A 576,716-nucleotide genomic window follows, 5' to 3' on the forward strand; every position below is an offset into this window, starting at 1 on the left:
ATTCTTTTCTCTTTTATTACAATTTTAGCTTTTAAGTGACTCGGCTGCCTTCTCTAATATTTTGGTCATGAATTTCTTTTTTTCTTCTCAACAAGGATTGTTCTGGGGACCCAAGTGCTGTCAGCTTTTATAAGGAATGTTGATTACTTTATATGAAATAGGATGGAAGGAGGTTGATTAAACCCTGTGAAATGAGAGACAGTTGAGGAATTCTGGGAAAGATGGCCGTGGACAAGGATTTGTGGGATCATAATGAACTTCTACAATATTTGTGAAAGGGATGTGTGAGATAAGGATCAGATTTTTTTTAAATAGCATCAGGTAACAAAACCAGCACTAATGAGTGAAAGCAAAAGGGAGGCAGCTTGAAAGTCATCACAAGAAAGAATTTTTGTTCATAACTAGGACTTCACAAATAATGACTCTCCCAGGATTCTCTGAATTTCCCCTCTGAGAGTGGACCATTTGAGTAGAACCAGAGTATCAAAGAAGAAATTTTAAAGTCTAGTAAAAGTTTATATGTGGATTTTTCAAAATGCTACAAATAGTTGATTCTTTGCTGTCTTTAAACAATATACAGTAATCACAAGAAAAGTTCCTTCTGTTCTTTGTGTCATTAGTTCTTGGCCTCACTCAAACCTAAATGATGATGTGGAGGAAGAGAGCACACAAAATAACATGGTTATTAGCTTCTAGTTTAGAGGCTTGACCTGGCGAACATTTCTTCCCTTTTCATGAGGTATAAAAATATAAACAAAACCCATGAGGACAGATTTTATATGGCTAAAAATTCATGCTCTCATGAAAATAGGGAAGAGCTTTTCTGATTTTTCTAAAGTTCTCAAACACATCTAAATAGCAGATAGAAAAGACAGTGGAATGAGATTTCCATCATTACCCTAAGTACACATATAAAGACACAACTAGGGGCTGGGGATGTGGCTGAAGCAGTAGCGCGCTCACCTGGCATGCTCAGGGGTTCCATGCTCAGCACCACATACAAAAAAAAAAAAAAAGATGCTGTGCCCGCCGAACTAAAAAATAAATATTTAAAAATTCTCTCTCTCTCTCTCTCTCTCTCTCTCTCTCTCTCTCTCTCTCTCTCTCTCTTCTCTCTTAAAAAAAGACACAACTGATGTGACTATACTTTGTGTACAACCAGAGATATGAAAAATTGTGTTCCATATGTGTAATATGAATTGTAATGCATTCTCCTGTCATATATAACAAATTAGAATTAAAAAAATAAATTTTTAAAAAAGGTAAAAAAATGAGAAAATCAGAAACTAATATCGTTCCATGCTGTACATATCACTTCCCTTTCTCAAGTACAATCTGGCACAAAATGTGTTGAGAAGAGATTCCCCTCCAAAAAAAAAAAAAAATCCACTGGGGCTGGGGATATAGCTCAGTTGGAAGAGTACTTGCCTCACATGCACAAGGCTCTGGATTCAATCCCCAGCACCACCCCCCAAATATATATATATATATATATATATATATATATATATATATATTACATCCAATGGCATGAACAAGATTTAAAAAGCCACATAACCATAATGAGAACACAAAGCACACAAAGGCTTTCTAGATTCCAATCTAGAAAAAAAAAAACATATCCCAAGGGAGGAGAACAATGTTCTTGCAATTACTTTTCTCTAAGGAGTATCTTAGTATGGTGATGAATGACCTTTTTTCCCCCCAGCACTGCTCTACCACTGAGCTACATCTGCAGTCATTTAATGTTTGTTTGTTTTTGTTTTTTTTGAGACAGAGTCTCACCAAGTTGCCCAGGCTCTCCTCAAACTTACCATTCTCTTACCTCAACCTCCTGAGTAACTAGGATTATAGGCATTCACTATTGTACTGGCTACAAATTATATGTTTTTAAATCAGGAAATTGTCATTTAGATAATATTATTCCCATGAGTCCTATCTGTATAAATTATTATAGAGCAAGCTTCACACAACCAATTGAAGAGACATTATCATTAATAGATTATCCTATATTGTAGTTAATTGTATGGGAAAGAAACAATATAGCAAAAATGAAATCATAAAAACAAAGACATTTCACATTGTGATGTAGATTAAAATGTCATCCAACTATAAATTCCCCCAAAATGCATGGACCAAGATCCTACCCAAGATTGAGACTTGAGGAAGGACTGACTGTATCCTTTAAAGGCACAAACTCATTTTTTCTTCTCTTTGGTACCCTGTGCCACACTGTAAAGAAGCCCAGGCTATCTTGCTGGAGGGAGAGTCCATATGAAGAAAGCCCCTGACATATGAAAGACCACATGGAAAGGGAGAATACATGAAGCCAACAGTCAGCACCTTAGTTCCGGACATACAAAGCCATCTCAGACCTTGTAGTCTAAATCAGGTGTTTGCTGTATGAGTGAGCCTAGGTGACACTAGAGCTGAACCTTGGTTAAAGTCTTGACTTAAAAAATTATGAGAAATAAAATGGTTGTTTGTTTGGTAGTGGGGATTGAATTCAGAGGCTCTCGACTACTGAGCCATATCCCTAGCCCTATTTTGTATTTTATTTAGAGACAGGGTGTCACTGAGTTGCTTAGTGCTTCGCCATTACTCAGGCTGGCTTTTAAATCATGATCCTCCTACCTCAGCCTCCGGAGCCACTGGAATTATAGGTGCGTGCCACCACTCCCAGCAAATGGTTATTTTTTAAAGCCACTGAATTTTGGAATTTTTTAAAATATAGCAATAGATAACTAAAACACTGTTTATTGATGATTTGCAGGGCTTTCATTTAATGACCATTTTTATTAAAGAATACCCCAGTTTTTCTACTGTGATCAGGAAACAAACTGTGAAATTCAATATTTAAATTTTTTTTGAAACTGATTATTTTGCCAAGAATAATCTTGCAAATTTCCATGAGGACTAGAAAAGAATATATATTCTGGAGTTGTTGGGCATTGTCTGTCAATGTCAATAAGGTTAAGGTGGTTGATAGTTTTTATCATTAGTGATTTTTTATAGTGTTACTATCAGTTATTAAAAGGGTGTTAAAAATTCAAAGTATGGATTTGTCTCTTCAGTTTTGTCAGCTTTTTTATATTTGGAGCATATAAATGTTTGGTTGTATGATGTTATGGTTCTGTGTTCTTAAAAAAAAACACATTATGGTATTATGAGATGTCTTTCTTATCTCTTATAAAACTCTTTATCTTGAATTTAAATTCATCTGATGTTAGTATAGCCTCTGCATTCTTCTTGGCTTACTATTCATGATGTATTTTTATCTATTATCTATTTCTTGTTTTCGTTCTATTCATATTTTTATTTAGTGTAATTAAATAAAATTCCATTAAATAAAAATTAAATTTTATTTAATTTATCATTAACTTTTAGCTGTATTGCTATACATTATTGTTTTAGCAATGTTTCCAGGAATTATGAAATGCATTCTTTAATTTATCACAGTTTTAATAGTTTAAATTGTGATACTTTCTCACATCTCCCCAAGTCTTTTGTGCTTTGTTTTCATACATATTACAGCTGTATACATTATGTTTTTTACCTTAGTCATGTTTCCAAGAAATTAAAAGAATAAATATGTATACATATTGCCTTTTATATTTACCTACATTTTACTATTTCTAGTACTTTTTATTTCTGTTTATGGTGCATTGTCTTTAAAAATATCTAGCCCAAATTCTTCACATTCCTGTATCATGTTGCTTCTCATTATGGAGTAATATCTATTTTCCCACCCTCTGAGTCCGGGCTGGTCTTTTGCCTTGTTTTAATGAACAAAATATATTTTCAGTGAAAGTGATGCCATGCCAATCCTAACCTAACACCTTGGGAAGGTGTATACCTTCTACTTTTATCCTCTAGTTATCTAATCAACAAATAAAAAATTTTAGAATGACTGAATGACTAAAAGCATTTGAGGAGATAAGGCTGACCCAACCAGTTGAGCTAGCAGACATGTAAAGGAAGCTATTTTGTCAGTTCTACCTTTGGTTAAACAATCCCTGCTAAAGGAAACCACATAAGCAGTAATAAATACCTAGAGCAAAGGACCCATCAGGTTATGTAAAACCAAATCATAGAATAAGGAGAAATAACAAAGAATTTTTATTTTAAACCATTAAGTTTATTACACAGTGAACTAAAACACACAGTGCATCTGTTTCTACCTGGTGGATCATCTCCTTTTATCCTGAAGAGGTTCTTTTAGCATTCTTCATAGTAGAGATCTATTGGTATTGAATTTTCTTACTTTTTATTTATTTGAAAATGTCTATTCTGCTTTCAGTTTTGAAGAGTATTTATCCTGGATTAGCGGTGTTTGTCTTCTAGCACCTTAAACCTTTCCGTTAACTTTAACCTCTCATTTCTGATAAGAAGTCAGCTATCATTTTAGTCATTTTTACCAATGCATAGCACACCACTTTTTTCTAATTGCCTTCAAGACCTTTTTCCTCCTAATTGATTATTTACAGTTGACTCTGATGCATCTAGATGTGATTTGCTTTGTAACTAACCTTAGTATTCATTGAGTTTCCTAAATCTGTTAACATCTTTTTTGTTAATTTGGGATAATTTTAGCCATCATTGTCTTAAATATTTTTTTCTGTACAATTTATGCCTCTATTCTTCTAGAAATCTAATTATATGTATGTTAGGTCACTTTGTACTGATAGTAACCAAGTCTCTATTTTTTTCTTTCTGATTTTTAGACCAGATAATTTTTATTGGTCTATCTCCAAGTTAACTTTTTGCTGTTTTTGCACTATACAATCTGATGATAGATTTGTTTCATGAATTTTTTATTTCAAATACTATACTTTTTATTTCTTTTAAAAGAAATTTTTCATTTATATGTTGACACCCATATCTACTTATTCATTATGATTAAGCTTTTCTTTAACTCCTTGAAATTAGTTATAAAAACTATTTAATTTTTTTTCTGCTAATCCTAACATCTGGGTCAGCTCACGGAACTTTTTTTATATGTGATATTTTCTTTTGTGGTTCTCATTTTTCTATCTGCTTTGCATTCTGGCAAAATTTAATGATATTCTACATGCCTATAATCCCAGCAACTCAGGAGGCTAAGGCAGGAGGATCAAGAGTTCAAAGCTAGCCTCTGCAACTAAGGGATGCACTTAGCAACTCAATGAGACCCTGTATCTAAATAAAATGCAAAAAAGGGCTGAGATTCTGGCTCAATGGTTAAGTACCCCTGGGTTCAATCCCTGATAGCAAAAAAAAAATTTAATTATATTCTGGTCATTTATAGATGATACATCATAGGAAGTCTGGATTATGTTGTCTTCCTATAAAGGATATTCTGTTTTATGTGTCATGCAGGCTAATTACTGGTGAATTGTTTTGATCATATTAGATTTGGTATTATTATTATTATTATTATTATTATTATTATTATTATTATTATTATTATTATTTGGTACCAGAGATTGAACTCAGGGTACTCAATTACTGAGCCATATCCCCAGACCTATTTTGTATTTTGAGAGACAGGGTCTTGCTGAGCTGCTTTAGCACCTCGATTTACTAAGGCTGGCTTTGAGCTCATGATCCTCTTGCTTCAACCACCTGAGTCACTGGGATTATAGGCATATTCCACCGCGCCTGGCTAGGTTTGGTATTTTTCTTTTTTTCCTTATTTCATGGTGCATTATACTTGTACATAATGGTGGGATTTGTTGTTATGTTTTAATACATATGTACAATATAGTGATAAAACTTAGCCAATATCATTCTCAAGTATTTCTCTTTTACCTGCTTTCCTCTCTCCCCTGATCCCTCTCCTCTATTCTACTGATCTCCCTTTGATTGTTGTGAGATTCCTTTCACACACACACACCTTTCTTTTCCTTTTTCCTTTCTGGCTGCCACATACATTTTTAGCATGAATCAATTTTGGTTTCAAATGTAGGTCTACCATTTTCCCTTTACTCTTTTGTGTGTGGTTCTTTTTGCTAAGGCTTATTTCTGAACTCTTAATTAATTACCTGATATATTAGTGAAGCTGCTGCAACCTGACTCTGCTGGAAACCTAATTTCTTCCAACATTGCCATTTAGCATCATCTTCAGTCTTTATAGCAGTCAAACTCTGCTAAGCCTTAAAGAGTCTCATCTGGTACATTCCTATCAAAAATGCATTTCCTCCAGGCTTTTAGTGTTCTCTCTCTAACACACACACATAATCACATTGCACCCACCATACATAACTCAGACATTCTTGTCCACAAAATTCCAACCACTATGATAATCTTGCACTTTGATAATTTTCTCCTTAACTCAGTATGACCACCATCTTACTTGAGCTTCTTCTCCCTGTATAAGTGTGTTTTGTGCACCAGGCCTACAGTCATGTCTGAAATTAATACCTGAAAATGTTTAGTTTTTTTAGTTTTATACTCTTTTTTGTCAGGAAAACAACTCCAGTACAGTAGATCCATAACAGTTTCAAGTAAAAGTACTAAATTACTTATATCCTTGCCCATCAATAGTGGTAGAGGCACTTAGGTGAACTTACATAGAAACTGCAACATCTTACATACTCCACAACAATTTCATTGCCCATGGAACCCAAAATTAATTGAAAGAGTAAACCCCAAAATGGATATCTGAAAAATAAACTGGTCAAAATTAGTAAGGCAGTCAGACTTAAGTAATCATATATTTTACCAACAGCACTAGCTTAAAAGTATGGGTCTACATTAACTAGAAAAATACAAGTTAATGTCTAGAGTCATAAAAGTTTCTATTACAATCCAAAAGGTAGTCTCCTATGATGCTTTAATATTATATGATAGTTGTGAAATGATTACAAACTAATAATGAACATAATCTATTTGCAGATTAAAATGTTCTTCCCTGTATTATCTACAAAGTTTAGATACACCTCAAAATGTCCTGGAAAAGAAATTTCTTAACTCTCATCAAAATGAACTGCCAGGTTTTTTCCTACATTTGACATGACACAGTGTCAAGATTTCTAGTCCTGAATACACACTTTCTATAAGGAAGAGGCATTTATCTTGGCAATTAACAGATCATTTATCTCATTTCATACAGCCAATTTTCTTCATAAGAAAAGAAATGTTTATGTATTTATTCTGCTGACTTTAATTTATAATCTAATCAGGGATCAACAAACTTTTCCTGAAAAGAGACTGATAATAAATATATTAGACTTTGTAGGCAAGTCTTCATTGCTACTCAAGTGCCAGTGTAGCACAAAAACAGCCTAGACTGTGGGTAAATAATATAAGCTAATGTGTTCTAATAAAACTTTGTTTACAAAAGCAAGTGTTATTGTTGGACACCGTGGTGTGCTCCAACAGTCGCAACTACTCAGAAACCTGAGGCAGGAAGATTACTTGAGCCTAGGAGTTCAGGCCAGCCTGGGAAATATGAAAGAAAGAGAGAGAGAGGGAGGGAGGGAGGGAGGGTGAGAGAGAAGAATAAAAAAAAAGAAAGAGAAAAAAGGAAAAAAGAGGACAATTTAAAAAAACAGTGTCAGGCTGACAGCTATGATTTGCTCATCACTGTTCCAGAGTATTAATTAATGTTTATGCTCACAACAAATGTTTGGCTAAGCTGTGTATATACATACATACATACATGAAAGCAATTTTGTTCTTTTTGTTTGCTTTCTTTTATTTTTTCCATTTTTTTGGTGATACATTATAGTCGTAAATCATGGCAGTATTTGTTGTTACATATTTCCACATGCACAATATAACACTACAGTTTGGCCAATATCATTCCCCAGTATTTTCCCTTCACTCCTCCCTCTCCTGGTCCCTTTCCTACACTCTACTGATCTCCTTTTGATTTTCACTTTCTTTTCCTTTTTCCTCTCTTGCTTTTACATACGAGAGAAAACATATGCTCCCTTGACCTTATGAGTTTAGCTTATTTTGTGTAACAGAATGTTCTCAAGTTTCATCCGTTTTCCAGCAAATGACATAATTCACCTTCATGGCTGAATAAAGCTCCATTGTGTGTATATGCCACATTTTCTTTATTTATTCATCCTTGATAAGCACCTAGTTTGGTTCCATAGTGAACTGTGCTGCTATAAACATGGGTATGCATGTACTACTCTAGTATTATGACTTTAATTCTTTAGGATAAACATTGAGTAGTTGTATAGCTGGGTTATATGGTGGTTTCCTGACTAGTCTTTTGAGGAACCTCCATACTGATTTCAATAGTGGTTATATTCATTTACAATCCTATCAACAGAGAAAAAAGTGTCCCTTCTTCTCCACATTCTCTCTAGCATTTATTATTGTTCATATTCTTTTTTTTAAGTAGTTGGACACAATACCTTTATTTTTATTTATTTATTTTTAATGTGGTGCTGAGGATCGAACCCAGAGCCTCGCACGTGCTAGACAAGCGATCTGCTGCTGAGCCACAACCCCAGCCCCATATCTTTTGCATTCTTGATGGCTGCTATTCTGACTAGAGTGAGATGAAAGCTCACTGTAGTTTTGATTTGCATTTCCCTAATTGCTAATGATGTTGAACATTTTTATAGATTTGTTGCCCATTTTTATTTCTTCTTTTGAGAAGTATCTGTTTAATTCATTTGCCCAATTAAGCTAGGTTATTTGAGGTTTTGATGTTAAGTTTTTTAAAGTTTTTTATATAGTCTGGATATTAATCCTGTGTCAAAAGAGTAGTTAGCAGGGCTGGGGATGTGACTCAAGTGGTAGCGCGCTTGCCTGGCATGCATGCAGTCCAGGTTCGATCCTCAGCACCACATACAAACAAAGATGTTGTGTCTGCCAAAAACTAAAAAATAAATACTAAAAAATTCTCTCTCTCTTTAAAAAAAAAGAGTAGTTAGCAAATATTTTCTCCCATTCTGTAGGTTCTTTCTTCATGTTACTAATTGTTTCCTTTGCTGTGCAGAAGCTTTTTAATTTGATGCCATTCTGTTTATTAACTTTTGACATTATTTTCTGAGCTTTAGGAGTTCTAATAAGAAAGTCATTGCCTGTACCTATATGCTGGAGTCTCAAACCTATATTTTCTTCCAAGGATTTGCATAGTTTCTGGTCTAATTCCTGGGCTTTTGATCTCTTTCAAGTTTGTACAGGGTCTAGTCTTATTTGTCTACATATGGATAACCAATTTTCCTGGCACCATTTGTTTAAAAGCCTGTCTTTTCTCCCAATATGTTTTGGCACCTTTGTCAAGGATCAGATGACTATGGACTGTGTTGGATCTTTTTCTTTGTCTTCTCTTCTCTCCCATTGGTCTATGTATCTGGTTTATGTCGGAGCCATGCAATGGTTATTTCAATAGCTTTGTAGTATAATTTGAAGTCAGGTGTTGTGATGATGCCTCCAGCTTGCTTTATTGACTTAGAATCATTTTGGCTATTCTGAATATTTTATTCTTCCAAATGGATTTCAGGACTTTTTTTTCTAGTTCTGGAAAAATGACATTTATTATTATTATTATTATTATTATTATTATTATTATTATTATTTTAAATATATATATGACAACACCAGAATGCATTACAATTCATATTACATATATAGAGCACAGTTTTCATATCTCTGGTTGTATACAAAGTATGTTCACACCAATTTGTGGGTATTTTGATGGGAATTGCATCAAATCTGTATGTTGCTCATAAAACCAATTTCAAACATATACAATCATATTAGTAGTGATTTTAGTGTCCAAAAAGAGATCTACTAAACAATAATTACTGGGCTGGTTTGGTGACTTGTAGTCCTAACTAGTCAGAAGGCCAAGCCAGGAGGATTGCTTGAGTCCAGGAGTCGAAGATCAGGTTAGGCAACATAGCAAGACTCCCATCTTAAAAATAATAATAATTACTGATGTCAAAACACATCTCAATCATTATGATAGTCACTAACTCTTCAGTGTTTTCCTTGAAACTCTAATATACAATTAGTGAATGTCAATTTAGGACTAATTGTGCTGTTTTATAGAGGATAAAGTTGATTATAATGGTAAATGAAATCAGCTATCATGAACTGATTTGTGTTTATTTAATTACAATTATCATGCTGATGACTCTACATATTAAGTCTCCACCTATAGTCCCCTAGGTGCTAATTTTAAAAACATGAGTTTTCATTAAAAATAAGAAAATAAACCCCTCCATATGCATTTCAATAATTCAAATTGTATCATAATTTGACTATTAACACAAAGGAAAATCAATGCAACTAATTCAGATTTAAATTTAAGATTACACAGTGCAAAAGAGGGAATAGTCTTGGAAAGGGAAGTAGAAAAATGTAAGATCCCTCTTAGATGTCAGAAAAAATAAATTCAAAAATGTGATTTTTTTAAAGGTAGTGTTAACTTGAAGTGGAAAACAAAAAGCAAAAAACCTTTGAAGCAAAGTCAGTTATGTTTACAAGGGCCTTTGGGTTTCTTTGATGTTTTAGTGCTTCTGGTTTTTAAAATGTTGATTTGTGGAGGATGGGCACAGGGGATTGAATCTAGGTGCTTAACCACTGATCCACATCATCAGCCCTTTTTTACATTTTTTTTTTATTTTGAGATAGGGAATCCATAGTTACTAAAGGCCTTGCTAAATTGCTGAGGGTGACTTTGAACTCAAGATCCTCCTGCCTCAGCCTCCAGAGCCACTGGGATTACAGTGTGCATCATGAAGCCCGGCCTTAAATGTTGATTTTTATAATCCTTTCTTTTTAGCTGATAAGAGAAATTACAAAACACAGAATACTTGCAAACTACAAAATAAAGGATACTTACAACTAAAGGTGCTTTGTTAAATGATCAGAGTTTAACTTAAGTTTCAAGCAGTGACTCTCAAACTGGGAGAGTGATACTATCTTATCAAGAGAAGTTTAGAAATGCCTGGGGGCATTTTGTTGTTGTTTCACCATGACTGAGGAAATTAGTAACATTTTTTGGCCAGGCCCATAGATAGTATATAACCTTCAGCTAGAAGGAAGAGTCCAAACCAAAGTACCAATAGAGTTCTGTCAAGAAACCCTGGTGCAAAGAAGTAATCTACCAAGGTCTCTTCCTTAACTGCAAGGAAAACACAGTTGCAGTTAAGTAGGAGAACTGAGCAGGTGCCCGGTGCAGTACTGCATGCCTGTAATCCCAGTGGCTCTGGAGGCTGAGGCAGGAGGATCCTGAGTTCAAAGCTAGCCTCAGCAAAAGTAAGGCCCTAAACAATTCAGTGAGACCCTATCTCTAAATAAAATACAAAATAGGGCTGGAGATGTGGCTCAGTGGTCTAGAGCCCTTGAGTTCAATCCCTGTTACCAAAGAAAAATAGACCACCCAGGTGACTTGTTTGTACCAGTAGGTCTACCTAAAATGAAAAGGGATTATATGCAGTCAAATTGTTTTATTATCCATTTAAATATAATTCTTTATTTCTTTATGTTTGTCAAGAAGTAAATATATTTAAGATAAAAATGAAAAATAATAAAAGAATGACAAGTGTAGGAACCTAATGATGACTTACACTTTTTGATTACAGACTTGAGATTCATCTGAAATGACAATGCAATCCCTAGCTATTGCAACAGAAATCTTAACCTCTGAGTGAAAAAAAAAGAAAAAGAGGGATGTTGAGATACCTTCAATCATCTTTTCTCACTTCTACGTAAGTATCAAGAGAGGTTGGCCAAAAATATTTTAAAACCTAAAACATACGTTTAAACTTGGCTTTTCTCTAAAATAAGTGCAAATGTATGATATGGCCTAGTGTTAATTTACAATCCCTACTTTCTTATGCTGCGACTGTCTTTAAATGTGCCCAGTTTGAACTGAGATGTGCCATAAGTCAGATATCAAAGACTTATTATGAAGAGTGTAAAATAACAGTTATATTTTTATTTTGATTACAAGTTAAAAGGATGACATTTTGAATATATTGAATTATGTAAAATGTATTATTAAATGAAGCTCATCTGTCTTGCTTTTTAAAATATGACTTCTAGAAAATTTAATTTACATGTAGAGTTAATATTATATTTCTATTGGTGGTTCTAAGGGATCAGTGAGAAATAAGAGAAAGATCATGTTCAGATTCTCTATTTCATCATTTGGGTTTGATGTTATTCACTGATCCTCTTATGTATTCCAAACCATTTAAAATTCCATGTGGATTTGGGTAAGACTGAGCTTTCATACTAATCACAGAGAACTTACTTTCCCATATATGTTTGATCAGTGTCCCCCACTGAGTATAGTCTTCATAATAGTGTTTATGATCCTGTTTCTAATTTTATACTGCATGCATCAGTTAAAATGCTGAAGATTCAGGAGGGCTTGCTTTGCTTCAATGTATGCTCTGGTAGACTATATGTTATCCCAAAGAACATATTTTCTCCTCCACTCTCCCTGTCTCCTCCAAGAGGTGCTTGTGATCATCCAAGCACACTTTGGGAGGATGTTATCAGCCTTACTTATTTCAGTGAGAAGAGAACAGTTTCCAGAGTAGGCACTATCTAAAAATGGCTCCTTAGTGATGAAAGCATTTATTGCCAAGACTTTTGTTGCTTTGTCAATTGTCTATATTGGCTGTAACAGCCAGGATTTTGCTGTTTAATTATTTAAACCACATAAATGGGCAATCTTTCATATATTATCTCATTTTCTTCTTAAAAAATGAACTATACAATTTTAACTTTGACCCATATTTGTATAGATGAAATATCTGAGACTCAGAAAAGTTAATGATTTGCCTATAGTCACACAATTAGACTTCTGACTCTTACTACAATCCTTTTGGCTATATTCCTTACCTCTGCTATTGTTCTGGAAAGGAAGTAATTTATATTTCTGAAAACTAAATGGATCAAGCCAAACAGTGCAGGGCTGGGGATGTGACTCAAGTGGTAGCGTGCTCGCCTGGCATGCGTGTGGCCCGGGTTCGATCCTCGGCACCACATACAAACAAAGATGTTGTGTCTGCTGAAAACTAAAAAATAAATATTAAAAAAAAGCCAAACAGTGCACTGTGGAAATTGAGATGTATAGGCCACATGTCCCCATTATCTGTTCTGCATTTATTTCAACACACCAAATATTTGACCTCCATGAAAAGAATGCCAAGGTAAATTAGGCAGAACCAGAAACAGGAACTCATATACATGCCATATATTAGTGGCAATTTCAGATGTTTGAGTTTCTTTCTTTGTACAGTTGAAAGTGGAATAATATTTGTCAGGGCTAGACAAACAGTAGATGCTGGCATAAGACCTTGCCTTGTATATGACTCACTCCCATTAGTACAGTACACTTCGACGTGACTTTTTAATTGTGGGTAATGCCTCAGCCCTACTGGTCATGCCCAGCCTAAAACTCCATCTTCCCTGGATTTAAGGACAAGATACTTGTTTAAACTCCACTTAAGTTATATGATCCCTTTACTTAAAGTCTAATATTTTCTGCATTTTTATTCTATTAAGTCTAAATCCTTATGCTTGATTTTCAAGGAATTTCATAATCTGACCTAAGCACACAAATATGTCTTCCTTTATAGAATCCTTTCCTCTTAGCAAAATGAGGTGTCTTTACTGTCCTTTAAACATATTTCTTTCTGCTGAGTCTTTCTTATGCTGTTTAATTCACTTGCCTTTTATTCTCTTTTTAGAATCTGAATCCTATGTACTTATCCAGGTCTAACTCAAATCCCAAGACTCATCTCTTACTTTTAACTCTTTAGTGTTTACAATTTGTACCAAAATACATTTTAGCATTTATTTTGTGGCAGGGTAGGGCCCTTGCCACCCTCCCACTACACTAACTCTTACCAAAGAGGAAACTGGTGTTACCAAGAAAGACCTGTTTATTTTTTAGGAGTTCCCACTCTTGAGATTATAATGAGGATCTAGAGTCACCTCCACTCTTGGAGATAGATCCAAGATTGGGGTCCTTAGGCACAGGTGTAAAGGTTGATTCATTGCCTAAACCTCTTACACTGGCACAGAAGATGATGTACACACACACACACACACACGCCAAAACTCAGAAAGGAAGGAAGGGAGGGAGGGAGGGAGGGAGGGCAAGGAAAGAAGGAAGGAGACCCTTTGAAATCCATTGAGAAATGATATTGTTCTGGTCAACCTGAAAGAAAATGGATATTTGTTGTCATTTTCTGACTTACCATATTGTGACTAAGCATAGTGCTCTTATTTTTATTAATTTTTTACTAAGACCTTTACTAGGATTCACCTGGTTTATAACTTTCTACCTTTAAATATAACTGAATCTGCTGGGAGGTGGTGGCAGAGTCTGTAATCCCAGATATTTAGGAGGCTGAGGCTGGAGGATCGCAAGTTTGAGGTAAACTTGGGGAACTGAGCCAGACTCTGTTTCAAAATAAAAACTAAACTGGGCATGGTGGCACACACCTGTAATCCCAGTGGCTCAGAATGGTGAAACAGGAGAATTGGGAGTTCAAAGCCAACCTTAGCAACTTAACGAGGCCCTGAGTAACTCAGTGGGACCTATCTCTAAATAAAATACAAAAGAGGGCTGGGCATGTGGCTCAGTGGTTAAATTCCCAAGAGTTCCATCTCTGATAGCAAAAAATAATAATAGTAATAATAATAATAATAATAATAATAATAATAATAATAATAATAATAATAATAAATGAATAAATAAAATAAAAAAAGGGCTGGGGATGTAGCTCAGCAGTAGAGCACACTTGGATATTTGTACTAGGGAGTACAAAAAAAACAAATTTTTCAATGCATATTACTTTTTTTCTAGTTTATTTCATTCAGAATCTCCCTGTTTTTGCTATTATCAATAGTTCTTTATTCTTGCTAAGTATGTTTCCAAAATTTATTATCTATTTTCCTATTGATATACATTGGGGATTTTTTTAAAGGAAACCATGTTATATTTATACAGTGGAAAATTATTAAGCAATGAAAATAAGAAGCACATTCACATTCAACAACTTGGATAAATCTTATAAAAATACATATGGAGCTAAAAAAGCCACACACCAAAGAACACATGTGTATGATTACACTGAATAAAGTAACAAAACAGGCAAAACTAATCCTTGTTATTAGAAGTTAAAATAGTGCCTAACTCTGGGGGAGCGGAGGGAATAATTAGGGGAGCAATGAGAGAGGGCTCATGAAGGTGCATTTGATGTCCAATTTCTTGACCTGGGTTAGGGTTTAGTGGATATGTTTACATTGTGATAATTCATTGTGCTATATGTGATTTTCTTTTGGCTGTTATATTTAATAAAAGAGAAGTTCTATTAACAGTAAAAAAAATCAATCTCTACATCCATGGAATAGTTAGTAATCAAATGTCTACTATATGGTTAATATGAGTATAAGGGTTCTGAGGCATGACATGTTCCCACAGTCCAACATTGGGGATTTTTTGACTATTACAAATAAAACCACCATGAATAGTTGTGCACAAGTCTCAGTGTGGATGTATGCTTTTATTTCTCTGGAGTAAATATCTCGACAGATGTGATTTAATTTTTAAAGCAACTGCCAAACAGTTTTCTAACAGTTTGTGCCATTGTTTGTACTACATGTTATAGTCTGCAGTTCTAAGAGAGATACCATAGTCTTCATCTTTGTCAACATTTGTTATGATCAGTCTTAAATTTTGTCCATCCTACTGTATGTGTAATAACACTGCAGTTTTGATTTACATTTCAAATTATGTTGGATATCCTTTCATGTGCACATTCACCATATTTATATCTACTTTGGTGAAGAAAAAAATCTTCTGCCCATCCTTTCAAATTGGGTCATTTTTCTTATTAGTAAGTTGCAAGAATCATTTGTGTATCCTAGATATCATTCTCTTGAGAGATATATGTTTTGCCAATACTTTGTCCTAGTCTGTCAGCTTACCTTTGCATTTCCATAACAATGAATATAGAATAGACAGTTTGTTGTTGTTGTTGTTTTTAGTGCTGGGGATTGAACTCAGGGGCATACCACCACTGAGCCACATCCCCAGTCCAATTTTGTATTTTATTTAGAGACAGGGTCTCACTGAGTTGCTTAGTGCCTCACTTTTGCTGAGGCTGGCTTTGAATTTGCAATCCCCCTGCCTCAGCCTCTTGAGCCACTGGTATTATAGGTATGTACCACCACGCCCAGCATGAGACAAAGTTTTTAAGTCTGATCTATTTCTGAGAGGAGAGAGAGAAAAAAGAGAGCATGAGGCTGAGAGAGTCTCTGCCAAGCAGCTTTTTATATTTTCTTCCAGAAGTTGTAGAGGTTTAGCTGCTACATTTAGGTCTGTAGTCTATCCCTACCAGTAGTGTGTGAGGGCTCCCATTGATCCACATCCTTGCCAACTTATTATTACCTTTTTGATTATAACCATCTTAATAGATGTGAAGTAGTATCTCACTGAGGTTGTACATTTCCCTAATGGTGCTGGGTATCCTTTCATTTGCTTATTGGCTTTTGCTTATTTTCTTGGGAGAAATGTCTATTCTAATTTCTTGCCATTTGTCTTTTCATATTGAACAATAAGAATTGCTTATATATTCTAGGTAGTTATATTCTAACTACATGAATTGTAAATATTTTCTTCTATGATTGTATTTTCACTTTCTTCGATGGTAGCCTTTAAAAGTTTTAAATTTGATGAAGTTTATTACTTTATTATTTTTTCTTTTGTTGCTTGGGCCTTTGGTGTCTTAACTACGAAGTCATTGTCTACTCCAAGATTTACTTATGCTTTCTTACATTTGGTTTTGGTTCTTACATATATATGTGTTGTCCATTTTGAGTTCTTACATTTATGTCTGTGGTCCATTTTGAGGTAATTTTTATGTGGGGTAGGGTTCAACTTAATTCTTTTGCATTAAAGACTACATCATTTTGAAATATATTTTCATTTGGAATGCAATTCTAGGATGTCAGTGTTTTTTTCTTTCAGCACTTGAAAATATTGATGTACTGTTTTCTGGTTTGCATGGTTCATGAATGAATTTTGAGATTTTACTCTCACTCCTTTGTACATAATGGTATCTGTTTTCTGTAGATGCTTTTCAATTTTTTTTCTTAGCACTGGTTTTAAGCATTTAGTGTATATTTGTGTCATCTTTATCATTTTTCTTGTTCATTGAGCTTTGTGAATCTGAGTGTTCATCAGATATGAAACATTTTTATTTATTATTTCTTCAAATGTGTTTTTCTCACCTCTTTTAGGAACTACCATAACACATATATTGGACTGGTTGAAGCTGTGCATACTGATGCTCTGTTCAGTTCAGTCTCTTTCTCCGTGTTTCATTTTGGAGAGTCTTTATCACTGCATATTCAGTTTGCTGATATTGACTTCTTCAATGTAGAATTTGCTGTTAATCTCATTCAGTGTAATTTTCACCTTAGCCATTGTTTTATCTGAGTTTGAATTAGATCACTTTTATATCTTCTTTTTTCTCTTTTACATGCTTATGCTTTTCCATAGCATCTGGAACATATGGTATACAACTGTATTAATGTCCTTGTATAATAACTCTATCACAATGTAATTAATGATCATTTCTATTAATTTTCTTTTCAACATGGGTTATATTTTCCTACCTCTTTGCATGCCTCATACATTTTTATTGGATTCCAAACATTGTGAATTTACCTTGTTGAGTATTGGATATTTTGTATTCTTTTAAATATTCTTGAGCTGTGTACAGCTTTTTGCTGAACTATCTTGGAAACATATTTTGTATTCTTTTAAATATTCTTGAGCTGTGTACAGCTTTTTTCTGAACTATCTTGGAAACATTTTTATCTTTTTAAGATTCTGCTAGACAGGAATTACCTTCAATTTTGGGCTAATTTTTGCCTTTTACTGACTGTGTTACTTGATGCCCTTTTATTATAGATTTTTCATTCCAGCTGGTGATTACAAAAATTGATCTCCATGCCAACAATCACCACCACCTTCTATCCTGTTCCTTTCTGAAGATTCTTTCTCTGGCCTTACATGTGTGCCCATTGTTGCTTAGCCACAGACTTCAGGGGAACTCTCCATAGATGTCTAGAGAGCTAGTACATGTACACACTCTCTCTCCCTCTGCAGTTCTCTACTCTCTCCTTTACTCTGATCTGTGACTTCTAGCTGCATCGGTCTCTTCAGACTTTAAAATCCATCTCTTCAACTCAGGAGATTTTCTATTTGAGTTTCCCTTCTCTGAATGTGGCCTGAAAAATTCTTTCCAGGGAGTAAATTGGGATAATCCTAGCACTCATCTCTCATGCTTAACTTTATCTTAGAGGTCACTCTTATGCTGCTTATTATCTAATATCTGAGAACTGTTGTTGTTTGTATTTTGTCCACTTTTTTCCAATGTTTCATATGCGAGGATAAATCTGTTGCCCCTCTTGGAGAGATTTAGTCCTCCATAATGTTTAACACTATTCTCTGGCACATCATTTACAATAGATGAGGTTCTTCCTGGTAATGGCAGTGTTAGGCCTTCTGAATGCTCCTAGGCAAGTGCCTTCACAAGTTTCCAATGGTATATGTTATTATGCTGCCAATTAATTGTTTCAGATATGTTTTTCTTGTCTCATTTAGATTGTACTCTGACATTAGGAACCCTTTATACTTACAATTTTATGTCCCCTCCACCCAAACTGGATACATTTACCTTTAACAATTACTCAACCCTTACCCCGTAAGAATTCCCTTTGAGGTATTAAAGAATAATGCACTTGAGATTATTTATCTCCATGCCAAGAATCACCACCACATTCTATCCTGTTACTTTTCTGAAGGTTTTTAACATAACCTTATATTAAACATCAATGCCACATATTTAAATGCTATGAGTAAAAGTGAATGCTGATTCATCCACTAATTGTATGTATCCTGGTAGAAAGAACTCCCACTACCTTATTGTGGCCAGTTGAGAAATTTTCTTCTCATTATCCACCAGACTAGTTAATATGTCTTTAAAGCAATAAGTTTAAAAAAATGATACTGATAAATCAAAATATTGAAAACTCTACAAACTAAGCAGCTAGTTATTCAGTTACTGGAAGCACTAACTGTGCATATAAAATTATATCTGATTATGAGTCAAAGTAAATATCAAGAAGATAATATGCAATTAGATCATTTTGCTATTCCGATTTTTCCACCAATGAATTATCATTAATCTCTATTTTATAATAAGAAAAATTCTACAACATACCATATTCTATAATAAGAAAAATAAGAAAAAATTAAAACTAGTTTTTAAAGATCTGCTTAAATATTCCAGTATCATGTAACCAAACAACTACTCTCCACAACAACTATGTTTTTATTCAACACAAACATTCAGGGGTACATTCCTGGAGTTGAGGATGCATGCTGCTGAGAGGTGGACCTTAAATGCCTTGTTCCCAATGCTTATGTCCTCTCAGTACTATTTATATATGGGGGCTTAATAGTTAATATATGTGTTTAGGTTAATAGTGTAGTATATTTATAATATCATTGAAACCATTAGTTTATCCAACAAATCATTTGTTAACTCTCTCATACATTCTAGGCATTTCCCTAGTCACTGATGTAACAGTAGTGAACAAAACAACTAATTTCCTGCTCGTGTTGGAAATTGTGTTTGAGGTTGGGTTGGAGCAGTCAAGTAGATAAACAAATGTAAGGAAAGTAGTAAGAGAAGTCTAAAGTGGTAAGGCAAGTCTGAAGAGAAAGAAAGGCAGGGTGATGGGCTTGGTAGTCATGGCAAGAGGCTCTATTTTGTGTAGGGTGGCCAGGGAAGGCCTTTATCACATGAAATGCCACTGTTACAAAGACATGATAAAGTGAGGGGGTAGTTAGCTAGTCAGATGATTTGGGGAGTTAAGGTTGAGGCAAAGTTGCAAGTGTAAATGCTCTGAAGCAGGGGTGGGCTTGGTGTATTTAAATGGAACTAACAGAGCAAGAGAAGAATGTTAGGAAATGGGGAGAAAAGGATGAGGGGAGTCACATTGATTAAGAGCAGTCCATAATAAGGCAGGGCAGTCCATAATAAAGTCATGGATTTTTTTCCTTTTTTTTCCTGATACCAGAGATTGAACCCCCAGAGGCACTTAAACACTGAGCAACACCCACAGTCTTTTTTAAAATATTTTATTTAGAGATAGGGTCTCACTGAGTTGCTTAGGGAATCACTACATTTCTGAGGCTGGCTTTGAACTCAGGATCCTCCTGACAGCCTCCTGAGCTTCTGGGATTACAGATGAGTACGACCAGGCCTGGCTAAATTCATTGCCTTTTATTTGGAAATGGGAAGCTACAGGAAGATTTTGAAGAGAGAGAGAGACAATCAAATTTATATTTAAAAATATCACTCTAGTTGCCATCAGGACAATAGATATTGGGGGAAAATGAGGGCAGAAGCAAGGACAGAAGAAGGCTATGGAAATCATTCAGGTAACTTATGATGTGGGTTTAGCCTGTATATTGGCTTAGCAGATGCAGAGGAGTGGTCAGATTCTGGGCCTGTTTCAAATGCTTATTTGGAAAGAAGGAAGTCAGAAAAATAAATAAATAAAATGCTGTATAATTTATATCAAATTCTAGAAAATGCAAAACAATCTATAATGACAGGAGATGTTTGGAGACAGCCATAAAAGGAGAGGGGAGGGATTACAAAGAAGGATGAAAGACTCTTTTGATTTTGGTGATAGTCTCATGGGTATATTCATGTCAAAACTTATCAAATTGTACACCTTAAAAATTTGCAATTTACTGTAGGTCAACTATATCTCAATAAAATTATAAAAATAAAGACATAATATTGTCTAATGGACTGGAGTTGGAATGTGAGAGAAAAGAGATCAAAGATGGTTTGTAAGTTTTGGGCTTTGAGCACCTGGATAATGGGAATTAAATTGTCATTCTTATTTCTGAGATAGGGAAGACTGAAAGGAGCAGATTTTGAGAGAAAAATGAGTTCAGTTTTCAACATGTTTTTAGAGATGCCTACTAGATAACATTTTATAACATAATAAATACATGGTAGAAAAGAAATGAAGAATGACTCAGTTCCTCTCTATGATCCACTGGTTCTCCAGAAAGCACAGAAGTACACTGGACCAACGGGGACTTCTCATGGCCCCTGTAGACAAATGTTTGTGCACACCTTTTTTCCATTGTTTTCTTTATTTAACATTATGAACATGGTGGACTACATTCTTTTCTCTAAGTTTTAAAGATTCAGTTAATTTGGGGAAACAACTGATGGGTTCATTGCTGCAGGTTGATGAATAACTTTAGCAGAGACTATAGTAACAAGCCCTTGGTCACAGACAAATGAGAATGGCTCCACCAAGGATGGGAGCATTGCAGACACTCTTCCTTGGGCTGGCTAGCTTGTGCCTTTCCCCCTCTTAACTGTACATATCAGTAATTCAGCTATATTATGATTTAAATCAGATTTTGCTCCTTTTGTCAGAAAGTACAACATTTGCTTGTTAGTTGATGGGTTGTGATGAAATGGAGTCTACTCCTTGGGTTTGAAACTTAGCTCCATTACTCACTGGATGTGTGACTGCCTCAATTTACTCTAAAATAAGGATTGGAATAGGACCTACTACTACTGTAAGGTACTATTGTTATGAAGATTAAATGAATTGATATGTATAAAACCTTCAGAATAACAACTGGAGATAAAGAAAGTGTTCAAGAAATGTTAGCTAATAGCTTTCTTCTCTGACACTCGGTTTTGACAGTTGGTTCCCACTAAGTTGTGGACTTTTTCGGACCAGGACCAGATATCTTGTCTTTTGATTTTCATCCACTCCCACACCATGCTAGGGCTTTGTCCAGCATCTGGCAAGAATGGTAGCACAAAATGAAAGTTAAAAATATGCTGTTGAATTAAATGATTTCTTCCCTTATGGATAAAGATAAGAATCTCAAGATCTTAGCCCGAAGACTACTGTCCATCTCTCTGCCCTCACTTGTCCCCGCCTTAAAAAAAGCAGGCCATAGTCTCCAGTTTACACCCTCACTCACAGTTCCATTCACTTTCCCACTTTCCCCTTTCCTAATCAGAGGGATCTTGGGGTGGGGATTCAAGGAACCTCTAGGAGTTTGAAGGGGAGGGAGCTTGGAACCATAGACTAGCTCTCACAAGTCATGGGTGGGATTTGGTAGTTCAGAAAAGGAGGTACCAGACCTGGAATGGGGGATGGGAGTGATGGTGAAGTGGAGTAGGCTAGTTCAGGATGGACCAGAAATGAGACGTTGAGGAAAGCCAGAAAGGACCAGTTGGCGGAGTGGTGGGGGATGGGTGGGTGACAAATGGAATCACACAGAGGGTGGCTTCTGAGGACACAGAAGCAAAGGCAGGTGATTGGACGAGAAAGAGAGTCCTAGTTGCCATGGCAGCGACTAGAGGAGAAGGTCTTCAGTTGAGGAGAAGGTCTCCACTAGAGAAGGACGGGGAGCTCTGGCTCCGTGCGTTCCCCAGTAGAGCCAGTGCATCCACCCCCATATATCCCTGCTGACGTGTCAACCGGGAAAGGCTGAGGCCTTCCCGGGCACCGCCCCTCCGCGCCTCGCTACCCACCCGCCCCCTGAGCCCCGACGCCCGCAGCAGCCTACTCCACAGCGTCACCGGCTCCCCGATGTGACCACAACATGGCTGCAGCACCGGGGCTGCTCTTCTGGCTGTTCGTGCTCTGTCCGACCTGGCGAGTGCTGGGCCAACTGGACCCGAGCACCGGCCAGCGCTTCTGGAAGCACAAATTCTGTGCAGACGACGAATGCAGCAGTGAGTGCGCAGGCGGGCGGCCCGGGGTCTCTGCCTCTTCGGGGCTGCATGGGGCTCCGATCCCCCCCAGTCCCCAACCCCGCAGGCTGGGCTAGGGGGTCGCAGGACGATGGGTGGGGCGCAGGAGTGACAAGAGCCTCGGGACCCTGAGTGTGTCCCCTCCGGCTCTGCCGGCACCCTGGCCAGCCCGCTCGGGTTGCGGGGGTTTGGACTCCCACTTGTTGCCAGCGTTTTATTTTTCTCTACAGACTGAGGCGGGGTTGGGAAACAGGATTCCCCAGGGACAGCTCTCAGTTTATTGCCTTCCAGGATTCGCCTAGGATCTCAGTGGGTGACGGGGTTGCGCGCCACGCGCCTGGGGCTCCCCACGCTGTAGCAGAGTGCTTTTCTGCCCCCGCCACAGGGACCTGGGCCCGTGCAGTATCAGGGCAGATGCTCTCCAGGGCTCGGTGCCCTAATCCCAGCGGCAGGTTGATGGTGGGGCTCCTTGGGAAAGGCTCACTGGCCCCTTTGTTCTTTTGCTGCACTGGGGATTGGGCTGGTTTTGCCTTTTAACAGGGACTAGAGTTTAGGCTTGGGAAGAGCACTGAGTCCAGGCACGCATTGTGTTCCGAGGTCTCAGCCCCGACTCTGCTTCAATCCTGTCATTTCTGTGCATAGAAGCCTCCCTTCATATTTGAGGTAGGGTAGCAGGTGGGCCAGTAATCTTTTGCTTTTGAAAGAGGCCAAGGATCTGCACTGGCCACCTGGGAACTGCAGCCTTTTCTGTGCGCAGGAAGCGGACAGAATTGCTTCCCAGTCCTGGAGTGGAGGTGGGCGGTGGGGAGGATGTAGCCATTCAGATTCAGATGAAGAGGTTTGTTGCAATAACAATAATAAATACTCCAAGATTTTTATAAGCCAATTCAGTTTTAGACTCAGTCGCTAGTATTGTTGGAACCTCTTTCCTCTATATATTTACTGGCCCAGAATACTTCTTATGGCCTCCCGCTTGGTTTCTAGTAACCTTGTAACTTGATGACCGTGTTGTCCATAAATTGTAAGCAGTACATATTTTAAAATATTCATGCTAAAAAGGCCAAGAAGTTTACCATTGAGCTCTTTATGCCTAAATTGGTGTTACCAAAAACAAATTTTATAATTTGAATTGTTTGTTCCACTCCAATAAAGAAAAAAGATGTCTCCAATATATGTTAAGCAGTTCCTAGAGGTAACCCTAAGGCTGGAGTAAATAAACACTCAGAAAAGCAAAGCAGCTGCCATGATATTTCCTTTCAGTTTTGGGTGAACAAAATCAGGCTTCCAGCATGGTAGAATGTTTGCTATTCTTGGCTATCAAGCGCTATCCTACGTGGGCTACCTGGACAATCTCATCACTGATGCTTCCTCAGTACTAAGACATGGTGTTGGTAAGGTTCAGTGGGGTAACATAACTTGAGAAATGGCCTGTGTCCAAACAGATGTGACCAAACACAACAGGTGGGTCTGTGTTGTGTTGTAGGAAGTAGTGAGGTGTGTATGTCAGGTGTCCTTGTGTGCCTTCCAAATAAGTGCTCCAAAAAAAAAAAAATAACTAAATAGGTGCTCCATAGTATGCATTATGTTGTCACCTAATATATTACTGATTTGTAAATCCTCTATGACCTAAGGAGGAACAAGAGAAACATTGCCATTTCCACTTGTGATGAGAATTCCCCACCTTAAAGTGTCTCTCACCTTCAAGTTGGCCTCTTAATTATATATGAATTAGGATGCTGACAGTTTTGAAAATAGTCCTATTTTAGCTTCAAAATAACAAGTTACCCTCTCCAAATCTGTGTTTGTTCCTCAGACATATATTTTTATAAAACACACATTCTTGTGTATTTTACTGCTAATTGGCCTTTAGAAAAAGTGTTATTTCCATTTCTTCTTTGTGCTTTGTACATACATCTATTGTCCATTTCATCTTAAATCAGAAACTGTGTATTTGGTCAACCAAAAGAAAAATGTTGCTTCTACCAGTTTCTAGATCAATTGTGATTCTAGTCCTGCATTTTAAGCATGAAGGTATTGCCTGACCTTTTCTCATGGTTAAACTTGTTCCTTGTCAGATAGGATACCCACTTTTGATTTTGTTTATTAAAAAAAAAAATACGAATGAGGATGTTTTGAAACAATCTTAATGTTTTATATAGTCAACAATATTTGCTCAGAGAAAATACATTTCCTGGTAATTTACCCAGATCCTGAACACAGAGACAGCAACTCTGCTGCAAATGAAATTGACAGTGTTTATGGCTGCATGGTAGCACTTGCAGCCACTTAAAGGTAATGTCTTTTAGCGGTTAGTTCAAGTTAATTAACCCCTTGGGGGTTCCTGGATATTCTTCCCTCTTCCCTCCCTATTACCTCTGCATGAAGCCATACTTAAGCCTGTCCGTGTCTACACTTGGATTTACATATTTGCAAAATGAAGCTTTTTATGATTGTGAATCAGAAAAAAATTGAGGCCTGCAAGAACCAAGAGTTTCACTGAAACCAGCCGTGATTGGTGGTAGCCACATTGCTTTTTATTTCTCAGCACAGAGAAAAATAGAGAAGGTTCCTTTTCCCTTGTCTAATTGCAGGGAATATTGTATTTTATAGCAATAAAAATCTCGAAGAATTTTAGATACTTTGAGCAGGTGAATTAAAAGTGATTCCAGTACTGGAAAAATTTGATTTTTGTTCATAGTGGGATTCATATTTCCTGATGGGTCAATGTGGATTGTGAAAAATCAAATTCTAATGTTTGTTTTTCTTTTTTCAATGTTCATATACAGTGTTAATGTACCGAGGTGAAGCTCTTGAAGATTTCAGAGGCCCAGATTGTCGTTTTGTGAATTTTGAAAAAGGTGACCCTGTATATGTCTACTATAAACTGGCAGAGGTATCACCAGAACTTTGGGCCAGAAGTGTAAGTAAAAGTTTGACAGGTGTTATATTCTTACTTTTGATGGGTTTTTCAGCAGTGTAGATTTAAATGACTGATTTCTTGGGGTCTTTGTAGAGTTAACCTAACCTCTCTGCCAGGCCCTGTGCTCCTAACATGCCTTAGGCCTGGCACAGCATAGTAAGTCAGTAGACTTTCTGAAACAGAACTGAACTGGTTGTGGTTGCTACCCCTCACATCAAGTTCCAGAAGGCTCTACACATCATAAAGGTTGTCATGGTGAAAACCTGACAATTCTTAGCTTTGTTGCTTCAAAAAGGAAGGATTCAAGGACATTAGAGTTAATCCTGTAAATTAAGTCTGAGATAGTAACTCAGGCATGCATATTTAAAGTTGATTTTTTGTGTATTTTACCTAATCATTTGTGCTGTTTTTACTCTAAAAAAGCAGAATATTATGTTCATTATGTGCTTTTTTTTTCTTTTATGCAACTTCTGGGTCATCCATTTCCTGCTTTTCCTATAATCTATGCCTGAAGGTTCCCCCAGCGGTTCTACTTCTAGCCAGTTGTATGGATCTTCTGATGAAAGACATGACATTGTTTATATCATGCTTTGATATTTTAAATGGGGAGATTCACTAGGAGTGACCTCATTGAGAGACTTATGAGTATTGTCCTTTTCATTTAAATGTGATATGTGGATTGTTTACTTAAAATAGTAGCAAGGGTCTTTGATGACTGTAGGAATGTTCCAGTTTAGAGACATTCCGGGTTGCATCCCTGAAAGTTCTCACCCTAAATAAAATACCACACAGCAGAAAATAAGAGTAATCCCTATGGGAAAACTAGTTTCATTTTGTTGCCATTTCTGATTCTTAGGGAATGATCTTGAAACTTGGTGCCTTTAGGTACAAACTTTATATTTAGACAGAGTCCCAGTTGCAGTACTCCATATAAAGAACCATCTATTGTTTCTTTCAAGTATACCAAATAGGATTCGTAATCTTTAAACTTGGAACTGTTTTTCCATGTACCCAAGTGGCATTTTTCATACAGTAGTCGTCTTTCTCCCCTTCTTTGAACTTTTGGATAAATGGGCTTGATTTACATTTTCTCCTGTCACATTGTAGCCTGTTAACTATGTTCATCCCTAGGACTCTTGCCATTCTGGGTGGCAGCACTCATCCTGTCTTCCTGAGGAGCCCTGCTTTCAGCACCTGACCAGAAAGGATCTTTGCCGACTGATGAGTGTTTGGGTGGCACTTTCTTTGCATTGCTCCTGTGGCATTCATTTGTCTTCTTTGCCTTCAGTTAGGTTGTGTTTTATCTTAGCTCCCTATAAAGTGAAAAACTCCGTTAGGAAAGGACCCCTGTCTAATCCATCTTCCTTTTGAATATTTCCTTTCAGGGCAGTGGCACTTAAGTACATTTGTTCTGATAGTAGCTTATGCAGAATTTGTTCTCTTCTGGCAGTTCTTTGCTCCCCACCCACAAATCAAATCAGCAGCACCTCGGCAGGGATGATGTATGGAAGCAAAATTAGGTATAAAAATTATTTCCAGTCATGAGCCTCCATGATTCTGCATGATTTTTTTTTCATATCACAAGAAATGGGATACCACCCAGTGTGTAATTATGGAGCTTTATATAATCTATGGTCTCAATTGACACAGATTAAGAAGAGATAAATGTGTTTCCTTTCTCCATACATCTCTGGTTTTTTTTTTCCTTTTCCAAATTTAACCTTAATAGAATTTTCATCAGAAGGGAAAAGTGTATTTCCCCTCAGACTCGCCTCTCATGTCATGAATGTTATACTTAGGAAATTAAAAACTCTTTAGTTTTCAAAATGATTCTCCTTTTGAGTTTTTAGTTTTCATTCTGCAATGTTGTTGATTTTCTAGAGTCTCAGACTTTATCTGCCAGTGATGAAGCTTTTAATTGCTCCGTCTTATCTAATCTTCATGGCAGTATTCTACCACTAATACTGGCTCTCAGATGGTTTCTAGATATAACAAGAACATTCATGAATGGGGATATTTTAGAGTTAGTGATAAGATGCCTTTTTTAATTTTCTTTTTTGGGCGTTTGATTTGCCTATCAGTTTCCTTTAATTATTGGCAAGAATCTTCTGTTCCTTTTAGTCAGTAGTTAGTAATAAGAGTGTCTTTCTCAAGGGGAACTTTATATACCTTTTGTACACTTTATGTAACTTCATATAATTTAGCTGTTGGTGCTGAAAATAAATGGGGTTCTTTTCTGCAGAGGATTTATTTTGGGTGAAACTGAAGCTTGATATGTGGTTTAGTATGCATTATATTGTAATTTTATTTTCTCCCCAAGTACTTGTAAAAGTAGATTTGGAAAAAGCTAGGAAAGCATATACTATCAATACATTTGCTATAGTGGTAATACATTTTAGAGATTTTGTATTGTTTTTACTTATTAATTTTCATGACTGTTGTGTATTGGTTAAGAAAGACATAAATATTGGTTTATGAGCAATGCTACAAAATGTACAGGTAAATTCTTGCTAGAGGTTATTTGGAATTGCATTTATAACCAGCTTTGATTTATATAGTTTTAACCATATAATATGCAATAATCTCCTATGCAGATCTTTTATTTACTTCAGAAGTCTTAACTTTATATGATCTGTGTTGAGAATTAAGCTAAATGTAAAAAAGAAAACTTCAGTGGTTGGAAATGTTGTTTTAACAGTTCTGTACTTAATTTTTATTTGGAATAATAATCTCAGTGTAATTGTTATAGCAACTTTCTTTCTTGGTTATACCATATACCTATCTATTATGTGTATATTTCCTGCCACTTCTGAGAATCTCTTATTTATATTCCTTGTACAGAATTTATTTTATATTTGTCTCCTTTGCACTATAGGTTGGCCATATTTTTCGATATTTTCCGAAAGATTTCATCAAGGTAGTTCGTGAATATACTAAAGAAGAGCTACAAATTTCAACAGTTGTAAGTTATGGATTTCTTTTTTGTTCTCAATTGTAAACTGGCTTATAAATCCACCCATTATATTCAGTTAACTGCTTCTGAAAGTTTTATAATGTGTTTATAACATTTGTGTATCAGATTTTCATTTGAAATCAGACTACCTATAAAAAAAAGTTTGAAAGGCATTCAAGGGTGATTATATTATAATCTGAGAGTTTTCTAATATATTGAAACAGATATTCTTATAGAAGGCTGTTTACTCAACTATAGGGCTTTTCTCTTCTGTTTTATATGTGAAAAATAAATAATGTAATATATTTGTACTTGGCTATTAAATTTAAGAGGTAAATAATTTCATTTTACAGGCAAAAGGAGGTATTCCAACTTGAAAACTACTCATTGGATAGTTATTAGACATTTTAAGTATATTTATGTTAAATTAATAAACTCTAACTTTTATACTAGGCTAGAAATACGTACTTACAAAGGTTTTCTTATTCTTAGTCATATATGGGATCGTAGTCATGTTATAGATTTGGAAAAGGGGACCTGAGCGTTTCAGGTGATGTTCAGTCTCAGATCTTTTAAGGCCCCAACTGCTTCCTTTATACAGCATTCCTGTATTGTGCTCTGACTTAAATTGATTTTGTGACTGAAAGGATTTCGTGTTCTAGAATTCTCACTTCAGCTGATTATTTTCTAGAGTTTTAAATTGTGTAGTAATTGATGCCCACCAACATTGAAACATCTTTGGGCAGCTCTTTGTAGTGGCTGTAGAATATGCAAGCTGCTAGGCTAGGATAGTTCTTAGATTAGATGGGGTGAATGGATAAAGTCATCCTGTTTGTTGTTGCTGTTCCTAAAATTTCTTCATAATCTCAGGGGCCATAAAATCACTTCTGTTGCTTGTTGGACTTCATTGTTGGTAAAGAGAGTTAGTTCTTGGGATTTAAGCTGTGACAGCAGTTCACTGATTACAGAGAACTCATTTGTTTTGAACTCTGCCTTTTCATTATGTTTCCCATTACATGCATCCCTCATGGCTTAGAAATGCATGTGATGGGGAGAGGAAATCACTCATCCCTACTACATCGAACTGCCTCCCCCACCCCCAGAACCCCCACAGAATATTATGAAGATTTAATTAGGAGATGGAAATTTTTTAAAAAAATTCCATTCATACTATGGCTCCATTTATATGTCAATTTGCTTACTAGTGGCAAGAAGGAAGACTAAATAAATATATAGATAGTCCTGAGAGAGGTCTTAGTGACTGTGAAACCCTGATGAAGAGGAAGGTGTATAACTTGTTGAATCTTGTTTTCAGTTTGTTCTTGTGGTAATAATAATGTGAGGAGCCTCCTTAATATCATTCTTTATTCCATCAAATGTACTTGTATCTCAGTAAGATACTTTAAAACTGATTCATCTTTCTCAATGCTGCAGGATCTTCCAGCTTCTCCTGAGCAAATGATTAAGAATTAAATTCCTGAAACATAGGTGTAGATTTTAGAGCTGGAGGATCCTACAAGTGATACCTTGCCTTTCCCTACTTATGCTCAGAGCAAATTGAGAGAGACCCAAGAGTCAGGCTATTGGAGACCAAATTGTTACCATTTTTACTCATTATGCTTTTTAAAGAATATGACCCATGTTAAAAAAAGAAAGAAAGAAAGAATAGACTTTCTAACACTGTAGTCTAGAAAAAGACAGATTTACTCAGCCTTAGAAGGAGTTAGCCATTGGGGGTTGGAGGAGGGTAATCTGGTTGACCCCAAAGATTCTTTAGAACCAATCCTGAATTTGGGAGCATGGATGAGTTTGCTTTTGTGACACTTTGTTATTGACACACTAATGTTTTCCTTTTCCTTACAGGAGACAGATTTTGTCTGTTTTGATGGTGGAAGACATGATTTTGATAATTATAGTGTAGAAGAACTTCTAGGATTTTTGGAATTGTATGATTCTGCAGATGAAGATTCTGAGAAAGCTATAGAAAAAGTGGAACAATTTCCTGAAGTCTCCCAGGATGTTGAAACTGAACCTAAACCAGTAGTAGCAAACTCAGAGCAAATTGAAAGTGCATTCTCAGAAAACACTATGGATCTTGAGGAACAATTTCTGGCTCAGAAGAACCATCCTCATGCAGATAGTCAAACAGATAATGCTCAAGGTGAACAAACTTCATTTGAACCCTTTGAAGAAATACTACAAGATGAATTGAAAGTGCAAGAAAGTGAAAACAACAAAACCAGCAACAGTTCTCAGGTCTCAAACGAACAGAAGACTAATGCTTATACAATTTTGAAAAAAGAAATGACATTAGACTTGAAAACCAAATTTGGCTATACTGCTGATGCACTTGTGTCTGATTATGAGATGACCAGACTGGTGACTTCATTAGACGAAGATTTTGATGATGAGGAATTGGATGCTGATTATTATGCATTTGATAAGGAAGAAGAGGAGAATGAGGAAAGCTTTGGGGAGCTCCCATTACTAACCTTTATAAGTGAAGAAGGCATGAAATTCTCAGTGGAGTTTGGAGTGGAGAAATATTCAATAGGTGAAGAGCAAAATTCAAATGAAGAAGATAAGGTTGAGGTAACTCTGCCCCCAGGCATCAAGGATGATAAAAATATACTGACAACCTTGGAGGATACTTTATATATTGGCACAGGTGGTGACGAGAAAACAGATATGATGGATTTGCGGAATTCTTATTCAGAAGAAGAAAAAGAAGATGAGGAAGCTTTAGTTCCAGACAGAAAACAGAAGAAACCACAAGCAGCAACAGATTATATTTATCCTGAAAGTGCAAAATATGGTCTTTTTGTGGAAACCTCTAAGACAGATAATGATGAAGAGCCAAAAGTGGACATCGAACTTCATATTAAAGGAAAAGAGACAGATGTTCAGGAGCCTAAGAAGCACCTGATGCAAGATGTTTCAGAATTAGAGGATGAGAAGATAGAAGGGATGATTGCATATACTTCTCCCCAAAGCAATAAGCTCAGCTCATTGCCAGCTGTTGAAAAGGGCAAGGACACATTAAAATCAGCCTTTGAAAACAACGAGAATGACCTAAAAGAAGCAGTTATCCATATCTCAAAAGAAGTGAATGAAGAACTCTCTTCACCTGGAGAGAAGATTTTGGAAGATAGCTTAGAGAATAAATCTCTACATAAAGCTGTAGGGAGTCTGATGACCCAAGAACAGAGTAAACCACCAGAATCCTTGGGTATTGCAACATTCCTGGGAGATAATCAAAATGATGCATCCAAAGATGGAATGGAGGAGCCAGGTTCAGTAAGTACACCAACCCTGCACATAGACTCAGTGGAGCATCAACCTCAGGAAATTAAAGAGGGACTAGTTCTGAAAACTGAAAATCAATCTGGATTCTCCTCTCCAGATGGAATTGGTTTGTTAAGAGAACCGGAAGAAGAGGTCCCCAGTCCCGGAAAAAATCTTTCTTGGCAACAAGAAAGAGATGTGATTGTTACAGTTAGTCATGTAAATGAGAAGATAGGGCTTTCCAAGGACGAGGGTAAAGAGCAGTCCTCGGCTGAAGAATTGATTCAGCATAAGGCAACACAGGGGACACAGGAAATTAAAAAAACAGAGCAAACTGACGAGGTAGAAGTACCGGGTCTCCATACCAAAAGGCCAGCAGCAGTAGAGGAGGATTATTATCCCCCTGAAGAGCTACTGGAGGATGAAAATGCTGTAAGTGCAAAACAGTCAAAAGAAAAACATTCTGGGATTCAGAATGTTAACCAGCACGTTCTTGAGAAAGCAATTTTAGAGACTATCAATCCTGATCTAGAAACCAAAGAAAACAAACAAGAAACGAGTATAATTTGGGAGATTTTTAAGAAAAGTGAAACCACAGCCAAAAGGGTAGACATGATGGACAAGGAACGAGGTGATATGGAAATGGGAAAGGAGGAAAGTCCTCTGGCAGATGAGGAAGCCCAGGGAATCTTTGATGGAAGTGATGAGGAAAACACTCAGACTTCAGGGATAAGTGAAGTATTTCAGGATAAAGATTCTGACGATCTTGAAAAAGACAACCCTAAGGAACATCTGAACACTTCAGGGTCTACAGAAAAGGCTACTGGAAAAGAAATCTCAAAAGAGGACCTTGAGGACATAGGGCATATCACAGACACAGAAAGCCAGGGTCCTGCTTCTGCAGACCTTGAAGATGATATACTTCCACAGAGTCCACATATAGCCCTAAAGCCAGAGCTTAGTGATCAGGAGGAAGACTTGCCCATAATCCGCAGCTTCTTTACAGAACAAAAGTCCTTGCAACGCTTCCTGAAGTACTTTGATGGCCAAGAACTGGAAGCCATGTTGCAGGAAATGTCATTAAAGCTGAAGTCGGCACAGCAGGAGAGCCTGCCCTATAATGTGGAAAAAGTTCTAGATAAGGTCTTCCGTGCCTCTGAGTCACACATTTTGAGCATAGCAGAGCAAATGCTTGATAATGATGTGAATGATATTAGAGACATAGGAATAAAGGAAAGTAACATATTTGAAGAGGCTGCCGTGCTGGATGATATCCAATACTTGATCTATTTTGTGAGGTACAAGCACTCCACAGTGGAGGAGACTGCTTCATTGATAACAGCGCCTCCTCTAGAGGAAATCTGGGCTAAAGCTGAAGGTAAATAACTGCCTGCGGCTTGAGCTGGAGAAAAGGAGTTGTTCCATCCAGGTGTTTTTGTGTATTATTTGTAAAGTTCTGTTCAGTTTCCATGTGCCTAAAGGAGAAAGAAGGCTGACTCAGGAGCCCCATATGTTCCTTTATTCATTCTTTGGGGCTAGAGCATGAAAGGACATTGCTTATTCTTTTTTTCCTTTAGGACAGTTGGGATTGGTTAGCATGTTCAAAGAGAAATTTTATAAAAAGCTAAAGAGAAAGATATAAATGAGAAACTAATGCACAAAAGTAGACCTGTTAACAGTACAGATTTTATGTTAAAATTATAAAAGGGCTTTATTAAACATAATTTCTTAATCATAAAATATCTGTACTAGATCATGTGGGTGTGGAGTGACTAGCATAACTTTTTTTTTTTTTTAGAATTTAATCTCTTTTTATGTGGTGCTGAGGATCGAACCCAGTGCCTCACCTGCACTAGGCAAGTGCTCTGTCACTCAACCCTAGCCCTAGAATAACTTTTAATGGATAGCTTGCCTGAATTCCCCTCCCCAGCATTTATTTTTGTGGATACCGTGCTATTTCCAGTCTCTTGGGGGAGAGGTCACTTATTCTGGTTTTACTCCACTGGATTCTAAGGTCCTTGCATGCATATTAATCAAGGATGGAACCAGGATGACAAGCCTTATAATGTAGTGCTTGACACATAGAAGCCTTTCAATTAAATATTCGTCAAACTGACAATGAGCCAATATCCTGATGAAAGCTTTCTGTTTCCTGGTTTCATATTTGATCATCTCTATCTATTGTTTTTCAAAATGAAATATTTCAACTGAGAGTATATGATAAGAATTTCAGAAGGACATAAAGCCATTGGAAAAATTTACTTCCCAAGAATGCTATTTTTACCTGATAATTTGGGGAAGAAAACAGTTGTACATTTAATCAAAGCAGATATATTTTGGATAAGAATGCAAAGTACAAGTGAATGTTCAGGGTAGAATATGAAGCTGTAAAGAGATAATCTTTGCTCTGGATCCTATTGGTCTATGTCCTGAGCTCAGGAAGGAGATAGGTTCACCATTTGGCTCCTAGGTTACTTTGAACATATTTGAAAGGCACATTAGCAAGCTAGACTTACGGAATTCCCTTCTCTATACTGGCTCGGTGAGACCAGCACACTTGTAGATGAAAGAGTTCCTGTTATTTCTTAGCAGAATAGACATTTCACATTTTTGTTCTGGACCAGAATTCTCTTCTGCACATTTATTCATGTGGGTGTATGTTGGTTTGCCATAAATGTATTTGTTTATAAAATACTTTGGATTAAAGGCTTCTTTATAAATTTGACTGTATACTTCAGTCATCCTTTAAATGGGATGAAAACAATTAACCCTCCCATATCCTTGCCCAGTTGTTCTCATGGGCGCATGCCAGGACATGGAGGGCAGTGTTGAGGTTTCTGGAGCTGTGTGCTGAGGGGGAGTGCTGATCATTGGGCTTAAGTGGGGGTAGATAGTGTCATACAGCTGGCTCAATGCATTCTTCTCCCCTGTAGAGATGCAGCCACCCCATGAAGATGATTTTCCTAAAGAGAACACAAATAATCTTAATAGAAATCTTCATGAAGAGCCTCGCCTCCTGAGTCATCATTTAAATATGAACCATCCTGAAGAGCCCAGCCTCTTGAGTCAAACTGTGACTGAGGACATGGGTATCTTAGAAGTGTCTCAGATCCCAAATACTGAGAAAGTAGACCCAGGTAAAGCTTGTCAATTTTTCTCTACAAAGTAGAGGCATTATCATAATGAAGGCTTTCAAGGATATTTGTTGCCAAAGGTACAAAATAGAGCAGAGAGTGATATAGGTACATGTGAGTTCAAAAAAAAAATCTCTTAAGTGAGAGAAAATAAAGAATAAAGATGACTAGAAATCAAAAATAGGCCAGAGACTGTAACTCACCTAAAAGCAAATGTTTAGCTATGACTAGCTTGTGTAAACCATTTACAACTAAAATATTATTCTTCAAAGGCCTTATGCTCTAAAACTAATTTTCAACCAGACCAACAGCACCAGAAACTCTGGGGGTGGGACCCACATTCTGTGTTTAGCAGGCCTTCCAGGAAAGTCTGGCCTGGTACAAGTTAGCTTGAGAATCACTGTTCATAGTCTCATAAATTCTGTGTTTTTTCCCTTTTCTTCTAAATGGAATGTAATATACCTCAAGTCCTGTTTTGACTTGCTTCCTGGACATGGTAATTAAACTTTTTCAAATGCAGTCAATGGTCCAGATCTTTATACTATATACTTACAGGAAACAGTACAGAACTGCAATCCATTTTAGACTGACACTTATGAATACTTCATCATAGTGCACAGTATCCAGTGGGAGATGAGAAACAATTTTTTTAAAAAATCCCCAATAATGGCATCAACAGCATTCTACTTTTGTGTTGCTCACTCTCATTTTATCAGTAAATTAGATGACTAATTGTTTTATTTTATCCATCCAGTATGGTGCTATGAAGCCATAATTACTGTATTTTGTGTTTTTAAAGGTTCTGGTCTGTAAGCATAGCTATAGCATCATCCTGCACCAGTGCAGGGCTTAGCAGCACTGATCCTGACCCCGCCCCCATCTGCACACACAGAGTGTAGGAGAACTCATAGCAGGGGGGATTCAGTTAATTTGAGAAGGAATAACATATCAGTTCTCCCATTTTCCAGAAGACATTGCATCCATATATGAACACTACTGACTTATGAACTGTGTTTAACTCCATAAGGTTCTGAAAATGAATAACACATCATTAAGATTTGTTATTTTCATGCTCCAAAACTTTCAAGATTAGGGAAAACTTGGTTTACAAAATTAAGCATGAATTATTTCCCTGGCCTTTTAGGTTCCACCACAAAATGATGTCAATCACCTTTATAGGTAAAATCTTCCCAAATGTCATTTAATGTGTCTCAGGTGCTGAGATGCTGAGCCAATGGGCAGACTTCACCAGCAGTCAAATTCATAGACCAATAGTGAATGGAGGGCCTGGGGTTTTAGCTCAGTGGTAGAGTGCTTGTCTAACATGTGAGGCACTGGGTTTGATTCTCAGCACTGCATACAAATAAATAAAATAAAGGTCCATCAAAAACTAAAAAAAAATTTTAAAAAGTAGGCAAAAGCTTAAAAAAATAGTGGTGAATGGAATCGGCGGACACAACATCTTTTTTTTTTTTTTTTTTTGGTATGTGGTGCTGAGGATCGAACCCTGGCCGCACGGCCAGACGAGCGCATTACCGCTTGAGCCACATCCCCAGCCCAACTGGTCCAACTTCTTAATAACTGCATGTTGGACTCCTAGCTGTTTAATCAAACATACTCCAGGCTCATGTAACTCATACTGAAATTCCACCCCTACAAGCTCTCAGGTCTAACTGGAATTCTACCTCATTCACAGAGCCTCAATGCAGGTCTGTACCCAATTCTCTTTAGTCTCTCTTGGTATTACTGTGTTCTTTTTAAATAGCTGTCATCTGTCCACTCAATAAATAGTTGTTGAGTATCTCTGCCAGGTGCCAGATGCTGTGTTAAGCCTTGGCTCATTCCACCTGTAAATCTGCAAACCAAGACTCCCTCTCTTTCAGCTTTCCTAAAATTTTTAACACAAAGTTTCACCAGCACTAAATCCATGTTTGTTGAATGTGACCCTGTCTATATATCTCTGGTTTTAAAAATTTTCCTTTAGTAAATATTGTTCTGGTAGCAGTTGTATGGCCATGGAAGTAGTGGAGAGTAGACTGGAGATTGTTCATTTTATAATTGAAGGGTCTGACAGCTCTAATTAGGATTTTGAAGTTTTTTTCTCTGTGTTAATTGTCTTTAGGAGAGCCACATATTCCAGGCACTGTGACTCATATATTTAGTGAAACACTCGATGAATATTGAAACTGAAGAGAGACAATTCTTATTCTATAGCATAAAATAAAATAGCCATTTCCCCTTTCAATTTTAGAACTACTTATAACAGAAGGTACTCCTGTTGATGATGCTGATACAGAAGAAAAACTAAAGGAGATAAAGGTGGAAGAGCCACCAGATGCCACCCTTTTGGACAACATGCTTTCCTTGTTATATTCATACTTGCTTTATTTCACTAAGATGGTAAGTTTGACATAGTTTCTTCAATTAGAATGTTGATTATTTATTAGTTTTTAAGTGGCTTCTGGTCATGAAGTGAAGAACTTAAAATGTCTTTATGAAAATGATTCCTGACCCTTTGAGTAGATAGCTCCTAAAACAAAAGCCATAGGGGTGTGACTTAATGGCTACTTAGTTTAGCATATGAGGAAGATTTGCTGTCTACCAAGGCTGGACATTTGTACCCCTGTAAAAACTTGGTTCTTCCCCTCAGAACCTTTCGTTCTTGAAACACAGTAAGATAATGGCAGAAAGAGAGGTATTTATTTGATGGTAGAACATTATTGTCCATAAATGCATTTATTATGGTTGGAAGGGTGATCAATAAGGTCAGAAAGTAGTTGAGATGTGTTTGAAGCACAGGCAAAGGGCAAACAGGAGTGTGACATGTGGTTTGTTGTTGATTAGACAGGCTGGGGTGGAGGATGGTGGGGGAAGCTGGCAGTCAGAAGAAATGTGTTCAGAGAAATGGAAACATGAAGAAAAGGATATTTGGGGAGGCCAGGAGAAGGTGAATAGTTGGTGTTGTATAAAGTGTGAAGTTGGAGGGGAATGGTCTGTTGGAGAGGCCAGCAAATCTTAAAGGAAGTCATGAGCCAAAGTAGCATTAGACCATTAATAGTGGGGATCCTTAGAAAGTTTTAAGAATGAAAGGAATTAGGTTAGATCTGTTTCTTAGAAAGAGTCACTTAAGGCTGACCTTTCTAAAGAAAATCATGATCCAAACAAGACATTTAATCTGCCTAGAAGCTTATCTAAGCATTTTAGGACTTACCTCCCCCTCATGGTATTTGTTGATGTTGGACTTTTAGAGTTTAATTATAGGAATGAGAAAGCTTTTAGAGCTTGGAGGTGAAGATGGTCCTAGGGCCATTGTGACAGTAATCCTTCTCAACTGAAATTGTTCCCTGTAGGTTGTGTTATTTCAAGACTTGTGTAAGAAAAGTGATGTTGTTGTTTTCCTTGTAAAATGTATAGATTTTGTAGCCAGGTAGATCTGGTTTCAAATCCCAAGGTTATCATTTAGAAGTTTGGGCAAATAACTAAACTTTTGAATATCAGATTCCCCATCTGAAAAATGTAGATAATGCTTACTCCAATCATAAGAATTAAATGATTTGACAAGGTAAAGTGTCTGGTGAGGTGTCTGGCTTTTTGTAGGGTTTTACCCCCACACACCCCCTAATTCTCATGTAGGCAGTCAGAGGTGGTATAAAGACAATGAATACCTGGGGAGGAAAGACCACCAGGGTGGAAAAGATGTGATGGGGAGAAATGAATCATTTTTCAGTTGGCTCCATGTTTGTTCATGGTGGTGGCAGCCACCTGGGTAAGGAGTATGTACAAGCCAGGCAGTTAGAATAATGATATTTCCAGTGATTAAAGCCCAGTCTTCCACAGTCATAATTTGATTATCAGAATGAATCAACATCACTTGGAAAGTTTACAGCCTCACGATATGGGAAGGATTTCTTTATTCATATTTTTAGGTATGCACAGAGCCCTCCTCTAGGTCTAGGTCGGGGTACACGAATGTGGTGCAGGTATGCTCAGTGATTTTGCAGTGATAGGTAAGATATTGACGTGAGTGGCAAAGAAGAGGCACAATGTTATGAGACTGATTTGAAAGGAGCCTTCAAAAAGGCATTTTGATGTCCCAGTATGTACAGGACATTGTGCGAGGACTAAAAGAGTCTAACAGGTGTAAGGCATGATTGTGATTTTTGAAAGTCTTAAGAAAAGGACTTAACAAATATATGCAAAAATTATGAACAAGTCAATGTAAAATCTTAAACAAGTAGTATGATATCTGATAGGACTGGAGAGTAATAGGCTCTGATGTGTTTGGGAGATGTGCACCAATCAGATTCATTGATCAATGGAATCTTAGTAGAATCTTAGTGTTAGAAGAAACCTTGGAAGGCTGTTAGTCTAGTTTCTCACTCATTGGTGTAATTTTCTTTACTGTGGCCCTGACGAGTAGTTATGAGGCCTCTACACCAGTATTTCCTAGCATGAGTCACTCTCTTACAAGGCTATATGTTCTTCTGTTGTCTAGTTCATCCTTGTATTGACTCCAAATTTTCCTCCACATGATTTCCTCTATAAAATTGAATTCTTTTCTACATAGAAATCCTTTAAATATTTGAAGTTATATCTTAATTTAAAAATTATTTTTAGTATTTTTATCATGGAAACCTTCAAATAAGAGCAGAGAGAATAGTAGGGAACTATAGGTAACCATAACATACTGTACATTTCAGAATACTAGAAGAAAAGATTGTGAAAGTTTTACCATAAATGATGTTTGAGGAGGTAGATACATTTAAACTGATTTAAACTTTACATAGTGTATACATGCATCAAAATGTCATGTTACCTACTTCAATAATTATAATGTTTATTTCTATGTACTAATTAAAAAATAAATGTAATTAGAAAAGCTTTAAAGAAAAGCATAGAGAATAGTATAATGAACCCACGGGCCATCACCCAACTTAACAGTAATTCCTTGATAGCCAATATCAGTGAGTTTTTTTTAATTTGTTCTAATTGGTTATACATGATAGCAGAATGCATTTCGATTCATTGTACATAAATGGAACAAAACTTTTCCTAGTTGTACACAACACGTGTAGTAGTCCTACATGTACCTCGGGTAATGAAGTTCATCTCATTCCACCATCTTTCCTATCCCTATGCCCTCTCGCCTGTCCTACCTCCCCTTTGCCCAATCAAAGTTCCTCCATTCTTTCCATGCCCCTTGCTACCCACCTCACCCCCATTATGGGTCAGCATCCACTTTCAGAGAGAACATACAGTTTTTGGTTTTTGGGATTGGCTTACTTCCCTTAGCCTGATATTCCCATTCACCCGCAGATGCCATAATTTTTTTCTCTTTTAATGCTATAAGTAACATTTCATTTTGTATATGTACCACAGTTTCTTTATCCATTCATCTGTTGAAGAGTTGTTTCCACAAAACTATGGAATGCTTCACAAATGTGGGTGTCATCCTTGCTCAGGAACCATGCTAATTTTTTCTGTATTGTCCCAATTTTAGTATATGTGCTGCCAAAGCAATCACACTCTGAGTTTTAACAAATGTAGATACCTATGTAAAAACTACCATAATCAAGATATAGAACAGTTTTTTCACTAGAAAAGGGGTTTCCTTGGGATCCTTCCCAGTGAGTTCCTTCACCACCTGTTCCAGGCAACCACTGATAACTTTTTTTTAAACTATAGATTCATTTTTCCTACAGTACTATTTCATATGTATGCCCCTGTAAGTGGACTCATATCTAGGAGTGCAATTGCCTCCTACGTCTAATGTATGTTTTTATCTTATGTGATACTGTCAAGCCATGCTAATAAATGACCACAATCATTTTATACTTCCACCAGCAATTTAGGAGACTTCCACTTGACTTCATCTTCACTAGCACTTGGGCCATTCTAGTGGGTATGTCTTTGTGAGTTTATTTCCTGATAATTAATGATATTGAGTGAACTTTTTTTTTTGAGATAGGGTCTCACTAACTTGCTTATTCTCTTGATAAGTTGCCAGCCTCAAACTTGGGATCCTCCTACCTCAACCTTCTGAGCTGCTGGGATTAGAGACATGTGCCATTATGCCAGGATCAAATACTTCTTCATGAGCTTGTTGACCATACTGTTTTTGTATGTCAACTCTCTCTGGCTAGCTGGAATCCAGACTTCTCCCAGCTCAGTGCCAACTGTGGGATTGGTTAGCTTATAGTTGTTCTTGGCCCTCGCAGGTACTGCTTAGAATGTAGCCCCAAACTCAAGACCACCTCCATGCAGATTTCTGGAACTCTCTTTCTTTGTGGCTCCCATCTTTCTGGTAGTTTTCTCTACATATTTTTGGCTGCTTAATCTCCTGGAACTCTGGTCTCTTTCTCCTCAGTGAGACTGTTAGGCCCCATTTGGGTTCCCCTTCCCAAACTGAGGTCTAGAGGGTGCCTCAAGGTAGAATGCTCACCTATTTGTTCTCCTTCTCTTAGGGGTGACAGTTGCATGTCCCTTGTGGCTTTCTATCTGAAAAATAGCTCTTTAAAAATATATTTTGACTGTGCATGGTGGCACATGCCTTAATATCCTAGTGGCTCAGGAAGCTGAGAGAGAATCATGAGTTCAAAGCCAGCCTTAGCAAAAGTGAGGTTCTAAGTAACTCAGTGAGACCCTGTCTCTAAATAAAATACAAAATGGGGCTGAGACTGGGGATGTGGCTCAGTGATCAAGTGCTCCTGAGTTCAATCCCTGGTACCAAAAATATATATATATATATATATTATATTATATATATATTATAATATATATATATTATATATATATAAATAAATATATATATATATATATATATATATATATATATATATATATATATATATATATATATATATTCCAACTTTCTGGTTGCTTTCAGTGGGAGAACAAGTCTCATATAAGTTAATTGATTTCTCCTTTTGTTGTAACTTTTTGCAATAATTGAAAAAAATATGTTTGTGGGACTTCTAGGATATATTGTAGTTTTGGTGAATAAATGACATCCCCCTGGTACAACAATTTAACCTGTTTTCTCTATTGCCTTTTTTTTTTTTTTTTTTTTTTTTTTTTTTTTGGTGGTGCTGGGATTGAACCTCGGGCTCCATGCATTCTAGGCAAGTGCAGAGCTAACAACCTCAGCTTCTCTCTGTTGCTTTATATTTCTTGGAAATTCATAGTCAGGTTTAGGTTCAATTCTTTTTCTAATGAAAACTTAATAGGAAATATTGCATTGACATATGCATATCCTCTCCTTTGATGTTGACTACTAGTCAACAGTGACGTTGGTGAGATTTGCTAATATATTATAGGTTGCAAAATAGCAATTGTCTGAGTTGCTGGATTTTTCTTTCTTCATTTAAAGGATGGGATGCCTACACAAATAAAAATTTAATTATTCTTTTTTTGGGGGGGGGATATTGGGAATTAAACTCAGGGGCATTTGGCTAGTGAGCCATATCTCCAGCCCTATTTTGTATTTTATTTATATACAGTATTTCACTGAGTTGCTTAGCAATTCCCTTTTGCTGAGGCTGACTTTGAACTTGCTATCCTCCCTCCTCAGCCTCCCTAGCTACTGGGATTACAAGTGTGTGCCACGGCACCTGGCTATGATTGATTATTCTTTACACAGTTATTTGGTTTGTATAGTTAAGGCAGGAGATAAATATTTGATTCCTTTTCTTTATTTAAACACTTTTCAGAATAGTAAGGTATTCTTCTAGCTTATCAAATGATACCCAAAGGGGCTTGAAATCTTTTTATTGTTTCATTGTTTTTATTTGTTGCCATAAAATTAATTAGTTCTTTCATATATTTAAGTTTTTGTCTTAAATAAATTTCTTAAATTATAAAAACCAGGTTATCTAAAAGAAAAGAATGATCCAGAGGGATTCTAGCCAGGTGTTAGACAATGTGATGATACAGGGCCTGTTACAAACTGGAAAATTTAAAGTATGCTCAATTTAAAGTATTTAGATTCAGGCTGGGGTTGTGGTTCAGTGGTAGAGCGCTTGCCTAGCATGCATGAGGCACAGGGTTAGGGTTAGGGTTAGGGTTAGGGTTAGATGGTTAGGGTTAGGGGTTCGATCCTTAGCACCATATAAAAACAAAATAATGTGTCCACCTGAAACTAAAGATACATAAATAAATTTTTTAAAAAAGTATTTAGATTCATTATACTTGAAAACACTGCAAGTGAACAAAAAATATGAGACTGTCAGTATCCTTTCTCTTGAAGAAACTATTGGAAAATATTGAGGAGGTGGATTTCTGACGAGGAGGTTGGTTTAGAATTGCCATGATTCTTTGTGACTGTTTTGTTATAAATTTAAGGTTTCCCATTTCTTCTAATTTGTCTGTTTCAGCTGTTTACTACATTGCCTGATGAGTATCAACCTGGGCCTGATTTTTATGGACTACCATGGGAGCCTGTAGTTTTCACTGTTTTCTTTGGATTGGTATCCTTTGTCATTTTCTTTTGGAGAACTGTTCTTGTTGTGAGTAAATTAACTTACTTATACCTTAGCACATAAGCACAAGGATTATCTTATATAGTCACTGCCCCCCGACTTTTTTTCCTTTTCAGTTGCTAAAACACAAATTAGTGGCTTAAGTCAAACTAACCTTATAAAATAATTTAGTGTGGGTGCAGTTGGTAGAACTGGTAATTCTTACAGCCATCCTGACCAGTAGTTTCATTCGTATCATAAGTCTTAAAAGTGGGATAAAAGATGGGATAGGTTAGATAAATATCCTTTATGTAGCATATATGTCTAGTAATCTATATTAAAGAAATAACTATGCTTTGAAGATTTTGGTAATGTTTTTCAGTGGAACAGTGTATTAGATTGAAGACTTAGCACAACATAATTAATTTAGGGGATATTGTATGTTCGCTTAATGGAATAGTAGGCAGATTTATCTATTTCAAAGCTTTGAGGTACAGAAAATGCTCACAATTAAATGTGAAGTGGAAAAAAAAGCAGAAACTAAGATTTAAATGTTGATGAACTGTATGTTAATATAAACACATATAAACAGGGGGAAATGCTACAAAGAAATACAGTAATATGAGAAAAAGGAGATAAGATAATTTTTCCAGTCTTTTATATATATTTTTCCCAGATTTTATGATTTGATCATATGTTCAGAAAATACCTTTTTATTTGGAAGTATAGATTATGTGTTGTCCAAAAATCCATTAAATGTTTTGTTCATTAAGTCTTTTTTTTCTGAGCAGAATTAGTCTATCTCTGTGTATGTGTGTACATATATGTATAAGGTATATATATAAGCTTATACATACATATGTTTGTACTGTAGGTCATTCTGTTTCATAGTTATTTAACATAATTGGAAGAAAATTATTTTAGGTAAATGGACTTTGCATATGAAAAGCCTAACAGTTAAAGAGGCCAAAAGCATTGGATACAAATCTTTTCAAATCTGAGTGTTCTTTTTCTGATTTCTTAATTATATCAGACATATCATTGTTAAGATAAGTTTCCTCTCCTTGTACAATTGAGTGTAAGATCTCTTAAAAAGCATTCCCTTCTTAAATAGAAGAATCGTTTGCCTGGATTCCTGTGAGGAATTTTCACAGTTCAATCTCATTGAACTTTTTCTCAGCTAAAAGGAAAAAGGAAATAGAAGGATAAAGAGAAGGGAAAAACATGAAAACACTTTATATTTCTCTCTTGTTTCTTTCATTTCAAGAAAGAAACAATACCTGTTTCTCTTTTCACTAGGTTATGTGGGATCTGGTTCCTAGCTGTTGCTCCTCAGTTTCAGCATTTGACTTTGGAGCTTTAGTCTCTTCCTTAGATGACCACTTTTATGCTACTTCCCATTTTCTTCTGTTGTCATTTTGAGTAAAAGGTTAGCAAGGCTATGACATTAAAGAAATGCCATTTCTTTCTGTGTTGGAGTTTTCTGAATGCAATTTCCTATTACGAAGATCCCATGGATGATCCATGGACACATCTGAGTATTCCATCACCATTTATAACATTTGAAAGGACAAGTATATGCTAAGTTACAAAGAAATTTAGTGATGTTTTTAAAAAAATTTCTGCTTAGGTTTTATTATCAGGCAGTTTATTGCTGTCTTTAGGAAATGATTGTTTTTGTCCTTTCCAGAATATGTTAATTGTCATTTCTCTTGTTGCTTGTGCATTTTCTTCCTAGCAGTCTTCCCTTTCAGATTTCTTGCTATATATTTAGTGGTTTGTAGAAACAAGATGATGTACCCTATTAGTTTCTAAATTCAGCCAATAGCCAAATTTAAATTGGAGTTCTAAGATGTTTTCTGGTGAGTGAAAGTGGCATATCTTAGTACAAAGATTATGCCTTTAATATTGTTTCCTCAAATTCCTTTTGAATAGTCATTGTTTCTAGACTTTATCCTGGTTATTTAGAATTCTCAAGTAAATGATTTTGAGTACACACACACACACACACACACACACACACACACACACATACACACACATCTTTACTGTGAAATAAGGTACATATCTTAGTGTTTTTATGTCAGAGCCTATTTATGAAATATAACTACCAATTAAATTTAAAATGCTTGTTAACCTTTACTTATTTTTAATCCTATAAATTTATTATTCTGAACCAGAATGTTATTAAATTCTCACTTGGTTATGATTCTGACTGTTGTTTTAGGAATGCTGTTTCTATTGAGCAGATGTTTGACATCAAATTTAATCTTTTTTCTCTCTTCTAGGTAAAAGATAGAGTATATCAAGGTAAATTTTTAGGTTTCTTAAACTTGTATTGTATTGGTGTTTGATGTGTGTTTTATGTATGTTAAAAGTAGATACAGTGACTTTTAATGTCTATTACTTTTTTTACCTCCTGAAAATTTTACTATTCCTAGGTTGCTAGCATGGATAACTGAGTAGATGATGATGGTTCCAACTCTGAGATAGGAGATAAAGAGGAGGAACAAATTGTGGATAGGGAGATGATAAGTTTTAATTTGGGGCAGATTAACTTTGAATATTGATGTAATGCAGATGTATTACATTTGAAGAGTATTTCTATGCTAATGATTTAATCATGCATTAAGTAATTGAATAGATAATTTAAAGAATGGTAATGTGAATCAGTATGCTTTCATTTCTGTTTTTCTTTGCAAAGAATTAAATGATTCCATTTTCTGAAAAGAAAGTGTTTTGAGAAGGGAGGAATATCAAGCTACAACACTTTACTGTATTTCCCATCTGTGAAATAAGCTTAAATTGAAATATCATTTTGGATGGGAAGGGTACCTGGGATTGAACTCTGGGGCACTCTACTGAGCCACATCCCAAACCCCCTATATTTAGAGACCAAGTCTCACTTAGTTGCTTAGTGTCTCGCTCTTGCTGAGGCTGGCTTTGAACTTGGGATCCTTCTAGCTCAGCCTCCTGAGCCACTGGGATTACAGGTGTGCACCACCGCGCCCAGCAAAATATCATTGTTCTTATATTTTTCTTAAATTTTAATAATTTTATACTCTAATTGCTAATAAGCATAGATTGCTTTTTAAAAGCATAATAGTTATGCTAAGAAGTATTTCCTCATAGTACCATATAACATGTCTTTGCTTTTAGTAGATTGAGTAATTGGATTTCATTTAGTGATTGTAATAATCTTGTGTATTTCCCCCTTTTAGTCACTGAACAGCAAATTGCCCAAAAGATAATCAATTTCATGAAAGAAGATGAAGAACTGTTACAGAAATTTTCAAAGTATGAAGAGAAGGTATAATTATTTTTTTGTTTCTTTCTCCCTTGGTTCTAGCTTGAATCATTTCTACCTGTTTTAATTTAAAAATCATATTTTAAAGTTTTTACTTCATTATTTCCTACAAATCATCCAAATTCTAAGCAGTCATATGTATTAAGTACTGCTTTCTTCTGGAAAGGGTCACTTGTCTGGAAGTAACTTGTATAGTAGCACTATAATTTGTGTATCTTAATTCTGAATGCTTTATTTACATAGATAAATGAATCAGAGAAACAGATCCAAGAAACCATGAAACAAAATATGATTCTTTCTGATGAAGCAACTGAATATAAGGTAAAAATCCCTTCTTTGGGGGGAATTACATTCTAAACTCAAAAGTAAATGTAATGAGTGAGTAATCTTGACACCTTTTTTCCCAGGATAAAATAAAGCTTCTTGAAAAAGCTAAAGAATTTCTGGATGAGAGAGCTAAAAGTCTTCATGTTATGTTAGAATCTGAAAGAGAACAGAATGCTAAGAATCACGACTTGGTAAGAGTTTTGCTGCTAAGTGTTGCTTTAATTTGGCTTTTGAAATATTTTGTAAAATTGGCTAAGTTGAACTTAGTCCAGCTGTTAACTAAAGTAAGATTAGGAGTCAAGGAAGTTGAACCCACATCTGTGCCCATTTTGTGGAACTTTTAAGTACTGATACAACAAATTATTTTTATGGGCCTAGGAAATATTTTTATTCTCAACCTTGGATAATTTTCATATTGCTTTGCTCTGCCCTTGGAAACATGCAGATCAACTAAAAAACTATTGTCCAATTGAACAGTATTGTTTACTTTTTACTTGAAAGAGTAATGAATTAATCAATTTTCTGTACTTAAAAAAAATTTTACTTACATATTTCATTTTCAATTTCTATAAGTTTCTGTAATTACATAAAAGTTGCAAAAGATAGTAGAGAGTGTGTTCTGAAATATCCTACCCCCAAGTAAGCTTGATCACCTAGCTGAGGTAGTATTTATCAGATTTCTTCACTGTAAAAATTCTTTCCAATCCTTTTCATATTATATTCTTTGGAAGTTACCATGCACAGCCCACAGTTAAAGTATGAAGAGTTACGAGCTCAGGATGCAGCTCATGGTAGAGTACTTGCCTAGCATGCATGAGGCCCAGGATTCAATCCCAGGCATTGCAAACAAAGATTGGGGAGTTATGTCCACTTCCTTAAGGAGCGAATATCTTTATAAATTTTTGGGAATTCTTCTGTATGTGAGATTAGTCTATTCTCCCTTAAATTTTATCATTTTTTACTTCAGATAAGAAAATTTTTAAAATGATCTTGGGAAATTTTTTTCTCTATCACTAGAAAAAAAATTACTAATTTGAACTGGTTTATTTGAAACAGTAATTAATTAATTTTCTATGCTTTAAAACATTTTATTATTGCATTATGATTTTCTATACTTTGACCTTTTTTTTCTGGTTATCTCATAAACAGTAAGGTTGTGGATGCCATGAAATATTTATGACTTCATTTTCCCTCATCTCTTTCAGTTCTTGATTTTTTGCTTAGTTCAAAGCTGGATCCCCTGCATTACTGAAATGTAATGGGATGGCTTGACAAATATTTTGTTGTGTTTATCTTTTTTAGTATATATATGTGTGTACACACACACACACCTACACACACACGCACACACGCACACACACACACACACACACATATCACTATTTCTACTGAAATCCTAATGCATATTTTGTGTTCTGTTTTCACCTGGCAGATAATTGAAAATAAGAAATCTATAGAGAAGCTTGAAGATGTCATTTCAGTGAATACTTCTGAATTTTCAGAGGTAAAGCTGCCAACTCTTGCTAATGGGATAGTTGGCATAATGGGATATTAATACTACATCTTAGTTTTGTTGCGGACCAAAAATTTGAAGTGTGCTAAAATGTGCAAAAAATGAGAACTATATGATGTCTGGTTTGGGAAAGTATAACTTTGTTTTTTCTTTGGAATTAATTCACTAACTCTAGTGTTTTGCATTAGCTTCAAATTGTCTTTAATGAAGCTAAGCTTCGTGAAGAGAAGGTGAAGTTGGAATGCTGTCAGCTTCAGAAAGAAAATACCATACTTAAGACGACGAAAGAGCAGGTAAAGAAAATTTGATGTCATACATAATGTAAACAAGAGAAGTGAATATCATTATCTTGTATCTTTCTTGGATCTGTTTCTGAGGTAAGGAATATTCATGTAGGACCTTTTCTAGATATGCAAAGTTTAAACATGCTCCCTAAATTGAGTGCATATATATGTTCTCCATCTGTTTTGGATTTTTGGATTATTGCTTTTCTTATCAAATGTCAATCAGTTATTAACTTGCATAGCCTCAAAGAAACTTTTTAAACCAGAAAATTAAGTATTTTATGATCCTCTTTTGAGTAGTTACTGATTCACTGGCCAAGGGAAGATTACATGATAAGGAGTCTAAATTTAGGAGACAGTCATATGTGCCCAGCCATTCCTGCTGGAGGTAAATTATTTGAATTGGCAGCAATTTTCTGGGGAATGCAATAAACAGGGTCAACTTCCTGAGAACTCTGATGTTCTTACTGCAGCTGTGAGAGTTGGGGCCACTCTGCCCTCTTCCTTAACCAAGGTCTCAACCACCTCAATTGAGGCAGGCCACCGAGGAGTATGGTTCTCTATTTCTTTGTCTAAGTCTTGTAGTCCTGATGTATCCAGTGCAGAAACCCCTCCCTAACCCACAGGAATTCATGTGTTTTGACTTTTCAGTTGCAGCAGGAAGTCAAAGACTGGTGTACATCACACGCTGAGCTCAGTGAACACATCAAATCATTTGAGAAGTCCCAGAAAGATTTACTTGTATTTCTTAATCACAAAGATGATACTATTAATGTAAGTTTATACTCCAAATACAATCTCATGATTTCTCCTGAAATCTTCTGAATTAAAATCGAGAGTCTTCCAACCTTTTGCTTCTTTTCTAGGCTTTGACCAATTATATAACACAGTTGAATCGGTTACAATGTGAATCTGAATCTGAGGATCAAAATAGAGAAGATGAGTCAGATGAATTAACCAACGGAGAGGTAGCAGGTAAGATCAGTCTCAGGGAGGTTGAATCCTTTTTTCACTTTCCTGTCTTTAATTAAATATTTATACAGATGCCACTTTTCAGCTGGCTGATTTTCTTCTTAAGCTTCAGGGTTGTAGACACATATCATTGGATCTATAGATATGTCTGTTGCATTGGCAGAGGTGGGTTGCTGGGGTATAATGTAGCAATAGGCATGTGAAGAACACTGACCTTTTCTATCCCATTGAAAACTAGTAAGTACACTGCAGCTACAATAGTCACATCCTGTACAATACTTAGAGTATTGAACATTGTACAGTAAGAGAAATTTATTTCTTATGCAGATGATAGTTGATTTTGATACTCATCATCTCTATGGCTCTGTGGTTTTAAGGTCCACAGTCAGTCTTAAGAGTCCAGAGGTAGTTGGAACCATAAACTAAGGCTGTGAGAACAGAGGCTAGAGACTATCAGAAAGCTAGAGAGAGGGAGTGTAACAGTGTTTACTGATAAGGAAAATATTTCCAGATGTTTTCTCCCAGGTTGGATATTGCTTACATAGCAAGTATTTCAAACCACACCTGGTAGTAGATTCAGGGAGAAAATAGAGGATTGAATCTTTCTAAATAAGACACTTACTTGCCCAGGTGAAGATAGATCTGAGAGAGAAGAATAGCTTTTATCTTACAAGAATAGCATAGATAACATTTTAGTTGTGCAAACTAGAAATTCACCTTTTTTTGTTTTGTTTTTAAGACAGACACAGTACTTTTATTTATTTTTATGCTGAGGATCAAACTCAGTGCCTCACACATGCTAGGTGAGCACTCTACCACTGAGCCACAACCCCAGCCTGAAATTCACCTCTCTCTCTCCTTTTTTTTTTTAATCTAAGCTTGCAATTCTCTTAAAAGTCATTAGTCTAATCAGTTTAGTTATTTAATTGATTTTTTTTCTTCTGGTGTTTGAACACAATCATTATTTAGTTTGGGGAAGTTAGGAGAATATAGAGTTAAAAGTAAGGAAAGAAAAAGCTAAAGTCTTTTGTTTTTTAGGTGATCGGAATGAGAAGATCAAAGATCAAATTAAGCAGATGATGGATGTCTCTCGGGTATAGTTCTTTGTAAGAGTCCCATAGTGCCTGTCAATTCTTCCTGTGCCTCACTTTTAAGAATACCTCTCTTTTCTGCAATTTTTAGACACAAACTACAATATCAGTAGTTGAAGAGGATCTAAAACTTTTACAACTTATGCTAAGAGCCTCGATGTCCACAAAATGTAATCTAGAAGGTGGGTTCTTTTTGAGAAGAAATTGCCATGTTGGAAAGACATAAAATTTTATTGGAAAGATAAAGAATGGCTTCTTGATTTCATGCTTCTTACTTTTCTTGGCACTACTTCCTCAAACAAGTTCTTAAGTCCTTGTACACATATAGAGATAAGCTGTTTTATCCTTTACAGACCAAATAAAGAAATTAGAAGGTGACTGCAATTCACTACAGTCTTCTAAAGTTGGACTGGAAGAGGAATGCAAAACTCTAAGGCAGAAAGTGGAGATTTTAAATGAACTCTACCAGAAAAATGAGATGGCACTACAAAAGTAAGATTTTCATTGTTTGTTATTGTTATCACTGTGTGAACTAATAGATAATTTTATGTTTTCTTAAGATTATTTACAATTTCTTCTAGTTGTAATAAGTAGAGTTTTGTCTTTTTTCCTTTGTGTTTTGTTTCCTATAAGTTGCATTTTTCTTTCCATTGTCAGTCTTAAGAGTCCTGAGGTAGTTGGAACCATAAACTAAGGCTGTGAGGACATCGTAATCAATTGTCAAATTCATATGAAGGCAGGAAGTGGTAAAATGGTATTAACAGTCACTGATGTGGAAATACCTCTCAAAGTTCTAGACCCTTTCTATTTATTTTAATTTAATTACCTTTCATTGTGATCAGTTATGTAATTCTAATGTTTTGAACTTGTATCTCTAACTCTGGACCTTTAAAAATACTGAGTGATTTGGAATGACATGTTTTAGTAGAATAAAAACTTCAAAAAGGGATAATATTTACTTATTGATGGTACAAGTTTTGGACTTGAATATCTCAGATGTTCACACAAAATTGAACTGTGGCAAGGACCTTAGGAGTTATGATTACAGAAGTACTTGTTTGTAGAATATATTTATATATTAATCTTCTTAGTGTGGAGCTAGTTATTTTTTGAAAGTTTATTTGAAGTTTTTTATCCACAAAAATACTTGGATTCTCTAAAAATAGGTTGTGTCAGATTTTATTTGTTTGCACCTGATTTTACTCTTCGGTATATATATATATATATATCTTGTAAAGCAAAGACAGACCTTCTTACAGACCTAACTATTTTTAGGTATTTGACTTCTGTTGCCTAATTAATGCATTAAATATTGAAACCTTTCCATTAACTTTTCTAAAATTCTGTGATCTCCAAGCGACCTTTTTAGAATCTCAAATTTTTGTTCAGGCCAGTTCTAAATTCCTGGCCTGTTTCAAAGAAACATTTCTCATTTTATCACTTTTTTTTTAAAAAAACACTTGTTTTCTCTGTCCCTACTAGTAATCTGAATGACCTAAATGGCAATTAATTTTTTTGTAATGCAGTTAAATTGTAGCACTATTTTTCCCAACTCCTCCAAAATTCATTCAGTCATCATCGGTGGTTTTTACTCTTTTTACTCATCCCCAGGTACTATGTTAGTTCATGCCTGTGTCATCTTTTCTGTTTCTAACCTAGATCATCTGTCTTCATTCTCCATTTTTTATATTTGTATATAACTTATTTCAAATTCTTAGTAGTTTTCTCTATAGCCGCTTGAGTGGACTTTCTAAAATATAAGTCTGTCCATGTCAATATGTGCGTGTGGTTTATGAAGAATTTGCTTTCTATTTGTTGACCTGTTCTTTTTTTCTTCCTTGTATCTTTTTAATAGTTTAAATATTTTTAATTATTTTCCTCATCCCCTGTATAAGCTTGATGTAATCATAAATTATAATGGAATTATAATTATATAATTATAATTTTATTCATCTTCTCATAATTTAAAGGCCATGCTATATATTCTGGATTTAATAAAAACCTGACATAGATTAATAGGTTTATTATTTTTTTTATGGGCTTTAAGTAGCTCCTGAATCAGATAACTGTTGTGGCATTGTATGTTAGTACTTCATATACTGTGAACTCCACAAGACATTCATTCAATTTATACACATATTTAAAGTTTCTGTAGTTCTGCATTCTACACTGTTGGTTTCTTATTTGAAATTATTTTCACTCTATTTGAACATTGTCCTTTATTGATTGATTTGATTAGTGTATCAAAGGTAGTACAAGGATAAACAGAGAATAGTATTTTATTCACTAAATATTGCTACCTTTATAATCTGTATTAGGTTGACATGAACTTCATGATTAGAGTTAAAACCAGTTTCCATTTTTAAAGGATCTTTCTTTTGGCTACTGAATTTTGACTGTTACTTAGTTTTAGCAATTTAAAAATAAATATCCAATTAATTACCATCTGTTTTAAATTTTTTCTTTAAGGAGTCCATTATCATTGTTGTTTGGTCTTATCCCTCTTCTAGTTTCTGTAGTCCTTTCTCTTTTTTTTTAATAGTTGTATTGGGAAGTGCCTAGGTGTAGTTTTCCCCACCCCACCCACTTTTCCTCTTGCAGTTATGTTGCTTGGGATGAATTTTCGAGTCTTTTTCTAGATGTTGATTTTGCCTCATTCTCTCTTCTGATTATAATAATGCATATTAGAATTTGATTTCCCCTGCCTCCTACATTCTGGATTTACTTCTTCTGGATATTTTCTTCTGACCTGTCTTAAAAGTGCTAGGATTTATTTTACTTCCCAAATCTGCTGCTAAAATCATTCATTGAGTTTAGGATTTTAAAAAATTCAGGGTTTAAAATATTATTTTAGTTGTAGATGGACACAATATATTATTTTTTATAGGATTTTTTTAAGAGAGAGAGAAAGAGAATTTTAATATTTATTTTTTAGTTTTTGGCAGACACAACATCTTTGTTTGCATGGGGTGCTGAGGATTGAACCCGGGCCGCATGCATGCCAGGCGAGCACGCTACCGCTTGAGCCACATCCCCAGCCCGACACAATATTTTATTTATTTTATGTGGTGTTGAGGACTGATCCCAGTGCCCCACACATGTGGGGCCTGTGCTTCACCACTGAGCCACAACCCCAGTCCTATTTCAGTACTACAGCTCAAACCCAGGACCTTGAGCCATGTGCTCTACTATTGAGCTACCTCCCCAGACTCCTTGCTCTTTCTCATAAGGGACTAGGGTCTTACTGCTTTCCAAGCTATCTTTAATCTCATAATTCTGCCTCTGCCTCCTGAGTATCTTCGACTGTAGGTAGGTCACCACACCCAACTATTTATTGGTTTTATAGTTTCTAATCCTTTGACAAAATTCATAATCTTTTTTTTTCCTCTTTTGTGGTGCTGGGGTTTGAACCCAGAGCCTTGTGCATGCAAGGCAGCACTCTACCAACTAAACTATATTCCCAGCCCTGAAATTCATATTCTTGACTTTACTTTTTTGACTATATAAAGCGCAGGGATTTTAAAACATGTGCGGATAACCCCATTAGCTGGTTTCCTTTTCTGTGGCATTTTTTCTCACAGAATTTTGTCTTATGGAGTGCCTGGTCAGTTTTGAATGGCCAACATTGTTGTGATAATTATAGATGAAATTTGAGGACTAAGACGAAGTTATCTTCTTATAGAAAAGTGTTGAGGTTACTTGAGTAAGTTTGTCACTTTAAACTTAGTCAGCAATTAAGATAATTCAAAAATGACTTGTCTTTTCAATGTTTCAGTATTGTTCCTTTTGGATTTTTTGCCTGTTCATCACTTAAGTGTGCAGTACTTTCTAATCTAAACTCAAAGACTAGGGCTTTTATTAAGGGTCCCTTTATTGGTAGCCTCTTTTTTCCTCTAAGCCCAGGAATTTAATGAAGGCTTGGTTCAGACTCATATCTTTGTGTTATCTTTAATAGGAGAAAAGTACCTTAAAGTGCCAGCCTTACTTGTAATTCTGAGTTTCCTTTTTCTAATGGATCTTGGCCACATACGTATATCTTCACTGACTTTTTAGCTTGGATCCCTTCAAACACAATTTTATATTCTTATAAAGATGTTTTGATTGTTCTTAGTGCTCTCAGACTAACTCTTTGATAATTGGAAACAAAATTCTCTCTGTCCTTCAAGATTCAGTTTTCTCCATATTCTTTCTTAAGCCAGTGGGGAAAATTATTATATTCCTTTAGGCATCATTTATACCTGAAACAGTGAGCTCTTTTATTCTTTAGCATCTTACAAGGTAACTAGTATATTGTAGCCACTCATAAAATACTTGCTGAAGAATTAAATGAGAAGCTATATAAGAATATATAATCCCCTTTTTCTATTTGGTATCAGTAATCCTTTTTTACTGTAGTTCTGATTTATGGAAAATTAAGTTTCAAGTTAATTATCTTTTGAATTGGAACTATGGCTAAAGTAGTACAAGGAGAGCAGAAAATAGTATTTTTTAAATCCTTAAATGTGGCTACCTTTGTGTCAGTAGATGAACATCTTGAGTTTCATGATCAGAGTTAAAACTTGTCAGTAGATAATACTCTGATAGTGGGTCAGTTTAGCTTCTTTTTCTGGTTGATAGACATTATCAAAACTCAGATTTGTCTTTTTGCTTAATTTACAATTCTTTTGAAATAGATATCTAAAGTGTGAAAAATGTTCTGTGGTTAATTGCATAGCTAAAAGATATATTCTAGATTTTTTCTTTGACTGACTATATGTTTATTATGGTACCAGTCTTGGATTGAGAAAAGAGTTCCTCCATGACAAAGATATACTTAGTGTCCTATCCATGGCAGAAACGAGAAAAGAATTATCCCCTGCTTTATCCTAATATGTTTAATTATGTTAGGTTGATCAGTCCTGATCTTCCACATTGAAGTAAAGTGAGTTTTTATTATCTTACACACAGGAGACTTGCCCTTGGGGCACATGTTGTTTTCACATTTATTTTATTTACTGGTAAGTAGAGAATTAAGAGGAGAAGTTAGAAAATGTAAGTGATTTGCCAGAGTTTGATTTATGAAATTGCAGGTTTGAATTCCTATTTTATGTGCCTAAGCATTTTATAGAATTGTGGGAAGTGATATTCACAAAGAGAAACTTTTGATTTGATAACTGGTTTTATTTTAGGAAACAGAGTCAAGAAGAATGTGAGAGACTAGAAAAAGAGCAGCAGCTGTCAGCTGCAGATGAAAAGGTGGTTTCCGCTGTACAGGAAGTTAAAAATTACAAGTGAGTTCAGTTTCTAAAGGAGGGTGTCAGTGTCTAATGAATTAGTGTTAGCTTTCTTTTTAATCTTTTTTTTTTTACATTATGAAGATAGAAGAAAATAGCATGGAAGTATAAATAACAAGAGGATATGAACACATTCAATTCACACAGGAGAAAAAATAAATTTCAACTTAACAAATGAAAAATGTTAACAAAAATTTACTTGTACCCAGTGGGCAAGACCATAGGGAACTTGGTCAATGCAAACAGTTCTGGGGGTTTTGTATGTTGTAGTAATTCTTTAAGAAATCAGTTTGCTGTGTGTTATATCAAGACCCACAAAAGTGTGGCATTTGATAGACCTTGGAAATCTTCTATGGATATAATTTGAAAAAAAGAAAAAGTTTTAAGGAGGAAGATATTTCTAGCAGAATTACTTGAGAACACACTGATGAACAGTTAAGGAAATTATAATTTATCAATTCAGAATCTCTAGCAATTAAATGATAAAGAAGTTATTAGTATTAGGTTTTTATTTTATTTATTTATTTTTGGTGCTTTACTACTAAGCTACATCCTTAGACCTTTTTTTTACTTTGAGACACAGGGTCTCAGTTGCATAGGTTCCCACTTAATTGCTGAGACTGACCTCGAACTTGTGATCCTCCTGCCTCAGCTTCCCAATCATTGGGACTACTGGCATGTGGCATTGCACCTGGCCTGTAGTATTAGTTTTGATCACACTGGATTCATATAACTATAGAAATGTTTTTCTTATGTATGATAAAAGTCTTTAAAAGTATAGCTGATGGAATAAAGGGAAAATGGTCAGAATGTTTCAAATTTTATTCAATTGTTGTAATTCTTAGGCAGAGAATTGAAGAGATGGAAGAAGAATTACAGAAAACCGAGCGCTCATTTAAAAACCAGGTAGTAATTAATACTGTCCTGTAGTTGCAGAATTCTTTGATATCTAATACAGACAATTATAGGCTATAATAATGAATTCCTAAAAACATTTTTTTAATGTGTTGTCTTTTTCAGATTGCTATGCATGAGAAGAAAGCTCATGATAATTGGGTAAGATTTTTTTCCCCTTTTCTTTATTTTTTGCATAGTCTACCGCAACTGAATTTGAATATTTTCTCTTTAATAGCTCAAAGCTCGTTCTGCAGAAAGAGCTATAGCTGAAGAGAAAAGGGAAGCTGCTAATTTGAGACAGAAGTATGTGATTTTTGGTATCTTACTGTATGTTTTATAGTGTTTTAAGGTTATGCTAGATATTATCTATGATTGCTGTTTCATAATTCAGCCCATTCTTTCTCAATATTCAAGACTACTGGAAATGACCCAAAAGATGGCAATGCGGCAAGATGAACCTGTGATTGTAAAACCAATGCCAGGGAGACCAAATTTACAAAATCCTCCTCGGAGAGGTAGGGGGCACTTTGTAAAAGGAGCTATTTTATTTCTTGGTGCAGAATGTATGTAAATTACTTTTTATTTCTGTGTGTAATGGTTATGAAATAATCTGAATGATTTGCTAAAGCGGGAGGTGTGGGGGTTGGTGTCAGGGAGAAGGCTGCCTTAAAGTAGTAACACGGCATTGTTGTCTTTAGGTCCACTGAACCATAATGGCTCTTTTGGTCCATCCCCCGTGAGTGGTGGAGACTGTTCCCCTTCACTGACAGCAGAGCCAGCTGGGAGACCTCCTTCTGCTACTATTAATCAAAGAGATATGCCTAGAAATGGTTTTGGTGAGCATTTATATGTTGCTTTATACTAAACTACTTCAAGGTTTTGTTTTTTTTTCCCTTTTGAATATTCTAATGAAAACATAGAATTTGGGCCTGTACAATATATAGAAGATAATTTCTTACTTTATCTTAATGAATGTTTTCTGTAAAATCTGTTCTAGAATAGAAAACATTTTTTTTTCCTCGAGGTCCCTGTATTGTTTTTTTCTTTTAAATTTTACACTGTGAAGTGTAAACCTTTATCTTTAAATTAAATCTCTATGGTGTTCCTTTTCCAAATATTATAAAAGTAGCCTTAAACTTTATGTAGCATACATATTTCCAATATGAAATACTGAGTCTTATTTCCAATTCTAAATAGGACTGTAGTCTTGGTAAGATTGGAAGTCAGGTTATACAGACTAAAGAAAAGCCAACTTACACATACTTCAAGTCTGTAGCTTAAAGTTTAGGACCAGTACGTATTAATTTGCTGTTCTATCAACCCAAGGCAGTTCTTTATTTTACTTAAGTCTCTTCATAAATTGTGATTTATGTATTGGGCAACCCATTTTTTTTAATATTTTTAATTGTAGATGGTGTGGTGCTGAGAATCAAACCCAGTGCCTCACACATGCTAGGCAAACACTCTGCAACTGAGCTACAACCCCAACCCCTGAGCAACCCATTTTTAATGTTGCTTTCTAGTTATTGTTGAACCCTGACCTGTCCACCAGTGGTTTATTTCTTCTGAAAAATACATACAAGGGCTCTGATCTTTTTTCCCAAGGGTCAATGGATGGACCTTTACCTCGTACTCAATGGTCTTCTGAGGCATCTGGGAAACCCGTTGCCTCTGGTAAAGAGACCAAGTAATTTCAAAGAATCTGTAATTGTGGATGCAGGATTTTTATTCTCTTCATGTTAGAATAAGTCTGAATCCATTCTTTGATCTCTAACAGACCCAGGATGTGGTCCAGCTCACATGAACAGCAGCTCCAAAAGTTCTTCTCCAGCTAAGGTGACGGATGAGGGCAAGGTAAGTTCTGTAGTTACTGTGAATCACGTGGTCGTGCAGGAACATGTTGCTTTCCTACAGTACTTGCTCTTTGCTTTATCCTTCTTTGTGTTCTATTTGTACTATCCCATTTGTTTTTTAAATAGCAAACTGTTCCCCAAGAACCTGAGACCCCCTCAGTTTCTACCATTACTTCTTTAACTGAGCATCCAGTTGGAGTAAGTACTTAGAGGTTGAGAACTGAATTGGGTTTTATTCTGTGCATTTCTGGGAAGGATATTCAGAGCATGACACTGATCTTGTTTGCTTTAAACTGCATGCAATATTGAGCTTACTTTTCTCCTTGAAAATGTGGCTTAAGTGTGTACAACTATAATGAACTACAGAATGTGAAAAGTTATCACTCTAACTTTATATGGTGTTTTGTGTTGAATGTTCTAAGGCAAAGTAAATTCATTATAAATTATATAATTCATCATTTTTATTTTTGTTTGGAAGAATGCTATTTAAGAATTTCTCCATTTGTGCAAACCCTATTTTGAGTGATTTGAATTAGATTGGTATCAGATTTTCTGAAAGTGAAATACTCTTTCAGTGCAACAATGATAATCTGAAATGACCTCTTGAGCCAGTCCCAAGCAATGGTCTCATTTGTTCACATAAGTGCATTCTCTTGTAACTGTGTTGCTATTATATCTGGTAGGTCTTCTGCAGCTCTATAATAAAATAAATTTTTAATTGTTTAGTTTCAAACTCACTACTCATAGGAAATGATAAATCAATATTTCAAATGGTGTACAGTAAAATGAAAGTAAATATTAAAGCCTTGTCTTCCTAATTTGTGTATATAGCATTGTGTTGGAAAATACTTCTCAAGTTCCAGTGTATACATATTCCAGGAATATACATTTCTGGAGAAATCTAAGGGCAGCTTAGATAAGACCCCCAAACCCCTTTGTAGTAGAAGATTTAAAAGAGAGCAAACACCCGTTGTTATAGAGGAGTAGAGGTGGGAAAAGCATGGCTTGGAGGCAAACCTGGGATTGAGACCCTTTAATATGCAGTGTGGCCTTCAACAAATTATCATAATCCATTTGCTTTTGTTCCCTCTTATTTAAAACAAGACAGTCTACTTAAAGATCTCAGAGGTTGAATAATTATGAAAGACTTACTGAAGATACTCTGAATAGTAGCTATTATTACATGGGTACAGAATGTATTTTTCATTTTATTCTGTTCATTCTTAATATGGAAGTAATGAGCTACTGTGATGAAAGGGAAGTGATGGGGGGAGGGGGGGGACTCCCTTTGAAATAGGTTGTAGTGAATACAGCATGACATACTGGTCAGAAATCACCTCTGTTAATAACCTCTGCCAGTCCTCTTGCCTTTCCCTTTCCTGTGCAGATATAATCACTAACAAACTGCTCCCTCTTGTGGAATCCTTCTAACTTCTGTAAGCTGTCAGTGGGAATACACAGGAGGGGTGGGTAGAGTTTTGTTGCACTGATGGTATTCTCTGGACAGGTGCCTGTTTTGGGTTTTAGCTTTTATCGGTGTTGGTACTTTGTCTTAATACATAGGAATTTTAAAACTTTTAACTGCTTTCAAATCTTAAATTGCAGGTTAATATGGCTATGAAAGGGCCCCCTCCTTTCTCAGGGGTACCCTTCATGGGCCCCCCTATGGAACCCCCAATGGGACGGCCTCCACCACCTCCCTTTTGGTATGGACCGCCATTTCAGCTCGGTGGGCCTTTTGGACCTCGGCCAATTCCTCCACCATTTGGTATGATGATCTGAACAGTAGTGATTGACTTATAAATCACATTCATCTTTCATTTCTATTGCTTGCTAAAACAGTTGGTTGCTATCTCAGGTCTTAACAATGAAAGGATACAGCTGAGTACATTTTAACTTTTCCTCCAGTTTTCTGGGATATATGGGACACTACATAATCTTATACTGAGATAGGCAATAGCTATCTCATAGACAAGGATAAGGGGCTATATAGAGAAAAGCCACAAATATTACTTCTGCAGATGTTTGTTGAAAATATGTTGATATGCACTGCAATAGATGGAAAGGTGGATGAGACACATGCCATAACTTAAAATTTTGTCACAGATATGAAAATCCTATAACATAAAGTTTGTAATCACCCATAATGGAAGCATAAGCAGTAGGTTATAGAATATGGAAAAGGAAAAGTCAAACCCTCCTTACCTTGAGAAAAGTCAGAGGGAAGTGTTAAAGAGGAGGATTTAACAGTGACCTAATAAATGTTGCTGATTTAATTAGGTGGCTGTGGAAGGCCTTTTCCAGGGGGGCATGCACCTTGATTCTGATGGCATGTGTAAAGTCCATGCTGAAATACTTCATGAATTTTTAATGGATACAATAATAAATAGTGGGATTTCCTTTTATCAAAATTTCTTTGATGTAGTAAAGTTCTTATTTCATAATCTATCATCTTGTCATGGTAATACAGTACTTCCAAATATAAATGGAGCTCTTTTGAGATAGAAATAATTCTGCAATTATATAGTAGGGAAAGAAAAAAGATAAGCCTGGAGTTAGGTAGAGCCATGTTTAAATCCTTAATATGTTGCTTCATGGCTGGTTGGCCAGGCTATAACCTAAACTTGTTCTATTTCAGTTTGCCTCATCTGGCAAGTCAGGATGTTCACCAGTTGATGAAATCACCCAAGTTCAGAAATTTCTGGGTATTTACATCACTTCCTTTTTATTTTCCAGGTCCTTGTATGCGTCCACCAATAGGCTTCAGAGAATATGCACCAGGTGTTCCACCTGGACAATGGGATTTGCCTTTTGACCCTCGTGATTTTTTTCCAGGACCTGCACCATTTAGACCTTTAGGCTCATTTGGCCCAAGAGAGTACTTCATTCCTGGTGCCCCATTACCACCTCCAACTCATGGTCCCCAAGACTATGGGCCACCACCTGCTGCAAAAGACTTAATGTCTTCAGGCTTTAAAGATGAACCTCCACCTACACCCGATTCTCAGAGTAGTGAGGGCTGTTCACAGGCCTTAAAACAGGGCCCAAAAAATTAACCTCTGACACTTAGTCAGAAAGTGGACTATGAACTATTCATTGTGTTGAAGGATTATTGGCTTGAAAATATAAAAGTTTATTTTAAATGCCTTATGTTTTTAGAATGAAGCTGCCTTGGCGCAGTATACATTTGGAGCCAAAATATTTTCCCCCTAAATATCCCCCACTTAAACTAGAGTATCCTTCCAACTTTAAAACGTGCAATAAGGAATACCTTTGTTTTAGTTAATGTAGCATATACAATTGCTAAATGATTTAGAATGTCATAATTATGTACATTTCCTGTGGAAATGCTTTAAGAACATGTATTTCCATTATCCTATTTTTAGTGTATTCCAGTTGATAACAGAGAAATGGTGTTTTATAACCTTGATTTTTCTCTTTAAATATCTGGTCACAGAGACTGTTATGCTAAAAATGTTTACTCAAAGATCATAAACTTCATTTTCCTTCTTGCTGAAGTTCTTTGTTGTAATAGTTCATAAAAAATTGTTTATTAATATTTCCCAAGTGTCTGTTGATTCATTGGATCGTCATGAGACTTTGTGCCTTTGGGGAAGCATGTAAACTCACTCTCAGAACTGAAGATGGTGACTTGGCAGCATATTTCCTGTTGCTCACTGTTAAGGAGGCTGGACCTTGGTCAACTGTGGACTTATACAGAGGAATTTCTTTTACTTGTGAGAAGTCTTGTGGCTCTATTTTTGTAGCACATTCATGTACTTTTTTCTAACCACTGTTCATGTGAGAATGGTTTTCTGAAAATGAGTTTACATTAGTAGCAAGAGTTGTTTGACCTGAAGTTCTACTGCTTTTGCCATTATTGCATTATAACAGTAAAATATAGGGTGGTATGTTGTGTCTATAAAAAGTAAGGAAATTAACCAACAATAAAAATTAATTTAAAAAAAAATAATAAGGAAATTTCTTTAAAAAAAATGTACACACACACTCTTCTCTTTCCCATACCTTGCCACTGATTTTCAAGGAATATGATAAAAAAATTAGAAAAGTATAATCCTCTGAGAAAGAATGAATGAAACTCTAAGGCTTATAATGTCTTTAATCAGCAACTATGGGCTGAATTAAATTCTTTTTTTTTAACAGATACTCAAATATATTTTATTTAAAAATCAATTAAAGCAAGTCCTGAATCTGTAACTACTGTCTTTAAAACAATGTTCCTAACAACTAGCTCTCCAGAGCTGTAATTTTAATTACAGCAATTTTAACAGTACATTTTAAGAGGTTTAAGATTTAAATAAAATTATAAAAGCCTGGTACTTATGTTTACTGCTAGACCACATTCTTCTATTCTTTACTAGAAAGTAATAGGATTGTTGAAACCTAGAACATATCATTGTTCTTTTTATGTCCCCTAAGTATTCTCAAAATAGGGGCAAAAGCTTCAGTGTGAAACAAAATCTCTGTGAAACAAAATCTCTAAACTTCTGAAGATGACTCAGAATCAAAAAGAATGAGTCCGTTAGGAAGAATTCAATCTACATAGCCTCCATTTAATATCAGAAGCAGCAGCTGTGTGTAAGAGGAAAACCATATAATAGCTTATGCCATTTTTAACCATGTAAAATAAAATTTAAGTCACAAACACCAATTTTGAATGTATCTTTCAACCTCTACAGGACACAAGGCAATGCTGAAGTTACTATAACTTCTAATTTTAAAATAGCATTTAAATAAAGGTGATGTCAGCTAGGAAGATAGATTTTCAAGGAAAGCCAGATTTATTTTTTTATTCAAAGCAACAGTAGTTTTCCCTCTAAAGCCTTTTTTGTATTTATTCTATTAGTAAGCTATAATGCATTCTACGTAGTTTATCTGAGCAGTTCTGAACCCACCCATAGTTGCCTCTCCTTACATCCATCTGATTGTACCACTTCTGTAGCAAAGCCCAAGGTAGCTGCCCATATACCAGTTGTGAGAGAATACTGTCCCTTGATTCAATTATACTTTTGTATCTCAAAAGTTTTAGAAGTCCTCTCCAGCAAATTGTGTTTGAGTTTAGTTACTAAAATCATTTCATTTGTGAAGCAGTAGTGTTTCAACCTGAAAGTATTACTGCTATAGTTGTAATTATTGTCCAGTGACTCATACCCTCCCACACTAGAAAGTAAATTTAAACAACTAATTTGTGAGATACAGATTGTTTTGTGTTAATTGCTTCAAGATAAAACCACCTTTTTTGGCAGGGGAGGTTTGGTCATTCAGGTCTGAATTAAAGCTAAGCTAATGACAATGTTCAATTTAAGTTTGTTTAATGCTGATGAAAGACATTCATACAAAGCATCCTTTTTTTTTTCATATAACCCCATTCTTTGGTGGCAGCTGGGGTTGTGGCTCAGTGGTAGAGTACTTGCCTAGCACAGGCAAGGCCCTGGGTTTAATCTTCAGCATCACATAAATAAATAGAGGTTAAAAAAAGCATTCTTATGTGAAGGATGCTAAATGTTTCTTCATATAAATTATCACTTTGAGGGGCTGGGGTTGCCTGTGAGGCACTGGGTTTGATCCTCAGCACCACATATAAATATAAAGGTACTGTGTCCATCTACAACCAAAAAAAAGGTTTTTTTTAAATTATCACTTTGATATACATGTTTTATAGTCTATGAAAAAACAGAAAGAACAATGTATCAGTTTTGCTACATTTTAATAGTAGATTTTAAGGGAGCAACTTCAACATCAGTAACATCAAACAAAAAGGTACTGAGTACTCCACAGGGTACAGATTGCTGCCAAGCACCTTGGAAAGCATGACATGGAGAAGATGAGGCCCTTCTCTTGAGAAGTTTACAGTCTAGAAATTTTGACTACTCAGAGTTTCAGTTGAGTGAACATTTTATTAAGGCAAATTCTTCATTTCCTAGAACTACTGTAAACTGAACTATTTTTGCACTTGTGAAATTAACCCAATTCAGATGAAAGAAAAGACTAAATTTGGTTGAGAATTCTTTCAGCCTCATATAGTTTTATTAACATTCATCTAGTAAACAAAATTGACCTAACAGACAACTGAAAAATTAAAGACTAGATGTCTTGAAGTGCAAGGGCTAAAATAACTGTTATTCGTTTTAAAAAGCAAACAGATGGTATGATTAGGGTTTACACTAGTTTAAAAATAGGCCAAGTATTGCATTCCCTTCATGCATTGTTCATTTAAAATTGTGAATATTAAAATACATGGGTTCTACATGTAACCCACAAAAAAGCTCCTCACAAAACTTTTATGTTCTGTGTATCAAATATCCACCTTGTGTACTATGAAAGATTTATTTATGTCTCATCATTAAGTTAAAAGTAATGTAAATGGTGAAATTACAATAGGCTAATGATCTGCATATTTTCATATGAATGTCAATATATCTAAATAGGAAATAAATGGCAGTTGTATCTACCTATATTTAAAAAAATAGAATATCTTTCCAGATTTTGCATACCCATCACTTTATAAAGACAAGGTATGCAGGTTTTAAGGTTTCACTATCAGTTGTCAGAAAAACAGCAGTTGTTCCTGCAGTATCTCATTAGCATCTGACTCAATTATATTTAGATGACATGATTTAAACCCACCCAAAAATTTGTAATTATTCTGAGAGAGATGGTTTTAATGTTAACCCTAGAATCATTAATGTTAACCCTAGAAACAATAGCAATGTGATGTAGAACAACTAATCAACATGACTAAAAATATGCTTACTTTCAGAAAAACAATCTGGTCATCTGGAAAAAAATCACAGCTACAATCTGGGGGGCACTCCCCTATAAGATATTGATCTGGTCAAGGCACACTATTTCTAAGTAGAACTATCAGATAAGGGTGAATTTAGTCCAGCTCTAAGGAACAGCCTATAAGACAGACCATAACTGATCCAATTTCCTTTCAAAGCAATCTGGAACTATCCTACCCAATTCAATTCAAAAGTTTGAAGTTAATTCAAATCAAAAGACCATATTGGAGCAAAAGTGAGCAAATGTGTAAACTCTAGCACATTCTTATTGCTGTATTTTAAAGTTTGAAGATGAGCATACCTACTACAGCAGTATTGTTCCAGGAAGCAGGGTAGGAACAGTGGTAAATTAGGAAAAAGACTATTAATTGCAGAATTAATAGAAAAGTAAAAACATGTTTCAAAATCTACAATAAACCTTGTATCCAAAGGAGTCATAACAATGAGGTGCTGGACTTTAGTTCTGTGGTACAGCTTTGCAATGGACTCACTGGCCTATAGGTACGGCTCACTTCCTGCCTCCTGAAGGATGAATATGCTACCCAGAGCTATGATGGTTTCTACTGAGTGGTATAATTCACAGAAATTCCACATTACTCATGTCAGAATCATTCCTTGTGCAAAGTTTGATGTAGATGAAGATAAAGTGGTTTCTTGGTCAATAACTGCAATTTCTTTCTTTTAAAGTCAGTGGGTTTCTTGTATCTGTAACCACAATAGAAAGATGATTGTTTAAAATACTTTGATGATTGATTTACTCCAATGTTACATTCTAGATAAGAGGGACTAAGAAGAAACATGAACTAGTAACCATTAGTACAGTATGAATCCTATATGTATGTCACTTACAGTTCTATTACAATTGGCCCAGGTTTAATCTCATCCATCTCCATGAAAGCAAAACACTTGGTGCTGGTAAACCTTTTTTTAGGCTTGTAGTGTTTGAATTCAAAGAAGATAGCTGCACCTAAGGAATTAAAACAAACCACATAAGCCAGAGACTACACATTTCTTATGTGTCACCAGAAGCCTATGATTTTACAAAGTAACATGTGTCAAACAGTCTGATGACACAACTGTTGATAACTCACTGTGGCTGTCACTCCAAACTCTTCTACCATGTCTGAGTGACATTTCTCCATATCATTTAATTCTACAAAGTACAACAAAATTGTATAGCAAGAATGTAAGTTATGTACACAGGTAGAATCATAAACTACCAAAGAATATAAAATATTAAATACCACAAGAAAAACAGAAGTTACTTAAGTATCAGCAGTACCTATAGAAATGGTTTCAATAAGCACCTATATTACAATAGAAATTTAAAAGATTTCCTTTGATATTTTATTTCTCTCCCTCCTGAAACCACCATGCCCAGATTGTCCTTTCCATATTCTTACAAACTAACTGCCAGTTATAGTATCTTTTTACCCAATGCATCTTATTGAAAGAAAAAAAATAATTCCTGAACTGTTAGAAAGTAATCATTAGGTTCCTAAAAGGACTTAAGGTAATTATTAGAGAACCTGCTTTCCTTAACTCTGTATTATGAGAAATACTTCCCTGTCAAATAATATTTAACCACATTATTACACAACTAGATAATGCAACTGCTAATTCTCATATTTTAAAAAAATTGTTGATTTGACTTTAAGTCAATATTCATAACTATGTGAAATAAGATCTTGTTTTAAGTACACTATCAACACAAACCCAGATAAGTACTTTCCTTAAGAAGTCCTTAAGAAGTCAGTAACTGATAATTACAAACCTTTGGTTAATTTTTCAATATGCTTCTGGAGCTCAATGTCCACATTAAAATGAACATATTTATCTTATCTTCTTGAAGCCACAGGAGTATCTTGCACAGGAGTTAAATCTATGCCATTCAGATCTGGAGAAACAAATAAGTTTCTGCTTATGAGCATTCACATATGCAGACGGAAAATCTAGAAACTGCAAAGGTTACAGTTCCTAAAGAGGCATGGAAAGAGCTGAGAGGAGATTCTCAGGCTAAGAAATTCCTATTTGGTGTGAGCAAGTATGTGAGAGTTGTTGAAGTTCATGGGGTATGTGGAGAGAAATGAATATAGACTGGATAGGAGTCCTCATGAAGGGGACAAGGAAGCCTTTACATGGCCAAGTGGACAAAACTTGATCTTCATAGTGAAGTGGTAAAAAGAACAAACATGTTTTCCTTAGGGAATAGCCCATTATATTTTTCTATGCAAAAAAAAAAAATCTGGAGTATATAATTTGCCACAATGGAGCTCTGCCACCAATTTCTAACTTTGATCAAGTATATGGCTTATTTAGAAAAGCCTTTAAACCTAACCTTATCATAATTTCCCTGTTAAGAACCAAAAATGGATGAGAACAGCCAACAAAAACCCTTTTGTTAATGAATAATTTTTCATATATATTATCTAAATTCTGGTTATACTGTTTACAACATACCCTGAATTTACAACAACCAGATGGTACGTTATATATAGTTTTAATTTTCTGGGTTTTAAAATCTCAGTTTAATGAAATTCAACATGGACTCATTTAATAACTCCTCAGTGTTTATGTGTTATTCATTTATGTGTCTCAAAAAGCTCAAAAACAATTTAGTACATTTAATAGTTAAAAAATATTTACATAAAAATATTTCAGTTTAACATATGCAAAGGTAACTTAACATTTACAACATCATTAAATATTTTTGTGTTTTAAGTATACTTTCTGAATGAGTATGCAGTTTTACAAATGGTCTATCAAACAATGTAAATATTTTCCAGTATACTATATATTTGATAAGTGGTAACATCGGAATTTAAAAGTGTACCAGTATTAGTGCTGTGGATTATGTTCTTTAAATAAATCTTTTTCTTTGTGATCATATTTTTCTTTTAATTAGCACTAATTAACCCATGGATCTGACTTTATTTCTGCAATTGATAAAAGTTCCTCCATTTAATTTCAGCACCGATCTGTTCCTTTGGTGCAAAACTACAGATTAAAATAAGCCATTTGTACTAATTATAGTTATTTCTGTAAAATGGTATAATTTATTCCTTAATCATATCATCATTCCACGGGATTGCTTTCAGGGCATGGATGTTATGGATGCACCCTACTTCCCTGTCCCCTGATTTTCATCTGCCTCTGTAGGACTCACCTATGTAGATACCTCAGTAGCAGAGGAAGAAGAGGGGCTGAAGCAGGAGAGATGGGAAAACAGGACATGGGGCTTTGTGTAGAAAACTACACACCCATGGAAGGTGAGAAGTGCTATTGTTAATCTACATCCTGAAGGCTGTAGCTGCTGTTAAGGACAATGTGTATGTTTAGTCCGCACATTAGCTGTAATCTGAAGAGCAAAAATCTATACAAACTCAAAAGCAAGTAGGAAATACATTTTGTAAGTCTTTCAGAACTATGTTCTGTTATGATCTCTTCTAGGATTTTGCCTCATTATAGAATGCATTAAAGTAAGTTGTCACATATAAAACACCATCCCCTGTCAAAAACTTTGTCCCATATGAGAAAAAGCATAATGCAATTTGCCAGTTATTTACCCTTTACACTAACTGTAATATAGGGATCAATGCACTGTCCAGCGTCTTTCAGACCAATTTTCTCAATCCTGATAGTGAGTAATGTCATTCCCGGTTCTGATGGCAACCTTGGTAATAAAGTACCTGGCAACAGAGAAACCTCAATAAAAGTTAGCTCCACCAATAATTCAGAGTAAATACTTTGACAAACAGAAGATATAGCCTACCTCTTAAGAGCTACCTAGGCATTATGTATTTTTATTTCCAAAATTCATGAACATCTGATTTATACTTTTTTAGAAAAATATTTAATTTTACACATAATATATCTGCATTTCCCAACCATACAATCACCTTTAAGCAGAAATAATAATTTCTATAATAATAGTGTATAGTATGTATAATAAAAGTTTGTTAAAAACATCACTTGAGGAAGCCCAACTATACATAATAGTATAATATGCTCACATAATATTTATATTCCATATGTACTTCTATATTATACTCAGCATCTTAATATGAAGTGGTAGAACAAAGACAAGAAAAGCTTTTAAAATACTTGTTATTCTGTTCTAAAGTCTGAGACATTTAATATCAGAGTTGATCAATACATTCTTTCCTTTAGTTACTCCTAATAAAGAATAATTTACAATTTGATATTTATGTTTTAATTTAACTATATAGTCTAACTTCTATTCTTTATTCTATTTTGTATGATTTATTCTCAGAAATTAGTACTATACAGACTGCCATATAAAAGGGCCATTTGTATAACTGAACATTTTCCCCAAAACCAACTAAAATTTTTAAAACTAAAAACCCACCCAGAACAACATGACAACATTCACCCACCAAGAACATATGAAGAAAGAAATCAACTGTTCAGTATGTTCCCTTTTTCGAAACTACCAATAGAGGACAGATGCAAATAAGCTGATTTTAATCAAGTATGTATACAGAACCTCAAAATACATTTAACAAAAGATTTTGGTTAATGTTTTTCAAGTTTCTATTCATCAATGTGTTATGCTACTTTTAATGATGAGTTATTTGAAATAAATGAAGCAATCAACACACTATATTTGAAAATACACATTTGATTGATGGCAAATGTGGCTTGAGGAAATTTTGGGAGGTGATGGGAATGTTCTGAACTTGTATAGTGATGACAGATGCAAAACTCTATAGAGGTGTCAAAAATCAATGAATTTTATTCTTAAAGAAGGGAAATGTTATGATATACAAATTATACCTCAACAATGCTGTTAAAAATGTATTACTTTCTAATTTAAACAAATATGAAGACAATACAGACAAATGCAAGAATGGGAAGGCTTGGAGGCTGCATTCCACTGTTGCATTAACAAACCTAAATGGGCTCAGGCTGATATCATTAAATATATATATAATACCTTTTATGCATCTTCTTTGATTGACAAATGAGGGTACTTTTCCAAGAGGGGCTTGTACCTGGACATCTGGGATGAACTTCAGAGAGCTAAGAAACACCTCTGAAATTTTATGAAAAATGTGAATATGTATACATTTATATTTATATACATACATATTCACATGTATGTATATTATATATGAATTTTTCTGCAGAAAAGTTCATTCTATTATGTAGTACATGGCTGTATAAATATGCTACAGTTTATGTACAAATTCTTGTGTTGATAGATATTTGAATTACTTCAACTGTTTGGATATAGTTAACAAGGCTATTATAAATACTCTTCTGAACATCTTCTGGTGCCCATAAGCACCCATTTCTGAAACAGAGGAATCACTAAGTCACCTGGCATGTTACCTCCATACCTACTATGTAACAACAATCCATTTCCCAAGGTGGTTGTGCCAATTTTTATTCCTAGCCCAAGTGCAGTAGTGTTCCCATTGCTCCACTTCCTCATTAGGTACTGTTTTCTCAGATTCTTCATGTTAGCCAATTTTGGTATAAAGGGATCAATCATTTTAATTTGCATTCCTCTGAAGATTAATAAGGTTGAGCACCTTTTTGAATAAATCAAATAAATGATTTCCTCTTTTCTGAAGTGTGTTCAAATATTTTGCTCGATTTTTTATTGAGATGTCTATCTTATTCAGCTGTAGGAGGTCTCTATTTTTTGCTAGACAAATGTTTTACAAATAGCTTTTTAGTAGTTTACTTTTATAAAGACTTTTTGTTGAAGTAGAGCATATACATTTTAAAATGTACAAATTGTCAGCACAGTTTGCTGAACTTTCACAAAGTGAATACACCTGTATAACTAGCATCAGATCTAGGAAAGATATGATCAGCCTCCTGGGAGTGTCCTTCCCCACACCCTATCCAATTCACTCTTCCAAAAGATAGCAACGGTTGCTAACTTCTAACACCAAGTATTAGTTTTGAATGTTAAGAATGACTTTTGTCTGCCATGGTGTCTTCTGATTATGATAAATACTTACTGCTAGTAATATCAAATTTCTTAATATCTTCCTTTACAATCAGTGCTTTTTATGTTATATTTAAGAAAACTTACCCCACTCCAAAATCATAAAGGTATTATCTTGAAAGCATTTTATTGTTTTGCCATTCACACTTAATTCTATATGTCACACAGAATTATTGTCTATGGTGTATAGTAGGAGCTTTAATTTCATTCAATTTCACATAAATACTCAATTGTCTCAGCACTACTTATTAAAAAGACTGACATTTTCCACCACTGATCTGCAGTCCCACCTCAATCATAAATCATGTGGCAATCACTTTCTGAGTTTTCTGTCTTACCAAACTGTTTATCCTGTTATCACTAATACAGTATCTTAATTCTATAGCTGTATAAAAGGTCCAGGAACTGCAATAAAAATTCAGATGAGTTTCAGAAAGAGTCTATCTTTATAAATTACTTCTTCTAATTTATGAGCTAGTATATGTCTTTACATTTTAAAAATCATAACATTTATTTAATAGAAGTTTATTTGACCTAAAAGCCTTCAGAAATAAAGCCCTACAGATCCAGGGAAAACTCCTGTTTTTATGTTTATGTTCCATGAAGAATGGATGGCCATGTAGAAATGACTGGAAAGGGGGTGTGAGCTAATGGTAAAAGGCTGCCAGGGTCCTAACAAGCCCTGTCTGGTCAGATTCTTCTTGGCCTCTCTGTATAGCCTTCTTTCCTTCTGGACCTAAGGCAGGTCCTGTCTGGAATGAGGGTTTTTAAGGGAGGGGGGAAGGGAGGGTAAGGGGACAGGAAGGGAATAGCAGGGAGGGTAGAGGAGAGAGAGAGAGAGAGAGAGAGCTTTCTAGGTTTTATGAGAGAAGGCTTTGGGAGAGAAGGGTGAAGGACAGGAGAGCAGGAGGAGGGCAGAGGCTTTGCTTCTGAGGTTGCTTTTGGGATTCCAATCTCCTTCAGTTAGAAGTTCTCAGCAAGCCAAAACCCCACCCTTTGGGCTATCATATTTTTCCCCCTCTCCCTCCCTCCTCCTCCCTTTCTCCTTTTAAGAAGGGAATGTGTAGATCTTTCCATCTTCTAAGATCTTCTTTGATTTCTCTGTTTAGGGTTTTGTAGTTTTCATTGTATAGATCTTTGACTTCTTTCGTTGATTCTCAAGTATCTTATTTTTTTTTTTGAGGTTACTGTAAATGGGGCAGTTTTCCTAATTTCCTTCTCAGAGGCTTTGTCACTGATATACAGAAATGTCTTTGATTTATGGGTGTTGATTTATATCCTGCTCCTTTGCTGAATTCATTTACTATTTCTGGAAAGATCTACCTTGCTCTTGGGATAGGCAGAATTAATATTATCAAAATGACCACACTACCAAAAACACTATAAAGATTTAATGCAATTCCAATCAAAATCTCAATGGCATTCCTCATAAAAATAGAAAAAGCAATCATGAAATTCATCTAAAAAAATAAGAGACCATGAATAGCTAAATAAATCCTTAGCAAGAAGAATGAAGCAGGGAGTATAGCTATATGAGACCTTAAACTATACTACAGAGCAATAGTAACAAAAACAGCATGGTATTGGCACTAAAACAGACTGGTAGACCAATGGAACAGAATAGAGGACACAGAGACTAACCCACAAAATTACAATCATCTTATTTTAGACAAAGGTGCCAAAAACATGCACTGGAGAAAAGATAGCATTTTCAACAAATGGTGCTGGGAAAACTGGAAATCCATATGCATCAAAATTAAATAAAACTCATAACTCTCATCATGTACAAAACTTAACTTAAAATGGATCAAATACCTAGGAATTAAGCCAGAGACTCTGTGTCTAACAGAAGAAAAAGGTAGGCCCTAATCTTCATCATATGGGTTAGGCCCCAACTTCCTTAATAAGACTCCTATGGCACAAGAATTAAAACCAGGAATCAATAAATGGGATGGATTCAAACTAAAAAGTTTTTTCTCAGCAAAAGAAACAATCCGTGAGGTGAACAGAGAGCCTACATCCTGGGAGAAAATCTTTACCCTTCACACATCAGATAGAGCACTAATCTCTAGGGTATATAAAGAACTCAAAAAGCTAAGCACTGAAAAAACAAGTAACCCAATCAAAAAATGGGCCAAGGACTTGAACAAAACACTTCTCAGAAGAGGATATACAATCAATCAACAAATATATGAAAAAAATTTTCAACATCTCTAGCAATCAGAGAAATGCAAATCAAAACTAAGATACAACTCTAATCAGAATGGCAGCTATTATGAAGACAAACAACAATAAGTGTTGGCAAGGATGTGGGGAAAATGGCATACTCATACGTTGCTGGTGGAACTGCAAATTGGTGTAGCCAATCTGGAAAGCAGTATGGAGATTCTTTGGAAATCTGGGAATGGAACCACCATTTGACCGAGCTATTGCTCTCCTTGGACTATACTCAAAGGACTTAAAAAAACATACTACAGGGATACAGCCACATCAATGTTTATAGCAGCACAATTCACAATAGCTAAACTGTGGAGCCAACCTACATGCCCTTCAGTGGATGAATGGATTTTTAAAAATGTGGCATATATACACAATGAACTTTTTAAAAAGAGAATAAAATCATGGCATTTGCAGGTAAATGGATGGCATTGGAGAAGATAATGCTAAGTGAAGTTAGCCAATCCCCAAAAAACAAATGCCAAATGTTTTCTCTGATATAAGGAGGCTGACTCATAATAGGGTAGGGAGGAGGAACATTGGATGAATAGATGGATTCTAGATAGGGAAGAGGGGAGTGAGGGAAAGGGAGGAGGCAGGGGATTAGCCTCCTAATGAATGTGGAATGAATGTGATGGACATCATTATCCAAAGTACATGTCTGAAGACACAAATTGGCTGTCAACCTACTTTATATACAAACAGAGATATGAAAAATTGTGGTATATATGTGTAATAAGAATTGTAATGCAAAAAAAAAAACCAAGTACACGTATAACGTGAATTGGCATGAATGTGATTTATACAAAGATATAAAAAATTGTGCTCTATATGTGTTATAAGAATTGTAATACACTCCATTGTCATGTATTTAAAAAAAATAAAATCAATAAAAGAAAAAGAAGGGAATGGGGAGTGGGTAGGGAAAAACTGTGAAATGAACCCAAACTAACTTTCCAAAGCACATATGTGAATATACTATAATGAAACTCATCATTTTGAATATCTATAAGATGCTAATTTTAAAAAATGTAAATAAATAGATCAGTAAAGTGGATCAAAGGGAACAGTGGGAGGGAGGATGGGGAGGGTGAAGGGACTGAATTGGAGCAAATTATATTCCATGCATTTATAATTAGTCCAAATGAATCTAATGTCAAGAATAACTATTATGAACAAATGAAAAAAAGAATAATGACTTCACTGTTTTTATAAAATGCATTCTCATAAACAATTCAATCAAGAGAAATGAAAAAAGTAAAAGAGAACATACAACTCAACATCTCACCAACCATAACAATTATCAAGTCACTCTTCCATCTTTTTCCCTAATTTCAAGATTACTCCAGTTTCCTTTTCCTTTTGATATTCTTTTCCTTCTTTCAACAAAGCTTTATTTTCTACATAAAATTCTTATATTTCTTTTGTTGAATTTATAATAAGGTCCTTGATATTATTTAATACTACTATAAATATTATAATAGTTCATTTTCTAAGCAACTATTACTTGTTTGAGATAGAATTGATTTGTCTGTACAAATTTTATATCCAGAAACTGCATTATCTTATTAATGAGTTATGAATAGGTTTTTTGCATATTCTCTATATATTCATAAATATGCAAATAAAGAACATCCCCCCTTTTATATTTCATTTTTCTTATCCTAGTGCAGTAGCTAGGGCTTCCAAAACAATTCTGATGAAAAGAAGTAATAGACACTCTTGTTTTGTTCAAATTCATCATTAAATGATTTTGGGCTGTAAATGTCATGTAGTCATGTTTTATCAAGTTAAGGATGTTTTTCTGTTCTTTGCCAAGAATTGTTTAAAATCAAGGCTGTATTTCAAACTTAACTGAGAACTTTTTCTGCATTGTTGACAACATTATGAAATCTTTCCCCTTAATCTGCTAATGTGAACTACCTTGATAAATTCTGCTAATAATATATTTTGAAAAATCACTCATTAGTTCATGGAGATTTTCTGAATTATTTTCTACACCATCCTATGTATCATAGTTTATTCAGTCAATCTTCATATAGCAGTTACATTATCTCTAACTTTTTATCATTATAAAAAACACCTCAACAGAGAATCTGGTATATATGCAAGTGTTTCCCCCTCTTTTTCCTGTATTTTGTGGGTGCATCTTCAGAGTAAATTCTCAGGAATGGGATTGCTAAGGAAAAAATATGTACTTATATGTTGTTAGAGAATGCTCAAGTTCCCTCCAAAGGAACTGTACCATTTTTCTATTCCCACCAGTGATTAATAAGTACCTATTTCCCCTAAGACTCACCAACAGTAGCTTTAATTTATGTTTTTTATTAAAAATAAAGTTGAGTATCTTTTTATATGTTTAATGGGTATTTTTAAATGTGTGTGTGTGTGTGTGTGTATGTGTGTGTCTGTGTGTGTGTGTGTGCACACGCGCACACTTGCTCTTGTTGTCTGTTCCTCTCATGTATTCTGCTTTGGTTATTACAATTAAAATTTTTCTTTATATATTAAGAATGTTGGGTTGGGATGTAGCTCAGTGGCAAAGTGTCTGCCCTGCATTTGCAAAATCCTGGATTCGACCCCTAGTTCCAAAAAAGACAAAAAAAAGAACCCACCCTACCCCACCCCCCCAAACCCCCAAGAATGTTACCTCTTTTATGTCTTACCTCTTTACTACCCTTTTTTTGACAGTCAAAAAAATTGCTTTACAACTTTCAAAGTCTTTTTGATGTTAAGATAATTTTTTTCCAAGTTGATATTAAACTTGTTGTTACTTTGGGGTGAGTCAATTTTATAACCTGTCATCATCTAGATCTTTCAGTTGAAATGGTAGGGCTGATGCTACATTCCTTATCAACAATCTTTTTGCCTGATACTACACAGTAAGGTTTAATGTAATCATTATGCTTCGAATAATTTAATATGGAGGCAGTGATTGCAAGTCTGAATTTCTTGTTTAATTCAAGTTAGAATGTCAAACATTGTGCTCCATGATGAAGGAAGCTGACTGTAATTAAGATCATAGATTACATAGAAAGGTGCCTATTTAAGGTGTTTCAGAATGGTCTATGATGTTCTCTCTCTCTGTGCATGGTCAACTCCTACATACTCAGTGAGTCCTAAATCTGGCTAGATTTATTGAACTCCCTCAGCCCTTCTTTTTGCCAACCTATGACATTGGTGCACATCTCTAATCATAATCATGTGCTTTTGGCTCTGTCTTGCTGACTACACAATAAGCATCCTGAAAGGTGTGGGAACTGTTCCTTTTGTAGTATGCACAAGGAATAAACAGATCTTTGTTGAAGAAATATTTTATTGAATGAATGACTGAATTTCCAGTTCTAGAGGTTATCATGCTCTAGTAAACAAATGACTAGAGAATCTATATCAATGAGTGAAGAAATAATAAACATAAAAGAAGATCAAATACTAAAATAACACCATACCATCTATAGCTCTTAGGTTAGATGAAAAAGGGTGCATGTTTTTGAATCAAAGATAAAACCATGATAGTTGTAAATTGAGCCAATGCATTAAAAGGAAGATTTCAAAGTGAAGAATTAATATATCCAATTTCATAGTGTAATATGAGAACAAGTCAAGTGCATTCATAAAATCTGAAGACTAACAAGGATAAGAAAGAAATCACTACACACAATCCAGTGTAAACTGTGCTATTCCAGCTAGATCATCTGCTCTCATATCTAGAGCATAGATCAGAAGAAATGTTCTTCCACATGGAATTGCTATGTAAATAAGAAATAGCTAACACTTGTGAGTATTTGTGATGTGCCACATACTGTCCTAATATCATTTTCGAAGCAAAACTCAAACACAGTTTGTTGTAATTAGTAACCCCAATATTACCACTAGATGTATGACTACTTGGATTGAATGTTTGTATGTGAATACCAGATTTCATGTATTTTTTAAAATCTCATTTCAATCCATTATTTAAAATAGTAAACTATTTTACTTTTTATTCACTGTATGGTCTATTCATGCATCATCTCTATATACGTAGACCCAGGATACACCTATTTTTATCCACAAACTCTAAATGATAGGGTTTCAAAACATGCTCCCAGAAATGGTGGAAGAAATACACATGTCACCTGCTCCATGTATTCTTTTCATCACATCATCTTCTGGACACAAAATGCAAAACTCACACTTATCTTATTCTTCTCCCAAAGCCTCATTTTAAAGAGAGCGTGGATTACTAAAATCATCTGCGTCTGCATTGCCTATTTTCAAATTTTAATCCTATGGTGAGTATACACTTGTTTCTTCCTAGAATAGTGTATTCAACCATCCCCCTGTTGAAAATATCCCTGACCTATCACTCATTTTATACCTTGCCCGATCTCCTAATATCCCTATTGATATCTATTTCCCCAAGTGCCTTGTTGTGACTGACTCTTCTTGTGTGCTGACATTCCTATTTACACTCTAATAGAAATACATTGGATTGCAAAAAGGGCCTTTGGTCCAAATCCTAAACTCACTCTTCTTCCTTACCCTAGTCTGGAAACCTGCCTACTCTCTGTATTTCACTGGAAGTTCTCTTTTACATTCAGTAGTGCCAGGTACAAGATCTCATGCCATTGTATATGGATTTAGAGGATTCATCTCTGCAGAACATAATTCAAAACTATGTATCCAAATCAAGGGCCCAACACCTTGTGTGCTTCAGATCTTACCTAGTTTTCTATTTTCATACTCACATTTCACCTTACATTCTTATAAATATCCCAGTTGCCCAATACCCGTATTCATCCAGCAGAATGACTCCTAACCCAAATCGAACATGATATGACCCTTAACCATACTCTGTTCCCTCAATCTATTTTCACATAACAGCAGGTCCTGATTTGATCTTGCCATACAGGTATGTAGGGAATCCTACAGCTGCTGAGAAGCTCAAAGGTAGATGCAGAAATGATCCCTGGAGGAAATGTAGGCAGCTAGGTAGGACCTGTGAGGTCTAAAGTCATCTTTCATGGCCAACAACCCAGTCAGGATGAAGGGATGTTGCTGAATCAGCCTCTCTCTTCTCAATGCAGGGAAGATGAACACAATCAGGCCTATGTGGATTGCTGATCCCAGGCTCCTAGGGTATATAGAGCTTTATGTCTTGTGAAAATGTCACAGGAAGGTGGGGCAGCCTCCATCTCATGGGACCCTTGGAAACAATTGTTAGGACAAAGTGGTTGCCAAGGCAGTGACCTCATTCACTTCCCTGAAGGAAGTGACCTCACGTCACTTCCTTGGTGATGGAACTCTCTGAACTTGGGATCCAGGAGGCAAGGCACCCAGAGGCAGCTCCAGTCTCAGTGGGCTCACTTGTTTGTACCAAGGCCAGAGTCATCCTTTCTTGGCACCTAATGATGTGTGGAGAGCCAAATGCCTTAAATGGTCTGAACAGGGACCTTTTCTGAGAAAGAAGTGTTGGCTCATTGCTGGCTCCTGACAACTACACAGAGATGGCCAAGGAGACCAGAGCTGAGACAGGGCAGGCCACAGCTGGGGAACATATTTTCATCCACCACTCAGAGGACAGAGTGGATAGATGCAGACCAAATACAGGGGCGGTTTGTGTGTCTTAGTGGGTGTGTGTTGCAATTTGTCATTTTGTGTCATGTTCTGAGAACATGAAGGAAAAAAGTTTTTCTGTTGTTGTTGTTGTTGGTTTGAAATGGACTGTAGACTAGTGAGTCTTTCTATGTCAGTGGATCCCACTGGGTTTGTGTTTACAGAGAGTAGAGAGAAGAATGCAGCCGTGGAATTCTTTGCAGGACTTCTCATGGCCAATTTATGAATGGACTGCTGCTTGCCTTGCAGATGGGCAACACCTACCAAGATCCTAAGTTCCTGTATTCTTCCTGAATTTTGGCCACTCTCTGAAGGGGTTCGTGGTTTTGTGTCCAAGATATGTACCACCTTCAAGCTGTGTGACATGCCCATGGACTGGATTGCTGAAGGGCATGCCAAGCATCTCAGAAAACTCAAAAATTAGCATGACTGGTAAGGATCTCTCTGGAGAATCCCTGCTTGGATAGATGGCAACCCAAGTTGCATGATTAGGAGATGTCAATGCCACAGTGTTCAATTAAAGCCAAGTTTTTCTCCAGGCTTCTTTCTTCCCTATTGTTCTGTTCCCCTGAATGTCAGGGAGGTGATTGCCTTGGGGCACTCCTTTGGGAATCCTCAAGAAAACAGTTTCAAATGGAAATGAAGAGGCCTAATCTGTGCCTTTGAGGTAAAGTGCTTTGTAAAAGCTGTGTCTGAATCAGACTCTTGGCCCTGTGTGTGGCTGTGAATTACATTCTCAGCACCCCAGGCAACTCAAGAAAAATCCCATGTGTCCATCCTAATCTAAAAGGGTGAAAAAGAAGTGTAATATTGGATGAAGTCTCTTGCCTTCCTCTGGTCAGGCTCCTGACCCGTATGAAGTAAGAACAGGGATCCTCTGGGTCAAATGAGTTGTTGCAAGGCCTCCAGTAACTAGCACACAGGTGTTTGGGTTTTTTCATGAGTCCAGTACACATAAAGAATCTACCCATGGCAGGCAGGAGGCCTCTAATTTGAGAAGCAGAGCAGTATTAACTACAGGCCCATTTTCTCTCTCCTATTCTTAAGGTCTGTAAACAAGTCAGATTGGCACCTGTTATTTTGCCAGAGAAATGTTAGCGTCTGTAAACAAGTCTGCAGGGTGTCTGGCAATATGCCAGAGGGAGTGGTTTGTGAAGTAACAAAAGCGAGCCATTAAGTGTGGAGATTCCTTATTGGTTGACTGCTGTATCTATTATATGCTAATTAGATAGGCTGTGTAAAATGTATAAATACCGCTCTTATTCTACATTAAAGGGCTTCCACTCCTGCTGTATCAATGTACACAAGTTATTCGTCACCCCCCGGTTATTTTGCTGCAGCCAGACTGCGGCAGATGGTGGCCCATTATGGGGAGCCCCGGTACACTCAGGGGTAAGTGACAAAAAAAGCTGCTCATCCATAGATAGGATGGGAGCAATCTGCTCATCCCTAGGCAGATAGGGCGAGAGGAAAAATGGCCATTTCGAGAAAATGGAGAAGATTGATACAGTATGTTTGCATCTTGTTTTTGTCTTAAAATGTTGTATTGTCTTTGTGATGAAAATATGGAAGGGGTGAGAAGTAAATTGATAAGGGAAAAAGGCACCCCAGTGGAACCAAGAATAGTTAGGGCATGTGTTGATAAAAGCCCAGAAACTCTAGTCAGAAAGAAAGAGAAAGTTCAGAAGAAGAAGGATTATCAGGAAAAAAGTTACAGCAAAAGGCTATTACTGAATACTTTTCGATACCGGAGAGTGCATGAATCAACAAGGCGGCTGCCACCTGCCCAAGCTGATCATGGCGCAGCAAGAATTTTCCAAGGGGCAGTGGCCGGCTCTTCCTCGCCCCCCTGCCCGGGGGAGCAGAACGCCACTGCGAGCCCAAATCTAGACCTGACCTGGAGGCACAGTCTCGCAGGCTCTTGCTCCCTGTGCCCAGAAGCAGTTTGAGTCTGGGACTCTCCCCAGGGCCATCTGGGGCTGCCAGGAATGCTACAGCTGGCAGAAGATGCTACTGGCATCCCTGACGTTTGGTCATTTCCAATGCCAGTAACTACATTGGTTCTCCCACACCTGGAAGCTGATGAATAATGAACACTATTAAGGCTTGTTTCAAATGTTAAAAACCTTGAAATAATGTACTAAATTGTTCAGAAGGTTGTTTTCTTAGTGAAATGCTACAGGATATTCTTTAGCCATCCAGAGTTCCTGCCTTCGTCCCAGTGCCGGTGAAAACAAAGGTGAAATAATTTACAGTGTTGCTGAGAACCAGAGGAAACTTCGGCTGAGAACCCAAAGAGACTTCGGAGCTGTTGCTGTTTCTACTGCTACAACTTAAGCTAGCTTCCTGCAGAACTTACCTGGACTGTGATTTACCTGGACTGTGAGTTAATCTATTGAGACACTGCTTTATCTGGACTGAGACAACAAACCATAATTTACAACAAATTGTAACTCGATATCTTTACAAATGGTGTCATTGCTGGTATAATTTTTCCAAAGGCTTCTTGCATGGAGACATCAATTGGCTTGGTATTGTGACATTTTGTATCCTCCCTTTCTGTTTCTAGCAGATTATTTATGGTGTTTCTGTAAAAAGCACTATGGTCATTATTTAAATTAAACAAAAGGGGGAAATGTTAAGGTCTGTAAACAAGTCGATTGGCACCTGTTATTTTGCCAGAGAAATGTTAGAGTCTGTAAACAAGTCTGCATGGTGCCTGGAAAAATGCCAGAGGGAGTGGTTTGTGAAGTAACAAAAGCGAGCCATTAAGTGTGGAGATTCCTTATTGGTTGACTGCTGTATCTATTTTATGCTAATTAGATAGGCTGTGTAAAATGTATAAATACCGCTCTTATTCTACAATAAATGGCTTCCACTCCTGCTGTATCAACGTACACAAGTTATTCGTCACCCCCCGGTTATTTTGCTGCAGCCAGACTGCGGCATCCTATTTCTCAGGAAGGGTGTCCAGGCTACCAAGACATTTGGCATATGATGGGCATGAGAGCTTACTTTGCACACCATCTTAGACTGCTCCCCCTATGCAAACCCCCAGCCAGAATGTTATGATGAGTGTCTGTATGGAAGAAGATGAGGGCCATGTGGGAGTGTTTTTGTTAGAATAGTGGTCTTTTGTGTGGTGGTTGGAAAAGATGACTGGGTCCACCTCAGCTTGAACTCTGGTGTGATGCCATTAGAGACTGAGTACTGGAACTGATCTCAGAGAACTATTGCCAGGAATTGTGTTGGGATTTTACAAGGCCAGGCATTAGAGGAGCCTTTGGAAACTGGGATCTAGGTCGAGGGTGGCTTTCTCCACAGCACTGGGAATCTCAGCCAGGATTTCACATGATTTTGCTGTTAAAGCCTTTTCAGCTATAGTTGAGAGTCAAAACTCACAGGAACCTCATATTTTAGACCCCAATGGGCCTGGATTCCTGTGACCTTTCGCCACTCCTTGAGAAGCCTTGCCTGCTTGGGATCTCCAGAGCTTTTACTGAAAGCAGATTCCTCAACACCTAATGGCTCCTGAATGAATCAAAACCCACAGTGTCAACTTCTTCATTCTTGAAAAATGGCTAGGCCAATACCATGAAGTTTTTGAGAATCCCATGACCAGAAATCCCTGGAGAACCTTTAGATCTCTGGTTGCTCATCATGACTGAACCAGCGAGTGCCATTTTTGACTGAGTGGAATTCATGACCATGGTGAAGAACAGAGATGCCAGTGAGTAGGAGCCAGCAGGGAACTGGGCCTGGAGCAATGGAGTGCAGGTGTGTGATCCAACATCTGTGGTGGGCCCCTGTGGTTCTGTCATTGGCTTCCAAATGACATGTGACTGACAAGGTGCAGCCAGCAGACCCTAAAATATAAAGGCATGTTGTTGTGGGGAGAGGATTTGGTGTGATGCTCAGAATCAAGTTGCTACACTCAAGTGGGAAAGATATATGGGATAGCAGCCCAGTTTGTGTGTTTTCCTTCAGACCCTGACTCACCCCACGTGACAGAGCTCCCTCCAGCACTGTGTCCTGGTTGACCTCTTTGTATTTCAAAAACAAACACCAAATTTCCAGGGAAGCTGCAAGAAATGCCATTAAAACTGGAGGGTTAGCCAAAGGCTTCACAATGCACCCAGGGAGAAATTCATACCCCAACGGCCACGGTTACCTACAAAGAGAGGATTCAGCTCTGCTGCTTCCTGTTCCTATTGGAAAATATGAACCCATGTCCTCCTGTTCACATAGACTCAGACCAAGCTTTGATGGTCTCACTACAAAGGAAGCTAAAGCACAAAGCTATATTTTTAGTGCACAAATGTCAGAGGCAGATAGTCAAGAAGTCATTAGGCCAGCAAAGCTCCCATGTTTGGGGAATGTTTACCATGTCCCCTACTTTTGGGATCTCTTCTGCCACACCCAAGTTTGTGAGCTCCTCAGAATTTCCAATTCCAGATATGTATTCATAGTTTTTTTTTTCTCTTCTTCTCTCATTGTGTCTTATTTGGGGTGATAGTAATGTCCAGGCATTGTGGTGGATGACAGTGGAAGATTTTTATGTGCCTCGTGTTCCCATATGTATTAGACTCATTTTCCATTTTGCCATTTGAAATATTGAATCTCTGACACTAACCCATAACCTACTAGACTCTGACTACTTATCCTAACATCGATAAAAATAATCCTAAAGGACTAGAAGTAGAAACGTTTGATAGGAGGCATGGTGTATACTTGGATTTGCCTTTTTCTTCATCAGAGATACATATTATAAAACCTGTTACACATTTTTCTCGTTTTACTTCTCCATGAATTTTCAAAATTAACAAATATGTAACTTCCTGACTCCCTGTCTCTGTCACCTGGGTCACAATGTATATTTCTATATAAATATATAATCCTACTGCTACCACAGGTATATTCTTGAGAGTACTCTCACTTTGAAAAATACAAATTTCATGAAGAGACCACTGCCCCCCAATACACTGAGGTAACTGATAATTCAAGCTGTGGTGTGCTTTATACTTCATCAAGATTATACATGAAACAATGTAGAGGAAAATAAATATTTTGGGTACATATGTGAAGGATATATATCCCATTATGAATTTCAATTGGCATACATACTATTATATTTTAATGTATATATATATATATATATATATATATATATATATATATATATATATATGTAGTTTGGATTTGCAAACATGAAATATATGTGTCATATACTTATACTACCTTGATTCTTTTATGTCCATCTTTGTGGATTTATAATCAACTTTTCACAAGATATTTCTCAGAAATATTCATTTTCTTGACATAGATATTCATTTCTGAATACTCAAAATGAACTTCAGAGAATATTGAGTACTAACCCTAATATTTCTATAGTAAGTGACTCAGTTTAACATCTATGAAAGTATATTGATATGGGACATGATGTGTATTTTGAAGTAAATTTTCATTCAAAATTTTTATATTCCTCTTTCTTCAGAAATGATACATCATATGATGTATCTTTTTATCCACAATTCACAAATTGATATGCATATGATTTACTTTCATTCACTCCCTGTATCAGAACCCATTTATATTTCCATGATGCTTTACTTACTTTTTCATGAGATTTCTTTTATAACACATTACTTTTGAATTCCATCATCATTTTTGAAGCAAAACACAAACACAGTTTGTTGTAATTAGTAACCCTAATATTACCACTAGATGTATGACTACTTGATTATTATAATAGCCATTCCAAAAGCACTGTACAGGCTGCAGGAAATTTACTTGATTTATGCATTAAATCCCTGAGACAAGTTTATGCAAAGTAGCCAGCGTAAGAGTGTTGTGTAAAGATATCTTGGGAATAAATAGGAATTTTATTTTCTGACTTCTTTTGTGAATGACTGTTAGAAACCATAGTCCATAAAAGTCATAGAAAAAGAATGCAAATTTATTTGTTTGCAATTTACAGATATTTGCACATGCTCAGTTACCTTTGCATCTAAAATTGGAAACTTCAGAAATAATAACTTGAAAAAAATTTGTTAAAGTTGAAAAACTCAATGCACAAACAAATTTATTTTAGAAGCATTTGGTAGTTGTGGAGTTATTACTGTGTTCAGCAGAGTTGGGACAGGGCTCTGGAAGGTCTAAAATCTCACTCAGGGTATTGGTGATTCACTTTATTTTACACTACTACACCCACAATACAATACTGCCAGCAAGAACAGTTGAGAAAATATGCTGATAATGTCTTGAGATGAACTGGCACCTTTGACATTTGGCTACTTCTTTTCATTTATCCCAGCTCATGAAACTGTTGGGAATATATTCATGATACCTAGAAAATCAGACATTTTCTATGCCTTAGATACATGTGGACCACTTCTCCCACATTTTTCTTTACTGAGGGTTATTCTGGCCTTTGGAAATTTGGTCCCAAATGTGGTACTTTGCTCAACATAGATCTAATGCCCAGTGTAATCTAGCATTTTGTACTGATTAAAGGTAGATATTTTCTAAATTGTGCAATGTTTCTTAGTCAGTCTACTCATTTTTTTACTTTAAAAGAAGACACTTATAACATTAGTAGTTTTTTGTTAAGTGTATTTATAGGTGGAAAATGATCCATAATTTTAAAATTCTTCTTTATTTTCAGCATAATTTTCTCCTTAACATCATCTTTTTTTTTTGTGTTGCTAAGGTTGTAACCCAGTACCCTGCACATTATGCACACATGAATTGTGCCATCAGTCCCAATTTCTAAGTTTAAATTGGTGAGTTTCATCCATTCACGTCTAATGTTATTTTTCACATGATTGAATTTAGATAGACCTTTCTGTTGCTCTTAGCAATACCAAAATGAACATAAATATGAATTCAGATTTTGTTCATGTTATGATTCTTTGGTCTATATTATTGCAATATAGTTTATAATATACATTAGTGTCACATAACAATCACTATTTTATTTGTTCTCCTGAATTAAAGGTTTGTGAGTATTTTGCATATTTTACTTCCCATATAAATTTCAGAAAAATAAAGTTCGGTTTTCTCTCTGCTTTTATTAAAACAAAATCATGCTAAAAACGAAACACCATAAATGCAAATGCATCCTCATGCAGAGGAGGGGTGCTGCACTGTGTCCAAGTACTGTGAGTTTTGCACCTTGAGGTTGTACCTTGCTCTTGTCATAGGATGGGCATTCCAGGTCTTCCAGCTGGTGGATCTTGCCCAGCAAAGACTGACCTTCTCTTGGGGAAGCCTTGTTCCCAGTCTCCCCACCTAGCAGTTACTTGGCCTCCTGTCCACTTAGGACACCTCAATCCCCAGATCACCTTCTGCCACCTGTGTGGCCCACCCTGTGTGTTCTCCATTGACCAAGTCCTAGGCAGATCCCAAAGAAGCCAGGGTACCCTCTAGACATAGGGATGCTTACTCTTCACTGCTAACGTGACTCTCAGGTAGAGGATGCCCTCACCACTTTCACCTTCAGGTAAGAAAATAATACCACTCTATTTACTGAACCTCTACAGCTAGAGAGGAGCCTGCCTCCCCTATGTATAGTATAAAAATGTGCTTGGCAGAGCTCCTCCTGGTCAGAGTGAAAGGTCAGAGAGGGTCTGTGTGGTGATGTGTGAATAGGCTGCCTGATATGGCAGGTTTAAGGGAGGGATGGGGTTTGATGTCCCCCAGGGCTCACCTTTGAGGAACCATCTGGGAATAATCTTGGACCATGTGAGGCGGGGTCTTTCTCTCTGAGGGCACTTAATCTGAGATAGTCCAAGCTTAGCCTCAGTAATCCCAAAGGGCTAGACAAGAGAAACTGGCCCTACTGCAGGTTTCTGTGCCTCTTTCAGCTTTCTGAAGCCCGCTATAGTGAAGCGTCCAGGACCCACAGTGGGCTGGGGCCAGAGCCCAATCATAGAGCATGTGCTGAGTATGCATGAGGCCCTGGGTTTAATCTCAAGCAGTGTAAACAAACAAAAATATGAAGAAGCCCCTGATAATCCTGATGTACAGTTAGCTCACTCAGGACCTTCTGGGCTCACTGCTGATCTCTCAGGTGTCTCCCAAGACTTGGCAGAGCCAGCAGACTCTGGCCCTTAGCAGCAGCGGTGCACAGCTTAAAAGGAATTCCAGATGCCAGCTCTCTGCATTTTCAATAGCTGTTGTGCCACCGGAGCACCTGTCTCATCTGCAGTAGCCAGAGATGACACTTTTGTTCCCAAATAAATGCTTGATTTAATCAAGCCACCTGCCTCCTTTACAATAGGAAAAACCACACACATGTTTATGTATTATGCTTCAAGGCATGGGCTACAGACCTTGCACACCCTCAGCGATTTCTGGGTGTATGGTCTGTTGCCCAGTGAGAACAGCTTCTATTTGTTTTCAATCATTTCATGTTGTAAGTTAAATATCACTGATGTGGGTTGAGGCTGCAGTTTTTTGTCATAAGACAGAAAGGCAAGTGGAAAGAAATTAAAGTCTTTCTATGGTCTTATGTTCTTGGCTCAAAAAGAAATCAAGGGAAAACAAAGTTTAAACAAGGCAGTAAACAGGCATCACTGCAGCTGGAGTAAGAACCAAAACTTTACTGTAGTGTACACACTTTCCCACCTAGCATCAATACATTCATCTGGGCAGGAACACCAAGGCACTACAGACCATATGAAAATATCCCTCTCTGTTAGCTTCTACCAGTGTCTAGACGGCATCTACACAGACTGCATGTGGATGGGCAGCCACACAACAGCACAGCCATCCTTAAGACTGGCAGTGAGGACACAGGGGCAGTGTGCAGGATGACCCCCAGGTTTACAGTCTAGCATCTGACATGTACATGAAGATTAAAGTTCTTTGTGGCTATAGCCCCAACTTCTTTCTCCCCTTGACCTTTCCATGGATCAAAGCAGCAGGACTCCTGGCTACTGAAGTGAGGATCTGACCCCAATGCAGGGGCATTCTGCAGGAGTAACCCACAGGGGCTGGGGTGGGGTAGATGCGTACTGTTTTGGAACATTGTAGCACTCTGCCTTCCTCCATTTTGAGTGCAGATCCCTGGGGAAACAAGTGCTATCTCCCAAACCAAGTGGTCAAGTGATCTGCACCACACCTTTCAGTTTCAATGAACCACAGAGAACTTCACCAGCAGGAAAATATACATTTATGAAGCCTCAGTACAGGAACACAAATCCTGGGTGACAGAAAAGGAAGCTTCTGGTCCTGAGAGGAGTGCATGAGAAGCCAGGGACCCCAAAGCTCCCATCCCCAACATGACGCTAGAAGTGTGCAGAAACCCAAAGACGAAGACCCATTTCCAATCTTCAAACACAAACCACTACTCTGGTCCCAAACAGCACACCAAAATCCTACATAACCTTATACCTAGACCACAGTGAGTAGGCCTCCCCTCCGAGTTTCCCAAGGGAGAAGGAACAGAAACAGTCATTGCACTTGGCATCCTAGTCCTGAGTACACTAGCACAAACGACACAGAGAATTACAATGTATTTACAAAGCATTAAAAAGTCAGTTGATCACCTACATATTAACCCCATTCTACCACTTGTAAAAGCACTAGTTTGGAAAAAATAAATAAAGACCTTCAAAAAGAAAAAGAAAAAATGATTACCAAGTTTTACTTTTTGTCAGCTAGTCTGGTCACTGCAACTTTTCTGGAGGTGCAAGAGGTGGGCAACTCACTGGATGGCAGGAGCCTGGAGTGCTGCAGCCCCTGAGCTGGCAGGACATGGCATTGAGGTAGAGTCAGCTCCTGGCTTTTGGGAAAAAGAGATCCAGCAGGTATGGGCAAGTGGTGGGAGCCTACAGTCCCACACACTGGGAATGGAAGGATAATCAGCAATGGGAGTCTTCAGACCTGCTGGCTAAAGAGATTTTGTACATGGAGGACCTGCTGGCTGGGAGATGGGTAGCAGACATTCTGAGGTGGGGATGCAAGAGTCCAGATTGCACTCAGTAGCTGAGTGTGGAGCTTTCCCACTTCAGCTGCTGATGCTGGTTGAAGTTGTGGCTCTCCCCACAGCCACCCTCCTTCTCCTCACAGCTCTCCCACTGGACGATAATGATGTCTTCCTCCTCCTCCTCTCCAGCCTCACACTGCTCTTCCTCTTCCTCCTCCTCCTCCTCACCACTGTTCTAGTACTGGTAGGTCTGCGAGTCCAGCTCACGGCCAAGTCACTGAATGTCCACCTTCCAGGAGCAGCAGCAGAAGGGAGATGTCCCCCTGAGAGGGAGACTCTCCAGGGACAGGGGCCTAAGCCTTGTTGGAAGTGGCCTCTCCATGGAGTCCAGGCATGCAGAGAGCTCCTGGATGGGGATGCTCAGTTCCTTTTTTGGAGCACTGTCTCTGCATAGAGTGGGAGGAGCATCAGCCTGAAGCCAGCTCATCTCTGTACTTACATGTACTAGGTTATATGAACTTCAGTAAGGCCTCACTGAGCCTCAGATTACCCTCTGGATTTGAGGATCTTTGCTCACCAAGTTGTGTGGTTATAAGGTGGAGGCACATGGACATGGAGGAGCCTGGTCTACACTGCTCTGCAGCCTGGGGCCTTGTCTGCTTTTATCTCCTTTTGGAGTTCATGGTGATGGTCAAGGCAGAGTCATTGCCATCCACCTCATTCTCCTTCCCCATGTCCTGGTCCCATGAGGTTCACTGATGTGCAGCCCAGATATGAAACACCCCCAAGATGATCATAAACACCAGGAAGTAAATGCAAACAATAAGCACCATGGTGGCAGGATTCAGGATGACTGTCAAGGGAGAAAAAAGGACAAACAGGGCTGCAGAGAGGTCACCCAGACTGAGGATTCCCACCTGTCATTCATGAAGACACACTCCCCCTGACCCTCAGAGACTAGAAAGCGCCAGGAAGAGCTTTGTGTGGTCAGAAATTGCTCGGTCACTGTGGCTGTGGGCAGGCAATCATTTCCTTGTGTGTGATGGGGAGCCAGAATGGTGCTTCCGTTCTCCCATCCAGGTGGGACAGGGATATCTGCCTAAGCTCTGTGTGATGCTTAGTGTTTGCACCTAGGTGCCTCCCAAGTCCTTCCTGTGAATGATTGAGGACTGAGCAGGTTGTGGCCTGACAGGTACACAAAGAAAGCATTGCTTAGGGTGAACAAACTGTGGTTGGGCAGCCATGTGGCTGGCATGTTCCACAGGATTGACAGCAGAGATCATGTTACCTGCAGTGGACAGGAAGAAAGGATCACTAGGGATGAGCATCCTGACTGTTTCCAAGAGGAGAAAAGGGGCAGCGGCAGCTGTGAACAATGCTAGTCTGAGTAGCCCCTGGGCCCTCCTGTAAGAAAATGGTGCATGTGTCAGTGACCAGAAAAAAACTAACAAACAAAAACAAAACAAAAAACACTTGTAAGAAGTTAGAAACCACTGTAAATGTGATGTTGTTCCATGTCCAAGAAACAGCCCTTTTCTATTTTTTTATTTTTAATTTTTTTTAAAGAGAGAGTGAGACAGAGAGAGAGAGAATTTTTTTAATATTTATTTTTTAGTTTTTGGCGGACACAACATCTTTGTATGTGGTGCTGTGGATCAAACCCGGGCTGCATGCATGCCAGGTGAGTGCACTACCACTTGAGCCACATCCCCAGCCCAGCACTCTTCTAATAACAACAAACAAACAAAAACAAAACAAAAACGCTTGTAAGCACTTAGAAACCACTATAAATCTGATGTTGTTCCATGTCCAAGAAACAGCACTTTTCTAATAATTCCTTTATAGTTAACTTTATAAAATAATCCATCCATGAGAGCAGAGTGGCAAAGCAACTTCAGGTCCTAGTCACTTGGGAAATGGATGGTTTAGACATTTCCCCTGCCTTACCCCAAAACCAAGAAACTGGAAAGATGACACTATTCAAAATCTTTTATTTCCTTTCATGGTAAAGATGGTCAGTTGCTAATAAAAACCCTGGATCCAATTCCCCAGACCACAGAGCCCTTGAGCAACAAGAAAGCCACAGAAGATGTTGATGAAGGCTTCAGAGCAGGGAACTGCTCTCCCTGCTGTGGTCTGACAGTGACCACTGCAAACTGGGGCAGGGTTAGCCCTAGAGAGCGTTGGGGCCCTGCATCATTCCAAGGACCCACCTTCACTGCCAACAGAGCCAGTGACATGACACCACTACAAGGATCCTTTAGTTAACCAGCTGCTGTTCTTTATAGAAGAGCATCCTTTTGTCTCATGTGTGAAAACTTTAGCAACAACCTTGTCTCTTCCTGTGGTATTCCATAACACTTGCTCTCTATCACCTCCCTCCAGGGTCCCTCAGGCTCTCACTCAGATGCAGCAGATGGTGGAATGGAGCAGCTGCCCAATCTGTCAGTCCAGACTGCACAGGTCTAACCACAGCAGGCCAGGCTGAAGAAGGCCACCACTCCTGGGGTAAGCCTCATTTGCCATGATGAGTGTGCTAAGGTGTGTCTACAAATATCAGGGCCAAGAGACAGGGCCCTCTGTCACCACCACAGCTGGCTGTTCTGGGTAGAAGCCCTACACATACCTCCTCCTTAAGTTCATTGCTGAGGTAGCAGCCATTTAGCTCAGAGAAGATGAGAATGAACTACCAGTTGGTCAGTTGAACTACCAGTTGGTCAATGAACTACCAGGTATGCCAGTTCCAGTAGCACAGGAGTTACAAAACCTTTTGGTAGCTGGGCATGGTACCACACCTGCAGGGTTAAGAAGAGTACCAGGTGTCTCAAGTTAGGAAGCTGGGTGGGGCCAGAGCCAGGACCCCAGTGGCTAAAGGTAGGCACCTGGGTTGCTGAGCCAGCAGGCCAAATGCATGTGGTTTTCCAATTGAGGAAACAAACAGCATGCTTGGCGTTTTAGGGGCATATGCTAGTCCTTTGTAAGTTAGTGCCACATGTACTCTTCTTGTTCAGAAGGTGGACACTGTGCAACAATGCTGGCTCTCCACAAGTTTGCAGATGGTGGGAGCCAGGTGGCCTCCAGCTGGCTCTGGCCTCTCACCTGTGAAAACCATGCCCAGATCTTAGGGGTTCACTTCAATGCCCTTCTGCTGCAGGTGGGCTTTGTCCACCTCCAGGCTCTCCTACTCTGGGTTTGGTTCCTCTCACTCTTCCATATGCAACCACCTCAGATAGCAGGGACTCTTGAACTGCAGAAATGGCCCAACCAGATGTCACTGAGCCTGTGGGGCCCACCAAAGCTGGTCATACCTAATGGACACCCAACTCAGGCTCAAGCTCACAAACCCCTTTTCAGGAAAGCAAGAGAGGTAAGGAAGAGTCAAATTCAAGATTTGGGGGCTACTGAGGGTGTGGCTCAGTGGTAGAGCATGTCCTTAGCACACACATGGCCCTGGGTTTGATCCCAGTGTGAAATAAACAAAGCAAACAAACAAATGAGAGCACTGCACAAATCCTGGGCAACAAGAACAGGAATACTCCTATGGAGTGAGCTGAAAGACATATCTCAGAGCCACATATCAGTCAGAGAAAGGTGGAAAGACCCTGAATTGGTTTCCAAAGAGCATGATGACACCAGGCAAGTAAGAAGCCCTCTCAGGAACAGGATCTCCCAAAACCTCAGAGGGAAAGAAGGTGGGTACATCATCAGCAGTAAGGAGTGTCCAGGAAGGTAAGGAGGCCTCCCCAAGCACAGCGTCTGTTACCCTGGGGTCTTCAGATTCATCCCCCAGGAGCTACACTTCTCATGGGATTGTGCTGATGATTCCAAGCTCAGGGAACAGGAAAACCCCTAAGAGCTCTGAAATTTAGAAGCAGTTCAGGCAAAGCAGTGGACTCCACTCTGGTTGATCCTGGGCCCTTCCAGCTACAAAATCATGATGTAGCTTTGGACTGGGGGGACTACAATGCAGGCCACCATATTAAAACACCTGCCACCAAGAATGAGGCTATCAGGGCTCTGAAAACCACCTGGGAACCCACAGGTGCAAATGATGGTCGAGGGGGACCACACAGGTTCTCACTATCTTGGGCAGAAAACTGTGGCCCCTCCAGGAAACACAGCCATCAGCACAGCTCCCACCCCCACCATGTGGAGTGTGGAGCTGGCCAACTTGGAAAAATATCATAATTATCATGCAAAGTTAAAGAAGTTACACACAATGTCTGCATGCTGTAGGCTTTCCTTTAGGTAAAGCACTAGAATATAGAAATAATGTATGGCAACAAAGAAGAGACCAGTGGTTGCTTTGGGGTGGGTGGCTGGGGAGTGGCAGGTTAGCAAGGCATTAGGAAATGGGAGAGAAATGTTTGGGATAATAAGAGAGGGGTTTAGTATGATTGTGGCAAAATAAATCATGGGTATATACATATATCAAATTTACCAAACTGCACACTCCTAAATATGTGAAGTCTATTATACGTCAATGATAGTTCAACAAACACATATTTAGAAAATACAGGGGGAAGAAAAGTTTCCCCCTCTGGAACCTGTGTCTGTCCAGCAGAGTGAATTCCTCACATCCATGAACTCCCCAGCCCACATAGGGCCAAAAGCCTCACCTGTAGATGTCCCTTCAGAGGCCACTGCCAACCATGGGGAGGAGCTCCAGATCTGCCCCAGAGTCTGGATCAGGACTTCAGAAGAAGGCTGAGGAGGGGCCTCCCTCTCAGCTCTGGGCCAGTCCCACCTGCCCAGCCTGAGTCGCCCTGACTCCCACTACCAAGCATGAAGGGAGCCACTTCCCAGCATGAGCCTCAGCCTGAAGCTCTGCCTGCAGGAGGAAGATGGGAAAGCCCTGTGGGACTCGCAGGCTACAACCAGCAGCAACCCAGCACCTTTCCGTCCCTCCCGCGGGAGCTGAGGAACATGGTCCAGGAAGGCTCCAAGCACCCTGCAGCCTCTTTTGTGCTGTGGCTTCTATGGCTCCCCTGACACTTGCTGCTGCCACGCCCAGCCTGCCATCCTCAGGCCCAGGGACAGCACAGTACCTGAGAGGATGGCCCATCTTGGTTGACTGCCTTCCAGGCCCTAATTCCTCTGCAGTGCCCTCAGACCTGGGTGTCTGGGTGAAGGGGGGAGCTCCCCCCCACACCCAGGGGAGAGGGCACTCTCTCTTCTGGCAGAGTCCCTTGGAACCTGGGTGTCAGTTTGGCAGCAAGAACTCCACCACTCCTCGCACTCAGGGAAGAGGGCACTCCCCCTTTCCGGGGGGAGGCCCCTGGGACCTGGGTGTTAGGGTGGGGAGAAGCTCCACCCCCCACCCCATACCCAAGGGAGAAGGCGCTCCCCCTTCTAGGGGGGAGGCCACTGGGACCTGGATATTGGGGTGGGGGGAGCTCCCTCCTCATCCTTCCCGCACCCAGCCCCTCTTAACTGGGTTTGTAGAGGGAGCTCACTCCTGCACCCAGGGGAGAGGGCACTCTGGACTCCAGGTGGGAGGCCCCTCTAACCTGGGTGTGTGTGGGAGGGAACTCCCCCCCTACGCACCCAGGGGAGAGGGCACTCCCCACTTCAGGGGGGAGGCCCCTCTAACCTGGGTGACAAGGGGGAGGAGCTCCCTGGCACTGCACCCAGGGGAGAAGGTACTCCCCCTTCCAGGGCGGAGACCCTTCTAACGTGGGTGTGGTGGGGGAGCTCGCCCTCTCCACACCCAGGGAAGAGGGCACTCCGCTGTCCAGGAGGGAGGCCCCTCTAACCTAGCTGTCAGGGGAGCTCCCCAGTGCACCAGGCAGAGGTGCACTCCCTCCTCTAACCCTAACCCTAACCCTCCTGGGGGAGGCCCCTAGAAACTGGATGTCAGATTGGGGAGGTGAGCTCCCCCCACACCGTGCACCCAGGATAGAAGGCACTCACCCTCCGCAGGGGAGGCCCCAACAATCTTGGTGTCAGGGTGGGGTGGAGCTCCTGCCCCTCACCCCTCACCCCTCACCTAGGGGAGAGGGCACTCCCCCCTCTAGGTGGGAGGCCCCTCCGACCTGGGTGTGTTGGGGGGTGGGAGCTCCACCTCCGCACCCAGTGGAGAGGGCATTCCCCCCCTGGGGTGATGCCCCACTAACCTGGGTGTGGGTGTGTGGGGGAGCTCCCCCTCCATACCCTGGCAAGAGGGCTCTCTGGACTCCAGTGGGGAGGCCCCTCTAACCCGGGTGTGAGTTGGGGAGCTCCCCCCTCCGCACCCAGGGGAGAGGGCACCACCTCCTCCAGAGGCAAGGCCCCTCTAACCTGGTTGTGGGGGAGGGAGATCCACCCCTCCACACCTGGGGGAGAGGGCACTCCCCCCCTCCATCCTGGGTGTTGGGGTGGTGGGAGGAGCTCCCACCCCCCACCCCTCACCTAGGGAAGAGGGCACTCCCCAGTCTGGGGAGGAGGCCCCTCCGAACTGGGGTGTCGTGGGGGTGGGAGCTCCACCCCCACACGCAGGTAGAGGGCATTTCTCCCTCTGGGGAGGATGACCCACTAACCTGGGTGTGTGTAGGGGAGCTCCCCCTCCGCAACCAGGGGAGAGGGCTCTCCGTACTCCAGGGGAAGGCCCCTCTAACCTGTGTGTTGGGGAGGAGCTCCCCCCCTCCACATCCAGGGGAGAGGGCACTCTCCCCTCCAGGGGCAAGGCCAATCTAACTTAGGTGTGTGGGGGGAAGATCCCCCCTCTGCACCCAGGATAGAGGGCACTCCCCCCTCCAGGGGCTAGGCCCCTCTAACCTGGGTTTCCAGGGGATCTCCCCAGTGCACCCAGCATAGAGAGCACTGCCCCCTCCAGGGATGCGTCTTCTCTAACCTGGGTGTCAGGAATAGCTCTCCAGCATACCCAGGGTGAGGGGCACACCAACCTCTATTGGAGAGGCCCCCTAACCTGGGTGTCAGGGGGAGTTCCCCAGCGCACCCAGGGCACAGGGGCACTCCCCTTTCCAGGGAAGAGGCGCCTCTAACCTGGGTGTCAGGGGGAGCTCGCTTGTGCACCCAGGGCAGAGGGGCACTCCGCACTCTAACCCTAAACTTAACCCTCCTGGGGGAAGTCCCCTGGAATCTGGGTGTTGGATTAGGGGGGTAAGCTCGCCCTCCACCCCTCACCCAGGGCAGAGGGCTCTCCCCCCTTCCCCAGGGGAGGCTTCACCAACCTGGGTGTAGGGGTGGGGGGGAGCTCCCAACCCCACTCCGCACATAGGGGAGAGGGCACTCCCCCCTCGGGTGGGGGAGGCCCCTCCGACCTGTGTGTGAGGGAGGTGGGAGCTCCACCTTAGCACCCAGGAGAGAGGGCATTCCCTCCTGGGGGGGAGGCCCCTCTAACCTTGGTTGGGGGGGCTTCCCCCACACCCAGGGGAGAGGGCTCTAACCCCTCTGGGGGGATTCCCCACTAACCTGGGTGTGTGGGGGGAGCTCCCTTCCACACCCACGGAAGAGGGCTCTCCCAACTCAAGGGGGAGGCCTCTGTAGCCTGGATGTGTGGGGGTGAAGCTCCCCCTCCGCACCCTGGGGAGGGGGCACTCCCCCCCTCCAGGGGGGAGGCCCCTCTAACCCGAGTGTGGGGGGGGAGCTCCCCCCTCTTCACCCAGTGGAGAGGGCACTCCCCCCTCCAGATATGAGGCCCCTCTAACCTGTGTGTTGGGGGTCAGATCCCCACCTCCACACCCAGGGGAGAGGGCACTCCCCCCTTTGGGGGAGGCCCCTCCAAGCTGGATGTCCAGGTGGAGGTAGCTCCTGCCACCCACCCTGCACCTAGGGGATAGGGCACTCCCCCTTCCAGGAGGGAGGCCCCTCTGTCCTTGGTGTCCTGGTGGTGGGAGCTCCACCTCCACACCCAAGTAGAGGGTATTCCCGCCTCCGAAGGGAATGCCCCACTTACCTGGGTGTGGGCGGGGGAGATCCCCCTCCACCCCCACTGGAGAGGGCTCTCCTCTAACCTGGTTGTTGTGGGGGTAGCTCACACCCCTCTGCACCCAGGGGACAGGGCTCTACCCCCTCCAGGGGGGAGGTCCCTCTAATCTGAATGTGTGTGTTGGGGAGATCCCGTCTCCGCACCCAGGATAGATGGCACTCCCTCTTCCAGGGGTGAGGCCCCTCCAACTGGGTGTCCTGGGAGCTCCCCATCGCATCCAGTGCAGAGGGGCACTGCCCCCTCCAGGGGGGAGGTTCCTCTAACCTGAGTGTTGGGGGGAGCTCCGCAGCGCACCCAGGGCAGAGGGGCACTCCCTTCTCCAGGGGGGATGCCCCTATAACCTGAGTGTAGAGGCGAGCTCCCCAGTGCACCCAGGCCAGAGGGGCACCCCCCCTCCAGGGATGTGGCCTCTCTAACCTGGGTGTCAGGGGGAGCTCCCCAGCATACCCAGAGCATTTCCAAACTCATGAGAGTAGCATTATCTTGATATTAATGAGGCAAGAGCAATATGGAAATTATAGAGCTCTCTCTCCTGATCAAAAGAGACTTATTCCAGATACACAACATGGCTTAATATTTGGAAATCATTCAATGTAACACAATTCAATGTTTTATATATTTATACATATTTTAGTTTTGAATAAAAGAGAAAATCTTTTTTTTGTTTTTTTAAATTTTTTTATTATTATTAGTTGTTCAAAACACTACAAAGCTCTTGACATATCATATTTCATACATTTGATTCAAGCATCAACAAATTTCTACAAACCATGATTTCTACAAACATAACTGAATCAGGTGGACATATGCAATTAAAATATATCAATCTTTAAAATTTTTTTTGTAGATGGACACAATGCCTTTATTTTATTTATTTACTTATGTGATGCTAAGCATCAAACCCAGTGCCTCACATGTGCAGGTGAGCACTGTACCACTGAGCCACAACCTCAGCCCTTAAATAGATGAATTTTAGGCAAGGAAATAGAAGACGCCATCAAAAGCATATCAACCAAGAAAAGCCCCAAAGTAGATAGATTCTCAGCTGAGTTCCACCAGACCTTGCAAGAAGAACTAATACCAATATTCCTCAAATTATTCTATGAAATAGAAAAGGAGGGAACCCTTCTGAACTCATTCTATGAGGCTGTTATCACTCTGACACCAATTCCAGACAAAGACACATCAAGGAAGAAACTTAAGACCAATACCCCTGATGAACATAGACACAAAAATTCTCAATAAATTCCTGACAAATTGTATACAAAAAACACACTAAAATACAGTGCACCATGACCACGTGGTATTCATCCCAGGGATGAAAGTTTGGTTCAACATATGGAAATCAATAAATCTAATACATCACATCAATAGACTTAAAGACAAGAATCATACAATTTTCTCTATAGATGCTGAAAAATATAGACTCATTTCATGTTCAAAACAATAGAAAAACTAGGAATACTAGGATCATACTTCAACATTGTAAAAGCTGTCTACACTAAGCCCAATGCCAGCATCACTATAAATGAAGAAAAATTGGAAGCATTCCTCTAAAAACTGGAACTAGTCAGGAATGCCCTCTTTCACCACTTCTATTCAACATAATCATTGAAATTGTAGCCAGAGAAATCAGGTAAGCAAAACAATTAAATGGACTCACAAGGAAAAGAAGAATTCAAACTATCACTTTTTGCTGATGACATTTATAAGACCCAAAAAAATTCCACCAGAAAACTTCTAGAACTAATAAATGAATTCAGCAAAGTATCAGGATACAAAATCAACACCCATGAATCAAATGCATTCCTATATATCAGCGATGGATCCACTGAAAAAGAAATTATGTAAACAATTCCATTCACAATAGCCTCAAAAATTAAATGTCTGGAAAAAATCTAATAAAAAGGAAAAAAAAAAACAACTCCACAATAAAAAGTACAGAACCTAAATAAAGATATTGAAGAAAATCTCTGAAGATGGAAAGATGCTCCTCAATAGGCAAAAATGTACCCAAAAGAAAGAAATCACCAGTATATGATTTATCAACATTATATATCCTCTGATATAATTCATTGAGAAGGGCACCATAATCACTATTATGTTATTTTCAGCAGAAACAATTATACTCAATGTAGTCACAATAAAAAAAAAACATAGAAACAAAAATGAGTGACACAGTCCAAAATATCTGAGCAGGACAATTTAACATAGCAAGGTCATAAAAGAAAAGGAAAGGAGCCGTAGTTGTGGCTCAGTTGTAGAATGCTTGACTAGTATGCATGAGGCACTGGGTTTGATCCCTGGCACCACAGAAAAAAATATAAACAAACAAAATAAGAATATTGTGTCCATCTACAACTAAAAAATTTTTTTAAAAAGGAAAAACTTTTAGTCCTTCAACTAAAAGACTTTCATTGTTTCAAATTTTCACAGATTGGAGGAGGCTACAGACACATGACTATTAAATGTAATGTGGAATTTTGAAACATAAATTGGACATTAGATAAAAAAGCCAAGTGCAATAAAACAAGTCATTAAGTTAAAATGATTGTAACAGTATTAATTTCTTGATTTTTACATTATTTGTTAATATTAGGGCAAGTTCAGTGCAGGATATATGCAAAACTTCTACTGGTTTTACAATTTTGCTGTAAATCTAAAATTCACTCAAAATGAAAAATAGATTAAAGATATTAGTGATACATTAGAATTACTTTTGACATGATTACAATTGCATGGGGTATGATTTGCTCCAGTTCCGTACTAAATTCTTACCCTCATCCTCTCCTCCTCCTGCTTGTTTTCCTTTAATGATTTTTCTGCTAGTTACTTACATTTATTTTTCTTAATTACTGTCTTGTGGATACACATATGGATATACACTGTATTATTGTGGATATACACTGTACTATATTAATATTAGACTTTTGAATGAAAATGTAAGAACTTTCAAAATAAAAAATATATATTTTCCTATGGCATTGCTGTTTCACAAAGCTCTAATATGACAACCTTTAGTGATACATTAAGTAAAAAGTGACATGAATTTAAAGTCTTCAGATAAAAAAAGAAAGTCAGAAAATGGGCAAGTAGAGCCATAATATATCTATTATAAATAGTTAGATGCTTTAAAAACAAATTACAACTTAAAATTAGTCAAACATTTTCAAATTCATTTTCTCCAATGAAAATCATAGCAGATTCAGTTTTTGATAAATATCTAATTACATCTACATTCTATCTTATTTTTAAGCCTATAAAATAATCTCAAGTAATGTAGCATTAAGTGAATCACAGGGGAAAAGAGAACTTATAAAAAAGTAAAAAGAATTTTTGTTCAAGATTTTTTTACACCATAACTTTAATTAATTAATTCATTTATATAGGGCACTGAGTATTGAACCCAGGGCCTCATGTATACTAGCCAAGCATTCTATCATTAAGCCATAACCCCAACCCATATTAGGAATTTCCTGATATGGAAAAGCACTCAAAAATTATTAATCATAACACATATTAAAATCAAAACCAATAATTCAAATCCTCTTACCAATTTCAGCAGGTCTGATTTTGTTCCCTCAAATGCTAACTTTTCTGAGTCTTGACAGTTTCTTATGTCCTCTTCTACATTAGTTATATGATTAAAGTGAAGATAGAGAGTGGTGAGAGAATCTAACCTATACACCATTGAAGGAATTTCTCTCAGTTTATTATGCTGTAAATCAAGCAACTGCAGCTTCTTCGTGTTATCAAGAGAGTCAGGAAGACTGGTAAGTTAATTTTTACTTAGAGACAGTATGATGAGATTTACTAGACAGCCCACTACTTCTGGGAGGGACTGGAGTTTGTTATTGTATGTGTAAAGTTCTGTTAATTGAGTCAAGTGTTTGATTGATGCTGGCAATATGTGCATAGACCTCTTGGATAAGTCCAAACACATTGAATTCTCTTCCAGGCATATATTGCTCTTTAGTCACTTCTGCATTACTGGATTTTTTCCTAGTCCCATGTGCAGGACTTGGCCACTTGATCATATTGTCAACTGAAAAAGCCATCCCTAGTTGGGCAACATTGGAGACTTTTTGTCTGTCTTTATCATCTTTCCCTTTGGTTTTAGATTCTTTTTCATGGCTTTCTGTCCCCAAATCTCCAAAGGCCTTTGCCACATTTTCTCTTTCCTTGACTGATGGTATTTTGGGCTCTTTCTTTTTAGAGTGTTTTATTTCCCTAAACTACTAACTCATGGTGACTTAAACTTGGAAAAAAACCCCACAAACTTTTACATTATTTGCTAGAAATCAAATTCAAAGATGAACAGACACCTTACACAACACCTGTCTGTCACATGTTGGATCTAAAAGCACTATTACCATTTCTGACAACTCATTCCAACTGGTAAAATGGTGCTGGTCAATCAATGATTCATTAGAATTTCTGAAATATAACAGAGAATATTAAATTACCTTCTGTTAAAATTTACATTAAGTAAATAGACTCAGAAAAACAATCTTAAAGTGAAGGTTGCTGTGGAGAGCAGTGACAGAGAATGGGAGAGCTCTCTCTGAGATTGGGGTCTCTGATGACCTCATGGCTGTGGCATACCTGTTACCTGGGAATGTTTCTGTGAAAAGGTGCCAGAGTCCCAGTGGCTATACACTGCATGAGGAGACTCTTTCCTAGAGGCTTACCAGCCTCAATCTTGATCTCAGACACACAGCTACTGGGAACAGAGGAACTCTCTTGCTAGAAAACCACAATGTTTCACCAGTCTGCTGCACCTGGACCTGTGAAGCTAACAGTAACTTCAGACAATGGACTTTCATGAGAACTACACAAAGCTCCTAACATTGCACACTGCAATTCTGGAATGCAACTGTGAATAGCTGCATTATATTGCTAGCCATATAAAGAAATGAGTACAAAGAAAGATGCTGATGAGGCATATATAAATAAAGATTGCTGGAAGATTTCTTTAGACCTGCTTCTCCATCAGAGAGCAGCATTCCACCTGACCCCAGAGTTATCTTCAAAAACATTTGTCTGTGTGTGAGTTTTATTTTTCTTATCCTTCTTTGCCCCTTGCTGAAACCTGCTACTTTGGACACAATGGTCACGGAATTTTGCCACCATCCTATTACTTGATACACTATTCACCGAACCCTTTATTATGTAAAATCCAATAAAAATTAATAGATCAGGCCCTCCCTTCAAGAAATTTGGAATCTAATAGAAGATTTGTAAATTAATATGCATATTAATTTTTTATGGATATATATAAAAACAGCACTATGAGATATATATATATATATATAACATTACTATGACAAAGAAGCACAGAAGTATTTTTAGGTAACTAGTTTTTTTTTATCTTGTAAAAGAAAAAAAAAACATTTAAAAAATTTTAAAATGAACAGCACATATCCACAGCCTATATTCTTAACTAGCACCCTAAAATTGCTCTATCTGCAACTAACTATAGCTTTAGAAAACAGGAAGGAGAGGGTCATTATAATACAAAATACTTGTATGAAGATGAGAATTTGGTGTTAACATACCTTATATACAAACAGAGATTTGATAAATGGTGGTATAAAGGTGAATTAAGAATTGTATGCAAAAAAAAATAAGAGAAAATAGGAAGGGTTTCAAAGTTGATAAAAGAATGAACCAGCAGTGTGACAAAAGAACAAAAGGAACAACATGATATGAATGGAAAAAAATAAATAGTTCAGGTAAAAGAGTATTAAAGTATGCACCCTAATAAGCACTCTAATTGATTCTCATACAGGTATATTGGAGGGCTCACTCCTGACCAACCATGACAGAGCAATCTCCAATGATGTCTGTATTCTAGGAAACAGGAGAAACACCAATAACAGGAAAATTACAAAGAGTTTACCGGTGAATAAAAGGTAAGTAAAACCTTTGTGAAGTGCATCAGTCCTCCCTAAGCATTTTTAAATTTAAAATAAATTATTCTTATTTTTAACTTTTTAACTCTAACTGATAAAACCGCTTTGTTGGCATGCATCAAGACTCTGGATTTGATCACAGCAATGGGGGCAAAAATATTGTAGGCTATGGCCCCTCTCCCACACAAGACTGCAGGTCAGACTGTCAGAACAATCATGACAACTAACTAGGTAACATAGTATATTAATTCCTCTTAGGGTGAAACAAGCTATAGAACTTTTGAGACAATCATTATCAGTGGAAACAGCTGAGAGGATCTTAGGCTAACTGGTTCTTTATTAATGGTGTAGAGTTCAAACAAGGAGAGGTGGGTGGTACACCATGAAGGGGAACACTACGGGACTACAGATCATATGAGGTCTGGGAAGGAACACCAAGGCACTACAGACCATATGAGGACATCTGTGGATATATGCTGTTCATTTTAAATTTTTCAGAATTTTTTTTACAAGATAAAAAAAACTATTTATCTAATTATACTTCTGTGCTTCATTGTCATAGTACTGTTTATACTGTTAATACAAGCAAAGTCATCAAACTTCCCTTCCCTCATCTTGTTATGAAAGCCTTGGATGAAAAGAACTTACTGGACCTTGTAGTCCCCTTGTAGTCATGGTATTAGTCCAAAAGATAATCTATGGTACTTATTATTGTAAGTTTTTCTTCAGGATGGCTTTATAAAATTTATTGATAGCCTGAAATAATCAAAATTTACAGATATATAACAGGTAAGAGGAGAAAGAATAAGTAGATTATATCTTCAAAGGCAATATTTCTGTCATTATGTAGAGAAAATATTTGGGTATCATTAAAATTTTAAATCTGTAACTAGCATGCAGTTATTGATATGCAAGCATGTTAACCATTAATATAACCTATTAATATATGTAGCTATTTAAAACACGAATTAGTGCCTCATTTTGCTGAGGCTGACTTTGAATCTGTGATCCTCCTACCTCAGCCTCCTGAGCTCCTGGGATTATAGGCCTGCAACCCTGTTCCTGGCTGCGATTCTAACCATTTTGAATCACTTTCTAGTTCATTGCTTATATTTTCCTAGTCTGTAAAATGAGACAAGTAATAGCTGCTGCGTCAATTTCTCAGAAATGCTGATGTAAAGACACACTGATCACATAGCATACTCACCTTGAAATATATGGTCTGTGACCTCACATCTGATGTCACTGTGTTGGGAGCATTCATAAAGAAAATGTTTGTTTCATCCTCTACAGAGAGAAATGGAGGATTGTTTGAGTGGCAGGGGTTCTACTGAGCAGGAGTCAGGATATTGACTTCCACCGGTTTAGTCTAGTATTCAAAGTGTTTTTCATCAGTCAGTAGTAATCCTATTTCAACCTTATTATTTGGGAAGCTGCTTGGTTATGTATAGAATCCTTCTGTGAAGTTCTAGTGAGATGACAATATTCTCAAATTCATTGAGCTTCTGTTTCTTCATCTGTCATATGAGGGTAAAATCTACCTTGTCTACTTGACAGGATTCTTTTGAGGATTCAGCGAGGTCTTTCCATTCATTTTATTCATTCAGTAAATATTCATGGTGTGCTTATCACTTATGCTGGAGAATGGGAATGTAATGTTCATCAAAGCAGACAGGTTCCACACCTTCCTATAGACTCCAGTTAAGTGGCATAGACAATGTATGTGAGGCACCTAAGATGGTGCCTGGCATGTTTTGTAAATGCCAGTAAACATTAGCTTTCTACCTGTGATGTTTAATTGTATGTGTCAACTTGACTGGGCTATGAAATACCCAGACATTTGGCTAAACATTATTTCTAGGAATGTTTGTGAGGGTGCTGCTGGATGAGATTAGCATTTGAAGCTGTGGGTTCAGTAAAGCAAAATGCCTTCCTCAGTGAGGTGGGCCTGCTTCAATCTACTAAGGACGTGTATGGAAAGGCAGAAAAAGGAGGAATTCTCTTTCTTGACCTGCCTGCTTGAGATGGGAAATGGCCTTCTCCTGCCTTCAGACTAAAACTCACACCATATATGCTCTTGGCTCTAAGGCTCTTAGATTTGGACTTGAGTCTCCAGTTTACAGACAGCAGACTGTGGCACTAATACACTAACCCTTGAGGTAAGCATCCTCAGAATGACTCGTGGGTATCCAACTCAGTGCCATGGAATCAGAAAGCTGGATCTCAGTTGCAAACTGATTGCCTTACTCATCGGGTCATGTTGTTCATATTCTCAATCCTAAGCTATTGCTACCCATACTGTAAAGAGTCATTCTTCTCCATATAATATGAAATGAGGTGAGGGGCGGGAGAGGGAGAGAGCGCTCTCATAGGTCATTCATTTTATCTTCCCTCAAGAGCTGGTAAATGTGATTTTATGACCAGAGAATAGAGGATTCAAAAGTTCACCAAATTCCTGGGAACTTAAATTGAAGGCAGGGATAATATTGCTATTCATCACTGTCTACTTATTTTCTATTTTAAGAGTTCTATCTTCCTAGTAGAAGGGGTTGGTTTAATACAGTGTCCAGTGAATGTATTGATTGAATGTATGATGATAAATGTGGCCAACTTACCTCCTAATCTTCCTCTAAGTTTGCCTAGCTGAGGGTGAATGAAATTATTATTTATTATTTTTTTAGTTGTAGATGGGCACATTACCTTTATTTTATTTATTATTATGTGGTGCTGAGGATCGAACCCAGTGCCTCAAATGTGTGAGGCAAGCGCTCTTCCACTGAGCCACACTCACCACCCAAAATAATTTTTAGTACAGCCATGAAGGTCTTTTTTCTTTGCCTTGGGACTGTGACACCATATATTATTATTATTATTTTCATTTTATATATATATATATATATATATATATATATATATATATATATATGTATATATAGTTGTCAATGGACCTTTGTTCATATGCAGTGCTGAGAATTGAACCCAGTGCCTCACACATGGTAGGCAAGTGCTCTACTACCATGCTACAATCCCAGCCCAATATTATTATTATTTTTCTTTTCAAAGAGTAAGAATTTGGGACCTGGGGATGTGGCTCAATATGGTAGTGTGCTTGCCTAGCATGCCTGAGGAACTGGGTTTGATTCTCAGCACCACATAAAAATTAAAAAAAGATATTGTGTCCACCTTAAAAAAAACTAAAAAAAATAAATATTAAAAAAGAGTAAGAATTTGGAGATTGGCATCAGGTGTAAGATATTTTCATATGTGGCACTATATGCCTGAATATAAAGTTTTAACATTTCAGCTAGGAACAATTAATTTAGGCCAGGATAATACATAAGGAAGGAAATGAAGAATACATACAGTGTTCACATGTCAAAAATGTGTCCACATTTTACCAGGGAAGATGGCTATAATACCTGATCTAGAAAAGGGAAGGACATTTATTAGCAAGGGAGAGAAAAAGGTTTCTAAGGGACTTTACATATTGCATGCAAAACCAAAGCGACCTGGGTGCATAGAAAGAATGAGTCTGTTTAACAAAGCAAGATAATTTTATTTTTAAGACTCTATTCTCTAATATGCAATATTACTAAAAAAATAGTTGTATTGAATGTAGCATCTTTGTTGTACATCTCTCTTTGGCTTGCTCAAGACAAATGAAATGCTGAAAAGTTTTTTTTTTTTTTTTCTGATGATCTAACAAAAAGTGTACTTCTGTCACATCCAGAGTGACTGATAGTGCTCAGGCCTATCCATTACTCCATTCAAATAATAGAGTTTGATTTCTTTTAAGGTCACTTGGGCTATAATGATGTTATTGTCTTTCCTGCTGTGCTGTAGTCTCATTTTCATGGAGGACTGGTAGAAGAGGTATTGGGCAGCACTCTTCATAGATATAATGCCACTGTCAGACCTCTTTGCCTGCAGTCCTGGATTTCCTTGCATACAACAGGGATTTTAGTGGCATAAGAAACTTGAGTTTCACTATGGATTCAATAATTCAGCAACAGAAATCATTCTTGAATATTATTTGTCTTCAAGTTAGAAAATAGGATGAAAATATTTAACAGTTTGCATCTCAAGAATGCTTTGTGGTGCTTGAAATAACCAAATCATATATTTGAGGCTGGAGGTATAGCTCAGTGATAGAGATTTGCCTAGTATGTGCAAGACACTTGATTAGATAAACAGCAGAATAAATAAATAAAATCGTATACTAAGCAGAGTGGTAGGAGGAAAAGGCTTTTAGGTCAGAAGTTAACTAATTTTCTGATCATTTGAAGTTCCATTAAATAGCAATTCCACATCTTAAACATTATAGTCAAAAACATTCATTTGCATTTTAAATGAGGTCTCATTTTTCTGTAGTGGATATAGACTAATCTGAATTTCTGTCTTGTTGTTTTTATAAAAGGATATACATAACCTCATACTTTTCTCTCTATTTATGTAATTTCCTATTATAGGCTTGACTTTATTAACTTCCAAAAGTCTTACATGATTCAGGTTTTGCTTTGTAGTCTCATTTTCATAGAGGATTAGTAGAAAAAGAGAGAGGAATTGGTAGCACTCGTTCATGCAAAAAGTCTAAACTTTTTATTAAACTGAAATAGCTCAGGAAATTTTAGATTGTTTTTCTTTTGTAGAAATAATTATACATGAGGAAGCCTCAAATGTTAATAGAACATAGGACTCCTGGTTTTGAAATCCAGCTCTATTGTTATGTTGTGTGACATGGGGTGAGGCATATTTCTATGAGTCTCTGTTTGTACTATAGCATCTCTGATGTCATATTTCACTACATAAATATATGCAATCTTTCCTATGTCTGCAAGGAATTGGTTCCAGGACTTCCTATAGATACCAGAATCTGAGGATGCTCAGGTTCATTATGTAAAACAGCATAGTGTTTGCATGGAACCTTCACACATCCTCCTGTATGCTTTAAATTCTTTCCAGACCACTTATATCTAATACAATGTAAATGTCTTGTAAATAATTTTATACTGGATTTTTTAAGGAATAATGACAAGAAGAAATCTGTACATGTTCAGTAAACACAATTCTTTTTTTTTTGGGGGGGTTACTATTTTTGATCTGAGATTCAATGTGGCTGGAGAGATATAACCTGTCTTGAAATTTGGAGTCTACTTAGCAATGTCTGTTGTATACCTGATGCTGACCATCCTCCCTTTGCTCCACAACCTTGTAGACCTCTGTGTTTTCTCAAAGCAAAGCATGTTGGCTTAATGTAAGTAATTAAACCCAGGACTTCTTTCCCTAAGAAATTCTGGATTTGGGTTTAATAGGTTTTCCCAAGCTTTTTTGTTTTGCAACATTTCAAATCTTCAGAAAAGTTTGCAGGCAAAGTATAATGGGGAGTTTGTATCTACCAATTGCTGACTTTTCGCCACATTTGTTCTCTGTTTCTGTACTCCTTCCCTTGGTGTATATGTTTTGTTGAACCATTGGATAATTTATTGCAGGCATCCTGACACTTCATCCCTAAATACTGTAGCATATATTTCTTAAGAAAAAGGATATTCTTCTACATAGCCACAATACAACTACTCTGGAAATTTAACATTGATCCAATATTATTATCTGAAAATAAACTCTATATTAAAATTTTCACAATGGTTCCAATACAGTTCTTGTAGTTTTATTTATTTTTTGTTTTCATTCCATGATATAACCAAGATTATCTGTTACATTCATTTTTCCTATTTTTTACCCTCCCTTGAGTTACAATTTTCTAGTCTTTTTTTATTTGTTCACTTTTATAGCATTAGCATTTTTTTAAGAATTTGTGCCAGTTTTCAGTATGTCCCTCAAGTTGAATTTGCCTGGCTGTCTCTTAATGATTAGATTCAGGATAAATATTTTTGGAAGGAATGGGTCAGGGGCAGAACACATGCTTAACATGCAAAATGCCTGGGGTACCATCTCCAGCATCATAAAATTTTTTGAAGGAATATCATATAGGTATTAATGTGTACTCAATGCATCATATCCAAATTTATGTGCTGTTGTAATTGGTACAATATATTGGGTCATTTGATTAAGGGAGAACTCACCAAATGTCTGCAATGTTAAAGTGCTATTTCTCCTAATAATTCATAAGAGATGTGAAGAGTGACACTTTGAGACTTTATTTGTCAAAGGTTCTGACATCCATTATCAATGGTGATTGTAAGATTGCTATAGTTTGATTGCTTTCTACAAAAGTAATTGAGATAATCATTAGATCTCTTGCAAATATGGGCTGGACCACAGACAGACCTTGGAGTGTGTTTGTGTAATGGAGGTGCTAAAGCAAAGTGAGAAGATAAACTGACATGCTCTTTGTATTTTGAACAGTGTTAAATGGAGGGCTTGGGGTACCTAATGGGAAGAATCTAAGAAAAGTAAACATTTGTTATGTGTTGAACAGAACAAACACATTATACTGTTTTCTGTCTTTGCAGATAAACCCAGAGCTTGAAAACAATGTGTTTATGCAATGCAAATAATGTATTAAAGTCTTTCTTTTTTAAATGGTGAGTTATAGTTTCCCTTCTTTATTTCAGTTCCCCTCCTCCATTGTATTTTTGGTTGTAATTTCACTGTAATTCCAGTTGTAATTTCACAAAAATCAAATATTATTGATAGTAAACACAATTAGTAACCAATACTTTATCAGAAAGAAAAGTTTTCAAGAGACATTACTGATAGTGAATATTTTAAGTGATAAGGAACAGCAACAAATAATCCAAGTATACGTCTATTTTTATCTTGAATAATTTGTTTTCTTTGTGTTTCTCTGATTTATCAGAGTTAATTTACAATAAAAGCAAATTCTACCCCAATGGGTGAACCAGTTTTTAAACAATAGGGAGAACTTACCAAGTGTTGCAGTAAAGAGAAAACTTTCTGCAGAGAAGAGTAAAAGTAAATAATAATAGCAATAATCATGATGATGATAAAGAATGCTAATGAGCTTTGATAAAAGATCTTGTAAAGCTGAGGTAGTCTAATAATAGCACAGTAATGAGAACAGAGTGCATGGAAAGTGGATTGTGCAAATTACATTTTAATTGGTGAGAATAACCTGGCATAGGAAACAAGGAAGAGAGATGTGAAATGATAGATGGCATGTAATCAATAAAGAAGTCTTGGCAAAGGCATTTTTGCCTTGCAGAATTGCACTAACATATGTATTCTTTTTGCTATCTTCATGTTCCTCTGGTTTATCAGATTACTTGAACCCAAAGCAGGGAGAACAGTGTTTTACTATGATGTCAGTATTTTAGGAAAAAGAGGCAGGAATTTGAGATGTAAGCTTTTTACAAATACAACGGTGTCATTGTTGCTGCTGTTGTGCTTTGAGGATAACTGTATGATTGTTAATTATTAAAACACAAATGGTAGATACTATTTTTTATTAGAACAGGAGTGATATGCCACTAAAACATGTATAATGGGGATTACAAGATCAACAAAGTGCAGGATTTAATAAAGACTGAATTTTAAATGCAATATAGCCAAAACACACTGAGAAACCAGAATTGTCTCATGAATGAATATTATTATAGCCGTGTTTTATTAGCTTTATTTAAAACTATCTACAAGTTGAACAACCTTTTTGAGCCCTTTTTAGAAAACACTTTTGCAATTTGCTGGAACAATGGATTCTTTTCTATTTTTCTTTGAGCTACAGTGGCTAATATGATTTTGATGTTTTGGTGATTATGTCAATTAATGTGTGCTGAGACTAACTTCATTTGTTGAAATGGCTACCAGGTGAATATGTAATTAGAAGGCTGTCTCTTTAAGACCTTGCATGCAATTTTCTAAGAGTAGCTGTAACATGGAAGAGGTTAAAATGTAAATAATTTCTGATTGGTGACCAAACTAGTGTCTAGTTTATTTCTTAACAATTGAAATTAAGTTATAATTTCTTGCTGGGCATGGTGGCATACATCTATTATTCTAGCTATTTGGGAGGCCGAGACAGTAGGATCACAAGTTGGAGGCCAGCCTTGGCAATTTAGCAAGAGCCTGTCTCAATATAAGAGTAAAAGTGTGCCAACTTAACTCTGAGTTCAATCCCCATGGTCTCAAGAAAAAATAAATATTTTTTTAATCATTTCTCCTACCAATTAAAGATTCATTATAGGGTGACTCATCATTCCCACTCACCCAGGATGATTTTGATTTTAGTTATGAAATGTTCAGCATTCTGGGAAAACCATCAGTTATAAGCACATGGGGACACTTGTTTACTACAATATACACACTTTACTCTTTAAAATGAAACATGATGCTGTATCTTATAACATTAAATTTAGTATAAGAAGGAGCAATTTAAAAATAAATTTCTGGTGCTGGAGTTGTGGCTCAGCAGAAATGTGCTTGCCTAGCAAGTGTGAGGCACTGTGTTCAATCCTCAACACAACATAAAAATAAATAAAGAAAGATATTGTATCCAACTACAACTAAAAAATAAATATTTAAAAAATAGATAGATTTCCATTTATATTACCACTAAAACAAACCAAATTTACACATTCAGTTTTATTTCTTCTACACTTTGTTATGACAAATAATATACAATTTAACAACTGTAAAAATAATTGTAACCTGAAATCCCAGTGACTCCTGAGTCTGAAAAAGTAGGATTAGAAGTTCGAGAGCAGCCTCAGCAACATGAGGTTTAAATATAAATAGTGAGACTCGGTCTCAAAATAAAAATTTTAAAAAAGGGCTGGGGATGTAATTCAGTGGTAAAGCACCCTGGGTTCAATCCCCAGTACCAAAAAAACTCCCAAACAAACAAAAAACAGAACAATTGTAATCAGAGGTATTTACAATTCTATTTATTAGTTAACAAATACATAGTTTCACAAAATCAAAGCTTCAATAAATTCATTAAATTCTAACATATTTTCATGTTATAAGTTACTTATTCTTCATTTTAGGGCATTTATGTTATTTCTTCAAGATTTTCCCCAAAATATAATGTTACAAATGTTTTTGTGTGCATAAATATTCATTTTGTATACATAAAATTCCTCCTTCAAATTTGAACTTTCAGGAAAAATACAACATAGGATAGAACTGTGCTGATAACATATAAACATTTTTCTTTTCATTTAAAAAAGAAATACTTTAATACATTTATTTGCATTGCATAAATGAGGGTACAGCATGTGATTTCAAGCAGTGTTAGGATGCTCTGAGAAACCAGAAGAGTGAGTGCAAGCTATTTTTTGTTCTCAGAGCGAGGCTGTGTAATATAAATGAGTAGTTTACCTTCCCTAAATCTTCCCCCTACTGTACCCATTTTATTCAGTTGTAATGTGTGTAAATAGTGGCTAAGCTGTTGTGTAAATAGTGGCTAAGCTTTTTTACAGCTGAATAAAACTCTTTTGTGTATGTATATCACATTTTCTTTTATCCAGTCATTCACTGGTTGCTGGTTCCAATGTAAATTGTGCTGCTACAAATGTGGGTATGCATGTATAGCTATAGTATGATGACTTTAATTCTTTAGGGTAGATACTGAGGAGTGGCATAGCTGGGCTATGCGGTGATTCCATTCCTAGTATTCCTCTATACTGACTTTCATAGTGATTGTACTAATTTACAATCCCATCTATAGTGTAAAATAGTTCCTTTCCCCTACATTCTCACCAGCATTTATTATTATTTGTATTTTTGATGACTGCCATTGTAAATGGAGTGAGATGAAATCTTAATGTAGTTTTAATTTGCATTTTCTTAATTGCTAAAAATGTCGAACATTTTTTTCATATATTTGTTGTTAATTTGTATTTCTTCTTTTGAGAAGTGTCTGATCAGTTCATTTGCCCATTAATTGACTGGGCTCTTTGTTTTGTTGTTGATGTTTTTTTTTTATTTTTTGCATTAAGTATTTTGAGTTCTTTATATATTCTGAATATTAATCCTGTGTAGGAGAGTAATTAGCAAAGATTTTCTCCCATTCTGTAGATTCTCTCTGTACATTCCTTTGCTGTGCAGGAGCTTTTTAATTTGATGCCATCTTACTTATTAATTTTGGTGTTGTTTCCTAAGTTTTGGTGTTGTTTCTAAGTGTTAGAAGTCCTATTGAGAAATTTGTTACCTGTGCCTATTTTTTGGAGTGTTGATCCTATATTTTCTTCTAGGAATTGCATAATTTCTGGTTTGACTCCTAGATCTTTGATCCATTTTGAGTTGACTTTTGTGAAGGGTAAGAGATAAGGATTCAGTCTTACTCTTTTGCATATGGATAACTAGTCTCCCCACTCCCCACACCATTTTTTAAAAAGGCTGTCTTTTTATGTTTTTGGCACCTTTGTCAAGGATTAGACGACTGGGATCTGTGTGAGTCTGTGTTATGGTTTGGAAATGAGGTTTCCTCCAAAAGCACTTCTTAGTACAGGTTTATTTAGAAGTGAACTGATCAGATTGTGAGAACTGTAACCTATCAATCCATCCTAGTTTGAATGGACTAACTGGGAGGTAACTGTAGGCAAGTGGAGGGGAGCACTGGGGGCATGCCCTGGAAGTATACATATTCCCTATGGCCCCTTCCCCACTCTATTTCTGCTTCCTGAACCTGCTTTGAGCTGAGTGGCTTTCCTCCTCTGGACCTTTCCCCCATGATGTGCTGCTTTATCTTGAACCCAGAGCAATGGAGTCAGACATATATGAACTGAGACCTCATAAGCCACAAATAAACTTTCCTTTTTCCCCTTGATATGTCCTTTCTGGTTTTGGTGTCAGTGTGATACTGGCTTCGGAGAACAAAATTGAAAGTGTTTCAATTTATTTCATTGAATAATTTGAGAAGCATTTGACATTAGTTCTGCTTCAAGGTCTGGTAGAACTCACCTGAGAAACTATCTGGTCCTGGGCTTTTCTTTCATGGAAGGCTTTTTTATGACTGCTTCTGTCCATTGTTACTTACTGATCTGTTTAAGTTTCCTGTGCCCTCTTGATTTACTTTTGGCAGGTCATATGTGTCTAGAAATATATCAATTTCTTTCAGGTTTACCAATGAATTGGAGTATATCTTTTCAAAATAGTCCCTAATAATTCTCTAGATTTCTGTGATGTCTGTGGTAATTTTACCTTTTTCAACTCTAATTTTACTAATTAGAGTCTTCTCTCATTTTCTTTTGGTTAGTTTGGCTAAAGGTTTATCAATCTCTTTACCTTATTAAACAACCAACTCTGTTTCCTTTGTATTTTTTATTCTCTGTTTCATTGATTTCAGCTCTGATCTTAGTTATTTCCTTCCTTTTGCTGGTTTTGGAATTGGTTTGTTCTTTTTCAAGGGCTTTGAGGTGCAACACTAGGTTTTTATTGGGATCTTTCTGATTTTCTTATAAAGACACATTATAATTAGAACAGCTAACATATAAGGTAGATTTTAAAAGGTAGAATTTTAAAAGCATATGGAGCCTACAAATGAGCAGGAGTAGCTATGCATATAGCCAACAAAGCAGAATTTAAGCCAAAAATAATCAGAAAAGACAAAGAAGTTCACTTCATACTGGAAAAGGGAATAATCCAAGAAGAAGATATAAAGATAGTAAATATTTATACCCCAAACATTGGTGCACCTAATTACATAAAACAGATAGTACTAAATTTAAAGACCCAGTTAGACCCCATTACAATAATACTGGATGATTTCAACACCCCTCTCTTACCATTAGATAGGTTATCCAGACATAAACTCAGTCAAGACTTTTTAAACCAAAAGAAATTATAAGTCAAATAGGTTTAATAGATATCTATATAATATTTTATTTGGATAAAAAATAGCTATAAAATAATCCTGCTTGTTTGTGGACTCCATATGCTTTTAAAATTCCACCTTTTGTTCTGTATGTTAGCTGTTCTAATTATAATGTGTCATGGGAGGTTCTTTTTTTAACTTTTTGATCTACTTGGGTTTCTAAATGATTCCTATGTCTTAATGTCCATCTCATTCTCAAGATTTGGAAAACTTATTATAATTTCCCTGAAGAGTTTATACATGTCATTAGTCTGCATCTCTCAATCCTACTTGATTTTCATCCTTTCACTTTCATCCTGTAAATGTCTTTGCTTGTAAGGTGCATCTTTTGCAAACAGTATATAGTTGTTTTCAATTCATCTGTAAGCCTATGTCTTTAAATTGGAGTGTTGAGACCATTTATGTTTAATATTATTATAAAGAGATGTAATTATTGCCATTTTGATTTATTTCTAATGTTTAATTGGGTCCTGTTTCTCTTCAGAGAGTTGCTCACTTATAAGCGCTGGATTTTGTTTTTCATTTCTTCTGTGTGTAGTAGCCAACAAAGCAGTGTCAGCTTAGTAGTCATGAATCCCTTTAGTTTTTGTTTATCTCAGAAGGTTTTTATTTCTTCTTCCAGTCTGAAGGATAGCTTTGCTGGACTACAATCATGTTTGACAGTTATTATTTTTTAGGGCTTGGAACACACAATTCTAACCCTTCCTGGATTTTAGAATTTTTGCTGAGAAATCAGAAGTAATTCTGATTGCCTTACCTCTAAATGTGACCTGATATTCATCTAATGGGGCTTTTAAAATTCTACTCTTGTTCTGTATGTTAGCTTTTCTAATTATAATTTGTCATGGGGAGATTCTTTTTTTTTGATCTTTTTGATCCAATTGTGTTTCTAAATGATTCCTGGATCTTAATGTTCATCTCATTCTCAAGATTTAGGAGACTTTCTATTATAATTTTCCTGAAGAGTTTATCCATGCCATCAATATGCATCTCTCAATCCTCCTTGGTTTCAATGATTCTTTAAATTTGGTCTCTTAATATTGTCCCAGAGTTCTTATAAATTCTGGCCATGGTTATTTTTTTTCTTTAATAATGTCTAAATGTTCAAGGCCAACACTTTGTCTTCCAGTTATAAAATTCTGTCTTCAGCATAGGCTACTCTATTAGAGAGACTTTCAACTCAACATTTTATTTTATTTATTGTGTCTTTCATTTCCAAGATGTTTTTGTAGTTCTTTTTCAATATCTTTATTTCCTCATTGAATTTCTCATTCATATCCTGTACTGACTTGCTTAATTCATTCAATTATTTTTCTGTGTTCTCTTGGAATTCATTCATCATTTTTAAAATCATTCTTTTGAATTATTTATCTGGTATTTCATTCACTTCAATATCTTTGGAGTCCCTTGCTTGTGAGTTGTAAACTTTAGAATGTGATATGTTACCATAATTTTTTCATATTTCTTGTATTCCTGTGTTGGATTGTATTCAGCTGTTGGGAGTGATTTCTCTTCCACTCATATGTGTTGGCTTTTTTAGGTCACAGCATTTTCTTGACAAAGTGTTCTGGGATATCAAATTGTAGTGAAATTTTCAATTTTATTTCTAAGTGAGTTTTAGTATAGTTTCCCTGCTCAAACTTTGCATGTGGAGCAAAATTAGTGTATTTGGACATAGTGTACATTGTGTCAAAAGCTTGAGGATCTCACTTTCCTGGTAGGTCTCAAAAGAATGGGGTCCTTTTTGTAGATTTGGTTATTGTGTTGTGTATAACAGGGTATGTGTATATCAACCTCTGTGATAGCTCTTCTTAACAATTCTGTATATTGTAAAGAGGCATGGGAGAGATCTAGATTGAGACCCCATCATTGGTGTGGTGTACAAAGTCATTGTGTTAATTGTCTTTGTTTTTGCTGTAGGAGTGAATGTCCATGAGTGGGTCCTGAGGAGTGCCCTCTCACCATTCCTTCTTGAGGACTGGTTATTAGTTTGTGTTTTTGTCTCTTCTATTTTTTGTATTAAAGTATCACTGAAGTTTGAGCATGGTTGGTTTGCATGTAGAGCAAAGTGTGCTGTTTCTTAACAGCCAAGTCTCTAACCTGTGAACTCATAGTGTCACAGTAGATTCTCAGCACCTCACAGAAAAGAGACAAACAACAACTATAGTAATGAACAATATATAGTATTAAAATAAATACACAGTGCCTAATATAACATTTGCAGGACTAATAACCACAAAAACAGGAATATTCAAGAGCAAAATGAATAAATAGCTGTGAACTAGATTTGGCATTAAGTTAAACAGCAGGTGTCAACTACATAATCCACAGTACTAATAACCACAACAACATGAAGGGTGAGGGCAGGAGTTATAGAAATAAAATAATGAAAAAACAGTTCATTAAGAGAAAAGGAAATATGATAGAAAGGTAAAAGAAACTTTAGAATGTTCAAAACAAGAACAGAGAGAAAGCAGAAGAGATGTAGCAAGTGATGGCTATAAAGAAGGAGAAAATAAAATAAGTACAGAGAAAGAGATAGAATAAGAGAATATGGCTATGAGAGGGAGAATAAAGCAGAGAAAAAGGGAAAATCAGATTTTAAAAAGAAAAGAACCACAAACCCGAATGCTTAAAAGATAAGAGCATGTCATCATTATCTCTTGTAGCCAAGTTACCAGGACCATGCCTTATTAGAACTATGTGACAATCCTCAAATCACCCCAATAGCCAAAATATAAAGACCTTCACAAAGAAAACTTGATGGTCCTATTCAAACTATAGAATAAACCAATTAAGAAGATGGAAAATTAGATAAAACAGGGGACTCAGTTTTCTTAAAGATTCCAAAATTGTGAGCACCATATAATTCTCTCTTTAGGTGGTCTATGTAGTTTCTATGCTGTAAGCTACACTCACATCTTAGTCTATTAAAATTTTGCTTACTATTCTGTGTTTCACTCAAATTCTTTTCTGTGGAGTCACAAGAATCAGCAAGGACAAGAGTGCCACTCTTGTCCTTGTGTTATAAGGCTGGGCCACTCTGTAGAGTAGGCCCAGCCTTATAACACAATGACCTCCTAATGTGTGTTTTTTTTTAAATTTTTTTCTTCACAATCTAATCATTTAATTTCTAGGAGACATGATGTGTTTTGAAGTTCATGGTCTTGCTTTCATTTTTAAGTACTTTTCAAATAACTTAATAATCATGACAGCAGTAAAAGGTATATATTGTTATCACTATATAGAGTGCAACTGAGATTAAGAGAGACTAAGTAATTCACCCAACTTTACCTACCTGATAAGTACCAAGATTCACTCTCAGATAACCTAGCTGTGAAAGGAAGTGCACTTGCTATATACACTATGCTAAGTCTTTGCTAAACAAGTGAAAGAAGTCCTCAAGGAAATAACAGAAGAGGCTTGAGAAGAGATTTTTCTATAGCTGAACTAGGGAAACCTGATTAAGATTCCACATTTCACCTTTCTTTGGAGGTTCTTTATCTTGATCCCTGATGACAATTTAGGAGGCAGCATATGCCACTCCAAAATATGCCTCTTTGGCATAAAATTTTTTTGTTTGGCTGTGAGCTGATTATTTTGAGAAATTGCAGGTATAGGAAAATCTCTGAAAACAGAGTTACTCTTTCCTAAGGAAAATGTACATTCATATGGAAAACCTCCATTTTAAGGGTGTCTCTTTTGGGGAAGATAAGGGTGACTAAACCATCAGACACTCTTACCTAAGGAAAACTGTGACCTAAACCTACACTACAGACTTGGCTTCTGATGCTTTTCTGAGCACCTGCCCCATATTGACCCCTTCTAATACCCTGCATTCTTGTTTCAGTTAAAAACGGCATTTTAGCCTGAATCAATTCCACTTGTTTAACCTTTGCTTTTCTCTTGTTAATCTATCTTATGTTACAGGGGTCTGTCATTGCTGAAATCCATGAGAGAGAGAGAGAGAGAGAGAGAGAGAGAGAGAGAGAGAGAGAGAGAGAGAGAAGCAAGAAAATTGTTTTTCTCTCCCCAATAGCAAAAATGGCACACTATTCCCTATATCAAACTCTGCCCAAAGATGACAGAATCATAAATTTCTCTGCTTCCTCTTAGTCTGACAAAGGCAGGATAGCATTTTTAAACTGTAATTTATACTATCAAGCATTAAAAAAGGAAATAAAGAAATGATAAGCTGATAAATACAACTATATGATTCAACAACGAATTGAATAACTTTCCAGATTCATGTACATAGTTTGACCCTATATTTATATCCTTAGCTAGTCTCTCCACACGATAGCCTTCCCATCTACCTACTCTACTATACCTTGGAAGGATTCTATGAATGGCAGCCAATTGATGCCTTCAATTTATGGTCAATAAATAAATAAATAGAGAAGATTCTCCTCTGTCACTCAGGAGACTTTGCTCAATGTCCTACATAGGTTTTGAGGGATGCTCATCTCACAGGAATACAGCTGTTCGAAATAGTTCCTTTTAGCTAAGCTGGAGTGTGTTGTCCACAGTATAATATAATAATATTCAGCAAATATAAAAGAGGGATTACACATCTTTTCTAAAAAAATGTTTTTCTTTTAAAAACTATCTTCACAATTAAATGAGAACCAACAATATTCAGAATCTTTATTTTCTTTCTTATAAATTTAAAATATCTTATCTGAAAAAAAATCTAAGTGGTTATTTTTCAGGTTGTAATTTTCTGAAGAAACAAGTCTTTCAGTATTTACAATCAGAAAGTAAAAAATTATCGCTAATGAATGTGTTGAATTTTTATTAAATATATCTGCAAAAACTTTTTGGGGGGCAGGTAATGGGGATTGGGCTCAGGGGTATGCAGCCACTGAGCCACATACCCAGTCCTGCTTTATATGTTATTTAGAGACAAGGCCTCACTGGGTTGCTTAGTGCCTTGCTATTTCTGAGGCTGGCTTTGACCTTGCAATCCTCCTGCCTCAGCCTCCTAAGCTGCTGGGATCACAGGCATGCATCACTGCACCTGGCTGCAAAAACATTTTGCAATGAAATCTATAGTAATGCAAACAAATCTATAAATGGCATCAGTCAAGTTCAAAAATGTCTCTAAAGAAAATGTGACATTACATGATTCTCAATCTATTTTTGCTCCTGTGGAATTACATAAAAGAAGCAACATTTTGGTATAAATTTATCACTACGAAAGCCAAGTTTTACTAAAATATCTTGTTTATGATTTTAATAAGTTTTTTATAACTAAGGGGTGACATTTTCCTTTTACCTCACCTAGAAATTCATTAATACAACCATTTCTAGTTTATAAATTAATGCTCAAATATTCCACAATACTTGAATACTAGAAGTCAACAAATAATTTTAAATTTCAGACACAAGCATTAAAATGACCTCACATTTAGATTTAATATTCTATTGTCTCTAACCAAAAAACTGAAGAGGAAGTGTATAGTGAAATATGGACAAACTTAAAAGTACATTCTTTTAAAGAAAATTCCAAGGAAAAGAGCTTTTATGCATAATAATTACAAAGATTTTAAAAGTTTCCTCTGGATTCTCCCTCACACAAAAAACTTCATAGTCCTACATTGGTGTGCCTTAAAAAGGTCAAAGCAAAGAACAGAGGTTTTATTTATAATTTCTCATGTAGTCTTAAACTGCCTAAATTTCTTAAAGACAGATTTTTGGTTAGGGAAGGTCTGCAGGGCCTCATGCCAATTCTGGTATTTGTATATTGAGGATCAGTATAAATTTTGAGGAGTAAACACTTTCTTTACAAGTGTTTGAAAGCAACCATGCTGAAAAGAACAGCTTTTTCCTTGACTATTATCAAAGACAAATGGCATTGATGGTACAGGATTGTGTACATTCACTTATTTTTAAAATTTCAGATAAAGAAATCCAAAGGGTTGGAAACAGGATGTGCAAATCCAAAATGTAGAGACTTACTGGTACATGCCATAGAAGGTGGATCTTTTACAGCTCAGAAGTAACCCTTTTCACACTGACAAACAGATGTTGCTTCCATGTAGGTTAAACTATGCGGAGGGCATTTAGAACACTTTCTGTTACCAGCAAAGGCTTTATAGAATCCTGGTCTGCAAGCTGTAAAAGCAGAAGAAACAATTTCTTTTTAGTTATTATGCTAGAGTTCTTCTGTACAACATATTTTAATTTACACATATTTTAGACATCAGAGTTCAGCATCATAGATACACAGAAAGGTCAATATATATGTTACTAATATGTGTAATTAGCTATTCACTATTAGTATCACAACCATGACATATTTTAGCTGAGGTTGCTTGCTAATTTTTAAAAGTGTACGTAAGGCATTTGTATATTGAGAATCAGTATAATATATTGCTTAGTGCCTTGCTATTGCATACAAATATGCACTTACACACAAAACATCAGTGCTTATATAAGTGAGAAGATGCCCATTATTGGCAGTAAAAAAGATGATTTTGTAGAGTTTGGGGAGATGGCATTAAATAACTAAATCATATGGTTCAAGTGTACTTAGATTTTCATTCCCCCTCATTCTTTCTAAGTATGCAAGGAGAAAGCCTCAGTTTGGCTTGATGTGTCTTTAACACCTCTGTTAGTAGTTAGATTTTCTTTTCTGGTGGCTTGGCTCTGAATCAGGTAGAGCACTTGCCTGGCATGTGTGAGGCACTGGGTTCAACTCTCAGCACCACATAAAAATAAAATAAATGTATTGTGTCCACCTACAACTAAAAAAATACACATTAATTTTTTTTCGTTTTTGTATGGTAGAACTATGTTATTTTTGATAGTTTATGTTTACTTTTTATAAAATATTTTAAATGATCTATTAATTTAAGATAACTATAAATTATTAATTTTACATAGTAAGAAGTTATTCAGTATTAGTATCAATAATCAGTGGTGGCATATGAACACCAACATCAGTCTCTTCTCTAACTTGATGACAAGGTAGTGCTAAAAAGTTAATAAGAAAGAGGACTGTGTCACCAAAATATTTCTCTAAACCTGTGGAAATTCAGAGTATATAAATAATAGATAACCCTGCTCACATTTTCATAATTAAAATATTCCTTAAAAGCCTGCAATTTCTAAGTTTGAATTTATTATAAAGGATTATTAAGAAAACATATCATAAAATTTTCAATAAAACATACTTATTTATATTTTTTCATTAAATAAATATTATCTACTTAATTATGCAATTTACCATTCCAAATGTTTGGGGTTTTATTAATTTTCAAATAATTTCAAAAGTGGAACATCTTGAGAAACTTAAATAATATCTTTAAGCTATTACAATATTAAAATCTAATAAACCAATTTAAAGAGATGTGCATATCTAAATGGAGAGCTTGAATTCAGAGCATTCCAATGGTATTTTTAATATCACTTAAATATTATTTTAAAGACAGATAAGAAATATTTCCTTCTTTTGTCAGCTCTTCAAATTTTAGCCATAAACACTGTTTATTATATAAAGTAGTATGCTCTTAGCTTAATTTTTATGCCAACAAAAATTGTATTTATTTATTTGCAATAACTAATACAAGATTTTAAACATATACATCTTATATGAAAGGTTTTAAGGTAATATGCTATTTCCTCTTAGAATTTTCTTCTGTGCTTAGAGAAAAGCTTGCTTCTGTCACAGAGAGATATTAGAAAGCTTGCCTTTACCAACTGCTCTTATCCAACTATGCATAAGGCTTGCTCCCTCCTTATATCCGGTCTTCTTTTTAAACAACATAGTATCAGTGAAGCTTCCTTGCATGATCCCCTTTTTAAACTGCAACTCCTGCTACACCATACCACAATATTCCATATTACCCTTCGCTTGTTTTTCTTGCTTCCAAATGACTTAGCAATAGCTGACACATGACATATTTAATTTTAGAAACCATCCCTCATGAGGATGTGAGCTCTATTAAACAGAGATTTGTGTCTGTTTTACTTACTGAAGTGCTTCTCCAGGGCTTAGAAGAGTGCCAGGCATTTGAAGCCCTCTGTGAGTATTGGGCAATAAATGAATGAGTTGCTGAGGGGCTCCCTTAATTTCCATAAATTCACCATGCTCTTTCTTTTGCTTTCAGCCTTTTCTTCTGTTGAAAAACCTCTTCTCTATCACCATCTTTTGACCCACCTGTTTTGCTAACTCCACATCAGGAGTTAGGTCTCACTTCTTTAACAAAGCTATATTTCCTAAAAAAAATTAGTTTCTCAATAAATCTCAATAAATCTCAGCCATTTCCATCCACATTAGTTATTCTTTGGCAAATACTTATTGGATGGCTGTAAGCTGTGGGAGAACAGGTTGGCAAAGTGCTTAGTGCACGTCATATAGTAGGTGATCAATATATAATTGTTTAATTGAACTGGACAGTGTATGATTACTTTGTTAACTAAATTTCTGTAGAGAATCATACATGTGTATTCAGTGCACACTGTGATCATGGTACCATTATCTTAACTATAAATTTATAATTTTTTCCTTGCTGAATCTTTGCATAATAAGTAAGAGATAAAAGTAGTTAGTATCTTGAAAGTGATTTAACTATGACAGAAAAAGAATAAATATTGCAAGGTGACCTAGCTATTTAAAAATCAGATTTCCGTTTCAAATTATTATCTATGTATATTTGGATTATCTTGCTACTGCACACATATACATATATGTATACACACAAATAATTCTGCTGACAAAATCTTAAAATACCATTGTCCTAGGCATTTATATTTTCTTTATATAGCATACATTAATAGTACATAACCTAAACCTCATCAGCTCATACCATAATAGGTCATAACTGTTTCATTGCATCTGTAACCTTAAGTTCCTGTGACTGCCACAAAGCAGAAATGGGCATTACCATTCTAGTATCTACAATACATAGTAGATTGCAAGTATATATTTAGTTTTTATAAATGCTTGAAAAATTGAATGAGTGAAAAGAATAAATTCTGAATTTACTAACACTGTGAGATCACAAGAACTTTATTTGGAATGAGCATTCTGTGTATCCATTTGGTTTGGTTTTGCTTGTATTTCTGCTAAAAATGGGATATCAGTACTTTATGTTCTGAACATTTTCACTGCACTTTTATATACCTTTTATTCTTTCTGTTACTCCATTGCTTCTGTTTATAAGGTATGTAAGCTTCTGCTTCCAGAAAGCAAAATAAACAAAGCACTTCTTGGTTGATTGCTTGCAACCAAGATAAGAAAAGTTCCCAACATGTGTCAGTAGTGTACAGAATACTGTTGGAAAGTTAAAAGTTACCTGATGTGGCACTATTTGCTTCTTTTAGAAAAAGCTATATACAGATATAGATATTCAGCTCAGTCCTTCATTGCCTACAATGATTCTAGTTATTATAGCTTCTCTCTACAGTAATATGAATCTATAACTTAAATTCACATCTCTAGGACTACTACATTCATTTAAGGTCTAACTGTCTCTATTTTGTCCCTGTTCAAGTCCACTCCACAGTTAACACAGATTACATTTCTAAATATGAAGAAGGACCATTTTGCTCTATTTTCTAAAGCAGGAATTGCAAATCATTGTTATTTGGCTAAATGTGACTCAGTACCTGATTTTGTACAGCAAATATGTATAATTTCAAGATAAATTTGATTTTTGGCTCTTGATATACATAGCCTAAAGTATAGGCTATGTACTCCTTTATAAACAATACCAATACTTGGTCTCTAGAATAGAGTCTAAACTCTAATGTTTAATTAAATTTCTTCAAAGTTAGACTCACATCTATTTTTCTAAACTAACCTTCCAATGCTGTAAAATTTTAGTCTTGCCACTTCTCATATTTACCATACTTTTTTGTAAGATTTTTCTTAGTCATCTATGGGCCTTTATTGTGTTTATTTATTTATATTCAGTGCTGAGAATTGAACCCAGTGCCTCATCATACCAAACAAGCATTCTATCACTGAGTTACAATTTCATAATATTTAACAGCTTTATTTAGATATAATTGTTATTCAAAAACTATAAAGTGTAAAATTTGGTAAATGTTGACATATGTACACAACTGTGAGACATTACCATAATCAATAATCCAACAATTCCAGGTTTCCTTGATTCCCTTAACTCTTAACCTATTTAAATTTTCAGATTAAAAGTAAGTTCCATGTAGGTAGTACACTCCTGGGTCTGAGGTTTTTCTAATTTTTTTTTTACTATTTTTATATTTTGTTTTATTTTTTAAAAATTATTTTTATTTTATTTATTTGACCTACTTAATTGTACATGACAGCAGAATGCATTTCAATTCATCATACACAAATGGAGTGCAACATTTCAATTCTCTTGATGTACGTGGTGTAGAGATGCAGCATTCATGCAATCAGATGTATACCTAGGGTAATGATGTCCATCTCATTCCACCATCTTTCCTACCCCCATAACCTTTCCTCTGCCCAATATAAAGTTCCTCCATTTATCCCATGCCCAACCTCCAATCACAGATCAGCATCCACTAATAAGAGAAAATATCCAGCCTTCAATTTTTTAGGATTGGCTTATTTGTCTTAGCAAAATATTCTCCAACTCCATCCATTTACCTGCAAATGCCATATTTTTATTCTTTTAACACTAATATTCCATTGTGTATATATACCACTGTTTCTTTATCCATTCATTTATTGATGGGCATCTAGTTTGCTTCCACAGTTTAACTATAGTGAATTCAGCTGCTATAAACATTGGTGTGGCTATGTCACTTAGTATGCTTATTTTAAATCTTTTGTGTATAGACCAAGGAGTAGGATAGCTGGGTCAAATGATGGTTCCATTCCAAGTTTTCTGAGGAATATCCACACTGCTTTCCAAAATAGTTGCACAAATTTGCAGTCACACCAGAAAAGTATGAGTGTAACTTTCTCCACAACCTCTCCAATACTTTTTCTTGATAACTGCCATTCTGAATGGCATGGGATGAAATCTTAGTTTTTATTTGCATTTCTCTAATTATTAAAGATGTTGAAAACTTTTCCATATATTTGTTAATCACTTGTATATCTTCTTCTGAGAAGTGTCTGTTCAGTTCCTTAGCCCATTTGATTTTTTTTTGGTATTAAGTTTTTTGAGTTCATTATATATTCTGGAGATTAGTGCTCTATCTGATGTGCATGTAGTAAAAATTTGCTCCCATACTGTAGACTCTCTTTTCATCTCACTTTTTTTTTTTCCTGAGAAAAAGCTTTTTATTTTGAATTCATCCCATTTATTGATTTTGTTTCTGGTGCTTTAGGAGTCTTGTTAAGGAAGCTGGGGCCTTACCCAATGTGATGAAGATTTTGGCCTACGTTTTCTTCTATTAGGTAGGTATACAGTCTCTCATCTAATTGCTAGGTCCTTGGTCCACTTTGAGTTTGTGCATGGTGAGAGACAGAGGTTTAATTTCATTTTGCTGCATATGGTTTCCAGTTTTCCCAGTACCATCTGTTTCCTTGATTCCTTTTACTTTTACCTATATATATTTTCAGATTAAAGGTAAGTTTCATGTAGGTAGCATATACCTGGGTCTCAGGTTTTTCTATATTTGTTTTTAATCCAATATGTTAATCTCTGTCCATTAATTGAAATCTTTGTACTTAGTGCGATTACTGACCCAGGTATGCATTAAATCTATCTTGCTATCCCTTTTCCAATTGTTCCATTTGTTTAGTATTCGATTTGCCTCTTTCTTCCTTCTTTTAGGATCCTTGCATACATTTTATGACCACTTTTATCTCCTTTGTTGGTGTGTTCATTAGCAAAGTTTGGGTGAATACACACAGAGAACCCAGCAGCTCTCTGAAACTCACTTTCAGAACAGCATTGTGTTATCTCGATACTCCATCTTGTGAGATCTAGGTTCCTTCCTTTTCTCCTTAGAGTATCAGATCTGTTCTCTCAATCCACAATACAAGGAGAGAACCTACCAGTGTTTGTCAGGGTCCTCCCTCCCTGTGCTACATCCTGAAAATCTTTTCAAGATAGTAAGGTGAAACAATTATGGAGCTCTCTCTTTTTTTTTAATCTTCTTTCAGCTATCTGATTTCTCACATCTTAAAGTGACTTTTTCATATAGTTTTGCATTGGTTTTCTTTCAGATGTTTCTTTCAGGTGTTGTATATTAGTCCATTCTGGTGACAAAAAATCAGATAACTGAGTTAATCTAAATTATTATTCTTCCATGTCTCTTTTTCTTCCATAAGTCAGTCTTTCTCCTATCTACTACACTTAGTTTCTCAAAGACAAAATCTAAAACTTATTTTGAGGTACAGTGCAATACTAGGACCATCAACGAGAATGCCCAAGATGAAAGAAAAATAGAATAACAATGGTTGGTGAGGGTATGGATCAATGTGAACTCTCATATAGCTGTGGAAGTTTAAGTTGGTACAACTACTTGGATAATTGGCAGTATCTCTTGTAGATGAACACAGACATATGGTTAGATAGACTGATTCCACACCTCATTATATTCCCAAAGAAAAGCTAGCTCAAAGTGAAAGTGGCATTTCTAGTATAACTAATTAGAACAAATTAAAAAATGAATGCACTTAGTCATACTAAGTTCCACTGCTTAGTAAACTATCATTTCCCCACTTGATTTTCATCTTATGAAAATTAACAACTTATATTGACAGATAGACCTTCCTCACCTGGTGTGTTGTTCCTTTCCTTTAATAATAACCAACCATATTGAAAATAAGCTTATACCTTAGTTTCTTCACATGCAATCTGGAATGAGTATATTCAATTCAGAACAATTAAATTACAAGCAAATCATTATTTATAATATATTCGTGAAATGATTTGATTTTATATTTCATTATACCTACTGATAAATGTAGCAAGAATACCAGAAGAATAAATTCTATGCACTTTATAAATGGTGAATCTATAATATCCAACAAATAAATATTCTCACAAACTTGTTTTATTCATACTTTATTTTAAAAATCAAATGACTGGGCTATACATTACTAGTAGCTTTCTATTCCTATCCCCATTATCAGAGACCTGGAAGACAAAAGACCATAAGAAATCCCAGGTGGCATATCAGGCTGTGCAGTTCTTACCATTTGATGAAATATTAAATTGCACCTGTGTGGCAGGAACTGATATTAATATAATCGAACACCTTTCCTTCATTGGTATTCTATAGGCTATAACTTTTGATAAACCTGAATGACTTATCAGATAAGTATGTGAACTGCATCACTTTGTACTAGAATTCATGGAAGAAATTTAACAAATAGTCAAAGGCAGTTTCTTGTTGTTTTCCTAGATGCTGCTGCATAATTGTGGAAGTTAAATTTCATTGTCATGTTAAGTAGAGAAGACAGAAAACAGATTAAGGAATTGAAAGATAAAAAGAAAATATCTCCAAAACTTGAGGGTAAACAAGCATAAATATTTTGTTTTCTCACAATATTCTACAAACAACAATAGAAAGAAAATCTTAAAGTCACAAAATACAAGTCTATAAATAATAAGCATGTGTACTGTGCTTTAAAATATTCAACCTAACCTTCCTGGAATGGGTGGGTGGAACACTATAAAGACAACATGAGAAAATGTATACATAAGTATCCTGTTATTAATTTCAGTTTCCTGTTGCTGCCACGAAACAAATATTTAAGGTGAACTTTCTCTTGAATAGAAAAGCCATTAGACCTACAGAAATATACTGTAGTCATATATGACATTCATAATTAAGAATTAAAGAAAGAAGCTCTGGTTTTGGGTCACACATACTATACTCTCTTTTTCCTATTTAACGATAAAATCTAGGAATGATATACCAATCAGCTATTTGAGGATTCTGAAAAGTTACTACACATTGACATATTGAAGATGAAATTGTGAAGTCCTGCTGAGCTGGTGATGAGTTTACTGTTCCTCTCTCCCTTCATCCCCACTCTCCTTTACATACCCCTTACCATAGCCTGAATAAACTGAGGTCACAGAGATCCAGGACAAGCAAGCTGATTTTGCTTCAGAGTGGAAATCAGAAGTTCTAACGCTCAGAATGTGAAAATCTCTACTCCCCCTTTATCTTTTCTCCCTAGCTACTGCCTAGCCCTAAAGCAATCAGAGTAGTGGCGATGGCCAATAATGGAAACCCATGGGAGGCAAAATTCCAAAGGATGGAAACCTTCTCTGTTCACTGAAACTGTGGTTACAAGAGGGCTGAGTCAACCTCCATCACATTTAGTTTTTCTCTCTGTATTGCTCTACCTTGGTCCTGGATTTGTAGTAGCAGAAGGGCACAATCAAGTAAATGAAGCGTCAGCCTTCTAGCCAAGGGATTTTAAAGAGAAAATATGGAAAAGCAGAAATATTCAGGAGAACATGAAGAGAAAGCATGTTGGGAAAGCAATCCCTGAAACTACCAATTCCTGAACTTACTTCTAAACTGCATCTATGTCAATCTGATTCTATTTAACATACCAAATAATAAAGAAATTAACCAAAAAAAATGGAACCTAGATAGATTTCAGACTAACATTGAGGATTTAAACATTTATTTTGTAAAGAAGAGGATACCAACCTAGAAACCATACACTGTTTCTTCTTATTACTATTTAACACATTAACTTATAAAATAATCAGGGACATTATACACACAAATATTGGCAAATCTAGGTAAGTTGTTACTAATAAGAGCTTTGTATGCAGTGTTTTAATTACACTTATAAAAACTGACTTCAAAGAAAAATAATGTGGACTTTGAGAATAGATTACACTGTTTTTATTTCTGTTTCTGTATTTTATTTACTCTCACTTCTAGGAACTTATTTTTCTGTGCATCAGTTTTCTCATTTGTAAAATAGGTGTTGTGGTCTGAATGTTTGTGTTTCCCTTCAAAACTCTATGTTGAAGCCAAAATCCCCAACAGGAAGGGAGGGAGAAGATCAAGGAACTCCTAGCTTCCACGTGAGGACAGAATGAGAAGATGGCTAATGCAACTAGGAGGGATACTCTGAACAGACAGGTCTGCTGGCACCTGAATCTTGTACTTCTCAGACTCTACAACAGAAATACACCCAATCTACAATAAGTGGACTGACACTGGTATAAATGATAGAACCCAACTCACAGCTTTTTGGGAGGACTTAATAAATGTAATATAAAAAAGGATCAGAAATGTATCCATTTTGCTACTTAAGATCAAGAGATCTTAAGTATTGTACTATGAAAGACTGTGCTTTCCAAAAATGGCCTCAACAATATCATCTTAACTATATACCTGCTTTTCTGATAATGTCTCCCAGACATTCTTTTCACAAAGAAATAATACCTATCTCTGTTGCTTCCTCTTGAATCTGGTACACATGTGACTAGAGTGAAATGACTCTATATGACATCCTATGTGATTCTTTGGGATGCTTACTATGAAAAACAGGCCACCATTCCAGGATAAGGGTCAAGCAGCCAGGGAGAGGATCAGGTGGAGAAGAACTTAGTTTCTGGGCTCTCAGCTCTGGCTGAGTTCCCAGTTGACACAAACATTAATTTTCAGCCAGGTAAAGTGAGCTATATGAAGTGTGGTACTCTAGGTTTTCTAGACCAAATACTCGAGCAGATTCTCCACGGGGAAGAAATGAGTTACTCTTGTTGTACTTTGGTCAATTTATAGATTTGTAAGCAAAATAAATGGCTGGTGTTATTTTAGGCGATTAGGTTTGGGGATGGTTTCTTTTGTGGCACTAGGTAACCAGGAAACCTGTTCAAGGCCATATGGTAAGAGAGCCAAAATTAAAGCTGACCACTATTATAATCCATAATCTGAATTGTCACCATAAGGTGCATTAGTGTTCAGAACAGCATGCATATTTTGTAATCTAGGGCAGGAATGAAGTGAATCACATTTTTAAAAGGACAACTGATGGTGGTATTTAGATTATAAATAACTGTTAAAATGAAAGCAGATTTCTGGGATTTGATAAATATGGTTTTAACTAATGATTTTACTTTCTGCTAGTCACATTTGTTGACAAGTAAAAGTTACAAAAGTAAGCAAGACATGCTATACAACTTTGAATTAAAGAATAAATTCATTATAAAGTGAATTGTATGCATAATAGGAACATTTTAACCAAACTCACTCAATACTGTCAAAGTCTCAAGTGCTCAGTCTTTTCAGTAAAGTTTGACATACTATCTTTTGCTGGTTTAGTAACAAACTTTCAATCCATACTTCAATTTGACAATTGTGAATGTCACACTGTCAAATATTTTTGGAATTTCTATAGCTGATTTATACATTATAAATTTTATTGAATAAGCAAAGCCTACATTTTGTTTCATTTTAAAAATTAATTTATATGTTACTGGTTCATTATTCATAAACATGGAGTTCATGTTCTTAGACTCACCAACATTTTGGTCATAAATATTGCTTATTGTTAGATCTTCTTCTTCGATTGTTTCCTTTACCAGTGTGAAATAAATGTTTTTTCTCTTCTGATTAATTTTTTTATTAAAATGTGCATTGTTGGATATGAGTCCACATACTCTGGCTTGCTTTTAAACTCCATTTGAACAAAATATTCTTTCCTATCTTCCACTTTTAGCCTATGGGTGTCTTTGTCTATGAAATGAATCTCTTCCAAACAACACACAGTTGGGTTTTTTTTTTTTCAATCCATTTTTCCAGTCTATGCTTTTTATTTGAAAAGTGGAGCCCATTTATATTCAGTGTATTACAGACAGAAAATTAATATTTTCTAATGATTTGATTTATGTTTAAATTCAGTCCTAATTCTCATTTGCTTAACTACTCTTCATTGAGAATTTTCCTTTTGGGAGCTCTGCAGTTTGTTCTTATGGTCTCATTTGTGTAGTATCTTTTATTTTCTTTAATTCTGGATTAGTAGGCATGAATATTTTTAGTTTATTCTTATTTGGGGGGTTTTGATTTCTTCTGCAAATCTGAAAGATAGCCCTGCTAGATACAACAATCTTGGTTAGGTGGTGTGTTTTTTTGTTTGTTTTGTTTTGTTTTGTTTTGTTTTTTTTTTTTTGTACCTGGAATACCTTGTTTCTATCCCTCCTGGATTTTAGAGTTTATGCTGAGAAATCAGACATTATTTTTATTGATTTACCTCTAATTGTAACCTGACATTTTTTTTCTTGAGGTGCTTTAATTTCTATTATTGTTCTATATGTCAGGTATTTGTTATGTGTCATGGAGAAATTCCATTTTGATCTTGTCTATTTGGGTTCTACATGCCCCTGTATCTGGAGGTCCATTTTATTACAAGGTTTTGAAAATTTTCTACTATTATTTCACTGAAAGTTTATTGATTCCATTAGGCTATATTTCAATCATTCCAATTATTCTTGTTTGTTCAGTTAATATTGCCCCAGATTCATATACCTTGTGTTCAAGGCCTGAAACTCTGCCTTCAAGGTGGTCCAATGTATTGGTGACTTCCAACTGAATTTAGTTTTTGATTTGTTGATTATGTTTTTTTTTTTCTTTCTAGGGTTTCTCTTTGGTTCTTTTTTTCTCAAATTCCCATCTCTTTATTGTAATTCCTTTTTGCAACCTGTATTTTCTCTTTTAGTTCATTCTTTAGATATTCTTTTAGTTTGCTAATCATTTTAACACAACTATGTTCAGGTATTTCTCTGGGACTTCATCCACATCAATACTTATGAATTTAGATATTGAGAGGCTGTAAAGTTTTTGGAGATATCTTCCTAGCCTTTTCTCTCACGATTTAAAATGTCCTAGATTTACATATCTGTTGAGATTAATTCCTTATTTTTAAAGTTGAAGTCCTTTGGTGAGTAGTTATCATTTTATAATAAGTCCTAAGTTGGTTGTATATCTTAGCTCCAATGCATCCAATCAGCATAAGCAAAGTTTTAGTTTCAACCACAAATGCCTCTTTAAAAGGAGATATTTCATTAAAATAACAATGGTAATTTAAGAGTCAACTGGATATCAACATGTACTATAAATGCTATTACTAATTATCTCAACAAGTTTATTAACAAAGGAAAACTGTGGATGAGAAGTAACACAGAATAGGCTGAAGAGATCAGCCATTAATGATAGTGCACTAAATTGAAATAGAAGATGGATTACAAAAATAAATAGAAAAAACAGAAACAAAAAAGGGAAAGAAGTAGACAGAAGTTAACATTGGGAGAATAAAATAAATACAGAAGAGGGAATTAGAATGGAAATAGAAAAGAAAGGATGAGGTGTCTAGGGCGGACCTAATTAATTGACAAACTCCATAAAAATTAGAACCCTGGCAAAACACAAACTGTGGGGAAACATTACGAATCAGTTAATGAAATAACTAACATGTGGTAGATTTTCCTTCTTGCTGAGGTTTTGTAATATAGATCTTTCTTTCTAGGATTTTGATTGTGGAAATCCTTAACTATGCGGCAGTTTCTATGATGACAACATCAAGCTATTGGTTTTCAGTTTTGACTCAAGTAGTCAAACTTGTTTGGGGATCCTGGAGGCTGAGTTCAGCCCTCGTCTTCCTGGTGGCCTCTGCTAGGGGGATTGGAAGGGCTCATTTTCGGCTACAGAGTAGACTTCACTCTCAAAATGGCTTTGTTATTTTGCCCAGGGCTTGGGACTACAAGTCTCTCATGGCAGCTGCCCAGCTCCTTCACCTGCTGTCAGTAGACAGACTGATCTGTGTTGCATCACCTCCCTTGTTCTGATAACTCTTGGCGATGTGCTGGGGAGAGGTGTATGTGGTGCATCCATTTATCCTCCAGCCCCTTCTGGGCTTCAGATGGTGCCATAAGCATTCTCTGCTTTTGTCTGACCCTGATCTGACCCAGTTATCCCCCCATCAGCCATGCTACTTATTCCAGAAATTATACCACAAAATTGAAATGATAGTTCCCTTTATTCTTTACCATTCTGCAAACTGATCAACCAACCACTTGGAGTTTCTTGCTAGATTTAGTCCCAATCTTAGTGGATGTTTAGTCTTGGGTATTCAAAAAAAAAAAAAAAAGGAGCTAAAAGTGAATATACACTGTAGGGATTCCTAGCTGACAAGCTAGGAAACTTCAGGAAAAAAGTCTCATCAAGTTGTCAGTGCTTCCCTGCTTCTTTACTGGTAAATGCCAGTCTCTTTCTAGCCAAAGAGCTGTAGTACTTGAACATAGTTCAAGTTTTCTGAACTTACTTTCTGTTCAGATTGTGGATATGTTGGTCAGTATTTGTTTTTCTTAAATTCAGTGGGAGAATGTCTTTCAGCTCATTGGAGAGGAGCTTTTCCTCCCCCACTGAGCCAAAGCACACCCAAAACTGCCTGTCTGTTGCCTTATTAATTAGTTTTCTATTCTAGAAACCAGTACTTTTGTTTTTCACTTAGTTGCGAGCTCCCCAATTTGCTTGCCAGCTGTTTCCCACTCTCTTCATATTTCAGTTTGCTGTTGTAGAACTGCTGTTTTAATTCATTCTCAGGAAGGTGCTAAAACACTGTGAATTCCTCTGATCTGCCATTTTGATACTTCAAAATTTTTTTTAGTTGGAGTTATTAAGCATATTGGCAGTCAGTATAATAATCATATTTTTTGTTCACTTGGTGGGCAAAATCTATGTTTTACCTATTTTATTCTCTTTAAGTCTTACAAATATTCAACATTTTGGGTATTAAAATTCTCATTTCACAAATGAAAAGACATAGGCCATAACAGTTGCTTAATGTCACAGACATGATATATGTACAAGCCAAGCAGTTACTAAATAATATTTTATATTCCACTTTCTATTAACATTTTAAAATAGCTCACCAAAACCTTTGCTCTATATTTTACTGGAATGTTCCATAAATATTGAATTGAAGCAAACTTAAATAGCATCTTTTATGTAGTAGAAGTAGAATACCTATATTTGTCCAGCATCGTTTGGATATGATAGATTCTCATACATTACAAGGGCACAGTCAAGGGTAAAATGCTGTATTCAGCAAGAGCAGACACTCAAGATTCAGAACCTCCAATGCATTGCTTGGAATAGCTTTATGTGGCTTTGTAATCAGCAGAAACTAGGACACGAAGGTTTTACAAATGTATGTGTCTGATCAGAATACAGTCTCTTGATTTGGCTTATATCTAGTTCCACACACACATAAAGCCATTCTATTATTAATGCTGTTGACCTGAAACTGAATTTCTCAATCACTATTTTATACCCAGGCAGATCATCTATAAGTTGGTATTTGGATAATCCAATCTTCAAGGCAAGCAGGATCTCTTCTGTAAAAATAAGTCACAACATTTTATGAACCTGTAACAACTGATTGTACTGGAAAACTGGGAACTGTAGACATAATTTTGTATTATAGAGCTATAAATCCATGCCATTAATTGGAAGCTGTATACTTATAAAATTTTGTGTAAATCTTTTTTATATCTATCATTACATGTGTAAACATTTTAAATATAGCAAAGGAATTCTTAGCAGATTTTCTTTCATGCAACTCTAAACCCTTTCATATTCTATACATTTGCAATATCAGATTTCCTTAAATTGGGACATACTCTAGTCACCAAGGCAAGACAAGCTACTGGACCCAAGTGATTTCACTGTCAACATACAAAAATATGTCTCTTCCTTCTCTTCCAGCTGCATGTTGAATATTTCAATGCCTGCATTATACAGGTGTTTGACTTCCTGGTTTCAATAATGAAACCATCTCAGCACCAGACTGTGGGTACTCCTGAGGAAAAATAATCTTTCCACAAAAACTCTCATCCTCTAAGACAGTGATTAGCATATATTAGGAGCTCAGTAAATATTTGATAAATGAATGAATAGATGAATTACTAGTTTTTGTTGTACCATAACTTATAAAAACAAATTTTTTTCTGGGTGCAGGGGCACATGCTGATAATCCCAGCTGTACAGGAGGCTGAGGCAGGAGGATTGCAAGTTCAAAGCCAGCCTCAGCAACTTAGTGAGACCCTAAACAACACAGTGAGACCCTATATCAAAATAAAAAAAAAAATAAAAATGGACTGGTGATATTGCTCAGTGGTTAGGCACCCCTGGGCAGTACACTTAGTTTCCCAAAACATCAAAATAAAAACAAAATTTTTATATTCAATCAATATTGCTAAATTACATTCTGATACATTTTCTTTAGGGGGAAAAAGCTCTTGCAAAAGACACCTAGAATTAATATGATCTTGTACTATACCCACTATCAAAAACATCATAATCAAGTACTGAGAATTTTAAAAGGTATAAATCAAATTACACACTTTCACATTGAAGCCTGCAATTTTACAACCTTTGTCTCAAATTGTCACATTGATGAACACATTGAGCTATCATGGTTGACTGCATATTTTAATTTGAATGCATATGTAATTTTCTTTTTCTGTATCTTTACAGACTGGATACTGAATATAACATTAATGGTGCCATTGCAAAGAACTGTTTATAGCTAATTCTTACTTTTGATATTTTCAAATGGAATACTTTTAATATATGTATAATTATTAACAGCATATTATATAAAATAAGGCTAGAGATTGTGCAAGAATAATTTTTGAGCAGGTAATGAGTATAAACCTTTCGTTAAGTGAGACTATTAGACGCTATGTGATCAAATACCTGGATGGTATATAAAGTAAATGCATGAAGTTTCAAGAAGGAATACATTAATAGTAGTAGAGTAGCTGAAATTGGCTTTTTCACCTGAAGATATGACACTTTAACAGGCACTTTAGATGGAAAGTAAGAATGAAAAGAATGAGTAACAAATATGTGGATATGGAAATGAGTATCACAAGTTCCTCTAGTGAGAGAGGAAACCAACTTTAATGAAATGAGGAATTAACAGAGAAAAGAAGGGATATATATGGTAGTTAATGGGAGCACAGTTATCAAGAGCTTCATATGACAGCCTGAAGAACTTTATATTTATAAATAAACAGCACAGAAGCTTTCAGACAAGGGAGAACAAATTTATATAAAGTAGACTCTCATGACAACATACCAAACTTATTAAACAGAAGTAACACAAAAAGCCAGAAAAAGAGGTAGAAGAACAAATACCAATGTAAATAGAAATGATTTTTTAAATAGCATTTAACTAGACACAGGGCAAAGAACAAGGTGAACTTTAAGTGCAGTTTAAACATAATTATTAAAAATACTTAATACTACTAATGATATTGACCAAATCATCATGGAAAGCATATAGGGATTTTGATGCAGAAATTTTAGATGCAAATAATCAGGTATTTTCTAAGGTGATTTATTTAACCCTTGTATGTCTCAATTTACTCTTTTTAAAAATGGAAATGAAAATAATACCTGCTTGTCAGGATGATATGTAATATAATTTATGTATTTATAATTGCACATACCTTATCACACACAATGGGTAAAGGTTAACTCTCTATGTCTTTATGTTAATGAGCTCACAAAAATTCACAATATCAGGAAAGAAACTCTGTATCTAACTCAGTCAAGAAAATAGTTATAAACGCTAGCCAAAATTTTTGTCATGTGTATTATAAATGAATTTCCATTTTCTAATAATTGAATTTAAGAGGGGGAGCATGGGAGTAATAAATGAATTCTAGTTAGGGAAGAGTGGTGGGAGGGAAAAGGAGGGGGCAGAAGATTAGGAAGGATGGTAGAATTTGATGGACATCATTATCCAAAGTACATGTATGAAGACATGAATTGGGTGTCAACATACTTTATATACAGAGATACGAAAAAATTTGGTATATATGTGTAATAAGAATTGTAATACATTCTGCTGTCATATATTTAAAAAATAAAATCATTTAAATAAAAAACACTATATTAATAAAATACATTCTATCTTATATAATACAAAAGTATTTTAATGTTTAACCAAGTTATATTTAAGATTTGACATTTCAAAACTTTTCTATTGTATAACCCCTAATAGTTCATCAGATCAAAAAAAATCTAATCAAAATATTGGGTTTGGTTTTGTTATGGGCCAGGCTATATGGGCAAAGACAAAACAGATTCCATTTTACCCTGAGATTCCATATCATATAAGAAATGCTTCTCTCATAGGAAAGTCCCACCTCTGTACCCATTAACAATTCCCTAGCATTGTATATTTGGCAACATAAACTAGCAATTCTTATACAATATAAAATTGTTCTCTTTGGTTTCCATTTTTCTTGGGCAATGTACCTTGTCAGAGATTGATTATCTAGATGTTAGTAACCAACTTGAACTGAACTTGGGCCATTTTGACCCACTTCCCTTCTGCTTGCTTGCTGCTATGCCAACCTGGAAAGTCCCAGGGAAAATACCAATGTACCCATTGTATTGTTTCACTAACTGCTCTATTCAGTTTCTATACCCCTGCTTGCTTGCATCTATGTGGTTTTTGCCTTTAAATATCCTAAAATATCGAGGCTCGAGTCTGTTCCTTGCAGAGATAGTTATGGGTTCTGCGGGGAGCAGTCACTGGCCAGTGGGCTAAATACTCTTCAATTTGGACAAAACTAGGACTTGGTGTGTTTTCTGAGTGACCTGCCCCACAACAGACTGTTTATGGCAGAAAGGATCTGGAAGAAAAAAGCCTTTATATATCTTTCAGTTCAATGAAATAAAGTACTTATTTGAGACAAGCATATTCATTTTTGTTGTAAACCAATTTGTTGATTAAAGTAAGTCAGAGATTTATAACACATATAACAGAGATTTGCACACATATAACTGCCCAAGTTTTATGTGTACTTTCCATGAAAAATACAGGCCTAGTGGATTATTTGAGAACATATCCAGAAGACACTTCTCCCTTTCTCCCTTTAACTTTTAGGAAGGTTGTATTTTCTAAACCACTCTATGGTTAGTGAGTAAAAATGTCTGTTTTAAATGAATCCTCTTAAAACCTAACCTAATGTGGATTCAGTTGACAAATCCGCATTGTGTGCCCAGCCAGTTTAGTCAATCAACTGCTGAGTGCAAACTCTTTGATTTATAAATTTTCTTATTTATTTCTCTATAATTCCTTTCTATGGACTTGAGTGTTTATTATTTTCTCATGCTCACAGAGAGTAAGATATCATAAAATCCAGGAACTGTTTTTCCCTGCTGAATTCCCACAGAAAGAATACAGAACTTCCTTTATCAACTTCACATATAATACAGCATTTATGGTAGAACACCTAGAGTCAGATACCCTAGATTCAAAATTTAGCTCACCCACTTATAAAAGAGGTGCCCTTAGGCAATTTAGTTAATTTATATCTCATTTTCTCATCTGGGAAATGGATGTAAAAACATTATTTATCTGGTAGGGATATCTTGGGAAATTATGTGTACTTCCAAAGCACTTAGGAACTACCTAGCATATGGTGTTATGTAATGATTTACGTATACAACATTTCATCTAACAATGTAACAATATTTTCATTTTTGGAGCCTAGTATTTAGAAAATTAACTCCCATTTGGAGAATAGATAGCCATGTCAATACTTTATAACTTCACTATTCTGTAAATAAAACAGTATTCTGTTTCATGAGTAAAAATTACTCTTCAAAATTCCAGATTTTTGTGTATTAGGTGAAAAAATTATTTATAACATGTAATTGTATAACCTTTTATCATGTATGATTATTCCAAGCAAAAGATTAATAGGGATGGTAAAGATTTTTAAGCTCTTAGTGGTGATCTTTCATAACAGTCCTCTTTTACAAATGAAAAGACAGAACTTTGGAAAGATAAAGTTCGTTTCTCAGAATTATACACTGGGTTAGTGATACAATTGGATCTAGAACTCAAGAGTCTTGACTTTCTTTTATGTCTCCATACAACAATCATTTCACAGATTTCTATTCATTAAGTATTTCATAAGCTTTTTGTTTCTATGGTCTCTTTTCTTCTCCTAGAAGTATCCTAACTGGAACTACTTATAATATTTCTGGAGAACAGAAACAGGGTTTTGTTTGTTGTTTGTATTTTTAAATTGGACAAGACACTTTGATTTGGGGATTTTTTCACTTTTTGAAACCTTCTGTATTAATATCAAAAGTCTACATAGTGTCTAACTTTGCCCCTAGCAGGTGCTTGCTATGTGCCTCTAACTCCACAACCAATGCCCAAGTGCACATTAGCCTTATTTATTGACTAAATTATTACACAAGTGAACTTTTAAAAGGGCCAGAGACTATGAAGTACCTCTATTTTACTGCTTAAATTCTCTAATTTCTAGAATTACATTTGGAATAGGATCCAAATTCCTTATATAGTCTAAGGGTCAGTTATATGAGATCAGGTTCTTGCCTCATCTACACTCCATTTTATGACCATGTCCTTCTCGTTTCTTTTGGATTACCTGAGATATTTGTAACTTAGTAATGGTCCATTAACCAGTCTCTTATTATATCATATCATTTTAATATTATTACAGTTTGAATTTATTTTGCACACTTATTTTATTTTTGATCACTATTGTTTTTTAATATTTTATAGTAGATGGACACAATACCTTTATTTTATTTTTTGAGGTTCAAACCCATTGCCTCACATATGCTAGGCAAGGACTTTACCAACTGAGCTACAGTTCCATCCCATGATCACTACTCTTGAGAATAACAACTATTCTTGTTTATGACTTACCCATAGTGCCTAGATTAGTGATTGGCAATAGAATTTTGTCTCAGTACTAAATAAGTGAACATGAGTTTTAATAAGTCTAGGTATCTTCTAGTTATTTGCCAGTAAATTTTGATTACTATTCACTAACAAAAACATATGCCTTAATACAATTTTGTTCAGACTATTAATTTTAATAGTTCCCTCTTAGTTTTACCATACACTCAATTTTCTTTTCAGAGACTATTTTTGAGTACCATAATTATGTTTCTTGAATAAAAAGTATATGTAAGATTTCTGAGGGACAATTTTCATTTATATCTCAAGACTTTCAGTAATTTTCCTGACTTCACAGAAAGTTATTCTTGCCATTACTCTATCATCTCTTCAGGATTTCTTTTGCTTGAATGGAACCCTCAGATGTAGAAAGCAATATCAACAACATGTTTGGTTATGTGCATATTCACTAGAGTGTTAGTTAGAGCACCTTGACAAACATGAGCAATCAAACATTATGAGCCAGTGATGAGGATTCTGGTCCTTAAGTGCCTGTGTGCTGGTATTAATTCAGGCAGTGAAGAATTTATGTCTTCAGTGGGCTCTGGGAATGTAAGGCCTACGTGTTGCTGCATATAACAGCACTTTCTTAATTAAGGTTGGAAGCCAGATTTAGCTTTACTCAATACATATTACTGCATTACAGATGAGAACATTGAGGCAATGTAGTATGTGAGAAGATGCTAGCAGTTTAATTACAATACCTTGGTGTTATATAAATGGGATATAGTTATTTTCCTTTAACTTAACAAAATATTATTATATAATTGAATTTTTTGTTTTTGAAGTTTTTCTTTCAAGTAAATTTCCCAATCAATAATAATATTTTGTAGACATGTTTACTTTTCTTTCATCAATAAAGGCTGTGTGTTTCAGGGTTATTTTATTTATTTTACTTTTTTGGAGGGAATAAGATATTGTGAATCAGGTAACTTGTGTAAATTGCACAGAGGATAAGAGCACCTCAATAAAGAAGTCAAATTTTAGTAAAAATAGTTACTCGATTTTAGGCTTCTGAAACTTTCAACTTTCCCACATTAACTGTAACTGTGAAAAGGAATAACAATAGTTAATTATTTAAAATTGAACAAACAGAAAAAATGCTCATCAAAAAACGGAGATGATTTTTCAGTGTTGTCATTTTTATAGATATGTTTAATGAGTAAACCTCTTCAGTGATTTAAGAGATATTAAAGCAACTGACAAGGGTTATGGCTTGGTAATTTATTGGAAGAAATGAAAACTTCTATAAAATATATTTTGATATGTAGGATACACTTGTGTTGAAATGTAGTGCAAATACATGACTGATAAATTACCTTTTGTTTTGCATTGTTATTGAAAGATAAAATTCACAAACTGCAGAGGTATTTTTCTCTATTTCCTAAGATGTAATTTGGTCATAATTTATTTGCCATTTCTAAATCATAGTAGTTTATACTCATGGTCAAATACTTACAAACTTAAACCAACCATTATTCTAAGTCTAATTATAAAAACAAAACAAGACAAAAAAACTGCATCAGACTCACATCTACCTTGTTCTCTTCCTCCAAGACTACGACCACACTGGCCTTGTACTAGATGCTTGTGAACATATGTAGTCCCCTTTATTGGACTGCAAGCTCCTAGAATATGGGTGTGTGTGTGTGTGTGTGTGTGTGTGTGTGTGTGTGTGTGTGTGTAATATAAAATAAAGAATACACATTTTTTTATTATCCCCTTTCACCTAATATAAGGCCCCTACATGGTGTGTTGAGCTCTGGGAAGATTTCAGTAAATATATATTGAATTCAATTGCGTGAGTTAGCTGAGAAATTACACTAAGAATTTGAACAAAGAAGACTGTCAATCAAGATGTAAATAAGCACTACAGTTAAAAATGCTAATTCTGCAAGTCAGCATTGCTGGAGGGAACATAGGCACGGAGGCTTCCAGATTAAAAAGCACCACAGGAAATAAATTCGTAATTTACTGAGTACTTAGTATGTATCAAGTATGCAGTGAAACATCATATGTGCACCATCTCATTCAATCAATCACAGTAAATTTATAAGGTGGAAAGGATTGCTTATTACAACATATATGAAAAGCCTGAGGCAGTATACTGTGAGGGTGTAGAAAGACCTCATGAATTCTGCATTCAGACTTGAGTTTGATTCCTGGTTTTACCAATTAAAAGCTCCCTGGGGTACTGACCCAAGAAGGAGCTCCAAGGGCATGTAGGGAATATTTCTCAAAATGTAAAATAAAACTGCAATTGTCAAACATCTATTATTCCTTATAATAAAATGAGTTTCAGGTATTTAAAACCCATCACAATCTGGTCCTGGAAGTCTTTGTAATTTTCTGTTCATTGTATTAATTAATTTGATCACCCTAAACTATTTTTTGTTCTTCCATCAGGCTGTGCACTCCAGAGCCTTTGCAAATACTGCTTCTTAACCTTGAACTGGGCCATGAGGCTGATCACAAATCAGTTTCTTTCTGAGGTTGTGATATTTCTATTTATTAGGCAATTGCTTATAGCCATTTTTTTCCCTGTGATCTACTAGCATCAATCAAACTCTTTATTAAAATTAACTTGTAGACATTTCCAACCTTCCACACTAGCTAATGAATTCCTTGAAGTCAGAGACAACATCAGATTCATATGTATATTATATATTTTTTATATTTTCTATTTGTTCTTTTTAGTTATATATGAAAGTAGAATGTATTTTGATATATCATACATATATGGAATATATTGTATTTTAAAGTATATATAAATGTCTGGAATTAAAAATTAGTTTCTTTGGGGGAAGGAGATAATTAGAGTCTTAGATTCTTAGGGCAGAAACAATCTGAGTTTAGTTATAACAATAACCATATTCTATTAAGAACTGATACAATTCTATAGAAGTTAAGTGGCAGAGCCAGGATTAGGACTCAGATTCTATTGCTCCAATTTCAGTACTCTATCCTTTAATAAATATTGCCTTCTTCTAGCAGGTGGTTGCCATCCCAGGGGCAGACAAGAATCCCCTAAGAACTACATAAACTACGGATGTACAGGCCAATTAAATCATCTCCAGAAAAGGTAGGGAGGGTTTTCCAATGTTACCCAGGTAATTCTCATGTACAATCAGGCATAAAAAAGAACCATAACAATCTATTCATGTTACCTATAAGCCCATTCTTACATTTATGAATGAAATTAGAAAAAATGGTTACCAGGTCATTGGCACGTGTAATTTCCTTCCCCCTACGTCCCATTCTTGAAAAAGGCAGTCATAACTTCTAGGTCTGGATAATCATATATTTAATAATATTAATCAAAACCAAATTTACTAGTATATTATCTTTCCCAAATAAGATATTAATTATTGACTAAAGAGAAAAGAAAACTAGGAGAATTCTCTTTCTCCTTGCCTCACAGATAACTGTCAACACTGGTACCTTCAGGACGCTGGGCATCTAACTCTGCCAGTGCAGTCTGATGAACTGTAAATAAACATGAAACTTACTCAAAAAACAAGAGCCCCATACTTGTTCATCAAATTTATTTATAATTTAAAAATTTGACAAAGGGAAAAAAATAAACATTTTTCACTATAATTTTTAATGAAAAATATTTTGATATTTTAAATGGATCATTAGGCAAAGGAAAAAAAATCAGTAATAGAATGCCTATTCTATTAATGTTGTGTTTAACGCCTTGGCCAAATGAAAGTTTCAAGAATTAAAGGGACAGATCCAAATGCTCACCAGTATCTCATTAGTTCCATAGGTCCCCTTATTTACAATGCTGCTGAGAAGACCAAATTTGCACTGATGTCAAATCCTGTGTGGACTTGGCGTAAGTCACATCAGGGGGAAGGGGGTTCTGTATTTCCGGTGGTAGAATTCAGAATAAAGAAATTGGAATATACCAACCTTGTGAGAACTAGAAGTCAAGCTGAATCCAGAATCAAAGGTACACCACATATAGCTGAGAGCACCATGGGATTAGTAACAATAATAGGTTATTGTTTCTAGATACTAGGATACTGTGAAGGTATATTTTAACTTCAGTTCCCTGTCCCACTTTGAACTGCATTCAAATACTTTATAAACTGTTTTGAGAAGGTGAATTAGAAGAAAGAGGCAATATTGTTATTTTAATTTCGATTTCTCCAGATGTTGATCCTAAAACAAAAATCCAGTATAAGTTTCTGATTTGGAAAAGGAAAGGAACATTATGGAGTGTGGGGGAAAATGAGATGAAGAAACAAAGCTCACCTATAAAGGAGATATTTTTTAAACCATTTACCTTATGAGTGACTGGATTTTCATCCACTTGGCAGATTATGAGAATAAAAGCTGAACACACACCTCAGAATTATCCACCTAAAGAGTGAAAAAGTTGGTGTCTTTATATTCTAATTTCCTATTAATCATTTGTTGATGGCAGCTCCTGGAGAACATTTTGGTTGGTCATAAAGTAGAATCCAGCAATAAGAAAAAAAAATCTTCACACAAAACATCAAGGTATGGGCAGTTGGATGGGTCAAGGACTCTGAAATGGGAATGAAAGACTGGGAAATGATGGCATCTGCTGCAAGTGGACACATGCTAACGCCAATGTAGGAGTCAATCACTCTTACCATGATAGTGTGAGGTCTCGTGAGGTTATCCTAGAGCTGAAAAATAATTCCTATTGCCATGATACATGACTCGCATGCCTGTGGTGGTGATATAAACAAACCTTTTGTGCTGCTGGTCATATAAAAGCACAGCATATGCGGTTATGTATAGTAGTACAATACTTGATATGAACATAGGACCAAGTTACTGGCTTATGTATTTACTATGCTATATTTACTATACTATATTTTTAATCATTATTTAGAATGTACTCCTTCTACTTATAAAAAAATTTTACTGAAGAACAGTATGACATGTTAATAATAATAAGGCAACAGCCTTATTCAGCTCACGTTTGCCATGTCTCCTGACTGCATCAAGAGGAGAGGCCTAAAGACCAATACTATCATGTATGCATAACAAAGAAATTGCTCCAAGACATAGCTCTCAGAATATGTCTGTCATTAAGTGACACATGACTATATAGGCTTGTTGTAGTATACTGTTTCTTTCAGAAATGTAATAATGTTCTCATTTATACTCTGTAAAGATTCCGATTCTGTAGGCTCTCCTAGGGGGTCTCTACTGACTCTGCTCATGACTTTCCTCAAGTATCTACTGCTTCTAGGTAAAGCTTGTCAACTTAGGAAGGACTTGGTATTTCCAATCAGGGTAATAAGATCGTCTCACACATACACACTTTCACCAAACAGTAAGGGAGCTTGGCTAAAGTGTAATACTCTGAACTCTTAGAATAGCACATGAAATTTTCAGAGAATCTGAATGCATTTTTAAAAATGGTCCTTTTTTTGTACTCTGGAAGGATAAATGCTTTATGTGGTATGAGCTACATTTTTTGAACTAAGTAGAAGACACATAGTGACCTAAAATTTGAAAGGGAGAATAGTAGACCTAAGATATATCTAAGCTTTCCTTAGATCAAAACCTAATAACGTCTAATCTTTAAAGTGGAGAGCATAAAAAGGATACAATGAAAGGACTTTGTTGTAAAAAGTAGGGGGAGAGACACAGAACAGTGATGAGGCTAAAGAGCTATATAACTAGGATAGTATTCAACTCCACTTTACTCATTCCTAGCCTAATGTCACATGGAAATACCCAAAATATTTTAAAAAGCATTATCATTTTAGAGAAAATTACTTTAAAATTATAGTAGGCTTATTTTTAATCATACTGCTTGCTGTCTCATGTAAGTAACAATGTTATTTTAGGCACAATTCCCACCTGACCTAATTTTCCCAGGACATGAATGATTGTAGTTCTCCAAGTTTTGTTTCTTTGGCAATTTGAAACAAGTATTTGAAGGACCAGTATTATCTTCATTCATATTTGCTGGTATCACATAGTATTGAAAAAATTTGAAAATGCATCTAATATTATTTATATTTTACAGATATAATTCATCATTGATATTATAGTCATGTTTCCAAACTGTATAGACACCCTTTCGAACTACTCCCAACATCACCCTATATATTTCTGATAACCAACTCTTAATTCTTACTATAAAAGTAATTAAAACAATTGTAATATAAAAACAGTATATTACAATAAATAATATTTTAAAAATGTGTCCAATGTAGCTAAAAGAAAATTCACTTGCCTTCTTTACTAAATCCAATTTCATTATCTTCAGCTGTTCATCTTATTATATATATATTCTTAAATACTTCCAGATATTTTCTATGTATTTATATATATAGGAGAACAACTGGAAATATGTAACTTTATGTTGTGTGCTTGCAGATATGAATATATAACTCCTTGTACATTTTCCTCCACTTTGTTGCTTTATTTACAGGAGATGTTTATTTCATTGCCATTATATAGATTAGACTCTGCAGGAATTTATCATTGTTTATATAACTTATTCTCAGTATCGACTTTTTATTTAAGAACTACTTTAAACATATGAGTTTGACAGATGTAATGAGTGTAGTAAGTGGATATATTTCTCCTGTTCACAACATGCCTTTTTTTTATTTCTTTCTAAAGCAAATAAAATATTAGGGATACTATTGGCGCTCTTTACCCTGCTCCTTTTCCTCTTCTGCTAATTCTCCCCAGATTCTTGTCCTTGTTCTTAAAACTGGCAATATATAAACATATAAGTAACTTATTTGCTTCTGTGTAAAACTTGATATACATTTTACATGTTTTTTTAAATTTTCTTTTCCATTACAATTCTTACAAGCTATCCATGCTAAAAAAATATAGCTTTATTATTACAACTTATGTTTAGCATTCACCTATATAAATATACCATAATTTATCCATTTCAATTTGCTGATCATTCAAGTTCCTTACCAATCTGATTTTAAAAATCATGCTGTGATGAACCTCCTTTTACCTGCCCTGAGGTGTATATGTAGGAACACTTTACTATAAAAAAATGTGGAATTTCTGGATTAAGACTACAGAAGACATACACTCTTCAGCTTTACTAGCTACTACCAAATTTTTCTCTAAACTGATTATACAAATTAATAGTTTCAAGGGCCACGAGTGAAAGTTTCTATTTTCTCACATCTTGAAACATTTGATGTAATCAACATTTTGGATTTTTGCCAATCAAAAATGTGTGAAATGTGGGCTGGGGTTGTGGCTCAGTGGCACAGTGCTTGCCTAGCATGTGTTAGGCACTGGGTTCAATTCTCATGTATCAATTAATAAAATAAAGGTCCATTGACAACTAAAAAATATTTTAAAAAAGAATGTGTGAAATTGTATCTTATTTTTGTTTTAATTACCACTCTCCTCATTTCTAGGGAAAGTGTAGAAGACTGTGTTATTATTTCCAGTCATTCACTGACCAAACTAGAGGAGGACTGCAACTGCCCTGCCCTTTGTCCCCACTGCCATGGTAGGCTTAAGCCTGTGTCTTGCATGTGTAATAGACACTGAAATCACACACAGCATTTTTAAGTAGGAGCTTTAAAAACCATCATATCATTCCACCAATTCTCTTCAACTTTTGCTTCAGAGATCAACAGATCCCAGAAAAATAATGATCTTTCCAACTGTATTTATAGAACGAAGAAGAGACATATGGCTAAGCCCCTTAGCTAGCATATGATGTAAACAAAAGGTAAACTGCTGTTGTAAGCCACTACTCATATTTTGGATTATTTGTTACCATAATGTAAACCAATTAAGGTAGAAGACATTATAGAAATGGCTAGCTTGAGTTTTAGGTGGAAAGATTGCAAAACAGATTGCTAATATTGTGTCTTGGTGTTATTTGACAACGTTATGAGATGAACTTACAAAAAAACCTCATTTGCAATTTTGCTGTTTTGCTCAGAGGAATGGATATAAATGTGGAGATCCCCAAAGATTCCTGTCTTGTGGGCTGAAACAATCCACTGTTTTTCATTTGCATCTATCAAGATATCTTTTAAGTAGTAAAGCCACCCAGACTTAATTCAAGCACTAGGTTACCAGAGACTTTATTAAAACCTTTGAATTGATTAATTTGGCATCCATAAGTCCTCTTACTTGGACAAAATACTTAAGGAAAAAGATTCTAAAGGCATGAATCTTTCAAGAAGACTGATAAAAACCAAGGTATCAGCAATTAAGCTAAGCGAGGCATATCTCAACATGATTTATGAGTTTGAATACTGATACATCTAACAGAACAAAACTAACAGATGAAAAGACAAGCAACTATTTGAGAGTTGTGAGCTGTGCTGCTATGAAAGCAATTAGTCTGGATTAGATGAGTTAAAACTTTTACAATTTTGGGGCCCCAGATTTGAGTTAAGCCCTGAAGCTGACACATAATGTACATAAAATGTAAAACTACTGTTGTAAGCCACCATTTATAATCACTAGTCAAATGGCCTGCTTAGGTTCTGAAGAAGACACATTTAAAAGCATTTGCTCAGTCGTGTTCCATTTGTGTATAATGAATTGAAATGCATTATGCTATCATGTATAACTAATTAGAATAAAAGTTGATTTAGACTTATTAAAAAGATTCATTCCCTCAACAAAAATAAAAATAAAAATAAATAAAAGCATGTGCTCTTAGCTATGTCTAAGAGGCATCTTTGGGAGGGAGGAAAGGCTTTCCTAGAAGATGAAATCATGGCCATGGAAATCATACCAAGGGAGGAGTTATTTTCAGGGCACAGAATCTAAGAATAAGGGGAAATAACATACCTCTGTAAACATACCACATTTAATAATTGCTTTTGCCTTTAAAAAAATCTTGATAATCTCTTATTTTTCTAAAAATGGTGCTCTTAATCTCAAGATATTAAAACGGATGAAAGAAAGAAAACTAATGAATTGTTTGGAAAATATGGCAAGTAAATATGTCAAAGGGACCTCTTTACTATTCCAAAATAAAGCTGTAGAAAGTTATTACATATATAGGTATATATACATTTCTACACATAAAATTATATACTATATATCCTATTTTTAAAATTATAATTTAAAATCTTTGAATAAACAGTGAAACCACCTTCTTGTTTTGTGAAGACAGGATGACTCACTTTGAACTGAGCCATTCCTACTAAAGGCCTATATGTCAGCTGCTGAGAAGCCACTGATCATGTTAGACTCTATCTGGTTAATTTAACTAAAAACAAAAATAAATGTTTTAAGTCTGAGCAAATTTACAATGCTGCCATGACAAGATCTCATCTCAAGTTGTGGCCAGGAAAGTACACAGGTCTGTGTGTGTGCACATACCACACACACCACTTCACACTGCCAAAACCACTAACACCTTTCAGATTATCAAGTGAAACCATTACTTTTGGTGTAATCAAAAGAAACAAAAGGGGCTGGGGCTGGGGCTCAGCCCTACAGCACTTGCCTAACACTGGTGAGGCCCTGGGTTTGATCCTCAGCACCACATAAAACAACAACAACAAAATAAAGGTTAAATCCTTTTTTTAAAAAAAAAGAAGAGATAAAAGATATTGACAAAGTAAAACTGTGCAGAAAACTCTACCTATTTTTACACAAGTCAGTAAAAGCATATAAATAATTCTTTAAAATTTTTTATTTTAGCCTCAAAATGAACATCTGAAAAGCTTTGAATTAGAGTTCTAATATTATCCCTTTTCAAATGATAAAATGTAGTCAGGCCAGAAAATATAGCTGGATAATCACATAATGTAGTGAATCATCTTCTTGTCCTAACTATTACAATTATCTAATAGTAAGTGAAGTTATACTAATTACTGATGAACATTGACTCCAGTTTAAGATTCAGCAACCCCTCCTTATTTTCAAGGGATATATTTGAGGATGTCCATTAGATTCCGGAAAACATGAATATTTCTGAACGCTGCACATACAACATGTTTTCCTATGCATATGCATCTACAATAAAGTTTAATTTATAAGTCAGGCACACTGAGAGGTTAACAAAAACTCAAAATGAAATAAAACAATTACAACAATATACTGTAATACATTATGTAAACATGGTCTCTTTCTCTCACACACGCTGGGTCAGGTAGTATGTACAGCATGGATATGGTGGACAAAAATTACATCCTGGGCTGGCTGGAGTATGACAGTGCAAAATATCTTCATTATGCACAAAATAGTGAACAATTTAAAGTATATGACTAGGCCTGTGGATCTGGTTCAGTGGTAGAGTATTCTCCTACTGTGGGTACAATCCTCAGCACCACAAATCAAAACAAAATGCCATCATGGGCTGTTTATTTCAGAAATATTCTAATTGTATTTTTGAACCAAAGGGCTCTCAGGTAACTTTAACATCTTAAAGTAAGTACTGATGTATTAAAAAGTGTTCTGTAGTCATAAACTTAATCACTGTCACAGCATTTAAATAAAAACAGTAAATAGGAACATTCAAGTTGAAAATAAGTTAATACTTAAATGTTATAGGTATAATAACAAATGAAATTCATGTTCACCAAAGAAAGAAAAGCAAAAAAATGTTATAAAGCAGAATGAAACATCTTCTGCCATGATGATGATGTATGTCCTTGAAATATTTTTATATCTATAAAAATTTTGTTTACAAACATATATGTACATTATATTATAAATTAGTAATTTATAATATTTGAGCATTTATATTTTAAGTAAATATCTCTATAATCATTTTAATAGTTTTACTACCTAAAATAGATGATTATAGTAATTTTATTAGGTCATATCCCTTAATTACAATTAAATATTTTCCTATATGGTTTTAACAAAAGATGAATTATTTTGTTGGAAATTTATGCTCATTCAAGATTTTTTTTGGGGGGAGGGGGATACTTAACTAATGGTACTGTTGAATAATGATAAGCAATCATATTTTTTCTATCAACTGCTAAATTTGTAGCAGAAAGTTTGTACAGATTCTAATAGCTTATATGAACATATATGTACATTCTATTATTCTAATAGCTTATATGAAAGAAAAATTTTTCCTTCCACTTACTATTCCTGAGTAATAATATATTTGCATTATTACTAATTTGTATTTTAAAAGGTTTATCATTTTCTTAATTTATATTTAGCTAATTTCCTATGATAATTAACATTTTTTTTCAGGGCTACAAAATAGTACTTAATTTTTACTTTAGACCTGAGTCAGACAGTATTACAATATTTGGAAAATTACATCAACTGTTTGGTTTTAACTCCTTATCTGAAAATGGAGAAAACATATTTACTACTCAGTTCACATGAAAGGTAGAGCTATATATGTGAATGCTATTTGTGAACTGTAACTACAAAGGATTATTAAATGAAGTCAATCTAGGTAACTAAATGATAAAACATTATTATTTCATTTGAGCTTTAAAAAGAAACAGCATTGTGAAATAACATTGAAAACAATGTAAAACTCAAGTTTAAAAAAGTAGACTCAAAATGTTTGTTTTCTTCTTCAATCAAAACACAAAGAAGAAATCATTCAGGTTTAAACATTTTCTGTCTTTTTTATTGGTTCTTTTTGGTTATACATAACAATAGGATTCATTTTTACATAATTATAGAAGCACTGAATATAATTTGTTCTAATTCATTCCCTAATACCTTTTCTTCTCCCTTTCCCTTTCCCTGCTCCCTTCCCCCCTACTCCACTGATCTTTCTGTTTGTTTAATTAGTGTCTTGTGGATGTACATGATGTTGAGATTCACTGTGGTACATGAACATATGTACATAGGAAAGTTAGCTAAGATTCATTCCCTTGTCTTTCCTTGAATCATCCATCCTCCCTTGTCTTCATTTCCCCTTTGTCTATTCTACTGCAGAAAGAAGAAGGTTTAAACATTTCCATTGTAAACTTTCATCCTCATTCCTTCTGGCTTTAAAATCTCAGGCAGCTGTGCACTTTTCAGCAAAATAAATAAATAATTGTGGATTTATGTTTTTCATTCACAAGATTCAAATTTTCTTATTTTAAACAAACTGGACGAAGTCTAGGCTTTCCTCGGCTTTCCTCTTAGGAAACCATATGTGGGGACAATTGTTTTCTTTCTTTTTTCTTTAATTTCAAAAAAAGAAATGTTGACTCTCTTAAAGGTATTTTCTTCTGGACCAAACTTCCTGGTACCACTTTATTTTGCATAAAATCATTAGGGAGAGCTATTAAAACTAGACTCATTTTTGATGTTTTCCACAAGACAAAGATAAGTTCTATCACCTTGATTTACTTTCCAAAAAAAGTGAATTATTTCTATGTTCCAGTAGGAAAGTGACTAGATTAAAGAATACCTAGAGATCTGGTAAAGCATTATTTCAGGAGTGGCTATGAAAATATTTCCAGAGGAGACTGGCATATGAGTCTCAGTGGACTAAATGGGAAGGCATCATTCAATTCCCTAGAGACCTGGAGATAATTAAAAACAGAGGGAAAGTGAATTCTTCTGCAGATGTCTCTCTCTCACCTGGACCTACAGAACAAACTTTTTCTCCCAGCATCAGAACCTCAGGCTCTCTGGCCATTGCACACTAGTGCATAAACCAGCAGGCTCCTAGGTTCTCAGTTCTTCATCTCAAACTTAGCCATGCTGCTGATATCCCAAGGTCTCTAGCTTGCAGATGGCCTGTTATGGGACTTCCCAGACCTCCATAATCACATGAGCCAATTCCCCTAATAAATCCTAGCTTTCATATCTCTATATTTATCTGTCTGTCTCTCTACTATTGGTCTCTCTCGCTGAAGAATCAGACTAAAACAACATTTAATGGTGAGAATACTTCAAAAGAATTTTGTGAACCTGGACACTGGTCATCATTAAGAGTTTATTTAAATTATTCAAATGTAAGTCTGTCTCCAATTAGAAACTTTATGTCATCTCTAAACTTGTTTAATATATTCATGTAATATATGGCATGAGAAATAATCAAAAAGGACAAAATATAGCAAGTTAGATTAGAGTATAAAATTATAACCTGTGAGATCTAGAAACTCATGAAATGATTTTGTTGTGGCTGGCTATGAATCACATTTCAGATCATCAGTGACCCCAGGTCACAGCCATGAAGCATTATGTTTCCTCAATAAAAATGTAAATATTTTTGATTCCCTTAAACTACAGTAGTTTGTTGTACAATGTAACTGGTCATTTGAAAGCAGATTGATGATGCCATTATTTAAAGCAATCCAGTTGAGATATTGATAAATAATTCAATAGTAAGTACATCTCTAAGCTTTAGAGCACCTTCTTTTATTTTAGAATACACACTTTGGTAAAAGCATATGTACACAAACCTATAGAAAAATATATGTGGGTTTAAGCATCACTTGAAATTGAGTCTAATTTACCACCTCATCCCAAAGATCCATTATTTAGCATTGCTTCTAATTGCATCATTGATTTACATTTGCTTAAAATTGTGTCTCAGCATTTCTAGTTTCCTCTATGTAAAGTACCAGTCAGGGGTTTTAGAATGTGGAAGAAACATAGTGCAATGAGTTAGTTCTGCATAATCTATCATAATACATCTATTTCTGAAACAGTTACACAGAAGAGTATTTTAGGATTCTGGATACAAATGTACATAGTTTCCCAGCTGGTCTTCTACCTCATTTATACATTAATTCAATACATATTTCTTAAGAGACTATGTGTGCCAGGAACTATGCAAAACTCCACAGGAAGTAGGAAATAGATAAGATATAGTTAGTACTCACATACATCATAGGTCTTGACCCTCATTCCATATAGCTCAGGACACACTCTATCAAACCTGTTTTACTTTGAACTTTCAAAAGTACAGTTTATATGTACTATGTTCATGCTAGCACCAACCATCTCCTTAGCCTATTACAACCTTTCTGTCATGCTTACTTTTCATGAAAACTACATTCTAAAAGGTTACTGGTAAAGAAAATATACTTGGTCCCCTTTTCTGCAGGTTCTACAATTATGGAGTCAGTCATTCACCATATAAAAATAGTCAACAGCAACAACAACAAAATTGTGCCTGGGGCTGCTGGGAATGTAGCTCAGAGGTATAAGTTTGTCTAGCATGCACCAGGTCCTGTATTCCAGTATAGCAAAAACAAAGAAAAGACTATGTCAGTACCAAACACAGTCTATTTCTCATCATAATTCCCTAAAAATTACAGTATGAGAATTATTTACATAGAATTTAAATTGCATAAAGTATTATAAATACCCTTGATATGATTTAAGGTATTCAGGAATATCTACATAGGTAATGTGCAAATGTTACACCATTGTATATAAGGGACTTGAGCATCTCCTTATATGTGTGGGGTTGCTGGAACAATCCCCTGTAGTCACCAAATGCCTTTCTTAGTTCTCTACCTCAGTGTTGCATTGGGCAATGTGTTGAATGTGCTTCCGTCTTGATATTTCTGTTTTGACTCATCTGATGGTACAGGCTTCTTCTTCTTTTTTAATTTAATATACGGTTTCCCAAAGTTTTTTATTTACTATACTCTTTCTATTCCTGTTTTTCTCAGTGATTTCCATTGTCTCAGCCTCTCACAAATTACATATTATTCTTATTTCAAATTGCCTTCTGATGTCTTTCCCCAGAAGTATTTAAACCAAACAAGTAAGTCATTATGTCTTGATCTGAAATAAGCATTTCCCTCTCCTCACTACTGCCCTAAATCTGCTCCTCCTCTAGTTTGCTGTCATTCTGATAATGGCACTATTATTCTCTTGAGAACTCACACTTGGATCTGGCAGCCATCTCTGACTCCAAAGTCATCCAGGTACCATATTTAAGTGGTTTCAAAATCTGGTAGTTCTGTCTTTGTAATATTGCTTGCATGTTTATCTTCTTCTAATTTCACATTCATTATTTCCAGCTTCTTATAAATATAGCTGGCTGGATTCCTAGTCATCTTTCTTTCTTCCCAATTTTCCTCACCAATTTTAAACTTCAATAGATTAATCTTTATACTTATCTTCTGTGACTGAAGAAGAAAATCAAGCTTTATCTTCTCTTTTGTTTTATTCATTAGATGGTAGATAGAATCTCCTTTATGCCTTCAGAATAACTGTCTTCCTGTAGTTACTTTTTCATTAATGAATTAATTTATTGATTTATTCAATAAAAACCAATTTAACATATTCTGTCTGCACATCATGTGAAATCAATATCTTTCATCTCTCATAAGACTGTAGCTGATACTACCCTTCTTGTTTTAGTTAATGTCTTTTTCTCTAAGACAATTCTTTTCCTTATTAGTTCCTACACTTATTTGTGAGTTTGTTATTCCTCTTTCCATTATTCTCAAAAAAAAAGTCAGTCTTTCCAACCAATAATATACAGGTTGCCTATGTGTAATTCATTGAAATTTATTTCTCGTACCTTCTCTTAGACCTTATTTCTTTTCTCCTACACTCTTTTTAGATAAGCCTTAAAGTTACCAAACTTGATCGTGATTATACCTTTATACAATACCATTATGCAGATTATATCTGAAGTATTAAAAGGATTTTCACACCAGTGGTATATCCATTTATGTAGCATGAAATTTACTGTTGACAAATACATACAGGTTTAAACTCTCTACAAATTATACTGTTCTTCAGTAAAAGTCAACTCACTTACTGAAAGGAAAGGATTAAAGTGAGATAAATTGAGGAAAAGAGTGAAGAAGAGCTTAACTATATAAGTGATGCTTTACTATGAAGCAATAGTGTATGAATAAAAATTATAAATTTGTATTAGTTTGACCATGATCATATATATGGTCATGGTCAGAGATATCAGAGAATGAGCCTGTAAAGAAAGGCTAATAAGCATCTAAAGAAGTATACAGAGTAACTACATTATGTACACTATCACCAGTGATATTCCAATTAGATATTGGAAGGAAGCAGAAAAGGGAGGGAGGGAGGAAGTAGAAGACAGGAAAGAGAAGTGATAAGTTATTTTCAACACTGAAGGTACTTCTGTTGGCCACTGAATAGAACGAGGAGTATCCTAGATGGAAAATGAAATAGGAGAAAAGAGCTGGCACTTTTTTTTTGCACCATGCGTCTGAGCTGAGCTACTGCTTGCCTCTCACATACCCAGCTTTAGCAATGGCACAGGTGATTTTGCACTGAATAACATAAATGCTTAAAAATGCACATTTCACCCAACTGAACCCTGAACTAGTGGAGCAGCCATCCAACACATCAAGCAAATTTACCTGCAATGCAAATTAAGAAACCATTTTTTCAATACTGAAGGAAAACTGTATTGGACACTTTTTAGAGAGAAAACAGTTTCCAATATGGTATGTGAATGTTTCTATGCATAATAAACCTACGCCAATGTAAAAGCCCACTCCACAATACTAGAAGTAAGTGTTTTTACAAAAAAGAACCATGGCATTAGAATTTTTGGTGACAATAAAAAGTGGGTACCAGAATTTACATATGATATTTTGAATCATAATGAAAAGAATATAATTATTTGTAATAGCTTTATACCAACGTATATTTCCAATTGTCAGTGAAACTATAATCATTTTAGGAATGTATATGTCATCTTATAAAAAGGATAGAACGATTGACTGTATTTAAGAATGAAATCTACAGTGAATTCTCCATACTGAATCCTCTCAAGGATTGGAGGATGGGGCTCAGTGGTAGAGGTCTTGCCTGGCATGCATGAGGTCCTGGGTTCCATCCCCAGAACTGAGAAAAAAAGGGAAAAAAACCTCTAAATCCATTCAAAATGGAATTATATTAAAGCCTCTAAATTATTTTTAAATATTGCTAATTATGAAGTCAAGGAGAAAGATAAAGCCTAAAATCTTAATTTGTGTAATCTTTAAATAAGTAATTAAACTTCATAGCATTAAAATTAATGCTATAAAACTAATAATGAAAGTGGTGAGTTATCTCTTTTAAGAAGCTTATGACCTCAAAATATGACAGTTTTCAAAACCTATTATCTGTTAGAATAAATTATTAAGAAATTGTACTGTTGATTTTAAATAGATTTCACATTAGTAGGACTTGAATAATTAGGCGTCTTCATGAAAAGCATCTCAATGAACACCATTTATTTTTTAAAGTCTGATACAAACTAATCACTTTTGACAACTTATTTCTTAAATCACAGACTTATCAGCAGGCTAGATTTTTAATACCCAAAGTTTTAACTTGAACATAAATGGCATGCCTAAGCCAAAGTCTAGTTAATAAATAGGAATTATTTTTAAACAAAAGATTTAAAATCTGAATATATATATTTCAACATACAGTGATGTTAAAATAAACTACAACAAAAATAAATATATATGGAGACCCAATCATAACTTCTCAGAGTCTAAATGAAATGGAAAACATGGAGGTTTCATTGTGAGGATGCTGAGCCCAAAGTAGTAGATTTCAGAGGAAGAATTAGAATGAATGGACACAATCTGTGTTAGTTTCCCCTGTGGATTTTACTTTAAGATGGTGGCATGTAAAAAGATCAAGGATCCTCAGTGGCATAAAGGAAAGGATCCATGCTTTAATCTTTTTTTCACCACCTGGATTTTTTTTTAACACAAACAGACTACAGTGCACTGCTTTAACACAAATAAATAACGTGTATTACCATACCCCAGGACAACCACATTACACAACTGAAGGATGCTGCGATTTGCCTCTCAAACAGTCATGTGTTGGAGGCTTGGTTTTCTGTGTGGCAATACTGAGGTGGTAGAACCTTTAGTGGAACCAAGTGAGAGATGATTAGGTCTTTGGGGACATCACCCTTGGAAGGTATTTAGGTAGTTCTTGAGGCACTCTGGTTAGGTCTCAAGAGAATGTTGTCATTAAAAATCAAGACTGATCCCTGTCTACTTTCTGATTTCCTGGTTCAAATATGATACCTCCCTTTTACACTAGCTCCCTCCATAATACCAAGTACCATGTGACACAGCCAGAGTCCCTCACCAAGGCTGGGCAGATATCAGTGCCATGCTCCTGAAGCTGTACAACCATGAGCGAAATACACTTGTTTAAAAAATAAAGTGCCCAAACTAAGGTATTTGGTGAGCAGCTATTTATAGTTTACTTTGTAGGAATGGTGCCTCTAGTAGATTACGTTATTGTTTTCCAAAATTCCCTGGCCTATCTCGTGGGAGAATTGTATACCTACCCCCACCTGGGTGAATTCTGAGCATCTGAATTATCTTTGTCCAAAAATATATAAGCAGAAGTTCCAGCATGATTTCTGGATGTGAGCTTTAGGAGTCTCAGTGAGTTTCACTGTGTTTCATGTTCTCCTTTATCATTACTAGAAATCCATAATAGAAACCATTACTTTAGCCTCAGACCTGGCATGAAGGTGACATTAAGTAGAGAAACAGATGATCAGATTTAGTAATATAGCATGAAAAACATGTTATTATGATAATTCACTCTCATTTGAAGGCTATTTGTTACTGCAGACTTACTTTTTCCCTCATGAGGAACAAGAGCCCTTCAAATTATGCAGTCTGCAGCCTGAACAACTATGCACAGCAGCCCTGACGCTACATTCTATTTCAGCATTCTTCTAAAAATGCTTTGAAAACCAGGTCCTGAAAATAATTGCTGAATCTGAGTAAGTATACATTTTGTTAATCTTAGAAGAACATTTTTTTAATTTATAATGTAATTTGATCTTCCAACCTAAATTTCATAAACTATATACTCAGGATACATATGATTACAGGCAGAATTACTTTCAGTCCCGATCATAGAAACCAATACCCATATGGTTTTCACCTTGCTAAAGGAAAAAAAGAACATGCTTCCAAATTTTCCATCCTACCTACAAAGAGTGAAGTCACAGATATCCTACTAATTATTATAATTTTTAATCAATAAAGATGTTTTTAAGTAAAACTGACTGCTTAGAGTATGTAAATATTCAGAAGTAAGAACTGTGTTTCTTGCCCTTCACAGCAACACTTATATATTTGCACATAATAACAACAGATGGTATTACCAAATGCTTGTTCCATTAAATTTAAAACTTCCTTTGGGAGCGTAATTGCTTTCTACAATAAAACAATTGCCCAAATCCAATATTAAAGAAACACAGAGGTCCCTTAAAAGGCAAACCTATTTTAAATGGAAGAGACAATTTCTCATATTTTACAGGTGTGCAAAAATCTAGTCATGTACTTGTTTTTTAAATTGAAACTAACAGTATCTGTATTGTCAGACAGCATTTAAAATTGTGCTGTATAGACAAGACACATGCATTTTGTAGTGAATACTTGAAAATATATTTTGAAAGAAACCATTAATCACCCAAAGATAATCACATTTCAACTTCCAATATAAAGCTCTTTCAACTACTGCTTTCTCCATAATTTGTCTCACACAATGGGGCTCATTGATGTTAATGGAAGCTTCATTACCTTCTGTAGAAAACTTAGTTGGCAGAGTCATCCTGATTCCAAGCAGTGACAATCACTTCTAGTCCTCTCACTGCAGTCTCTACACCCTGACTCTTCTCTGCTCATTATATAGGCTCATACATTTTTCATTTCTCTTTAGAGCAAGACACCGCAGATATAGTTTCTCTGATTTCCCTTGCCACATGATCGTAGGTAACCTGAAATTTACCAAATATTTACATCAATTAATTAAACTTAAGAAATGCTTAATTTATACCTTGTAAATGTAAGGCAATATGTATATCCTGCAGAATATACACTCTTGGTAATAACATATTCATTCTGATGTTGGAAACACTGTTACATCCTATAAATCTCTGAAGTGCAATTTAGACAAACTTTTCTGAGACTAGGAACAACATACTTTGTTGGGGAGTCAGGAGACTTTTGAGGAAATCTTTGTGTATAGTTCGCATTTCTAAGGAAGAGATTACAGTTCAGGATTACAGCACAAGCAAGATGAAAATGGAAAAATAAAACATCATACCATTAATGATAAAGTGGTCAGCCTTGCTCTTCCTCTGTATTTGTGGGAAAGCAGTGACAACCATGTTGTAACAGTGGGGCGAGGTCCTAGAGTGGAGGATTTTACTTGTTGAACTATAGGTTTGGGATATTCAACTAGCTGGTGAAAAAAAAAAAAACTGCTGACAAAGTTATATCAATTTATTCTGATAGACTAAGATTACAGAACTTTATGAACACCCTAAACTTAATTCTTTCTCTATTAATTGTAAGATAACATCATAGATACTGAAAAATTCATGTCCACTGAAGCAGAGCTAAGACTTTTCACATTTCTAAAAAAAATCTCTACTCTTCCTCAATATGACACTGTATTTATAAAACAAGAAATGTGTTAGCTCTAAAAGTTGGTAGGCTAAATATTAAGCACATATTCAGTATTTGGTTTCCTTCTTTAATTACATTATGCATTTTTTCACTTAATATAACTATTCACTTTTTTTAAAAAATGTGTACTTCAAATGGTCCCACTTAAGCCCTTCTCCAAACACAACAATATTAAACTGGAGCTAGAAGCATGTAAATATAAAACCAAAAATATTCTTAAATGGTAAGACATAGAGATAACCTTTTCTCTATCCTGTAACTTAAAGTATCAAGTGACAATGCTAATGCCAGAGCAGCTAAAAACTATGTGGAATCAAATTTTCCCATATCATAAGTGCATAAATGCATTTTCAGCATGACACACTGTACTAACAAAAATTTATTCACATTTTTATTTCATTGTATCTCTGATATTTAGTTGTAATACCTTTTCCTTCAGGTTATTTTAAATTGGGTCAATATAAACTATAACAGACAATACATGTTCATAGTAATCTAGTTAATTAACATTAGATTCATTAAATTACATTTTAGGGAACATTTTGTTAAGTATATTCAGAAATACCTTTAGGTATTTTAGTTTCAGGATTTAATATCTAACAGAGCATCTGTCTCAGCCATGGCCATCTACATCACAAGTCCCCTTTCTTTCCAGCATTCTGATCAGAATTTAGATCAAACCCAAGTCTAATTAAAGACAGCTTAATCACTCCAGTCTTAAAATTTAAAAAAAGAAAAAACTTGACTTTAACCAGTATTATTTAAATTTTCCACCATTGTCTTCCTCTAAATTTTAGAGACCTAATAAAATAACTTCATCTTTGTATTATAGTATGAGATTGGCACAATAATGGCATCCTAAGTTGTCAATGCTCTAACCTGGGAACCTGTGGAAATGTTACCTTACACTACAAGAGGGACTAAGCAGATAGAATTAATATCATGGAACTTGAGGACATTTTCCCAAATTGTCTGGGCAAGTGCCTCAAACCTACTCACATAAGGCCTTAAAAGGACAAAACTTTCTATACTTAAAAGATGAAGAAAGAGGCTGGGGTTGTGGCTCAGTGGTAGAGCACTGGCTTAGCATGTGTGAGGCACTGGGTTCGATTCTCCCACCACATATAAATATATAAAATAAAGGTCTATTGGCAACTAAAAAATAATTTAAAGAAAAGATAAAGAAAGTGTGAAAGAGACAAAAGAGGTGGGGGTGGGGGTGGGAGAGGGAGAGAGACAGAAGGGGCAGATTCTTAGTGTGAGAAAGAAGTGACATGCTCCTGCTGGTTGGGAGATGCATGGACCCTAGAGTCTTCCAGGAGCTATATGTGGATTCCAGGTGACAGCTAGTATATTAAGAGGACCTCAGTACTACACCCACAAGAAACTGGATTCTGTCAACAACCTGAAAGTGCTTGAAAGCAGATTTTTCTCCAGAACTCACCAGTAAGACTTAAATCATTTAACACTTTGGTTTCAGCCTGATGAAATAAATAGCAGAGAAATCAGTTTTGCCAACCTGGACTTCTAAGGTCAAAAGACTATGGAATAGTAAATGTGTATTGTTTTAAGCAACTAAATTGCTTTGATTTGTGAAAGTAGTAATGAAAAACTAATATATAGTATTACAATATATATATTTTTTTAATTCCAGCAATTCTTATGTTTGTTTTGAGGTTTATTTATATCATTCAGGCACATGATGGGTCTCAGAAACACTGAATAATTTCAAGAAGATTATGTACAGCATACTGCAGAAGATCAGAACACAGGTGTTTGACTTTTTGGTTTAAGATTTTTCCATTATAACATAAAGAGAACTGATTTAGTATTATAAGTGCAGAAAATATTAAAAATTGGAATTTTCTTTCCTTAATACTGCTTTTCTTGACATTTAAAAGAATCTTAACGTTTACTTATTCTCAGATTTGAAAAAAAAATTGCCTTCTAACTTTTCTTTAGGTATTGTAGAAACCTAACAGTAACACAGAAGGCTTGAAGTGTTGAAATTCCCTAGAAAACATATAGAACTGTGTAATATATAATCTATTTCATCTATATCATACACAGAAGTTTCCCAGACTATGATGGTTCAACCTACAGTTCATGTTTAATTTCATGATGGTGCAAAAGGGACACACCTTCAGCAGAAACCTTACTTGATAGTCTGAATTTTTATCTTTTCCCAGGCTACTGGTGTGTGGATACTCACTGGCAACACTGGGCAGTGGCAGGTAACCTCAGTTCCCAGTCAGCCTCTGATCAAGGAACAAGTGATACTCTTCAGTGCACTGTGTTGCTAAGCCATGATGTTTGGTAGGTTTGGAGTATTAAATGCATTTTCAACTTACCATATTTTCAACTTAGCATGAAATTATCAACATATAAACCCACTGTAAGACAAGGAGCATATTTATAGAGCTCAGTTGTTTTTTTTAATATTACCATTTAAATTACATATTCAGATATGGTCTAAAAATGTGAATAAAATAAGCATATTTTACTTCAATTGCCTCAACTGATTTAGAGGGCTATTTCATTTTTCATACAATGTGATCTCATGACTAGGTATCTTGAACTGACAGTCTAGAAGGGTTTTCAATGGGACTTCTTCAGTCTTTTCAAAAAGATATAGTCAGTCTTTAAAAAAATAGAACAGATAAAATGTTCATAAAATTTTATTAAAAGATGCATAATATTAAAAATGTCATAAATGTTATTAGTGTGTTACACATGCAATAAAAAGAAAATTCAAGATTGGGATTGGTCAAACAGTACAAAGTTAAAATTAGGAGAAATAAGTTTATGAGGTCTCTTGTACAGCATGGTAGCTCCAATAATAATGTAATAATGTAAACTGTACTTCAAATTTGTTAAGTCAGTAGATTTTAAATATTCATACAAAGAAAAAGATAAGAAATGATGGCTGTTAATTAGCTTGGTTAAATAATTTCATAATGTATTTATCAAAATATCACAATGTACTCAATACAAAATTTTTATTTGCCAACTAAAAATAAAATTAAAAAATTATAACAGAGTTCAAAGGATTAAAAATATAGTTATATAAATAATGTTTTAAATTTAAAATTGGTATTCTTCCTAGTGGTATTTGCTTATTTATAGCTAATATTTATACTGAATGTTTTTTATTTATAGATAATGTTTAATTAATTGTGCTCTAAGCATTTCTCAGATTGTGTTGACTCTTCCAAGTATGAGAAATTTTAAAAGGTACATAAATACACATAAGCCTTGGTACAGTTATGTATGTCAACAGTCCCAGAAACTGAGGAGGCAAAGATAAGAGGATCGCTTCAGCCCAGGAGTTTGAATAATTCTTATATCTTGGTTTAATACATTGTAACTACAGCTTGATGATTAATATCAAAATCCACAGCTATATCCTGTTTTAAATGTGTATTGTTCTAAAAATAAAAGATTTTTATAAGACAACAGAGTTATTATGCTTTAAAAGTTTTCACAAAAAATAATACAATTACAATTTTTGTATGTATGATATTAAGTTTAAATCATGGCTTTATATCATTTCTCATTCCATGTTGAAATTCATTTGTAATTTCTATTGATATTATTGCTATCAGAAAGAAAAGCAATAATATAACTCCCAGATATACCGTTTGATATTCATAATCATTTTTAGGGGTCATCAGCATCCACATAATTGACCCTATTTGACTTTCTGATCAGAGGTAGATATTTAATCTTGACAATGTGTAGCACAGTATCCAGGATTAGAGCTGCTCTCAAAGTTGGAAGAGTTCATGAAATCTGAGAAATTCTGTATAGCATAATTAATGGATTATTACCTATAAATAAATACCAATAGTATTGTAGTAGACATCAATTCTTCCAAGGGGTTTTACATTTTAAGAAATGCTTTAAGTAACTATGTATTTTTACCCTTTTGAATGCTGTTACCAAGAACTGTATTCAGCAAATGTTCATCAAATACCAGTTATGTTTGAAAGTCTGGTCCTATCTAGGTTACTTATTGAAAAGGGCATTTTACAATTTTTTAAAAAGTAATTCCTGTTGTGCTGAAAAATACTATTGAAAGACACCATTTTGCTTCATATTAATAATAACTAGTAAGATATAAGTTTAAATGAAGACAAAGAGTAATTTAGTTACTTTGAGTCAAAAGGAAGGAATGGTTATTATTATTTGTCTGATTGATTGCTCTTATCAGTTTTGGTTAAACTACTCATAATTCAATTGTCCAGAATTATATTTCCCAACAGTTATTTAATGCCCATCAAATACTTTGAAGAAAAACTATATATGAAAATTGAATGATGATTCTGGTCATATCAGAAATTACATGTATTGACTGCTATCAAACTGGCAAGGCTATAATGTACACATTGTGTTAATTGGACATCTTTATTTTTATATCAAAGCATTCATTAGTTGAAAATTTTACTAGGTATGTACCAGGGGCATTTGGCTTCTCTTCAGTACCTGTGCCTGTTTAGATTCTTACAATGAACAGAATGTGATAAAGATTTTTTTTTATTAGTACAGTCTCTAAAGCCACTAGCAAAACATCTTGATAGCATCATGAAATACAAAACAGATGAAGTAATAACACAAGAAAATTCATAAAGCATAGGGAACAAAATGCTACCCAAGCTTTACTTTGGCTCTCAATTTTAGCATGCTCTAACTTCTAACCTGAAGAGAGAAGGGCATTGGGCTTTCTTTTTTCCCCTCTTATTGTAGAGGGATAGAAATGGACAATGAAGTAATTAATTATACACTTAGAAAAGAAGCAATCATTAAAACCATTCTCTTTGTAGGCTTTGAGAATCTATCAGTTGCACAGTCAAACTGAAATAGAGGATAACGATTACAGAGTAAATGTTGAATGCATTTAGTCTATAAATGGTCGAAAGGCAGTATAAAAGGAATAGCCTTACATATTATCCATCACACATAGTCTTTCCTTAGTCAAAACTAGAGATGACAAGATTTCAATTTTACTCTTCTACACATTTAAATGTTAGTTCTGCAATATTTCTCATTTTCTGTTTAAGTATTCAAAATTACTCATATACAATATTGTACATATACTATTCTTTGAGAATAGGATAACTAACATTAGTTTGTGATTCAGAGATGGTTTTACTATAATCAAATTTTCACATAAATTGTTTATTATAAAAAACAAAAAGGACTGAGCCATTGAAGTACTGACTTTTATTATGTCTTCTAATACAAACTCAATTTTTATTTTCCTTTACTGATTTCAAAAACTTGGAAAATCAACTGCAATATGTTAATACAGTTCTTCTATGTTTCTCTTTTTGGGTTTACATTTAGTGAAACAATCATTATAAAGGAATACAATCCCAAATAAAATCTGGTTCTTAATATTCTGCTTCTCAAACATTATGGTAATTAAACTCTAAGGTAATTTATTTCCCCAGGTAAGCTATTTAGAATCTCTGGACTTTAATTTATCTTCCCAAATTATACATGAAATAATAACATCTACCTCTTGGAGTTATTGTTCTAAAGCATAATGTCTGACACTAGCATTTAATACATTTTATTTATCAACAATAAAAATACTAAATATTATATAATGTAAAAGTGTTACATACTTATATTATGCAAACAATATTAAAACTAGATTTTAAATATAGATTTTTACATAAACCACCATAATTGTAATGATACCATGTAGTTTCATTTATTATGTGCATTAAAAAGTAATAAAATAATTATTTCATTTTTAGAATAAAAATTTTCATGCAAAAATAATTTATCTAGATTTGAATTTCAAGTTCTTTATTACTTGTTAGGAGCACTGAAGCTTCTCAATGAGGGACAAAAATCTAAGTATAATATTTCTCTAGTTTTTAGAAAATGAGGCTACTAAGGTTCAGCCAGTGCTAAATTTAGACCAGCAGTTCTATGTTGATTGTGTGTGCTGATGCTCAAAAGGCCAGTTCTAAGAGAAGAAAGACCTATTAATTGCATCTGGCTGACAGATGAAGACAGTTAGGGAAACATTTTTTACTTACTTTATGAGGCTTGTACTTCTTGTAACAGTATTTAATCTCTTATTTATTCCAATTTTATCAAGCACCTTTTTAGTAAGGGGAAATTTGTAGAGAAATTATTATTTAAATAGGGGTTCTATAGGATGGACTTTTTTTTTGTAGAAAGAGATCCAGAAACACAGTATTTTAGGGAAAAGAATGAACAAAAACAGAGTTGGAAAATAATAGGACCTACATCTATGTAATGACTGAATCCAGGCTGCTGGAACCACCCCCCCTTTTTTTTGAAGGGACTAGTGCAAATTAAGACAAGAAAAGTAAGTTAAACCAGTACTGGAACATTCCAGCTTAAGTGTTGCATTTGATCTTAAGTTAATGGGGACTGTTTTCATATTTAATTTGTATGCCATTTATCAAGTGCCTAAAAACACAGATAGTATATGCTTCAAAATTTAATAAATGAGGGCTGGGAATGTGGCTCAAGAGGTAGCACACTCGACTGGCATGCGGTGGCTCTGGGTTCGATCCTCAGCACCACATACAAATAAAGATGTTGTATCTGCCGAAAACTAAAAAATAAATATTAAAAAATTCTGTCTCTCTCTCTCTCTCAAAAAAAAATTAATAAATTAATAAGTTGATGAATTAAAACCTACACTCTTATCAAAGAAAAATGGGTAGTAGCTGTGAAATTTTGGTCAGAGTTAGATATTAGAAAAATATACCCAAGACAATGGCACATTATAATGAATCAAATGACTTGGAAATTAAAAGAGAGACTAAATTTAAATGTTTTATATGATTGAAGGATAAAGAAGTGAACATAAAGGTCTGTCAAAGAGCAGAAAATTATACCACTTTCAAATAGCCTGTTAAAATTTCCTGGTTGTTGTCAGAAGATAAAAGACTCCTGGATTACAGACAAAAGATTTCATTACTCACAGCTATAATGGTATCCAGATTATCAGCATCTGTGTTGGTTCCTCAAGTCCCAAACCCTGTATAGATAAGTGTTGTTTGCATAATTAGGTAGAAGAAACTGGATAGTTTAAAACAGGTAGTAAGGTTGCCTAGAATCTGCGCCTGGGGGAAAACTTAATTTCTTAATACTATGCAGTTCACAAACCTACCTTTGCTCCATAGGGAAATACTAAATAAAAACACAGAAATCTGCCATGAATAGAATGATTCTTTGAATGGAATTTTCATTACCACTTTCTAAATCAGGACTTCACTACTGAGAGACAAGGCAGGTTTGCTTGCTTTTATTTAGTCTGCATATCAAATATTTAACTTCATCAGGAGGCTATTTCTTGTCATATTACATTTTATCAGCACTAGTAGAAAGAATAATTACTTTACTGAATCTATACCAAAGTTCATCTTATGCTAGGAGGATAATGTTAAATTCTTACAAGAATAAATTACAAGTCATAATTTAACACTTCTGGACTTTTCTCAAAATTGGAGTTCAGTTCACAAAACTCAGTATGTTAAATTCATAGAACTCAATATCTTTCTAAGCAGTTCTGTCATCTAGACAAAATCAGCTTTATAAGTGATTTTTAATTCTAGCTCATATAGTCAAAATACTTCAGAAATTCTCATTCTATGAGCTATAATTTAAAACACTTATATAGTAATAAAATGATTATTCAATTCTACAGTTAAATTAAAATACCAGAAATATGGTGTTTTGTTGTTTTTCTTATTAGCTTATGATAGTGAAGTCCTTATACATGGTTTCATCAGGTGGTAGAATTTCTTTATGTTTATGTTATAGATATTAGAGATACAATTACCTTTTTTAATTGGAAAAATGTAAAGCAGAATAAATCTCACTACACACTTTTTAGATTCTATGCAGCAAAGAGTTTAACCTTAACCAAAATAAGACTGGCCTTTACTCCTAGTTTACTGAAACATAATCTCTAAGCTCTTGAAAAGCCATGACTGACTGGACTAGCTTTGCTTGGAAGCCTTTGGTCTGTTAAATAGTTAACAATATAATTTAGGGTTAGGAGAGCTCTGAGCCACACCAATTGATTTAGGGTGGGCTTTGGGTCATCAATATGGAGGTACTGGAGAATGAGATAAGCTCTGTGGGAAATCAGTGATCTTAATTTGCTGAACAAAACTTTACAGACTAAATAAATCATAAACTATAGAAATGTATTTCTCACAGTTTTGGGTGCTTGGAAATCCAAGATCTAGGCACTGGTAGGTCCAGTGTCTGATGAGAATCAGTTTCTGTGCTTTCCAGGCAAGGCCATGTTGCTGTATCCTAACATGGTGGAAGGTAGAAGGATAAGAAAAACAACTGCTCTCTGAAGCCTATAACATAAGGGCATTAACCTATTCATGAGGGTTTTGCATATGCATAATGAGATGTCTTGGGGATGGAACCAGTCTTAAAATGAAATTCATTTATGCTTTATATATTCTTTATAAATACAGACTTAATAATTACCAGAAGCCCTGTCCCCCCTTTAATAACACCATGATGGGGATGGAGTTTCAACATGAACTTTGAAAGGAATACAAACTATCACATAATCCATATGTGATAGAGCCTTAATACAAACTCTCTTGAATGGAACCCCACCAAAGCTGAAACTTGGGTATGCTTTTCTGATTGGCAATATTCTCTATTTTGACATGTTGATTGGAAGTTCTGTCCTGATTCCCTGTGAAGAGGAAAAGTGGAAGCTGTTCATTTGGAATCCTCCTGGGTTTGTCTGCATTTGTTCAGATTGCTATGAGAGGATATCACAGCAGTAGCTAAAGTAATAACCTGGGTAAAAATTGAGTGACTAAAACAATAAACACTTATTTCTCATATTTCTTGAGGCTGGGAAGTCCAAGACCCCAAGACCAAGATGCTGACAGATTCAGTGACTGGTGAGGACATTCTGCTTGGCTTTCAGATGGATATCTGGTCACAGTATCTTCACATGGCAGAAAGAGGGAGAGAGCTCTCTAGAATCTCTTTAATCAGTCTCTCTGATCCCACTTATGAGGGGTCTAACCACATGCACTAATTACTTTATAAGGGCCACATGCCCTAATATCATGCAAATATTAGGTATAGGCCTTCAGTGTGTGAGTTTGTGGGGTTTGCCATTTTTCAGGGATAGGACTTCTACACAATTTTGGGGAACACAAATATTCATAATACTGCCTCTCTTATTTTTTGTTTGATTTGAATCTGTATCCTTTGACTGTATAAACTGTGACTTTGAGTATAATAGCTTTCAACAAATTCTGTCAATACTACTACAGTTAGAATATTCTTTATCTGAAATGCATAAGTGTTTCAGATTTTATATATTTATTCGTGGTGGGGTTTTTGAAATATTTGCATTTACAAAATGAGATATCTCAGAGATGGGACAAAAGTCTTAAAATAAATTTATTCATGTTTTATATACACATCACCTGAGGTATTTTTTTAAATTGTGTATTGACCAGGAACCATTGGATAAGTTTAAATGTAGGATCTTCAGATTTTGAAGATGATTTTAGATTTTCACACTCAGGATACTTGATCTGTAGTGAATTTGTGTTGTTTGGGGAATTTCTAACTTGCAACCAATACCATAAGCAAGAGTGATTTTGTGTGCATGGGGGTCCCTCTAATATTACCCAATTTACTAATAGCCATAAAAAGCATATTCAGGAGATATTTCCTGATTTTTGTAGATCATATTTTATACTTTCAGAATTACAATTTTTTTTTATTTGTATATGATAATACATAATGAACAGCATTCCATTTTCATTTTTATAATATACATTTAAATAGAATGTGTGCATACAATTACATGAAATTCTACATTTTTTTCAAATATATGTTTAAATGTTTTTTTAAACAAAATTGACCAGATTGACTGCATGTCAGTTGAAAGCCTATTAATCTTAACTACCTTATATTATTATGTACCACTTTAAAAATAAAGTATACCTTACCAAAAATAAGTATACATTTAAATATCTAATCGGACTCTTAAAATCACTAATAGCTAATTCTTCCTCATTTCTACTCTGACTTTTATTCTTACATGTTTCTCAATATTCTTGTAAACTTCAGGAACATATTATGAAGTCTTTTCGAAGTGATTCTTGAGTTTACCAAATAGTAGTTCTTTGGATTAGACAAAGGGGAATGAAGGAAAGGACTGGGGATAGGAATAGGAATGATATTAGAATTAATTTGATATAACTTTCCTCTATTCATATATGAATAGACCATAGTGAATCTTACCATCATGTACATGCACAAGATTAGGATCCTAATTAGAATAAGTCATACTCCAATGTATAATATGTCAAAATACACTCTATTGTCATGCATATCTAAAAAAAAGCAAATTGAAGAAATATTATCTATTGCACAACCTCAAGGATCCACATAAAAGAAAATGCAGTCCACTGTTTCCTAACAAAGAGCTGGAGATCTCTTTCTAACAAAAAATAAGGTCAAATTCACCAGTGATTTTATCATTTCTTTTTAGAGATAATATTAGGTACAATTAAGACAGACCAAATGACGGACTTATATACTCCTTACAATGGTGTGAAAGGCAATTTACATGAAATTATCAGGATCAAACACTTATTATATGGCTACTGTGTGAAAACTCTACACAGGGTATTGCCAAGGCTCATTCCCAACCATGAGATTTTGGATTTAGCCATAGCAATTTTTAGCCCCAGAGTTTCAGATTGACTTGGGCGGGCCACATGCATCAAAGTCCTCTAGGTAGCCTGCATGAGAAAATATGTTCTCATTACTCCCCCTTAGCACTGTAACCTGGTGACAGTTCTTCTTTTAGTCATGGGCCAGAGGAAGCAAGCCAAAAACCCCTGTCATCTTCTAAATTCACAGCATGAAGCTATAACATTTCTTTAAGCCTTCTTCTTTTATTTCTGTCTCCTACTGCCAGTCTGTCAAAGTCACAGCAGGAGATAAAAATGAAAAGAACCATCAAAGAAACCCATGTGCAGAATTTCCCTACAGGAGATTTCAGCAAGAGGGGTAAAAAAATGAAAGTGGCTACATTGACATTTGCCCTCCAACAAAACATTAATAAAAAGGAAAAACAAATATATGCTTGCCCATCCCTCAAATATGTCCCCTGACATCAGGAAATAGAATGTTGCATTCTTGTTACACATGAAAAAAATCAATTGCTAAAACATTTTGCTATGAGGGATTCTGAAATATAAAAATTGAAAATGGTCCATAATATTCAGGTAGACAAAAATCAGTGTAAATTTCTGTTCTCTTCAAAGTCAGAGTTTTACGTAAAATTTTTGACAAAATTGTGTTACTAGTAGTTTCTTCAAATTTGATATAAAAATAAACCACTAACACAGTAGCATGTGATCATGAAAGTATTCAGCTCTTAATTTAAAATAAACTTATAACAAGTAGCATAAACTAGAACATTTGAATTCAGTAGTTATTCTAACTTCATGAAATTTATTAAAAAGATTAATTTTTAAAATTTGAAAAGCACTTAAATTTTCTCTGAACTGCCTATGCCATTATAAAAATTGTTACATTGTACTATATTAATAATGAAAGAATTTGTTAAGTCCTAATTTCCTTTCTGCAAATAAGCTTTCTATTTTGGGGCAATTTTAGAATTATAGAAAAATTGCAAAAGATGGCACAGAGTTCTTTCATACCACTCATCTGGTTTCCAACAATCTTACCATTTTATATTACCATAGTACATTTGCCAAAACTAAGAAACTGACATTACTACAGTATTAGTAACTAAATTCTAGTTTGTGTGTAGATTTTATTAGTTTTCCAGTTCCTTTCAAGGATAAAACTAAGGTACCACATTGCATTTAATTATATGCAATGCCACCCCTTGCCTGTGACAATATCTCATTTTTTCCCATATTTTTATGACCTTGACAGTACGGAAGGGAACTCACCAGATATCTTAGGCAATGTCTTGCAATTTGAGCTTTCCTGATTGCTTTTAATCTATCAATTTTGAGCATAATTCTCTAGTTTTGCCTATGTAGAATTATTGTATAACACATCATTCAATTAAAAAAATATTTGTTATGAAAAGTAAGAAGCTGTACTTCTGGAAGTGCTTGCTAGTAGATTCACTACTAAAAAGCTTTATATCCAAATAAAGTTAATCAGGATGAGATTTCTTTATTTAATCGATAAGCACTAATTGAATTCTAGCATTGATCCTGGCATTGTGCTTTATAGAGGAAACAGAGAAATACAAAATAAAGTTTCTTTTCTCAAAAGGGCATAACTGAGACGAAGGAAAAGTCAAGGAAACGTGCAATTATCTAGAGCATATGATGGACTGGGTTTAGTATTAGAGATATACCTAGACCACAAGGTTACCAGGGGCAGAAAACTATGACTGTAAAATAATTTATCTCATTACCTTTATACATGTTTCCTGCACTTCACTCTGTCAAAAAGCAAGGAAGAGACATCTTCTTAGATAGAAGACCTAACATCTAAGACAAATTTTGTAGAATGAGCTGTGTTTCATCAGGAGTTGTCAGGAGATTTAATCAAAGGAAGCAAATGTGTAAGTGTGGCTGAAGTAAATATAGGATGCCAGAAGGCTGTGCCAATGTCTTTGGATTTTATTGAAATGTGGAGGGGAAGTTAAGGGGAAATTATCTTTTCTCTATTGATTTTTAGTAAGAGCATGACAAAGAAGATTTACATTTTTAAGTTTATTGAATTTTTCAATTAAAAGAGAAACTGACATCATTCCACATATTGCAAGTGTTTTCTCTTTTCATTTCATTTTAAAATGTCTTTGCAACTCAGAAGGAATATTTCTTAGTAGTAGGAGAATGAACTGAAGGTAGAAGAAATTAGGAGGAGGAAATATTTAGAAAAAAATGTTAGTAAAATCAAGACAAAATAATGAAGTTAAGACTAAGTAGTGGGGGCAGAGTTTCTAAAGAGAGGTGGAATCTACAGGACATGTGCAAAGTTGATTGTGAAAAAGAGTAAAGGGAGGGCAGAGGATGTATCACTTCTGAATTTCTGCATAGTTAATAAGGTGACTACATCTCTGTGACTTGCCTAAGACAAGCAATACAAGAGGAAAGGATCAAGTGGGTGGTTAGATGTGAAAATATTTCAGTTTTGAACAGTTTGGGATGGAGATGTCTGAGTTTGAAGATATAACGTAGAGATGAATACTACGTTGGTGATTATTGGAAATGGATCTGAAAAGAGAGATGGTTAGAAGTATGGTTTTGAAGATATTATCATATAGATGGTATTGGAAATAATAAAACTAGATGATATCTTCTAGCAGCATAGAGAATGAGAAAAGAAGGCTGTTATGGAAATGATGGGAAAACATCCACATTTCATTGATGGGTAGAGGTAGCCTACAAAGCAAAGAATACTCACAATGAATGACAGACAAGTAAAAGTAGAGTAAAACAAGAACATTTTTATCAGAGTAACCAAGATGGAGGTTACTGTATTCCAAAGCAGAAATTAAAAAAGGAGAGCAAGGTCAACAGTGCCAAAGCTGGAAAGATCAGTTAAAAGAAGTACATAGCTCTAAAATAATTTCCACAGGATGTCTATGTTGGTTAATACGAAGGGAGCAATTTGAAAATACGTTTTGTTTCATATGCAAATATTTCAGTGTGTATGTCACTATCAGTGTGGTACATATTTGCTAATAGATCAGAATGAAACAACTTGAAAGTATTTAAGAAGCATAAATTCATGGGAAAAATATTATATCATTTTTTTAGATAAGAACTTTATAACCAAAACTTTGCTGGGATTGCTGGAAAGTGTTCAGGTCTTTATATAATATATTTTTGCTATTATCCCTTAAACTATCATTTGCACCCAAAATATTGCTCTGTAAAAATAAAAACTCACTTTGTTCGACATATTTCAGATAACAAAAAGCAATCTTTCCATTTAAAAATGAATTCTTCAATAAACATGGTTTGACACAAAATGAAAGACATATGTTGTGGAGTTCTAAGACTGATTGAGAATTGCCAAATTCTTTGAATGAAGAATGATTAAAATTGTTTTCTTTTTTGTAAAAATAAGAACAAGTGGTAATACATTCAGGAAGCTGGAAATTAGCACAGTTCATTGAAATGTTTCCTAAAGCTAAATAAGCTATCTTAAAATTAGTACCAGAAAAGACTTGAAAGTAGATAAGAAAAAGCCATACAAAAGGAAGTAACCAAGAAAAAGTTCTAAAAAACATTTTGGATATTAAAAACATTTTTTAAAAAGCAGGAAAATACTCATCTGGATCAAGAAGAAAATTGAATATAAAAGTAAAGAATATCCAGAAAGTTTTAATTGACCATGACAATTTTTTACAGGTTTTTCTATTATTATTTTTATTTGTTCTCCTTCGTTGCACATGAGAGAATGCACTTCAATTAATCACACACAAGTGGAGTGCAACATTTCAATTCTCTTGTACACGGTGTAGAGATGCATCATTTGTGCAATCATACAGGTACCTAGGTTAGTGATATCCTCATTCCACCGTCTTTCCTACCTCCATAACTCCTCCCAACCGTCCATTTTGCCCAAACCAAAGTTCCTCCATTATTCACGTGCCCTTCCGTGCCCCCATCATGGATCAGCATCCACTAATCAGAGAAAACATTCAGCCTTTATTTTTTGGGGATCGGCTTACTTTGCTTAGCATAATATTCTTCAACTCCACCCATTTACCCATAAATCAAATGCATTTCTATCCATAGGTGATGAATCCACTGAAAGAGAAATTAGAAAAGCTACCCCATTCAAAATAGCCTCAAAAATATAAAATATTGGTATTCAATCTAACAAGAGATGAAAGACCTCTACAATAAAAACTACAGAAACTAAAAAGGAAATTGAAGAAGACCTTAGAAGATGGAAAGATCTCCCATGCTCTTGAATAGGAAGAGTTAATTGACCATGACAACTTTGTTAAAACTATTGGACAATTGAAGAGTAAAAAGATATACTAAAATGTAGGCTGTATCTTGTATACTGATAAAGATCTAGAAGGTAATTAGAAAAGATCCCCATGTGTTAAAAACTGAGAGTGTTAGAGCTATATTTCAGTATATATCTGTCTCATTTTTTAAATTTTATTTACTAAGTGTGATTAATGCACTTTCAGTGTAAAATAAATTTTAAAAATAAGTAAAATAATAAAATGCGATGGAGTTGAGGATACATTTTTTGTACTATTTAGTTCCAAATAGAGACTTAGAGATAGGCAAAGACTGAACATTTTTGTTCCACACTTTTCTCAGGAGCTCAAGAAATGTTGAGAAAATGCAGTGCCTAAGACAGTGTTAACACTGGGAAATGAACACTTGAGTACTAGAAATAGGAATCAGCAGAAAACAAAGACAGTGGAATTCTAAGGAGCAAAGGAAAGTCTCAAGACAATAAAAATTGGGTTAGTCAGCTTTCTGTCACTATCACAAAATGTCTGCTGTGATCAGATAATATGGAGGAATGGTTTATTTGGGCTCATGGTTTCAGCCAAAGATTGCTTGTCCTGGTTGTCTTCAGTCTTGTGGCCAAGACAGAACACCATAGTGGAGTTTTGCAGCAGCAGAAGTTGCTCACCACATGATGGCGGAGACAGGAAAGAGAAAGGTTGCAATAATCCCTACAAGAGCATATCCCAAATGACCTAACTTCTTTTTTATTAGGCTCTAACTCCTAAGGGTTCCACCCTATCCCCAAAGCACTGAGATGAGGACCAGGCCTTTAGCACACAGGCCTTTGATGGAAACTGTCTTCAAACCTCAGGAAATGTATAGTAGACATTAAAACAAAACAAAAAAAAAAACAAAGATGGGAGACACAGGAGACAGATCTAAAAGAGATGTAAAAAAAACAAAGGAAGAAAACAGATGAAATATTTAGCATTAAGAACATTTTTATTAAAATATAAATCATAAAATCCATGGGAAAACCTGTTTTTTTTAAAATCAAGCATACTAAAAAAGGCATCAGGAGCATTATTAATTCCAGGTTAAGTTAGTCATAGAACATTTTTTTTCTAATTTTCTTGTGTATTATATGGCTAGCAGTGGACATATTTATAACATTGTACTAACAGAAATATTCAATAAGGAATCAGCAACACTAGAGCAGTGGAAAGGAGGTCAGCCGAAATTGCTAATCTATCATAATACACAATGTGTACTAAGATTGTAATGTGTGCACTTTGTTGAGGTATATATGCTGGCTATTAAACTGAAAAAAAAAATAAAAAAGAGAAAACTGCCTCTAAGGAACAGGGAAAAGAATGAAGTGAGGTAAGGGGGTGTTGGTTGTATGGTATAAGTTCTATAGAATCATGTCTTAAGGATTCTGGAAGATGGCGCTGAAGGGAGTGTAGCACCCCCGTGTACCGCGTCACTGAGCAGGAAAAAGACAAGGTAGAATGGCTAAAAGCTAGCTTGTTAGGAATTTCCAGCAAAATTGGGGTGCTCCGAAATCTAGAGGAAGGATTTCCATCGCATAAGGATCAGCTACTGGGGCTCAAACGCGAGAGATTTGTCCGCACGGAGGGTCACACTGCTCTATTCAGCAAACCGCCCCATGGCCAGAGTCTGCGGCGCTCGCTGGGAAACGATGACGAGATAACAAAGATACAGAGCTACGGATTCTGCAGGCTCCCACCAGCGGTGCAAATACTGTACTCAGAGCTGAATTCTGGGCTTGAGACGGGGAAGGAAGCCATCCAATTCGGTTCTCCACATCGGACAGACCACAGAGCAAGCCAGCGGCCACCATCTTGGAGAGCTGACGTCATCATCTCTGTTTTTGACTGATCGCAGCTCTTTCAGCTATAGAACAGCGGGGAAAACTTAAGGGCCCCTCCCAGCTCTCCTGTGAGCATGATAGCCAGACCAAGGGAATCAGGAGTGGCGCGGGAGCCGGGGCGTGGGACTCCCATCTACCGCTCCCACCAGTGCTGACAACTGAGGTCTCTTGCACCAGAAACCGGGGGCGTGGCTACCAGAAGGTAAGCAAATTCCCTGGGGGTTCTCAGCCCCAAGCTCTACAATCTTAGGATCTGAGGGAGGCAAACACAGAGAGTGTGCCCAGGCGCTAGTGAAAACAAGGCTCCCAGGAGCAGCAGACCTGGTGTGTAGCCAGTATTGTGGTGAGCATCACAGGTGAGCAGGGCCTGGCTCGAGGAAACACAAGAGAAGGCCCTAAACACTCAGGATTGGAGACCCGCCCAGTCTGGGAGGAAGAGCTGCTGCACAGTGACTGGTTCCTACCTATTGAGAGGAGAAGCTTGACCCAGTGGGCACAGCACCACCTACTGGAAGAGAAGTAAATCGAACTCTATGACTGCATTTATTATTACTATTATTATTATTATTATTGTTATTTTTTTTAATTTGGGTTTTTTTTTCTCTTTTCTTTCATTTTCATTTTCTTTTTTTGTGGTTGCTGTTCTTTAATTTTTTATGTTTTTAATTTTTTTAACCTTTTTAAATTTTTATTGTTATTATTTTTTTTAATTTTAACTTTCTTTTTTATTATCATTATTATCTTTTAAAAAAATTTTCTCTCTTCCCCTATTTTCTATTTTTTTGTCTTTTCATCTCTTTACAATTTTCTTATTCCCCCTTTCTTGAGTTCTACTTGCCTACCCTCATTCTCTTTAGTGACTTCTTCCATTCCCTTCTAATATTTTTCCTCCCAAGCATCAAATGAATTTATAAGAGTCAACAATAACTCAGCAATCAAACAGAACAAGAAATAATATGAGCAGTATAAAAAAGCAAGGAAGAAAGGGGGTACAAACAATGAAGGACAGCCTAAATATTTAGGAGGACCTAGAGTCACCAGAAAAATAGTCATATAAAGAACTCAAGGAACACCTTAGACAGATGGAATGGAACCTTAAAGAGGATACGAGACAGCAAATTCAAACAGTGAAAGAACACATTGAAAATGAACTACATAAACAGATAAAAGAAGAAGTAAAGCATCTTTATCAGGAGATAGAGATTATTAAAAAAAATCAAACAATAATTCTAGAAATGAAGGAAATGATAAACCAAATTAGAAACTCAATTGAGAGTATTACTAACAGAGTGGAGCAAGTAGAAGCCAGAATGTCAGATAATGAAGACAAAATATATCATCTTGAAAAGAGTCTTGCCAACTCAGAAAGGCTGGTAGAAAATCACGAGAAAAACATCCAAGAGATATGGGATAACATTAAAAAACCAAACATACGAGTCATTGGGATAGAGGAAGGTACAGAGAATCGAACCAAGGGAATGAATAACCTTCTGAATGAAATAATAACAGAAAATTTCCAGAAATAAAAAAGGAAACGGATATACAAATTGTAGATGCATACAGAACTCCGAGCACACAGAATCACAGTAGACCAACGCCAAGACACATTGTTATGAAGATAGCCAATATACAGAACAAAGAGAAAATATTAAAAGCTACAAGAGAAAGAAGACAGATTACATTCAGGGGTAAACCAATAAGGTTAACAATGGATTTTTCATCACAGATGCTGAAAGCGAGAAGATCCTGGAATAACATATTTCAAACACTGAAAGACAATGGATGCCAACCAAGAATTCTGTATCCAGCAAAATTAAGCTTTAGGTATGACAACGAAATAAAAATCTTTCATGATAAACAAAAGCTAAAAGAAATTGCAACCAGAAAACCAGCATTGCAAAGCATCTTGAGCAAAACACTACAAGAGGAAGAAATGAAAAACAACAACCTAAACCATCAGTGGGAAGAGCCTCGGTAATGACAGAGGACAGCGGGGAAAGCTAATCATGGAGAAATAAACTAAATTTAAAAAAAAAGAGAGATAAATAATCAAACATGGCTGGCAGTACAAAACATATATCAATAGTAACTCTAAACGTTAATGGCTTAAACTCACCAATAAAGCGACATAAGCTGGTAACATGGATTAAAAAAAACAAATCCAACAATATGCTGCCTCCAGGAGACACATCTGATCAGAAAAGACATACACAGGCTGAAGATGAAAGGGTGGGAAAAAATATACCACGCACACGATCCTCAGAAGCAAGCAGGGGTGGCCATCCTCATATCGAATAAAATCAACTTCAAGACTAAGTTAATCCAAAGGGATAAGGAAGGACATTATATACTGTTAAAAGGAACCATTCACCAACAAGACATAACAATTATCAATATTTATGCACCAAATAATGGTGCTGCAACGTTCATAAAACAAATTATCCTCAAGTTCAAGAATCAAAAAGACCACAACACAATAATTATGGGTGACTTCAACACACCTCTCTCACCATTGGACAAATCCTCCAAACAAAAGTTGAATAAAGAGACTATAGAGCTCAATATCACAATCAATGACCTAGACTTAACTGACATATATAGAATATATCAACCATCATCAAGTGGATATACTTTTTTCTCAGCAGCACATGGATCCTTCTCAAAAATAGACCATATATTATGCCATAGGGCAACCCTCAGTAAATATAATGGGGTGGAGATAATACCATGTATTTTATCTGATCATAATGGAATGAAACTGGAAATCAATGATAAAAGAAGGAAGGGAAAATCCTACATCACATGGAAAATGAACAATATGTTACTGAATAATCAATGGGTTACAGAAGACAAAAAGGAGGAAATCAAAAAATTCTTAGAGATAAATGAAAATTCAGACACAACATATTGGAATCTATGGGACACAATGAAAGCAGTTTTAAGAGGGAAATTCATTGCCTGGAGGTCATTCCTCAAAAAAAAGGAAAAACCAACAAATAAATGAGCTCACACTTCATCTCAAAGCCCTAGAAAAGGAAGAGCAAAACAACAGCAAATGTAGCAGAAGGCAAGAAATAATTAAAATCAGAGCAGAAATCAACGAAATTGAAACAAAAGAAACTATTGAAAAAATTAACAAAACTAAAAGTTGGTTCTTTGAAAAAATAAATAAGATCGACAGACCCTTAGCCATGCTAACGAAGAGAAGAAGAGAGAGAACTCAAATTACTAACATACGGGATGAAAAAGGCACGATCACAACAGATGCTACAGAAATACAGAAGACAATTAGAAATTATTTTGAAAATCTATATTCCAATAAAATAGAAGAGAATGAAGACATCAATAAATTTCTTAAATCCTATGATTTGCCCAGACTGAGTCAGGAGGATACACACAATTTTAACAGACCAATATCAATGGATGAGATTGAAGAAGCAATCAAAAGACTACCAACCAAGAAAAGTCCAGGACCGGATGGGGATAGAGCGGAATTTTACAAAACCTTTAAAGAAGAATTAATACCAATACTTTTCAAGTTATTTCAGGAAATAGAAAAAGAGGGAGCTTTGCCAAATTCATTCTATGAGGCCAACATCACCCTGATTCTGAAACCAGATAAAGACACCTCAAAGAAAGAAAACTACACACCAATATCTCTGATGAACCTAGATGCAAAATCCTCAATAAAATTCTGGTGAATCGGATACAAAGGCACATCAAAAAAATTGTGCACCATGATCAAGTAGGATTCATCCCTGGGATGCAAGGATGGTTCAATATACGGAAATCAATAAATGTTATTCACCACATAAATAGACTTAAAGATAAGAACCATATGATCATCTTGATAGACGCAGAAAAAGCATTCGACAAAGTACAGCATCCCTTTATGTTCAAAACATTAGAAAAACTAGGGATAACAGGAACTTTCCTCGACATTGTAAAAGCTATCTATGCTAAGCCTCAGGCTAGCATCATTCTGAATGGAGAAAAATTGAAGGCATTCCCTTTAAAATCAGGAACAAGACAGGGATGCCCTCTATCACCACTTCTATTCAATATAGTTCTCGAAACACTGGCCAGAGCAATTAGACAGATGAAAGAAATTAAAGGCATAAAAATAGGAAAAGAAGAACTTAAATTATCACTGTTTGCGGATGACATGATTCTATACCTAGAAGACCCAAAAGGGTCTACAAAAAAACTACTAGAACTAATAAATGAATTCAGCAAAGTGGCAGGATATAAAATCAACACGCATAAATCAAAGGCATTTCTGTATATCAGCGACAAAACTTCCGAATCGGAAATGAGGAAAAACACCCCATTCACAATATCCTCAAAAAAAAAAAAAAAAAAAAAAAGATACTTGGGAATTAACCTAACAAAAGAGGTGAAAGATTTATACAATGAAAACTACAGAACCCTAAAGAGAGAAATAGAAGATCTTAGACGATGGAAAAATATACCCTGTTCATGGATAGGCAGAACTAATATCATCAAAATGGCGATATTACCAAAAGTTCTCTATAGATTTAATGCAATGCCAATCAAAATCCCAATGGCATTTCTTGTAGAAATAGAGAAAGCAATCATGAAATTCATATGGAAAAATAAAAGACCCAGAATAGCAAAAGCAATTCTAAGCAGGAAGTGTGAATCAGGTGGTATAGCGATACCAGACTTCAAACTATATTACAGAGCAATTGTAACAAAAACAGCATGGTACTGGTACCAAAACAGGCGGGTGGACCAATGGTACAGAATAGAGGACACAGAGACTAATCCACAAAGCTACAATTATCTTATATTTGACAAAGGAGCTAAAAGCATGCAATGGAGGAAGGATAGCCTCTTCAACAAATGGTGTTGGGAAAACTTGAAATCCATATGCAACAAAATGAAACTGAATCCCTTCCTCTCACCATGCATAAAAGTTAACTCAAAGTGGATCAAGGAATTAGATATCGAATCAGAGACCCTGCATCTGATAGAGGAAAAAGTTGGCTCTGATCTACATATTGTGGGGTCGGGCTCTAAATTCCTTAATAGGACACCCATAGCACAAGGGTTAATAACAAGAATCAACAAATGGGACATACTTAAACTGAAAAGTTTTTTCTCAGCAAGAGAAACAATAAGAGAGGTAAATAGGGAGCCTACATTATGGGAACAAATTTTTACTCCTCACACTTCAGATAAAGCTCTAATATCCAGAGTATACAAAGAACTCAAAAAATTAGACAATAATATAACAAATAACCCAATCAACAAATGGGCCAAGGACCTGAACAGACACTTCTCAGAGGAGGACATACAATCAATCAACAAGTACATGAAAAAATGCTCACCGTCTTTAGCAGTCAGAGAAATGCAAATCAAAACCACCCTAAGATACCATCTCACTCCAGTAAGATTGGCAGCCATTATGAAGTCAAACAACAACAAGTGCTGGGGAGGATGTGGGAAAAAGGGTACTCTGGTACATTGCTGGTGGGACTGCAAACTGGTGCTGCCAATTTGGAAAGCAGTATGGAGATTCCTGGGAAAGCTGGGAATGGAACCACCATTTGACCCAGCCATTGCCCTTCTCGGTCTATTCCCTAAAAACCTTAAAAGAGCATACTACAGAGATACTGCCACAACGATGTTCATAGCAGCACAATTCATAATTGCTAGACTGTGGAACCAACCCAGAGGCCCATCAATAGATGAATGGATAAAAAAAATGTGGCATTTATACACCATGGAGTATTACACAGCGCTAAAAAATGACAAAATCATAGAATTTGCAGGGAAATGGATGGCATTAGAGCAGATTATGCTTAGTGAAGTTAGCCAATCCCTAAAAAACAAATACCAAATGTCTTCTTTGATATAATGAGAGCAACTAAGAACAGAGCAGGGAGGAATAGTAGGAAGAAAAGATTAACATTAATCAGAGACATGAGGTGGGAAGGAAATGGAGAGAAAAGGGAAATTGCATGGAAATAGAGGGAGACCCTCAATGTTATACAAAATTACATATAAGAAGTTGTTAGGGGAAGGGGAAAATAAACAAGGAGGGAAATGTATTAAAGTAGATGGGGTAGAGAGAGAAGATGGGAGGGGAGGGGAGGGGAGGGAGGATAGTAGAGGATAGGAAAGGTAGCAGAATACAACAGTTACGAATAGGGCATTAAGTAAAAATGTGGATGTGTAACCGATGTGATTCTGCAATCTGTATTTGGGGTAAACATGGGAGTTCATAATCCACTTGAATCTAATTTATGTAATATGAGATGTCAAGAGCTTTGTAATATTTTGAACAACCAATTAAAAAAAAGAATCATGTTTTTAAAAATGTGTGTATACAGAATTTTAAATATATAAAGCATACTAGTAGAAAATAGTAGAGAAAAATAATTACAAGAAGGAAAAAATAAATTATTGTAGGTAGAGAAATTTCTGTTAAAACAAAAGATCACTTATACTCACATTGGTGGTAAAAATGGAAAGTTATATAATAGTCACTGGTGATAGAAATACAAGAAAAAGACACTGAAATAATGAAAACCATTGACTTAGCCATGTTAAATAACAATAATATTACATTTACAATTTAATACACCTTTATATTGATATTTTTTTGGTGAGCTCATGTTGTTCAAAGAATAATGTTGCAATCTAATGTTTAGCAAGGTTTTGAGAGAGAAACATTTATTCCAGTATTCACTCCAGAAGATAAATTCTACCAAAAAAATATTGAAAAAATGATAACCTCTGGTTATCACCATAAGATAGTATAGTTGTGTTGCAATCTGCACCATAGTATTTTAAAATTGACTTGGTAAAGTTTTCATGTCTTTAAGTAAGCTATTACTTGATTAATATTGTTAAAACATAAGAATGCAAGGAGTTTTTTTATTACTTATAAAGGTATAGATGAAGTAAGATAAATAGTAAAATCAGTCTGTAGACCTATTCTACTGTGGGAACCTGGCAAATGTTTTAACTCCTTTTTAGCAATAAATACTAATAAAATTATATAAATATTTTTCCTAAATTATGATGCCTTAATGAAAATACTATCATTTACCATATTCCAGTACTGTTCTAAGTATTGTTCTAAGTACTACTACCTCAATCTTCAAAAAAGAACTTTATTTTTGTATACCTGATTTCTATATTTTTTACAGATGTGTAAACTGAGATAAAGGGAAAAAATTGTCCAAGTACACAGCTTATATTCTGATTTGAATCCATGCTGACTCTTACCTATGTCCTGGCAAGTAGAATTAAAGTAAGCAACCTAGGGATGAGACGGCTGCTAAATGGCGGAATACAAGGATCAAAGAGGAGAACAAGATGCAAAAATGGTGTGAAAACATATAAAAGGAACTAATTTTAAATGGTAGCCCTACAGATCATTTGAGAAGTGGCATGTTTCTACCACCAAGCCACACGGTGAATTTCTTGATGGAATTCATATAATATATATGGAATTTAATTACTCTTCTGTATTGATAATTTTATGTTCTTAGATTTTGTTTTTGAAAATACTAAAGCATTTTACACTCTGGCGGTGATTCTCTTCATGTGATATGGGAATTCCTCTGATGTTATTTTGCCACTCATACCATGTGTGAGATTGAAATTTGGGTATTTCTATGCCACACTCTTTCAGCGTATCCTTTCTGACATGATTGGCCATCTTCTTAAAGAACACTTCCACAATTTCTACTTGTGAAGAAATACTGTTGTTAAATTTATCACTTTTTTTTCACATGAAAATATCTTTATTTAACTATCATCATTTAAAGATAGTTTCACTTACTAATTAAGTCTGATTAACAGTTTTTTTTTCTTTGAATTTTGAAGGTATTATTCTATGCATTTCTGACTTGCATTAAAATTTCAGCAGTTTCCTGTCTGATGATAGTCATTCTTTTATAGGTGATATATCCCTTTCTCTCTGGATTCTTTTTAAGATCTTCTCTTTTTTATGAATTTATTCTGAATGTGTATATGTATTTTGCTTAATTCATATTGAACTTCCTGAATGCATTAATTTGTTGCCTTTATCAATTTATAAAAGAAATTTAGTCATTATACTTTAAAATATTCCCACTTCTCCAATTTCTCTATTCTGTACTTCTGAGACACTGCATATTTAGATTTTAGAATTCCTTATTATGCTCTATTTGGCTTTATATTTTTTCTCCTTATCTGTGTTGCAATTGAGAAATTTATTCAGATTTATCCTCTCTTTCACTTCTGTTTTCAGCTTTTTGCTACATGCTATTTAGCCTTTCAGCTGCATGTTTATTTTGAAAACTTTTTATACTGTTTTACTTTAATAGTCTTTTTCTCTGTCTTTTAAAAATCCATCTCTTAATTCTCTAGAAATTTTATATCATATTGAGGCCATTTGTACATATAATCTTGTTGGTTTTTGTTCTTGCTGACTCATGATAGCTTGGTTCCATGAATACTGAACAGTTTTATGTCCAAAGCTCGCTTTTTATTGAATATTAACTATAGGCATCTTAAAGGCATAATTGGGGATGCTTACCTAGAAAGAGAATGTGCAAATGATTTTTCAAGGGGGCCTCTGAAAACTACCAATCTGAGATCACTTTTTAAAGTACAAATGTCAGGTCCAGATGCACTACTTTTCTAGGGGTTGAATTTTTTGTTTATGTGATACAGCACTGAAGTCAGCTTTGGCCTCAGGACAACCTCATTTTATTTTTACTTCTTACAACTTCCTGTTGTAGTTTCACTTTGCTGGTGCATATGTGAACAGCTTTTCCAGGTTTCTTTTACTTTCTAGCAAACACAGCAACACACTGACACTTATTGTATTTAATTAGGATCTAGCTGAATTTTATCCAGAAGTCTCATTAGAGTGTCTACATACCTATACTAAAAGTGTGAGTCCTTTTACTTCTTGTCACTCCAGATAAGGTACAAAAATCAGCATATTGGCATGCCTGGGAGTTTGTTAACAATGTAAAATCTCAGGTCACAGTTGAGATACTCTGAATCAAAATGTGTTTTTTTAACAACATTTTTTAACAAGATTCATGGGTGACTTGAATATACTTTGAAGTTTGAGAGACAGGGTTCTAATGGACTCTTAACATGCTTATTGAATGTTTTAAGAATGAATGAATAAAACTTGACATTTGGATGGACATTCTCTAACATATTTTTAGAAATTAGTATCTTCTTTCAATATAGTATTTTTTTAGCAGAATTCTTTGAAGCAGAAATGTTGTTTTGATTTTCCAGGGGGAAGTCTACCAAAGTGAAATGGCAGGAGTTGAGCACTCAGACAAGTCAGTAAGGTTTGAGGCTCTAGGATCAGAAATGTCCAACTGGATCTGAAATGTACAGGCTTCCTCAGATTCATGACTTTCTCACGTTCATATGAGATTTACTGGAAAAGTCAAGTTTTGTGCCATCATGTCATCTCTTCAGAACAATATCTGAATAAAGCAAATACAAATATTTTCAAGTTTTTATTAATCATCTGGGCATCACCTTGGAAGGAAACCAATATATGGCACCCCAAATATACCACTTTGGTACACTGGTTATTTTGAACTGAAGGCATTTGAAATCAGCAGAGGCACATCTGCACACCCCTTATCTGCCTAAAGACAGACCCTCCAGAATGAACACAAATGTCATAAATCCCTTCCCTGGGAGTTTCATCAACCAGGGAAGATTATTGCCTATCACAGGAGAGGACACCAGGAATTAATATTAAGACCAAACTTTGTCACAAACTGTCACTTCTCCCATCCATTCTTCTAAGGGCCCATTCATCATCATCATTTTTTTAATAATTTACTTTCTCCAATATGGTCTGCTTTTCCCTAATAGTCAACAGTTATTTCCCCATGTTTTTCAATTTGTTGTATGCAGTTTAAAATGCATTTTTTGAGGGCTGGTCATGTGGCTCAAGTGGTAGCGCGCTCCCCTGGCATGCGTGCGGCCAGGGTTCGATCCTCAGCACCACATACAAACAAAGATGTGTCCGCCGAAAACTAAAAAAAAAAAATATTAAAATTCTCTCTCTCTCTCTCTCTCTCTCTCTCTCTCTCTCTCTCTCTCTTTAAAAAAATGCATTTTTTGATAAACTAAATATAGTGCATTTGGCATTAAAATGCATTTGTCACTTGTATTTTGTAACATAGTTAAAAGCCATAAGGATGAATATATTTATCTCAAACACAATGCTATAATGCTAAGCAATTGGAAAAGTCCGTAAACATAATGCCATTCAAATGTTATTTTTCTCTTAAATGTCTGTGTAAGCATGTTTAATTGGCATTTTATAAAATAACAAATCTGAATATTTTAAATTTTTTATATATGCTCAGTTTTGTTGAAAACTCCAAATTCAAATGATTGGACTTACAAAAGCATTTATTCAGTGCTATTGCTTAACATTTTTATTTTTGTCTATTATAATTACGTTTTACTTCTTGGTTTATTTTTAACTAAATGTGAAAAAATCAACAAATTTGATATTATTGCTTTAAATATTCAAAATATGAATTCATCTTACTTACAATGAAATTTTTTTCTTAATTTGAAACATATTTACTGATTTGTATTTTTAATCATAAAAATAAGCAAAATAGTATCATTGAAAGGAATAATCTTTTAAGATTATTTTACTGGGTTAATTGTTTTAAAACCAAATCCCAAATTAATATCTTGGATTTATTTTCTCATATTTCAGAATGATGATACTTGATATTTCTCAATTGTCTTCAACTGTGTCTAAACTTAGGAACAAACTGCGTACAAAAGTAAAAATATTAGTGCCCAAAACATTCTCAAAATCAATTACCTCAGAATTTCTTGAGTGTAGGGCATAGATATCAGTACTTTATAAAATGCTCCTTGGATCATTCTAACATTTCTACAAAGAATGAACCACAGACCTATCTTACTAAAGTTTCAAAACAATTCTATCCAAAATAATAGCAAAGAAGTAGTCTAAATATTTGGTTTCAGAAACAGTGTATTGGCAAGAGTATCTGTTTTTATGTTGCTTAAAACACCTTATCCAGTTACTGAATGCTGAACATAATGTATACGAAATATAAACCTTACGTTAAATCATTCTTTATTCATTTTAAGTGATAACTCCATATTAATTATCTGAATTGTTAGATTTATGTATTTTTTTTAATTTCATGAAAGCAAATAAAGGCAAAATCAATTTTCCCTAGTTCATATATTAGTTTTATGAAATCACCCTTACCTGCTAACAGAATTTTACATACCATACTCAGTATCATGAATCTAATATGAAATCAACAGCTTGAATTATGTTGATGTATTCAAAAGAATAAAATTTAGAATTTACTCTTGAACAAATTAAATTGATTAGTTGGGAAGACTTTTTTTTTTCTTTTGTGGTGCTGGATTTGAACCCAAGGACTTGGGCATGGAGAGGCAAGCACTATACCCACTAAGCTATATCCCAAACCTGGAAAGACTCTTTTGACTACTTTGATCACCATTATATGGTATTCTTATCATTTATTTTACTATTAAAATATCAATTATTAACACTAAAATTTTAATACTAATTTCAAAAAAATACCACTATGCTATTCCAAGAATAGATATCATCAAGAATGAAATTTCCAATTTCCTACTCTGCATATTCATATTTTACTAGCCACATTATGATTACATATTTGTATATTAACCTTAGTTGCAGAGAAGTTAATAATTATAACTCTATCTCTGAAAACTCAAATGTAAGCATTTATAGCCTGCAGAGTTATTTTAAATGATTTGTTATTTGTATTATTTATCCAATAAATGTTTAATTAAGATCATGATATAGCTTTTCTGGGAAGACACAAGACACCATAGATATGAACAAATTACATTTGAAAAATCTAGTCATAATAATCTTAAACCAATTTACGTTCTGTGCTTTTAAAAGTTTAAATATATGAAAGAAACTTGTCACTTAGTGTTGACCAACATTTTTTTAATTAAACACTGATGCCATGAAATATACATGGCTTGATTCAGTATTACAGGAACAACATAAACACCTTTCCTATTTTATCAACTTCTCTATGTTAGTCATAGTAATCAGACTATTCCCACTAGATATCAGGAGTCTAATACCTATGCCTGCTGTATATTAAAAGATAACTCAACCCTTACCAATCAATGAAAGTGTTACACATAGCAGTTATCTTCTTGTTTATGGACTCTTCTAATATTCTATTTTTTAATTTTGTACAAACACATACACATGTGCATGCACACACACAACATGACATTTTATCATGTTGTTTTGCTAAAAAAAAGTTGTACTGAGTGGCTAGAGAATAATATACTGAAGGAAAAATAATATTTTTTCTATTTTATTAGTTTATTCAATTTAGCAGCAATCTTAGCCCTAGAAGATTGTGCACATTTATTTCTATTGGTAAATTTACTCTGAGTATCTACCTGCTTCCTTCTGAAATGGTAACATTGCACTCAGATTCATACTCTCCAGATGATATTCTGAATCCAATAATTGTCTCTTTGCTATGCTTTGTATTCTCAATTGGCTAAGAGTAGAGTTATCTGATAAACTGTCATTTTAGGGGCTGTAGAATAAAATTGATAATACTTTACTGTGCTTAGCCTTGTAAGGTGAGCTGTTATTTTAAAGAATGCCATGCCGAGGAGTAAAATTAGAAGGTATAGTTTTGAACAAGAAAATATGTCAGTAACTCCATAAATCATCATGCAAGGAACCATCTACCTGAATAATGCAGAATTTATTAATAAAGAGGTAGAGAGTATAATATTAAGAAACCATTGATTGAATGAATGACTTAACAATTTTCTATTGCTCATAATTTGGGTTTCCCCAAATTAAGTAATCAGAGTAGAAAAAGAAATTTGCATTCAGCCTTTCATATGTTATATTTAACACATACATTGATTTCAAAATAGATAATTGTTACAGTCTGTAAACAAGTCTGGATGGCGCCTGGCAAAATGCTAGAGGGAGTGGTTTGTGAAGTAACACCAGCGAGCCATTAAGTGTGGAGATTTCTTATTGGTTGACTGCTGTATCTAGTTTATGTTAATTAGATAATCTGTGTGGAATGTATAAATACCTCTGTTGTCCTACAATAAACGACTCCCACTCATGCTGTATCAATCTACACAAGTTGTTCGTCACACACACCCCCCCTCCCGTTATTCTGCTGCAGCGGGACTGTGGCAGATAATGAATAATGCTCTGCAAAGAAAAACCTCTAAACACCACAATGTATGTATATGTGTTTACTCATATGTGTTTATAAATACATACATATGTGTGTGTATGTACACACACATAATTTTTACATTTCCATTCATTATTATCAATTTATTTGAGGACCAATTTCTTTTAATAGCACAATGACAGTCACAGATTTTTTTCACACATGGAAAATATTACATTATTCAATGCCATGCAATTTACAGATTTTATTCACTTTAAAGTTCTATAATCTTTTATTTATTATTAACTATTTCAAATATTTGGTGGAAAATTGCCAGTTTTCTTTTCACCTGGAAGGTCATATAGATTATGTTTCCAACCACCAGAGACTATTTACCTGCTCTGACTGACTTGTTACCACATAGGCTATATACTAATGTATAAGCAGACAGGTACACTCTTTCATGAAGAGAGCTTGTTCTCTTATTATTTTTAGCAATAACAGTACAGCAAGAGAAGAATATTCATTATTCCACATGCCCTGACTGAGGAACATTTCTGATCCTCCCTTTTTGCTACCAATATCTTGGCTAGTTCCCTAGAGAATACCCCAGGAATCTTGTTGGGTCATTTTTAGCCTTCAATTTGCAAACAAGGTCATGTGTATATAACTATTCTGTTTTAGAGGAATGAAGGGACTAAATTTCTCTACATTTTCTTGCAGTATTTTCTTCATTTGTTTATCATTTTACTAAGGAATCTGGTACCAAAACAGCATCACAATTATTTTACATTTATTACTGCTATAGTTCAGTTTAATTACTCTATAATGAAGAAATATTCTAAGTATCCACGAATCTATTTTTTTTCAGATAGTACTTTGGGGACTAGAAAGATAATATGTACACTCACATATTATTTTCTATCATTTATCCATTCATTTCTATATAAGTCATTATATATAATAAATTCTATTTACTTATATTTCTGAAATTTCAATGCATAACATTGCATACATTCATATAATATATATATATAATATGAGTACACAATATATATATATATTTGTACATATCCAAAAATCCAGCAAAGTGCACACTGGGGAATTAATTAACATAGTACTCCTTTTTAAAATACTAGTTGTTTTCATTCTCTGTTATGATCATTTTAATCTGCCTTTGTAGTGTTAGGGTTTTTACAGGTATAAATCAACTTCATTATTGAATGCTCATATACAATTAACTTCTGAGTGATTAAAGATTATTTTGTGTAAATTAAGTAGCACATGAATAGCTGCAATAATTATAACTAAAAAACTTTTGCAGCAACATATCCTTTCAGAATCAAATTTAGGCTTTCTTGTGAAGAAAGCAACACATAGTATGGCTATATCAAGAGTAAACTTTGGAAGAATAGAGTAAATATTTTTAACTTTTAAGAATTAGATCTAGGGCTGGGGATGTGGCTCAAGTGGTAGCGCGCTTGCCTGGCATGCATGCGGCCCGGGTTTGATCCTCAGCACCACATACAAAGATGTTGTGTCCGCCGATAACTAAAAAATAAATATTAAAAAATTCTCTCTCTCTCTCTTTAAAAAAAAAAAGAATTAGATCTAGAAAAGTATATGTAGGCCACATAGATATAGGTATTGTTGTTTTCTTAACACAAGTTTTATGCAATCATAGCATGATTCATGTCCATAATACTTATTGTTCTTCTAATGTGAGATGAATTAATGTGCACAATAATGTGAGAATGGCTAAAGTATTTGTCATACTGGAATGATACATCAATTGTCTAGAAAATAGGATATGCATGAGTGAGAATTTTATAATTCATCAAGTCTACTTAAGATAATGGGTATATTTTAACTGATTTAGAAAGATGACAAAAGTAGCATTCAAGACAGAGTCAGAAAATATGAGTGAATATGAAGAAATACCTGAAAAATCAAATAGAACTTAGATACTAACAAAACAAAAAAGTTAGCATGATTCTATACAGATTGGATTATCTCTGAAGGCCAAAGGACTTTACAATAAAAGCAACCTGGATTTAACTATCAATATGTAGAAAAATTGTGAAATTCCAGTTTGACAGATGGTAACTAGGGAACAACTTAAGAAAGAGGCAGTGGAGCCCTGAGATATTAAAAGAAATGCAGGAAGAGTACACAGTATACTACAGACATATGCACAAGAGAGAAAAGTACCAAAGGTTCATTTAGTAAATGAGTGATGGTTCCCATGTTTACTACCAACATTGCCACACAAGAAATAATTTCATGCAAAAAAATATTACATTTTGACAGATACTTAATAATATCTATTTGGTCACATGAGAGGCCTTGGAGTTCCATCTTTGTCTGTACCAAGGACTATCTCTTTGATCTAATTGTAGTTAAAGTCCTTTGAGCCCCACTGAGACTCATCCTTAGGTATTTCCCCAAGAGTTCAGTTTTAGAAAGATCCTGCTAAACAAATTTTGCTAGAATCCTCCATCCTCATTATTTGATAACCTCAATTTCTGAAAAAAACCCGTATCTCCTACATAATATATGATTACCATGATACGTCTTCAGCATGGATCCTGTTAGGTCAGTATAGTAAGCACTATGCTACCTGATCAGTAATTTTCCATCTACCATCCCTCCCCCAACTGTGCTCCTTGGTTATAAATTTCCACTTGTCTTTACAGTATTGATACTTGAGCCTAATGCCACTCCTCCAATAAAAAAACACTATTTCAGTAATCTCCATAGCTGTTGCTATAGTCTCAAATAAAGTCCGGATTTTCATTTTCAACAAGTGTCAGAAAGCTTTCGTCCTTAGTGGTAATGCACAAATGAAGACCAGATTGATTACTGTACTTTGAATACAAAGGGAAAGATTTCAGAATGATTTTAGCTCTGAAATTACAATGGGGACATAAAAAAATCAGGCAGAGGAAAGAAGGAAAAACAGAAAAAATTCTACATAAAAATAGAAATTTTGTAGAGTTTGGACTTTAGAATACTTTTATATACAATAAGCTAATTGTGAAATATTATACTCTAACTAGTTAGTGTAGAAGCAGTTTAAATTAGAGAACTTCATGACCCTTTTGTCAAATCTTTATAAACAGTCATGACGACATTCAGGGTGTACTATCCCCAGATATGGCACCTTGCATACTTAATATTTTAAGTTGAAGGACTCTCAGCAAACAGCAGAAGTGACTCTTTATTCTGTCCTACCCCGAACCAGGTAATAAACCTGGACTTTCCTGACCATGCCCTGAAGCAGATCACAGGACTCTCCCTTGAGGGGTACCCTTCTTTAACCTAGAGGAAAGTAATTTACCTCTAACATAGAGGAACATAGAGAAGAGCAAACCAGCTTTGCCAAGTTCCCTCTAGGTGATACCATCAAATCCTAGCTCCTTTGTCCAATTTCATTTCTCCTCATCAACTTAGCATAAAATTATACATTTGTTTATTGAAGTTTTTATTTAAGAAGTCATCTGTGTCATGTAAAACTTATTGAATAAACTTGCATTCCTTTCTCTTGTTAATCTGTCTTCTGTTATAATGTTACAGGTGCTCAGCCATGAACCTAGGCTAGGTGAGGAAAAAGTACTTATCTTCTCCTATGGTCCTTCTTTTTCTGCTGGTTATTGTTTTATGTTTGTTATTGCTTCCCAATTTGATTAATTTACATATATATATATATATATATATATATATATATACATATTTATTTATTTATATTTATATTTAATTTTTAGTACAAGGGATTGAACCCAGGGGCTTTTACATGCTACACAAGCACTCTAACACAGGCTACATTCCCAGGCTTTTTTTTTATTTTGAGAGAGGGTTTGAGTTGCCACACTGGCCTTGAAATTGCAATCTTCCTTGCCTCTCCAGGCATAGACCACCACACGTATCTATTTTTTTTTAAGAGAGAGAGAGAAAAAATTTTTCAATATTTATTTTTTAGTTCTTGGCGGACACACCATCTGTTTATTTTATTTGTATGTGGTGCTGAGGATGGAACCCAGTGCCCCTTGCATGCCAGGCAAGTGCACTACTGCTTGAGCCACAGCCCCAGCCCACCTATCCATCTTAATGCTTTTACTAAAGTAATTTCCAGTAAATTAATGTTTATCATTGAAACATCAGCAGAATAGCATTTATAAACTAAACTCAGTTTTGATTATTTAATTTTGTTATCCTATGTTACTCTGAATGCTTTTTAAAAAATACTTATTTTGTTTATTTTTATGCGGGGCTATGGATGGAACCCAGTGTCTCACACATGCTAGGCAAGTGCTTTTCCACTCAACTACAGCTCCAGCCCTCAAATGCTTTTTTGACACAGGTAAAGGCTCTGAATTTTCACTGTTCCTTATTACACACTACAAAGCAGAACAGATGTAATATACATAAGAACCTAGCAGCAGTTATTTGAGTATAATGGAAAGTAATTTGCCATCTTTTGGTGTGGCATATTTAAATTGCTGGGAGAAAGCTGCTCAGTAGTGATGTGTCAATAAATTATTTGTTACTTACCTCTTTATGTAATTATTTGGAGGTAATTTTGCAGTTGCATTGTGCTAGAACACCAAAAATAATGCAATCTTGAATGAATTTTATATTTTTATTTTGCTCATTTTGGGACTGAAACAGCTGTTTAGAAAAGTGAGGAAATTACTGTTTTCTTCTGCACTGGGGGAATGCTGGCTGAAGCCTCACACCTGGAGCTGGCTTTCCTGGGCTGAGCTCCAAAATGCCAGTGCTGTGCTGAGGATTTGGGGACAAGAAAACTGCAGTCCCCTGGTGATCAGAATCAGGCAGGAGTAATAATTTGTTAACGTGACCATGGGCTCTAAATCAATAAGTCCCAAGCTGGGGTCAAGGAAAGAAACCACAGTGCCTTTTCAAAAGTTTGAGAGCCCAGCAGTACTGTAAAGGCTAAAATTTGTCATTTAAAGTAGTAGGAAATCCTACATGTTCATCAAATAGGCTTTTGTCAGGTAATCACAGTCTTGGGATGCAAACCTGTTTGCCATTTGGTCTTGAATAAGTCTCATTTTGTCATCCATTCACTCAACCAGAGCCCAGTGAGATCTGCACCTCTGATTGAAGACATTTCAGTCTTCTGTAAAAATGAACTACATTGATGGCATTTACTTATGTTCTCATTACAATTGAAGTGAGTATCATAAAACAATCTGAGAGCATCTAATGCAGGGCATGAACTCACTTAAAGGTGTATGTATCTGAGATGATCTTCTGGGCTATTTGTTCAGAAGTCTTTGATTCATTAATTCAAACATGACCACTGATATGTTTGACTACTACTGACTGAAAATATTTAATTTAAACATTTACATATCTATCCACATAATCATAAGGATTTTATATACAGTTTTCTATTTCTTTTAGGAGAAAAGAATAATCCATTACCTATTCTAAATTCAGAAAAATTAAGACAAAAATTTAATGTATTTTATATTCTTATAAAAGACAAATTTATATTTTAGCTCCCAAAGTTCTTCCTGATGATTGTCCATTTTAAATCAATTTTTTAAATCAATGGTAAATAAATACACACACACACAAACATACATATGTGTATATATATATATATATATATATATATATATATATAAACAGTGATAACAAGTGTGATCCTAAATTTTAGAATTATCTTTACTTATTTATACTGTAGTATAACATTTCACTTTTGTATGGCTTATAATTTAAAAGAACTCAGTTTTGTTTAATTAAATCAGTCTATGTTCTGGTTTTTGTTTGTTTCTTTTTGTATTGGGATTGAACCCAGGGATGCTTAACCACTGAGCCACATCCCCAGTCTTTTTATTTTTTATATAGAGACAGGATCTCTTTAAGTTGCTTAATGGCTCACCAAGTTGCTGAGTTTGGCCTCAAACTTCTAATCCTCCTGCCTCAACCTCTTGAGTCCCTGGGCTTTCAGGTGTGTGCCACCCCGCCTTTTGTTATGTTTGTTCTGTTTGTTCTGCAACATACCAGAAGCAATCAATAGGAGCATGATTCAATCTATATCCAAAATAAATGCTTTCTCAGCTAAAGGTTAACACTCATCATAAAACATCACCAGACTTTCAATTCAGTGAGGAAAATAATGGTCTTTTCTGGTGGTGGCACTTTATCAGTAAAAACAAAACATCCAGGGCATTGGTTTCTTTTGTCTCTGAAGCTGAAAGCCCAAAGGCATGACATTTTGCAAGAATCCTTCATGACATCCTGCACTTCTCTAAGTAATAGTGTTAGTCTTCTCCTAATGAGCTAAAATGTTTTCTTTGGCACTTGGGGGGGGGGGGTCAAGATGCTCCAATTAAGATTAGTAAAAACCTTCAAAAAGTGGGTCAGTTTTGTATTTTAGTGATGATGCTTTCAGCAAGGCAGAAGATAGTTCTGGAACTGAAGATGCCTCTTCCAGACATTTGATATTTAATCTTCAAAATTTCTGATGTCAAAAAGGAGAGGTAAATGTAGGACCTGCATGGTTTCTAAGATTTACTAATTGCCACGGTTAGGCACTTATTTCTGCACAAGTCTTACTAAGATCAGTGGACTATCTCAGGACCACAGGATTTTATATTTTACTTTTATCTGGGGAAGAGATGGAACAGGTAGAATGGAACAGGTAGAGGGTGGTTGCCTACTCTCAAAATAAACTGCAACAATGAGAGTGTGTTTAAGGCAATTTGTGACAAGATGTGTGTTCACTTTTCTTTAAAAGATATTAGAGGAAATAGTGTGAAAGTAAGACTAGAAGAGACTCAGAAAAAAATACAGATTAGCCTCATTCTTTAACTTCTCTCTCTTTCAACAGGTTGATGCTTTAAACAATCAAAGGCAACTTCTCCTTATGCCTATAATGGCAACTACTGGCCACAGCTCTGTATTTAAAAACACCAAATTCTTAATAAAATACTTACATAACTTTGAAGTTGCTACATTTAGGTCCTTTATCTTCCCTCCCTAAATTTCCTTTGGTAATGAAAACAAAACACTGGTAGAAAAAATGTCTTACCATGTGTAAGTATTTGACATTCACTGTTATTTGGGACTGCATCTAAATTATATGAGTTAAATAATGAAGTATGGAGATTTTGACAGGTGACTATAAAACATTTCATGTGAATCTGCTGTTACCAACCTCAATTTCCTTATCTTCCAATTATGTTGATTAGAATTGGGGTAATTGGTCCATTTTTTTAAGGTAACTAATATGTTTACATTATAATAAGGTTATGAGCTGGGTGCCAGGGCACACAACTATAATCCCAGTGGCTCAGGAGACTGAGACAGGAGGATGACAAGTTCAAATCCAGTCTCAGCAATTTAGTGAGGCCCTAAGCAACTCAGTGAGACCCTGTCTCTAAATAAAATACAAAATAGGGCTGGGGATGTGGCTCACCAGTTGAGTACCCCTGAGTTCAATGCCTGGTACCTCCCCACCCTCTCAAAAAAAAAAGGTTATGAAAGCATTCCACAGAAAATAAGCATTGCTTGTTCTCAAAGATTTAAAGCTGGGAACCTGGAAACTGTCAGGGGACTAGAAAATCTCAGTCTCAGTCTTCTATTTTCATTTTAGCAGCATAAACCTCTAAATACATGGAACCAGCTCTCAGGGACAGGGGTTCCTGACTTGGAGCATCTGCTGAGTTCCATGGTTTAAATATATCACTATGGATGATTGTAAACTACTTATAGTCAATAGGCAAAACTCCCTGCCCAGAGTAGTGGCATACCCCTATAATCCCAGCAGCTGGGGAGGCTGAGGCAGGAGGATTCAGAGTTTGAACCCAGGCTCAGCAAAAAGCCAGGTGCTAAGCAACTCAGTGAGACCCTGTCTCTAAATAAAATACAAAAGAGTTCAGTCCCCAGTACTAAATGAATGAATGAATGAATGAATGAATGAATGAATGAATGAATAATGTTCCTGAAGATTTAGCAACAGTTTCCTTTGAAGAGTAACAAGCTCACTCCTCTACTTCACTGCTCTAGGCCACAGTGGTCTTCAAACCTTTCTCTCTACATGTTCAATTTATTTTTTTTAAAAAAACTTTCTCTGAAGACTTCTCTACTACACATGATTTAGTATTTTCATGATTCACAGACATCTAATAATACCTGCTTTGTTCCTAATTTCACTTTCTGAAAAGGTATCTTAGTGGCTTAGCCTTTTTTTTTTTTGCATGTGTTTTTAGATTTAAGGAGGGACAGGTATTGATGGAAACAAAACTGCCCATTGTGTTGCCCAAACCAGAATGTTGCTGAAGCAAAGCAAACTCCTACCTAAGTACAAGTGAGCAGGAAAAAAGGGGAACTAGGCTGTCATATATGTAAATAATTCAACACAGCAACACATTAGGATTGCACATGTGCATATTTAAATATATCATTGAATTTTAAAGGACAACAGTGCTTCAATGCAATCCAAATATAATACAACTAAAGGTGTCAACTCCATGTGCTACTATTTCATGTTTTAAATAAAAATATTTTGCATTTGTATCTAATTTGTGATTTTTATTTACGTTTGGGTAAAAGACAAAATAAAAAATATACATTAATATTATTTTGGATAATAAACTTAGAAGCAGCATAGGTTACAATTATTTATACAGCAGATAAAGTAAGATTGTTCAGGGGAAGATATACATACACATAAGGATAATGGTACTTGTATACAAAGAGATATAAATGTTATGATAAATGTACTTTCAAGCCTCTTCAACTTGAAATAATATTAGCTACCCATGTATTTTGACTAAAAGAGCAGGATTTCCTATAACAATACTATGTACAAGCACCTTATACTTTAATCATATAATCATATTATGGGTTTTCCACTTTCACAGGCTGATATGTAAAGATTTTCATACAATTAACATCCTTCATATGTGGGTTTTAAGGCTCTCAGTGACAAAAACACACATTTTGTGTGGATGATACAAATTTTCAGCTTTTTCTCATTGCTAAGTATACATCAATGCAATGGATGCAAGCTAATAATGAATCACTCAATTTCTCTGATGCCAGGATACTTTTATCCAGGTAAATATATTTGTAGTATTTTCTTTCTTCCCACTAAAATACATTTGTTTCATAAAAGGATTAACTACTCAGTAGAAAATTGGAACACATAAAATCAATATATTTCCATGCTTACCAAATCAACATGATGTATAACAGCAGGTGATTCTGAAATCCATTAAAACAATCTGGTTTCTAAAATATATGTGTAAATTCAATTGAAGTCTATAGGCATTTTGCTTTATGACTATATGTCAGGGAGATATTGTTAAGTACACAGATATAAAATTTAAGATGATTTCTCTATCAAGCACAAAGCCTGGTGACATCAGAGAAGAAACTGAGAATAGTTCAATGAGAGAGAACCAAAGTGAATTTTCCTTTTTCCTCCCCAAATACAATTTTGTGTAAATTTTAAAATAATTTCTAGATCATAACCTAGATAAATATTATCAAATATGATAATTATTCTACTTGATACTGAGGACATATCTGTAAACAGGTTTATTTCCTGGCATGGTATGGTTTCATTGAATAAATAGATAAAAAGACATATATAGCAATATTTATAAACAGTAGTGGTTATAAATTCCCTAAAAATAGTTAATGTAAATGCAGGGTCAGACCAAAACACCTAAGCATCCCAGTTTGAAAGCAGAAAACATGAAGATTTTATGCCCTTCAGTATAGTCTTTTTAAAATATTTTTTAAGTTGTACATGAATATAATAACTTTATTTTGTTTATTTATTTTTATGTGGTGCTGAGGATTGAACCCAGTGCCTTACACATGCTAGGCAAGCGCTCTACCACTGAGCCCCAACTCTGGCTGGCTCCTCAGTATCATCTTAGTATCTCTAACCAGCACTATTTTGAGCTAGATCAGATCATTTTTGCTTTAGGCAAAGTAAAGAAATGGAGTACTGGCAGCAATAGTTATTTTTTATCTTCTGTCCTGAATTGCAACCCTAAATAGCATAATCGTTTCAGACAAAAAATTGAACTTCACTATTAAACTGGATCTAACACCTCTTGAGAGAGTGGTTATATAGCCTATGTTGCTTCTTCAGCATCTGTCTTTGAGCAAGGTTTCTATGATACGGAAACAATGGCACCCAACCAAGGGAACACATAGGAATGTAAAAAATAGTTTGTGCTTGGATTTGGAAGCTGTCCATCATGTTGTCCAACTGAATCCACATAGAAGCAGAAACATATACCAAAGTGCTGAGTGAGTTACAAAATGGTAACTTTTGATGAGCTTGATGAAAATAAAACTGCATAAAAAATTATCCCTAAGAATTCCTGTAATTAAATTTTCTCTATCTCAACTTTCTGACAACGGCCACTACTTGAGTCTGGCTCCTGAATGTGCATTTGTGAGTTTTTCTAGAGAAAAGTACATGCTGGTCATCAGATTCTCTGAAGGGTTAAAATCTTAGTAATCATAAACTTCTCCCTTAGGGTATGACATTCACACTTTGGGGGCAGGAGTAAGATGAAAAGGGATATATCTTCATTTGAAGCAGGTTATTATATTGAAAAGAATTTGGAATTTGGTTTAAATCACTTTTCTCCCAACAGATATGTAATGTTTGCAGTAAGTAATATTTCTGAATCTGTTTGGTCACTTATAAAATCTCAAAATAATAAACACTTAAGATAAGGTATTCCTCATCTCAATATTAGATTAATTCTTTCACATATTATAGGATATTTTTGTTAATGCTATAATACTTTTAACAGGTAACAAAATAAAATATGTTTACACTTTTTAACATGCCATGAATGTTGAAAGCCCTATTTGTGTGGTTCATGAAAGAAAATCATAATGTGTATGTGATAATAATTATATTCACATATCCTACCAGACCACAGAGTCAGGTTGTTTAATATATAAAATAGCATTTTCTTAAACACCTTAAAATTTTTTAGGTCAGCTAAGGATGAATTATGAAAAAAATTAAAATCTAATGACTTTTTTTAAACTATACATGGAAATAAATAATACTTTTATATAATCAACCTTGAATTTTAATCCAGACATTTCAGTTTTTAAAACCTTTTCCTTATATTTACAACTATGTAGCATATTTGAGTTTGTGCATTATCATTTTGTATTTCTAAAATGCCAGAAATTAACTTTCAAGTTTCTTCATTTTCCTAATCGTACATGTGGACAACCATAGTAGCAACATATACACAATTTTATATATTTTTATAAAAACATATGAAATTTCCACACCAAATTTTATAAGATTCATTTGTATTCAGTTTTTAAAATGAAATACTATTTCTAGGAAAACAAGATTTATGATGATTTTTTTTAAAAAAAATATACAAATTATCCTTCCTATCTCTCCTGAAACAAACATTATTATTACTGTGTGTATATATGTGAATGCATGAATAATGTGATTCTGCAACCTGTATACTGAGAAAAATGAGATATTGTATCCCATGTGATTCAAATGTATGATATGTCAAGTCATTGTACTGTCATGTGTAACTAATTAAAACAAAAAAAGAAAGAAAAAAATACAAATCATAAACTAAAAATAAAACATTTCAACAAAGGGCTAATAATTATGTAGTGAAAAAAGTTAAGTTGCTTGTCAACAGAAACAATAATTGTTGAACCAAAGAGACAGATCAAAGACATTGACAGAAATGAATTTGAGCTCCAGTTGGTAAAGAGATGATAAGGAGACATCCTGTAATTTAGTTCAAGTTTTTTTTTTTTTAAGACTAATTACATTCCAGTGCTACAAGGAGAATTGCATGTGAGTCAATAATTTTATCACTGAACTTTTAGGAAACAATGAGACAGGAACTGAGGCTGCAACCCTGGAATTTAGAGAAGGAATCTCATCATTCAAAACAGAGAGAGAGAGAGAGAGAGAGAGAGAGAGAGAGAGAGAGAGAGAGACAGACACACATAGGGAGACTGAGACAGAGACATAGACAGAGAGGTCCTTTAAACAACAAACTGCTTTTTATGTTGATCTAATGAAACTATATTCTATAAGTTAATTTTCAGAAATGCTATAAAGGAAAGGGGAAGACAAAAAATCACCCAATGGTAAATTGCGTGACATTAAACAATTCCTTTCCCCAACTCAACATGAAAGTACAAAAGGAAAGTAATACAAAAATGTGGGCAAATTTATATGTTCATTCTGTTTGGCCCTTTCCATGAGTTTGAATAACTGCATTTACATATGCAATGCAAAAATACTCCTCCTTTTCCATTCATAATGGACACTCAGAATCCTTCTGTTTTTCTCTCCAATTCCATTTCATTTCCTTGCAGCTGCTGGATTTCTCCTCAGATTTTAGACCTGCTCTTAAAATTAATATCTTAAGTTTCTATGGCTTTGACTCCTGCCACTTCATTAGGACTTTGTTCTGGGTTCAGCTTTTTAATCACTCCAGGTCTCCATGAGAACCTGCAACCTGTCAGTAGCACACTAGTTGATGGCCCTAACTGACCTATGCCTGGATTCATCAACAAATACAACTGCTCCCTGCATCTGAGGATTGCATTTGATAGTTTTACATCAACTAACTTTGTAGATAGTAGTCAGCTAGAGAAATGTCTGTTAGATCCCGAGAAGGCAAAATGGATTAAAAATGGGTATATGAATGAAGGGTGTAGAGTATTGAGTACTGGCTCCAGGTCGGTGTATACTTTCCTAGGAAGCTGGCTCAAGTCTGCCCTCTCCGACTGTGTGTGTGTATGTGTGTGTGTGTGTGTGTGTGTGTGTGTGTGTGTGTGTGTGGTTAGGGACTGAACCCAGGCCTGGTGCATGCTAGGTAAGTACCCTACTACTGAGTTATACGCTCAACACATTCGCTTCCATGTAGAGGAGGAAAAGTTTGTTTGGTGCTCACAGTTTCAGAAGTCTTGGTCCACAGATGGCTGACTTCATTGCTATGGGACCCAGGTGAGGCAGAACATCATAGCAGAAAGGTGAGGAGGAAAAGCAGCTCAGGATATGGCAGAAAGGAAGCAGAGAGAGAGCTCTGCCCACCAGGAAGAAAACATAAACTCGAAAGGCATGCCCCCAGTAACCCATTTCCTGAAGCCACATCCTCCCTGCCTATGGTTAACCACGCAGTTAATCTCTCTGAGTGAATTAATACACTGATTAGATTAAACCCTCAAAACCCAATCATTTCACCTCTAAACTTTCTTCCATTTCTTTAAACGTAAGCTTTTGGGGTTTACCTTATATTTAAACTACAATGCCCAGCAACTTTGTTTTGGTTTTTAGCACCGATTCTAGGTGGGGTGATTATTAAATAGGCAGAAGACAAATTTAGGAACCTGGAACACATGGATAGTTGGGTAAAATTCCAAAAGATGGCTTAACAAGCTGGTGACCACAGACAGATTCTGACATGAATCATTAAATATATATAGAGAGAATATTTCAAAATGTGTATGTAAGGTAGTGATATGAAGGTTAGCATTTTTTGTATAAAATGATTTTAACTTTTCTTGAATGCTTCTTGTAAGTAAATAACACAAAAAGATTTCCAAAAAGTGAATGAAATCTTTGTATTACTTAGTAACATGCAGAATACTTGATGATACCATGTCAGTCTGCCAGTAAGTCTGCCAGTGGTCTGACTTTGACCACACCAAAGTCAGAGAAAAGAATAATAATGTGTTAAACTATTGTACTTTTTCAGGTGCCTTTTTACTTATTTTTTTTGTAGCAACCTCTATAAGATATTTGTTGCTAGAACCAGTTTACTGATGAGAAAACTAAAAGTTATAGAAGTTAAGTAAGACTATAGGTTCTAAAGCCTGGACTTACAACATTGTCATGTCCTTATGTGTTTTTAAATGGACAAGTTCAGCCTATACAAATGAATCTTACCAGGTACTCAAACTGAAATGAACATGAGGAAGAAATAACTTGGGACAAGAAACTAATGTGTTAAGACTAAGCTTTAAAAGATTTATGTTAGATAAGATCATTATAATAGGATGTGTTAAAAGATAGGGAATTACCAGTCTCTGCAGGTTTAAGAATAGGCTGAACCAACATTTGTCAAATGTACTTTACACATGAGTCAGTTAATTTGAGTAGGCAGCTTCTAAGGTATTTTTAAATTTAAGAGAAAATCTTTGATTTTAGAATATTTATAATTGAACAGGTTCCAGAACTGAATCAGAAAGCATAATTTGAGAAAAGAAGATAAGCAATATTCCAGACAGAATCTACTGAACACTCTGAATTGGAAGTTGATAGATACTCTAAAATAAGTTTCAAAGAACCAGAAGACTTTGAAATAGTCCTTTTCGTATAAAATTTCTCTGGCTTCAGTAACTTGCAAGTACATCTTAATCCAGTATAATCGTTTAATGATTTTATTCTAATTGCTGAATTTGAACACACAGCAGTCTTATTATTGTATATAGTATTCAGATATCATGAGGAAGTTTTAAAACTGTAATTTCTTATCCTTTAATTGGAAATTCTAAAACAGATATTCAAGGAGTTGAATGTAAAAATATAAAATACATACTTCTTCCTATGTGAAGTAACTACAGACTACATATAAGGAATGCATGCTCTTTCTTTTCTTTCTTTTTTTTTTAACCTAGAGGTGCTTTACCATTGAGCCACATCTCTAGTCCCCTTTTTGTTGTTTTTTTTGCAACAGGTATCACTAAGTTGCTTAGGCTGGTCTTCAGTTTGTGATTCTCCTATCTCAGCTTCCTGATCTGCTGGGATAGCAGGTGTGCAACACTGTGTCCAACATCTGGTTTATTTTTAAAAATAAAATGATTTTGCTGAAACAGTTATTATACTGGTTTTTCCTTATAACCCAATTAATTTCTAATGTAAGAAATCTTGTGATTTTCAGATGTATAGTCTGTGTCAAATGAACATAGTGAAGCTCAGAATCTTGATTCAAAACTACAGGAATCAAAGCAACATGATATTGGCATGAATACAGACATACAGATCATTGAAATGGGATGGAGACATAAGAAATAAATTCATACATTTAATGTCAAGTGATCTCTGACAAGGGTGCCAAGAATACAGAATGGGGAAAATACTATCTGATAAGTAGTATTGGGAAAAATGGATATTTATATGCATAAGATTGCAACTAGACTCTTATTACCTCATATACAAATATCAACTCAAAGTGGATTGATTTCTTAAATGTAGAACCTGATTCTGTAAAACTACTGGAAGAAGACATATAAGAAAATTTTCCTGGCATAGGTGTGAGCAATAATTATTTTATAGAACTCCACAAAACCAATAATAAATGCAATAAAAGCAAAATGGATAAGTGGATTTGCGTGAAACTCATCAGCTTCTACACAGAAAAGGAAACAAGAAAACAGTTAAGAGACAACCTACAGAATTTGAAAAACCATACATTTGATAAAAGGCCAATATCCAAAATATATAGGCAACTCAAATGACTCAATAGTAAGCATATGGTTTTGATAAGTGTCTCAAAGGCCATATATTAAAAACTTAGCCTCAAACCTGTGGCACTATTGGGAAGTCAGAGAACCTTCAGAAACTAACAAAAGTTAGGTCACTGAAGAGATGAAGGTGATATTAGGATCCTGTCCCTCCCTTGCTCCCTCCCTCTCACTCTCCCCACCCCCAACTTTCTGACATAATGCCTTGCCTCATCACAGATTCAAAAACAAGATAGTCAACTAATCATGAACTGAAACCTATGAAACCATGAGCCAAAATTAGTCTTTCCTCCTTATAAGTTTATTGTCTCAGGTATTTTGTTACAGTAATGAAAAGCTGACTAATAGCCAAAAAAGAAAAAAAAATCCAAATAAAAAGTGGGAAAAGAACCTGAAAAGATAATTTTCTACAAAAGACTTATTAGTGGCCAACATGTATATTAAAAGGTGCTCAAAATCACTAGTCATTAGGGAAATACAATTAAAACCATAGTAAGCCATCACTTCAACAATTGTTGGAATTGTTATTATCAAAAGGAGAAAAGATAAGAGTTGGTAAGATTGTTATTTTGGTCAGATTTTGTGCTTCTGCGACCAAAATACCCAATCAAAACAACTTAGAGGAGGGAAAGTTCATTTTTGCTCATAATATCAGAGGTCTCAGTCCATATCCAGTTAATTCCATCCCTTTGGCCCAAAGTGAGGGAGAACATCATGAATGAAGAATGTGGTAGCAGGAAGCTGCTCCCCTCATGACAGGAAGGAAGCAGGGGGGAGGGGCTGCAGGGAAGAAGACCCCTTCCAGGGCAAGCCCCCCCCCCTGTTCCCCGTGATTACCTCCTCTAGTTCTACCCACCCTCCTACAGTTACCATCCAGCTTGTTCATTCGAACTAGGATGGACTAATCCGGTTACAGGTCTCATAATCTAATGACTTTACTTGTGAACATTCCTGTCTTAACACAGGAGCTTTTGAGGGATACCTCACATCCAAATCATAACAGATTTGAAGATAAGGGAACTCTTATACACCAGTGGAACTCAAACTAATATAAACATTAAGAAAAATATTATGAATATTCCTCAAAAAATTTAAAAAACTACCATATCACCAACAGGCCTATTTCTGAGTATATATGCAAAGGAAATGAAATTAATGTCAAAAAGATATCTATAATCCCATGTTTATTGTAGCACTTTTCATAATACCATTGATGTGGAATCAATGTAAGTGTGTAACAATGTTTGTTTGCATGGAGATATATGAGTGTGTGTGTTTATAGATATATAAAATGGAATATCACTCAGTCTAAATAAAGGAGAAATCTTGGCATTTGCAACAACATGGATGAACCTGGAGAAATTATGCTAAATGACTACAACAGACACAAAAAGACAAAAACTGCATGATTTCACTTGTACATGGGATATTAAAAAGTCAAATTCACAGAACCAGTAGAACAGTGGTCACCAGGGGGTGTGGGAAGAGGTGAAATGGGGAGATGTTAGACTAAGGGTATCTAGTTTCATTAGGATAAATACATTTTTTATATTTATTGAATAGCATGGTGAGTAAAGTTAACAATTCTATATTAAATATTTGAAATTGCTAAAAGGATAGATCTTAAGTGTTCTTACCATAAACATACCAAAAAGATGATTATATGAAGTTGAGGATGTGTTAATTGGCTTGACTGTAGTAGTCATTTCATAATGTATACCTACATCCAAACATCACTCTATACACTGTAAAAGCATACATTTTTTGCATGTGGATTATACCTTAATAATGTTGGGGGAAGTAAAGAGAACATGAACCTCTAGTTTAAACCAAAATATTTTAAATAAGCCAGTATTTTAAAAGTGGATAATTTGGGATTTTGTTTCATTTTTTGTTTTTCCCTTTCTCATATATACTTTCGCTCTAATAGAAAATCTCCTTAGGCAATGTAGGTCACTAAGAAGAAAATGTCCTTTGCTAACTCATCTTCCGTTTAGCTTTGGGCCTAAATTCTGTTTAAATAATTATCACCTATGAAAACTAGACCATAAATACTAGGATTCTTTTCCAGGCAGTTAGGTAATATAAAGGTGATGCTGTTTCATGGTATCTTTCCCATGACATTGAATTGTTTCATTATTATATCACATATGTTATTTGTGTCCTCAAAATATGCTTAACTCCAACATCCTAAACCCTTTTCATCCCACAAGGATATGGAGAAAGTCCTTGGAGCATAACAATAAATAGTGTATTTGATTTTAAGTACACTAGGGAACATTTAACCAGGAATAGGATATAATGATATCTCATTTTTTTTCTCTTCAATCTCATTTTTTTCCATTTTCTCTATTCTCATTCTCTCTTCCCATCTCATTCATTTCAATAATTGTAATAACTTCAATAATATAAAAATGTATATTTTTTACAGTAACGAAGCCTATGCATTATGAGGCTGAGTTACACATAGAACAAACATAAAGGGTTGTGCCAAAATCACAGAGAAGGTGACAACATTTTTGCAGTGAATTAGTATTTCCTGTCATGCTCTGATTCTTCTACATATCCTACTCTTCCACCTCCCACTACAGCAATTCACCAACTCTCCTCTACTAAGTTTTTCCATCTCCCTATTAATAATTACCTCTTGTAGTTGTCTTTGCTTCATTCTTTAACACTTTCATGCCTAGATTCTTTAGGCTCCCATTTAGGCTTCTGCTCATAATCCATCCTGTATTATGTAACCAAAACTTCCTTTCTGAAATAATATAATTAATCTATTCCCTTTCACAAAATAAAAGAAAAATAAATCCTTAAATGGCCATCCATTAAATATAGGGTAGAATTATTTTAAGGCCCTTTGATACCTGACATTAAGTTTTGTATTTATTACATTCTGCTACCACCCCCCTCCCACCCTTTTTAGCAATAATGAAAGTGTTTTTCATGTACATTTATGATACCCATGAGAAATCAGGCTCAGCCATCAAAAATTAGTTCAAATATTACTCCTTCAGTAACTTTATTTTCTAGTAAATCTGTTGTCAGAAATTAGAGAGGGGAAACAAAATTTTGAGAGGGGAAACAAAAGCAACTTATTCATTTTCATATCCTCTATGTATACAACTGGAGTGCCAATATGGTTTTTGAATGAATGAGCTGGTTCACAGAAATGAAAGAGAATCTTTCCTTTTCACTGGAACTTAATCAAGGAAGGAAATTATGAAAACTACAGAATTCTAAGAATGTTACATATGTCTCAAATAGGAAGTTATAGGAGCCTAATGCTTATCACTTATTCATGTTTACATAATACACAGGAAGAAGCAATTTGAAAATAAGATGATATCTAACCAAGAATAATAAAAATAAAACTCTGAAGTTATGAAATAGTAAAAAAGAACTGCTGAGATAGTGGATGCTTATATGTGATAAGATTTTATTGTAGTGTTATAGTGGTAAGATGCATTAATCAGGTAAATCCAGTATAGTAGTACATGCAGTCACAATTACTAGTGGAATTAAAAATCTTTTCCTGTAAGAAACTGTCCATAACTCTTTGCAAAGTGGATATTTGTTGTTCTTAGAAGATTAGTATCAACAACTTCAGATTTCTCTGTATGTAAATTAAGTTTGATCATCATTAGAAGCTCTCCTGAATGTAAGGTATAAACAGTGTCTGATTAGAGATATGGAGATATGATAATACTACTTTTGCTACATTCAAGTTTTACTTATATATTCTGAGTGAGTAGCTTAATAGCTGCAGATGTTGTGTTATAGGGAGTAATAGCCTCCTCCTGTTGATTAGGAATTGGCCATCTGTCCCAAGATATCCCAAGTGAAAGATGCAATATCTGAAGTCAGAGACTGTCTACAATTAATCTATAAGTAAAATAAAGTTATTAAATTCCTCATTATATCTCTCATAACTCTACATATGCATAAATATTATTTTATGTTTATTTTCTTTATAACTGAATAATGAAGAGTAAGTTTATGGGCCATTATTCTTGCTAGAGATTTGTTTAAAAGTGTTAACTCATTGTGTCCAAGATAGTTAAGAAATACAGTCAGCATAGAGTCTCTATGTTTAACTTCCCAGCCCTTCTAGTTATGAAACTAACTCATATCTACTAGAAAAAAGTACTAAAAGATTAAAAGAAAGAAAAGAAATACAAATTAAGTGTCATGAGAGAGAAGAGGGGAGAGAGAGTGAGCCATGGGGAATTAGATTATTTTCCAGGTGGAAAAGGAAAAAAAGGAGGGAAGGTTCTTGTATATGTTTTATAGTATCAACCCCATTCCCTTTGGACTGAGGCCTTCAGTACCCTCAGCTACAGTGTTGGCTGCTGCGAGAACACAGCTAACTATTTGCTTGGATCTTGCTCTTGACCAAAAGATCACACCCATAAGTTGTCAATGAGGGGATTCAGAGGATCACTCAGCCTCATTTCTGAACAGACATTTGAATTTCAGCAGAATCTGTGGGGTTAGGCGAAGCTCTTTCTGCAACTGCATCTCAATTCACTCTCCCCGGCTATGTACTCTTTACTCTGTCTCGATTGTTGTTGACAGGAGGACCCCTACCCCCTCCATAAGTATCCTGAATGCAAATCCTGGTCTAGGGCCTATTTTCTATAGAATCTAGCCTAAGATAGGATAAAATGGAAGCAAAGGAATAAAACAACATACAGGTAATTTTTCAGATACAATAATGTAGAAATATAACCATCTACAGGACGTGGTTAAGTTTGAAAGGAGCAGTAGTAGTTCCTCATAAGGCCCAACACAGCTCCAACTGATAGCTGTTTAGGAAACGAATAACTAGAATTCAGTCAGGTATGCTGCAAGTATAAAGAAAGTAAGCTAGAAAAGACATCTGGGTGTTAAACTCTTAGATTGCAGGTCTGACTTGACAGAAACAACCAATGATTCTCAAGTTAATGTATTAAGAGCATTTGGAGACATCCTATCAGTTATTGTGATGGCACTGGTGTGGCAGACACTGGTTTATCAGCATAATGCAGACTTTAAGAGAAGGAAAAAAATGAACTGAAAGGGACATACATTAAGACCTATGAGACAGGTCCTTGCTTTAAATGTTGAACAAAGACTTATAAAATATTTTCTATGCAAAAAAATTCAAAAAAATTATTAAATCATTATACTATGCTGGAAGAACCCTCCCAACTTCCACATAGTATGACTGCACTGATTAAATTTACATACAAAGTTAACTTCTTCATGTACTTGGGAGAAAACAAACTATTATTGGCTTTGAATCAATAAAATTCTCAAATACTAAATAAACTCTTAAGAAATAGCACTTAGCTTTTCTTTCCCTCTGTAATGTCTCCAAATGTGTGATTCATCTGATAGGCCTTAATATTGTACTAATGATCATCAAGGATAACATTTATTTCTCTAATACTCTTTTAAGTGTAAATGACATCATCCCAGTCCAAAGTGTAATTAAATGTCTTCAGAATATCAAATAATTCATGAAGAGTTGTTCTGTTGTATTTTCAAATTAGAAACATGCCAGAACATAAAAATACCAAAATATTGTATACATATAAGCCATCTGAGAGGAGGAAAGATTGCCTCTGCTTGCTATTCATGCCAATCATGAAATGAATACCACAGTTACAGATTGTTAACTGAATTTTAAGGTTTGATACACAATTTGGAAATGAAGCACTTGTAAAGCCATCCTGGATATGGGCAAATATATTATGGGCAAATGTATTCATGGTCAAATACAAAACAGAACAAAAGTAATAAATAAATGATATTTCACATTTTGCTTTGAAATTGAGTTAAAATATTGTACAGTTAAAAGTTTGAGCCCAGGGCTGTAACTTTTTTCAATCAAGGTGAACATAAGAACTTTCCTTAAGTGGAAGCTTCAATCCCTACCTCGCCAATCAGTTGAATGTGGAAAGCTTGGTCTGTATCATAATGCTACATACTGAGTAAGACTGTCCTTCAGGGGTAAATTTCTGCAAATATGATGGAATTTTACAAAGAAATAAGTGCACATTTCTTGAATGGAAAAGAGTAACAGAAATGAAAAAATCTGAAGGATCTTGGGAAAGTTGTAAATTGAGAGAAAATATGTTACAATAATATAAATAAGGCCTTTCAGTGTGCATCTAACCAGAAAAGCAATTACATTTTTGTTTCTAGGGAAAAATATAATTTTAATGATTCATTTAAATGATGGTGACCTGCCCACCCAGAAGCTGTTTTTCCTTCCTTCCAATTTATCTGTAGATGAAAATATGCATTACATATTGCCACACAGCTGTCACTCTCTACTTGGCAGGAAAATTGAAACTATGATAGCACATATTGCTTATTATACTAAAAGCTGAAAACAAGTACTTAACTAGGTACACGTCAAATACAATTTTTTAAAAATTCACTTACAACAAATGAACACCACAATAATAGATCTTGAAAACTCAATTTACAAGATATATTTTATATGATGGAAAGAGAAATTCATGAATAAAGACCAATTTTATTCTCACACCAAAATTCCACATTTACAAATGAATAATTGCAGCTGCTGAAAATAACCTCTAAGTCTGCACATGACAAAAACCTCTAGGTGTATAAATTAGAGCCTTAATTCCTCCCTGAGTTTGGCATAATTTTCACTAAGACTTGAAATTAGACACAACACCAAAATTTATTTTTCTATCTTCTGTAACATTGTATCCATGTCAATAGGTGGAGGGGAGAGAGAGAGAATTGCAGATGCTCACTGGTTGGTATCATCTTCATATCTAAAGTTCTCTTCAAAACTTTTTCCTAAAGACTTCTAGTAATAAAATTTCCAGGAAAATGATGCCATATATACTATAATATATGCTTAAATAAGTACATATAATAATTATATATTTTGTAGTACTTTCTGCACATTATGATAATGAAGGCCTAATTTTAGTGACATTATGAGCAAGTCACATTGTCTATCTGTATTCCAATTTTCTCCTATTTAAAATTGAAGGATTTACACTGGTTATCTGGTATTTCTGGGGTTCTAAGTTAAAACAATAACGACTAAAAGTGAAATATAGAATAATATGATTTATCAAGATAAATATTTTTAAAAAGAGATGAATCAGACACAATTAAACAGAGTTGAGTTTGATTTCTGATTTCTACTTAAACCTGTGACTAGAGACTGGTACCTAAAATTTTGTCTAAAAGAGTGTGTTCAAAGGTAAAACACCATCAGGAAGGTGATTTCATTAGACAAACTACCATGTCTAAGTAATTTTTGACATGTAATCACTCGTCTCCATTTATAGTCACTTTATCCCTATGAATGAGAATAATCTTTCCACCAGAGAGATTAAAATGCAATGAATATACAAATTATCTACATAGAATAATTGAAAAATGTTTTAAAAAGTTTTTTTTAATGTGTTCATATCCCAATAGGTTAAAAAAAAAACATTTCAGAGTTTCTTAATATCTCCTGAAATTTGATTTCTATTTACCCAAAAGATTTCTTGGCATGATGCCCTCACTGTTCCAGTCCAAGTGATTATTTTGGATGAAGTTGTTAGCTTGGCATATGACCACTTCTGTACTTACAATTATCACTAATAATTTGAGTAACTGCACTTGTTGTCTGTCCTCTACTAGGCCATAAGTTTCATTGAGGTCAAGAGAATTTGTCCACCCAGTTCACTGCTGTCAGCATCTGTCACAGCAGTATGCCCTTAGTCAATAAATATTCTGCAGTTAATGAATAAATAAATCCTGCACATCCTGACATCTCCACTTCAAAGGTCTCCATTCTCATGACTTTTTTCCTATCTTCTTTTCTAGCACACAAGAAAACACAAACAAAGGACTCTTTTATAAAAGTTGAAAACTTAGCAGCTTTTATTATTTTAAAATTTTTCTCCAAGTAATGGAGTTATTGACAGTTGTTTTTTCCATGTCTCTTTTAAAATTTATCTCGAAAGAGTAATTTGAAGCTATATATTTGAGACCCTAATAGAACCATCCTTTACCTGAAAGGGGAATTGTCAGGGTTTTTAGCCCCTGTCTCCTCCTGACCAGCGGGAAAAGCACACCCAGACCAAGAGGAGCCAAGAAAGGTAAAGGTCGACTGGCTGCCTCCTGGGAGGACAATCAGATGTGCCAGGGAGAACAGTCAAAGCAGGATATCGTTTAATAAGGAAGTACACACAGTTTATACAGGAGCCAATCAGAATACAGGTCAGAGGAGTGGAGCAAGTTCACATGTACACCCATCCCATAGTCTGTAAGGGAAGGCACAAGCTGTCCATGAAGGCGGAAGAGCCCTGGACCTATCCTGAGGTGGTCCGCCTCTTCCGTCACTGCCCATGGCTGATCTCCAGGAGCTGTCCCAGCCACATGTGCAGCCTCAAGACAAGGAAGCAGGCAGCCATGCCCTACAGGGAGTATTATTTTATGTAGTTTCACTGTGCTAAAGTAGGTCCACAGAAGACAGTCTCATTTTATAATGAAATTAATTCACGAATCTAACATGTATTCTAATTTAAGCTTAAAATTTTTTCACCCAAATTTGAGCCATCCATGAGTATAAGGAACTGAACTGAAAGAGGTCCATTTACATGTTTCATCAGGCAGCCTTCTCTGGGAAAAGAACTTACTAAAAGAAAAGTGAACACTGCATAATTTTGCCTGAAGACATATGCTTAGGGTTGCTCATTCATTCAACAAATAATTGCAGTCCAAACCAAATAAATCATGGTTCTTGCTTTCAAGCATCTTACAATAGGGAAAGCTTGGCAACAAGTCAATAATTACAAAATAGTGCACCAAGTGTCACAGAACAATGGTGGCTATGAGTATGGCCTGTCATCTGTCACTCAGGTTGTTCTCTGCTCAGTCCTTGAAGTTTGACAAGTGTCACTGGAATGTCATCAACTTTTTTTTTTGGTACCAGGGATTGAACCCAAGACTGTATAACCACAGACCCACATCCCCATTTTTTTTTAATATTTACATACAGTGTCTCACTATGTTGCTTAGGGCTTTGCTAAGCTCCTGAGGCTGGCTTTGAATTCACAATCCTCCTGCTCAGCCTCCAGAGGTGCTGGGATTACAGGTATGAGCCACCATGCCTAGCTTGTCTCCAACATTGGATATCCACCATAGTCTTGGACATCACCATGAAAAGCAAGAGCAAGATGGGACAATGTTGACTGAAACATTGTAGCTGTGAAGAGAATCCTCGGAACACCTTCATGTTAACACATGGGAATTTCTAAAATAATAATAAAATATTTAGAGGTGAGATCAAAGTTCCAAAGAGGGTGAGAGCAGTGTCAGACATTCACTAAATTGCTATTGTTTAGCTAGTACACCTGAAAAAAAAAATCAAACATGAAAGAGGTTTCCTTATTTATAAGATGGCAAATTCTCTGCCTATATTTTTTCAAGCATTAGTTTCTGCCAGAGGTATATGGAGTAGGCAATTATTGAAACAATAACCTCTTCATCTCAGATCTCATGAGTCTATAATGGCCTACAATAAAACACTGCATATATATATATATTTGCGGGGGGATCAGGGATTGAACTCTGGGGCACTTGATCACTGAGCCACATCCCCAGCCCTATTTTGTATTTTATTTACAGACAACACCCACTTTTGCTGAGGCTGGCTTTGAACCTGCGATCTTCCTGTCTCAGCCTCCAGAGCCACTGGGATTACAGGTGTGCGCCACTGTGCCTGGCTGCACACACATTTTGAACCAGCATTGTGCTCTTTTCTTACAGACTTTCTTTCTTGGCCATGTGATGAATTTTAAGGAAATGGAAAGGATTTGTGTCTATAAATGCAATAAAGTTTGTGCCATTTCCTGGACCCTTTTTAGAGCCAACTCTTGTCTAATCCCATATCAGAGTTGGAATGAGTAAAATCTGCAAATATCAATGATTCATGCTGACTAAGATATTTTGGCATCCCCTGATTGATTTTTAAATGGGAATGCCTGCTCTCCATTTGGTTTTAACTATTGATAATAACCAGCATATTGTTTTCATGTGTTCTTTTCCTACTGAGTTCTCCACTGACTTTCCACTAACACTCCTTTCCTACCACTTCCTGTGGTGGGTAATACCATGGCAGCTTTTACCTAGCATGCAATTTACCTAGGCTTGCTCTGCATGATATGGGAAGTACCAGCAAGAATTATAAAGGTTTCATAGACAAGAAAAGGTATGCTGCTATGTTTTGAATGAGGCCAAATTTAGTGAAGGAAACTTAGGTCTCTTATATACAATAATAATTCTGGCACTTAGAGAAGTATCATGCAGTTTTATTTGGAAACCCAAGAATATAAGTTATAAAATAAATGTTTAAAATATACAACACATAATTTTTCTGTATAAAAAAAGGCCACTCACAAAAAGAATAATATCCTTGGGCTGAAAGAACTTGCAACCTATTTGAGCAAATTACATGGAGAAAACCAATGATGAACAACCAAACATAACCTTCACTAAATGATAATGTGGCATACACTGTATATGCTCTCTAGAGATTGTTTTACTTATCAATTAATTCTTATTGATAAGTAAAATCCTCATGAAAGACAAAGACATGAAATTGACTAAATAAGGTTTGAAATATGCATTCCAGAACAGAAACTAAAGGATGCATGCAAACACTGATCAGAATCATTTATATGGAATACACCTGAATTCAATTAATTGCAAAAACAAACAAACAAACAAAAAAACTACCTTTGGGTTACTAGAAGGAGAACATGGGCTCACCTTGATAATAAAGTTTTAATAAAAGTAGAGGCATATAGACTTGATTTAGGCAACAGAAGAACATCACAGTGTTAAACTATGATAAAATGAAGAATGTGGCATAGAACAAACATATAAACAGGCACTGTCACCCAGGATGACTTGATTCCAGCAGCAAGATTTCAGGTACAAAACTAGTTTGAAAAGCCTTGATAAAACTGAAATATCTTATTACTCTTAATTAAAGCATTGCCAATATTTATTTTATTTGCATAAAATAATAATATTAATATATACATGGCTGCCAAGTTCAGTGTCAGACTCATGCCCTAAGTAATTCATCCATATATTGAACTTTTGTGTACATAGCATGGTTAAAACATGATAGGTTTGGTTTAAAGATATAAAAATAGTAAATTTTCTTCCTTTCTTTCTTTTTTAAGTAATCCTATCCTATTACCTAGTCACCTGGAACACTTGGATGCCAGACTCCTAAAATTGTTGCCATCCTTTTCCCTAGACACACTTTTGGTGAGTTACCAAGTTTTTCTACTGTTGAAATGTTATCCAAATCTAACTACTATGTTCCTGTTGCATGACTGATCAAATCCTCATAATTTCTCCCTAAGGCATCATATAATAGCTTTTTTCTCTGGTCCCCAAATCTTTAGTCTCACATCTTTTCAATCTGTTCTTCACACTGCCACGAAGAGATTTTCAGAGAAAAACAAACAGATTACATTTTATTTTTTCCTTCTTTTAAAACCTTAGTTTTTAATTCACACATAAGATTATACAAATTCATAGGGTACCATGTGATGCTTCAATATGTGCATTCATTGCATAATGTTCAAATTATGATAAGTGTATACATCTACTCTAAAACACTTAATAACCACCTATGATCTCCTGTTCCATATAAAACTCCTCAGCAAGTACGTAAGGCCCCACCTACCACTAAGGCTTTATTGGCCACGACTTCAGGTCCCTGATCCCACTGTTTGTCTCACAAACCTTTTATGTTTTTCAGATTTCATGTCTTCATGATCTTACCTTGAATTTTCTGACCATTGTTTAATACTCAGGGCAATTCTTCTAATACTTTAAGGAAAATTCGAATGTTCCTTTTCTTATGAACCCTTCCCCAGATTTCCTAGGAAAGTTCACCGGACCCTGTGTTTCCAAGTATTATGTATGTTCTTTTGTTATAAAACTTTGGGGATAGCTTTATATTATATGTGTACCTATTTCTCTATTTTTGGCAGTTATCCATCCAGTAGATAGATCATGTCTTGGCACAGAAATTTGAAAGTATTTCTGAAATAAGCAAATGAATTTATCCTGTCACATAAAAGTATTAAATTTATTTATATTTAACAGCTTTATTGAAATGATTTACATACTAGAAAGTTTAATCAACTAATTGTTCAATTAAATATTTGATAGCCATTAGTATATTTACAGAGTTGTATAACCATGCCCAAAAGCTTAATTTTAGAACCTTACCATCATCCCCAAAGAAAATTTTAATCTATTATAATCAGTCTTCATTCCCCTCTCCCTCTAGCTCTAAACCACCTTTAAATCTAATTTCTATCCCTATAGATTTACCATTTTATACATTTCATATACAGTAATGTTCTATGTAATGATGTTCTGGGCATTGGTTGGCTGTATATAAGACAGTGGTTCTAAGATTATACTGCCTAATAACAATGCTGTCTTAATTTCTTTGAGTATACTTTATCATCTTCCTACAACCATGAAATTGTCTAATGATACACTTCTCAGAAACATCCTTGCCATTAAACAACATGTGATTGTGAAAGTTCCTAACAACAGCATCAGATAGAGCAGTGGGTGGAAAAGTCAAACATCTCAACTAATTCTCTGAGAATACAGCTGTCCAAATGGAACCTAAGGTCTAAATGAGACTCTCATCCTCAGAAGCTTCTCTTGCCCTTGGTTAACTCTGTTGCTTAAAATTTTCATTATTGAAAACAAGCTTGTTATTTTAAAGGACATATAACTGCACCACCAAGACCTTTAGTTTTTTTGCTCTGTTAAACCCCGTAATTTGTCATGACTTGTGCTTCTATAGGATTGTTCAAGGGTTTGGTAACTTCAACTAGTTGTCAAATCAAAAGACAGGGAATGTGGACTCATTCTTGTGCTCACAAAAGTTGTTTCATTTTATATTTATTTATTCATTTATGGTGCTGAGGATGGAACCCAGGACCATACACATGCTAGGCAAGCATTCTAACACCAACATACACCGCAAGCCCTTGGTGTGTCTTTGACATTGACCTCCAGGAGGGAGGCTAGAATCTGATACACATGGGAATATCTGCTTAAATGAATTAGAAATAAATAAGAACTTCAAATGAGCAGTTAGAAGAGACACATAAGGGGGTCTTTTGAATTACTTGCATACCACCAACAAAATAATGATGATACCTAGTCAAATATTTATTATAGCTTATTTGGAAGTTACTGAAAAAGCGTACACTAGACATTCAAACCCACAAAGAATTATGTGGATATAATTTTTATAATTGACTCTATGCTAACAGTGACATTTTAGAAATACCATTCAATATGTCTGAATATTCCTTTGTAATCTAATGTGATTAGACAAGATAGCTACCAAGTTCACTCCTAACTCTAATATGTTCTAATTAATTCATTTTGAATTCTGGGTATCATATATATTTTCTATTTCTATATATCTATATATATATATATTTTCCCTGTTTCTGCATTTATGAATAAAGATATTTTCTTCAAAATTTAATATTACAGCTTGAATTGGCAGAAAATAAAGCTATGATAATTAACCCATGCAGTAAAGAATTAAAAATCAGAGATAATATGCCTCAAATACTTTGAAAATATAAATCAAAGCACATTATAAAATGGCTTTGCATTAGCCAATTAATATTAAACTTTATTACTAAACAAATATTTTTCATAGTAAGGATGTTTTACTCATTTATCTTATTTAAATGTCTGGCTATTTAAAAATCTCAATGCTTTCCCCAAAATAATGTTTAGTGAGGGGTTACTATTGTGTACAGAATAGGGAGAAAAAAATACAAGGAATAATGTAAACCATACAGAGATATTTTGGCTCAAATAGCTACAAATAGAAAATAATAAGTAATTCTTGTCATACTACTTTGAGCATGTTCTTAGTAACATTTCACAATGTTTTTAAATAAAGGCAAAATTGCAGCATATGCCCTGGGTTATTTCTTATCTCCTACTTACTAATCCCTGTTGCAGCCACAGCAACAAGACACAGTGCACTGTCTCTGGAGTAGGTTGCACCTGAGTATGAATCTCAGCCTGATAACTCAAGAGCTAATTGATCTGGTTAACTAAGTGATATAAAATCAGTGGGTAAGCATTAAATAAGATAACTTAAATAACAGGATCCCATAGCACCTTGGTACCTGGAAGCACTGAAAGAATGGCTGCTGTCATTATGACTCCTCTAATTTTTATGGGCATAATAAAAATATATATCATAAGAATTGATCTATTCACTATTATTGGTGTTTACTGGAATTGTTTAGAGAATGTTAGTTTGATTGCTAGGTGAATGTTTACAACTTTTATTCAATTATTTTTGGAGACAAGAAATTAAAATATAAAGTGAAGCAGATTTTACTTATTATCTTAATTTTCCACTTACTATATTCAGAGCACAGTTTGTATGGCCAAGACAATAGTGTCTATTATCTATGGCATTATACAGTGCCTTTTAACTCTTTATTTAATGAAAATATGCATATACATTGGGGAGACTTTGTCTGTACTTAATATTTTCTGAATAACCAATCTTTAGCCAATCTAAGATATATAAGTCAAGGTACATCAAATAGCGATAACAAAGAACTCCAAAATCTCATTGGTTTACTGCATGTTTATTTCTTAATTACTCAATAATTCAACATAGTTGGCAGTGGGCTTCTGTTCCTATGATCATTCAGTTATACAGGCTACTTCCATCTTCCTTTTCCCCACAGCACAGGGGCTTAGAATCCTCCACTGGATATTTCTTAGGGTATGAGGAAAAAGATGGCAGAGAGCTTTACAAATTATATAGTAGGGCTTTAATGATCCAAGCCTAGAAGAGGCTTATATTGTTTTATTATTATTTCAGGACCTGTATTAGTCATATGATTCACTCAACCACAAGGTATTCAGGGAAACTGCATCCAGATGGGTGACAAAAAGATACAGAGTATTGTTTCTGACACAACACACTATCAGTAAGAAATACTAATTAAGAAATATATAATCCTTTCATAAGTGAACATGTTCATAAAAAAGAACTTGAAAATATTTGGAACACAAAAACAAATTATATGCAATATTAAACAGAGTTCCAACAAAAGTTAGTTTTAATTTCCAAAAAAAAAAAAAAAAAAAGATATGCTTAGGATTCTAAATGATCAAAAAATATTTCCTAATTAAAAATTAGAAAGTTGACAGGAAAAAAATATGTTTAAATTTTATGGTCAGCAAAGCATGATGGGAAAGTTGCGGATAGGTCTGCTGAAAATAGATACCCCAACTGTGATTAACAATAAGGAAGCTTAAACTAAGTTAATGAATAAACATGTTGACTTTCAGCTTCAATTCATTGGAATAATTAACTCACATTAACATATCAACAAGCCACTAATCAACAGTCTAAAGTCTCAGGTCACTGACTACTTCTACAAATATATTTTAAGAATTTTTTATTATTACACAGCCTTCTGCAAAATTTCTGTCCATATTTTTACATACTTAATTGCACAGAATCTCATAAATTCTTTCTGAAAGTGTTTTGTTAATGTTAATTTTATCATTATGTTAATGAGAATATAATAGAACTACATTCCAATAGTAATACTGACAGCAGAAGCCACCAATTTGTTAGCAATCATCAAACACAAGCCGAGCCAGCACATTCATCAATGGTGGACAGAACAGCATGGCAATTATATTCTTTTCTTGATAGATTTAGAGAATTGTACTGTTGTAAGTTATAATAAGAATTAGATTATGTTCCAAATAGTCCCTCTTCTTTTGTATATTTATAAAAAATAAATGTATTATCTTTTCCCATCTCCCTACTTTCTTGTCACAAGGTTCCTACAAAACAATCTTAGAGTCCTAACTACTTTTTCATCCTAACTTAGGCAAAGATATTTCATAGAACATACCCTAAGATATTATAAATCTTGGCCACATGACAGCAGCTAATTCACACTCTAAATCTACCAAGACCTCCCTGTTTTAATTTACCTTTTATGTCTTGCTTGGAATCATTTTGTTTCTCCCATAAATTGTGTTTCCCATCCAGATCAAATACATAAAAAGATTATGTAAAAAAGCAGAGAGATAAAAGAAATCCTAAAAATTAAAACTTAAATTAGCAATTAAGGTTATTACTTCCAATACCAAAAGTACAATGATATTTGAATAATTTGAAATAATCAGATCCAAAAAAATAAAGTGAATCATTTAACAGTTTTAGAGGTCTGTAATAAACACTTGATGACAGCATGTTTCCAAGGAATCAGATTTGGTTCACCTCCTGGGTCCAGCACTTACCAATCCTATGACCTTGGTTTCCTGTGCTGCAGTGTCCTTATACTGACAATGAGAAAATTAATGATGCCACTTCAAAAAGCTGTTTTGAGAACTGTGATTCCAGTTAAGGCACTCAGAAGAATTCTTAGTACACTGTAGAAACTCTGTAACTGTCACTACTGTCTCTTCATCTCGTGGAATTAGGTTTCTAGACTCAAATTCCTACATTTTTTATTCATTTTATATTGTTTTTGCAAAATTTTAATTTAAAAGTAACAGAGAGGTGACACTGGTAATGGTATAACTTATACCCACATCATTATTTACATGCATAGATGTTGATTTAATAAACACTCACTGCTTTAAATTTTCTTTTTGGATATGTTAACTGCATATATTCTGATTTATCTGCTGATTAAAATACCAGAAAAAAATTCTTTGCATTAAATTTTGTTAAATTATTACTAAAAAAACATTTATTTTACCTATCATGGATAGACTTGATATGACATGTGACACAAAATAGTCACTATGCTTTGGTGCTTGTGATCATCCAATCCTGCAGTGAAGATGTAAATTATCATCAAATAACTATATATTAAAAGTGTCATATGAAGTTTTTAGTATTAAAAAGGAAGCAATATTATTTTACTTTCATTGAGATAGTGTTTGAGTTACAACTAACAATCAAACATCTATGATACTTTTTTCAACTTTTTAAATTCAATGCTTTTAATTTAAAACCATTTTTTAAAATTAGTGTTTATTTTTTACCCCAAAAAAGTAACATTAATTATGTAACTGGCTATGTCTTCCTGCTTTGACTATCAAGAAGCAAAATACAGCAAGGATTTCGATGTTGATGGTCATTTAAATTACTCATTACCTTGTTTTCTTTTATGTATCTTTGTCTTTTATTAATGATTTATTGTATGTTATTTTTAAAACTATTTAATTCTCTTTAATGTAATACATACATAATTTTAAGCACCTGATACTTATATTTTAAACATTGCTCTAGTTTCCTATACTTTATTTTCTCTATCTTTTCATAACATAAAAATATTACTGCTTTATTGAGAAGTGTTAAGAAATCATCCCAAAACTGGATTTTTTTTCCTATGAGAATTTGAATGTTTATTTAAATGACTATGATTGTATATATTCTAAGGGAACTACAATGAAGAAAAATATTAGGAGATATGAGCAGTAAATTTTGAGTTACTTATAAAATTTGTTAACAGATGATAAAGATTTTGACTTGTATGCTTCTGTTACTCAGCTTTCCATTACTGTAACAAATATCTGAGATAAAAAAGAGAAGAAGTTTCTTTTGGCCAATTTTGGAACTTTCAGTCCATGACCAACTGTAACCTATTTGGGACTGTGGCAACATAGTATATCAGGGCATGACTTTGAGATGAAGGACCCCATTTGCCCCATGGCAGGGTACAAAAGGGAGGAAGGGGAAGGGGTTGGATTCCCATTTTCATCTTCAAGGGCATGTCCCCAATAAGTCTTAATTTGAACACAAAAATTCAAAAAAATCCTATGTCCCTGATATTAATTACCAAAATTGTTTTCAATTAAAATTAACATTTGAATTTTTTAAGCCACTTCTAAGTGGTATGATTATTCTACCCTTAAAAAAAAAGTAAGCATCATGCAAGAGGTCAGAGTTTACCAATTATCTTAGCTTTAAGTAAAAAAACAACTGAATATACTGACTTCATTCTTGTGTGTCTCACTAAGAATTTAAATGCCCATGTCAACATAACTCATGACAGATTATATTCTCCTTTTGAGTTATATTTGGTGCTTTAGAAAAATCACAGGCATGAGGTCAAAGGCCAAGCACTCTCAATACTTATGAAGTAAGTAAATCTCATTATTAATCATTACTTGAACATATTTTTGTACTGCTGTGAAGTACTCATGAATATACATGTACACAATAATACGCTACTAAACTACTCTAAATATAGCCTTGCTATGAAAAGCCTAGTGTTCAAGTATAGGATGTCTAGGATATATAAGTGTGTGTGTGTGTATTTCTATGGGAATTTTATTGTTTATTTCAATGACTATGATTGTATATATTCTAAGGGAACTACAATGAAGAAAAACATTAGGAGATAAGAGCAGTTAAATTTGAGTTACTTATTATATGTCATTGTTAACAAATGATAAAGATTTTTATTTGTATAGTTGTGTTACTCAGCTTTTTATTACTGTCACAAATATCTAGGATAAAAAAGAGAAAAAGTTTATATATATACATATATATACACACACATAAATATATATGTGTGTGTGTGTGTGTATATATGTATGTATGTATATGTGTGTGTGTATATATATATGAATATGTGTGTGTGTGTGTGTATATATATATATATATATATATATATATATATATATACACATTTTATATTGTATATATATAATCTCCTTAGTTTAAATTCACATACACATTTTACAAATACATTTTCCTTAAATATTTGGATACATATAAATTTATTAAGACCAAAATTAGAAATAACAGCATTACTAAAATCTGTTCTTTCTAGTTCATAAAGTTTCATTTGCTTTATAATGAGCTTCATATTTTTGCCACTATCCCTGGGATGGGTCTCTCAAGTTCATAGTTCAAGATGCATCATCAGGAGCCTTTACACTCTTGCTCTGAGCATTATAATGGGAGAAAAGACCAAGAACACAGAGATTCAATAGTATAGTTCCTGGAACAGCAGCATTGATCTCATTTAGGAACTTGTTATAAATGCAATTTTTCAAGCCCCTCTTCAGGTTCAACTGGAACTGAGATCACAGGTGGGGATCCATCCATCTGGTTTTTTGATCAGCCCTTGAACTGCAACAATGTATTTTTAAAATTTCAGCATTTTTCTCTATTCTTCTCCTGCCCCTTCAAACACTGTGTTTCTGCAAAGTATCCCCATAATAATGTTAAAAGTCTTTTAAAATGTGAAAGCTAAAATAATAGTTTGTGTAGCAAGACAATAAGAACTTTACAATTATGATACTAATCAGAATGAGCTACACTTGACATTTTCTTCTATTTCTTGTTTATATTTCAATCATTAAAACTTCGAAGAAATAACCAGATTTTAATAACTGAGAAAATGTTAATAACTCAAGATAAATAGCTGCTGAGCACTAATATTAATAAACTTTGATTTGAAGTTAAACTAATGTGAGAACACAATTTTTAAGAGACAATGACAATTGACATTAAATTGTTGCTTGCTTGTTCTTCCATTTAAAAAATGAGAAAATAGTTGTTATGACAGCAACTATAATGAGAATGGAAAGTAATTAAAAGTTACTATTTACTTTTGAAATCATGATCAGAATATTTAATTCCATTCAAGTCAGTATTTTTTTAATGTTTTGAAAATATTTATTGCCAGGGTTCTAATAGCAGAAACTATATAATATGATAATTTTCTCTCATATTTCAGAAATTTTAAATGAAAACAAAAATTGCTATGTAATTTACAAACATGAAACTGAATGCAATATAATAATCAACATGTATAAACAGTAAACATACATTGTAGAACACAGAACAAAAGAAACTCTGTTGAGAGGCCAAGTCAGTTTGATGCTCAGAGCAGATTCCTTATACTGTGACCAGCGTATGTTTTCTAATGTTGCAAGAGTCTGTGTCATTAAGGGTGATTTGGCCATGACTCAGGCAAGCTCAGAGGGACCCCCTTTGCTGTGCTGTATCTAAAGCTGCACAATTAATGGCTGATAAGAACCACTTACCAATCTGAGAAAAGAAGCTGTTTTTCCTCTGACAACCCCAAGACATGAAAAGGAAATATTTAGTATTACCACTCCTGTAGGAAAAAATGCTCACAAAATTAATGCATAAAACTACATTTGTAATTTTATAAGTTATAAGATTTAGCCATATGGGATAAATGAAATGGTAATATTACACCACCCTACAAATGATCTTATATATATGGTCAGAGAAAACAGATTTCCATAGAGAGATCACAAAACATAACCCAAAAATTCATATTATATGAGTCCCTAAAATACCTTATGTACATTATTTCAGTAAATTTTCACTCTCCATCTTTTAGGTATATATATTTTTCAATCAGAGACCAGAATTAAGGAAATTCATTATTGACAGTTATATAGTTTACTTAAAGTTATATAGTTTACCAAAAGTTTGTATTCTTTTTCAAATGTAGAGTCATATCTGGGATGCAGTTGTGTAAGCAAGAATTCTATTTATCAGTTCCTATCATCATCCAGATATGTCTATTGGTGAGTTCTTGCCAATAAATAAAGGTGATCATGCCATTTACACTGGGCCTTCTCCATGTTCTCTTACTTTATCCCCCACTGTAGGAGGGAGGCTGAGACCTCTAGGAGGCTAGAACTGTGAGATGGCAGAGGCCTTGGTCTATGAATTCTATTGTGCAAGACAGTAGCTTTGTATCTCTGTTGGTTAAGCCATGGATATATTTGAAATTTTGTTCATGTTTGGATATTGTGCAATTTTAACAATAGAGAAATTAAGTTGTGAAACAGAAAAAAGACCTGTGTGTCTGACTCGATAAGACCAACAGTGGCTCTTGTTATCCTGATATACTTAGATTGATCTTAGTAGAACTGCTAAATATTTCAATGACTTCTTCCATCAAAGAGAAACACTCTGTACTGTACAGAGTACTAACAACATTACTAACCAGCTTTTAATATGTCCTGAGCATGTTAGTAATCAATTAGTTGATGATGATGATGATAACCAAAATAAAATAATAATAATAATAGTAATAATAATAATAATAGGAATACTAAGTATATAGACTCACCAACTTTGCAGATATTCTTTTGTCTCTGAGATTTAGTGAAAAAAAGAAAATAAGTTTAAAAATCTATATTTAATGAAAGATTCAGATACCTCATTTTTGCTCAGGCCTAATCTTTGTCCTGCAAATGTACAGTTACAGCTTTTCCATGCATTTGGAAATTAAGGAGTGCTGTCCATACATTTACAGAGGTGAAATTGTGGCATCCATTTGATTATTAATATTTTGCCTGTAATACTCCTATCCTTACTCCCACTCCACTATTCTCTCTGATATCTCTACTGCTGGGCACAATGACCAGCACAGAATAAGATCTGATTGATACACACATTGTTAAATTCACTGAAGGAAAATGATGGTAAAGATCTGTAAAATCAAAGTTTTGTTTTTTTACAGAGAAAAGGTTCTATTTATTGTATTTTTAGTTCTTGTGGTGGTGACAATGTAAAATTAAAAGTTAAAACTTGTTAACCAAAAATATATTAAAATTAGAAAGAAAAAAAACCCACCATTTTAATTTAGAATATTTCAGAGCACCAAATTTCTGATCAGTGATTCTGAACCCATCACAATCAAGTGGGTCTTATCCCAGTCTCAGACAAGACTTAGATGTTCAGGCCACATATGACCCCATTAACTCAGAAGATATGGTTCTGAAGATAGGGTATTTCTCTTTTTTATGGTTCACTTTTAAATTTTAATTTCTTTTAACTTACAAGGTGCAGTGAAACATAACCACATTGAGAGTCATCTTGACAAAAACAAAAATATGTAGCCTGTAGAATAATAAATAGGTAACATTTCAATAAGTATATAGTAGGTACTAACTAAGCATACTCTAATCTCCATAATAATCCTTTAACCCAGATTTAGCCTACTTTTACAGAATGGAAAACTGAACCTTAGACAGACTGGGTATATTTCCCAGTGTCACAAGCTGTTAAATGATGGCCCTTCATTCAACTCTTTTTCTTGGGAACAGAAATTATGCTCTGAATTCTATGAACTTCCTGTACAACAAAATACAAATAGTTTTCTGTGTAGTTTGATTATCTCAAATTCTTTGGGTTTTGATAGGACCCTTCTTAAAACAGTGACAGTATACACATAATTCTATAGGTTTTCCTTTTAAGGTTAGTGATTTTTGAAACCATAGAAGAATATGTCTAAATATTGATTTCAATTAGTATTGATGGATTTTTATTGGAGTTAATGCATATAGTGCAAAATGGTAAAGACTTCTGAGAGTATGGAATATATTGTAGGGAACATCAATGAAAAATCTCTGCTGCAAATCACTTTATTGTCTGAAAATTGCTCAGGATAGGAAATCATATAGCCCAGTCTTGGGACAGTATTGGTTTGTCCCAGCTTTTCCAGTAAAATGGGAAAAAAGAGTGATGTCTTAATCACAAGGCTTTTGTGAGATAAAATTTAACAATACACTTGAAGTTTGTGGCAAATGACAGTACATGTTAAATACATTGTGTTAAAAATTACTGTAATTATTATTGGTTCCAGCCAGATATTAAAACATCTCTTTTATTCTATTCAACATACATATTTATATTTTTCTTGATCTTGAAAGTATGATTTTTTATAATTTCTCTTAGTTTTATTCTCCACATTATCTACAAAAGCAATTTAAGAAACAAATCTAGAGTCTCTAAGTTCTAGAAATTGTTTTTATTTGTGGGAAATTTGTTTAGCCAATGAGTCCATTATGAATCCCAATTTCAGGCACAGAATGTTTAAAATTGAGGTAATGACTCCATTACCCAAGCTGAAACACAATAATTCAGCTTCATATGTACTATATCAAGGCAAACATGGTAAATAGGTGTTTCCCTTGTGAAATGTAAACAAATTAAACTCCGGTCATATGAGCCAATAAATTAGAATTTGCTTTTTAGTTACTGTAGATTGCCTATCCTTTCCATTTCTTGAATTTCTGAATCTTACATGTGATGTAATTTACACACTTACTGAGCTGAATATATTGCCACACATTATAAATTGAGAGTAGGAAAAAGTCAGAATGTCTAACCGCCCTTTTCTTTATACTGGAATGCCCTTCAGGAGAAAAAAGATGTGAATTTATAGTGTGTTCTACAAGTAAATGCATGAAACATATGAAGCCATAATTCACACACAAAGAAACTGCAATATTTCTATTTTTTTTCTAATTTCAAAGGTTTTACAGCATTAGCTACAAAATATCCTTATCCAAAATATAACCAAAAAAGATTAAAAAAAAGAAGAAGCTTATTAGATTCTGAAAAATGAAGTAGCAAATAGCTTGTCTCAACTAAATTAAGGTAAGGTCCTTAGTCTGTTTTCTAGAATGAAGGGAATATAATCATTTTATCAAAAAAAGAAAAAAAGAGGGGGGCCTTGATACGTCTCCATGAAAGGTATGGTATGAGCAGCAATTATAAAATTAAATAGAATTGCAGTAAAATAAATAATATTTAGACTATTAATTGCAGTATACTACTTATCAATAAAATATACAGCTTAAATTCAATATAATTTATATTGCTCTGTCCCTTACTCAGGAAATGGTGAAAATAAACTCCATGTGTTTTCACTTAAACCAGTATCACATCAGTTTTCCATCAATTTTTGAAGCTAGGCTGGTTATAAAATTTATGAGTCCTTCAACCCTCTGTCTACAGTTTGATGGGTTCACCGAATGCTCTGGAGAAGTCACTTTTCCACTTCTAGAGTTAGGATGGAAGCTGGCCTTAGCTGGAACCATGAAAATAGCAACCTCAGAGTTCATTACAATGTATGTTATCCCAGAGTTTGGAGCTACTAATACACAGACACAGAATGAGACTCACATAGATGATTTGATTTCAATTTGGTTGAAAAATGACAGACTCTTGAGATTCTGGAATTCTCCACATTTTGGGGTGGAGTGGGGTGGGGGAAACACCAAAAGAAAGCTATTTTGTGTGAATTTCAGATTGTTGACATTCCATCATGGGACAAAAAGATTAGAGAAAAACCAAACCTTAGATTGTTAACTGAAATACATTTTAATTTAAAAATATCAATAGTTCTAAAATTGAACTGTGACAAGATCACAGGATATTCAACATCTTATTAAAAAGTTTGTTTCTTAGCTATTTTTTTCCATAATAATTTCTTAGTTGTATGTTTTTCCATACATTGAGTCAGTTCTCACTGGTATAAACTCACAGATCATTAGAGTACAAAAACTTCTCTACTCATTGTTAAACAGCTAATAGCAAAATTTCCGGAGGGACCACTTTACCACACTAGTCCCCATCCTGGTTTTCTTTGCCCTTTTCTTTTCAAGAGCTGGCAAATAAAACTGCCATAAAAGGAGGTGATAAGGACTTTGCTTCAGTTTCAAAGCCAGTATCTATAGAGTGCCTTACAGATTAGAAAACATACTGAATGTTAACTCTCTTGTGCTAATCTTGTGGACGATGATGTGTTAAACCACCAGTATAATCCATGTTTTAAATTTCCATAATTGTCTAGAGTGTCACACTTAGATGCTGCTTTCAGCTAGGACTTTTTTTTCATGTGAAATGTTGGGCATTAAATCAGGTGAGTCACTGGTATAACATTTGTGAGAATCCTGGCATACAGAGACTGGGAAGAAATGGTGGGGACTGTCAATCAAAACACAAAGAAATGGGGAAAAGACAGTTCCTTCCCAGGCAGGCTTTAGGATCAAAGTGGGGAATAATCCAGAAGAGCAGAAGGAAGGAAGTGAAGCATAGGCAGAGGGAACAGAAACACCAAACAGGGAATAGATAGTAGGATATATGTGTTGTCAGATGAGGAAACATGATAAACAAGACTAAGAGAGGAAATAAAATGTGAACTACATGCTAACCATATATCTGGAATTCAGGCATGCTTCTCCAGAGACCTGACAGCACTGAGGGACAGAACAGCTCCAGGTACCTAGAAACAGGGAATGAGTCCCAGGAAAGGATAGTAACACTAATAGTAATAGTACATGGATAATCATTGTTCAGTCTTTGTCAAAAAAAAAAAAAAAGAAAAGAAAGAAAGAAAGAAAAGAACCGATAAGATTTTAATTACCCATAAAAATATAGTGACTGAATTCCAGTACAAATTTGAGTCGCATGAAACTTTAATTTAAATTCTGGGATATCCACATACTAATTTTGTGACCTTCGCAAGTATGAAACATCTCTGAACATTTTTCCCCAACTGAAAAATATTTTAATGGGAAATGAGAGCACAGATATTTTAAAATTACTTTGGATTCATGTAGCACTCAATAAATGAAAGCTATGTAGATAACGATTCCATTGAACATAGGAAGACTCATTAGCAGAGCACCTCTGATACCTTGCCAGCTAAAGCCCTCTGGTCTGAGGAATGAGGAAAGTGGTTACTCAAGGCTATGGTTTTCAAAGTTGCTCTCACTGAGGAAGCAGCACACTGTACTTCAATATACAGACCCTTACATGGAAAACGTTTGTTCTACATTGCTCAGACGAAAAACAACTTAGACATTTTCATTTTCAGTTGTATAAATCAATGAAAGATGGTTTTGAAAACCCATCTGTCGGGTTCATTGGCTCCTCAAAGTTAAAAATTAGCTCTGGCTTTTTACAGTCCAGAAATCTTGGGGGAAAAAACAGCTCTCAGTCCAATAGAGATTCTCATTATTCAACTCTGATGAACATGTTAACTCTCTTGTGCTAAGCAATTGGAGCTTTGCTGTTATTCCTAAGCTACCAAACTTGAAGTTTAGTCTTCAGATATCCACCCCCTCCAGAAGTCCACTCCCACCCATCAAAGGCTTTTCTAGTACCTGTGGAAGTATAATAGAACAGAGGAGACTCCACACAGAACCTGCCACACAATGCTCCTTAGTTCCCAGGTCCAAAATAATCCTTGCTTTTCTGTCAACTCCGGTTTTTCTTTCTTCCCACAGTCTAGGCATCCTAGCTTAACTTCTGTCTTGCAGGGGCAGTGCCTAGACAGAAGACAAGGCTGTTTTTGGCATGACTATAATAGGAAAACCAAACCTAACTATATTAAACATGATTTTCAAGTATTCCAAAAGAAATGAATTCTATTCTTCCACTAATAGTTGCCTACTATTTAATTACTCAAAGTTATTTAAATGATATGCAATTCAGTGAGGGGAAGAATTCTTAAAGACTTATCATAATATTATTAAAATTATAGACTAGTAAATTCTTTAGATATTTAAATATATGCTTCCTTAAAATTTATTCTAAAATTAATAAAACACTCTTCATGACAAAATGTTAAGCTTTTTCTCAATAGTATACATTTATTCAAGGATTATTATTTAAGAATATATTTAAACATTTAGAATGTTCAAAATGTTAAACACTAAAATGTAACCAAATGAAAGTTAGAAAATAACTGTCAACATGTCTGTAAACATGGATGCATGTGTATGTGTGAATATATTTATATCTTCTATATTGTATCTAATTTAATAGTATGTCTTCTAAGTGTATCAACAAAAAGTAGTAAAATAAATGTTGTAAAACAGCATTAAAAACTAGATATGCCACATAAAGGTATTTAATATGTGTTACTTTAAAATTCTCTATTTTAGAAAATCAATGGGTTTCAAAATTATTTTTTATTAAGGTCTACGCAAGTAAACTATAATGTGAGACATGCTGGCTCAGCACATATCTAAACTATAACTGAATGTAAATACTGAAGTAGAGGATTCTTTTGTTATACTCAAAAGTTTTAAATTTTAGCATGAAGACAATATTGTAGCACAAGATTTTACCAAAACTATCACATAATGGTTTTGCAATTCATCCAATCATTTCTGGAGAAAATTAATATAAATTAATTTATAATGGCATATAAACAGTTCCCAAGTGAGAATGTTCAATTTTACCTCACCAATTTTAAAGAAAACACTTCTCAATTTATTGCATTGTGATCAGAAAAACATTCTCAGGCTGGCAACCTCAAAAGAGACAAAAAGGGTTTTAAGAAGTAAAAAATACAACCAAGGCTAAATTTTGTTTCTGAGGCCTAAAAGAAATTAGTGGAAATTAAAAAAAAATTCAATTGTATTAATCTAGTTTATCTGAGTATTTATAATAAATACATTGGATAAAATTCATAAGTCTTGAAAGGAAGGGAAAAGCCTGTGAAATACATGAGGCAAGGCTATAAACAAACTTATGTGAGATCTAACTCACAGACAGTGTATACCACAGAGCACTGGATTGTCTTCAGTATCCCAAGTGACTTGCTTAAGGTCATACTCGCCTTTTCATCAGCAAATCACTGTGCATAAGCATATATGCCACGTGCCCTGTCACTTTGTTTATAGCACCATTACTTCAAGTTTGATACAAATTTTATGACTCAGTTTGTCAAAGTTCTTCAACCCCATCACTCAAACCATGATTCTCTGAAAATAAAAGGTAAAGTTGGCAAGAAAAGGACATATATTTCCTAAGGCTGAGTTAACCCAATGATGTTTAAAGATAGCATTGAGCTTTCATATTACAGCTGCACATATAACCTGTGTAAACTGCCTTCTGGTGGAAGAAACACTTTTTTTTTTTTTTTCATTTAAGTCAGGGACTTTATTAGCATGGTAAGACATAAAATAATTGCCCAAGGTAAAAATCATATTGCCACTGCAATTAGCTAATTTGATGAACTCTCTTTCTCTCTCTGCTCCCATGGAAGGTCCTGTGAGCTGGAGAGGAACTTTGGGATCATCTTTTCACTGGAGAAGAATCTTAGGTAATTTTTGCTAATTCAGAATGAAGGAGATTTTGTATTCATAATACTCTACTCCGAGACATCATTCCTTATTGAACAGATGGAAACAGAAATTCTTTAAGATTGCTTTTGTCTGACTTATCCAGAGCCAACCACTTCTTGTGTCTATAATTCTAATTATAATAAAGAATAATGTCAATATTTGTTCATTTTTCTCCATGTGCAAATAAAAGAACTCTTAGTTCTGCATTTGAAAAAATACCTTTCTTCCTGCTCTATTTGAAAATGCTAATCAAAAGCCTGTTTCTTTTCTGCTGATGTTTTTTGAAACATTTTTCTAAGCATTTGAATTTATTTATTTATTTATTTATTTTTTATTGTCATCATGTTTATTCTTTTTTTTTTCTTTTTTTTTAATTAATTTTTATTGTAGGTTGTTCAAAACATTACATAGTTCTTGATATATCATATTTCACACTTTGATTCAAGTGGGATATGAGCTCCCATTTTTACCCCATATACAGATTGCAGAATCACTTCAGTTGCACAACCATTGATTTACATATTGCCATTCTGGTGTCTGTTGTATTCTGCTGCCTTTCCTATCCTCTACTATCCCCCCTCCCCCCTCCCCTCCCCTCTTCTCTCTCTACCCCCTCTACTGCAATTCATTTCTCCCCCTTATATTTTTCCTCCTTTCCCCTCACTTCCTCTTGTATTTAATTTTGTATACCCCTGAGGGTCTCCTTCCATTTACATGCAATTTCCCTTCTCTCTCCCTTTCCCTCCCACCTCTCATCCCTGTTTAATATTAATCTTCTTCTCATGCTCTTCGTCCCTACTCTGTTCTTAGTTATTCTCCTTATATCAAAGAAGACATTTGGCATTTGTTTTTAAGGGATTGGCTAGCTTCACTTAGCATAATCTGCTTTAGTGCCATCCATTTCCCTCCAAATTCCATGATTTTGTCATTTCTTAGTGCTGCGTAGTACTCCATTGTGTATAAATGCCACATTTTTTTTATCCATTCGTCTATTGAAGGGCATCTAGGTTGGTTCCACAGTCTTGCTATTGTGAATTGTGCTGCTATGAACATGGATGTAGCAGTGTCCCTATAGTGTGCTCTTTTTAGGTCTTTAGGGAATAGACCGAGTAGTGGAATAGCTGGATCAAATGGTGGTTCCATTCGGAGCTTTCCAAGAAATCTCCATACTGCTTTCCAAATTGGCCGCACCAATTTGCAGTCCCACCAGGAATGTACAAGAGTACCCTTTTCCCCACATCCTCGCCAGCACTTGTTGTTGTTTGACTTCCTAATGGCTGCCAATCTTACTGGAGTGAGATGGTATCTTAGGGTGGTTTTGATTTGCATTTCTCTGACTGCTAGAGATGGTGAGCATTTTTTCATATACTTGTTGATTGATTGTATGTCCTCCTCTGAGAAATTTCTGTTCAGGTCCTTGGCCCATTTGTTGATTGGGTTATTCGTTATCTCATTGTCTAATTTTTTTAGTTCTTTGTATATTCTGGATATTAGGGCTCTGTCTGAAGTGTGAGGAGTAAAGATTTGTTCCCAGGACGTAGGCTCCCTATTTACCTCTCTTATTGTTTCTTTTGCTGAGAAAAAACTTTTTAGTTTGAGTAAGTCCCATTTGTTGATTCTAGTTATTAACTGTTGTGCTATGGGTGTCCTATTGAGGAATTTGGAGCCCGACCCCACAGTATGTAGATCATAGCCAACTTTTTGTTCTATCAGATGCCATGTCTCTGATTTGATATCAAGTTCCTTGATCCACTTTGAGTTAACTTTTGTGCATGGCGAGAGAAAGGGATTCAGTTTCATTTTGTTGCATATGGATTTCCAGTTTTCCCAACACCATTTGTTGAAGATGCTATCCTTCTTCCATTGCATGCTTTTAGCCCCTTTATCGAATATAAGATAGTTGTAGTTTTGTGGATTGGTTTCTGTGTCCTCTATTCTGTACCATTGGTCCACCCGCCTGTTTTGGTACCAGTACCATGCTGTTTTTGTTACTATTGCTCTGTAGTATAGTTTGAAGTCTGGTATAGCTATACCGCCTGATTCACACTTCCTGCTTAGCATTGTTTTTGCTATTCTGGGTCTTTTATTTTTCCATATGAATTTCATGATTGTTTTCTCTATTTCTACAAGAAATGCCGTTGGGATTTTGATTGGCATTGCATTAAACCTATAGAGAACTTTTGGTAATATTGCCATTTTGATGATGTTACTTCTACCTATCCATGAACAGGGTATATTTTTCCATCTTCTAAGATCTTCTTCTATTTCTCTCTTTAGGGTTCTGTAGTTTTCATTGTATAAGTCTTTCACCTCTTTTGTTAGGTTGATTCCCAAGTATTTTATTTTCTTTGAGGATATTGTGAATGGGGTGGTTGTCCTCATTTCCATTTCAGAGGATTTGTCGCTGATATACAGGAATGCCTTTGATTTATGCGTGTTGATTTTATAGCCTGCCACTTTGCTGAATTCATTTATTAGCTCTAATAGTTTCTTTGTAGACCCTTTTGGGTCTGCTAGGTATAGAATCATGTCATCTGCAAATAGTGATAATTTGAGTTCTTCTTTTCCTATTTTTATACCTTTAATTTCTTTCGTCTGTCTAATTGCTCTGGCCAGTGATTCGAGAACTATGTTGAACAGAAGTGGTGAGAGAGGGCATCCCTGTCTTGTTCCAGATTTTAGAGGCAATGCCTTCAGTTTTTCTCCATTCAGAATGATGCTAGCCTGAGGCTTAGCATAGATTGCTTTTACAATATTGAGGTATGTTCCTGTTATCCCTAGTTTTTCTAGAGTTTTGAACATAAAGGGATGCTGTACTTTGTCGAATGCTTTTTCCGCATCTATCGAGATGATCATATGGTTCTTATTTTTAAGCCTATTGATGTGGTGAATAATATTTATTGATTTCCGTATATTGAACCAACCTTGCATCCCAGGGATAAATCCTACCTGATCATGGTGCACAATTTTTTTGATATGTTTTTGTATCCGGTTCGCCAGCAGTTTATTGAGGATTTTTGCATCTAGGTTCATTAGAGATATTGGTCTGTAGTTTTCTTTCTTTGAAGTGTCTTTGTCTGGTTTAGCAATCAGGGTGATGTTGGCCTCATAGAATGAATTTGGCCCTCTTTTTCTATTTCCTGAAATAGCTTGAAAAGTATTGGTATCAGTTCCTCTTTAAAGGTTTTGTAAAACTCTGCTGTATACCCATCCGGTCCTGGGCTTTTCTTAGTTGGTAGTTTTTTGATGGTATCTTCTATTTCCTCAATTGAGATTGGTCTGTTTAGGTTGTCAATATCCTCCTGACTCAATCTGGGCAAATCATATGACTTAAGAAATTTATCGATGCCTTCACTATCTTCTATTTTATTGGAGTATAAGGATTCAAAATAATTTCTGATAATCTTCTGTATTTCTGAAGTGTCTGTTGTGATATTGCCTTTTTCATCCCGTATGCTGGTAATTTGAGTTCTCTCTCTTCTTCTCTTCATTAGCGTGGCTAAGGGTCTGTCGATTTTATTTATTTTTTCAAAGAACCAACTTTTAGTTTTGTCAATTTTTTCAATTGTTTCTTTTGTTTCGATTTCATTAATTTCAGCTCTGATTTTAATTATTTCTTGTCTTCTACTTCTTTTGCTGTTGTTTTGCTCTTCTTTTTCTAGGATTTTGAGTTGAAGTATTAGATCATTTATTTGTTGGTTTTTTCTTTTTTTAAGGAATGAACTCCAAGCAATAAATTTTCCACTTAGAACCGCTTTCAATGTGTCCCATAGATTCCGATATGTTGTGTCTGTGTTTTCATTTATCTCTAAGAATTTTTTAATTTCCTCCTTGATGTCTTCTATAACCCATTGATCATTCAGTAACCTATTGTTCATTCTCCAAGTGATGCATGATTTTTCCTTACTTCTTTTATCGTTAATTTTCAATTTCATACCATTATGATCCGATAAGATGCATGGTATTATCTCTACTCCTTTATATTGTCTAAGAGTTGCCCTGTGACATAATATATGATCTATTTTTGAGAAGGATCCATGTGCTGCTGAGAAAAAAGTGTAACTGCTTGATGTCGGGTGGTATATTCTATATATGTCAATTAAGTCTAGGTTATTAATTGTGTTATTGAGCTCTATAGTTTCCTTATTCAACTTTTGTTTGGAAGATCTGTCCAGTGGTGAGAGAGGTGTGTTGAAGTCTCCCATGATTATTGTATGGTGGTCTATTAGACTCTTGAACTTGAGAAGAGTTTGTTTGATGAACATAGCTGCACCATTGTTTGGGGCATATATATTTATGATTGTTATGTCTTGTTGGTGTATGGTTCCCTTGAGAAGTATGTAGTGTCCCTCTTCATCCCTTTTGATTAACTTTGGCTTGAAATCTATTTTATTTGATATGAGTATGGACACTCCTGCTTGCTTCCGAAGTCCATATGAGTGATATGATTTTTCCCAACCTTTCACCTTCAGTCTATGTATGTCTTTTCCTATCAAATGCGTCTCCTGAAGGCAGCATATTATTGGGTCTTGTTTTGTGATCCATTCTACTAGCCTGTGTCTCTTAATTGGTGAGTTTAAGCCATTAATATTTAGGGTTATTATTGAGATTTGGGTTGTTCTTCCAGCCATATTTGTTTATTTATGTTACTAAACATGGTTTGTTTTCCTCTTTGATTATTCCCCCCCCTTTACTGTACTACCTCCCGCTGCTGGTTTTCATTGATATTTTCCATTTCCTCTTCCTGTAATATTGTGCCGAGGATGTTTTGAAGAGATGGTTTTCTAGCTGCAAATTCTTTTAACTTTTGTTTATCATGGAAGGTTTTAATTTCATCTTCCATCCTGAAGCTTAATTTCGCGGGATACACAATTCTTGGTTGGAACCCATTTTCTTTCAGTGTTTGAAATATGTTATTCCAGGATCTTCTAGCTTTCAGAGTCTGTGTTGAGAGATCAGCTGTTATCCTGATTGGTTTACCCCTAAATGTAATCTGCTTCCTTTCTGTTGTCGCTTTTAAAATTCTCTCCTTATTCTGTATGTTGGGCATCTTCATTATAATGTGTCTAGGTGTGGATCTCTTATGATTTTGCACATTCGGCGTCCTGTATGCTTCTAGGATTTGGGATTCTGTCTCATTCTTCAAGTCTGGGAAGTTTTCTCGTATTATTTTGTTGAATAGGTGGCTCATTCCTTTGGTTTGGACCTCAATACCTTCCTGTATCCCCATGACTCTTAAGTTGGGTCTCTTTATGTTATCCCATATTTCTTGAATGTTCTGCTCATGGTTTCTTAACAGCTTTGCTGAGCTGTCTATGTTCTTCTCCAGTTGAAATACTTTGTCTTCATTGTCTGATGTTCTATCTTCTAAGTGTTCTACTCTGCTGGTAGTATTCTCAATTGAGTTTTTGAGTTGGTTTATTGTTTCCTGCATTTCCAGGATTTCTGTTTGTTTGTTTTTTATAACCTCTATCTACCTGTATAATTGATCTTTTGCTTCTTGGATTTGTTTATGTAATTCATTGTCGAAGTGGTCGAAGTGGTCTTTCATTGTCTGATTTTGCTGTCTAATGTCTTCCTTGAGACTCCAGATCATCTGAAGCATGTATATCCTGAATTCTTTATCTGACATTCCATCTGCTGCAGATATTACCTCTTCTAAAGTTGAGTTGACCTGCATTGCTTGTGGTCCTTTCTTTCCTTGTCTTTTCATACTGATCACGTTTCTTTCTGCTTGGTGAAGCTGTTGTGTTATTGATTTTTCCCCCTATATATTTATATTGCTCTTGTATAGCTGCAAAGTCTCCCTCGCAGGCTTTGGCGGTGGTTCTGCCCCTCCTCCAATTGAGGCAATGTGCCTACCACGCCGGGAGGCCGCTGTACCTGTACTTTCGATGGGCCTGTTCTTTCAGTGGTCACAGGTCCGCCTACCTTGCAGGCGTGAGCAGCAGCTTTGCCCCTCCGCTGGCCACTAGGCCTGTTCTGTCTGTCGGTTGCAGGTCTGTCTACCTAAAAGGCGCTGGTGGCGGCTCTGCCCCTCCCCCGACTGGGGCGATGTATCTGGTGGGCCACTGGGCCTGTTTTGTCGGTGGTCACGGTTCCGCCTACCTTGCACACGCGTGGAGCAGCTGTGTCCCTCCGAGAGTTGCTGGGCCTGACCTGCCGGTGGGTGGCAAGTGCGCCTACCTTGTAGGCGCGGGGGTGGCTCTGCCGTTCCGCAGGTCACTGGGCCTGATCTGCTGGTGAGTAGCAGGTCTGCCTACCTTGCAGGCGCCCGGCGGCTCTGCCCCTCCCCCAACCGGGGCGGGGCGATGTGTCTGGCCGTCCTCTAAGCCTCTTCTGTTGGTGGTCAGGGTTCTGCCTACCTAGCAGGCTCATGGGGCAGCTGTGCCCCTCCGCAGTTTGTTGGGCCTGACCTGCCGGTGGGTGGCAAGTGCACCTACCTTGCAGGCCCGGGGGTGGCTCTGCCGCTCCGCAGTTGCTGGGCCTGATCTGCTGGTGAGTCGCAGATCTGCCTAACTTGCAGGCCCCCGGCGGCTCTGCCCCTCCCCCAACCGGGGCGGGGCGATGTGTCTGGCCGGCCGCTGCGCCTGTTCTGTTGGTGGTCACAGTTCAGCCTACCTAGCAGGCACGTGGGGCAGCTGTACCCCTCCGCAGGTTTTTGGGCCTGACCTGCCGGTGGGTCGCAGGTCTGCCTACCTTGTAGGCTTGGGGGTGGCTCTGGTGCTCTGTGGATTGCTGTGCCTGTTCTGCTGGTGGGTAGTGGGTCCGCCTCCCTTGCAGGTGCCCGGCGGCTCTGCCCCTCCCCCAACTGGAGCGATGTGTCTGGCGGTCCACTGGGCCTGTTTTGTCGGTGGTCACAGTTCCGACTACCTTACACACGCGTGGAGCAGCTGTTTCATTAGTGACTGGGCACACTCTCCTTGTTTGCCTCCCTCAGGCCCTAAGTTTGTAGAGCTTGGGGCTGAGAACCCCCAGCAAATTTGCTTACCTTCTGGTAGCCACGCCCCGTATCTGGTGCAAGAGACCTCAGTTGTCAGCACTGGTGGGAGCGGTAGCTGGGAGTCCCGCACCACGCGGCTCCCGCCGGCTCCTGCGTCAGCGCCGCCTTGGCTCCCGCCAGTTCCCGTGCTGCTGCCGCGGTTCCCGCCAGCTCCGGCCGGCTCCCGCGCCGCTCCTGCTAATTTAGAATCCGCTGGGAAGGAATCTCTTTGGCCGATCTTTGGTGACTTCCCCTCTCTGCTACGGCGGGCCCCTGGTTCCTTGCAGGAGTGACCGAAGGGAGAGGTGGAACTGGCTTGTCTCTGGTCTGACACAATCTCTGGTTTTAGATCCCAGTTCGCTAATTCATAGAGGCTTGGTTAGATTTCCTTCCTGTCCTCTCAAGGGGGGGAGCCCTTTCCCGTGTGGGCAGGGCCGTTAGCAGAGCCGGAAGGGCACGGGCCTTCTGTCGGGCCAGACGGGGACCCTTCTGGCTGAGCTGGGCCGCCGGGGGCGCCCGCAGAGCCTGGCAGATGGCGCCCGCGTGGCTAAGAGCCAGGCGGGGTGACCCTTCGCAGAGCGGGCGGGCCGCCAGGAGTGCCAGGATGGCGGGAGCTGTCTGCCGGCCGGGCAGGGAACCTTCTCGCTGAGCAGGGCCGCCGGGGGTGCTTGTAAAGCCGGGCGGCTGCAGCCTCATGGCTAAGAACCAGGCGGGCGGGGTGGCTGTTTGCAGGGCAAGAGCGGGGCCGCCAGGGTAGCCGGGATAGCGGAAGCTGTCTGTTGGCCGGGCAGGGACCCTTCTCCCCGAGCAGGGCCGCCAGGGGCGCTTGTAAAGCTGGGCGGCTGCAGCCTCGTGGCTAAGAACCAGGCGGGCGGGGTGGCTGTTTGCAGAGCAAGAGCGGAATGACGGGAGCTGTCTGCCGGCAGGGTGGGGACCCTTCTCGCCGAGCAGGGCCGCCGGGGGCCGCTTGTAAAGCCGGGTGGCTGCAGCCGCGTGGCTAAGAACCAGGCGGGCGGGGTGGCTGTTCGCCGAGCGAGAGCAGGTCCGCCAGGGTAGCCGGGATGGCGGGAGCTGTCTGCTGGCCGGGCGGGGACCCTTCTGCCTCACTGCTCTGGGCCGCCTGCCACTTGCAGAAGCGGCCGGTGGCCGCGGGATTGGACTCTGCGCCCGCGCTGCCGGTCAAGTTTCACTTGTCTGGGGCAAACTGTCACGTCTAATAAACTTACTAATTCTCGGCAGGTCTCCTTTCAACGGAATTTTGCTAGAAGTTCCTCAGTAGGTAGAATGTAGCTGTTTTAATGGGTGTTTCTGATCCCGTTAATGTGGAGATATTGAAAGTGCTGCTTCCTTGCCGGCCGCCACGTTGGATCCGAAACACTTCTTTATAAAATTTTGATTTACTAGATGGAGAGTAAGTCAAGTATAGGAGCAATTTATAAGTTGTTATTGGAAGTTATTTCAAAGTACAATATTTTGAAGCAACCATGAATTCTCTGATCTTAAAACGTTCTCATGGTAAGCTGGAAGTAATCATAGAACTTCAAAGTGCTGAAAGTTTTTCTATATAATTAGTAAAACCATAAAAGAAATATGTTGCTAAGGATTCAAAGACTTTTCTTATGTTAATATTAAGAATCTTAAGTAGTTTCTGTAATGTTTAGATAAATAAAGGTTTCAAGAACTAAAGTGTGATAAAAAAATATTTCTAGCTGGTCGTGGTAGCACGCACCTCTAATTCCAGTGTCTCTGGAGGCTGAGGCAGGAAGATTGATTGTGAGTTCAAAGCCAGCCTCCCAGCAACTTAGTGAGGCCCTAAGCAATACAGTGAGAATAAATAAAATATTTTTAAAAAAGGGTTGGGGATGTGGCTCAGCGTTTAAGTGCCCCTGGGTTCAATCCCTAGTACAAAAAAAATCTACATTTATTATATTATTGTCAAATTTAGATATTGCTGCTACCATTGAGTACACAAAACAGCATCAGACACTACAGTGCTATTAGTATCTATTGAACAAGGCCCATGCCCTAGAACTTATGAACTACTGAAAGAAGATTTCAAAGTAAATGATAATATTGTATGTAAATACAGTAATTTCATCGACACATTAAGAAACCAGATCTTAAGATAAACTGAAAGAATTTACAATTAAAAGAAGAAGACAACAAGCCAGTGCATGCCTGTAATCCCAGTGGCTCAGGAGGCTGAGGCAGGAGGATTACAAGGCAGCCTCAGCAACTTTGAAAGGCCCTAAGCAATTCAGTGAGACTCTTCTCTAAATAAAATACAAAAAAGGGGGGGGCTGGGGATATGGCTCAGTGGATAAGCATCCCTGAGTTCAATCTCTATTAAAAAAAAGGCACTTGGAAGACTAGTTAAGTGTGAAAATAACACCCTCAAAATATGCAAAACAAGAATAAAGAATAAATCATATTATTGGAACTAACTGTAATCAGGTGGAAAGGATTTTTGATTGGATGAGGAGTGTACCAAAGGCAGAGAATTCTTTATGGAAGAGCATTTCTAGTGTATAGTGAAACATCGTTAGAAGAATCTGTGTTACTGCAACTTAGTAGGTGCGTGCATTTGTATTGCACAAGTACTATATAGTAGCCTGGACAAAGTCAAGGGTATTTGGCTTCATCTGATATTTTTGTTGTGAATGACACAAGTTTAGAAACTGGTGGTTTGTACTTTGTAAATAAATGAGATTTTGTTTCTGTGAAATTTCTCAGTGTCAATGGATGAAAGGGAGGATAAATTTGCCTTCACGGCAATTAAAGATTTGTTTTCACTATTATAAGGTCTTTCCTGTTCCTTCCTTCCTTCCCCTCTCTCTCTCTCTCTCTCTCTCTCTCTCTCTGTGTGTGTGTGTGTGTGTGTGTGTGTGCATGCACACACACACACACACACACACACACACACATACACTCCTTTGAGAAATGAAGAGCATCATTCCTATCCAGACCTTTAAGGAAGCATTTTAACAATCTAACCTGACTATGCCAAGGATTTTTATAGATTTTATACCTGCTCACAAATATGGCACATATACATGCAATTTCTTTTTTAAGCAAATATACATTAATATTATTAATGTTTGTTATGTTACTTGTATTTTTGTTTTGTTTTTAGTTTTGCTTAAACATCATGGACAGTGTTCAACCTCAGATTTATTTTATTCTTTTTAATGACTAAAAAGATTTGTATATACAGAATAATCTTATCTACCCCACTTTTCTATTGACAGATATTTAGAATTTTTATTATTAAACTATTACAAATTATAAATATGTAGTTATCTTTGTGTTTATATATTTAAAAATTTGTGTAAATATGTGCTATGTTAATTTCTAAAAGTGTAAAGCTCAAAATTTATATTTAAAGAATGAATTTAAATGATGGTAAACATTAATTTGTAGCATAGATCAGGAAGAAGGAAAAAGATTTGAAAGAGAGAAGACATGGGAATCATGAACATAAATATAGACTGACAAAGACACTATAGAAAATGGTAGGTAGCAGTAGAAAGGTAAACAGTGAATTAGAAATCATGGTATGCTGTATATCAGAAGTTTATAGAATTGGTGTAAACAAATAGCAATGTTATAAGCACATGAAGAACTGTCTGAGAAGCAACTACCAAAATGGGTCAAAACTTACAATTAGTTAATGATCTTCAATTATTAAAAACAAACAATCTCCATTCTTGGAAAAAAAGGAAATACTGGAGTCAATCGTGAGAGTATTGTGACACTTGAGAATGGTTTTGTAAAATACTCAACAAGATGTCCCTGAAATCCAGGCAGAGAGAGAAATAAAAGTAGAATTATGTTTCCAAAATCTTCACGATAGTGATAGGAAGAGTGGATTTAAGGAAGCATCTACCTTAACAACAACAACAACAAAAATTATTGAAATAACTTGAACACAAGATAATTGTTAAAGCTTTTTTTTAACAATTATTAAACTAACATAAGTTAAACTAATTATTTAACAATTATTAAACTAACTAGATGAGGTTAAATATTGTGCTCTTCCATCTGAGTTGAAGAAAAGATATTAAACTGGAATAAACAAACTTAGAAATTGAAAGATATTTTACTATTTATCATTAAGCCAAGCATTTTCTAATTCAAGTATTTGTAGCATAAGAAGAAAAATCTATGAGAAATTCTGAAGTGTGTTAAATTTTATCAGACGGTTCTCAAAATACAGTTACAGGAGTGTATGAACTTTAATACTGAAATGCATTCTTAATCATAAGGAAAATAATTTGGTCAATACTGAATATATTAAATGGTGACAGTCACAGTTTTGGCTTATAAAAGAAAAAAACAAGCCTGCTGAACTGATTGTGCCACAGGCCAGACATGAGAGTAGATTTCACAGGTAGTATTATAGGTATTGCATGCATGATCACCTATTACAGATGTCCAGCAGATCCTAAACAAAATCATAACATGAGTAACAGAATGTTATGCTAATGTGAAAGGCAATAAATTAATTTTCCTAAAATTGCACATCCATTTTCTAAATAAAAGCTGTAAAAGGACAGTCTACATGGAAAGATATAATATGACTGAAAAAAACAGGGTAAAAATTAGGCACAACTGACAAAATGATCTGGAAAAAAATTCTGAAACCCATAAAAAGCAATTGCATTTAATGAGCATTTTTACTTTAGTACAAGGTATCAATAAAAAAGCATATGATTATACATAATATGTATATGATAGAAAAATAAAATAAATGAGGAGCTATTTGTCATAGTTTTCTGCTTTCCATGTGTATAAATTTCCATATTTTTATTCATATTTTTGTAATAGTGTGTTGCATTTCTCAAATATTAAAAATAACATGCTCATTTTTGAAAACTAGAAAACAAGAATGTATAAAATGTGAAGTAAATCATAATCATTAAGAGGTTTAAGTACTCTTACTGTAAAATGATAAATATATGAGGTGATGCATTTGTTAATTAGGTTAATTTATTCATTCCATAATGTATACTTTCCAAAACATCATATTGTGCATAAATATATATACTTTTTAACTGTCAAAAAACCCCAGCATTGTATTGGCACATACATAAAACTGGCACACAGACCAATGGAACAAAAGAGCCCAGAAATGAACCCACACATCTATACCCAACAGATTTTTAATAAAGACACCCAGGACACACACGGGGAAAAGAACTCTTTAAAAATAAATATGCTTGGAGAATTTGATCTCCCACATGCAGAAGAAAGAATGAAACAAAACCTTTATCTCTCACCATATTCACACATCAACTTAAAATGGATTAAAGACTTAAATGTAATTCCTGAAACGATAAAATCAGTAAGGAGAACAAGGGAAAGTCTCCATGACATTGGTCTGGGCAAGGAGTTTTTTGATAAGGCCTCCAATGCACAAACAACAAAAGCAAAAGTAGACAAACAGGATTATAACAAATCTTCTGCACAGAAAAGGAAATAATCAGCAGAGTGAAGAGACAACATAGAGGAGATAACATCTGCCAATTGTAATCTGATAAGGGGTTAATAATATCCAGAATATATAAGCAACACAAACTATTCAATAGCAACATAATGAATAATGTTAATAAAGATCTAAATGATATTTGTAAAAAGGAAATAAAAATATAAACGCCAAAAAAATGCTCAACATCAGTAATCATTAGGCAAATACAAAATAAAAACCACAATGACATATCATCTCCTTCTAGTTACAATGGTTATTAATATAAAAACAAGATAAATGTTGATAAAAGTGAAATCTAACATAATGTTGGTAGGGATGTAAAGAAGTATAACATATATGGAAACTAATATATATGTTCCTCAAAAAATTAACCATCAAGCTACCATATGATACAGCAAGCACTATCACTGGGCATATCTCCAAAGAAAATGAAATCCATATGTTGAAGAGATATCGGCAACCTCATGTTTATAGCAGCACTGTTTACAAAAACAAGTTAAAGAATTCTCCTAAGTATCTATTAAAAAGTAAATGGATAAATAAATATGATATATGTGATGTTATCTCTCTCTCTCTCTCTCTCTCTCTCTCTCTCTCTCTCTCTCTCACACACACACACACACACACATACACACACACACACTACAATGGAATATAAGTGAGCCACAAAAAATGAAACTCTGTCATTTTCAACAACATGGATGAACCTGAATGACATCTTATTAAATAAAATAAGGCAGACATAGAAAGAAAACTACCACGTGACCACACACATCTACAGAAAATACAGAAGTTGCCTTCACAAAAGCACAGAACAACAGTGAGTACTACTATTGGCAGGTAGGCAGAAGAGGTTGGTCAATGAGTTTCAAATTACTGTTAGGGGGGTACCAAGGATTGAACTCAAAAGCACTTCATCACTGAGCTACACCCCATTCCTATTTTGTGTTTTATTAGAGACAGGGTCTTGATGAGTTGCTTAGTGCCTCACCATTGTTGAGGCTGGCTTTGAACTGGAAATCATCCTGTCTCAGCCTCTAGAGTCCTGGGATTACAGGCATGCTTCACCATGCCTGGCAAGTTTTAAGTTTTAATAGATTTTTTGTTCATGATTTTAAGGCAAATTTTAAAAAATTATTTCAAATTGATAAATAAAAGTTGTTTCTTAAAATTTCTTTTATCAAGATATAAAGAGTATTTTCTAATGTTTTTTAAAATCATTTTAATAGATGTATGAAAATTTGATTTATTATGGCATATCATAAGGTTGATAAACAATTTCATATGTGGACATGGAGGCTATTGTTTCTTTCCCTTGTTATATATTATAATAGACAAAATTATAACCTGTATGGGTTGGTATAGTCTAAGAAAAGAAGTGGAATCACAAGGTAGATATGCATGGACTTAAAGATTGCTTGCTATACTAGCAAATTCTGTCCTGAAATGGTTATTTTAATGTATCACACTTAAAGTGTGTCAGTTTCAATGCACCCTGGCCATAAAAAAGTGCATACTCATTTGTTAAATATGTGTTAGTTTGATAGGGTAAAAATAGCTTTCATACCCAATAGGAACCTATTTTTGATTACAGTGATTTGAACATTTCTATTATATAGTTTTTTTGTTTGTTGTGTGTATGGTGCTAGGGATTGAATCCAGGGTCTTGTGCAAGCAAGGCAAGCTCTCTACCAACTGAGCTATATCCATAGCCCCTGTTTTTATTTTTAATGTTTATTTGAACTGCCTGTGTTTGGCCTTTTTTTGGTTTTTCGATTGGGAGGGTAGTATTTTAAATATAATTTATAAAAGTTCTTTACGTTTTAAAATGTTTAACTTTTTGTATAGAATATTTTAAGTTAATTTTATTTTTCTTATACTCTTTGGAAGATATTTTAAAATTTTCATTCACTTGTGCCTAATTTCAATAATTCAATCATTCTGTGTTAATGTTTTTTAAACTCCTGATTTTAACAAAAATATTTGACATTTTGCTTCTTACACATACTTTAGTGGTAATTAGCCCAAATATTTTATTTCTATATATGATAGAGCCATCTTACTGAGTAAAAGAGATGTGAACAAAGCTAGAGAAAAACTTTTTAATAAAAACTGTAGGCACATAACTATATCCAAACACTTCCAGAATTTGAAAAAGAGTGGGTCATTTTTTTTTTTAAAGTCTTTTTCTTAGATTATGGTCTAAATACAACTATGAAAATATATAAGCACATGTCTATGCATTCTAAGTGTTCAAACTAAGCTTACTTATTAAAATATTGGAATATATGACTTCTAATTATACAGTTTTCCTTATATTCATATCAATATGAACATTATATTTACTTTTACATGACCCAAAATTTAAATAGTCAAAGCCAACATAGGTGTGAAATATCATATGTGTAATAGACATGTATGTTTTATGTATGAATACTGCACATTCTTAAATTGACACTTTGGGATTATATAGTTTTAGAATGATTTTTTTTCCTCTCTGCTTCATCTGGTTATCTGTAGTTCAATTTGTGAATTGCCAAGAAGTCATCGACAGTGTTTCTTCATATCCTGTAATTTCTATTCTTATCATTATTGCACATTTTATACATTCCTAAATTTAGGTTCCTCATGCACTCTCTTTAAACATTCTCTTAAAGATTCCTCTTGCAGAAATAGTTACAGAAAATGCTAATTATGTGATATAAGTAGTTTTGGAGAGTTGTCAGGTGTTAGGGGAGGAAAATTACTTATTTCTGGAGTAAGTTTTGTTTGGAAAATAGTCTCTTAAGGAAAAAAACACCAATATGTGAAATGGCTGCCATACCTTGAATAACTCCTTCCTTCACAACCCCAAGCTAACACCTGAGGTACAGTTATAATTTCCAGTACCACAGAGTTTGCCATACATTATACAACCACATCTGGGAAGGTCACATTATTTCAATAATTGCATAGTTAACAGACACTCATTGAAAGGCTATAACATGTTAAAAAACATGGCTCATGATAAGCACTGGTCAATTAATTAATTTAATGATTGTAATGAAAGTAAAGGGGAAACAATCTCAATTGCTATCATGATGTCTTGTAAAGCACATTTTTCATAATGATAACTCTTAAGTTAAAATTTGTTAATGTTTATGCAGGAATGGAAAATTTAAGTTAGAGTGTCATAGATATTCTAAAAGCTAAACATCACAGTGCCTTTCACAATGTGATGCAGCGACTGCAAGCCCCATTAATAAATCAAATTATCATGGTAGTAAAAACAACTCACAAAAGTCAAGGGTCAAATGAAAAAAAACTAGAAAAAAAATTGAGCATATGTCATCTAAATACCCAGATTTTCTAACATACTTATCAATATTAATCTTTTTTATTAAATAAGAAAATGAATAAATAAGCAAAAACATGAAAATGTAAATGTGTCATACTCCTGTTAAAATTCTCCTCCGCCCTTCCTTTTTCAGTTCTATATAATTTAATTCAAAATTCTCAGAAATGTTTCTTTCCCCCATACACCATTAACAAAATTCCAGCATTTTGCCTGAAGCTATGGGCTGTCCTAATCCCTGAGGAAAGAGATACCAGAAAAAAAAAAGAAGTTCCACTTTTTTTCTCTACAATTTTAGAAAGTAGAGAGTATTGTACATTACAAAATTCATTCTGGTAATATCACATGTTGAGAACTTTCCCAAAGTTGTCAACTGTTTTCTCCATTATATCATGGAGAATACGTAATTCTGTTCTGCTTTCCAACTTTAAACAACATGTGGATGTCTCATTTGAACCAAGTAGTCTAGATTCATAGAGTTCAGAGAACAAAGCTATAGGTATAAAATGCAGAGAGTAATTTCTATGTTTGGTCCTCCACTTTATTGTTTTCATTATTTGTTGATTTAGTAACCACATTTATTTATATTTCTTCATGGTGTAAAGATAAATCAAAGCTGCTTTTTCACTTATGTGTAAAATGAAAATAAATCCAAAGATACTATAGGACTCATTATTAAAAGGAAACGTTTAAGAATCTTTATTTCACTTTAAATGGCAGTGTGCATGTGGGTGAGTGCGCATGCACGCCCACACGCGCGCACGCATGCACACACACACACAGACACACACTCCATAAATAACCTAAAATATCTCAAGACCAAGCTTACTCATATATTTAAAAATTAAAACACTGTTAATTAAGTCACTATTTTAACATTAACAGATCATCTAAAAATATTTGATAGTATTCAAGGATTGCTTAGATTATGGGAAAACATACAGTATCCTACCCTACTAGGGAAGGGTGTGAACTGCTCTCAAATTTTTAAAAGAAAGTTGGAAATATGTAAAAAAATATGAAGTGGAAGCTCCCATTAACATACCAAATTTAATTTCATTGATATTTTACATATTAAATCAAATAAGTATCACAAATACACAATGTTAGGTACACTGACTTTCTGCTTGCAATAGACCAGAAAAGAAAAGAGACAATCTAAATGCCATGAGAGGACAGAGAGGAAGAATGGCAAAACAAGTAATGTCACCTTTGTGGAATACAACACAGAAAAGGATCTGTTTAAAATGTATGTGGTTATAGTATTCTTCAATTTGCATAAGATAGCATATATTGTTCACATATCAACAGAAAGTTTTAATCAGGAGTAGCAAATGAATAGAGGGTACAGCGAGATGATTCATAAATTTAAAAAATATATTGCCAATAAACATGTTGAAAACATGATTTTTCTAAATTAATTTAGAATAAATTAATTCTTTTTGAAAATAGCATACATTTTGTTTTAATAATTTAAAGTTCTAAAAAAAGAGAGAAATATTTATCCATAAACAACTTAAAAACAGCAGTAATCTTTCATATATAACATATATACATAGATTATTTCCCAAAGGCTATTTATTTCTGGTCACTGATCTTAACACTGTGAATGTAGAAAGTGGAATAATAAGATTGAACAACCTAATTTTTCTCCTGTCTTGGTTTCTTAAATCTTTCTCAAGGAGAACTCACCTTCAAGTGAAAATATCTTTCAAAAAGTAGGAATCCCAATGGAGTGTTTGGGTTAGCTATGATATAAGGAAATAATTGTAAATTATTTTCTTAAAACCCCTCTTGTTCAACAGTCATTTAAAATATTCAGACACATGCACATATACAAAAACAGGCCATTTTCAAAAGGAACATTATTTTGGAATAAATAAAGAACTAGTCAAAATATTGTTCAATAAAGAAATGTTTTCATGTCATATGACATTGATCAGAAAGAAAAATGGAGTAGGGTGAAGGGATGAATTACATGCAAACTATACCATTTGGATGCCACAGGTTCTCTATCCTGAGAGAGGGGGGAAAAAGAAAAAGTAAAAGCAATCTCATATCTCAGCTATACATACAGCACACCCATAGATTCTTATTTTAGAGTAAATCTAAGTTACATGTGATGTGAATAGCCATATGTAAAAGAGAAAGCAGACTCTCCTCATAAAAATGATAACAGAAAATAGGATAGAAGAAGGCACTTTCTCAACTATGGTACAGGAAGTTATACAGCTTTTGATGTAGAAGTTAATCTGAAGCCTGGAGTGGAAGACCCACATGCTGTGAGTAAAATGCACCTCTCAGTAGGCTCCTGAACCTAGGAAAAAATGCATGGTTAAATTAAGCTCTGATTTGTACCACACCTAATGGGAAAATCTAAGGTTAGATTAAGAAGTGTTTGATAATAGTTAACATTCAGGCAAAGGTCAACATAAGCAATGGGCAACATTGCCTGTAGTTTATATAATAATGAGTGATTTGAAGATTTTATCATTATCATGTGGGTGACCGCGCATGCGCGCGCACACACACACACACACACACACACACACACACACACACACACACATACACCATAAATAACCTAAAATATCTCAAGTCCAAGCTTACTCATATATTTAAAAATTAAAACATTGTTAATTAAGTCACTATTTTAACATTAATAGATCATCTAAAAATATTTGATAGTATTCAAGGTTGCTTAGATTATGGGAAAACATACAGTATCCTACACTTTTCTATTTTAAAATTCCCTTTAGAATTAGAGAGTATGATCAGTATTGGCAGCTCTCACAGTCTCTCATCTCTACTTCCCCCTATTATGAGAATGCTTTATATTTCAATGTACTTATTAAAGTACACCACCAATTAGAAAATATAGAACATGTATATTATTTTGTTTTGCTCATTTATTAATGAAGAAATATTTATTTATTAATGCATAATAATAATTTTAAAATTCTCTTTTCTATTTTAAGCCCAAATAACCAACGATATGTGTTTAAACTGTTCAATCAGTAATTATCATCTATCACATGATTCTTAATTGATTTATGTCCTGGTATTAATTCCCTAAGGCTGCTGTGAAACAAACAGAAAACCAAACAAAAACAAAAAACTTATTGCTTTGGTACATTAAAAACAGGATTGTATTGTCCCATAGTTCTGAAAGCAAAAATTCTGTGTCTCCCTCTTTTTTCTTTTTTGGTACCAGGGATTGAACTCAGGAGCACTTGGCCACTGTGCCACATCCACAGCCCTATTTTGTATTTTATTTAGAGACAGTGTCTCACTGAGTTGCTTATTGCCTCCCTTTTGCTGAGGCTGGCTTTGGGCTCGCAATTCTATGATCTTAGCCTCCTAAACTGCTGGGATTACAGGTGTGTGCCATCATGCTGGCCTGTGCCTCCCTCTTAATTTGGCTCACAGATAGTGTTATCTGCCTGTTTGCATTGTCTTTTCTGTGTTTCTGTGTTTACCCTTTTCCTTTTACATAAGGATATCTGTTACACTGTATTAGGGCCAAGCCTAATAATCTGATCTTAATTTGAGCATCTTCAATACTATTTCCAACTAATGTTATGTTCATAGGTATGGGGAACTGACACTTCAATAACTATATGTGGGATACATTTTAAACTGTAACAGTCCCTAAATTCAGGAGGAAAAAGACACTCCTATAAATGGCATCACTTACATCAAGTATTTTTTATTGAGGGAGTGGAAAATGGTAGGGAGTGGAAAGTTTTCCAAGATGAAAAAGAAACAGTAGCTGATATGTGAAGTTTGGAAAGAATGGCCTAGGTTGTAAGAAACCACAATACTGGCTAAAAAGTTCCCTCACCTTTTGAATCACTGACAAATAGGGGATCCCATTCCTATTTTCGGATGGGAGATGCCTAATATATAATGATAGTGTATTTTGAGGAAAAGAATTACCATAACTAGCCTGTAATAGTCTAGAATTACAAGTGTTAATTCTATGAATTGGTGGCAAAAAAATTCCTAGCATTTTATTAAGCTGACTGAATCATACCATTTATCTATTCCATTAATTTATTTTGAGATCATATCCAGGATATCAGGTACAAGACACAAGGGCACAAAGACAAGTTAACCACCTTCTGTTCCCTCAAAAAGACTGTAATTGAGGTGACAGCCTTACCAGAACACCCATAGAGAGGAAGAATGGCAAAACAAAATGTCATCTTTGTGATGTAAAACATGGTATACTCTATATGGAAAAGGATCTAAGTTTAAAATGTATGTAGTAATAGTATTCTTTAATTTGCATGAACAACAGAGGTCACTTTAAGCAATGGCTCTGAAACTACTTTCCACTTGGGCACATGTGCAAGATGCTTGTAGCATGCACAAAATATTCTTATGGACAAAGAAAACTTGTTAACAAAATTTTTTAAAATTATGGTAAAGATACTAAATAATTCAAAATCATTGCTGTATTAACATTCCTCAATGTCTCTGTACCAATTAAGTATAATGTCTCTTCTTCTCCCATAAAAGAATATGTGAGTAATGTTACAGAAATAATGTTGACTTCACAATATCTTACAAAAAATTACTCATAAACTTTAATAATGTTCTATTTAGTATACATTGATTTTAGTGCAACTGACATAGACAAAGAGGAACATAAAGATGTCAGATGAGCTTCTCTGGCTTAGAGAGTATGAGCACTATTGATAGCTCTCAGTCTCTCATCTCTACCTCCCCCTTTTATGAGAATGCTTTATATTTCAATGTATTTATTAAAGTACACTGCCAATTAGAAAATATAGAGCATGTGTATTATTTTGTTTTGCTCATTCATTAATGAAGGAATATTTATTTATTAATGACTATGTTCTGGATATTTAGTACATGCCCTTGAATAATTACATGTTAGGGATAATAACAGAAGACAATTAGACAAACAGATGATAAAGATAACCTTGATTAGTATTAAAAGCTGTGGGAAAAAAAGAAAGAAATGAGATACAAAGAGTGAATAGTGGAGCAGATGGAAAGCTCTTTTAGAATGGAATCAAGGAAGGTATTGCTGAGAACATTTCGCCATGCTGCATCTGTGACAGAGCAACAAGAGAAGAAAACAGCCACAGCAAGCCCAAATGGTATGAGGAAGTCAGGGATGGTGGCAAAACAAAGTATTCCAGATTCTTACCACACTTATAAGTAGAAAATGTATTTTTAAGAGGCACTTCCCCCTCATTTTTCCTTTTATTTAATTATATGCTGGATTATAAGATTTAATAACCATAAAGCACAGCCCATTAGTAACTGCTATAAAGGTTCAAACTCTAAGAATGAGCAAGTAAAAGAGCAATATTTTTAATATCATATTTAATTCAAAATACATGCTTATTTTGCCAGAAACACTTAATTGTGTTTACAGCTGTTAAATGGTACATCATCAGATGGCCAAATAGATGCTGTTTAGGGAAAACTTTAAACAAAATTATTTCCTAATGAAAAATTAGAACTCCTTTCCTAATGTTGTGAAATACTTAGAAGTAAAATTTTCCTAATTTTAAAGTGCTAGCCTGCATGAGGTCCTGGGTTCAATTCCCAGTACTGCAAAAGAAGAGGAGTTCTCATTTATTTTTCTGATTTTAAATGACACATTGAAATAAATAATTGGTGAAAGAAAATGTGTGTGTGTGTGTGTGTGTGTGTGTGCGCTCGTGCACGAGTGTGTGTGTATAAGCTGCTATAACCAAGTACCATAGACTGGGTGGTTTATAAATAACAGAAATTTATGTCTCACATTTCTGGCAAGTGGAATCCTGAGACAAGCATGCTAGTGTAGCTACAGGTTATGGTAGGGTTCTTTTATGGTTTGGGGGCTGATGATTTCTCCTATGTCCAAATATGGTGGAAACAGAATGACAGATCTTTAGGTATCCTTTTATTACAGGTACTAATCTTATAATTAGGGCTCCACTTTCATGACCTCCCAACACCTTACATTCTAATACCATCACACTGGGGTTATGATTTCAACATACAAATTTGGGGGATACAAACATTCAGTACATTGCTGGGTTTGTGCGTGTGTATGTGTGTAAGTGAAAGTATGATTGTGGGGTTTATGTACTCATAAAAATTCAGCTGCCTTTGTTTTCAGGCATGGTATATTTCTTTTTACATGCAAGCTATTAATAGTGAGAATGCATATACCCATATTCTAGGTGCGTCTGGTAAAGGCATTTATTCACGTCTAACTTTCTGGCTTTTTATTCTTGTGGCTTTATTTCAAACCTGTAGCCTCTATTATCAGTGTCTTGCTCCCTGCCTTGTCTCTCTCTTAGCTTCATACTCTTGACTTCCAAAGTTGCCCATAACATCAGGCTTTCACAGCTTCCTCTGGTCTTGAAGGAGGAAACACTCAAATTTCTTTATCCACCACGGATTTCACTATGGACACTACAGAAATATATAAGATAATTAGAAACTATTTTGAAAATTTGTAATCTAGTAAAATAGAAAATATTGAAGACATTGACAAATTACTAGAGTCATAGGATTTACCCAAACTGAAGCAGGACTATATATACAAGTTAAATAGCAGTTTCAAGGAATGAAATCAAAGATGCTATCAAAAGCCTACCAACCAAGAAAAGCCCAGGATCACATGGATTCACAGCTGAGTTCTACAAGACATTTGAAGAAGAATACCAATATTTCTCAAATTATTCAATGAAACAGAAAAGGAGGGAACACTTCCAAACTCATTCTATGAGGCCAATCATCCTGATTCTAAAACCAGATAAAGACACATCAAGGAAAGAAAACTTCAGACCAATATCTCTAATGAACGTAAAAGCAAAAATTCTCACTAAAATTCTGGCAAACCGAATACAAAAACATATTAAAAATAGAGTAAGCCATGATCAAGTGGGGTTCATCCCAGAGATGCAAGGTCAGGTTCAACATACGGGAATCATAAATGTAATTTATTACATGATTGGACTTAAAGATAAGAATCTCATGATCATATCAATAGATGCAGAAAAAGCATTCAACAAAATACATCACTCCTTCATGTTCAAAACACTAGAAAAACTAGGGATAATAGGAACATATCTCAACATTGTAAAAGCTATCTATGCTAAGCCCAAGGCCAACATTTTTCTAAATGGAGAAAAATTGAAAGCATTCCCTCTAAACACTAGAATAAGACAGGGATGCCCTCTTTCACCAATTCTATTTAACAGTCTTTGAAACTCTAGCCAGAGCAATTAGACAGTTGAAAGAAATTAAAGGAATATGAATAGAAAAAAATAAACTATCACTATTTGCCAATGACACAGTTCTATACTTAGAAAATCCTTAATGTTTCAACAGAAAACTTCTAGAACTAATAAATGAATTCAGCAAAGTAGCAGGATATAAAATCAACACCCATAAATTAAAGGCATTTCTTTATATTAGTGACGAATCCTCTGAAAGAGAAATTAGGAAATTTACCCCATTCACAATAGCCTCAAAAACAAAATAAAACAAAACAAAAAAACCCCCAAAAAACAAAAAACAAAATACTTGGGAATCAATGAAAGAAGTAAAAGACTTCTACAATGAAAAGTACATAACACTAAAGAAAGAAATTAAAGTAGAACTTAGAAGACAGAAAGATCTACCATGTTCTTGGATAGGCAGAATAAATATTGTCAAATGACCATAGTACCAGAAGAACAATACAGATTTTTTGAAATTCCAAACAAAATCCCAATTATATTGCTCACAGCAATAGAAAAAAACAGTAATTCATTTGGAAAAATAAGAGACCCAGAATAACTACAGCAATCCTTTACAAGAAGAGTGAAGCAGGTGGCATTACTATTCCAGACTTTATACTACAGAGCAATAGTAACAAATACAGCATGGTATTGGCACCAAAATAGACTTGTAGACCAATGGTACAGAATAGAAGACTCAGAGACAAATCCACATATATACAGTTATCTCATACTAGACAAAGGCACCAAAAACCTACATTGGAGAAAAGATAGCCTCTTCACCAAATAGTGCTGGGCAAACTGGAAATTCATGTGCAGCAAAATGAAAGTAAGTCCTGTCTCTCACCATGCACAAAACTCAACTCAAATTGGATTAAGGACCTAGGAATTAAACCAGAAATTCTGCACCTAATAGAAGAAAAAGTAGGTCCAATTCTTCATCATGTTGGATTAGGTCCTCAATTCCTTAACAAGAAACCCAAAGCACATGAAATTAATTCAAGAATCAATAAATGGAATGGATTCAAACTGAAAAGTTTCTTCTTAGTAAAAGAAACAATCAGTGAGGTGGAGAGAGCCTACAGAACGGAGCAAATTTTTACCACATGCACATCAGATGAAGCACTGATCTCCAAGATATATAAAGAACTCAAAAAACTTAACACCAATAAAACAAGTAACCAATCAATAAATGGGCTAAAGAACTGAACAGACACTTCTCAGAAGAAGATATTCATTCAACCAACAATGATATAAAAAAAATGTTCAACATCTCCAGTAATCATGAAATAAACATCAAGAGTAGAGTAAGATTTCATTTCACTCCAATAAGAATGGCAGTTATTAACAATATAAGCAACAATAAGTGTTAAGGAGGATGTGGGGGGAAAGACACACTCTTACATGGCTGGTGTGGCTGCAAATTGGTGCAACCAATCTGGAAAGAAGTATGGAGATTCCTTAGAAAACTTGGATTGGAAACGCCATTTGATCTAGCTATCCCACTCCTCAGTTTATACCCAAAGGACTGAAAAACAGTATACTATAATGATACAGCCACATCAATGTTTATAGCAGCTCAATTCACAATAGCTAAACTGTGGAACCAACCTAGATGCCCTTCTATAGATAAATGATGAAGAAAGTGGGGTATATATACACAATGGTATATTACTCAGCATTAAAAGAGAATAAAATCACGTCATTTGCAAGTTAATAAATGGATTTGGAGAATATCATGCTAAGTGAAGTAAGCCAATCTCAAAAAACCATTGGCCAGATGTTTTCTCTGATAAATGGATGCTGATTCTTAATGGGAGGAGGAGTGGGGGAGAGTGGAGAAGAGTTTGGGAGGAATGGAGAAACTTTGGATAGGCGAAGAGAAGGGAGGGAGCAAGGGCACAGAGAAGATGGTAGAATGATATGGACATCATTACCTTAGGTACACGTATGAAGACCCTAATGGTGTGACTCTGCTTTGAAACGAAAAATTGTGCTTTATTTGTGTACTATGAATAGAAATGCATTCTGCTACCATGTATAACAAATTAGATCTAATAAATAAATTTTGAAAAAAAATTCTTAACTCACTTAATACTTCTGTTGATCTTCTCTATTGTATACCAACCCTTTCTTCCTTTTTTTTCTTAAGGTTTTCATTTTTTATTTTGTTTATGTTTCCCCCACGCCCCCGCATCAGCTCATAAATCACTTGGATACAATTCTTATGCTGTTAAAAGAATTAAAAAGTAATAGTTTCTCTTTATCCCTTACTCTTAAACGAACTGGTGCATATTTACATATTGCTGTAAGCTTTCTTTTCTCATGGAACCCATTTCCCTTGTTATAGGAATGATTGTCTCAAAGACGGCTTTAACTAGATGAGTTTTCAGTGTTATGCTTTGTCTTCAGTCTATTTAACCTCATTGCTTCTCCAAAATCTGTGGTCACACTGACCTCCCTGGGTTTGCTTATGGTGCTATACTTGGGTTCTCTCACTTTCTCTTTTTGCTCCCTTTCCTCTCTCACCCATTGCTTCTCTTCTGTATATATTAAGTTTTCCTGGATAATTTCAGTCTTTCTTCACCACCTAGAGCCTTCTGATTTCAAACTTCATACTTTAACTAGACTTTCTTTTCAGCATCAAATATAAAGGTTCATCTTTCATTTACCAACTTTGATTTTTATATCTATATTTAATGAAAATGCCCATGATGGAAAATTTTAGGATTTTCACCTAAATCTGAAGCTTCTTAGACCATAAACTAGGCCTTAGTGACCTCTGTATTTCTAATACAAACAATACTATCTACTTCACAGTAAAGACTAAATGAATATTTGAACAAATTTAATATTCAACTCATAATATGTTGTGAATTTTAAAATGTAAAATATGCTATTTAGATTTTTGCTTAAGCCAGAAGGACACCGGTAGGCAGCATAAACTAAATAATAAACACTGAAAATCACCATTTTTTACTGGAGGTAAATAAGAGAGAAAAATTTAGGATTCATGAATCCCAACAATGCCATTTGATCTAGCTATCCCACTCCTCAGTTTATACCCAGATTTCTGTAAAGACAAACTTCCCCTAATCATCTATTAAGTTATTAAAACTGGTCTCTGCTTCTGTATTCTGTCTGCTTCTTCAGATGAATCCAAATTATCACAAAGATTTTTCTCTTTGAAATTATCCCTGAATAGGTTCTGACAGCTATTACTCTGGTTTGGGTATAATCGTGAAAACATTTAGAACTCAGACATAGAAAAACTTGACTTTCACTTTAACTTCAGTAAAGCAAAAAAATAAAAACTTATACTTGTAGGTAAGTAATGGATATCCTAAAATCTCCATCATCGCTAAACTAACTCACTGTATATTTACTGTGCAAAGAAAACCTCAGCTTGAGGCAGCTTGCTATAAAATGCAGGAAAGTTAGTAGCCATAGACATCTGTTTTGAAAAGATATACCTCTGCTTCTTTTGAGTCTTACCAACAGAACTCATCCCATCTGGATCTAGTATGTCTTCTACAAGACTTCTGAAAATATTTTATGAACCTCTTCTGTTCGCTGAGGTCCCTAAAACCTAGAAATTCCAGGACGTATGTCCTATTTTATAACTGAACTCAATAGTGAAAATGACTTTTAGATAGTCGACTGCATTAAAAAAGTTTTTTTAATTCATATGTTGTGCAATCTCTGTACCTAGTTTTCAAGAAAAAAATATGGGCATTTTGGGGATTGCTTTGTAAATGTTATATTTTCTTCTGTGAAAATTCTGTAAAGGAGATTCTGTTGGGAGAAGAGAAGTTCCCAGAAAATGAAACAATGTCAAATACTTCTATAAGCCTATGGTACATGGAAAAAGATTCTGGATTGGAAGTAACTGACAAAGAATTAAATAGAAAAATAAACGTTATATATATATATATATATATATATATATATATATATATATATATATACACACACACACACACACACACACACACACACACACACACACACCCCTTGATATTATTTATGTGAACTATAAATTTCTAAAAGATACTTCATTCATTTATTAGACAAATATTTATTGAACACCTACTCTGGGTTCCTAGAACCTCAAATGAAGGTAGTTACAAAAAAATAGCAGTTACAAACTTAGATTTAAAGCTCTTTTTAGGCATGTTCCTCAATCATCAATAATTAGATGAGCATTCTGAACATCTGTATTCCTTATGTATTGTTATTTTCATATGAATTTTAAACAATCAATATGATTTTACAAAAATTAAAAAGAAAACTTTACAAAGTCACTAAAAATAAACCATTTCAGATTTTCTGAATAAAATAGAAGGTAACCATACAAAACTAAAATGAAAATGTTGGCCCACATGACACATAAACTCATTTATTGTGACAACAAAGGTATAGATTCCACACTTTGGGAAACACCTGTGACATGTAGCACTGCCTTGAAATGGTTTAATTTCCCAATCTTAACTGTTAGACTCTAAGCATCTTGATTTCAGAAATAATGTCTAATAATTTTTAAATTCACTTCTTAATAAAAAATGGATAATCAATAGCTTGAATTACAGAATATACATGCACAGATCCCTTCAGTTATACATACTCAAATTTTCTTTGAAGAGTAATTGCATCTTACTATGAAGAGATGATTTTAAATGAAAATCATCTAACATTTTATTTTTTAAAACCATGTATTCTAAAGAGAGACTTTGCTTTTGATTTGGTAACATGCATATTTCATGGGCTGTACTTTGAACATTTAACCAAGAGATTCGATGTGATTACTTCAGTAACAATTCAATTTGAAATGTCAACTATGTTCAGCATTTAAAAATTAATAGCTAAATTCCTTTAAGGATCAGGGAAATTTTGTTCTGACTTAGAATAATTTTATAGCCTATGAATCTCCTTGTAGATTGTTTGCATGTTTTAAGCTATTCTGAATAATGTACTCTCTGTAAGGGCCCATTACTTCAAAGAATTTTGACAGCCATAGCTCAAGGTATTAATTTTCATACTAGATATATATTTCTATTGGCAGCATGTTTGTCAAGACAAAAATACACTTCACCCAAATTTTGAGTATGTACATTTTGAATAGGTTACAGCGGTATATAAATATTTTTCAAATGAGAATTTAATCAAGGCTTCATCCCCCCTCCCTTTTATTTGATTTCTGAGAAGAGAATGAGTCAGTGAAGTCAGAAATCTGAAGTAGCAGGCTTCAAACCAAAGTGGCTGGAAAAGGAGTCCAGGCAATGTTGTAGTTTTCTCCAGAAGCAAAGAAAAATTATAGCATTTCTGAGCAAAAGGGTGGGGAGCTTCATATGTAATATGAAAGTGTAAATAGGAAATCCACTGATAACATACTTGTTGGTATCAGAAGCACTTCTTACCTAAATGAGGTTGATGGAAACGTTATTACCTCTCAGTGGCATCAAGAAGAACAGTCAGAAATTCCCCTGGACTGTCAATACCATCTTAGCAAAACCTGAGATGATATGTTCAGTTATTCATCTGAGAAACTTTTCTTTAATATATTATTATTGACATACTACTCTGGGGTAGAAATTGGTGAAGTGCTCAGAAAATAACATGGGGTAAACAGTTCCTATCCATGGGAAGCTTGCAGCTAAGTGGGCAATACAGACTCAATCAAACACTACTGCCCATTAATATGTACTTAGAGAATGAGATAAATGGTAGGAAGGGGAAACAGCTTTGAAAGAATATTTTGCAAGACAGAAATCCTGCAAGGATTGTTGAATGAGAGTTAGCTTCTCTGAAAATTTGACAGTACCACACCTTTAACATTTTATCATTTTATTTATAGTACTTACCATGACCTAGGTCACAGTAAAATCTGAAATTCATATTGCCACACATGGTTCTAAGGAACTGAGGATTCTGTATGAATTGATATTTAAAGGAAAACATAGTTAACTCCATAAACTCTCTTCCCAAGTTTTCTTCTCTATATAGTTCCAGAGTATATGCACAAAAAATTAGCAGTTGAATATATATTTTCATAGGTGTTAGATACAGAGCCAATATCCTTTCACACATTAGAGAATATGGACTACGCTGTTTCTGAAGTCCTTGCCCCTTCCATATGTCTGTAAGCACCTAACTGCCTTTTTTCCTCCTACCCCATTTAAAATACCTCCAAGTACCCTGTAATCCATTTTGACAGTCATCAATTTATGAGCCCTCAACTCTAAACCCATCCTTTAATACTTGCTTTGTGAAAATAAAGCTGGTTTCCTTTTTCCTTGCCAGTTTGTGTAATGTTAAATTGTGTCAGCAGAGGGCGGTGGAAGGACACTGGAGGAGAAGGGTTTCTTTCTGGATTGGTATTCTGGGCTCCTTCTTCAAAGTATGTAGCCTGTTCACTCCTGCTCTGTTTCCAGAATTTGATTCCTGAGGAGCAAGTGGCAGTTCTGCAACATGCAGAGCTTTTTCAACACTTGGTTCCTATAGTACACAATCGTCAATAGCACCCAGCGTCTCCCTCATACTTCTTTCTGTAGTTACTTATCTCTTTGAAATTGGAGGGCCAATTTCTAGCAATTTACTGAGGGTAAATTTCTGGTCAGTTCCACTGTGTTAGCACTTCAGAAACTTCTGCCAGGCATTGATCATAAGCAAGCCCTCTCCAGCAAGATCTAGATCTCAGCCCTGCTAGAATGGGGGATGAGATCTGTCTTGGTCCTAGGCTTAGTGGCTGTGCTTTCTGCTAATACTTTTTCCTCTACAATTCTCTTAATACTTGGGAACACTCACCTTAATGATGTGTTGTTAAAGTCAAAATTCTTTATATTAACTTTTCACTGTCCAATGTACTAAGGAATCTTTGTTTCCTTATCAGATCTTGACTGATACAGCCATTAATGATATTTTAAATCCCAAACAAGGGCAGTGATATCACATCTATGGGATGTTTTATGTGCCACTTATATACTGGTATAGTTTCTGTTCAATCTTTATGACATAACCAAGTCACTGGGATTCTTAATCCAGGTCTGGTCCTTGGAGAGTCCTCTCCACTCTCCAAGGACCAGACCTGAACTAGTGTTCTTTCTTCTCATTTTCATCCCAGTACAGTTTTGTCATGTTCTTACAATTTTCACATAATTGTTGCTTTACTCATTTACCTCCCAACCACAATAGGAGGCTCTTTAAGGTATATACACCCAGAACAGCATATATTTATAATGAGCATTTTAAAAATTGTTAAATAAATGAATGCTTGAGTGAATTAATGATCACTCTTTTCCTTCCTACTCCCTGTCTAATCTGGTCTCCTTTCAGGGTCTTGTCCTCTCATTTGACTTTCAGAGGCAGGGTATCAAAGCTCAGTCTTATTTCTTTTCTCCTTTCTCATCTCCCTGTTCTTCTCCCAGCTTTCTTTTTTCAATTCCCTCTTCCCATATAATGGTAGTTTTATTTCCATTTAAAACTAACTGTATAATGTGTTACAAGCATGTAATTCAATTATATCAGCATCCTAGAAACCAAGGGATGATCAGCTCTCTAGAATGTATGCATGTGTGTGTGTGGGGGGGAAGGGGAGTGGTAAAGAAAATGGACCTACTAAAATAAGAGAATTTTTTTTTTCAGATTTGGATATGACAATTTGCTATGGCAGTATCATCTGTATCTGGCTCTCCAGTTCAATTCTTGCTCCTATTTCTTCCCATCCATCTCTATATCAAAAGATCTTTGTTCTGGGCTGAGAAAGGAATTTATATAGTTCCCACTCCTGCTCAATTCCTGTTTGATAGTTTCTACCTACCTCTTGTCATAGAGACAACATACCATATCCAATTCCTGTTATCACATTTCTTGATATTTAGATCTTATGATAAAAACTTTAGCTATTTATTCACCTAATTTTATAATTTCTAAGATTTTTGCAAGTCTTCTCTTAATTGAAATTCCTATCTACCCCAGCCATCATTATCTACTTCTCTAATACAGGGTTTCTATTTTTGTGTTCATCAGCTAGGTTCTTGAGCTGGATGTTAGCCGCTTTAATAATGATGAATATTAATTAATGAATAATTTTGAATACATAATTCTCTATTAAAAGAAAATCTATTAATTAAAGAAGAAATTCATTCATTATTCACCTGATATATGTGTTATATAGATCACTCACAAAATGAGCTTTTCAAATTCTAGTGCAACAGCACAATGTTAAATATCAGTTCTTATTTTACATCCATTTGATAAAATGATGAAATTATGTCACACATATAAATTCTGTTATCCTTGTTTCCTAAAATTATAGCCACAGAATAAAATAAGGTGCTTAAGTTCATTAATTCTAATTGTAGGATCTATACCATACTGGTTATTTAATCTCAGATATTTTTTTGTCTATAATAGGAGGATAACATCTAGTAGATGATTAAATTATACAATGAAAGTACTGAATTTAATGTTTTTTTTTTACAGAAGAAGTGTTCAATGAATATTATTTCCTATTTTACTGTCAATACATTAAAATCTTTATGGTGTTTGAAAAATGAATTTCAACAATTATGCCTATTACTATCTAATTTTTTCATAAATTATTCTTAGGTACTTTTTTAATGAATCTAGGGCTATATTCTTGGTCAGGAATAAATTCAACAATAAAGTCATTTGTGTGGAAATATGAGCCTATTTGTGATGACCTGATTGTTTTATTTTTCTCACAAATGCATGAGGTAAGAAATGACAATCTTTCTTTGTTCCCACATAACAATATTCTTGATGAGGATATGAATGAAGTAATTTATTCAATTTAGAGCCTGAGAACATAAAGCCCTATAGTAGTGAAGCAACCTGTAGGAATTGCAAGGTGTTACACTTACCAAAATCTAGAACAATTATCTTGCCCATGAGAGAGGATTGTCCTAAGGGCGCTGAGGTTTGCTTTCCAATGAAAGCATTTAGAATGCAAGAGAAAGAAATGTGTGTTTCCTATGAGATAGCCGCTTTTATCTTGCATAGGCTATTATTATAAAGTCATTGGAGAAAAAAATTTGATTCTCAGATCAGGCTCAATGACTCTGAAAATCAGATACTAGAGGTATATCTTTGCTTTCCTTTCTTCTAGGGTTTGACTCTTTGCTCCTACAGCCATGAAAACAATAGTTTTTTTTTAATTCTCCTCTCACTATGCTTTTGTATATTTTATTTAAGACTTGTCTTTGTCCTTATCTCCTAGTCTTAGTGTTTGATCTAAAGACTCCACTGTTCAGGCAGAGATAATCCACCCCCACAACCCACCACCCCAGTCACAGAATGAAAAGCACAAGCTGTTGAGGTTAGCTTTCAGTTGAGATCAGAAAGACATTTTCCCTCCAGCATTATTCTGAGGCTTTTGTGTTTTTGAGAAATTGCTTCACATATGAAAATACGAAAATAATCTTACTCACAAAAGTCATAAGAAGACTTGCTCAAGAAACCTCAGTTAGATCACCCTTTAATCATTAGAATTGATTCACAGATCTCTAAATGATTTTTAAAAGTCCAGCTGCAGGCTAAAAATGATGAAGGGAAAATTCATTGTGATTTTTTTGGCCCTTTATGAAGAGAAACTTAAGTTACTGTTTAATTAAAAATTATTTCTGAATATTTAAATACCTATACTGAAAATCATATACAATATACTCATACAAGTAACTAGTAGAAATTTTTTACTCTTACTCAGATTATATTCATATTTAATGTCTCAAGTAAAAGGCACATGTGAGTTTAATATATATGCTATATATTCATATATATGATATGTAAAAGTATGGATACCTTTATGTATGTATATGTATACAGCAATTTCTTTAAAAATAAAATCTATTTAATTTTAGAATAGCATTGATTGCCAATATTTTCTGCAATGTAACTGAATACTATAAATTATTTTCATTGCTTAGAACTAAAATGTGATGAAAATATTGTTTAAATTAAAATAGGAAATCTATGGAAAAGTCAAAATTATATTAATTTAGGAAAAATGAGAATGCAACAGATAATAAGCCCAAGAAAAGTAAAAAACTAGGTAATTCATCTTCTTTTTGTATAGAAATAGAAACTTTAGTGCTTACCAATGATAAAGAAACAGTCTAAATTAAGGCTTCATTGCAAGAGGGCTCAATTCTCCTGTCTAGTCTAAGAAATAAGATAGGAAGTTCTTTCATGTCTGAAGTATACTAGGAAATTAAATATAACTCAACTACGTACAGCATTGAAAGTATCCTATTGTTACACATAGATTAGAAGTATGTCCCTTCTTAAAAAATAATAATAATAAACTGTGAAAGTTTTGGTAGGTGCTCCTATCAATGACTCTCAATTATCAATACTCCTGATACTCTGATCTGTTTTCCTCTTGTTCAGTGACTCTGGGCTTGGTCAGATGGTTTTCTTTTACCAATGTGACATTATCCTTCATGACCTAAGAAGAGGCTTCAGTGATCTTTCACACTGGGGCATGCCCTCTTGAAATAAAATCACCACCTCGTAAAATCTCCTTGAGGAAAAATGAGATGCAGCCCTGGAGATCCCAGGCTCCCCAGCTGGGTACAACTCCCTTCAAGGCAACCTGCAGCTATGTGCAGCCACCTAATTGAGCCCTGCGAGAATAGCGACAGGTGGGGGACACAAGAGACTTCTTCTACCACCTCCTTCATTAGGTGGATAAGTTTAGTTATCAAAGGTTTCACTTTTAAACATGGGTATGTATCTGTAGAGCAAGATTAGGTGGGAAGACCGTTCAATGCATTTGTGATGAAGTATCCTTGGCTTCCACTATAAAGCAGAATCATACTTACATGACTATTCTTTTCCCTTTTTATTTATTTCTGGCCAATACGAGAGTACATTTGTTGACTGGTAACAGGAATGGGTGACATAACTTCCTGCAATTTCTTGGCAACAGACAAGGATGGTGATCACATATATCCTGTCTTTACACTATTTCCTCACATTTTCCCATTAGAAGTGTATAATTTATCTGAACCAAGCATGGTAGTACATGCCTGAAATTGCAGCTGAGGCATAAGGAATGCCAGGTTCAAGACCAGCTGAGGCATGAGGCTGAGGCATGAGGAATGCCAGGTTCAAGACCAGCCTCAGCTTAAAGACCCCATCTCAAAATAAAATTTTTTAAAAATGTGCTGGTAGTGTGGCTCACTAGTAGAGGGCCTCTAAGTTCAAACCATAGTACCAGCTACCCACAAAAAGTGTATAATTTATCTATAAGAAGTGAGAGCATTGGTAGCAATAATTGTGGTAGTTGTAGTATCAGTCAAAAATAGCAGGTACTATGTGTAATGTACTGTGATAAACTTCTTACTTTAATCATACTTTACAAATGTATGAAGAATTGAGGACTTTTAATATACCCATTTTTTTGGAAAAATTTTAACTCAAATGAGGATCCTGGGCTATAAACTAGGTCTGTTTAACTCTCCAGGCTAAGATCTCACCCACTGTCCTAAATACTTACACTATTTGATATTCATCTACACTACTGAAGCAGCACTCTGAAAGGCCGGGTCCAGCCCCAAGCAGTACTCTCTTTGTCAAGATATTAGAAGCAAAGTTTTATCTAGATGTGTTTCCACTTCTAGGAAAGGGCTACACAAAACAATTGTCAGAGCCCACAAGATGTAATGAGACTTATGACCACAAACATTTCCTGGAAGAGAGGGTCAAACTGGAAGAAACATTCCTCTCCTCTCTCATAACAGTGCTTCTCCTGCTCATGAGATGGGGAAGAAAGACATGGTTTGTAACAAAAATAAAAAAGGGCTGGGGATATAGCCTAGTAGTAAGAGCCCCTGAGTATATCCCCAGTATCTATGCATCTATCCATCGTTCCCTACCCTCTCCCTCTCCCTCTCTTTCTCTCTCTCTCTCTCTCCCTCTCTCTCTCTCTCTTTCACACACACACACACACACACACACACACACACAATATTGGAATGCTGTACTGTTTACTCATTTAGTGAAATGAGTCATCATGAGATGAATGGCATTTCCTATAATTCTGGGTAAATCAGTGATCTTGATTTTCTATAAATAAGAAAAACAATATTATGGATACAATAATATGAAATATCTTTTGCAGAAGAAAGTGTTAACAATAATAGGCAAATAATAACTACAGACTATGTAATGATAGAACATATTTTAAGTTGCAGAGAAAATTAAATAAATTTACAAATTAAAATACCATATTTTATTAAGGCAGATCAAAAATTTCCCAAATTTGAAATGTAAGACTGAATTTTCTATAGTAGCCTATACTTGCCTTTGGAAATAATTATATATATATAATGTATATATTAACTATTTATAATAAATAATACATTAGACACATGTATATATGTCTAATATATAATATGTATACAATAGATGTATTATATATAATACATACATATACATATATACATGTAATACACACACATACACACACATTTAAGAATAAACCAGGGCTAGGGAGTTGGCTCAGTGGTAGATAATTTGCCTAGTTTGCACAGGGCACTGGGTTCAACCCCCAGCAGTGCAAGCAATTAATAAATAATAAATAATAGGTGTGCTGAAGGAAAAATATAACTATTTATTCAAAAAAGTACATACATGATTTACCATTAGAAAAAAAATCATTTCCAAGTACTTTATAAGGAAATAGATGCCTGGAGGACAGTTTTTCCCCAACATTGCATTTTATCTAACAACCGCTCTGTTTTCTTAATGTCTCTTACCACACTCATGAACTCAGCTGTTCATTTTAGTGTCATTCAGCAAGCCCTTGTGTATTTCCAGATGAATCTAATTCCTGAAAGAGCATAAACCTTTCTAAAAATTAATGATCCAGGAAGAAGTCTTTCTATAAACAAACCATTTCTCCTCATGAATCTTAATTAGAAGAGGTTTTTAAGCTAATATTTCCCAAGTTCCCTCTATGGATGAGGAATGTTCATTTATTCCTTGCTACTGTATCATAATACATTTGCAGCACTCTCAGGACTTAAATCAGGTAGGCTATATATAAGCTGCGTTCTCAAACTTTGACATGAATGAGAATCACTTTAGAAGTTTGTTATAAATTCATATCCCCAGTATGTATCTTCAGAGGCTCAGGTTCAGTATGTTTGGCTAAGGCAACACAGATCTCTCTGGCGCACATTATCCTTGAGTAATTTTCTGATTTGGTGCCTTTTAAGAGCAAGTCTGTAATATTTTGTATGAGGGAAGTAAGTTAAATGTGTTGGTCAGTTCCCATTCAACTACTTAGAATCACATTAGTATATGTGATTCAGAGTAAGGTTTTGAAAAATACAACTAAGAAAAATCATCCTCATTATTTCCCACACAGGGAAAAAAAAGTAACCAAAATGAAGAAAAATGGAGAGAACAAAGAGATTTCCTTTGATATATAAAAACATATGATCATAATGAGACTACTAAAAACAAATATTAGAGAATAGAACATCGCATTTCATCTGGCAAAGGGAGACACTTATTTCACTTTCATTTATTTTCCTTTTAAGAAATTTTATTAAGTTCACCATTATGGAATGATGTAAACTAGGACAATATAGTCACTGAACTGATTTAAATAACTTTTTAAATAAAAATAATCAATATTTACTTGTAAAGTCATTCTGTTAACAGGCACCAAGAGTTAATTTTTTTTATTTTGAAAAATACACTGAATATGTCAATAACAATCAATGAAAGAAATACTTCTTCTAATTAGTGTTTTTTAAAAAGCTGTTATTAAGAAAAAAGGAAATTCATGTCTGATTTTTGTCTGATACTCAGAATTTTATTTAACCTATTTTATATGATACTGTTGATTTTATATATACTTAAAAATTTTAAATTTCATAATTGAGTAGATACTTTTATATATTTTTCCTATTATAATTTTGGACCGACCCATCAAGTTCCATCTAACCTAGTGAAACACAAGGACAGATCCAACTTTCTTTGGGTTCAAGATAAAGAGCTTTAAATGGGATTCAGGAAAATGAGGTGCCCTGAAGCTTAAGTTTGTGTCCCACAAGATAAATTTAACTTTGGAGTGATAGTGTTACCCCCACCCCATTCTAATAAATGTAAAATGTAAGGCACACTGTCTTACACTATTAGATTAGTGTAAGGTGTATAAATTTAAAGACATATGTGGAGGTGCACTGAGGTTCTTACAAATGCAGATTGTACAGGAAACACTGGTTCCTATTAAGACTGACTTTTGCCAGTATACCAATCCCAGACTGCTAGGGACCTTATATTCTTGTATTACCCTTCTGGGCTCCTGGTTCCTCTCTGTAGTCTCCCTAGATTCCAAGTTTTTGGACTGCTTGGTCATCTACTTTAGTCAACTGATTTTGATCCTCTCCTTTAAGTCTTGCTGATTCTGGCTCACTCACTGGCTCAAAGTGCCAGACATGCTCCTGTTCATTGCTTTTGGTCACACAGTGATGTACAATTTCAACCTCCAAAACAAGTATCCAAGTGTCTACTCTGTTAGGAATCTGCACTTCACTGCAGTTCTCCACCCTTCATTTGTGCTCTGTATCCCATGCCATTTACTCCCCAAAGAAGATGTTAACTTTCACAGATTCAACTTTAAAAGGCTTCATGATAGGGCTGGGGATGTGGCTCAAGTGGTGGCGTGTTCGCCTGGCATGCATGCGGCCTGGGTTCGATCCTCAGCACCACATACAAACAAAGATGTGTCCGCCGAAAACTAAAAAAAAAATTAAAAATTCTCTCTCTCTCTCTTAAAAAAAGGGGGGAAAAGGGGGGGTACTTCCTGTGCTTTCAAACTTAAAGAAAAAAGGCGTCATGATAAAAAAAACTTTATTACTTCATTCAGGGGCTACTGCAATACCCTACATAAGGTTCCGAATTAATCCCTATGTTTTTAACTTTTTCATTATTATGGAAGGGTCAGGTAATACTTGATGCATTGTGGGTCATGTGTCTCTCTCTTGCAATTATTTCTGCTCTTGTAGTGCATCCTAAAGAATCTTAAGCAATACTTAGATGCATAAGTATGATTGTGTTCCAATAAAACATTATTTATCGTCATTTAAACTTTGTACAATTTCCATGTATTATTTTACCCAAACATTTAAAAAATGGATAAATAATTTATAGCTCTCCACTTTGTCAACCTTTGCTCCATACTGTCTTGTCCCCTACCACCAGGTTCACCTTTCAAAATATTGTTTTCATTATAACCAAGAATTTGAGGCACTTCTCATTACTACTCATTACCCACCATCAAACAAATGGACCTTTTTCCTGGACAGTTTCCCTGGTTTCCATTCTAAATTATTATTATTTCTTTTGCAACATGTACCCTATGTTTCTGGTTTTTGAACTTGAAACTAATTTTACATTTACTTACTTCTTAGATCTGTCCTTATATCCAGCCCGCACAACAGTTTGCAGTGTATCCAGGTGGGCCTCCCTGGATAGAGATGACACTGTAGTGAATGTAATTTATAGGATTGCCCAGGCACTCTCCTAGGGTTTATTAAGTTTCTACTGGTGTAAACAAGATGCATTACTTGAAACCTTCTATAATCCCCCATTATTTTCAAATGAAATTCAAATAACAGACAGGAATTAAAGGAGTTTAATAAAGGCTTCTGACACATTTTTTACTTTACCTTTTAATCAACCAATTTGATTAGCTTACTTAAAAGACCAAAACACCCATGTTCTTTCATCATTGACTATATTCAGTGATACATTATTTAACTTTACTCATTTAGTCAACTGATACTGAGTGGCCACTAACTTCCAGATTAAGACAGCTTCAAAAAACACATTATAGGCTCTTTCCTCCAAGAACACATACACTATTGTGAGTCATACACTAAAAGAAAACACAAAAAGTCTTTGACAACTGCTACAAAGGAAGCTAAATTCTCAGAGTAAAGAGGCATGGAGGACTTCCTGTAGGATCATAACAGAAAATGGGCAAAATTTACCAGGCAAGAGATTGAAAAGAGGTATGTCAAGGCATTGTGAACACAAGATAGTTCAATGACATGAAGGAAGCATGTGGGGCAGGTATAGAAGACATGTAATTAACACAGTGTTAAAAGTGTACATTCTAGAGCCAGAGTGCTTGGATTCAAATGCCAATTTTGTCACTTAATTAGCTGTGCAGCATTAGGTGAGTCACTTTAGTTTAGTTTTCATCTGTATTAAATGGGAAGAATAATCACACTTATCCTGAAGGGTTCATGAGGATTCAATACATGTACACTTAGCACATAATAAAAAAATAAACATTGCATTATTTTAATTGCAATACTTCTCATCATCATGTTGGGCATTTCAAATAGATCAGCATGGCTAGTAGAGAATTAGATGGGGGAGCATTATGAATGGTCTTATAAATGGACTATCTGTTTGAAATATATCATCTAATGAGTTTGGGTATGAATGCCCCAGGAATCAGGGTGTATTCTGGAAAAGTTTTAACAGAATCTCTATGGATGAGATCTAGGCATCATTAAAGCATTCCAATCAATGTTAACATTAAATCCACAGTGAGAACCACTGAAGTAACTGGAAATGGTCTTTCTCCTGGAAGCTATTGTAGCACTTCTTGCATAACTTTGGGATATAATGTCAAATACTGAATAAGCTTTAAAAATACACATACCTGAATTCCATTCCTTGACTCTGGATTGTATAGAGCCAAGGGATATCAATTTTTACAAAGTATTCCAGGTTATTCTCATATAAGTGATATGCATATGAGCCTTTATATAAACATTGTGCATCACACATGACACATATAGTATCTTGCATTTTAATTTTTATGCAAAGTTTTATCTCCTCTGAAAAATAGCAAATTTCTGGCCACAGGAGTCAGGAATTAAGCACCAAAAAAATCCAAGCCAACCATAAACATATACACTACAATTCCTTAAAGAGGAGAATTAATAGGTATTTTTTTGTTCAATTTATTAAGGGAAAAAAGGGAGCTCTCTAATGACACTTTTCAAACTCTACATGTTCCAGTAGTTGCTTGTATGATATTTTGTCAGCAAAAATAAAACCATTAAAACTACTTAGTAATAAATGGAAGAGTGATACACAGCTTATTAATCGGTTCACAAATTGCCTCTAGTAGGTATTGCCATTCTCAATTTTTACAATTCTCTGAGGGTCCTGACAAGCCTGTCTAAAATGGTATCATAGGACATGTTTCCTGGATAAACTTATGTGCTCTGACAAGATCCATATTTTCAATCAATAGAAGCCTCATTCACAAAGATTCTTCATACTAGGGCTAAGTAAATTCAAGTTCTATATTAGTACATAAATTTATTGAGTGAATTCCAAGGTTATGCTAAGAATCACATTTTTTAAGTCTACTTCATTTTTAAAAAATCAGGCAGATATGTAACATTGATGTTTTCCTTGTAAAGTCTTCCACACAGGCAGTACTCAACAAATGAGCAGCAATTCTTTAATTTTTTAAGTCTATGAGAAGTTATAAATAAGCAAACAAATAAATAAGGGAGTACATAAAAGGAAGCAGCTATCACAGGCAATATTTGTGCTCAATATAAGAAGCAGCAATCTCATAGTCATATCTTTTAGAATTGTGGAACAATACAGAAATCATTAACTCTATTTCTTTACCCTTGCTTAAATCTCTACTTTAAAAAAAATCTTTTTTTTTTTTTTGTGGAGACCTCTCCATTTTAGCTTACAAGTAATTTTTAATGTTTCTAAAGGCAACACACACTCCGTTATGGGGAAACAGATTTCCTAGTATGCAAATGAAATTTTAGCTTCCATGGTCTCTTGTAGGCTTAATGCTGACTGTGCCTTTTAACCTTCTGACACACATCTCAGCCCAAGAGTCACAAAGAGTCAAAGGGCCTATAGAAAGCTCCTGTCTGTGTACTAATTAGTAGACAGATTAGTTCTGGCATGTTTGCTTCTCATCTTTTGCTTCAAATTTCCTCCCTAGTCAAGACTACTATAACATGGATATTTGCTTTTGTATCCAGAGTCTCTCTTCCCAGGTCTCATTTGGTTCTAACACTTATTTAGATGATTCTCACCCTGAATCTCTCACTGATGCTAGTGCCCAAACCTGAAGCAGGCTGCTTGGACATAATACCTGGTCAGTGTCCAGTGCCCGGGGCACTTCTCAACAAAAGGAAGATAAGCAATAGAATTATCTATTTTGTCTTCCAAAAATGTTCCAAGTATTTAAGGAAAGTTTATATATATTTTTTTTTAATTTTTTTTACCTCAACACTTTTAATTCCTGTGATGTTTTTAATAGTTTTTCACTAAGCACATTTTCCAAATAATGTGTACGCTATTCCATGAGGTCTGAATGCTGATGACTTGTAAACCTAATTACTAAATCTACATAAAAATACTCTTTGTACTTAAAATTTAACGTGACCCCCAGCATTATTATCCTCACCTTATGGTTATATCACTTGTTTTCCATTATCTCTCTATTCAGGATTCATCAAATTAGCAGCAATACTTGCTCTAGGATAACGTTTTACTGCCCCCAGATACTTGCTCTAGTAACCTCCTAGCCATTTCCCTATCTTTACTTTGCTCCTTTGAAACTATTTTCAACATAGCAGTCACAGAGATCCTGTGAACATCCAAGTCAGATCACTACACTTCTTTGACACCTTCTCTCAATCACATATAAAAACCAAAGCCCTGTCACTGGGCTTACACAGGAGACTCTCCAGTTCTTCAGTGACCTTTTATCCCACCAACTCAATCCCCCAGCCCCACTGGTCCTGAACTTCTTCAACACGCTTCTGCTTCAGACATCTGTTTCTGATATTCCTTCTATCAGGAAAATCTTTCCAAGATACCTGGATACTGACTCTCTCAGCGCCCTCTCCTGTTCATTCAATTAACACAGTCAGTCCTTTTCTTGTCACTTTATCTAAAGTTGCACATTCCTAGGACCACACAAACACTTTCTTCACTTTTTCACTACTTTGGGTCTCTCAATAGCATTTATTTTCTGACTTATTTTAAAATTGTATTTGTGGTTTCTGTCCACTATTCCTCTCTCCTTCCCACTATAAACAAGATTTTAAAAAACAGTGATATTTGCTTGATTTTCATCACTGTTTTATCTCTCATATATTTCAATCAATGAATATTCATCTAGTGATTTCCACATGTTCAAATATTGAAATTCTAATGATGTGATACTTCAGTTTTGCTTGCATCAATCCCACCTATTCCTAATGCCACAGCTCAGAATGATTTGATCTTTGCATGGGATTACCATCTTCCTCATCAAGTCTCTAATTCATTACATGATACATCCTGCTCCAAGAATAATCTTTACATTCAATTATGTACAATGTCATTGGTTAGAAAATAAAACCCAAACTCTTGAAGATGACATTCCAAATTATTTTAATGTGATTCCCAAGGTTCTGTGAAGGTCTCATGATTTCTCACCTCTGTGCTTTGCTCACATGCAGTTTTATTCACCTGCACTGACTCTCACTCCAGTCCCTGCTTATTAAGACCTATCCTTCCCTCAAGCCACTACTCAACTAGTATATTCTTAGTAAATTATTCCCCTAGCCAAAAATAAATTTATTCTCTCAACAGATTTGACCACAGCATAATTAGATATGCTTATCATAGATTTCTCATTAGTTTATGAGCTCATATCCTAGAATGTCAAAAAAATCTTCATCTTAGGCAGTCATTATACTTATTTTATTGAATTATTTATATGTCCCATATTTTCATTCTTCTTTATTTTAACAAAAATGCACTTTGTATCTTCATCAATGGTATTATTGATCAGAGAATTCCATTAAGTAGACATTGATTCAACAATACTGGACCTTCATTTGTAAATAGTGCCATCATGAATGATTATCAAATATCTCAGTGAAACTGACATGAACTATAGCATTTCTGCAGAAACTCATCAGATGGAAAATTTAGTTACTCAGATATGGTTCATTTTAAGTAAAATTATTTTCCCAGTAGTCATCATCTCTTTCAACTGAACTTATGAAAACCAAATACTTAATAATGCATCCTACTATTTTACAAATATTCAATTTCAAACACACTGCAATGCAGATTTAATTTCTGTAAGTAATCTGTACAGAGTTTTCCTATCTCTAGAATTCAGGCAAATGATATGTGCTACAAAATCCTTAAGTCATATTGTGGATGTTACTTTCACCTTTTTTCTGGTGTTTTATAACTTACAAATCTTCAGATATTAATTAAAATCAATATGATCAATATTTTTCTTTGAAATTTGTCTAGGTCTTCTTTAAGAAATACATATGTGCCCTGTCATCATATCCTATGCAAATTAAAATCCAAGTCAATTAAAACCTACTATTAAAGTAATTTTACAATTGCTAATTTGTCAATTTTTACAAGGCTTAAATATTCCTTTTTAATCAGAAAATAATTTGAGCATTTTTAAAATTTTATACTGGGTTTATCTATATTTTTGCCACTTATAACAATATTCTTTTGAGTATTTGACTAGCTTCTTTTCTAACTATGAAAAAAATCAAGAATGGTAAAGAAAAATGAAAATAAATGCAGGTCATAAGGCACAGTGCTAGTAGATAATTCCGAATCTATGGGCCTGGATAATGAAAATGAATCACAGAGAATACTGTTCTGAGTATTTATAAAAATTGTAACAAGGCAAAGTGATAGATATGTCAGTTTGATTGTGTTATTTATTTTGCATTGTATAATTAAATATCAAAACACCATCTTGTATACCCTACAAATACAAAATTTTTATTTGTGAATCATGTTTTAATATAGCTGGAATTTATTTTAGTTTTAAAAAGTAAGAGCTCTTATAGGTAAATGAACAAACAAATTTAGGTCAAAATGGATAAAACAAATTAGTGCTTTGAACCACTTACAAAAAGACTATTGGATAAATATTGACTGTGATTTTTGCTCTATGCTATTTATGGTAATTTGTCATTTTGTGATACTCCAACCCTTCCCCATCATATTGTAATTAGTTTTGGATGTAGCCATCTGGTAGGGAAATAATCTTAATTGAACTCCACAATATTACAAAATACCAGTATGTGATATTTTCTTTAAAATGATACATTTGAGAAAAGAACCAACATTGTTAACTACACAATGCTGAATATTATCATCAGTGCATGAGGCTTTATGGATCACTTGGAGTCATAGAAACAGTACAATATAATAAATTATTTGTATACACATTTAACTACAGAATTAAAACTGATTTATAGAATAGGAAATATTAATTTGTATCAATCACAACAGTTAGATTTCCACTGATTCAAAATGGATATAATTCTTCACAATAAAGGATTCTTCTGTATGTTTACTTACAGGAGAAAATTTCTTAGAATTTATAATGATTTGCCAATTTTTATGTTTACAAAGTTCTTAATACATGTACTTTAATTTTTATAAAATATATGATATTTTGTATCCATGATCTTTATGTATAGGTTAATAATTATTTAAAAGTCAAGAGCTGTAAATCTGTTTAACACATGCATGTCCAGACTTTTTTCCCATCACAGAGTGTGTTTGGTTGTTAGATCCCCATTTTTTATACTTTCTCCCTTCACACCTGCTTGCCTCCCTCCTTCCATCTTTTCTTCCTTCTTACTTTTATTCTTAAAAATTTATAATAGGCATCTTTATGTTAGAATGGGTTTCAAGGAACTGAGGTAATGGTAAGGACAGATACAAAACTATTCTTCATCACTTACCAGATGTTTCACCTTAACAAAGTTAAAGGATTAACCTTATCAGTTTTCTTCTGCAAAAATGGCTTTGAGATTACCTACCTTGCACAACTCGGAGGGTTAAATGCAATCATGTATGTAAAAATAAAAAGCACCATAATTGTCATATAAAATTTGATTAATCAAAAGTTAATTTCATATTCTTGCTCAGAGTTTTTGATTAATGACAATATAATTACATTCAACATGAAACATTACCAAGTCATGGTGTAAACAAAATGATGAATAAAGATAAAAAAAGTAACTAAAGCTGTCTCTAAAGATAAGCCATGGATATTTGGCTGGAACCAAAAGGAAAATAGGACATTTCCAGATGAAAAAAAAAGGAAAGTATGACAGGTGTGGAAAGCAGAGTCTGCACTTGTGTGCAGCTGAAAACTCTACTGGAAAGATTACATGATTGGAAGCTATGGTGCACTGGAGAAATAGGAAGAGATATTGTAGGAAAACAGTTTGTAAAGAACTATAAATGCCCTGTTAAGAAGCTTAGTTTGTGTTGAATATAAAGCTGAAATTTCCAATATCATATAGATTTTATAGCAAAAATGTTTGTTTTATACTCACTACATTTTAGATGTTTCTTATCTTAACTGGATATCAGAACATGCATTGGTTATTGAAGAGCTAGACAAGCAAAAAGGTCCTAACCAGAGTGTAGAAGTCATTCACAGTGGGAAGATGAAAAGTTAAGAAGGGATTCAGTTATGGAGCACTGTGCTGTACCTGCTGCTCTTTGGTACAAGTTAATATTTTCTTAATATTTCCTGAGAGTATCATTATGGAAATTCCACCATTCTTGGAAAAGTTTTCCAAGGTTCCAGATACACAGAATGATCCATTTATGTTTTTCATGTACCATTATATTCCTTCTCTGGGATATACACGGCTTAACAAAGTTCCCAAAGGTGAGAACAGGCAACTTTGATTTGAGAATACCCAGCTGAAAGGCTGTCTCCACAAAGGGAGAGTCTGTCCACAGAGGCACTGCTCAAATATTACATCCACTCTCTAGTTCTGCATAGAATATAGGCCAGAACTAACTTGTCTTTGGTTCACAAATTCCAGAAGATGATGAAACCACTGGGTCAATAAGACCATGGGGTTAATTCTATATAATTATGGATTTCAAAAACAAAGAATAACAGTGCAGTCTTCTTTTCTTGGAGAAAAATAAGTTATAGCATTAAAAAAAAAAAACAGAATACAAGATCACTGCCATGCTCATGTGACTGAGTAGTAGATGGGGGAAGTTGCTTCACTTTACCATTCTGCTGTTGCAGTTACCTTTCTGCTACCTTCTGTCTGCTCTAAGCACTCACCTGCTGAGATCAAACTGGCAGATAGCTATTCTGCTAGGCTAAGTCTTCACACCAGGACCTAGACTGCCTGCTGCAGAGAATCTGAGTGGCAAGAGAGTTGTCGAGATTTTAGTTTGATCTGATCGTACACAGGGATGTATATCTGAACTTATTACTCCAATTTGGATGTAGTTAAGTGTTCACCATTGTACTCAGAACATACTCTGAGATTCAAAAAGTGCAATGTCCCTGCTGCTGAGTAACTGCACCAGCTTCAAAGAGGAGGAAACTATTTAATGCCAGAACCAAGGATACAGATCTACAAGGAGGCAAGCACGGAGGTGTGGCTTTCCAGCCTTGTGGAGCTCTGACACATGGAGATGTGTAATAAACATTAATAAGAGGCAAAATCTTCAATGGTGGGGCTGAGATAGTGTGAAATTTCAAGGAATGAGAGAGCTTTAGATGAGAACTATACTGTGTTAGCTATTGTCACTATAAAAACAAAATCTGAGGTAAGAAAATACCTGAGTTAGCCAAATTATAAAGTGATAATGTTTATTTTGGCTCATAGTTTTGGAGTTTTTAGTCCACAATCCACTAGCTTCATCACTTTGGGCTTGTAGAGAGGCCACACATCCTAACAGGAGCACTAGTTGGAGCTAAACCACTCACCCCATGGCCAGGAAGCAAAAGAGAGCAAGGAGAGATCCCAGAATCTTCTTCAAGGGCACACAACCCAATGACTTAAAAGACATCCCATGAGACCCCCCCTCTTCAAGGCTGTATCACCTGCCAAAAGCACAACCCTGGGTACCAAATCTTTAATACCTGGACAAGATCCAGACAGGAGCAAATATCAATTTAGTCAAAGAACTTAGACCTCTGATACTATACACCGGTTAACTATGACTTATCTATGGTTTCAAGGCCACTAATTTGTCTCTCTGATAGTAAGGAACCAACTCAGTGAATAAAAAGGCAAGCATCAGTACCAAAAGAGCAGTAATGGCTAATAGACTCCAACTTCTGAGTTTTCTGCAAACCCTAGGCATTAAAACATAGAAATAAAGATGTGGAAGAATCAAGGAAGCTATTTGATTTCAAGTATTTAATGGTCAAGTGCCAAGTACACTACAAAAGCATGAGATAAATGCTGTAAAGAGAAGGGTATGTAATAAATATAAAACTACATGAGAACTGTGAGAAAGCTGGTCCAGTAGTCATTTCGTCAACCTGGTTGTTTTTGACTTGGATTCTTGGTACAGAGGGAGGAAACAAAACTAAAGGTAGCATGCCAACGCTTCTCAATCTTCTAAAGCAAAAATAGAAACAAGAAGCAATTGCTGAAGAAAGAAAAAGAGAAAATTATCTGAGTAAAGGTTGCTATAATTCCTGGGTGAACAAGTCCTTTTGTGTTACATTCCTTTCAAATGTGTCAGTCTTAAATTCTAAATACCATAGTTAACAATATATTTAGCAATGATATGAAGTTTTTGTGAATTCATAGGCACATATGAATCATAGATAAGACAGAGAGAATGGTTAATGCAATTTCCCCACTTCATAGTAAACAACTGCATTGTTTCTTTGGTGTTACTTATTATACAATAAATTCTTTCTTGAGGATTTGACATAGCCAAGGAACTAGATTATGTTTTTTTCAGGAATCATCTCCAGGGGTAATATGAATTCGTGGATCATTATAACTATGCTAAAATCAGTTTGGATTTATCAGAGAAAAGGAGTTGAAACAATAACATAAAAAACACTCCAAGGAGTTCAAATTCCTATAACATGAAGAATGTATAATAAGCTGTTCTATCCTTCAGAGCAATGGCCATGATAAATTAAAAATGGCTTGGGCACTTTAATCATAACCTATTTTCTTTTGTTTGTGTCTTACTTTAAGAGCCTATTTTGATGAAAATATTAGGTATAATGAGGTTCTTTTATTTTATGAAATATGATATATATTTAGGATATTAAAGTCCATACAAAATTCCTATTGTAGATTTGCTTTCTGTATGAGTATATTTTCATTAATGTCTCTCTGTACTTGAGATGTGAATGGACAGTATCTGAAAATTACTTAAAGTCAATAATGAGTTGAGAATGCTTAAATACACTACTTCAAGTAGACATCAATAATTACAATAAATTTTTATCATTCTTAGAATCATAATTAGCAGATGTCCTACTGAAGTTATAGTTTGTCTAAAATAACAACCTGGTAGATCAAACTTTAGACTGCTTCATATTGTTTCTCTTTTCTGACTGTGTTTCTTCTTTATCTTCTTCTTTTCCTGAACATCATAGTAAAAGTTACCAGGGCTTCCACTGAAACTGCAATTTGCTCAGTTCCCAATTACATCAGAAGGACTTCCTGCCTAACAGCTTACTTCAAAGTATACCCTGGCTGCAATAAAACAGTCAAATCCAAAGTTGTAAACTTGTAGCAAACAGCTGCCTCATTTCTTCCTTAACTCTTTATACCACCTGTTACAAGTAAGTTTTACATAAACATGTATTTAAAATCCATCTAATCTCTTCAGGCTTATTGAAACTAAAAACTAAATGTAAAATACTAAAAACTGAGTAAATTTTGAAATGTAACAAAAATACACACACCATTAATAATAGTCAACTATTTCCAGTTCTTTAAAAAATGTTTCCATGACTCTCATATTCCATTCTAATTATTTCCCTTCTCCACAAATTCCATCTTCACTTCTTCTTTCTTAAATCCATTTAAAACTGCTTGTGTCTCTACCACTCCACATATTTTATTTTAAGGTCATTTAATTCCTATAAATTTCAAATTCAATGATCTATTCCCAAACATTGTTTTAACAACATTATGCAGCATTCGATGTAGTAGAACATATGTAAGATTTTTTCTTCATTTTTCTCCATTCACCCTTTGACTCAGTTTGTCTCCTCCTCCTTCACTGACTCTTCCTTTTCATTCTTCTTCCTAAAGGCTTTTACTGGCCACCTTAAAGAATTATGTCTTAGGTAATTTTCTCTTTCTCCATACTCTCTCCTTAACTTTAGCACATTGATTTTCAAGTTTCAAAGATTATTTTTATGATGTTCACTCTTAGATAAATATTCTCAGTCCATCAACACAGTTATATACAACTCTTTTGAATGTCATAATACAATTTCACATTGAACATACCCACAATTAAATATTTTTTCTCTTAAAATCCGTTTTTTTCACCAATTTTGCCATCATATCCTTGCTTTCTCCTTTTTTACTTGTGTTCAGTCCACCTCAGCACCCTGCTTTCTTCTACACACTTGATCATCTTCAAATACTCTTTCAGAAATATCTCTTCTCTTTATTGTCACTACCCTTGCTCTGTCCAATATGATCTCTCACCCAGTCTTTGACAATAATCTAACTTGTTTCCTTGTTTCCTTTTTTACTTCTGATAATTGATTTACTATCATCTCATCAGATCTTATTACTCCCAATTCCCTCCATTTAAAATCCTTCAGTGGTTTCTCATAGCAAGTAGAGCAAAATCCAAGTTCCCTAGTATGGCATATAATCAATTCTGTGTGCTCATACACTTTCTTGTCTTTCCAACTCCATCTCTTTCCACTTTCAACATGACTCATTGTTCTACTGGAACATTATTATATTGCAAAAGTCACATATAAAATTAAATGCAAAATATTAAATGAATAATTCAGTGGAAAATTTCAGCAAATGGTTCAGTCCAGATTATAAATGTAAAACCACACTTTTTCTCAAGTTAATCCAGCTTTATGTTTACAAAGGGGATAAAATACAACTGAAAGATTTTTAAGTTGGGAGACAGAAACAAATGAGTTTTTTGCTAAAGATATATTTTGAACCTATATAATGAAATAACCATAAATATTAAAATGTGAAAATGCTCAAAACTCAGGAATTTTGTTTGTTGCTTTTGTTATTATTTTTTTTTTCAGACAGAGTCTAAATTGTTGAGGCTAGCATTGAAATTGTGATCCTTCTGCCTCAGCCTCCCAAGTTGCTGGGATTACAGGTGTGTACCACCACACCTGGTTTCAAAACTGAAGCTTTTAATGATTTTGCTGTATTAACTTTGACAAAATGACAATGAAATTAATAATATTGGAGATAATATTCGCTATTATCTATGTGGTGCTTATTATATGCTTGTCAATATGCTGAGTACTTTGAAAGCATTTTCATGTTTAGCTCTCTTAATAGCCTAGTGGAATAGACACTATTGTTATTTTATTTAAATAGATTAAAATGGTAAGCCATATCACTTTTGTCCTACCCAAGAACAAACAGCAAGTGAAATAATTGGATCAAACTAGGCCAGCCTAGTACTAGATTTTGTGTTATTAATTACTGTTACTGGTAAAATAAACTGATGTATTTCATTCTATACAAAATGATTTTATTGTAAGCTAAGTTTTTGAAAGAAAGAGAATAAAATCATCTCAATATCTCAGAAAATACTATGGTTTGAATGTTTACCTTCCAAAACTAAGGAGTTGCCAATGTGATAGAATAAGAAGTGATTACACCCTGAGAGCACCTCCTTCACCAATGAGATTCAGGCCTATTAAAGAGAATTCAAGAATTGGAGGCTTGTTGCTTTCTGACTTCTACCTTTGAGGAGACAGGGTTCCTCCTTTCTAAAGGATGCACTCCTTATCAAACAACTCAAACTACTAGCAACCTGATTTTGAACTTCTCAGACCTTAGAACTGTAAAAATTTAATTTCTCTTCTTTATAAATTATCCAGTCTCCATTAAATTGTTATAGGAGCACAGACTAAGAAATAGATTTTTAAAATATTAATGATATAATTCACATTTTGATTTTTAAATTGCTCTAAAAATCTTTTGGGGGCTATATTAACAAAATTATCATAAACTATATAGCTTACAAACAAAAGAAATTTGCTTTTCACATTTCTGGAATCTGGAGTTTCAAGATCAAAGTTCTAACAGATTTAGTGTATAAAGAGGACCTGTTTCCATGTTAATAGATGTCTATGTGCCTATAGTGTCTTCAAATGGCAGACAGTACAAAGGTACTGTCTGGGGTTTCTATTTTATTTTTATTTTTTATTATTAGTTTTGCATGATAGCAGAATGCATTTTGACATAGCATACATATATGGAGTATAATTTTTCATTCTTCTGGTTGTATATGATGCAGAATTACTTTGGTCCTGTAATTACAATCGTTGTGCAGTATGCCGATTTTAAGTCCTTCAGGTATAAACCAAGGAGTGGGATAGCTGGGTCAAATGCTCTCTTTTATAAGAATACTAATCACACTCATGAAAAGTCTGTCTTCATGACCTTCATCATCTCCCAATACTACCACACTGAGAATGAAATTTCAAAATGAGGGAAAGTGTTTGATTCCCAATATCCTAAATAATGAAATAAAAACAAGATTAAAACAAATATTATTATATATTTCATTATAACAAATTAAGAAAACAGTCTGATACATTATCCAGTGACCAAAGAATAAAACTGTTCATGTAACTCTAAAAGTTAATATCTGTCAACAAATATTCATCTTTATAGACAAGTTAAAATTTAAAGAAAATTATTTTAAAATATGGAATATGCCACAAAGAAATCTTGCTTTTTTAAAAAATACAACATTCACTAGTGTGGCAATATGTAAAAACATGAATGTGTAACCGATGTGATTCTGCAATCTGTATACAGGGTAAAAATGGGAGTTCATAACCCACTTAAATCAATGAATGAAATATGATATGTCAAGAGCTTTGTAATGTTTTGAACAACCAATAATAAAAAAATTAAATTAAAAAATTTAAAAAATTCTTTTTTTTTGTTCCAGGGATTGACCCAATGGGAGCCACATCCCTAGCCCATTTTTATTTTGAGACAGGTTTTTACTAAGTTGCTGAGGACCTCACTAAGTGGTAGTTACTTTTGAACAAGTGATCCTCCTCCCTCAGGCTCCCAAGTTGCTGAGATTATAGGCATGCATTGCCACATTCATTCTTGCAATTTTTATGGCTAAACTCTCAACTTTCCAAATAATGATAAAAATATCCTGTTTATAGCTCTAAGTCACAATTCATTTCTTTAAATCAATTCACTCTGTTTACAAAATGGGGTCTTGAGGGCTATAGTCACAAGGTATCTAGATACATGAGTTGAATATTGAATACCAAAGAATTAAAAAAAAAAGTAATACCTTTACTATAGAAGAACAGGAACATGCCCTATTTCGAAGTATACTTAGGGAGGTACAAAGAATAGAAACGATAAGAAAGGGGAGCCATGTACAAAGTCCAAATGTCTATAAGTTATGAATCAACAGAGATTGCGTTTCATCTGTGCATTTTTTACAAAAGAAAAATTTTATCTGCAAAGCCCCCTGGGATTGAATTGCTAAAAGGGTGCATGCCTTGGCACAAGAAAAAAGAAGAGGAAGGTAGTGGAAACCTGAGAGGAGCCAAAAATAACTAAAAATTATTGAATATTTGTGCCCTTCTTTAGGAGAAAACAGGGAAGCTTCTGACAAATAGAAGTTACCTTATATAAAGAATTATTTACCTTATTTCTTTTTTTAAATATTTATTTTTAATTAGATGGACACAATATCTTGATTTTATTTTTATGTGGTGCTGAGGAACAAACCCAGTACCCCATGCATGCCAGGTGAGCACTCCACCACTGAGCCACATCCCCTACCCTATTTACCTTATTTCTAATAGGATTCTGCTTTTTTTCTAATATATGTTTATAAAAAAATCTCAAACTTAATTGAAAGGAAAATAAGGAATGGGGTGTTAAGTAAGTAGGATTTACATTTACTTTTAAATTGCTCTTAGAAATCTAGCATTATATTCTGAAAATATAATTGCATGTGAAAATATGGGTATAATTTTATTTCTTTCAAAATAACCCTCAAACAGTACAATGGTAAAGGAAGTTTTTAAACTGTGGTTTGAGGAACCTTAGTTGCTTTGAAGTTTCAGAAAAGTTCAAAAGAAAATACAAAAGATCTTTCCATCTAATGGATTTACATATTCTAGTTACAGGAACAATTCAGTTAGAAATCTAAAATCAGTACTCAGTATCTGTGTGTGCATATTAGTTTTAGTAGACTGCCTTCAAAACAACTGGTATAGGCAGTCTACTAAAAATAATAGCTAAAACAGACAATTTTAAGCAATCAGCTAAAGAAAAAGACAAAAGAGCCATCTTCTCAGAAAGAACTATATTCTAAATGTTTTGAACAACAATTATTGCTAGAAGTGACTTCAAGTAAAGATAATGCCTTTAAAACAACACATCTGATGATTCAGAATTTGAAAAAGATTTAATAGAAATTGAAATGTCATTTTAGAGAAAGGATGAATCAATTGGTCATTCCATATTAAATGATGTGTTCTTGGACAGTAAATGATTTTATATATTCATTCTCTAAATCAGGAAAATATTTAGGTTGTGATAAAGTACAGCAAAGGCACTGATGATTAGAAAGATTGTGAGGCTTCTCCCAAAAAACAAAAGCAGAGTTATTTTGCTCAGATCTGTCCACAATAAAACACCTCATTGAAGGTAAGAAAATAAAAAATTCATTGCTATAATCTCATGACTTTTTTAACAGAAACACAAATTTAAAAGTAAAAGATGGATTATAATTTTGGCAGTTGAGAAGAGAATGCTTAAATTAAAATTTGTTGAAAAGTATTTTGCTCCTAAAATGCCAATGTCTAAGAATCAGACTATAGATTTAGACAATAACCAGATTAAGGGATATAAAAAGGATTGTGGTCATCAGTAAGTTTAAAAATGAATTAAACAGACAAATAAACCCCTTGAAATCCAAAGTCTGAGTTCTTGTTTTTCTTTTGTTCAGAATAAAGCTTAGAAAGAATTATTTGATTTTTAAAACCATTATCAAGATAGAGATCTTCTAATAGAAAGATTTGAGATGAGCTCACATAGATTCTAGGTATAAGATGCCTTATCCTTTCCAAAGATGGCCTTGTTCAGAATGGCAGGAAAGTAGCAAATCCAGGAATGGTAGAGGATAGATGAGACTCAGGGTGAACCAATGGGAGGTCATTTGAGGTGCTCTGATTCACAGGTATTGAGTTAGGTTACAGTAATGTGTCCTACAGGTAAAGCTGATAACAATAATGATTCAAGTCAAATTTCTGCTCCTTAGCATAAATGTAGTCTAAGAGTAAATTTAGATTGAAAGGAGAAAAACAAAGAGATGTTATTGCACACTTTAATATTTGAACTAAAGTTTGATACCACCAAAGAATCCACTTTGAAATGAAGGTCTTCCTACATATTGGTTTATATCATTTGGGGATATTCCAGTAGAATGTGTGTGTTCAAAAGTTTAGAAATTTTTGATGACCTTAGAAATGCACTGAAAATTGCTTATACAAAACTCTAACCAACTAATACCGTTACCATCAGTAAACTTATACGATACCATTACTGCTATTCTTAGGTTATGGTTTCTTATTTTTAAAAAATCCATTTGTTTAAAAACACAATCATTCCTTGTATTTCTTATATTTACTTGCTTCAAAACTCATGCAGTAAAATTATTGTTCATGATCTTTTAAGTCAAATTTAATGAGATATGATTCATGTAAAATAAACTGCGGCCAAATTAATCAGTGTACAATTTGATGAATTTTGATGAAAATATCATCACAATAGAGTTATAACATATTACCATCATCCTCAGGCATTTCTTTGCTTCTTTGCAATACATGCCTCCCAGCAGGCTCCACTCTAGGGAAACACTGGTCTCATTTCTATTAGAACACAATAGTTTGTTTTCTAAAAATTATACATCAATTGGTATGTGTTGTTTTCTGCTTCATTATATATCCTTTTCTAGTTTCTCTCATTCAGCACCTTGATTTTTCAGAATTTAGTATCAGTATCGCTCATATAAATTATTTTAGCCCATTTTATTTTCTCATTTATCTTGAAATCAATTTAAAAATTGTCTTTAATAATATAAATTATTAAATATATCACATGGGATTTAAATTTCTATACAAATTAAGATTTTTTACCATATTAATAACTAAACAATGAGAGCTTATAAAAACAATAAAGAAAACACATTTTATTGAATTATCCATCACGTTTATATTATTTCAATATTTAACAAAGTAGATAAATATTTGTTGTATTTTCTTTCTACATTCAGTCAAAGTTGAAGTAGGATGCTTCATACATATTAAGGTTTTATTATTTTACAATTACTGGGTAAAACTGATGCAAATATTCACAACTAAAAAACAAATAAAAATGTTAAAATTTGTAAAGTAAAAAAATTATAAAATTGATTTAGTTCTGTTATATCGCAACTAAAATTATTTTATGAAATTGAGTTATATCATTTGTTTCTCACCTGTAAATATTTGCATCAATTTTATCCAATAGTTTAAAGGAAAAAAAATATTGGCTCAGACAAGCAAGCACTCACAATTAAGGACAAGGTTTCTATCAGTTCAAGAATTAAAATTATAAAAAAATGTGAAGTTCGTATTTAATTATGTTCTCTAATAATATAAGTAAGTAATTGCTTGTGTGAATATCTGTAAGAAATATTATTTAATTAGTATTATTTTTAATAAAAAAATTATTAGAAGGATCTTGAGTTCAAAGTCATCCTCAGCAACAGCAAGGCACTAAGCAACTTGGTGAGACCCTGTTTCTAGATAAAGTACAAAAAAGGGCTGGGGATGTGTCTCAATGTTTGAGTGCCCCTGAGTTCAATTCCTGGTACCCCCCAAAAAGAAAAAAAATATATTAGGAACTAAAATAAAATGGCATCTACAAATAGCACATTAATAATTGTTTTTTTGGCTTTAATAAACTGAAAAATCATCATTTCATATTTTTAGCTCATTCATAAATAACATTTATTTAGGGTTTTAGTGTCCATGTTTTTTTTTCCCTGCTGTTCTCAAATTCATGAGCTCAAGTTGTCCTTCTACCTCAGCCTCATAAGTAGCTGAGACTATAGATATGTGCCATACTGCACTTTAGAAATGACTTTCACAAATATCAATGGCTTTTTTTTAACCAATAACAAACCTGCTGAGAAAGAAACTAGGAAAACAATTTCACTGACAATAGCTTAGAAAAAAATTAAGTAGCTAGGGATAAACTTAACTAAGAAAGTTAAAGAACTGAAGAGCCAGGCACAGTGGCACACTCCAGTAATCCCAGCATTTTGGGAGAATGAGGCAGTAGAGATCACAAATTTGAGAACAGCCCCAGTGATTTACCAAGGCCTGAGCAACTTAGCAAGACCCTGTCTCAAAATAAAAAATAAAATAAAAAGGGCTAGAGATATGGGTCATTGGTTAAGTACGCAGAGGTTCAATCTCCAGGACCCCCTCCCCAGAAAAAAAAAATTGAAGGAAGAAACTGAAAAAGATACAAGAAAATGGAATCCAAAATCTAAAGGGCTTCAAAACTAATAGCATTAAAATGGTATATTACCAAAAGCAATCAACAAATTCAATGCAATTATTAGCAAGATACCAATGACATTATTCATAGAACTAGAAAAAAATAATTCTAAAATTCATATGGAAGCACAAAGGACCCAGAATAGCCAAACAATATTGAGCAAAAACAGCAATGTTGGAGGTATGACAATACTCAGTTTCAAAATAGATTACAGAGCCAAAGTAATAAAAATGGCATTGAACTGGCATAAAAACAGACATGCAAACCAATTGAATAGACTAGAAAGAATCCACACAGTTATAGCCATCTGATTCTTGACAAACTAGCCGGAAACATGTTGGAGAAAAGATAGCCTACAAATGGTGCTGAGAAAACTGGATATGCATATGTAGAAGACTGAAACTAAGGGCCTGGGGTTGTGGCTCAGCTGTAGAGCACTCACCTAGCAGGTGCACAGGTGCAGGGTACTGGATTCAATCCTCCGCACCACATAAAAATAAATAAATAAAATACTACATCCTTCTCTCTCACCATAAATTAAAATCAACTCAAAATGGATCAAAGGCCTAACTTTAAGATTGAAAATGTGAAACTGCTAGAACATGGAAGATACTTCCGTATATTGACACAATGATCTCCTGAATAGGACTCCAATAACTCAGGAAATAATAGCAAGAATTGACAAATTTAAAAAATTACACAGTAAACAACAGAGTGAAGAGACAGCCTACAAAACGGGAGAGAAATCTCTGCTAGTTACTTTTATGACAAAGGATTAGTTTCAAGAATGTAAAAAGGACTAAAAATATGAGCACCAAAAAGAAAAAATAAAAACAAAACAAAAAAAATACGAATAACCCAATCGATGAAAGGGCAAAGGAACTGAACAGACACTTCTCAAAAGAGGAAGCACAAACGTTCAATATCTTTAGCCATCACAGAGATGCAAGTCAAAACTACATTATTTTCCATCTCATCTAAGTCAGAGTGGTGATCATCAGGAATACAAAAAAAAAGAATAAATGCTGGAGAGGATGGCCAACAAAGGAACCCCTTTGACATTGTTGATAAGAATTCGAATTAGTACAGTCACTATGGAAATAAGTATGGAGAGTCCTCAAAAGCTAAAAATAGAACTACCATATGATCTACTTATATCTACTTATATCTCTCCTTCATACCTATCAAAGGAATTAAAGTCAGAACACCATAGAGACACCTACATACATACACATGTTTATTGCTTCACAATTCATAATAAACAAGTTATGAAATCAGTTTGTCTATTATGGTTTAGATATGAGGTGTCCCCCAAAAGCTCAGGGGTGAGAGAATGCAAGAAGATTTAAAGGTGAAGTTATTGGGTTATGAGAATTTTAACCTAATCAGTGCATTAATCCTGATTGGCTTAACTTATAGGAAAGTAGGGTGCCACTAGAAGAGGTGGGCCATTGGGACATATCTTTGGGATAGTTATTTTGTCCTTGCTGACATAAGTCTCAGTCCCCACCATCTCCACTGAGACCTCTTAAACTGTGAGCCCCACAATAAAATTTTCCTCCCCTAAAATTTTCATTCAGATCTGTTGGTCACAGTGGCAAAAAAAGTGGACTACAACAGTGCCCATCACTGGATAAATGGACAAAGAAAATGTGGCATATATACAAAAAGAAATATTATTCAGTCATAGAGAAGAACAAAATCATCTAATTTGTAGGAAAATGGATGGAACTTTAAAGTATCATGTTAAGCAAAATAATCCAGACCAGAAAGATAAGTATCACATGGTTTCTCTTACAAGTGGAATCTAGAAAGGAAAAAATAAAATAAAGGCAACGTGAAAATAGAGGGGAGAGTATTAGACAAGAGTAAGTGGACCTGGGGAATGGGGAGGAGAGGGGAAGGGTAAGTAAAGAGCAGATAAATATAAACAAATTATGTTATATGCTTGGATGAATATGCCCCATGAAACCCATCATTTTGCAATTAATATGTCTCCATGAGACCTATTATTTTGCATATTTATATGAGTTAATAAAAAAGAAATAACATCATCTAGCCATGTTGTTACAGAAATATAATCAGGTGTGTTTTCTGTTTGTTTATTTTTGCTTAGAGTGAAAAAGAAAGGATACTTGACAACCTTCTATTGTAGTATAATACAGATAATCTTTCTGAATGATTTAGGTAAGCACAACTGTACTTTTCTATTTTGATATTCATGGTTATCACTCCATCTACTAAAGAAGGCTGATGGAAGGAGAGTATTTTTATTGAGGTCCTATTATTACCAGACACTATATACAGTATTTCATTTATATTGTTTTGTTTAATCCAATAGTCCTTTGGCAAGTATTATCTGCATCTGGCAAATGAGTAAACTGTTGTGTAAACTGGTTACGTTTTACAAATTCACCCATGGAATAAAATGCTGCAGTTTAGTTCTGCCCTCTTAGCTATTACTTAATGACTAAACCAGTCTTCAGTTTTCCTCTTCCATGCAAATGAACCAGTTCCTTCAAATAATTTTTGATGGGTAAATCAAGCATTGTTATTCCTACCCTCAAATCCTATCTAACTTCTTTTTCCCCTCACTTTTAGAATAGCAAAATAAAACTAATCAAAGTTCCAAAATGATATTAAACACATTTAAAATGTTAGGCAGCAGAGAAGATTTAGCCAATGACAATTTTAATGGCAAAAATTCTAGACACCCAATTTTACTTTGGGGACCAGGATGTGGGAAACTGGAATAAGTGTGGAAAAAAAATAAGACATTTGTGTCCATGTTGTAAATCATTCTTGATTAAGAACTATTAGAAACGGGTCATCAGCAAGATAAATTTTACTCCAACCACATACTAGGAGTTATAGTCACAAAGGGATGCTAATAAAAATAGACTTTCTTTAAAGGCGGTATACCTCTGGGACAGAATCTATATCCTCACAGTTCTAAGACAGGAACTGAGACCATTATAAAGCATTAGAAGGTTGGGTTTTGGTACATTAAACAAGTAACTGGATTCCTTTGTTTTCAGACAGAGGTTTCATTAATATGTTAATGTATATTCATGCCAATTCTTAACAGAGTAAAAATAGCTAAAATTCCATTGAGAACAATGTTCTTCAGGAAACATGAACATGGACATGTGAAAAAAGGAGATATAAAGTTTTTCTATCCAGTTTCAAACCTCATATAAGAACTATATTTTTAATTAATTCTTCCATTAATCCCAAAAAAACTCCATTCCTCTTTCCCTCCTTTGTTGCACCCTTCCTCTGTCTTCTCTCTCTCTCTAGTAAAAATTTTAAGCTACTAGATTATAAAATTTGAAAAGAGTATAACATTTGGCATAATAATAGGGACTGCTTATAAAATCAAAGGTATTATGCTAAATCCTCTGTGTACATTACCTCATTTGTTCCTAATAACAACCTCAAGATTTATGTAATGCTATCTCCTCTTCATCATAGGGGCTGAACACTGCTCTATGAGTGGGAGAATTCAGCTTTGGATTCAGTCAACTTGTCTTCACAGCCTGCATACTTCCCCACCAAACTACACAACATCTTTTTAAAACTACTCATAGAGGCAGCATTTCACACTATATCATAAATAACTCTTTAAATGGGTTTACTGTTTCACAAAATGCTTTCATTCTGCAGGGATTTAATAAACCAGAAATCTCATCACCAAATAGTGGCTTTGTGTTTGTTTTATTTTTAGGCAATATTTCAAATAAGACAAATTGGAATCAAGAGTCACTGAAAATATCTAACACTAAAATAGGAAGAAAAAATACCCTGGGAGCAATAAGACAGCAGCTTTGTGAATGTTAACTCTTGGTGGGCTGAGACTGTGCCAATGGGTTATCTTGGCTCATAGAAGATGTCAGTAAAATGAATCCTGTAGACATTCTTCTTGATTTCTTGAGTTTGAAATTTTAAACTATATCTTCTATATTTAGATTCTAAATTTAGTTCCTCAAAGGAAAAAAAAAAACAAATATCCATGTGTTCATTTCATGCATTGTTCAAACTCTCCATGTTTGAGATTGTAAAGTGTTCATCTTTAAGATTTTTTTCCAAGTGAGTTAGATATAAAATATGCCAGGATTTTTGTGTCTACTGTGAAAATAAAAAGTGATTTATTCAAATGCTTACAGCTGATAATCATTTAATGACAATTTTTTAATTATGAAATCAAGCAAGCTGTAAAAAGACCTTCTGATGACATGTTACCACCTCTTATCATCACTGAGAACAATAATTTATTTTGGTATCAGTGATCTCAAATAGCTAATAATTTAAACATATAGCAAATACTTGTGTATTTTATCACTTGAAAGAAACCAGTATTATTTGAAAAATTAAGCTGTCTTCTCTAATCTAATGCTATTTCCATACTAGGTCTAAGAACAGTGAGATCAGCAGATGGGACCACAGATTATGTTTATTCCCATCTGGACTTTATATGTTCTAAAAGAATGTGCAATGAACTGACCACCATATCTTCTCCTAAGAGACTTCTCTAAAAGATGGAAAGAAAGGACAGAGACTGAACTCTGAGAGGGATAAGCTTTGCCATTTTACTCTCTAATACAATGTACTAGAATGTAAAACATATCCTCCATTAAAATACATTTTAAAAATCAACTTCAGGGTTTAAAGTATAAATGTTACAAAAATTCTGCGAAACTTACAGTTGATTGTCTACTCAGGGTGATATCTGATTGTATGCATAACAGAATTTTATAAAACTGTTCAAAAGAGAAAACAAGATTTCCCTATTTGAGGATTTGTATGTAAGTGAATACACATATACAATAAGTTTTTAAAAAACACTGTAAATTATTTTTAAGTCTAAAATTTTACTTCTAAAATTTACATAATATGAAATTGAAAAATATATTTTCCCTGACAATTGTTTTTTACTCTTATTAGCTTATATTATATCTAACATTTCACCATGTAAGTAGATACAGTAGTGATATCAGAATATGAAAAACAAATTATAAAAGACAAATTACAAAATGAAAGTAATATAAGAATGTAATGCCCAAAATCTAAATCAGGTTCTTGGAAATAAATTGTTAATTGAAAAAGTAGATATACAAGCATAACAAATTATAGTGTTGTCACCCATGTTGGCTCCTTCCTGTGATCCCAGCATTTTGGGAGTGAGGCAGGAAGGTCACAAGTTTGAGGCCAGCCTCATCAAATTTTGCAAGACCCTGTTTCAAAATAAAAAGTAAAAAAGGGGTAGGAATGTAACTCTGTGACAAATCTCTCCTGGGTTCAATCCCCACTACAAAAATCTCACAATATTTAAAAGTATGAATCATTTTACTAGCAAAATTAAAATAAAAAGGGTAAAAAGTAGAAAATGTTATCATAAAAAACACCCATTTTAGTTGAAATATGCACAACAATATATTGTGCTCTAACATAACAGCAATTTCAACAAACACCAAATTGAAGTTGATCATTTCTAGTAATCTACCAATTCACAAACTCCAATACCTGGGAAGAGATAACTTAAATTGTTCATCAAGTTTTGCCAGATTCAGTATCCCCAGTCAACAGAGCAATAAGGAACAATGAATGGACTTTGGAATAATGTGAGAACAATCTGGTGAAAGATCTTTGGAGTTGCCTAAAATGTCTGCTATAGTTTGGATATTGATGGTCCAAAGGCCTGTGTGTTAAAGGCTGAGTTGCTAGCTGTGGCACTACTGGGAGGTGGTAGAACCTTCAAAAGGCATGGACTAGTGGAAAGAAGTTGGGTTATCTGGTGTGTGTCCTTGAAGGGCTCACTGGGCCTTGTCCCTAGCTCTTTTTACTTTCGGGCTGCTATTAGGTGAACTGCCTCCTCTAACATGTACTACTGCCCATGTACTGTGCCACTACAAGTGCAAAGAAATGGCCAAAGGACCATGGATCAAACCTATAAAACTATGAGTGAAAATAAATCTTTCCTCATAACAAATCCATTATCTCAGGTAAATTAACACAATGTTTCCTTTGACTTGTTAAATTAGATTTCTCTTCTGAAACATTGATGGGTAAATGGACCAACTTATTGCTGCTTAGTCATGACACTGTTCAAAATAGAGAGTTGGAAGTTCCCTTCATATCTATAAAGAAAATGAGCTCTGTGAGCACCCCGACTTCCCACTGTATGCTGAATCAAGGCTATGAACTACCCTTGGGCCAGAAAGATAGGAATAAGGCTGAAGGGCTTAAGCTGACCTGCTAACATTCGTTCAATCAGAAACCATTGGGAAAAGGTACCCCAGCAGCAGTATTTGTTGGATTTTAATGAAGAACAGAAAGATGAAATATATGGAGCTGAATCGTGACCTGCTTCTCCAGTGATCCATGAAATGGGCACATCTTACATAATTCTCAGCAGAAAGCACATACACAAGAGAATTAGGCACTGGAAGGTCAGGCAAATTGAGGACATCTGAAGTGATCATCAACTTGAGAAGCAGAAATAACCAGCAAAAAGACAACTGCAATCTCTCTGAATCAGGTCAAGACATTTGACCATTCCTGTCACATTAGAGAGGGAGCTGGCATAGAGGAGGCAGAGAAAAGAGATATCTCCAAGACCACCCATATCCAAGTACTCATGAAATTATAAGAGCTGTTATCACAGATGGGAAATGTCAAAAAAGCTTTGAGTAAAATTTGAAATTGACATTTTCAAATGAATAAGTAATAGAAAAAACTAATAATGCCATAGCTGAAAAGTTGTGGCATTGGTCCAAGAAGAAGACAAGAAAGATGCTATTGAGGAAAAAGGGAAAACTCATAAGAACATAGCTGGGGCAATTATTGGAAAAATTTAAAATGCTATCCTATTAAAATAACAACATGTCATAATTCCTTAATACATCAGTTACTGTACTTTCTATACTCAGGATAACATTACTGTGTTCTGTCTTTCTGGATAATACCATGGAACAGAAAGCTCTGTTTTCTATTAAAGTCTGTGGCATACCCAGAAATGGTCATATCCATAAAGTAGCATATTGGACAACGCATTCATTCAAAACATGTTTTTCTCATTGCTTCATATGTGTCAAGGCAATTCTGAGATAATAATCTTAATAATAGGCAAACAGAGTCAGACAGGTCCATGGTCCTGAAGAGCTACGTAATTCTGGGAACAGACCATAGTTGAGGAAAAACTGTAGAAAGAGCTGTGTTGTAAATAAGGTAAATAATGAAATGTTACGGGGTAGGTGGATCAATCTGTTCCAATAAATGCATGGAAAGCTCTTCTGGTAGTGACAGATGGAGAGAAGAACAAGTCAAGACAAGCTAAATTTCTTGAGACACAGATTCAGAACTGGCACACATTTATAACTTATATTCCATTTCATTTTCTGAAATACATAGGGGAGGCCAAAATCAAGGACTCAGGAAAAAAACTCCTGCCACTTCATGGAAAGGACTGCCAAGTTAAAAGGGAAACAATATAAACAACACAAAGAGGTTAATAACAGGGACCAAAAATTCAAATGAAGAATCCTGTATTCAAACATCACCCCTATATTCAGACATCACACCAGTATTCACACATCCCTTAGACAATCACACGGGAACAAAGAAGGTCATTTCACTAAGAGAAAGTGATCAGTTCATCAAGAGAATGTGACAATCATAAACATTTATGAACCTAACAACAGACTTTTCATAATACTATTGGGCTAAACACCAATCAGTGCCTAGGAAAGCTTGCAGAGTGACAAGAAGGTCTCTGAAAGACTGTGGTGATGAGGGAGATGTAGAAGGGGAGATAGCTGGCCACTTAGCTTATCTCCAGTCCCTGGGAGAGGCACTGAAGAGAGAGTGACCTTAGTTGTAAAGTAAAGGAATATGCTCATACAACATCTGAAGAAAGCCACCTGCACAGTGTGTATGCAACCTATCATATGAATACTCCCCCAGGTTGAAGGAAAGCATGGCCCTCCATTATATTCCAGCCCACCATCACCCAGGAGTGAGTAAGTAATGAAATGTCCAAGACCTTTTTGTTGAGTCCAACCAAGTTCTTTCTTTGGAATTTGAAAACAGTATCCTTGAAGCATTTGTAGCCTTTGGGTTGAACAATTACATGAAGCAAAAACAGAAATTCCAGCAAAGAGAATAGACTACCCCAAACAAACAAAAAAACAGAACAAAATCAATCAGCTACTACCAAAAAAGTGATTCATAAAAGAAAAAAAGATCAATTAAAGGGATTCATTAAAATTAACACTTGGAAATTTCTTAAGACAGGAAATAGAATGAGGAAAAATAAATTTAACTCCTAATTTTGATGAAGGAGTATGTCAAGAACTCTGAAATAATAATCATTCATATGTTTGTATATATAAACTGAGAAAAAGTAATCAAAAATCTTTAAAGAAACAACCCAATAAATAAGACTAAAAAAATTTAAAATGACCCTTTACCAAACATGACAAATAAGCTCATGAAAATATATTTGACACCTTTAATCATTGGGGTAATTAAAATTGATAACATAATGAGAAGCCACTATAACCTTTCAGAATATTTAAAATAAAAAAGACAAACAACTGAGGATATGGATCCAATGAAACTCTCCTATTCTACTGATGAAAATGTATAATGAACAATCACTAAAACAGTTTGGTATTTCCTTTAAAATGTAATTATACAAGGCTAGGGCTGTAGCTCAGTGGTAGCACACTTGCCCAGCATGTGTGAGGCCCTGGGTTCAATTCTAAGCACCACATATAAATAAATAAAATAAAGGTCTATCAACAACTTTAAAAAGTATTTAAAATGTAATTATACATTATAACCTATATGTTCAATTCTTTACCTGAGAGAAATCAAAATATATGTCCAATTGAAGAACTACATACAAATATCCTTAACAACCTTATTTGTAAAAATCCCAAATGGAAAACTACCAAAATTTCCATCAACAAATAAACTGGTATCAAATCAATGTTCTACACTCAAATAAATAGAAATTGATTACTGAAATAAACAAACACATGAAAAATTTAAAAATAACTATGCTTAATCAAAGCAGTCGGGAAAAAGAGTATATAACCTTGTGATATAAGATTCTAGAAAATGTGAACCAATGTTTAGACACTAATGTATAAAGCCACAGAGACTGACCACAGGGAATAGCAGGAGAAAGGAATTATTTGGGGACAACAAATATGTTCATCATCTCGATTGTGATAATGTGTTCAGAACTATAAACAAATGTTAGTGCTTATGAAATTACTACTTTAAAAGTACAGTTTAATTTATGTCATTATAATTTGCAGGGCTGTCATTAAAAAGCCTTAAATGTGTCTCAATTTTAACTAAATGTTTGGTACTTTAAAGAAAACAAATGTCTTATAATGTAAATAATTCTAGTAGAATTTTTGTAATCAGTTTAGTTCTTTTCTAAAATTGGGAAGTTCATATTAATTAGACAATTATCTCCTTGAGATGAAGAGTTTCTCTAAGAAAACTCAAGAAATTCTTTAACTGTGTATATAGCTCAGTGCTCAAGCACTTAGCTCTCATTTGTTCATTTCCCAGCACCAAAGCAAACAAAAGTACCTGGAGGTAAAATAGTTTTTATTCATTTAAAAAGTGGAGTGCCAAAAGAAAGCTAAAAAGGAAAATTCACTTCAATTGATAGAAATGAAATAGACTGGGAAGCTAATAACAATCTAAGAGGAATATTTTAAAGTATAGATTCTGTAGAAAATATTTATATTTAGAGAAAAGGCTTGGAATTCAATGTGAAAATTTAGATTTTTTAAAATTAAAACCATAAGTGCGGATTTAATATTGAAAGATATAGTACTTATTTGAAGTTATACTGAATTTTGCACAATTTGATTTCTATATAGATGACTATTTGACTATCCGAAGTATCAAATGTAAAAAGCCATATATAACGACAAAAGTGGGCAGAAATTATTAATGAGCCAGGTGCAAAAATTAAGACCCATCACTTCTAAGATATTCTATTAAAAATTAGAAAATACAGCTATAAGATTTTACAACATATGTTTAATTATTTCTAATTCATTACTATTATACTATCACTTCATTAATGACCTCACAGGATTTCCTGTCCAATCACTGTGTTTATTAAATGAACCATCACAGGCAAAAACATCCTAGAGCACCAACACCTGCAATAAGCTGGTTAGTACAATACACATTATCAATGTTTACTTCATTCACCATTTGGGGAATTATCATTTTACTTGAACGAAGTTGTTAGTTTTTCTTCAGAGAGAATGAACAATGGAAGAAAGAACAACCTGCATATCTGTGAAAAGCTTTAAGTATGCCAAGGAAAGGTAATAACTCAAGCCATTCTGAAATAAAATCTAACAGTGTTGAATTTCCTTAAATGACTTCCCTTAATTGAAGTTTCACTTCCCACAGATTTTTCTATCAGTGATGTTTTCCTGTTGCTAATAAAAATTTAAAACTACTGCTTTCTGTGAGATGGGTGAACATGGTAAAGGTCTTAGGGATTGGGGGTCACATGTAACTCCCGAGAAGCTGGGCTTCCTGGACACAGGGCCATTCCCTCCAGCACCAACCTAACCAGTAGTGTCCTCTCCCGTCTGGAGCCCTTTCTATTCTACACCTAGTAACATACTTCTTTCAGTTATCACATATAAGCTCCCAGGATTTCACACAGTTCATACTAATTAGTAATATATGAATATTTTTAAATATTAAATTGGAAGTGGTGGCATTTTTTCTTTTTTGCCTTTATAATAGTTTTGTAATTTTAAAAGCATCTTTATTTTGGCATTTGAAAAATGAACTAGACAGGTCCCAATGACTTTCTTAATTTAGAAGTGGAATTCCCAGTAATGCAAGCACTCCTGGATCCTTATATATTTGTTGGAAAAGATACAAATGTATATAATGTTTCTAAAGAAAAGTACCACTGTTGTTTTGTGGCCCTACTCAGAGAAAGAGTCAGAAAAATCATTTCAGGTTGCTGCCTTAACACTGATTTTTTCAATGCATCATACATTTCCTTTGTTTTCTTTCAGTGAAGTTGTCAACTAATAAGACTTTCTTCTGATACCTTTGATGTATAATGCTAATTTCTTTTTTACATGAGCATTTGCTCCTAATTTTAATTAATAACTTCTTATGAAAAGGGAGTGAAAATGTTGACAAACATAAGTCAATAATTTGGTAATTTTTTTTTTATCTAATAACAAAATTTTTCTCAATAAACTTCAGTTTAATTATTTATCCTTGAAGAGTTCATGAGATCTACTAATGATATTGTATTAATTAGAATTAAATCTTTCATCTTGTTTATGAATATATATAAAAGGCAAATTCTGAAATGTTGACCATCTGGGAAAACAGTCAAGCTGCCACAAAAAAATTAAGATATTTTTCATGAAATACTACAATTCCATCGCCACTAGACAGTAAGTACACAAACACATTCATTGCTATTACATTAAGGAGAATTCTCTCAAAGTAGTACCACATTCTCCTTTTACAATTCTTACATATTTTGGTCATTAGCCCTTTGAAGTAATATTCATTTAAAAAGACATTCCAAAGGTTGAACTCTCTTTAGCATTTCATTGTTGGTATGATAATTATTAAATGATAAGCAGATCATTTAATTGTGTTTAGCATCTGTTTCAAAAATCATACTGCCTTCCAATGGAAGCCAGATATCCATCATTAACATACACACACACACACACACACACACACACACACACACACACCAAAAAAAAAAAAGAAAGAAAGAAACCCTCAATGGAAGGAGGGATAAATCAAATAATCTACTCCATATCTATTAAGATTTTGCATATGTATCCTAGGATATGTGGAATATTGGAAGAAAAGAAGAAAGAAACGAAGGAATTCTGTTTGAAGAACAAAGATTCAAATGGCAAATACCATAAGGTACACTTACACTTAGGAAGGAGATAATAATGTCCACGGTGAAATACTGAAAATTTTTTTAAGATTAAATGTCAAATTAGTTTTCAAATCCTTAGTTATGATGAATTATTTGAATATCTGTATGTATATAATTTAATCATATATTTTATAATATACACATATAATATACATACATATTATATATTATATGTATAAATATATTCCTATAATAAAAGTAACTGCAAATTATTCAAATAGTATTGAATAGAATGGCATGTGTGTATTATTTTACAGGGACTATGTTAATTAGTAGTTTCCAAAGTATGATAAATATGCAATACATTTTTGCTAATTCTATGTCATACCTTAATAAACACACTTTTTACATTGCTGAAAGTTCAATATTATCTGAAGGTAGAAATAAAACCTGAAAACCTACTGAAAATCGAGTCTTTGGTTCACATAAATCCATTTTCTAGTAATTTTTAAGTAAAAGACAACCTAAATTTTAGTTATCATTTGCTTCTCTACATCCTTTATTACAAGGAATATAAGTTTCTTACCAATTTTTAAGAAATGCATTATTAGTGTTTAGCTTGGACAATAGTTAATATTTTGCTGAATGAAACAACAGCTAGTACTAAGGTGAATTTTCTGAAGTACTCTGTTAAGTCAGTAACACTGTACCAACAACCCCCAAAGAAAAAATTTGTGCACGTGCCCACACACACACACACACACACACACACATTTTAGATTTATTTTATGAATATGTTCTTTTCTCTCAGATTCTCTTAATAGAATTTATTTTAAAAGATCAATATCTAATCCTTTATTAATTACTTTTGAAATTTTATTCCTTAAGCACAGACATTTTAATAAAATGAATGAATAAAAAGACAGCTAACACTGAGGACAATATTTCCACTAGAGCTTTTATGCTATCTTTAATTGTTAAAAAATAAAAAAGTTACACAATAATACCTTCCTAAAACTAACACATTTGACCACCTCATTTGTATTTCCAGATACATAGCAAGAATCTGTAAGTGTATCTGTAAAGAAGCAGATAGCAAATATTTTATACTATGTAGGCCATAGAGTTTCCCACACAACTACTGAATTCTGCTATTTTATTTTCAAAGCCTGGAAAGATAACATGCAAACAAATGGACGTGGGTGTGTTCCAAAAAACCTTCACTTACAAAAATAGGCTGTGATTGGCAAGCAGGCTCTCAAAAGTTTCCTCTGATTGATCATAATCCATAGTAAATACCTAGGTGATTGCTTCCTAATAAAACAAACAGATAAAGGATTAAATTTATGCCAACTTTTTTTATTATATTAGTAATGTTTCTTTTTGATTCTTTTAAGTTAATGTTTTGTCAGAGTTGTAAATGTCTATGAAAGCCTCAATTTGTATCCTACAAATCAGTATGTTGCCTCAGAGCTGTTTTACTGCAATGATAAATCCTCTGTGGTATTTCTCTGCCTCTTAATAGATCCCTGAACTGCACTGGATACTAATATCCTACATTCTAAAGAAAGCTGCTTTAAACTCTGAAGGCATCACCTCTGGGGCCCTACTAAGAGGTGGCAGTACTATCCTCACATCAAAATCACTATTGCTCCCCCAACCCAATCTTAATCTCTGTAAGTAGGATTCACTGAATTAATTAGCACTTCTATTATCTCTCCATTAATCAATGATCTCTATTTTACCATAGTTTAATTACTTCATATAATTTAACCTATTTTCCCTTTCTACTTGGAACTATGAATATAGATTTCTCTTGAGGTGTTGATATTATACATTTCAAGTTTCCCTTGAATACATTTTAATTCAATTACTGAATTATTGTTCAGATATTTTTCCCTTTTTATTTTTCAATATTCTTCTACATTTCATTCCATTTTTATTTTAAATAAAATTTGGAGTCATTTCTGCTGATTTAGAAGCGGCCAAAACAGTAACAATTGAATGTGATTTGTTCATAACTCTCAATTAACATTTGTATCTTCCAAATATCTAAATTTCTCATCCAAGAACTCAATGACCTAATTATTTTACTCTTTTTTACATCACTAATAACAATTTTGTGATTCACTGCATTAGTTTGAATATGTTCATCCAGATTTTCTATAAAGAATATATATAATTTAACATTAAAGCAATATTTCATCAAGACCAAGTTATTCTATGAATCAAATATGGGTCAATTAAGAGAATACATTAATATATGACATATTCATGAATAGGTAAGTAGGGAAATTTAATGGTCATCTAAATAAAAATAAAGGAACTTATGATCAAATATGAAAACTATCAATAATTTGCCTCAGTAGTGTGTGTTATTTGCTATTTATTTTATAGGATAATTTTAAAAATTACATAATTAAATATAGAATTTCATATGCATGGCAAATTGGTTCACATTAACAATCTATAATTACATGGAATACACCCACATTCAATTAGACTTTAAAAAGAGTAGGCTCTTGGTCATAATGCAATTATTAAATTAATTGAGAATAAGCTCTTACATAATCCATTTATTGCAACTTCAAAGTTTAACAAATTAACTAATCTTTTTATACTTAATTGAATTAAAATAATTAGTCAACATTGATACAAAGAACATAGGCTTCTTTGGTTTATTTGGATACAAAATAGCCAATCCTGTATAGCAGCTAACTTCAGAGGAATATTAGAAATAAGACAAAGAAATGAAGGGATATTAATCATTTTAAGAAAATGACCAAAAGTACTATGATTCTATTATAGAATTCTGTCCAAGACAATTGGGAATTATCTCTGTCCAACACAAAAGATTTACATCTTTCAAGAGATCTTCATGATTTTTTACTGTAGTTATTTTTAATATTATCAAATAATGGGAATTAATCATGCTTTTTCCTTGTCAACTGCTGAAGATGAAACAGATTTTATGCTCCCAAAGTTGCCATCAGTTGTTGCTATTCCATCCTTCTTTATGTGGTGATAGTTTTGTAGAACAACAAGAAAATGGAAATCTCTATTTCTCTAAACTTATCACTGCACCATGGTTTTTCATGGTTTTAAAACTGAGATTACCTTTTCTAGTTATAGACTAACATTTGTAGTAATTCCATATTTATTGAGACTCATTCTCAAAACAGATGGTTTCTACTAAATTCAGATTGAAAATAGTAATCAGTTATCAAAATGTATTTTTCACACAAAATCATGATGGAAAACTATAAATAATAGTAAAAATTTTCCTTGTAAAGTACTACACACCAAAATAGAAGAAAAATTGAGTACAAAAATTTCTTCTTTAAAAGGCCACAGGCATAACTGAGAACACAAGAAATTTCTTAAAATTGTATTATGTGGTGAGCCGTTTCTGCAGATTATGGTCGCCATTGCAAGATGGCGCTGGCTCCACTGTGGTCTGTAACAAACAACTCCTTGTTTGGGAGAGTTGGTGCATTGTTTCTCAGCACCCTGTGAGAAAGTTCCACGTGGCAGCTTCGCATTGGGGCTTGGGATGCTTTATTAAGGCTGGGAGGAGCATCCGAGGAGGAATTAAGAAAGGAACTAGAAGAAATATCAGGGGCCTGAATAAACTGCTGAAAGAAGATTCCTGAGTTGCGTCTTCCTTGCGGGCAAGGGGTCGCGACAAGTGGTGCCGAAACCCGGGAACCAGAACTTTCAGCAGTCAGGGGTGGTGCACCAATTAGTCCCAGGTAAGGTGGGACCCGCAGGTAAAGCGGAAGATCAGTCCTAGATAAATAGGACCCGCGATTAAAGCGGAGATTAGTCCCAGATTAATTGGGACCCGCGATTAAAGCGGAGATTAGTCCTAGGTAATTAGGACCCGCTGTCAAGGCGGCAGCTCCTCTGTAAAGCCAGAGAGAGCATTAAATCTTATTGCAGCTGCACTGTGTACTTTCGCTCTTACTTTCACTTTTGTTTGTTGTGTGTCTTTTGTTGTGTCATGGGTGCCGTATCTTCAAGTCCGCTTCTCCTGGCCCTAGATAACCTGTTACGTTCCAAGGGCCTAAAAGTGAAACGTAGTACTTTACAGAGATTTTTACAGAAGACAGATATTGCTGCACCGTGGTTTCCGTTCTGGGGCAGCTTTACTCTGCCTAGCTGGGATAAGTTAGGCACAGACCTTGACTTTGCTTCTGAGCAGGGCATATTAGAGGGTGGGGTGATACCCCTTTGGAAGATGATCCGTAGTTGCCTCGCAGACGGCAGATGTCAGGAAGCACTTACTAAAGGACAAGAAGTTTTAGAGCAATTACATGAAGAAAGATCAGAAATGGCAGGCAGTGAGGTATTTCAGGAGGGTGGGAGTGTGCGGAGCGAGAAACAGGGGAAGAGGCAATTATCTCTGACACGGAGTGAAATATTTCAGGAGGAAAGGAATGTGCAGAGCGAGAAACGGGGGAGGAAATGCTTGTATCCAAATCTCAGTACACTGCGCACACTCCCATGCAAAAGTGGGTCAGAAGAGAAGGACGATGAGGAGGAGGAGCTCGGGAGACTGTCTCGGCAGCTAGGGAGTCTAACTATGGGAGAAGGGAACAAAAATAAACAGGAGCTCAGAAAAAAAAAAAAAAAGAAAAAAAAAATGATCCTCCGGACCCGCCGCCGTACGGTGAGGGTGTTTCGAGGAGAGCTTTCCATGCCCAAACATAGAGGGGGCTGTTAACATTTTTACTGATTGTTCCAAGTCTGGAATGGGAGCTTATGTAATTAATGACTCTCCCCCTATCCAGCATCAATTTGCTCCTGGAAATCCACAATGGGTAGAACTACAAATTGTTATTGAAGTTTTTAAACAGTGTTCTTTTCCTTTTAATCTTATTTCGGACTCCAGCTATGTGGTACAAGCACTGAAAGTCCTGGAGGCCGTGGGAACTATTAGTGATGCCCACAATGTGTCTGTTTACTTTACTCAGCTTCAACAACTTATCTCTAACCGCACTGCTTCTTTTTATCCAATGCACATCAGGGCTCACACCTCTCTTCCTGGTCCGTTATCCCAAGGTAATGCCTGTGCGGACTTAGCCACTAGAGGCCAATTGATATGCTTGGCTTCCTCCTTAGAGAGGGCTAAGTTGTTTCACCAAAACTTCCATGTTAATGCTTTAACGCTGCGCAGGCGTTTTTCCATTTCAAGAGCGGATGCTCGGCAGATAATATTGCAATGTCCCCATTGTGTCACATTTCTTCATCCCCCTAATTATGGAGTAAAGCCATTGGTTGTTTGGCAAATGGATGTGACACATACACCTGACTTTGGTAACCTTAAGTATGTGCATGTTTCTGTTGATACGTGCTCTGGAATTATCCATGCTTCTGCTTTATCGGGAGAAAAGGCACGTAATGTCATTACTCACTGTTTAGAGGCATGGGCAGCATGGGGTGCACCTGCATCCCTTAAGACTGATAATGGACCTGCTTATACTGGCAGACAATTTACAGCTTTTTGTTCTACTATGGGAGTGCAACTTACTCATGGTTTGTCTTATAATCCTCAAGGACAAGGCATTGTTGAGCGTGCTCATCGCACCTTAAAGGAAACTTTACAAAAACAAAAAGGGGGAATAGGAGCTGAACACACTCCTAAAGAACGCCTGTCCTTAGCTCTCTTTACCATTAATTTTTTGAATTTGGATATTCATGGTCGCTCTGCGGCCGATAGACATGTGTCCCCTCAGCCCTCTGTGATTGGCTATGTTAAGTGGAAGGATGTTCTTACGGGCCAATGGAACGGCCCTGACCCCGTGCTGACATGGGCACGAGGATCTGTATGTGTTTTTCCCCAGGATCGTACGGAACCATTGTGGGTCCCTGAACAAGAAGAGTCTCGACATCAACTGACCAGCAACAAGAGATACCACAACAATCCTGTGATGAGGATCTTCATTCTGCTAAGTGCTCTGGCTCTGGTGCTGGTGCCGATGGCACAGGCGACACCAATGCGGTGGTGGGCAGTGGCACGGGCATGGCCAATGCCGATGCCGGTTCATGGTAATTCTAGTGTCCTCCCCACTCTTTTTTCAACCTCATGTGAGATGTCTGCTCCCTGTGCCTCTCCTAGAGGGGACATGGAGAGAATTTTTAATCAATCTCAAGTTAATCTCACAGGAGTTTTTTGTTTCAGCCTTAAAAACGCTAATTGCATTAGCCTTAAGACCAAAAATTTGACTAACTGCGGTCCAATCAGGTCTCAGGAAAAATTATCAGTGGTGTATTGAGCAAGGTAGCTTCGGGGAAGCAATCAGGCTCAGAGACGCCCGCAAACAGCAGCTCTGCTCTTAACATAACTACCTTGGCTATTATCTCCGAGGTACTAATCCCAGTGCCTCCTTCTTCTAGTAGTATTTATAATGCCACTCATTTTAAGGCCTCTCCTTACTGTTCCCCTAATCTTGGTTTCCCCCCAACATTTACGCCTTGTCAGGATCATTCTTGGGAGAAACATCAAGTTGCTAAAAGTTTCTCCCTTTCCCCCTCTCTTAATAGGTATGTTTATAACTTTAACAATAGTGCCAGCTCCTCTACAGGAGTAGGTTGGTCCTGGTTTCAATGGCTGATTTCTAATGAAAAGGGGGCTTCAGCCGATATTTCTGCACTGGCTCAGTTGGTAGGAGCCAAAAGTTGGCTGGCTAATATTTCTGGTACTGTTAGGAAAAGTGAACAAGGTAATAGACTTACATCTGTTTCATTCAACTCTCTGTTGTATAATGCCACATTGCCTCCTGCAATGGTCTGTGTCCAACCCCCTTCTTATTCCTTTTGGCTAAGGCCACCTCATTGGGGATGCTGGATTGTTCTCATACTACCTGTCTCTTATCTGAGTGTTGGAATGGTTCCTGGACTGTAGCAGTGGTTATGAAAATTCCAACTTTTGTCCCAATCCCGGTCACTGCGGATCCTGATAAATTCCCTATTGTTGAGCTACTTAGAGTCCACAGAGATTTTGGAATCACAGCGGCTATAGTGACAGCCGTGGCGATATCTGCTGCTGCAGCGGTTACGGCCGGAATGGCTATGGCCAATCAAGTACAAACTGCTGCCACTATTAATCAAGTTGTCCAACAAACTTCCACCATACTTGAATCCCAAAATACAATTAATCAACATATTTTGTCAGGGATTTTAGCTGCCAACCAAAGAATAGATTTACTCCAAACTCAGGTAGAAGAATTGGCTGACTTAGTACTTTTGGGTTGTGTTGACCAACGTGCACATTTATGCATAACCTCTGTCAGATTTAATGATTCCAGGAATGCTTCCCACATCATTGGTGAATATTTGGCTGGAAATTGGTCCATGGAAGCGGAAGATATGATCCAGTCTCAACTAACCCAGATAGCTGTCTTGAATAGCACCCGTGTTGATCCCGTGACTTTGGGTCTATTCACCGATTGGATATCTTCTGCCTTTTCCTTTTTTAAAGAGTGGGTGGGGGTAAACATTTTTGGTGCAATGTGTTGCTTCGGTATGTTTCTCTGTTTGTGGTTTCTCTGTCGCCTCAAGGCCCGCAATGCTCACGATAAGGCTATGATCACCCAAGCTCTTGCAGCTTTAGAAAATGGCAATTCACCTCAAGTCTGGCTTGCGCAGCTTAAACAGTAAATCTTTGACATGGTCGTTGCACCCCAAGTTATTATAACATTGCACTGGGATCGGCATGTCTTTCCTCGTTATTCTCTTAGTGTTGGAAAGCCCTTGCACTCTGCCGGTCTTGCTGCCATTGCACGCAGGTGGGTTTCCACACTAATGCTTCTCTATCACCTTAAAGTCCGTGCCTTTCTTTCAGGGTGCTGTCAACTCGTTTGTCGTTGTGTGCAGCCACAGTTTAGCCTTAGCTGTCCCCCTTCGTCCACCTTCGTCACGATACAGGATGCGAGGCAAGGCACTGCACTTGAGTGATCCTTGAAGTGGACCTCAAGGAGAGCATGTCCTATTGCATGCGGGTTTGATGTCCACGCCCCGCCCCACGAAAAAAGGCGTCAGCTGATATGGCTTCAGATCTGGGGAAGGGCCCTCCTTAGGACTGAGCCATACTATGCAGCCACTTCTGCACAGTGGGATAGGACCTCTACTCTCGCCTGTATTGTTTTCAGAAAACAGAAGGGGGGAACTGTGGTGAGCCGTTTCTGCAAATTATGGTCGCCATTGCAAGATGGCGCTGGCTCCACTGTGGTCTGTAACAAACAACTCCTTGTTTGGGAGAGTTGGTGCATTGTTTCTCAGCACCCTGTGAGAAAGTTCCACGTGGCAGCTTCGCATTGGGGCTTGGGATGCTTTATTAAGGCTGGGAGGAGCATCCGAGGAGGAATTAAGAAAGGAACTAGAAGAAATATCAGGGGCATGAATAAACTGCTGAAAGAAGATTCCTGAGTTTCGTCTTCCTTGCGGGCAAGGGGTCGCGACAGTATTATGTCACTGTCTCAAAGAACTCTAAAATAAGAATCTCTCCCCATCACCATAATATATACTCTTATTTTATATACAATCATATTTATATATTTTATTTAATATATATATATATATATATATATATACACACACACACACACACACACATATATTTACCTTCAGAATACTCTTCCAGAAAATAGTAGTAATTGTAGCTATAACCAAAATCAAAATGCTCTTTTTGCATAAAAGATACAATTTATCTTAAATAAACATTTAAAGTGTATTTATATCATATACCCTATTCTTAAACCCTGAACCACCTATCCCTTTTTCTCTATCAATTTTTACATTGGTTTTTATATACTCTATTACTGGAAACTTAAACTCTGTAGTCCTTCTAAGTATACTTCTATAGAGCTTAGATGTGAGAATATCCTAAAATAACTTATTCAATGTTCATATAGAATATATGCAATCAATCATAACACTGTAGTTTCAATGCTAGCTCTGAATATAGAGAAAAAAACATATAACTTCAAATCAGCTCCTATATTTTATAATTATCATATTTTTTTTAGTTATGTATGTGGGATTAGGCCCCAATTTCCTTCATAAGATTTTTTTGCTCAAAAATTAAAAACAAGAATCAATAAATGGGATGGACTCACGAGAAAAAGTTTCTTCTCAACAACAACAACAAAAAAAACAATCTGTGGAGTGAATAGAGAACCTACATATTGGGAGCAAATATTTACCCCTCTCACATAAGATAGAGCACTAATCTCTAGGGTATATCAAGAACTCAAAAAACTAAACATAATAATAATAATAATAATAATAATAATAACAACAACAACAATAATAACAACTGAATAAATGGGTCAAGAACCTGAACAGACACTTACAAGAAGATGATATACAATCAGTCAGCAAATATATGAAAAAAATGTTCATCATCACTAGAGAAATGCAAATCAAATCAAAACCACTCTTAAGATTTCATTTCACTCCAGTCAGAATGACAGCTATTATGATGACAAACAACAATAAGTGTTGGCGAGAATGTGGGGTGGGGGAAAGGTACACTCATACACTGCAGGTGGGAGCAAATTGGTGCAGTCAACATGGAAAGCAGTATAGAGACTTCTTGGAAAACTGAGAATGGAACCAACATTTGACCGAGCTATCCCTCTCCTTGATCTGTACCCAAAGGACTTAAAAACAGCATACTACAGGGACACAACCACATTAATGTTTATAGCAGCACAATTCACAATAGCTAAACTGTGGAACCAACCTAGATGCCCTTCAGTGGATGAATGGATAAAAAAAAACGTGGCATATATACACAATGGAATATAACTCAGCAATAAAAGAGAATAAAATTATGGCATTTGCAGGTAAATGGATGGAGTTAGAGAAAATAAATCTAAGTGATTTAGCCAATCCCCCCAAAAACAAATGCTGAATGGTTTCTCTGATAAAAAGAGGCTGATTCATAGTGGGGTAGGGAGAGGGAGCATGGGAAGAATAGACAAACTCTAGATAGGGAAGAGGGTGGGAGGGTATGGGAGGAGGTATGGGGTTAGAAATGATGGTGCATGTGATGGACATTATTATCCAAAGAACATGTATGAATACATGAATTGGTGTAAATATACTTTGTTTACAACCAGAGATATGTGTAATAAGAATGGTAATGCATCCCACTGTCATATATAAATAAAAAAAATTTAAAAAACTTTTTATATTAAATAAAATATTAAGAGAATAAAGAACGTATAACTTCAAATCATCCCCTAAGTTTTATAATTATCATAATTTTATTAGTCATACAGGAATACATTATTAATTTTATTAGTATGATAATTATCATTTATTCTTTAATATGCACACATTTATTAAGTACAATATTTTACAATTATATTATACTGTATTTTTATAAAATTAAGACAGTTTTCTTTGGTAAAGGTTTGACATTAAACCTTCAATGCACTACAAAATATATTAGTGAGCAATTTACTCCAACTGTTCCCTGGTGCTATTTGTGGGTTGTACATGGAAATAATCACACTTTCTTCAAAAGACTTGAATCCTACTTATTGCTATGGAAAAGAGGTTAAATTTATAAAAATGAATTTTAATGTTTAATTAGGAATGTATATTCAGTTCAGTTTGTGTTTTCATGGAACATTTATACATGTGTTAACTGCTTGTTGGATGATCAAAAAAGATAATTCTCTATTACCTGCACTGGATGGAGCTTAATATTGCTACTTGCACTCAGAACCTTTACCTTGTTAATTATATAACTTTTACAAGTGTGCTATCATGACTTTGTCAAGCTTATATAACACATGTATGCCAAGACTTTTAAGAAACAGTTGTGTCTTCTATGTGGTTAGTTTTACATTCATTGGAAGGCCATAGATGATAATGGAGATGAAAAATGTATGCTTTGGAAACCAGGCACACCTGGAATTCTTATGTGAATGAAAAACAAACTTCTGTATTTTAAGATTCTAGAATTTAGAATTTGATTTTGTTACCTGAGCTCTTAAGTAGTACCGTAACTCAAGTATTAAAAATACATATGTCTATGCCCTTCAACTGACATGTAAAAAACACTTGAACTATGACATTAAGCTCAGTAATCAGGGGGCTAGCGATATAGTAAACTTAAGAGGAGGCTAAATAAATGCATACCTCTATTATGTAATAATAATATTTTTGGAAAAAACTTGAGCTGGAAAGCAGGCTAAGATTATGGTGTGTGTGTGTGTGTGCGTGTGTGTGTGTGTAGAATGTTACTTGATATATGTTTAAGAAGATACTTTCAGGAAGAGAGGAGCCCAGGCAATAATTAGCTATGCTGCTAGTGGAAAGAAGAGTAAAAACAAAAACAAAAAAGGAAAACTGGAAAGAATTGAACATGAGTTGATTCAGGATGATAAAGGATTATTTTTTCAATATCAAACAGAAAAAAATAAGAAAAATAGTGTTTAAGATGACCCGAACTTAGCTGCATTAAGTTAAAGAAGGAGTTTGAGTAAAGCAGCAAATGGGTAAGTTAATAAATGGAGCACATCTAACTGCTATGGACTTGGTATGTGGATTCTGGCACATAGAATTGACAAATATATCAAAAGGATGCTATGAATTTTAGGAAATCTTACTGCCAACAAATCATGAGTCTAGACTAAAAGAGGCTACAGAGTAAAACAATTTGTGCACTCCAGAAATGGATGAGCATTACAATAAAAGCTGCTCGCCCTTCAATATATCAGAAATGGTCATGATGATTAAAAAAAAAAAAAAAAAGCTCACAAAGTGGAGCCAGGAGACACTGAGGACAATGGATAAGAGTGTACCACTGAATCAGCATTCAGAACCTCATAGTGCCTGCCCCATAGGGTCCATCATTGCTAAGGTGCAGTCACATCTGTGTGTTCCCCTTTTCCTCATTTGACTTATTTTTAATTCTACACATTAATGAGGTACAGTTTAATAGTTTAATACATGTATATATTATAAAATAATAAAATTAGGAAAATTAATATTTCCATCTCTATTAACATTTTTTAAAAAATTTAACATAATTTGGACATACTTGTGTAGCAAAATGTGATTATTTCAATACATTTAGTATGTACTGATCAAATCAATGTAATCAAGATTTCCATCTCCTTATCATTACTTTGTGTTTGAAGATATTGAGATCCACTCTAGTAGTTACACATAAAATATGTAAGTTTACTATGAATTGCAGACACCCCACTGTGCTGTAGAACACTAGAACTTCTTTCTAATTGTGTTTAGGTGCCTGTTACCAAAGTTTGCTTTATTCTTCTTCCCCCCATTCTTCCCTGCTTCTAGTAATCACTATTATATATTCCAAGTGATTTTGTTTTTAAATATCCATATAGGAGAGAGAACATTGTGTGCTTACCTTCCTGTTTCTCATTTAGTCACTTAACATAACCTCCAGCATTATTCCCCTTTCTTCCTGGGAATATTCTAGTTTTTTTTTACACTATCGTATATTTTATGTTAGTAATAGATGGCTTGTCATTTATTTGTGCATCCCCAGATGACAAGAAGACATATTTAAACCGGATAGATAAAACACTGCATTATCAGACATATGAAGATGAGTGTGTCCATTTTGTGAGAGAGGAGGCAGACTGTTTCAAAGATGAACAATTTTATTAGAAAAATTTAGACTTTCTCATCCATGGTTGGAAACTATTGTTGAAAAGTGATTACTGAGAAGGGACATCATTTAAGAATATCCTACTCCCTATTTACAGCCAGGTTTGGTCATGTATTAATTCTTACTGTTGGTTTGTTATAGAAAGAAATCTGTGTCTCTTCAAATACAAATTGATTAAAAGGAACATGTGCTTCCTACAGTCTCTGAGCTGGACACAGACCACTTCCAAGCTCTCAGGGATAGCTGCTTTAAGAAATGCAAGAAGTCTGGTCCCCAAGTCACTGCATGAAGGGGAACTACCCACCTGTCAACCAGGATACTAATACAAATTCTTTGGTAAATTTCTTATGCCTCTTAAGTTTTTTTCTGTATTTAAGGACTGGGCTGATGCAACTAATAAATCAACAAAGGAAAAGGAAAAAAAAAAGTAAAGAAAACAGAATGTGAAATTCCCAGACAAATTAGCCTATGTTAGAAATCCAAAGGATATTATAGACAAAAATGCTTAGAAATATGGTCAATATCCTCAATAAAAATGAGGAGATTAATTTTGACTCAAAATCTATTTCAATATGATTTGAAAATCTATCAGAAATAATATAAATCCATAAAAGTGAGAAAGGAATTACAAAACAGAGTATGCAGAGCAGAAACAATAAGAGAATCAAAAAAATTAAAACCAATGAAGGTAAAAATGCCTCAATAGATACAATAAACTCTTATCTAGGTGCTGTCAAAAGTGAAAATTCATGAAAATTGGTACTGGGACTGAAATATTCAAAATAGAATTTCAAAGAGGACAGAGTGAAAGTGTTCAAAAAATCTTAATAAGAATTCTAGAAAAAAAAGAAGAAAGCAATACCCCTCACACACACACACAAAAAACCCCACAATAAGCAGGAGGAAAAGTAAACACACATCTTGATACATCATCCTGAAAATGAAGAACAGCAAATACAGATCCTACAGAAGATCTCAGGAGTAATAACTGTCAGGACAGCAGCACATCATTAAGCAGCACATTGTCATAGAAAAGGAGTACTTTTTTCATAGTACTCAAGAAAAAACAATTCTAACCTAGTATTCTATGACCAAATAAGCAATCACTGAGCAGGGAATGAAAACAAAGGGCTTTTTGGGCGTGTGTTTTAGGAGGTGCAGATTGGATCCAGGACCTAACAGGTGCTCCACCTCTGAGCTACACTCACAGCCCTAAAGATATTTTTAGATATCCATTAAAGAGCATATCCACTCATAGAATCCTGCCAAAAGAACTAACAAAGAATATACTTCAGTGAAAAGAAAAGGAGACAATCAGAAAGGTGATGAGTTTAAAAAGTGTTAGTATATCTTTGTGTAACTAAGTATTGACTCCACACAGCTAATAATGTGTGTGTGTGTGTGTGTGTGTGTGTGTGTGTGTGTGTGTGTGTGTGTGTTTTAAGATAAAATAAAATTCTAGGCAATATTCACAAGGAAAGTCATAATTCCAGTGTGTTTCAAGGTAGTTCATGCTTGGAAAAAGAACAGATATTAGATCAATTTATCCCTTTCCAGAAATATATGTGCTCAAAATATTTTAAAATTTAAGCATAACCCCTATAAAACATAATTTATACTTTTCAAGCCAGAAAAACAATATAGGGAGTAAAATTAATGTTAAATATTATTTAAATAAGTTCCTAAATATTTTCATTTCAAGACAGTTTATATTTTGACCTATTTTTAAAATTGTGATAAAGAACAAAGAATAATGTAATTATTCACCTTTACTGTGTCTCACTTAGCAATAATTCCTTCTATTTTTAGATTCCTTTAAACTTCTTGATTTCATATTCTTCTCAAGTCAGACGAAAGCCTGGAATTGCTTCATGACAAATCAGCTTTGTTTGGAATCGAAGGTCATATTGCAAGAGTTTATATTTACTATGTGAAAGCCTTTAGAAAACGAAAATACTATTTGGGCCAGTAAGTCTGCCCTTTTTTTTCTGATCCCAATCTCACCTTCCAGCTTTTCACCATATCCTCAAACCCCCTTATTTAATGCCAGCCAATCCTGGCCTCTCAAATGTCTTTATGCTTTCTGCTTCCACTGTCATCTTTGATAACATGATTAGACAGAAGATCATAAACTCAGAGTATAAATGTTTCTGAACTGCAGCAGAGGACTGTGTCATGAAGCCTTAATACCAACACTCTTCAGAAGATCAAATCAATAGTTAAGTCACTAAAGGCCTTGTATATCCCATTCACCTCTATGCACAATAATGCAAAGGTCTGAGAAATGCCACTATCCTTTCCTCCTGAATTGTAAAGCAGCACTAGAAGGAAAATAAACAAATAAAAGCATGTTCTTGAAAAAAGCAAAGGTTCTGAAAAATTCTCAATGTCTTAGAACTATAATTTCCATAGCTAAATATTATTTAATCATATCATGTTATACTTAAAGAAAGTGTCCTTGTAGTATGTATGTATGCCCAACAGATATAAAACTCTAAACTTAAACTGACATTTCTTATTTAAAAAATTTTTTTAGGTGATGCAGATAATTGTCAATTTTTATTTAACTCAAAGTAGAAATGCTACAACCTTAATGAGATTATCTTAAATTAATGTTCCAGAGGAGATTATTAGGGATTCATGTCACTTTAGGACTCAGACAAGTGAACAAAAATTGCATTCAACTTTGCATGTCATATCCAGTCATTTCTTATATAGTCTTAAAATAATCTTAGATATGTAAAGTGAAAGACTATTTGATGTAAATTAGCATTTCCAATGCTAGTCCAATCAACTTCATTTTTAATTCAAATCCTTAACAAGAATTGACATTAAGTAAAATAAATAAATTACAAATTATATGTCTAATATCAATATGCCCAGTATGACAGTTTCACTTAGGAACTTATGAAATAGAATTAAAATAATTATCAAAAATAAATTGATTTGTAAGCCAAAATTATAATAATGCTTGTTAGGTACAATACAGTAACCTATATCCTTGCATTTTGTTTTAAATTTATCATATTTGCCATAATAAAGTTTCTATTTAAACTTGATTGATACTACAAGGATAAGAATACTTCTCATTTTGTGCTTCTAGAATTTGGATCTAGATGTGCCTTAATATTGGAGAAAGGCATCACTAATTCAAACATTCAGTGATATAATTCTTTAGGATACAATACAATAATGAATTATATAAACATGGTACTTATATATCATTCAGTAGATACAGATAATATAGATATATATGAATTTATTCAACTTTAAACCACCTTATTGTGTCTACTGCGTAGAGCTCTCGAATTAATTCAAGCAAATTATGAAAGTATACAAAGCATCACTGTAAATTTTTTTTATTTTTGATCTTTATCTGCAAAGTTCCACATAAATCTGTATTTATTCCATTATTCTTGGTAGCCTAAATTTCAGAGTGGATGTGTCAATTCTGTCCTAACAATAAGTATATTGGACTACAGAAAATAAACAACAGCTTGAAAGGGGTCTTAAATAATGTGTAACAGACCTCCATTATTTTGGGCTTGGCAGACAGGAAATATTAATGCAAAGTAAGAGCACCACTGCTTGGAAGAGAGAGGAAGAATGGGAGGGAGGAAGGAAGGGGAGAATAGAGGAAAAAAGAAACAAAAAACTCACAACAGCCCATAGGACAAACATCTGAGCTTCAATTCTCAGTCTAGGGTTGGTCACTACTGTAGGCCCCAGAAAAGGAAGCTCCGTTTTTAGTAATTTAGTGCCCAATCATAAAATGACAAATGACAGTACTTTCTAAGGCCTTCCAGATCTATAATACTGAAACCCTCCCGGAAAGGAGCTTTCTTGTTTCATAGATGAGGATAAACAGTGCAGGGAACAGCTCCACCAGAAGCTAAACCTTTACTCAGGAGAGTCCACACTCAGTGCCACAGAAACATTCCCATCAACCAGTTTCCTACCCTTTATTACACAGGCAAGGTTGAAATACAGCTCTTTTATCTGATAGTCAGGTTAAACAGGCAAATAAGCAATTAGTAAAAACTGTTAACATAGAGAAAAGAGCTGTTAACTCACTGAAAACCAAGACATAGGACACTTCTGCTACACTTCGGAGGATCAATAAAAATAAAATGCCATTGCAGAAAAAGGAAGGAAAGGGCACTGAGCAGCTAAATAAAATATGAAAAAAAGGGACAGGAAAAGCACAGAAAAGTTTCAAAAATAATAAAAATAGAATAGCACACAGAATTATCCAAGGCTAGGAAAAGAACAGAACAGGGCCCAATTATGAAGTCACTTGAATACTATTGGGAATAATCACTTTTAATATACATACCAATAAAGAAAAATACTAGAATAATTATCTGAAATAAAACACTCTAAAAGAGTATAATTAGGATGTAGACAGTAAGCAACCTTAGAACTTCAAAGATCCTAGATATAGAATTATAAGTGTATGAAGCCATTCTTAGACATCCAGCTTTGATAAATCTTCAAATAACTTTAGTTGTATTTAAGACTAAATAAGAACCGCCCCGTGAACCTAGTCCAGATATCCTGACTACAGAATTGTAAACAAATAATTTGTACAGAACATAGGATGCTGTCACAAAAAAAAGTTTAAAAATGGGTCTCTATGTTAATCTCCAGGATATATAAAAAAATTCAACACCAGAATATAAATAACCTAATCAATAAATGTGCTAAGGAACTGAACAGACATTTCACAGAAGAAATACAATAGATCAACAACTATATGAAAAAAAGTTTAACATCTCCAGGAATTAGAGAAATGCATATCAAAACTAAGATTTCATCTCACTCAAGTCAGAATGGCAATTATCAAGAACATGAGCAACAATAAATGTTGGCTAGGATGTGGGGGAAAAGGTAGACTCATTCATTGCTCATGGGACTGCAAATAGTTGCAACCATATAGAAAGCAGAAGGAGATTCCTCAGAAAACTTGAAATGGAACCTCCATTTGACTCAATTATCCCACTCCTTGGTTTATACCCAAAAGACTTAAAATCAGCATACTATACTGATGCAGCCACATCCATGTTTTTAGCAGCTCAATTCACAATAGCTAAACTATGGAACCAACCTATATGACGTTCAACAGATGAATGGATAAAGAAAATATGGTATATATGCACAATAGAATATTACAAAGCCTTAAGAATAAAATTATGGCATTTGGTGGTAAATGGATGCAGCTGGAGAATATCATGCTAAGTGAAGTAAGCCAATCCCAAAATACCAAAGGCCAAATGTTTTCTCTGATATGTGGATTCTAATTCACAATAAGGGGAATTGTGTGGTTAGGGCAAAATAGAGGTACTTTGGATTATATAGAGAGGGAGTGAAGGGAGAAGGCAGGGGTATAGATGTAGTAAGTATAGTAGAATGAATAAGACATCATTACTATATGTACATATATAATTACATGACCGGCATGATTCTACAACATGTACAACCAGAAGAATGAGAAATTACACTCCATTTATGCATTCTAACGTCATGAGTAAGTAATTAGAATAAATAAAAAAATTAGTCTCTGCATCCACTCAAATACCCTTTTCTTTGCTAACAGCATGTCCTTATATTTAACTAAAACAATATGTGGTTATTATCAGTCTTACAAAATAACAAATAGATACAAAAACTTATTTCAAACTTTGTAAGCCATGGACATAAAATTCAAGTTCAATCCTTGTAGTTTCTGGCATATAGTACAAGAAGATGATGAACATTTATACTATCCCAACTCCCTCATATTTCTGAAACCAGGTAAATAAGAATAAAGATAACAAGACATAAAAATAGACATGCAGAAGCACTGGACAATCTGAGTATGTTTATCATTTGTCCAAAATCACCTTTGCCAGACAATAAAGAAATATTAGGGCATATACAAAGAACAAAATTTCACACAACAAGCATGTCAAGTAAAAAGATATCTAGTCATCATGGTTGGTTACTTTAATCCTGTGGTCTATGCCATAAAAGTACAAATATAGTAAAAGCTAATCACATAAATCCTTGGATTATTGAACAATTTTTAAAATATTTTAAAAATTTGATTATTTTTATCAATCAAAGCCTGTAACTTCTATGTACTTTAAAATGTGGCAAAACAGTATGGTTCCTTAGGTATATTTTATTCCAAGTTCTAATTGCCCTCCCATTCACTGAATAATTTTTCATATGTATAAAATATTTATTGTATTAAAAATATAACAAAAAGTGTAAAGTATTTTATAAATCTATCCAGGATCATTTATGATTTATTTTTTCTCCATTATAAATCTTTGTTTTAGGCGAGTAAAAATTTTAGGTTCAATCTATATCGATAAATCTCAATGAAATATATTTGAGTGATTAAATAGTGGAAGAAGACTAGTTCATGCTTTATAAAATACACACTACTGACTTTTCATGCCAATATTAATGTTCTCAACTATAAAACATGAAGACCACTGGAGCCTCTAGCAAACTTTTCAAGAATCAAGAACCCAAACATTTTATGAGTAGATAAATCCTTTGAAAGTTCATATATATTACCCATGACCCTTATATAAAAACAAGTATTTTTTTTCCTTATTTATTTTCTCTGAATTTTTTAATGAATGTGAATATAGCATCAACCAAGATGTAAAAAAATTTAATATGGCACTGCCGGCAAACATCTATATATAATTTATCTCTGAGAAGGAAATAACTCTAGTATGCTACAGTTTACCAAGAAAATAACTTTTTTTCTATATATGTGTTTTGTTTTTGAGTACTAAATACAAACATAATTGAATAGATGATCTTTATCAAGGGTATATAAAATCTTTATATAGATTCATTAAATTAATAAACCCTCATAAGATATTTCATATAAAAAAGGAAAAATGTCTCTCTTTTAAAATTACAGGTCTTTCATTATCTAACCCTGTGTAATGCTAAACTTAACTAGCATTATGCAGTATTAATATATCCTAATACTTGGAACTTATACAAATACTGCTATTCTAATAAATAATTAATGTGTCATGTGGCTGGAAAGTGTACTTAATAATAACAAGGGATAAATTAATTTCTGAAAAGGTCAATACTCAACCTTTAACCTTCAAACACATAACACCTGTATAAACTAGCTTATTTTTTTAAAAAAATAAAACATATGAATTACCCCTTTAAGTACACTTAAATACTATTCTTTCATTATAATTCAACATGAAAAATGCAATCATTTTTTAATGGTGTTTCAACATGACAGTATCTCTAAACCAGCAACACCGGGACATCAGGCAACTCCTATTTGAATCCCCATTGGTTTTTATTACTGTGGTTGATTTTAGTATTCTTTATAAAAGTAGGTGAAAACCACAATACATAGTGTTTAACTCCTTTATCAAAATAAAAATGATATATTTTCCCAGGAAGAAAAAACAGATCATACATTTTTCAAATAGATAACAGGAGTCGATTTTTTCTATAATTAGCTATTAGGAGCAGTATCAAAATGTTTACTATTTTCAAATTATTGTAGACCATGTTTACTTTTAAAAATAATTAAATGCAAAATAAATTATTTAAATGTTCCTTACCATGGCAAGAACCCTCAATTTCTTCATATCCTGTACTGCAGATACACCTTCCAAGAGGAACCAGTCAATCTCCATATGCTCCACAATATAGTTTAGGAGTATCACGCTCTTCAGCACTCTTCACACAAGAGCCCCGTACTTCGACCAAAGAGGAAGAGTCGACTCTTGGGATGGTATCAGGAAATATGGCCAAGTTTCGAACAGTGAAGGGACACTTTTTGTAGAAAACACAAACGGAGACCAGGGCAATACATTCCCCAATGTCTTGAAATGCCAGATAAAATCCCTTTCTTTCTATAGGCCCCACTTCACGAATTTCGGTGTTGAGTTTGAGGATGCGATCACCTAAATCCATCTGGGTAAAACTCTAATCAGCAGCAATTGTGTCAATCTTTATATACTGGCTTGGCTTGAATTTAATTGCATGGGACTCATCTGATTCCATATAATACAGATTAAAGGTTTCTTTGCAAGTCCCCAAGACCCAAGGGATGCTGTTACAATTCCTTAGTGTGAACTTCATTTCCACATAAATTTTCTGAGCTGCATCACGTGAGATCCAGTTTTTTCGAAGCCAGTTGTTTTGGTTTGGCTCCATTACATTGCATACCTGGTAAGTATGAATAGGCCTATTGTGTTCATCCATTTCAGGGATGGCATCCCACTGTGAAAAGAAAAAAATTAAGTAATTATAAAATGATAATGGTGAAACGAAAACTTCCAAATGTTTTAACAAAAAGTGAATTGAAAGGATACAAATGAAGCTGTTCAAAGCAATAATGCAACAGCATTTTAATCATGAGCCTCTGGTTGAAAGGATGGTTTCTGCAATTGACCATCCCTGTATGAATCTTGCCTTCTTACATATTAACTGTATGACCTACAGCAACTTTATTTAATGTCTCTAATTTCCTTAAGTGTAAAATTAAACTGAATATTACCCATTTTATAGGACTGTTATAAAGTATATACTACTTAAATACATAAAGAGCAGTTTAATTATTTCCTGTAACACTAAAAGAACATAAAGAAGCATTCATTATCTGATTAAAAAAAAAGAAAAGAAAACAATGAGACCCACGATATATGCTCTCTGTTTTCCCCATCTGTCCTCATATCCAATTCGCCCAACATCACATCATGATGTTTTTTACAGTATTCAGTAAAATATTTACATGGTTCTTTGGGGGGATGTTTACATGGAGAAAAGGGTCAGAAAAATCACACAAGAAATATGAAACTACTCAAAGACAGTATATAATGATACTTAAAGTTGTGCATTATCCTTGATGTCAAATTTGTGGAAAAAATTGTTTCTTCGATCATTGACAGAAAAAAGATGAGGAGGAAGAGGAGGAAGAAAGGGAGAAAGAGAAATAAAGAAATTAGAATTGGACTCAATACCAAAGCAATTGATAAATTTCATCTTTACCAAGAAGAGAGAAAATACTTTACATTAGATTTCTAAATTTGAATTTGATTTCCTAAAATAAGAAAATAAATTCAAGATTGGTACAACTGTAAAAGAATATGAAATTTACTAACATATCTGGAAATTGGGACCTGAGGCAAGAATATAAGTTTGAGGCCTTACATTCAAAGTGTATAAATATTTTTAAATAGTAAATCATACTTTAAATAAGATGAAAATTTAAATTTTTATATTCTTACTTTGTAAAGACAACTTCCTAACAACCTCAGATGCCAGGTCAATGCAAAAATACTTGTATTTTTTAGAATAGCAAGGGAAGTATGTGGTGGTCCACAGAGTGCTAGCCTCTAACTTCAGTCAGTCCTACTGCTGTTCCATTCCTTGACTCTAGCTCCATACCAATCCATGAGGGCTTCACCATGTACATATGGTGGCCTATAAGCCTTCAGGTACAAGCTGTGCCCCTTTCCTGCTACCCAAAGCTGCCAACTTTGATCTTCCATTTATCTTGAGATGAACAAAACAATGCACAGTATTTCCATTGGAGGATGGACCTCAAAAGGACATGGAGTTCCTGAAGGAAACCCTGAGCTTGAAAAAGAAATTATGGGGTCTTGACTATCTGTGGTCTTATGAAAGAGGATTTATGTGGCAAATCTCCTCATCCCTCAAGGTTAGAGCTTCATGAAGAGGAGTGAGGCCAGAGGAGAGAAAGGGCAAGATCATGAAAAGCTCTAGACACAGAGCATGGCCTTCCTTTTCTGGGTCTAAAGATGACAGGAAGATAAAGAGTACCTCAATTTGGAATTTGAAAATATTATAATTATTCTTTTTTAACATGCAGAGTTAAATATAATATTTAAAGAACCCAGTAGGTTCTACCTCACTATTAGTCGGTTAATGTAAACATTTACTTCAAAACACTTTTAACTTCATAAAATATACTGTGAATCTTACAGGTCTCGTGTTAATAATTAATGAATTTATTGTATGTGTCAAGTTCCATAAGAGTGTGAAAATGAGGATACAAGGCTTGTTCTCAGTGGAAATATTATTATATCTTTAAAATAAAAAAATAAGAAAATGTAACTGATAGCATAGGTTTGTTTATAAGTAACAATTTAATGGGATATATAATAAACATAGTATGTGCTCAAATGAGAACTTATTCATGAATTGGAGTACTTTGGAAGGATTGGGAATGAAGAAGGCACTTGATATGCACCTTAACGACTAAAACAATTCAGTAAGGCAGAGGGGAAGATGTTGAAGCTAATGTATAAAACTAATCTACATGCCTACACTTTGAGAAAACTTTAAGGTTGTACCACAGATATCTAATGGATTAAATTTCAAAATTTCATTCAAAACAAATACATAATTCATTTTCTATGTGTATAGATAAAGGTAGAAATTAGAGAAACATACAAATCAAACCACCATTAATTCTGTCATTAATTTGACAATTTGCTTCAGCTGCATTGCAGTCACTGAACCCAAAATATTCTAATTCCTTAATCTCCTGATACTAATTTTTTCTTCAAATATGTTTTATGTTGGAATAAAATAGTATACTCATTGGCTATAATTTGGATCTGAAATATCTCCACCATGTTAAAGACTTGATTGCTAATCTGTAGCTAATCTGGCCTAATAGAAGGAAATTAGATCACTGGGAGAGTGTTCTGAAAGGAGATATTGGTTATACACACACACACACACACACACACACACACACACACACACACACACATCCTCTCTTTTCCCTTCATGACTGCCATGAGGTGAGAAGCTCCTCTGCCACATGCTCATTCCATTATGTACTGTGCTGCCACAGACCCAAGGGCAATGATGTCAAGTGATCATGAACTGAAACCTCTGAAATAGTGAGCCAAAGGAAAACTTTCCTTCTTATAATTGGATTATCTCAGGTATTTGTCACAGTGAAAAAAAAATCTAACACACCATTATATAAAAATTTGCTAAGATAAAATGTAGAAAAAAACTTAGTAAAGCAAACCATACATTTGCAAATCATTTCTGTTTTTATGGCCAACATAGGTAGGACAGAGATTCTTTTGTCTTGATTTTTTAAGTCCTTTCTTTAGATCAAGTTGTGGATAGATGAATTACGAAGCGATAGAAAAGGTTAAAAACTTCAAGTTTCATGATCAGTAAGAAGTTTTGCTTAAGCAAGAATTAGGTATAGTCCAAAGGACTATTTCTTTGGGCTACATGTTCATCTTGGATGTAATGACCTCTGAGGAAACTATACACTGAGTTTATACTCATTAAAGCTTTATACTCATTAAAGTAGCATAGAAAGGGCTGGGATTTAGCTCACTGGAAAAGCATTTGTCTTGTATTCACAAAGCCCTGGGTTCCACCCCCAGTTCCAAAAAAGACAAAAAAAAAGTAGTAGTAGTAGTAGCACAGATTTTCATACCTTAATGGTATTCATTTTCATGATATCAGTAAGCAATCCAAGGCTCCCAAGTTAAAGTAATTGCTCATTGCTGGACTTGTACTGACCATGAACTAGAACCAAGGCTTCTGGCTTGATTTTTCATAGTCTATGATGTTTTGGCATCTTATAAAGCTTGCTGGAGAGAGTTGAGCAGATGAAAAAATTTCCCTCCCAGGGCTAGATAATTCTTAGAGATTGCAAAGGACTGACCTGAAGTGAATCTTTTATATGCCAAACAACCAACCCCAAGCCTAAATCCCCAAACACCCACTTATCTAACTCTCACACAGGCAGCCAATATTCCAATATTCCTCTTGTTCTAAATCATCCTAGGCTGGGTATGAGGCATTTAGAGACCACTCTTAAAGTACAAATCCCACAGGAATTATTTAAACTAACCATGCTGAAGTGCCTACTATGCAGTACCTTACCTTGGAAATCTCATTAAAGATTTCTGGCCTGGAGTTTTGCCATCTACCATCTCACCAAAACCTCTATTGTCTTTCATGGCATGTACAGACTCCCTCTGTGGGACTCATGAGTAAAGAAATGTACAGACTCCCTCTGTGGGACTCATGAGTATATAAATCTTCCAAAGCCATATTACTTTTCCTGCTATAGACACCACAACTATATCATAACATATCCAACCGTAACTATATCATAACATATTCAATATGCACATTCTTAAAATAAATAGTCATATGACTCTTAAGACATTCTTTCCCAGAAAATCTCTGAAGGAAAACTCATTCTTGCTAAAGCAACAGTTTTCATTAAGCAAGATAGTTCACATGACAAAACTTGCACTCATCATCTATAATTCATATATCCACTCCTGTACCCAAAGAAAGCAACTCATAAAGAACTGGAAAAAAAATTTCTTTGTTCTACTTACACAGGCTGTAAGAACGAACATAGTTTATAAGATACTCTACTATGAAGAAGCTTCAGTGACTTGATTTTTTTGGTTTTCTGAGCTTTTTTGTGCACTATACATTGGCTTATTGCTTTTATATTATGATACTGTTAGTCTTACATGAAAAAAAATGAAAAAAATTAAGAGCAAAATGAATTCATGAAGGAGGAATCAGTATGTTTTGCTTCAGTGCCTGCTATACAAAAGCAAACAGCTGATGGAATTGACCAATACAATAGCAGAACTAATGAGATGTTTGATGATTTTCATCCTATATTTTCAACATTTAGGCGGTTCATGTATATTTAAACATTTCACAGCTGGAAAATAAGTATATTTGTTTTACTAGGGGTAACAGCATTTACCCACTGGATACATATGACAGGGCATTTATCTTAGTGCTGAGCTCTGCCATTCCCATCTCAATTGAATATTTCTTAGAACTGACAGGAGTACAGAGTTCTAAATAGTCTGTAGTGCATTTATATCTGAGCGCTCTCTTTAAAAAAACATCTCTACCCACATATGAAGTTTTTGTTTCCATAACAAGTCAAATAAACTAGGCAAAAAACTGAATTACTTTTGAGAATAGAAAGTTAGAACAAGAAAATTAATATTTAAAGCAGAAATATCATTGAAGAATCAGACTGCTTTCTTTTCTCACAGATATTAAAATAAGTCAAACACATTGCCTTTGTAGGGAAGGAATGTTCAGATAATAAATTGATTAAACTGACCATATATCCAAGTCCTCATATAAATGTCTCAAATGTATATCTTCCTCCTTTTGAAAAATATTTAGAATGCAACAGGAATATAAATTTTATTCCATAGTAAACTTTGAAATTTTAAGATAAAAGCAGATAATTTCTCAAAATGAAATGAACTACTGCAAAGCTAATTAAATTTTCAAAGAAAGTGAAAGTCCTGAAAATTCACTTAAAGAACTAGCAAAGGAAAAGATCAATCACTCTCAGACTAATAGGTTTACCTCTGTATCCCTAGAAATACATGGTAGGGAGGAAAGTCATGCCCTGACTATCTGAGGACCATACACAGCGGCAGGGTTTGCTGATTCAAGGGGAATAAAAATAAAAATCTGTAAAAAGTAATGTTATATGTACTGATAGGAAGGAATGAGACAGAAAACACTCCAAAAACATTGGAGAAAGACATTGCTGTACAGAAGTACTTTGGTCTTTACCTCTGCCTCCTAAAGAATAAGTATTCAAATGTAGATCAAAGCTTTTTCCTCCCTCTCCACTCTGTGCTTTAATAAAATTATTGATTCCTGAATTTATTTCTGCTGCAAACTGTAACAGATCCCAACTCATGCCAAAATGAAAAAAAAAGTTTGTGGAGAAATGTTTTTTTTCTTATCTTTTTATTCCTCAACATGTGGTTGTGATAAACATATAAAAGGGAAGCCATGCAGAGAAAAGACTACAACAAAGCACCATTTCAAAGATATGACTCCAAAAAAGTAAATGACCTTTCCAGTTGTCTAGTCTTACTGGCAGATGATTAATTAATAATGCAATAAAAGCAAATTATTCATTTTCCCCAATGAGCACTTATCTAAAGATATGTTAAAATAAAACAAAACCAAACTCCTGATGAATCCTTAATTCCTCGTCAGGTTCCCTATGTAATTTGTTCCACAGTGTTTTGAGTCTATGACTTAACTAATTAGTCCCACAGATAACCAAGTTTATTAGAAAAAGGAGCAAGAGAGAAGTAAACCATCAAATTCATCCTAAGAAAAAGAATGGTTCAGAATGAAGAGAAGCTTTTATTTGGTATAATGACGTCTATCTGATTTGTTCAGAACATTCTTCCTGCCCCTTGCATAAGAAAAATAAACTATAGTTATTGAACACACAGGCAGCTCATTATGTAAATCTGTGGTGGCTTAATTTTTTAAAGCATATACATCTAATATTTTCTATCAATGAAAAGCTTCTTAAAGGGCCTTCTTATTCTAATATGATATTTTCCTCACAACCACTTAAAATTTCACTTTGAGTCAATATACTGACATAAACTTAGAAAATTAGTGCCCTGAATACTGCTGCTAGGCATGTAGTTAATAACATAAATCTGTTTTTGCAGCAGAAAAGCGAAGGCTCTGCATTTAAATGATAACTAGTTTCAGAGAACAAAATGAGAAGCAAAATGTATCATGTGCAGATACATTTCTATTTCACTTTGGGCAAACATAAAACTTTTTTATTAGTACTACAAAGATATTTAATTTAAAAAGATATGAATTTGCTGGTATCTAGAAGACAACTGCTGAGACTGAGTAAGTTTTACAAATAAATTTATTACTTTTTGTGGATTATTCCTATTAATAAAACCAAAATATTATAGCAATGAGGATAATTTCCACTAAGAAGAAAAGATCATCCCATTAAAAACATCAAATATTCATGAAGATTAAATGTCTGATAATAGAGTCCACCTTCTATATATCCAAAGATCTTAACTGGCATTATCAGAAGTCAAGAATTTACTGAACAAATGAATAAAAATTCTGCAAATATCATCTTTGAATATTTATAGCAATACTACAGTAAAGAGATATCAAATATTCATCTAAATTATTCTGCCTTAATATTCAACAATACCTGAGGAGCATGCTAGGTTTCATGGGACTTCAGAAATATAGAAAGCACAGAATAATTATCTCACAAGCCACATTTAATTTAATTCTTGATCTTATATACATTAGCATTTGTATGAAGCGTTTAATCCTGGTTTTAGAGATGAAGGAACTGACCTGAAGAACAAATTAACTCACTTGAGATTTTAAAGAAAACACAAGACTAAACATCAAATGTATCTGAAAATGTATGCTGACCCATATGAAAGCTTTAAATTAAAATAAGTGTATGTAGAATGCTAGTTCAACAAAAGTAGAGACTTTGTGTTGTTCATCAATGCATCCCCCTTACCAAGGGAATATTTACAAAGCTCACAGTAGGTTCTTAGTATTTGTTGAATATTCAGGTGAATAGCACGAGGCTTGAATTCTAAATTAATTCTCAATGCATCTACTAATGTGGAGACTTATTGTTTCTTAGGTCAAGATTCTAAATATCATACATGTAAAGAAATATGTAAGCTTTTAGCACTCTCCCAAACCAGAAATGTTATTTTAAAGATATTAGAATAATGTAGCTGATTATAGATAATTCAGATGCCATGCCTTAGCTGAAGCCTAGAAACAACAAATGGCTTTTGGGGCATTATGCTAATGCACAAGATACTTAGTAGAAGAAAATTCAAGTTTAGAACTCTCCCTCTTTATATATCATATGTGTGTGTGTGTGTGTGTGTGTGTGTGTGTTTTCAAAATGGAAATAAGCAAAGAAGGAGGACAGAAAAATTATTTTAGGAACATATGTTTGCATTGGGAGAGATAGTGACCCGAGCAGGCCATATGCAATCAAGGCTGCTTGGCAAGTACCCTTTAATTGAGCAGGATTTTAATAAAAAAGGACTACTTATAGATTCTGTCAAATCATCCATCTTTGCTCTAACTTTTAATTAAGTCCATCGTCCACAGCTGTAACTATAATTAATTTTATATTTTAAGTAAAAGGTACAGTATTTAAATACATTAATTTATGAATTGTTAATTCTTGCAAATATCAAGTATAAAATACTCAAACTGTACATATTAATGCAAATTGTGAGATACAAGTGTGATGTTCTATGCATGTTATAGAAGAAAATGATTACTAAAAGAGAACATATTTAAATATATTAAATGCTGCTGAAAGGTGTAGTAAAATAAAGAGCTCAATGTATACTGCAATTATTAACAGAGAAGTTACTGGTGGCCAAGACAAGAAAACATTTGATGAAATGTTGCTATGGCATTCATCTTCATGCAGAAATCTGGAGAAGAGCTATTTCATATTGCAGACACATAATGAGTAAAATAATTAGTAGAGAATCTTTCAGGGTAAGATCATGATTCTCTATAAACCTTATTTTGTCAAATTTTGGCTCACTAATGTTGCCTTAACACTTCACAGTTATATTTTTTCTTGTTATTTTAAATAACTTAGATCTTCACAATTATATTAAAATTAAAACTTTAAGACTTCAGTCCCACTGGAATGACTTCTCATAGGACAACCTTGTTTAACATTAGAATTCTACATATGAACTCTGTTTGTGATCACCTCAAACACAAAAGAACAGTCAAATGGTAAAAGAGCAGCAATAATAAATAAAATAAAGCAAATGAGGATTTGAATAGAGCAGTGATGATAAGGAGGCACTGAACTGTCATTCAGAGGGGTATGTGATTAGGTCTCCAGACCTCAGGGGACACCTGTCTCCCAAAAGTGATAAGACTAACTAGATGTTACCTATTGGGCATGAATACATCCACTTAGATATTTGAAGATTTGAAAGCATACCACTTGAAATGACTATGCTTTTTTTATTCTTTGCAAACTGGGAAATGGGATTATGATATACTGGGATATGATGATATTGTTTTACCCAAAGCTAGAGTTGTATATATACTAATAACCAAAGATGTTACTGTTTATTTCATGGAAACACAGTAGGAAAGATCAGAGTAAATCATGTATTTTCCCACAACTTTTCATTTTGGCTTATCTGTTCACTTTTACATAATAGGTGGGAGAAAACAGAAAGAAACCCATTGTATGACATATAATTTTTCTGGAAATGAACTCAAGTTGCACTGTGTATACAGGAATACCCAAGCAGATCTGGCAAACAGCCATACCCTGGAGAATTCTTTCCAATAGATTTTGTTACAATTAATTGTAAATACTGGTAGAAAATTCCTCCAAAAAAAAAAAAAGAAAAGAAAAAAAGAAGAGAAGAAAACCTATTCCAGGAATGGGTTCTCAACAATGGAAAAGAGTAGGTCTTTACAAGCCCCAGAATTAGGTGAAGTTGGTAAAGATTTGTAGGAAATTAAAGCTTGTGCAAGAAAGGGAGTATCTGAGTTAAACTAATTTGACATATGCCTGTTGGTGTTTTATATGAGGATGATAAATTAATACAAGTATTACTAGATAAGTACTTAACATATGAAGTATGTTATTAGTTTTTGCTCTTCTATTTCTAAGCAGCTTTCAGATTAGTCAAAAAAATTGCTTCTTAGTACTTAATCCTTTTTCATTGTCTTTGTTCTCTGACTTATCTTTTTTTCTGTCCCTTTGTCTTGGTAAACCACTACTGGGAATGAAGTATTGCTAAATGGTGCTAAAGGTCACAAAGAGTTGGCTGGACAGTACTGTCTACCAGAAAGCACAGGCAAGGACAACCTTAACTCTCTCTGTACAAGGCTGTTTCTGTTTAGGTTAATGTGCTTTAGCTCAAACAGCATATTGAAGTCTGAATGACAGGGTGAAGATTTCCCTTGAATCTTAATAAACAGAACAGAAAAAAAAAAGTAATCTGGGAATGTTTGCTTCCATTCTAAATTCTCAGCTCTTCTGAGAATGAAATCTCTTTCATCTGAAATACTATTGTTGGTGTGTGCTCAGAATGCTAGTCTTCTGGAAGCTGCTTTAGCATTAGGACTGTGAGCAGGTCCCAGTCAGAACTAGAAATAGAAATAAGATCATCATGTTACGCCCTCTCCATTATACTATCGGGTAGTCGGCTTTTCTTTGCTGTGACTAAAATAACTGACAATAAAAACTCATGGAAGTTTATTTTGACTGATGGTTTTGGAGGTTTAGTCCATGGCTGGCTGATTTTGTTGCTCTGGGATTGAGATGAGGCAGAACAATATGGTGGAAGGCCATGCCAAAAGAAAGCTGCAAAGCTCTTTGCAGCTGGAAAACAGAGAGTGTGTGTCAACAAACACAAGGAGCCAAGGACCTATTTCTTGCAGCCATGTCCTACCTGCCTGCAGTTCCCACCAGTAATGTATTATTCCACCAGAAGAATAAATCCTTTGATGAGGTTATAGTTTTCCTAATCTTACCATTTCACCTCTGACCTGTCCTCCATTGCCACATGAGTTTTTCAGGGAACTTTTTGTACACAAACCATAACACTACCCAATCCTGTTCTCCAAACAATCCTTTAAACTACTTCAGTTTAATATTCCTAAGGCATAATTCTTAGCTAATCAAATTCTTTCTCTAAAGAAAATCAGGTTTACATATACTTCTTCAAATGGCATTTGATGCTGCATGAGCTGACTTCAGTTAAGTTTAATTTCACTTCTTCCATGAAGCAGATGCTGTCAGAGTTCGGCCCACTTCCTATAACTTTTCAGGATGTGTTAACATCAACTCTATGTATGAAGGCTGAACCCCTGAAAAAAAAGAAAAAAAAAACTATAGAAGTTTTCTCCGTATACGTGACAGGTCAGCAGTGCTAAGAAATTAATACCCCTAGGAAAAAAATCATCAAAACATGATTAGTAGAATTTAGTGAATGAGACATGTTTTATACCATTTCCCTGAATGTCCTGGTGGAATTAAGCACCAATTATCTATGATATCAAGCAGTTTTATAAAGTGCCCTTTAATGTTGACATCATCTTCTTTCTGCATTACTTTCCTCCCCAATCCATGCCCCTGAATTTTCCAAACAAACTACCAAATTTTTGTTTCAGCACTAGTTTATGAAGGACTTAGAACAAGACAGTGGGCATGAAAATGATTCCCAGAAACAGGTACCCCAGTAACTGTATTACTCACTGTCCAAATGGCCAAGGACTCCACTGCTATTGAGATAATAATGAATGCTGCTATTCTGAAGCATCTCAACTGCCAACATTATTTCTGTGGTAAAGTGGGATTTCATATAGGCAGAGGCTAACATTCGAGTAAGTAATATATTTAGGATTTGAGTGAGTTACACTCCAATAGCAAAGGTAATTTATAAGGACAATGGTCATTGTTAAGTGCTATCAATGCACTGAAGAAAGAACAACAACATATTCAACTGATCCAACCTCCAACTCATGGAATATTCTGACACAGAAGGTGTTAATAATATCAGGTGGATATGCAGAACAAGATCAGGAGTTGAAATCAATAAATCAAACTGTAGAGAAAGATGACTGTTTAGCCATGATGTATCTCCTCCAGTAAAGTCAGGATGGACAGGGAATGATTTAAGTTCTAGATTGATTATAGATGGATACATTTGTATTTAAACACTGAGATTTTCCTGAAGTCTGTGTGTGTACAAATGTGACTCCCTCATTATTGCTAGACAATCAGCAGCCTTTCTTTGTCTGGGAGACATTCAAAAGCAACATCTCAGTCAGGTGTCTGGCAAAATGAAATCTGCCCCATTAGAGCTGTCCCTTCCCTCCCAACTTAAGAGTTCAAAACCAATAATGAAGATCAATTTTGGGTATAAACCAAATATAGATATACACTGCCTTCATTGAAATGGAAGGGATTATTCATCTGAAGGACCAAAGGACCAAGACAATGTATTCAGGCAAGAACTGCAAAACCATGGTTTTTAATGGATCTTGAGACTGTTGGGCAATAGAGGAAAGAAAGGCAGATCACAGTGAGTTGAATGATATGTGACTATTCACTGAGGACTCTGGGTTAATGGAAGCTGGAGCTGGAGTTGGTATAATATACTATTTTATTAGGATACTTCTTCAAAGCGTGTGGGAGGAGGAATGATGACCTAGAATCAAAAGGATAATATTTATTCAAAGTTTAGATAATGGGTTCAAAAGAGTCCAACAATGGAGTGCACAAGAGTGGGTTTATTACATAACACTAGGGAAGTGCCAGCTGACTATGTTCCTGTGCCTAACCCTTTCATAAAACAGGTAAGCCAGAGAAGGAAGAAAGGGAGGAAGGGAAGGAAGGAAAAGAAGGAAATAGGATATTGTGGGAGAAAAGTGCAAAGGAGAACACCTTCATCTTGAAAAACAGTCTTGTTTGTTTTTTACAGACCAGATTTGAAGGTTGTAGGGAGAGTTTGCTTATAAAAGTAGTTCCCCAGTGTCAATAGTAATGCTAGGATTTTGGAATATCTGAGGCCAGAAGGCAAGACTTAACCAGAAGAGAAAAGATGAGTGAAATTATTCTAAGTGCCAAAATAGGTGGCCAAGTTTCAGTGGCAAACTTAGGGATATGTGGCATTAGCTAATAGATTATTCTCAGGAATTAATCAGATGGGAAGCCAGAGAGGGTACTGCAGGACCTACAAAACCAAAGAATTTCAAGACTACATGCCATCACAGGCTGTCAGCTCCGACAATGAAAAAAATCACTATTCTAGACTACTTTCTGCAGTGCACCAGTTCTCATACCCCAAGCCCATTACCATAACACACACCTCAAAGTAGTCCTTCACCAAAGGACCCTAGGGGATTGGGTAACAATTATACCAGCTCACATGCCCTGAATGGCATAACTAAGACACCCCAAAGATATGATTGTCTTTATGCCGTTTTGTCAGTATCAGGTTCCAGGTTCTCTGCAAAGCATGTAACAGGGAAAAATGAAATCATCACTATAACATTTTTGTTACTTTCTCTTTTTACCTATTCCTATAATTCTCTTACCCTAATATTTCTCTCTACATGTTCAAAGTTATTCACAGTTAAGGAAACTATATATAAAATAAAAACTTCCCAATATTTCCAATCAAATATGAGTTTTGTTTGTGTGGATATTTGGTTTCCCTTTCTATTTCCTGAGCAACATATTTATTACTGAAAAATATACTACATGGGACAACTGCACATCTACATGCAAAATATGAAGTCAAGACCTCTTTCTTATGTCATACACAAAAAATAATGCAAAGTGGTTTACAGACCTATGTGTAAAAGCCAAAACTATAAATATCTGAAAACACAGAAGTGAATCTTACTTTAGATTATTCAATGGTTTCTTAGTTATAAAAAAGTGTCCTGTCAACTAAAAAACAAAAATTAAATAAATTAAAAATGGGCCAAGTATTTGAATAGACATTTCTCCAAAGAAAATAGACAAATGGCTAATAAGCATATAAAAAGCTATCAGAATCATTTTCCATTAGAGAAGCCCAAACCAAAACTAAAGTATAAAACTACTCCAAACAAACTGGGATGGCTAGAAACAAAATAACAGACAATAATGAAAACATGGAGTAATGGGAACCCTCAAACATTACTATTGGGAATGTAAAGAGGCACAATCACTATAGAAAATGATCTGTCAACTCTTTAAAAATGTTAAATATAATGTTACCATGTGACCCCTTAACTCCACTGCTAGGTATCTATACAAGAGAATTTAAAATATTTCCATATAAGAACTTATACATGAATATTTATAGCAGCATTCTTCATACTAGCCAAATGTTCAGACCCAAATATTCATCAACTGATGAATAGATAAATAAAATGTGGTATATTTACACAATTGAAGAGTATTTGTCAATTGGAAGGACTGCCAAATTATTCCTAATAAAAAGAAATATAGCAACATGGATATATCTTGAAAATCTTATGCTAATTGGAAGAAGCCAGACACAAAAGACTGCATTTATTATATGTTTCCATTTATATAAAATGTCAAGAAGAGATAAATCCATAGAAACAGAAAACAAAAACAGTTAATTTTTTGCCTGAGGGTGGAAGTGGGGGTTGAGCAGGCACTCCTCATGAGCACAGAATTTCTCTCTAGGATGCTGAAAACACTTTTAAACTCTTTGTTGATGAATGCCCAGCTCTGTGAATATACAAAAACCTATTAATTGTATACTTTATACTGTGACTCTCATATGACATTAATTTTATCTTCATTAGTTATCTTTTTGAATTCAATGTTGCATAATGTTCACTCTTTTCCCTCTTGGACCTTATGTCTGTATTATTTAAGATGGTGTAGTTGAAAGCTGAACAATCTTAGGGAGAAAAAAATAATTGTCTTATTTCTGTAATATTTCTGGAAAAGAAGGAGACTGTCTCACGGAAAAGTATATTCCAGAAGTCAACTGTTATGACACAGTCCTGGTTTCCAGTGTTTATTTCTTGACTTTTGTCTCCCTTACAGTACATGGAGTTAATACACATGGATATAAATACAGCTACGCAACTCAGAGCTTAAATCCCTATATTTTTTTTCTTAAATTTGCACTTTAGAGTCACATACGATTGTTAATTATGGACCTAGTATATGAATAAAAACTATGTGATCTGGGAGATTCATTTTGGTTCTCAACTATTAATCAAATCAAAATATATTATGTATAATACTTATAATCAAGAGTTTATTCTAATAATTTAATAACATGCGACATAGCATAATAGCTAATATGCATTATATATTGAAAATATTGGTTCCTAAAATAAAGGAGATTCATCCATGTTAATGAAGGAAAGTATGCTGGTAAGGTAATAGTCAGGAACCATTAGGTTAATATATAAGCCAATCAGATATTCCCTTTTAAAATATGAATTGAGAAACAGGAGATGGGAGGTGAGATACAAATGGGATTGGTAGTAACTCTTTGAAAGTAAATCTGAAAGTTTATTATATAGCATAATTATAAAGACAATGTGAATAATGTGGAAATTTAGCTGATGAAGAAACAGATGAGTGGGAATAACTAAAACTATAAATTCTTCCCACTTCTTGTTTTACTTCTACATTCTCTTGGTATATGATTTCTCACTATCTGATTTATACCTAGACACCTCACTCTTCACTTAATTCCAAATTTATGTATACAGCAGCCTTTTTGACATACTTAGATATCTGCCCAATATGTAGCATGAAAAATGGGTGCAACAGATCTCTTGATTCTATTTACTCACATCCCCCCACCCGGCCAGTCTTATCCATTTTAGTAAACACAACCACAATCTGCCATAAAGCCAAGGCCAAAGTCTAAGAATAATACTTCATTTATTGTCCCCTCTTCAAATTTGGCATTTATTCAAGAGCTAAGCACAGACATCATACATTCAATTTTCTCCATCTGTTTTGCTAATAATTTAAATGAAACCATCACCATCTCTTGCTGGCACCATTGCAATCTCCATCCAATCAGTCTCCCTAAATTTCTTCTCATAATCAACTTAATAATCATAATAAAACAAGAATGACTTTTAATAATACAATTATTGGGATCTCATCAATAATGAAGACTCTAAATTTTATCAATAGAAATAACAAGCACTTCATAGTCATGGTTCACTAATACCCATACCTCTCTCCTACAAACAGTAATAATGCCATATAAATAGCCAGTACAAGACAACTGAAATCATTCAATAAATATGTCACCATCAATATTAGTAATATTATTGATCAATGTTATTAATAGTATTTATTGAATAAATACAAAGACTTTGTAAGAAATGTTACCCATAATCCTCACAAAAATCTAATAAAGAAGGTACTAGTGTTATCCACAATTTACATTTAAGAAGACTGAGTCTTAAGGACATTGAGTCTTATATTCCAAATGCTGAAAACTTGCAAATAAACTGAAAATTAAAATCTAAAAGGAACCATGACAGTAGTGCATGGAGAATCCCAAATTCTAGGAACAATTGAATCACATTATCTTGAAAGAGTGCAAACCTCCTAACTCTCACTCCCAAGACTTCAGGTTCTCTCTTGAAATAGTTGCTGTGAGGCATGACTTTACTACATTTTCTCTCTGTCTTGAGGTCCAATAGTTCAGTTTGGGGGGAAGATGTCATGTATGTGTGTCATTATTAGAAAAATTCTCTCTACTTAGGTTAAATAAAAATTCACAAAAATAAACTTTTTCCAGGTGCCTTTTTTTTAACTTAAAAGAACTATAATGTGACTTGGTTATTGACTCCCAGGGATTCCATTATTTTCAAGTCACCAGTCAGCATTATAATGACAGGCATTACCAGATGACTGAGATTTAATAACGCAAATTATACTGTTCACTCATAAGATTCTCCTAGTTTCTGATATATTCCAATTATAGACAATATAGTGAAACAGGAGAGTTTCATTGATAGTAAGCACACTTCTGCATATATGAAAGTATCTCCAAATATCAAAGACTCAATTTTGTATCTTCATTTGTTTTTAATATTCAAAATTGAAAGCGTCTGTGTCCAATATGTTAATGTCTTTAGCTATCTAGCATATTCAATGATATTTTTTCCTTTATTTATTACTCAAATATTCCCCAACCACTTAGATTCCCTCCCTTTTGGATCTTGTGTTCTGATCCACCATTGTCACTGCATTTCTGTTATTCAAATTCCCTTCAATGACTCCTTATTAACATTCACTTATTTTTGTTTCCAAATACTCGGCATATTATTCCTGCTCTGTTCAGCATAATTTTGCTAACTCCAAAAGTTATTTATTTCATCAAAATTATATTTTTCTTATCACTGTGGTTCAGATTTTCTGTACCTTTAATTTCCCACTCCTGTGTTGTGGTTTGTATATCTGGACAATATTTTTTCACTTTCAATTAAATTTTATTTTAATGCCTTTCTGATAAAAAGGACAATTCTTCTACCATATCAATGCATATAAAATGTGTCTTCTAATTTAATTCTAAACTCCATAACTTGCTGTTTACATATATATTTTAGTTTCATTCAAATGTTACTATACTCAATTAGAAACAAGGAAAATTCCATGTGAGTCTATTGGTTTTCATTACAGAACCTGGAAAATCTGATGGTAGTGAGCTCTGAGGTAAGTGCATTATTTGTTTCTATTTCAAATCAATCTGTTCACCATTGTTTAGTAGATCAATGGGCCGTAGCTGTCTGGGCACAGTTACACTTTCTAATTCATTCATTAGGAGTATTTATTATCACCTGTGTGCCCTTTACTAGAACAATTTCTTAATAAGCTTCTAAAAGAGGGGAGAATGTGAAAAGGAGGATTTTCTGCTAATTACCAATCTCTTAGCTGCTTCTCTATGTACATGGATTGTTACTTAAGAAAGTTTAGAAGATACTTGTGTAGAGATTCATACTTACTGAATAATGTTTTAAATTTTCTTTTCATGATCTTTTTACGCTGTAGAACACTTTTCAGTTTAACAACCTCTGACACTGACCTGCTGATATATTTGCTCAGGAATGAAGAGGGCATGTTTACTCCATTACCACTGAAATATGATTCACATAACTATGAAAAAGGATATGTTTTTAACATTTTTATTCCCTAGAGCTACCAGCAAATGATTCCTCTACTGATTTCTTCAAAGCATTTTTCATATCCCACAAACCACAGTTTGTACTGCTCCTACTTGTGAGGATTGCTTTTTAACTGACTACTTTTTTTTTAAATTTTTGTAGTTGTTGATGGACTGAATGCCTTCATTTTTATTTATTATTTTTATGTAGTGATAAGGGTCAAACCCAGTGCCTCACACATGCTAGGCAAGTGCTCTGCCACTGAACGATAGCTCCAGCCCTGACAACTGTTTTTTAATTAAAATGCATTCATCTGAAAAGTAATTAGCATAATGTATAAAAAGGTGCAAAATATTGGACTTACTGACATGGATAAAACACTGAGTTTTTGTTCATTATATATTTTTAAATCATTGAATTCCATCTGTGAAGTGAAAATATTTTTTCAATAAAAATTGTACAGACCCCTACATTCAAAGTTCTGCCTGCTTCTCTGCATGTAAAAGCACAATGATTGTTTAAAAATCACATTTTCCTTTTCACAATTAAATTTGAAATTTTCCAAAAATGAATTAAGAAAACACTAGGAGTATTGGTACAACTGAATATAAACAAACATAACTTGCACAATTTTTGTGAAAACTCTTTATGTATCAAAAATTGTTTTCCTTCTGCTTTCTTTGAAAATACACTTTACCAAATACAATAAACATTCCCTGCATAGGCAATAAAAAACCATAAACATTATGAATAAATATCAATAATATTCATATATAATATTGATATTAAAATACATAGAATTATGAATAAATGTAAGCAATATAAAAAGCCCAAGGATATAAAAACTCTAACAGTAAAGACAAACATGGTCCACTTTTTTTGGAGGGAACCCTGTCAGCACTCACCAGATTTATAATTTTGATATTCTTTGATATAGTACTTACATTATTAAAAATGTATTCTATGAAATAAACCACAATAATGTACACTCAGTATTTCTTCTTGTGAAAAATTAGTACAAATGGAATATATAGAATAGGTAAATAGATAAATTACAGTTTTCCTACATTTATGACTATACTATCAATGTTAATATAGCTCACTAATCCTTCAAAACATTTAATAACACATTCAAAAAGTATTTAATAAAAACCTGCTTTTATTGATTTTTATGTTGGGTACATATCAGTTAAAATCTAAGACAAATTCTCTGCTTCCATGAAAATTTATTTGTAGATAGTTTAAATATATATATATATATATATATACACACACACACACACAAATATATATTTGTTGATAGACCTTTTTTTATTTATATGTGGTGCTAAGAATCAAACCCAGTGCCTCACACATGCCAGGTAAGTGCATTACCACTGAGCCACAGCCTCAGCCAGTGTAGATAGTCTGTTTAGAAAGGAATTTTAAAAAAAATACCAGTAGTAAAGTGCTAGAGAGAAAAATAAAGTGAGGTAAGATAGGGGTGAGTGAATGATGGAGGTGTTCTTTTATATGATGTAATGGGGAGCACTTCTCTGATGTGGTGATATTTGAAACCTGACTCCAGTGCAAGCTAACAAGCGATCTCAAAGAACTCAAACAGAAGAGGAAAAGGTAAGATCAAAGGGCACAAGTGAAGAGCAAACACAGTTTATTTGAGAAACAGCAAGGGGCCAGTGCACTAGAGATCAGCTTGCAAGGCTGGGCGTGGTAAGAAATGAGTTCAGAGAGCTTTGGGGAGTAAGATCACAAAGACTCTGGCGTGCTGTCAGGAGGATTGTGGCTTTCACTTACAGTAAGATTTCAAACCACTATAGGGTTTTGTCATGAAGAATGACAAGATCTGGCTTACATTTTAAGTGGGTCACTCTGGTTGCTGTCTAGATAATTGGCTGAAGGAAGGAAGTGAGGAAGGGACACCAGGTAAGATGCTATTGAAGTGGTGCAGGTGGAGGGAGACAGAGTCTGAATTAGGAGAGCTGCAGCAAGAGTAATGATTCCATATAGATTTTAAGGTCATCCCGACATGATTTGTTAATGGTTTGGATATGGTGTACAAGAGAAAAAGAGGAACTGTCAAGTGTGAGATAAATTAGCACATTCTGATATAGAAGGTAGTCTGTGATATATTGTCAGGTGAGATAAAAGACATCTGCAGAAAAAAATGTGTATATTGGGTACATTTTATTAAGAAAAAGAGATCTGGAAAGGTAGATATTAAGATTTAATGGCAGAAAAATATGTATAATCACTCTATTTTTTATTTCTAAAATGGCCAAGAAAAATAAATGCCAACTTTTTCCTTCAAAAAATGGAGGCAGAAGGTGGAAATCTGAACATTTGACTCCACTGATTTTGATATTATTGAGTATGCTAGCATGTATTATCCATCTAATTATTATTTGATTATGTTTTTATTTTTTGATGGTCCTGGGGGTTGAATCCAGGGTCTTACACACCCAAGGCACTGTTCTACCAGAGTTTTATATCCCTGGCCCTCTACATAACTTTTAAAGCAATTGTAAAAGCCTAACTCACTGGAAGAAAAAAGAGATTAAAATATGGATGATGAGTTTTTAAATTAGAAGTTAATGTAATTCAGATAAATGACTTGGAATTTTCAATACCATAAATACTAAATGAATCTCCAAATACAACTTTTCAATTGACAGTAATTTAATCATTGGATATATAAATCTTACCATCTTCATTTTTCTATGACATAGAAGCTAAGCTGTATTTCCAAATGTAATCTCACTTAAAATTAAAAAAGAAAAAGGACATTTGATTAGTATACCAAGCAGCATGGGAAACCTATCAGCATATAGTACAGTGGAAAAACAGGCTATGGAATAAAATGTCCTGTATTCAAATATTTCCTATGACATTGGATAATAAATAAATTTAGAAAATCTACATGGTCTTTGTCAAGCACTGCACTGAGTGGTGCTTATCAGACCATTCAGAAGTATCACCCTCTTGGTTGGAGAGTGCAGTGGGATATACTTAATGATGACAGTCTCTTCCTGGTACACAATAAAACAAAAGGAAAAATTGCCAGTCTTGATGATAATAAAGGATTACATTTTCCAAGAACTCTGGCCATATAGTTTCTTTCTCTCTCTGTTCCAAGTACATTTCAGTTTTCTAGACTGCTGAAAAACCATCTCAACCCCCTTTGACTTTATCAGTCCTCTTTGTCTCCTTTCTACCTTCCTCCCTAAAGACAGTGCTACTTTCATTACCACCCCAAGTAATATTTTATCATAAACATCTTAACATCAGGGATTGTCTCTCAAATACCTAAATCCTCTTCAGCAAAAAAGTATGTGCATTTTTACCAACAGGCATTAGTAACAGAGTAGTTAATTAGAAGCATTTTGTAAATACTATACATTTACCAAAAATTCATCCTCATTAGAATAAAAGATAATAAAACTTCAAAGGTATATTTTAATTTCTTTGTGTCCCAAATATGAGATAAGGTATGCAAGAAAAGAGAACTGAATCAAATGAGAGATTAAAAAGTAATTCTGGGTAGTCAGGCACAGTGGTGCATGTCTGTAATCCCACTGGCTCAGGAAGCTGAGCAGGAAGATCACAAGTTAAAAGCCAACCCTAGCAACTTAGCAGCTAAGAGAAACTCTGTATCAAAAAAATAAACAAACAGGACTAGGGATGCCTAGTTAAGTGCCTCTGTGATCAACCCCGCAGCACACCAAAAAAAAAAAAAAAAAGTGCTGGGTAGACAAATAGAAGTTACTGGACTTGTGTCATTTAGTTATAAGAGCATATAAGAGCAATATTGACCATGCTGGGGCAGGGAGAGGGGGACTAGCCTTCTGCCAGAGAATTTCTTAATTATTTATTCTGATAAAAGAGATTTGAGGGACTGGGGTTGTAGCTCAGTGTTAGAGCACTTGCCTTGGATGTGTGAGGCACTAGGTTGGATCCTCAGCACCACATAAACATAATAAACAAAATAAAGGTAAAAGAATTTGATCTTTAAAAAAAGAGAGAAATTTGAAACAGTGAATTAATTAAGGAATAAGTAATGAACTTTTTTTTCCACAATCATAACAATACTGCCAACATTGAATATCAGTTCTTCATTAAGTAAAAAGAAAACCAAAACATTCTCACTAAAATAGACTTCATAAACAAGAACAGTAAAAGAATGAAAAATAAAGCTGGGCTAAATTATAAGAAAATTATATCTAGCCAGTACCACCTTTCTTAAATCACTAATTCTAACAGAAATTATTTCAGTGTTTAATAATGAAGTAGTAATTAGACATATTAGACATCAGTAGACAATTGTCAACATGGAGAATGACAGTTACAATGTCTAGGCAGCAATGCAGACTACTTGTAAAGTAATAAAAAGTAGATAAAGTTGAACTTGGACATATAAACTAAAACAGTAATAATAAAAAATGACTTTACAGATCATAAGGTTAAAGAGTTGAGAAATAATTAGTGATTAAAGAGTAAGGAAATCTTAGATTACTATTCATGAATAATGATGATTTGTTTCTCTTCAACTTCCATTGTTCAGTTGTTTTAATTTTGAAAATCCAATTACCACAGTCATTTTTCCATGAACTAATATATCACAACTGAGAAACCGACACAGTCTTTGATTTCACAGAGCTAAAACCTCATGAAGGAGTCAGCCACAACTCAGTGCACCTCAGAACAGCAAGGGCAACAAAGGTTACCCTAGCGTTGCACAAAGGGTACCATGGGAACATCAGTGATTATCTCTGCCTAAGCAGTCATAGGCTTTATAGATTAGGGCATAGAATCAGTATTCGAACTAAGGCAGGAATAGTTTTGAGCAAAGTAAGAACTAGAAACTAAGAGAAACAGTACTAGGTATAAATAAGCACATTAGAAATTATCACACAGGATGTAACAATAGTTGTTGTGGTTGAAACATAAAGCCAATGGGGAAAGAAGGGACATAAAAAAATAAGCAAATACCAGGTTTCCATGAACCTTTAATATCTGCTAGTCACCATAACTTGGGATACTGACTAGTCATTGAAGGTTTTAAGACTATTCCCCTAAACAGAATTTCATTATTTAGAAGACATAATGATCCAAATCCATTTAATGTAGTGAACTCTACATAAACTATGGATTGTGAGTGATAATGATATGTCAATACAGATACATTGATCATTACAAATGTGCCACACTGGGGGGAAATTTTGAAGCCCTGGGGAAAGCTATGCAAGTGTGAGGTTAAGGGTTTATGGATAATCTCTGCACCTTCTGCTCCAGACTTCTGTGAATATATAACTGCTCTAAAAATACAGTCTCTTCTTTTAAAAAGGGAGAAAACCTGAAGATTTTTTTTACTGAGAACATGCTAATTTAGTTTAGATTTGCCACATTTTCTCTTTTCTACATACACTTTGAAGACTGATAATATTTTCTAAATACCAGAATTAAAATGATTTTATTTGTCATATATCTGTTCTTTTTCACTTTTCTGTGGTGTTTAATCTTCTAATTTTATTGACAATTGCATACATATTTCATCATTTAATGATAGCTATATATCTAGAATGACATTTATGTGCTATGCCAAATATTTTAAATGTATCATTTCACTTAACTCCTAAAAAAACCCCATAAAGGTAAGCAATATTTTAGTTAGTTTATGGACTAGGAAAATAAGTATAAAATAAGTTGACATAGTTAAATGAACATGAGCAAAGTCAAACTCATCTATTTTTATTTTATAGAACTAGTAATATATGCTATTTATTTGAGTAAGCTTGGAACCTATTAAATCTCCAAGACATAACTTAAGAAAATCTTCATTAACCTGAGTCAAATATAAATTAGCTGATAGTAATATTTCCCTGGCTGCACAATTCAGACAGTACAAGAATGAGTGAAAAGTACTTCATTTTAGGGAACCTGTTGGCTCTGACATCCATATTGGGCAGCACTGTCATATACAGGACTACTGGATGGGAAAGTAGATATGAAATAAGAAAAAAACACTTATGAGAATAATTTCACCAACACAGGGTAAAGATGATGGTACTTTGACTATGGATTGCAATAATGGGGTTAAAGGTAATCTAATTCTGGGTTTATTTTAAAGCAATGTCACAGAAATGTGTTTTCTTGATTGATTGTACAGTCTTTGTAAAATGATCTCAATATACCTCCAATATTTTTTTATTGAGGAAGGGGATTCTAGAATTTCTCTTTTGTGAAACCATGAAGACTGAGGAAAAAGCTGTTGAGATGGGTCAGTTTTGTATATACTGGATAAAGACATTCAGTTAAGAAATTCAGAGAAGCCAAGCCTGGAAATATACATCCAGCTTTCAAGTAATATGTTTAAATCCTTGAGAATGAATAAAGTCATGTGGAGGATATATGACAATATAAGGGTTGAAGTTTTTATTCCTGGAGGAGAAATCAGTCAAGGAAATGGAAAAGGTAGAAGGAAAAACAAAATAATGTCAGGAAAGCCATGGGACAGGGCTATTTTAAAGTAAAAGTAGTCAATATGTATGAAAAAGGCTACCCATGAATCAAATAAGAGGAAGAATAAATTAGACTTTTGAATTTGACCATGTGAGTGTTATAGATGATCCTGCATTATTTTGGTGCAGGAAAAAGTCAACTAATAAGATTTTGTGAAAGAAGATGGTAAATATAGATGGTTCACTCATGGAGACAATATATAGATGATTTCTTAAGAAATTTTGTAAAGAAATGTATAGTGGTTGGAGGGGGATATGTATAGTAACATAATACATACAGGCTGGTGGTTGTAACACAATTGATGATACAGAGCACTATTGATATCAAGAATACATACCAGGAACTACATAATTCATGTCCCTTATATTTCAATAATGAGTCCGAAATCTTAAGTTTGATTTTATTGTTATCACCTTCAACTTCATTAGAAATTTTACATTTCCTTCTCCAACAAAATGTAGGCTCCTAATCTGTCTTTCATTTATATTTTAATACCATTCTGTGTACATATACATCATGTATATATATGCATATACATCTATATGTATATATATATATATATATATATATATATATATACACACACACAGACCCACATGTGTATAAACATAGAAGCACAAGATATATGTACACATACATACAAACACACACATATAAGTAGATATAGTCACTATTATAAGACCAAATGAACAGGTGAACCAAATTATCTTTTAGCCACCAAACTGTCTCTGAGACAATAAAATCTTTCTTAAAGCCTGCCTGCAGATTTGCTATATTCATTGGAAGCATGTGTTTGGGTCACTATTGCTTATTTTCAAGTCACTATCCTTGAAGCTGACCTATTTATGACCCATTATTCTTAGTTGAAAAAATATGTTTAATGTACCAATTCAAATTATTTATGGAGTAAACAGGTGAAGCTATAAACCTATTACAAAATTGTGCTCATTGTTCCATTTTCCCTCTAACAATTACTGTTTTATTTCTATTAAATTTCAGTAATCCATACCACACTTACAGAATTTAGAGTAGTTATGTTTGTTACTTTATGATGAAAAGAATTTTACATTATTATTTATTATTATTATTTATTTTATGTTTAAATACATCTGATAAATGGACAAGTCAGTCTCACTGAGTGTGTACTAAATACAAGATATTGTTATCAGAATTTTAAAATATGATTTGGATCACCATTCTAGGTCTGTCTACACCAGCAGTGCTTAAACTACTAGAGCAGCCACATTTACCAACATTGCTTTAGATTTAAGGAAGATGGACTTTCAAAAGTCCTTGAATTAATAAACACAAACAGGTTTGAACTGGTGGCCTATTTTCAAACAAGTCAATAAAGCAAGTATTTATTTTTAAGGCTTGACTTTGAATATTTAGTTCTTCAACAAACTTTATAAATTATTAACACTTAAAATCAGCTTATTAGGGCTTATGGGAGATAAAAATATAATCGTATTTTGAGATATGATTATGACTCTCAAAGGATTTATAATTTAATGCTAGGGAGAAAAGAATAACAACATGAATCCCCTTAAAACAATATTTATAATACAATATAAATGTGATAAAGCTATTAATCAAGTATATTGATCATTGTATAATTTTCCTATTAAAAGTGTCCTAAACTTTAGAAGTACCACATTTTCATTAAGTAGATCTATAGATAATAGCATTTTAACATAGTTTTTACACACATGCAAAGATATCTCCCATTTTTTTGTGTACTTGTCATTTCAGAATAAAAATATCAGGGTATTTCCTATTGTCTTCCTTAGACCTTTATTTAAAAATTAACTGCATTCATAAGTTGTGAATTCATGTCCCTGTTGTCAAAATTTTTTGCCTTTTTCATGTTTATAAATTTATTTCTAGGCAATTGCATCTTTAAAATATCCTAACTGTGCATCATAAATACATTATTTATACTTGTAATTATTGTATGCGACCACTATTCATAGAATGGCTATCATTCCTTTTTATTTAACAGACTTCAATGTTTTGGTGATTCACTCTATTTTCAAAAGTATAAAAAAATCTGAATTCAGGTCTTGAGATTAGTCTTAAGAGAAAATAAAATACTTTCAAACTCATTTTGCTAAATCCCTGACTTTATCTCCAGAGTCTATCCAAGCTTATCAAATGATCAACATGTGAATATTTATTACTTCTAAAATTTCACTTAAAAATCGAAAACATTACTATAAATTTCCATGAACCTGAAGTATACAAAAAAGAGAACTATGGAAATTACCTACTGTCGTTTAAATAATATACAAGAACTTGAAATTTTTGAGAAAGATTTTATAATTTATAATTGAACATCATGCTCTCATAATGTATTCTTAACAGCTTAACAATTTTTTTCTAAAAGTTTGCATAAAACAAACACCTTATGTTTTTGATTAGCTAATTTTGCATGCTTTAAAATCATTACATTTAATACATATTTTTGAGAAGCCAAAAGTTTTCACTGATATTAAAAAAAAAAAAAAACCAAAAACCTTAAAGGTTAAGTTCAAGTTAAAATGTGGACTTTTTAATGTACTCAAATCTGGGGCCTAAAAATGACAAACTGCCATAGAAATTGAATCTTTCTACTTAAAAATATATGCTATACATGTATATTCTGTTTTCCTTGAAACTTTTCCAACCTGGCTCCTATGGAGCTGCAGCATGTACATCCAGAGGAGAAGTAACATCGGGGTCTGGTGAGGTGGTCTTTTCAGTGCCTTCTTGAATTTCCCCCCCTTTTAGCAGTGTTGAAAATAGGTCTGGAAAAGCATAGGAAAGCTATATCAAATTTTCCTTAGGAGGTTTTTTCCATACTGTTTTATCAATTTTGCATGGTGAAGGTGCTATATGGTATGACATTAAATATTCATTTTCACTAATGAGTCCTCCCATGTCAAATTAACAATATCCTCAAAATAAAGAAAATTACATTATATTAATTCAAATTAGGATATATTTGAAAATATGCATGTGTGAATTAAATAAAGGCTTCCTTATAACTACACATACATATATACAGTTTCTAGGGAAAGCTGAACTATTTAGGATGGTATTTTAATACAAAATGAAATATGATGATTAAGGACAATCTGGGAGTTTTTTAGGCTCTCTTTATAATCTGGACTTATTAAATATTATATGCTCTTAAACAAAAATATGAGATGAATTGTCTAATAAGAAGTATTCCCATGTGTACTACATAGAATATTTTAATATATATACACATATAAAGCTCATATATGTGTGTGTGTGTGCTAATCCCAAATTAAAATGTATCTAATTATATTTTGACCTTCATTAATAAAAGGTATCATAGAATCATACATGATCAATAATTTCTTCAAGTAAATATTAAAATTATTTATAACATAAAAATGTTTTTATTTTTCTCCAATATTGATGTGACAAGTAGGTAAACAATTGATGACTCAATATATTCACAATATTTTTACTAAAATATACAAAAATGCTATTCATATGAGTACCATCTTTAGCTTTATTTAAAAATAACATGATAATAAATATTTAAGGAAGAGAGTTTGCAAAATAGTAACCATTAATCTAAATGCTCTCAGTGTTGTTGGATCATTACTACTTGCACAAGGCTTGAGTAAACATTGAAGAAATAATACTATTTAAATCCTTATATTATGAATGCAGTGCACAGAAATTGTAAATGATATCACTCCCTCATTTCTTTGGGGGGCTAGAATAATAAAAACAAGTAATAACAGTTTAAATTTTACAAAGCTACAAAGAAAGATAATAATTTAAAGCTATCATAGTTGAAGGACTTTTTACCGACCTATATTTTTATATTTAAGATTTACAGTCCTTTACAAAAGGGACATCTGAAGTATGTGATTATTTTGTGTTACTGTTAAAAATCACATGAAGAACATGAATTTTTACAAATATTTCTAAATCTACTTACACATGACTGACTACAGCATAGTCATATATAGAAAAAAAATATAGCTACTCAATGTCTTTTATTTAATAAAATACAAGTCTATCAGAGCTTATTATTTTTCCTGATACATTTTTTTCTGATTATTCTAAAAGTCTGTATTTGACTATTTCAAAGTCATGGTTAATAAAATAATAAGGTATGTTAAAAAATTAGTTTTTAAAAACAAATTATCACTTGTATAAGTGGTAATTTACAACTAAAATTAGGAATTACAAATGTGTTAATATAATTTCTTTAATAGTTTGTCAGAATAAAATTAAATCAAGATAGTCATTACAAATGAAATCTAAAAGCAGAAATGAGAATTATAATTGCAACCAAGGAAAATCTGACAGAAATTCATACTATCCTTCTGACTAATGAAGATAAAAACTAAACAAAGTGAAGTTTCTACTTACAAACAGCTTTCTTTCTTGCTGAAATATGTGCAAATTTATTTCTCCTTGTAAATAAAACCCACTGAAACAGGAAAATGTATTGCACATTTTGAAAGAGAAACATTATCCATGGCGTATTTTAGCATGAATAATACAATATTATTGAGAATAACGGTGATTTAATAACAGAAAAATTCTACTGTTGAACTGGACAACCTACCAGGCAGGGTCCTTAAGCCACATTACTTGTTGTTTAATTAATCAGAAGGGGGGAGATGCTGGGAGCCATCAGCCAAGTAGGTATGACAATCTCCTTGCCAGCTTACTCCCATGCTGTCTAGTGGAAGGACTTATGAAACGTGACCTTGCTCAAGGACCAGGGCGGTTTAGCATAATAGGAGATTAGGGTGTTCCCCCTTTAGAATAGGGCAGTTTAGCATAATAGGAGATTAGGGTGTTCCCCCTTTAGAATAGGGCGTATCCTGCTGCTGAGTTCCTCTTGAGTTTCTTAGGGTCAGACAGTATATTTTGGGAGAGAGAAGCCCATGTGGAGTGGATTTGGGCAGAGAACGTGGATTCCCCCAGAACATGTTTGTAGACGGCCGGTGTGAGTTCAGGAATAAAGAATTGCTGTTTGAATCTACAAGCTGTGTGGAGGCTCGTGATTTGTGCCCAGCCAGAGACTGCGGCATTCTACAGTGAGGATGTCCACAAAGATGATACTGCAGATATTTAGAAAAAATAATTTAACACTAAACAATCAGAAAAAAACCTGCTGAACTGAAAATGTGGTCAAAGATAGGCAGCTGTGACAAAAACCCTTCAAACTAAGGTCAGATGTTATAGAGAGTAGTTGTAACATAAGCAAATGAAAGCTTTCCAATTCGTTTATTAAATGAATTCTCTGTTAAAGACATCTTTTAAATCTGAAGCAGTCACAGTTCAAACAAAGAAAAACAGAAAGATTAGTTTGATTTGAAAAAGGGCTCTCATCAATTTCTGCCAATCATGTTGTCATTTTTCTTCAGGAAAGCAAAATTCAAAAGATTAAAAGGAGCATGCTATGAAAGAAAACCAACAAAAAGAACCAGGGAAAATTTTGTCACTGAAAAAAAAATAGTCCCTGAGAAAACTTTTCAGTTATAAGATATATAAACTAAGCACATTTTAGAGCTGATACTAATGATCACTTCATTTTACTTGACTTAAATACTGAATATATGTTCAACAAACATCAGGTACTTCAGTCCCCCAAAATAATATGTTGAAATGCAATGACCAATGTGGTGATTTTTGGAGATGGAACCTTTAGGAGGTAATTAGGTCATAAGGATTGACTACCCCACCCCTCTGCCACCATACACACCACCATGAATGGAATCAGTCCCCTTAAAAAAACACTCCTCAAACACTCTTGGCCTTTCCACAATGTGAGGGCACAGTAAAATAAAGAGCAATCTATGCATGAGGAACACACCCTCTCCAGTCACCGAATCTTCCTCTGCCTTAAATTTGAAGTTTCCAGGTCTTTAGAATAATTAAAAATAAACTTCTGTTTTTATGAGCCACCCAACCTATGATAATTTGCTATAGCAGTCTGTACAGACTAAGTAAGGTGCTATAACAGGAGGAAAATGACATATTAGCACATACATGGTTTTAGTATAATTATCTCAAATTAATAGACAGAACACATGCATACTGATATCAGCAAATATTTAAAGACTATACATAAAATTGTTGCAGGCAATTTAAAGCAGCATTTTTTAAAAGAGTAGAAACTGCAGTTCAAAGGAAGGTGGAGTTTTCTAATCATACTGTTTCTTCAAATACAAAGATGAATAGACAATTGAAGCAAGAGAATGACAGCAAGCTCTTGAACATTATTAAGTGTTCCTATGGTATAAAACAAAGACTAACACAATTATCTGGCATTAAAGTATTTTAAATTTACCAATGATGCTGGAAGGCAATGTGTCTCTTCTACTACTATCCAAGCTCATATCTGAAATTCTAACCGCATATATGGTGTTATTAGGAAGTAAAGCCCTTTTCTGGTAAATTAGATCATGAGGGTAGAGCCTTCACAAATGGGATTGGTGCCCTTATTATTGGACCTCAGAAAACTCTGTTAGAAAACTCAGAAGACGGCCCTCACCAAAACAGACCAAGCTCACCAGAATCTAATAATTCACCCTAATGTCAGGTTTCAGCCTTCAAAAATATAAATAACCATCATTTAACAGCCATCAGGACTGTGTGCTTTTTATTAGAATCTAAGACTGGGGTGATGTGCTACAATGCCCTAATGCCCCCATTTTTGGCAAAATACATCATGAAACATCTCTCTACAGTGAATATTTTGGATAATATTGATCTAGAGCTAAAAATAGTATATGTGACAATGGACAATGCTTGTGGTAGAAAAATAGCATAATTTTCTGTCAAGTAGCTTATTTTCTTAGTTGGTTTGGTCTGCAATACCAAGTACCATAAACAGGTAGTTTAAGTAAAAAATGTTTTTATTTCAATGTTATGAAAGATGAGAATTCCAAGAACAAGCTACTGGTAAACCCAGTCTCTGGTGAGGGCACTCTTGTTTGCTTACAGATGACCGTTTTCTCATAACAACCAAGAACAGAGTGATAAAGTAAACTCTCTTCTTATTGTTATAAAACCCAGTCATGGGGACCCCATCCTGATGACTTAATTATCCCCCAAGGCCTCATCTTCTGATACCATCACACTGAAGATTAGGCTTCAGCACATGAATTGGGGGGAATAACATTCCACCCATGGGTCCTGAAAATTGATGTCCTTTTTGCATGTGAAGTACATTTGTTCCATTCTAATAGCCCTCCAAATTTTATCTTGTTCCAGTATCAACTCTAAAGTCCAGCATCTCATCTAGATATTATCTAAATCAGATGCAGATAAAATTGGGTATTTTTCCTGAGGCAAATTCCTAGCTGTCAACTTGTGAAACAAAAGTTATATGTCTCCAAAATATATAATAGACGTTCCCATTCACAAAGGGAGAAATAGGAAGGGAGCAGGAGGTTACATCCCAATCAAGTAAAAAACCTAGTAAGCTCTGTGAGGTCCAAAGTCTTGAGAATAATCCTCTTTGGCTTCATGTTAAAACTTCTGGGGACTCAATAGGATGGCCATGCCACCATTAGGGCTCAGAAAATTCTGCCTACGTGGTAGCTCTCTGTAATAGCCCTATCCATGTCTTAGGTATCTGCTGGGCAAGGGTCATGCCCTCATATCTCCATGTAGCTTCTTTTAAGGCCATTTGTCCTACTGTGACCTAAATTATGGCCCTGATGATCTCTGAATTGCCTTTTGGGTTTTTCCTTTCCTTTTTCTTGAACAACAGAACATATTCTCAGCCTTCCTCTATTCTATCCCACATTAGGCCCTAATGACAATCTTTCCACTGGTACAATTCCATCTCTATTCCTGGCTTCTGGTGAGAAGCTGATTAAATCTGTTGTTCATACCCATACCAATTTCCTTACCCAATGGTCTCTCTGCCACATCTTTGGCATCCTCTTCCGATCATGCTGTCTTATTGTTTACATTATGGGCAGGCTGATAATTTTCCAAATCTTTTAAGTTCCAGTTGCATTTGCCTAACAATTCCAACTTCATTTTATTTCTTTCTATTCACATGTTCCTGTAAACAGTCAGAAGGAACCTTCAATAATTTACTTTGAAATCCACTCAGGAAAAGAAATAATAATAACTTGCACAATCTACCTTCCGCAATTAAATAAAATAGAAACAATTCATGTAAGTTACTTGCCACTTAATAATAAGGATTTTCTTTTTGCCACTGACCAATAACATAGTTCTCATTTGTCTGAGACCTCAGCAGAATAGCTTTATAGTCTATATTTCTACCAGCATTCTGTACATGATTATTTATGTATGCAACAAGGAAATAGGAGCTTTCTCTGTAGCAATTTTTTTTTCTTTTTGAAACTTCACCAAAATCAGTTTTAAAAATCCTTTTGTACAAATATTGGATTTTTCTAGTATGTTGTCATAAAACTTTTCTAGCCTCCACCCCATTACCTAGTTTCAAAGTCGTTTCCAAATTCTTAGGTATTTGTCACAGGATCATCCCATTTCTCAGTACCAATTTGTCTTCTTTCATGCAGTTATAATGGAATATTGGAGACCAGGTGGCTTAAAAAACAAACATATTTCTCATAATTCTGAAGGCTTAATGTCCAGGATCAAGGAAGATATACTGTCAAGTGAAGGTATTCTTCTTGTTTTTAGATGGCCAGCTTCTCCTTGTATTCTCACATGGCAAACAGGAAAAACGGGGGAAGGACATTCTCTCATGTGTCTTCATATAAGAACACTAGACTCATTCATGACAACTCAGGACCCCAAAAAGGCCCTACTTCCAAATATCATCTTATTGTGAATTAGGCCTCAATCTGTGAATTTGGGGGGAGGGGCACAATCCTTCAGTCTATAGCAGTTGCCACTACAAATTACCTGTATCTCTCAGGTAACCTAGAAATCCAAATCAGTGTACCTATTTTTGGCTTAATAGGCACAGCTAAAGCCAACTGGTATTGAGATGCTTTCAGAAGATATAAACAAAGCTCAGTTCTTGAACCTGGGAAGGAAAGGACACTAATCCACCCAACAACTACTCTACTGACCACTGGGAGTCATCTGATGAGACTGCAGGATTCCCCTGAACCATGGGAATTTCCCACTCTAGGTACTATATCCTAGAGTCAAAACCAAAAAAAAAAAAAAAAACCCAAAAAAACAAACAAACAAAAAAATAATAATAAAATTAAAGTTCTTTTGACAGTGTGGAATAATAGTAAAGATATTTGGAACTAGGTAGGAAGGACAAAGTTAGAATAATGCAACAATAAAAATATCTCCATTTAATATTGGCAGAAGGTGAATGTAATGTAAAACCACGATAAGATGGCAGATGCTCTGGTGGGCAGAGCATCTCAAATACAGACTCAAGAGTAAATTTTAAAGAATACATAAATTTTGTGGCTCTGTAGTTTTAAATGCTATTATTAGATACTAGGTTTTCTTAAAGGATTGCTTAAAAATAAACTATACAGATGTTTTCAGCTTCTGATTATGGTAGATTCACTTATATTAGGCTAATGGTGAAAATTAACTCTGGGGCTGGGGTAGAATGAGAGTATTTGAGAGAGACTTTAAGGAAGCAGAAATTAAAGGAGGTAATACCCTTGATGGATGAGATTTATGAATATTTGATAGTTTGGATTTCCTACTCTGCCCAATAAACAATGAGTGTAAGCAGGTCTACAATGAAACATAGACTCAAGCTGAAAGGTGCAGCTTCAATAATCCTATATTGAGGAATCAGAGGTTGAATATTCTGGCTGTTAGAGCACTTGGAAAATAGGTTGGAGGGTAGGACTGTGAAATAGATGAATCCAAAAGCTGCATATCAGATCCACAATCCTCACCTGACTCAAGCTGTTGTGCTGAAGAGACTGAAAGCAGCACAGGGAAAGCAGCTGACAGCCTGAAAGAGCTCAACAGATTTCAGCACCTCACTCTAAGGGAAATAAGAATTTGTAGTTTAAGCCCAATGAATTCACAAGGCTTTGTAAACTCTCCATCTTTCCACTGAAATGGCAGAAGAGCCATATTTTAGGAATAAAAACTTTCTCTTTAGATTAAAGGATTGTCTCTACAACCAAGAACAAACCAAAATAGAATGAAAATGCCCTAACACAGTCTAAAGCCAGGCCTTCAAAGTACTATGTGAGCAAATTAATGCCCCGCTGAAAGAAAACACAAAAATTTTGGAGGAAAGTAACATTCAGTCTGTCTAAAATATTCCTATTTCCAGTATGAAATAAAGAGTAACAAACAGGAAAATGTGACTCCGACTAAATAAAAAAAAAATCTGTCAACTAAAACAAAGAGACAAACTAAATGTTGAAGTTAGTGAAAAGGACTTAAAGTAATCAGGATAAATCTGTTAAGGAATCCATTAGAAAAGATGGCCACAATGAATGAAGATAAGGAGAATTCAGTAAAAATATGAAAAGAGCAAAATAAAGCAAAACCAAGAACTAAAAATAAATTCTGGAACAGAATAATGCATTAACTGAAAAATAAAATCTATTAGTTGAGATGAAAAATATACTGGCAAAAAGAATTAATTAACCTCAAATACAGGCTAACAGAAACCATCTATATAGAAGTAGGAAAAGAAAAAAGAAAAAATTGGAAAAAATAAAAAGAACCTCAGTGACCTGAGGCCAGAATGAAGATGACTTGCATACAGATATATGAAATTTCAGTAAGAGAGGAAAGAGAAATTATGATGTATATATTATTTAAAAAAATAATTACCAAAGTTTTTCTAAGTTTCATCAGAGAGAAATCCACAGATTTAGGAAGCTCAGCAAATTTAAAGCAGGATTTAAAAAAATACCATTGCTTCTATTTAAAAGTACAGATTGGAGATTTTAATTACAGACATCACTTGCTTGTTCTAAAACCAAATTGAAAACTAGTATTAGTAATTTTTGAATGGTTAAAAAATGTATTAAAGTTATTGAAAGAGAAAATAGTTGCTAAATAATTAAGAGAATTGAACACTGGAAAATATTTCAGAATTGAAATCGAGTCTAAAGAACTAAAATCATCATCATCATCATCTTAGACTACTTCAGGAAGTATTGATATTATAATGGGCCAAATGAATTTCACGACATGTCTTCATTTCTCTTTTTTTCCCTGTAAACTTATAAATACAATTTTGAAACATCATTGTTTGCATATGACATTCCTCTTTCAGGACTGCTGGTAGATACTACTCTGTTTTTGCTTTTGTTTTTTTCTTTCTGTGGAAAAGTGAAATGAAGATACGGAACCTGTCTCACAGGATGAAATGTTTCGCTAATGATGATTAAAATTATACTGTAGCACAGAAGTTCAGAGACAAACACGAGAAATAACTAAAAAGAAAGTGTCATTCAGAAATTCTGAGAACTACTAAAAGGTATGATCAATTTATCAAAAGGAAATATCAATGATCAATTATCAAGCAAAGTATTAGACAAAGTAGATCAATCCACATTTTGTTTCTTAAATTCAATGATAAAAAATATAAATCTTATATGATTGGTTGCAAAGAACTAAGTATTTTAATTACGTGGGTACATCATCAGCAAATTTATTAACTGACCAAGGACAGTTCATTGCATAAAATGAAAATCATTCTCTAAAAGTCTAATACACATATTCTTACAATTTAAAACAATTTTACTGTCAAATTTTACATTATTAAAGAAAAAATACTAGTGAAAATTCTTACATGGAAGTATAGTTATTAATCTCTCAGAAAAACTAAGACTTGTGAGTTTTTTTAGCATTTACTTTGAGCAATGATATTAATCAAAAGTATTACAATTTGAAGATTATTTGGATTTAAATACAATACACTTGTAGGGCTTATTGAGGAAATTATTTTAAATTATTATTGGTGTTTATAGAGTTCTTGTGGATTGCTGCATATATTTTGCAAAAGTTCTTTCTTTTAAAGTTATGTGCATGAATTCAGCTGTTTCCAGAAAACCAAACTGTCAAGAAAAGATTGTGTATGCATGTATGCACGTGTGTGTGTATGTGTGTGTGTGTGTGTGTGTGTGTGTGTGTGTGTGTGTGTTTCAAAGCTGGATGCATGGGAAAAGAGAATGCCATAGTTTTGTTGATTTGCCAAAATGTCAGTAAATAATACAATTTTTGATGGAATAAATCTTCAATTTATGTGTTTTTTTTTGTACATTAAATTACTATACCACCTAAATTACTGCAATCTTTTCACTAATTGTAATAAAATTTTGTCACTGATACACTATAGTAACAAAGGAATTTCTAATAAATGAAAACTGTTGTCTGGTCATTTCATGTTATTTAAAATATGATCACACTGTCATTTATTATATGCCAAACATATTAAATACCCACATGTTTTGTCTGACTCCTGAATCTAAAAGTAGTTATGTTTCACATATTTAGCTTTCCTCCAATTTCAATTTCAAATTCACAGTCACAAAATTACTCTGAATCAATGTAATTTCATAATTGATAGTTTCTGTTTCAAGAAACTTTTATATGTCCTAAACTACCTCATGCTTTAATGATGATTCACAACTTGGTTCTGAATCTTTCCTACTTTTCCACTTCTGGGAGAAGATGTTAATGAAATAGTACAAGAGTTTTATCATAACATAACTCATTTCATTTGTAAAATTTAGGAAATCAGAGGTGATTTATAAAAATTTTAAAAGCTAAACTATTTGCTATCTAGATATTTTTCCATGGCAAAATATTATAAAAATAAAATGTTTAAATTTTAATAAATATATTTAGCCTAAATATTTAATAGATATCGAATAATTAAGGTCTATAACTTTTGAAACTTAGAAATAAAATAATTAAATATATTATTAGTATAAAGATGTATTAAGGCAATTTAATTCCTTTTAAAATCTGCAGATTATTTTTATTGAATATTATTTTTTTTCATTATCTCCATTTTGTGTATTTAAGCAATGTAAACACAGTAAATACTGAGAAGATGTTCTCTCTTACTTGGCTTTTGTTAAATTAATAAAATGCAAATAGTAGGCTGAATAATTAAGGGGAACTCTATGATATAATGATTTTTTAACATTTTATTTTGAAAATTTTTCACCAAAATAGTATATAGAAAGATATAAAGTTAAAGAAATTTAATTGCTTAGATTCAGTAATTACAAATGCCATATTTTTTTACCATTTGAAGCATTTCAAAGTAAATTTTAGATATCTTAACATTTAATTGTAAATATTGTAGTCAGATTTTTTGAAAAGAACCCTCCTACATAACCACATAACTATGTAACCACAATACTGTTTTCATAAGTAATAAAACTGACACTGATTCTTTAATTTTATCTAAATATACACTCTATTTTCAAATTCACTTACATATCTATTCAAGGTGGACATTTTACATTTAATTGTCTCTACCAAATTTAAATCATTCCTTTCTGTGGATATTTCGCCTAGTGATTTTACCAATCTTTGTAAATTAATTATTTCACTAGGTATTGAAAAATGGCAACATCTAATTTTATCATTCCCTCTGTTTTTAATTAGAAGTTTGTTTGTTTTTCTCTATGATGAAAATCTGTTCATCATGAACTAGAACAATCTGGCTCCTCAGAAATAAGAGTTCCTACAGAAAAATGAGGATAAATTATTCTTATCTTTAACTGCAAATTTTCAGAGTAAAGATTTATACAATAGACAACTTCAAAACTTAGGCCTTCTCCTGCCTCTCCACCCTACATCCCACCCCACCCCATGTGTAACATCAAACCAGATTCATGCATTTTAAAACACTTAACAAGTTACAATCAACTTTAGTCAATATTCTTTATGATGTTTAAATCTATAAATCTTGGCCAATAGAAGCCCCATCAAGCTACTTCTGCCTTATTACAAATACACATTCAGTGCAGTAAAACTTTGACACTTAGTTGATTTCAAGATCATCAATTAAAATTAACTTATCATTTTTCAATTATTTTAGTTGAAGGGCTTCATGAAGGTGCTGAGATATTAGTCTTTGCCAATTCATAACAATCAAATATCTTAACATATGCAGACGAAAAGTAATGATTATTACAATGTACTACCTATAATTTTCTGAAAATTTTAGAATTTGAAAAATATTTAATCAAACATATGTACTTAAAATGTCATAATAAATACAAACAAAAACATGTTTTGTAGTTAACTATTCTGCTCCTCAGTAATTATTTTTTTACAATCTGAAAAAGAATAATATTGCCGATTTTCAATTATCATGTTTTTATTCACATTTAGAAACTAATGTTGTACTGATCAGGAAGGCAAAAAATAAAAAGAAATAACAAGGGTTGGGGTTTTTGCTCAGTAGTAAAGCACTTGCCTAGCAGTTCTGAGGCCCTGGGCTCTATTCTAAGACCACATACAAATAAAATAAAGGTATTATATAAGAAAAATAAAAATTAATAAAAAGATATAACCACAACTGAGTTTTTGTTATATATATTCTCCTATATATTTATCTTTATAAAGTTATATGCAACATCCTTAGTCCTAAAGTATAACATTACAGGCCTAACAAAACAAAAGGCACTATTATGGGATGAATCCATTAGAGATTGTAATTGACTTCCTTTACTTATTTCTTATAATTAATTGCCTTAAAGAGTAATGGACCAGATCCACCCACACAAGCCTGCACAGGACCCAGGTTCACAGTAGGCTAGTTTCCAACCCTCCACCAGCAGACACCACCAGACCCAGCCTCCAGCACAGGACCACCCCTTCCAACCAGTAGACTACCAAGAGTGGTCAGGCCTGGCCCAGATCCACCCACACTGGCCTGTGTGGAACACAGGCTCACAGTAGGCCGAAGTCTTTTCCTTGATCAGTAGGGGCCCAACTTCCTGCACAGGACCATATCTTGGGACCAGCAGACTACCAAGGGAGCCCAGGCCCAGCCTAGATCTTCCCACTACAACTGGCGCAGAACCCAGGCCCAGGGAAGGTCTGAGTTCACCTCCCTCCCCCCATCTGGGAACCTAAGCCTAACCCACTTTCATCTTGGGACACTGCAGTTACCACCATAGCCTTCCCCATGCAGTAGCTCCTTTTTGATATCAGACAGGGCCTAGAAGCAGCTGCATCTCAGAGCAGGCATCCCAAAGAGAGTGTTAGGCCCACCCTTCCGGCCCCATCTCTGTAAGACATTGCTTCCATCTTGGGGCACCTCAACAGTTATCTCCAGTTATCTCAGCTATTGCTGCCATCACGTTTAGTTGAAGTAGTATACCTTGAGGGACACCAGCAGGATCTGGCAGCCCAACATCAAGGTGAGGAACAGACAAACTGCATGGGTACTACAAGAATATAGGGTAGAAACTGTAATATCTCATATCCATACTGCAAGAAAGGAAGACACAGACAACATGAAAATACAAGAGAGGAAAGTTCCCCAACCAAATCAGGATACTATAATAACAGAACCCATGGAAAGTGAAGTTGAAGAAATGTCAGAGAAGGAGTTCAGAAGGTTCATAATTAAAATGATCTGTGAATTAAAGAATGACCTAAATGAGCAAATACAGGCAAAAATAGATCCCCCAACAAAGCAATAAGAGAGCAAACACAGGTAGCAAAAGATTACTTAGAAAGAGATAGAGACTCTGAAAACAAACCAAAAAAAAAAAAAAAATAGAAACCAAACAAAAATCTCAACAGAAAGCATAACCAAATGACTAGATCACTTGGAAGAAAGACGGTCACATAATGAAGACAAAGTATACAATCTGGAAAATAAAATTGATCACATAATGAAGAGAGTAAGAAACCATGAACAGAATATCCAGGAATTATCGGACAGCATCAAGAGACCAAATCTAAGAGTTATTGGAGTAGAGGAAGGCACAGAGTTTCAAACCAAAAGAACGCACAATCTCTTCAATGAGATAATATTAGAAAACTTCCCAAGCATGAAGAATGAATTGAAAAACCAAATACAAGAGGCTTACAGGAACCAAATGTACAAAATTACAACTGATCTACACCAAGGCACATTATAATGAAAATGCGTAGCATACAGAAGAAGGATAGACTCTTAAAGGATGCAAGAGAGAAGAATCAGATCACATGTAGGGGGTGAACAATTCGTATCTCAGCAGATTTTTCAATCCAGACACTCAAAGCCAGGATATCATGGAACAACATATGCTAAGCTCTGAAAGAAAATAGATGCCAACCAAGAATCTTATATCCTGTAAAACTTAGCTTTAGATTTGGTGATGAAATAAATACCTTCCACAATAAGCAAAAGTCAAAAGAATTTACAACTGGAAAGCCTGCAATATAGAACATCCTCAGCAAATATTCCAAGAAGAGAAAATGAAAAACAATGATCAAAATCAGCAGAGGGAGAGATTAAACTAAAGGAAAATCTAATCAGAGTAAAAACCAACTCACGTTAAACACTAAATTAAACAAAAAGGGCTGGGAATACAAAGCATGTCTCAATAATAATGCTGAATGTTAATGGCCTAAACTTACCAATCAAAAGATGTAGACTAGCAGATTGGATCCAAAAAAAAAAAAAAAGAACCCAACAATATGCTGTCTTCAAGAGATTCATCTCATAGGAAAAGACATCCACAGACTGAAGGTGAAGGGGTGAAGGGTTGGGAAAAATCATACGACTCGCATGGGCTGTGGAAGTAAGCAAGGGTTTCCATCCTCATATCAAATAAAGTAGAGTTTGAGCTAAAGTCAATCAAAAGGGTTAAAGAAGGACACTAATACTGCTTAAGTGAACCATATACCAACAAGACTTAACAATTATAAAATATATATGCCCCAAACAATTGAGCATCTATGTTCATCAAACTTTTCAAGTTCAAGAGTCAAATAGATCAGAACACAATAATTTTGGGTGACTTTAACACACCTCTTTCATCACTAGATAGACCTTCCAAACAAAAAAGAAATTATAGAATTCAATAATACAATCAATAACTTAGACTTAATTGATAGATGTAGAATATTTTATCCTTCAATGAGAAAATACACTTTCTTCTCAGCAGCACATGGATCCTTCTCTAAGAGAGCATATACTATGCCAAAGCAATTCTTAGCAAATAAAAAAGTAGAGATACTATCGTGTATTCTATCAGATCATAATGAAATGAAATTAAAAATCAATGATAAAATAAAAAAAGCTACTCCAACACTGGGAGACTAAATAATATGTTACTGAATGAACACTGGCTTGCAGAAGATATCAAGGAGGAGATTTTTTTTAAAGGTTAATGAGAACACAGATAAAACATCAAAATCTCTGGGACACTATGAGGGCAGTTCTAAGAGGAAAGTTCAATTAATGGAGTTCATTTCTTAAAAGAAGAAAAAGTCAACAAATAAATGACTATAAATATTACATCTCAAAGCCCTAGAGAAAAAGAAGAACAAATCAACACCAAAAGCAGAAGACAGAAAATAATTAAAATCAGAGCTGAAATCAATGAAATTGAAACAAAAGAAACAATTAAAAAATTGTGGTTCTTTGAAAAAATAAAATTTATGGACCCTTAGCCATGCAAACAAAGAGAAGGAGAGAGAAAACTCAAACTACAAACATACATGATGAAAAAGAAAATATCACAACAGCAACTACAGAAATACATAAGAATTATAAATTATTTTGGAAACTTGTACTCTAATAAGATAGAAAATATCAAAGGCATCGACAAATTTCTAGTCATATAATTTTTCCAAATTGAACCAAGATGATATACACAATTTAAAGAGATCAATTTCATGTGATGAAATAAAAGATGCCATCAGAAGCCCTACCAACCAAGAAAAGCCCAGGACCAAATGGAAACACAGCCGAGTTCTACAAGACCTTGTAAGAAGAACTAATACCAATATTCTTCAATTTATTTCAGGAAATAGAAAAAGAGGCAGCACTTCCAAACTCATTCTATGAGGCCAATATCACCCTGATCCCCAAACCAGGCAAAGACACATCAAAGAAAGTAAACTTCAGACCAACGTCTCTAATGAACATGGATGCAAAAATTCTCAGTGAAATTCTGGCAAATTGAATACAAAACATATCAAAAATATTATGCACCACGATCAAGTGTGATTCATCCCAGGGATGCAAGGTTGGTTAACATAAGAAAATCAATAAATGTAATTCATCACATCAATAGACTTAAAGATAAGAATCATATGATCATCTTAATAGATGCAGAAAGAGCATTTGACAAAATACAGCACCACTTTATGTTCAAAACACTAGAAAAACTAGGGAAAACAGGAACATATCTCAACATCGTAAAGGCTATCTATGATAAGCCCCAGGCCAAAATCATTCTAAATGAAGAAAATTTTAAGGCATCCCCTCTAAAAACTGGAACAAGATGAGCATGCCCTCTTTCACCACTTTTATTTAACATAGTTCTTGAAACACTGGTCAAAGCAATTAGACAAAAGAAATTAAAGGAATACACACAGGAAAAAACTCAAATTGGCATTATTTGCTGCTGATATGATTCTATATCGAGAAGACTCTAAAAGTTCCACCAGAAAACTTCCAGAAATAGTAAATGAATTTATCAAAGTAGCAGGATACAAAATTAACATCCATAAATCAAAGGCATTTCTGTATATCAGTGACAAATCCTCAGAAAGGGAAATGAGGAAAACTACCCCATTTACAATAACCTCAAAAATAAATAAATAAATAAAATACTTGGGAATCAACTTAACAAAAGAGGTGAAAGATGTATATAATGAAAATTACAGAATCCTAAAGAAAGAAATCAAAGAAGACCTTATAAGAAAGATTTACCTTCCTCTTAGATAGGCAGAATTAATATTATCAAAATGACCAGACCACCAAAAGAACTGTACCTATTTAATGCAATCTCAATCAAATTCCCAATGACATTCCTCATAGAAATAAAAAAAAACAGTCATGAAATTTATCTGGAACAATAAGAAACCCAGAATAGCTAAAGCAATCCTTAGCAGGAAGAGTGAAGCAGGTGGCATCACTATACCAGACTTTAAACTATACTACAGAGCCACTGTAACAAAAACAGCATAGTTTTGGCACCAAAAAAGACTGATATACCAATGATACAGAACAGAGGACACAGAGACTAACCCACCAAATTAAAATTATCTTATATTAGACAAAGGTACCTAAAACATGCATTGAAGAAAAGATAGCCTCTTCAACAAATGGTGCTGGGAAAACTGGAAATCCATATGCAACAAAATGAAATTAAGCCCCCATCTCTCACCATGCACAAAACTTAACTCAAATTGGATCAAGGACCTAGGAATTAAACCAGAGATCCTGTGCCTAATAGGAGAAAAAGTAAGCCCAACACTTCATCATGTTGGATTAGGCCATCACTTCCTTAACAAGACTCCTAAAGCCCAAGAAATTAAATCAATAATCAATAAATAGGATGAATTCAAACTGAAAAGTTTCTTCTTGGGAAAAAAAAAACAGTGAGATAAGGAGAGAGCCTACATCTTTGGAGCAAATCTCTACCCTTCACATATCATACAGAGCACTAATCTCCAGGATGTATAACTTAAGAAGCTAAGCACCAAAAAAATAAATAAATAACCCAATCAATAAATGGGCCAAGGACCTGAACAGACACTTCTCAGACGAGGATATGCAATCAATCAACAAATACATGAAAAAATTGCTCATCATCACTAGCAATTAGAGAAATTCAAATCAAAACTACTCTAAGATTTCATCTCAATCCAGTCAGAATGGCAGCTGTTAAGAACACAAACAACAATAAGTGTTGGCGAGGATGTGGGGGAAAAGGTACAATCATACACTGCTGGTGGGCTACAAATTGGTGTAGTCAATATGGAAAGCAGTATGGAGATTTCTTGGAAAATTGGGAATGGAACCACAATTTGACCCAGCTATCTCTCTCCTAGGTCTATATGTAAAGTACTTAAATACAGCATACTACTGGGACACAGCCACATCAATGTTTATAGCGGCACAATTCACAATAGTTAAAGTGTGGAACCAAACTAGATGCCCTTTCATAGAAAAATGAATTTTAAAAATGTGGCATATATACACAATGGAATATTACTCGGCCATAAAAGAGAATAAAATCATGGCATTTGCAGGTAAATGAATGGAGTTAGAGAAGATAATGCTAAGTGAAGTTTGCCAATGCCAAAACACCAAATGCCAAATGTTTTCTCTGATAAAAGGAGGCTGATTCATTGTGTGGTAGGGAGGGGGAGCATGGGAGGATTAGAAAAACTCTAAGATAGGGCAAAGTGTTGGGAGGGAAACAGAGGGGGCATGGGGTTAGAAATAATGGTGGAATATGATGGACATTATTATCCAAAGTACATGTGTGAAGACATAAATTGGTATGAATATACTTTGTATACAGCCAGAGATATGAAAAATTATGCTCTGTATGTGTAGTAAGAATTGTAATGCATTTCGCTGTCATGTATAGATAAAAGAAAAAGATTTATGGGTTGTAGTCAGGCACAGTGGTGCATGCCTGTAATCCCAGCAGCTCGGGGGGCTGAGGTAGGAGGATCTCGAGTTCAAAGCCAGCCTCAGCAATTTAGGGAGGCGTTAAGCAAGTCAGTGAGACTCCATCTCTAATAAAATATAAAGTAGGTATAGGAATGTGGCTCATTGGTCAAATGCCCCTGAGTTCAATCCCCCGTACTCCCACCCATTGAAAATAAAAACAAAAAAAAGAATTATGGGTTGAGCTAGATATGTGGCTTAGTGATACAGCAGTTGCTTAACCTGCATGAGATCTTTCGATGAATTTTATCCAGCACCCTTCCACCACCAAAAAAAAAAAAAAAAAAAAAAGAGCTGAATTTAGTATCCTTTGGTAATCCATCAAATTCTGAAATAAATATAATTTTGTTCTTCTTAAAGTATACATAGAACAAATTATTTCTTTCCTCGCATTGCTGGGAGCCATCAGCCAAGTAGGTATGACAAATTCCTTGCCAGCTTACTCCCATGCTGTCTAGTGGAAGGACTTCTGAAAGGTGACCTTGCTCAAGGACCAGGGCAGGATCCGTGTTTAGGGTGTTCCCCCTTTAGAATAGGGCAGTTTAGCATAATAGGAGAGTAGGGTGTTTCCCCTTTAGAATAGGGCGGTTTAGTAATAGGAGATTAGGGTGTTCCTCTTTTGGAATAGGGCGTATCCTGCTGCTGAGTTCCTCTTGAGTGCTTAGGGTCAGACAGTATTTTTTGAGAGACAGAAGCCCATGCGGTGTGGATTTAGGCAGGAGAGGATTTGGGCAGAGAACGGAGTGGATTTGGGCAGAGAACGTGGATTCCCCCAGAACGTGTTTGTAGACGGCCGGTGTGAGTTCGGGAATAAAGAATTGCTGTTTGAATCTACAAGCTGTGTGGAGACTCGTGATTTGTGCCCAGCCAGAGACTGCGGCATCGCATGTCTGTAAATTATAATTATTTAAATATTTATTAGAGAAATAAAACAAATTTACTTAAGTTCCAGCTATTTTATAGAGGCATTCATTTAAATCAATGGAGTAGTTCCTTCCCTCTCAAAACACAAACATACACACATGCATATATACACTTCCTAAAACTTGCAAACATACTAAAATATTGTGTGTTATAGACATACACATGCAATTAAGATAAATTTTCCTTAAAATTATAATAACTAAAATAATAACTAAAATACTAAGGAAATATTTATATATCAAAGATGATAATTATTTTATATGCAAATAAATTTGCTGGTTTGTTTGTTTTTGTATACAGAACTTAACTGGCCATAAGACGATCAACAACAATTTTAAAGAATCTTATGAAGAGCAGATTTTTGGCTCTAAGTGGGCAATCAATAAATCTATTGTGAATGCAGTCAATAAATACATGAAGGCATGTTTTCCTTTTGTTCAATATTTTTGGTACTTCTCTTCACTACTTTAAAGAGAATTTTATATATTCTGTTCTGAATCACATTTTTTTATGGGGGTGGTGGTGCTGGGGATTGAACCCAGGGCCTGGAGCATGCTAATCAAGCACTCTACCACTGGGCTTCACTTCCATCCCCTGTTAATCACTTTTTGATGTATTTATTTAAATTTATTTTGAAATTTAAAACTGAACATCTTTTGTTGCAGAATGAGATGTCACTGACAGAACATTCACATAAATACAAAACTGTCTTACTAAATGTTTTTAAAATTTTTCCCTCCACCCACCATTTATGATGACCAGAAATGAAAAAACAAAAATAACTTCACTTGCCTTTTTTTCTTCACTGGATTTATAACAAGTATTATGAGCAAACTTTAAGAAATCTTTGCCAACCTCAAAGTCATATCTTTTGTGTGTGTGTCTTAGTAGAATAAAACCTGAAACTATATATACTTCTGTCTAAAACTTAATTTTAATGATTATTTTATTAAAATACTAGGGTAACCAACAGGTAAATGTTACAAATTCCAGGTGTACCCTCAGAAATATACATGTTTTGACACACTCCTTTTCTTCTTCTATAAATTAAAATAATACTTTTGAACCAAACTGAAGAGAAGATCAAGTAAAATAATCCAAACTGTATTTATGAGCACACAAAGCTTGAAGCAAAGTGATTTGTCAAGTGAAGAAATAGTAAGAAAAGTATTATTAGAGATGGACATACATTTCTTATCTGGCCAAAGGCATAGCTTTTTTTAATATTTATGAAACTTTAAATAGTATTCAAAACCAAGAAATTAGTATAGTCAATTATAATCCCTGCCTCAATTGACTGAAAAACGATGGTTTCGCTTATTGAAATAGACATAAATATATTTTTAAAATTCCCTAAAGCTAAATTAATTGAAGAAACTAAAAGAGTCATTTTTAAGCAGGAGACAACATTCCTTTATAGACAATATTAATGTGCTTTTATGAATTTATGGAATTTATTATCCTATCACAAACTTTTATTGAATTCTTAAAACTTCTTTTATTATATACTTCATGTACAGACATGTAAATTCAATCCTTGCTCTCATACCTCAATCTATGAGCATATATTGTTCCCCAAAAGGTTTTCAAATTGAGAAGTTCATAACAACTCATATTTTCCCTCATTTGTAGAATGGTATTCTAATATGGGATATTATTTATTGTTGATATTAGTGTAAAATTACAAGATATTATAATCTAGCCATGAGTAGGACTTTTTCAATTACAAACTTATTAAACAATGACTATGTTCTATAATTGCCCATATTTTCTATAAATAACATAGCAAAGTAAATGAGAGGTATCTTAGATTTCACTCTATGTTAACTATGAAATTTGCCTTCTGGTAAGAAACTGTGACATGAATATACTATCAAAGAAATACTTCATTTATGTATTTGGGTTCACTTTAAAAAATTTATTCTGGAACACATTAAATTCATAATGTGTTTTAACATAATCCCTCAAAAAACCATTGTGTCTATTTCAGATACCTCAGCATCTAAGAATGTGAAATAAAATACTAAATCAAATGTAATATATTATGCTTTCACATCACTACAGTTGTTTTTGGTAGTCCTTAACATACAAGTTGAAATGCATGCATATTAATGAATAATATTTCTAAGTAACTTAGTATATAATTAAATGTTAATAAAAATAGATTAAGGTAAAATATGATGAAAAATGGTAAGTAATTCTTAAGGCACAATTTGTAAAAATAAGACAACTGTGTTTAACTTTAAACTACTAAATGATGTTTAAGATTTAAGAATGATAAACTTTATGCTTTCTTTACTATCAATTACACAAAATATTGTAGTCCCATTGATGCAATAAAAAATGATTAAATATCACATAGCTACAGCATTTTTTTTTCCATTAGGGTAGAAGTGAAAGTGCCTGACAGGAGTTTCTTCTGGTCATTTGCTTTATCAAATTCAAACATTAACCTTCATGAAGAGAATCTACACAAATGCTTTGTTTCAAAGTCCCTTTGAAAAGGGTTTCTAGGACATATTTTGTCTAATTTGTCCACAGATATATCTGGAGCATCTGATATTTCTCTGTGTTTTATGCACATTGCAAGTCCATGTTCAAAGTGTGAAATGCATATTTATTTTCACTAAAACATCATTAAAGCCAACTACAAATTACCTTAAGTAAAATATGATTCAAACACAATTTCAAAAAGCTTTGTAAAGAAACCAAATTATAAAATTGATTGTACATGATTTTTAATGTGCTTCCTATTTTTATCTCTTTGCTGAATTAAACAATGCCTTCCATCACTGAAAGTTCAGAGAATTCCACTATTTGAAAAAAGTGGTTGCCGTCATATATTATACAGTAATGCCTTCATATACTAGCTATAACTGATAGTACAAATTCTCCTAATTAATTACACCCCAGCTCTTAAGTCTTAAAGCTAAGAATTTAAATAATACCTTTTCATGTTTTAATAATATTAAACTACAAATATTTCACATTTGAATTTTTATTCAGTTGAAAAGGTAGGTCACTAGTAGATTTTTCTTCAAGAACTATTTTAACCTCTAGCATATATGTAAATTTACTAATAATTTTTTATAAATTATAAACTTGTGTGCTCCAACATCTATATATGACAAATTTCAACAATGATTGGGTCATTAAAACAATTTGGTGGGTCATGAGTGCCAAGGTGAGAGGAAAAGAAGTAAAATAACTAGAAAAAGCAAGCTATGATAGAACAAGGATAAGTATTGTTTTTTTTATTTCAAAATAATAGGTCTGTGTGTGTGTGCACATATGCATGTGCACTGGTTTACAAAGGAAATAATATCTGCCTATGGAAAAAATAAAATTTTAAGGATACTTTGAGGAAGAATAAAAGAGTTCTGAAGGAAAAAGAAGTTCTTTAGCTGTGATTATAGAATTAGAGCCTCTGAAGGCAACTATCATGATTCAAACACATCAGATCTCTCACTGTTCAGGAAATTACTTGGTACTAGACTACATGGATCAATTAATAAAACAGACTGATTTCTAATTTTGCAAATTTCATTTGTCATTGATGGCGTGAGGTCTCTGGTACATCTTGATTGCCAGGTATCTTGAACCTGCTGGCCTTCTCTTTTGAAGGTTATCATATGTTCTTCTCAGGCAATAACAAGTCCTTTCATCAGATGGTGTTCTGTGTGATCTGCTGTATTAGATGTCATTTCCTGCCTTTTGGGGATAGTTCCTTCAAACTCCTCTTACTCCACCCAGGAACCCCCATCCCTTCTGTCACTGCCTTTTCTATGGGTCGCTTCAAAACTTCTATATGTAACTTTTTTTTCCTTCAGTTTGTTCAGCAAGACCTTTATAAACCAACAACTAAGACAACAATACCATTCTGTTAATATTAACAAAAGTAGTAAAGATAATTTTAATTGTGAAGTCTAAAAGAGCAGTTCACAACTCCCCGAATTTATAATTATAAAGATTACCAATGATGCCATCACTCACTCTTTCCATCCACAGATGAAATCTAGATTATCATTTCCCTCTATCTCCAGTTGGATACCTGTTCACAATGCTGATCACCTTCAAAAGTTTGTCTCAAGATTCTAAATCGTCGGATAAATCAATTACTCCTTTTAGGTGCCCCTAGACCCAAGAAGCTCAAATATGTCCATACCTTTCTTCACCCACTCAGGAATATAAAGATGTTTACTCTCCATTTTTTTAAAGAATTGACTATTTTGTAAGCATTTTAGTGAATTGATTTATAGCATTTTAAATAGCAAATTATTAAAAGATGGACATATTTTAACGTAGAAATAGAAAGCACATGTAAATTTTTAATTAAAGGCCAGCATTTCACCACTTTACATCTCTAAAACCCTACAAACTATACACAAACACATAGTAATGGTGCCTACTATTCTTTCCCAGATTTTTTCCCCTCATCTGTTAAAAAACTGGGACAAAACAGTAGGTATTTCATAGAGTTCTTTTTCAAATTAAATATAGAAAATGCATAGGAACCGTATCTGGAACATAGTAAGTACCACAAGTATATACGTATCTATAATACATACTGCTACTTCTGCAAATGATACTGTTGCCAACCTCATGTAAGAGCTAAGGCAGCATAAAGAAAATATGTATTAGAATAAGACATATTTCTATTTAAATCCTGACTTCCTAAAAGAGATGCTGGTATTATAGAATTTTTTAATACTTCATTAAGCTGGTTTCCTTATTTAAAAAATGAGACTAAGAATAAAAAATTGATCATTTTGGTAAGAATTAAATTTGAATATATAGTTAGAATAGCAGATACATAATAAGTGTTCCTTACATTTATTCTGCACATTGCCTTCCATCCAAGCAACATGTTATTCTCCCCGATTCTGCCAATAATTTCACATCTTTCATTGGAGAACTGTGGTTTTCTTCTGGGATAGATGAATAACCTACAGTATTTCATGCATCACTAACATAAAATGTAAGCCTGTAACATGCAGCCTGTTACTAACCATCAGATATAAATAATTAATATACATCAATAAAGTAATTCAAAACCTAAAACAAAATTAAACAAGTATTTGAATAATGTGACATTCCCTTTACTTTATGATTTATTCAAAGTGTTTACTTTAGTAATTTCATTCATTTCAACATGACAGGACTCTTCTGGGGCAAACAAATATTATACCATAATTATAGCATGATAATGAAGTTAAATGTATCCATATATTTAAATACATATAGATATATATGTAAAATATATAAAATATCTATCTATATCTATCTATATCTATATCTATATCTATATAGATATAGATATATATATCTATCTATATATATACACACACACACATATATTTATGAGAAACTAAATGAAGTCAGAAATAAAGACCTGGAAAAAGATTATCACAGTGATGATAAAGTTAAAAAGAAATAAAACTTATGAAAAGTGAATCTTAATATTTTAAGTGTATTTCATTTACTTATATTCTATTCCTAAATAATCTAAATTTATTTAAGATGGGTACAGTCTGGTTCATACTTCTTGAATTCTCCATTTATAAGGCACCAAATTGAGACATCCTATACATAAAGTAATATATCCTATAATAAAAGTAATATAAGGTAGAAAATGAATAATTTTAAGAAAATAATGTCAAAATATGAAAAAGCATTAAATATATGTTGAAACAGGTATATTAACTTTTTAAAAAATAGTTTAAATGCTTTTATTTTACTTTTTATTTGTTCTTAATTATATTTCAAACTACATTCTTCTTTCAAGTATATGAAGAATAGCATCTCATTCTTCTGGTTGTATATGATGTAGGATTACAATGGTCGTGTAATCATAGATGCACAAGGGAAAGTAATGTCCGATGCACTCTATTATCTTTCCTATTCCCATTGCCCCTCCCTTCCATTCATTCCCCTTTGTCTAATTCCAGGTATTTCTGTTCTTGCTGTTCCCCTTCCAATTTTGTGTTAGCATCCACTTATCAGAGAGAACATTTGGCCCTTGTTTTGGGGGGATTAGCTTATTTCACATAGCATGATATTCTCCAACTCCACCCATTTACCTAAATGCTATAATTTCACTTCTCTTTGTGGATGAATAATGCTCCATTGTGTATACATACCATGTTTTCTTTATCCTTTCATCTGTTGAAGGGCACCTAGGCTGGTTCCATATTTTAGCTACTGTGAATTGAGCTACTACAAACACTGATGTGTCTGCATCCCACTAGCCACCCAAGCAGATGATATGAACTGGGTTCAAAAAGAGATGGCTGCAACATTAAGCTTAAGAAAATGGGTAAAAAGCACAGGACACAGAGTAATTTTCATATTAAGGGTACGACAGCACTTTGACCTTAAGGGCCAGCTTCTGTGCTTAAAAAGGAGCACTGGAAAAGAGCTGCACCTGGTGGTCTACTTTTATAGGGAACTAACAAAGGAGTTTGGTAGGATGTTCTTTACCAAAAAAGGCAGGGGACAAGGTTTCAAGAGTGGAGTCTTGCTTCCTGATGTCAATCAATCTGTTGACCACAAGACATCTTGGTAAATCACACCATCTTCTGTGCTGTGTGGGGTCTTACGCAGAGCTTCAGAGGGAGGCGCACCTGCACCATGCGATAATGCCAGGCCTATTCCCTCATATGCACAATAGCTCACACACACAGCCTATTCCCTCATATGCACAATAGCTCATACACACAGCCCATGGATGGCTCCTAACAACTGCATCAGTGCAGCATGCTAATTTAAAGTCCTTTGGTTATAAACCAAGGAGTGGGATAACTTCATAAAATGGTGGTTTTATTCCAAGTTTTCTAAGGAATCTCCATACTTCAAAAGTGGTTGCATCAATTTGAAGTCCCACCAACAGTGTATGAGAGTCCTTTTTTCCCCACATCCTCACCAACATTTATTGTTGCTTATGTTCTTGATAATTGCCATTCTCACTAGAATGAGATGAAATCTCAGCATAGTTTTAATTTGCATTTCTCTGTTAGAGATGTTGAACATTTTTCATATATTTGTTGACCACTCATATTTCTTCTTCTGTGAAGCCTGTTCAGTTCCTTTGCCCATTTGTTGACTGGGTTATTTATTTATCTATTTATTTGGTGTTAGGTTTTTTGAGTTCTTTATATATCCTGGATATTAATGCTGTATCTGAGGTGCTGGTGGGCAAAGATTTTCTCCCATTCTGTACACTCCATTTTCACATTCTTCATTGTTCCCTTTGCTGTGAAGAAGCATTTTAGTTTGATTCCATCCCATCTTCTGATTAATTTTACTTCTTACACTTTAGGTGTCTTGTTAAGGAAGTCCATTCCTAAGCTGACATGATGTAGATTTGGGTCTACTTTTTCTTTTATTAAGCACAGGATCTCTGATCTAATGCCTAAATCTTTAACCCACTTTGAGTTGAGGGCAAAGATAGGGGTTTAATTTTATTTACTGCACATGAATTTCCAGTTTTTCTAGCACCATTTGTTGAAGAAGCTATCTTTTCTCCAATGTATGTTTTTGGCACCTTTGTCTAGTGTGACATAATTGTATTTATATGGGTTTGTCTCTGAGTCTTCTATTCTGTACCACTTGTCTAAATGTCTGTTTTGGTGCCATGAAAAATTAGAAATAGCTCACAAGCTCATAATAGCTTAAAAATGGAGAATCATTCTAACAAAAGAGGTAAAAGACCTCTACAATGAAAACTAGAGAATATTAAATAAAGAAATTGAAGAAGACCTTAGAAGACGGAAAAATCTCCCATGTTCTTGGATAAGGCAGAATTAACCTCATTAAAATGGCTGCATTATCAAAGGTGCTATACAGATTTAATGCAATTCCTATTAACATCCCAATGACATTCTTCATAGAACTCGAAAAAGGAATCATGAAATTCATTTGGAAAAAAAAGACCCAGAATCACCAAAATGATCCTTAGCAAGAAAAATGAAGCAGAAGGCATCACAATACCAGACCTTAAATTATACTACAGTAATACATGTTCTAATTTTAACAGCAAAATTCTAGCTAAACACAGAGCCAATCATTACTAGGCCATAGACTGACAACTCATTTTGTTTCATTGTTCCAGATGTGGGACACACATAAAAATTTAAGCATTTTATTGCTCATGATATACAATATAATTATATACTAAGAACAGAATTACAATATTAATATAATAATATACATTAGCTCATTTTCAAACTATTTTAATACAACTACATCGATTTTGTATAAATATTCACAGAAGGGGCTCAGCCGTAGAGCGCTCGCCTCGCATGTGAGAGGCCCTGGGTTCAATCCTCAGCACCACATTAATAAATAAAATAGAGATAACTATGTTAAAATACAACTAAAAAATAAATATTTAAAAAAATATTCACAGAACTGTAAACTTGGGACTTAATGGATTAAATGGCATTGTATTAATTTTATTTTTAAATGTTCACTTTTTATTAAAGCATATTAAACATATCAAAAGTTATAAGTAATATAAAACAGGAAAGAATTTTCCTAGTACCATGTTTGAACAAATGTTAAACTTTGATTTTATTAATTCTATATTTTTGCTTTAAAAAATAAACTTTTACAAATACCACTAAAGGTCACATTTCCTGCTTTATTCCATGGGCATATGCAAAAGTAACTGCTATCTTAAACTCAGTGTTCATTTTTCATATTTTATTACATATATTTATAATTTTTCTCTTAAAATATATTCTTGAAACTTAAAGCCTTCCATATTAAAAAAATACCATATTCTTACATTAAAGTGAGATTACCTGAGAGTGATTAGTTGGGACATTTTAGTGTCTCTGAATTAAAGAATTTTTGAACAAACACAAAAAAGCATTAATTTTCTGACCTTATAGGTAAGAAAGGTTTGAGTTTAATAATATATTCAACTTATTCCTGATTTTAATTTTTATGAATACCAATATGTACTCATTTGATTTAATGGAAAATTTATAAAACGGTAGCTAAATAATACAGCCAACCATATGTGTTGAATATTTATAAAGCTAACATTTTAATATAAGAGCTACCAGTGTTTTCCCCCAAAATACAGCTTGATCTTTCAGATAAAAGTCGAAATGTTACTATTATATTTTAAGAAAATATTTCAAAATAGAACAGTTCATAAAGCATTTGAAAGCACATGGTATTATGTAAAAATGTGGATGTGTAACCAATGTGATTCTGTAACTTGTAATTGGGGTAAAAATGGGAGTTCATAACCCACTTGAATCAAATGTATGAAAGATGATATGTCATGAGCTTTTTAATGTTTTGAACAACCAATAAAAAAAGAAAGAAAGCACAAAATATAAATGCAAGGAAAATAAAATATTATTTTAGAGAAAAATAATGTTCTTTCAGTTACCAATAATTACTGTGCTACTAACTGTGGCCAGAATTCTGCATACATTGGTAAACAGGATAAACCTCATGGAGCTTACATTACTATGGAGACATAGACAATTATCTAGTGTCAGCAAGAAAAGCATAAGGATAGGGGTTAGAGAAGAATAAATTGGGAAGGTTATTGTAGACAGATTGTGTATAGCCTTTTCCAAGGAGATGACAAAGGTTTGAGCAAACAAACTATTGAATGAAGTGGGAAAACTTTGGCAAGGGGCATCAAAACAGAAGAATAAGTTTAAAGTCAAGTTCAAAGAAAGAAAAAGGCAATGTGGTTTGTGCAGAGTGAAGAATGGAGGGAGTCACAAATGAAGGGTTGGAGAGTTAGGCAGGGCACAGTCATTTAGAACCTTGAATGAAAGAGTAAGTCCTTTGAATTCTGTCCCAAGGGTCAAAAGAAGCTATTGGAGGTGTTATGTCAAATAGCCATATGATCAACATATAAAGGAATATTGTGCCTACTGGGGGCTGGGGCGAGGAGGTCAAGAAACAGGAGAGTGATCAATTATTAGACTAGTGCTACACAAGGATGAAGATGATAGTCTTAAGATGTGAGATTGAAGCTGTATTTTGATCGTATAAAAGGAACCAAGGCTGAATCACAGATTCTCTGACAGAGCCATTAGGTAGATTATTTTTGTTGTTATTCTTGTTATATATATATATATATATATATATATATATATATATATATATATATATATAGATAGATAGATATAGATAGATATAGATAGATATAGATAGATATAAATAGATATAGATATAGATATAGATAGATATAGATATAGATATAGATAGATATAGATAGATATAGATATAGTTATAGATAGATATATAGATAGATATATATAACCAGAACAGAGTGCCCTCTCTAGCCCTATATAAGATATCTATCAACAATTTCTACTAATATACCAAGGACACACCCACTATATTTTTGAACAATGTGAAACATAAGAAGATAGTTCTTTAGATCAATATAAGATGGACTGGCTAGGGGGCTATGCAAACACAAACTACTAACACTACCAAATGAAAGGCAGAGGCTTATATTATATCTAGGCCAATGATCACACTGTGTGACTGAGGAAATATGTGCCCTTGATACACACAAGACTTGTTCAAGGTCAGGCACAAATTCAGTAGCAGAGACAACAGCAACTCCCATCTACAGTTGTGTGTTAAGAAAGTTGTTGCTTTAGGTCAAAATGCTGCAGTTGCTCACATAATGTAACTGTAAAGTTATTCAGTTCTTGAGATTCATTATGTCTTCTGGTTTCATTCACTCATTTATACAGCATATATATTCAGTACCTTCAACATAAAATGAACGCCTAAGATGAAATACTTATGGTATTTTCAAATTATTTCATCTTTAATTTCATAATGTATGAAGTAATTTATAGAGAAATCACAGTATTATGATCAGTTGCCACATATTCTTTTCGAAAAGAGACAACATATTAAAAAATTCAGTAGGTAAAATCACAGATTTACACTCCTTTATCACCAACACTTATGCATTTTACAGTTACTTTAACATCTTACATATGGATATTGGCATTCCCAAAAGCCAATGAGAAGGAGATAGTAACAATAAAAATAAACCAGATTTGAAAGATGCTTGAGAAATAAAACTCATGTGTATTATTTTTACTTTTTCCAGAATTTTTTTTACTGGTTATCTTTACTTTAAAAACTATTTCAAAGATTAAGATTCTACTAGACTAGATTATAAAATGAAATATTATTGCAGTTTTCTTAAATATATGGGACATGGACCCAAATAACTGTCATCTATACTAATAATAATGGTTTAAAAATGAATTCCAAGTTTATATGAAATTTAGCTGTCTTGAAAAATCTTTTTGAACTACTTTTTAAGAGAAGAGTTGAGCAAAAATAGCCAGTTAAATTACATGAAAAACACTGTATCTGCCATCAAAGATCTAAGTGTCTCCATCTCTGTATTTACTGCTGAAGCCACAAAGACTGTTTCTCACTAATCAAATCAATATAAGGAAAAGAAAAATTTAGCTCCTATTCTCCACTTTTCCCAACTGCTTCAATTACATTATGAAGCTCTGAAAACTATTTCTGGGCTCAGAGATTAATCCCAACAAAGTCATTCCCTTAAAATCAGATTAAGACAATCTTTTCATGTCAAAGAGCCTCCTAATCAACCCAAATTGCTTTTCCTTTCAAAGCCATCTACAGTTTAAAATAACAAGAACACACAGAAAATGGTTTTCTTTGTTCAAAAAATTTCAAAAGAAACTCAAATACTTAGTTCCTTCTATGTACAACAATCATTTTACCCAACCAACTCCTGTGCTGTGCTACCCCTAGATTCCACTGCACTTCGCTCACTCAGTTAGCCACAGCTAGACACAATTCAGCACAAGAAATACGATATGAAATATGAAATGAAAACTGATAAGTGTATTTTTTCATTTGTTTTCTATTTGCAATCTTACCCTTCTAATCTCAGATACAACTAATATAATCTATCCAAGTACATAAAATGTAAGAAGTAGACAATATAAAATCCAAGCTTATGGAAAAGCTGTACAAGTTTTGTTTGTTATTCTCTATCACTGGTGAAACAGTATGACAAATATTTCAAGAAGTGTCTGAAAAACTTTGCAAAACTTTGACCATTGAGTTTTATTTCTATAATACAGATAGAAAAGTGGGAACTAATTAAATAAATGAAGCTAAAGTGATCGTTGGGAAGGAACTATATTTTTAAAAAGTATTATGGACTCTTGGAAGACAAGTACAGGAAAGCTGACCTCACCCTATTCATTTGAATGGTACTATGAACTATGATAATTTTTCAAAGTTGTGTATTTCCAGACACACTGTGAGCCATTTTGCTCCATTCACACAAAATACATAAGTTTGGGGAGAACTACTGGATAGCTTAAAAATAACAAAATAACCATTAGTTACCGGAAGTCAAGTTAAAATACGAACTATCTCCAAATCTTTTCTAAAACTTAATATCTTTCACAAAGTATGAAAGATAAAGACATTAAAATTATCACTGCCAACGTAAGATTCATGAAAAAGATGCAATGTCAATGCAAACAAAAAATAAAAACATGCAGCAATTATAAAACAACAGAAGACAAATATCAAATCAGGCTTTCTCCCTGGTTATCAGCAACAGGTAAAGGTATAGAAATAGCAGCTAGTCACCAGAAGTGAATAAATCCTAGTTTATAAGTTTTCCACAATTATGATGAACCAGAAAAAATTATGATGAATCAGAAAAATCCAAAGAAATAAAAGTAAATTTTTAACACTTTTAATAATAATCAATTCATTGTAATAAAATATAAGATACTTAATTGACAACCTTAAAAAACTTACAAAGAAATTATTGACCTGCATGCAAATAAAATTTTCAAGATAGTGCTAAACACATCTTAATGTATAAAAAATGAAAATCAAAGACATGCCCATTATTTATAATTCTCCATTCCTTTGATTTCTGCAGATTCTTTCATGATGAACTTCCATAATATTTCACCAGGAATGTGAGACAAGTGATAGGAAATCATCATTTATAAATGCTAATGTTGAGGCCTACTTTTGATTATAAATGTTTCCTTAATACCAAATTACTTCTCCCAGATTCTGGAGATCATTTATTAATTGCAAAACTATTTCCAATAATCTTATCCTTAGAGATTCTTGTGTCCTTTCTCATATCAAACTTTCCAATGTTCTGGTTACGCCTATTTACTTCCAGTGAGTCATATTCTGTACTAGTCATAAATTTTCAGAGAAAAATCTGATCTTAAAATTCTTTACCTTTTAACTCAACAGTTACCCTAAGACACCTACTGTGAAACTCCACTGCTACTATGTAGTCTCATAAATCCCAGAAGGCAACATAAAATGTAAAGACGAAGAAGAAATTTTGTGGTTGAAAACTTTGGACAGAGGTACAAAGACACAGACATATTTTAAACAAGATCTGATAAGGCACCAAATACGTGGCACACAGGGTGCCTGAACCTTAAAATATGAAGAGAGAGAGGCGGGGGCAGGGGGAGAAGAAAGCAGGGTATATAGAATTTACCTCTCACTTCTCTCTTAAAAAGTATGCTGAGCAATTTTTAAATTTTGATAATTAAATCTGGATAATTAGATTTTTAAATAAAAGAATAAAACATCTTTTGAATAATTAATTGGTCTTCACACTGATTTATCAATATGATCTGTACTCAGTAGACCTATTAATTAAAATTTAATACAATGTAGCAAGACAATTTCTGGAGAAATTGTTGTCTTTATGATTTTGAGTTTAAATTATATGAAAGAGTTTATTTTAAACACTTGTAGCTAAATTTAGAATTGATTTCATTTGCAGTAAGACATAATATTTCATATGATTTTTAAATATGTATTTTTGCATTTAATTAAAAGAATTCAGGATGCTGTATACACAAGCACACACACACATATATACCCACACATATATATGGCTCCATATATATCCATATAAAACATATATATATATTTTATATAATATATACACACATATATGATGAATACATGTGTGCATACACACAAATATTTCTACATTGGTAACATACTTTATATACTTACAAAGTTAATAAACATAAATTATGAGATTTTGCAATGTACAGGTAAACTATGATAAAATATTTTGTTCTGATAGCCAATAAGTTAACTGTTTCAAAGAACCAAATAGTTCATTATACCACTATTTCTAAGATTGATTGTAAGGTGATTAACAGTGACTTGAGAATTCTTAAAAATCATTACTATAACTTGCAAAATTTTATGCAATAAATGAAGCCAAGATCTTCTCTTTTCCATTCAATAGGACATTTGTTAACACCATCTCTCTTTTATACATAAGAACCAAAACACTACTATCCAGTTGGCAACACGGGAGGGATACTATCCCTTCATTGGGAGTTTAAGTTATAAATCATAGGGTTTTGTTTTTAGTATCTGCTATAATTCTAATAAATTTGCAGGTCCAAACATTTTACTTATTATAAAAGTATATAAATGTATGTACTATCATCTGTAATGTTATTTACTTTAAGAAATAACAAAAACATAAAAGTCATCTTCTCCCAGAGTGCTTTAAATCCAACCCTGAATCGAGGATATAATTGGCTTCTCATAATAAAACAATTTAGAGGACACCAAATAATTTGTTTATGTTTGTGTGCATATTTTGCAAACATAATAATTCCAAAATTTTTATAGGCATTGTTTTTACAAAGGTTATGAGATACACATATATACATTTTGAAATAACTTTTTATTTAGCCAAACGTATATCATGACTATCCCTCACAAATCTGTACATATAAATCTATCAATCTCCCCTTTTTATGACAGTGAGCATCCTTAAATGCTTGGACCTACTGCTGGTCACATTATTATACTAGGATTAACTTAGGGCCCAGGGCAGAGATTTTCAGAATCTTCTGGATGATGAATCTCATCAAATTGGCCCAAACTGACACTTACAGAAGGATTCAATCTCTTTGAGCATTAGCCTCTCTATGCAGGCTGCCTCCAATCACGCAATGTCACTACTTATGCACAGAAGTGATACAAGCTCTCTTCCACTCTGAACCAAATGTGGAGCCACAGCCAACATGTGAGTTGCCTTTAGAATAAAAGAGATAGGACCAACTTCTTATCACGTCATGAAACCAAATTTATATTCAAACTATGTCCTGTTATGTTCATATATGATTCAGAAAGAGGGAATTCATGGATATTCTAGTTATTTCCATTCTTTTCCTCACACTATAAAAATAGCTACAGGACTGACTGATGATGTCACTAAACCTTTGTGTTTTCAAATGTTTCCTCATGTCCTCCTCCTCATAACAAGTTATTATTGTAAATCAGTCTTTGAGCAGATGCGATTGACAGAGATGAATTGGATGCTTAATCTCACTGGCACATGTCACAGCTTGTTCCTGTGACCAGGACATTCCATGTAAAGCTTCTTATTCAGTAACATTCTTAAGATAATGAGGAATTTCCAAAAGCAAACATATTTTTCCATGCCTGCCAGTACCATCAAATTCTCCGTTCCTCATAACCCCTATTTCTTTCCCATTTCCTATACTTTCGCATTCATTGTATTCACTAACTTCTTCCTTTTCCCTCTATTAACTATCTTACCTTATACTTGAGAACTCAAAAATATATTAATGAAATATTTATCTCTTAAAATACCCTTTATTTTAAAGGAGACTCATATTCAATAAGATAACCTCATATAACTGAACTTAAAGTCATGTGAAACAGAGAATTTAAAAAATAATTTTCCTTTCTCCCCAAAAGAGTTGTTACCTTGGCTAAAGGGGGGAAATTTTTCTTTAATTTTTTAAAAAATTAAGTTATCCTTCAAAGTACTTTCAGTGATATTAATGATTTTCAGTACCAGTTAATTTTATCTGCAGTAATATAACTGAGATCAAAAAGACTTGCATGTAAGAAAAATATTTAATTCATTATATGTAGAATTTAATTAAGCACACAGGAACTTTTACATTTTCCTCCAAGTAACATAGGCAATTTCTACCTTCTGTGGGATTTTACAAACAGATAACATCAATTTACACAATCATACCACTGATTAGAACCTTTTTTTCTTGTTCGTTCACAAACTATGATTCATTGACCATGATTTAAAAAAGTTTATCTAGTCATTACTTTTCTCTGTTAAAGCATGTAACAGAAAAATATTATTCCAATAAAAGTTAGTAGATAATAAATAGATAGCAGAACTGAACATTCTGTTTACATGAATTGTCCCAGAGTAATTAATAACAGTGCCCACTTCATTCTCAAAAGAAACAAGTTGGATAATAATTTAATTTCTCAGGATTTGTAGTAGAGAATACACCAAAGCCTCATAGTGGGAAATGTGTAAGACCACTAGTAATGACTGAGAAATTATTATGTATTTCCATATTTCAGAAACTTTTCAAATTTCATGCAAGGGCTATTGGAGGCCATATCTAAGTTGTGAGTTAAGATTATTTCATCAACTTAGAGAAAAATTTGCAACATCTCTTTGTTTCCATTCTTCTGTGTCTTGTATTTAATAGCATTTCTTCAGACTTCACTAAAGGTGGCATCTACCATGACAATAGGACTACTGCTAATAATAAAATGCAGGACAGAAGACACAGAACAATTAATTACTTCACTAGCAGATAAATAACTACTACTACTACTACTATTATTATTATTGTTTTTATTAATGCTTATGTGTTTAATTCTCCTTAGCTTTCCTTAATGAGTAAATCAGAGTATTAGGTGTTAACCTTGAAGAGACAGTGAATGAAAGTATTAACCTCATATTGAATCTGCTGATGTATTTGATTGTTACACTGCTATACTTTAAATCATAAATTTAAATTTTATATCACAATGAAAATTAATAATCTGACATATAGTGGTTGAAGAGTGTCACAGGAAACTTCACATCGGCCTAGAACCTGTAAATGTGACCTTATTTTTAAAAAAGAGTTTTTGCATATATAATCAAGTTAAGATTGTAATAAACTAGAACAGATCCTAACTTTTATGACTACAGTTCTTTCAAGGCCACCTAAAAACTCCTACACACAGAGAGGGAATATTGCCATGAGAAGGAAGAGACAAAAGGTAGGATGATGATGTAGCTAAGTTAGGCAAAAGAAGCTAAATATTGCTGAAAACACCAAAAATTTGGAAGGAAGAAAAAGGATGGTCTCCTGGAGCCTTGAGACTAGCTTGGCCTTACCAATAACTTAATTTCATAGTCAGATGAAATTAACTATGATATAAATTTCTGTTATATTAAAACAACCAGTTTCTGATACTTTGTCAAGGTAGCCACAGGAAATTAAGATATAGCATTATAAAATAATTCCTGATTACTCATAATGTGTTATTAGAATTATCTACAAATTACACTTCTTACATGCATACACAAAGATTCATTGGTCATATACATTATTTAAATAATTTATGAATGTAAAACAGTGGAAACCTAAGAATCCTTGGAAATTTTGAGAAAACCGAGTCCTCAAATGAGAAATACGGTAGCTGGAATTAGTGGATAATGATGCTAAAGTTAAGAGCTTGAATGACCCTCAAAGACTCATGTATTGAGGGCCAGATCCCCAGCCTGTGGCAGTACTAGAAGTTAGTGAAACCTTTAGGAGGTAGGACCTAGAAGAAGCAAGTTAGGTCCCTGTGGAAATGTCCTTGAGGGGGATATTAGAACACTACTAGCCCCCTTCTCTTTCTGTGCTTTCTGGTTGCCATGAGGTGAGCAGTTTCTTCTACCATGCTTTCACCATGTGTACTGCTAACAGCCCACCAAAAGCAAAAGGTCCTTTGATCATGGACTGAAATCTCTGACACCATGACCCAAGATAAATTTTTTATCCATGTATGTTGATTATCTCAGGCATTTTGTTAGAGTTACAGAAACCTGATTGATGCAGGAGGAAAGATTTCCAAAGCTGCAAAATTACCTCCTATTGTGTATGTTAAAACAGAGTTCTTCTATCAGTATTTTTTTTTATTTCAACATAAATTTATTTCTTACAGTTAGCATGGCTCCCTTTAACAATATTTAAATCACAATATAAATATTCAAAAGTAATTATGCAGGTAGAGTTCATTACTTTAATATTTTAAGTATATTTGGAATAATAAATATTAAAATGTAAATTTATTATATGTGTCATGGCTTGGTGAGTGTCCACCATCCCAAAGGACCATTTGCTAAAGGCTTGGTCCCCAGGGTAGTACTATGGGTAGGTTCTGTGGAACTTTAGGAGGTGGGAGGTCACTAGGTCACTGCATGGGGGGCATGCTTTTAAGGAGGATTAAGGTCCTTCTTTTGCTGTCTCCTGGCCCATGACAAATGGCTTATCCCACCATACATTCTCTACCATTGCCATCTGGTGTCTTCACAAGATGCACAGCAGAATAGAGCCACCCAACTTTAGACTAACACTTCTAGAACTATGAGCCAAATTGCTAATAAGTTAATTGCCTCAGGTTATTTCATTACAGTAATGCACAGCTAAAAAATACAATATGTAAGAACTAAACTTCATTTCCAGTAGTGTCCCATTTAAGGGTTAAATTTCAACTATGCATCATTGTTTTTCACAGATCTTTCCTTTTTTTAGCAATATTTACTTCAAAATAAAAAACAATGTGATTTCTTAAAATCCAAGTAATGTAAAACATGATAAAAATCAATATTTTCCTTTTTATTCATTTACAGGTCGAAAATCTTAAGATTTTAATATTTAACAATTAGGTTTTGAGCAATGCCTGGCACTAAGTAACAGTAGTAACTACTTCACTAATGAGATCTCATCATTCCATCATGCCCACTATACTTTCTGTGGTCAAAGAGAGAAATTATCAAATTAACATATCCTTAGATGCTAAGATATTCTGTGAAGATTTCTGTAATAGATCGATAATATTGAACAAAAAACTCAAAAATACTTATACATTTTGCAACCCATTTGGAAAAAAATTTAAATAAAGGAAGTCATGAACTGAATTTTTATATTAGCACATCTCCCCATTTATTTTGCTATTATCTCTATATGTGCAGCTGTATTAGAGTTTCTGTTATCTTTGTTAACATCTACTCAGTGACAAATGACATATTTAGTTTCATACAGAATAACAGGCTGCAGGAAAGTATATTTTCAGGAGACTCAACCTGGACAGACTGCCTTTTCAAACAGAGAGTGAGTCTCAGGGCTGAGTATAAATAAAGATATATTTAAAAGTGAATACCATTCTTTCTGTTTCCAAACTGAAAAATGAAAAGAAAGAAACAAAGGGTAAGTATGGTAAGTAAGTATGGTAAGGTTTTAGTACCTACCTAGGTCTGCTTGAAAACAAATAAGGTAGTCCTCAAAGAGGTACTATAAGAAGAAATTTGGTCTTCTAATACACATAGCAAGATCACTATTTTGTATCAACAATCTTGTTAAATGGCATGTGTGCTGAACTGAAGCTTCATATGACACATCAAATAGGTTACTGGCATTGAATGCCAAATGATGTTTTAATAAAAATTTCATCAACAATGTGTTGGCAAGTGTGGATATCTTTGAAGGAATAGCAATAGTATATATTTCTAAACAACTTTCTTTTTTAATATTTCTTGATTACAAAAAAAATTAAAATATTTTCATAATGATGTTTTCCCTGAAAAGCTATAATGATATTTGGGGAAAGATATTTCAAGCTTGTGGTAGTTATTTAATGATAAAGCAGAAATGTTCACATTCTTTGCTTTTAAATATAATCTTGAGTGCTGTTTTGCAAAAGGGCTAGTTCTAAAATTTTAAACAAATGGCTTACACTATTCAATTCTAATGAATTAAAAGTTTGCATAAACTAGATAGACAATAGGCCCTCATATCCAAAAATTTCCCATCAAAGTGATACCATAATCCCCTGTTCCTATGCCCATTGCCCTTTCCAACAAATAATAAAATGCAAAACTTGAAAGTCATACAGACAGGATAAAAACAAAATAAGAAATCATAGAAGAAAAACTACACGAATGCAAAGCACTAAGAACACTAGATGCCACGGGCCTGCAGAGACTCTGGTATGAAAGCAAGACCAAGATTGGTAGCAGGGACTTTTAATTTTTCTGTCAGGCCAAAAACCACAAAAGTCAATCATGTGATACTGCAGATAGGGGCCAAGCTTACTGCTGGACATCTGACTTTATATGCCATTTCATTACTCACTTCAACACATTAAAAGAAGTTAAAAACAAACATTGTGTGCTTAGCAATCTGCAGACTTAATTTGGCAGCAAGGAACTGAACCAACCTGAAGAAAGGAAATAAAAGGCCAAAGAAGTGAATCAAATGAGTTAATAACCAAAACATAAAGTAAACATGGATGAAAATAATTTCATAATAATATGAAAAGATTAATAAGCACATGTAAGATGCAAATAGTGACAATGACAGAAAAACCTCCTTAATGAAAATATAAAGGGGGGTACAGAATGATTTGAAGCAAAAAAAAGAGATGACAGCAAAAAGAATCAGAGACATTAAAATACAATACTAATTATTTTTCCTGATTTACCTGAGAGAGATAAGGAATTTAAAATCATGAAAGGGCACTTAAGAAATATAGGGACTAGACTAAAAAGTTCAAACATTTATCTCATGGCACTCACGAGGGAATGATACTTGAGAGTTTTCTAGATGAGAAGAAACAAGAAAACTCCTTGAGTCGTAAAATTAAAAGTGGATTCTGAGATTTGAGCTGACATTGCACTGACAAAAATGCCCACCAATTATTCATTGAATTTCCTCCAAATCTTACTCCCCTTGATGTGAACTGACATACAGCTAGTTCTGGTCAATGCACTGTAAGAAATGATGTGTCAGGTTTGGGCCTAAGCATGGAGTACATTGTGTGCATTCTCCTCCTCCTGTGATTTATCTTACACTTTAAAAAATGATCTGTGGCACAATTCATTATTTTTCTAGGACAACTGAAATATACCAGAACTCTGTCAGGCAAGCCAGACCTTATGGCTATCCAAACAATTAGTAAAGTGTTTACCAATAGCAGGAATAAAAAAATAAATATAATCTTTTGGCTGTGCAGCTTTCTTTACTAGAGATTTATAATGTGGAAATTTCATAGTGCAATTTCTCACTGGTAAACATAAGGAAATTCCTTCTAATGTGCAATGGAAAGTACTGAATTTAAGGCAAGCATATAATTGAATTATATTAATAACACTACTAAGTGAGCTAATTCAATGATGGATTTAATTCTTGCTCCCCAAAACACTGTCTTTAAGAATGTATATTCAAAGCAACACACACACACACACACACACACACACACACACACACTCCTAGTTTTATGTTTTTACTTGAAAGACTTAAATTTCATTGAAATATTTTTATATACATTGCTTTTTAATTATGGGGGAGATGAAGACTATGTTAAGCATTACATTTATAAGCCAATAGGTTTTGCTTTGCTGAAATAAAACAAAGTCAAACCCTTTTAAGAACCTATTTTGCTTACTATGGTACATTACTTCAAAATACTAATTGCATGAAAAACAGATTATAAAAACCCATTTAACATTTAACGCTAACCTGGGCTTTTTGAAAGCTTGACTGTCTAGTATAAATTCTCTAAAATTTGCAGTCCATCTATCAACCATTAAAGATCCATATGTTCTTCTTTTTATTCTCATCTTAATAACAAGGTGCAGGATTAATAACCTTCTGGGGTTAATATCTCCCACATGTGATTCAAATCATCAACTGCTCTAAACCAGTCATTAATTCTTTGAAAGTGTATTATGCCTTGATTGGTGTTGCTTAAATAGCTTATAAGCTTTTTTATAGTCTTTTTTATTTCATAGGTAAATATCTTTTTCTTCCACCTTTAAACTCCCATTCTGGTGAGAAATTTGATAATGAGGCGATGAATTGGATTGTCTAGAATACAAATATAAAAGTTTATACATTAACTTTTCTACTTGTACTCAAAACAAATGAAAAGAACTCAGTTCAATTTTCACCTTTTTAAACAGCTGATTCTGTAGAAAGCAGTATATTATAATACCTCCAAAACTATCTCCATTCCAGAGATAACTGCAAAATACACCCTTTAAGCAATGTCCTATCTAAAATGGTGCCTCTGGTGAATCCACTTAGCTATTCAGCCAATTTTTAGGGAGCTTCCACTATATGGTGGTTATTCTGCCTCCTAACTCACAGAAATCAAACAAAGTATCATTCTAAGGTCTCAGAATCCAGTAAGAGACAGACATTAGAACAGTGTGAGATAAATGCAATGACAGGTATGAATTTCAGGTGTTCCAAAAAAAAAGTTGTTTCCTAATTCCATCTTCAATAATGTAAAGATTTCCAGAAAAAGGGAAGAATCATTTGTGCCTTTAAAGACCAATAGAAGAAAGGGAGATCCAGAAGGTAGAGACTGAAAAAGGGAGAGATAAAAGAGGTTTTTCCAGACAGACTCAATAACATGATCCTTCATCCAGAAACAAGAAACAAATCTCAGGGAAGAAACCCTCAGCTTCTGAATAGCTGGCAACAAGATGGTTCAAGATCAGAGGATGTTAGAAGATGAAGACAGAAAGGCATCTACAGGTTAAATGGTAGGTAGGAGGAGGTAGGACAGAGATATGGGTATAAAACATTCAATTTAGAAGATGAGTTCTACAAACAGGTTGAGGTATGTATTGAAAAGCCTGGAGAAAGGGCTGGAGAAAGACAGCAAGTGATCAATTTAGGACACATCATGGCAATATGTAGAAGAAATAATTAAGAGTCAAACTATTAACAGAGTAATAGATGAAACTGATGATACTTGAAGGAGTTTTAAGAGAATAAACAAGATATGGTAGCTAGATATGGGGGTCTAAGAAGAAACTGGTCACTTAAAATAGTAAATGATTATAAATCATCTAGTCTAACATGTTTTATCTGGTCTTTCACTAATGGTCTCCTAGAGTTTTGAATGTCTTTTTTTTTTGATTAAGATGTAGACTCATTTAAAAATGAAATATATTATATTTTATTCTACTTAAAACACTTATAAAACAATCTTAGATTTTATATTATAGAAACCCATATTTTAAAAATGAAAACTTCAGGGACTAGGGTATTGGCTCGGGGGTAGAGTGCCCGCCTATTGCTTGTGAGGCACTGGGTTCAATCCTCATCTCCACATATGATTAAATAAAAAATAAATATATTAAAAAATTAGAACTTCTCTTAGAAGTAGGAGACTTGAAGTGAAACTACTGAAGTAGTAATGCAAAAATAAAAAGAATTAAAAAACTACTATATGATGTAAGTTAAGGATATGTGGCTTAAAGCAGTTCATACCTTTTTAACAATGTATGTTTACAGGAAGAAATTTTCAGGACCATACATAAAATAATAGCAGAGATACCAGAGAAATGAAGTTTATAGATTTATACTTTCAGCTCACCAAAAAATGAGGCTAATGACATGTTCACAGATTCAGTGAACACTTCACATCTGATTTCCTAAATCACTATAAGCTGCTTTTCCATCACTTCTCTTCCTTATCATAGAATTAAGCCCATCATTATCTAATACATGCTCTTTCAGCTAATGAAAATTAAGGCAGCAATTCATTTTCTTTGCAGATGATGCTTCACAGAAAGGAATACTCTTAGGAGAGAGAGAAGTGACATGAATCATGTAGTTGCTTAGATATTAAATATTTTAAAGTTCATCCACTCTAATAAACTATGCACATTCAATCACCTGTGTCCCACATTGCCTGTACACAGGAAAGGTTATTTACTCATGCATGAGTTGACAGCATAAGCCAGGGGCTCTCCCCTGTTCTCCTTGAGGAAATTCTACCTTCCATGGCTTTTCTTGTTTATTGGTCTGCCTCAAAATAGTGCCAGTAGCTCATTCCTGGTAATTATTATTTATTACTACTACCACTGGAAGTATTACAATCTGCATTTACAATCTGGCCTTCTAAATTAAGGGAATTCACTTTTTTAAAAACAATTGTCGTTGTAGATGGACAGAACACCTTTATTTATTTTTATGAGGTGCTGCTGATGGAACCCAGTGCCTCACACATCCTAGGCAAGCCCTCTGCCACTGAGCTAAAGCCTCAGCCCAAGAACTCACTTTTTTAAAAAACTGACATGTAATGCTTGTATTGTACATACTTACACATTATAAAGTGATGATTCAATGCAAGTATACATTTTGTAAGGAGCAAATCAGAGAAAGAACTGGACTTGGAGATTCAGCAGCAACATAATTAGCTCAAGAGTTACTGACTACCCCAGTGTTTCTTTTTCTCATGGCTTTTCTTCTACCTTTACTTTGGTCTTACTACTGATGGCTGCCCTTTCACTGTTGCTCTTTTCTGTTCCAGAACTGTCATTTGCATGACTAGTTTATCAAAGTCCCTCTACTCTAACCCTTCCACATGTATCTTTCTGTACATCTTTACAGCAGAAGACTCTGTTTTCGATTTTCCTTGGGTGCTTAACATAGGAATCTTGAATTGCTAACATAATGAATCTAATTAGGTTAGCCATTTATGAAAATCCACATGTGAGAGGTGACAGGCAGCTCAGTGGTTGAGATGCCTTTATATGAGGCATCATATATGTTCAAATAAGATGTGATTGATGCACTAGGGCATTATAGCACCAACTGGTACTGATATTCCTTAGCAAGTATTTTGATTAGATAACTTACTTAGAAGATGGTTTGAGAGTGACAGACACTTTTATATCTCTAGTGTACTTATTACTGGATGGTATGTTTTTTACTATATTTGTCTATATTTTATACTAAATTATAAATAATAGCAATAATAGGTGTGTAATAAAGTCATAGTTGCAATATATAAACACAAAGAGATAAAACTAAAAATGACACACCTATGAAATTTTTTTTAGTTTTTCAATGCAAACGTGCAACAAATATCCTTATTCAACTCACTAAAAAAATATGTATAGTAATTAACCATCCTTAGCTTTCAGATGCTTTCAAAGATGAATTAACCTTTCAGTACTTTTCTATAACCATGTATCATCAAACAAAATCTGTTTCAAACAACACTGAAACTATTTTCAGTCTTTGCTAGATCAGTTTTACAGGTTTTTTTATACCCTGCACAGCATCAATGTCAATTATCAACCCATAGTTATAGGTATCTTATAATAGATAAGAGTTCTAGATTTGGGATTGAGGTAGCCCTGGTTTTAATTACTATTATTACAAACTTGGGCAGGTTTTGAAAATTGTCTCAGGGTCAGTTTTTTTCATCTATAACATAGTGCTAAAAATATTTACACTACATAAATTTACAAAGATTAAACAAAAAATACTAAATATAAAAAAATACCTCAGTGCAGTTCTTATTTTTGACTAACACCACATTAATAACTTAAATATTCTAGGGCAGAAATTTACATGGTTCTTCCTGTAAAGTCAGGAACTAAATTTCTAAGAGCTCCTGAGTGTGTCATGTTCTACTGCTTAGATTGTGCGCCACAGAAAAACTCCAAAGCCTTTCTGTATTTTTTTTAATTAGGAATAATGACAATAATTCCTGCATACAAAGTTCTAACAGTGATTTATTTTTTAAATTCAACAAACTTGAAAATCAAGTTTACCACTACCAATAGTGATTGAAGTGCAGAGAAAGTGAAAAGAATTAGTGCGTTGAAATAAAAAAGGTCAGCAAAAATTAAGTGAAGTTACAATTCATGAAACTTTTAAGCAAATATTTTAGCCAATACATAATGATTTTGAGTGTCAAAAATACAATATTTTTTTCTCAATTCAGCTTGTAAGCAGTTTAGAAGTTACTAAAGAATAAGTAAAAATGTCCAACATTTTCATGAAAATGTTCAACATCTTTAGCCATCAGGGAAATGCAAATCAAAACTACACTGAGATTCCACCTCACTCCCATAAGAATGGCAATCATCAAGAATACAAATAATAATAAATGCTGACAAGGAGGCAGGGGAATAGGAACTTTTACATACCCTTGGTGAAAATGTAAATTAGTACAACTACATGGAAATCAGTATGAAGGTTTTTCAAAATACTAAAAATAATTCTACTCTATGATCCAATTATGCCAAATCCTTGGTAAATACCAAAATAATTAAAGTTGGCATACTAAAGACTAATGTTAAGATACATGCATACCCATATTCATCACAGCACAACAAATAGCCAAGTTATAGGATCAGCCTAGGTGTCTATCATCAGATGAATGGACAAATAAAATATGATTTTGTACACACACACATGGGAGTTAGATTCATCTGTAAAGAATGAGATTTAGGCTGGGGATGTGGCTCAAGCAGTAATGCGCTCACCTGGTATGCGCGGATGCTGGGTTCGATGCTCAGCACCACATAAAATAAAAATAAAGATGTTGTGCCCACCAAAAACTGACAAATATTTTAAAATTCTCTCTTCTCTCTCTCTCTCTCTCTCTCTCTCTCTCTCTCTCTCTCTCTCTCAAAATAAATAAATAAATAAATAATGAAATTTGGGCTGGGGATGTGGCTCAAGCGGTAATGTGCTTGCCTGGCATGCGTGGGGTCTGGGTTAGATCCTCAGCACCACATAAAAATAAAATAAAGATGCTGTGTCCACTGAAAAATAAATATCAAAAAATTCTCTCTCTCTTCTACCTTTTTTTTCAAAAAAATAATAAGATTATGCCATTTGCAGGAAAATGGATGGAACTGGAGACCATCATGTAAATCAAAGTGAGCCAGACTCAGAAAGACAAGTGTCTTATGTTTCCTCTCATATACCTAAGCTAGTGGTGTGGGGTATGGAGGACATCATTAAAGTAGAAGGGAAACCAATGGGTAGATGAAAGGAAGCAGTGGGAAGGAGGGGAGAGCAAAGGAGAGGTACTGGGAAGCAAAGTTCATCAAATTATGTTATACACATATATCAGTGTGCCTTAATGACCCCTCTATTCTATGTAATAAATATGAATAAATACAAAAAAATAGAAGTTACTTTTCCATTTTAATAGGTAAAAATCTGAATGAACTGAAAATTCAACTCTTCTTAAAACAGAGAAGTACAATCACAAGGCAATCCACTCCTCCCCAAATTGGAGAGACAATGGGTACAGAGAATCACAACCCAGAGAAGCAGAAACCTACCTATAGAAACTCTGTAGGAACCATTCTAGTTAAACCTAATCTTAATTGACAAATTTCTTGGAGTGTAGCATAAACAATTCTGATAGTTAAAACTCCAGAAGGATGTCCTTGCATATAGTGGGTAATATCAGGAAATCCGGAAAGCTCAGAAAACACTGAGAAGGATAGATGTCAGAAAACAAAACAAAACCCCTTACACCTAGGCACATAATAATGAAACTTCAAAAAAACCAAAGATAAAAAAAATATCTTGGAAAAAGCCAGTGAAACTGAACACCTTACTTATAGAGCAGCAAAGATAAAATTACATCTGACTGTCCAGAAATCATGCAAGAATAGTATAGAGTAAAATATGTAATGTTCAGCAATAAAACAAAGATTTGAAAACTAATAAATCTGAAAATATGTACCCTACAAAATTTCCGTCAAAAATAAAAAAGAAAAAGATTTTCTGACAAAAAAATTGAAAGGATTTGTTACTAGACACACTTTACAAAAAATGTTGACGAAGTTCTTCAGAAAGAAGGAAAACAAAGACACTCAGAAATCTGGAGCTACTTAAAGGAAGAGCAGAGGAAAATGTAACCTCAAAAACTTCCCTATCTTTCATAGCCCAATTTCCCTTTTCTCTTGCCCACAGGCGCCACAGGAGGTCTCCAGGCAATTCTGAGCTCACCAATGCTGGTATGTGTCTCAAATAGGAACAAGCCCTCGAAAGGAGCAATCCCAAGAAGCAAAGGTGGCTTTCAGATCATGTTCCTTCAATCAGAATAAATAGAAGAGAATGCTTGGATACTCCACTTGACCCTCATCAAAAGGCTCAGCAGTCATCCAGCACAGATTGTTTATTTACAGGTTGCTCTTTCAAAATATATGAAAGTCATCAAACAAAAACAACAACAACAAAATGTGAGAATTGCATGTAGTTCCTTAGTCCCTTCCCAGTGGGAATCCCAGGTTTATTCTTTTCCTATTGAGTTGCTTTCAAGTAATACTTTAAACTGAATAAACTGTCCTCCAGACTTATCTCTTGGGTAATTCCAATTCAACAACTTTTATGGGGCTTTTATCATACTAGCATTTCATAACTAAAGTTAGTGAGTCTGTATTTATACTCAGTATTTGCTTTGGCAATCCTTGGGTGTGAGGTTAAATTCGCCATATATCATCAAAATATGTTATACATAATGAGCTGAATGCACTTCTCAGATAAAGACCATGACTACCGTTAAGGCAGTAACTTTATAATGATCACAACCCCACCCAACCACCACCTCTACTACTCAGCACAATGGTTTTCCTATGATCTGGGTGCCATGAGTGACTATATTAATGAGCTAATATTTATATTTTATATATGTTTACATAAAATGAAAATATAAAAGTACTTATTTAATAAAAAGCTGCAAAAAGTAATATTTTGTGGCTCTAGAAGAAAAAAAATATGCAATACATTATGAAATTGTGATTCAGTATAAAGTAAGAAAGTAAAAAAGTCTATACAGAAATCTTCATTTCAAAATATTTAGGGTTCTTGCAATAACAATAGTAGTAGTAATAGTAGTAGTAGTAATGTTAATGTTGATTATGAACAATATACTATTAAAGTTCTTTACATATATTAAATTAGCTGATCATCACAATAATCTAATAAAATGAATACTATTATCATACCTTGCCCTTTGTATGGATGGAGATTAGAAATTATATAGCTTTGAGATGCTAACACTGAAATTTATTCATGAAACCTAATGCATTTTTTTCAAATATGCAAGAACATAATTAAAATCAATATGATGAACATTTAGAACATTACCACATAAGCTGTGAAGTTTCTTGGTGGAAAACCATTTAGATATATCAGTTTTGAAAATAGTAACAGTTCACTTTGACAATATAAATTATCACTAAAATTAATATTTTCAGAATTCAAACATATGGTAGTTTGAAAACATTTCAATGAATTATCAATGAATCAAGATGCAATACTGAAGTCGTATACCATGATAAATTCATTCTTATATGAAATGTAGAAACTATAATATCAAATTAAAATTATTACTTGATACTACATTCTCTAATATATTCAGTGTTTGAAATTTCATAAACAATGATATTAGGAAATGATGCTCTTATTCGTGAAAAAAAAGTATGCTTTTACACAGGTTAATGATAATGTATGCTTTTTAATTATAGAATTCCTTAGTTACTAGGTTCACTTGTAGCAAATATGTAGACATAAATACCATGTGTTCCTATTTTCCTGAGATGATTAATTTTATGTCAGCTTGAGTAGAGTCAGAGATACCTATACAGCTGGTAAAACATTTCTGGGTGTGTCCCTGATGATTTTTCTTGAAGAGGTTAGCATTTGAATCAACAGAACAAGCAAAGCAGGTACTTTCTCACAAATATGGAACCCACTGAACAAAAAAGGCAGAGGAAATTATAATTTCTTCTCATATCTTGAGCTAGGACATCCATCTTCTCTGCCCTCACACACAGGAACTTATGGTTCTTGGGCCTTTGGACTTGATTTCATCAGTACACTTTTTTTTTGTAAGCTTTATACCCAGTCCTTGAACTTGGAGAGAAACCCTTGTCTTCTCTGGTTCTTGAGCCTTTGGACTAAGACTGAGTTTCATGACTGGCTTTGTTGTTTTCCAACTTGCAGACAACACATTTGGGGATATAGCCATCATAATCACATAAACCAGGTCCTATAGCAAGCCTCAATCCTGCTTGGGTCAGTGAAGTCTCTCCACATGCTCTACCCCCAAAACATGTCCTTTTTTTATGTTCCTCTGGAGGACTCTAATACACTAAGAATTTCAGGATAAATCCTCTAATATCAACTGACTATGTCTAACAGATAAGATCATATAATTTGCATGATGCTTCATTATCCAAGCCCTAAATATTATCAAAGACACAAACACAAAAAATACATATAATGAATTTAAAACCAACATTTGACATATGAAAAAACAGATTTTTATCAATCTCTAATTTTCATCATTAAAATAAAATGCAAACTAACATCCAAAATACTTTTTTATCTTAACATTAAATTTTTCTTAAGTTTTTGTTAAAGTTGAAATCATCTAATATTAAAATGCAAATTTGATTTTTAATGTTGGACAATTATATCTAATACCAGGACAACTACATAACAAAGATATGATCCACCACCAAACATTGAACATTAAAGACTAACTTTTAAAAGATAACTACCTCTTAGTAATCAAAAGAGTGAAAATAAATCAGAGACAAGAAAATATTTATTTTCTTGCTTAAAATATCACTATAAACATAAAAACAAATTACTATTTCAGATGAATTCATGGAGTATTTAAAAATAAAATTATTTCTATCAAGAACAGTAATTTGTAATTACAGATTAAATAAATATCTTAGGGAAATCTTCTTAAGAAATTTCTATATATTATAATAATCAAGCTTTATTTAGGTATAATTACTCTTACTAAACAGTATGTATTAAAGAGCCAGCTGTCTTTTGAATTATAGAACCAAACTAAAAATATATAACTATTAAGTTTCAAGTAATGTAAATTTAATTATCAAAGCTCAAAGGAAACAAGATTGGATTTTTAAATCATGAAATTCCTTTTTGTATTGTGAGAAGACTTCTAATCTTCTGGTTGATAGCAGTTACTTCTCATTAGTTAGAATTAATATTAGGCCAAGATGCTCCAATATGACAGACTCACAGCTGTGTGATAATAAATGGGGTCTAAGCTGTAATGGATAGTAAGGGGTTTCAGTTACAACATTTAACTATGGGTCCTATTATAATAATTGTATTTTCCCTTTGTTTATAAAATTATTTAGTGGCTAAAAGTAAACTGAGAAAGTAAAAACTTCAAAAGGAAAGAAGTCCATATGAGATGAGAGTTAACATTTCAATCAGAGTTTGGGAATCGATGGTCATTAAGCCTTAACACAGTGTTCTGTCCAATGTTTAGAATAATTCAAAATTTTTAAGAACTTTATTCTAGGAATTTATTCCATTCCTTATCTGTCAGTGTAATACAATAAGATGATAAGATTAAGGTCTTGCAAAGTAGCTAACAGAATACTAGGGAAATCAATGGAAAAATGTGCACAAATTTAAATTTTTGAGCAGCATTAAAAAAGTATTTTCACCCACATAAAATACAGGCATATATTTTGACTTTTATATTTTATTATGTTAAAATCAAGCTTCAAATATCATAATTTGAGGAAGGTCATGTCATTTATATTTAAATCGTCTTTCCAATTTTCCAAAGCCTATTTCATTTCCAAGGGCCTGCATTATTCTGTTAAGCAAAAGAAAACTTCAGTAATTTTTAAGTAAATTGAGAAAGGTTTTATTTTCACATTTACTTATTAGAATTGAAATACACACTATTAGATCAACTAAGACACTTAAATTCTGTATTTTGCACTGTGGCTTAGCCTGTGATGACAGCTGTATTTCCCAATGCAACCCCCTACTACAAGGAGACAAATGAGTCTCAACAGTCCTGAAGCTTAACACACATTAAGAATTGTATGAGAACTAATATATAAGAATTGATAATAATACACATTAAGAACGTACGTTTAACAATCCCATGTTTTTTCTGGAGCCATTCCTTTGCCTAGACAGTGCCTTCTATTTTCTCTTCCAGACCATATGTGATTCCTTCACATTTTATTAAAAAAAAAAGCTGATAGAACACTTCTCATACCCAATTTTCTCTCACCAGAATTACTCCTTCCCTTAATATTCTTTCACAAAACATTACACAAAACTATGTGAAGACACTTTCTTTGGCCTTCTGATTGTGCAGTATAATTTCTATAATGTAAGACTGCCTGAGGCTAGAAAAATCTGTTATTTAAGCACATTTAACAGGATGCATGGCACATAGAGCATAAACAAGAAGTTTGTTAAATTGAATTCTGAAAATGGTTAAAAGAAAATAAACTATAAATTATATGTTGATACAAGCAAATGTTTCAGAAAACTAACATATTCTGTTTCCACTTTTGTAAGATATGAAGTCATTCACTCAAGACTATTCATCCCTTTTCCATGTTCACAAAATAGGGAAGCTCACCCCCTACTCCAATGATCATAGCAATTCTATTCACAGGCATACTGTGAATGCCTACTCCTATAACTATCAGCATAGCACTCCTGGTCATCTGGCTTCTTTAACTTAAAAATGGAGGAAAAAAATAAAGACTTATGAAATTACTGATTAAATTTATTTTATTTTATATACTACATTTTAGTATTTCATCTCAGTTCTGTTTCTTATATAGAAAGAAAGCTTTCAATTTAAAAAAGTTATTACAAAGAAACACATAATTCACAAGAATAGTAGAATATGTTAGATAGAAATAATAGAAATACAAGATTTACTATCTACTAATAGAAATATTAAATATACTTTTTTTATATTATCTAATCATCTTTTCCACACATGACATATTCATTAAACTACCTAAATTAGTGCCTGAAAAAGATAATAGTTAAAATTGTTCGTTCAAATTAGGCTGACTCAGTAAAAATAAGAACTCAAGAGTCTTATAAATCCAAATAAATATAATTTCAATTTTAATAAGTGACTAGAAATTATTGTTTAAATGTTTTATAGTAATAAATGGTTCCCACAGATCTTATAAGTCATTTAAGCTAGAATTATGTCTAGATTATTTTCATTCTTGGAATTTTTAATAGTCTTTTTTCAAAGTTCTTCCTTCTTACTTATTAGTTCTTTTTTTTTTTTTTTTTTTGAGTTATCTGTGCCTGGGTCCATCTTTTTGGACCAGCAGTTTTATTTTTTTTATTTATTATTAGTTGTTCAAAACATTACATAGCTCTTGACATATTATATTTCATATATTTGATTCATTTAGCCTATAAATAGCATTAAGTTTGATACTTACCAGTAATCTATCCTCCTTATTAGAAGATAATTTAAATTGTACATTTTCTTTAACACTGTTTTCTATCCATTTTACTTTTTCCCTTGAATTCCCTTGATCTTACCTTAAAATTTATATAGTTTCATCCACATATATTGTGAAATATATCCAGGAGCTTTTATATTCAAATAGTCCTACTGCTCTCAATTAGTAAATATAGGTTATTATTTGGGAGATAACCTAAAAGTATTATAGCCCATACTAATGATAACATTTTAACGTGGTTTAGTTATTTACTTTTTAAAGTTTGAATCCACATGTTACTTTTCCCTCCACAGTCTAAATATGTTGGTCATGGACCTTTATCTTTACCTGTTAGAATCTTAGAAGAAATAAAAAGTAACTAGCTGTGAAATGACCATCCATAAGTGTCAATATTAGGATATATTTGGCTTAGGACTTTTGCTGAACTACCTCCTAGCTTTGTGACCTTGTGAATGTTATTTAATGCACCTGAGTCCTCAATTTCCACATGTACCAATGAGGATGAATTATATTTGATGTACAGGACTGATCTGAGTAAAGTGTTTTGAGGTGAAGTCTAGCATGTGGCAAATGTCCAATAAAACATAACCATCAAATACTTTCCTACTTCATTCTATTTATCTTTTCTATCTATTCATTTTCTATTTTACTCTTCTAATCCCCCTATTCTTTCTCTCTTTCCTCTTGGTAATAGTTAAGTAGTGTCCCAACTGTAAATATTGTGTGTGTGTGTGTGTGTGTGTGTGTGTGTGTGTGTTTGTGTCTGTGTAAGTGTATCAAAGAAAAGAAATATGAATCAATTAGGTAAAAACTGCACATTTGTAAAAGGTCTTTCATGAAGATTTCATGCCTCTCTCTTAGCAGAGTCACCAGAAAGACACAAGTTTAGAGTCAGAAATATCTTAGTTTTATATTCCACCATTCACCATTTGGCTGTTAGTATTACAAAATTTGTTACTGTTTTCTATTCCTCACTCTTTTTTAGGACTAGGATTCTCTGACAAGAAAATAAATATAGGACACACTTCAAAAGGCCATTGTGAAAACAAAATACGCTGAGGGCAGTGTCTGGAAAATAGAAAACCATGAGCTAAGTGGCTCTTTTCCTGACAATCCTGCCCTCTCTCTTCCATAACTCCCAAATCTACTTCATAATATCCAGAGAAATTTCATCACAAGACTGACAGCAGCAACTTCATTTATGATTCTCCAAGTCTCTGCATTAGCAGTTTCCTCAAAAATGAAACCTGATCAAGCCATACATAGATTAACTAGAACAAATTCATATCTTCTGTTCCTCATGTGATACCTGGCTTTGACTACATGAGGCCAAGAATAAAGTCTCTAATTGCTTTTTCTCATTTGTTTCAGAAAATGGAAAAAAGAGCTTTACACTACTTAATGTTTGAAAGTGTTTATAAGTCATTTTGTATACTGTAGAAATTACATCTATGTATATATTTATACATTGTGAATATCTATATGATAGATAGATGTATATCTCTTATGATTATATGTATATAAGCATACACACACCTTGGAATGATATTCTAAAAGAAATGTTCATTCATTTTTTTATTACTTAATGATAAACATGGTCCAATACTTAATTAACTGATGTTATTAACTCAAAGTTTATTTAACCCAAAACTGAAGCTTATTAATTTTCATGGAAGAGTATGATGACAAAAGCCTAATTTTACTTTTACAGATATAGTTCTCAGAAATGGACTGATGTGCATTTTATTGAAATAAAATGAAAATTGAAAAAATACAGAACATAAATCTGTAAGAAATAGAATGATAAAGTGTTAATGCTAAGCTTTATGAGTTGAAAATATATATTTTAATGAAATAAAATGTCAAATTTCAACAGCAATATGTAAACATCCCCCCCCAAAATATCAACTTTTCCTTTCAAATTTAAATTTCAGATTTAGTGGTAGAAGCAATGAAAAACTTATGAACAAAGAATATCATGAATGCGGAAATACAGTTTCTATGAAAAAAGATTAACTCAAGCATAGCTGAAACATTTATTCCTATTATTGAATAGTTTAATTAAATAGAAAAATATCAAGTAAAAACTTCACAAACCACTTTTTTATATTAGCCTAATATCAACAAAAGATGTAGAAATTCACTGCAATTTGAAAATGCAAAACAGGCCAAAACAAAAAGTCAACTACAACCATAGCTAAAATGTCAGTAAATGAAAAACTGTATTTTGTAAATCAAACATCCCAATAAACCTTCAAAATCAACTATTTCCAGCTAAGAACACAGTACATCATCTTGTCAAGTTTAAACATATACTGCATTAGTAGACATATTTTCTATTCAAAACCAAATTTGTGATACTCTGGAGCTTGTTTATGCACAAACACAAGATTAACAAATGTAACATACAGAAAAGTGTCTAAAACTACACATGAAAATTTATTTCTGAAGAAAACATGGGGGAATTCTAGTGTTACAATGTATAAAACACAGCATTAAAGGATAAGATGTAATTTAGGAGCAAGACTTCTAAATCATTAATTTAGAATCACCACCTTCAATCACCAGTTTAATGATATTTTAATCTTTTCTATAGGATTTAAGTTATAAGCCAAAATTCATATTAAATAGAACCAAAAGTCTACTGTTCCTTCAACTCTTACAAGAGACCTTAACAAGTATGATAATTTTTAAAAGACATTTAAACTTACCCCATTTAATGGATATGTCTTCCATCCTAGTTCTCCCAGCACAGTTGTCGTATCTAGCAACACAACTGGAATTAAATAAATAAGACTTGGATGAATTTCTCAACTTCTGTAAAAATGTTAAATTATTTAAATCAATATCACCTACCCTTATTATTTATCACATTAGCCCAAATAATTTTATTACTTGTTTTTTACATATTAAATATTAGCATATAATAATATCAATGATTTGATAAATGAAATAGTGATAATTTTAAAATAATATACATACTTATTTCAGCATTGTTAAACCTAAATGTAATTAAAAACTATTTAAAAGCCTTTTATAGCAGATATTGAATGATTAAACCACTTCTGTGTATCTCCACTTTATTGTCTTTTTTACTTAAAAAAAAAATATCTTAATGCCAACAAACTTCTGTTTTTATGTTACTAAATATCCTTAAGTGTTATCAGCAAAGTATGAACTGCTATCTTTAAAGTAGACTATATTATTATAACTAGATATATAATAATTAATAAAGGATGCAAAAACAAAAATTATGTGCCTTTTTTGTAACAAAAAGTAACTCCATCTGGTTTAAAACAAGGCAGACATGTAAACAAATAGTAAGCACATATTCTGTTAAAATTCTAAAATAGCACTCTTGCAATTAAGTTGAACTAAGGTTGAGAAAGCAGCTCAGGAAGGCTTCACAAAGGACATAAAGCTTGAGCTAGGCCAGACAAAGGTCTTCAATCACATGTAGTGAAAATGTTTTTTTTTATTTTAGAAAACCATCTATAAAGTAACTGAGACATGACTAAAAAGAGTTGTTCAATTTCTGGAGACTAAGAATGAAAAGTATTTTGAAGTAGGAGAGTGGAAACAATGCTGGAAGGGGCTGGAGACTGCCTGATTAGAGATTTTGTGATGTTTCCAGTATTTCCAGAAAGAAAGAATATATATAGAGAGAGAAATATAGATATAATCAGACCTATATTTTCATCTATTAATTCCCAGGCCCCACAGAAGTATGTAGGCAATGGATTATACTGAGAAACAATGCTTTCATATCTCATCATTAATTTCAGTTAATCTTGCAAAGAAGGTGGGTTTTATTGAGCTCAAAAAAAAATTACAATGCCAATGTGATTATGACGTTTGGCATCTACTCTTTAGTGTCTTTGCAAGGATTCCATAGCTTCACTTGAGTAGCATTATATGGTACATTTTACTAATAAACTTTAGAATATGAAACTATCATTAAGTTTCTGTGATAACATTTACTCATTGCAGAATACCAGTACTAAACATTTTCTTTTGTAAAACTAAGTTATAATTTTTTAATTTTTATTGTAGAATTTTCCAAACATATTTCAAAAGAGATAATAGCTTAATGATCTCTCATATAATATTCACATGACTTTATTAATTACCAACTGTATGGTCAATCTTGTTTTATCTATCTGTGTTTACCTTCTCTTCCCCTGAAAGATTTCTCTGAAACAAATTCTAGTAATTATATCATTGCATCTGTAAAAATTTCAGATTTATTTTCTAAAATATTTTTATATTAACTATATCTTAATTAATAGACAATAATTCCTTAATGTCAAATATCAAGTCAATGTTTAATACGCTTTGTTGTCTCAAATCAACAGGAAATCAAACTCCAAATAAATGCTATATATTACAATGAGCTGGCATTCCTCTATTAAATCTCCCATTATATTTTCCAGTTACTTATTGGTTTTACTTGCTATAAAATTCACCCTTTCTAAAATGCACATTTCTATGAATTGTGCAAACCCCCACATTCATTTAACCATGGCTACAATCAGGCTATAAAATATTTCAATTATTATATATATTATAAAATATTTCCCAAACTTCTTGTGACCCTTTCTTTATAGTGAATCTCTTTCCCATACTATCCTCTGGAAATTACTAGTCTGATTGCTGTCCCTATAATTTTTTTTCCAGAATTTCAAATCATATAGCATGTTGCCTTTTGAGCCTGTTTCTTGCACTCTGCTTTTGAGATCCATATATGTGGCTTCATGTATTAATTCCTTTTTACTCTGACAATGATTCCAGTGTATGTAATTCCCTTTTGATGAACATATGGACTGTTTCTAATTGGGAAAATTGTATATGAAGCCACTATGAATTTCCATGTATAAAGTTTTAAAATACCTATTTCATTATTACAAGGGAAGTAACTAGGAGATATATTACTGAGTTATACAGAGAATACTTATCAAAAAAAAAACTGTCAAATTGGATCCAAAATGGCCACAAAATTTTACATACCCCATAGCAGAATGTATGGTTTTACATTTTCTTCACCTATCAGGCCCTGGTATTAGCCAGTTCCTTTTAAAGATGTTCTGACAGAGGTTCTATAAAGTATCTTTGTTGTTTTATTATGTATGTCCCTTAATGACTAAATAATTATTTTTTTCACTACTTTAAATCAAATTCCTAGGGGAAAAAAGATTGTTTTGTCCCACATTCCAGGTTTTCTTAATTGATCATGAAATACCACTGAACAACTCCCTCATTTCCTCCATTTTCTTTAGATGGTAGATATATCTATATCTAGTGACTTGATCAGATTCACTTATTTTTTTCTTTTTTGGTCTGCCAACTTCACTGGTGGTATTTCAGAGCCCACATCCCAGAAAATAGGGAAAATATCAACATGAAAATAAAACAAAATGATTTAGCAATCAACTTTCATACGCTTCCACTGATGAAAAATAAATAATTTGAGCATATACAAGGTTAATGACCATAAGAGACTGAAACACTTCACATATGCTTAAATCCATGCATTCAAATTGACTATATACCTAGTGTTAACTTTTGCTGGATGTTGGAAAAACATTTTTAAAACTGGTTAAGTAAACTGAAAAGAGTAAAATATGTTATTATCCTTTTCTCCGTGAACTACTTCTACACAACAAAACAGTTAATGAAGGACATGTCTCTTATTGAAATATTCCAGTTAATAAATTAAGAAGGAATGACTGAATTAGGCTACACCATTTGCTAGTAATAATTAATAAATATATTTAGGTAATGGTTTTCCATGGCTGCTAACATCACAGAAAGAAATAAAAGGAGACATAAAGAGCTAGAGCTTTGAAAAAGTCTTTTTTTTGTAGTTTAATTTACTCCATATTACCACACAATTCTAATAAACCTGGAAGTAACAGAATGAAAAGCACAGTAAGGATGAAACACACACACATGCGCACACACACACACACACACACACACAACACAATGACAAATCTGTGAACGAATATGGATTCATTCAATGCAAGAAAAATAATCTCACATATTAGACAAAAAGATAAACACAGCACTATAATAAACAGTAATAGCAATGCAATTATCTTGTTACTGAATGAACGTTCTTTTTGTTTTTGGTATGTACTCTGGTGGATAATCCAGATTGTCATCTTGATTGGATTAAGAGATCCCTAAAATTAAGAAGTTTCTGGGCATGTCCATGAGTTTGTTTCCGGGAATTATGGGCATGACAGAGTCAAGCTGAAGGGGAGACTCAGCCTAAGGTGGACAGCAACTTCTAATAGGTTGGGGACTGGATGGAACAAAAAAGAGGAGGAGGAAGCCAAACAGATGCAAAGGCTATTATTCTTGAGCAGATGTTCCAATTGCTAGTGTGATTCCCAGAGAAACTCAGACTCCTGCTCCTTCACTTTCCCAAGCAGACTCTGACCAAAGACTCCCTAGGAAGTTTCAGTCCTTTGGTACTGAACTGAAGCTGCATCTTTGATGCCTCTTCTGAAGCTCCAGCTGCCTGGACTGAGGAGCTACAGGTTTCTCTGGGTCTCCAGCCTGCAGAAGGCCATCGTGGGACTATTAAGCTTCTGATCCTGTAAGCCAATGAAATACATCCCATTTTTGTAATCACACACATATATATTCTGTTGGATCTGTTTCTCTAAAGAATCCTAAATAATCCACTATTCAAAAGAATAGAGATGTAATATCCATGTTTACTTCAAAGTACTGAGAAGTTTCATGTTATTTCATACTTTTGAAATAGCTCATTATTTCCCTAACAGGTGGGAAAAATGACAATACACAGTCACCAAATAAGGACATAGCATATCCTTCAAGTAATCTCCAAAGTGTTCTAAAAGTTTTTTTTTATATTCCCATTTAAACAGATCTTTATGAAATCAGTACACTAAGAAACAGCTGGGGCTGGGGTTGTGGCTCAGAGGTAGAGCACTTGCCTAGCATGCCTGAGGCACTTGGTTCGATCCAAAGAACTACATTAAAAAATATATAAATAAATAAACAAAATAAAGGTATTGTGCCCATCTACAACTAAAAATAGTTTGGAAAAAAAGACAGCTGCATTCCTATGTACATTGCAGCAGTATTCACAATAGTCAAGATACGAAAACAACTGATCAACTGTGAATAAATAAATAAAATGTGGAACAGACACAGTGGAGTACTATTTAGCTGTAAAAAATGAAGTCCTGTCATTTTCAACAACATGGATAGAACTGGAAATTATTGTGTAAAGTAAATTAAGCTGGGAACAGAAACAAATACCACATTTTCTCACCCGTGTGTGGAATCTAAAAGTTGACCTTACAGAAGTTAAGCATGAATTGGTAGTTACCACAGGCCAGAGACAGTGTTTGGGGGCAGGGGAAGGAGAACAAGAAAAGGCTGGTCAAGAAAACAGGTACTTAGGTTACACTTTGAAGCAAGAGGTTCTGGTATGCTATTCCACAGGACAGAAACTGCAGATGTTTTAATAACTTACTATGCATTTAAAAAGCTAGAAGACAGGATTTTGAAAGTTTTCAGAATAAATATATATGTTTAAGGGGACTGATGGGTTTAACCTGATTTAAACATTACATAATATATACATGCATTAAAACATTTTGAAACCAGTCTTGTAGATCAGGATCGGTCCTTGTCCCACTGGTGTTGAAGATTAAATACCCGAGAAACACCAAGGCAAGTGTAGAAAGCATGTTTACTTTAAAGGACACAGAGGCAGGATTCTTCTCTGAAGAGAAGGGGACCCAGAGCTGGAGTGGGTACATCTTGCTCTTTTATAGACCCCAGAACGAACTACTTTCTCATTCTTCTCCATATATGTGCCTAAGGGTAGGAAGGAGCAGCAACTCCTTATGCTGTAAAGTGCCATCCCAGTGATGTTAGCTGTTAGCAACCCATTGTCTTTGCTTTGATAACCAACCCTCATCTTCTCAACCTCCTTATTCATTACCTACACTGACTGCCAGACCCTCACTCCCTGCCTCAGTTTGTTGAAAGTTGTGACATATCCTGTCCACTCAGGCCAGGCAGGGCTGCAGGCAGATGGCTTTTTGGAAAAGAAAACATGTGGGGAGTCAGCACAGTGTGCTCATTTCATATAACTAATCTCTTAACCTCATGTCTCCACGATCCTCATTCATCTATCCTCTAATAATTTCATAGTAGTCCCTTAATAAGAATATTTTGGGGTGTTATTATGTTTAGCTAAAAATTTTATAAACATTTTTACAAAAGTTTAATAATCATTGATGATGTAAATTATCCTTGATGATGTAAATTATCTTTGATAATGTAAAGTATATAAAGAATAATAATTTTCCCTATTTTGACAAAGATCTAAATTTCTATTTAAATGATTGCTGTCTATAGAGTACTTCCAATATTTTTAGTTTATGATCCTTATTCTTTGTTTTGAAATAGCTTCATTGAGGTATAGGACAAACATTCACCACCTCACCACTTCCAAATATTTCCTCTGGTCAATTTGTGTTTGTTTCTCTGGTTTCATTTTGGGTTGTTTGGTGTTTTGGGTTTGTTGTTGTTGTTATTGTTGTTGTTGTTGTTTGCGTATGTGTGTGTGTGTGTGAGAGAGAGAGAGAGATTGTTTAAAAAATACTTAAAAAATTTAATAGGGGAGATCTCATGTTAAGTATACAGACAGCATTATAGGTACTATGCTAGACGAGATACCTAGAGTTCATTTGCATAACACACTTTATAGTCATTGGACAGCATCTTTCCATTTCCTCCTCCTCTTGGGCCTTGCCAACCTTCTACTGTTTCAATGAATCTGTTCAAGATATTCATCTAAATGAACTCATATAGTATTTGTCCTTTGATGAATGGCTTATTTCATTTAACATAATGTCCTCCATGCCCATCCATGTTGTCCAATGTAGCACAACTGCCTTCTTTTCTACAATATTATTCTATTTATTGTATGCATACACCATTTTTTATTTTACCCATTATCCACAGGTAAGAGACTAAAGTTGTTTTCAGGTCTTACTATGGTGGCTGTTAATCCTCAAACATACCTTGCCTTCTCACGTTCCAGTTCCACCATTCCATTCATTCTATTCCTTTATGTTTGGAATACTCTTGCTTTACTGATTCCACAAATAGAATCCTAGTCACTATTTATGGCTTATCTTAAATGTGACTTCATATAAAACCTTCCCTAATTTACCCACAAAAGATGGAGATGTCCTCCTTTCTATGATCCACTGAAAGCTGTATATAGTGCTTGAATAAGAGTAATGTTCTTACTTTGCCATGATATATGCATTTCTTAGTGTAAATATCCTCCTATAGACTGAATTCCTTGAAGGCCAGAACTCAATTTTTACTTCTATATATTTCCCCATTGTTGAGGGTTTAAAAATGAAATAACAGCCTCTCAATTTTCTGTGAACCTAAAACTGCTCTTAAAAATGAAAGGCTTTGTAAAAAATTGTGCTGTGAATGGAAAATTATGATCGTAATGCATTCCACTATTGTCATGTAAGAAATAAAAAAAATCTTAAAAATAAATACATACATACATACATACATACATACATAAATATAAGGGAAAAAATGATACAAATTACTTCTGATTTCTCATCAGAAACAATGAAGGGGAGGAAATAATGGAATACCTTTGAAGTGCTAGGGAAAACAGAAAGTTGAAATTCAAGTCAAACTTGGATTCCGTATGTAGGAAAAAATTATCTTAAAAGTAAAATAAACATTTTCAGAAAAAAAAAATGAAAGGCTTTTTTAAAAAATACAAATATTTGAATGAAATTATAAAAGGAAAATAAATGTTTGATGAATTATAAATAACTACATATAAAAAATCTGCAGTTAATAAATAGCTCAAATGTGATTAAAAATGGCTAACTTGGAGTAAGTGAAAAAATGGTATACTTTCAGTAGCTGAAAAAGAGTATTGAAAAGAGTACATTGGAGAAGGAGTAGCTAAGACTATAATTATAAATTTATTGGTTCACAAGCAATAAATAATAAAAATACTTTGTACTTTTATGTCAGATTGTGCCAAAAAAAATTTAGAGCACTGACAAAGTCACAATAGTAATCTTGAAGTCCTGATCATATGGGAAAGGAAAAAAAAAAACTATCGAAAAGAAATCATGATCCAGGCATGTAAATAATTTGATCAAAATAAATCAGTGGGAACACAGGAATATTTATCTATATTAGTTTATATGTAAATGCAAACATAAAAGTATACACTCAAGAGTACTTCAGGAAAAAAAAAGCTAAGAACAGTGGGAACCATCTATCCATAATAAACTAAGTCTTGTGATGCATCCGACATAAAAAAAATCGCTTTTTTCCAACTTCAGTGGCCATAACACACTGTCTAAGAAAAGAAACATGAAATGACATCTAAAGTCATTTAAAAAGAGCTATAGAAGTGGCTACAACTTCTTTGAAGTTAAATATAGGGATCCTACCGAATTGACACTTTCATCTGGAAGTGGGCAGAATGATATCTTTAACAGAGCTCCAATATAGTTTTCATATAAATTCAAACTTTTGGTAAAGGTAATTTATTAGACACTAGGTATACTGAAACATCAGAAAATAAATTTTAATAAATCTCCACACTTTTTATTGCTGTAAGATACAGTTACCAACTTTGATGACATAACCTCTGTTGCCTGGAAGAAGCTGAGAACATGGAGAAGCACAGGAGGCTCTAGGGAGCCAAGATTTTACATTATTTCTTGGGAATCCTTTCTGAGAAAGGGAGTACAAATCACAATAATCAGCAAGATGTAGCATATTCTGACTGTAGGGTTATCGGCTATTATCCACTATATTCTCTATCCAGTCAACTTATTTACAAAGAACTGGGTACTATTACCTTTAAAAAGTTTATGCTAACTTGAAGGAACTCATAAAATAACTAAGAAAACCCAAATACTAAATAATTTTAATTCCCCAATCCTAGGCAAGAAGCTCCAATGTGAGAAACAACAACAATGATATCTGCCTTATCATTAACACCATGGTCAATATCTGTTCAGCAAATACTCTGTAAACCCAAGATTTACTGCCCAGGGAACTCAAATAAATTTTGAATAAAGGGCAACAAATTGATAGAAAGCAAAACACTTTGCATTAGCAAGTTATTTTGGGGGAGTGAGCAAGATATTCCAAAAATTAAGTAATCAAGGGAGCTATCAAAATCATGGAAATGCAACTGAGAACATTTAGTAAACTGACTTAAACTTGTGAAACAGTAATTTAAGGAGACAATTTCAAATTCATCTTGTCCAGAAAATTAAACTTCAATGTATACCCTCCTTATATGGTACTGAACTCATGTTAAACCAAAATTTTTTCTTAACAGTTTTTCTTATCTAGAAATTTAATAGATCAGGTGCTCCAGACCAATTCCAAAATATCATACACTATATGCAGGGTCCACCATTAATTAAAACATCTGATCAATTAAAGATACAGCTTACAAATACACATTTATTCTTTGAGGCTTTCTTATAACATTCTTGAATATAGTATTTTTCTTCAGTATTGCTTAAATTTCAACATATATTAGGAGCAAGTCTCAAGTGACCAATATTATGCTTTGTTCCTACAATATTTTGACATTCAACTCCCAAGTCTTTTATTTTCCCTTACCATTAATAAATTCCTTGAAGCACTCCAGAACTTATTGAACATATTTTTCAAAACTTCTATTTCTCAAAAATATTAAACTCTTTGGGCCTTCCTTCAAGCCAACATGCTCTTCTCTTTATGACTAACTTACTCATCCTCAGTCTCAGTTTACATGATTCTCCTGATATCCTATGTCTAATGGTGCAGAAGTAGCACATTTAAAGGGTCTCCTTAGGCCAAGACACATTTCCTGACAAAAATGTGTGAACAAGGTTAACTACTTGATCATTTACCTCCATGGTGAGACTAAAAATTTTAGAAACTTTAATCATCTTGCTCATCAACATTTTTTCTAGATTCTTGTGCAAAGCTCTATGAAAAGGCTATTATAAAAATCCAAATAAGAAATGATGATAACCTTGGCATAAAAATTCCCCCAAGTGATGAAAGGTCACAGTAAACTCTCCTTCCTATCAACATTTAACATATCTGTCAATTTCTGTTTCTTGTTCACCATGAGAATTCACATGCTATGTTTATTCATCATTATATACCAATTCTGATTCATACTATCACTTTTTGAAAAAAAGAAAGATAACATCATACTAATAAGGAATAAGAAACCCTGATATATCAAGAGTCTTACTATAGATCACTCAGGTAATTTTAGTAGCAGATTAAAATTCCTAGGTATAGTGCTTTTACCACTGTGCTGTAAAAATTCTATATTCCTAGCTTCCAGAACATTCCATGTTTTTCAACATATTTGGGCTTATACAGGGCAGGACAGCAAGACATTTATCTCCTACAACTGTGTCATATAGTTTTCAAAGAATATTTGATTATATTAAGTGGTGATTCTTTTTATTGGAAGAGCTATACTTCAATATTATTTTACTTATATTTCATATGTTCATCTTTTTAGGTATATTTTATTTGATTTTATATATCTGCTACTATTCCTTCAAGAAATATCTGTAAGTCAGTTTTACCCTGCAACCCAATGTAATCTTAAGGCAGTAGCATTAATTTGCCATGCCTTTTTGCTCATAATATTATAAATTTTAGAAATAGGACATTTTAAGTTCAAGAAAATGACTAAAATTCAAAACTCATACAATTCTGCTATTAGTTTTCTCCTCAATCAATCTGATTTTTGCCAAAGGTATGGAAACCTACAGTGTTGAAGGAGTATGTATTTAGATTCTCCTCATAATCTCTCACTAGCTGGCTATGATTTTCAACTCACCAAAATTAAGCCAATGGAATAAGTAGTCAAGGGGTGTGGTTTTTTAAGACTGGTTGGGTCTTGATCTGGGTTTTCTGCTAAGACTGGAAGATAGTCAAAGGGGAGTCTCTCCTCGGTGACCATTTTAAGGAAATTTTCCTGCTGTAAAAAATTTGATCCTGAAAGAAATACTGCTTCTTCCAGTTCAAGTGTCTCCTCAGCTCCTAGATCACATCATAAGACTAGGAAGCCAAATGAGCTTTTAAGGCAGTATTCCTTCTAAAGAGATCCAGGACAGTTCCATTCTTACTGTTCCATATCTATGGCATGCAATGTGTATCTGACTCCCAGGCACAACAAGCCTGCTTCTGCCTCTGCTGTTCCATCCCATGATACTTATATCATAGAGCTCCATCATAATCCTTATGCTACCCAAAATGCAGTGAACTATGATTACCCTTTATGTCTCCTCCTTTGTGTTCCCTAATCTAAAACAACACCCCACCCCAACAAAACTGAAATTCTGACACTGGACATCTCTAATGCTGGACAAATAGGTTTTTAAGAAAACTTTAACTACAAGCCACACAGGAAACAGTCTAGTAAGTACCACTAGTATGTTGAGATTTGCAGGTATCATCATCTCTACATTCCTGGCCTAGGAATTTTAGCTAAACTCAAGTCTCATTTTTAAAACTAGTAATAAAACAATTTTAGCTGACAATTTGAATGATCTCTGCATGTCAATCACATTGCTAAACATATTTTGTGCATATTAACTCATTTGGTATTTATTTCAACCTTATTAAAACTAAGAAGTCCTATTACTACCTTCATTTTACTAGTTAAGAAAACAAAATCTTGTCAGACTTGGCGGCAGACTCCTGTAAAGCTGCCCAGATAGATGTGGCAAGAGAATCACAAATTCCAGGCTAGCTTGATCCACTTAGCAAGACCCTGTCTCAAAATTGCTCAAGGACCAGGGCGGATCTGGGTTTAGGGCGGATCAGGGTTTAGGGCGGATCCATGTTTAAGGTGTACCCTGCTGGGAATAGGGCATATCCTGCTGCCTCAGGCCTGCCTGATCCTGTAGTTCCCGGTGAGTTCTCCCGGGATTCAGAGAGAACTTGGATTTGGCCCAGACAGTGGATTTCCCCTGAACGTGTTTGTAGAGTGCCGGTGTGAGTTCAGGAATAAAGAATTGTTGTTTGAATCTACAGGGCTGTGAGTGGCTCATGATTTTGTGCCCAGCCAGACTGTGGCAAAGGACCAACACAACGATTTGCCCAGAAAATAGAAGAGACTCTAAAAAGGTCAGTGTGGTGGGATAAAAAGAGAATTTAGGAAGAGGCAAGATGAGAGAGTATGGGGTTGGGGCTGTAGATGTAGACTTGGTTACTTAAAAATCAAGATGGAGACAACTGGAAGATTCTGAGCAGAGTGACACAGTCTGATTTACTGCTTGAAATGATTGCTTTGACTACTGTTTTGAGAGCAGATTGTATTGAAGTAAAGGTGGAGGTAGGGAAATCAAATAGGGTGTTACTGGAATAATCTAGGTGAGTAGAGATATTGAGTGTATAAATATGTTGGTGGAGTGGAAAGTTAATATTGTATTTTATGAGTAAACTGAAGTCAAATATCATGTACCCTATCTCATTAAAGTCAGAATCCTGAATTTGGTGTTCTGAACCCAAATGTTATAATTTCGATCTCTTTTTAAATGTACCAAATTGGGGATGCTTTGAAGATATCCATAAGGAATTATGCAGTGAAGTATTTAAGTTTAAAATTCAGGAGAATGATCAAAACTGGAAATAGAACTGGGGGCTGAAAAAAATGTAAGCTATAGGAATTAAAGTTAGGTGAAGTTAAAGTGAGGACAGAGACATGTGAGGAGGATGACTAGACTGTCAAGAGAAAAAATTGAAAAGTAAGAGTAGGTGAGACAAAGTTCATGCATAATTAAAGAATGAAGAGCAAGGGGAAAGGACATTTACTAATGCCCCATGCAATTTCAAGAGCTGAATCAGGGAAGGTACCACTAATAGCAAAGTTCAAGTGTAGTGAATTCTGATCAGACAGAGTAGATGTGCCTGCTGAAAGAAAGGTGCATCTGGAGAGAGTCAAGAGGCCTGAGAAGGAGATGGGAATGGAAGGGTTTTTCCGAATACTCTTGTCCATGCAATACAAAACTAAACAAGAACATAAGAGCATTTGCTCCAAAGATGAAAGAATAGAAAAATGAAATGGTGGATAAATCATTAAGAAAAATTTAAGATATATTCTCTGATTATATTTTCTAAAGGAACCAAGATGCAGAATTAATTTCTGACATAAGGACCAAAGAACTGGAAACGGTGGTAAAATTTCAAACACTTGTTATAGAAGTGGTATTAGGAATCCACTAGGAACTGTGAAAGGATTGATTTCTTTTTAATTTTTAAATTTTTTTTTAGTTATCAATGGACCTTTATTTTATTTATTTATACACAGTGCTGAGAATTGAATCCAGTGCCTCACACTTGCTAGACAAGCACTGCACCCCTCAGCCACAACCCCAGCACCAAGGATTACCTTCTAATAGCAATGAATATACAGCTATCATTGACAATTTGACAATTAAGTGCTCATCTTATTTTGATTGAATATCTATATGTTAACCTAAGTTGAGTCATAGATACAAAACAATCCTCAGTAAAAATCCTTTAGGAAAATTTGCAAGCCATCATTCTCAATATGTACTCCCCATACATAGAAATATAAATAAAGTCATTGTAATCTAAAATTAACTTTGTTTTTCTTATAGAAGTAAGGTACACTTAAGGCAATTTACCTAATGAGCCTGTATTATTAGCTTGCTAAGCAAGCTTCAATCTTTAAAAACAATTTGCATTGTTGCAGTTTGGGGGACAGTTTTATTTATCCCTTTAGGAAATAACGGTTGAGAAGAGCTTACTATAACACATCTGTTTACTTTTCAAACAGATATTCCATTTCAAGTTCAGTTTATAAAAGCATTGCTTATAGTTTGAAATGAGCAAATTTTTTGCTACTGTGAGATGCTTATTTAAAAATATATCCACTGGATTGAGTTATTTGAGTCAAAAGCAAAACATGTAGGATGTATGTGTGTTTTCCATTTATCCTATTTAATGCTTCAACCCACATTTTTGAGATAGTAAAACTAATCTCATTTTAAATGTCTTCCTATTATATGAAACACAGTGTTTTTACACTGTAATTAAAACAAGAAGCTTATGAGAATGTGAAGTTTTACTTACATTCCTAAGGAAGAAAATCAAAGCTAGTACCATGTTTATCTCTTATAATAGGCTCTTGCAATCAAAAACATGAAAAGATTGGGACAACCATAGCCTATGGAGTTTACTGAGTTTGGATTCATTCTGGACAAGGAAAAGCATAGTATTGCTAATCTTTCTATACTTTTATTAAAACATTGAATTATTTTTTAATCGTAATTTACAATGAATATTTTGTAAGTTTAACATACATGGTCGTAACTAAAAGATTTTGTGTATATAAATTGCCACCAAGTAGCTAATTCATATTTTCTCTTTTAATATAAGAATGAACTATTCATTTTGCTCTTTTTGAAAAAAGTAACTATCAAACTTTGAAGCATCTTTCAATAGGCATTCATTAAATAACTATGTCTTCCATATCCTTGAATATTTCACCATAATTAATTCAAATAATTTTATATCAATTCTTTCAAAAGTTGACTTTTTGTTATTTCTACTGGGAATGATAGTTTACCAATAAATTAATTATAAGTCTATTGAATCATAATAGGACACTTTAAGCAAATTTAAAGGAAATAAAAGTGTTGCATCTTGCTAACTATTTACAAATTAAACATAAAGAAGGGATTCATATGCATTCAACAAATAAATTCCTAGGGAATCAGATTAATGATGTTAAAAATATGTTTAAGAATAAGAAGTTAAATAATTGGTACAGCATTAAAAACAAGTGAACTATTAAGGATGTGATTTGACTTATGCTATCAGCATTTAGTTAACATTGACAATATTTATTATCTTTATATCTTGTCACTAAAATATTAAAGCGTTAACAATAATGTGAGTAATATGTTATTCATCATTGCTAAGAGAAACATGGTTATTCTTCTTTTTGTCTAATATAACAGGCAATTAACTCATTTGCCAAGATAATAAAATTTTTGTAAAGTGTTAAAGAAAGTATTAAGCTTCCGATTTTGATAAAGCTCATGTAAAGTTAAAGGAATATTTCTAGTTATCAAGTTTCATAAGGTACCTTAATTCCTTTCCTTTATACTTTCCTATTCCAGAAAAAAAAAAACATGTGCACATGTTGTTGAAGAATAAATTCCTAGAAATCCATTTATTTTGTCTTAACAATATTGTTATAATTATTAAATAAGTTATTAACATTAAGACTCTTGTCAATTCATCATTCAGTATACATGTTTAAGTCTCCTTGTTGCCTTACTCACTTTCCTTTCTTTATTGCTTATATGTCCTTATTCTCCCATTCCTTAGCTCGGAATGTCCTTTCTCATATATAAAAATTCTAGCTATTCACTAATGTCTGGTGACACTTTACTTTCATTAATAGAAAATTCCTCATTTTTTGTGTGTCTATCTTAATTTTGTGTAACTCTTCTCAGTACACCATACAGCTTCAATTTTCCATTGCTGTATGTATTGTACTTCTGGAGTGGTGAGCTCCTACAGGGCAGGGAACATTGTCTTCAATTTTATATTTGTGCTAAATAGGTCATGGACACATCTGCACTCCAGTGTTTACTGCAGTACTATTTATGATAGCCAAGATATGTAACCAATCTAAATATCTTTCACTAGAAGAATGGAAAAAGACACACTAATATATATATACACACACACAATGGAATGCTATTCAACCCTGGAAAAGATTTAGTATTTTCACTTTTAATAAAATAAGTGGACCTGGAGGACATTTATGTTAACTGAAATAAACCAGGCACAGAAAAACAATGCATGATATTACTTACATATATAATCTAGAAAATCTGATCTAATGGAAGTTGAGTATGGAATGGTGGTTCCCAGAGGTTAATTAAGTGGGAGTCGGGTGGGAGAGGAAAAATTTGATCAACAGATATAATGTTACAGTCAGAAGAAAAAAGTTCTGGTATCCTATTGCACAGTAGGACGAATATAGTTAATAATAATGCATTTAAAAATGCTAGAAGTGATGATTACAAATGCTCTTCCTATATAGAAATGATAAAAGTTTGAGGTGATCAATATGCTAATTACCTTGATTGGCTCATTATACATTGTATATAAGAACTAAAACATCACACTCCACCTTGAAAATATGTATAATTATATATCAACCAAAAGTATATTAAAGGGAAATTCTCAGTAGAAAAAAACTTAAGTTTTCTATGTATAATTCTATACCATTTTTACAAATATGGAGAAAAAGAATAACCAAATAATTCTATATTCTCTATTTTATTTTCATAATGATACATAGCTTTTTTTGCTGATCATTAAAATAAAACTAAGTTCTCCCATGGTTCAAATAAAATACAGTGAATAGTAAAAATTATACTATATAAAATTAAAGCATTCATGAAAACTAAAAATCAAACATGAGAGAGGTTCAATATTATCCTCTTGGGGCTCTTAAAGACTATACTGAAAATTAGATTTTACAATAGCTAGTATGCAATAGTAACTTAGCTGAATATGTTAATAGTAGTTTTTTTAAAAAATAATTCCTTTAGGAATAATATAATTTTAAGAGTAAGATAAAATAGAACTCACCATTTATATTACATTTGGATTCTGCATATTTGTGATAGTTGAGGTGGGGGAAGGTAAATTAAAAATGGTTGAATTTTGACCTTTTTCCCCTCCCCAAGGACATGCATTACCTTCTAAAATGGGTGGTTGATTAAAAAAATAAACCTTCTTATGAAGATTATAATGTTTGCTATTGTTTATCTTTGCTAACTCCATCCTGAAAAACATGTGCAGTTGTAAATTACAAGGGCATTACATAATGAAGACTATCCATATTTTGATACTATACCATGATTTTTCATCAGTAATTCTTATTGTCATGTTGGGACATTATTGATAATTTAGAAACTTAATTACTGTTTAGACATTTTTGTATACATACTCACACAATATGTACACATGTTCTTATATTTTTAAATTGGCATGCATTTTCACCTAAAGCTTGGTCATACTCAAAACTAAAATGGATAGAGATAAAATTATATAAGATTTGAAATTGAATAGAACTGAGTAATAGTCACAGGGTGGGTTGAGTTATGACATCCCCCAAAAGTCCACATCCTAATTCTCATTTCCAGGAACACTGCAGATGAGATAAAGAGCAGATTTTGAGGTAGGAGATTAGCCTGTGCTGTATCCAAAAGTTTCTTCTAAAAGGGAGGTCAGAGAGGATTAGACTTGGACATGCCCTGGAAACAAAGGTTGTAGCAACTGAAGAGAGGACCTAGAGGCAAGGGATGGAGGCAGATCCAATAAACTTGGAAAGAAAAGGAAAAGAATGCTCACCCAGAGCCACCAAAAGAGCTCATCCATGAGGACAATCTTTAGGCTACTGACCTCCAGAATTAAAAAATATTATAAACTTGTATTGCTCTGAGCCACTTGATCTGTGGTGTTTTGTTACACCACCAACAAAATGAAAACAAAAAATTAGGTCCACAGGTTCATGTCCAAGCCAAGATATAACACATGTAAATCTCATCAAATGAGTCAGAACTAAGCAAATTGCCAGCTATTACTCCAAGAATTTAAAGGCCTTTTTTCTCTTAAGTCACTCTTCCTTAGCATCAACACTAAAGTAAAAGACCTTCTCTTCTTTTTGATGTCAAGAGTCAGCAAAAATATCTTAACATAGGACTAAAGTCAACAATAATAACTAGAAAGTCATTGTAGAATTTTATAAAAAATGATAAGTGTTCAAATAACTGACCTATTTGAGTAATAAATGAGTTGTGAAGTTTGTGTGTGTGTGTGTATGTGTGTGCATTGTGAATGTATTTTTATACTTGGAAGATGGGGAAAAAATTGACAATATTCATGCCAAAAATATAATTTTATATATATATATATATATATATATATATATATATATATATATATATATATATATATATATACTTTATATTGGCTATTACCAAATTACTCATTCTAAGCCTTATTAAGCACAAAATGTTTTTGGAGCTCCTAATGGTAATTCACACTTACAAAACCATCTTACATAAAACTAAGACTAAATTGAAAATTTGAAGAAATACTTTATTCCCTGAAAGAGCTTTTCTCATTTATCATTACTATCATAATGGACAAATAAAAAGTACCTCTGTAAACATTTAAAATCCAATTTGACATTTAATTTTCAAGGAGAAAGTCAGTTTTTTTCTTTTATTATTTAAACACTTGTGTATTTCTTTTGTTTTTTTCTAGGCAGAGATATGGAAAATCATAAAACATACAGCATGGAACTATTTGGAACTGTTTGTTTACCAAGACAGACAGACACACACACACACACACACACACACACACACACACACACACATACACACACACACACACACACACACACACACACACACAAACCCCTGAGTAAAAAGTCCATTTCTTTTTTAGCAAGAGACAAATATATATATTTGGTAAAATAAGGTTAATAATTCAACATGATTAACTATAGTTTTTATCATTGAACACTTTGTAGTGTTCTTTTCTAAAATTCCTGTAAAAATATTCTATTTTTTTACCTGCCCTTTCTCAAAAGTCCATTTAAAAGATTCATCATTATTTCATCTACACTACATTGTGAAGGAAGGGTAAAATTTTGATGTGTCTTCTTTGCAAAAGGAAAACCTAAATTATTGACATTTCCCTGCAAGTTCTATTCTCTAAATCCTATATGATCCTCATCCAATCTCCCAGGGGGTAGCAAATTCACATCTTTTTTCTCATCTCTAGACTTAGAGAGATGTGAAGCAGATGGTTAGGTTTTGGCTCCTTCAGGGATGATGCAATATCTCTTATCCATTACTTTATAACCATTACAATTTTACTTATCTCAAGTTCTTATTTTGACTTTAAAATATTTAATTCAATCATAAATTTCTTTTTATCTATTTTAACAGTTTTTAAACTTATTTAAAGGGTTTTAAACACTTATTAGATATAAAGCAATAAGAATATAATGATGAAAACAATAGGTTCTCTTCCCACAAGTTGCTGATGTTTTAATCGAGAAGTCTACAAAATTCTAAACATTTACATTATGTGATGTAGTTAGTAATGCAGTTGTGCTCATGTGTTTTTTGGAAGAGGATCAAAATAGAGGAAATATACTATGACAGACCTGGAATTAGGAGTTGAGATGTGTCAAAGGTATTATTGCATAATAACAACATTTAATAGTATTGAAAACCCCACTTCTTGTTATGGAGGCAGGGAAGGTGGCATGCTTGCTTTCCCAATCTCTTGCAACTAAATCATGGACATGTGGTTCAGTATAGATTAGTGACAGTAGAGGCAAGGCATCTGTTAGGACTCTCCCAGGGAAAGTTTTCCTTTCTACTCCAAGCAAACTTATGAAGGGAAAACTCTCCTGCAGGGCTCTTGATTGTGAGCAGTTCAAGTCTGGGGTAGACATAGCCATCTCGAGAATACTGAAATGAAGCCAGAAGATGATGACCAAAAAAGGAATGGTCAAATGGAAAGATGTTCTGCATGTGGGTCTTGGAAAATATTCTTGGACTTCCCTGAAGTCAACCCTACTCTTCGATACCATTCTGAAGACATTTTATTAGATTATATGATAAACAGCCCTATTGTTCCTTAGCCAAGGTGAGTTGGCAAATTGTATTACCAACTATAAGTAATGGATGCATGCCTCAGAGAAGCATCAGAAAAGGTCTTTTTAAAGCAATATAATAAAATAATATGAGTTTACCACACTGGCTAGGTGGAAAATAACAAGCTAAACAAAACAGGAAGATCACAAATGGGCAGCATGATGCATCAGAGGAACATCAAGTAACTCATATAGCTTAGTTTTAGTCAGATAGAAATTAGATTGAATATTCAGTTTATTTTGCTTGATTATAGAGTTTGAATGCAGTTTTTGTTTTTGTTTTTGACATTTTGAGAATGCGGGTGCTCTACCACTAAGCAATAAACCCAATCTCTAGTCAATATTTCAATATGCTTTTCATAACTAGTCAAACCTCTTACTCTTCATTGTTTTAATTTGGCAGATTTTGAAAATAATTTTTGGTGTGGGAGATAAAAATAAATACCATAAATAGTATTAATGTTCATTATGCGTCACATACTAAATTAAACAATGTGGGCATTTTATTTAATATTCACTGAAATATATATTTGAATCTACATTAGATAAGACAATTCAGAAAGTTAAATGGTTTTTAAAATACCACTTAATTGCAAGATCAATATACAAATAAACATATCACTAACAAAAAACTTGCTCTCATAATCTTTGAAGGAATTTTTGTCAGGCTGGCATTTACCTGCATTTTTTGAGCAATGACTTGTACATTTGGAGTGTGTCTTGCAGCACTACCTAAAGGCACTAAATGGAAACGGTTCATCCCCACACACTTGCACATGCACTACAGATGCTACTTGTAAATCATATACACACTGCTAGTACCTACCCCACATAAAACTATTAGCATGCGACATCAAATTTATAGTTCCAAAATAGGCCTCAATACTTTATTCCAAAAATTTTTCTTTCTAATAATAGCCACACTCCCATGTGATTGAGTCTCAGCTCTATACAGGTAACAACTATTCTCTGAGAAGTAAACATGGTCAATCATTTATCTATAATTTTGTAAATAAAGATAAATAGAGGCATTTATGGTGATGGGAATTATCATGTACAAATATCACAGATGAGCTAAAGTGTGGCAGAGGTCCACCTTTTTATTGTTTTATCAAGAATCTCTTTTCTTAGCATGGTCCAAAATTAAATGTGGAGTAATTAACTTTTCACTTTTGCAATACTGGTTATTGAAACAAGGGGTACCCTACCACTGAGCTACATCTCCAACCCTTCTAATCTTTATTTTGTATTTTGAGACAGGGTCTTGCTAAATTGCCCAGTCTGGGCATTTGCAATCCTCCTGCCTTAGCTACCTGAGTCGCTGGGATTACAGGTATGTAGCACCATGACCAGCTCCATCTCTTTTAATTTCATCTCCTTCATCAAACAAATACTCTATGGGGAAATATAAAAAAGACATTGGTGTTCACAGACTGGTTGCCCTTTTGTAGACACATAATCAAACCCCAAATGATAAAGTGAGATATGTATCTTTTTTATGTTGATGTGACAAGACAGAGAGGTCTTAGGTAGGCAGGCTTGTGTTATTTGGGTAATTGTGAAATATGAAGAAAAGGTCAATGGGTTTCCTAAACATAACTCTAAGTAACACAGATAATTAAGTACTTTTCTACAGAAGACACATGTCATGGGAATTTAAATGAGTTTTAATGAAAGTAATTATTACTTTATCAAAATAAAAGGTTTAATGTAAAATTTTAATGTTAATAGAAAATTAGGAAAGTCAGTCATGGGGGACTAAAAGAATATAAATTAAGCTTCATAATGTTATAAGGAAGAGATATAAGTGTACATATTTTCTCTCATGAAATGTTTTTTCATTTTTCTATAATTAAGAAATTTCTGAAAAACAGTATATTTTAATATAACAAAACACATACTAATCATATGATACCATAATATTAAAATTAAAATGTTATTATATTCAGTAGGGAATATTTTAATTGCATACAATATATTTAATTAAAATAAAAATAAAGAATACACAAAATAGAAAATTATTAAGTCTAATATATACCACCTCCAGTATATAAGTGATTGCTATTTTATTTTTTATATTCCTGCACTTTTCTATACAAAAAAGTGAATAACATTATGAAGATTTTTTCCAAGAGAATGATAAATATATTACTCAGTGTATTATCATTTATACTCAAAAATTAGTAATACACCTTCATATTGATAATTATAGTTCTGTGTAATAAATTGAAGAAGAACATAATAACCATTATGTGAATTTTTTTTTTATATTCTTGAAAAGTTTTTTTAAAAAAATGGAAACTAAATGTTCAAAAATTAAAAGTTATAAAAGCTCTGTAGTAAATTTTGGCCACTTGTCTGATTTTTAAAATGAATTACTATTTTAATTGATAAAATTGATATTTCTCAAAAAGAAGTATTTGTAGAATTTTTTGTAATTATACTAATTTCCGTTCAAATATATTATCAAAATTCATCTTACAAATATGCTTTTCTCTCACATCCTAAACTTACTATGTTTCATCTTTGACAGTCCATAGATATTCACATTTTAAATATTTGAACCCAAATATTTTCTTCACATTTTTTGACCATTTTCAATAATATTTAAATTTAAGGAATGGAAAGGATGAGAGATAATTGAAGAAATTCCATGCAGTAATATCTTCATGTCCATCACAACAATGATTTTTTTGTTTTGTTTTGAGGAATGTTAAGTTTTAAATAAGATGTTACTTCACTCTTAGTTTATATTCTTAAAATGCCGAATCCTTACCAGGAAGATAATTTCAGAGCTCCCTTGAGGTAGCTTTCAGTGCCAATGCATAGTTTTAATTTCTTTTGTTGAATAATCTTCCAAGATGATCTTGCAGTATATATATAGCTGTCCAATATATGGGAATAACCTTGTTTTTTACTTCCCAAAGAAATCTTCAGTAGGATTTCCCAAAAATGTTGAAAATGTATTTCTCTATGAGCTGGGCCCAGTGGCACAGGCCTGTAATCTCAGTGGTTCAGGAGGTTAAGGCAGGAGGATCACAAGTTCAAAGCCAGCCTCAGAAACTTAGAGAGGCCCTTAGCAACTCAATGAGATCATGTCACAAAATAAAATATAAAAGGGCTGGGAATATGACCCAGTGGCTAAGCACCGCTGGTTTTAATATCTGTATCAAAAAACTAACAAAAAACACCTTTTAATGTTTTGTTTTGTTTTGTTTTAAGGAAGGAGCACTCAAAATACTTCCCCTGTTTGGGGAAAGCTAGGCCCCTAGCTCTGCCACCCAGCCTCCAGTATAAGGCCATTGTAAAGCCCTAGGTAATATCTGTAGCATCAGGTGCCTAATGTCACAAAGGAGAAGTGCTATTCAGGGAACACAAGAGAGTTGACAATGAAAGACCCTTTCAACAGAGGGTGGACTGAAATACAGACAATATTCAGATCTTGTTTGAGCATCAACTCTGATAGAAGACTAAAGAATTAAAGAAGTGGTGTTTTTTTTTTTTTCATTTGATATTGTGGAACTTCTATTACGTTACAATTAACATACTTAAAGTGAAAACTCATTCAGAGTAATGAGTTATAGCAACTTTTGGCATATCTTAAAGCTAAATTTCTTTGTAATATTGATCATACTTTCCTTAAAATCATGCTTGCATACACAGAGGCACAAAGTACTGATTAAAAAGTACACGTGTACATATGCTGTTTATCTTTATGAATTATAAATCATACAATTTTAAATCATTCATACATCTACATTTTTATGTGATAAATATATTTATGAATCCTTAAAGATATGTAAGAATATATATTATATATGTATACATGCAAATGTAACATCAAAATTCTCTTCATTCTGAGTAATGAAGACTCTTTTTTTCAGTTATATATAACACTATGTGCCAAAAACTTCTAGTCATTTTAATCTTTTAAAGTGTAGGATTTGGATCCTATTTTGATTTCAACATTTATGTTTTATTTTTTTCCCCATTCAGAGTTCAGCAAGTTGTAAGAAAAAAAAGAAATCATTCCTAAAATCATCTGAATACCATACAAAATTGGGCTTTTTTTTATTAAAATAAGCCAAATTTGGAAGTGACTTGTGAATTACATGTTCTTCTCGGTGATTGAGGAATAAATGGGTATAGTTTAGAAATCCATTGGCTTGTTGTCAAGTACCAATCAGCAAATGACAAAATCTGTGCTCAGCAGAACGAAGTATAGCAAGCACTATGGATGTGATTATAAAACAAAATGGAAATTGGATACCACAATAGTTATCTTTTGAGGGATTATTAGCAGATGACTAGGATGATAATAATGTATGAGAGCAAATATGAGAGCAAAAGCAAATTTTTGAAGATTCTATGCTTTGATTTATATTACCTATTAATAATGCCTAACTTCTATATGATAAAAGTGAGTATCTTCCACTATAATTAAGTATAATTTCTGAAGTACTTTAAATGTTTAACTATTTTAAAATATATTTTAAAAGTACTTAATGAGAGATAAGGAAAGTTAACATTTAAATAATAAAAATTAAATAAAAAATTTATAAGTGTTTGGGGCTGGGGCTGGGGCTGGGGCTCAAGCTGTAGCACACTTGCCTGGCATCATGTGGCCTGAGTTCAATCCTCAGGACCACATACAAAGATGTTGTGTCCGCTGAAAACTAAAAAGTAAATATTAAAATTCTCTCTCTCTCTCTCTTTAAAAAAATTTATAAGTGCCATGTTATATATATTTGTTAAATTTATGAACTCCCCAAACCATAATCTATATTTAAAAAGACTAAATTAATTTTAATTCTTGCAAATTAAAAATCAGTAAGTTAACAAAATATCTTATTATGTCTTTAATTATCTAACTTATTAATTATTATTCATTATATATGTTTATATTCTATTTTCCCAAGGACATTTATCACTTCTTTGATGTGGAACTATAAACACAATTATGTAAATATTATCTATTTTAGACATTCTTCAACAAACATTTTAATTAATCATGATAAAAATGATTAAAAACTACTAAGGAAACACATTTCTGTCTCATTTAAATGATAGCAATGTGGTAATTCACTTTAGAAATTCAAATATTTTTAGACAAAATACATTTCAATTTCTTGATGTGCAATGAGAATGCACTAAATATCACTATATACAATCTAACTAAAATTTTACTCAATAAAATATTACATAAGAAACTGAAGAGGTGTGGAACAGATGTTATGGAAATTGGTGTTTCTATAAATATTGGGAAAAAAATATTGAATATCTAATATTTCCAAGAGCTCAGACACAAGATATCTGTTAAAATCATGGCCTACTTTAAAGAACTCCCACCTTCTCTTGATTTCTACCTGGGTCCCAATAAGGTGTTGTCACAGTTTTCACATGATGCCTCACTGTAGTTAAAGGTGAGTGGAACAGAGAGGCATATGACCTAAGATAGAGATGTAGTCTAATTCAAAATCTACCTAATAAGGATGACAGAAAGTAATTCCCACTGTCTAGTATACTCCCTGTTGTAGGAACATAAGGAGTTAACCAGAATACTAAAGAGAGATTTTAAAAGTTGTAAACTAGAACAGAAGCTATGAGATTGAAACAAAACCAACAAAACAAATAATAAATATAGAGTTGGGATCAAATGAGCATGAGTCAGTTATTTACTAGCTATATCATTTTGGTTCAGCTATGTCAGGGGAAATTTTAGTTGGAAACCTATAAAAATTTTTCAAACTGATGAAAAAATGTATATAAAGTATAAAATATTACTACCTGGCAAATCAAATAGGCAATATATGTTAGCTAGTATTATTATTACTCCTATTAGATATTTAATGACATTTTTGTCACCCAACTGCTTTCTATTACCTGAGTTAACAGGGTGTTTAGACATTCCTGTGTTTCTATCAAATCTGACTTTCTAATTGTTCCTGAGTATCTGTAAGTTCTAGCTGCAAATACAAGATTTTGATTTCTCTTTTCCCACATGTACTTGAATTAACTCAAGTAAGAAATACACTTTATTGTTGTTGCTGTTCTTAAGAGTGTGTAACATAAATAAAAATTACAAGGAAAATAATTGAAAAAGTGATTTATCAGAAGCTGCATTCCACTGCTCTGTTTCTCTGACAAGGTACACACTTGAGTATAGCAGTCTTTTTTGTCCTTCTGCTACTGATATAAAGAAGGAACTGGATTGAGATATATTTAGATCTTACTTTTTGACTTAGTTCATACTATTTAAAAGATAGTTTTCAATAAAATTATTTTCAATGTATGTGTGAGACCTTGCTTATGCCCAAACTAATTATTAAAAATTTTCATCAATTTGATTTTAAATATTCTCTAGAGTTCCAAAGATATAAAGAAAATTATTTTATTTTGAGAGATTTTTGGGTTGGGCCATATGTTTGCAAATTTATGCAAATGCCCTATAATAAACAGAATGAAAATGACACTACTGTCAATGGCAGAAAAATATTGGGTAGTTATGTAAAGGTGTGAAGGGAAGAATAAAAGTCCACGTTTTAAACTAAAATTCACATTTCACTTGGCTTATGTAATGTTTATTTACATTCAAATTATATACTTAATTGATATGATAAACTGTAAGTATTCCTTCTCTGATGAAAATTTTAACCTTGGAAATTTCTACAAACCTAAGTTGGCTACTCAAGAAATATATATAACTGAAACTCTAATTCAAGAAAAAGCACCAGTTCCAGGGACATCCAGAGTTCTAATAACCTGTGGTCTTTTCCTTGCCTCATTTTCACAATAACCCAACCAGTCACCCAGTTCAGAATACATGCTATGTGTTGTAAGCACATAATTACAGAAAGAGTTTTAACATCTCCTTAATATTTGTCTATTTCAGTGATTTACAGTGGGAAATAAAGCTAAAAACCTTTCTCTCATCCTAATGTCTCAAAAAGCTCCTTCTGTGGGACTATAATTTAAGTGTATAAAACACCTGCACTAGTATTCATTAGTTTATGTAAGTATGAAAAGTTTGAACTCAGTGGATTTTCACATTGATACAAATGTGAAAATCAACAGATTAATACAACCCATGTCACAAAAGTTTCATGTAACTTAAAAAAAAAAAAGTTTTATAAATGAGAGGGTGGGACACTAGGTTCCAAACTGATCTCCCAGGTTTTCTTCTGGGCAAGTGGCTCAGGGCTCTGTCCTCATTTTCCTCATCTACAAAAGTGAACATCAGAGGCTGGGACTGTAGCTAAGTGGTAGAGCACTTGCCTGGTACATACGAGGCTCTAGGTTCAATCCTCAGCACCATGTTAAAGAAATAAAATAAAGTTATTAAAAAAACATGAACATAAGCCAAGGGCATCTCTAAAATCTTCCCAGTGCTAATATATTTTAAATACAGTTCTGTATATACATATACACTGAATAATTATGAAAGGTTTGACTTTTTCTTTCAAAATTTTCTGTAGAGAATTTTAGTTTTTTAAGATACATTAAATTCATACTTAATGCTCTTATCTTGTGTTTGAACAAATTACTTCTAGTTTATTTATGTATTTTCTAATTTGTTTACTTTTTTAATTTCAAAGAACTAATTTGCAAATTCAAGGATTAAAACACATCTACTGCTTTATATATTCAAGTATTCTGGCAATATAAATCATACCTTAGTAAAGTTGACTTTAAAAAATATGACAAAGTTTCTTAATTCAATTTTAAAATATTCATTGTAACATGCTTTTAAAAATTTGGGATAAAGAGATTTAATTTGGGATTAAGAGATGAAACCTGGCTGAAATGATTATTCAAACCTACAATACATCTATTTTATATATATATAATTTAAATCAGGCAGTGATTTTTTTTTCTCTTTTTTTTAGTACCACTACTAATTCCAGAGATTTTTAAGTAAAAACCATTTATGTTGGCATGTTACAAATTTATATACTTATGTATAACAACCTTGTTATTGTTTCTGGTGTTAAATCATATATTATTCTATTATTTTGACTTTAAATACATTTACTTATTAACAATATGATGAAGATGTTTTACTTGGCATCTTTCTTCAGTTCCTCAAATCAGAGGGAAAAAATTTTGAAGAGAGATATGGCAAGCAGGATATAAGTACTTCCTCACTGATTTGATTTTCAGATCCTCTGCATCAAAATCACTGGAATGTGGATTAAGTAAGCAATTTTTGGTTGTTGGTTAGCATCTCTTGCTGTTAAGATACAGAAACCAAAATTTGATATAGGTCTTCATGCAATCTTTAGGCACATTAAAATTTGGGGATCTCTAATGCACAGTGTCTATGTTCCTCTGTTAATATTAAATCATGTGTTTATATAATTCAGACATTATTCTAAAAAAATTTATATTTATTACATTTAAGGCAATTCAATACATGACTCAGAGTATCCTTGAACTAAAACAACTAGATCTCTTTTGTTAATAAAAGACCCCAATTATTGGCACTAAAGCCCAATTGTGCTATTGAGGAAAATGTCTAGTATCTTGCCATTGACTCTTCTTCCATGTTTTCCTTTACAGATTGCATCAGTTCCTACAGAAACAGACCCAAGTGTAGTGGGCTCTGATTTATTACTGTTACTTGGGCATTCTTTAAGGGAAAGGATATAAGACCTCAAATGAAAAATTAAGTATAAAAACAGTTATTTAAATGTGAAAAAATTACAATGCATTAGAAAATTTAAATCCTATTACATAAAAAAAACAATTAATTAAAAAATGAACACAGGGCTGGGGTTGTGGCTCAGTGGTAGAGCGCTCACCTAGCATGCACGAGGCACTGGGTTCGATCCTCAGGACCACATAAATGTAAAATAAAGATATTGAGTCCACCTAAAACTTAAAAATAAATAAATATTTAAAAAATGAACATAATGTTTTTATGAATTAACTCATGGATATAGCTCTATAAAATATTTTCCACATATTTATTTTACCTAAAGTGACTTTAATTGTCTATTAATCATGTTTGCTGCAAAGAGATTAGAAAATTAATCTAGTCTTTTCTCTTGAATATTTGATCAAGTTTTTATTATCATCTTTGACTTAGAAAAGTTTCCTTAAATCTCATCACATGTTATTGAAAAACCATGGAAAGTACACGATTATCAAATTTTTGGAAACCTCTCTTATAGCTGCAAGATTTGAAAGAATTTTCCACAAATTAACTTCTAACTCTACTTTTCAAATATTGTTCCTTTTTCACTACCTCCATAAAGTGCCACTAAGATAATTCATATTGTGACCTGCCCTCTGGCTCTTTACCTGCATGCTGAAATATTAGGAGAATCCACCCAGTGAGTAGAAGCTAACCATCTGCTTGCTACATGCATATTACATAGTAGTGGTGAAAAACTGAAGTATACACAGGGTCACATAATTATTTTACTAAACACAATTTAAACATGTTATGTCCTTATTTCCCTCAAATAAGACTCCCAAAATGTCCATAGTAATTCTCATCTCTGACTCATTCTCATTTGTATTCTCACCTTTCTAAGTAATAGGTAATATAGTTCAGTCTTGGTTCTATTTCTTTATCTTAATATTCTTCTGCAGAATGTAATTCACCACTGACCATTTCACTTCTCTACTTAAATTCTTCATAAACTCAGAATTTTAAAATGTCCAATATGTGTAAACAAAGAGCAAGGACCTCTAATCTGAGCCCTTGCATACTATCTCCCTTTTCCTTTTGCAAACTCAGCAGTCTAGTCCAACCTGTCTTATTTGTGGTCTTTCATTATTTCAAGCATTTCTTCACCTCAGTGTTTTGGATTTTATATGTTTTGCTTAGACCACCCTCCTTTCCACTTTCATACCAGATCTACCTTGTAGCTTCATTAAAAGTCAGTTTTTCTGCGGAACGTGACTCATAAGCCCCATCACAGCTCACTCTTGCACACTTGATCAATTGTCTTAATTACCTACTTTGCTTCCTAGAACATAAGCCTAAACAAAAGCAGGAATTATGTTTTGTTAATCATGCTGCATTACATATATAAATGCACAAGTACATACAGGAATAAGAAAACTGAAATGAAAAAAAAATCTAATGGAATCAATATGTTGGGGCATTTTTTCTGAATTCAGTAAATTCTTTAAATTATCTATAATTTGGTTTTCTTATGCATGAAACAGGAATAATAATATGTACTTTCTGGTTGTATTTTGAAAATTATAAAACATTACATATGAATCATCATAGTCTGTGGCATTCAAACTGTGAGGTTGCAAAACGAAAGGATATTATTAATACTTATTACAAGATAAAAAATTAGCTTTATCTCCTCAGTTCTTGAAAGTACATTAACTTTGGCTAGCTGAGAATACATTCATAATTTCAATTTCCAACCACTGCTTAAGAAATCCTAATACTTTTCCTGCTCCCCCCTTGGTACCTCACTTCAGTTCCTTGTCTTTCTACCCTGGAAATCCTGGCCAATGGTCACTTTGATGGTATGGGTAGCTTGACAAGCACTGAAGTCCCATCCTTACACTAATACAGGGATGGTCTTTTCTACTCCTATATGCTATTCTATTCTAATCAGCTTTCTTCTTCACATTATTTTTATAAGAAATAGTAGCTTTTGGTGATAGGGTAATTAGAAAGATTACTATACATTTCTTAAACATCCCCTATCTCCAGCTTATTTATCATTTCCTTAAGAACTAATCCCTTTGCAAAATTCTAGTTTATAATCAAAATCTGACTTTGAAATTGACTTATAATAATGGTGCAATTTTATTCTCACATACATGCACATTTGTTAAATAAACAGAACAAATAATGAATAACTGGCAAACAAAAACAATACTATTTAAATCAAGGCAAGTGGATGGCAATATAGTCTTTCACAAAAATACCCTTTTCCTCTCTTCCAAACTGTCTTTTTGTGAGTTTCAAAAGATTGTACTGTTTTGTTAAGTTTAAATAATTTTGATGACTATTTTGACAATGCATTCAGTTGAATCACTCTGTGATCACAAGATTCTTGAGCAGAATCAAAATCACAGAAAGAGTCTAATGCCATGAAAATTAAAGTGTGTCTGAAATACAGTCCATTAGTTGTGAGCCTACTTTTTCTCACAGAACTCTCATCAACAATACAGAAAATGGACTGAATATGTATTTTCAGGCATGATGAGAAAGTAATTCCAAATGTATTACGAATATTAGAGGGAAAGACTCATCAAACATATTGTAAAGTAAAACAGTGACAGAGAAATTCTATATTACCATTTAAATAACATTTGTATAGCTTCTTAGAGTCAAATCCTTCCCTAAGTTCACACTAACCCTAATAACCCTTAGACAAGAACAATTTAGCAATGAGAATGAACATCAAATAAAAGTAGCAATATGATATTCCAGAAGCAAGCCAATAGAGTAGAAGTATCACTATTACATTTCCATCACCTAGGACATAAAAAGGATTCAATAAATAGTGGTAGAAAAAGATACATAAATGGCCATTTTAATAGAAGTATTTATAAAAGGTTAGGGTGTTGAGAGGAGGGTACACATTGTTTCTTTCAAGGGTAAAGAAAGGCAGAATGAAATACAAATGGCCTGGACAGGAAGGATGAAGCTGGATTTCTCATGCCTAGACGGGAATGGCACAAGAGGTAAAATCTACCCCTGGGAAAAGACTAGGAAAAATCAGAGATATTTCATGAAGAAGAAATAGTTGAAACAAAGTTACAGAAATACAGACTACACACTCTCTCCAGGTAGGGGTCCAGACTTATGTGTGTAGTGAGCTTGACAAAGCTCTGAGATGTGGCAAGACAATGGTGTCCTAGTTATAAAGTACAGTGCTTGGTATGCTTAACTAGATTGGATTTTATTTTATCAATAGAAAAGAAAGACTGAGTATTTAAAAACAGTGTTTTAAAGAAGCATCTGGCTATGTTACAAAATAACTTGGTGAGCAGTTTGGAAAATAAATCTAAAAGAAACTCTTCATGACAATAACCTCCTTAAGAAGGTATTTCAATACCTCCCCAGGGAAGGGTCTAAACCACGGTAGTTAAAATAGGAGAGGAGAAAACAAAGTGGTCATTTCAGAAGTAAAACTGGTGGCACAATATGGACCTGTAGGAAAACATAACAGAAAAGCAAGTTTTTGTGGTGTCAGTGTTTTTCTGAGTGGATGAACCATTAAATGAGCCAGGAAGTGAAAGGAACAAACAAGTAGGAAAGATCATGAGTTCTGTTTGTGTGGTTCAGTCTGCAATTTCACAGATGGAGCAAGGAGGATTGGAACCAACTGATGATGCACGTTTGGAAAGGAGAAAACTAGGAAACCTTCAAATAACTACGGTGAAGCAAAAGAAAAACCCTATTTATAGTAGCCTGAGGAGGTGCAGATGAGAGAGGAACTGTAGAATGATATTTCCAAAATAAAAAAGAACATACAGGTGAATAAGATTGACTTGAGGCTGGAGGAAATATTCTGGCTTACTTATTATATTTCTTTCTTTCTTTCCTTTTTTCTAGAAAATAAACATGGAAATAGATCTTACACTTAGGATATAAAACCAAGGATATATAATAGATGTTTTACAGAGAAATCTCATAATGGAGTTAATAGATATAAGATTAGAGTAAAATGTTAAAAAGGTAATCTATAAAAATGGTTTTTGAAAAACAGAAGAACATTTTAATAAGAAGTTAAAGTATGTTTTAAAAACGGTGGTAGAGTGGAAGAGAATTGAAGGATTTATTTGATTATTTTGACTGTAGGGTAAGTGGAATTGGGGTAGAAGCATATCAGGGTAAAACTTTGTAACAGCTCTTGTTTAAAATATTTTTGAAACTGAGAATTATGCAATGTTCTTAAATAACTCAATTCTGGTTCAGTAATAACATTTGTTTTTGTGGTTAAATTAATATTTCTAAGGTAGCATTCAGTAAACTCTAACAATTCTCTCCCAAGATTTGAACAACATCATTACCCTTGTCTTCAGACTCCTATCAAAGTATTTATTTCTTCTTCTAACTTTTTCTACTTTTATAGGGTTTTGGGTGTCACTAACTATTGTCTATCCTAGAGGAAATTATTCTAACACCAAATATATTATCATTGATATCATTGCTTGAAGAAGGTCAGTATCATTGATTCATGTAGCTTGGCATGGATCTTAAGAAGTCAGTAGGATCCATGTTTAGATGCTTGTTCCTCTATGTACATGTTCTATGCCTTTAAATTACCTTGTTTTCTCTTCATTAGGCATTCTAAGAATATATATTTATATATATATATATATATTGTATCAACTGAATAAAAAAGTATATGTAAAATATAGAGGATTTTACAACTATAAACTCTTGGCCAATATTTTTTGGGGGAGGGGGGCAGGTATACCAGGGATTAAACTCAGAGGCACTCAAACTCTGAGCCACATCCCCAGGACCTATTGTGTGTGTGTGTGTGTGTGTGTGTGTGTGTGTGTGTGTGTGTATGTGTGTGTGTTTTATTTAGAGCCAGGGACTCACTGAGTTGCTTAGTGCCCCTCCATTGCTGATGCTGACTTTGAACGCTAGATGCTCCTGCCTCACCCTCTTGAGAAATTAGGATGGCCAATATTTTTATAAGGTAATATTTCCTCCAGACAAAATATCATCATTTCACTATTCAGTGTTTGCTGATGCCTCATCCTCTCCCGGCCTACTTGTCTAAGAGCTAGCTGTTTGTCTATCTTGCTTTGTTTTTGCTCGTAATGAGAATGATAGGATATGCAGAATTGGAAGAAGAATAGAGAAATTGATTTACTTTGGAAAACAATCAGATTAAACACAGAACAGACTCAGCAGATGAGTGAAGGAGGCAAAAGTAAAATTCAAGAATTAGTAGAATAAAGAGGAAAGAACGAAAGTTTTGTGAAAATCATGGGGGAAAGAATGGGATGTTAGTATGACTTGTTCTGTTTTATGCAATGAATTTTTTGGACTAATTATCAAAGGTTTCTAGTACAAAGATTCTGGCTATTTCTTTACATGAGACAACACAGGGCTGTGATATCTATTATTTTAAGAGTTTATAAAAAATGAGAGACCATATCTCAGTTGATAAATTATTATCCAAATTATTTTATCAGAGTGAAAAATTTTTATGAACATGTTTTAATACTAGAAATGTGTTGAATATCTGATAAAAAATCAAAAGAATGAATAATTTGTTTTTTTTTCTTCCAGAGACACAATACAATGGAACAAATCCTATACATACACTATGAAATACCTGCCTAAAAAGTGTTTGTAGTTGGGAAAAGAATCCTCTATATAAATTTACCTTTTGAGAAACTAGAATGACTTAAATCCAAAGGCAAATTGAATTGAAATGTTTGTAACAGGAAAAGTAAAAATATTACAACTATTTATATGCACTGATTTAATTTACACTGCTTTAATTTGGTATTTATTAGGATGATTATATGTGGCATTAAATTCAAGTTTAAAACTACTTGGAAACACTTGTATAGTTTCATTGTTAATTGTAATTGAAAGCATTTAACTTTTCAGGCATATAAACAGGGAGAAAATGTGAAATGGATACATCTGTTAAATAAACTCATGCAATAAAATTTATATACTCTTGTAATATTTTTTCTGAATTCTTTGTAGGGGTTCATGTTTTCTTATATTTTTTTAAATCCTTCTTCTAAGCAGGAAGGATCCCGCAGCTGCTACAGATAAAATTAGCATAACTGGCAAATATTAAAACTGTCACCTAATGGAAGCTGGGGATCACCATTTAGGCCTTCAAGCAATAACCTGCAGTATAATTGTGTAACTCATATATCAATTAATTTTATATTACTGTCACACATGACACTAATAGTTAACACTATTTCTCCATACTACTATCTTAATTAGTATGTATTTGTGCTGAACATGGATATCTCAAGATCAAGTATATTCTATAAGAAAAATAACTAAGCTATTTTGGTGAAATTTGTTAGAAATGTATATATTTAAGAATAGAAAGTTTGGGTCTTATTTTTAAATCTTTGTAATTAATGGTGCATTTGGGCCAATTACTTAAGTGACATATCAAAATTAGCTTATTCTAATTTGAACACATGAACATATATTTGTTCTCAGTGATTTACCATAAAATAAATAATTTTATGTAAGTAAATTGAACTTGAAAGGGAGAAAGATGCTCTTGCATTTTCAACAACTCATTATTTTGGGGTGGTGGGAGTGTTGGAGGATTCAGAGAAATAAAGTTGATGTTGACATTATTCAGCATTTGTGAAGGACTGGAAAAGACAAACACATTTAGATGATCAGAATATCTGGAGAATAACCCAGGAAATGGACTGGCAGGGAAAAGTAGCAAGTGCTATTCAAGAAACAGTAAGGTACAGCAAGAAGAGATATATCAAGGTGAATTTATAAATTTCATCAAAAAAAACCAAAAAAAATTAGTAGTGATGGGCAGACACCTTACTTTTCAATTGTCCTTTTTCAATCTTTATACTATCTGTTTGTTAGACCAATATTAGAGGATCTTTCTTATCCTTCCACCATTGTGTTTTTCTATAAACCTTGTGGAAAAAATGCAAAAATGTACATATGCAAAATATATCATTGTGAGAAAAATTTTAACTGTCATAATCATATTAAAGTGTTCTTGACCTTAAAAAAAGAGTGGAAACACTGATTGATTGTCTTAACATTTCTATAATAATGTTGCCTTTGTGAACACAGATCAGTTGAGGCCACAAAACAAAGTTCTTTGCAGAAACAGAATTTTTTTTCTTTCATCTTTGCATCTTCTGGAGTACTTTCTACCATGCTCTGTACATAGTAATGGAAGCCAAGTACTGCTGTCTGCATGAGTATAGAATGGATAGATCGATGTGTAGATGAAGGGATGGAGGGTGGATGGATAGCAGGGTGAATGAAGAGACTAGATGGATGAGCTGAGAATTAATTTTTGTAGTACTGGATGATTAAATCCCACAAACATATTAACCTGAATGATCTTTGATTAAAATGCAGCTAAGAAATCAATTATTTTACATCAAACTCAGAATATGCAGTTTTAAATACTGTCAAGAAGAACTGAAACACAGAGGACAAAGTAGGGAATAGGAACAAAAGCTGACTCAAGAAGATTCTCATGAGTTTAGGAAAACAAAGGGGGTGACTTGTCCCCCAGAGTTTCACATCTCATATTTACTTACTAAATGCATTCCTTTGGTACCTACCAACTCTCAGATCTTGTATTAGGAGTGGAAGATAGAGAAATTCAAAGCTATTCTAACCACAGTCTAAGCTACATCACTGCCTAGTGAAAACATAGATATATTGAATAAAATATTATCAGTGGAGTTTTCAACAAAATGCAGTGTTAAGGAAGTAGCACCAACATGACCCAGCTGACTTATGACTATGAGAGCACTGCATTCAACCTGGGTACCTGATAGAAGTTGTGATTATTCTCATTGATTTATTTCCCAAGGTCTCACCCTCATGTCTTCCATCTCAGCATGAGGTTACTTCCAGCCTGGTTCCTCCCACATCACTCTATTGAATAATGATAAGTCTGCTTTACTTTTGACATTTGGGAGGAAAAAATTAGGGAATCAGTGATAAGCACAAACTTAAATACATCTCCCTTCATAGTCATTATATTTGGACATTTGATTTCTCACATACATTCTCAGTGATGCTTGTGTGGAGGACTTTCCTCAGCATTTTGGTTGAATGATTCAGCATGCCTGAATGACTTGATAATTGAGCATTGATATACAAATTGTAACCTTTCAGGATGAATTTCACTTATTTTCTCTCTCAGTGGAGAAAATATGTTTTAAGGCAGGCTAGATTCATTTAGGCCAGAAATCCATTCACTTTCTAGGATAGTAAAAGTTTTACATTTGAGCTGAATTGGACTCTTCTAAAGCAAATAGAAAGGAAATTTTAATTGGAGTGGGTGAGAAAATTGATGGAAAAATTTGTATTAGCATTCAGTCTTTCCTTTTTCAGCTAGGAATATTTTGTTAGGTGAACACTCTACCACTGAGCCACAACCCCAGCCCTCTGAAATATTTTGTTACAACTTCAAAAATGTATGAAATTGAGTAATTTGGCCCATTGAGTGCTAGCTTTGGTTTAGATATGAAGTGTTCCCCCAAAGCTTGGGAGACAATGCAAGAAGTTCAGAGGAGAGATTATGAGGTTATGAGAGTCTTAACCTAATCAGTACACAAATCCACTGATAGGGATTAACTGGGTGGTAACTGTAGGCAGGTAGTGTGTGGCTGGAGAAGGCAAGTCAATAGAGTGTGCCTTAGGTTTATATTTTGTCCTTGGTGAGGGGATCTCTCTTTCTCTTCCTCTTGGTGTCCATGCCCTGACCTGCTTTCCTCCAAAACACTCTTCTATCATGACATTCTGCCACATATTGAGCCTGGGCAATGAAGCTGGCAGTCTAAGGACCGAGAACTCTTAAACCCGGTACACCCAAATAAATTTTTCCTCCTCTAATTGTTCTTATCACATCTTTTGGTCACAGTTTCAAGAAAGCTGACTAAAATAGTGCTTAAGGAGAACTACTGAAATGTAAGGGTTGCAATTTTTGTTTGGACAAAAAAAATTATTGATTGCTTTTGGGTTTTTTTCTTTATATATTTAAGTTGCTAGACAAAATGTATTATATTTTTGCAAAGATGTTTTAAGTGCTGAATAGATATTTATGTTATTTTTACTAGATTTAAAAGAGGACTGAGTTACATTTACTCAATGCCTGAATCCATTCGATTTTGTTGAAAAAGAGACTGTAGATAAATGGAAAGGATGATTGCTAACATGTAACTTTTTATAATGGGAATGCCAGTCAAACAAGGAAAATTGATTAATGCTTATATCAATTGTAAATTAATGTTCCCCAACATCTGTGACTTACTTTTCATATATAAACGCACAAACATTGATCACTGATTGTACACACATATTGTAAATGCAGCCCAAACACTGAGAGGAATCATATCTTAGGTTATTTAAAATTACATTTGAGATGTTTAAAAACTTTACATTTTATTAGGAGTCTAATGTTGAAGCCAGTCACCATAAATTAACCTGAATAATTCCCTGTAGATACTAAGTAGTAAAAAGCAATTCCATTGCTCAATCCTACTCAGCAAATAGCCAAATTAACTGAACACAGAGTCACAACAGTTGCACCCTGACTTAGCAGATCAATTGTTTACTACAATTAATTAATGAAATATATCTAAATGAAAGACTTTAATAATTTAATATTACAATAATCTACAAGTATGTGCCTTCCCATCATTTGTTAAAAAAATAAATTATTGACTCTGGAATGAGTTTTTATGTCTTCTAACAAGAGCTGCTGATGCTTAGAATGTACCATTCACTTATCAACTCAGGTACAATCAAACAAATATGTTATTCAATGAATGAATACATTTTATACTAAATAATTAAGTAAAGATAAATATGATTTATTAATTAATGATTAAAAATTGAATTAGCTATGTGTGTACACATTTCATTCATTGCAATTATATTTGGGAAAAACATAAAAATCCTCTTTATAAAAATAATTTTATTCTCTAAGTATTTATTGAGTAACTACTTCAAACCCAGCACTGTCTTAGGTAATAGATAAGTAATGAAAAAAGTCAGAGATCCTTGTTCTCACTGAAGATAAAAAATTAAAAATAACCACAATAAGTTAATTCTATCCTATTTAAGGAGGTGGTAAGTTATCGCTGCCAGTTAAAATATAAAACTACCAAATTTATTTAAAAATTAAATTTCAGATAGGCAAATAGAATAATTTTTTACTATAAAGTTGTCCTAATATTGCATATATGTGTAAATTAATATATGAAAATATATCAAATTTATAAGTATATGTATATAATATGTATTTTATCTATTATTTATCTGACACTCAAATTTAAGTGGATATACTCTACTTTTATTTGCTTAATCTAGCAACATCTTGACATATACTATAGAAAAACAGTTAAGTAAAAAATAAAACAGGATTCCAGAAATGGGGTGGGTTATGGTAGGTGGGCAGGCAAAGTGAAAATTTATAAAGATTTGAAGAATAAGATTTTCTTAGCCAAAGGGTTATCTAAGAACAAAATTTTCTAGGCACAGGGAGAACTAATACACAGTATTGTGTCTGGTTTCATTGTGAATGTTTAATCTATGACTTCAAATGCAATGGCTGAGATTTAATATATACCCTGCAGCAGAGGTCAGGAAATTTCTCAGGAAGATTGCTTTATCTGGTCAGTGCTGCAATCACATATGTGTGTCCCTATAGAATCATATTTCCCAATGACAAGTACCTGTAATTCCTTATTTTTAAAGAAATACTGATCCCAATGCATCTGAAGGAGAATGTTGGTGAATTATTTTTTCTCTCTTCCAGAGATTAAACTGGATTCTAACCACAGGTAAAATATTTCTTCCAGTTATGAGGTATATATATGGCTTAGCTTTAATACTTCTCTGAACAAAGTAGCTTAGTTGTCTTACAGTAGTTTATCCAGGCTAATGTAGTTTTGTTTAAAATTAGTGGGTTTTTTTTTCAAAGAAATTTTACAAATAGTTCTAGTTGGACTAAGGGTTTGTCATAATTGTGTAATTACATGCCTTAATCAAAATTGGAAAGGTTTAGTGAGTGATAACTCTTATGACCATATACAAATTTAACTAAATTTTAAAATAGGTAGAATTTTATTTAATCCTTGAATTTAGAAAAAAATGACTTTCTTATTTAATAAACGTAAATTTCTAAAAGACATGTAATTCAAGTTTCATCAGCTTCTCATTTGTTACATCATAGAAGTGCGTATCTATATTTGCAAAATTGAGTATTAAATTTGAAAAAAAATATACAAAATTATAGTTCCCCTTTTGAATGTGAGGATATTAGAATAACTAGTTGCCTAAATTTACTAGATAAATGGATCCCCATTCCCATCTTTTATTTCTGTGTGTAATCACTGTTTTCTGCCTTTTTAGACAATACTTTTTAAGTTTTCTTTATTTTCCTTGAAAGAAGAATTAATGAACATTTTACATAGCACAGTGTACTGTAGCATTAAACAACAACCAAAACTTCATTCAGCCTTAAGTGGAATTCAATGAGTAATTACCAAACCAATTCAACTCATGGGTGATCTCTACAAGTAATGATGCTCTTGAAAAACAAGATAGATTGGTAACATATTCAATTTCCTCACAAAGTTGTAGCAAGAGTTTTATCTGTTAAAAATATTATATAATATCATAACTAAAATATACTAAATTATGAAGCCACAGTGACAAATATATGAGTATGTGAAATAGCCAATCTCAAAGGATTAATAATTCAAATTTGAATATTAGTATATATTCATTTTTTACTGATCCAGCATCAAAGAGTAAGAAAAATCCTGGCAGAATATCTAAAACTAAGATATGTATCCCTGTAATAAGATATCTGTAAAATGATTTAGGTTTCCATTACTTTATTTTTAGTGTTTTAGGATTTGGTTGGTAATTGGATGACTGTCATTTTTGGCAGAGAGAATCTCTGTTGTATGAGATCATATTCTCTGAAGGATACCCAGTTTCTCTTTTGCACCCTGCTATACTTCTAGAATTTAATTATAATAGATGTTATTATGGTGAATTCTAATCATCTACTTATGTGTTCATATTTACTACCAGATTAATTTAAAAGCTTATGTTATACTTCAGATTTAAAAAAATGGAGATTTGTTCATCTTAGAGAAACAAGAACTTAATGAATTAAGAGCATTCTTACTCAGAATTTTTCAATATATTAATTGTATAATTTTTCAACTAGTTGATCTGAATCTTACTCACTTTAATTAATATTGGTATGGAAAAGTTCTTTCATGTGTCTTTCCTTGAGTTTTCTCAGCACAAATGGGGTTAATTATGATACCCGTCTTATACAGTTTTTGTTTGTTTGTTTGTTTGTTTAGTACTAGGGATTGAAATCAGGAGTACTTAACCACTGAGCCACATCCCCAGTCCTTTTTTGTATTTTATTTAGAGGCAGGGCCTCACTGAGTTGCTCAGGTCCTCACTAAGTTCCCGAGGCTGGCTTTGAACTCATGATCCTCTTGCCTCAGCCTCCCAAGCTGCTGAGATTATAGGTATGCCCCACCATGCCCAGCCCTTTTACAGGTATTGATGGATCATATGTATTATTATACATAAAATAGTTAAAGAAGATCATGATACAAGATGTATATTATTAAGCATTAATGCTTATCATTACCTATTTTATTTATCCTCACAACTTATCACCCAATAAGCAGTTAATAAATATTTTGTCACACAGTAGTGGTTAATAAATACATGAGTAGATGCATAAATGGGTGGATAATGAAAAAAAAATCTGTCAGAGAAGCATGTGTTATTAAAGTTCAAATATTTTACAAATAAATGTTTTCTGTTTGTTATATGTATCTTAGTTTAAAAATCTACCTAACATACTTAGAATTGAAAGTCCCAGTAAACAATTAATTCTGATCAATGATATTGATCACATTTTGCTAAATGTTACAATATCTTAAATGCTTAAAGTAAATGCTTCAGTAGATATTTCAGGTAAAATCTCAGAAATATCAAATGCAAATTATTGAGCAAATAACATGACAGTTTAAGAGTAATAATTAAAATATGTATTCAGTTTTAAATTGAGAGGGATAATGACATCCATAGCTTCTTTAACGTTCTTGTACTATTTGAACTTGTAGATAGAAATATCATCACAGTGAATTCTACTGTCATTAGAACAACATTAGAACAACAACAACAAAATACTTAGCTCCTTAATAATTGTTTTCTTCTTCTGTTCAATGAATATTTTGTACATGATATCTTGGCTATATTTATTAATGTGCTTGAAATATCATTATTAATAACACCTATGGTAAAGATAGTACAGTAACTTTTAGAAATCAATCCTCTGAAATGAAGCAAGCATTTAACACATTGATAAGCAAGGACTTGGATATATATAATCCATCAGTATTATAGAATGTTGCTGTCCTGCATTTCATTAATATAAAGGGGTCACTCTCTTTTTCCAATGAAGCTTTTAGAAATAGTTTAACCAGATTGTACACAAGATAATGCCAAGGCTATTGTCTACATTTTATTTAAATGCATGATCACAAACTCAGTTGTACCCTGAGTAAGAATATAATACAACACGAGGGTACAGCTTATTTATGCTATACTTGATTGCAAAGTGTTTGCTTGAATGACTAAAAATAACCTATGCCAATCATAATAATAAAACTTGCAAATATTTTCTTCTCTATATTACTTTTGTTTTATAATTATTAAATTAATTTACCCTTCAGAAGTAATAGACTGGAGAAGGTATTATTTCTAAATATAAGGGTTTAACAAGAAGGCAAAGCATATTCCATGGTGCTGTAAATTATTGCAAGGGGCCTTCTCTTGCTTGGAAGCTATAAATTTCCATATCCTTTTAATCATTGGCCTCTATGCTGAGACAGTCAGTCAGTATGAGTGGGAAGGCTACAGATTATGAATGTATGTTCTTAACCTCATTTACTCAGCAAATGCTTTACCCAGAAAACAGTAACATCTCCTGGCAGGATGATAATTGACATCCACCAATACAAAAGAGATCCTAGGGCTTTCATTCATTAATTCTTTGTAGACTACATTAAATGCCATTTGGTCACATCTTCCCATTTTACTTGGACTCATGATTGGCAAGGAAAACCTGGAGCCAGGAAGAAAAGCTAAGAGCCTCCCTTAGATCTGACTCTTACTGAGAATCAGTTAGGGGTGTAGTTAGGGGTATAGACAAGGAGAGTGGGAGAATTAAAAACTTCTTCTTCTGTTTGCTTTCCCCCTAACTCTGGCTACCCTCCCTCATCCTTCAGACACAGGTTTAATGTGTACTTTTTTGAAGAGGACGTCTCCTGCCTGAGTACAGCTAGTAAATTTCTCCCACACTCCATTCATATGTTTTTATAGTGCTCTCTGCTTTATCATTTTTACTAGTATCAATATTCAAATTAAATAATTCAGGGTATAATTTTTGAGTGGCTATCTTCTTTTTCTAATACTCTGATGCTTATAATAGCCAGACATTTTCTGTTATTTCACTGAAAATAAGTCAGCACTCAAAACATTATCTGGTATATGGCAGGGGTGGAATAAATATTTTTCAGATAAATACATTTATGAGCAAACTTGTTTATTTCTAACCTTAAAATACTCCCAGTTTTCTATACCAAGTTTCAGTGATTACAATAAAAAGAAAATTTATACTGAGAGTTCTTTGTTTTGGAACACTTTGTGGGAAAAATACTCATCGTATCAAACTGCTATAAAGTTATATAATAAAGAAAGATCATCATAAATTGGAAAATCTATTATTTAATAAAGTGCTAAATGTTGATAGAAGTTAATGCTTTTCTTATTAGGAATCTTTAATCAAAGATTAATACCCAAGAGACAACATTCTAAAGCACCGAGATTCTATGTTGATATAGATATGGATTCTTATTCCAGTGTGGTTGGGATTTCAAGAATTTCTTCATGTATGACTCACACCTATTGGGTACTTTGTCAACTTCTTGAATTGATTTTTTTGTCAATTAAGTGCAACTTAATTCCTCTTACTCCATTTAAATATTGTCTTTCAATATCTTCAAAATTAGGTAAACTTCATTAATCTATGACAAAAAAAATGCCCTAGAAACAAGTCAGCATTGTTATAATCAACAATTGCAGGACAAGTGAAAAAATCACTAATGGGTATTTTAATTATCTTTTATCTTCATGGTTCTCTTTTAGATATAAAGAAGTATTGAAGTCATCAATATAATATCATAATCTCTTTTCCCTATAAGGAAAAGAATCTCTTTTCCTGTAGTAGTTTATAATAAGCCAAATGCATTATTTGAAAATAACACATATGAGATTAGGGTTGAATAAGAACACAAAACTCTAATAAGGAGGGAACATATGGAATAAAGAATATTTTTTTCTCACCACGTGTTAATTATTTCTTTATTTTAATGGAATCTGGAACTGGGAATGGGTAAATTTTTTAAGAGCGATAAGTTAATTCAATTCATGATTCTTCAATAAATGTTCGAGGGTCATCTATATTTGGTAGGAATCAACAAGTTAGAGTTTTTGCTCATCTTTATTAGTCTATTTCATAGGTAGGACACACAGGACTTTGGAATTGAAATGCAATGGCGATGCTTACCTAAGCCTAATAAAATGATATGGAAGTAATATTATTTTAAAAGTGGAAAGAAAATATTCAAAAAAAGAACATGTTATGTTCTTTGGACATATCAATGAAGCTTCTAGTTGATTTTGACAATTGTACTATATTATTTATCTTCCTATGATAGTTATTTATCTTTCCAAGAAGGTTAAAATTTATGAAAATATTAATGTATATTATAAAGTATATAAGGGAGCATGTGCAGAGAGTGGTTGAGGCAGGTTTGCAGTCCTTGAGGCTTTCCTTCCATAGGATACCCACTCCATTTGAAGTTCTGAGTAAGAAATAAAATTAGCCCCAGGATTCTGGACCTCCAGAAAGCAGGCATTTCTAGTCAAGGGTGAATCTTCATGAACAAAATGTAGGAAGAAAGGCAAACATTTTAAAAATGAAAGGCATTGAATATAAAATCATATGACAGAAGAAGCAACATTAATGCAGTAAAAGGAAAATGAATATAAAGCAAATATTATAAATATACTAAAAAGTATAGAGGTGGAAAATATTACAAAAGCAAACAGATTTTTTAAAGCAAGAAGGAGGTGGACATGAAGTTAATAAACAGAAAAAAATTAATAACAAACCCATAAGCTTTGAGAAGACACATTCCTGTCATAAATTCGAAGACAAAGCGATGAGGAGATGAAAAAATATAGAAAGGAAAACAAAAAATATCTGTAGATGTTGCAAAAAGTATATTTTGTTAAAGAATAAAACTAGCAACAATGCATTATTATGTTTAAAATTCTAGCTAAAACTTTAAAAAATAATAAATAAGTAGATTACAAGAAATAGAGTATGAAAATAAAATTTTAATCATATAAGAATTTGAAATGGTAATCAGAACTCCGCCCACCCCAAATTTTTAAAAAAATTCTCAAGAACTTTTAGATGTGTTTTACTAACATTTTTGGAATAGGTTATGCCTACATTTAAGTAAACTGTGTATTAGAAGTTTTTTTCTTTTTTAAAAGATGGGGGATTTTCTACCTTTTAATCTACACCATGTACAGAACTAAATCATTGTAGGCAATAGCAGAAAGAAAAATTATATTTCTATTTGGTTTATGAATATAATTATAAAATCCTAAATTTTTATTAACTAAACTAAACCAACAGTTTATTAAAATATGATATATTTAAGTAGAATTTACTTAAATATAAGTAAATTCCACTTAAATATCCACCAATGCAGTTATTTATACTAATGATTTTCAATATTAAAATCATATTATCACTTGGAATAATCTAAAATATTTCATAATATGCAATATATTTTAATAATAAAACAGTTTATAGATATGTGGTCCTGGGTTCAAGCTCTAGCCCAAACATAATTTGGAAGTTTTACTATACTGATCTGGCCATTATTTTTGTATTAAAACTGCTGTTTTAATCATTCCATCTTACGATATTTTGTATATACCTCCCAACTAAATTTTCTCATTAATGTAAATTTTTTTCAGCTGATCATTTCAAGTTTTATTTAGTGTATAACTTAAATGTCCATGAATATGAAGATGTCCCTTCTTAATCATGTCATGTCTATTTACTTTGTCAGAATGTTAAATGTGGAAGTAAAGTTTTGGGTTTTTTTTTATAATGTCTTTGACTTTTCATAACCAAGTTATAATTCATTTTCTAAAATCTTAATTATGGTGTTGACTTTGGCTTAGGACAGTTGTTAAATTCATCAAAGAAGCAGACTATTCCCAGATATCTGAAATAACTACTTTAAAATTTTATCTTTTTTTTTCAACTTTATCTTCATGGCCTGTAATGCCTTTCTAAGGAAATAGATAATTTGTTTCAAAAGAATCAATATAGAACATGCTATCCTATGATGTAAAGTATCAAGAATTTTTACATAGAAAAATAGAAAAATAAAGTTGCTCTGCCAAACATTTATCTTATAATGAATAAGGCCTTTATTGTGCAAGAAATAAAAGATTCTCTGCATAAATAGAGATAATGGCTACTGCAAAGTTCCTACATTAGAAAGTCAAATTTAATAACCCCCCCTGACCATATCTCAACTTCATAGTGAGATCTTAAATTTTCAATATTCTATCTGCGAAACAAATACCAATTACAGAACTTCTCTTTAAACCCATTCTAATAAAACATAGACAAGTGATTGACACAAAAACACCTGATGATGGAGGAAGTTTCGGATAAGTGAAGAGTTCATATGCTTTTTAGAAGAAAACATTTGTTAAGATCTTCAAAGCTGAATAGGGTCCAGCATACATTTCTCATAGCAAAATCAACAATAGATCAAACATTTGCTATATGCTTAGTGCTTGAGTTTGTTTGAAGCCAAAACTGGATGATTCATTCAATTTTGCTAAAAGGTCAGTCATATTAGTTAACTGAATAATTTTTCACTATTAAATCAGTTGCTTGTCATTTGTAAAGATTAATTATCAACCCAAATGCCCCTTTGCCTTTACAGGTCATTTTCATGCTTCTTTTCACAGTTCTCAGCAAAAAGAATAAAAAAGAATTGGTACTTAGCAAAACAAACTGATGAGATTCCAGTTGATGTAAAGCCTGTAACAAAGAACATATTCCAAGACTCTTTTGTGGTCTTGTATTTTGAGACATGTATAGTATTTTGCAGAGATATTATAATTAGTGGGATAAGTTTCTGAACACCATTATCCACAATAATTGTGCATGTGTGCGTGTGTCATTCTGCCTTAGTTTAAATTACTTGTGTTTATGTGCAAAGCTATCTCATGAAATTCTCTTTCCTGGCACAGTTCAACAGGCAAAGAACAAAACAGGTTAACCTGTAAACCACTGAGAGGCATCCATTGCATATCTGTCCCTCTGGTCCCCAAGCATTCACCCAGAGAAATAGGAATTTCCTGAAGCATTCACAGTTATTCTTATTTGATGAGTCTGGAATTCTTTATGTTTTTTTCTTCTTAAAAATCAAAGGAATCCTACAGGTGCTGACATTAAACATACTGATGGGAATTATGATTATTTCAGAAAAAATATATAACTCCTTTGGGCTCTGTAAGAAGCTGACAGCATTCCCATAAAATGTTAACTACTGACAATAAAATCCCTTCACAAGGAGTGAGAGGTTAGTAGAAAGAATCTGGAAGCCCTCAACAATCAATTTTGATTAACCGGGTGAGTTCAATTCCCTTGTTCTAGATGTTTTCAGGCTTCACATAGATGAATTAAAATGCATAGAAATCACTAGAATATTCTCATTTGGCAAATGTTTGGAAGGTATAAAAGATGTGAACGGTCTCTTCCCAAAAGAATATATGAATAATAAATTGGCAATATTATATTTGACATAAATAAAGAAGGTGAAGCAGTATCTGTTTCACTAACTTTCAGCAAAGCCAAGAGGTTTTTTACCGGCTGACCTGCCCCAAGGTGTGCACAGCACAATCTTTCCTTTCCTAAAACACAGCAGTTAAATCTTTCAGGAATACTGCTTCCTATTTTGATGCATTCTAAAATAAGATTTGCTCAGGAATATTCGAATTAGGATTTATTTTATAGTTATTCATCTAAATGAGAAATTTAGATAGCTATGTGAAAGTTTGCTGGTTTGAAAAATCAAAACACAGCTTGAAATGAAATGGATTAGCAATGCAAAAATAAAATTTGATTTCCCAGGAAATATGCATACCAAATAAAGCAGTCAAAACATCAGATGAGGATTAGAGTCCCTTACTTTGATATTTTGAAAGGCATTAAATTAATTTCAATTGGACAGTAGTTTATTATTGCTTTAGTTTTACAATTGAATTCCAAGACGTAACAGTAATAAATTTGTATTAATATGGTACTATTTGCTAAATGGTCAGGGTTAGTCCTGATATGCCCAGGCAGACCTGCCTGTCAGGAAAGACACTTGTTTCTGGAATAGAACTCAAAAATATGCTAGATTTTAATAACTATTTCCCCCCTAACAGAGTGGGAATGGACATCTTGGATAAATGTTTCTGAATTTGATGTAAAGTTTACCATTAAACCTAGCCCTAAAACTCATGGTCTCCAATCCCACCGTCTTTGAGGAATTAACTACAGCCCTATTAAATGAACTTAAGATGCCCTGAAAATTCTGATTTTCACATTCTACCATAAAATTCAATAAATTTAATCTTTTAATTTTTAATATATAGATTATTATATTATCATAGTTAAGCATTTTGTTAACTATAAAATGTTTGTCTTTATATACTGAGGCCTAGGAAATTATTTTCTTGACATTTCTTCAAAATTATTATTTGTCATATGTATATTCAATATTTATTAATTTAATGGTTAGTGTGATAAATTTATTTTTCTAATATGTATATATATATATATATATATATATATATACATATATACATATATACATGTACATATGTATGTAGTGACTTTTTAAAAATTTGTGTTCATATGAATAAGGTAGGTAAAGAGGTCAGTATATTATGATAATTGTGCAATAAAAACTGTTATTTGGTGTGTGCGTTCATGTAAGAGTTATTAGAATATAATATAAAACAAAATTGTCTTAAAATACTTCCCATGAAATAAAATCATTATAGTAATGAAGAAAGAGACAAATAGGTCATGGAGCAGAGTAGAATAGTATAGAGGCTCAAATATTTAGATTATATAAAAGGGTATCTCTAATCATTTGTAAAAACACCAGTATTATTTTATGTTGCAGCCTCAGTTAGCTAGTTAGTCATTAAGTAAAAACAAAAAGGACCATGCTTTACTTCAAAAAAAAGAAAAACAACAAATGATTCAAAAAATTCATAACAATATGAAAAACTTGAAGTTTTAGGAAAAAATCAGCATGCTAGGTTTTCAAAATTTATCAGAAAGAAGGGGACATTCTAAGTCTAATTTTAAAAATGGAAAAAGTAAATTAAAGGACAGACTAAATTGCCTACAGTGAACCTCAATATATATTTACTTAATATATAAGGAATGGATTTATTATTTTAATTTCAATTTTATTACTATAGAGATATTTTATTATTACATGTATAAATAAAATAATTGAAATTTAAAAACTAAAACAATAATCATAGGGTGTTTCCCATGGCAACAACAAGTAGCAAGAATATATGCTTCTATTTATTATATCAATACTAACATCCTTGGTGATTATTAGTTACCCATCCAAATAATGTATGACATAAAAAGAAAAATCTCCTTGACTTAAAATCTGTCAGTTTTACCAAGTGGTTTCATTTCTTTGGACTGATAGGAACATTATATTCTGGAAAGTCTGAGCTCCGGTTACCACATAACAAGTTAAATGATTATGAAGGGTCATAAGGTCATGATGTAATATAAAAAAATATATGTACTTTAATTGCCAAATACTCAATTTCAATTGTGCCTGCTTGATTTAGGTTAATGTTTTATCAAGTTTTGCAGGTGAGTGTTTTGTATATTCTCAGGTAATCTTCAAAAAAAATTTTTAAGTGTATGTGCATGTTTCAAAGTTTCAGTATATTTACCAAGGCCAATAAAGAAAATAAAAACCAAAAAAACTTCTCAAACATAACTATCAGTGAAAACTGTATACATCTCTAGAGCAACTGTCAATGAATGTCATATATAAGCTCAAGTTTTTGCTTTATTTAAAAAATCATTGTTAAGTATATCCATTTAAATGAATTGATAAAAATTCATGGAGCTATAAAAAGGCATCTCTAGCAATATGGAGACAAAAGGTTAATAGTGAACACAAGTAGAAGAAACCATTATCTAAGAGGTATGAAGTATGTCTTTCTGAGCAAACAGTTTGAATGCATACATATGGATATGTCATATTTGATGTAGTTCGAGTTAGATATATATTCCAATTCTTAAATTCATGGAGCAGTACATGTTTGCAAGGTTAAGAAAGCAACTATGATTATCCTAATTTAAAAGTATAAGGTTATTTATAGGATAATGCAAGGAAATGAAATTCATTATCCTGCAAAGTATGCAACAAACCATTAAATATAGTGATAAAATCAATTGACACAAAGAAATGCATTTATGTTACATTCATGTAAAGCCTTCCTTGAACTAATTTCCAAATATCAATCATGAGCGATATTCATAATATAAACATCAAAGAAGCACTTATGCTTTTAAAAAGCATCAACAAGTTCATACTATCTCACAAAGAGGACAATGTTAAAACAGAACATCATAATTGTGGCTGGTAATCTCTAATCATCCAAATCTCGGAGCTCAATTTTGTACAACAAAAGCAAAGAAAAAGAGCAATTGCCATTTCATCAGAAAAGGGTATTTTACCATCTCTCTAAAATGTGATGATTTATTCTTAATTAACAACTGATTAAGCAGTATTTCAAAAATTTCTAACACCACACATGACTAACTCGTAAGCAATCAGGCATTAGAAGAAAACTAAAAGCAGGCATATCATAAAGTGTTGATGATATACACCTGCATTACACATCTGTTCAAGTTTAATTTGTAGGAAAAATAAACTAATAATTCATCCATCATTTTGTAATGTTACCTAAAATATTTCTTAATCCTTATTTTCTTTTTTAAAAGCCAGTTCATAAGTAGAAAAATTTAAAAAGAAAAATCTAAAATTGGAAAAATATTGAAAAATTCCTTTGAAATAGATTGCATATAAATAAATAGATTGCATATAATAAGCAATGTTAATAATGTGGTCCTATTTTTCACTACATAACATTTTTAGGAGTTAATATTTAAAATGTATTATCTATAACAGATTTCTTATTTTAATAAGTCTCAGATAAATTTAATTGACAGAGATAATAAGAGCTCAAAACATCATTTGTAATTCTCAGGGAAGATATGCCTTCTTAAGAGAGACATTCATACATTTATATAAACATAAAATAATTTAGAAAGTAACATATAGCTTCCAATTCTATAGAGGAAGAAACAAAACAACAACAACAACAACAACACAAGTGTTTTGTTTGTTTGTTTGTTTTCCTTCTTGCAAAGACATGAGTGGGAAAGGTGCCAGTTAGAAAGTGGGGGTTGAACAAATCTCTCCCACCAACAAGTTTGTGTGAATGAACATAGAAATGGCTCCTTAAAATAAAACAACCACATAAAGCTTCCAAAGATGTCTCCTTAAGTATTTGAATTTTGGTAGGAACAAATATAACAGGTTTTCTTTCATTTCTGTTATTTATAATCAAAACTGCTTTCAAAGAAGGGTGAATCTCCCATCAATCATATTAATAAGATATGATGTTCAGATTTGGAAAATTGAGTTGAGAAGTGGTAATCTGCTTGGCATGCCAGAAGGGAGAAATTTGGACTGAATACAATCTTGGATTGAGATTCTAGCAGAGGCTATTTGTAAAGAAAAGCAAAGGTCAATGACACTGTGATCTCAAAAGTTCCAAAAGACATTTACTATTTACCAAGCTCATGAACATTTGTGTGAATTTTAGTATTTAATATTTTAAAAGGAGACTTCCTTCATATCAGACATTTTGTGATGTGAATGAAGCACTATTCCAAGAATAAACCTATGCCACTTTTATCCTTCACCTGGGACTGGTGAAATTGGTAAGAGTTGGTGGTCTATCTAGCCATATCTTGAAAATTTCAAAGTAAAATTATATAGATAACAACAAGAAAACAACTTCCCTCCTACTCCCATAACCCCAACAAATTTGCCGCAGTCCGGCTGCAGCAAAATAACTGAGGGGTGACGAACAGGGACGAGCAGATTTGCTCCCATCCTATAACGAAAAGTATTCAGTAATAGCCTTTTGCTGCAACTTTTTTCCTGATAATCCTTCTTCTTCTGAACTTTCTTTTTTCTGACTAGAGTTTCTGGGCTTTTATCAACACATGCCCTAACTATTCTTGGTTCCATTGGGGTGCCTCCTTTTTTCAACAATTTACTTAACACCTCTTCCATATTTTTGTCACAAAGACAATACAACATTTCAAGACAAAACAACACACAAACATACTGTATCAGGAGTGGGAGCCTTTTCCAGCTGGATATTTCCTATTTCTTCTTTTAGAGTCTCTATTTCCTGTTTCAAATCCTGAACAGTTTTCTCCTTATTAGCAACTTTGAGAACTTCAGCTTCCAGAAGCTCTTCCACAGACTTGATCTTTCCATCGATTATTTTACAGAATATTTCAATATTCCTTATGATTGGGAAAGAATGCCAAGATGGTTTATGCTTTTGGCAAGATGCTTTGGCTGTGCAGTCATTGAGGATACCTGGCACCAAGGATTTGGGGGCCAACAGAGGTGAGGCAAAGAATCTCACCCCCCACACACTGGTGCATAGGCCTATCCACAAGTATGGCTATAAGCTGGACCGGTAGTCAGTGATGGGTATGATCCAATTGCAGTGGTACCAACCTAAGACAGGAGGCTGACGCCTAGAGGTCAGCTCATCCGATGACGGGTAAGTACCGTATGTTGAATTGGACAACCTAACAGACACAGACACGGTCCCTAAGCCACATTGCTTGTTGCTTAATTAAACAGAAGGGGGGAGATGCTAAGATCCATAGCCAAGTAGTAATGATGCATGGCATTTTTGGTTGAAAGGTGATGCCAGGAAGCCATTGAGATGATATGATTATGTTAAGATGTGCATTCAAATGGATATTAGACCCCTGCTGTCCACCTTAGCCTGCTTTGGGACTCCTGGAGAGTTCCCATTGGTTGGGGAAGTGTGGTAGGAGGAAATTCCAGAGAAGGGATTTGCTGTTGGTGTGGGCCCAGGAGAACGCTGCGTGTGGGGGTTGGCATATTTCCAGGGGAGCATACAGGGCATTGGCAGGAGTTTCAAAATAAAGTTTGTTCCTGTTTGAGTGGCTCGTGATTTTGTGCCCAGCCAGATTGCGGCACAAATTAAGCCTGGATTTAAAACACACATTAATTTGAAAAAATAAGACATGCTTTTTGAATTAATAATTGAATAAAATATGAAGAAAAATTGCCTTAACAGAAATTGGCAAAATTAAAGATCATCCTGTATTAATCAATCCTGAAATTCAAAGCTACTAAAGATAACCATGGATTATAATATACACTAAGAACAGATAAAGTAAAACAAGACATTGATATCAGTAGTAGGACACACCCAGGTGTCTTAAGTGAAGGTGCTATGTAAATGCAAAGACAATTACCTAAAGTGCTTTATTTTTTCATCCACAAGAGAATATGTTTAAATCATGTAGAAACAGATACCGCATATGAAGAATGTCTTCTAGTGATAAATGGTTTTCATTTTATGCAAACTTCTTGAATTACATTTGGTGTGTTTACAAATATATAGCAAGCTTCTTAGATACTGGCAAAAGAAAAGTACAGCCTATTCAAAATTTTTCCATTTATATAAAATGTACAAATGACTGCTCAGAAATGCAATAACTTTATTTTAGTAATTCCATAGTCTCCAAGTTTCAAAGTACAGCTAGAAGGGATCTCAAAGGAATAATTTGATCCAGTATTAAAGAAAAAAATTGTTTAAACTATTCCAACAGTAGGATGCCTATTTCTTCTAGTGTATTTGTGCTTATTCAGAACTACAGATCCACCACTAACCATATTTCACCTGCTAACCATCAAAGTGTCTGTATGTAATACATAGATTATTCCCAGATGCTATTTCTCAAAGTTAAATATATATTCTTTGGCTCTTTTTTCATAGAATCAAGTTATGGAGACCTGGATTAGTTTTGCTACTTTTCTTCAGAGGCATGAGATTTCTTCTATGAATTTTTATATGAAAACCCAGAGTATCCCAAACTGATAGATAGTAACCCAAGTTGCATGATCAGGAGCTGTCAATGCCACAGTGTTCAATTAAAGAAAAGTTTTTCTCCAGGCTTCTTTCTTCCTTATTTTTCTGTTCTCCTGAATGTCAGAGAGGTGTTTGCCTTAGGGCACTCCTTTGGGACTCCTCAAGAAAACAGTTTCAAATGGAAATGAAGAGGCCTAATCTGTGCCTTTGAAGTAAAGTGCTTTGTAAAAGCTGTGTCTGAATCAGACTCTTGGCCCTGTGTGTGGCTGTGAATTACATTCTCAGCACCCCAGGAAACTCAAGAAAAATCCCATGTGTCCATAACAATCTAAAAGAATGAAAAAGAAGTGTACTACTGGATGAAGTCTCTTGCCTTCCTCTGGTCAGTGTCCTGACCCCTATGAAGTCAGAACAAAAATCCTCTGGGTCAAATGAGTTGTTGCAAGCCCTCCAGTAACTAGCACACAGGTGTTTGGGTTTTTTCATGAGTCCAGTACACATAAAGAATCTACCCCTGGCAGGCAGGAGGCCTCTAATTTGAGAAGCAGAGCAGTATGAGCTACAGGCCCATTTTATCTAGGCTGTTTCTCAGGAAGGGTGTCCAGGCCACCAGGACATTTGGCATATGATGGGCATGAGAGCTTTCTTTGCACACCATCTAAGACTGCTCACCCTATAGAAACCCCCAGCCAGAATGTTATGATGAATGTCTGCATGGAAGAAGATGAGGGCCATGTGGGAGTGTTTTTGTTAGAATAGTGGTCTTTTGTGCGGTGGTTGGAAAAGATGACTGGGTCCACCTCAGCTTGAACTCTGGTGTGATGCCATTAGAGACTGAGTACTGGAACTGATCTCAGAGAACTATTGCCATGAATTGTGTTGGGGTTTTAGAAGGCCAGGCATTAGAGGAGCATTTGGAAACTGAGATCTAGGCCGAGGGTGGCTTTCTCCACAGCACTGGGAATCTCAGCCAGGATTTCACATGATTTTGCTGTGAAAGCCTTCTCAGCTACAGTTGAGAGCCAAAACTCACAGGAACCTCATATTTTAGACCCCAATGGGCCTGGATTCCTGTGACCTTTTGTCACTCCTTGGGAACCTTGCCTGCATGCGATCTCCAGAGCTTTTACTGAAAGGAGATTCCTCAACACTCAATGGCTCCTGAATGAAGTAAAACCCACAGTGTCAACTTCTTCATTCTTGAAATATTGCTAGGCCAATACCATGAAGTTTTTGAGAATCCCAAGACCAGAAATTCCTGGAGAACCTTTAGATCTCCTGTTGCTCATCATGACTGAACCAGCGAGTGCCATTTTTGACTGAGTGGAATTCATGACCGTGGTGAAGAACAGAGAGGCCAGTGAGTAGGAGCCAGCAGGGAACTGGACCTGGAGCAATGGAGTGCAGGTGTGTGGTCCAAAATCTGTGGAGGGCCTCTGGGCTTCTGTCATTGGCTTCCAAATGACATGTGATTGACAAAGTGTAGCCAGGAGACCCGAAAATATAAAGGCATGTTGTTGTGGGGAGAGGATTTGGTGCGATGCTCAGAAACAAGTTGCTATGCTCAAGTGGGAAAGATATATGGGGTAGCAGCCCAGTTTGTGTTTTTGCCTTCAGACCCTGACTCACACCATGTGGCAGATCTCCCTCCAGCACTGTGTCCTGGTTGACCTTTTTGTATTTCAAAAACAAACATCAATTTTCCAGGGAAGCTGTAAGATATGCCATTAAAACTGGGCAGTGAGCCAACGGCTTCACAATGCACCCAGGGAGACATTCATACCACAATGGCCACAGTAACCTGCATAGAGAGGATTCAGCTCTGCTGCCTCCTGTTCCTATTGGAAAATATGAACCCATCTCCTCCTCTTCACATCGATTCAGACCAAGCTTTTATAATCTCACTACAAAGGAATCTAAAATACAAAGCTATATTTCTAGTGGACGAATGTCAGAGGCAGATAGTCAAGAAGTCATTAGGCCAGCAGGGTTCCATGTTTGTGGAATGTTTACCCTGTCCTCAACTTTTGAGATCTCTTCTGCCACACCCAGGTTTGTGAGCTCCTCAGAATTTCCAATTCCAGATATGTATTCACAGATTTTTTTCCTCTTCTCCTCTCATTGTGTCTTCTTTAGGGTGGTAGTAATGTCCAGGCATTGTGGTGGATGACAGAGGAAGATTTTTATGTGCCATGTGTTCCCATATGTATTAGACTCATTTTCCATTTTGCCATTTGAAATATTGAATGTCTGACACTAACCCATCACTTTCTAGGCTCTGATTACTTACCCTAACATCAATAAAAATAATCCTAAAGGAATAGAAGTAGAGGCATTTGATAGGAGGCATGGCGTATACATGGCCTTGCCTTTTGCTTCATCAGAGATACATATTATAAAACCTGTGACACATTTTTCTCATTTTACTTCTCCAAGAATTTTCAAAATCAACAAATATGTAACTTCCTGACTTCCTGTCTCTGTCGCCTGGGTCGCAATGTATATTTTTATATGCCTATATATAATCCTACTGCCATCACAGTTATATTTTTGAGAGTTCTCTCACTTTGGTAAATACGAATTTCATGAAGAGATCACTGCCCCCCAATACACTGAGGTAACTGAAATTTCAAGCTGTGGTGAGCTTTATACTTCAACAAGTTAGGCATGAAACAATGTAGAGGAAAGTGAATATTTTGGGTACATATATGAAGGATATGTATCCCCTTATGAATTTTGATTGGCATACATACTATTACATTTTAATGTATTAAATATATATATATATATATATATATATATATATATATATATATATATATATATTTAGTATGAATTTGCAAACATGAACTATGTGTGTCATATACTTATACTACCTTGATTCTTTCATGTCCATCTGTGTGGATTTATAATCAACTTTTCAGGAGATTTTTTCAGAATTATTCATTTTTTGACATACATATTCATTTCGGAATACTCAAAATGAACTTCAGTGAATATTGAGTAACTGCCCTAATATTTCTACAGTAAGAGACCCAGTTTAACATCAATGAAAGTATATTCATATGGGACATGATGTGTATTTTTAATTAAATTTTTATTCAAAATTGTTATATTCCTATTTCTTCAGTATATATCCATCATAGGATGTATCATTTCATCCACAATTCACAAATTGATATGCATATGATTCACTTTCATTCACTCCCTGAATCAGATCCCATGCATTTCTCCATGTTGCTTTACTTGTTTTTTCATGAGATTTCTTTTATATCACATAACTTTTGAATTCCATCATCATTTTCAAAGCAAAACTAAAACACAGTTTGTTATAACTAGTAACCCTAATATTACCACTACATGTATAACTACTTGGATTGAATGTTTGTATGTGAATACCAGATTTCATGTATTTTTTAAAATATCAATTAAATCCATTATTTAAATAGTAACCTGTTGTATGTTTTCATTCACCATATGGTCTATTCATGCATCATCTCTATATACATAAACCCAGGGAACACCTATTTTTATCCCCAAACTCTAAATGATAGGGTTTCAAAACATGCTCCCAGAAATGGTGGAAGAAATATGCATGTCACCTGATCCATGTATTCCTTTCATCACATCATGTTCTGGACACAAAATGCAAAACTCACACTTATCTTATTCTTCTCCCATAGCCTCATTATAAAAAGAGCATGGATTACTAAAATCACCTACGTCTGCATTGCCTATTGTTGTCAAATTTCAATCTTATTGTGAGTATAAACTTGATTCTTTCAAAAATAGTGTGTTCAACTACCCCCCTGTTGAAATTATCCCTGATCTTATCCTCATTTTGTACTTTGCCTGATCTCCTAACATCCTTATTGATATCTATTTCCCCAAGTGACTTGTTATGACTGACTCTTCATGTGTGCTGACATTCCGATTTACACTTTAATATAAATTCATTGGATTGCAAAAAGGGCCTTTGGTCCAAATCCTAAACTCACTCTTCTTCCTTCCCCTACCCTGGAATCCTGCCTACTCTCTCTATTTCACTGCAAGTTCTCTTTTACATTCAGTAATCCCAGGTACAAGATCTTAGGCCATTGTCTATGGGTTTAGAGGATTCATGTCTGCAGAACATAATTCAAAACTATGTATCCAAATCAAGGGCCCAACAAACTTGTGTGCTTCAGATCTTACCTAGTTTTCTATTTTCATACTTACATTTCACCTTACATTTTTATAAATCTCCCAGTTGCCCAAAACCCGTAACATCCAGCAGAATGACTTTTAACCTGAATCGAACATGATGTGACCCTTAACCATACTCTGTTCCCTCAATCTATTTTCACATAACAGCAGGTCCTGAGTTAATCTTGCCATCCAGGTATGTAGGGAATCCTACAGCTGCTGAGAATCTCAAAGGTAGATGCAGAAATGATCCCTGGAGCAAATGTAGGCAGCTAGGTAGGACCTGTGAGGTCTAAAGTCATCTTCCATGGCCAACAACCCAGTCAGGATGAAGGGATGAGGCTGAGTCAGCCTCTCTCTTCTCAATGCATGGAAGATGGACACAATTAGGCCTGTGTGGATTACTGCTCCCGGGCTCCTAGGTATATAGACCTTTATGTCTTGTGAAAATGTCACAGAAAGGTGGGGCAGCCTCCATCTCATGGGACCGTTGGAAACAACTGTTAGGACAAAGTGGTTGCCAAGGCAGTGACCTCATTCACTTCCCTGAAGGAAGTGACCTCACCTCACTTCCTTGGTGATGGAACTCTCTGAACTTGGATTCCAGGAGGTAAGGCATCCAGAGGCAGTTCCACTCCCATTGGGCTCACTTGATTGTCTGTACCAAAGCCAGAGTCATTCTTTGTTGGTACCTAGTGATGTGTGGATAGCCAAATGCCTTGAATGGTCTCAAAAGGGGCCTTTCTTGAGAAAGAAGTGTTGGCTCATTGCTGGCTTCTGACAACTACACAGAGATGGCCAAGGAGACCAGAGCTGAGACAGGACAGGCCACTGCTGAGCAATGTATTTTCACCCACCAGGCAGAGGACAAAGTGGTTAGATGCAGACCAAATACAGAGGTGGTTTGTGTACCTCAGTGGGTGTGTGTTTCAATTTGTTGTTTTGTCTTGTGTTCTGAGAACATGAAGGAAAAAGGTGTTTTTTTTTGTTGTTGTTGTTGGTTTGAAATGTACTGTTAACTAGTGAGCCTTTTTATGTCAGTGGATCCCACTGGGTTTGTGGTTAAAGAGATAAACAGAAGAATGCAGCCGTGAATATGTCCTGTCTAGTGGAAATCTTTGTAGGACTCCTCATGGCCAATTTATGAATGGACTGCTGCTTGCCTTGCAGATGGGCAACACCTACCAAGATCCTAAGTTCCTGTATTCTTCCTGAATTTTGGCCAGTCTCTGAAGGGGTTCATGGTTTTGTGTCCAAGATGTGTACCACATTCAAGCTCTGTGACATGGCCATGGACTGGATTGCTGAAGGGCATGCCCAGCTTCTGAAAAAACTCAAAAATTAGCATGACTGGTAAGGATCTCTCTGGAGAATCACTGCTTGGTTAAATAGTAACCCAAGTGCATGATTAGGAGCTGTCAGCTCCACAGTGTTCAATTAAAGAAAAGTTTTTCTCCAGGCTTCTTTCTTCCCCATTGTTCTGTTCCCCTGAATGTCAGGGAGGTGTTTGCCTTAGGGCACTCCTTTGGGACTCCTCAAGAAAACAGTTTCAAATGGAAATGAAGAGGCTTAATCTGTGCCTTTGAAGTAAAGTGCTTTGTAAAAGCTGTGTCTGAATCAGACTCTTGGCCCTGTGTGTGGCTGTGAATTACATTCTCAGCACCCCAGGAAACTCAAGAAAAATCCCATGTGTCCATCCCAATCTAAAAGAATGAAAAAGAAGTGTACTATTGGATGAAGTCTCTTGCCTTCCTCTGGTCAGGCTCCTGACCCCTATGAAGTTAGAACAGGGATCCTCTGGGTCAAATGAGTTGTTGCAAGCCCTCCAGTAACTAGCACACAGTGTTTGGGTTTTTTCATGAGTCCAGTACACATAAAGAATCTACCCCTGGCAGGCAGGAGGCCTCTAATTTGAGAAGCAGAGCAGTATGAGCTACAGGCCCATTTTATCTAGGCTGTTTCTCAGGAAGGGTGTCCAGGCCACCATGACATTTGGCATGTGATGGGCATGAGAGCTTTCTTTGCACACCATCTAAGACTACTCACCCTATAGAAACCCCCAGCCAGAATGTTATAATGAGTGTCTGTATGGAAGAAGATGAGGGCCATGTGGGAGTGTTTTTGTTAGAATAGTGGTCTTTTGTGTGGTGGTTGGAAAAGATGACTGGGTCCACCTCAGATTGAATTCTGGTGTGATGCCATTAGAGCCTGAGTTCTGGAACTGATCTCAGAGAACTATTGCCATGAATTGTGTTGGGATTTTAGAAAGCCAGGCACTAGAGGAGCTTTTGGAAACTGAGATCTAGGCCGAGGGTGGCTTTCTCCACAGCACTGGGAATCTCAGCCAGGATTTCACATGATTTTGCTGTGAAAGCCTTTTCAGCTATAGTTAATAGCCAAAACTCACAGGAACCTCATATTTTAGACCCCAATGGGCCTGGATTCCAGTGACCTTTCGCCACTTCTTGGGAACCTTGCCTGCTAGCGATCTCCAGAGCTTTTACTGAAAGGAGATTTCTCAACACTTAATGGCTCCTGAATGATTCAAAACCCACAGTGTCAACTTCTTCATTCTTGAAATATGGCTAGGCCAATACCATGAAGTTTTTGAGAATCCCATGACCAGAAATCCCTGGAGAACTTTAGATCTTCTGTTGCTCATTATGACTTAACAAGCGAGTGCCATTTTTGACTGAGTGGAATTCATGTACATGGTGAAGAACAGAGATGCCAGTGGGTAGGAGCCAGCAGAGAACTGGGCCTGGAGCAATGGAGTGCAGGTGGGTCCCTGTGGTTTTGTCATTGGCTTCCAAATGACATGTGATTGACAAGTTGCATCCAGGAGACCCGAAAATATAAAGGCATGTTATGGTGGGGAGAGGATTTGGTGCAATGCTCAGAAACAAGTTGCTACGCTCATGTGGGAAAGATATATGGGGTAGCAGCCCAGTTTGTGTTTTTGCCTTCAGACCCTGACTCACCCCACGTGACAGAGCTCCCTCCAGCACTGTGTCCTGGTTGACCTTTATGTATTTCAAAAACAAACACCAATTTTCCAGGGAAGCTGTAAGAAATGCCATTAAAACTGGGCAGTGAGCCAACGGCTTCGTAATTAACCCAGGGAGACATTCATATCCCAAAGGCAACAGTAACCTGCATAGAGAGGATTCAGCTCTGCTGCCTCCTCTTCCTATTGGAAAATATGAACCCATGTCCACCTGTTCACAGAGACTCAGACCAAGCTATCATCATCTCACTGCAAAGGAAGCTAAAAAACAAAGCTATATTTTTAGTGGATGAATGTCAGAGGCAGATAGTCTAGAAGTCATTAGGCCAGCAAAGTTCCCTGTTTGTGTAATGTTTGCCCTGTCCTCTACTTTTGGGATCTCTTCTGCCACACCCAAGTTTGTGAGCTCCGCAGAATTTCCAATTCCAGATATGTATTCACAGATTTTTTCCTCTACTCCTCTCATTGTGTCTTCTTTGGGGTGATAGTAATGTCCAGGCATTGTGGTGGATGACAGTGGAAGATTTTTTTGTGCCACGTGTTCCCATATGTATTAGACTCAATTTCCGTTTTGCCATTTAAAATCATTAATCTATGACACTAACCCTTAACTTCCTAGGCTCTGACTACTTACCCTAACATCAATAAAAATAATCCTAAAGGAATAGAAGTAGAGGCATTTGATAGGAGGCATGACGTATACTTGGCCTTGCCTTTTGCTTCATCAGAGATACATATTATAAAACCTGTGGCACATTTTTCTCATTTTACTTCTCCAAGAATTTTCAAAATCAGCAAATATGTAACTTCCTGACTCCCTGTCTCTGTCACCTGGGTCACAATGTATATTTTTATATACCTATATATAATCCTACTGCCATCACAGTTATATTTTTGAGAGTACTCTCACTTTGGTAAATACAAATTTCATGAAGAGATCACTGCCCCCCAATACACTGAGGTAACTGAAATTTCAAGCTGTGGTGAGCTTTATACTTCAACAAGTTAGGCATGAAACAATGTAGAGGAAAGTGAATAATTTGGGTACATATGTGAAGGATATGTATCCCCTTATGAATTTTGATTGGCATACATACTATTACATTTTAATGTATTAAATATATATATATATATATATATATATATATATATATATATATATATATATTTAGTATGAATTTGCAAACATGAACTATGTGTGTCATATACTTATACTACCTTGATTCTTTCATGTCCATCTGTGTGGATTTATAATCAACTTTTCAGGAGATTTTTTCAGAATTATTCATTTTTTGACATACATATACATTTCGGAATACTCAAAATGAACTTCAGTGAATATTGAGTAACTACCCTAATATTTCTACAGTAAGAGACCCAGTTTAACATCTTTTTACAAATATATTAATCTCAATATATGATAGAGACATGATAACTAAAATTTCTAACTACTCACAGCAGATTAGAAATAAACTGTGATACTTTGAACTTGTCTTTCAACTCACTTCCATCTCTACCAGAGAGGGGGGGGAGAAAGAGAGAGACAGAGAGAGAGAGAGAGACAGAGAGAGAGAGAGAGAGAGAGAGAGAGAGAGAGAGAGAGAGAATAGAATGGAATATGTTGGGAAAAATACTTTCATAGTTTCAGGTAATGAATGGTTGTTCATTAATATTAACTATATGAGCACCAAATACTATGAATGTTTTTCATGTTCTTCATAAATTTGTGTCATATATATGCTAAACTAAATGGGTATCAAACTTACCAATTTATGAAAGAAAAAATATTCTTGAGGTAAAGCAGTATTATTAATGGGAAAAAACTGCATGGGAAAGGAAGATCTGCCCAAGGTTTCTTCATTCCTTTTGAGAAATAAAATGGAAAGCAAAAAAAATCCTTAAAATTCTTAGGTACAAATATTCTTTTCTCTTAACAACTTAATGAGGGTTGTCCATAATCAGAAACAGAGACAGAAAGATCTTCTCTGGTAGCAGTTAGAATTAAATATCTTTAACAAACACATGCAAATAATGTTATTATATTGATAATGTAGTGTCAAAACAATACATTAATTAATTATTTTATTACTAAATATTAAAATTTCAACATTCAGAGTCACATTTGGTTTTCTGATATGAAAATGTTAGACCAGCGCTTGTATTTATATAAAGACATACAACATTTAGATAGTAACAGAACAATAGCAAGTCATTAATCATCACTGGACATACAGTTCAATCTTCTACAGATATAAAAACAAAGAGGGAGAAATTATCATCAATTTATTTTTAAAGTATCTTTACTATGTAAATATATAAACTGTACTCCTTCCTAAATGGACTACTAATGTTAACATAAACATGTTGACTGATATCTTCCAGGCATTAAGATAATCAAAACATCTCTAATTAAAAAACTGTGGTGTTCCCCAAATTTCATTTATACATGTGATCGTTGCTCTTATGGAGATGTTATAAATCCTGGCTAGGTTCTGCAGCTACTCTTCAATAGTCTACTAGCTCTATAGTATACCCTAATTTTAATGCTAACCACTAATCCTTAGGCTAGGAAGCATACTCTAAGGGAGGCTGAAATCAGCACTGGAAGATGGGAAGAAATGACAGAATGTAGTCAGATGGATGGGGGAGACTCCATTTATAAATACTGAGAGTAGTATCCCAGAAGTCAGTAGAAGTCAGAAGTCCATACTTCATTAAGAAAGAAATTAGAAAAATATAAGTTGTTCCATAGGGGTAAACTGAATAAACATTGAGGCTGCTGAATGGCTGATCAGAAAGTTCTCATCACCTTAAAAAGAGTAGCTCTCATATAACAGTGGGGTTAAAAAAATGAACAGGAAGAAAGGATGTGAAAGATAAAAATATTTATTAGTGAGAGGAAGAAGAAAAATATGGGAGCCCAGTTAGAAGACAAGGTGAAAGGTGAAGGGAAATTACAGAGTAGGGAAGACTCCACAGCAGAGGTGAGATAAGCTGCATTATGGGATAGATTCTTCTTCATAGCTTAGAAGAAACCAGTGCTTCTAATATTTTGATCCTGGATGTCTAGCCTCTGAAATTTTAAGACAATTAATTTCTGTTGTTTAGGCACTCTATAGTACGTTGTTACAGTGGCTCTAGCAAATTAAAAATTAGTTCAATTAAGAGCAAGGCATAAGAGGCAATAAGAAGTCAAAAAAACCATTTACAAGGAAGACTAATGAAGACTAGATTACATTTGCACATCACAACCAGGACATGATAACTCATTCTCATACTTCCTTTATGAAATACCAAATACTAGAAAAAAGTACTACCAATGAAATGTAGTGTCATGGGATATACATATGACTTTTTTGACATTATAGTCTAGACTCTGAGATGATTTACAAACCATGTATCAAACATAAGATAGTTATACTGCAATCTTCTATTGCCTATCTATTCTTTTAAACTCCAAATCCTACAAATATTTTGTTCTTTTCCCAAACCCAAAGAAAATAAAGTAGTTTTTTGCCCTTGGTATTAAAGAAGAGGGGAAGCTATTACATCACATATATGGCTCAATCCATAAGTCTATAATGATTTCCCTATCTTAGTAGTAATTTTCCTTTTGTTGAATACTTACAATATATTCAGTATTTTAAGTACCTTGTATTTACTATAAAATTTTATTCTCATAAAAACTTTTTAAGTATTATTTTAATTTTAGAGATAAGGATACAGAAAGGTAAAATAACCTCCTCAGAGTCACAGCATTAATAAAGTGGCACTGGCAGAATTCAAATCCAGGCAATATGATTTTATTACCTACTTTATTAAGTTCTCTTTATTCTCCCCAATATAGAAATTCTGGGGAGAATAAAAATATGGAGCACACTTATTTGGGGTTTAGTACTTCTGCCAAAGATAATTCTGGGTATTTGCCAGTCCCAAAAGGTCACTCTCCCATGCCTTAGGGGGCTGATACAGTTAACAAGGGATAGGATGTTTGGTTATTATTAGTTTATTTGAAAATATTCAGTTCTGCCAAAGACAACAAGAAAACAAACAGGATGGACAAAATTCTTAAAAATGCTTAGTGTAGATTGTAAGTAATTTAGCAGTTTATTAATAGCAACAGAACTGTGAGGGATAAAATAAGCAAGAAACCTAGGAAGCCAAGATAGAATTCATAATATATACTAATGGATAGTGAATGATTTAGATCTTATAACACACAAAATAGATGGATACCTACTCCTGATCATGCCTAACAGTTATAATATAAAGAATAGTAGTGTACAGTTTATCATATTTATTTTATCATTTATATTTATATTCTGTTGCATAAGTCTCTTAATAAGTGTTTGTTTATGTAGTACTTAACTTGGGCACTTTAAAAGTTAGGGAAATTTGAACTCTGGGCTCCTAACCTTATGTGTCATTTTAATGTCATAGTTTGTGATCATTTTCATATTGCAGTTTCACTATAAACTGTTGGGCAGACTTCCTGAGATTGTTTTGATTAAAGCTTTAGTCAGTTGCCTGAGTTTTTTAATTAGGAAAACTCAAAGAATATTACTCAATATGTTTCTCTGTTGACAGTTTCATTCATGTATGATAATGATTAAAATACAATAGAACCTTTATATATTAAAAATAGCAAAAAGAAAATAAGGTAATCAAAAATTTTGGTGTGTCTTGAAATCATTTTTAACCCATGCAATCTCTTAAGATTTCTCTCATCTTCCTTGAATCTATACTTGATAAGGGAATTGTGTTGAATTTTCAGTAGATTATTTCACATGATTGTTTTATTCAAATCATACCTGCTCTTCCTAAACCCCTAGATATTTACCTCTAGGATGGCATGCTTTGCTCTTGTTGACATGAGAAATCATTGATTACATCTGTCTTTTAAAAAGGAAAAAAAAAATCTGATAAGTGAAACTAGTCAGGTGTTTTAAGAAAAATGAATATAATGGAAGTGGAGAGGTAACAATAAAAACAATATATAATTTATATGTCTCTCTGTGTATATTCTAATTATATGCATATATATTTGTAGTATAGTTGCTGACTCATACTACCTGTAAAAATGGCAGTTTTTGTTGTTGCTATTATTTCTGTCATTTAACAATATGAAAGCTATTCTTAGATTTCTGACAGTATTTGTCTCATTTGTTTCTCATAGTTTTCCAAATCCTGTGTTCTAATATTCTGGCAAAGATGTAAAAGATAGATCAATTCAGCTTTCTCATTTCATAGATGTGAAAAGTGAAATATAGGAAATTGAGTCATTTTCCTAAAAATCATGAAACTTGCATTTATGGTAAAGTATGCTTAGCAAACTTGGTAAAATGCAAATTCTCATTCATGGGCTGGAGAGGAAGCCCCAGTTTCTGCATTGCTAATAAGCTGTTAGGTGATGCATGGGTACGGAAGCACACTTCAAGTAGCAAGGAAATAGCATACCAAGTCATGCAACCTTAATAGCCAGTATGTAGGACAGTGACTTTTCCAAGACCCATGGGATTCTGAGCTCATTGTCTCAAACAAAATTATTATATTTGTGTAAATTGTACCAATACTCTTCTGATGTGTCCAGTAATTTATTACTGTTGACTTATGAAAATCAAGTGCATACAAATGACTAATTTACTGTACTAAAGTCACTTTAACACAAGGGTGTTGTGAAAGAACATGAAATGTGTAATTTTAAATTCATGTCCTGGTGGCTAGATATCAGGGCTAAGTGACTCAGCCTCCATGAACTTCAGTTTGCTCATTTTTAATTGAAAAGAATAGTTACAATACTACCTCATAGAATTGTGAAGCTCAAATGAGATAATGTAAATGTGTGATATGGTAGATTGTAAAGCAATAATCCACTGTTTTCCCTTTAAATGCATTTTCTTTTAATTCTGTTGAATAATTTCCAACTGTAGATCTTCTCCATGCAGTTTCATGGACTACTTGAATCTCCTAGGTTATACATTTAAAAATGCAAATCTACCTACCAATCAGAATCTCTGGAAATTGCCCCAGGAAACCACATTCTGAACAAACGTACCCAGTATTTTTTCACACAGTTTTTTAAACCTATGCTTGGGAAATCCTAGTTTGTTTTGCTTGTGTAGTCAGATTTCTTGTCAGTCATTGTCCACATATTTTTATAAATAAGTGATTGAATATCTTGATTTTGTATAACACATTGAATCAATATTTATTTTCTGAATTTGCATTGGTGGCTCAGAACTAAAATTTAAAATACATTTTTGCCTTTACTTTTGCTTTTGGCCTCTATCCTTGAGGGATCTTAGAGTTTCACCTATACAATTTTGTTTTAACTGCTGCTATAACCACATAAACACCTGTCTTGGTGACATCAGTGGGTCAATTGTTTCAGGTTTGGGATTCTGCTGTCCCCAAAGGCTCTTTATTCTTGATACACACAAATAGGCAAATGGACTAGTGAACTTCTGATGGGGGTCTTATTTGTGTTGCTCAAATGTGTACAAAATAGCTTATACCATAAATATGTTGCTATGGCTTTTTGGATTTCACCTGAAAATGTTCTGTTGTTTCTTATTTTATGACCTTAGGTCATTTAATCTGTTTAATCATCACTTTATTCATATGTAGAATATGTGAAGAGTAAGGAAATATAAAACAACACAGGACTTGGCATGGAGTGAGTGCTAAATAATCATATGCCATATGATTATTGTTGATATGAATGCTGTTGATAACAAATCCATTTTGTTTTCAGAAATAGGGAAAGAGAAGGAAGGAGATTTTTGGGTACACTTTTTGGGATGCGATTGTGGTTTAAGGGGATTATCATAGAACAATGGATTTAATTCAGGATATGTGTGAGGATTTGTAACTTTTTATGCAAGTGTTGGTCAACACTGAAAGTCACAAGATAAAATCATTTGTCTTAGTAGTTTACCAACCAGGAAAATGTGTTTGGAGTCAAATAATATTATAGTAGTAGAGGACATTTGTCTCAACTCCTTCCATTTAAAGATGAGAGCATTATTATATTAAGTGAGTAAGTCAGAAAGATAAATGTCTCATGGCATGATCTTATTCATATGTAGAATCTTAAAAAGTTATCTTGTAGAGGTTGAGAGTTGGATAGTGGTTACCAGAGAATTGGGAGGGGAAGTGGGAAAGGAAGATCAGGGAAAAGTAGGTCAACACATCCAAAGTTACAATTGAATAAGAATAAGCACTGGTGTTTTATCACCTGTTAGGGTGACAATATCTAATAATATATTGTATATTTCAAGATAGCTAGAAAAGAGGATCTAGACTTATCACCAGAAAGAGGTACTAACGATTGAGGTACTATATATGCCAATCTGATTCAGTTTTTTTTTAAAGGTTTAGGCATTGAAACCAGGGGCACACTATGACTGATGTATATCAATAGACTTTTTATTTTTTATTTTGAGACAAGTTCTCACTAAGTTGTTCAGACTGACCTTGAATTTGTAATCCTTCTGCTTCAGCCTCTTTACAGGCATGTGCCAGTTATTCAGTGTATATATGTGTTGAAATGTACTCCATAAACATGCAATTATTATATGGTTGATTACATAAAGTAAGGCAATAAAATATTTCAAAAAGTGAAGAAACCCGGGCTCAGGGTTGAGAGGCATAAGAATTTGTTCAGAGCTGTAAGGGAAGTATGAGAGGGACTAGAGGCCCTTGGGTTTTAGCTGCTCATGCCAAGGGCACTGTTCATTCTTTGGAATGTTGTGATCATTCTGTTCTCATTATTACAGCCATTGTAACTGTAATGAGAATGTATTGTGAAGGTACAGTTGCACAGTGTAGAACAATTTTCCCTAACTTCACCATGTATCTGACATTTTTTAAACATTTTTCTGCTACTATATTTAAAATTTGAAACCTAAAATGATTTTCAGCATTCTTTATCAGTGTACCTCTCTTTTGACAATTTCCAGAATCATTATCTTCCTAAGTACTAGCAATAAACTCCTATATTGTTTCCCAATTCTCAATTTTTAATCACAATAATGTTACATAATCTAATCCTCAGACCCTCAGTTTGTTATTCAAAAATTAATATTTCTTTTTCTGCTTTGATTTCTTTGACTTTTTTTTCCAAAAACATTACTTTTTGGTGTTTTCAATTTTAATTCACTGGGGTCTTTTTAAACCATTTTTCTTCACGATAACACCAAAACGTGAATATTTTAGATTCAAAAATCTAAGAAAATATAGAAATACTGGAAATAGAAAAGACAAAAGTACAAATAAGGAGAAAAAAATCGCTGTAATAGTAGCATCGCCATAAACTATACTTTATGGATCTGTATCCTGGTTCTATTACAATAAATATGTATGGTTGTGTATGTGCACATGTACATGTGTATATTTGTATTGTGCATACACATACATTAAGTATTACAGATGAAATTAGGACTATACCTATGGACTACACATAGAAATATATTTATGTGATTTATTTATATGTTTTTGTAATCTTGCTTTTTATTTTATTTTATATAAAAAGTTTTATAATTTATCACTAGTTTTTATAAATGATTTTTAATTTGTTTCATAGCCTTCATCTTAAGGATCCACTATAATTTATTTTATTAGTCTCTCATTGCTATAATTTAGTTGATTCCTAAATACTGACCATTAAAATTATAGTACATTTTGATGTATTAATACTAATAAGGTCAATTGGTATGATAGTAAAAATAATATGGTAATATTTTAGTTAAATTTTATTTCTTTGATCATATTTTAATAATTTTGTGAGCCCTTTATTTTGGATAGTATCTGTTTTTCCTTTGCTTGCATGTATCATTTTCCTTTACTCATTTATGGTTTTTTAAAAAAAATGCATATATATTTTTCTTTTCTACCTTATATTGAAAATATTTTTCTAATTTATTTTTTATATTATAGCTAGTTTATAGTTTCTATATACAGACATTTTAAGTTTATGTGCTGTGGAATATGTTGGCTTGTATTTATATTTCCACCTTTGTTTTTATGCTTAAGATCATTTCTCAGTCTGTAATTGTATTAATTGTATCCTTCTAGTTCACACAACTTGGCTTTTACATGGAATGATTTAGTATAGCTAGACTCAAATAATCATCTTAGCATTGTTTATTTATAAATCTACTGCCTTTGACTGTTTTAATTGCCCTCGTTTTCATAGCTAACATGATACTTATTGGTGTCCTCATTTTGTTTCATCTATCAGTTCTTGATTCAATTTCACAGGCCTCTTTATTTATAATATTGGGATAATTTTAACCATGCCCCTTATTATCTTCAAAAGGTCATTCTTTTTTAAATACATTTTCCCCTTCCTGTGACATCTTATTAACATCTTAATTTTAGAATTGTAAAATTAACTTGAATAAAAATTATTTCATATTAAATCTTCCATTCTGGATTGTGGTATATCTTAGTGTTATTCGAATCCATTCTATTTCTATGTACAGTTTCTTTGGCTTCGTAGCTTTGTTTTCATTTAAAAAAATGTTTATTGTATATATTTTTGTCTTTGTTTTTTTTCCCCTTCTTCCTCCTTTTCTTCCTCTTATCCTTTTTTTAAAAGTTTTGAAGTATTTTTTTCATTGCACAAAATATACATTGTTATTCATCATCATAAAATTTGAAACCATAACAATATCTACTGTCATAACATTATCTACTGATTTTTAAAAAATGGTAATCTTATTGTGGAAAATGACTTGCTTTGTTCTTCTTTTCATCATGATTTCTATTTTCCTGTTCCTTACTTCTTATACTTACTGCACACCTGCCTTTATGCCTTATTGCTTTTTTCAACTGTTCTTCTATCAAGATGGCCCTCTGATATTAATACCTCATCAAGCAAAAAAAAATCACCTAAAATCAATCAATCAATCTATCTATCTATCTGTCTATAATGTTTTGTTGTTGTTTTCTCCTAATACCTCTTATTCTTTCTCCTTTCTCCTTACACTCTGCTTCCTCTTCTTTTTTTGAAAGAACTAGTTGACTTGCAAATCATAGAACCTTGTTCAAACTAGGTTAAACAAAAACATGAGTTTATTATCTTCTATAACTTAAAGAGTTTTGCATGAAATACCACTGAATACGAGTACTCAGGAAATAATAGCTTCAGGATGTATTTCCTTCTAGCTTGAGCTCTCAAAAGAATAAAGGCACTTTTTATTTCAATGCCTCTCTCAAAAAGTTCCTAAGTGGGTCTGCTTAGATTTCACACACTCCTGTGGATCCAATCCAATACTCTGTTTGAGTATTCAGAGTTCACTGAGATGGAGAGAGAATACACCTTTGCAAATTAGCTTAAAAAAATCATTTAGGATTGGGAGAAGTTTCCAAAAATGTAAGGCAGGAGAGCTGAAAAACAAATTATACAGATAGTAATATTAATTAATATTTTTTGTGGTTCTGAATATTTTTAAAATTATATTTTATATTGACTACTGTTGCTGTGAGCCAAGTTATTGACTTTTATATAGTAACACTAAAGTTTCTCACTGGATTACTTTTTCAGTTGCCATCTTCTTATTTTTGGTAGAATATCATGTCTTATGCAATAATAAAGAATAATATCTGCATTCTTTTAATTACATCATATTTCTTTTTCTTATTGCTAATTTAAAAATATTAAAAATGCATAATATAATAGTATTTATTTTATATTTTTATATTATTTTAATGGATATATGCTATTATTATTTCCTCATTAATAGGATTATGACTCTTAGCATGAAATTCACAGGATTTTCTCATTTTAATAAATAATATCTGTTTTAACTTATGTAGAATACTTTGTAAAATTTATTTGTTCTAATTAGTTATGCATGCAACAGAATGCATTTCAGTTCATAGTACACAAGCAGTGCACAAATTTTCATTTTTCTGGTTGTACAAAATGTAGAGTCAAACCATTTATGTCACCATACATGTATGTAGGGTAATGATGTCTGTCTCATTCACCATCTTTCCTATCCCTATGCCTTCTCCCTTTCCCTTCTTTGCCTTTGCCCTATCTAAAGTTTCTCTATTCCTCCCATGCCTCTCCCAACCCCCATTAAGGATCAGCGTCTACTTATTAGAGAGAACATTTGGTCTTTGCTTTTTTGGGATGGGCATAATTCACTTAGCAAGATATTCTCCAACTCCATCCATTTACCTGTAAATGCCATGATTTGATGATATTCGACAACTCCATCCATTTACTTGTAAATGCCATGATTTTATTCTCTTTTAATGCTGAGTAATATTCCATTGTGTATATAAATCACTGTTTATTTAACCATTCAACTGTTGAAGGGCATCTAGGTTGGTTCCACAGTTTAGTTATTGTGATTGTGCTGCTATAAACATTGATGTGGCTGCATCACTGTAGTATGCTGATTTTTAAGCCCTTTGAGTATAAACTAACAAGCATCATTGTTGATCCATTAAAATTTTTTTTTTTAATTTTGTCTAATGCTGTGTATTTTTGTCAATATGTTATTTAGGCATTTTGCTTTTGAGGTGTTGCATGACTTAGAATAATTTCTAATTCATGTATCTGTGTGTGTGTGTGTGTGTGTGTGTGTGTGTATGCGTGCATGCGCTTTGTGCATGTGTGTCTTTGTCCTATTTTCATGTTTGGTATTAAGGTTATTGAACTATTTAAAGTGATTTTAAAAGTTTTTTTTTTTCTATTTGCTGCTAAATATTGGGTACTTACTATGACATTTTTATAAAATTAAGGTTATTGAGGTATAATTTAAATACAGTAAAATATATACTTTAATTATATTTTGATGAACCATGAATATGTATGTGTACGGTTTTATAAGTCTTAGTAAAAACATATTAAGATTTAAACATTTATTTTACCCTAAAAGTTAGCTCTTTGCAATTAATTCACTTTCCTTCTCTGATTCCTTATAAACTGGACATATTTTCTGACATTCTAGATTCAAGATCCTTTTCTAGAATTTCATATAAATGAAATCTTCTTTTCTATAGGTTTTATAGCTATAGTTTTGCTTAGAATATATATTTTTGTGATTCATCAAAGTTGTTCATGAATAAATACTCTATTCCTTTATATTGCTGGTGGCCTTACATTATATAGATAATCACACTTTGTTTATTCATGCACTTCTTGATTAGCATATGGGTTCTTTCCAATTTAGAGTTTATATAAAAAATACTACTGAGTGGTACATGCCTGTGATCCCAACAACTCAGGAGGCTGAGGTGGGTGAATTGCATGTTCAAAGCCACCTCAGCAACTTATTTTGAGTCCTGTCTCCAAATTAAAAATAAAAAGGGCTGGGGTGTTGCTCAGTAGTTGAACATTTTTGAGTTCCATCCCTAGTACCGAAAAAGAAAAGAAAAAGTGCTACTATAAAAATGTACATGTTGTGGTGAGGACATATTTTCAGTTCTCAAGGGTTAATACCTAGATGTGAGCTTTTTGTGGTTATGTAAATTACATATTTAGCATTATAAAAAAGCTATCAACCTTTTCCCCCAAAGTATTGTATTATTTTGTCCTTTTTCTTCATTAATGTAGAATGGTTTCAGCTTGCTTTTGCCAGTTTTTTAAAATTCTAGTGGGTGAGTAGTGGTGTATTATTTTGTTTTTAATTTGCATTTTTTGAATGACTAAAGACATTGAGCACCATTTCTTGAGATTCTTGGCCATTATTACAATCTTCTGTTAAATGTCTTCAGTTATTTTGCCTATTAAAATATTGGTGTGTTTTATTATTATATGTATATTCTACACACACTCACACACACAAATCGTTTGAGCCCAAGTACTTGTCAGATATACATATTGCAGGTCTGCATGTTTGTATCCTTGACACTGTTATTTGAGGAGCAAATCGGTTTCATTATGAGAAGGTCCAATATATCACTTGTTTTTTTTTTTTGTTTCATTCTTGCAGTTTCTTATTTGAGACATCCTGGCTTCACTCAAAATCGTTAATGTTTTCTCTCAATTCATACACATATTTGCTTCCTGCCATTAAATGAGACTGAATCAAAGCAAGTAGAGTTGAAAACATGAGAGGGCGAAAGGGCTTGTCAAAGTTATCTTTTACTTTATATGTGGTTTAGCAGCATGGCAACTAATGTCTGACTTTCTGGGGTCTCTAGAGGATGGATATGCTTTTCACTAATGTCTTTCTACTCTATCTAGTTGAGACATTAGTGTCTTCTTTCCCTGCATGACCTCTGGAGTTGTTCAGCTTGTAGCTCCTTGGGCTTTATTCTATGCATGTGTAGGTTTGTATACAGCAACAGACACAAAGAAACTGCCCTATAAATTTCAAAGCTCTTCTTCTTCATGGCTTATTCCTCTCTAGCATTCTGCTGTTCAAACTTCAATGGCCAAACTCCAGCTTTCTCCTATGTTAGCAAGATCGCCATGCTCTAACTGGATTCACCCTTCCTACACTGCAGTCAAGAAAGGACCTCCTAGCAGAAAGATATTAGATTATAGGATTCAAATAATTTGTTTCTCTTCTTTCAGGGAACACATTCCTGTGATTGTTGTTGTCAAATTTTAAACTTATTTGTTCCAATTCTTATCCAGTGTTCTTTTTTTAGAGAAATATCTGCAATGGATATCCATCATGACAGGAAATGGATTCTGTAAAGCATTTACTTATCTATTTATTTTTGTTCTTAATTGAGGTAAAACACATAAAAAGTTTACATTTTAGCCATTTCAAGTGTATAATTCTGTGGCATTAAGTATAAAAATATTGTCATGTAACCATCATCACTAACCATCTCCAGAACTTTTTCTCCTTCCCAAACTGAAACAATGTTCCTTTGAAACATTAACTCCCCTTTACCACTTTCTGTTCAGCCTCTGGAAACCACCATTCTACTTTCTCTCTGAAATCAACTATTTTGGTCATTGAAACTAGGTTGATCATGTAAGTGGAACCATAGAATATTTGATCTATTTTTGACTTTTGTATTTTCACTGTATAATATCTAGTCAAGGTTTTCCCATATTGTAACATGTGTAAAATTTTCTTCCTTTTTAAGGTTGAATAACATTCCATTGTATATTAGAGATTTCGCTAATCCATTAATTTATTGATGGGTATGTAGGTTGTTTCCACTCTTTAGCTATTGTAAATAATACTGCCATAAGCCTCAGCCTTCAATTATTTGGTTATTTACCTAAGAATGGAATTACTGGATTTGTTTCTCTTCTTTCAGGGAACACATTGTGGTAATTCTATTTAATTTTTTTTTTTTTTTTGAGAAGACATCATATTGTTTCCACAGCAGTGGTACCATTTTGCATTCCCACCATCAATGCACAAGAATTCCATTTTTCCATATCTTCATCAATAGTTGTATTTTTTGATGTTTTAAAAAACAGTAGAGGTTCTAAAGAGTTGGAAGTGATATTCAATTATGGTTTTAATTTAATTTTCTTAAATTTAGTATTTTTTAAATCAGTTTATTGACCATTTACTTTTCCTCATTGATATGTCTATCCTACTCCTCTGCCCATTTATTTTTTTAAAATTGAGTGTTTGATTTTTATTTGTTACATTGTGGTATTCATCTGAAAATTATCTGCTTTTTGATGAATATATTTTCCGATTCTGTGGGTTGTCTTTTCACTTTGTTGATTCTGTCCTTTAATGCACAAAAGCTTTTAATTTTGATAAAACTAAACTTATCTATTTTTGCTTTCATTGCTTGTGCTTTTTAAAATCTTTTTGGTATTCTTTGAGAAATCAGGGAATCAGTGCTAAATCCAATCTAATAAAGTTTTCTATTTCTGTTTTTTTGGAGGTTTTATTGTTTAAGCTTTATAGTGTTTTTCCTAATCTTTTAACAATTTTTAATTTAAAGCAATTTTGTCTGGTATTAGTGTAGCATTTCTACTCTCTTTTGAATTGAATATTTTTTTTCATCTTTTGACAAAATGAGTCTGTTATAGATAGAATATAGTTGGAGGCTGGATTCTTTGTTTTGTTTTGTTTTGTTTGTTTGTTTCCCATTCTGCCAATGTACACCTTTAGATTAGGGGTTTCAATACATCTACATTCACCTGCGGTGATCTACTCTTTTGTCATTAGTTTTCTACATGTCTTCAAGTATTTTTTGTTCCTCATTTCCTACATCAGTGCCTTTTGTTGGGTTTAGTTGGCTTTCATACTGACATGCTTTTAGTCTCATTCCCTTTCTTATAAATCCTATAGATAGTTTTTATGAGGTTACCATGGAGACCACAAATAACATACTAAAATTATACCAATCCAACTTAAACTGATACTAACTTAAATTCAATCCCATGAAAATACTACCTCTCTAAAGTTCCACTCCACCCTACTTAATGTTACTGATGACAAAACTTTTGTCTTTATACATTGTCTACCCTTGAACATGCAGTTACAGTTATTTCTATTCATTTGTCTTTTAAATCCTTTTTTGTTCCTCATTTCCTACATTATTACCTTTTCTTATGTTTAGTTGATTTTCATACTGACATGCTTTTACAGAAAAGTAAAGTTACAAACCAAAATTATGATAGTATTGTTTTCTGTATTTGTTGTGTGTTTTGTCTTTACTGGAGAACTTTATATTTTCATGACTTCAAATTACTGTCTAGTGGACTTTTATTTCAATTTGAAAGATGCATCAGCATTTCTTATAGGACAAGTCTAGTAAGTAAAGGTGCTTCCAGCTTGTTTGGGAATATTTCAATTTATACCTAATTGTTAAGGATAATTTTATGAGGATTCTGATATATTTTTGATGCCTAGAATTTTATTCTTCTTTCTACTCCAAAGATCTAGAATTAAATCAATTTAATGTTCTTTAAGTCTAACAATACACTATGTTAACTCTTTTATATTATTTGGTATCTCTTGTTTTCACTCTCTTTCCTACAATATTATAATCAGGCAAAAATAAAGCCAAAACAAAGTAAATGCTAACATCCTTAGTGGCACTTGATGTGAATCCATTAGTCTCACCTGTGGACTCAGTGAACATAATAAGGAACAATTATTATTCTTGCTTTTGGTTGTGATCACCAGCATGTCTGACTGTTGAGTGGCCATCATCTGGACTGACTAGTGCCTAGCACAACTTAGGAAATAAACTTTTCCACACATGTCTCATCTTCTAGCTGGACAGACCAGTCGCCTGGTACAAGTCCATTTCAAGCCTCTGCTTCCTTCAAGTCTCCTAAGGTACTATTTGTCAAAGAAAGTCCTATTTTTGTTTCTTCATTGTGGGTTTGGGGCAAATCACCCCACTTAAATGAGAGAATACCTCAAAGTGACACAGTAAATGGCCCAGACTTGGGAAAGGGTGATGAATTGGAGCCATCATTGTGCTCTAACAAAGCTACCTATGCCCCTTTTGTGAGGAATATACTTATCTGTCCATTTATATTCTTATTTATTTTTAAAATATTTTTAGTTGTAGATGGATACAATATCTTTATTTTGTTTCTTTGATTTTTTTATGTGGTGCTGGGGAACAAACCTAGCACCTCATACATGCAACGCCATGCATGCTAGGCAAGCACTCTTACCACTAAGCCACGACCCCAGCCCTGTGTTCTTATTCTAGATGTGTTATTCTTATTTATTTATTTATTTTTACAAAAGCTGAAATTGATTATTTTTTAATAGGCCAACTTTACAGTTACATGTCTATTTACATATCATATATTTTTCTCTAGTGTAACTTTAACATTGTCTTATGCTTTCTAGTTTCATTACTTCAATTTTCAAATTTTCTTATATATATATATATATATATATATATATATATATATATATACTGTTATATGAGTAAATATTTAATTTATATTCTAAATATTTTTATATTTAGAAATTTATGTGTTATGTTTTGCATAGCATAGCAGTTGACATTTGGGTTTTCAATATTTTTTAATACCCTATTTTTCTATTTCTACAGTTAAAAATTTTGAATTTTTACAAATTCTTCCTCTATTAAGAACTTTTTGCACCAAGCCCACTTCCTCTATACTCCTTTTAATATATGCTTCTGTCTTATTAGTTTAATTTGGACATACAGAAATAACTTTTGTTATTGCTTTTCTGTTTTATCCAATTTTGTAACATTCAACCTAAATCAGTGTTCACCTTATTTGCACATTCACTTTCAATCTTTTTCATACTATGAAATTCTGTCGATCTTATCTCCAATAAATCTAACATTTTTAAGTAACAATGATTATTCAGAAAGTGTGCTGTATTATTTTTCGTAGAGTCCTCTAGAAAGACATAGACTTCTAAGGCCCCAAACTTTCCACTTATAACTTTTGTCTGTCTAATGTATTCATTTAAAGGAAAACATGAAGTCATCATTACTTCATTCCTCTGTTTGCAACCTATATTTTCTGCCTTACTATTTTTAGGATATTTCTCTCTTTCATGGAACTCCAAACGAATTTCTAGGAAACCTCTTGGTGTGTCTGATTAACTGACTTTCTCTGCATTGTAGTGAACCTTCTCAGTTTGCAACTCCTGGTATGCAATTCCCTTAATTTTTGTAGTTTCTACCCACCCCCTCCCCAATGCCCCAGCCCATGGAACAACAACATTTTAAAATTTGAATCATCTTTCTTTCTCTTGTATGTATGTTTCCCTTCATAATTTTAATTTTTTCTTGTTTTATTTCTTGTTTTATTTATTTCATGTTTGTTATAACATTTATAATGTGAATTTTAATTCTGCAATTGCTTCTTTTCACTTTCATAAACTAGAATATTTCATTATTCTGTTCTCCATGTGATGCTGTGTTTTTTTTTTTTATTTTTTAACCTCAGTTAATTTTCTCTTAATGGCTTCCTGCTTTGTGTTTCTGAAATGATATTTTTCTTCGCATTCCAATGGGGATGCTATCTCTATAGAAATTATTTCTGCAATTATTTGTACATCTGGTAATAAATAATATATTTCTCTGCTGGTGGTTTTGGATGATAATTTCTTTCCTTTATTTTTTTTTCACAGTAATCCTACTGAATAATTCCCCATTATTCATTCTAGGGCCATGTAACAGCTACCTAGAGTTGGAGTGGGTCAGCAGTTTGGATTCATTGATTGCATTTGGCCCTTGTCCAAGTTCTGCTGATAAGATAAGGTGGAGGTACAGAATTTCTTACACAACTTGAACAGTGTAGCAAGCATTCATAGGCACTATGATTCAATCTATTTCTTCTCTTATTTCCTCATTCTCTAGTACTTAAAACATATAAAGAATCAAGGTTTTAACATTCCAAGGATACCTTAGTTTTTTTGCCTGGGAATTGAATGTATAACTTGCTTCTCCTTCAATGTCTTTCTCCTTTTACTGTACCTCAGTGATTATGACAATATTGCAAATATATATTCACAATTAAGATTATTATAAAATATATATGTCCAGTAATAAAATAATATTTGTTAGTTCATTTCTTTTTGTTTTTTTTTTCCTGATAGATTCTTAGAAGTAGATTTGCTGAGATAAAATATACTAACACATTTGTGAATATTTCATATATATTGACAAATTCTCTTCCAAATATTATAGAGTTAATGTTAAAGAAGGAATATAAGCACACATTCTCATTAAAAGTTTATTTGGAAAAAAAAATTGGGATTATGTTGTTATTATGAAAAGAATTACAATTCTGAAAATCAATGAAAGAGAAAATAAAAAGTGGCTGTTGTTTTACTATGTGGCAATGAGCATTTTTAATCTTTCTTAGTTATTTTATTTTCTGCCTTGGTTTCTTCTGGGAATTATAAAGGGAGAGAAAAAGAAAGAGAAAGAGAGAGGGAGAGAGAGAGGGAGAGAGAACACATATGGTTTCATAATGACATTTAAAGTGATTTATAATTTTGTGCCAAGAATAAGTGTGTGGTGCACACATCTGGAGATACACACATAAACATAAATTTTTCAAAGAGTGTGTCATTTTATATGTTCTCACTGTGTTTATCAGTCATTTGGTATTTACCCTTATCAATGGTATAGGAAGATTTGTCTATTTTTATTTGATAGAAAATGTTATCTTGTTTTTATTCATATTCATTGGAGAACTGGTGAAGTAAAATGTCTTTTTACCTAAAGCTTATTATTCAAATATAAGTACTATTCTATAAAGCTATTGTTAAAGTTCATAATTCAAAATCAATTTATCTATCTTATTGGTGGTGGGCTCATCACTTCTTTATTAGCAATATTCATGACTTTAGTCATAAACATTGCTATAATTTCCTATTTTATACAGATAAACAACTCATGATTTTTAACCAATCGTATTTATTTATATTTTCTATTGTAACTTTTTTATTATTTCTAGTTTAGAAATTATATTTTTTTGCCTGATCAGTGCATTATTTTGAGCAGTGCAGTTGATTAGTGAATTATATTTGATTGCTAAGAAAATTTTGAAATGCCCCAACCCTCATATTCAATTCTGTTCTTTATAACAGCATCAAGAATCCAATAATATCTAAGTTCTCAGCTTGATTGACTTTTTTAATTTTAATTTCAGAGAATAAAAGACCATGCATTGAATTCTCTCATCTAAGTGTAAAGGATTCCTGAAAAGATTTGTTTATTCCCAGATTAAAGATAGTTCTGATGATGTATACAAGGAACAAGCTGAACTGTGCTGAGCCACTTTTAGGGCTCAATAACTCACTCAATGTTAATTTCAACACACAAAAGAAAACAGTCTGGCTGATTCTTGGATACAGACCAATGGGCTCCCACCCCATCATGGCTTTCAAATTTTGTAAGGAGTTTATTGCATAAAGAAGATATTAATGTAATTGTAGTAGACTGGAACCATGGTGCTACAACTTTTATTTACAACAGAGCAGTTAAAAGCACCAGAAAAGTTGCTGAGACTTTGACTGAGTACATTCAATATCTTTTGGTAAGTCTGGAAATTTTATCATTAATCTTGCTATACAATATATAATGTGTTATGTAATACTACTTGTGATAATAAAAGTAATACTTTTTTCCCATAAGCATTTAGAATTATAGCTTTGAAATTCTAATTTGTGCAGTCTTATTATCTTTGCATCAAAATATAATTGTATATCTAGATTTACCTTATTTTAAAATAATTCTCATAAACATTTATTATGATTAATTTAAAACATTGTAAGACTTTTTGACTCTAACTAAATTAACTTTAGAATAAAGTAGTGATCCTAAGTGGGCAGAGGGGATAAAGTATATAATCTTTTCATTCTTTGGATATTCTCCATAAAATATGTCTTAACATGTTTACATTAATCAAATATGAATTTGGTAAAAGACAGGGGAAAACAGTCTGAAAAGTAGATTAATTTTATCAATGTCAAAGGAAATTCCATTCAGGTTTGCTCAAAGTGGGGATGGGTCAGGTAAATTTAGGCCAGTTCTGGGTCATCTATAGTTTGAATGAGTTTTCTTAACCATGTCAACCTTTATGGAGACTCATGTTTGTCCTGAGAGGTGGTGGTTATGGGTAATTGAAATCAGAGGCCACTAACTGGATTGTGCTACTTATATTTTAGAAAAAACAGACACAAGGAGGTGGAACTTCTAAAGCTGTTTTATATCTCACACAGAAAACCATGTGAATTTAATCAAGTTTAGGATGTTCATGTGAAATTTGAACAACTTAGGTTACATACATGCCTATAAATCTGTCTTTGAAATGGGAGTCAGAGTATTGCATTTCGAAGACATGTGAAATCCTAGAACCTAGGTCTATTGAGGGCAGAATTGGTCTATTGCTCATTGTACAAAAATTTTTAAAGTATACCCTTGGATGAATACCCTTCTCCACAAAACTGAAAATGATGGATACAATATTTAAGAGAGTTTCAGGAATCATCTATATTTAGTTAATGTTTCTATAATTCCTGTATTTCTAAATGCCTAAGCTTTCAAACTTTAGCTTAAAATGTACGAATTTAATTATTTTTTTTTTTTTACATAGACTAACCCTTTAATAATTTTACTAACTTTGTAAGACAGGTAATGCATGTGCATATTCTTTGGGGATAGTGAACATTCTGTTTCTTAGTGGAAAATTGAGCATAGTCTGTGGCCAATAGAGTAGAAGAAACAAACTGGTTGCATCAAAAACATAGCAGCTGAAGCCAATAAATAGTTTAAAATAAAGTTACCATGTCTACCTTTTCGTGCCTTTGGTTTGTCTTGGTAAAATTTTCATTCATATATAGTAAAATTATCTTGCTCTGCTACAAATCATATATGTATTTACTTTAATGTCATATATATGTGTGTGTGTGTGTATACACACACACACACACACACACACACACACACACACTTTTTCCTATACAAAGAAAGCTTACTTTCTTTCCAACATTCATGCTTTATTACTACTGTGTTTGTTGCATTTTGCATAAACAGTCAGTAACTATAGTACAAAATGTATGTGGAGTGTGGTCACCTAAAATAAAAGGTAAATATTTGTTTCAAAAATGCTAGCTTAATTTGTGTTAAATATTTATCTCTCATATACAACAACCAGATGTAACATTGATAGAGTCTCTTCCCAGTATTTAACATTCAATTAAAATGTTTCCTTTAATGTTTTATTGTCCATACAACAACATACCTTCCAAATTTAAAACATTGTATTTTTATTTCTTGTATTATATTTTATTTTTTGCATTGTTGACTTACATATAGCATACTGTTATGGTTTAGACTATTTCACAGCAACTATAATGAAGAGTCAGCATATTATTTATATTAAAGAAAAAATAAGTCTTCAAAGTGAGGCTATTTAGCTTCTCTAATAAAAAATAATCACTTCTTAATTTGAAAAATAATTATTAAGAAAATAATATTTGTGATAAAAGTACTAACTCTTCAATAAGAAAATAGCCTCTACTAGATATTTAAAGAAAGACTCATGCAAATGCTCCTCAAATTATTACATGAAATAGAAAGTGATGAAACACTTTCAAATTCATTCCATGAAACCAGTGTTGCCCTCAAACTGAAACCAGATAAGGACACATCAAGGAAAGAAAGCTATAGAACAATATTCCTGATCAACTTAGATACAAAGTGCCTAATAGGCTATTAGCAAATCATATTCAACACATATGGTAAGATGATTGCACATTGTAACCCAGATAGTTTTATCCCAGGAATGCAACAATGGTTTAAAATATGCAAATTAATAAATGTAATTCACCATATAAATAGAATGAAGGGAAAAAATCCTGTAGTCATCTCAAAAATGCAGAGAAAGCAAAAAAATCACTATCCATTTATAACAAAAACACTGAAGAAAGTAGGGAGAGAAAAAATTATCTAAAATCATAAAAATTGTATATGACAAACCCAAAGCAAAGCCATAGTGAATGGGGGAAAGATGAAAGTATTTCCTTTAATATCCAGAACAATACAATTATGTCTACTGTCACCTGTTCAATATAGTACTTGAAATTCTAGTCAGAGTGATTAGGCAAGAGAAGGAAATAAAAGGAATTAACATAGGAAAAGAAGAAATCAAATATCAAAGTTTACAGCTGATGTGATTCTATACTTAAAAGATCCATAAATATCCACAGAAGATTACTTGAACTAATAAACAAATTTAGCAAAGGAGAAGTTTACACAATTAATATACAAAAATCAGTAGCTTTCCTATAAACAAATAATGAATCTGCTAAGAAAGTAGTAAAAAAAATCCCTTTCACAATACACTCAAAGAAAAAGTACCTGATCAAATAGGTGAAAGACCTCCACAATGAAAGCTGTAGAACACTAAAGAAAGAAATTGAAGAAGACACAAGAAAATGAAAAGTCTTCCAAGACCTCCATGTTCATGGATAGGCAGAGTTAGTATTTTTTTACAGGGCCAGTCTCCTTAAAGCAATGTACAAATTCAATGTACAGAGTCAATGTTCAAAATACAAATGGCATTCTTTACAGAACTAAAAAAAAGTCATAAAATTAATTTGGAAGAATAAATGACTCAGAATAGCCAAAGCAATTCTAAGCCAAAAAGTTGTGCTGGAGGCATCATGATATCTGACTTCAAATAATACAACAGAGCTGTATTAACAAAAACTGCATCATACTGACATAAAGTCAGACATATACACCAATGGTACAGAACAGAACACAGAGAAATCCACAGATAGGGTCTGATCCTTAAAAAAGGTACTAGAAACATACACTGGAGAAAAGAGACTTTTTAACAAAATGATGCTGGGAAAACTGGTTACCTGTGTGTAAAATATTGAGACTACATTCTTGTATCTTAGCCTTCACAAAAATAAACTCAAAACAGATCAAAGCCTTAGGAATGAGATCAGAAATTAAGCAAACTCTAGAAAAAAATAGATGGTAAATATTCCAACTTACATACATAGGTCACACTTTTTCATTAGGAGACCCGAAAGCACAGGAAATAATGCCATTTTTCAGGAAAATGGATTGAACTTAGAATATTATGTTAAACAAAATAAAACAAACTCAGAAAGTCAAGGTCTCATGTTCTCTCTAATATGTGGAAGCTAGAGAGGAAAAATATAAAGTTGTGTAGAGGAATCTTAGGAAAATCAGAGATCAGTAGAGGAGAGGGACCAGGGTCAGAAAGAAGGTGAGGGAAAGGAGAAATACTGGGGAATGATTTTCGCCAAATTATATTATTTTATCATGTTAATGTGTGAATATGTAACAACAAAACCCACTATTGTGTAGAATTATGATGCACCAATAAATAAAGAAAAAGAAATAGCCAATGATCTGTGAGAAACTCAGCAAATCAATATAGGTATATTTTATAATATCAAACTGTAGAACTGTAGAATAACTGAAGATAGAACAAATAAATATTAGTCCCATTGAACATGCACTAGAATTATTTAAATTTTATGATTAAATCCTCAATTTCAATTTTCTTTAAGAATATTTGGGAAGTAAATCACTTTTTTTTGAGATTACCTAGGCATATCTTCCCCATATTATGAATGTTAAACTGATTCTAAATTTACTAGTTTAAAATAAAGGCTTATGTAAATTATAAGAAGCAAAATGGTAAGTTTCCAAGTAACTTATGAATTTAGATTATGTTTCCAGCCATTAATTGATGCTTCCACTGTAGGAGAAGGGGAGGGATAAGAGGGAGAAAGGGAATGCTATCTAGTTTGACTGAACATGACTGAAATTCACAAAGATAATTGACAACTTTCCCTTTGTAGTGCCCAGCCTGGGTGGTAAATCAGTTACTTTAAATCATCCCACATGGTGAAGTTTATCCATTTATAATGTATTAAAATCTGGGAAATCTGCAGCTACAGAATATTAACAGCAGGTCAACAGAGAATCACATCTGAAATTCAAAATAAACAATAAAAAAAAATCTAGTCAATCTTAGGCTCGTTAAGTGCATTTTTATTGATTGTATTTTCTTTCTTCAGTGTGAATCCAAAGGACAAAAACTGGCCCTGTGGCTTTTACTCTTTCATTATCCCAAACAAGAAAGGAAAGATGGTGTGGAGAACAGAAATATAAAATAGCTGTTTCTACAAAAATGATCATCTTCCTCATAGCTTCATAATTTACTCCCAGTCCATAAGGCCCTCAGTTCCTGTGATTGCAATGATGGATGACTCTGCTTCAGCTACATCGGGCAAAGATGCTGCAGGATGTACAAGAGAACAAACGAACCAGCAGGACGAAATGGCAAGCGGGCGTGCCAAGGGAATTCTCCTCAGTGGAAGAGTAGATAGTCAGTCCCCAGAATTATGTAAAATGTGGCTTGTAAATATTGCTCTCATTGTGGACACGCGCATGTGTAACTTGACAGAAAGGGCAACACTGGCATAGGATAATGCAAAATATTTTCCACTTCAGTGCCCATATTTTTCACATGACCAGATTTTGCATTAAACAGAGCTCTAACTCATTGCCCAGTGAATTGTTGAGGATGTAAATATATGTATTTAAACACAGAGGGAAACCATTTATAGTTTCATCAATGAAATTTGGTTTACTCTGAAGCTTGTAATTCAGTACTAAGGTAATGCTAAATTGTTGGTAATACTTGATTAAAATCATATTTTAAGCTTACCCTGAATCTCTCTATAAGTCAATATTAAATTTGGACTGACTCAATTAGCAAGTGCAACAATACCCTGTATATTTGATCTCTTCTGCTCACTCTGCCATCCATTAACAAAAGGAGCCTTGGATTACAAGGCAGACATACTTATTCCTACACCTGTCTTCTGCAAATTGTATAGGGAAGAAAAATTCTAAATAACCATACTTTACACTGTCTCATGTAATCTAATATATATAGACCCTATACTGAAGACTAAACGCTTATAATCCTAACAGGACCTTAGTAGTTTAGACCTTGAATCAGCAGTGAATTAGAGTGCTCATTTGCAATTACTTTGAGTTAGTATTATCTGGCCAGATCCACTCCTTGGCCAGTTCTTAGGAACAATTTACAGATCCATTTTGCCAGATATGTCTTTATCTTCTTTCTCAAATAAAAACTTCTGTTTCACAGGGGTCCTATTTTTTGGGTGTGTATAGTTTATCTGTTTTGAATTTTTTTAATTTTTATTTTTAGTTTTTTTGTAGGAAAGAAATGTGCTATTTCCCTATCATACCAACAGAGTAGAGTTGAAGAATAAAGTAAATAGAGTAGAAAAATAAAGTGAAAACTCTCAAGTAAAAATAGAGTAGAAAAATAAAGTAAAAAAATCTTAAGAAGTACCCTAATATTACCCACCCGTATAGAGTTCTGTCAGATTTAATTCATATAGACAAGAAATAGACTGTTGCCTGTGTGTACGTGTTTGGGATGGGGAGGGGGGAACCATAATCTTAAGATTGGCTCTCTGGACAGATGCAGTGACCTGTATTCATTCATTCAGTAAAAAATGAATGAAACCAAGATGTGAGTTCCATCTTTTTCATATTGAAGCAGTTTCATTCAATGTTTTTGACTATTTTTATCTTTTGTGGGTTTTTAATTTTTTGGCTCAGGAAAGGAAAGGAGAAACTAAAAAAGGGATGATTATCATGAAATAATATTTTGTGCAGTTTTTATTTTTCAGGAAAGTGATTGGAAGTTATACTTCAGCTTAGAAATGAAGATAGGACTTTACTGTAGTTTCTCTGTACACACGATATGCATTAATTTTGCATCACTCATTGCACTTTATGCAATATTCTTATTTCATAAGGGGTTCTATGGAAAAAGAATTTGGAGAAACAGTGAAACAAAGTTAATTGGATAGTTTTACTATATAACTTAGCAGAATGTTTCATATGGGCATACGAAGTGTGCACATCATGAAGAGATATTTCATAAGTTTCACTCAAGTATATTTAAGTTGGAAATTTTTGTTTTCACTTTTACAGCCTATTCATATCCTGAGAAACATGCCTTGTACAAACTATATTTTGAAAAAGTCTACCTAAATGTTGCATGAATAAGCAAGAATCGTTGATCTTAAATTTTATTTATCATAGACAGTATTTTGATAAAGTGGATTGCTATAATACATGCAAATTTCTCTTTGTGCATTCTACTTTATTTATCTTCTGCTGCTTTGTAGAGTTAGAATATTATGTGAGTTATCTCTTGCTTTATTGAAAAAACTTCCAAATAGGTTGATGACCATTTTTGACATGCTGAAGCATTGGCTATGCTTTGGAAACTAGAACACTATATTGTTTTTTAACCACTATGTAAGTGGTTAGAAAACATCCCATACCCATGCAAAATCACATGTAATCTGGTGCTCTTATTTATATTGGTTGTTTTTAAAATATACTTTTTTCATTTGACATTCAGGAACTCAAGTTCAGTGAAGGAAGATGGCATATTACAATGGAAATAGCATTAGACTGAGGTTTAAGGAATGAGAGTTTAATTAATATTGGCAGTACAACTCCTGGCAGTTCATTTTATGGGCCTCAGTTTCTTATATAAAAGATGAAGACTGTATGATTTATATATTCTGAGTGTAAGATGTGAAATCAAAACTTGATAAGGATTAAGAATAATTATTTCTTTATACATATATGAGCCATTCTTATTGCAAATAAAAATCATGAAACAAAAAATTAGCATTTCTATATTTTCTCAACATTTATCTAAAACATAAATATTAACATTTGAAATAGACTAGATGTTTATTAAGTGAGACTTCATATAATAAGGAAACATTTCTTCCCTACCTTCAGACTCAAATTATTTCTGGTTAAAATATTATTTTTAAATACAAATTGGGCAAGGAGACCAGAGAATCTTGTTTTTAGTGTGTGTTCATCTACAGAAATTTTTCTCTATCAAAATAGTCTTTAGATTAATAGATTCAGAATTCACTTGCATATCTTTCAACACATCAATCTAGGAGCAAAATGCTTTTTAGTGCGTTTTTGTTTAAAGAAGAATGTGTACCTACTTGTTAGAAATCTTGGCACCTTCCCTCCTCTGTATGTAGAAGATATAATAGCTTGACATTAAAAGAACTTAGCTTCAACAAAATATACCCATTAATTGTCACAGCTAAATTCTTCTTGGCAAAGAAAAAAGGGTACAAAAAAGAAAAGTGCGAGTTCATGAGAAGAACACAAATTAAGCCTTTTAAAATTCCTTTGGTTTAAATGCCTATGTTTTATCCATTGTTCAGTAAAAGACATTCATTACGTTTTTTTTTCTTATGATTCATTGCTAGCTTTTTTATTTTAAAGATGTGTCAATTGTACCCTTTTAACATAAATGCAAAGTGCTTTATACCATTAAAATATTTTAAGGAAAAACATGATCTTGAATTTTTTAAAGACATACTTCAAAATTTGTGTTTAAAAATATACTGTGGCAGAAAAGATTAAAATGTTTGCAATTCATCTGTCTTGTGAGAGGTTTAGAGCAAATCTAAACATGAAATGTTTCATCTTGAAATGGGCAGAAAAATACTTTACTTTTTTTGTAAAGATAAATATCTTTTATTTTGAAAAAGAAGGAATCGTTTTACTTTCTTTGTTGGGCCACTCTATGTGGGTCTGTTTAGTTTCTTGTTTATCATTTCACTTTGACATTATGGTGGCACAATTACCCGGATGAGAGGCTACTGTAAGCTTGTTGAGGATGATAGGTATTCAGTTATGGCTTTAGGGCAAGCAGATGGACTCCCCAGAGCCCAGAGACACTGAGTCTTGTTCTACCTGCAGGCTCCAAAGCAGGTGTGCACTGCTGATGGGGTTGCTCCAAATGGAAAGTACACAGGTGATGCTAATTAAGGAAGCTTAGGGACTAGGAAGGAGCTCTCAGTTTATTGCTGATGGTGGAGTGCCAAAGGTTAGTGAAAAGCAGTATTGTCTGCTGGCCCAGGGAAGATAAGAACACAAAGGGCACAGGAAAAGATTTGAATACAGGCACTTATCAGTGTGCCTTTTAAACTACATAATGCTGCAAATAATGGAGTGCTTTTAGCAGTAAAACTGGGAGTCCTTTTATGAATGTACTAATTTATTAACATCAATTTGTGTTACCATTTAAGTAGTTAGTTTCATTTTTTCCTGACTTGAAGAGAAAACATCAAGAAAACCTTAGACCAACCTCAAATAAGCTATGATTAAATTAAAAATCAGCTATATCACACACTTATAAATAGTTTCATATGGCATAATTTTATACCCACCTTGGCAACAATTCTTTCAATTCAATTGGCTATGTGTTAAATATATTTTCCTGTTATTTGGAAAATATGTTTTAGAGACATGAATACTACATTCCACAGAACAATGTAATTGCTTTTTTTTAATGTGATGATCAAATGGCTAATTTTAATAATTATAAACCTGAATTCATGATAAACTTGTAGATAATTGTGAACTTTACATATGCTACTTTGTATTAACTGTATTAGATTTGCTTTAAATTAATATCAAACTATAAATTATCAAAAGAACAATGTTTAAAATTAGAAGCATATCACTTGAATATTCCAGACTTCAGCATGGTTTTCCATAAAGTAACTTATTGAAGGTAAACAGGTCATAGATCACCTCAAGTGTAGGCATTCTATAATTGATCATAATGAAATTTAATTAGTGTCAGGTTTGTTTTTGTTATCTTTTGTTACTCAACTATCTATCCCAATATTTAATGGCTTAAATCCAGAACAGTTTTATTTGCCTAAGATTTTATAGGTCAGGAAATAAGGGGTAGGTGTGCTTGACTGGGTATTTCCTCTGTTCCTTGTGGTATTTTCTGGGATTGAGCATTTGGCTGGATTCATCTGGGTTATCAGCTAGTGATCAGGGTCAGTTGGAGTGCACAGCTAGCTGATGAATGGAATCCATTCACATATGTGGTGTCTCAGCTTGAATGGCTGGAACAGCAGGGGGATGGCTGGCTGGACCTCTACCCATCTCCATGTTCTTTATCCAGTAGGATAGGTGAGGACTCAGAGAAGTTAAAAGCTGAATATAAGACCTGTGTCTAGAATTACAAGGTGGGGCTGGGGATGTGGCTCAAGCAGTAGCGCGCTCACCTGCCATGCGTGTGGCCCAGGTTCGATCCTCAGCACCACATACAAACAGAGATGTTGTGTCCGCCAAATACTAAAAAATAAATATTAAAATTCTCTCTCTCTCTCTCTCCCTTTCTCACTCTCTCTTTAAAAAAAAGAAAAAAAAAAGAATTACAAGGTGTCATTCCCATCACATTCTATCGGCCAAAGACAGTAAGCCTAGATTCAAATGGAGGGAAAAATAGATTTCAAAGCAGTATGAGATAATGGAAAGGCAGATATTATTATTTCTTGTTCCCAAATGCATCTGAATCATTTTAATGTCTTTCACTTTGCAACCAGAATTTGCCCCCTATTTATGGAACTATCTACCTAAATAAAACACAGGTGACTCTAAAATACTAATATTTATTTGGAAATGGCAGAGTATTGCAAGGGGACTATGCCTGTCGTAGGAAATAATGGGCCTATTCAAAGACACTGATGCCAGGGGAAGTTTTTAAAGACAAAAATGAAGAGGATTACCTCATATATTTCAAAACAATAATCCTTAGTCACAAGGGTTAATAACAAGTGTGGCACCAATTCAAGTTTGAACAGATGGTTGCTGGGCAGATGACCTTGTGGAAGTACTTTTTGCATGAGTTTTTTGGTGGCCTCTGTGCAAGTTAATGGTTCTAGCAGAGCCTTTTGTGATAGTTCTTATCAGGCAACAATTCATAACCCTTCCTTCATAAACTCCTGGCTGTGTTTGCTTTTTTAGAATTCACCTACAAGCTAAAAATGATTCGTTCTCATGAGGAATGGGGTTCAGGTTGAACTCTGCCCCCACATCCTTCCCTAAGCAACACCCAAACCTACCTGGACACCAAAGGCAGGAAAAGTCAAACATCCCACACCCTACTTTTAAGGTCTCATTAGACTGTAAACACAAGCTCTACCTTTGGTCTTTTATGAACTAATCACTTTTAAAGAGATTCAAAGCCAGGGTCAGGAAAGGGATAGTAGAAAGACTAAAAATCATCTTGAGCCTCAGAAAAGGTAGAAAAAGAACACAAAAACTTTGTTGTTGTGTTGATGTCTCAACTAAACATACATTTGTAATTGTATTCAAAAAAGGAAGTTAAATGGTAATCTATTTTAATAGATGCAAATATTTAACAGCAAATACTTAGCCCTCCTACAATTAAGATTCATTAACTTTAAGCCTAACATTCAAAGTGGAAACATTCTTAAACCCCACATATAATCCCTAATAGTCATATTTAAAGTCAAAGACTAAACTTAAACCTGAACTGAAATTAGCTTGGAAATTGCTTAGCTCACCCCACTACTGTTAAATGTTTAACAAGGCAAACTGCTAGTCCATTCAAAATATTAATAGATTCTGATTGCTATGGTTTCATTGTCTGTGCCCCTCCCAAAACTCATGTGTTAAAATTTAATCACCAAAGTGATAGTATTAAGGGGTAGGACCCTTTGGGAAGTGATTAAATCACAAGGGCAGAGTACTTATAATAGGATTAGAAATCTTATAAAAGGGTTGGAGGAACTAGCCCAGACCCTTTTACAAACCTTCCACCCAAGTAGAACACAGCATTCAAAACACCATCTTGGAAACAGAGACCTAACCCTCACCAAATATCAAAACCTACCAAGAACTGTGAAAAATAAAGTTCTATTATTTACAAGTTACCCAGTCTCCAGGATTTTGTTTTAGCAGCATAAACACATTAAGACAGTGACCAGGCTTCAAGGATAGATGCCCGTTTGAAAGAATAAAGGATGTATTGAGACACAAACATTTAAGATGATGCACATCCACTTAAGATGGTAAATTAACAGGTCTTTTCTAAACCTTGATAACTTCAATTTTCTGCCAGACATTGTTTTTCCTTACTGGGATCTTAAGTATGGAAGAAAACTGAACCAAAACTACTTATTAAATTATAACTTCTGGGGCTGGGGATGTGGCTCAAGTGGTAGCGCGCTCGCCTGGCATTCGAGCAGCCCGGGTTGGATTCTCAGCACCATGTACAAACAAAAATGTTGTGTCCGCCGATAACTAAAAAAATAAATATTAAAAAAAAGAAAGAAAGACAAGGTCTTGGCTGCTCTTTTAAAAAAATAAATAAATAAAAAATAAATAAATAATAACTTCCTTGAGAGAAAAGCTGTGGTGTTACAGCTATTTGGTCACAATCTGACTTGGTGTTAGCATTCCAAAATAAATAATGTGTGCCTGTATTGGTAACAGTAGGGAAGAAGAATCTAAAGTTTCTTCTGGTCCCATCCAGTGATTTACATATCATAACTATGAGTGACCGAAAAGAAATATTAGTTTTCTGTTAACTTGTCATGATTAGCCCACATCATGATTATCAGTCCATTTGGGTAGAAGGTGATTTGTTCTAGGGATTCAGTTAGCTTTTCTAGAATCCTTCTTCGTGAATTTTAAAAAAGATATTTTCATTATAGGCCTGTTAAGACTTTCAAGGAGGGGCTGGGGATGTGGCTCAAGCGGTAGCACGCTCGACTGGCATGGTTGCGGCCCAGGTTTGATCCTCAGCACCACTTACAAACAAAGATGTTGTGTCTGCCAAAAGCTAATAAATAAATATTAAAATTCTCTAAAAAAAAAAAAAAGACTTTCGAGGATATGCCAAAATCTGTATGAATCATTTCAGTAGGTGATTTTGGGAGACTTCTGATGAGTAAATTTGGGAATGGTAAGGTATCTATGTGGTCTAGTTAGCTCCCTTACTCTACTGTTTATGAACAACATGATACTTGGCTAGTTCCTATAAAGTGACCTGACAGGAAACTATTTCTTTGAGGTTTGATGAAAAAAGATCTCTGAGAGCCATTTTATATTTTCTTCTGGTTTTGAGGACCTGTAATTGCCAAGTTTATATATACATATGCATATATATGTACTTTTTATTGTTCTGAAGATTGAACCCAGGGCCTAACTGGCTAAAAACCCAGCCCAATTACCAAGTTTTGTTAAAAGTGGTGAAAAGGGAATTTAAACAACTCAATTTAAAATTAACACCCCAGGCCCCAAAATTAATCCAATTAATAAATGAGTTAAGCAGATACTTCTCAAAAGAATTAAACCAGATACTTCTCAAAAGAAGCATACAAATGACCAACAAATATATGGAAAAAAAATGCTTAGCATCTTTAGCAATTAGGGAAATGCAAATCAAAACACAACAATACAGCTGTGATTTGGGAGGTTGAAGTAGGAGGATCAAGTGCAAGGCCACCTCAGCAATTTAGTGAAGCTCTAAGCAACTTAGAGAGATCCTGTCTCAAAAAAACAAAAAGGATTGGTGAGGTAGCTCAGTCTTGGAGCCCACCTGGGTTTAATTACCCCCACACACACACGCCAAAAAAAAAAAAAAAAGGAAAGAAAATACAAGTAATAATACAAGCTGGAGAGGATGGGAGGAAAAAGTAACCCTTTTAAACTTTTGGTGGGATTGTAAATTAGCACAACCACTATGGAAATCAGCATGGAGAAACCATCATATGACCCTGCTAGACCACTACTATTTATCTTAAAGAATTAAAGTCCGAAAACTGTACTGATACACGTATGCTCATGTTTATAGAAGCACCATTCACAATAACCAAACTATGGAACCGTAGTCTAGGTGTCTCTCAGTGGATGAATAGATACAGAAAATGTGGTGTAAACATAATGGGAGTTTTATTCAGGTTTTATTCAGTGATAAAGCGGAATGAAATTATGTCATTTTCGGGAAAATGGATGGAACTTGAGAACACTATATTGAGCAAAGTAAGCCAAACTCAGAATGTTAGAGGGTCAGTATGTTTTCACTCATGTGGAAGCTAGAGAGGAGAAAGGAAAAGAAAGGTTGGGGGAAGGGGTCTCATGAAAAAGGAAGGGATATCAGTAGAGTAAAATAAAGGAACCAGTGAGAGGGAGGAGAAGGTTAAGAGGAGATCCTGGGGAATGATATATGAACATATGTGTTAGCAATGAATCCTACCATTATGTACCATTCCTTTTCTTTTTTTGTACTGGGGATTGAACTCAGGGGCACTCAACCACTGTGTCCATTCCCAGAAGTATTTTTGTATTTTATTTAGAGACAGGGTCTGTCTCACTGATTAATTAGTGCCTTGCTGTCGCTGAGGCTGGCTTTGAACTCGCAATTGTCCTGTCTCAGCTCCCAAGCAGCTGGGATTATAGCTGTGCGCCACTGTGCCTGGCCTACCTTTCCATTCTTGTGGTTGTACATGATTTGGAGTTACATTGGTCATGTATACATATATGAAAACAGGAAAGTGTTAAATAATATAGTTCTTGTAGTTTTTATTTTGAAAGTTAAAACTATATTTTAAAGTTTTAAAAATGAAGGAAATTAAATCTCAGCAGGGAATTTATTTAGAACCGCTTGTAATCAATGATTTCTTATTACTTTATGGACTGAAAATATTGTTTTTCTGTAAGAAAAATGGTTTATTATTGGGCTGGGGTTGCGGGCTTGCCTAGTATGTTCAAGGCTCTGGGTTCAATTCTCAGCACCACATAAAAATTAACAAAATTAAAGTATTGTGTACAACTATTAAAAAAAATAAAAAATGACACTTTTTGTTTTTGGATGTACAGGGAATTGAACCCAGGGGCACTTCACCAATGATATACCCCCCCAACCATTATTATTTTTTGAGATTGAATTCTTGCTAAATTGCTTATGGCCTCACTGAGTTGCTGAGGCTGTCCTTGAACTTGTGATCCTCCTGTCTCAGCCTCCCCAGTTGCTGTAATTACAGGCATATTGCGTCACCATGCCTGGCTAAAATTTTTTAAAAATCTTTTTTCTGTATTGCCATGGATGAATCCCACAGCTTCATTCATGCTAGGGAAGCCCACTACCGCTGAGCCGCATTCCCAGCCTTTAATCACTTTATTGATTAGGTTACATGATATTTTCCTTTTAGATTAAGTGTTGAGTTAGAAAATTTCAAAATGTTTGTAAGTGGAGATCTTATTATTTGACTTCTTAATTTGAAAATCATTTCCCCCAATTTTTACTTATTAGAGCCTTTTTATTATGGTTTCTTATCTTTCTTTCTTAATGGCTTTCCCATCCTTATTTAAAACACATGACCCAATGAGACCAGACTTTGCCAAGGCTCTCTTGGGTTCCCCATGATAGTGAGCATTCAAATAATGTGCAGTTCTTGTGTTGTTGTTTTATTAACACTGGGGATTGAACTCTGGCACTCATCCACTGAGCTACATCCCCAGCCCTAGTTTGTATCTTATTTAGAGACAGAGTCTCACTAAGTTGCTTAGGACCTCTAGTTGATGAGGCTGGCTTTGTGGTCCTCCTGCCTTAGCCTCCTGAGCCTATGGGATTACAGGCACATGCCACCACACCATGCAGTTCTTTTTTTTTTTTTTATTGGAGTACACCTTTGTTACTGAAAATGAAAGTCCCAAAAGGAATGGCATTTATCTTTTTTCCTCTAATTTGCAACTGAAAGAGGAGGCAAACATTTGAGTAGATATTTTAAAATGAAAAAAAAAATGATTTTTGAAACCTTTAATTATAAATTTTAATTGATGTGTCATTATAAAATATAATTGAAGGGACTCTTGATGTGTCACTTTTAGTATTCATTTTATTTGAGGCTACAGGCTAAAATAAGCATAAATTACTTATAGAAATATAAAGATATACTTTAATTTTTCAATGTTTTTCAGGCTTATCAGGACATGAAATTTCTATATCATGTGTTTATGTTTAGGGATTAGAAGGCTTATTATCTATCTGATCAGTCAGGGAATAATTTATATCACCTTCAAATTCTTTTGGATGGTATGATAAAACTAAATATTTGATCACTTGTTCGTATATGTGATACAGGGAGAGAAGCCAGGGACGTTCAACCATTGAGCCACCTCCCCAGCCCTATTTTGTATTTATTTAGAGACAAGGTCTCACTGAGTTGCTGAGTCTGTCCTCAAACTTGCCATCCTTCTGCCTCAGCCTACTGAGCTGTTGGGATTATAGGTGTGTGCCACTGCACCTGGCAGACTTTCATCTTTAAAAAGATGGACACAGCACCTTTATTTTGTTTATTTACTTTTAAGTGGTGCCTGAGATTCATCCCAGGGTCTCACACATGCTAGGCAAGTGCTCTACCACTAAGCTAGAACCCCAGCCCCTAGACTTTCATCTTTTTGACTAGTATGGAGTATTTTTAACTTTCATCTTTAAAAAGATGGACACAACACCTTTATTTTATTTAGTTTTAAGTGGTGCCTGGGATTCATCCCAGGGTCTCACACATGCTAGGCAAGCACTCTACCACTAAGCTAGAATTCCAGCCCCTAGACTTTCATATTTTTGACTAGTAATGGAGTATTTTTATTTTTTTATTATTATTTTAAAAAGAGAGAGAGAATTTTTAATATTTATTTTTTAGTTTTTGGTGGACACAACATCTTTATATGTGGTGCTGATGATCAAACCCGGGCCGCACTCATGCCAGGCGACCGCGCTACCGCTTGAACCACATCCCCAGCCCTAGTATGGAGTATTTTTAACTTGAACATAACTACCATTTAAATATTAGCCAGTCTTTATTTATTTATTTATTTGGTACCGGGGATTGAACTCAGGGGCACTCGGCCACTTAATCATATTCCCAGCCCTATTTTGTATTCTATTTAGAGGCAGAGTCTCAACTGTTGCTTAGCGCCTCACTGTTGCTGGGGCTGTCTTTGAACTTGTGATCCTCCTGTCTCAGCCTCCTGAGCTGCTGGGATGTCATAGTCTTTATTGAGAAGGCAGTGTGACTGAAATGGCATTAAACATTGTATTCTTAAACAACTAACCCTCACGTGTTAGAACTTGCAGGTGGGCATTTCAACTGAAGTCTTTTATATCACTAAAACAAAACTAAACTTCTATTTTTTGTTACCCCCCACCCCCATCCCTGGTACCACTGGGGATTGAATGCCAGTGTGCTCTACCACTGAGCTTCATCCCCAGTTTCTTGACAGTCTCATTAAATTGCCCTGTTGTTATCCTGGAACTTAATCCTCCTGCCTCAGCCTCCTGAGTTGCTCTGTCATGCCTGGCTTTTTTTATTTTTAAACAAAAAAACTATAGTGATAAATTCCTGCAGTATAGGTTCGAAAGGTGAAAAAGCCTTTCTTCCTTCTTCCTGTTATGGTAGTCTTTAAAGTACATAAAACTGTGAACACAATTTTTCATGTTTTGTTTTTGTTTACTCATTGAATCTTAGCTATTTTCAATGTTGAGTGCCTAGATATTTTATTTATTACCGCTGATTAGTTTTATTATTTACAGATGTACCAACATTTGTTTAACTTACTCCTCACTGATACATATTAGGGCTTTGTTGTCATTTATTTTTGTTTTGTTTACTGAGGACTGAACGTAGGGGCTGTCTACTGCTGAGCTATGTCCCCAGTGCTTTCTGTTTATTTTGCTCAAGCTGGCTTTGAACTAGTTATACCTCTATCTCACCCTCCCAATTAGCTGGGATCACAGCTGTGTGTACCACCAAGCCCATCTTAGTGTATTTGGGTGTGGTTTTTTTTTAAATAATTTTTAATTTATATGTTTATTTTTAGTTGTTGATGGACCTTTATTTTACTCATTTATATGTGGTACTGCAAATTGAACCCAGTACCTCACACATGCTAGTTAAGTATGCTACCACTGAGTTACAATCCCGGCCCACGTATTTGGTTTTAAGTTGAAACAATTCTACAGTGAATTTCCTGTGTCTACATCTTGTTATTGTGAATACTAATGCATATTTGTAAATTGCTGTCAGGGAATTTCTGGGTCAGAGGGCATATGCCTTAATAAGCTTCCTAAATATCTTACCATTAAGAGTGCACAGTTTGTCACAAATTTCTAATATCGATGGTATGTGTATTTTTAGTCTTTGCTAAGTAAGATAGGTAGAAACAATATAAGCTTTGATTATTTCTTATTTGGAATTAATTTGGACACTAATCTTGGGATGATTGGTCATTTTCCATTTCTTTTTAAAAATTTGGTTCGGGGGATTAAACCTAGGGCCTTGTGCATGCTAAGCATGCTCTCTCACTACTGAGCTACACCCTAGTTTCCCCCCCCAATTTTTTCTTATTGATCAGAGATTCTTTATAAATCTGGCACTTGCAAATGCTGTATGTTATTCATTGTTATTTTAATATCCTAATATTTCTTCCTAACATAATACTGCAGTTAATTTCACACATGAAATTTGTTCACTCTGGTTGAATTATTCTCTTAGGATAAATTTCTGTGTATGAAATTCGGTTAAAGGATATGAACTTCCTTGAATTATATCTTTTCAATATTTTATTTTTCTATTTCAAAGCCACTTTTTCTTTTTTCCCTGATCTCCTTGATCTACTTTATTGATTTCCCTGTTCCTATAATTATGATTATGATTGTTTTGGTTGAATACATTTACATTGTTGTGCAACTATCACTGCTATCCATCTCTGGACTTTTTCATTATTATTTCAAATGAAATTCATTAAAAAGCATTTTTAAAATATTTTAGCTCTTACCTTATTGTAGATTTTTGTTTGTATTTAGCTCCACATAGGTAAATTTATATGTTTTTCTTCTTGCTTGATTCTTTCCTCATGATCTCAGTTCTCCCAGTATAGAAGGATTCTCTAGAGATCAGGTATCTATATGAATAGACATATTAAGGATAGTAAAAATTGGTTTTGGATGTCAGTTTCTCCTTCCCCCTATTGAAGAACTTATCTTCAACTTTTTAATAAAAGCTAATGTGACTAGAAGTTTAAATATATAAAAATATATATTATGGTGTTGATATAGCTGTTTTGTAGTAAGATACTTCTGTAGTAAATAAGAAGTTAGAGTCTCTTTACCTAAACCTGTTTTTTCAACACAGGCTGGCGCTTAGTGATATTGCTGGGCTCAGCAGGGAAGGGGGGGAGTATATGTGATATATCATTCATTCGTGTATATATTCTGCTACTAAATGTCAAATAATTATAAATTCTTCTAATAAGAGCTTTTGCTCTCTCCTAGGATTGGCAGCCACCTTTTGCATGTGATGTTGATAAACTTCATTTTACTCCACGGATCCAGAGGCTGAATGAATTGGAGGTAATGTCTTTACTATTGTTCCTGTTTCCTGTATTCCTGAGGGGTCCACTTTGAAGAGGCTTTGTCACCAATCTGGTAGGGAAAGAAATTATGTCCAATAGTTGATGATCATGGTAAAACTATTTGCAGTAAGGCCATTGAAACAGACAAATTTTACTAAAAGCAATGATACTTGTCAGACACTTTTTGGTCTGTTAGTAAATCCTATATTAAGGCGATAATCATTAGAATTTAGGTTTTGAAAAGAATTACACAGTAGAACAGATTCTATAGTCCTAATTTCTTCAAAATGCATAACTTTGTCACTTAGATTTAATAACACTTTAGTTTCCTAAGGAAGAGTGAGGAACACAGAACATTCTCTAGAGAACAGATGTTTTTTCAGTTTCTAGCCACCAAGAGCAGGGTAGATAAGACTTGTGTTTTTTGTTAGTTTTAAAATCTGATTTTAATTTTGAACTAAACATTCTTAACTGAAACAGAGCACATATCCAACAGAATTTTATAGACATTGATAATAGGATTAAAATGTGTATATTGTAAATAATTTCAGTGTATTTTCAAATTCAAATTAAACCTGAAAACAGAAGATAATTACTAACTTGAAATCTTGGTATGATTGAGAATATCTGAATATTGATCCAAATTTTGGTCTGGCTTCAAGTTAAATCTCCCCAAACTGTCCAGCTTATATTTGGCAAGGAGAGTAAAAATAAAAATGACTGTATAGTAATAATATGTTTAAAAAGTTTCCTTTTTTATCTTTAAATTATAGGCACTTTTAAAAATTGATATTGGGGCTGGGGTTGTGGCTCAATGGTAGAGCATTTGCCTGGCATGTGAGAGGTACTGGGTTTGATTGTCAGCACTGCATATAAATAAATGAATAAAAATAAAGATCTTCTAACAACCAAAAATATATATATATTTTTAAAAAACTGATATAGACCGCATCTGGTGTTGCATGTTTATAATTCCAGATACTTGGGTGGCTGAGCTAGGAGGATCAGAGCTGGGGATGTATGTAGCTCAGCAGTACAGTGTTTATCTAGCATGCACAAGGCCCAGAATCCAATCCCCAGGACCATTGAAAAAAATTTGCTATAGAAGCACTATTATAAATCTGGTTTTAGATTTGTGTTTGAGCAAGTAAGAAAATTTCTACTTGCAACAAGCCTTTGAAATCTTGTTGTAAAAAGACCAAGGTGGGCATATAAAAACTTGTCACGTAACTTAAGCTGTAAAATGAAATTGTGTTTACTCTGGTACCTCTTAAATGAAGCACCTTTTAGGGTAAGAACTTATGTTATAAGACTGTTTATTGAGTGTAGAACTCCTTGCCTGACACATGCATGATAAGGGCTAAATTAAGGTTTTGTTGAGTTAGTATATAAGTTTTTAGCCAACTTCATTTATTTACTTTCAGCTATTTCTCTATTAAAGTATGATTGTTTAATCAGCTTTATCTTGTATCCTTTGATTATTTCTCTTGAATTCAGAAATAGTTTTGCATTTAAATATTCTAAGAATGAAAATGTGGCACAGGCAGGTAATAGACATGAGCTTTAAAATAAAACTGGGTAAGTTTATTTTATAAGCAGGCATATGTGCCTGTGGTCTGAGCTATTCAGGAAGCTAAGGTGGGAGGATCCCTTGATCCCAGGGATTCAAGCTCATCTTGGGCAACATAGTGAGACATGTCCAAAAATAAGTAAACAAAGACATAAACAAAATATCTGAGATTAATGCTCAGTTTTTTGTCATTTAGGCTCAAACTTGTGTAAAATTGAATTTCCTGGACCAGATTGCAAAGTACTGGGAGTTACAGGGAAGTACTCTAAAAATTCCACATGTGGAGAGGAAGATCTTGGACTTGTTTCAGCTAAATAAGGTAAAGGGCTAATGACCATCTTACTCATTTATATAATTGTGAACAGTGCATTTGGTTTTCTTTGCCTTGTGAAGAAACTTGTTTAAAATATATAAAGTGAAGCTGGGTGAAATGGCACACTCCTGTAATCCCAGCAACTGGGGAGGCTGAGGCAGGAGGATTGTTAGTTCAAAGCCAACCTTAGCAACTTAGCAAGGCCCTAAGCAACTCAGCAAGGCCCTGTCTCTAAATAATTGAATATAATAAAAAGGAATGTGCCTCAGTGGTAAAACACCCCTGAGTTCAATCCCTGGTACCAAAATCAAAGTAAAGTGAGATTTTTAGTTCAGTTGAGTGATAAGAATCAGGTTTCACCTGTCTGGTCTGGAAGTCTTGTGTATTTTGCTGCCACCCGTTTTTGTCATTTTTAAACTCACCAATAATTCTGTAAACTATTTCTTTCCATTTTAGTATAGACAGACAAACTGAAGCTCATGGGGATTTAAACAAACAAACAAACAAACAAAAAAACGACCCAGCTAAAATGGCTGAGCTCATAGTTAAATTCCAGGTCCCACTTTTTTAAAAAAAATATTTTATTTACATTTTATTTTTCGGCAGACACAACATCTTTGTATGTGGTGCTGAGGATCAAACCCGGGACGCACCCATGCCAGGCGAGCACACTACCACTTGAGCCACAACCCCAGCCCCCCAGGTCCCACTTTAATCTAAAGCCTGCATTCTTTCCACCAAACATTATTTCAGGCTTTCTGTCCCTTAGTTTGTGGAGATTTTAAGGGTCACGGAGTAGGACCAAGTACCTAGGGCCTTTGCTTTAGTAGAGATTTGATTATGATTCTTTTAAGATGACTGCTTTGGGGAAGCAAGAAGTCATTTTGGGAGGGGCAAAATGTTTATGAACATATTGTTAAAAGAAATGTTTTAATTGTCTAGCTTGATATTAACAGCACATGCATTTTTTCTTTTACTTGGGAAAAGTATTTTTAAAATATAACATTAGCCAAGAACATTTTGTTCTTGGAGTCTACCTAGGCATGATTTCCACATAAGTGTTTCTAACTTTTGCTATTTTAACAGTTAGTTGCAGAAGAAGGTGGATTTGCAGTTGTTTGCAAGGATAGAAAATGGACCAAAATTGCCACCAAGATGGGTTTTGCTCCTGGCAAAGCTGTGGGTTCACATATCAGAGGGCATTATGAATGAATTCTCAACCCTTACAATTTATTCCTGTCTGGAGACAGTCTGAGGGTGAGTTTTGGGGCTCGCCACATACCTGTTTCATTCACTGCTTGTTGGTATATTATCTTTTAGGGGGAATAAAAAACCTTAGTTGTGTTTGAATGACACTGTTCAGAAGACCTTGGTTTTTGGCTGTTTTCTCCAGCTTTGTTATTCTGTTTTGAGAGCAACCATACTTAGACATTTGTTTTTAGAATGAGTAAGATTATAGAGGACATGTTATTTTACTGTCAAAACCTGAAATCTGTATTTACTCCACAACAGGTGTTTATTTACAGCAAGAAGTTAATTATTGTATACTGTTAGGCTTATACTTTTGCATTTGCTTGCTATTTAAAGCATCCCTGGTTCCCATATTATGAAAGTATAACTTGGAATATAATTTATTTGTTCTTTTTCGCCAGCAGAGATTCCCAAGGAAAGGGTCATGTAGAATGCTTATATTTGTAAAGGAGAAGGAACTTAAAAATACTGCATAGCTTCAGTGTGTGTGGTGGGATTTAAAACTGTAATCCAGTTAATGGGAGGCTGAAGGAGAAAGAATACAAAATTTAGGACCACCTGGGCAATTTAATGATGCCCTATCTCAAAATCAAATTTAAAAAAAGGCTGAGAATGTAGCTCAGTGGTAGAAGATTCGCCTAGCATATGCCATTCCTGGTTCAATCCTCTGTACCACAATTCAAAACAAAACCAAAAAACCCAAAAGCTTTGAAGCTAATGGGTTCCTTTTTCAGTAGTTCTTACCTAGGCATGTTTGTTTCCATACAGAAATGGTATTTGTGAATTTACTCAGATAAACACTTTTGTTCTCATTAATTAAGTTAAAACAATATTGTAGAAACTTCCCACCTATTTCAAGATTCTGGCAAAAAAGAGAGTCATAATTTATTTAAATCCTTTGAGTTATTCTAAGACTAGAGCAGTGAGCCCTATAATTTTAAAAGTTGTTTCTATGTTATAGAAAGGTAGATAATAACATGGTTTCTGAGGGCAAACCAGTAATCAAAACCCTGTTCTAATATTATAATCTAGTACCATTTGTAATGCTTAAATCCTATAGATTTTCTTCCCTTTCTCCTTTCTTGATTTCAAGTAAATTTTCATTTTAGCCTAGAAGAAAGTGACCAATCTGATATTCAGAAAGCTATGTGTCTATTTTTGTTACTGGGAACTGAACCCAAGGGTGCTTTTATTACTAAGCTACATCCTTACCCTACCACCCAACCCCCACCTTTTTTTCCTTTACTTTTTTTTCCCCCAATTTTGAGGCAGGGTCTTTTTGTTAAGTTGCTGAGGCTGACTTCAAACTTGATCCTCCTGCCTTAGCCTTCTGTGTAGCTGGAATTACAGGCATGTGCCACCATGCCCAGCTGTTTTAATGTATATTACATGAGTGGTTAGTGAGTCCATGGATGAAAATAAAAACAATATTGAATTTGGAACTTTTATGGTTCTGTTTTATAATCAGACCTAGATAGAGTTGTCCATATAGATTTTCTCTTTTTGAATCTGAAGTGTGGAGGTTTCAGTGACTCAGGGGAGAGAAAGTTCCTGCTTTAAAGTTCCAACATTTTAGAAATATGCCATCCATATACTTAGGCAGTGGAGTTTTGTTGTTTAAAAAGCATTTAAAAACACAGGGAAGTATCATGAAAATAAATTGCCCCTAATCCTCCTGCTTGTTACTTCTCTTGGCTGTTTTTTATGCATGTATATACAAATTGGCAATGGGTTCTTCCTATACAATATTGTTATCCTGTCTTTTCGACATGAGCATCTGCTATGTCATTGAATGTTTTTAAATCACAGTTTTGAATGATGGTGGCTTTCCATTTTATATCCAGGTCTTGATTTAATTTCTCCTACTATTGAAAGTTTATATTGGTTTACATTGGTCCCCCTTTTTTTGAGGGGGGGGGCGTGGACAGGGAATGGGGGTTCTGAGATTGAACCTAGGGTGTCACACATGATGAGCAGGAGCCATACCACTGTGTTACACCTCTAGCCCCTATGCTCATTTCTCATTGTCAAAATTTGTTTTTATAGTAAAGGAGAATTAGAAAATATAGAGTTTTAAAAAAGAAGTGCACATAATGAAGGATTTATTGCAAATTTATTGCCTAAATTTGGAGAAACTTGAGTAAAGTTGAGCAATGATATATGGGCATTATAGAACACAGGTCTCCATCTTGCATCATCATGTTTTTAAAATGTCTTAAGGGATTACTCTGTGGGATGATGTGCTTATGGTGTGATGCTATTAATCATTTGTAAATTTCTGTTTCTCAAGGAAAGGTTAAAATTAGTGTTTGTGGTAGCATTAGATATAAAACCAAGGCTTCAGGTGTGTGTTTTGATTTATGGTTCAGAACAAAATAATGAAGCTCTTCATGCATATTTCTTTTTTTATATATATAGAGAGGATTTTAATATTTATTTTTAAAAATCTTTGTTTGTATGTGGTGCTGAGGATGGAACCCGGGCCGCAAGCATGCCAGGCGGGCGTGCTACCGCTTGAGCCACATCACCAGCCCTCTTCATGTATATTCTAAAAAGCTGCTAAGATCATAGGTCTCAATATATAGAGTCCCTATAGAACTGAACTGATCATAGATAATGGAAATCATTGAAACTAGTGGGAAATAAATATGGTCTGAATATTTAGTATCTGAATTTCTGACCATCCTTACAGTAATTAGTATTTCCCAACTTTGGTGTCTCAAATAGAGAGTTCATAGAACACATAAATGGGTTAATTTATGTGATGGGCAAGTTTATTCTTCTCTGTTTGCTTTCTTTAAATGTGCTCCAGATGCTCAATAGAAGATTTGTTATAGAATGGTAGATATTATTTCATAAAAATTTTTTTTAAAAAAACTCAGGTTCTCTCACTTATTACTGGTATTTTATTCATAAGTTTTTCAGACTGTTTAATTATAATATTAATGATATAATAATTGACTTCCAAATAAAATCACTTAGAAAGAACAAAATATTTAGTATTGCTATGTTGTTGTGTCTTTGGTACATTCCTCACTTGATATTAAGTAATCACTTGATGTTCTGTTTTATATATTATATTTCTTAAACATTAGAAAATAGACTGATAATTTGTTTCTCTATGGTTTCTTTTGTTTATTCTCCCCACAGCGTCTCTATTTTCTCTGCAAATGTAAAGGAAAAGGAGCTAAACGTGTAAATAAGACTATATGGTAATAGTGGTATCCGTAATGCCAATAATTCTGGAATTTTGTTATTTTGGTACCTATCATACCAAATACAAATGATATAAAACCTCTAGATGGTTACATTTTGGAACATTTTGCAGGGGGTGTTGCACAGCTGGTATAGGGGATTGAAACCAGGGGAACTTTACCACTGAGCTACAATCTCAGCCCTTTTTATTTTCTATTTTGAGATGGGTCTCACTAAGATACTGAGGCTGTCCTGAAACTTTTGATCCTTCTGAGTTGCTGGGATTATAAATGTGCATACTTTGCGTAGCTGGAACTCACTTTAAAAAAATGCTTGCCATGATCCTTCGGTTCATAAGCGTGACGATTGGGTGTTCATGCTCCTGTGTGAGATGTGCCTCCCTCTCAACCTTGTTACAACATGGCATATTACCTTTCTGGCGGGAAAAAAAAATGCTTTGCATGCAAGGTAGGATGGTGCACACCTATAATCCCAGCAACTCTGGGCCTCTGGCAGGAGGATCTAAAGTTGCAGGCTACCCTCAGCAACTTAAAACAGTAAGGCCCTAAGCAACCTAGTGAGACCCTGTCTCAAAATAAAATAAAAGGACTGTGGATGTAGCTTAATGATAAAGTATCCTGGGTTTAATCTCCTCTATCTCCACCTCCCGAAAGCTTAAGATGTTTGTGGGTTCTCTTATGAAATGGAAGTGCTAACTTAAAATTCATATTAGCTTCAGTGGTGATACTTTGTTGTGTTATGCTGTATTGGCATTAAATACCATATTTTAGCCAGCTTAGAATTAAACTAAAGGAGAAAGTGAATAAGTAGAGACTTGTATGATGAGCCAGTTATTGCTTTGAGTTACTGATTAATCTTTGCTTTGTGAGTTAGACTTTGTTGGAGATATGCAAACCTTGGAATGCTTGTCACATGTCCTGTTTTCTCAATTCAGGTGGTATATTTTGGTGACAGCATTGCTTAGTTATTTCTAAAACTATAAGATGGTAAAATTGTAAAAAAAAAACTATTGGATTCCCCTTTTTATTACTCCAAACACTTTTTGAAAAATAAGATAGTCTTAATGTAGGAAATTATTTTTGGAACATATTAGGGGTCTTTTTAACAACTTGTCTTCAATTAATTGACAGTTGCAAGCAAGGGAAATTGCAAATGGCTCTTTGGGAGTGTCTGGAACCTGCTGTGGTTTCCTGTGACTTAATGAGATCAATGAAATAAATTGAAGAAACCAAATTTAGTTGTTTAAAAAAATTTAAGCTGTTGTACTTATTACATGTGTGTATATTATTAGTTGTTAGTTTTTTAAAACAGATGCAAACTTGTCTTTGCATTTAGATTTTAAAAAAAGACCTGTATGTTATCTACATAAATAATTGTACCATGTAAAAATACATCAAAACCAGATTTAAAAAAAAGAAGGGAGATTCATTAATGCAATTTATTTTATGTTTAGTGTCTACAGAAGCCCAACCTGACCACAGACACAAAGGACAAGGAGTACAAACCCCATGATATTCCCCAGAGGCAGTCTGTGCAGCCCTCAGAAACCTGTCCCCCAGCCCGAAGAGCGAAACGCATGAGAGCTGAGGTGAGAGCTTCTCCAGGTCCATTAGCAGACATTGTGAAATTGTGGTGCTACGGCTGTCCAACAACTGTACCTATGCTTTTTATAGTTTTGAACCTTATTCATCTCACACAAGGAGGCTTTGTGTATTCCAGCATTTACACTTGTGGGGTGGGGGTGGTGGGAACTGTGCCAGCAAAGGGATAAGAAATTGAAGAGCTTTTTCTGGGCTTATGTTGCCTGGATAGCTGCTGAGTTGTAACTAGTCAATACTTAGGAAGAATGGGTGTTCTTGTGCTTCTATTTGGATTGCCCATTGCCCTTTCTTTCTTTCTTTTTTTTTCAATTTTTAGTTGTATATGGACACAATACATTCATTTATTTATTTTTATGTGGTGCTGAGGATCAAACCCAGTGCCTTACATGTGCTAGGCAAGTGTTCTGTCACTGAGCTACAACCCCAGCCTGCCCATTGTACTTTCAAAGGTGATATACATTGGAGATTAAGGGTGGGAGATGTGAAGATGGGGAGTTGTTAGTTTTTTAAAACAGGTTAGAGAGTGAAAGCCATAATTCCTAGACTTACTGAAAAGTAGCATGGAACCAATGTCAAATACTTATCTGAGAGAGAATTGGGAAGCTTAAAGTAGCATTAAATATATGAGGTGAAATAAAAGGAAAATCAGGAGAATAGTAAAAAGACTGATAAGAAGTTTCCCTGGAAAAGAAAGAATATTTTTTCAGTTATCTTGTTCCATACAGAGGTGTAAACTTTTTGGATTCCTGTATAGTCTGTCTGATAGCATGTATGTTTTAGGATTCAGAATATATAGGGAACATTTAGAAATGAGAAGCTTCATATTGCAGTAACCACATTTCTCAATCTCTTGACTATTTAATAATCAGTGACAAAGATGGAAAAAAAGACTCAGCCATTTTGCTTTCTGAGAAAATGAATAAATAAGAGAAGTGGTTTTTTACTTTGATAAGTTGGAAATATGAAAAACTTTAGTAACCCCATTTTTTGAATGAGGGAAACTATCTAGAATAGGAAAATAGTTATTCAAAAGCCATAAACATATTAAGTTTGTTAATTAAAGAATCAGTATTTTTGAGCATATCCTTGATCTTTAATAAACCTAAGTACTATGTGTAACTATAATGCTCTAATAAAAAATAATTGTGTAGATAAGCTGGGCATGGTGGCACACCCTTGCAATTCTAGCTATTTAGGAGGCCTAAGGCAGGAGAATCACAGGTTTCCCTCCAATCTGGCATAGGTGAGACCCTTTCTCAAAATAAATAAGGGCTAGGGATATAGCTCAGTAGCAGAATGTTTGCTTAGCATGAGCAAGGCCCCTTGGTTCAATTCTCATTACTTCAAAAATAAATAAATAAATAATAGTCGGGTATGGAGACACATGCCTGTAATCCTAGCAGCTAGAGAGGCTGAGGTAGGAGGATCACAAGTTCAAAGCTAGCCTCAGCAACTTAGTGAGACTCTAAGTGGGACACTGTCTGCAAATAAAATATAAATAGAGCTGGGGATGTGGTTTAGTGGTCACATGCCCTTCAGTTCAATCCCTGGACACCCCTCTCCAAAGGGGGAAAAAAAAGATAAAATAAATAATGAAATAACTGAGACACATGTCCTAGGATATGGATGCCTACATCTTACCTCAGTGACACCTTTAGAAGAAAATCTCTTACTTATGGACATCCTTAATATACCTGAATGAACAAGGGCAAAGTGATATATAGTTTCAGAAACACTACTTGGTTAACAGATCACAAAAATAATTTTGTTTTTTTTTCCCCAAAAAATATCAGTACTGGGCTGGGGATATAGTTCTATTGGTAAGAGTGCTTGCTTTGCATGCACAAGGCCTTCAGTTCTAATCCCCAGCACCACAAAAAGAAACAAACAACAACAACAACAACAAAACCCAATAAATATTAGTACTTTGAGAAACAATAGAAACCAAGACTGGCTTATATACCCTCAATGAGAAGGAAGTCCTTAATAGTTTATTGATGTTAAAAGTATAGTTTATAATGATGGTTTGTAAAAAGAATTGAAGAAAATTTTAGAAGCTGAATTTTCTTTGAATACTGGTAGACCTTGAAAAGAAGTCAACAAAAATAAATAAGCTTCCAGGAAGAAAATAAGAGTTGTTTCCAATTTGAGTAGTAATATTTCCCATAATTTGTTCCTGATTTTTCATTGTTATTTTTGGTGGGGAAAGGGCCTATTTTATTTTATTTTTATTTTTTAAAACATAAAATAGTGGAGAATACTCTGTTAACTTCTAAGTTTCTCCTTTATACCTTAAGTAAGAGTTGTGTCAGGACTGGTGTTGTGGCTTAGTGGTAGAGCCCTCACCTAGCATGAGTGAGGCACTGGGTTCAATCCTCAGCACCACATAAAGATAAATAAAATTATTGTGTCCATCTACAACTAAAAAACATTAAAAAAAAGAGTTGTTTCAAAGATGAGGTGGTCTCCAAGGGAAGAGAGAAGTGTGTTTTGAATTCCTGATTAACAGATATAGTTTGTAAGATTATATAAACCTGTACAGTTTATATTCTTTAAAGATTTCTTTCTTTTTAAAGAAAGTATTCATGTATATGATAATTTCTTTTAGGCCATGAATATTAAAGTAGAGCCAGAAGAGACAACAGAAGCCAGAACTCATAATCTGAGACGTCGAATGGGTTGTCCAACTCTAAAATGTGAAAATGGTAAGAAAGTTTATTCATGAATAAGAAAGAAAACATAGCTGAGTACGGTGTATTCCCAGCTACTTAGGATGTTGAGGCAGGAGGATCACAAGTTTGAGACCAACCTATGCAACATAGTGAGACCTGTCTCAAAATAAAATAAAATTTCCTGGGATGTAGCTCAGTGCTTACCTAGATTTGGGAAGCTCTGGGTTCAATCCCCAATATAAAAAAAGAAGGAAGAAGGAGGTGATGGGGTGAAGAAGGAAGCAGAGAACAGCATAATACAGAAAGATCTAACTTTGGATTGCCTCCCACAGACAAAGAAATGAAAAGTAACGTCAAGCAAGAACTCACTGAGAAGAAAGATTATATTGTAGAAAGTGAGAAGGAAAAGCCCAAGAGTCGATCTAAAAAATCCACCAATGCTGTGAGTTGATTTCTTCCTTTCTCTTTTCCCCCAATTTCTTCTTTTCTCCTTTCATTTCTTCCTTTTGAGTCTCTTTACCCTGAAGCTTATACTTTTGTGCCATACTTAGGTTACGTTAACTTACTGCCTGACAATGAAAAAATCTTTTTGAGTCAGTTTATACTATCAGTTTGTAAATGAAGAAATACACGAGAACCTTATAAAGACAGTGTAGTAATATGGGGAGGTGGTAGGGGCAGCTGTTTTTCTAGAGTACATTCTGTTGAGCTCTGAATAGTAAACGAGCTGTATCATATATTGAATCAACGAACCTACCTTCAAATGAGCTGAAGGCTATGTCAAAAATCAGTTTGGTGTTTTCCAACTTTCCATCTAGCAAGGGAAAGGAACAGAAAAAAGAAATGAAATATAAAACAGAGAAAGGAAGGAAAGAAGAAGAAAGGAGCCTAGGGATTAGTGGGTAGGACATGGCAGAGATGGGGAGCTGTTTACTCTGTTAGACACTTTTGTTTAAAGTGAAACTAGAGTGTTAGGCTCTGATTGCCCTCTTTTCCTGCTCCCAAACCGGTAAATATACCTCATCACTGGGTATTTTGGGGGAACTTTTAAACACTGACCCTTACTTAATTAGAATTTGAAATGGTAGTTTAATGTAGTTAATTAACTTTAAAACTTCTCTCCTTTTAAATATGGCAAAATTGAATTTTTCCTTCATAAATTCTACTTTTGGTTAGCGGGTAATTATTACCTAGCACCTTATTCTTCTAGAAGACTTTTTTTTTCTTTTAAGGTTGGGTCATAAGCTTTTTAAAAAATACTTGTTTTAATTGTATATAAACACAGTGCTGAGGATAGAACCCAGTGCCGCACAGGGGCTAGGCAAGCACTCTCACCCCTGAAAGACTTATTTTTAAACTAGCCACAACCTCACCCCTGAAAGACTTATTTTTAAACTACCAAAAGGTAGCAATGTAAATATAGGACAATTGAGAAAAAATATTCAGAAACTTGGGAGATCACATTTTGGAACTGAGGTTGCATGAAGTATTATGAAATACCTTTTATAGAAAATGAAGGGTTTTTTAATTTTAAATATCCCTTATAGAAGTTGTACAACTGGAAGCAGGCTGGAAAGACTACTTACATGTCTTAGATCCATTTAATTCTTACAGTTTCACTAAATCAAGTAATAGCTCATTCTGCTTTGTTCTACCCTCTTTTTCATTGATGCAGGTGGACCTGTATGTCTGCCTCTTGTGTGGCAGTGGCAATGATGAGGACCGGCTTCTCTTATGTGATGGCTGTGATGACAGTTACCATACCTTTTGCTTGATTCCACCACTCCATGATGTTCCCAAGGGAGACTGGAGGTGTCCTAAGTGTTTGGCTCAGGTAAAAATTAAAGACAGTGGTAACATTAGAAAATGTCTTCTGGAGTACTTTTTCTTTGCCTGGTGGTTTAGATTTGGCAATGGATAATAGTGAAGTTCAGGAAGAAAATTGGATTGACCCTGAATAGGATAGAAGTCTTAGAAGTAAATTCCACAGTGTGGCTGAGAAGGTGGGGGGGAAGTAAAAAAAATGTAAGATATAATTACATTGCTTTAAAAAAAATCTCATTGTAAAAAGCACTGCATATTCTTAGCAAGAATTCTTGAAACACTGAACAACTGAAAATAGAGATAGTTCACAGTGCATAGATAACCATCATATCAGTGTATATTCATCCAGACTCTCTTCTATTTTAAACAAATGAAATTACATTACATAAGCAATTTTAGTGATCTATTTTTTAAAGTATTTTTGTGTATTTACTGATACTTGCCCTCACTTTTTATGAGGATTATTTTATACTATTTATAATGAAGCAGTCACTTGAATACTATGTTTGCGTTAGGATTAGATTATATAATAAGGTGGATAATAGGGATGAACTTGGCTGGGGTTGTGGCTCAGTGGTAGCACTGGGTTTGATTCTCAGCACTACATACAAATAAATAAAATAAAGGTCCATCAACAACTAAAAAATATTTTGAAAAAAATAGGGTTGAACTTGCAAGATGGTCTGGAATATTCAAATTCATTAATTTTCTATAATCTAGGGCCACCTGTAACTGCCTGCTAACTTCTAAATGTTTAGTTTTATTTTTTTTAGTACTGGGGATTGAACCTAGGGCTGCTTTACCAATTAACTACATTGCTGATCCTTTCTATTTTTTATTTTGAGACAGGATTTTACTAAGATGCTTAGGGCCTTGCTAAGTTGGTGAGGCTGCCCTTGAACTTGGGATTCTCCTATCTCAGTCTCCCAAGTTGCTGGGGTTATAGGCATGCACCACTGTACCTGGCTCAGTGTTTGTTTTTGATGGCATAGTTAGGATATAATTAACTAATGCTGTTCAGAGAGCCATTCTACTTCCATCAAGTGTTTTATCTCTATTTTGATGATATATTATGTGTTGATTTTTTTTCTTAGTTTTAACTCTCTGAAGGACATTATTCCTCTCACTATTGAAAACATTTTTTTTGGTTCTGAAAGAAGCAAGGTTTTAGGCTGCCTCTTTTCTGTGTGTGTATGCGGGTTTGGGGACAAAGAGTTAATAATTGGTGATTGAACTCAGGTAACTGTACCACTGAGCTATATTCCTAGTCACTGCTTTATATCCCCCATTTAAATTTATTATTTTGAGATAGGATCTCACTTATTTGCCCAGGCTGGCCTGGTAGTTGTTATCCTTCTGTTTCAGCTTCCCCATGCCCAGCCTAGGATGCTTCTTTATAGAGATTTAAATTATTCAAAGACGTGATTATTAAAGTAAATTTATTTGCTTGCTAGAACACCCTTCAAATTTCAGGCAGATTGATTTTTTTTTTTAAACGGAGACATTGCATAGAAGTAAAAAAAAATAAAACTTTTTTTTTTTAAAGAAAATCTGTCCCTTTGATGATTGACCAGATAGACTTGTAGACTTGACATTTTCAGGTGCCACCTAGAACACAAACTTTCTTTTTTATTTGCAGGAATGTAGTAAACCACAAGAAGCATTTGGCTTTGAACAAACAGCCAGAGACTACACCCTTCGTACTTTTGGGGAAATGGCAGATGCATTCAAATCTGATTACTTCAACATGCCAGTCCATGTATGTACACATTTACTGCTTTGATAGAGGATTTTAATAACTTTGGAGACAGAAATGACACTTTTAATTTTTAATGATATTAAAATTCCACAATAAAATGCATTCTGATTCATCTAAGAATTTCACTAGAGATACCTTTTTCACAGAGATAATACAGTAGCAGTAGTAAAAATAGCAATAAAGAAAATCACCTACAGTCCCTTTAGCGCAATGCATGTAATTTAAAGAATACAGCAAAAATTTATTGACAACTTACTATGTGCCAAGCTGTGTGCTTTGCCTTGGGAATGCATTTGTTGTATATTAGATAGTTGCATGTAAGTTAGTATTATGAACTTCATAGGATTCTGGTTTTAATTCTCCCTGGTTCACCTAGCACTATAAGCATGCTTCATTCAGCATTTAATAGTCTATCAAATGAATATGACAAAACTAAATGGTTTCCTTTAGTAATTCTGGTTATTTAAAGCTGGGGTCTTCCTCAGTTCTAAATAAATGCTATAGCAAACACTTCATCCACGTTGATCTCTGTAATTGAATTATGTTCTTTGAATGATTGCTGAGATCTAATGTTCTCTTAAATAAGAATATTTATTCCTTACCCTACCCCCACAGGTCCATCAATTTATGGCACTCCAGCTTTACTTGTGTGTGTGTGTGTGTGTGTGTGTGTGTGTGTGTGTGGTGCTGGGATTTGAACCCAGAACCTTGTATATGCAAGGCAAGCACTCTACCAACTGAGCTATATTCCCAGTCCCAACATCCAGCAGTATATATTAATGAGCCTGTTTTTCTTTATTATCACCAACATTAGCTAAAATGTTTGTTTATTTAATTGGCTTATGTTTATTCTCCATTTGAATTTTTAGGTCTTTTGTTTCCTTGTATATTATAGTATTTGCCAGTTTTTGCTCAGCCAATTCTAGTGACTTGCAACCTATCTATGGTTGGCTTTTTATTTTAATTAAAAGATGAAAGATGTTTAAGTTACTTACTTGACTGTGTACTCAAGTCAAATATCAACAGATCCTTGACAGTCTGGTGCCTTTTTATAGGGCATTCTGCCCAAATTAATTGTTCTTTTTGTTCATACTCTGCACCCTTGTCTCTTTTTTTAATCATCATTGCCTACTTTACTCTTCTTTTCATATCTAGTAAAAAAAAATGGATGGACTCAAAGACAATGTGTTCAAAAGCCTCTTGAAGTATAAAGCATCATTCTAAACACAGATGACCATTATTTTTATACTGTCCTCAACCAAGTTGTGTACTACATTTCTGAAAAGACAAACATTCCCAATTTTTGAATATCAGCATTTTACATTCTTTAGCTACTTTTTATAATCATAGCCAGGTTCATGATAGAGGAACATGAATTCTTAATTTTTTTTTTTAGAATTTAAAAAAATATATATATATTTTTAGTTTTCAGCGGACACAACACCTTTCTTTGTATGTGGTGCTGACGATCAAACCCAGGCCGCACGCATGCCAGGCGAGCACACTATCGCTTGAGCCACATCCCCAGCCCTTGAATTCTTAATTTTTATGTTGCCGTTTCTTTTCTTTTTTTGGTAACCAGGATGGAACACAGCATGTACTACCACTGAGCTTCATCCTTGGCCCCTTTGTATTTTATATTTTAAGACAGGGTCTCACAAAGGTGCTCAGGTTGGCCTGGAACTTACAATCTTTGCTTTAGACTCTGAGTCTCTGGGATTATAAGCATTGCACCATTGTACCCAACTCTTAATGCTCCTTAATTATAAAATTCCTTTTAGAAAATAAAGATGTTTCCTGAATTGCCTGGGATCAATTATGGAATGATATGGAGAGAATCTTCCCTTAGAAGTCTGGTCCATGATTCCTGTCATTAATTTACCTAGTTACATCAGTCATAGGCAGTTTGTAAATGAGTAAGAAAACTCACCTTTTCCTCTTATTATATTTTTAGATGGTTCCCACAGAACTGGTGGAGAAAGCATTCCGGCGATTGGTAAGCACTATCGAAGAGGATGTCACAGTGGAATATGGAGCTGATATTGCTTCAAAGGAATTTGGAAGTGGTTTTCCTGTTCGAGATGGAAAAATCAAACTTTCACCTGAGGACGAGGTAGGCCCAAGTAGTAAGGAACTTTTAGTTTGAGGGAGACTTGTGCATTTAAAGCTATGATTCAGCATATCCTTGATCTAAAGAGCCTGCTACCGAATTAATAGCATCCTTATTATTATTATTTTTTTTAATGGGATCATTTTTTTAAACCTTTATTTCACTTATTTTTATGTGGTGCTGAGGATCAAACCCAGGGTCTTGCACATGTGAGGCAAGGGCTCTACTGCTGAGTCACAACCCCAGCCAGCACCCCCCAACCCCAGCATCCTTATTATAAAAAATGAAAGTCCATGTATGTGGCTTGAAAGTTTAAGTACTTATTGAAATTCTGTTTGGTCCTTGAAGTAATTTATTACTTTCAGCAGATCCTTAATTATCAGATTTTTAGTGATTTCAAGAAAAATTGGAAGATAATAGAACAATTCTAGTCCTAATTGTACCACTACATTTTATATCATGGTGGTAAGGGAAAATAACTTTGCCTTCAGATTGTATAACTTAATTTCTCCTTCTGAAGAAAATCTAAGAGTTTTATTTATTTATTTATCTTAAAATTATGTCTGTGAGTCTATTGTTTTCTACACCATCAGGTTTCTTAAAAAAAATTCTATCCTGTTAGGAAGTAAACAAAAAATAAATAAATATATAAATATATTCTAACACACACAGGAAATGGGTAATCCTATATCTATAGCTTGATGAATTTTCACAAACTAAGCACATCCATGTAACCAGCAGTCGAATAAGAATTAAGAATCCGCGCCCAACTCCCCCTTTGCCCTCTCTCCTTCATTACTTTACCTCTTTCAGGATAACCACTATTCTGACTTCCAATACCGAAGATTACTTTGCCTATTTTTGAACTTTAGTATCTCTGTATCCAGGGTCTTTTTAGATTGCCCAGACTGGCTTTGAAATTGCAGTCTTCCTGCAGCAGCCTCTTGAGTCACTAGGATTACAGCCTTTTCCACCAATCCTGGAACAAGTCCATTTATATAAAGCTTTAAACGAGGCAGAACTAATCTACGGGCATCCTAAAATTGAGCATGTTGACCCCTCTACTTCCCACTCCCTTTTATTTGGAAGGAAATTATTTTCCAGACAGCCTTTGGAAATAGAATTCTAAAGTATTAACATGGTACAGCTAAAACTTTACCCTCATTTTTCTTATTTTTAGGAATATCTTGATAGTGGCTGGAATTTGAACATTATGCCAGTGATGGAGCAGTCTGTCCTTGCCCATATTACTGCTGATATATGTGGCATGAAACTCCCTTGGTTGTATGTGGGAATGTGCTTTTCTTCATTCTGTTGGCATATTGAAGACCATTGGAGCTATTCCATCAACTACCTGCACTGGTGAGAAATCCCACATAGAAATTATAAACAGTATGTAAACTGGGTAGAAAAACTTTCTGTTCCTCTCAAATTTGTCTCAGCTATGTTTGAAGACTGATGAGCTAGTTTTTTTCACTGCTATTATAATAGGTATCCTATTAAGGCAGTAGTAGTTTATAAAGCTTCCTAGAAAGTACATGGATCCTCTAAATTGTACACTGTAGCCTGAGAAGTGTAGCCTGTTTCTGTGGAGTAAGTTTTTACTCATAGAATGGTTAAAAAAGCTTTGGACTGTACTTTCCTATAGAAAATTGTATTCAATGGCAATTTGGGAATAGAGGCAGGCTATAGGTACATAGTATCTTCCAGGTCCTTGGGATGCCAGCTTCCTTTTTGTTGGGTGGAATTCTGTCACCACAACACTTTGAGGGAACCTCATCCTTGTGTCTGTGAATTTTGTGGATGCAGATACTTGGACCTCTATTCTCAAAGCCATTTCTTCACATCTGTTTTTCCCCCTTTATTCATCTTGCTTCTAAATATAAAAATATTTGAAGATTCATAATTCACTTAAATCCTTATATAAGGAATTCAAGAATGTACCACAAGAAAGAAGAGATGGCATATATATGTATGGCATCAGTTCTTCCTCCCTGGGCAGTTACTCCCAGCTGTAAAGTGAAGATGATATTTATCATATCTCACAGGGATGTTACAGATTAATTGGTTGACAATTGAAAATGCTTTGAAGAATAAAAGCTCTTTAGAAGTGCTAATTGCCTTATCATTTTTGATGTAACCTCATCTGTCAGAATGGGCAAGGGAAGAGGAAGATGGAGAGTTGCCATCTCTTGTCAGTTGCTGTAGGAAACCGTGGAACTTCATATGCTGTAGATCCCTTATTATTAAAAATTCTGAATATCTGCATTTTTTAAAAGGTTAGTTAGTTAAAAGTGGGAGCTGGGAGAGGAATGGACCTCAGCTAGAAAGTCTCATGCTTACACTTATACTTGAAAGTAGAAAATGCATTACATATGTTCAGATCACATTTATAATGATACTTCCTCAATTTGAACATTCCTTTGTAACTAAGTCTTACACAGCAAGGTCTGAAAAATACGAACTGATTAACATTTTGTTTTGTGTTGGTATTGCAGATTGATTTATTTTTATAATCTCTTTCCAGGGGTGAGCCAAAAACCTGTATGGAGTCCCAGGGTATGCTGCTGAGCAGCTGGAAAATGTAATGAAGAAACTAGCTCCAGAGCTCTTTGTGTCCCAACCAGATCTCCTCCATCAGCTTGTGACCATCATGAACCCCAATACCCTGATGACTCATGAAGTGCCTGTATGTTCTGGTTAATCCTCCTATCACTCCGACTTACTAATTCACCACTTATTCCCTATTATTTACTTTTTAATGAAGTTGATTTGGTTACCTGTTTTCCATAGGATACTTCATAGCAGAAACAGGTGCTTGATGCAAGTTGGTATTATATATATAGCATTAACCCAGTGGGGGTAGTCGCTCAAATACCACAGAAACTGATTTGTTGCAGCTAATACCTGGATAACTGAATGGTCTTGCTTTGCCAAAAAAAAAAGTGTGATATTTTTCTTTTTTTATTTCTCATTGTTTATTCAATGGCTTTAGTATATTCATAGGTTGTGCAACTCTCACCACTAATATGTTCTACACTGAATTTTTTTATGACTTCAGTCTTACAATCAATAAAACAAAAACTTTTTTTAAAAAATATTTTTTAGTTGTAGTTGGACACAATACCTTTATTTTATTATTTTTATGTGGTGCTGAGGATCAAACCCAAGGCCTTGCACACTCTACTGCTGAGCCACAACCCCAACCCTAAAACAAAAACTTAAATGATCTGTCAGTATACATAGTTTACTATGAAAATGGCTAGATTTTGTTATAAATAGAGTGGTGTTAGAATTCTTTATATTCTGTCCCTATTTGAAAAATAATTATATTGAATCTATATGATCTTCATTTTGAATGGTGAACCAAAGTATCATTCTTAATAGAAATTATTTATATTGTACCCCTATCCCCAAGTTTTATTTTAAGTGAAAATTTACTTCTAGGTCTTGAGCTTGTTCAGGGCTCCCAGTCTTGACTTGGAAGTTGCTGTGGATATTTTCTCTGAGATTGCTGTTACATAAAGTAACATTCATATGCTTGCTTTCTTTTGGATAATACTCTGAAGATATTTTGGGAGTCTATATTGATTTTTTTTTTTGGTGCTTGGGATTGAACCCAGGGCCTTGTGCACTTGTGTATACAAGGCAAGCACTCTACCAACTGAGCCATATCCCCAGCCTGGGAGTCTATATTGAGATGTATGGAATTGAAGAGTCCATCCTAATTAGCTAAATAAAATGTAAATGATAGACTAATAGTGTTAAAATGAATTATTTTTATTTTTTTAATTGTAGATGAACACAATACCTTTTTTTACTTATTTATTTATATGTGGTGCTGAGGATTGAATTCAATACCTTACATGTGCTAGGCAAATGCTCTGTTACTTAGCTACAACCCCAGCCCTAAAGTGAGTTCTTGATCTTGCTGTGACCTAAATTTTATCTGTTTTGGCGTCACAGGTTAGTTAGTCAATGGGAATAGACTGAAAAGACATTTCATTGAGGTATCATAAGTTATGCATGGGCTATAACTGATAAAATAATGACCAATAAGTACTAAAATTCTTCCATACTTTCATTGTTAGTACTTTGCTCATTGATCCCGCCCCCCCCCCAATGTGGATTGGTCTTGCCCCATTTGTCAAAAGTAGCTTGCTCAATGCAAGACTTGGCTCTAGTTCTTTAGTATTTGAGCAAATCATGCAAGACTACATTCTGGACCTATAGAAGTAGATGAATAAGCTGGGTGCAGTGGCTCACACCTATAATCCCAGTGATCCAGGAGGCTAAGGCTGGAGGATCACAAGTTCAAAGCCAGCCTCAGCAATTTAGTGAGGTCCCAAGCAGCTTAGTGAGACACCCTGTCTCAAAAATAAAAGGGTCTTGCCAATTTGCACTCCTGAGTTTAATGCCCTGTACCCCAAACAAACAAAATAGATGAATGAGCTCCTTGTGAGCTCCTTGTGCAATAGGGATTCACAATTTAAGGGGAAAAGGGACAAAGTTTATGTAGAAAATGGAAAGGGTGGTGTGGTTTGTTAGTGTCAAGTACACTATTGAGATTCAGAAAGGGCTTATAAATTAGATGCCATTTGAAGTAGGAGTTTGAACTTCTGCTTATCGGTGTTTGGCAAAGAGTAGGAGAGGAAGAAAGTAGTTCAGATAGAAAGGATTTTGCTCATGTGACACAGTCTGTCTTTATGAGAACCCCAATAGAGTCATTACCATGCATATGTCTGGGCCCCATCACTAGAATTTCTGATTTTTTTGGGGTCTTGAGCACAGTTGGAACAACCATAAATTCGAGATACAGAGGCTTAAAAAGCTGTGTGCTCTTATGTAAGTTCAGTGTAAAAGTTGTGTGCCTTGAATATTACAGGTGCTTTTGGTGTTTGGTTAATCCAAAGAGTGGAATGATAGGAAGTAAATTTGAGATCCAAATCAGGAAGAGCTCTGTATGAGATTCTTTAAAAAAAATATATATTTTTGAATTGTAGTTGGACACATGTCTTTATTTATTTGTTTTTATGTGGTGCTGAGGATCAAGCCCAGGGCCTCCCACGAGCTAGGCAAGTGCTCTACCACGGAGCCACAACCCCAGCCCTATTATGATATTCTTGAAATAGAATCTTCAGCTGGTGGTAGGTTATCCTGTTTGGGGCTAATGAAATTACATTAGGATTTTTTTTAAATGATATCAGGGATGCTTAACCACTGAGCCACATCCCCAACCCTTTTATTTTTAAATTTTTTAATTTTTTAAAAAAATTTGAGACAGGGTCTTGCCAATTTGCTTGCCTTCCAGAGTATGCCCTTGAATTTGTGATCATCCTGCCTCAACCTTCTGAGATAATGGGATTACACCATCATACTCAGTAGGATATTCTTTATGGTAGCAGTATTTAGAAAAATGATCAAAAAATCGATCCTGGATGTGGTCAAAGTTTTGTATTGGAAGCCATATTTTTTGTTCAGAGTAACTAACTATGGTAGCCTGGGGTACTTGCTCCATCTTGTGGCAGAAATTAGGTGACATTCTATCTATAATTTTTCTTTTCTTTTTTTCTTCAGTTTTAACTGGCAGAAAGCTTCATGTTTTGGAGAATCACCTAATAGTTTATGTCCAAATTATCTTTGGTGAGAGTGTAATTGAGAACCTCAAAAATCTCTAATTGTCTGTCTTTTTAGGTTTATCGAACAAATCAGTGTGCTGGAGAGTTTGTGATTACATTTCCAAGAGCTTATCACAGTGGTTTTAACCAAGGGTTTAATTTTGCTGAGGCTGTTAACTTCTGCACTGTTGACTGGGTATGTAATTACAAATTAGTGAGCTTTTTCTAACTGCGGAAATGGAATATAATGCTTTCAAACCTGCCCTGTGTATTGTTACTATAACCCGTTGATGTTCAGCTGGACAGTCTGCAAATTGTTTTCCAGTCCATAAAGAGATAAGGCTCTTTGTACCACATTGTAAATCAAGCATATGTAATATAATCACAATTATTTAATTCCACTAACTTTTTCTTTCTTTTGTAGCAAGACTTTATTTTTTGTTTTTGTTGTGACTTTTTGTTTGTTTGTTTTTTGTTTTTGATTATTGTTCTTTTGAGATGGGGTTTCACTATGTTGCCCAGGCTCACCCCAAGTTCCAGGGCTCAAGTGACCTTCTTTAGCCTCTTCAGTATCCTGACTTAATGATGAAAGGAGGCTATTGATTAATATTCTGCAACTCTGGTCTGGAACTTTGTCCATACTGGTTTAAATTATTCACAGTATTGCAATTTACTGACACATTTGGTTTCCTTTAGTTATAAAGTTGAATATTTTAAAAAAGTATATTTTAGTTATTGATGGACCTTTTTTTTTAAAATATGTGGTGCTGAGATTCCATTGCCTTCATAGGTGCTAGTATGATATTTTATAGTGTGATATTTGGTGATATTTTTAATACCACTTTTCAACTAAGGTACCCAATATGCTAGATCTTTGAGATCTAAAGATATATAAGGTCTGGGTCTAGTCTTGGTATCTTAGTCTGGTTTTAGAGTTGATAAATGTTTTAACCCAGAATGCAACATTTGATTAACTGATAGTACAAGTTAGAAGTTTTGGGAAATAGAAGATGAGTGTATCTCCTCCTTTCTTTCAACACAGCTGCCATTAGGCCGACAGTGTGTGGAGCATTACTGCCTGCTTCACCGTTACTGTGTGTTTTCCCATGATGAGATGATATGTAATATGGCATCTAAGGCTGATGTACTAGATGTTGTAGTGGCTTCAACTGTTCACGAAGACATGGCCATTATGATTGAAGATGAGAAAGCCTTAAGGGAGACTGTTCGTAAATTGGTTTCTCCTCACCTAATTGCATGTCATCCGGGTATAACTTATTAAAGTTCTTACACACTTTAAGAAGTCTTTTTTTAGTGTATTTAATTTCCTTGAAAGCCATTCTAGTAGATGTATAGTAATATATCATTTTTGTTTTTATTTACTGCCTATCTTATTGTGGACTTATTTGCCACCTATTTCTCTATCTTTGTATTCAAATGTTTGTACCCCTCCTTTAAAATATTTTTAATTGTAGATGGACATAATACCTTTCATTTTATTTGTTTTTAAGTGGTGCTGAGGATAAAACCCAGTGCCTCACAGTGAGCCACAACCCCAGCCCATATTAGGCCCTTTTTATTTATTAAATTAGATTATTCTAAGAGTACATTATATATTGTGTATACTAGTCCTTTATCAGATAAGTGTTCTGCTAATATTTTCTCCCAGTCTGATTTATCTTTGGTTCTCCTAGCACTGTCTTTCACAGTGTCTATTCATTTTAATGAAGTCCATTTTATGTCTTCCTTTGTTGTTGCTGTGCTAGGGATTGAATCCGGGGTTTTGTGCATTCGAGGTGTGCACTCAGCCAACTTAGCTATATCCCCAGCCAGATTTCTTCCTTTTGTATATCATGGGGTGGGGGGTGCGGGGTATGGGTCCTACTTTCCTATCTTTGCTGCATCCCCAGCACTACCCTCCCCCCCCCCCAGGGTTTTTTTTTTGTTGAGTTGCTGGGACTGGTCTTGAACTTTAGATTCTCCTGTCAGTCTCCTGAGTGGCTGGATTATAAACGTGTGCCACCACTCCTGGCTAGAATCTTATAGTTTGAAGACTATATTTAGGCCTTTGATCCATTTCAAGTAATTTTTGTTGTGTAATAAGGTATTGGTCAAAGTTATTTTTTTTTTCATGTGGATGTCTAGTTGTTCCAGCATCATATTTTGAAAAAAGTATCTCTGTTCATTGTTACCTTGGCATATTGGTTGAAAATCACTTCATACATATGTACATCTGTCCTATTGCTAATGCCATATGCTCCTCATTATTGTAATTTTCTAAGAAGTTTTAAAATTTTGTATCTTACAAAACCACCCCTGCCTCCCCTACTGGGGGCTGGGGGTTCAACCCAGGGTGAACGCAAACATTTTAACACTGAGCCACATCACCAGCCCCTATGTATTTTGCATTCTGAGCCAAGGTCTCACTTGCAGTCCTCTTTATTCACCCTCCCAAGTTTCTGGGATTACAGGTGTGCACCACTTTGCCTGGTTTACAACTTTGTTCTTTATTTTAAAAATAGTTTTGTCTCTTTTATTTTCTTTGAATTAGCTGATTGATTTCTACCAGAATGACTCATTAGGATTTTGTTTGGGACTTTATTAAACCTATAAATAGTTTGAGGATAATTGATACTTTTAACAATACTGAGTCTTTTAGTTCATGAACATGGTATAATTATGTTTTTCTCTTTTTTGGCGTTATTATAAGTGGCACTTTAAAGTTTTTTATTTTCTAATTGCTAACATGTAAAAATACAACTGATTAATTGTATTCTGGAACCTCACTAAACTCACTTTTAATTTCTAGTAGATTTTTTTTTTTTGCGGGGGTGGGGTGGGGTACCAGGATTGAACTCAGGGGCACTCAGCCACTGAGCCCAGCCCTATTTTATATTAGAGACAGGGTCTCAACTGAGTTGCTTAGCACATTGTGTTGCCTAGGCTGGCTTTGAACTCACGATTCTCCTGTGTCAGCCTTCCAAGCCACTAGGATTACAGGCATGCACCACTGCGCCTGGCCATTTCTAGTAGATTTTTTTAGTACCTTTTTTGTTATCTTTTTATGTGGTGCTGAGGATCAAACTCAGTGCCTCACACGTGCGAAGCAAGCATTCTACCACTGAGCCACAACCCCAGCCCTCTAGTAGATTTAAAAACAAAAAACAAAAAACAACTGTACAAGTATAGGCTGTCAACGATTCTTTACATTTTTTTAAAGAGAGAGAGAGAGAGAGAAAGAGAGAGAGAGAGAGAGAGAGAGAGAGAGAGAGAGAGAGAGAATTTTAATATCTAATTTTTAGTTTTCGGTGGACACAACATCTTTTTTTGTATGTGGTGTTGAGGATCGAACCCGGGCCGCACACATGTCAGGCGAGGGCACTACCGCTTGAGCCACATCCCCAGCCCCTCTAATAGATTTTTAATGGATATCTTTGGGGACAAGTCTTCAAGTAGAATTTAGTTAATTTTTTTAAAAATGTGCTTTTTTTGGGTGTATGCTGAAATGTTGACTCTCTGAGGTCCATTATGAATTAGTTGCAGGATATCTACCTTCCCCTGATACTTTATAGTTGGGGAAGCTATGCCCAGAGGATTTAAGTGACCTACTAAGCTCATACATTAGTAATTGTAGCTAATCTTATTTTAAACAAAAAATTTCAACTGTCTCCATTCATGACATTCTCAATTATAGATGTAAGACCAAAAAATTACATATTTATAAAAAACATTAATTAGCATTTTCCTTACTCTCCTTGTTTTTGTTGGTCAATATATTTGTTAGAAGTGAAATAGCCAAAAGGTTAAAATAAAACAGAAGGCTCAGGACTGGCATTTTCAAGTTGGATTTGGATCTAGAAGCAGATAATTAGAATAGGTGGTAGAGTTTAGGCTTTGAGTGGCAAAAGATACATCCCACTAGGGCCCTCTAAAAATTGGATGGTGTAGAATATAGGTGAAATTCACTGCTTAAGACTATTTTCCCTTGAGAGTCTTACTTTGAAATTAGTCTCTTCTATTACACACATTTTATAACCTCATGAGATAATGATATCACTGCAGATAACTTTTTCTGTAAAAAATTAAGAGACCACTTAGTAAACAGTTACTACTTGGGTATCTTTCCCACTTGCTCTTTTATTTTTATTCTTTTTATAGATTATCCAGGAATATCACTATGAAGCTCTATGTAGCATTTTCTCATAAATAGAAAGCTTATCTATTTCTTTTATCCCCATCTTTGCTGAAGACGTGGACAAGGCCATTTTGGAGTAGGATAAGCAGCTACTCATTGTTAGTACAGTCTGTTTTTATGCTTAGATCAGAAAAGCCAAACATAAGACCTTACGTTATTCAAAAAGGTGGAGGTCCTTGTTACTTTGTATCCCACACATTTTTGCCCTGCTTCTGTATTTTGGTAAGACTTTTTGTTTGTTTGTTTAGTCTTGGGGGCAAGGAGATTATTGTCCTTTAGAAGTCTCTAAAGTCTACTTCATTTTAGGGAGTAATTGATTTGGAGAGAATGGATTTTGAGTTGTTGCCAGATGATGAGCGACAGTGTATAAAATGCAAAACAACATGCTTCATGTCTGCCATCTCCTGCTCTTGTAAACCTGGCCTGCTTGTTTGCTTGCATCATGTAAAGGAATTGTGTTCCTGTCCTCCTTATAAATATAAACTGCGGTAAGTAAGAGGAATGATTTCCCCCCTTTATGAATAGCATGGAATCTTTATTAAAAGCTCAGTGATCTTCTTGTTCTCGGGCTAAAATGGTAAGTATAAAACATTAAGTTTTCTCCAGAGCCATGTGTCTCAAAGCTGTCTGGTATTCTCTTTCCAGTTATCGATACACTCTGGATGATCTCTACCCTATGATGAATGCATTGAAGCTTCGAGCAGAATCTTACAATGAATGGGCCTTGAATGTGAACGAAGCTTTGGAGGCAAAAATCAATAAGAAGAAAAGTATGTGGCACAGAAAGTGGGGCTTGCTGAATAGCAAATTGGGGCTGATTGTGATGCAGACAACTTAAAGTTATCAACAAAACAGATTATTAGAAAGAGCTGAAGTCATCCTTGGTTACCACCTCTGTGCAGCCAGGTTTCTAGAGCATTGGCAACACATTTAAAACCCAAGAGTGAATAAAGCAGATGCCCTTACATCAAAGTGATGACTTAGTATATGAATTGTGCTTGATAGTTTATTTAACAATATTGTTAGGAAACACAATAACCTTTTACACCTCTTTGTTTCAGAGATGAAAGCATTTTACATTTCACATAGAATCTTGGGAAAGCTTTTATTTATTTATTATTTTGTGGTATTGAAGCTAGAGGCACTTTAGCACTGAGCTATATCCCTATCTTTTTATTTTCTTCCTTTGAGATAGGGTCTTGCTAAGTAGTCCACATTGATCTTGAACTTAGAGTCCTCCTGCCTCAGCCTCATATACATACAGGTGTGTACCATCTTGAGTAGATCTTAATATTTTCATATTGAAGACCACATCTAAACAGTTGTTTAAAATCTTTTTCTCCAGCCAGGCGTGGTGGTGCATGCCTGTAATTTCAGTGACTCGGGAGTCTGAGACAGGAGTATCACAAGTTTGAGGCCAGCCTAAGTGAGACTGTGTCTCAAAATCAAAAGGGCTACAGGGCTGGGATTGTAACTTATTGGTAGAACCCTTGTAACTGGGATTGTAACTTATTGGTAGAACCCTTGTCTCACATGTGTGAGGCACTGGGTTCAATCCCCAGTACCTCCTGCACTGCACCCCTGCCAGTCAGTTTCTTGCCCAGCTGCCACCCCCACCCCCCACTCAAATGAATAAGTTTATTTAAGTAATCAATTTCTTTTTACGTTTTGGTATTGGGGATTGATACCAATGGCATCGAAACACTGACCCACATCTTCAACCCCCTTTTTTATGTTTTATTTTCAGATAGTCTCACTAAGTTGCTTAGGGCCTCGCTAAATTGCTGAGGCTGGTCTTGAACTTGCAGCCCTCCTGCCTCAGCTTTTCTCAAGTTGCTGGGATTGCAGGCTTATGCCACTATGCCCACTTCAAATGAACAAATTTATTAATGACCATTGCAATAGTGTTCAAGTTATGTTTATAGATAAGAGTATATAAAAGCAATCTCTCCCTCTCAGTTCTATGACAGTACTAATAAATATAATAATTATAAAAAGGTGACTTTTTTCTTTATTCCTAGGTCTTGTCAGCTTTAAGTCTTTAATTGAAGAATCGGAAATGAAGAAATTCCCAGATAATGATCTTTTGCGTCACCTTCGCTTAGTCACACAAGATGCAGAAAAGTGTGCCTCTGTTGCCCAGCAGTTGCTTAATGGCAAAAGGCAAACTACGTATGTACTTCTGATCATTTTTGTCACCTAAACTTGGAAACCTGTTTTAACTGATTTTTCCTTCTGTCCCAGATTTCTTTGGCATTGGAACCTGTGAGTGATGAATAAGGTTCTCATACAGCTTCCTTGGACATTTTTTTTTGAAGATATCAATCTGGTGGAGGAAAATCCCAAAATCAGTTGACAGTGAATGAACTCCAACAATTTGTGACACAGTTGTATGCTCTTCCATGTGTCCTCAGTCAAACACCACTGCTAACGGTTATTATAGAGGATGTGTGGGAGTACATTATTAATTCTGTGTTCTGTAAATAAACTTTAATCATTAAATTCTCTTTCCTAATTACTTTGTTCATTTATTTCAAATAAATTTTAATATACATTAAAATTGGGTGTGCATAAAGAAATTATAATATGTCTGTAGAAGAGAGAGAAAATTCAAAATTTTTATTTTGAAAGTGACCACCAGCTAGTTCTTACAGTTGGTGTGAGTTTTTTTTTTTTTTTTAAACATAGTCTCTTGTTTTAGCAAGAAACTTGCTACAGTTGGCTTATGTTAGTTGCCTCATTTACTTATATTATTAGTAAAATCAAGGAGGGATGATGTCAGAGGATCACATTGAATGTGAATTAAAGATTCTAAGTCTGAAAGGAGCCAATTCCTGAAATTACTTGTTTATTTATTAGCAATTAAACTCAAGGGTGTTTAACCACCAAATCATATCCTAAGCCCTTATTTTATTTTATCTTTTTCCAGATAGGGTCTTGCTTAGTTGTTTAGGACCTTGCTGAGTTGCTCAAGCTGGCCTTGAACTTGGGATCCTCCTGTCTCAGCCTCCCAATTTGCTGGGTTACAGGTGTACACCACCACGTCTGGCTTTGAAATTACTACTTTGGTGGGACAGCTTGTAATTTGTTGCATTTGCACCAAATGCAATTTGTTTTTGTTTGCTTTTTTCCTTTTAGGATCTCTTGAACCGTGTAGAAGACTTCCAACAACACAGCCAGAAACTACTCTCTGAGGAAATGCCTAGTGCTGCTGAGCTACAGGACTTGCTAGATGTTAGCTTTGAATTTGACGTTGAACTTCCACAGCTTGCTGAGATGCGGATATGCCTGGAGCAGGCCCATTGGCTAGAAGAAGTTCAGCAAGCTTATCTAGATCCCAGCTCCCTTACTTTAGATGATATGAGACGTCTCATAGACCTGGGAGTGGGGCTGGCCCCATATTTGGGAGTGGAGAAAGCTATGGCCCGGCTGCAAGAACTGCTTACAGTGTCAGAGCACTGGGATGACAAAGCCAAGAGTCTTCTCAAGGCCAGGTAAAAATAGTAAACCCATATCCCTATCTTGGAGAAGGTTGGATGATAGTTACATTTTAAAGCACAGAGAGCATATTTGTTGGCATTTTGCAAGTGTTCAGTTGCTAAAATGCATATAGAATACATGTGGAAATAGCTTAGATATTTTGGCCTACTTTGCAACTTAGGTGAAGGATATTATTATTATTATTATTATTATTATTATTTTATTTTACTCATGATGAAATTAATGATTTAAATGAACTACCTCTTCTAGGGATAAGATTTAATGAAATTTTTCTGGATCCCAATGAGACTGTCTTCAAGAGAAGAAAACATTTACAAATAGGTGGAAATGTTTAAACCAATAAGTGGGGTGTCTTAAGAGAAATAGCTGAGAGATAACATGTAGATAATGCAACTTTTCTATAGAAACAGGACTGTACATTTGTGCTGTTGATTTAGTAATTCAGGATACTTTTATCTGTTTTTGAGGTTTAGATTTAGATTATACACAGGCTAACCATCTGAGGGAGAAGAGAGAATGAAGCTTCTTCCTACTCTTGCTTTTTCTGATAGATTTTTGTTGGTCCTCTTGACAACATAAAGCATTGAAATTATCTAGGTTATAGACATTCTTTTGTAATCCTAAAATAGAGGTCTTTGAACAGAGCAATTTTTGGTACTCTGCTTTGAATGTGTTAATATCCTGTAGAATTTCACTTTGTCCTTAGTGAAACTCTCAATTCTGACAGTTTATCTAGTTTAACGTAGAAGAGATGTCTGTCAGTAAGTTGTTTACCTTGTGCAGATAGAAGTTTGAGTTTATACCATCATAAGATCAGGTCCAAGTAGAGCTTAAATGCTTTACTGAATCATTTGCTTTTTAATCCTATTTGTGATTATAGAGCAATTAAAGTTTAATTTTATATCTAATAACCAGTGCCATTTGCATTTGCAGATTTATTTGCCATACTTAATTTCTTATTTTTTAAAATGAGGGTTTATTTTAGCTTTAAGAAAAATGAACCTTCATAGAAAAGGCTGAGAAGTCTTTTTGTTTAATTTATGTAGACCACGGCATTCGTTGAACAGCCTTGCTACAACTGTAAAGGAGAGCCAGGAGATCCCTGCATATCTGCCCAATGGTGCAGCCCTGAAAGACTCAGTGCAAAAAACCAGAGACTGGCTTCAGGATGTCGAGGCTCTGCAGGTTGGTTTAAAAACAAAAGAAAATGTCCCAGATTTGTAAGTGCATCTATGAAGAGCAATAATTGACAAGCAAGTTTTTTGGGGGGAGAGGGTGTGTGTGTGTGTGTGTGTGTGTGTGTGTGTGTGTGTGCGCGCGCGCACGCACACACACACATGTTGGTTTTTGGATTTTGTTTTTTGGTACTAGAAATAAATGGAATAGAATCTTCAGTTAGTGGTAGGCAGTCCTGTTTTGGAGTAGTAAAATTACAGTAGGATATATATTTTTTTGGTATTAGGGATTGAACCCAAGGGTCTTAATCACTGAGCCACATTCCCCAGCCCTTTTTATGTTTTATTTTGAAACAGGGTTTTGCTCATTTGTTTAGGCCCTCGCTAAGTTGCTGAGGCTGGCTTTGAACTTGGGATCCTCCCACATCAGCCTCCTGAGTCACTGAGATTACAGGTGTGTGCCATGGCTCCCAGCTAATAATTGACATGTTATTAAGGATGGTGTGTGGAATCTTATTTCACTGCACAGATTGGTTTTTTTTAAGAGTTGAGACCCAAATACTGATTCTTTTCAGCCTTTTGGGATATACTTACCTGTTATTATCCTGACCAATTGGATCAAATATTTAAAGCATAGACAATTCAACCCACTTTTTGGAGTCTTTCTTGAGTACTTGGTTGCAGATCAAGGGGAAAAAAAAGAAAAGAAAAAGTTGTTGAGAGAAAAAGTTTATCCTCTCACCCCCCCACACCAAAAGAAAATGGGTTTCAAAGTTATATCCAAAGTAATTATCACCAATTAAGTAATTATGTGGCCTTTTGCTAGATGTTATTGACTTGGATATAAAGTTTTAAAAAGAGAGTTATATTTGGGCTAGGAATGTAGCTAAGTGATAGAGGCCTTGCTTAAAATACATGAGCTCTTGTGTTCAATCCTCAGTACTGTCTGCTGTGTTTCCTTCCACCCCGAACTCCAGTTCACTTGAAACATTAGTAAGGTTCAGAAAAAATGCCTTCTATGATTTACCCAATTTTTAGCTAGATAACAATTTGAAAAGCAGTTGGTGGGGGAAATGGGTGTCTTCTTTTATCTTTGTAATTATTGTAGGTTTGATGGATCTTTTGAGGGAGGAAAAAGAGCCTCAAGCTTTCTTTTCAGATTCTAGTAATAAAACACTCTTGTTTTCTAAATATTTGCGTAATTTTAATTGATGCTTATTGACCACTTGTTAATAAGAAATACCAAATGGGACATTTGTAGATAAATGTTTGCAACAAAATATCTGGGCCTCTGTTCTGGTTAACAGGGCTTAAAAGAAGATACATTGTTTGAGGGATATTATGTAATTAAAATGTAATCCTAGCAAGACAAAAGTATTTTACATGCATGTAAACGCCCAAGGAGTTGTAGTTGCAGGCTCTTCTCAATAGTTGTTGATGTTATAGTAATTAGTTGTAGTCATGGCCCTCTTTTCACTCAGTGATTGGTAGCAACCAGAAGGTGAGGTTATGCAAATGGAGAGGCTAGCTTATTTAAATCAGAAAGCAAGGAAATGCTTCTGGATAGGTATATTGCATTCATTTCTTTGCAATAGTGTCCTTAAGACCAAAAAGCAAGTTTTGCTTCTTACTTGAAAAAAAAAATAGCCTTGCCTTTTCTTACATAGATTTGATTAACAACAGGAGACCAATCCACTTGATAGTTAGATTATTTATTTTAGAAGGTTATGGAGTATTCTTTTTCCTGCCTCAGCCTCTGGAGCCACTGGAATTATAAGCATGCACAGCTGTGCCCAGCTGTGGGAGGCTGTCACATCATGTGACCAGCGTTTTTCCCTCCTGATTGGTTGAGGCACTATCAGTCATCCCTGTTGATCTGGCTACTTTTAAGTGGCTGGAGATGGTAGCCCCAATCTTGAGGGTAGTAAAAATGCAGCCAAATGTGTCTCCATGCATGGGCGTGCCTTCCTCTTTCCCCAGGAATTGAGTTACCTTACCTGTCCTTGTAACCCTGCCCTTTTTGACCTTCATTGGATGGAAATTTCTAAAGAATCTAGAGTCCCCCCAATAAAAGTCCATTCCGAAACATGCTCACTCTCTCTCGCCAGCCTCTTATGATATTCCTCGCTTCCCCATTTAGGGAGCTTGAGGCTGAGGGCAGAGGAGCCGAATTTAAAGGTAAATGTGCATTTGTGTTTTATTTGATATCTTAGGAAATTCGCTTGAGAGATCTCTAGTTTAGCTGCCTCCGCTGGCCGTGGCCAGTACCCAGCCACTCCATATTCTTCTGAATAACAATGATAGGAATGGCATGTGACTCATGAGTCAATGCTTTTATTTTAAATGTCCATCAGAAATTTATGCCCTAACAGATTCATTTCTTTAAGAATAAATATAAAGGAGCATAAATATTCAACTGCCCAGTTTACCCTGTTGCCCTAGAAATGTCGTTTAGGGTTGTCTAATCCATTGCACCTATAGCTCTTTTTATTTTTTTTCTTAAAGTCATGGAGTTCTCCCCATCCCATCTCCCCCCCCTCCCCGGTTTCACTGTCCAGTCTAATTTTCCTGAGGTATGCTCCACCTTCTGGATTTGTCTGGTTAAGAGATTCTTTGTGGTGTGTTCTGTCTTCTATAGTTTCAAAGTTAGTTTCAAAGCCTTGCTGGATTTGAGTTAAATATGTTTAACTCGAATAAATACATCCATATGTGAGGTGGTGATGTATCTGGAAGATTGACCATTAGCCATGTTAAGTTTTACCATTGTATTAGAGCAACACTGGTGCAGTTCATCCCCCATAACCTGATGCTTTTATTCTTCTTCCAGTTTGGCATTATCATTCTCAAATTGTGTTTCCTGGACCAGCAACATTAGCATCACCAGCAGCAGCAGCATCACCTGGGAACTTGTTAGAAATGCAAATTCATGGACCCTTCCCTCACCTACTGAATCAGAATGTCTGGGGATGGGACCCAGGAAACTGTGTTTAAACAAGCTTTCCAGATGATTCTTATGATTCTTAGACTGGAATCACTAGTAGCTGAAGTTCAGGCTTGGAAAGAATGTGCTGCTAATACATTCTTGACTGAAAATTCTCCATATTCTCTCTTAGAGGTAGGTTTACAGCGGGCTCACTTGGAAGCACTAAAATCTCCTAGCTTAGTAAAATATGTGGTCTATCATATACAAAAATCACATCATTACATATGAATCTGTGTTCTGAATTGTTTTTAGCAATCTTAAATTATTTTTGGATACCTGTTGGCATTCAGTGTCTAAAGACCATGTTCTCATTTAAGTTCCTCTATCTTTGTTGAAATTGTACTTTTAAACTTAGTTTTACTTCACTACCAGATTAGAAAGCACCTATTTCATAAAGTGCTTTATCTGTACTTTTTTATTATATTTTTTTCTAAGCTGATGCTCATGCACCATCACTAGAGTCTGTGATATATTGCATATTTTTTAAAGAGAGAGTGAGAGAGGAGAGAGAGAGAGAGAGAGAGAGAGAGAGAGAGAGAGAATTTTTTGATATTTATTTTTTAGTTATCGGCGGACACAACATTCTTGTTTGTACGTGGTGCTGAGAATCGAACCGGGCCGCACGCATGCCAGGCGAGCGTGCTACCACTTGAGCCACATCCCCAGCCCTATATTGCATATTTTTACCTATTTAATTGAATCTGGAATCAAAGTAAATATTTTGTAAGCAATCCTGTCTTCCTTTCCTTTCCCCATTCTTCCTTCTTTCCTTTTTTCAATAGACTAGTCTTTTATTTAGCTTTATCTGAAACCCATTTTGCTGATGTTTGTGCTTTGTCCCACATTAGGTGCTGTGTCCTCAATGTGATATTGACCTTTTGGGATTGAAAAGGAAGCAGAGAAAGTTAAAGGAGCCCTTGCCAAGTGGGAAAGAAGAAAAGCGCCAAATTGGAGAGTTTGAGTGACCTGGAGAGGGCTTTAAGTGAAAGCAAAGAGACTGCTTCAGCTGTGCGTAGTAGGGTTTTTTCTTCTCCTTTATTATTGGAATATTATTGATATATATATATATATATATATATATATATATATATATATATATATATATATATATACATACATAGTAGTTGTAGATGGACAGAATGCCTTTATTTTATTTGTTTATTTTTAATGTGGTGCTAAGGATCGAATCCAGTGCCTCACACATGCTAGGCAAGAGCTCTGCTGCTGAGCTACAGCCCCAGCCTTGGGAAGGATAATTTTTAACCCTTTCAGATATACAGGTATACTGGGAAGGCAAGTAGAATAAAGTGCTCAGTTTTATTAGAAATTGTCAAGTATAAAAGATTTATACTTCCCAGGATACCTGGCATGGTAGCACATGCCTATAATCTCAACTACTTAGGAGGCTGAGGCAAGAGTGTCACAAGACCAGATTTGGCAACATAGACTATCTCACAAAACAAAAACAACAACATCATAAACAAAACCAAAAAACCTGACCAACACAGAAAGATGTCAGGGATGGGGGGAATTAGCTTAGTGGTAAAGTGCTTGTCTGGCATTCACAAGGCTCTGGGTTTGATGCCCAGCACTGCTTATCTGAGTCTGACCTGCATTTAGTAAAACTGTTGATTCAAGATATCATCTTCAAGTTAATGAGTCAAGTCAAGCTCATGTTCAATGAACAGTATTAGGTAAAAGAAGATAGCTGCATGATTTGGAAGCTGTTTTTGTGTGGCTCTGGGAATTGAACCCAGAGCTTTCCACATGCTAAGCAAGCACTCTACTATAAAACTATACTCCCAGCCTGATTTGGATGCTTTTATTGGCACAAAGTATGGCCCATTACAGAGCAGGAATACATCACCTGTTGCTTAAGGATGGGATAAGTTCTGGGAAGGGTGAACATCATAGAGGTGTACCCTTACAACTAATAGGGCTACAGTGTCAGTAGGCAGTATAATCTTACAGGAACACTGTCATATATACAGTCTATTGTTGACCATAACATTATGTAGCAAGCAACCTGATGTTGGAATGTGACTGAATGGGTTCATCTTTGGGCCAGGGCACCTTTTCTCCTGTTTGCTTTTTTGTAGCTCACTGACCTCTTATGATCGATGTGGTATTGCATTGGTTTATTTATATATTTGACACATTGTTTCTTTGGGGTATATGTATATATTTCTGCAACCCAAGCACTATTTTGGTGTAGTTACTGTAGTTCTCAGATATAATAGTGAACTACACTATTATATCTGTGCTTCATTTTTGTAAAGACTGAGTCATAGTCCCTTTTCCCTGAAATGCATATATGTCTGTCTGAAACTTTGTGTGTAGTCAGTCTCTGCCCATCTAGTCCATGGACTCTGGTTTAAGAGCTCCTCCTATGCACGCATGGCAGAACCCTGAAAGGTCAGTCACTTGATTTCCATTTTTTGGTTACAAGAGGACACCTTGTTATTAGATAACATATATATTGCTGAACATCATGTTCATTTTCAATAAGATTTTTTAAAGAAATATATCACAGGTTTGTTACTTAGTATACTTTTGGAACTATTTTTTCTTGCCCCCCCATAGATTTTTCTTCCTCAATCTCAAAAAGAGACAATAATTCATTCTGGTCTTATAATTCATGGTGTGACTGAAGGAGGATGGGTGGATATGATCACTAGGAATGGTTTCACCTTTGACAAATTAACATTTTAGAGACTTGAGAAAATAGAATAGGTCCTGCATCTGATAGCTTTTTAAAAAATCTGTTTCCCTTCATGTATCTGTTTTCTTTTAGTAATGTGCTAGAGGAGGGCTTTAATGGTCCAGCTTTTGATTGAGGTTATGGCCAACTCTGACATGGTACAAATTTGAATTTGCCACCTTTATACTCTACTTTTACTTCATGATGGATAGTGAATAAATCTGTAATGCTTGGGCTTGCTTATTTACTGGAGGCCTTATAGATAGAAAGTGCTTTATTCTCTGCATATAAAAAGTTTCACTTGTGGGCAGATTTAAATGGTCATTTCAGCTTAATAACTATGAAGTTGATTGTGTTTGTTTTCAAGACAAGGTGACTAAACTCTGCTGGGTGCTGGCTTTCTTTAATAAAGAAGAAAGGCTTTATGAATACATTCAACTTGCTGCAGAACAGCAGCTTTGCAGTTTACTTGTTGTTGTGTTTGCATTAAATGATCTTAGTTTAGTATGCATGTGTACATGTAATAAAATCTGAGCTGGACGTGGTGGTAAACACCTGTATGAGCAACTCTGGAAGCTGAGGAAGAAGGATTAAAAATTCAAAGCCAGCCTCAGCAATTTAGCAAGGCTCTGAGCAATTTAGTGAGACCCTGCCTCAAAAAAAAGGCTGGGGACATGGTTCAGTGGTTAAGCACCCCTGAGTTCAATCCCTGGTACGGAAAAGAAAGAAAGAAGGAGGAGAGAGAGGGAGGGAGGGAGGAAAAAAATAAATCTGGTTAAAAGGTTTCTTTTTTTTTCTTTTTTAATGAGGACTCTAGTTTCATTGCCTGTAATTGCTGTACTCAGCACACATGGAAGACCTCAGCATTGAAGAGCAGTTAGACATACACTACTACTATGTAATGGCTGGCCTAAGAGACCTCTATCTCATGTACCTTTCTAGAAGAATGCAAAAGCTAATGGGACTGAAAACAAGTGGAGAGCCTCAGAAATGAGCTCACATGGAGTATAAAAAAAGTCTCTATTTACAGAGAAGTAAATTTTCTAGGAGATAAATGTACATAGATGTTGGATTTTTAAGAAGTGATGTATGTTAAGTAATTGCTCATACTGTGCTTCCTATGCCCCAGGCAGAGTGATCTATCTCACGTATCACAGCTAATCATCATTGCGGTCCTGTGAGGTGCACACTATTTTCATCTCTATTTTATAGAGAGTGGAATATGTTCCCCACAGTTCCTTGCACTACAATGTGAGGCTGAGCCAGGCTTTGAATGCAGATAAATTACTGTGGGGCCCTTTCTGTTAACTACTAGGACCTTGAGTTCTGGGGAAGTCAATTTCTTTATGATACCATCCTCTCTTTTCAGATGGCAACACTTGGGGAAGCTCGCCTAAGGGAAATGGAAGCTTTGCAGTCTCTTAGACTTGCCAATGAAGGGAAGTTGCTGTCACCTGCCCAAGATGTGGAGATGAAAGTCTGCCTATGTCAGAAGGCCCCAGCTACCCCTATGATCCAGTGTGAACTCTGCATGGATGCTTTCCACACTAGCTGTGTGGCGGTACCCAGTATTTCTCAAAGCCTCCGAATCTGGCTTTGTCCCCGTTGTCGGAGGTCAGAGAAACCTCCATTAGAGAAAATTCTTCCCTTGCTGGCCTCCCTGCAGCGAATCCGAGTTCGCCTTCCTGAGGGAGATGCACTTCGATACATGATCGAAAGAACCGTGAACTGGCAACACAGAGCCCAGCAACTGCTCTCGTCAGGGAATCTAAAATTTGTGCAAGACCGTGTGGGCTCAGGACTGTTATATAGCAGATGGCAAGCCTCAGCAGGACAGGTGTCAGAGACCAACAAGGTGAGTCTGGACTCCTCAGGTTTTGGGAATCTCTGTACCTTTCTCCTGATCCTGGTGTCACTAGCTATGGTGTCACTGTTTGTTCCCTTGGTAATCACTTTGTGTTACCAGCACTCGTGGCACCTACAGCTTCCTACTTGAAGGATGTGCTCATCTGCCATATCCTTTTAGTTTCCTCTGGTCCTAATAGTTGTTGCCTAGGCATTCCATTTCCACAGAACAAATGTTCACCTTTTCATATATACAAGTATTTTTTCCATTTATATGTCTGTTAACCCAAATGTGTATTTCATGTGTGTATATATCTTTTTAAAAAAAATTTAGTTGTTAATGGACCTTTATTTCATTAATTTGTATGTGGTACTGAGAATCAATCCCAATGCCTTGCATATGCTAAGCAAATGCTTTGCCACTGAGCCGCAACCCCAGCCCATATGTGTGTATTTTAAATTATTGTTTGACTACAAATTTGGCACCTGCCCCCTTTTTCCCTCATGGAATTTGCTGAGAGTGGAAGAGCTTTTGCCTTCTGTGTATTCAGCCTTTGAGAAAGAATAATTTTTGGAAGTATTGGAGTCCTTTATTTCTTCAGTAGAAAGGCTGTGGGTTTCAATACCTTGTGCATTCTTTCTGCCAAAGCCAGATTCCCTGACCATCACTGGAAGGGGTAGGCCGTTTTCTGTCTTCCTCCATTGAAGCTGCAGGAGAAGAATGTGAAGATACCAGGAAAGCACAGTCAGAATGACAATAGTCAGTCTTTTTATAATTTGACTTTTAAATCTAGTACGTATTTCTCTATCTGAGATAATTATAGTGCTCTTGTGCCATTAAGAACAGACATGAACTAAATGAATTAAATCTTCAGCAACTTAAGGGTTAAGGAACCAAAAATGCCCTTGTCATATTTGTTTCCTTGGTTTTTGTGTTTTTATTTCTTTCCAGGCCTTAAAAATACAGTGCCTGGCATATACCAGATGATCAATTCAATACTCACTGCATAGATAAATTGGAGCTATCTATATCGTGGAATTGCTTGTGTTTTTTTTTTACACAGGGTTTGCTAGGATTATATCAGTAAAGGCAAAGGACACAACTGTTATTTATTAAATCATGGTCGAAGAAATGTTTCCCTATTTCCTTTAAATACAGGAGAAGAATATAGGGAGGTGAATGTGAATGATTCTGACAAATTCTCCTTTGATCTGTTCAGAGCGGTACTTGACTACGTTTATTGTATTGTAATCTTCAATAAGGATAATTACATAGGTTATATGATTGTTCTCAGAGAAAGTGGCTTATTTCCCAGTGGTCTTCTTTACCTTTCTGAATTCAGTCCAAGTAAAACTGGGAAGATTAAAGGCTTGGTCTTCCTGACAAAGAATTGTTGAGTTAGTCAGTTTAGAAACACCAGGAGACTCTTCAGTTTGGGAGAATTAGTCTTTCTTTTTCCCAGTTACCTTCCTGATAACCCAAGTTACTTTCCTTTGGTTGGTGCCAGTATTTTTAATCCTGAAAAGGCCTTGTTGTAAGATGTTTTTCTTCCATTAGGTATCTCAGCCTCCTGGTACAACCTCTTTTTCCTTGCCTGATGACTGGGAAAATAGGACCTCATATTTACACTCTCCCTTCTCTACTGGACGGAGTTGTGTCCCTCTCCATGGTTTGTGTATCATTATTATCATTACTACTACTACTACTACTACTACTACTACTACTACTACTAGTACTACTACTACTACTACTACTGCTCTTTTGAGGGCTGGAGAGTAACAGGTCATCTAGATATAACCAAGTCTTTTGTTGTAGAGGATCAGGTACAATAAAAAACTTTATCCTTCCATTAGGGAGGTTGAGGCAAGAAGACCGTAAGTTCAAGGCTAGCCTGGGAAACTTATTGAGACCCTGTCTCAAATAAAAAATAAAAAGGGCTAGAGATGTAGCTCAGTGGTAGGGAAAAAATAAAATGAAAATCAGCTTTGAGCCCCCTTTCTTTCTCTTCCTTTTGGTACAAGCTAGCAGCTTGTTTCTGAGTTTTCTAGTAGAAGCTGTCAGGGTAGAGGTACTGTCTTTTAGGGATGGAACCCAGGATGCTCTACCACTGAGCTACATCCCAACACCTTTTATTTTTTTGCTACCCGGGATTGAACCCAGGGGCACTTAACCATTAACCACATCCCCAGCCCTTTTTAAAAATAGTTTTTTAGTTGTATATGGACACAGTATCTTTATTTTTAGTGCTGAGGATTGAATGCAGGGCCTCACACATTCCAGGCAAGTGCTCTACTACTGAATTACAATTCTAGCCCCACGCCAGTCCTTTAGAGACAGGGTCTCAATGAGTTGCTTAGGGCCTCACTGAGTTGCTGAGGCTGGCTTTAAAATTTTCCTCTGTCTCAGCCTCTCTAACCACTGGGATTACAGGCTTGCACCCCATGCCCAGCCCTTTTATTTTTTTACTTGGAGACTGGGTTTCAAGTTCCTGTGGGTCTTGATGAATTGCTGAGGCTGACCTCAAACTTGGCAATCCTTCTGTCTCTGCCTTCCAAAATACTGGGATTACAGGCATGTACCACTGCACCCAGCAGAACTTCATTGTTAAATGTAGGATATGGGTTAATGTGCATTCACTAGATAGGGAAGAGGGATAATGTTTAAGTTTTAAAAGTGCGAAAGAAACAGAGAGAAAGGCCTTGTCTATTGCTTTCAGGGACAGAAGGATCAGTCCCGTACAACTAATAATTAAGCAGAAAGTATTTAAGTCAGGTGCTAAGTCATGGACTGTCTTATTAAATTACCTAAGAGATTTGTGGAGGATCTCAGAGATAATACACATTTAAAACCTACACCATCCCAATTTATTTGGAATCAAATTCAGGGCCTCATGCATGCTAGCAGATGCTGCACCACTGATTTACACCCAGCCCTTTAAAAAAATTTTCTTTTGAGACAGAGTCTTGCTAAGTTACCCAGGCTGCTTTTGAACTTGTGATCCTTCTGCCTCAGCCTGCTGAGTAGCTAGAGTTACAGGTGTGCCCCACTATGCCTGGCCTACCTTCCTTTTCTTACTTATAAATGACTACCCCATGATTTCTGCCAAAAGCTGCAGTTGGAATCCTGAGCCTTCATCACTCCTTCTCAGTGTGCATCTAGTCTTGTGGTCAGAGCCCCTTGATCCACTCAGATTATTCATGCCCTGAGCTAGCAGCTTGTTTCTGAGTTTTCTAGTAGAGCTTTCAGGGTGGAGGTACTGTCTTTTCTGTATTAGCAATTAGCAAAGTGATGAAGTGAATACTTCTCTAGTAATAATGAGTCTTAGGAAATCTAGTTTAGGGCTTTGGGCACATTAAGTGAACTTAGCTTGAACTGAATGCCATTTAAGGAGGATAGAGGGTGGAAGTGTTATGAAAGGCAGTCCTTCTGTAAATTTCATAGGCCTGAATGCACATGTGTGAACACTCTTTGTTGTCATCCTTTTGATTGGGTCTGGTCTTAAACAGGCATCAGTCCAGAAGTGAATGAGCTATTGATGGAAGCCCAGTTGCTCCAGGTATCCCTTCCTGAAATTCAGAAACTTTACCAGACTCTACTTGCAAAGCCAAGCCCTGCTCAGCAAACTGACCGAAACTCACCAGTTAGACCCAGCAGTGAGAAGGTGAGTGTCTAAGGCTGCTGGAGGCAGCAGAAGCACAAAGGCTTTGAGATGATATTTTTAATCCACAAAAGGGTGCCTGGTGTCTGCCTTATAGCTTGCTCTTAAGGGTGTCCGTGAGAAGGTAGGCACCAGCCACCATTTGCTACAGTTTAAGCTTATGGCCTGTGTTTGGGTCTTGTTTGAGGTGACTGTGTGAATTTCTTTTTTTTTATTTCTTTTTAGTAAGGTGTATGTTTCATCATTACCATGTGATAATAGTGAGAGTTAGTGGTTTTTTTGTCCTATCACAGAAATACTAAGAGGTGAAAATATAATTATATCTGAGAGGGCTTTTAATTATAACAATTTCAAAAATCAAAGATAATTCCAGAGTCAACATTGAACAAATGCTTTTGTTACCCCCTGAACAAGGCAGCTGGTGTGAAGATTGAGGATGCTCATCTTGAATGCTGGCTGACTTGAAGGGTTCTCTACACTATCCTATTTCTTAGCCTAGTTAAGGGCACTATTTCTGCTTCCTTCTAGTGAACTAACTGACCTGGCACTTCAGGCCCCTGAAAATAGTCAGGATAGAAACTTACCAGGAAGACTGAAGCCATATTAGGGAAGAATCTCATGAAAGATAATACAAGGGCTAATACCAGCATTTAGGATTTATTTTTCATTATGATAGCAAATAATATAGCACCATTATTATTATTTAATACTTTTATTAGTTGTTGGCAGACCTTTATTTTATTTATTTATATGTGGTGCTGAGAATCAAACCCAGTGCCTCACAGATGCTAGGCAAGTGCTCTACCACTGAGCCACAATCCCAGCCCCTAGCACCATTATTGTGTTCAGATAATGTTTCTATGAGGGGTAGGGGTGTATGGTTTTAAAGAAGGAACTAATAGCCTGGTTCCATAGGAGCCAGCAGATCAAAGGGTAGACATAAACACCCAGATAGAAACTATGTAAGTGGCCAGTCACTCCCTGATTTGATGAAAAGAATCTTTGGAAGGATCTTGCATCTCCTGGTGCTGGTTGAGTAATTTAAGGCAAATCATTATTTTTTCCTAGTCTTCTTTGTAGCACTAACAAAGAGGAAGGAAGGAAGTTAAAGTCAAATGGTTGTCCACAGAATTGGAGGGGGAAGGTGGTGGTGATGTTTAGGATGCAGGATATTCACAAGGGGAATAATTTGGTTTTTTATTCACCTATTTTCCCTTTCTGTGGTCCTGGGGATTGAATCTGGGGCCTTGCACATTTCAGGCAGGTGCTCAACTGCAGAGCTACATCCTCACCCCTTTTTATTTTGAGACAATGACTTACTAAGTTGTCCAGACTCGTATTGAACTTGTGTTCCTTCTGCCTCAGCCTCCTAAGTAGCTGGGATTACAGGTGTGTGCCACCATGCCAGGCTCATTCGCCCATTTCCTTTAGCTTCACTAATTTTAGTAGTAGGGACACTGTAGGCTAAAATTGAATTTGCTCATCTTCCACCCAGAATGATTGCTGTCGAGGAAAGAGAGATGGAATCAACAATCTTGAGAGGAAACTGAAGAGACTCCTGGAGAGAGAAGGCCTCTCCAGTGAACGGTGGGATCGAGTTAAAAAAATGAGGACGCCCAAAAAGAAGAAAATCAAACTGAGCCACCCTAAGGACATGAACAATTTCAAGTTAGAGAGAGAGAGTGTAGCTATGAGTTAGTTCGTTCTGCTGAAACTCATTCCCTGCCCTCAGACACGTCCTATTCGGAACAGGAAGACTCTGAGGATGAAGATGCCATCTGTCCTGCTGCAAGCTGCCTGCAGCCAGGAGGAGATGAGGTCAGTGAGGTTTGGGCCGTAGAGGACGTGCTTTCCCTTAACTCAGAAACCCTGTAAGCTAGACCTCATCTCGCTGGGGCTTTCTCTTCTGCTTATCTGCTTTGAGCTGATCTGAATGGATTGCTCAGTCCTCCCCCCACTGATATTTCTGCTCTTACCATCGTTCCTGGTTCTCCTCCCTTCTCTTGAAGAAACTCTCTTTCTTCCCTTTTTCCTTTTCTTGCTCCGCCAGCTTTCACCGTCCCGGCGCTAAGAAGGCGGGAGGGATGCTGACGTAATGCCCTTTTGCTTACTGTCACAGGGCAGCACTGTCTTAACCCCAAAGCAGTCACGACTTGAAGATGACTTTGACTCGGTTGCTTTGGCTGGTGGGCCAGCTACACTCGTTTGGTCCCAGTGGTGGGACGGTGGCTGTTAATGGCAAACGGCCTGAATATCTTGAGGCTGGCCTGCCCAAATTTGAATGGCATTCTTTCCTCTGAACACCCCATCTTCCTGCTCTTTGTAACCAGGTGGACTGGGTCCAGTGTGATGGCAGCTGCAATCAGTGGTTTCATGAGGTCTGTGTTGGTGTTTCTCCAGAGATGGCAGAGAAAGAAGACTACATCTGTGTGCGCTGTACTGGGAAGGAAGCACCAAGCCGAAAGTAAAAACAAAACAAACACCCCCACTTAATGTAATTCAGGACTCCAACCAAGAAGATTTCCTCAAATCTCAGCAAAGCTACAGGACTGGTGTTCAAGCCAGTCTGTACATGGTGCTATTTCTATTCCTCATGGGATCATTTTTCCAGAACTCTTTGAAAAAAAGAAAAAACAACTAAAAAAATTTTTGACACTTTTTGTATTTTTTTCCTTAAGAGCTGTTTGTGGTTGTTGAGGTTTGAAACGCTGACTGTTTTTTGCAGGGGTTTCCACCAATTTGGAAGGCATTGAAGATTGCACCTTTTCATGTACCTTTTCATGTACAGCATTGAAATTGTACCTCTGTCTGGGATTTACCAGATTAAGACCCAACTCAGTTTCAGTGCCCAGAGGGGCACCAGAAATTCCAGTAAATCCTCATTTGAGGAATCCTTCTCTTGTTTACTCTGTTACCACATTGGGGATTTTTAGTTTTTCCACTTTTGGGATTTTTGTTTGTTTCTTCCTTTCTTTATCCACTTTTCTTTTTTCTGGTAGACTAGGTTTATTTATCTGAGCAATAACTTCTATGTTGGTTTCAGGGCTGGAATTAAAACAAAACAAAACAAACTCCTGAACAGTGTGTTGGTGCTTTAGCATTTGGTTGATGTACAGAACGCAAATGTGTAGTTTCTAGTGTCACTGATGAACTAGTGATGTAGAAAAGAGACTGCTCTGTAAATAATTTCCACAGCTGTATTTTGGCTTTCTCCCTGCCCATTCCTCCCTCCCCTATTTTTTGGTAGCTTGTATCAAATGTTGCAGTTTATATTGTGGAATAAATCCTTGGTCCTAATACTACACTATATGCTGGTTATTTAGAGTCATTAGAACAGCTTCCTTTGCTCCTCTGCCTTGTGGGCTTGCAGAACCAGAAGGGGTCGCTTGCCTTGACTTCTGCCCAGCCAGGCTGTGGTGGCAGTGAGTGTATGCCTGCGAACAACATGGGGGTTTCTTCTTTCGCATCCTGCTCTTTTTGGTGGGTCATATGCCTCCAGGCCCCACTAAAAGAACCCCTCAGTCTTTGAAGACTAGAACCTGTCTTTAAAGCCATGCTCTATTTTAATAAACACTTCAGAATGTTGGTGAGTCAACCCTCAAGTCAGCCCTCCTTGTGGAAATGACACCTATTATGTTTCAGTTGACAGGGAAACTTGATTTAGGGTTAAGATATTGGAAGGAAATCTAAGGAAGTTTCATCCTCATAGAGGGTTGGGTTTAGTGTGAGGGCTGAAGGGAAACTTGTGAACGCCCAGGCTCCGCCTTCCTGGTTTCTTTCCTGTCCCTTTCTAACTCTGGATCTGGAGCTGGATGGTTATGGGGCGTGGACTGCCACATCTGTTTCCCTCCTTTTCTTTTGAAAGAGCTCTCCTATGCAGTGGAGAGGGCATCCTGGTCAACAGAAGAAACTGTTGCTCGCTCTTCCTCTCCTCTTTCTCCCATATTCTATAGCCATAAACCTGCAGACGTAAAACTCTAGTGGGTCTTTAATAAAATAAAACAACAAAAAGCAGTTTGTGATGTAGCAGAGATTTAAATGTACTACCCCCTTTTATGCAATTCAAATAATTAAATCTCTTTAAGAATGACTTCTAGTCAGTTTTCCTGCAGTTATTGTGATGTCTCTCCTTGTCTCATGGGGGTTATGGGGCCAAAAGAAATGCATAGCTTCCAGTGCACAATCTGGAATAACAGTGGTTTGGCCTTTTGAATATCCAAATTCTTAACCCCACCTCACCCCACCCCTGGTGTTGGAACAAGATACCAGCTGACCCAGTTCTCACCTTCCACTGAGAAAGAAAGCTTGAAAGAGGACAAGCTTGGGCTTGGGAGTAGCTCGTGCACAGGACCCTGGGTTCCACCCCCAGCGTTGCAAGGGGCAAAGAAGACTGCTGCTAAAATAAAGCCTTTGCCTTTAGAGAGCTCTCACCCATGTTGTACAAGACACCCCCACCCCTCCCCGCCATCCAACCCCAATAGTCTTTCTTCATCTGTAAGTTGTGCACAATCTCCAACAATAGCCTCTTTGGTGAGGTATTATCTTCATCTCTGAGGGGGAAAGATAGGCAGGTGTGTATTTGAGCCACCCCTCCCCCAGGTGGGAACCACTGATCATTTTTTTTTTAAACATGTGCTGAAGCTAGAGATATAGACAGCATCGGTTGACTACAGTTATACTGCCAGTAAATGACAATGCCTGGCATTTTCTTTCAGTTCTGCTGTCTTGCACGCTATCAAACACTGCAAATGAACAGAGCACGTTTTTGCTTCCATTGCGTACCCAATGTGACCACAGACTAATTTTTGTTATCTAAAAACTGGCCTGGACTCCAGAGAAACCTCTGACCTTACTGGAAATATGAGGAAGATACACACCAACTGACACTTGAGTTTCCATCTCAGTAGTTCTGCAGCCCCCTGAGCTCAGAGAGAAGGGTTGAGGGAGGTAGAGCCTGAGCCAGGAGGAACACATTGGTGAAGAGCAAGTCCGGGGACTTTGCCAGCAAAGGGTAGATGAGGAGTGCTGTCACTTCACCTGTGAAGTGGTTGCTTTTTCTTCCAGATCTCCTTTTTTTCTTTTCCCTACCCTGACTGATAGCAGGGATTAAACCCAGGGGTGTTATGCCACTGAACTGTGTCCCTAGCCTTTTTTATTTCTATTTATTTTTTTGCAGTACTGTGTATTGAATCCAGGGGTGATCTGCTACTGAGCTTACATTCCCAGACCCCCCCGCCCCCCGCCCCAATCCACTTTTGGTACTAGGTATTGAACCCAGGAACACTTTAACCACTGAGCCACATCCCAGCCACTTTTTTTTTTTTTTTTACTTTGAGACATGGTCTTGTCTTGCTAAGTTGCTGAGGCTGGCCTCAAACTTGTAATCCTCCTGCCTCAACCTCCCAAGTAGCTGGGAAAAAAGTCATGTGCCACTGTGCCTCACTTAAGGGATTTCTTATATTAAATAAATGGCTTTCTTAAAAAAAGCCTCCAGCCTGGGGGAAATATAAAGACTGTGTCATTTGGACTAGCTGTAAGAGAGGTTAACATCTTTATCACCAACTTCCTTGGTCCTCTAAGAGGTAGGATTCACTTTTCTGTCTCAAGGTGAATGAACCTAAAGCAGAGGTGCCACTTTGGGCAGTGGAGGTGGGTACAGACTTGTTACCCTATTTCATTCTGCCATGCAGAGCTTAAGAAAATAAGATGTGAAGGTCTTGAGGCTTTGAATCTTCAGTAATGAGATGCACCTGATTTGCCATTATACCCACCATAAAAAGCAACACAAGCTTTTAGGTATCAGTGGAAGATAAACTTGAGAATGGAGCAGATGCCAACTTGAAAGGAGCTAAAACTTGGCATTTATGTACCATTGTGAAGTGGATCTCTGCCCCCACCTCTTGCCCTCCACCCCCGTGGTTTTTTTCCCCCCTCTGATATTTGGCAGTCCATTAAGACCTGCTTCTAGATTGAAATAAGCCTTGATTGGTGTTTAGTGCCCACGGGTGTCTTTGTGGGTTCAACCTACCTAGGTTTCAACTCAATCTGGAATGGATCACAGGTGCTATATTCCTGTAATAGGAAATGGAATTACTGAGTATTTTGAGTCTGCCTGTATGCCTGAGTATTTTGAGTCTGCCTGTATAAACCCGAGCTGTTCACTCAGTACAGGCTTACTTACATGTGCCAGAGGTCAGCCTATATTACGTTGGCTTTTCCCTGCTGTGATGCTGTGTAAAACTGAATTCCCTCCTGAGGAAATGCTGCCTGTTGGGAGGAAGATCTGAGGAAAGCAGTGAAGATCTCAGTGTCGAATCCTTTAAGGACCGGGGTCCTTCCTCAATTAGTGTCTAAGAAACACCTGAGCGATGGCTTCATCTCTGATGGCTCTCTGTTCTCAGTTCTCTGCACGTGGCTTTTTAAGCCTCTTCACATGAGAGGTTTCATGTATAACTTGTGTACTAGAAATGTTATTGAAAGTTGCCTAAACAAAAAATTGTATAAAGCAATACTGTTGCAAATCTATTTTTAAGGCATAAACAATTTGTAAAGTATATATTTCACTTTGAAATTTATGTAAACAAATTTTCATGTTTAAATACTGCTGACATTGGAATGCACCTGTACATTTTCCTTAGTATAAGTGGAATATATATAGAGCCAACAACAGAATGGATAATCCAGCTCCATGTTTTGGTTTTGGGTTAATTACATAAGGTGAAGGGCTGTGATCTGGTGAGTTTGAGTGTGTTTTTAATTTTCAGGATAACCTACTGCTTACCAAAGTGGAATTGGAATGGTGAGATCATTTGATCTGTTCAGGTGAGTGGAGGCCAAAGGACTATTCTTTTTGCTTTCCCTTCAGGAGGAACAGACATTTTTTAAAAAAATTGCCCTTCTGGGTCTGGGATACGGTTCAGTGGTGGAGCACTTGCCCAACATGCAGGAGAACCTGAGTCAATCCCAGCACCCCCCCCAAAAAAAAGCCTTTCCAAGGAAACATTATTTGCTGTTTTAGGATACACCAAAAATTTCAGCTCCTGGCAAACTTTCTTGGCTAGAAGCTGCTGTTCTCTGCCCCACTCGTAAATCCCAAGGATTCAGGAGGCTGAGGCAAAAGGATTGCAAGTTTAAGGCTAGCCTTTGCAACTTGATAATACCTTCAGTAACTTGGCAAGACCCTGTCTTAAAGTCTAAAAAGGACTGGTTGATATATTTAGATAATATAGCACCCCTGCCTGGTTCAATCCCCAGTACTGCAAAAATAAAGGATGAAAAATACTCAGTTAAATTTTAAAACAATTTTAGTTTGTGGATGAGGACCTGAGTAGACTTCAGTGCTCAGCAGGCCAAGACTGAATGCACATGTTAGAGAAGGAATGTAGAAATAGGATTGGGGTCAATCTATAATTTTAAATCATGTGGTTCAGTATTTGTAAAAATGTTCTAAGCTCCCAGGAGACAACTGCCATTACAGATGAGGCAACTCCTATGCAGCAGCTGTGATGCATTGGTAGTTAGTCTGCTTGGAATTGTGTTCTTCAAAGCTGGTCTACTATTCCTGAGGATCACCTTTCAGGGTGTATGTGGCAAAGAGCCCGATTTCCCTATTTCACAGGTCTGAAAACTGAAAGACGGTAACTTGCCAAGATAGGAGATATGAACTTTGGGCATAAGATGAGACTGATGTAGGCACCCTATTCTAAGGGCAGAGCCTGTTGCTCTGATTTGCAGGTTCCTTTCCACAACTTTCTACAGGTTTCAGAGAACCAAGAATATGGGCACTCAGGTGGGTGATCTTGCTTCCTTTCTCAGTCTTCCACCTTCCCCTTTCTCCCAGCCTGAAGGGAATAGAGTGGACAGATGTGACTCAGGATTTAACCTCCAACCACTGGATTCTTAGTTGTGGCCCTGGTTGGGAGGTGCTTTTGTGTTTTAGAGATGTCTGAAAACTAGCAGCCACATTTAGCATTTAACACTAGAACGACACCACCCCCCACTCGCCTCCGTAGGCCCAATACCCTACTTCCTTTTCCCTACTGAGACTGAGAACACACAGTCAGTACAGGGTGTTTCATAACTAACCCCACTAGATACTGCTGGTGTCCTCAGGCAGTTTCACAAGGGAAAGCAGACCCTGGGCACAAGTTCCTGGACTTTGTTCATTTCTTTGCTCTCTCCATTTCTGTCCCCCACCCCCATACCACCCACTGCTCAAAGAAGCTCCTCCAGGATCCTATAGGACTATAGAAGCGCTGTCCAGAAAGCAAATCAGAGGAGGATTTGGAGGTGATGTGCCTGGGTGTCCAAGCTCCCAGCTCGGTGATGATTTTCCACTGATTGAGCACACCCTCTTTGAGCCACTGCTAGACTTAAGGAGCTGCCACTCCTGGCGTGGCCACCAGATGGCACTATTTGCTTTCTATAAGTGCCATGGATCCTCTGGCCTTGTCCATGAAGGTTGGTCCTGTTCAGGTTGGTCACAAGGAGATAAACAAACTAGAGTGAGTTTAGGCAAACTTCAATATGATTATTAGGGCTTTTAAGGCTCCAGCCATTTTTAGTTTTTTGATTTTTCAGCAATACACCACTGAGCTACCTCCAAATCCTTTAAAAAAATGTTTAAATTTTTATTTTGAAACAGTCATGCTAAATTGCTTAGGCTGACCTCAATTTTGTGATTGTCCTGCTTCAGTCTCCTGAGTAGCTGGGATTATAGTTGTGTGTCACCAGGCCCAGCTGGGCTCCAGCGCTATCTAGCAGAGAAAGCCATTGGGTCTCTATACATTGCTTTCCTCCCAAATCAGTCTTTTTATTGGGGTGGGGGTGTGTGTTGGGGATTGAGCCATGGGGCCCTTTTGAGATACATTTTCACTAAATTGCTGAGGCTTGGCTTGATCATATGATTCACCTACCTCAGCTTCCAAGTCTGTGGGGTTATAGGCCTGTGCCACCATGCAGGGCCAAAGTGTCTTTGGATAGGTTTGTTTTTCAATTCAAGGGAAAATAAGGTCGAGGCCCTCTTTTTTTGTTAGCCTGTTTTGCTTTTGGTACTAGGAATTGAACCTATGGGGACTTAATCACTGAGCTGCAACCTCAGCCCTTTTTACTTTGAGACAGAACCTCACTAAAGTTGCTGAGACGGACTTTGAACTTGTGATCCTCCTGCCTCAGATACTATTCCTAGGACTTTATGTATATTTAATCCTCGAAACACAAGGTAATAGTTCCCTGTAGGTAAGGATGGAATTTTGATGCATAATTGTGCCTTTAAGTATTAGCTTTAGAGTTTAGGAGCATGCATGTACTTGTTCCATGTCTGCCCGATCCTCAGTGGAGGGAAGTACAGGGTTCAGAAGGGAAGAAATGCTCAATGTTGGTGCTTTTTGCCCAGAAAGACCATAGTCTATTTTCTAGTCTGAACTAGAAACTGTGGCAATCACAGCTTTCTTGCTTCTAATATTAACCTCATGCACTGAAACCATGAGGGTGTGGGGAGAAGGGGTATTAGAAGATTGGGTGTTTTTCAGACTGTGAAGCAGAAGCCACCAGGAACTTCTAATAAACAACAGAAGAGGGCAGCAGAGGACCAAGATTAAACTGCTCTCCGATCCTATTTCCCAGACCTGAGCTAGGCCTTGTATAGAGAAACACTTAGGTACCCAAGGTCACTCTGCATTTGTTTACATCTACATAACTTGATTGCTGTTTGGGAGAAGATTGGTTATTGACCTAAAACCAAAGCTCTGAATCCTTGTTCTCTCAGTTGATTGATAGGAGGCAAGCCGTAAGCTAGTGATGATCTCAATGAATTGCCCAGCACATTGAGCACCTATCTCCTATATTCGTAGCTCTGCACTGGGTTTTATAGATTCATGACCTTAAGGAATATAAGCCCTGTGTTCAAAGGAACTCAAAGTTGAGTGCAGGAGGGAACTAAGAAAACAGATCATTCTAGTTTCTTGTTCTCCTGGGAATACGTAATTGTAGTAGAACTAGAGAAGAAAAATAAGACTGGCTATGAGATCCCCAGTGTCATTTGGGCCCTATTTCCCCTCTCCCTAAATGTTTGGCTTGATTGCCACTCCCTTAAGTGGTACCTAAGATCAGCCAGAGGCACTGATGGCAAATTGTTCCAGTAAAGGCTTTGGCCCAGGAGGACCTTTGGGTATTGATGCTGGGAACAAATTTTGGATATGTGAGTGGAGAAAAACCAAATGAAATGGTCCTAGGAGTCTGTGTTCAGTATCTTTAGGGAATGACCAGAAGAAGGTGTGTGTTTAGGGAAAGGTGAGGAAGAGGCATTTCAAATGACACCCATAACCGTGAAAAATGGTAAAACTAGCACAATGCCTAATGCAGGCTCAATCTTTACCATATCCCAGCGGGGTCAGTATTATCATGCCCACTTTACAGATAAGAAACTTGAATTCAGAGAAGTAAAAGGCCATCTAGCTGGTATGTAGAGGAACTAGAATTCGAACCCAGAGTCTGAACCTCAAAAGCAAAATAAAAACCCTCTGAGTACCCCTGAGCCTCGCCTCTGCAGCATGTGGCTCTCCAAAGCAATAAGCCATTCCTAAACACTCCCCAACACAGCTACTAACTCCCCATAGGCTGTGAGTTTCTTGTTCTACCCCAGGTTTGGTAAGGCTTATGAAAGCCTCATTTCAGAAAACCCAGTGAACATTCTTTTTTACTAAACGGGTAATTGAGCCACGTTGGAAACGCATTCAGCAGCCTCTTTAAGGTTCCGGTGCCTGCTACATGCAGGAGATAGGTGTGCAGGTCTATGCTGGAACCTTGCCCTCAGGAACTTGCTGGCAGGTGGGTGGCAGCTCCGCCACAGCCCTCAGCCTCCAGCCACTGTGAGCAAAGTCACCTCAATTGGGACTGAGGCCAGGCATATTCATTGTTCCTGGCAAAAAGAGCAAGTCAGTCCCAGAAAGCTCAGACCTTTAGAGATGGAATTGCATAAGTAAAAGTGGAAAATCTCAAGGTGACTGGCCTGACTGGAAGAAGAGAACCTCAGGCCTGAGGCAAGCTTCTCTTGTGGCAGACACTTACCAGGAGAAGCACGCACTCAGTGCTCTGAACCCAGGTAGCCAAGCCCACAGACTGCCATGCTGGTGGGTCTTAGCTGCACACACAGGGCAATCATTCATGCAGAAAGGAGGACATATCTGATGCCATGTCCTCTGTGTGTGTGTGGGGGGTCTAGCTCAGGGCATTCAATGGTCTTCAAATCTTCCCCCAGCCAGGCCACTGAGAATGAGGTGGTAAGCAGATTTCTAGACTCACTGGGTTTCCTTGGGAAAGTCACTCAGCCTCTCCAAGGCAAATGATGTGGGGAATCTCCAGTTGCTGGCCTTCTGGAGCTAAGGAATAAGTTACCATAATGCCCAACATTCATTCAGCTCTTGCTACAACATCTACCGCCATGTTGGATACTTAAGAGTTATCAGTTGATTATGAGGTATCCCCCCAAATTCCCGTTAATGTAGCAATGTTCGGAGACGAAATGATTACGTTACGAGAGCTGTAATCAAATTAGGGATTCATTCATTTAATGAATAATTTGATTTTTTTTTATTGGTACTGGGGGTTGAATTGGGGCATTTTACCACTGAACTACATTCTGAATCATTTATTTATTTATTTAGAGACAGGGTCTCACTAAGTTGATAAGGCTGGCTTCAAACTTGCCATTCTCCTGACTTAGCCTCCCAAGTCACTGGGATTATAGGTGTGTGCCATCACATCTGGCTTTGATGAATAGTTTGTTTCCCCCACCACACAGTTTTTATTATTATATTATAGTTGTACATAATGACGGGATTTGTTGTTACATATTCATAATCCATGCACATAATTTAGCAATACAATTTGGCCAATATCACTCCCCAGCTCTTTCCCTACTCACCCCATGGTTCCTTTTCTCTACTGATCTCCCTTTGATTTTCATGAGATCTGCCCCCACCTTTCCTTTCATTTTTTTCTCTCTAGCTTCTGCATATGAGAGAAAAAAATGTGACCGTTAACTTTTTTAGTTGGCTTATTTTGCTTAACATATTGGTCCCAAATTCCATCCATTTTGCTGCAAATGACATAATTTCATTCTTCTTTACAGCTGAATAAAACTCCATTGTGTATGTATAACACATTTTTGTTATCCATTCATCCATTGAGGGACACCTAGTCTGGTTTCATGGTTTGGATATTGTGCATTGTGCTGCTATAAACATGGGTATGCATGTGTCACTGCAGTAAGATGACTAATTCTTCAGGATAAATACCAAAGAACTGTATAGCTGGATCTTGTGGTGGTTCCATGCCTAATCTTTTGAGGAACCTCCATACTGATTTCCATAGTGGTTGTACTAATTTACAATTCCCACTAACAGTAAAAGTTACTTTTTCTCCGCATCCTCTCCAGCACTTATTATTATTTGTGTTCTTGATGGCTGCCATTCTGACTGTTGTGAGATGAAATCTCAGAATAGTTTGATTGTTGATGATGTTGAACATTTTTTTATTTGCATTTCTTCCTTTGATAAATGTCTGTTTAATTCATTTGCCCATTTATTAATCGGATTATTTGGCATTTTGGCATAAAAATTTTTGAGTTCTGTATATATTCTAGATATTAATCCTCTGTCAGAGGAGTAGCAAGCAAAGATTTCTCTCCCATTCTGTGGGCTATCTCTTCACATTCCTAATTGTTTCCTCAGCTATGCAGAAGCTTTTTAATTTGATGCCATCCCATATATTAACTCTCAGCATTATTCCTGAGCTTTAGGGTCCTGTTGAGAAAGTTTTTTACTGTGTCTATATGCTGAAGTATTGACCCTATGTTTTCTTCTCAGAGTTGCATAATTTTTGGTCTAATTTCTAGGTCTTTGATCCATTTTTAGTTGATTTTTGTGCAGGCTGAGAGATAAGGATAGAGTTTCATTAACCATTTTTCCCAGCACCATTCGTTAAAAAGGTTGTCTTTTCTCCAATGTATGTTTTTGGCCCCTTTGTCAAGAATCAGACGACCGTAAAATAGTCTATGCATCTGTTTTTATGCCAGTACCATGCATTTTTTTTCTTTTTTGGCTCTGGTCTTTTTTTCCCCCTTTTGGAACTGGGGTTGAACCCAGGGCTTCACAGATGTGAGGCAAGCACTTTGCCACTGAGCTACATACATCCCAGCCCAACAGGCAGCGTGTTTTTTTTGTTTGTTTGTTTGTTTTGTTTTGTTTTAACTATAGGTCTGTAGTATAATTTAAAGTCAGGTATTGCCTCCAGCATTCTTTTTTTTTTGGCTTAGAATTGCTTTGGATATTCAGGATCTCTTAGTCTTCCAAATAACATTTAGGACTGTTTTTTTCTAGTTCTGTAAAGAATGTCATTGGTATTTGGATGGGGATTGCATTGAATCTGTATATTGCTTTTGGTAGTATGGCCATTTTAACAATATTAATTCTGCCATTTTAACAATATTCTGCCTATCCATGAACATGGGAGGTCTTTCCATCTTTTGAGGTCTTCTTTAGTTTCTTTTTTCAATATTCTATAGTTTTTGTTGTAGAGACCTTTTACCTCCTTGGTTAGATTCATTCCTAGTTTTTTTGTTTGTTTGTTTAGGCTATTGGGAATGGAATTATTTTCCTGATTTCTTTCTCAGCCAATTCATTATTGGTATATGATGGATAATTTGAATGGACAAACTGGGTGGCATCTGTATGCGGTAGAGCATATGGCTAGAGCAGGCGGTGTCATTGGGTGCGTACCTTGGGATTACGCATTTTGTCCCTGGCTCCTCCTGCACTCTCTGCTTCTTGTCTGTCTGGGCTGAATAGTTTTCCTCCTCTATGCTCTTCTGCCATGATGTACTGCCTGACCTTGGACCTAGAGCAATGGATTTGGCCAACAAGAACCGAACCTCTGAAACCATGAGCCAAAATAAACTTTTCCTCCTCTTAAGTTGTTCTTGTCAGTTATTGGAGTCACAGCAATCAAAAGATTGACTAACATACTTAGATTACCTAGTTTGGTTCTCAGCATATTTCTATAAATGAACTAACCTGCCCAAGGTCTTACTGCCTGTGAGAGGTGAGCTGAGATTCAAAATCAGGTGGTTTGGCTTTAGAATCCAAAATGGTGAGTACTATGCTATGTGGGCTCTTTTGAGAGGCCATCAGGAAAAGGGTCCTTATGGGTCCTTCAACTTAACTTCTGACTGAGTGATTTTTCTAAAATCAAGTGGATCAAGTTTTAGTGGAGGCAGTGGCAAAAGCCTCTAATCCTAGTGGCTTGGGAGACTGAGGCAGGAGGATTGCAAGCTCAAAGCCAGCTTCAGCCTTAGTGAGGCCCTAAGCAATTTATGCAGACCCTGTCTCTAAATAAAATATAAAAAGGGGGCTTGGGATGTGGCTCAGTGGTTAATCGCCCCTGGGTTCAATCCCTGGTACCAGAAAACCAAAACAACAAGGGGTGTGTGTGTGGGAGGGGATGTGGCTCAGTGGTAAAAGCACATGTGTGAGGCTCTGAGTTTAATCCCCAGCACCGCCAAACAAAAACAAAAACAAAGCAACAACAAAAACAAATGGATCAAGTTTCTCCTGAATGTAAGGCCCTAATTCACACAGCTGGCCAACAGGCTCTGGCTTGGTCTTGCCCTGGCCACCCTGCTCCCCAAGCCCACTCTGCACTCCAACCTCACAGAACTATTTTCACTTCCCTGAGCATAATACCTTTTGCTAATGCACTGCTCAATCTTTACATACACCTACTCTTCACAACAACCCCTCAAGGGAGATGGTGAGGTCTCCATTCAACGATAAGGAAGCTGAGGTTTCAGAAGGTATCCCAGGTCACAGAGCTTTCCCCCTACAAAGCTCAAGCGCTTTGATAAGCTCACTCTACCCATTTACACCAGGATTGTCTCTGCCTGGCCGGCCTTGGACTTCACTGCCTCCCCAGAGAACTAGTCCTTCCTCTGGAGGTAGCTGAAAGGTTCCTCTAGGAGGGAAGGCTGTCATGGCTTCCGCCTTCCTGCCACGCTGACCTGGAGACTCTCGCTGCCATTCTCATGGTACCTTTAACTTTCCTATCCCTGATCATCTCACTCCCTGCTTCCAGGAGACTGTGAACCCAAGCAGGGGTCCTGATAGACCTTGTCCTAGGAGGTGAGTGGAAAAAATGCTGACTGGGTAGCCGATGGGGACATGGATGATCTGAAGCTTAAGAGAACTGGCTCCAGAGGTGCAGAGAAGGGTGGCAGATGCACCTGGGCAACCCAAAAGAGGACTGTGTCAATCCTAGAGCTCTTCCCTGGTGTCCTCTGCTGTGGCTTCTGTACTCACCTCCCACAGCTGGGGCTCATCCAAGGGCAGTTCTGTGCTACAACCCCAATGTATGAAAGGTTTTAATGGATGCTGGGATATTAAAGGGCCAGGATTAATTCTCCAGAAAGTGTTTCAACTGACTTGCTTTCCATCTCCTTCTGATGGGTAGCTTTGAAGCCCACGGTTGCCCTCTGGAAAGGAAAGACATCCTGCCCTTGTAGATCTGAGTTCTGAGCCATTTGTTCCTCACATCCCAGAAGGTACGCACCTCCCTGCGCACAGCATCTCTTCCACATCTTTAGAGTCACCATAAGAGTGTAAGGGGGAGTGGCTGGGGAAAGTGACAGTTTTCACATTAGGTAGAATAGTCCAGAACCCTATTCTGTATTACAAGGGCAGAAACTTAGGCTCAGTATAACTTGTCTGGGACATAAATCTGTGTGACAGGAACTCCACTGAGGAGGGAGGAAGTCTGCCCTGGTGTTTTAGATTATTCCCTTTGAATGTGAGAATCATTTTTACTTTCGGACAAGAATGTGAAAACATGAAGTCCTCATGATGTCCTCTCGTCCCTGGGATCTAATAAAATTCTGTGGTTAGTTTTTCAACTTTCTTCTGTATGTCATATGGTCCTGAAAACTTCCAGACACTTTCCTTCTAGGAGTGTTAAATTATAAATAAATAGCCCTCCCCATTCTGTTGTATTTAAGAGTTTTATTTGTGCTCCGTGTTATTTGTTTTATTGTTTTGTTCACTGCACAGATCATAAATAATTACAATTCATTTAATAGCCTTCCTGGAAAAGCTGGCCTTCACCACTTGTTAGGAAACCAGGATTTTTATTTTTAGTTACAACTAAAAATAAGATATCTTATATCACATGGATTGTACAATATTTAACTTTATTTTACCCATGTTTCATCCTCCTCTGTCTGATGAGTTAGTGTCTTCTATTTTTTCTTTCTTTTTCTTTTCTTTCTTTTTTCTTCTTTTCTTTTCTTTCTTTCTTTTTCTTTTCTTTTCTTTTTTTTTTGTAGTAGGGATTGAACTTGGGCAGTCACCCACTGAACCACCTCCCCAGCCCTATTTTGTATTTTATTTAGAGACAGGGTCTCACTGAGTTGCTTAGCACCTTGCTTTTGCTGAGGCTGGCTTTGAACTCATGATCCTCTTGCCTCAGCCTCCTGAGCTGCTGGGATTACAGATGTGCACCACTGTGCCTGGCTTGAATTAGTGTCTTCTATATTGAAAGCATTTTTATAGGATGTCTAAAAATTAAGTGGACTTTATAAATATATAAATAAAACCAAGATATATTCAAACTTGCTACGTGTACAAAATCCGAGCAGAAAACACTAGTGAAGAAGACCTCAGTGACACGAACTGCATGTCAGTTTTATAGACCCATATACTGAGTGCCTGCAGTGGGGCAGGTGTGTTCAGAGGCGGGTCCAGCCTTTATTGGCTTAATTGTTGGAAACAACAAGCAGAGATAAGATGGATGCTTGTGGGCTAGGGGATGGGAACGGCAATCCCTGGCCCCGTGTTTGTGTTTGAGTGTGTGGAGAGGAGGCAGGAATGAGCTGGCCAGGTCTGCAGGTGGACAGGAAGGAGGGTGCTCCTGCCTGATCTCTTTTGTTTACTCTAAGGACAGACAACAGGCAGGGCTTTGAAGAGCTGTGTGAGAACAAAGACCTTCCCAGGATAGAGGGGGAAGCAATCTAGGTGTTCAGTGTAAGTGCTAGCAGACCTGGGAGCAACCAGGGACAAAAATGCTGGGCTTTATGTGCCGATTAGTGGCAAGTGGGGGAGGGGCACAGAGACTCTGCATCCCCAGAGAGTCGTTTGGAGGGAGATGCTACAATTGGTTCCTTGCTCTCTCTTCTTTCCTACATGAGAAAAATTAGAGAATGAAGCTATGAGGAAGCAGTGTTTAGTAGAAAGTGGCAAAACAATGTAATCAAGGGAGGTAGATTTCTCCCCATATAGCTCTTTGTTATATGGGCAGACCCCTACCTTCATGGGTTCAGAATGATCTTGCATACAGGCAGAGGGTTTGCCCTAGTGGTCATGCAAATCAGTGATGATGGACTAAGACTACAAGGGCTCATCTTTTAAAAATGATGAGTGGTTGAAAATAATAATAGGTTGGATGTGGAGAGAGTGGATGTCTTTTCCATTCTTTGCTCTTCCAGCTCCTGGGGGAATAAGCGAGAGGGATGCTGAGCTCGTGATTAGGTTTATAACTCAGACACTACTGGTCCTGATGAATTAAAAGAACATTAAGGCTGTAGCCAGGGACACCACATTTTTCATTTAACCAAATTGATTGCAGCATTGACTTCCTAATAGTCTGGGAAGGCAGGCTGGCTTCCCCTGACCTTAGGTTCCCAGGCAAGCTTAGGAGAAGTTGGGGCACCAGATTGACACAGGCTTTCATTGCATGTGCGCAGCTGGGCCAACTGCCATAGAATTGAAGTGTGTTAGCCCCGTTAGCATGGGAACTGCAGTCCCTGTCTGGCTGTAGTCCTGTAGTTACACACTGTCAGTATTAGGAGTATGAAAGAGCAAGGGGAGAAGAGCTTGTCCCTGTGTCCAAGAAACAAGTCCTTGAATATGCCTGGCTCAGAAAGGGGTTGGACATCCTCTTTTGCATGGGAACAACAACATAATGACAGTCACATCTTCCTTGATTAAAATTTGACTCTGCACATGTGGAGCACACCTGTAATTGCAGCAAGTTGGAAGGCTGAGGCAGGAGGATCACAAGTTCCAGGACAGCTTCTGCAATTTAGCCAGTTCCTGTTTCAAAAACGAAAAGGGCTAGGGATGCAGCTCAGTGGTAAAATAAATCAATAAATACTAATACTAATACCACTACTAATAAAAACTGACTCTGGAAGAGTTAAAATGGGTATTGGAGTTGTGCTGTATTGTGAGTTGTGTGCCTTCCTCCTCATGCCCCCAGGGATCCTGAGTAGGTTAGGGCTCCACCCTGTGCTTGCAATCCTCTTTTTCCCCAGACTCTCCCTCAGTGCCACCACTTGCTGTGTGTGGCTCCTTGGTCCAGTACTGTACCTGAACTGTTTTCCCATCTATAAACTAAGCATAATACCCATCTTAAGAAAGGAATGTCTTAAGAAAGGGATGTCTCACATATTCAGCAAACTAACACGTAGGGAAAATCCATCATTTAGGGGTTTCCTCCCTACCTCCTCCCCTCTTCCTGGACACCACCCTATTGTCACAGGCTCCAGGCACCTTTATCTTCTCCCAGAGATCCTCCTCTTCCTCACTCATCCTATAGGCTGAAAGGCCCCCACCATCCCGGTGACCACTGTAGGTAGACTTCCTGGGGCGGGAGAAAAGAAAGGGATTCAGGGGCCCCAAATGGCTACGGGGGGGGGGGGCGTTCCTGAGCCTAATAACTTAGCCTTGAGCTGCAGAGGGTTCTGCAGATTGGGGAGAAAAGGCTGTCTCAAGGAGACAACCCGTCGCGGGTGGGGAGGAGGCGGCCCCTTTCCTTGTCCTGCTCTCCCTGCCCTGGGAGCAGCCGCCTTGACCTTGAGCAGGAGGCGTGGCCGCGGAGCCCGGAGGGGGCTGCGCAGACCCGACCAGGTCCCTGCAGGCAGGTCCTTCCCTCCGCCTCCTGTGGGCCTCCTCCCTCCGCGGTCCCCGCGCTCCCGAGCCTCCCGCCTGGTCTCCTCCCCTCACTGCAGCGCTCGCCGCGCTCGCCCATCGATCAGGCCCCCTCTGGCCGCTGACTGCTAAGCTCAGCAAGTCTTGCGGCAAAGGTACTTTGGAGCCGAGTTGGGGCCGGGGCGGAGCGGGGACTCTGCGCCCCGGGGGGGGGGGGGGGGGGGGGGGGGGGGGACGGACGCCGCTGCTACACTGTCACCAGCACCGCATCCTTACAACCTGACGCGCCCTCGCAGCGGGGACCCCGAATCCCTCCTTCCTCCTGGGGGTCTGTCTCCAGTAAGTCCGTACCCCATCCGTGGGGGCATCGACCTCCCCCTCCGAAGTTTCTCCATCCCCGCTACAAATTAGAGGGGCCAGGGTGGCGCTCTGGAAGTTTGAGGCCAAGGGGTCCAGGCGCCCGCGCCGCCTCTGGGGGAGTTTGGAACGTCCGGGGGAAGAAGGTTCGTTTAGGGGAGCCAGACGAGGGGCGAGGGGCCGGCTCCTCTGCGGGCTTGGGGCCAAGAGGGAGCAGATTTCCTCTCCCGCCTCCCGGAGAGGAGCTGCGGAGGAGAGGGGGCCAACGACCCCTGCGCCCTCGCTCCTCTTGGCTGCTTCCCGGAGCCCCCCTATGCGCATCTTGCGCTCCCCCGCCCGCCTGAACGGTCTCTGACCAAGTGGGGACCCTGGGTTCGGTAGTCGTGGGAGGAGAAGGGAGGGTCCGCGAGCCCTGCAAACCGGAGCCCCTGGATCAGGGAGCGGTTGCAGAGCCAGATACAGGGACTGTCTGGAAGTGAGGGTCCAGAGGAGCAGGGACAGGGAGGAGCAGGGATGGAGGAGCCCCTTGCCTCCCTTCAAATCTCATGACTCAGCATCACCTAGGATGTCCCATTCCTGCTCCAGCCCTTGTCCCCAGGTGCAGACAGCCTCACTCTTCTTTCTGGACTCTTCCATCTACCTTTCCCTTGGCACGGGGTTATGTGAATCAAAGAGGAGCTGTATCCTTTCCCCTCCACTAATCCCAGGCATCCTCCCTTCATTTCCACACTCCACAGGTGCCTCTTGCCGCCCCTGGCCCACGCGGCCCAAGTGGGCATGGGGTTTCTTGTTGGAGTAGAGGAATGAGAGCCCTCCCCTCTACACTCCCCGCAGCGGAAGAAACCAGTGCAAGGACAGAGAAGGCACTAGCCCAGAGGGACCACTGCAGTGTGGAGAGGGCAGAGGCTGGCTGGGTGCAGGAGGCCTAGGTGGGAATGGGGTGGGCAGGAGATGAGAAAATCCTTAGCATCCGGGGTCGGGGCAAGAAGGTGGTCTGGGGCCTGACCCAGAAAGCCTGGGGGTAGATGAGCTAACCTCCTCTCCTCTTTCCTCTGCCCAGAGGGGTCCTCTCCCTGTGTAATAAATTGTCCTCAATCCAGTCGCTCCAGCTCTTGGCAACCTGGGCATTTCATTACAAGGGGTGACAAGGAGGCACAGGATGGCCCTTAGTCCTTCCAGCCATCTCCCCCAACTTAGTCCAAGTTCAGCTTTTGGGCTGCTGGAAACATCCCTGTGATCACCAGAGGTGTTGAAAAAAATAGCCATGCCCTGTGCCCCTAGGGCTGAGTGGAAGGGGCAGGTGGAGGGGGCAGGGAGGCTCTGATGCAGTGGGACATGCCTGGCGTCCTGGCCAGCGAGCAGTGGCAGTGGCCTGGCTGCAGCTTGTGTCAGGGCCTCAGGGGGTGAGTCAGCGTCAGGGGTCCATGCCAGGCACACTGAGGCCTGGCCCTGGGAGTCCAGCCCCAGACCTTCTTTTCCTCCTGCCCCTGGGGAATAACCCATGAGGGCTGCACCCCCACTCCTGGGCTTCCTCCCTCAGTATGGCCAGCCTCTGACCTGCTCGGCTCCCAGACACATCCTTAGGACTTCCTCATCTAGGACACATCTTAGGACACATTTAGGACTTCCCTCAGGGTCTGGCTTTTACTGGGGACTTCTTGGGTTTCCTCCTCACCATCTCTCCTCTGTACCTGGCCCACAGAGGAGCAAAGAGATTTGGGAAAGTGGCGAAGGGGGAGGCAGAGGTAGGTGTTCCAATTACAGCCTCCCATAGACTGGCCTTGCGTCCCTGGAGAGGCAGAGACCAGACCATTGTGTTGTGAGTCAGCTTTACTCGTGAGATCTTTCCACTCAACCTGGGATCTTTTTTTTTTGTTGTTGTTGTTATTGTTTTGAGGGGGGTGGATTGTGCAAGCACATTTCTTTTTCTTTTAGTTCTGGGGCTTAATGTCTTCATTCAAACCAAGGGTGTGGGGGGTGCACACTTTGCCCATTTCCCCATAGAGGAGGCCGACTGGCTTCACCTGTGACTGGGGTTGGTCACATCCCTGGACCTTTCCATAGCCTCTGCGTAGCCAGAGAGGCCTTTCCAGAGCTGGGTCTGGGTTGCTGGACCTACACTGCAGATGGAGCTAATTCCAGCTCTTTCCTCCACAGGCATCTTCCAGGCAGATGCAGCCAGGCCACCCCTGATACTGTGGAGAGGGGTGGGGTGGGCTTCGGAGGTGACTGGAGAAGTCTCTTCCCTGCCAGCCACCCCAGTCCTCCCCAGCCTAGGTGTGCCTGACCTTGAATGGCCTCTGCTTGTTCTTTGTCCTGTCACCCCTGGATCTCCTCTTTCTCTGCTGAGTGGTGGAAGGGGTATGGGCAGGCGTGGTGGTGGTGGTTGGGCCTAGTGCGCCGGAGGAATGACATGTCAATCCCTTGCTTGCACTGAGGCACCTGTTGGATGATGGAAGGCCGCGGCTTAGTACAAATGCTGCTTTGCTCAGCTTTGGGATTTGCTGTGTGAACTTTCCTGATGTGGGCAGGTTCTACTAAAGCTGGATTTGCTTATCTTGAGCTAAACATCTTAGATGGTCCAGTTTGCTGAGATTATTCTTTAGGAACTGGAAGGACCAGCCAGAGGGAGCAACAGAGAGGGCTTTTACACAGATGGTGGTTAAAACAGGAAGCAGCAAAGTAGAGAGGCCCGGAGCCAGCTGGGCTTGGGTTCAGATCCCTGGGTCCTGAATTACAATGGTGTGGCCTTATTCATTCATTCACACTAGTATTTTTATTAGTGAGTACCTACTCTACCTACTCTGTGCCGATGTTCTAGTCACTGGATGCAGCCGTGAGCACAATAGACAAAAAATTCCTGTCAATCTGGGATTTTGTATCCTTTGCCACCCTGATGTCACTTTCCACACTCACTCAGTTCTTGCTGTTTGACAGTCTGCTGTGTCCAGAGCTATGCTAGGCAACAGATTCAGATGGCAACAAAACAGACCTGGTTCCTGCCCGTGGCGCTGATGATCTAGTGAATACCAAACAATTAGATGAATAATTACACCAAGAATCCATCGTCACAGCCCTGATAAGTATAATGGCAATAATACAGGATACTCCGAGAGCATTTCATGGGGTGGCCTGACCAGGTTTAGAGAGTTTTCTCTATGAGAATAAGTAATACTATTTACCTTACAGGGTAATATTGTATAAATAACTATAATTTCATCTTTAAAATAGTCCCTGGATCACTGGACAGATGCATTTCTAAATTCTGTGCATGAATCATCTCTACACAGGCAACAAGTTGATTATTCATCCTCCACTGGGTCAGAAGCCAGGCCAGGAAGCTGGGATTCAGTCCTGGGTCAGAAAGCCTGTGATAAATGACAGTTTCAGTTTCATCGGAGAAATGTCAGTCATTCTTTATTCTTTTTTTTTTTTTTTTTTTTTTGATACTGGGGATTGAACTCAGGGTACTTTGTCTCAGAGCTACAGTCTCAGCCCTTTTTATTATTTTCTTTTGAGACAGGGTCTCCCTGAATGGCTCATGGCTTCACCATGTTTCTGAGATTGGCCTTAAACTTTCAATCCTCCTGTCTCAGCCTTCCAAGTTGCTGGGATTACAGGAGGGTGCCATCGTGCCTGGATTTTTTTTTCTTTTCTAAGAGGCAGTAGAGTGACTATCACCAGATTGCCTGGGTTCCTCCTGGTTCTGCCACTTGCTCTGACTTTGGGCAAGTTAATCAACTTCTAAATCTCAGTATTCCCATCTGTAGAATGGAACTAACATTCCTGCCTCTGACTTAGGTTTCTGTGGGTGAGGAGTAAATGAATTGGATCTTGTAAAGTGCATTGCTCAGGGTGAGAGTCATATAAGCTTTTCTGTCATGGTGCTCCTCACAGCCCTTTCCTTGCCCACAGACAGGACTCTGTCCTGGGTTCTTCAGCTGAAGGGACCATATTTCACCTCTGTTCATCTTAAAAACTCAAAGAAGATGCTGCTCTAACTGCCTTGGTGGTCACTGCAATATTTCATCCTTGCGATTTCCAGGGGCTTCTTTATGGCTAACAAGCTGTTTCTTGCCAAAGCTTGATTTCTGGAAAGGCTCTGTCCTGGCAATCCTTCATCTTCATCCCTGGAACAGACAGTTCCAAGAGGGAGCCAGAGTAAATTTGGATGCAAACCCAGAGGGACCTGATGAGTGAGTGGAGTCCAGCCTGCAGGGGGCACCCAACTGGTGGCACCACCCCTACAGACTGGCTCTGAGATCCAACTCCACGGAGGACTCTGAAATGTGTGGCAAGCAAAAGCTGCCGTGGAACGCCTCAGATGAACTTCCAGATGAGGACGGAGTCCCCCAGTGAAGGGACGAGGAGTGCGGGTTCTGGAGGTCCCTTCCAGATCCTGCCCTGTAGGAAGGCAGGAGGAGTGGGGGCCGCTGAAATAAGCATTGCACCTCAGAGCGTCGGATGCTCTAGCCTGCCCCCACATCTGAGGGTTCGGGAAAAGAGAGAGAGAGACAGAGAGACCGAGAGAGAAAGAGAGGGAGAGGAGTTGCCTGCTGCCGTCAAGTCAAGAGGTCCTTCTTTGGCCACTTTATCTGGGGCCCCAGGATTTCAGCTTTGGCTGAACACACGCCCCTTGTCACCCGCAGCATGCTGCCTGCCCATGAGACAGCAGTTCAGAGAGGGTTTCCAGTACCACCATCAGATCTCAGAGCAGCCATCACTGTCCCATTTTACAACAGAGAGGCAAGGGCCCAGAGACATGGTGTGACATATCCCAAATCTCCAGGCCACGGGTCCTTGCAGGACGGAGATGACTGGTCAGAGTGGAGTTGGCCTGCTGTGGTCAAGTCCCTCCCCATCCTCACCAGTTCTGCCTACAGCATGGAGCCAGAGAATGGGGTTGGGGAATTCTTGGGGGCCCTTGGGGATGAAGTTACTGTTACTTTGAGTGTAAACTGGAGACTAGATGTTTGAAATCAGGCAGCAGATTTTTTGAAAAAAATTAGGCAGTGAGACTTGGAGAAATTGAATCGGCTCTCCTTCCCTGCCGCAGGGTTTCCTTGGGATTCTCCATAAAGGCTCGAGCATCTTCTTCCGGAGCACCTGTTCTGAAGGGGGTAGGGAAGAGCCATGGTAGGCTGCTGGGGTGACTGATGGGATGCCCGCTGCAGCTGAATCTGAATCTGCCAGCCACCTTGGGTGTAATGGGACACTGATCCCCTGGGCACCTGAGCCTCTGCAAGTTCCCAGTTTGGTGATTAAATGATAAATGTCTGAGATGCCAGACATGTGGCAGCCTGTGGAGCCTGGCACAGTCTGTGTGCACGTGTGTGTGTGTGTGTGTGTGTGTGTGTGTGTGTGTGTGAGTGTGTGTGTGTGTGTGAGTGTGTGTGTGTGCTGGGTCTTAGGATTAGCTCCAAAGGCAGGGGAAATGGGAACTCCTTGGAGCCTGCTTCTCTTTCAGAGCCCAGGCTCGAGAAGTCAGATCCCCATGGGATGCGCAGCCTCAACACCAACCCTCAGATGCATGGGTAGCTGGAGTCCATGCACAGTCTGAGCCACAGTGCCCTGTGCTTTCTCGATTTCCCACCATCCTCCTCTTCCCTCCACTTTCCATTCAACTCAACTAAGTACCCCCGGCTGCAAAGGGAGCTCAAATTAACCAGGGCTCCTCTGCCAACCCGGAGCTCCCCCAGGGCAGGGCATGGAACTCTTCCCCTGTCCTGGATCCCCGAGGACTCAGAGGGAGCACTCGTGATGGCCCGTGTGGGGCGGCAGGGTTCCCACTGCTCCCCCAGCCCAGGCTTCCTGACTGCACAATCTGGGATCCTGGGAGGAATCAGGAAGGCTCCCTGGAGGCATTTGTGGGGACCAGGTGCCTCTGAGTGCGACAGGAAGTTGTCAGGCTGTGAACACCGGCAGGGCTTTCATAATGGGGCTGATGTGGTAGCTCTGGAATTTAGCAATTAGTGAATATTGCAATTAGAGGCAGAACTTACCCATTACTATTCCATGCATCTTAATATCTAGTGTAAGTTGTTGTGACTATTAGCGTGGCACTAGAAAGCTGGGAAGATAGAAATGAATGAAGGGATGCTGTGAGGGGCTTGCAGGCTGAGCATGGGGTGGGGCTGGGAAGAGCTTAACCCTTTACATGCCCAAGCTGAGGAATGATCTGGAGATGCAAGCAGCCGGTCGCATTTGTAAGATGTGACTGAGACAAAAATCACCCAGGCTCACCCTGGGCCTTTTTAAAAAATTACTTTTAATTTTAGTTCACACACAGTAATCACACATATTTATGGGATATAGTGTGACATTATATATATATATATATATATATATATATATATATATATATATACACACACACACAATATGTAATGATCAGCTCAGGGAAATCGGCATCTCAGACATTTATCATTTTGTGTGTGCGTGCGGGGTGTGTGTGTGTGTGTGTGTGTGTGTGTGTGTGTGTGTGTGTGTGCGTGTGTTGGGAAACTTCAAATTCTATGTGCTTCTTCAGCTCAGGTTGCTTGCAGGTGCGGAGGGAGTGGTGGTGGAAGCCATGGGGCAGAGGAGAAGCAGACAGTGAGTCCTAACCAACTGTGAGAGAGGGGACGGTGCCTTCCTCACACCTGACCTTCCCTTTTCCTCTTGTTCTTTTCTCTCCCTCCTCACTCCTACTCCTGGCTTCAATTTCTTCTGAAGCCAAATGAGACCAGATGTGTTGGTGCAGGATCAAGTCAAGAGGGGACATTTGGAGTTAGTGGACGGTGCGTGTTTGTCCCTTTCCAGAGCAGATGTGGCTTCCCCAAGGTCAGCCAGTGCTCTGGGCTCCAAGGACCCTCTGGACAACCCCTGCTCCCTAAGAGGTGGAAGATTTGAGAGAAGTATCTTTTCCTCACCGTTGATTCTGCTCTGAACTAATGGTCCAGATTTGTTGGGCTGCTGCTTCCTGTTTTGGAAAGTGTCTGGGGAAAGAGCTTTTATGTTTTAATGGAAAGGATGTGTGACCTCACCTTCTCTTGCTGCTCCTTAGCTTCTTAGAGAGGAGGAGAGCCTGAGAGACAGCCTGCAGGGGGGTCATGGAGGGTCCTTGACTGTGGTGGAGGTCTCTGTGTGCCTCTGCGTCTTGTGTGTATCTAGAAAGAGAATATTTAACAAACACATAGTCCCTTATCTCTGTCCTTCCTGGGGCTGTCTGGTTCCCTGTTTTGATTGTCAACCGTGGATCACTCATTGTGCCAACTCAGATGAACCCAAACCACACGTCCCAGGGTAGGGTCTGGGACCAGATGCCAGGAGGAATGGGATCACCCACTCCACAGCTCAGGAGTGGAGGGAGAAAACGAGAATCTGTTGGTTCAGTGCTAGGGGTCCTGCGGGGAAGCAGACCTGGGACTGAAATCCAGCCTCCCCATTAGGAGCCAAGAAAAGTTAGAGGTTAAACCCCAGGAAAGTCAAGGGCAGCCTGTGGCTAGGATCCACGTTAGCAGGAAGCACGGAGTTAATTGGTGAGGCGGGAGGCCTCTCTTTCCCAGTGTGAGTCTCCCAGGAGGAGGAAAAAGCATCACTTTAATAAGGCTGCCCTGGTTCCAAATCAATCTTGGCGTTGCAGGAGGCAAAGGGGGAGACACAGCCGAGAAATCAGATTAGCTCTTTGATGCTGGGAACTGTGCTCTGCTGCTGTGGGAGGCAGGGAAGAAGCCAGGTCTAAGCCAGCCATTGGCAGCCCAGTTCCAGGGGTCTGAGGCTGCGGGGAGGCCTGGCCCCCACTAGCATCCAGGCTCTGCTGGTGGAGGGGCAATGGGGAACCCAGGATGCAGGCAGTACGGGGAGCCCAGGTTCTCACTGCTGCAAGGCTGGGAGGTGTCCAGTGAGCCCCAAAGACCCCAGGAGGAGAGGAATGAGAAGGGGGAGAGGAGGCGTTTGACACCCCTGGCTCCATGCCCCCAGTTGCATGTTATAAAAGACACCTCCAAAGAAGGTGTAGGTCAGAGAGTCAGGTGGCCTAGGTTTAAACCAATACTCCCACCTCCTGGCCATGTGTCCCCAGGCAAATCACTTAAACTTTCTATACCTCAAGGTCTTCTGAGAATGGAGCTAGTAACACATAGGACACGTGGCTCTGGAAGACTACATGTGATGTCCTACAACAGTAGTTCTCCAGATGGATCCACAGATACCTGGAAGCCCCCAAGAATTTTTCAGAGGGAGCCCCAAGGTCAAAGAAGTTTTCGTAATAACCCTAAGTTATTGACATTTTCACACGTGATGGTGATGGGTACTGAGGCAACTGTGGGCAAAACTGCTGGCACCTCTGCAGAAGTCAAGGTTGTGGCGTCAACTGTACTGGTCATTGTCTTCTTCCCCACCACACACCGCAAATAAGTCAGTAAATGAGGAAATGGCAGTTTCACCTGAGAATGTCTTTGATCAAGCAGCAGATGGTATGGTTTTATTAAATCCTGACTCTGTAGTACACTCTCTCTCTCTCTCTCTCTCTCTCTCTCTCTCTCTCTGTGTGTGTGTGTGTGTGTGTGTGTGTGTGTGTGTGTGTGTGTCTGTGTTGCAGTGCTGGGGATCCAATCTAGGATCTCGTATACTAGGCTGAACTATATCTCCAGCTCCTGGAGCACACATCTTGTTTTGTTTTTGGAACTGGGGATTGAACCCACGTCACATGCCCAGCCCTTTTTTGTGTTTTATTTACAGACAGGGTCTCACTAAGTGGCCTAGGGCCTCACTAAGTTGCTGAGACTGGCTTTGAACTCTCAACCCTCCTGCCTCAGGATCCTGAGCCTCTGGGATTATAGGTGTGCGCCACCACACCCAGCTTGGAGCACACATCTTATAAATAGTCATTGTGGTGAAATGAGAAGTACGCTTCTGCATACTGAAATAATTCTCTCATAAACTAAAGATTAAGGATTAGGGATATAGCTCAGTGGTAGACAGTTGCCTAGCAAGCACGAGATCCTGGGTTCAATCCTTAGTATCTTAAACAACAAAACAAAACAAAAACTCACCAATATCTATGCATTTGTTTGAGTTACAAGCTAAACTAATCACATTTAGTGGGGGACATCATTTTTACTTGAAAGAATGATGGGCAAATTACAATTATTTAGAATTGGGTGTTGAGCAGGCATTTTTACAAAAATAAATAAATACAGACTGTGACTTCAAGAAAATCAACTGATAGTATTTGTTTCCAATGATAAAATTCAAGCTTTCAAGCAAAAGAATTAGAATTTTGGGAAACTCACATCTATTGCCATGAAAAAAAAAGACTTCTGGTTAGATTAGCTAGAATATTAATGGATGTGATTTGTCAATATTTTGAAGTTTTTCAATATCTGAAAGATCTGCACAACTGAGCAAACCAGTATCTTCAAAATGATAAATTATGGTGTTATAAAATCATGCTCAGAGTTAAAAGATCCATTCCAAACTTAAGGTTTCAGATTCCACACTGCCGCTAAACCTTTAAGAAACTACCATGTATTGACTTTTGGTGTCCCATCAAAGAAGAATATCCACAGTGATCTGCAAAGGCTTTAGCAAATCCTCCTCCCCTTTCACAGCTACACTTCTGTATAAGTTTGGATTTTCTTTTCTCCTTCAATCAAAGTAACTTATTGCAACAGATTGAACACAGAAGCTGGCATGAGAATTTAGCTGCCTTCTAGTAAACCAGCCTTTGGAGACATTTGTGGAGATGTAAAATGAGGCCTTCTTACTAGATAGAACTTCCACTGTGTGTGTGTGTGTGTGTGTGTGTGTGTGAGAGAGAGAGAGAGAGAGAGAGAGAGAGAGAGAGAGAGAGAGAGATACACTGGGGATGGAATCTAGGGCCTTCTGCATGATAAGCAAGTGTTCTACCACCCATTTATATCCCCAGTCCTTTTTATTTGTGTTTATTTTTAAATTATTTTTAAAATTTTAATTAATTTATTTTTGTGGTACTTGAAATGGAACCCAGGAATGCTTTACCACTGTGCTATATCTCCAGCCCTTTATTATTATTTTTTTTTGTCTTGAGACAGGATCACACTAAGTTGCTGAGGTTGGTGCCAATCTTACTATCCTCCTGTCTCAGCCTCCCAAGTTGCTGGGAGTACAGACATGCACCACTGTACCTAGCTTATCGTTACTTAAAAAATATTTTAATTTGTTGTTGATGGATCTTTATTTTATTTACTTATTTGTGGTGCTGAGAATTGAACCCAGTGTCTCACATATGCCAAAGCAAGTGCTCTACTGCTGAGCCCCAGCCCAGCCCCACAGTTACTTTTTATTGAACTATATTATGATACTATATAAAGAGTTTATTGCTTTTTTAATATAATAATTTAGAAATTTCTCAGTTTTAATTTCTAATATTAGGGGCTGATGTTGTGGCTCAGTGGTAAAGCACTTGCCTAGCACACTTGAGGCACTGGATTTAATCCTTAGCACCACATAAAAATTAATAATGAAT

General features: G+C 35.0%; 1 protein-coding gene, 2 non-coding genes and 2 pseudogenes across 3 annotated transcripts; 3 read left to right on the plus strand and 2 right to left on the minus strand.

Annotated features, from left to right (window-relative positions):
* The first annotated feature begins 22,654 nt into the window (after positions 1–22,654).
* LOC143640119 (transport and Golgi organization protein 1 homolog) lies at positions 22,655–62,126 on the plus strand. Its single transcript, XM_077108049.1, has 28 exons — positions 22,655–22,787; positions 25,592–25,725; positions 28,601–28,687; positions 30,542–33,341; positions 34,897–35,100; positions 37,349–37,497; positions 43,470–43,601; positions 45,842–45,863; positions 46,775–46,863; positions 47,104–47,181; positions 47,268–47,378; positions 48,620–48,691; positions 48,889–48,993; positions 49,636–49,758; positions 49,851–49,959; positions 50,995–51,050; positions 51,139–51,229; positions 51,401–51,539; positions 56,216–56,317; positions 57,166–57,226; positions 57,341–57,376; positions 57,453–57,520; positions 57,632–57,732; positions 57,916–58,053; positions 58,823–58,891; positions 58,995–59,071; positions 60,676–60,838; positions 61,807–62,126. The coding sequence occupies exons 1-28, from the start codon at positions 22,655–22,657 to the stop codon at positions 62,124–62,126; spliced, it is 5,769 nt and encodes a 1,922-aa protein (XP_076964164.1).
* LOC143640130 (U6 spliceosomal RNA) lies at positions 40,515–40,621 on the minus strand. The gene has a single exon (XR_013154883.1). It is a non-coding gene; the product is annotated as a U6 spliceosomal RNA (small nuclear RNA).
* A 4,595-nt stretch (positions 62,127–66,721) lies between the features above and the next one.
* On the minus strand, positions 66,722–406,544 carry LOC143388238 (ephrin type-A receptor 6-like; annotated as a pseudogene).
* An 84,280-nt stretch (positions 406,545–490,824) lies between these two features.
* Positions 490,825–549,646, plus strand: LOC143388133 (lysine-specific demethylase 5B-like; annotated as a pseudogene).
* Positions 511,574–511,674, plus strand: LOC143388247 (small nucleolar RNA U13). Its single transcript, XR_013089956.2, has one exon. It is a non-coding gene; the product is annotated as a small nucleolar RNA U13 (small nucleolar RNA).
* Positions 549,647–576,716: the final 27,070 nt, after the last annotated feature.

The sequence above is a fragment of the Callospermophilus lateralis genome, unplaced genomic scaffold, assembly GCF_048772815.1.
Source record: "Callospermophilus lateralis isolate mCalLat2 unplaced genomic scaffold, mCalLat2.hap1 Scaffold_122, whole genome shotgun sequence".
Classification (NCBI taxonomy): Eukaryota; Metazoa; Chordata; class Mammalia; order Rodentia; family Sciuridae; genus Callospermophilus; species Callospermophilus lateralis.

Coding starts and splice junctions, on each gene's coding strand:
- LOC143640119 (XM_077108049.1), top strand. CDS start 22,655: ATGGCTGCAGCACCGGGGCTGCTCTTCTGGCTGTTCGTGCTCTGTCCG. Junction 43,602..45,841: donor TTTGGAGAACTGTTCTTGTT/GTGAGTAAATTA, acceptor TCTCTCTTCTAG/GTAAAAGATAGAGTATATCA. Junction 57,521..57,631: donor GCTGCTAATTTGAGACAGAA/GTATGTGATTTT, acceptor TCAATATTCAAG/ACTACTGGAAATGACCCAAA.